The sequence below is a fragment of the Argopecten irradians genome, chromosome 16, assembly GCF_041381155.1.
Source record: "Argopecten irradians isolate NY chromosome 16, Ai_NY, whole genome shotgun sequence".
Taxonomy (NCBI): Eukaryota; Metazoa; Mollusca; class Bivalvia; order Pectinida; family Pectinidae; genus Argopecten; species Argopecten irradians.
The window spans coordinates 24,592,417-25,146,841 of NC_091149.1; the positions used below are offsets into that span (position 1 = coordinate 24,592,417).

The 554,425-nt window shown below is 35.0% G+C and overlaps 1 protein-coding gene and 1 long non-coding RNA gene across 3 annotated transcripts; one reads left to right on the plus strand and one right to left on the minus strand.

The window, feature by feature from the left end:
- Nucleotides 1-19,368: 19,368 nt before the first annotated feature.
- LOC138310114 (dipeptidyl peptidase 4-like) lies at nt 19,369-412,393 on the minus strand. The gene is made up of 25 exons (XM_069251248.1): nt 412,055-412,393; nt 60,002-60,116; nt 58,964-58,993; nt 58,455-58,490; nt 45,370-45,465; nt 43,161-43,255; nt 42,525-42,599; nt 41,863-41,915; nt 41,088-41,163; nt 39,094-39,223; nt 37,028-37,188; nt 36,473-36,567; nt 35,483-35,606; nt 33,699-33,737; nt 29,068-29,237; nt 27,956-28,134; nt 27,593-27,691; nt 27,265-27,340; nt 26,672-26,866; nt 26,319-26,373; nt 25,881-25,980; nt 25,146-25,204; nt 24,854-24,926; nt 24,469-24,542; nt 19,369-24,088 (listed from the first exon to the last, which is right to left on the minus strand). Exons 1-25 carry the CDS (start codon nt 412,208-412,210, stop codon nt 23,921-23,923), a joined length of 2,529 nt encoding a protein of 842 aa, XP_069107349.1. The 5' UTR covers nt 412,211-412,393; the 3' UTR covers nt 19,369-23,920.
- Nucleotides 120,480-121,992, plus strand: LOC138310954 (uncharacterized). 2 transcript variants are annotated; one of them, XR_011206500.1, is made up of 2 exons: nt 120,480-120,988; nt 121,751-121,992. It is a non-coding gene; the product is annotated as an uncharacterized lncRNA (long non-coding RNA). The 2 variants fall into 2 exon arrangements; XR_011206499.1 differs by having other exon boundaries at nt 120,480-120,984.
- Nucleotides 412,394-554,425: the final 142,032 nt, after the last annotated feature.

Sequence of the window (554,425 nt, forward strand, 5' to 3'; positions counted from 1 at the left end):
GGAAATGAGTCAAACTTTGTTATGTATTATTAGCCTGAGATAATATTTTAACATGTATATCCTTATTGGTCCTTGCCGACCCCCAGGGGCCAGAGAACGGGTCCAAAAAAGGGTCTAAATGGCCAAAATTTCAAAAGCCTTCTAAATTTACAGATTTGATGGAACCAAATACTCTTGATAGATTAAAAGGTCTTTTTAAGACCCTTTACAAAAATTGTGAATTTCATGACCCAGGTATCTCACGTTTTCCCCTGGGGAGTTGTTTGATTTCATAAATGGGATGTAACATGGGGCTAGTGGAGTACATCAGATCGAAAGGAACACAGGTATGTGTACGTTTTCCCGGCATTGCATGGAGAATATATTAGAAACATGCCGCTGAAGTAGCATAGGCCAAATCTGTCCAACGATTTCACGTTTTAAAAGGTATCGCGAGCTGACTTTACATGTACATGTACATTAGGCAAAAAATAAATCCTAATAATATAGGCAGGTAAAACGGACTGGAATAAAGGTAGCGAGTAAAACAAAAATGGCTGACCTCGGTAGGGGGATGTCTTAAAAACGATTCTTGGCATACAAGTGTACATATGTTTTAATCTAAATTAATTACTTTTTAACTTGCATTGAAATCAATGGCGATTTAACCGTACAGCTCGGGTTCCAGTTAGGTCTGGCTTTGTGATATGTGATCGAGCAGAGAGTTTGTGAAAGGCACAAGATAAGAAGAAATTGGCAGCCGGAATAGAAGGAAAACGAGGTGTCTAAAATGATGTCATACTAATAAAAGTATCATGACCGCCGATAACCCATCCATATTGTTCTCCGGATACTAATAGCTTTCTTGGCTAGAATGAATATTCAACTGCTCATCATTGGATAATGAAACTGTACATACGTTGCACACAATAGATGACGTCACAGGAAGTTAAAACAATATACTTACATTTGTATGGTGTAACCTGTATTATATACTTCAATGATAACAACTTCGAGGCCTTGTTTTTACTGGGGAATCTCCGTGTTTTACTCGCTTTACCGATGTTGTGGAAGTAAACAGATGGTTTCACACTTCTTTGATAGCTAACCTTGTCCATGATGTGTGTTAATAGACAGGATGCGGATTCATTTTGGATTTAGTTTTAAAGTTCTACTTTTGGGATTTCGCACTGTCAGTAATGGACAGTAACGCCCAACTATATAACCCAATGAGGGTGGTTTAAGAGTTTAGTTGAGATTTAGGAACGGGTTGGTGTGGTTTGTGCATTGTGTTAGATACGATCTGTATCACTCAGCTGCGCAGCATGCTTCTTTAGCTCAGTAAGTAAAGCTGTAGTGCTTCACACTGGACACCCGAGTAAACATCAGAATACTATGTCCGTTTTATGTTTAAACATCAGAATACTATGTCCGTTTTATGTTTCCGTTTTTATGATACTAATTAGAACGATGGGCAACAATTGATTTAAAATATAATTTCATAAGCGTCACTTTAGCATATCGATATTATATTGTATGTTATTGTTTGGACAATACCAGGAAGAAAATACGTTTTTATGTAGGGTTCAATCTATTTATTTTTCTTTTACGTGCTCACGTGATAAGTTTTACATAGGCTCAAACAAAAACAATATTTTTTTCTCGATGAATAACAATTAAAAGGAGGAAAATACCAATAAATAATATTTTTATAATATTAATATCATTATGAGTTATGTACAGTAGTGATTAATCCCAGGTCTATAGTCACTGACGTATAAGGTGACAGTTGATTCAGGAGAGTATAACGGAAGGTAAAGTCTTGGAAGTTATCAGACAGCCAGGAACTGTTTATAAATATCGACAGGTTTTGTGATCGCTCACATTGGTCTGGTAGATTTGTTCACTCTAAAATATCCGTGTATTGAACATAACAAGTGATCATATATAAATAGATCTGCTTTAAACAAGCTCGTTACCATGACTTCGTGCCTTGTTGTCGCGGGATTTGTGTTACTGCTCGCAATTAACATATCACTCACTGTACAACAGGATGTAAAAACGTGTAAACGCATGTTGTATTCATGTATAAATAACTCACATACACGTTATTTATTCTGCCAGTGTGATTCTAGCTGTAGGTATTACGACGACTGTTGTTTCGATGCCAATAGATCTGACACAGATACAAAACCCGCATTACTTCCAGATATCGCACGAACAGCATGTGAACCAATCTACTTCCCAAAAGACGGAAGTTACGTTATGGTGTGTTTATGATATCCACCTGTCAGAAAAAACTGGCGATACGACGATACAGAACGAAAATGTCTTTAGTCTAATAGCAGTAACCTAATGGATATGCTTCCTGTGACGGATGTCAAAACCCTTCTGACCTACAGAAACAGTTATTGCGCTAAATGTAATGAAGTTGACGAAATGAGTCCGTGGAAGTTAAACATCACTTGTTCGCACGATTACTTGGTTCAGTTTATACAGAACGATTCCCTCACCAAGACTGTGTTTGATAAAGTCAACTCCCCAGTATGCAGTTACCGCTTTGTCTCGTCTCAGGAACACGATGCACGCCACTGCCATCCAAGTTTTTATTACGGTATATCTAAACATCCAGAGACACCATACAACGACTCTTGTCCTAATCGTGATCTGGCACCAGTCGGTGCAAAGTTTGAAGGTTCCGCCGTTTTCCATTACTTTAAGACTGTCGATTGTATACCGCAGCCTGCTGAGCTGATCAGCGTGTTCTGTCTACGACCACAGATTATATCACCTTTGGCATCAAAATTCCACACCATTAGCAATCTAATCGACGTCTCTGAAGCGTTTCACGGAACTGAGGATTCCGAGCGTTGCAGTGAAACGGAGGTGTTTCTCTCTGATCAGGTAAGCATTCTTATATTAATTACAAATATTAACGTATTGTAGTGAAATGGGATTGCCCTGTTTAACGCAATAATTATGTCATGAAATGGGACCTCTGTAAGACAACTCGTCCCATAAATATGTAATACATTAGTCGATTCGGCAACGATATAAATGTGACGAGTTTTCCTTTGTTTGCCAGGATTCAGTGAATACACGGGTTTTCTATAGCTCTGTTCGCTGTCAAGTTTGTAAACCCTTTTATTACATGGCTGTGTGTTTTGCTCGCTTCTGATTGGCTGAAACTACACTTTCCCGCCACGATACAACACGATATCCATCAGAAAATTCCGAACTATGCATTGTGACGTCATTCCAGGTTGATATAAGATTCCAGAACCCCCAGGTCGTACCCAAATATAGAAATCTTGCATTGTGATGTTCTGTAACATGACGTCACAATCACTTCACAGGTTAATATCATACAAATATTGGCTATTGTAGGTTAATACGAAGAATTGTTAAACCTGAGAAAGGTGATATTCCCCGAGGCCGAAGCACAGGAAATGACAGTTCAAATAACAGCTTCATCTTTGAAGATAATTAATTGCTTATTCGTATTGGATGCAAACACGCGTGGAATATATAATAAAATTGTTCCCAAATGTTAATATAAGCATTAACTCGCATTTCGTTGGAAATGAATGCCAAATGCACGGCGGCAAATTTAACGTGAAGCGCTGGCGGGCTCAGTACATTTTTGTCCAGTTGGCATTTATACTCCTATAATTGCCAACTGAATGCAGTACAATACTTTTAATATACATGTATGTACTGTTAAAAAAACCAATAAGTAAAACATCATGCGACGTTTTAAATTGAAACAAAGTGTAACTATTATAAATAACATAAATTATTCTCTCTCCATTGTAGGTCGGATGTCACGAACTGCACTGCCCATTCAACTACAGGCGATTTAATGGCTTGTGTGTACAGACAGATGAATTGGCTCCATATATATTAGAATGCCTGTTTCAAGTGAACGTTACGTTTAATGTGGTAAATTTTCTATACATATCTGATATTTTGATGACGGACGTATTCATGAGGGCGGCTTCTGACGTGTTTCAAAACCTGGATACAAAGTTACTACAATACGATATTTTCCATGGAGAGGATGATCAACATATGCCTTGTTCTCTTATTAAAACCAGAATTCCACTGAACATAAAGACAGCAAGCAACAACGTAATACAAGAAATCAGGCTGAATCTGCGCCGAAGCGTCCTCCAGAATTATTCTTTAGATATACGATCACTGGGTTTCTTTCAACATGTTGCAGACGTGAACCGTTCGTCATGCCTTGCTAACGAATCGGTAACGAACCCCAGATATGTGTTTAGAAGGTTACCAACTCTGGTTAGCTTACCATGTGCTGCGGTTAGAGTATACCATTCTAAAGATAACCGTTCAAGTCGAACATTCCATACTAAAGACGGCGTACCAGTCGAAACCGGTTTCTACATAGGTGGCGTGAAAATCAACCCTGTGGACATTGTCAACGGAAACGGAGATTTTTACATCTGTGTAGAAACCTTTGTAGTCAAGTATTAGAAGATATTGGGCATCTCAGAAACAGATACGTTATCAATATTGTGTGTACGTGTGTGTCCATTGTGAGTCTCGTCTGTTGTTTGGTCCATTATTGTGTCGTTCCGTTGATGGCGAATCAGAAATCCGTGATGATGATAATACTGACCTGTTTCCTCTTACTGGCCCACACCTGTCTCCTTGTTACCAATCTGGTTTCCCTGGGAGACGAGGTTTGTATGTGGCTAGGAACCATTCAGCACTATGTTTGGCTCGGCTCCTTTGTTTTCATGTTTCTCTGCTCCTTCCGTTTAAATCACGACATCCGTAATTTAAATCCTAACATCGGGTAAACGTGATAAAACGACCACCATACAATTCTGTGTTGCCGGTTTTCTATCCACGTTTGTTTCTGTGTTTAGTACAAAATAGAAGATGTTATCACGGAACCAGTGGAACCCATATACGGAGGAGAAGCGTGCTTCATCGCTGATACTAATGTCTTACTCTTTGCCTTCGTCGTACCGGTATCGTTAATATTGTGTGGAAATCTCGTCCTTTTCATCGTCATGATATACTTTATATCATATACATCTAGCATAAACCCTAATAATTCTAAAGCATCAAACCTCGTCCTCTACGTAAAATTATCCGGCAGTATATATATGTGCTTTAGTTGGATATTAGGTATAACAGCTGTGGTAGGTAATGTTGATATACTTTTAGAAATCTTTGAAATCATGACAAGTTTACAAGGAACATTTCTGATGTTGAGTGTTCTCTGAAATGATCGAGTGAAAACGTTTTACGTCCTTAAACTGAACAGTACTCTAGGTTTACACTATAATCCCGGCGGCCACGGCAGCCCCGTTTCAGGCCACCGTGGACAAAACGGGGAGACCGCGAGACAACGCAGAAGGACGTGATAAACAAACGTGAGCAGTCGTGATTACCGTGGATGCCGTGCCAGATTTTTAAACTTTCAAAAAATTTGCCATGGCAGTCACGGTACAGATGGTGAACGCCACAGGACGTAATAAAACGGGATTGATGTAACAAAACGTAACAGTGCGTACGAGACCGTAACAAAACTTCCAGACGGTCCGTAGTGGAACGGGCAGCAAGCACGTTCCCTGGAATCTCACGGCGATTTCAAGTTTTGTGACGTTCTGTTGCGTTTCTTCCACGTTTTATCACGGTTGATGTACATTGGCTGCACGTTTTGTGCCGTTTTCTCCAGGTTTGTCAAGGTGTTGACGGCAAGCCAAGGTGGATGATACCGTTTTGATGCGTTGTGTCAAGGCACATCACGGCTTGTAGCGGTTGAAAGCCCGACGTGATACGGCGTGTTACGTCTTATTACGGTCTTACGTTGCAAGCAATATATCATGGGGTATCATTGCCTTGCCTGGTACATATTTGCTACTTCATGGAATTATTTGTACTAATAGATAGCAATTGTCATTATCAAACACATTTAAACCATCAAACTATACCAAAGATATTGTTACAAAAGGCAGATTATGTGAGAACCATTACAGAAAAAAAATATGCGAAGAAACACTTGGCTATAATAATTATATATTTATACCAAATATAGTTCAGATTTTCTTCTCTTTTAACACATTTTGTAATTAAAACGTGTTTGAAATGACATTTTTGACAATGAATATTGTTTCATTTGCTCTTTAAAAGTCCAGCATCAGACTTTAATCCCTAGTAAGCCTTGACGGACCGTGAAAAACGTATCTGAGTTTGATCAAAACTTGTAAAACGTAGCAGACCTCATCAGATCGTAACAGGCCTAGAGAGAACGTAATAGTATCCTTGATAGACCGTGCTAAAACCGTAGTGCACCTTTAACCTCCGGAAACAGCACTTTCCCCTTTATCCACGGTCCACCACGTAATCCGTAAAATACCGTGGTAAACTTAACAAGACGTAACTCAACTTGAATACAGAGACAAAAATAGCCAAAATTCCACGGCGCACCACGTTTCGGGCAAACGGGGCTACCGTGGTCGCCGGGAACATAGTGTAAACCTAGCATAAGGACGGGCAGACGCCATTTTGTTTGAACTCTGCTTGGATACAATACGCCTACCGGCCCCTAAGCGCGTGAATTGACACACGTGTGCTAAGAAGAGACATTGGCAAGATGAATAGTTTTCGTAAGAAGTCAGTCTTGGTTTGTGTTGTAGTGTAGGGACACCATAAAAAATTCACGAGCATGCGCACGACAACCACTAACTACTAACACTGGAAGACCATAAAGGCCTAATTTTGACAGAAATTGCCCTAGTTTTCAAAACAGGCCTAATATTGAGAGAAAATGACCTATTAATCAGAAAAAGTATTATTCTGAGCAAACTGGTCTAAAAATAACCACCATGGTACTAATTTCCATGACCCCGGTCTAATATTACAGCAGCGGTCTAATTTTCAGTGATGGGTCTAATTTTCAGTGACCGGGTCTAATTTTCAGTGATGGGTCTAATTTTCAGTGACCGGTCTAATGTTGGTGACCACAGTCTAATATTCCAGCGGTGGTCTAATTTTCAGTGACCTGGTCTAATTTTCAGTGATGGGTCTAATTTTCAGTGACCGGTCTAATTTTGGTGACCACAGTCTAATATTGCAGCGGTGGTCTAATTTTCAGTGGCGGGTGTAATTTTGATGACCCAAGTCTAATTTTATAGTGGTGGTCTAATTTTCAGTGACGAGTCTAATTTTCAGCGACTGGGTCAAATTGTGATGGCCTCAGTCTAATATTACAGCAATGATCTAATTTAAGCGACCGCGGGTCGAATTTTGATGACCTCAGTCTAATTTTATAGCGGTTGGTCAAATTTTCATCGACCGGGACTAATTTGGTGACATCAGTCAAATATTATAGAGACGGTCTATCTAGCCGAGCCAAATATTGAAGGACCACGTACTAGATCTGTCTAATCATTCAAAGGAGTTCACTGAAATGTCCCTATCTTGTGCCTTAAAGTTTCTCTACTAGTTTGAATTTTACACCATTTTCTAAAACAAAACATCACTGATTATCTATGTATGTGAGTGATTACCTCTACTTATTTAAATGATCTAGTTTAAATTGTTTTGATAGTACATTTTGGTGTTCAACAACAATATGTATGATACGGGTATTTTTAATCATCCATCATGTCATGCTTAACAATGTCTATAATATACGTGTAAGTTGCGTGGTGTGGATCATTTGAACGACTGTCAATCAAACACACGGTATTTCCCTGTGTTGTGATTAATAGAATCTTCCTCTACCTAGAGGGTGTGACAACGAAATCACAACACGAGGGGTAATTCATGAACGTCTAACCCGAGGCTTGCCTCACTAATATATATATATAAGGAGACACAACACCAATGAAATACCGTAGCCTCCCAAGGCATTCGGAGCACAAGCAACACATCGTATAGTAGAAGCCGTCCTCAAATGACTTTAGCTGTTAATAGAACGTTTTCAATTTTCTTATCAAGTTTGTCCAGTAAACGATTCAGCTTATTTCTCTATCATATGGTTATATCTTGGTAGACTTTTAGCTTGATTCTGAACTGTTTTCTTACATATTGAAGCATACAAAAACATCGTGTTATTACATGTTATACCTTCAATTATATTTAGGCAAACTACCCACTATGTTTATATTTAAATAAAAAGTTATTCTTGTTTTTTATAAATAAATTCAATTTCAAGAAGTGTGTATTTTCATTTTTATGATAAGGATTGTATATTGCATGAATAAAACTAGTTTGTTTGTTCGTTTTTTTATTATTATTAAACTAAGATCGTCATGTTAACAGGCATGGTCATGTTGAGACGGCCTCTAATGTATGCGCTGTGTTGCGTTTATAAAGGGCGGGTGTGTTTTGCGAGACTGGTATATTTGTGTTGTGTCTTCTTGTATAGCGGAACCTTTGGAACTCTTGCCCTTTGTTATATCACTGAAGCATGCCATCAAGACATGCAATACAACCCTCCCAGTCAAATTATACTGACAACGGACGAACCAGTCGTCCCACTCCCGGTATGCTGAACACTAAGCAGGAGCAGAAACTACCACTTTTATAGACTTTGGTGCGTCTCCGCCAAGGGACCAAACCCAGAACCTTTTTCATAGGGACGAGTGCTCAACCGAAAGCCCAAAGTGAGGCGTTGTCAAAGGAGACGTTAGGAGTCAGACGTCAGTTAGGAAGAAGATAAAAGATAAGATCATACATTTAGTCGCCTATCACGATCATGAAATAGGTGAATAGGTGCAGGTACAATACTAACACCCTACCTGCAGTACAAATTAACAAGGTACGTTTGAACATGTCATCTTACCAATAATTATAATAAGATTAATTATATATTGCTATGTAAATAAAATCACATAAAGATTATTACTATATCTTTCAAAATGACTGCTGAATGGGTAATTCCATTTTGGGTAGAAGAAAATCTGTAAATATTAAAAGTGTTGGTTGGTTGGTTACGTATAATGCCCATTTTTACAGAAAATGTGTTGCTTTGTGGGATGCCTTTGGTTAGGGTGGCTGTGATATGATCAAGAGTGTCTTTTTTAATGGTGGAAACAATTTTAATGCATCCTCACTGAAACATGTTGCCTAATACACTGGTCATATAATCTGACATCGGCTACATGTATTATAATAGTAGCAGGGGGCGTAGGAAGCGGGGGGGGGGGGGGGGGGGGGGGGGGGGGGGGGGGGGGGCGGCACTGTCCCCCCGTTTCCCAGGACGGGGGGGGGCAAACGTGTCTTTTTGTCCCCCCCCCCACCCCCTCCCCCCCACCCCCCCCCCCCATTTTCGCCGACTGAAATTTTGTAAAAATGCTTATTTGAAAGAAAAAAGTGTCCTCCTGCACATTTTTCGCACTTAATTCTGGAAAATTTTCCGCTGCGCGGCGCATTTCCTAAAACGTTCAAGCACATAATGTCAAACCTTAAATAGTAAAAAATTCAATACACACGAACTAGACTAAAAATATCCATCAAGGGATTCTATGTACTATTTAAAAAAATGTCTCTTAAAAGATCAATTTGTTTATATGTCTTAGCGAGACAATTAATTCATTTTTTTTTATGTTACACAACAATGTGCCGATGGTGTGAAGCCGGTATATTCAGATCGAGTAGGGTTGCATAATGTTATGACGACACAATTATCATTTCTAAATGCAGGTAGCTTTAAATTGAAAAATTACCATGTTAAGAACGCTTTATAATCATTAAAATACATCGTAAAACTCATCTCCGCCATTCTAAATCGTAGGAGACCCCCGGACCCCTCTAACACCAAATTCTCGCGCCTTTGGGCGCTCGCAAATTCATCAAAACACATCGTAAAAACTCATCTAAGCCATTCTAAATCGTAATTTTTTTTTTCGGGGGAGACCCCCGGACCCCCACGCAAACACCAAAAATCTAGCGCTTTCGGGCGCTCGCAAAATCATCAAAATACATCTCAGCCATTCTAAAATACAATGTTTTTCTCCGGAGGTCACCCCCAGGACCCCTAAAACATCAAAATTTCGCGCCTTTGACGCTCACACGACGCTAATTTGGCCAATTTGCGTATTCGTTAATTTCTTTTAGCGACACAACACTGTCTATAAATGTGTACAATGGATTATATTTAATGATATATGAAAAAATGTACATAAAGCATATATGGTTGGTAATCTCCTCCTGAAGGTGCGACGGGGGGGGGGGGGTGGGGGGGGGGGGGGGGGGGGGGGGGGGTGGGGGGGTGGGTGGAGGAGGGGAGGGGGGCAGGTTTACACAAATTATTGAGGTCCTTATGCCCCTCATTACGTTTCATATTCCTCACGGAACCAACTGTGAGTAGTCATCCACACCTCTCTTTCTTTTCGGACATGCTAAGAGCAAGAGCAGATACCAATGTCTAACATGGATATTTCTGTAAACTAAAACTTAATTGTTATCGCAAGGCGAAACATCTTTAAATTATTATGTAATTCCCCGCGTGGATATATAATAGTCGCAGTTTCGATGGGCGTTCACATACCGCTTCTATATGTTTCGTATTACAGCTAAAAGCGCGTTCGTGTCTAATGGAAGTAAAACAGTTCTCCTTCAAAGCGTTCACCACAGGCTGAGCCCAAAGTGAGGTCGTGTGAAGAGAGACGTTAGGAAGAAAAGAAATATTCTTAAAATCCTACAAGGTCGCCTTTATGATCATGCAATGGGCAAAAAAGATAGAATTAATATACACCCCCGCTATAGACACCGAAACGAGTGAAATTTAGCAATTATGTCTTAATGAAGACCACTCAAAATACCAATTATACATGTAATTACTTAAAAAACAAAACCAATTTTTATCATACCAATAACCGTGTTTGAAAATTATGTTAATTATAACTTATTTTTTTAAAATAAACATTAATCACAAGAGGTAACTTAATTATATTAAGAATTCTGTTCAATGATAAGGTATGACGAATATGTACACAAAATTTTATCGAAGTGCATAAAGAATTGATGTTTTTATAGAATGAATATCAAATTAGGATGAAAATATATCAATGTAGCAGTTTGTCAACCATCTTGTCCGCCATCTTGAACATTTCAATTTCCCCAAGATGCACACCGTGGCAACGCTGATGGAGGACATGTTTGTGTGCAAAAACATTTTATGCGAACTATTTTTTTAGGTTGGGTGGAAAATCACCATTTGGCACCTGGACTAAAGTACAAACGCAGGAGCTTGTGTGTTTGTGCACTGACCGTGACGTTGGGCGACGACTGATTTTCCTTTGATATCCGCCGGCGCAGCCTTTGATGTAGCTTGCGGGTGCGAGGGTTATCGTCTTACTTTCTGAAGCGGACCGTCATTTCATAAGCTGTCGTATTTTTTTTTAACATATCTTGTAAATCTTACGTCCTTAAAGCAAGTAATAAACTTTAAGAAATTTAATAAACTTTACATGTTTTGTTTGACTCGATAAGACAAGTATTTGTTGAGAAAAATGTTTTTTATTCCCAGTTCATAGACGTGTCGCGTGGTGTTTAGTAATAGGAGATTTCAGAAAAGATGGCGTGAGAGTCCTACTAAAGACCTGAATGGACCTGAACGGGACCTGAAGGAGGACCTGAACGGGGTTTTAGAGTATTAAATGCATATTTAAATGCAATATCTCTTTATTTTATGCTAGAAATATATATTAATACACATCTTGATGACTTTTTTGTGAAAAAATGTTTTTGAAGACTTAATTATAAAGCACGACAAAAAGGTCGCTTACCGTACCGATAATATGGCGGACCTGAACGGGACCTGAAGGAGGACCTGAACGGGGTTTTAGAGTATTGAATCAATATATATAAGTAACATCTCTTTGTTTTCCGTTTGAATATATATAAATACACATATGGTTGTATTTTTTTTGAAAGATTATATATATTTTGTTTTAATACATTCACAGGGTCTAAGAAAGTAGAGTTCTGTCCCCAGTATCTTCGACCTCATTTGGTTAGCTGTTTAGAAAAAAAATCATTTTCACCATTTCCAAAAACTCAAAGTAAGACTTGTGGTAGTTCCAAAATTAAATCTGTTAAAAGATGGCGTGACGTCACAGAAAGTTTACATCCGGGTCCTCAAAGGTACAAACACAGTATGCCGACTAATGAAAACAATAACAGATACGTACAGCCCTGCTACACAATCGATACTGTGGCAAAAGTATACACTTTCATACTTGCAAATTCTGATTTTAAAATGGTTTCTTATTGTTTAAGAGGTTACAGACATTTGTATTTTTATATTTACAATTATTCATTGCTAAATATATTTCTGTAGATTTAGTGTTGAAGCCAGCTTGCGAATCGGTGCCGGGTCGTCACATCACACGTACCCGTTTTTTGTTCACACGTAGAAATCCATTTTGTGAAAAAAAGTTATGAATAGATAATTGATTTCATTGTGTCATGTTTCTGTTGTAAATGAAAAAGCTGCTCACAATACTATTTAACATAACGAAAGGTGGACCATATCTGGCCAGACCACGGCCGCTCGTGCATGGCTTCGTCGCTGGTAGATCACCGCAGGCCACAGCATTGTTTGGGAAATATAAATCATATTTATAATTACCAACACTTCTATCTCATTAAGGACTTGTTTAAGATATTTATTTTGTTATTTAATATGTACATGTTGTTTTAATGGAATGCTCTTGTATCGTAACAAAATGACGAATAGTAATTAAACTACTGTGTTACACGTACACGTTTGGCTGCCGATCTCGAAAAATAAAATGGTGAAATCGTTCAGTTTAATGCTGCAGATTTCATTTTTAATATTTCATTTTCAGCCGCTTTTATCCCATATACTGCTATGTAAAGTCTCAAACTGAAGTGGTGTTACTTTTAGAAAATTTGAATACATATTAGGTAGACTTCATTTAATTTGATATAAATTACAGATCGTAGTACTGAGTATGCCGACCAGGATACATTGCGCACGGCTTCGAGAATCCTAAATACTAAAGTTTTGTTTAAAAATATGATAAAATGAACCTACAAACTGACTCATTTGTATGTTATAAACTAAATCCCAAAGTTGATGACAAAAAAAAATAACCAGAATACGTAATTTAATGACACTGAATATGGACGAAATTCGGGTTCTCGGCTGTACTGTAATGGCTGCCGTGGGCTTGGGGTAATCTACGAAAGCAAATGGTAAGGTGTTTTATCGAGCAACACTTTGATAACAGCAATTGTTTATAATAATATTTTGGGGGACTTTGAATTTAAAGAGACAATTCACTCAGGCTAATTATTTTACATAACCAAGAAGCCAAATATAGCATAAATGTATTATTCTACATTTCTTATGAAACATATAACGTAAAACATTGACAAATTCCTCAACATTGTTAAGTATTTTAATTAATATCGTTGAAATATCAAATCGTTGATCAATACGATTAAGCAGGTACAATATGGACGCTGTACCCATACCCGAGCCAAAGTCACTCACGTTAAACAAATGAACTACATAACCACTAAGATGGTGACCAAATGATTTTTTGGCAAGACAATTCACCTAATAAGGTAAACACACTACTGTCAGAGCGATTTGAGCAGTTCTAGACAAAAGTTGCATTACTCTACGAGCAAGGGACAGGATTCGGCATACAAGAAGTTTGACCACAGTGTGTAATGGCGGACAGCGAGAGAGTTTGAACATTTCACACACATGTCACCACCATGGGCTTTTCAGGCATATCACAGTAAAACCGACTGATCTAATTTCCATTAGAACTGGGTTTTTTTCCGATTTATGTACAAATTTTAATGTTCTCTTAGACTGAATTGCCTCTTTAATTTGTAATTTCAAGTTGATATTTGCAATATATCTGTCAATGTTTATACGTTATGGCCACCGTGTTTTCTCGTAGCGGTCGAAAATGGAGTATAAACAGAGTAAAATATATATGAATACCATGTGTTTAAATTTGTATATTATTGTCAAATATTTTTATTTACACTTTTTGAAATTGAAATGACGCATTAGTTCTCGGTTTGCCGTACTATTTATTACAATAAAATGTAAACAACCATCGCAAGCGGCTGTGTTCCCACAATTTTTATGTGTACAGATATAAGAGTTGTACCTTTGAGCGCCCGGATGTACCTTTGTGTGACGTCATCGCCATCTTTTCTGAAATCTCCTATACCTGTATACTGCAGTAACTAAAGCGCGTGGTCAACCGAGACTAATGATGAGGAGAACTAACCAGATTACGTAAGAAAGGTGTTTAGTGGCCTGTCACGCTTTGTTGATTAGCTCTCGTCAGGTGTCAAAAGTAAGCGATGGACTATCATGTAATTGTTGTATAATGTCATATTTCTTTACACTTATAAATCCTTGGTTTACAGTAAAATATACCGTCCGTACATAACATATAAGAAGTGTATCAATCATTAGATGTATATATTTCAGAAAGACCCATGCATACATTTTTCTTGTATATATCTTTCTGGTTACATGTATATGTATTTTAATAACAGAAACTACAAAATTATTTACAAATGGCATGTCTGATGATCACTTAGTATCCAATAGAAAGAAATTTATGTCTAGATACTATTATGAAAGACCAAATACTTTTAAATTTGATACTCTGTTTAAATATGTAGTTAACAATGAACTTATTTCACTTACAAAATTTATAATTATTATACAAGACCGACTTAATTCAGTTCATTAATATAACCAGTATATCCTATATGTATATTTTAGTAGATTTGTAATATGTACTGCACTATTTCATTGTTAATGCTGTTTACATGTATATGTCCTGTTTATATATTCTCTACACTACTGTTTGTATGTTTACGAGAATAAAATCTTTGTCATCATTGTCTATGACTACACACACACGACTGTGGCAAACGCGTACGGTAGTGGGTACATTGTACACATCGAAGCATTAATTAGTTTTTGTTTCTGTAAATGCCGACATAAAAGAGTGTAGTCTGCGGATGATGCTTGCACACATTAACTTAAAATAAAGGTCATCTTCATTACACAATGAGTATGAAACTCATATTGAGAAACCGATTAAGTTTTATTGAGTGACATGAATTCAGCGGTCGTAAGCTACATTACAGACGATACACTATACGTACACAAGGTCGGTCTTATGAATACGTAAGTCATGACAAATTTGTTATCGACCACAAACTATTTTATTTAGGCCTAGCTATAATTTAAGACATGTACACGATGTAATAGACTATACTAGTTAGTGACGGTTTTTAGACATAGATAATCAGTGATGTTTTGTTTTAGAAAATGGTGTAAAATTCAAACTAGTAGAGAAACTTTAAGGCACAAGATAGGGGAATTTCAGTGAACTCCTTTGAATGATTAGACAGATTTAGTACGTGGTCCTTCAATATTTGGCTCGGCTAGATAGACCGTCTCTATAATATTTGACTGATGTCACCAACATTAGTCCCGGTCGCTAAAAATTTGACCACCGCTATAAAATTAGACTGAGGTCATCAAAATTCGACCCGGTCGCTTAAATTAGATCATTGCTGTAATATTAGACTGAGGCCATCACAATTTGACCCAGTTGCTGAAAATTAGACTCGTCACTGAAAATTAGACCACCACTATAAAATTAGAGTTGGGTCATCAAAATTAGACCCGCCACTGAAAATTAGACCACCGCTGCAATATTAGACTGTGGTCACCAAAATTAGACCGGTCACTGAAAATTAGACCCATCAATGAAAATTAGACCAGGTCATTGAAAATAAGACCACCGCTGGAATATATATTAGACTGTGGTCACCAACATTAGACCGGTCACTCAAAATTAGACCCATCACTGAAAATTAGACCCGGTCACTGAAAATTTGACCCATCACTGAAAATTAGACCGCTGCTGTAATATTAGACCGGGGTCATGGAAATTAGTACCATGGTGGTTATTTTTAGACCAGTTTGCTCAGAATTAGACTTTTTCTGATTATTAGGTCATTTTCTCTCAATATTAGGCCTGTTTTGAAAATTAGGTCAATTTCTGTCAAAATTAGGCCTTTATGGTCTTCCAGTGACACTTAGTCCGTCGGATGGGACTTAAAGACGGTGTCCCGTGTGAGGATGCCCAGCCTTGCACGATAAAAAAAACCCTCTGCGGTCTTTCGATGAAGAGTAGGTGTGATAACGCCGGCCCAGAGGATAGGTATAGGTACAGGTTATAGTTTAAATATTTTAGATAAATTAGAAGGGCTTCAAAATTATAGAATCTATATACCAAATTGATAGGCTATGTTCCTTCCTTTCCCCGTGCTCTTGATGGGTAGGGCTAGTTACTGCTAGACGATGCCATGGTAGGATCTTTTAGGATCTAGGAGTCGTCTTCCAAATTAATAGATATAGGTATAGCAGACGACTCCTCACTCTATGCTTTCTCTATATACTTTGCTCTTCCTACTCTATTTCCTATCTTTTCTCGTGCCCCGAAACGTTTTATATAGCGTCACGGTACGTAAAACTCTTCACTTCACACCTGTGCTCAGTCATGTACATATACACCTAGCAGTTTGTGTAGATCACTTCTTTTCATTCAAACCCGCTTTCCACCTTCTAAAACAAAATAAACAAACATAAACAAACCCCTTACCTGTAAACAAACATGTCATTAATTAAATCAGAAAACGTCCATAATGATACGTGTTATGTGAAACATTTTTGTTAAACTTATTAGAAATCAAATGTACATGATGTCAAAATTTAGTGATAATTTGAGCAAATGTTTGTTCTTCAGTTATGAAAGACGTTAGAAAATAAGTTTTAATTATGTGAATTACTTTGTGATAACATTTGCACTACCCCTCCCACTAATTAGAGCATATGTTCGAAGAGAACACGGCTCGAGTTTTTGAGACCAACAGAATGTTGAGGCTGTCCCCGATACAATGTTCTTTATCCCGTACAGCTTCCATTACCATAAAACTATATAAATTACCGAAGGACCACTGGGCACATCAACTTGTGGTACATCATACAAGAAATATCCAGTGACGGATATGCCACACTCACTACATACTTTATATTCTTGATAGAAATTGAAGATATATTATTTTATTATTGCTCGTATGCATTGTAAATTGATGCATTAATAATTGAACCAACTTTGTTGGATCGGACAAAAAAAAATGGTTTTCTAATAGCTGACTTTTAAGGAAATAAAATCAACCCTCACTACTTCCAAAATGCATTGTATTTCTTCTCCATTATATATAATTTACACCTTACAGATAACCTTGTATGAGATGTCTCATATACGCAGTCGTATTTTTTTTATCATTATAATGTACAAGACAATATATTATAAATTCTTATAAATTTTCAAACGCTGAATATTGAAATATGTGTTATCCTTTTTTTTTGACGTTTTTGACTGGGGCCGTTTATGCATTGTTGCAGTGGGGCCGTTTTGACTGGGGCCGTTTTTTACAGTGGTGGGCCAGTTTTTATTCATGCTATTAGACGTGACCACCTTCCCGAGTGACGCTTCCATTTGTACATTTACGTTAGAATCATAAATGGATCTTGCACGCGGCTATTAAAAACGTTAGAATCAAAATTGATCTTGCACGCGGAAAAAAGGTATGGATTCATTCAGTACTTTTTACATATATCTATAGATGGGTCTTAGAAACTTTATTCGAGAAAACATTGACCGAACTAACTATTTTATTCTTTTGGCACGGCCTCAGGTTATACGTTAATACGTCTTGGGTATATAGTACAGCAGATCTAGAGCCGGTCAGGTGTTAGTTGTTACCCTTTGAACAGCTAGCGTTCGACTGATTGCACGCGTGTGTGGTTCACGCGCTTTATATAGGAGTCGGTACCCGGTGGTAAATCCAAGTAGAGTCAAAGCAAAATGGCGACAGCCCGTCCATAGAAACGCAAGGGGTTGTCTCAGAAACGAATTTTGAAAAAAAATGTTGATCCTTTTCTTTTAAATCTAAAAAATATACATTTAAACTTGCATTATCAGCTTTAAGATAGATTAGACTGCGGCCTATTTTCGTTTCAGACTTATTTTACAATTGTAGTATTTTTCAAGTTTGTTTGCTTATCTCTTTGTTCACGAACTGAAAATTTTCAGAAGAAAAGGAAACAAGATATGATTAAAAATACGGGGTCAAATAATGATTGTCATTGTGTAATGATTTATCATTGAAATATTAAAGTGTACACGGAACGGAAAATTGTATTTTAGTATGTTATTTTGTTTGATCTTCTGACAAGAATGTTGAACACCGCATCAAAGTCAGCTACTTCAATATCGAGATACAATGTGTTATGATGGCGACATGATAACATGGATATAGAAGGAAATCTTGCAATTGAAGTAGGCTAATTGAAATTCCAATTGAACAACGCTAAATTTCATATGTATAAGTAGTCATCTTGTATCAGTAGTTGTGTTTTTAACGCACGGCTCTGTATATTTTTACTATAGGTCTTATCTCTGTTGAAACAAATTACTAAATCGCCAAACTTCGGGAATATCTACCTTATACTACGACTTCTAAAAAGAGACGAATTCGGAAGATATATATCGGAAACAACCCAGTTCTACTGAAATGGAGATCATCTGGTAAGTGATTTGCAAGTAAAACCCACGTATGTACATGTGGTGCAATGTATGTAAATTGTTCAAACTCGCTTGCTGTCCGCCAGTCGACATTGTAGTAGGACGTCTTGTATGCCGAACCCTGACCCTTGCTAGTGGAGTACAGCATTTTTGTATAGAACTACTCAAATCGCTTCTACAGTAGTGTGTTTGCCGTATTATGTGCATATCCCTGCCTTCAAAAACTATTTCATCAACTACTCGGTGCTTATGTATTGCATTTGTTTAAGCTTCGTGACATTGGCTCGGAAATGAGTACAGCATACATACTGTACCTGCTGAATGGTATTGCTATACAATTTGGATTTTCAACGATTTCAATTGAAATACTTCTCAATGTTGTGGATTTGTTCAATATTTTATATTTAATAGTTTTCATATGAATACATTTATGCCATATTTTGCTTCGTGGTTAAAAAAAAAACAAGCCTCACTTAATTATCCCTTTAGTATGATTATAATAAATTGTTTAAGAACAAAGTGATTTGTTTTTAATACGTTGACCATCATGCATGGATACTGTGAAAATATGTGACATCCGGGTAAGACAAGTGATGCTTGACAGCTTCGGACGACAAGAGTATTACAGGAGTACCACAGTACTTCACTCACAAGTGCAACTTTTATTACCATTCCAATACAGAGAGGTACCTGATGACCTTTATCATAAATAAAACACAAAACACGCTTCTCAAGGGAACCTTGGAATTTAATATTTATTCAATTTTCAAAATGAGAGAAAGAGAAAAAAGAGGTGAATATGATGTGGTATGACATATTTCAAACACTAGAATCACCTTTCAATCACCGATAATAACAAATGTACATGTATCATAATTTCTCTCACCTGGCAAGGTAATTGAATCACACTTAGGCTGGTATATATTGATATTCAGAATAATGAAATCATGCTTGGATTTTAGTTGTTGTTTTTTTTGCAATATCCCAGATACGTTTAAATATTTATATTTAAATAAAATCTTGTTGTTTTGCTTTCTTTTTTTCATTTTCATTTGAACTGAGCTGATTATTAAGTATTAAAAAGAGTGACTTTGATAAAGCTTCATAATTTAAAAGAAAACAATTCTGCTAGAATTACAAATGTATCTGTGAGATGTCAGAATCCAAGTCTACAGTCATCATAGAAACGTTTAATAGAATTCTAAACGTTTCCACTTAATATACGATGACTGAGGAGATGGAGGAAAATAATCATTTATGGTTATCGAAAGCTAATTACGTATAAAAACAACCTCAACACAAAATCTCTCAGAACAACCACTTTTCAGGATAAACATATTCTTTTTTTTCTTTTATCAAATATCGTATTCCGTTTTTGCATATTACAAAGTTTGCGTCCTTGTGGGTAGGTATTCAATGTGAGGTCATTATTTCTTAGCGAAATCCGCGTCGTTTTCCCAGAAATGTATGACGTTACGTTTCCAAACTCATGACTTCACAATCAATACCTACCCACAAGAGCAGATAACTCTGTAACATGCAAATCCAGAATAAATGACGCCTCACGAGTGACCACAAACATACGAGTATCCCTTTGTGGGTTCCATTACCATTCAGACTTGTACATGTACAATATCATACAGTTGTAAGCAGCAGTTTTTCTGTGTTTCATATTTCAAACACATGTCAAACATCTAAGATTCCCCTAAATGAATATATTAATACCTCTGCTAAATTTCACCCATATTTCCTGTTGTTTAGCTTTTTATAAAGGATATTAATATCATTGATATTAGTTGTATGTTTTAACGATCGGCGTGAAACTTAAGTTAAGTATCCAGCAGAACTAATCAACAATATAGAGTAAATAAAAACAAAGTGTCATCCATATACACTGTAGTTTGTTAAATTAAGATATTGGATTCAACGCTCGTTCCTCTATAGTGAGGTAGATTAAGTAATCATTAACTAAAATATTTACATCCTTTCAAATATACAAATACCTCGCATATCAATGTGTGTCCTTGATTGAAACAAACATCGCTGTGCAATATATTTTTCGCTTCATTGATTTCCCTTTGTTATCCGAGCGGCTTAATTATTTTACTTTTGAGTGTCTAGCTAAATCCAGAACACAACAACAAGACATTTTATTTAATGACTAGTTTGATTTGGGGCAATATCTACACTTCTCATTGAAATTAATGTACTATTACCAGTGATAAAATTTTTCTAATTATCATTTACAAACATACACATTTAAGATTTTTGAAAGCTTAATACTTTTGTAATCCTTGAACCCCTTTGCTTAATTTTGATAATTTTAAATGATGAAAAAATCAAGAGAGAGAAAACAATCCCATTTCACCATGATCAATGTACAAAAACCACAAATTTGAGAAATTTAAAATTTAATTTGAATCAAATGATAATTAATATTAAAAAAATCTTTTTAAGCTCACTTAAAGAAGTTTACATTTTGAAAACTCAGATCTCACCAAATTAAGCTTATAACAGCACAACACATATTCAGCTTTAAAATACTGATATCTCCTTCACAAATGAATATTCATATCAAATACTAATATCTCATTCACTAATGAATATTCATATCAAATCATACTTACGAATATTCATATTAAACCAACATCTAGCATGATGATCGTGATCAAAGAATTATACATGTTAATCAACAAGGATATGTCAAACTTTCTAATAATAATCAACATTCATACTGCATTCATGAATAATCATTAACATCCAGATAATCTTCAAAACGTCAATTTAAAATAATAAAAATCACCACATTGTTCTCAATACTCACATGACTAAAATTGTAATATAAAAATTATCATCCATTCACACTCATATTGACACGCATACCTTAAACAATTATCTCAAATAAAAAAAGGTTTCTTTGTCATTGATCTAAGTAAATATCAGTGTCATCTACATATGCATTTTTTCATAAATGGTGAATTACATATGTAAATGCCAGCATCAATACCTACATGTATTTATTTACAAAATAATATATAAATATTTATCATATTGTACAGAGGTCAAAGAAGTCATATCAAGAATTTTCCAGATGACACGGGATCCCATCAACTTCAAATGTTCGTATCATATTATGTAATCGTGTTCGTTTTGTGTGTCTTGATAAAGGGGCAGATCGCTTCTATAATTTGACAATATTGTTTTCCCCATGCGATTGGAAGTACTTCTTTGTCCCATATCATATTGTACTTGTTTAAATGTTGGCCTATTTCCCATATGCAAATACACAATCACATATGGATTTATAAACATTTATATATGCAAATAAATACACTCAATATTTGAATATGCAAACAAACATTTACATATGCAAATATGAACATTTACATAGTTTATGCCAATTTTAACACACCATAAGGTTATCCAAATGAAAGAAAACTGGTACAATTCATAATTAAAACGCTGGGTAACTTGACGAATGTCACATATTCAAACAATACATGTGTAAATGTATATAAAAAAGATATTAGATAAAAAGACTATTAATTCATATTTGAAAAAATTCCACTTGGATCAATCAAGAAATTTTCACACCATGAAATTTCTATGTTGCTTTGAAGAATTATATGAACAGTAAAATGACACATTTCTGCCATAACAACTTTTGATTTGCAGTTTTTCTTGATGTATGTTAACGGTTGGGTGCGCCAACTCGTCTTTGTGTAAAACCATATGAGTTTCTACTGTGAAATACAATGTTATAAAAAAATAGTGATTTGTTAGTCTTTTGAATTCTAAACAAACTAGTTTTTATCTCATTGTCACCAAAAGAGAAAACTCAACAAAATAACCAATACGTCTGAAACCATATATTGTTTTGCGCTCAGATATAGGCTCTTTTTTACATTATTCATATATCTTATATATCTCAGTATTCGTTTGAAACAGTACAAAATACCAGTCTGTGAAAATTTGTTGATTAAACACTAGATTGAACTAGGAATATCACCGCGAGTGGTGATGTATATGTTACACGTCGACATCATAGCAGTCAATAGCACCCACACGTGCTTGTGTAGTCCTCCCAGATACAGGTCGGACAATTAAACATCACAATTACTGTGAAAATATCACGTTCATTGTCATAAACAATTCACTGTACGAGACCACTGAACGAGACCAGTGTCCACTGTTTAACATCTAGGTGCCTCTCACCCACATGATTTTGGTTTTAATTTTCCTTCTGCATTTGAAGGATACACAACACATACCGACACCGTAGTATCACTTGGCTTAATTTAGCCACTTCCTTGGTTAATGTACTTTCAACAGCAGGTGAATGTCCATGCAATTCAGCATCTGCCTGCATCAGAATTTCATCTCAATCGAATCAAATATCACAACTAATTCTGTCGTTAGATTCGATGCATCAAAATGATTACTGTGAAATTAGTCCTTGCTTTACTTTAATTGTTTGAAATATAACATCCCATAATACCTTCGTTTGCTGCCGTTGTAGACAGTACCCAATAACAACGCTGTAAACATTCATTCCATACATATCCTAGTCTTACTTCCCCCGGACCTTTTTCAACTGAAGATTTTATGGCAAGAATGCTAATATAGCTGTACTTGTTTCAAATAGTACCTTCCGTATTTTTTCAAAATTGTATCAAACGAATTCATTTAAAAAACATATAGTACAAGTATCTGGCACACTGTTATTGAGTTGAACATTCTTTTTGATATTGTCCTATTCATATGATTCCTATAATAGTTCGTAATACCAAATGTTCAAAAATGGAATTTCACGCAATTATAATATTAGTAGAATTAAAAAATCTAAAACCTAAGCAGAATGATATCTTATATTTGATACCTTATTTCCACAAAATCATACAAGATAGTATCACTTGTATGACACATTTACGACTGAATCAGTCAGTAGAATATTTATATCAGTTCTAACAGAATCATTGGTAATCCCAGTAAAAAAAATTCCTGAAGTTTGTAAAATTTGCTCTAATTTGCCACCTTTACGATTCATTTTTTATACCATCCTTAATCAATCCTCTTGAAACCGTAGTTCTTGTTGAAAGTGCAGAACACAATGAAATTATTCCTTATTTGTATTTATTTTTTTCAATATTTAATCCATTTTCCGTTACTATCATTTCTCGTTTGTGCTCCTTTTCCCGGTAAACACAAAATAGATAATTTGATATGTTGAAATAGTATGGACTTGTAAACATAAAGAAAGGCTAAGTAAAGATTTTCTGCTAGGATTCATCTAAAGGTTCTTGCTTGCTGTTTTCCAGAATTTTACTTTTCTGCTCAAACTTCTTAGACTTGCCAGTAAAGCATTCCTTGAGGAAATCTTCCATTGTCTCGTAGAGATGACGACGAGAGTTTCCACCGTTTAATCCATGTTGCTGGTCAGTATATATCTACAAACCAAAAAGATACCCAGCATTAAATATAAACGTGATTTTCAAATGTTGGACTTATGTATCACCTGTAGCATAGTGTAAATCTCATTAAAAACATAGTTTTGATTTACTTATTTCTGTATCCTGTAACAATTCAAATATGTCTATAGACATGCTAATTGAAGGAAAGCTAGAGTATCTGCTCTAAAAATTAGACTAAACTACGAGTGTGTCTCTATATATTAGACTAAACTACGAGTGTGTCTCTATATATTTTAATCTTATGTAACTATGCATCAAAATGGACATAACGGACAAAACTGAAAAGAGGACACATAACACAAACATCAAAATTATAAAGTAACATAACTTCAATGATACTAAGATTCGAAACATACCTGTGACCTGAAGTAGACATTCTCCTCTACCAATGCTCGCATTAGCTGGGCAGAGTTTTGGAAATGGACATTATCTGAAAGAATAAAATTTATATGATAAAATATATTTCATTGTGCCATTATCATCATAAGTGTTCAGATAACTGTTTTGTTGTTGGTGATATGATAAACAATTCTCAAAATACAAAGACACTGAACGCTTAAACCATTAGTAAACTGATGTTGAAAGAACCGAATCATGGGAGGATACAATGCGAACTAAGTGGTGCTTTGGCTAAAATTGGTAAATGATAAAGCTCTTTGAATATTCAAACTAAAGTGAATTACACCAATTTCATATACAAACCAAAATATTAGAAGACATGTTGTTCTTAATTTGACTTACCATCACCGGTGCCATGAATTAACATAAATTTAGCAGACTTGAAATTCTTCGCGTTTTTGGATACGTTTGATAACTGAAATACAAAACAATATCAATTTTGGTATAAAAATTTATTAGACCACATTATTCAAAACAATACTCACTTTTTTTGCTTTAATAATGAATTATTTGCACATGTTGCATAAAAATATTTCAAATAATACAGAAATCATAATTTTTGTTATTTTGTTTTTAGTAAAATTCACAGTATGGTAAAGACGCTTAAAATAGATGCCAAAAAAGAAAATCTTACATTATAACCATCAGGATTATCCTCTGGTGTACCCATGTATCGCTCGGTGTAAACAGAGTCTACAAATAGGAAAAAAAGTAAAAATCAGAAAACAACAGACATTAAACATTGTAAAGGTTTATCACATCTGCAGGCGATATTTTCTATGCTGATGTACATGGTAAAAGGCTTTTCAATGAAAACAAATCCTATTTTAATGATTAAATAACATTTTGTTTGATTTGGTATTGTAACATTTTATCACAAACAGTACTTTCAGTATTTTGATAACAATTTATTAGTATCTCCAATCGTGAATATGGAAATAAGAATAATGGGATAGCTTTCTTCATTAAAATGAAACATATGTTATAATCTAAGGGAAAATATATTGAATATGTTAATTATATCCATTTAGACATATTAATACATAACAGTGAACAAAATTATAAAAAATCATTATATAATTTCAAAACTTAATGAGATAGGTAAATAATTATTTCCATAAAGAGGATGCTCACTTTATAAAGCACAAAAGCTTGGATTATAAACCATCATTGTCAAAATGAAACATTTGATTCCTTATTGTGTTCAAAATTAGGATCAAAGTACTGAAAGTACTGAAAAAAAAGTATCAAAGTACTGAAATAGTATTATTTTTTATATGAATTTTCCTTCCCTTTTTTTGGAAACCTCTGACCCGTTGCTAAAATTTATCTTATGGAAAAACTGAATACAGAGACACTTTTTGTTTACCATAATAATGCCAATCAGTAACCGGAGCAACAGATATTCCACACCCAAATGTCTCTGTCCCCCGTCCGAGTACTGAAGCTGTCAGGAAACCACCATATGACTGAAATTTAAAACAAAATACCTTACCACACCTTGATATTTTTGGTAAATTGGATAGCCTATTAGACAATTTTATAAAAACAATTGTTCATTTAACCTATTGTGAGAACCAAAATAGTTTTATACCTTAAATTATCTTATAAGGATGCCAAAGCACTATGTCCAATATGAAATAAATTGTTGATTTGCACGAACCAAAAGGAAAAAAAAATCATGAATATTATTGTTCGTGTTAATTAGACATCTATACACGATTAAACACCAATTATTATTCAAATGATGAGTATCGTTTATGCTCTGTCGGCGACGAAGCATGTTCAACATGTATTTTTAACTTACCCATCCCCATATTGCTATCTTGCTGGATTCTACATATGGTAGCTGATCATAAAAGCTGCAAACAAATTTTGAAATAAGGTTTAATCTTTTCTCATATTTATATCAATTGGTATCATATAGACACTAATTTTTAATTATATGATATGTACTGAAATAATAACACAGAAACATTTGCTTTAATCACGAAAAAAACCACCATTTTCTGTGGCTTTACATTAACCATTGCAATTTCAATATTTATTTCCTATGGGAAATGAGTGAATGCTTTAAAATTGACATCAATTTAATTTCATTTTTATACCTTTTGATTTATACACTGTATAAAAATATCACAAAAATTGCGATTTTCTTACTTTCCAGCAGTTATAGCATCATCCACTTCAAATGTGCCTAATTTTCTATAGATAGAGTGTAGGAATGTGTTTCCCCTAGCAGCTGTCCCACGACCATCTACATAGGCGCAGATAAAATCGTGTGTGCTAGAGAGATATGTCTCCCATGAAAGAGAGAACTGTTCTGTAACTTCCTGACTTCCTGGTCCCCCATACCTGTAAAACCACATTCGTAAGTCTGAGGTGACAATTCACAAAAACAAATATATTATTTGTCTTTCATTAAGGACATTATGATATTATTTTGATCCGTCTATATCGATTTACATCCACTTAAGACACATTTTTTAACATTTTGTAACCGTAATTTTATTCCAAAATTAGTTGTTACATGTGTTGATAGTTAATCTTTGATTATAAATACACAAGCATATCATTATTGATATATTCTGTGTAAAAAAAATTCAATGTACATGTACATTTAAAAAAATGTAAGAAAATTTCAATGTACATGTACATTTAAAAAATGTAAGAAAATTTCAATGTACAAAATTTTCAAATCCACCAAATTATCATCTTTGCATATTAATTTTTTTCTATAGTCTAATACTTACACTTTAAGTAACAATGGATAGGTCAAAATCTCTTCCTTCTTTAGAATAGGTGGCAAAAGCAATTTACCATGGAGAGCTACAAAAGTGCATGTGTTTGTTGTTAACATCTTCGTTTAAATAATGATAATAAAACTGAGCAAGACTGTACGTCTAGACACTCTCACATATAAATATGATCTTTTTAGAATTAACTGGTGACGCATAAAAATTAGCATTATGCAGGGCAACTTGTAATGTAGATATATATCACTTAACTTTCAATTTGTTACACCAAAACCAGGTCTCGCCATGGTAACAAAGAACTACATGTTGGCATGGATATACTTACTTTCCCCATTGTCTGCCTTGAAAGTGAAATATTCTGTGGTGGGTAAAGCTTTGCCAGCTAATCGGACTTTTAGAGCATCATTTCCTTCCATCATAAATTCTGTAATTCAGAATCAATTAAATATCAATTCATCCATATTTCAAAACAATGATGACAAAACAATTTTGATGATTTTTTAAAACACTGCCCGAGTTTTCTTATACATTTGTACATTGCATAAACATTAATATGCAATCCATTTTGGCTAGTTGTTGGAAAACGAATTATTGCTTACTTGAATCGTTTGTTCCTTAACAATACAAATTCTGAGCTTTTTAGGGAAAAAACCCACTGATTTAAAGATAACTTAAATTGATTATTTACCACTGTCTGATTCTGTAGATCGGAGAGTGTAGTAGGGAACTCCTGGACCCATACATCCAAGGACATAGTACTTTCCAGACTCACTGAAGCTAGCAGTGTAGTATTTACAATTATCTGGGTCAAGGTCACAAGTCAAACACTCTGTTTGACGGAAGTTATTCTGCAGGGAGCTTGAAACACTGAAAATTAATTGATACAATGTCAGCAAAATGTATGATTTGGAAAGTTGGAAAGAGATCCATATTAATTTCAGAACAAATAAGAATTTTATGTGATCACAAAATGATTCCCTTTTGTATTACGTAGATCGATAGAGATATTGAGTTAAAATACATGATGGAGTTCTTATTTTTCCTGTAATCTAGTCTCAAATCAGTCTTAAGTTTAGACTTAGCCAATCACAAATGATGTTACAAAATGCTACGTCATTTTTGATTGGCTAAGCTAAAACTTAAGTCTTAGGCTGTTTCATGATCCTGAGACCTGGTCTTTAATCATGTTTTCAAAAGCGTATTAATACATCTGCTTATGTATTGCTTTAATCTCATGTTATAAACTGCAACTTTTGAGTAGATTTGAGAAAAGAAGGCTAACAGAATCTACAAAAGCTTGTTGAATACTTATGGATGTTTTGTAATTAAATCTTAGTTTGATTCACAGATTGGTAGAGTTGAATAAAATTAAAATTGAATTAAAATTAATTCAATAAAAATGCTTTAAAGATGATTCATCGCCAACAGAGCCTAAATCAAATTTATCATTTGGACAATCATTGATGATTTATGGTGTATACGGTATATGTCTAATCAACTTTAAATTACATAAAAAACAGTTGTTTTGCTTTTGCTTTCTGCACAAGCAGTACTGGTATAGGGCATAGTGTCATGAATTTATTTCGGGATTCAATTAATTAATTCAAATACTTTGATATTGAAGTCAGATAAGAACCTAAAACTTTTAAGTGATGATAATTGGGTATATTATGTAAAAAGGAAATACTTATTAATCTGTTCCTGTTTTAATTTGATAAATTTCATCATTCGCTGACGGTGTAGCATCTTTAATCTATTTGTTCCATGATGGAATTTTTAGTGTCATCATTTATAGTGTACCTGAAGAGATGTCTGTGGCGCGGATCTCCACGAGTTGATATGTAGTATACCAATTCAAGTTTCTGGTTATATCCAACAATGTTTGTGACATCATACTTGCCAAGGGTAAGATAGCGCCGGACGCCAGTATCCCTGCTTAGCTGCTGTAAGAAATGGAGGTAATAAGAGCACTATAAAACTTGGTGTTAGTAAGGAAACTACGGCACTATAGGACTACAAGGTTGCAGGAAAATGGGATCAAAGACAATTAGAGGGAAAGGCAGAAAAATGAATAAAAAATAAACAAATAATTACAATATTATAGATAAAGAATCAAACTCAATGACAAAAAATACAATGCAGGAAAAGAAATTAAAAAAAAATAAGCAAATGATTGATATAATAAATTCGAAAACATAATTTATCATACTGGTTTCAAATAATATCACTATTTCCAATCTTACAGATTATTTTTTACTATAATTCTAAAATTAATGATATTAATCAAACGAAAAAAATGAAACAATGAAATTCAATAAAAATATATTGAAATAACTTAAGCAGAAAACTAATAAAAAAGAAAATTTATGAAAAATTGTTGATGATGCTTTGCTTTTGCATAAGTTACAAAGAAGGAATTATCTCCCTTTAGTTACCCGAGTATTGTTCTACATATAACAAGTCATTTTTCACAGCAGCGTACTCTAGCGCTATAAGTATGATAATTCCAAACACATTACTATGAATAAATTTAAACCTAACACTTAAGACTTTCCCATTTGATATTATTTACAACATTTCTTATTTTTTTTATTAAACCTCAAAAATCTTCAATAATTAATATCTAGACAAGAGCAAGAAAAGTATCATGCCATCTTTTTAATGCTGAAGGAGATGAGCATAATTTATATACAAAACATTAACGAGATGATTTCACGAAAACATAAGGAAGTCAAGATTTTGAAAAAAGTTATATAATGAGAAAAATCAAAACGTTTCGACTTAAGTAGGCGTTTTTTAAAAGATTTATATCTTTAAACTAATCTGATCAAATCAGAACTATGCCTCTTTGATGACAATAAAATAATTCACACTGCAAATACACAGTTATAGACAAGTACATTATAATTTCTAGAAACAAAATCTACTAGTAAATATTATTGAACTTATAAATTTCAATTAAACATTCAATTAGAATGCATGCAACGACATTTAATGATATTCAAGGTTCGCTAATTACTCAGTCAAGCAATTATGTTATGTATGAAAATATGGTATTATTACAACTCTTTTATAGGCTAAAGTTCATGCCAAAAGATTTCTACAGAGGAAAGAAGGATGTTAGCAGGGAATTCATTTAGTAGATAAAATTGCTATGAGTACCCTATATCTGAACATAATTACTAACAAAGTACAAATGTACATGTAGATTCATTGAAAATAGGCTTATTTTTTTCTTTCATTTTAACCCCTATTTAAAATTTGTTTTTTTTTCTAAAGTAAATGGACACGGTGAATGTAGTGCATAATAATTGTTACAGTATCTAATATGAATTTCTGGTTCATTGTTACATTTTTTGTGTATTAATTATTACTGTTTATGAATCCACTAAAACTTTCATTTGATTGAGGACTAATTACAGAATATAAAGCTTAATATTATGGTACAAAACTACTGGTGCAAAATCTGACGCTATCAGAATAGAGTGAATTATAACTTAAGCTGACGAGAAATGGACGCATTACAGAATATAAAAGTTTAATATTATGGTACAAATAATAACATGACGTCATTGTACTATCAGAAATTTAAATACATTTAATACATGTATATTGCCAATTTATTTTCGCTAACAAACTATGTCCAAAATACAAATGTTACAATATTTTTCTTTCTTTTAACACTGAAATAAGTAATTTTAGTTTTGCACGTTTACACAAGTTTGTTAAAGAGCCACATCAGAAATTAAAAATCTCTGGTACAGTTTCTGTAGGTGGCTGAATTTTATCAATATCGGGTAATGGTTACTTTATTTTGAGACAATGTTGGGTAATTCGATATAGGTGGGGTGGATGTGACAACGGAATGAAAAAAATTAGGTGATTTGTTATTGACAATGTAAAGGGTATGAGGTCAAATTTAAATAATTTTCAGATTAGATTTATCAAGTCTTCAACACGATCAAATAACAAAACTTACATTTGGATTCGGCTAAAGAAGTGAAATAATGAACATTTAAAAACAGAAATTTGATCAAAATATTACTTTTCTTCTTTTTATATTAGATTGATTGTTTTGATTCATGATCTTGATTGCATTTGCAGTTGTAGTAACTTGGAAACATGTAACAAGATAGTAAATGATAAATGTAAAAAAAATGCATCCATGTGCCAATGACCTTGACCTCTTAATCTAATAAGACATTATTGCTACTAATACTAACAATGAAAAAATATTTTTGAAACTACCAAAAAATGAAAAAAAACTTTACAACATTTTAAACTGCTAGGAGAATGACTATGAGTTCAGATACATGGTAATTAGCAAACAAAATAGACGAAAATGAACAAAATGGTTGAGGGGATGTACTGGGAGGGAGAAGAACTCTACGGAACAAAATGGTGTGGTACTACACTGGAAGTGGTCACCATGGCAACGTGTTGGAAGTACCGCATGACCTCCTGGTTTGTAGTATCAGGAAGATTTATCATCCCTTTGGAGAAAACAATATCGGGAAGTATTTCTTTTTTTTTTTTGGAGAAAACAATGGGGGCTTTGTACTGAAAATATAACAATGAATAATATTAGTTAGCAGGGAAATATTTATCTCTTTTTGGAGGAAAACAATGAAGGTGTAGAAGTATATAACTCTCTTTGTTACTTTTGGTGTCCCAGAGGGATCTTGGCGCCGACCAAAGAATGATTATGTCTGACAATGGAAGGGTCACCATCATATAAAATTTGGCAACGTGTACTTTCTAAGTAAAGTGGGAAATCTAAGATGGCGGCGGTTGCCTCATCTTTTTTACCGATCAGTCCCAAAAAGCATTATGGAGCAGTCCTTAAAGGTACTATGCCAACTAGGGTACAAGGGGAAAACTATGCTTGGAATTTGGTACTTTCTGAGAAATAGCGATAACAAACTTTAACTATCAAAATCCAAGATGGCCGTCGGAAGTCATTTATCTCCCTTTGCACAACTAGGGGTCTAGGGGAAAACATATGAAATTTGAGAAAGATCCCTTCATAACTTTTTGAGAATAGCGGTAACAACTTAAACTATCAAAATCCAAGATGGCCGCCTGTACCGATCGGTCCCAAAATGCAAATATGCACAACTTGGGTCCTAGGGGAACCTACATATGAAATTTGAGAAAGATCCCTTCAGCACTTTTTGAGAAATAAGCGGTAACAAACTTAAACTATCAAAATCCAAGATGGCCGCCTGTCGGCCATCTTGTTGACTGAACGGTCCCAAAATGCAATATGCACAACTAGGGTCCTAGGTGAACCTACATATGAAATTTGAGAAAGATCCCTTCAGTTCTTTTTGAGAAATAGCGGTAACAAACTTTTAACTATCAAAATCCAAGATGGCCGCCTGTCGGCCATCTTGTTGACTGATCGGTCCCAAAATGCAATATGCACAACTAGGGTCCTAGGGGAACCTGTATATGAAATTTGAGAAATATCCCTTCAGCACTTTTTGAGAAATAGCGGTAACAACCTTTAACTATCAAAATCCAAGATGGCTGCCTGTCGGCCATCTTGTTGACCGATTGGTCCCGAAATGCAATATGCACAACTAGGGTCCTAGGGGAACCTACATATGAAATTTGAGAAAGATCCCTTCAGCACTTTTTGAGAAATAGCGGTAACAAACTTTAACTATCAAAATCCAAGATGGCCGCCTGTCGGCCATCTTGTTGACCGATCAGTCGCAAAATGCAATATGCACAACTAGGGTCCTAGGGGAACCTACATATAAAATTTGAGAAAGATCCCTTCAGTACTTTCTGAGAAATAGCGGTAACAAGAATTGTTAACGGACGGACGGACGGACGGACGGAAGGACGGACGGACGGAAGGACGGACGGACGGACGACGGACCACGGACAAAAGGCGATTTGAATAGCCCACCATCTGATGATGGTGGGCTAAAAAACAAAGTTTAATGCTAATGAGAACATAATTTGGTTGTTGTACAATTATTAGGGACTTTAATGCCATATTGTTGTGAAGGAACAATATCTTTATGCAAACAAATATTATGATTAATGATTTGTAAAGGATAACAAAAGAAAGTCCCTTGAATATTCAAGCATAAAGAATTACATTCTTTCTGGTTCATTGCATCATTGTAATGAACACAAAATAGCTTACCAGGAAAGTCTGGAAGACATTTATGTACTTATACCCTAATGATATGACAGAATTGGACAGAATTAACCCATTTACCCCTGAAGACACATTTAGACTCTTCTGATTAAAATACTTTAACAGTCCAATTTGGAACTTCAAGGATGAATGAGCTCACATATCGTGGCAGGGGTATCAAATATATTTTGGTTGACTCCAATTTAGCCATGACCTGACGATATTGTCGTTAGTCATTGTCATACTAATGTAGCACTTCTCTGATAAAACTTACCAACTCAACCCAGGCTCCATGTCCAGTCTCTCTTTGATTCTAAAAGAATTATAAAATATATATATAAGATATTTTACATGGGTCAATGAAGTAATATAAACAGTTATTTCCCATATAACACTGTATCCTTATAGACATGTATGTCTGTAGGATACGAATTACATTAAGTAGTAAATATAGGCCAAAGAGGATATTTTACATAATACACCAGTACACTATAAAACAAAAGGCCCAGAGGGCCTGTATCGCTCACCTGGTTTGTAATGCTAAGTAATTTTCTAAATACAGGTTCATTGTTTCTTTTCTGAAGAATTCAAATATTTACCTCTAATTCACCTAATGGGCACCACCCCCTCCTGCCCCCCGGATTTGATCACAATCCATGCAGAACTTTAGGACAAGTAGCGATTTATAGGATTAACCTCTATTTCCCATATTGGGCCCCACCCCTCCTGCCCCTGGGGGGTCAGAGCCAAAATTTATACAAGTTCTTTTCACTTCCCCCATGGATATTAGTGGCCAGATTTGGTCACAATCCATGCAGAACTTTAGGACAAGTAGCAATTTGTAGGATTAAACTCTATTTCCCACATTGGGCCCCACCCCTCCTGCCCCCTGAGGGGGTTAGAGCCAAAATTTACACAAGTTCTGTTCGCCTTCCCCCAAGGATGTTTGTGGCCAAATTTGGTTACAATCCATGAAGAACTCTATGACTAGTAGCGATTTAAAGAATTTACGTCAATTTCCCCTATTAGGCCCCGTCCCTTATGCCCCAGGGGGGGTCAGAGCCAAAATTTATACAAGTTCTGTTCCCCTTCTCTCAAGGATGTTTGTGGCCAAATTTGGTCATGATCCATGCAGAACTCTATGGCTAGTAGCGATTTATAGGATTTACATTTATTTCCCCTATTGGGCCCCGCCCCTCCTGCCCTTGGGGGCTCAGAGCCAAAATTTATACATGTTCTGTTCCCCTTCCCCCAAGGATATTTGTGGCCAAATTTGGTTACAATCCATGCAGAAATCTATGACTAGTAGCAGTTTAAAGGAAATGTTGACGGACAGACGGACGGACGACGCGCCATGACATAAGCTCAACGGCCCTTCGGGCCAGGTGAGCTAAAAACTTATTTCGACAGCCATATAAAACAGAAAAATAAATTAACACAGAAAAGATACAAGTTAAATAGAACTGTAATTAAATTGCTGTGAAATAAACATTTGGCAGGAAACACCAAATGAAGTCACACAACATTAAGTTGGTAACAGAATAATGCCTTCCCAGTCGACTGCATTGTTGTAATGAACACCAAAATAACTTACTACTGGCTTCCAATTTCACAGCTTGGATCATGTGTTTATTTTTATGGTGATGAAATCGCAAATTCCATGAAACCGGCTTTGGTTTGGAATGGTTTTTCAGCCTACCAACAACTCAGATAAGTTGAGAAACGTTTTTGATGCATGGTTTGGGTGAGTATCGATGTGTTGTATGATACTGTGGTATTTTTATATTATCTTTCCCTATAATATATAGCATGACCCAGCTTAACTAATATTCATTAGATTTAAGGAATCCCCTAACTTCAGTTTTTCCAAAGGAAAACACTACAGGTTATACAGAATGCTCCTTAACTGAAGATAATTTCTGTATAAATGCTTTACTATGGAAAATTAAGTTAAGGAATTCCTTAAAGTTAAGAAACGTTTTTGAAACTCATGGGGGCCAGGATTGACTGATTGTGCTGAGACAAAGATAGTTAAGAATGGAAATTTAATATACAAACCACACTGCAGACTCCAGTCTCCGCATTACACACTGTAATGACAGACTTATTCTGTGCACGATTCAGCCAGGCTATCAACACGTAGTTGTCATCTCTCCATTGTACAAATGTGAAGTAGTAGTCTCTGTGATAAAAACAGAAAGGACGACATTAAACATGAGGAAATAATGGACAACATCAGCTGTATAATTTAGATTCCAGGAATATTAGTATTTTAGTACCGAAATAAGTTTGGAACATTATAGTCATTGACACGGGCCTTAACGACCACCTCTTTGAAAAGACCTCCTTCTTATAAAGACCACTTCTTTGAGGTGGTGGTGAGATAAGCTTAAACACTATAACTAATGACCTTCCTTAGCGACCACCTCTGTTTAAAGACCACTGTTTATAAAGACCACTTTTATGTTCCCAAATGGCTATTTATAATTTGACCTGTGTATAAAGACACCTTAGCTATAGAAACCACTTTCCCTTGTCTCTTGCAGCGGGATTAGACTGGGTCGATCATCAATGACCAGTTAGCTCAATCGGTAGAGCATTCAGCTAGTGTTCGGAGGGTCCCGGGTTCCGATCCAAGTCTAGGAGCTACATTTTCTCCCCTCCTGTACGTTACACATGGTGTTGATAGCCAGGTGTTGCTGTATAATGAACTGTTTATCTTTCCTAACGATTTCCTCTTTTTATGGTATTAGAAATAGAAAACAAATCAATCTTTCATCAGAGATTCAGAATGTCTGTTTTTAAATTTTTAAACCCAAATTCCTGTGAGCTCAGATATTCAAATCACATTTTTTGTTTTCAAAAAGGTGTATATTTTTTTTTGGATAAATTCACCCCTAAAGACACCTTCATACCAGGACGAGAATACAATGTAATACAATGATAAGGGTGAAGGAATTGACTTGGTAAAATAATTAGTTTTCCATTGATGAGACATGTGAAAACCAAATGTACATCAGTATTAACTGTTGTGATGTAATTACTTACGGATTAGCTAATTCAGCTGGAGGATTGACAACTTTGGTGACATTGGTCTTGAAGTTAAAGATTTTAAGTTTGAATGTAGGATTTCTATATCCAGCCTACAAAAAGAGAAAAAGAACAAAATTGATATGTAGTTTTACTATTGGTTTTAGTGATTAGTGTTTTAAACAATTGTACTATGATCATACTTTGTATACAAAAGTCATTGCAAAACATGCAATGCTTAGGAAGCTTTCCTTAGAACTTAGGCAATGCATCATATTGAACACAACAGTTCCATACAAACCATTTCCAACTGGTATACCTATTCAATCATATCAATAAGCAAATGAATCTTAAATCTCAATGACCTCTTTTCTTTCCTGCATGGCTTTTTGAAATTTTACAAAATGTTTTTAAAAACGTTCATTTTTGTGGAATAAAAATTGCATCTGAATACCTTTCAATAAAAGTGATATTTTGATTTATTGAGAGAAACTTTTGCATTTTATTTGTCGTTGAAGTAAATGACATGCTAAAAATAGTTTTTGTAGTGTACTTATTATCCATAAAACCCACCTTTGGATATGCGATTCTCTTCTGCATGCCGTATGGATCTTCCATGCTTCCGTATAGAGGATAGTAGTATTTCCTGACCTCTGTATCGTTAAATGAGGCATACAGAAGGAAATTTCCAAGGGGAGACCACCACAGGGCATGGTCCGAGGCCAGGATCTCCTCTGTAAAATAAAGTCAGGACAGAGTTATTGACATTACAAGTGTATGAACTCAGAAATGAGATGTTTACCTATGGAAACCATACACAGACTAAGGACACTTAGAATCTGTTTAGAAAGAAATGATCTGTTCTTTATATGTACAGTGAGTTTAGTTATAGGAGAGAAAAGTCTTAAGCAGACTTAACACTTCTGTGGTAATTTTCAATGATGCTTTTCAATCGGGCCAAAAAAATGTCTGTTTTGGCAAAAGAAAGGGTTGATAGGTCAGGATTTTTTTTTCTTTGTGTCTTTCACTCTAAAATAATGGCTAGAACCAGATTTTTTTAAGATCCAAATCCTGACTTATATTTTTTTAGCAGAAAAGTGGAAAAAAAATTAGGTTCGGTCTGGTAGCCCTAAACAGACATATTTTTTGTGTCTTACTAAGAATGCTATTTTGCATTTTTTCGGATGTTCTTTACAGACAGGTTACTATATACATACTTTACACATATACACTATACACCTTAATTATCATGACGCTGTAAGATAGCTAACAATCATATTCCACAAGGAGAGAAAATCCTGAAGAAATTCCCTTGACCGTGAAAGATAATTTTTGATTTATCATTAAAATTTCAATTTCAGTTGTTGATTTTCATTACCATTAAGAAAGTAGAAATTAGGTAGACAGTTCTGAACAAATAATAATTTCCCAAAAGCAAAAATACAATAATGTAACTGCCATTGATTTTTTCCTAGGGCCTTCAAGAATTTGTCTACCAGACTGTGAATTCCCTGAAGTGGACAAAGCCAATATTGGGACGACCTACAAAGTGCACAGTAATGGCCGGCGGACACGATATAACTAAATTATCGGCTCCTACGTGTCGTATTTAGATCCTCAAATCCTACTGACTCAAGTGTTGTTTGTCTGAGGGGAGAAACAGGTAATAGGGTAAAAGGTTGAGACAGTTATGGGAGAAAGGAGTGGAGAGAGACGAAGAAAAATATAAAAGAAAGGAGGGAAGGAATTAGAAAGTGTTGGCAGACATAGGTAATAGAAAAACGAAAGGAGTGGAGAGAGACAAAGAAAAATGAAGCAAGGAAGGAAGGAATAGAAAGTGGGGGCTGAGAAAAGTAATCGGATAAAGAAGGGAAAAGAGAGGAAAAATCAATATCAGTAAGTACTGAAGGAAGCAATAGGAAAAGGAAAAGAGAGGGAAAGAGGAAAAAGAGAAGAAGATCAAAGTACTGTAAGTACTGAAGTAAGGGATAAGGCAGGGAAAAGAGAGGAAGATCAAAGTACTGTAAGCTGAAGGAAGTGATAAGGGAGGGAAAAGAGAGGAAGATCAAAGTACTGTAAGTACTGAAGGAAGTGATAAGGGATGGAAAAGAGATGAAGAATCAAAGTACTGTAAGTACTGAAGGAAGTGATAAGGGAGGGAAAAGAGAGGAAGATCAAAGTACTGTAAGTACTGAAGGAAGTGATAAGGGATGGGAAAGAGATGAAGAATCAAAGTACTGTAAGTACTGAAGGAAGTGATAAGGGAGGGAAAAGAGAGGAAGATCAAAGTACTGTAAGTACTGAAGGAAGTGATAAGGGATGGGAAAGAGATGAAGAATCAAAGTACTGTAAGTACTGAAGGAAGTGATAAGGGATGGGAAAGAGATGAAGAATCAAAGTATTGTAAGTACTGAAGGAAGTGATAAGGGAGGGGAAAGAGATGAAGAATCAAAGTACTGTAAGTAATGAAGGAAACCATAAGGGAGGGAAAAGAGAGGAATACAAAGTGGGGGCAGGGATGGGTAATAGGATAAAGGATTGAATAGAGAGGATGAAAAGCAATCGCACAGTTTAACCAAGATAAACTGATAACCAAGCGCAAGTTAAAGATTCTACAAAACGTACAAAAATTTAGTTACCTTCATATACCCAATCTGGAATTCCATTAAAGATCTCCTCATGGTAACCATCAGTGGTGATCTGCATGGGAACCGCATCATTTTGGGTAATGTCTGGTTTATAGAAGATGTTGTTATCCTGTACAAATACCTACAAATAAAAAATACTAAGGTTTAAGATACAAACACAAAGTTTGAACACAAATACAGCTACAGTAATAAATTAACACAAGTTTTGAAAACAAATAGCTGCATATAAAGCAATATAAATTATTGGTATTTTTTCCCCAAAACAAAAACCAAACTTTATTCCCCAGACAAAATAAGCATAAATGACTGCCAGGGTTGGGACCCTGGATTCAGCATCTGTACACAATTGTCCTCTTGCAAGAGAGCTTTCATTCAACATTCATTTCCCTATATTCTCTCTAACTTTCCAATCATTCACTTATACTTTCTCATTCCTGATATTATCTGATATTATTCATTGATACATTCATTCTGTGAATCTTTCATACTCGTTTTTTTACTTTCATACTTAATCCCCCCCCCCCGCATCCTGTAGCTCATTCCTTAATTCTAAAATTTATCTAAAATATTCTAAACATAATTTATTGATCCAATTTTCTTTTTCTTTTCATAAACATTTCTAAATTACTTAGAAAAAGGTATTAAACTTTCCTATATATATGATCAACAGAAATTTCTATTTTGTTATACTTAATATTAATTCTACACTTCCAAATGGACCATATGAAGGACAATAATGCTGTATTGAGAAAAACTGACAGATTATCGTTAGCTTGAAATCCCAAAATCACAACATCCGTTGTCAGCATATCTTCATTGAATCCCAGAATGGTTTTGAATAATGTACAGAACAAATGTTCAGAATATTTCTGATATTACCACATTCAAAAAATAAATGTACAATATCTTCAGTTTGCGTTTTGCAAAAATTACAATTTCCAAATAAAGTTTTAAACACATAGATACACTTATAAAAACAACAAGATAACCAAGGGCCTTAATGGTCATCTGACAATACTGACACTAGGAAAAGAAAGAAATATGTTTTTCAAGATGGCGACTTTGGAATCCACCTTATATGTTGGACAGATGGGACAATGTCTTAATATAGTAACACTTTTTGGCTGACTTTTCCTTGTATTTATACAAGATTTCAGCACCAGAAGAACTGAACAACTTTTTTTCAAATAAACCCGAAAAATAACATTTTGTGGTAATTTTGAGAATCACCTGTAACACATTGTCGATTTATTACATAGCTGTAATGGAATATTTAAAACAATTGAAAGTAAAATAAAATGAAGGAAAAGTGAAATGCAGATTAATTATGCCCTACAGCATCTGAATTCCACATTCTTAAATGAATCCTACAACAATTAGGTGTGTTGAGGTGATAATGATTGCCTTTAGCTATATTTTAAGATTGTTTAGGATTAAACGTATACATTTTGAGAAAAAACTCTAAATATAGTTTAACATCACTAAGTGTCACAGCCTCTGAATCCCACACCCTAAAATGAATCCTGCAACAACTATGCGTGTTGAGGTGATAATGACGTCCTTTATATAATTAGCTATGATTAAAGTTAAAGGGTTAGGATTGGATTTATAATTTTTGAGAAACCAGAGCTAAACGCCAAACTTGAAAGTAAAGTCTTATAAATATTTAAGCATCCCTAAGTTTCACAGCCTTTCCATCCCAGGGCCTGAAATAAATCCTGCAATAATTATGTGTGTGAAGATGATAATGATGTCCTTCAGCTATATTTAAAGTTTCATTAGGATTGGACTTTAGCTTTCTGAGAAACAGAGCTAAAACAGTTGGCAGTGGTATTAGGTAAGATGATAACTAGTACATGTACATACCACAGCGTGTCCTGTAGGGGTGTGATTGGGGTATGGGGATAAGGTAGTGTGGGGGTGGGGGTAGGATAGGCAGTGGTATTAGGTAAGATTATAACTATAGTACATGTAGTAATACATACGACAGCGTGTCCTGCGGGTGCCCAGCCTACATACTGGAACACATCCCCATACGGAGTATCAAACACTCTCTGTTTCCTGGAAACAAAACATCATTTCTGTTAACCTATATGTCATATTTAGATATATATTTAAATGCCACACAAATAGTTTTTTTTAACTTCACTCTAAGAAATCTAGGAAACATTCAAACTATGACTCACAGTTGTGACATAAACTTGAGATAATTTTTCTCCTCTTTTATTGGTATACTTGGTCTTACAGCCAAGGTCATTTACGGACAAATCGATCAGGCCCCTGAATAATGAAACAGCCTTAGACTTGAGTTTTTGCTTAGCTAATAAAAAATAATGTAACTTTTTGTAACGTCATTTGTGATAGGCTAAGTCTAAACGAAAGACTGTTTTAGATTTCAGTCTGTTTAATGATCTTGGGGCCAGGTCTTGGTGGAAGAAATATAACAGAATCTTAAATGTAAAGGAGATAAGGATATATCAACAAAAATAAAAGATGTTTAGCTTGACAGCACAAAGCTTGCCGAGTTCTTACTCGCCAAAAATATTCCACAATTAACAGTTATATAATTATGTAGAATATTTGCTCGTTATGAACCAATTAATGGTAACATTTCACTTTACCTCAGTATTTGGATTATAAATGTGAAAATATGGTGAAAATTTCAATTAAAACTGAATACAGGGTCTTAAAGTTAAATGAACTGCATGTTACTGGTTAATATAACAGTATGTACAATGCATGAATACCTGTAATACCTACTTTGTCTGAATGTCGTAGTAGCTGTATCTGGCTAACTTAGAATGTCGGTAGATCTGAAATTGGATTTGAAAATAAAATCATTAAGTTTAATATAGAAACCTATAACAAATAATATTGTTATTTCTCCCTACCCATACTTTATACTGGAATTGACATATCTAATAATAATGTGCATGATTATATTTTGCTAACAATAAACTAGGAAACAAGAACTGTTGTCAAGGCAAAAAGTTTAATAAAGATAATTTGTTGAAAAACTTTAACCTTAACTTATCAATAATTATTATACTATGTCTTTTACAAAATTTTGGTGTAAAACCACTCACTTTTATACTGTATAATAATCATTATACTTCAATCAAGTTAAATGTTACCGTATTGAACTCTATAACAGCCCCCATCCCTTAAAGTACACCTTTCCTTTTATGAAGGCCAAATATCACTTACACTGAAACTATGAAAACCGTGAAGAATTTCCTATTTGATTTTGTTTGTAAATTGATTAATGGCCTAGTGATTGCAATAATTACGTGAAGCCTATGCACAAATTTGGTCTTATCAAGTATCCCAATTTTCATTTTTTTACCATCCCTGGGGGCTTCTTGGGTAGAATACAGTAAATAAAAACAATAAAACAATATTGTTTTTATTTAAGAACTTACCGGTCGCTCATCAAAGGTCAAGAGGACATATTTTTGGTCAGGTGACACCTGGTAGGAATCTGTGTTAAGCTCCCTCTGTCAAAGGTCGAAGGTCAAAGGTTAAAACAATTTTACACGTGCAGTAAAGAATCTTTTACTGAATACAGTGTATCTTTACAGTGAATATTTATAGTTCTAAAGAACATGATTTACACCATAATTCCTGTGATCTATTATGAATTGCATGAAGAATTAATGTCGTATTTATCAAAAGATGCACTGCTAATAAAATTAAACTCATATGATTAATATCAAATCATATCGTCCTTTTTAACCAAAACTTCCCATTTTCAGAATTGTTTGATAGGACTTTGGATCTTTGCATCCAATCCATCAGGGATCCATCCAGAAATTTTTTAGTTCAATCAATTCCTATCCTTAATTATCATATGAAAAAATCTTTGGGTTTTTTTCCCCCACAAAAATCGACCAAATCAAATTTTAGTGGTTTTAAATTTGTATGATCTAGCTTTCAGAGTTGATATGATTGAACCATTTCTCATTATTTGTTAGATCAAATGTTTGCAATAATAGGAAGGTCATGTGAAATAGCCAAAAAACAAAAAACACATCCATACACAAATAAGAGGTACTCACAAACGTTGTATTATCCATAAGCACCGAGGAGGAGTTATCCTCACACTTGAATATAACCACAGCACCGTCATCATTTCGGTAGAGGAAATAGTCATCTGCCAAATGGAATTCAATTAGTTATTTCCTGGACCAAACCACATTCAAATTTGTAATGGATAGATGATATCGGAGAGAGTGTGATTGATGGTAAAATCAATACAAGATGAGTCCTATCATGATGATGATCAATTTAACTTGAACTATGATTTAAAACACTTTTGTTTATTTTATAAATACAGTCACACGAACACAAAAGGAACAAGAAAAAAGTCGCGTTTGTCACCAAGGTCACAGGTCAAATAGTGGACACTAGATAAGCAGGTGGGTTTTTTTACATAGATTTAGTCGCTAAGACTTAACTTTCCTGGTTTTACTGTATATTTATCCTTCGTTTATTTTTTTGGAGGGGGAGGGGGGAGGGTGAGAGGGCCTGAGGAGGCGTGTTTTTTTAATTTCATTTGGATAAACAATGGCGAGAAATCTCTGTGTAAGATCAATTTAGTTACAATATTAGGCAATTCTTAATCTAATCAATTGACTTATTACATAAAATATTGAACTTGATATTTAAAACTTAATTGCCTTGTGGATCATTTATGGCCAAAACACAGGAAAAACAACCACCTTTTGAAGCGACACTTCAACAGGGATATCTTCTACTCAGCTGGTGGTTGTGTTCGGGACCAATTAAGGAGTCTATATATAGACAACGGGTCGGAACAAAATTACACACAAAACCACAGGACTGTCTCCTCGAACCAATCAATATCACAACAAGCTCAAAACAGACAGGCTTTCTTGTGGATGTTAAAACGGTAGTCTGACCATGACTTTTTGTTGAAATGGATTTCTGACATGAATTTTATATTCTTGTGTAATATTGGCAAGCTTTCTCGATGTTGATGTCAAAATAGTCGTCTGACCATGATTTCCATATACATGATGTACTTGTGTATGGCAAGCTTTTTTATGTCGTTAACAGTCTTCTGATTATGGTTTTCATGTTTTTGTGTATGACAGGCTTTCTTGTTGTTAAAAATAATTTGTTGTTTATGAGGACTCAAAACAGAAAAGCTTTCTTGATATTCAAACGGTAGTCTGACCATGATGTTTTGTAGAAACGGTCACCTGACCATAATTTTGATATTTTTGTGTATGGCGGACTTTCTTGGTAATTTTAATATTTTCATTTAGGAGGAATGACTTCCAAATATTTGTATACAAGAGGTGAAAATACAGAAACAAATCATTAAGAGTTTCATAACAATATTTGTTAGAATATTTCTTTAGAATTGATGTTGCAAATAAAAAGTATTTGTGAATGTCCCACATAAAGTGTTTTATCTTTCTCAAATTTTTGTTTCACAATAAAATGCAGACCTTCTTGTGTCTTGGGTGAATTAGTTACCATGACAACACGTAGGCGACAACTTTCTGCCGAATGGGAGAAATACTCCAAACAGAAACCTACTATTAAGGTCTCCTGATTGAAGCCATGGTTACGAGATGTCGTCTCCAGAACTACTTGTTAATGTGTAATTCAGCATGTTGGATGTCCCAAGGTTTTGCTGATACTTTCTTTGTGAATCTAAGGAGATTCATCAACCCATCCAACCCCTGAAGACACATTAGGCTATTCTTGTTCATATGAGATAGCAGTCCATTATCAAAATTTCAGGGGTGAATTAGTAGCATAGATACTACAGTCACAAAAACAGCTAGATTCAGCATCATGAATTATTTAACATAATGCCAAAACCTAACTACAAAACTGCCATCAAATTTAAGTATTTTTTATGTTCTAGGGATTTTTTTTCTATTGATATATTGGTTCAGCAAATGAGCAAAAAACATTCAAAGACTCTTTGGTATTTTAGAAAATCAAAGACAACTAAGGACTGAAATTTTATTAAAATAAAATAAATTTCAGAATTGTTCATGACCTACAAACTGTGGTTACAATTTATCTGATTTTGGGTTAATAATATATTTAACATTTGTTCTTGAATAATAATTATAGTCACAGATTCCAACGGATCCCTTGAAATTGACAAAATTCAGTATTTCCATCCTATTTCTTATTGGCAATAGATGTTTATATCACATTCTTCCTGAACTTACTCAGCCATTTTTAATCAGTTAACTTCTGCAATAAAGAAAACTTTCTTACCTTTAATCCACACTGGATGAAATGACTTTGGTCTTAATTCCCCTGTCAGGAAATCTTCAAAGCTGAATTTTTCTCTAGTGTCTTCTTTTGGCTTGGCTGTTAACAGATAAGAAAACTTTCATAATGTATGTCTACAGATTAATTAATAATGTTTAATTAGATAAAGTGATACCTGTTTATAAAAACCACTCAAGGGACCAGGGAAAAATATCATAGCCAAATGGTCTTTATACACAGGTTAAAGTGTGTTGAAAATGGTAATTTGTGACCCTGTGGAAGTGGTCTAATTTAATCAGGTGGTCTTTATACAGAGGTGGTCAGTATCACAGGGTTTGCTGTATCAGAAGTGAATACAATGTATACATACATGTATATTCCTAATGTTTGATACATTGTATGAAGCGGCATATCAAGACAGCTTTCTTTTGAGACTTTGTCGACTTGGATGATTTTTTATAGCCTATGAAAATGAGTGGTTGTGGTTATTTGCATGAAGAATTTGCCAGAATTTGAGGTGGTGGTAACCCTAAGTACCAAGAGAAAAAACACTCACTAACAGATTACTGTCCTACAGCCAGTACCATCAAATGTACCACATGTGTTTGAAAGTATATTAATGGTAGAAATTGGCAGGACGCTTTATCCAGTTCCCAAACAGCTACATGATGTATTATTTAAAATGTATAGCAGTACAATATCTGTCGTGCTTGAATTCATATAAGAGAATTTAATCCTATACATCTACAGACAGAATTTAATCCTATACATCTACAGACAGAAATGATAGGAATTCTTACAGCTCTGTATGTCTAGAACAATGCTAACTAAAGCATTCCAAGGGTATTTTTTTAACAATCTGTCAGACCATGCACATGTAACCTGTATATCATGCAATCATCTATACTAATATATCTATTCTGTTAGTCCTTAGACTCCAAACAGAAAAAATGTTTACTTTTGAATAACAGAGAATGGAAGATGTAAATGAAACAGTATGTGATAAATTAATTATCTCCCTTTCTGAAAATTATCTGCCTTTCTGAAAGGATTTGCTTACTAAGCCCACACTTTCCCCTTTACATCCAATTATAACCAATATTTATATACAATATAACTGATACTAACACACTAAGACAAGACCATCAGTGTCTAATTCTAGATTCAAAGTTTCAAATTAGGGGGAGATAACCTAGTATTAGATCTGCTAAGTATATCTGCTGAGTGTTGTATCAATCATAAATCTCCCAAAATAAAATCTCAATACCAATATATCCAGCCCTCTAAAAATTATGCACTCTTTTCTATGCCAATTCTGAGGCTTATTTTAAAAAAAATCACGAAAGGGGAGACAACTTCATAAATATCAATATGCCATTATTTTACATTTCCTGCTGATTTCCATGTTTGCCTGGTGAAATTGATTGGTTCGGGAAGTAAAAGTGTGTTGAGTTCCCCTGTTTTATTGACTACCACTATTACAACAACAAGCTCCATTAAACAGAAAAGTTTACTTAGTCAATACCGCGTCAACAATAACACACCATCGACTAATCAGTCAAACCAAGATTCAATTTCTTGTAATACAGTAAATTGTCAATTTCTGAAATTAATATTATTATATATATATATTCTGAATACATTTCATTGTGTTCGGTTAATCTTATCTCTGAATATATCAGACTTTTATACCATATTCTTATACACACACAAATCAATTTGTGTGAAAACTTATCTCCCTGTATACATACAAAGTGCAGATCGATCAAAGAACAGGGACAATACACATTCCAGTCAAGTGCCCCGACCAGGAATCAAACACAGGTCTTAGGTGTGATAAACCAACAGCTCTACTGACAGTGTCATAGAAACCAAGCCCCATCAACTGATCAGAACCATTTAGCAACATGGTAAATCTCATGGTGAAATCCAATGGTAGCTGTAACAGGTCATTTTTAAAATTGCAAATGTATGAGATGACCTTCTTCAATCTATGAAAGAGTCTTCACTTGACAACTCCATTTGATCTTGACAGTGACATATGTTAAAATTGTCATCTATGGAAAATCATTCAGTTTTGTTGTTTCTGTAAAAGTTACACTGACAACCTGCTTTTACACAAGAGATTCCTATCAAAGAATATAACCACGACAAAAAAAAATGTACTTATCAAAATCAGACTGCAGAAGCTGTTGGTACGACATACCAGAGGGCATATCTCACATTATGACACGATATAGGTTTTGGTTTGGTTTTATTAGTTTAACATCCTATTAACAGCCAGGGTCATCTAGGACGTACAAGGTTTGTTGGTGGAGAAAAGCCAGAATACCCGGAGAAAAACCATAAACCAATAGTCTGTACCTGGCAACTGACCCAGAAAGGATTCAAAATCATGACCCAGAGGTGAAGAGCTTGTGGTAATGTGTCATCTTAACCGCACAGCCATCACCCATTGTGGCCCTTGACATGATCAAATTATTTCAGCAACTTTATAAAGCCTTTTGAAATACATGTGCAGTCAAACCAGTAATAACTGAAGATAATTTGAATTCCTGATGATGCCCCGATCTCTTGGGAAATTGATAATTAAACCAATAATTCATATTTTGTATGCACCTTTAAATCAATATTTTACTGTATCCCTCATAGTGAGCACATGTATTTCGGTGTAGTTTGTAGGCAAGGATATAGACTAATACAATTAATCATGAACACATTCTCAAACGATCGAGATATCCATTATCAGTAAAAGGATATGTGTTATTAGATTTATACTAAGTGCTATTACGTCCCCCACAAATCATTTTCTTGTGCCAATGAAACTGAATATCATTTATTTAACGACTCAAATTTACATTTCCTATGCATTTCTTAACACCTGATGGTATTTAGAATGCTTTAAAGAAAATTGGAAATTCTGCTGAAGTATTTCAGTGAGAAAAGCTGTTTCACATTACAGCAAATTAGTCGAGAGAGTCGTCAAAATCTCCAGGAAATGCTGAATATAGGATTCCCTTTCTTATGGATGAAACATTTCATAGTGTCATCTCAATGAATCTATATATAATTATTTTTCTATTATGATTAGCAACATTCATACAATTAAACCTAAACTAAGTTAGTTTTTTTGTATACATACAAATGGATGCTGAATGATGGAAGATTATGCATAAACTTAAGTTATTGTGATGTTCTACAGAAATGACATCAGTCATCACCATTCTCAAGTCAATTGAGACTTTTACGCCATGTCTAATAGAACCATTAATATAGAACACCAATGAAGACACAAGAGGAAATTGAGCTGGCAAGATGGCCAAAGATTCTGGGTTGTTCAGATTGACATCTTGCCAAAGATTCTGGGTTGTTCACAGTGACCACTCCATCTTGTGGCCTAACAACACCATTAATCTGTATCATAATCAATGTCCAGTCAGGACTTAATTGATGGTCTTCCTGGCCAGGTCATTTGACCATTCAATTCGTCACTCATCACTTTCCTTCGCCTGTCACTCATTGACCAATGGTCAGCAGGCATTCCCCGTCCCGAGATATCTAGGTCAAGTTGAGGAGGACTTGACAATGTTATGTTGAGGAATTAAGTCATGTTTTATGTCTTTAGTTGGTAAGGAGCTTTGAAACATTACAGAAAACTGTGGAAAGACAGTTCCTTCATGATCAATTTCTGGTTATATGTCTTTACCCCACCTCTGTCTGGAAATCACTTTTCCTTTGACATATCATCATCTCCCATCCCAATTGGACTTTTGTAATCAATCTGAATTTATTCCTTCATTTCCAATATGATTTGACCATGCTGACTTTGTTGACCTTATTCTTGACATAACCCCATAGTGACTTACCCTTTTGATTCCCTCTTTTCATTCATTCTCATTTTGCCTTCATTGGTACAGTTAACTCTGTATACATCATGGATGGTGGAGTTCTATAAGGCTCTTTTTCAACAGAAACCTTAATTCTATCTCAGCATGAATCCCTCGATCCCCCATCCTCCATATGTAGAGCACAACCTCAACACTAGTAGACACCTCTATACCAGTAAATTCTCCAGACACATTTCACCCATATATGCAGTGCTCCAGATATTTTTTTAAGGGATGGATAATTGTACTCCTTTGTTTTGAAAGAGAGGCCGGGGTACAACTTCGACTTCTGTATGAACCAAAACTTAACAGTAATATTTCGATAAAAGTTATGTGGGTTAGTGTAAATTAATCAATGATAAGCTAGCAAATGTGCAAATATCTATCTGATTCAAGTGCACAGATTATGTAGACTCTTAAAAATAATTAGAATTATAAACCTGATTTTACTAAATTTCTTCTGATTTTACTTCTGGATGCAAGCCTCTTACTAATTGGGTCGAGTAATAACAAGTATTGTTGGGGTAATTTGTACACATTCATACAAGGGGTAATTGACAGCGAGGTTAAGAATGGATATTACCCATGTACGCATCTTTACTGGAGCACTGCATTGCATTGGAACCCTTCCATTTTTCCCTTGAACCTCTCCCATAAGTTGATTCTCAATAAAACACATTCCACCTCTAGGACAACTTTCTATCACTCCATTCTCAAAATAGCCCCATTAACCCCCTCAAACACCTTATTCCCAATAGAACACCCTCACCCCATTCTCAAAAGGATCTTTACTAATTGTATTCCCTTTATCATTGACTAAAACCAATCCTGTGGTTCTTTATTAAACCCCTTACACATCAGACAAAAAGTATCCTGAATTCTAGATCAATAGACTGTACTGTTCTAGGAGCCATCTCCAAACAGGTAAAAATAAAAAACAAAATTGATTTTTAACAACACAGGCATACTAAATCTCCATTTGTATCACATTCAGCAAATAAAGTCTGACCAGAGTTAAAAGCACCAATGAAATGCATATATATATGCTTGCGGAATTGATTATTCCGATTCACCTACAATACACTTTCCAAGAGCTGACCTTGACTGAACATATAGCCTACAGGTAGTGGAGTTTGGGATTCCTTCCTGGTACATTCGGTGCTGTAGACCAATCCACGTAAAAGCTATAGAGATTGTGAGGCTTCCTTTGGGACGGAACCTGGGTTGGTCTGTGTTTGGGGGTGAACACATTTGAAAGGGGGGAGAAGTGTATCAGGTGTTAGGTTTGGGGGTGAACACATTTGAAAGGGGGGAGAAGTGTATCAGGTGTTAGGTGTAAATAGTTATATGGTCAACTTCTAGTTTTGAACTAGTTATAAGCTCCATAAATTAAAGGATGGATATCGTAAAATGCAGCATATACAGGTAAGAAGGTATTTTTAAAAAAATTAAAATCGCTAAAATGTAATTTCTGTTTTCAAAATTGACTCAAGTTAAAATTGCAGAAATGTTGTCATGCTATAATTGATTTATCCATAGATGCTATATGCCACTCTGCCCACATTGTAACTAATTCTGTGTTATGTTACAATGACAACATACAAACTGGACGTGACATTCCATGTGTACTTGACTATATACTGAGCACTTTAAGAATGACAAGAACCTACTTATGTCTAACATAACAAGACATAACTTAACTAAATTACTAACAGAATAGGAATCCTCACAGAGGCAAACATTCAACTGAGCAAGGCCAAAGATGGCATGGTAACAATGAAGGGAGAATATACGGGAGCCAAGACACTAGTGTCATTTAGAAAGAAGAGAAAAGATCATGTCTAATTGTGGAATGATGCTTTACTTGAGGCAAAAGATATTATCTTAACCATACTAAATGTATAGTGTGATGGAACTGGGTTAGGTTGATCATTGGTGACCAGGTAGCTGAGCAGTAGGTTAGAGCAATCGGCTAGTGTTTTGAGGTCCCAGGTTTGAATCCCATTCTGGTCGCTACATTTTCTCTTCTCCTACTACATTTGCTTTTTTCTCTTCTCCTATTACATTTGCATTTTTCTCTTCTCCTATTACATTTGCATATCAGTGTTAGAGGAGTAACTAAACCCTATTGGGCTGAAACACTAAGTATCCATATACTTGGTCATGGCTGCCACGTTTAATTCGTGGTTGAAGCCACCACCATTGTAATTGTAGCTTTGAGTCCTGTTAACCGTCAATATGTATTTCCTCAAATGTTTCTATAAATCCGTTTTCCTAACTAATCTATCAGATCCAATTCAAAGACTCTTGATTAACAGTCATCACTTTCCTAGATTAACATTTTGTGTGATGACCACAGCCTTCAAATAGCTGTCCAACGGTCAATATTGACCATTACATGGACAACATGGTCAATAATCTACACCCAAGTTACATAAATCCTCCGTTTCTTTATATTCCCCATTCCTTCTTTACTCTAATGACTATGGCCATTCTTGACCTCCCTATCAATAGACCTACAGCTTCATTATTGACCGATTCTGACCGACGATCCCTATTCAGACCAAATTCAATTGCGTCCAAATTTCCTCCGACTCAATATTGACCATTCATCAGCAAGATGGCTTGACCAGTTGCGGGACATGATTTTTGTATTAATTCCAGAATCTTAAGTAAGTCTCAGATCACACTGAGTTAGTGGCAGCTGATCTACTGTGTGGTGTATGTATGATCCATATACAGAGTCAATCAATACAAGGCTTTTACACTATCATATGCTACCACCAATAAGCCCCCTACACTAGCAATAAACATTTTAAGGGGAGAGGTATTATTACAGAATGTAGGGGTAGGCCCTAGTTTTTTATGCTTCAAAGTTAGAGTTTCAGCTAATGTAAATGAAAAAGTGGCACTACATACTGTCCATCATGTATTGTGACCTTTTTTCGTTGTTTTACTTAAGGACAGTTTAAAAAAAAAGTTTTGATTCTGTTCTTAAGATTGAAAATCAGTTTGAACTATTCTTTGGATTAATTTTACTAATTGCTTCACTTCAATTAGGACACTTGTATCATTTGATGAGGCTGAAGGCATGGCTAGTTTATTGGGTTTAACATCTAATCTACTGTATATATGTTATATAAAACTGCACTAGCTGTACTATTTAATCTTTGAACTGTATTCATTGGCAATTACAGGGGCATCAGTGCCAATTAGACAGTGGCAAATTTAATAAAGCAGCTAGTGAGATTAGTTGGTAATATAGTTTGCTTAATTAACATCCTACCAACTGGGTAATTTAAGGACATTTCTCCTTTTAGCAATGTGTTCCTGTATGAATGTATATGTTTTTGGAGGCTGTGGTATATAGGTGTTGCTTGTATGAATGTATATGTTTTGGGAGGCTGTGGTATAAAGGTGTTGCCTGTATGAATGTATGTTTTGGGAGGCTGTGGTATATAGGTGTTGCTTGTATGAATGTATATGTTTTGGGAGGCTGTGGTATAAAGGTGTTGCCTGTATGAATGTATATGTTTTTGGAGGCTGTGGTATATAGGTGTTGCTTGTATGAATGTATATGTTTTGGGAGGCTGTGGTATAAAGGTGTTGCCTGTATGAATGTATGTTTTGGGAGGCTGTGGTATATAGGTGTTGCCTGTATGAATGTATATGTTTTGGGAGGCTGTGGTATACAGGTGTTGCCTGTATGAATGTATGTGTTTTTAGAAGGCTGTGGTATATTTGTGTTGTGACACAACTTTTGTAATATTTGTGTTGTGTCTTGCAATAGTTGGATCCTTGCCCTTTCTATATTGTGAGTTCTTAACAAAAGGCCAAAAGTGAGCCAGTGTCAAGGGAAGTCACTTAGAATGAAGTGAAAGCTGTATTGCCTCATTGTGCCTTATAAATTAATTAAAAAAAGAAACAGATTATTCTACATTTCAAAAATTAACAATTTCATTTCCTGAAAATACCACAACATTTTTTTTTCATTTTAGCATACGTTGGTATATTCATTGAAAACATTTCTCAATTCCAAATTATACTCTTTTAAATCTCTCGATTAAAACCCCCAGCCATTCTGTTTATGTAACTTCATTTCAGGCCTTATCCAAAAATCAATAGAACAAGCTCATAAATCTCGTCCTGTCCATATGTACAGACAACTATCATTAGAGGTAACAAAACGTATCAAGTTTTATTGCAGATCTTTACCCAACAAATCACCTCTACAGATATTTATTCATTATAAAAGCTGTACGGAGAAAATGGAAATATTCCTACAGCATAATATGCAGATGACAATCCAGACCTGGGCCCTAACAAATCATTACAAAATTATATCGTTTATCAAAACACTATATACGAGAATGGTCACAGAGGGGTAAGCTTCACCGATATTCTCCACTTCTATCATAAAGCAAACACAGAATTTTTTCCCAGTCTACCAACACGAGAGTGGAATTGTGGGAGATTGTCGGACTTACATATCGCATCAGGACGGGATTTTAAAAGCATAGGTTCCATATAAATTTATCAGCATCAACAACCGCTTTAGGAAATGTCCATCACAAATATACAGTAACATCATCAATATCTCCGATTTATCATAATGGACTGAACCACTTGTGCTTTTGGGCCATTCCCATTTAAACTTATAGGGGAGATAATCTATACATTTATCTTGGTAAACCTTTGTATGTCCCCAAGGATGGCAATGGTCTTGGTGTTTTCCTGACAGATTCGAGACTTATCTTGCAGATATTGCAGGCTGTGTTGTATCATGGAATTCGTAACAGTTAAAACATGGCGTAAGATTGGTCGATATCTAAACATTTATAGACAACAGATTTATATTGCCATATTAAATTGTTCCATGTAATTCCCAAAAGGTTTCACAAGATATGTTGTCTTGTGCTCAGATTTTTAAGAAAAACAATAGTTAACTAGAAACATCCATTATGTTTCCATGGTAACCTTTAGTAAATTGTGTAATGTATGAGTCAAATTATAGGTATTGATATATGGAACACTAAACGAACAAGTTTAATTTAAAAAGTAAGTAATTGGGCATTTTACAAAACCTAGGTATATGGATCTAATTATATTATGGCAACAAAAACTTTCAAAAAATAAATAAAAGCTTTCTTGTGCATCTACACATGGTCCCTAATCTTTTATTTAAAATCAGTTTCATTAAAATGTATCCAGTAGTTTAAGAAAATTTGTCATTACAAGATTTGTGGACAACAGACAAACATGATTCCATTGTACGTTCCATCAAATTTGTCGCGAGAGGTATAATGATTTAGCCTAGGAGAGAATTTTTAAGGGAGCTATTAAGTTCAATCAAATTTGTTTATGTAACGTAAGCCAAACAGCTGGCAGCCATTTGACTTTTTTACACAGAGAAGACAGGGAGATTGGACTTGAAGAAATCAAATTGAAAATAACTTTTATAGAATGAAAACTAGCTTCTCCATCTCACATCTGTATTGATAAAAATAAAACAAAAGTTGATGTTGAATATCCTCATGTGTAACCAGAAGTGGTTCTATTGTGATTAAGAATATTAAACAGATGTGTTGAGACCCTCAGAGACGATCTTACTTTTCACAGCTGCTCAGAAAATCACAGATATATACTGTATATGTATATATTTTAGGAGACACAATGTACAGACATACAAAGATCTTGCCGCAAAACAAATCATGACTGTAATCATCCGACCAAGCCCGTTCCCAGACTAACACCTAATCGTTCAATACAATACTACGATATCGTCTACAACCAGACATTCTACAAATACTCTTTCATATTAAACTCTATCCAAAGCCAATTTTATCCCATGTATATTTTTATTTCCTCTCATAAGAGATCACAACAAATCAAACAAAAATAGAATTATTCACAATTTGTCAATGTAAACCACAGAGTCCATTTCATTAAAAAGAAGCTGACGTTCTTTAATTGTCACTGTCACCATAAGATTAATCCACTCCGACACATTTAGTTCTGCTCTGGTGCGATCCCCCATTCGAGATAAGCTACCTTAAATACATGTATTTTCAAGGATGCTTCGACAGGAATACATGCATAAATTATGCTTCTGAGGGCAATGGAGCATAGCCTGTGACATCAAAGCAAAAAAAAAAAAATTTTTTTAAATAAAAATGTTTGAAGACATGGATGCCTCCAACTTGATATGGGATCCAGCAGAGTACAGCCTGATACATGACAATGCAGATGATGGTTGCAGGTAGAAACTTGCCCTACACTTTATGTCCCTCCCTCTCACCATTCCATGGCAGAGACATGCATAGAAAATGGTAAAAGTCTATGTCTGTTAATTTGATTACCATTTAATGGAACCATTGTATTTGTTAGTTAGTAACGCTGCTAAAAACTTCTATGGCAGCTTGGAATCCGCCAGCACAGACTCTATAGGTTTTCTAATGGCTTCAATATACACAAATCCATAGAATAAAGCTTTCGTGTTCCACTTAATGTATTTAACATTCAGTAGCACAGACCGCGTTAGAATCGGCCAAATGAAAATGAATACTTCTACTGCTGTTAATGTCTTGAAGGCAGAAGGCAGCTATCTCGCTGACACAAGATTTAGGTTGCCAACTGTTTTTCTCCATCGTCATGCGTGCACATTTGTTACGAAGAGCATGTAAATAAGACACCAAACTGTTATAGGGAATCAACTGCAACTCTTAAAACTGCCATGGTATGTTAATTTAGATAGCACATTCATTCAGACATTTTCATTCTTTTTTGCTTTTATTGCATAATAAAGATGGTCAGATTTTGAGATGCTGATAAATCTAAGCTTCAATTGCTTGATGTATCTATCAATTAGGAAAATAAACTGATTTATCAAAAGATTTTAGTCTAATTTTATCACAATTATATTATATGTCTAATGATGTCATTTTCAGGTTGATTGTTTAGTCTAGATCTATAAGTTGTTAATCCACAAACTTTGACCTAAATGAACACTTTAAAGTGATAAGATTTTATTACTTAAACAAAGATAAATATTAAAAACCATTTAAGATGCTCCATCGCCGACAGACCATAAATGATAATCATCATTTGAACATCAATTGGTGTTTAATCATGTATATATATATATCTAATTAACACAAAAAATAATAAACAATTTATTTTGCTTTTGGTGCATGCACAGTCAAAACTTCATTCTATATAGAACATAGTGCCACGGAATTTTTCAGGATGCAATTAATTGTTTCTGATATTTTCATCTTGATGTAAAATAAGAAGCTTCAATTTTCTAATGGTGGTAATGTTGTAAAGTAAGTAACTTTTTTAACTTATGGAAAATACCAAATGGTCTGATCCTGTTTTTGATAGTGAAAAAATACCATTTGTCAGCGGTGGAGCATCTTTAACATTGGTATAATTATTAAAACAGAACACAGACTATTAGTACCAATCAGATTTAAGTATGTATCCTTATATAATATTATATTCTCACTTGAATTCATAGAGGATCTCATAACATCTCATAAAGGGTCAGGTCTGGTTCCTTTTACAGTCAGTGCCATTTAAGGATATCTGCCAGGTATAAAGCCTAAGTACTGAGAGAAAACTGTCTCAGATGATAGGATTTGAACTCCTGACCCAGAGGTGGAGGATTTATTGTAGTATATACCAGGGCATCTTAACTCTTCACCCACCATGGCTTCCAAATATGTAGGTACAGCTAGAAATTTAAGATAATGGCTAGATGTACTTTTCTCGACATGTAAAGAGTTCTTTGTCAGAGAATTGGCTGACAATCAACACTTTCACATTGAACACAACTAAGAACATCTATGTCAAATACCAGGATTGACACTTGGGTACCAGTATCCTTTATGTGCAATAGAAAATATCTTGCCTAGAGCATCCAAATCTTAAAAGATGCAGTGATTAAAAAAACATCTTCGAGAATCAGTCACAAAGTCTCTGTAATCTGTATTCTAAAAACGTCCCCAGAGCAATCGAGATCTGTATCCTTCCTGTGTTTGTATCAAACAGAACAACATCACTAGTACATGTGACACTCTCGTACAAGCTGGTAACCAGGTCACATAGTTCACTCTTTGTGGTTTCTGCTGGTAATTCTTTCTAAATTAAATCACACCTAAATGAATTACCATTTCAGCAGCGAAATCAACACTGAATCGTTGCTTTTGTGTCGCCAACATCAAACAGCAGGTAATCAGCATGCACTCAAGAGGCTATACATGCAAGAAACGATCCTTCCAATTTAAACCTTAAACTCAATTATCTTTTTAATGTGATTCTAATGAAATAGAATCTGGCAAATTTGTCAAGAATTTTAACAACACTTGAAAAACTGTAATGTGAATTGAACTCTTTCAGGTTTCTCCTTTTTATAACATGCATGAATATCTTCCTTTTTTCTTTGGTTGACCATGCAATCTTCCAAATGAAATAATTTTGTAATGTTTGCCTTATTTGGATTATATAAACCAAGATATATCCAGTACCTCATGGAATGTGAAAGACATGGAGCAAGACAAACATGGAAACCAAGTAAGTAGGATGTCAGAGGACAAATAAACAACTGAGTGGTCTGATACAAATCTTATATTGGTTTAGACCAATTCACAAAGATATAGCTAGGCAATACTGCAGTTCAAAGACAACATACTAAAACATTATTTCTAAGGGAAATAACTCTTAATATGAATTGAATTAGACTGTCTATGTTGCTTCTCGTAGACTGTCCACTTGCGATCTGAGCAGACGGTCAACCCGGGAGCAACATAGAAGCTGGGTCTAATTTGAATAACTTTAACACAAGAAAAGATGTGATGTGTATAGTTACTCATATTTGATACAGTAAGATGGTATGTACAGTTGCTATAAATAGCTGTTGTAGCAAATTTTTTTTTGTCGTGATACAGTAACATGGTATGTACAGTTGCTATAAATATATCTGTTGTGGCAACTTTTTGTGACTACAATGTGACTGTAATTTGCGTATTACAGAATGACCTGTCCTTGAGGGTAGATATTGATTATTGTGAGCAGAACATCATAATTTTAAGAGAAAATGACACGAGTTTGGCTCACAAAATACTATCGTCTCTTGAGTACCTAGCCCAAAGGGAAGTAACTCTGTATTATATGGAATAACAGAATATCTCGCATACTTACCTGTTGTACTGAAGTTTTGGGTAAGGGAAGCGTCAACTAAAAACAACAAAACAATCAAAGCTCATGCAAACAAAATTCAAAATAAAACAAATAAAAATGTGCATCACTACAACAAGAGGTAAAAAGGACCTGCGAATTATATGTACTTTAATGCTGTCATATGTGATGAGAAAATCTAAGGATTTAATTTTATATCAAAACCAAAATATGAAGTTTCCTTTGTTGATCTTATTGATTAGTAATTTGTTTATATGCAAAGTTATCTGCTCTTGCAAATAGGTTTTGGTTGTTATGATTTGTGTGTTGAAATTACATCATAAACCTTGACAAATATTATCTGATGCTTGCAAAATATTTTTCAAACTTTGCACCTATAAACTTTTTCAATAAACTTCACGTTTATTCTATTTTGCTTGGTCTTCAAAATTTTCTTTTCAATTCTATGTTTGATTTTCGTTCATCCTGTAAAGATTAAGGGGATCAATTAATAATTTTGGTAGCATGCTTACCTCCCGCGGCTTCAGCGCCAGAGCTCTTAGCTAGAATAAAACATGCACACAGGAAATAAAGGAAACAAAAATAGTGCAGGAAAAAATAACAAAATCAACAGAAATGGAATGACGTGCAAGACAAAAATTAGGGAAACTAAAAACATGCCAAACGCAACACTTATTTTCTACAACTTAGACATAATTTTTTCCTATGGAATTTTCCAAATGTTGCTCTATTAATTGTCCATGATCACCGTTATTGAAGTATGTGATTGATATTTACAACAAATGATTAAGATTTTACAGAAATTTATCAAAATGCTAACAAGTTATAGGCCATTTTACAAAACCTGTGTAGAGTGACCTCGTGTTACTCTCATGATGGAAACCAAAATGTTGACAAAACATGCATGCACAACATGGTCCACAAAACTACCAAAAAGTTTCACTGAAATTCCTCAAGAAGTTTAGAAAGAGTTGTCCACACGAATGTTTCTACAGACAGATGGACAGACAAATGGACAGACAGATGGACAGACAGATGAACAGACAGACAGATGGACAGACAGACGGACAGACAGACAGACAGACAGACAGACAGATGAACAGACAGACAGACAGATGAAAGACAGACAGACAGACAGATGAAAGACAGACAGACAGACGGACAGACAGACAGATGGACAGACAGACAACAAACCTCTGTGTGGAGGATAACATAGACAATATAATGTCTATAATTTTCCTGCTATTTGCAGGGTGTCCAAAACTGAACAATTGCTTATTATAATAGTTTTTAATATCACTTTTATATCACCTTATAATTATTCTCAATTTCAGTTAATTGGCAGCCAAACATATTCCTTAGAAATAAATTATTTTTCCTGAAAAAAAAATCATCAAGAGTAAATCAAAAACAGCAATGGTAAATCCACATGCAGTTTCTTTGTGTAAAGCTAAGACAGCATGGCTTACATTTCTATACAAAGGAAACATGTCACTAAAGGGTTGTTGTAAAACATTGTACAAATCTATAGTTTTAGTTAAAGTTCTGACCTTCGGTGAGGAGCACGATGGCAGTGATGATGAGAGAACAGACGATGACGATGACTAACAGAGCGATGGCTATCCCTCGCCAGTTCTTCTGCTGCTGTGTGTTACCAACCAACTCCTAAAAAATACAACAACAATTTTAAGTTATTCATCAATTCAACTGGAAATGGCCTACCTACTTCTACCACACTATCAGAATTCTGTCTTTGTATATTACAGAGTTAGCTCCCTTGTGGAAAGGTATCGATTGTTATGTCATTATTTTGTGAGCACAATTCATGCCGTTTTCTCCAAAAAGTATTATGTTACACTCGCAAATGGATGACGTCACAATCAATACCTACCAACAAGGGCAGATAACTCTGTTATTTGCAAATACAGACAGGGCAGGGTATGGTGCGAGAAAGACATGGGTAATATATACGTAATGTGATAATGCCAAGGCCTAAACCAACGGACTGGTCAGTTGGTCAACTATGACATGCTTGTTGTTGTTAACTACGGTGCACAGATACTATCACTCAACATGATACAAAAGCTAGCGTGTAAATTGAACTATGCGCCTAAATCATGAAACTATCATAGTGTCTATTATGCCCTGATAAGTGTAATGGCATATCAGTAATGACGGTCACTATCTGTCAAACTGCAAATGACTTAATTAATTCTATGATTATACTCCAACATTTGTCCCCACACTGAATGGGTACACATGTGTGTGCTAACACGAGGTGTGGCAGGTCACACTGAATGGGTACACATGTGAGTGCTAACACGAGGTGTGGCAGGTCACACTGAATGGGTACACATGTGAGTGCTAACACGAGGTGTGGCTAATGTCACACTGAATGGGTACATGTGTGTGCTAACATGAGGTGTGGCAGGTCACACTGAATGGGTACACATGTGAGTGCTAACACGAGGTGTGGCTAATGTCACACTGAATGGGTACACATGTGTGTGCTAACACGAGGTGTGGCAGGTCACACTGAATGGGTACACATGTTTGTGCTAGCGCGAGGTGAGGCTGGTTACAGTGAAAAGGTACACATGACTGTGCTAGCACGAAGTGTGCCTGGTCACATTGAATGGGTACACATAGGTGTGCTAATACGAAGTGTGGCTGGTCACACTACCTGGCTCAATTGCCCGCCTGTGATACAGATTAAACATGGACAGGTTAGAATTGCCAGAATTTCTAAGCCTCTGTGGAGCATTATCACAGACAATTCCTAATCTCATCCATTAATCGTTTTATAACAATGTACCGAGCTTTCTATTGGCCTGTTTCATAATCCTCTTGTGGCCATAAAAAGATTTTTTGAATTGGTATAAAAAAGTGATAAAAATGTTCGATATCTTCCATTGAGAATGTACAGTTTTATTCGTACTGAGATGGCTTTTATGCAGATGACACCAGCAGGTCACATGTATGTGAATTTTAACATAAAATCTATTATCTACAGTTTTCAGAGGACGCATACAAAAACATATTAAAATTTATTGCATCACAATGCTTTCAGTGTTATAAGAACATCAGCCACAGATAGTTTTCACAAATGCAAAACACTATACTAGGGGAAAGATCATGCTTCTTTATTTGATTCCATTAATTAATTCGCCTATAACGTTCATACATCTATCTTTTACTATTTACAATGCCAAGGATGATAACTTTAATTTCATGTCTCTGTTAAACAAAAAGAATCTTTTAGACATGCAGGCATAAAGATGAACAATTTATATGTGTCTGACTTGTAAATATATGTAGTGTAGGCTTATATATGTATACCAATTTGGCATGAAGATATACAAATGTATACATTTTATCATTTCTATTCCAGCTTAATTAAATAATTAAGTACTGCAGAGTCTGGAGTTCTGCCATTTTGGAATTCTAACTGGATCTTCGAATGCTGCAGATGAATTTGGAGCCAAGACTCTGAAAAGCTTTTAAATTTAGCTTCATCAATGAGTTAGCTTGGATTGCTTACTGGGTTTGAGGTGAAGAAAATTGGGGAGGTGGGTGGGTGGTTATAATGGAGGTTAGTTAAATACATGAGGAAACAAATGGTACGTCAGGAGGGCAGACAATTCCTTAATCGAAAATATTTGTTAGGAATTGAAAGTGTTCAATAGTAATTGAATTTGTTTACCACGAAACATGTTGAAAATTACACAGCAAACTGAAAATTTCCCTAGAAATAAACAATTTTTTTTTCTATCAGCAAATTTTTACATTGGTAGAAGAATTTATTGAATTGATGATGACATATTTTCAAAATTCCTTTCTGCGTAATTACACAGCGCGAATGTCGAGGCCCTTTAGCTAGATCAATATATCTCTGTATTGTTCTCGGCATGTAACTCACTCAAATGTACGATTTAGACACTGTTATGTGGAAATCCAACAGCCAGCCAAATCATTTTCATGATATATAAATATGAAATGTGACAGTAATTGTCATGCAGTATGATAAAATGTTCTGAATCAATAGTATATATGTCTCCTCATGCAGATTTACCAGTCTCTATATCTATGGAATGAACTGCAGGTGTACACGTTTACATCCGAATTCAAATCAAAAACAATTTAACAAATATATAACAATCACATTGGAAAATATACCAGATGCATGTAGCAACATAGGCACACATAACATACACACTGTTTATCAGTCAAGATTAATCAGCTCCCCTTGCTATCAGTTCTCAAACTATTTTCCCTGTCAGTTCTAACATTATCTCCCCAGTAAGTTCTTAAGTTATCTCACCTGCCCATTTACAAGTTATCTCCCCTTTCCATTCTTAATTTATATTCCCTGTCCATTCTTAAGTCATCTCCCCTGCATATTCTAAAGTTATCTCACCTGTCCATTCTAAAGTTCTAACCCCTGACCATTTTAAAGTTATCTCCCCTGTCCATTCTGAAGTTATCTCCCTTGTCAAGGATTATTGAAAATAAAAGGCCAAAGTCACATTACTTCTATTTTAGCTTTCTCCTTATACCTCCGTCAATACAATACATCTGGTGCATTATATGGAGCCTATATGAACAGGTCAGAAGCGGAAGAAATTTTCATTACAAAGTGTTGACCAATTTCAACAGCATACATGAGATCTCATTCCTCTTTTAAAAACATTTTGAGGGACAAACACAAGTGAAATAAGAATAGTTATTGTTTTGTCATATAACACGGCTTCCTTTAATGGTCTGGAAACCAGTTAATCATGTACCTGATAGAAGAAATAAAACATTTTCACAGACAAACATAAATATCTTAGTGATCTAAATATTTCTCTGCTAAACTTACAGAAAATGTTGTTTCTGTAGAATCACAATGGTCCGATAAATGAATTGTCTCCATTGTATCTCTACTCAACCATGGTATCAGAAAATACAGAGTTGTCTCCCATTATCAGAGAAAATCCTGAAGATGATAGTGTATCAATATCTATGCACTGTAATCAGGTGGGAATTTTCGATTAATTATGTGACACATATATTATTTGAAGCGTTTGAAATCCTCTAGCCATGTCATGTCCGGTCAGAGAAAACATCATAAACCTGTTTACAGAAGTCCTATACAGATTCAATGCTCAGTGTAACAGGAGAGGAGAAAATGTCAGACGTGAGCACTCAAAGCTGGGACATCAGAGTACTAGCCAAATGCTTTACCAATTGAGCTAGTGGTCACAGATGATCTGTCCAGTTCAGTCCTGCTAAACTCTGTAGTATTCACAAACTAGCTCCACCATGAAAAAAAAAAAAAAATATTGACACCGGCTCACCTGACAAGTTAGGTATGTCAGTGGAAACTAGAAATCAGATACAAAAATCCTAATCCTTTTGTCTGCCTCCACATTGTATAGAATGATACTATTATATCCAACATCAATTTAAAAGTTCACAAACACAGGAGAAAATCGTCCCATTGTTGTCACGTTAAGATGAAATCAATTGGACATAAATGTTAAAATCTAGGTCTTTTTGGCATAAACGTTGTCCGTCACAAATGTCATAAACTGTAGCATCAGCTACCTGTATCATAAAAACAAACCCAGGTACACCAGGCCAATTACAGCAAGATGGCCGATATAGTTAGCTCAGTAAGGAATTATTGAATTCCCGATATTCCTAATGTTTACATAAATAGACTCCACTTATAAACACTCAGAGCATACTTTTAGTTAGCGACATGGCCAGATCAAGCTACAAGCCCATAGGTACATTGGCTATATTCCTATTCAAATAAAACCACTCATCCGGAAATATGTCAATAAATCGCAGGTATGCATTCATTGAAAAACAAAAAAATCATATTTTGTCATGAATTTAAACTGAAGCATTTTTTATCATTCTGATAATGATTCCTTTAAGAACTATATTCAACATGTATATGATATCTGACCTGTTTTTTTTCTTCAATTTCATTTTGAAAGCTAACCACACTTTGTTACCTACAGTCTAACTGTATGCAATCTGAATAATTGATTATCGAATATTAAGTTTCACTGTTAGCTTTTATACACTGTTTATGGACACAAACACTCTGTGTAATAGTCAGCTCAGTGTAATGATAAAACAATGAAAATTAAGATGGACAATATTGTCTATCACAAATATTGTACAGCTAGGGAATACAGTTACAAACATCCGATCACATCTGTCAAAAGTATGGTCTTCTTAAAATAATCAATTGCATCACCTTCCCATCAATCACAGCGACTGAGGACAGAATATGATGGAATAGTTGAAATAAATATCCAATACAAACTTCAGACCCCTTTTTGTGACATTTTGATCTGGTATAGCTTGATAAACATTTCATCTATAATCCCTGTACATGACAATTCTGTTGTAGAAATTAACAACCATAATTACTAACTAGATTAGTATAGTTTGTTTAGTTTTACATCCTATTAACTGCCATGGTCATTTAAGGATGTGCCAGGTTTGATGGTTAATTAAGGAACCCGGAGTACTCAGACAAAAACCACCAAACAACGGTCAGTACCAGTGGATTCAAACTCTTGACCCAGAGGTGGAGGGCTGGTGTGGCCACTGCAGCCACTATTAATTAGCACAGTGTTTATAATGCTTACTATTTCTATTAGCAGTCTTCCATGGTATTAATCATCTTTAATTAATCTCTAATTATTTAATTTAATATTTGCCTGTAATTACCCTTTGTTTAAACCAACGATTTTACAAAATATTTCGGACTGACTTACTTGTACCAAAGAAGTTTTACACTGCAGAGAATTCAATATGGTGAGACATAATGCATGCATTATAAACACAATTCACTAGCAATATATCATGTACAGAATGCACATGTACTAATAAATTTCATTCCTAGAAAGATCAATTTCTCTTTCAGATACGGTATCTATACAGACTGAGGCCCATATGCAGTCTGATCAATCTCGGTATTTTTTATGATATTTCTGATGATGTGACTGTACTCATGAATAAATAGCTTATTCAGCAAATACTGAAAACGTTATCAATAGGTTTTGAAGTTGATAATTCTACAAAATCTTAAAGATGCTCCACCGCTGACAGAGCATAAATGGCATTCATCATTAGAACAATAATTGATGTTCAATCATGTATATATATGTCTTATTAACACAGAAATAAATTAATTATTATAAGATAATTTAATTTGCCTTTGATGCATGCGCAATCAGTACTTCATTCAATATAGGATATAGTGCCACAGATTTTTTTCAGGATGCAGTTAATTCTTTTTTTTTATATTTTCAACTTGAAGTAAAATTAAAAGCTCAAACTTTTTAATGGTGGTAATAAAATTACTAAATCGTCTGCTCCTGTTTTTGATAGTGAAAAAATTGTCAGTAGTGGAGCATCTTTAAGTCAAATGATGCATCATTTCATCATTTGACTAAAAATTTAGTAGAATACACCGTTTATCATATCTTATAAGTGTCGAGCTTGTCTATTATAATTATATATATCTTCTGCTAAAGCGGTGCAAATCATAAAAACAAATTATATGATGAGGAATTGTCCAAAACCTTAATTAATATTCACCCCTCAAAATTCATAGTGAACTATTCAAGTGTTTGAATTGGAAGAGTTTAAATGTGTCTTGGGGGGTGATTGAGTTAACTGAATCAGTCTGATCTACCTGTTTTTCCTACCTCCATCAAGTGAGCTACACAGCTTTGATAATTCAATATGTATTTATAATATTCACTCCTTTCTAACTTGATTAATTCTTGTTATTTTTACTTGAAGTACATTTGTGCGGATTCCGGTGTCACACCGGCTACAAGAAAATAATGAAGAATTCTGTAATTTGGAGGTAATTGAGGTTCAAATTGGTTGATGTTCACATGTTTATACTTGTTGATTCCCAATAACAAAACAGAAAATAAACAGAAGGATAAGATACTGACTGAGTTCACATGGTGCACACTCCATATATATATAAAGACAACTGAGATGTAATTTATAAATCACATAGTAGTTGTGGAAAACAGATAATAAGAAATACAGAAATCAAATTTAAAGTGAAATTCTAGACTTCAGACTGTATAGAACAAAACTGAAGACAAGAAGTCTTCAAATTCATCAACATTTAGTGCTGTTAATAGATTATCTAAACAAATTGTATGATATAAAAGCAGGCGTCATCAGCCCCTTTACAAGTTCAATTTTCTCTCAAATGAATTTCTAAATTGCGTAAATGATTCCTGATGTTTGTGAGAATAAGATGAATTGCATACTTCAGAAATCAATTTGAGAAGGCAGACTTGAAGCAATTGTTTCTCTGAAGGAGCTAGACTAAGTATTAAAATAATACATTGACCCTGGCAGACTTTGAACTTAAACACCTAAGTCAGGGAAATTCCAGCTACAATAGACTTGAGAGAAATCCCCACAAGTTGAGAACAGCAATCCTGAAATTACCAGTATATATATATGTCTGCTTTCTTATTTGTATTACAAATGGTATATTAATTCATCCGTAATGTTGGAATATATGCATCCAATTTACTGACCATCACAGTGCTGCATGAACATTTGATAGACATTAACTGCCTTATTGACCACCTGTATATTAAGACCACCTGTATATTAAGACCACCTGCTTAATTTGACCACTTTTATTAGAGTACAAAATAACTAATTTTAACGTATTTTAACCTGTGTATAAAGACCACCTGCTTAATAAGACTAGTTTACTAGGGTACCAAATGTTATGAATGCGATGCATTTGAGTTAATGCCATTTTTTGGATTTTCATTTTTGATATGCATTCATTTATTATGAATCCACCTTGAACCTTAAGAATGGATGGAAAATTCAAAGATTTGATTGGACATAAAGTGATGCCTGCTGGATAACCTTGAGTTTAAATGTGTATGATAGATAAACTATGACAGAAATGTTATTTACCAAAATATTGCAGTATATATTAAACTCTATCATATTATCCGCCTGATGTACGGTGATTTCGCCTGTGTAATATTTTTGCATATATCACTAGTGTAATATGACCTGGAGCGATTCTCATTGGCTGGAAATTCATTGTGACGTCAGACAGAAACTATAAAATGATGTGAGGAAAAATGATGTGACGTCATAATTACGATGACGGTGTGACAAAATGGCAGCTTCTGCCAGATTTTCGGAATATATTTTGACGTGAAATCCTTTGTTTTGTAGGTATTTGTAGTTATGTGACAAAAAGTGTTCAATTAAAAAATAAAAACTTCTTAAAATCTCATATGAAATAAACACTCATGTAAGATCCTACATGTATCCAACCGATCTAGAGAAACTACATGATTCTTTATAAAACTAGAAACTGTCCATGTAGGTACGATTTAAAAATTTGTTAGCACAAATTTAGGAATTTTTTCATTATACATGTCTTGAAGAGCAATTCAAGAAACAAATTGCTGAATCAAGAAACACAACTTAATTCTTATGATTGCAACATTGAACAACATCATTCAATAAGTTTTCAGGATGGGGATTGAGATAAAAAGTTCAGAAGTCGCAGTACCACTTGAGAAAACCGATCAAATATAAACCTGTTTGCTCAGCGTGTGTAGAGCCTTAGCTTGATCAATGCATACCGATTCAGTAACTTTTATTCCTGGTAAACTCGTAAAAGTTGATATCTATAGCAATGACAGCATAGATCATTATAAGTCTTCAGACAACAATACATCATACACAAAAAGATTCAAACTGTTGCAAGATCTCCACTGTAGCTTGTAACGATGATGAGTATGGGTGTAACATATGTGCTGGAGATAACAGGACCAAACAATGAGCGAGAAAAGCAGATGTTTACAAACATGAAAGGCTACAATAAATTGGAAATGAGGCGTTTTTCTGCTGGATGTTTGCACAAATCACCATTATGTTTCTGTGTTTGGTATGGAAATATAATGGATTGGAAGTCTGTTTACATAACAGTCACTAATCACTTTTCTAAAATAATTATAGTATTTCAGAGAGAGTCAGGTTGATACAATAAACAGCTGATTAATCTGTAAAATGATACTGAAGATGTATAGAGGTCTTCAGGTCATAAGACAAAACATAGCTTATGAAATTTGAGTTAGAATACAAACAACAAATGTTGTAGCAGAAGTTTGAAAAGGAAAATTCTATTGAAATGCAAATTAAAAAAAATAAAATAAATAAATAAAAAAGGTAGAAGAAACTTACACTGAACAAGCAACACACATTGAAATTTCTTTTGAAACACATCTTATTATATAGATCTATATATAAAAAAAAAATGAAAAAAAAAATATCATGTATGCAAAAATAACTTATGGTCCCTATATATACCATAAATGTTATTGTTTCTTATAAAATTTTCAAACCTACAGCTTTAACCATCAAAATGTATGATATTTTACCCATGTTTAAACTTACCATTTTGGCATTTTTATTTATTCCAAACAACTGAAAAACTGCCTCCATGTTGAACCCTAGGTGTCTTTCTGAGCAAATCTGTGTCTCTCATGGTCATATTCTACCACCAAGATTTATAGAATAATCTAATAAATCTTCATAAATATCCAATGTGTTTGTGTGTATATGAATTTTTGATAAAGCTTTATCAACATGTTCGGATTTTGATGAGTATATAGTATGAAGATATAACATTATAACACATTATCTCTTCTTTCTTGTCATGGCTCTATACAATAAAACATCCCTGTTAAAACAAATCTACCGCCACCGAGGAAATTACTTCATTAGAAGTTTAATACACACATGTTACAAACAACTTAAAGTAACCTTGACAGCTAAGGTATGAACAACATTGCAAGATAATCATGACATCATGTTCTAACAAAGTTTAGGACCCGAACCTTAGACCTTGAAAGTTGTTATATCATACACTTGCTCAATTGTCTTTGATATTGCAATGTCACTTGTCAGTTAATTAATTCAATCATTTGATTATTTTTTCATATTTTTTTTTGTCCAACAAGATTTCATCTTGTCCAAAGTCATGTATTTTTATTACAATCAAGTTTTATTTCATTTGTTCTTAAGAATAATGTTTTCAGATAAATATTCAGGTCTCTGTTAGTATTTATGGAAAGTGAAAGTCAATAATTTGATCTGGTGTCTTAATTATTTGTTTAATTTTGGTGACTTTATCTCTCTAGTTATTTTGATCAAATTTGACCTCTCAGACAAGTAATAATGAGAATCGTTATCCAAGAAGACGACCTGAGCAACGTAGACAACCTGAATCGAGAATACCTTCCCTCCATTGATGGGGGGTTTATATAACAATTACCAATCAGAGAATGATGTCATTGGTTATAGTGATATATATCTATGCACTAAACGGAAGATACAATAAAAGAGACAGAGATACTTAAGAGTAGATTTGTTTTCTAACTTAATTATCATGAAGGGTAGTTGCATCATTCGCAATGCCTTTATGTAATCAACAAAGGTCAAAGCCAAGACAAGAAAACAATAACTGGAAAAAACCCAACTATTTTTAGAATGTAAATTCTGCATCAGTGCTTAAGTCAGTGTCTAAACATGAGTTTCTATAATTACTCAAAACATTCAAACGGGGCAGATTCTCCGTAAGATTCGACATCACTAGAAAAGCTTGTTACCGTGCCAACCAGAGTAGATAATTAGATGATATGAGGCATCACAAGCCTAGAAACACCTGTGAAAATACTTATATACCTGAGACAAACCAGACGAGCCCGAGAAAGCCTGCCTCTCCACAGAGCTAAGGAGAACTATACATGTTGATCTCTCTGTATATACGCCCAGCATGCACTTAATAGTGCACAGGTCATTACTTTGATCACCCAAAACAGTCATTATAGGCATAAATAAAATCAATAGATATATATATATTTATTTTAGATTTTTTTAAATTAGGATTGCATTTGATTTTCCTTAGTTTTATGGACAAATTGAGTTTAAATGGAGCAATGAGGTCAACTTTAATTATGACCCAAAAAGTACAACTTATTAAATTGAAATCAGAAATTAAACTTTTGATCTTTAGTGAATCTTTGATCTTGTCTTTAATCTGCACCTTTAATCAAGGACAATTTGACCTGTAAACTTGCATGCATATTGTCTGCAGAAAGGAAAATCAAGTGGGCTGCTTTAATTTTGGCCAAAAAGTACACCTTTATTAACCTCTTGACCTTCCTTTAAAGTTTGAATCAGTCAATATTGACCTTTCAGGGCCTTGCTTCTTCTACAATTAACTTTTCTGAAATTTTGATCGTTGGTATAACAACTGGTATTTTCCTATCCTTGGCCAATCTCTTGTGTGTTAAATAAATGTCAAAATTTTGTTAGTTAGATTTTATAAAAGGAATTTATTTTCAGACATTTTCTTGCCAATGCCTTTTCCTGGAACATTTTGACCTTGCCTAAAATCAAACTTAATTTTGATGAAACAGATAATAAAACATTACAGTATTTGACATTGACCTTAATTAATAAGTAGGTCAAGGCTTTTTAGAATAAGTAGGTCAAGGTTTTGTAGAATAAGTAGGTCAAGATTTGTAGAATAAGTAGGTCAAGATTTGTAGAATAAGTAGGTCAAGGTTTTTATAAAGATGTAGGTCAAGGCTTTTTAGAATAAGTAGGTCAAGGCTTTGGTAGAACAAGAAGGTCAAGGTCACAGTGAGGCCTGAGCAGTAAGATAATACAATAAAAAGACAAGCTATGGCCTTCACTATACCATTAGGTGATAGGTAGATGATGATTCCAAGCTGGTGTATCCCTGACCATGATAATAGGAGAGTTTATTACCCTTTGCTAATCATACCTAGATAGATAATCACATGGCACTAGTTAGGGTATATATGGCTGTTCGTAATGTACACTGTAATTAGTACAGCCAGAGTGTAGACTTGTTGTCAATCAATGGATCATCTCTTCACCAATGCTCTTCACCTCTCGTACAGTTAATGCTAAGTTCTGCTAGTATTTTCAATGACATGTATATTTACACTCAATTCACTCATCAATTTGGCTTATCAAATAACTTACAATTCTACAAGATGTAGAGATGTTTTGTTCTGTGTAGGCATCATATGTATATGGTATTTGCATTCTAAATTAAAGTTATTATAGTAAAAAATTTATACAATGCATGAAATTCACATTTCTTATTCTTATTTAATTGCTTATCTAATTGCAAGATGTAATGTAGAGAGAAAGGATTTTGTTGTGTGTGTAGCATTTATTTGTAAACTGAGGTTATGTCAATGGTAAAATACATCTGACTGAAATAAAATTGTTCAATAAAATACATAATTTGTACTCAAGTTATAATGGCTTAAAATAGCTAAAACTCAACATTTTTTTTTGTATTTTACTGAAACTCATTACTTCATTACTTTTCAAACGAATTGATTAAAATTTTCACCAAAATTTCATTAAATTTCTTCACTGAAACTCTATATCTATATTCTTGCCTGGTATACATGTCTTTAGCATACATTTTTTAGGTAACTTGTAAAACTCCAATGAAACTGTTATCTATATTCAGAAGTCAGATATGAAATTAAGTAAAAAGTAATGGTGCAGTGATTATATAAACAGATAAGCCCGTGTTGATGATGAGATATTAGCGCCATCTGTCCTGATCATGTCTGCCCCAGTGTTGGTGTGTAGATATAGTACATCAGGTCAGGGTCTCTGTTCCTGTTTATAAGAAACTAATCATAACTAGTGCCACACAACAACTAATAAAAGCAAGCAGTCCTAACAAGACAGTATATAAACACAGCTATATCTACCATGTGTTGATCATCCATACAGAGGCCAATCTTCTGTGTCCCAACATATGACTATACCTACTGGTACATCTTCTATCTCTGGGTCACGAGTTTGAATCCCATTTGTTAACAAACCATACGGAAGCCAATCTTCTGTGTCAAAATATATAACTATTGTACACCTTCCACCTCTGGGTCACGAGTTTGAATCCCATGTGTTGATTAGCCATGGTATATACTGAGATCAATCTTTTGTGTCCCAACATATCACTATACCGACACCTTTCACCTCAGGGTCACAAGTTCGAAACCCATGTGAAGCAGTTGCCAGGTATTGACCGCAGGTCGGAGGTTTTTTCCAGGTATTCTGGCTTTCCTCTACCAACAAACCTGGCACGCCCTTACATGACCCTGATTGTAGGACATTACACCCAATCTGCTGTTGGACCCTTCATATGGGTTGACCTTGCGATATCAGCTCTTAACAACTGTGAACGCTTGTTCATCAACTCTTGAACAATTCATGAACATAGTGAATTGATCATGAATCTATATATGAAAAGTTCAAATATATGTCATTGTGGTCGTGGAACAGTTCATGATCTAATGTTAAATGAACTGATTATTTATTATAATAGTTAACACTTTCAGTTCATAAAAAATAAATTAATCACTTTTTGAAATATGAAGCATGATAGGACCAGGTACAGAAATCTTTTAAAAGATTAATTGCTCTATATTTGCTCCATATTTAGCTAAAAAGTGTTAAAATGCCCCAAGATATATACGTATATGCACTAGCTGAGACCAGTCTTCTGTTGGACCCTTGATAAGGTGGCCATGCAATTTCAGCTCCAATAGTTCACTAACGATGAAGCATTCCCTATAGAACCAAGTGCAGGACTTTATTGATAGATTATTGCTTTCACAGCATCTATTCAATTAAAGTTTGACTTTTTTTTTTAATTTTCAATGAAACAGAGTTAAAATGCAGAAAGGTTAAAAACATGATTAAATAATTAATTATCATCCTGGCTGGTGGCAAATGAGGTGTACATATCTTCAGGACCCAGTATCATGTCCCCCACACACACACTCTTTGATTGTAATGTTTCATTATAAAGGACACGCTGCTACATTACGTGTCTTTTATGTATGTCGGGAAAATGTGGTCGATACGAGATATCGCGAATATATTCATCAACAATGTGGTAACGGATATTGGCGGCCGGATATTCATATTGGAATCATGTTTAATGATCTTGTAGGGAAAATTGATTGATATTTGCATTTCTTTTTCATATGGTCGTGCATTTATATAGAAATGTGAACATGATTTTCATTGATAAAACATTTGAACGTATTGTTTCTCATATGATGGCTGTTAAAGTTGAATAATTAACTTGGTGGAAGTGTAGTGCAACAGTACTGAGAGCTATGAATTGTACAGCTAACTTTAATACTTGTTTGTGACTCATGATGTGCTTTTTCATTTACAATTCTTGTTACAATCTATAATTCATGAGATCTTTCTGTTTGATCTGAGTAAATTACACTCCGTCAGTCAAACTCAGGGTAGTAAGGGGAGATAATTCCCTTTCAACCATAAAATGACAGGTAGTTGATGACCATACTGAATACTAAAGTAAAATTAAAATGTTATCATCATTAACACAATTAATTTTACAATGCATGAATTTCTCTTCAATAATATTTTATTTCACTATGTAGCAAAACTTTCTCAAAAATAAATAAATAAATTCAATACTAGACTGTTCTTAAATTTAGCATTTATTTGGTTTGGTCCATTAAGTAATATAATATCAGCTAAGTTTTAAGGATGGTCTCCTATGTATGGGATGTGTTGCAGTGTGTGAATGTCTGTGTGTTTTGGGAGGCTGAGCATTCATTTTTTACATTGTGTTTCACAGAATTAAAAAATACTCTTTATCTCTTTCATTTGATTTTTTGTTTGTTTGTTGTTGTCTGTATTATAAGGAGACATGTTTATGTAACTGACATCAGTAACTCTGGATATTGACTTTCCCATGTAAACAGAGAAGTTTTATGTATATTCTAACCTCTTAGTTCTTACACTTCACAATATATCTTCATTACGCTTATCCCTGGTTTGGACGGATTCGATTATGATTAATTATTTAGTAGTAGAAAGGCCACGGCAGACCCCCTATTCCGACGGTGGAATTCTGGCCTTACACAAGTTAATGAAAAATTGTTGTCTGACACTAGTTGTATCCATCACCCGGATCGCGAGAGTAAGACACTGGATCTTTGACATTTTGCAAACGTCTTACGCACCGGTAGCCTCTATTTCATCTTAATGGAGCTTAGGCTTTGTCGCAGAGCCTCTGTCTGATTAAATTAAGTCAAATGTTGTGCAAAAGGAAATTGTTTTTCATGCAAAGTATGCATGCTTTGTATCCTTGTACCGGTTGATGGTCAAACCTGTAGTGGTCATAACTGCTGTCAGGAATGGACATATTCTATTGCTGCGGTTAGTGATTGTGATAAAATTATGATCAAATTGAACCCTTACAACCCTCATAAAATAACAATTACCATATATAGTATATTAGCCTTTTCAAAAAACCTGTTAACTTTATAATATCTTTGTTAATCATACAATCAATCACATCATAATTTGGAAAACATGTTTGCTTTAAAATATTTATACATTTTTTTTATTGTCATTAAAGAGACAATTCACTCGGGCTAATTCTTTTACATAACCAAGAAGCCAAATATAGCATAAATGTATTGTTCTACATTTCTTATGAAACATATAATGTAAAACATTGACAAATTCCTCGACATTGTTAAGTATTTTAATTAATATCGTTGAAATATCAAATCGTTGATCAATACAATTAAGCAGGTACAATATGGACGCTGTACCCATACCCGAGCCAAAGTAACGCATGCTAAACAAATGAACTACATAACCACTGAGAAGGTGATAAAATGATTTTTAGGCAAGACAATTCACCTAATAAGGTAAACACACTATTGTCAGAGCGATTTGAGCAGTTTTAGACAAAAGTTGCATTACTCTACGAGCAAGGGATAGGGTTCGGCATACAAGACGTTTGACCACAGTGTGTAATGGCGGACAGCGAGCGAGTTTGAACATTTCACACACATGTCACCACTATGGGCTTTTCATGCATATCACAGTAAAACCGACTGATCTAATTTCCATTAGAACTGGGTTTTTTTTCGATATATGTACAAATTTTAATGTTCTTTTAGAATGAATTGTCCCTTTAAAGAAATACAGAAAAGAAATAGCATGACAGCCAACAATTATAGACTTCCAAGCCATGACCCCTTTTTTGTTGCATTTCAACAGCAACTTAAGTTAAAAATCCTCATACAAGCTTCAAGGACATGAGGACAAAAATACATTTTTCCTATCTTCAATTATTTACTTGACTTCAGCAGAATCTCTCCTGAAGTCACCACGGTCCATGCTGGTCACTAAATGTCTTGATATATTGACGATGCCTAGGCCATTTTCACACATTTATTTCCCACATTTCGCCTCGAGAGACGGTACAGTGTTTACAATGGTGGCACCATTGTGCTGCATTATCACGTCCTTAGGTCAACGTAGAGAAGTTCTGAGACTCCACGTCTTCTAACAAAGTCAACGCCCTGTAGGCATCGATATGGTATTGTCACATCATCAATGACGACAATGCTTCCACGTTTTTCTACCTCCCAGACAAAAGAGTTCCTGCTGTGGTGATTAATTACTATTCAAAGCTGTATTCCTGTGTTGTATATTTGAATAGTTTCACAATATACCAGTTCCCTTATTTGTTCGTTTTATTGTTACAAAACAAACCAGATTCCTCCAAGAATATGGAGATTCCAATATCTAAAAACAATGACCTTGAAAATAAATCCAATCCTAGAACAATATTGTCATGAATCTATTTAGGTATAGGTTTTCATTAAGCAGATCTAGTTGTCACAAAGAACAAAACATTGACAGAACAGAACTTTCTAGTTTACAGATTCCATGAAACAATGTAATATAATAGCTCTTATATTAATTGGATAATAATAATTATCATGGCCAAAAACTCAACAAGTAAGACGAACGTTCTAAATATCAATACAGCTTTAAGGAGAAAAGTTCTGTGTACCAATATAGCCTTAAGGACCAAATCTCCAAGCATTAAAGCTCCTGCTAGGAACAAAATCTGTGGGCCAAACCTCGGAGTCAATAGTTCATTCAGATCATAAATCTGAGGACCAAAGCTATGAGGACCAAAGCTCGAGGACCAAACCTCCAAGGACCAATGCTCTAGGAACCAAACCCGAAGGATTATCTGTCTAAGGACCAATCCTCCCAGATGTATAGCTCATAAGGGTCATAGATCTAAGGACCTTTGTTCTGAGGTCCAAAGCTCCCTGGACCAAATTCTGAGGACCTGACTGTGCAAGAGGGCCAAGACTGACTGATCTAGTGGACCAAATTCTGAGGACCTGACTGTGCAAGAGGGCCAAGACTGACTGATCTAGTGGACCAAATCTCTGACTAAGTCTTCGCTGTCCAAATTGTCACTGCTTCTTTTATTTTACTATATCCAGACATGATCATTCTGTGACTGAAATCTGAGCCATTCTATGTACGGCACATTGATAGCTGATGAACATCATATACATATATATAGACATGTATCTTGTAAGTCAGGAAGTCGACATACTTTAGTACTAATCTGAACCTCTATATCAGAGTCATTATGTGTGAGTTATATTGAACAACAATTCCTGTGAGTCATAACTGTGAGTTATATTGAACAACAATTCCTGTGAGTCATAACTTTTCGTGTAAATAATCTCAAAGCAATAGTACTGAATGATTAAAATCCAATATTGAAATCAGTGCCAGATTATACCCTGATATTTCTATGACTTTCAACTGTTGAGTCAGAATTGAAATAAAATATTTATAACCCATCAATGACCTTGAACAAGGTCAAAAGGTCATATGGTTAAACCTTTTCTGAAAATCAATGATATTTGAAAAGGAAGATTGAATGATTATTCTAAAAAACATGTAGTTTTCCCCAAACTGTTGCACACTGTGAAAGAACTCTTGATCTTTCAAGTCATTTTTAACAGATTTACTCTTTAAAAAATGAATAAAATTATACCTTAATAAATCTTCTCCTCTGATACTCCTATAATTATCTCCCCTGGGGACACATCAATCTCGTAAAAAACGACGTAATCTCAGGGAACAAAAAACGACAGAGAGAAATCGTGCAGCACTCCAGCACAAGTGTTGCGATCCCAAACAAGGAGAGACATCATAGCGTTTAATCAATAGGGGAAGAAGCTGGGCCAATTTGATTTTAATAGCATTGCATTGTAGAACATGTCTACTAGGATAACATAGAAAGGCATGGTCAACTTATCTACAGTATGGTCAATTTATCAACTTATCAACAATACGGTCAACTTATCTACAGTATGGTCAATTTATCAATAGTATGGTCAACTTATCAACAGCATGGTCAACTTATCAACAGCATGGTCAATTTATCTATAGTATGGTCAACTTATCATGGCATGGTCAACTTATCAACAATACGGTCAACTTATCTACAGTATGGTCAACTTATCAATAGTATGGTCAACTTATCAACAGTATGGTCAATTTATCTATAGTATGGTCAACTTATCAACAGCATGGTCAATTTATCTATAGTATGGTCAACTTATCATGGCATGGTCAACTTATCAACAGTATGGTCAACTTATCAACAGTATGGTCAACTTATCAACAGTATGGTCAACTTATCTACAGTATGGTCAACTTATCTACAGTATGGTCAACTTATCAACAGTATGGTCAACTTATCTACAGTATGGTCAACTTATCAACAGTATGGTCAACTTATCAACAGTATGGTCAACTTATCAACAGTTTGGTCAACTTATCAACAGTTTGGTCAACTTATCAACAGTATGGTCAACTTATCAACAGTATGGTCAACTTATCAACAGTATGGTCAACTTATCAACAGTACGGTCAACTTATCAACAGTACGGTCAACTTATCAACAGTATGGTCAACTTATCAACAATATGGTCAACTTATCAACAGTTTGGTAACCTTATCAATCGTTTGGTCAACTTATCAACAGTATGGTCAACTTATCTACAGTTTGGTCAACTTATCAACAGTATGGTCAACTTATCAACAGTATGGTCAACTTATCAACAGTTTGGTCAACTTATCAACAGCATGGTCAACTTATCATGGCATGGTCAACTTATCAACAATACGGTCAACTTATCAACAGTATGGTCAACTTATCAACAGTATGGTCAACTTATCAACAGTATGGTCAACTTATCAACAGTATGGTCAACTTATCAACAGTATGGTCAACTTATCAACAGTATGGTCAACTTATCAACAGTATGGTCAACTTATCAACAGTATGGTCAACTTATCAACAGTACAGTCAACTTATCTACAGTATGGTCAACTTATCAACAGTATGGTCAACTTATCAACAGTATGGTCAACTTATCATGGCATGGTCAACTTATCAACAGTTTGGTCAACTTATCAACAGTATGGTCAACTTATCAACAGTATGGTCAACTTATCAACAGTATGGTCAACTTATCAACAGTATGGTCAACTTATCAACAGTATGGTCAACTTATCAACAGTATGGTCAACTTATCAACAGTACAGTCATCAACTTATCACAGTATGGTCAACTTATCAACAGTAGGTCAACTTATCAACAGTATGGTCAACTTATCAACAGTATGGTCAACTTATCAACAGTGTCAACTTATCAACAGTATGGTCAACTTATCAACAGTAATGGTCAACTTATCTACAGTATGGTCAACTTATCAACAGTACAGTCAACTTATCATCAACTTATCAACAGTATGGTCAACTTATCAACAGTATGGTCAACTTATCAACAGTACAGTCAACTTATCAACAGTATGGTCAACTTATCAACAGTACAGTCAACTTATCTACAGTATGGTCAACTTATCAACAGTATGGTCAACTTATCTACAGTATGGTCAACTTATCATCAGTTTGGTCAACTTATCATGCATTGGTCAACTTATCAACAGTTTGGTCAACTTATCAACAGTATGGTCAACTTATCAACAATACGATCAACTTATCAACAGTATGGTCAACTTATCAACAGTACGGTCAACTTATCAACAGTGTGGTCAACTTATCAACAGTACGGTCAACTTATCTACAGTATGGTCAACTTATCAACAGTATGGTCAACTTATCAACAGTACAGTCAACTTATCAACAGTATGGTCAACTTATCAACAGTATGGTCAACTTATCAACAGTATGGTCAACTTATCTACAGTAGGTCAACTTATCAACAGTTGGTCAACTTATCTACAGTATGGTCAACTTATCAACAGTACATGGTCAACTTATCTACAGTACAGTCAACTTATCTACAGTATGGTCAACTTATCAACAGTATGGTCAACTTATCTACAGTACAGTCACTTATCAACAGTACAGTCAACTTATCAACAGTATGGTCAACTTATCACAGTACAGTCAACTTATCAACAGTATGGTCAACTTATCTACAGTATGGTCAACTTATCAACAGTACAGTCAACTTATCTACAGTCAGTCAACTTATCTACAGTACAGTCAACTTATCAACAGTATGGTCAACTATCACAGTACAGTCAACTTATCAACAGTATGGTCAACTTATCACAGTACAGTCAACATAGGTCAACTTATCAACAGTAGTCAACTTATCACAGTATGGTCAACTTATCTACAGTACAGTCAACTTATCAACAGTATGGTCAACTTATCAACAGTATGGTCAACTTATCTACAGTACAGTCAACTTATCAACAGTATGGTCAACTTATCACAGTATGGTCAACTATAACAGTACAGTCAACTTATCAACAGTATGGTCAACTTTACTACATGGCAACTTATGGTCAACTTATCACAGTACAGTATGGTCAACTTATCAACAGTATGGTCTTACACAGTATGGTCAACTTATCTACAGTACAGTCAACTTATCAACAGTACAGTCAACTTATCAACAGTATGGTCAACTTATCAACAGTATGGTCAACTTAGCAACAGTATGGTCAACTTATCTACAGTACAGTCAACTTATCAACAGTATGGTCAACTTATCTACAGTACAGTCAACTTATCAACAGTCAACTATCAACAGTATGGTCAACTTATATCAACAGTATGGTCAACTTATCTACAGTACAGTCAACTTATCAACAGTATGGTCAACTTATCAACAGTATGGTCAACTTATCTACAGTATGGTCAACTTATCAACCACAGACACTGTTAAAGTTGTATAACAGAAATGGTGCATTTGTCACAGTATAATATTTGAAGACTTTCTTTAATTAGTTTGGTTGTTTTAACATTCTCTTTAGAGCCAGGGCCATTTAAGGAAGTGGTAGGTTTATCTGGTAGAGGAAAGTCAGAGTATCCTGAAAAAACCACTATGATCAGAAGTTGTACTTGTATGTCAATGTCTGTATCTATAGAGATGACTTACACCATTAGCATTGAACACTATGGTTGTGCTCTATTACATGTACTACTGTCTTAAATCCGTAACCCTTAGTGAATTTGGGCCAATTAGTAGCACCTGTTGACTAGCTTCAGGTAATTGAAATGAAAATTTGAGTGCACCCAAATAGATATTAATAGCAAACTTTCGAGATGCTAGATCTGCCTGAAATCCATAAAAGATCTATTCAGTTTGCATTTCTTTTTGTTTGTTTCATTTTTGTTGATTTTATGCTTTATTTTTTTTCATCAATTATATCTTTAAACTTGAAAACTACAGAACAATAGAAATTAAAAAGTAATCATAATTAAGAACTAGATTTCAAGTCATTGGAGTTTTATGTAAAAAGACTAAAATCTTTCCGAATGTTGCCAAAGAGTCAGAATTCTAAATCTACAAACCATTAAGCTTACATTCATAAAACTATATGTAGGGTATATGATTTTGACCTCAGTGACCCAAGTCTCTTTATCATCTCATTTCAAAAATAGAACATCTGATTGTGTGTGTGTGATGCCTTCAGAGAGTACCACTCAGAAAAGTATGACGGATGTGTCGGCCAAGTTATGTATACTTGTAATGACAGACCAAGGTATATACCATCAATACCTCTATACATACAGATACAGGTTGAGAAGCGTCCAAAAACTGTGAGTTCTATAGGCTCAAAAAACATATATATCTCAGAATCCTGGGAATTAAGTATAATCATGATGCAAAATGTTAAAAATGCATCTTTTTAAAATCCGTTTTTATTCCATTACTATTCAAAATTTGCTAAAAATATTTTGTTACCAAAGTTATTTATAGAAATGCACATGCAAAACATGTTTTTAATAAATTATCTTACCTGGTCCCCGTTTGCATCTGTCATATTGTTAGGTTGAGATTTTCAGCTTTTTGTAGTAAACAGACCTCCCAACGAATAAAACACTGAGTGAGCAATGATTGGTACAGAAAAATATAGATCATGTACATGAGACAAACATCAGAATGTGTACATCCAGTTTTTGTTCCGAGCAGACGGTCACATATAACAACAACAACCTAGAAAACACTGGTACCACCTGCATGAAGCTGCTACACCATCAAAAACTAACGGAGCACATACTACATCATCACACATAACTGAAGATTTTTGTCTGATACCAAACAACACTCCGACACTTGATAAATAGGCAATATACTGTCGCTAGCATCCTGACAGTTCCTCGCTAGACCTTCACCCAGAGCTGAGCAGCAACAGTGTAAGATTGTTCTCGTGGCTCCTGTCAAACCAATATAATGCTCACGGAATATTGGACCTTTTTCTGATAATCACTCAAATTCAATTCCAAAGGCAGCCGACCTTGATCATTTTTAAAGCCTAGCAGAGCCAGGCAGCATCTTGAAAATGTATGCTTCGTGGTAACGGAGATAAAAAAAACTGTTTGGTTTCTAAATAACACAAACTGTATTGCAGCTGTCAGAAACACTATTGCATATTTGTAAAACTCATCTGTTGTTGTTTTCAACAAAAACAATCTTCATGAGAAAGCTCTGAGTGTATCTGTGGAGATGAATTCTAAGACTTAACACGGATGTCTTTGCCTAACATCACACACCACATAGCTGCTCCATGGAGCTGGAATATCAAGGAGAGACTGTTCCAAGCCAGCGACTTACACACACAGGTAGCTCACGAGCATTGCAGGAAGCAGGAACTATATCCATACAATGTGTAAGGATGCTATGTTCACAACACAACTTGTGAAATAGCAGGAGCTACAAGCTCTCAAAAAATCCAGAATTCAAATTAGGAATTAATTCCAAAAAAACAGAGCATTCAAATTGTATCCTGTTACCTTTTGGTTTGAATACTACACCAATCGCAGAACTGAATGTTTTTAGATATATTAATGATATTATGCAATAGAATATAGGAAATATAAGTCCCAAAGCTGTTGTTGTATATTAGTTACTGTTATGTTATGGTAGAGCGTTGAGTGTGGTGATTGAGCATCATGTTATGTATATATAATTCTCTGATTATTGCAGTGGGATACTCCCCCACCCCCTATCCCCCTCCCTCAGAATGCTCTGATCACTGTATAGTAAGGTATATACATACTGGACCAGTTACAGTCTATCAATAACATCTGTATAGACATAATATTACTACATGTCATCACTGTATGGGACCTTTTAGGAGGGAAATGTTAAACCAAGATAATCAGGTACCTTCACTATGTGTGTGTCGGAATGTCAAATGAAGAAAATGACTGACATTAATTAATTGGCAGACTTTGGTAGTACTGAGTTAGCTAGCCTATCACTTAGTGGGACTTGTAGGTGAAGATGTGAAAACAGCTAGTTCTTGAAGATGGATAGAAAATCACCCCATTGGAGCTAGTGTAGGTGAAATGCTGGCATATCACTCTATTGGACCTTGTAGGTGAAAATGTGAAAACAGCTGGATAGAAAATCACCCCATCGGAATTAGTGTTGGTGAAATGCTGGCATATCACTCTATAGGAACTTGTAGGTGAAAATGTGAAAACAGCTCATAAAGTGGTTGCTAAAAATGCAGGTGAAAATCAATCTTGGTTGATGCTGGTATTTCACTGTAACTTAAATGTAAATTAAACGTGAAAGCAACACTTAATAATGGTTGACATATCACTCTTAAAGGAACTTGTAGGTGATTGGAAGTTTTTGGTAAGGGTAGACATTATCTATACAACCATTGACTCGAGAACAAGCTAAAGAATAATTGTGATGAAATAACCATAGTGCTCTAGGGTCATTCCACAGATTCGTGACATGCTGGAACTGAGTAATTAACCTCAATGTACATTCATATATTCATTATCAGGAAATCAATATGTGTTCAGAGAGAGGCCTAACTCTTGGCAAAAACAATCTAGAGGGGTCAAAGTTCATGCCTGGAGGATACAAAATTAACAGAATCTGGAGCCTTAATAATTGCATGAGTCGTTGTGGCTATATTGCTAATTAACTCATTCACCCCTAAAGACACATTTGAGCTCTTCCAATTCAATGCTGGAATGGTTCATTGTGAATTTTCAGGGGTGAATAAGGTAAACATGGCCTCTATCACTCATCTGATCCAACATGTTTCTTTGGCTCAGCCAAGAGATCTGTGTTTTTTATGCTGGAGATCGAGGTTTGATTCCTGGTCGGGGCACTTAACTGGAATGACCTGCTATGTTCTACTACTGTCATAATCAACTTAAACTTGACAGACTCCATCGACTTTCAACATTAAGTGCTCCTTCAATGATATCAATCACTTAAGCCTGTGGTCAACATTAAGTTTTTTATATAATTTGACCACTTATTTACCTGTTGACATTTAAGCTTGATTATGGGCAATTAACAGACTTTTTTTTTACATATATTTTTTCTACATATATGCTGGTCATTTTTTAAAAGAAATCATTCAACTATATGAATATATTGGAAGTGAATTAATAGATTTGTTTGAGAATATACAAATTGAATGCATACAATTGTGAGTTGATTCTTTATTGAAAATAGTGAAACCAATCAATCATTTTCTGTAAACAAAACACATCATTTTATGTTAACAGTGTGGTTAATAAATTAAACACTCTAAAACTATCCTTCAACATATATATACATACTGATGAAATGAAATTCAAAGCTATATATGTTCCACATATCAAACAATCTTTATCCTTTAAACATTTTTAGATAACACAGTACCAGGAGCATTATAGTAATGGCTCTGAGGTTTGCTTTCTGACGGTGATACCATGACCACGCCACATGACCCCACCACATGAGCCATCTATAGCGTAAATCTGAGGGAATCTGTTTATACCTATAGAGTGGCCTCACCCTGTGATAAACACATAACTTTAACTTTATTTATTATATATATACTTCACAATATACAGATGGAATGGTGATCCCTCCCAACCATAGATTAACACAGGGGCCTGATGGAGAATGCAAGGCCTATCAGAACACAGGGATATGAAAATCAGTTTATAATCTACAGGCCTGGAATCAAAGCTGTATCAGAACTCAGGGATCTGAGAATCAGTTTACAATCTACAGGCATAGAACCAAAGCTGTATCAGAACACAGTGATCTGAAAATCAGTTTATAATCTACAGGACTTGAACCAAAGGCTAAACACAGGGCCATGATAACTCCTCAGCACATAACTTTAATTTTATTTATTAGAAATGAGCTTTGCAAAATACAGATCAAAAGGTGATCCCTCCCGACCACAGCTAAGCACAGGGACCTGGGAAACTAGTTGTTGTCTACAGGACTGGTACTGGCTGGGCACAGATACCTGGGATATTAGTTTTGTCTAAAAGCCTAGAACCACAGCATGAGATTTATTTAAGTATACAGTACTAGAACCTTGCACAGCTGAACACAGGGACCTGATAATTAGTCTTAATCTAAGTATCCTATTGTGCCAAAATAACTGCAAAGTAACTTGCAAGTCCCTGTGAAGCTGCAAGAGGTCAACTGATGGACTGTTAGTGTATCTCCTCAATATAAGGACTTCTTCTGCAAAAACAAATATTTAATTGAGCTTTAATTAGAGACTCAAACCTAGGAATTATCATTTGCTTTTCATTGATATTCATGAATTAAAAAAAAGATAACTAAAAGTATTTTACACACAACATTGAAAAAAAAATGCATTAACTGATGGACAGATGGACAGACGGACAGACGGACAAGCTCATTCTAGTATTCATTCCTAACCTCGAGTCTGACGGACAGACGGACAAGCTCATTCTAGTATTCATTCCTAACCTCGAGTCTAACTGATCAGGGTTAATCAATGGAAAAGAAGCTAAGACTTATCAGGTGTTAACCATACTGTAAAGAAGTAGAAAGTAACTCAGAAGGATAATATATAATCCATTATTCCTGACTTCTTCATTGATAAAAGTTTGTGGAGCGTTCATTATACCAAAACGTGATGAAATCAAGCGTACTATGTTGACATGGAGCTGTTCCTTGTTTCCATAACAACACAACATTAATAACCACATTGCATGTCCGTACTTAGTAAATATTGTAACCACATCATACACAAAACAAGGCCAGGTCATTTTACCTCGGCATGTTTTTAGTGTCCACTACAGTGGTTATATTGAAGAAGGCTATACATATATGACCTTGACCTTTATAGAAGGTATACCATGATTCTATTCAAAAATCAATTTCCATATTCAACTCACTCAGCGTCAAAGAAGATTTTAATATTAAAGAAAACTGAGGGGGCGCTGAATAGAACAAATTTAGATCTGGAACAAAATAATTGCATCAAAGAAGCTAGAAACCAATTTGGAAAAGTAATGAAATGAAGGAACTACATGGTATTCATTTCATACAGTTTGCAGTTTTTCAAATCTTGAATAATTCCAAATAGTTAAGACCACAATGTGAGAACAAAAAGATTAAGCCAGTGTATGTTCCGTACAAGCCCTGGGAGTTTGTTATGGCATCAGATTTTGTTTCATGTACATCTCTAAATATCCTCAATATTTCTAAAGTACAGTCATGAGGTTTTAGGTGATAAAAACGTTGATAATGCTGCTTGTCGGAAATGAAATTACGTGTATATAACAAGCACAAACTTTGTATCAAATTCTCAGCATACATAAAAGCTGATGGAATCTAGGGAAAGATATCCTGAAAATATCAATATTTCATTGTGTATCAAACAGGACTAATTTATACATAAACCACCAAGTAGGGGAAGGGAGTCCCAGGGGAGGGGGTTCCAGGGGGGGGGGTCCCAGGGGAGGTGAAATTGATAAGATTTTCATAGAACATCAAAGCAAAACATACCAGGAATTTCAAAGACAGTAATACATGAGGCAGACAATACACACGTGGATAAATTCCAACTCAATTATCATTCATATCGAGCCGGAAATAAATCAAAATATGTTTTATTTACAGCAGATTTCACATGCAGGAAATTCAACAATTTCCTGTTTTTGTGTGTGAGCACATCATGTATTGATGTATTTTCTTAAATAAAACACTTTGGCTCAAAAAACAAGTTAAAATGTAATAACTTTAGGATAAATGGGGTCTAAAAATACTGCACAGTGGCGTAGCGCCCGTGCATGCTTGCATGCTTGAGCATGCAAAAAATAATCTGACTTACATTTTTGTACAGTCAGAAAAAACACAACATTTGAATACACATAACGCTGCAGAATATAAATTTTGTATACGTATAAATACATATGATATGTCCGACTGTATGCCTAACATAACTTTATGCACATTTGAAAGACTTGAAGATTGGTCATTCTGGAAATTTATTAGAATAGTCTATTTATTTCCGGTTACCAAGTTGTTAAATTTGATTACGTTTGAATCATTAGACTTCTTCACCAAAATCCCTCAAGCAAATGTGGATTTTGAATCTGGAAACACTTACGATTACCAAAATAAACAACATTGCATGAAAAGTTAGAAATATTCTAAAAACATATAATGATATTAAAATGATAGCAAAACATCTAAAATAGCAATTGCAACATGTTCTTGGCCTTAGTAATGAAAAAGTGAATTTTTCAATTTTGGTTCATTTCTACTCAAGAAATAGTTGACTTTTGTTTTTGTCGATTAGGAGCAGATTGTTAATCATTTGTTACAAATAGAACAGAATAAGTAGAAAACTTGTCATAAATACAGTGTTTAATTTTTTATTGCGGTGGTTGAGGACTGGTCCCTTCTTACACAATTTACGCCATTTTGACAGTGGTCTTCGTAAACAAACCAACACGTAAACTTAATTTTAAGTTTGTTTAAAATATTCGCCATAAGTTTGTCATCAGTTGAAATAACACAAAATTCTCCCATTGCTTACTATTTTTAATTTATATATATATCATTATATAGTGATGTGAGGATTTAGTAGGGTTATCTTGCTAATCCTTACAAAAGAAGAATTGAAAACTCATCTAAGTTAAGGAATGGATTTGTATGCCATATAAATATAAACGTAATAGGAAGGAAATGAACGGACTACAAAGGATAGACTTTTTTATCATTTTATTGTTTTTAACAACTCTCTCTTTGCATGCGCAAACCAGAAAGTGAATAATGAACATTTATTAAGGACAGTCATATTAGCTTGAAGCTATCATCAAGACTGGAAAAACAGTGCGAACAGTGCGAATCGTACAGCCAAAATCCGTGTTTTTTGTTCGAGCGCTTGTCAGGGGAGTCTAGTATAGTACGATTATATGTATATAAAAAAATCACCACTGTTCTAATTTTGTGTATAGTTTTGCATGGTTATCACCTAAATATTGTTACCTCCATTTAACCATTTGTATATATACACTGTACGTTAAAAGTTTACATAGAAGTAAAATAGTTACTACATTGTAACAATCTTATGTCAGCTTCTGGGGGGCTTCGCCCCCCCATACCCCCTACCGGGGCTTCGCCCCTGGACCCTGAGCAGGGGGCTATTGCCACCTGCACCCCCAGGCATGCAGGCCTATCCAGACCTTGCTACGACACTGCTGCATATACACACTTTATGCTGCAAAACATATATGTCAACTCCAAATGCTTCAAAACATGTTATTAACACCAAATGCTTTAAAACATATTTATCAATTTTAACCCCTAATAAATAGTCTTCAAAACATGTTTATAAACTCCAAATGCTACAAAGTATTTTGATTGTGCAATTCTGTCTTACATCATTATTGATAGAGTGGGTCAGTTCAGAGCACATCAAGAAGTCCCGAAGATTTGGATATATACTAAGTATTAATTTGGCCAAATCAGAGTTCTTTACCTATGAACAATTACATACAGTCAAATCTGCCTTAGTGACCTCATCTAGATAAAGAAAACCTAGTGCTTAATAACGGTATCAAATGGTCAATGTCAACACAATTTGATCTGTATAGAGGAAAACCACTTAATTGGCATTATATAATTAATTAGATCAAACAGAAATTCTGACTATTTTCAAGTGTTTTATTTCTTCCAGATGCAAATCATGCATATAGGGAAGCCAATTTTGTTATTAAGATTGGATTAAGATTGACATCAAGCATAAGATTGGATCAGGGAGGGGTAAAACTATCTCGGCCATAGTCATTAAAAGTAGGAAGATGAGGAATGAAGAATAATAATATACCAGGTATTTTAGTCATGACAGCAGATTGTACAAAGAATGGGAGTTTTACTTATTTGTTAAAAGGTCTTCAGAGTTCAAACTTGAGGTCAATCACAATCAAAGATCAAACAAAACACTCAGAAATCAAGGTTAGTGAATTTTACAAGTACACATATTCAAAGACTTAATTAGAATGTCTCAGGATATCATTCATACTGGATGGGCACTTTTTTTAATTGGGTGTTGAAAAATTTTTAGTTTTGATTTTAAGGTCAAATTTTATCTTTAAAATTAGGTTCCTTGATGGGAACAAGGACTTGTAGGGATGGAAAACTTCTCAGGTAAAACATGTTTCAATCTTGGATTAAACGGGTTCAAGCATATTGTACTCACCTTGATTTTATGCTTAAAAATTAGAAAAAAAAAATCAGTTTTATTTATATGCATTATTTGATACAAGCAAAAAAGGTTTTATTAGATTTCAAACGCTTATGATTTCAACAATGATTGCATCTGACTTCGAAACAGTGTCACAAATAAAATTCAAAAGATGATGGAAGAAAACAAAATCATTTAAAGTGAAAACAACATTCACATCCCCATAAACGCTAAATATCATAATTGATATTTCAAATTGCTTTTCATTTGAAGAAATTATGAAGGTGTTACCTGCATGCAATTGTAGAAATAAACCTTAATTGTTCCGTAATATGGCGTTCACCACTTCAGAATTATTAACTTTCTCCGAGTATAATTCACCAAAACTGAACGTGGAAATGAAAAGACAGAATTTATCCCACACTCAATTACCAGTAACCATAATTGGTAATGTTTGAAGGCATTTTATGGGATATTTCACAAGAGTTATTTTGTGAGCGATGGCATTCATTACCGAACACACCACTGAATGGTCTCACTACAGTTAAAAGCTAATAAGGACATTTACGGGCATGAGTAATCATCCTACTGGTGGTTAATAACACGTCATCATATAACGTTAAGTTGCTTCAATATTCCGACGGAGCAGTTGATTCGGTATCGACGGAGTCCACGGTGGTTATGATGTCCCGCGATATTACCATATTAGGCTTCCACCAGTGGATCACAAGTTCGAATCCCAATCGCCGTATTCGACCCAATAAGGGCTCAGGGCATTTAAAAAATTGAAAAAGTGAAAAGGTGTTTAATAAGATGAAATTATTGCAAACCTACAGTTTTGTGTAGTCTTGGTCTTTATTTATACCTGGGAAAATGATATTGAGGCCTCAAAAATGGGAGGGACGCTTATATGGGCAATTATTAGGTCGAATACGGTAAGTAGGGCAGTTGCAATGTACTGACCATAGGTCTGTGTTTTTTCACTGGGTACTCTAGCTTTCCTCCACCAACTAGAACTGTTGCCAGAGTGGCCAACTAATATACCTCCTGCTGCACAAATTTAGTAATAACACCATTAATACAGGACATTGCAAAACCCTAAACGCAACGCCCTTTTCTTTTATTTATTCTTATTTTTTTATTTATCAAAATCTGTCAAAGTAGTTTAGGAAGAGTTCTCCTCCAGACAAAGTTGTGTTTACAGACAGATGGACAACTAGTATACCCCCCCCCCTCCTTAACTTTGTTGCAAGGAGTATAATAACCCTGGCCATCCTAAATGAGTGACTGGCTGTTAATAGGATGTTAATCTAATCAGACTACACCTGGTATCTGATCAGTATATAGAAAGTGTCATAATTAAAAGTCAGCCAACTAATGCTGCTGTCCTTTTAAAGGTCTGATTGCATTAGTTTAACATCCTTTTGACATCCAGGGTCGTTGAAGGATATGCAAGGTTTGTTTGTGGAGGAAGGTCGGAGTACGTAGAGAAAACCCATCGACCAGCACTTAAGACCTGGTGACTGCCCCAACTTTTTCATGACAACATAAATTCACATCGAGACCTCTTAGATTCTTCACCTGCATTTCAAGCAATTTTGTTGCAAAATATTTTCACACTTTCCTTCCTAGGCAAAGTACACATATTTTAATTGCACATTGGTTTACATTATTCAACTATATATATATATAGACTTAATTACAAAAACTTTGGTGTTTAGATAACATACAGTCAATTATGATAGTCTTAGCTAGCTGTCTCTGAGCTGCAGCCACCTGCGTCCCAAATTATGCTTCCACAGAAAAGTAAATACTTGCACTGCATTAACTACAACTTTTATTTAGATTTCTTGTATAATAAACACTGCCTCAGTACAGTGGATTCAACTTACTCACATCCTTATCTTGGTAAAACAGATCTTGAGTTTATCTTTAGTAACAGCTTGATATATATATATGTGTGTTTATCTTTAGTAACAGCTTGATATAAATATATATGTGTAAGTTTTTTCTATTTGTAATGCTACATCAGCGTCAATACACACTAAATTCAAGTTGATCATGTACATAGAGTATTGCACCATATGGTAAATTTGCTATGACTTAATTCTGATAACTATACACAGTGACAAATATCCTCTGTATATGTATTTATTAAAAAGTCTTTTACTGTATCTCTCTATTATTAGAACTGCAATGGACTCAAGTATGAACAGCAAAGTCTGATGATACCATGATATTTTTCATGAAAACAGATTTACTGAGTGCTCAATTAGCTAGCACCCAGCTGCAGCATGAAGGCTATGATTCAAATTTAGGAAGATCATCAAAGAGAATTAAACATAGGGGGCAATTATTTTATGACCCAGCTCTGTCTCCCTCTTGTAATCATGGTATGCAGGGTCTGCAGTGGTTAAACATGTCTTGACATACTTTTTGACCATACGCCCTCCATCTCTGGGGTGCTATAGTTTGAATCTCATGTGGGGCAGTTGCCAAATACTGACTGCTGCTTGGTGGTTTTTTCTCCGGGAACTTCAGCTTTTTTCCACCATCTAAAACCTGGACATCCTTAAATGACTCTAGCTGTCTATAGGCTAGAACGTTAAACTTATTATCAAACCAAATCATAACATGGTTATAATAACTATAACGGGAGAAGAATTATGTATCGCCATGACTACCTGTGATCAGAGACCTGTAACCTGTAGATCCCAAACATCATAAACAGACTAGACCCAAAACAGAAATCAACACACATAAAAACAGGAGATACTAGATTGCAGATACAGTATCAAAGTCGCAGAAAAACATACGGTTTATAGTCAAAGTCAAAGTTTATCTTATCTAATGCTTAATTAATGATCAGTTTTTACATAGAAAACAAACGTTTTGTGGGATCTGAGCTATCAGAAGGGAGCACTAGGCAGTCTGTAGACCGTAGACGATATACATAATTCAAATCTGTCTTCCTTTGTAACAGAGAAATAAAATATTGCGTTCTGATGTAACAGTTTCAGCCGAGATCAGACATCTTTTTCCATCAGGTAGTTCTGACAACTTCGTCAGAGTCAGGCTCTCTTCTCATAAATAAATAACGATTCAGTGCACAGCGTTGATCAGGGAAGATGTGTGATGGGAATTAAAAATGATTAACATAAAGATATACAACAACCAGGTCATATCATTTTTCTTTTATAGATTAGTGAAGACATCTTTCTCTAACTAAATATCAATAAAATGGTTTCATTAATATATTGAAAGTTAAGAAATGACTACCTTAATCCCAGGTAATTGTAATTAACAGGGGTGAGAAAGTGGTTAAGATATCCCGACATTACTTAGCTACTTATTCTTAGATAAACAAAAGGAGGTCAAAGTTTACATGTTATATAGGCACAAATATGTCTAATCATTAAATATTCAATTAAAGTCTATATTCCTAAGAGAAGTGTGATTCTTTGATAATAATAAACAAAGATAGCAGCGGTTCTCTTGATATGACCAACAATCTGTTGGCATGAAAACATCGGCCATCCCTAAAGACTAGATCAGAAGCTTGGACGAGTCTGTGCATTACAGATTCCATCTCCATGCGGACTGAACGAACCTCACCAAATACAGTTACCAGCCAAATAAAAGCCGAGGCAATGAAGTTAGATACATTACTTTTTCATAGAACGGCGGTTGTTTATGACAAACCAATGTACATGGTTTTAACAGTACAGCAGAATCGAGGACAAGGTTTTTCTTCTTACAGATAAATTAAAATGTACGACTTACAAATTATAGCATGTAAGTTATTAAACTAGATTGACTGCCATGAACGTGACACTTATTCTTTGAAGTTTTACTCCTTTTTTGTAGATTTTCTTGTCTTAATTGCTTCCGATTGCTTCCTGGAGGAAATAAATAATGATGATGATAATGATCGTCCATTAAGGAAACATATGCGACGTCCTCCATATACCAAAGCATAAGTACAACAGAGACTGACTTGACATTACAAGATAAAGATGTTGTCATATGGACATGCATGTACTATAATCAATATGTCAGAGTTAATGTTTTAGCGTACACAATGCAAAATCAGTTAAGCAATTCTCAGGCTATTTGATTGACAACTGAACAACCGTCAATTGCTTGAATATATGCAACAAAATGTTTTACTATGTAATTGAAAAAGAATTTCACTTCTCTGTTCATTTATCAGCGAAACATATTATTTTTTTAACTGAACAAATGAATAAAATGTGGTTTGAATTTTAAATCAAAAGGAATTCTGCAATCACTAAAGAATGACAAAATAATACTTATCACAATGATACTAGATGTTATCAAGTTATTACGATGGTATAAACTATCGTCACGCATCATCGACCATGAGGAAATATTACGTTGTCTTATCCTGCACTTGCAACGATACAAAGAAAGCGAGAAAAATATGATAGGAAAAAATCAATAACGAGAAATTAGATTAATGTAGGAGTGGTGTGTTGTGAGAGATGGCGTTATCATGATCAGCAGCATCACGTGTAGACGAATGCTCGACCAGCATACAGGTACGGCTAGCATTCATGTAAAATTGGTCTAAAAACAAAATGGCAGACGGCCTGGTACATATGATAAGGAAGCTGTTTCTGACCCAGAATTGTATAAAATGACAAACATGGACCATGATGATCCACAGAGACCTTAATTGGTTTTAATGTCCAATTTACAAAGAGGGTCGTTAAGGATGTGCCAGGGTTTGGAGATAGAGTAGAATAGAACCCAAAGTTACTGACCACTGGTCAGTTTACCTAGCAACTGACCAACATGGGAATCAAACTTGCAGCCCAGTGGTAAAAGCAAGACTTGTGGTAATATATCAGGCCCTATCTTAACCAATTGGTCACTGTGACCCATCAGTCCTTTCTTGCTTAGCAAACTCATCTTATATGCCAATGAACCATCCCTTTCTCAATAATGTTAAGTGAGACAGGATGGGACATGACAGGATATGAACGGACATGGACAACACTACATAACATGCTCTCCATTTCATGGCAGTGGCATCTAAATTTGTTCATTTTCAACAAATTTTCTCAATCAAATAGTATTTGGCGAAAACATGGCCCTTAATTTGGTCGAACATGAATAACAAAGCTCCATCGCCGTAAATCTAATACTGTAATACATGTAATTCTCAGAGCTAATACAGTGGTCCCCACACAGTCCCATAATCTATCATCAATTTGTCTCTCCTCCTGTGGAGTCTGACAAAAATTGATTTCCTCGACACCATCAGGGGATGGAGATAGATCTGGAGGTCGGCGGTCGTCGTCTATGAAATATTACATCATCTTCAGCAGAGATTTGACGAGCTGCCATTTCTGTCGGCGGAAACCCTTCACCCTTATTAGGAGAGGTAAATGCAGAAAACCTTACCACCCCTTCCTGTCCAGATTATGTGTCCGATTGTGAGGAGAGCGTGACACCATATCGACCGTCACGATTTATATTCTTTATTTGTCTTTTACATACTGCACTTAGCGCTTTTAAACTAAGAGTTATTACCTATAAACAATTATCAAAACAGTGAAATCTGCCTAAGCGATCACCTTTGTATAAAGACCACCTGCTTATATTCAGATCACAGTCTTAGGGACCCAAATGGCCACTCATAACACAATTTGACCTGCATGTTTATAAAAACCACCTGGCTATAAAAACCTGTTTTGCCCTCATCCCTTTGGTGGTGTTTATAGACAGATTTGACTGTAAATAATAAGAACTTGATCGCAATAATCCTTATATATGTATAATCATAATATAGATAGCTGAATATTGACTCATTATTCATATTCATTTTTAGAGAATTTTTTAAGTCATTTTTGTCTTAATTAATCATATCAAATACAGTAAAACCCCTATAACTCGAATAGCAAGGGACCAGATGACAATAGTTCCAGGAATACAGGGGATTCGACTCACCCGAGGTTGGTCACGATCAAATATCTACTGCTCAAATATCTGATCTCAAACTATGATGTGTCAATGACATTTTAATTACCATGATTTTCAGCAGTTTGAACTTTTATGAAAGTGGTTTTTGATAGCAATATCAAGTTGAAAAAAAAAAGTTTTACATAAAAATAAACGTTTGAAAATTGTTTATGGATTCTTTTTCGACAAATTCATGGTTAAATACAATGTATTTGATGGAAAGGGGATACACATCTGTTCGAGTAATACAGCGAATAGCTGTTTCAGCTATCTGGTGTTTTGTTATAGGAAAAATATAGGGACATGGTCTTGACCATGCGATCATGTAGTTCAACGAATGTGGGGTATTCAAGAAATGCGGGTTAGACTTAGAGGGTAAAACTGTATATTGGAGCATTAATTTTAATTACATGTTAATTGAAGACTCTTGAAAATCCCTCATAAAGGACTTGTTCCATTTTTCTAACAAGAACTTATTTAATTAAGATTCACTTTAATAACATCTGATGTATTGATTCACTTTATGTCATAAAGATTTGACATCACCTTTGTGTCCTATATGTATCCTTGGCAACTAAATATTGAAGGATGACGTGTGGATGTAGGTATCAAACACAATATTTCTGTAAAGTTTAGCTACCTTAATATCCCCAGCAGTACAGTAAATATACTGGTGTTATACATTTGTATCATTTTCAGTCGAAGTGAGAAGGTGTAAGCTGAAATATCATTGCCAACAGATTGTGATGTGTGGGCAGCGACATTTACATGTGTGGGTGATGGATTTTGTAACTCAGTGAAAAATCAATGATATGATATCTAGCTCCATAAAAAAAATGTCAAAACTTCACCATCAATTTTATGAAAATATAACTTTGTTGTGTCTGGGTGGTTGAAGTGCCATCTTCCTTCTAAAAAACCCGTCACCTCTGGGTCATAGTGGCTGAGTGGTTAAGATGTCTAACATTCTACCACTAGCCCTCCACCTCGATCTGGATCATGGTAGCTAAGTGGTTAAGATGTCTGACATTCTACCACTAGCCTCCCACTTTTGAGTCACAGTGGCTGAGTGGTCAAGGTATATGACATTACCACTAGCTCTCCACCTCTGTGTCATATTGGCTGAGTGGTTAATGTGTCTGAAATTCTTCCAATAGCCCTCTACCTGTGGGTCACATTGGCTAAGTGGTTAAGGTGTCTGACATTCTACCACTAGCCTTCAACCTCTGGGTCACAGTGACTGAGTGGTTAAGGTGTCTGACATTCTACCTCTAGCCCTCCACCTCTGGGTCACAGTGGCTGAGTGGTTCATGCTCTGACATTCTACCACTAGCCCTCCACCTCTGTGTTGTGGTGACTCAGTGGTTAAGGTGTCTGACATTCTACCACTAGCCCTCCACCTCTGGGTCCCAGTGGCTAAGTGATTAAGGCGTCTGACATTCTACCCCTAGCATTTCATTTCTTGTTCATGTTGGCTGAATGCTAAAGTGTCTGACATTCTCCCCCGCTAGTCTATCACCTATTGAAGTATCATTACCATTACATAGTCTTCTACCTTTTGGCTGTATGTCTGAAACCTAAAGGCTGAGTTGAATTATCTGGTCATCTAAGATTAAAATCTGCCATGTTCATCCTCAAATGACCCTGGCTACTAAAATGATGCACAATACACAAAATAAACCAGAACCAAATTGTACAATGTTTGCTGGAGTAGAAATTTACCCAGCCACACCGAACCTTACAGTACTGGCCAATTGTTCTAAGTGTTTCCCCAGCCACACTGAACCTTACAGTGGCCATTGTTCTATGTGTTCCAGCCACACGAACCTTACAGTGGCCAATTGTTCTATGTGTTTCCCCAGCCACACTGAACCTTACAGTGGCCAATTGTTCTGAGTGTCCCAGCACAGAACCTTACAGTGGCCAATTGTTCTAGTGTTTCTCCAGCACACCGAACCTTACAGTGGTCAATTGTTCTAAGTGTTTCCCCAGCCACACCGAACCTTACAGTGGTCAATTGTTCTAAGTGTTTCCCCAGCCACACCGAACCTTACAGTGGTCAATTGTTCTAAGTGTTTCTCCAGCCACACCGAACCTTACAGTGGTCAATTGCTCTATGTGTTTCCCCAGCCACACCGAACCTTACAGTGGTCAATTGTTCTAAGTGTTTCCCCAGCCACACCGAACCTTACAGTGGCCAATTGTTCTAAGTGTTTCCCCAGCCACACTGAACCTTACAGTGGCCAATTGTTCTAAGTGTTTCCCCAGCCACCACCGAACCTTACAGTGGCCAATTGTTCTAAGTGTTTCCCCAGCCACACTGAACCTTACAGTACTGGCCAATTGTTCTATGTGTTTTTACCCAGTGTTCAGCACCAAACCTTACATTGGTCAATTGTTCTAAGTGTTTCTCCAGCCACACCGAACCTTACAGTGGCCAATTGTTCTAAGTGTTTCCCCAGCCACACCGAACCTTACAGTGGTCAATTGTTCTAAGTGTTTCCCCAGCCACACCGAACCTTACAGTGGTCAATTGTTCTAAGTGTTTCTCCAGCCACACCGAACCTTACAGTGGTCAATTGTTCTAAGTGTTTCCCCAGCCACACCGAACCTTACAGTGGCCAATTGTTCTAAGTGTTTCTCCAGCCACACCGAACCTTACAGTGGTCAATTGTTCTAAGTGTTTCCCCAGCCACACCGAACCTTACAGTGGTCAATTGTTCTAAGTGTTTCCCCAGCCACACCGAACCTTACAGTGGTCAATTGTTCTAAGTGTTTCTCCAGCCACACCGAACCTTACAGTGGTCAATTGTTCTAAGTGTTTCCCCAGCCACACCGAACCTTACAGTGGTCAATTGTTCTATGTGTTTCCCCAGCCACACCGAACCTTACAGTGGTCAATTGTTCTAAGTGTTTCCCCAGCCACACCGAACCTTACAGTGGCCAATTGTTCTAAGTGTTTCCCCAGCCACACTGAACCTTACAGTGGCCAATTGTTCTAAGTGTTTCCCCAGCCACACTGAACCTTACAGTGGCAATTGTTCTAAGTGTTCCCCAGCCACACCGAACCTTACAGTGGCCAATTGTTCTAAGTGTTTCCCCAGCCACACCGAACCTTACAGTGGTCAATTGTTCTAAGTGTTTCTCCAGCCACACCGAACCTTACAGTGGCCAATTGTTCTAAGTGTTTCCCCAGCCACACCGAACCTTACAGTGGCCAATTGTTCTAAGTGTTTCCCCAGCCACACCGAACCTTACAGTGGCCAATTGTTCTATGTGTTTCCCCAGCCACACCGAACCTTACAGTGGCCAATTGTTCTAAGTGTTTCCCCAGCCACACCGAACCTTACAGTACTGGCCAATTGTTTAAGTTTGACATGGTTGTATCAATATCTTGCTTCAATGTTGAGCGGTAAAAAAAGCCCTACCTTGCAATTTTGTGCTCCAACCTAAATGGAAGTTAACATTCTCCTTTAATAGCCGCAGATAAAAAATCAATACCACACGATCAGACTCTGTAATATCCAACTCTCCGAGGAGCGTGGAGAAATTGACCAGAAATGAAGCTTTCAAAAGCCAACAGAGAGTCAAGAAGATTTCAAACCAGAGAGAAAAGATGACTTCTTTATAATCTCAGCAGTTTTCTATTCCACTTGAATTACGACTCCTGTCATTATCGCAATCTGTGAATTCAAACACAGATTTCTTTTGCAGCGGGAAATGATTTCTTGTTGATTTTTGTAGCCAATTATTGATCTCAATCCACCGGCAAAAAGTTTAAAAGCTGCACTATGGAGTTCTATTACACTGCAAAACACTGAAATTGCAAATCTCAGACTTTCAAATTTTTCATTAAATACAATAATTGGAAAAATTAATTAAGTCATATCTCTCTGAACAGCATGTGAAAAATTTATAAAATAGTATTTGGTTTAAATTTTTTTATCCCTAAATGACCTCATTTCGTAAATGATTTTTCACAAATAAAATTAATACAAATGTAGTTTTAAATTATATTTCATGATCAGAAACATGATCTAGAATAATACACTTGTACTTTTCAAAACACAGATAAGACCTTATAGTTGTAGTTAAAACCAAATATACAGATTTGATAAATTCATGTATTACTTCAAAGGCTATATGGTACATTTCAGAAAACTTGAAACTCATTACTTGTGAAAATGAAATATGATTGATCGACTAAGCATTAAATACACATGATGCACAAATCACTAAAGAGAAGTTCTCATCGTTTATTTTGATATCCAACCTCAATAAAATCTATCAAAGCCCGAAGAAGGTTTTAGGGACACGTCTCATCCATAATTCAAGGGTTTATCTCGAAATTTTAATTTACGCAATTGACATTTATTTCCCCTTTATGGAACTCTCCACTTGAGGGAGATGTGATTTTAGCGTAAGTGTCAGTCATGGAGAGGATGACTGTCAGACAGTTACACAGCCACTGGAGCGAATGGATTAGAAATCTTTGATGCCGGTTTAGGTATCGATCGCTCTTATAACGACTGCAGAAATTTCTTATCAACAGTGATCAACTGGTTCAAAAATCTTATAGCCCATCATTTGATCATCCAATTTTTGATCATCCAATTTAATTCGGATAAAAAAAAATGTTTCAAATTTAGACCAACTACAGCAATGTAACCTACATACAGTTAAACCTTTCTCATCAACGACCACCTCTGTATAAAGACCACCTGGGTAATATGACCACTTTTTTAGGATCTCAAAAGACCACTTTATTACAATTCAACCTGTATATAAAGACCATCTGGCTATAAAGACATTTTCCTTTGTCCCTTGGGTGGTCTAGACAGGTTTCACTATATATTCATTATTACTCAATATAACTTACATTTTGCATAAAAATTCTGGTAATTTGGTTTTGGAAGTTTGCAATTTCTAATTTCTAATAAAAATTGTTTTACCTTTGCACCAACTACAGTCCTCTAACTTATATAACAGTTAAACATTCTCATCAACGACCACCTCTGTATAAAGACCCCCTGCATAATATGACCATTTCCTCTGCCCCTTGCCAGTTGGGTGGTCATTATAGACAGCCCCTGTATAGGCATTATTACTCAATATTAATCACATTTTGCATATTAAACATACTGGTAATTTGGTTTAAAAGTTTGCAACTTAATTATGAAAGCCTTCTTATTTGTTCTTCTTATTTGTCACAAAATCAAACCCAGCTCAATGATAATGCTGTCTATAATACTATTAGCCAGGGTCACTTATTCATTACATTGTTCTTCCCTACAATCACATTAGAACACATTTACGTAATTTTTAACTTAGTATCTTTCAAAAATTATAATTTTGTTGTCTTTTAATCATATAATTTGGCCCTAAATGACCCTGGCTGTCGATGGACCGTTAAATAAATAAATTGTTTATATTGCGTCTCCTTTTGATAGTGACACTTTATCCATTTTATAGTGCTAATTCACTGAAAGATTAAAACTTCCAAAGACCAAATAGGACTCCTCCATTGGGTTTGTCTGAATATTTCATTTCTATCTCACTTCACAATGAATAACTTTATCACAAGAAAGTTAATTGTGTGTTTAATCAATATAGGTAATTGACAATTAACTAAGAAGAGAAGTCCAAATAAATTATTAGCTTGAGAGCTTCTAAATAATTTAAAGTTCACAAAAATATTATATTTATACAAATTGTCTCGTAAAAACATGCTTAGTTTTTTTTTTCTTTTTCTTTTTTGTCTTCAGTTTTTTTTCACTTTGTTTTTAATGTTTTTTCATTGAATCTAAATTCTATTTATTCTTTTGAAATATTAAAATATTTTGAAAAACCAGGAAAACTCATGCTTCCTTTTACCTGATTTCTTGGCCTATCAGAGGTGGCGTTCAAGCTGTTATATCTCCAGGTAATTATCTTGAGAATCAGAGTGCAATCACTCCCCAAATCTTATCTCTCGGGGAATTATTCAGTCAAATAGGAAATGAAATTGATTTTTAAAGTCGTAAATGTCTAATGTGCAAGGGGACTTTTTATGACAATGGCTCCAGACAGCGACGTAATCAAATTTAGATATATAGATAAAAATTTAATTGAGTCGAGGGATTCAAATCAGGAAATATACTATGTCAATTACAAGAACTGGATTTCTTCCCAGGGGAGATAACTCTGTTCTCTGACTTTAACTCTCTCTGGGGATGGTATTAAAATCCAGTAAGTCTGTATGGTATGACTTTCAATAGAAAGAGACAAAGATTTATGTCTGCTCAATTTAATAAACTCAGAATGTTTTTAAATTGGGAAAAAAGAAAGAAAAAAATTTGTGCAAAAAAAGGCTTTAGAACATGCAATATACATTTTCTGAAAATTTTTCATCTGAACATCGTTTGCAAAATGAAAATATTGATTACAAATTACTTAGAAAACAGTGAGTAAGTTTGAACATTCATCTGTTTATAATTATGCATGATTTTGAAATTTTTTGAAATAAAAAATTGGAAAAATAATTGAATCAGAAAACTCCTATGCAGATAATAATATACCATTTTCTTAGCCATTGTTGCCCAAGAAAAACAAACAGGTTTTTGCTAAGTTCTCAAAGAAATTCCTGATTCACTGTATTAAGCTTACAATACTCTGACAACTAGAGTCATTATTTATTACCCTATTTGGCTTCCTACCAGAAACAGATACTGCCTACATAGTTACAATTGATGATGTACATTTTATGAATACCAGAGTCCAAAGATTTGTTAGCATACATACAAGAACAAAATTTTCTTTCCAACATCTTTACAATTTTAAAAAATGGGAAAATACCTTGTGTTTTTCATGCCCAAAATATAATTCCACAGTCACTGTTAAGTCTTTTTTACATAAAACAAAACAATCAAGTTCTGTTAGATTCATCATTGTAAATTATCAAATCAGTAAAACAACAATCCATAATGATTTTGATTTCTCTTTTTTTTTTTTTATTTGTAAATTTTTTTGTTAATACTCCTTTTTAAGAGATTATGGGTTTTGTGACAAATTTGGCTGGGATTTGCTAAACAATTAATATCAACATGTACAGAGCATATAAAATATTGATTGTGTTGGAAAGCTAACCATACTGTACATATTGGTCTCTAGTTGATCAATACTGGGATACACAGACATAAAACATTAGACTTAGTCTGATACCTCCACACAGGCAGGAACACCGATTCTGTTAGCTTGACTAAGTATAAATATACTCAGGTTAACATTCATAAGGCAGAGATAAAATGAAGTGAAATGACATGAAAGGAAAGGTTTTTGTTATATAGGTTAGGAGAGAAGTATGGTACATGGATTTAGCAGGTATTTTTAATCTTTGAAGGTCAGGGTTGCGCATCTGTAGGATAACAATATGCATCACCTATAGAAAATTCACTGGCAGCTAATTGTGTTAGTGTTGGATGGTGGGGGTTTATACCTGTTGTGTTGTTGTAACAATTTGTTTATTATTTCTTAAAATGTCGGACAAATATGACACTTAGAATAATACAATTCTCTCTTAATACATACGGCTGTACACGTAATTTGTAAACGTACGTGTACGTGTGAAGTGGAAACTTTGTATCGAGTACAGTCGTGTTTGACTTCATTGTGTTATTATCAGTAAAGAGATGTTGTAATAATTTGTTATTTCTTAAAATATCGGGTAAAATGACACTTTAGAATAATACCATTCTTTCTCCATACACACAGTTGCATATGTAATTCATTTTGTAAACGTACATTCTGAGTACTGTCGTCTTTGACTTCATCGTGTCCATATAGTTTTCATAGGCAAATGTTTATATGATATACAGAAACTTTAATCCCGAACATACTCCAGTTTTTCTTGTACTTTCGTTTGTATTTCAGAACGTCAAGATCCGTAATTTATTTACCGTCAAGCCGTGTCCGTGATTATAACAATGGTATTTCCGGTTTATCATAGCCGATCGTTTTGCGTTTTGCGTTAATCGTTAATCGTTAGCCGGTATTGCGTTAATCGTTTATCGTTAATCGTTAATCGTTAGCGTTAGCAATCGTTAGCGTTAGCTAACGGACGATTTTTTTGCGTTGCGTTTGCGTTAGGCTGGGAACGTTAAACGGTTCAGGTACTGTAAATTTTTGCTTTCTTAAGCCAGTGATTACAGGTTCCTCAATCGGTTGAAACATTAAAATGTAATTTCTAAAGCCAATTTTTAACGTCTATGGACGATTTCTCATTTTTCCAATGCTTTGCAACGCGCCAGGTTCCATGTAGCAAATGTATACGTATTACACATTTGACAGGATTAAAACTATTTCGCGCACTTTGCCGTTTAGAAAACTATATTCCATACATACACAGTTAAACATTTTATGAAGAATTTAATTTATTTATGTTTATATGTCCTTGCTTTTATTATGCCCATCAATATATTCTTTTTAATCAAAATATTTCGCCGATCAAAATATCTCTTTGGCGACGATTTGCTTACATTGAAAATCTTACTCCACGCAAGGTTCATCACTTTATGCGTTCGAAAAAGAATTTTATCTTTAAACTATATTTCACTAGCTAAGAAAAATAGTTTTTACTGGGAAAATGCGGACTTGAACTATCCATTGATGAGACATAACCAGAACGTGGTTTACCGTACGCAGTTAATTCACAATGCAGTTAATTTGCTTTTATAATTTCTGATAAAAGTCCTTATTTATAAATTAAATTGTATGATAATATATATGGATACATTTTACTTTATAAGTATCTATTCAAATAAACATTACAGGACGAATGATTTCCACTAATTAAAGGCAATTTTTATGTTGCAATAAATATTATGTTTCTGATCGCAATACATATTTCTATCTGTCAAAGTCCATATAGACTGCAGGATAAATACATATTTTCTCATCTCTGTGGCACATTATCTAGTCATTTCTGTTGTCTGGATGTAATGGACATTTTACCTGGACACGATGTCCACCTGTAGTGGACACCGTGTTCACACGTAGTGCACTCCGTGTCTACCTGTAGTCTAAATCTTGTGCACTCCGTGTCTACCTGTAGTCTAAACCTCGTGCACTCCGTGTCTACCTGTAGTCTAAACGTAGTGCACTCCGTGTCCACTCGTAGTTCACACCGTGTGCACACAATGTGTAACCTTTAGTCTACTACCAACTGTACGGTTCATAAGCGTCTCGCGTGTGTTTATAGTGTAACGAAGAGACTAAAGCTTCCGACACGAAATTTAATTTAGATTCCTTCTGACTCACTTATGAGAAAAAATCCGCGTTCATGGTGCACGGCTATTTATTGCAACGTCTACATTGTCGGAGGGTTTGGGAATCGACAAAACTATTCCGATGCGACGGTGAAATTAACAGATTCGGGCGATAGAATTAAGAGTTTTCTGCGTTTATATTCAGTGTTTCTGCGTTTATATTCAATGTTTCCTGCGCGCTAATATTAACACAATTCGTCGTCTTAATCGAGCGGAGCGGCGCGGCGGTGGACTGCGCGCCGAGCCGTGACGGCCGAGCACAACGGCTTAACACAGGTAACTTTACCTGTGAAAACAGGACTTACATGTACGTACATGTGGCCGATTGTACCTGTAAAATAATTATGTTTTAACAATTCTCTTTTTCCCCTTTAAAAATACTTATATCCTCATTATCCTATTCTACTTATCTTTTGTTGTTTTCTTCTTTCCCGCGTTCTCGTCATTTGAGCTATGCATTTTGCAAACCTTTTTTCGGAAGAGTTTCGGAGTAAAGGGGGGGGGGGGGGGGGGGGGGGGGGGGGCGGAGTGGCGGGGGGGGGGGGTGGATCAATATGAAGTAACTTGTCTAGGTTTATGTGTAAAATATGTGTATTAGTTACACGGGGGAATTATACTATGACATACATATTATTGTGTAATATGATTAATGTGCAAACGTACATGTATGTTTATTCTTCACACATATTTTTGTGAATTGTTGAGGTTATTGAAAATAAGGATTTTTTCATTAAGATCATCATTTTTTTCCATAATCTTTCTTTAAAAATATTTTTGATAATCTGGTCCAGTCTAAAATATCTTCCTCAATGAAAACAAATGATTAATAGTTTTTTTATAAAAGTTTTATGAACAGGCGCCTTCAAGATCAGTTCACACAAAAATGGTTCTCAATGTGGAAAATTCCTCAGGGGAGAGGGCAAACTTATCTAATATAAAAAAAAAAATTTGGATTTGAAAAGTTATTATAAAATTTATCGGAAATGTATATATAACTAAATCCGTACATCCAATTTAAAAATTTCCAATTGAGACTGGAAGATGGTGTAATGTTGATAAACGTGAAAGAATATGCGCATTTATGCCATGAAAATATCGGGGATGAATTATCACTACTTTTGTATGTAAACACGAAGAAATAAAAAAATATACGTGTTAAATATATCCCCACATCATTATTATAGAAAAATCCCAGTCTACATAAAATGGGTGGAGGGCCTTATAGTATTTGTAATATCCCATTATTGAAGAAGGTGTCTCTATTCAATTAGAAAAATGATGGTATTTTGTAGTGTGAATAAAAGCTATGATAGTATACGTATAAGTAATAATTTCCAATTAATTGTCCATATTTTAGTAATTGGTAATATATATATTGTCCATCCAGCCACGAGCCGTAAACATGTAACATGTATTTTAAGTAAATCCATGTAACACATTTAAAAATGTTTCTATAATGGAGATTTGTTATTTACAGCCGGCTTTTGAAAAGGATATTTGCTGTTGCCTTTAATAGTAAAAATGCTGATTAACTTGTTATTCGTAATGATTCTGTCTTTTCAGGTTTGCGGAATATGATTTGAGATAATATTCATTAAAACGGTGCTGAAAATCATATTCTGGTAGTCTTTTGAATGTACTTTGGTTGCATGGTTATATCCAGTAGTAGTTTATTTCTGCTTTATATGCAATGTTTTCATCCGTTTAAAAAATTTTTATTTTCCAATGTTTCTTCTTGCTGCGTTTATATTAACACATTTCGTCGCTTACATCGAGCGTGGTGGGCGCGCCGAGCCGTGACGCAAGTAAGCCTAGTACTATACATGTATACAGCATATATATACGTAGACGTTAGATCTACAATTGAGTTTTTCGTAGTAAATGGTTATTCTAGGCTTTATATGATGATAGATATTTTCAGTAGTTCAAAACATTCCATTTACACCACTTCAAAAATTCAAACAAGCAAATATTTTAACTTTAGATTAGATAATCAGGTCCAATTTGATAGCGATATCAATTAAAATGATGTTTCGGATCAGTCTGGACTGAGATTTAGAATAGCATATGATGTAAATTTCAGTGTGAATAAAAAAAGTATAATGTAACCCACTATCTTTTTACGAGTAAAATCCCAAAATTTAGCATGGATATATCTAGAATTCTTCCGTTGTTTTTTATTTCATTCAAACTTCTGCTATAATGATATGATGCAAACACTGCACCGTTTTTTGAGTAAAAATTAAATAGTTGGTCAGGGTGTTAACAGTTTATGTGATATTGAGTTACTAGTACCGAACGTAATACCCGAAAATTAATATAGTATATCTATATTGTTGCCTATGAAACTTTATCCATAACGTTTACTAAAAAGCAGAAATACATCAATGGTATTTCTGATATATGTTCCTATATTACAGTTTTAAGTGTAGATTTAAATTCATTATTTCAAAATTATACTAAATCCTTAATAGTATATTCATTGTCGACCGTTTTTGTATAACATACCGAGATTTAATAGTATGATATATGAACATTTTATCGTATAATCCAAAAAGTAACCCACATACAGTGTTTCAAATGAAAATTGAAATTATTCGTATACAGGCATTAAAAATAGATATATATATCTTGTACCCTTTTTAAAAATATACTAAGTGATATTGTAAATAAGTATAGTTAGTGTGATAATGTTGTAACCCTTCTTGTATGACTATACATGTACATTAAGATTCGAAACGTGTGAAAAATACATGCTTAGAATTTTTACTAATAACTTAGAAATTTCTGGAGATTGCTATATGCCACGATTCCGTAATTACAGTCTAGACTGGAATTAATTTTTAAGGGTTAAACCTTTTAGTTGAAACTAGTTCTAAGAACCATTTTTGTTTCTGAATAAGTCACCTTCCATTTTTGTTTTACCTGCGTACGACATATATATATATGTGTATGTAATATGTATTCCTTAGGTATGATCAGGTATATTTTAATTTTCCATTTGCTTTTACATCTTTCATTCTAAAAATGGACTTGGTGAACAATAAAAAAAAACCTAGAGAGCATAGATGTACGGGGTTTCCATAATTCAAATCACAATCCAATTAACGGATGTCCTAAACCTGATTTACAGTAACGAACAATAGCAAATACCCGATAAGTCCAACCGAATAGCAAATTGCCCGCGGCCATGTAATTACAGGTGAGTTCGATGAATGGCGTTGTGTATTCAGGTTAAATAACATCCTGGTCAAGGTATTAACATAAACCATCAAACCAAAGGCATGGCTAATTATATATCTTATAATGTCGGTGTAATCTACTAGTATAGATCGATTAAAAATTAGATTAAAGCGACCGCACGGTCCTGATAAAAAATTAGTTTGTTTTGCTTAATATCTCAATATTTAGATCTTTTATAAATATCGAAAAGTAAATTCTTTCTACCACATGTTTGAAACGTTTTACGGTAATTGTAATAAATTGTATCTCGATTTATTCGGTTAGCAACACACAACACAATGGTTTGTAATGATAAATCATCGGTGTGTAGACGTATGTCAAGCATCATATCCTTGATGCTTTAATCAAGAATTTCTTCAATTGTTACGTAAAATTTCATTCTACAAGTCAACAAACTTTGCAATTCACAATGTATCAAAGATTACAGACTACAGGAAAATATTATTTAATTAAAGCGTATTCGTTGCTGAACTCCTCGACAAAAAATCGGAAACTTTTATTTCTGTGTGGATTTTCTTTCATAATATACACGAAGATACCTGCTATTAGAGCACAAATTAGAGTATTTGAAACATCGAATTTCACTCTTTTAGTTATTTATATTCGAGACAAAGTTATTGTAACGATTAAACATCACTCAAAAGTAATCATAAAAAAAATCTTTGAATCGGCTTTTCCTGTGACCGTCGATGTAAGTTGATAGCACATCAGTTTAAAGTACAGCAATAAGCCCACGGACCTATTGTGACGTCACACGGGTTTTAGGGCTAGAAAATATGCATAATCGGGCGGTCAGAAAATATTGACCTCCGATATCGGCGGTTTACAGGTTATTCCGGTCGCGCGCGGCACGGAGAGGTTCTACTACACGGTCTAATAAAGCCATTTCCAGCATAAACTGAAATTATCATTTTTGACTGCACAAATCCTTTAAATATATCATGGAATTATAAATGCTTATAAATCCTTGTATATATGTAATCGTGTTCCGTATTTTATTAACACTTTTTGAACTTGATTTAGGCCTAATAGTTATCGGACTAAACGCACACAATTTTATCATAATAAAAATGTAAATGTGTACAGATTACCGAGTACCCCGGATGTACTGTTACGTGAATCTCCTAAAAATTGCTGAGACTTGCAATATGGCGTGTGTGTCAATGATTACTTATATATAAAGTCAAGTGAATGTAATGATATATATGCCAATTCATAAATACTTGGTGTACTGAAACCACCCCCATTTTGTATCCCAACATCGTCAAAAAGTATCATCAAGGATTTATAAGTGAGAACTGTCCTCTTTACCCTACTAAACACCACGCGTTTAACGCTAGAACCAAGGACGTATATTAGATCTCACTTATAAATCCTTGGCTAGACGAACCGGGAAATCGAGTCCAACGAAACACCAATGTAAAGTTAATAAAATTTCACAACGTTTAGTACTTGCTTTAAGGACGGAAAGATTTAGAATGATATGTCTTAAATTTTTGTTAAAAAAATAAAACAACTCATGAAATGACGCTTCAGAAAGTAAGACGGTAACCCTCGCACCCACAAGCTACATCAAAGGCTGCGCCGGCGGATATTAAACAGGGAAAATCAGTCGTCGCCCAACGTCACGGTCAGTACACAAACGCAAAAGCTCCTACGTCGTACTTGCCCAAAACCCAGCGTGACTTATTCACCTCACATACGTCCTTGGTATCATCAAGGATGTATTTTAGACAAAAATCCTTAGTATCATATTATCATCTTATTATAAGCGACCGCGGTGTGAAAAAAAGTGCTCACAGAAATTAGACATACACTACATATGAAACTATATATACTATGGTCTCATTAAATTATTAGGTAGCTGTATGACTGTGTTTCTGGTGTTAAAAAATCATACACATATGATCGCATTGAAAAAGTGTATACAACTATCGTCGGCCATTTTTTCTCACTTCGAGCTCCCCAAAATGCATACGCATCCCCTTCGTAACCCCGCAGGGTACCGCTAGCTAGCTCCTACCCGTGGTGTCAGGATGGCCCAATAGGGCAAGCAATATAGCTAAATTTGTCCACGGCGTCCGTTATCTGTGGAGTTAATTAGTCGGATGACACGTGTGCGGTACACAGTACACCTGAGAGGTGTATCTATGGCGACAACATATAAGTAAATGTACAGGTAATATAATTCACCTGACAGAGAGAGAAGAACATATACTGGCAATAAGTTTTTTTTTTTTGTAAAGTTCATTCTTTGTAAACCCCCATTAAAGTGTACTGGTTTAAAAAGGGTTCTTCCCGAACTTCACTGACAATCTAGTCTCTGTCTTTCGTTGATTAGCATTTTGAGTATATAATTTTTAACAAATGTATAGCACAGTGATCGTTCATATGATATTTTATGTTTATCATAGTGACGTTGTGTATCGATTACGTCACGCACTAAATATTAGCCTTGAAAAAAATTGCTAGCCGTTGGTCGGTTTGTGTTGACACAATATATATTCCATGTTAATGTGTATTTTATGGTGTAATAAATAACATGCCAGCTATGATAACTCCCAGTAACTGGGTTTCGAAAGGTGTGCTCTTAAACTGAAAATTGTATGAAAATTCTGTTATTATGTGACCTTCTTATTAGTGCTTTATTCGATTCGTGCCATGACGGTTCATCAGGATATTTATTCAAACCAATATTATTTTCACTTTTGTGTCTCATTTTTAGAAATAAGATATGATGATTAATACAGACACCGGTATATCCCGATGTCATTTCCTATAACGAGTTGTACATAGATCTAACAAATATCCCCAGCTAACCAGTTGCTTTTTAAAGACGTTTTTAATATTGTCCAGTGATAGTAATATTAGGAAAAAAAACCCTTTTAAAGATATTTTTAGGTGTAACGACGTCACGAGTATAAAAATGCATACTGAATCAGAAAACGTATAAAAAATTAATGTATGTCGTTAAGTTTCAGATTCAATAAGTTAATCGACAAAGAAATAATAATTTTAAAAAATTCGTTTTTGAAACCTCACTACCATTATGTGTAAACTGGAATATGAAGAAATATACACGTTTTATCATTTAACCAATCGATGAATACAGCTCCCTATACTACTCTCCTTATGGTCGTATCCAGAGTACCTCTCTTTGACGACACAAAAGAAATCATACATGACCAAGCTAAGTTCGCTTCGTTGTAATAACATAGGCCTGGGCATGGCCTCGTAATTAGGGTAGTAGTAAAAACCTTTACCATAACACTGACTAATTAGCAAAGACAGTATATCACCATTGTTTATTTAAGTCAAACATGTAATTATGTAATATCAAATAAAAAAAAAAAACAATTGTGAGAAAGAGTGATCTTTTTAATGACCAATTAAACTTCTTAATTGCCGGAATCTTGTTTTGATTTTATAGTCTTTGTCATTCCGACAAAAAATATCAGTGGCCAAGGCTATAAATACTCCCTCACACAATCCTTATAGTATCATACAACATGAATACCTTTCAAGAAGCAACCTACCGATACCTGTCCAGCGACACCAAGAAGACCTGCATCCTCGGTCACAGCTTTATCAGACGCCTCATCGCCCGATGGAGAAAAGAAGAAATACCACTACCCAATTGGTCATTCCATGCCTTCGGACGAGGTGGTTTGAAGCTTCGACAGCTGAGAGACATCGTACTAGCCGAAGATTTTTCCATCTATCACTCCGTCTTTGTACAGATAGGCGAAAATGACATCGCTGACCAGTCAACGGCCCGTACAATTGGACTTCTTCAAGAAATCCATCAACTGTTTATCGCCCAGGGTGTAGAAGTGGTGATGTTCGGCGAGCTTTTTCCGAGACACGATCGCAAATTCAACAAGACCGCATCACTTATCAACAGAATGATGAAGAAACAACACCCTGACATCATTTGGCCAACACGACAGAGACTTGTTGAAGACAACCTCAATCCGAGCTAAAGATGGTACACACCTGAAACCGTCGGCGGAAGTTGCTTTCTCCAACAGCATTGACCGGGCCATCAGACACATGAGGGCTTGATCTTATAATCAGCCAATCCTTTATAAAAAAAAGCCATTTTCATGGCTACCCAAATATCACAAAAAGACCCACGAACACTCGAAAATACGCATTTATATATTACGAATTATATATCTTTAGCATGAATAAAAACAACTGAAAATTGACACGTGTATACTATTTATAATTTTATTATAAATAATTGACGAATACTTCTTAAAACTAAACATGTATTTAATCAGAAACATATATGTATAATTGTTTCTGACAATATGAATTAAATTTTATCGTATTAGTTCACCAGTTAAGTTTGGCCTCTATACTGGCATTACGTGCAACAAAGTACATCAAATAATTACCAGAATATGATATCGGTCGTTTAATGTATATCAAATCAATTCAGCAAACCTGAAAAGCAGATCATTATGTATAACACTTAATCAGCATTTTAGCAATTAAAGGCAACAGCAAAACGTCTGTAAATAACAAATATTTATTCATTTTATGGAAAACGATCTTATTTTAATATCGTCAACAATTCAAATTTGTGAGAAGAATATACATACATGTAATTGCACATAATCAAACACATAATTTGTTTGTCATAGTTAATCTCCGTGTACATTTGTTACCGCTCATATCGGAACTCTTCCGAAAAAAAAGATGCAAAATGCATAGCTCAAATGACGAGACGCGGGAAAGAAAACAACAAAATATACATGTAGGAGAATAGGATAATTAGGGTATATGCATTTTTAAAGGGGAAAAGAGAATTGTAAACATAATTATTTTTCAGGTACAATCGGCTGGCGGCTGTACGTACTGTAAGTCTCGTTTCACAAGGTAAAGTTTACCCGTGTAAGCCGTGTGCTCGGCCGTCACGGCTCGGGCGCGCCCGCTCGATGTAAGCGACGAAATGTGTTAATATTAGCGCAGAAACATTGAATATAAACGCAGAAACATTGAATATAAACGCAGAGAAACATTGAATATAAACGCAGAAATAAATAAATACTGGAATTACGTGCCACAAAGTACATCAAATATTACCAGAATATGATATCGGTCGTTTAATGTATATCAAATCAATTCAGCAAACCTGAAAAGCAGATCATTATGTATAACACTTAATCAGCATTTTACAATTAAAGGCAACAGCAAAATATCTTTCAAAACGTCTGTAAATAACAAATATTTATTTATTTTATGGAAAACGATCTTATTTTAATATCGTCAACAATTCAAATTTGTGAGAAGAATATACATACATGTAATTGCACATAATCAAACACATAATTTGTTTGTCATAGTTAATCCCCGTGTATATACACATATTTTACACATAACCTAGACAGTTATTCATTTGTTACCGCTCGTATCGGAACTCTTCCGAAAAAAGGTGCAAAATGCATAGCTCAAATGACGAGACGCGGGAAAGAAAACAACAAAAGATAGGAGAATAGGATAATGAGGATATATGTATTTTTAAAGGGGAAAAGAGAATTGTAAACATAATTATTTTACAGGTACAATCGGCTGGCGGCTGTACGTACTGTAAGTCTCGTTTCACAAGGTAAAGTTTACCTGTGTAAGCCGTGTGCTCGGCCGTCACGGCTCGGCGCGCCCGCTCGATGTAAGCGACGAAATGTGTTAATATTAGCGCAGAAACATTGAATATAAACGCAGAAACACTGAATATAAACGCAGAAACTCTTAATTCTATCGCCGAATCTGTTAATTTCACCGTCGCATCGGAAAAGTTTGGCGATTCCCAACCCTCCGACAATGTAGCAATAAATAGCCGTGCACGTAACGAAGTTGGGTAATTGTGACTGATACCCTCTGTTATTCGGCCGTCAGCCGTCACGACCCACGGCGGACAGAAAAATACTTAATTTTACGGCAGAAATACTTAATTTTATTAATCGAATTGGAATTCTGAGGAAAAGTCTTAATATAAAGGGTTAATACTGAATAAAAAAGCACATATGCTAATCCTGCCGAAACTTGTTAAAAAATTAAGTATTCTGCCGTTATTCTAACAAGTTTCGGCAAGATTAACACATTTTGGGTTACCAGCATCACATTCACTGGCAGCTAATTGTGTTAGTGTTGGATGGTGGGGGTTTATACCTGCACATGTAGTCATATCATTGCTTTTTTTTATAACCTTGACCATGTCTTGCTATTCTAAACCTTAATTTGATTACCTGGTAAATAATTAGACATTATTAAGGCATATTGTTTATCAAGTCTATAAAATGTGGGATATTTTAATGAATTATTGTCTAATACCTGACTAATAATTAGTTTGTTTATTAAGAATATATAATAATAATCTTAAGTGAACATAAATCATTATTTATTTTCATGATGTAAAAAAAAATTATACTCCCTTTGTCAGTGAGAATGATACAATTATAATTATTATTTATTTATTGCATTAAATAAATTGTCATCTCTCTTCTTTTGTTGTTCTGTATAATAATATTACACATTTTATTTTTTGTACATTTCTCTGGGTTTTTTGTTTTGTTTTTGTTTGTTTGTAAAAATCAGCTACTGTGTAAAAAAGCCAGTGCCAAGGATACAGAACAACTACATGCTCCTAATAACAACTTCTAAATTAACATTTAGAACAGCTAAGTGGCCTTGACATTTTAATAGCAACAGCATCCTGGAGTTGAGATGGAGAACGGGGAATGTAATTCAAGGGAGGGAACTCTGCTACTTCTACATAATAATTTTCATCATTTGTATTCAATCTCTATCCAGAGTTGGAGTTGTCTTTCTTCACATTCAATCAAATCTCTGAATGCACCTAGGTAGAAATGTTACAAATAATTTAGGAGATGTATAATAAAATGATAAGACAATAAAATTATTTTATCTTATACTTTGAAAAATATTCCTTAATTACACTTTGGATATCATATCATTCAGGAGTCTCTAGCGATATTATATGGTTAAAGATTATCATACATAATCTGTAATTGCCACATACCCATACAAAGGCATTTAAAACCACAATCATGTTGGTTTCTTATAAACCCTTCATAGAAGTATACATTATACATTTATCTATATCAGCTTATAATAATTGATCATCATTGTATTTGTATTCTATGTAAAAAATTAATCAAATGTTTCTATTTAAGTCTTTAAAAAAATATTTTCCAATATTGCAATGTCACTATGAGAAACGGTTAATTATTTGCCTCGGAAGACACATTTAGACTCTTCTAAATCAAAGACATAATGAAATTTCAGGTGTGAATGAGTTAAGAAAAGAGTAAAAATATAGTTTTCATGCAATATAAACTCGACTGGTGTATTAAGCGATCGACTAGACTAACCAGCAGTCTCTAGAATATCAAAATAACTACTTAAATTTTACTTTGTACATTTAATATGTGTCTTGACAATATATCTGCTCTCGAGTTTTGAATTATGGGGAGATAATCTAGTATAAGAACTCTTCTCATCAAACTTGTGAAGTGTTGGAATTAACTAACACACAAATTTGGGGAGTTGCTTCCCCTGAGTCATAGACAAGTATGCAGAAGAATGGAGCATCATCACCGAAGATTCCATTTATATGTTTCGGACGGTTTCGGTAAATTTTCAAACTGTGAGCGGCTATATGCTAAATTTCAAACTGTGAGCGGCTATATGCTAAATATACCAAAATAAGTCAATACATGTATCATCTTCGTAATCCTTATGAATTCAAAAGTAATTTAATTTATATGCCTTGGTCACTCAACAATAAAATATCGTATAAAATACCGAAATCGTTCACATCAATTTTAATACATGTATTATGAAAAAGAATCATTTAATTGGAATTTATGAATTTAGAATTGGCAAAACCTACAAAGCAAATAAATTTCAATTTTCAGGTTTTTCTAGGTTTATGACATTGATAGATGCTTTTTAGTAGAAAAGCCAAAATGAATTAGACATAATTCAAATATATATCATAAATTTAAAACCCTCTAGGAATTTTATTTCTGAAACATGGTTCTGATTTAGAGAGAAAGCAGGCTAGCTGTAAATCTAGCTGATTTGAAGATACATAATAATGTATTGATTTAAGTTGTCATATTTTGCTGACGTTGATCACTGATCACCCGTTGGGATCTAACATGGCAACATAAACATCAATGAAAATTTTGACTATAATTCAAATAAATGCAGCAATTGGACTGAGTCGTTCACTGATGACCCGGTAACTCAGTCGGTGAGAGCATTCTGCTACATAGCTAGCGTTAAGAGTTCCTGGGTTTGAATCCCCGTCTTTTTTTCTCCTCTCCAAGCTATTAAATAATTATCTACTTAAGATATCCGAATTCTGACAGCTTCTAAATTTTGAGATAGAAATCATATTAAATTGATGATGAAAATTCTGAATAAACCAGTAGAACTTTAACTTGTTGAATCAAATGAAATAACCCTCGGAAAGTGTTTTATTTAGTGCTTTCATCATTAGATTTACATCAACAGGTTTCATTTAGCTCATATTAGATACATTTCTAAGTTTGATTGGTTAACAGTCAAGGTCATTTTAAGGACATGCCAGGTTAAGGAGAACAGAGACAACTGTTCCAAACCCAGAGTACCCAGATAAAAAAAACCAATCAGTGGTCAGTACTTGGCAATTGCAAAACATGGGATTTAAATTTGCAACCCAGAGTTAGAGAGCTGATGTGGTATCATTGATGTAGGGACATCTAAAACACTCAACTAGCGCAGCACCTTGGCTAATTAGAAGAAACTGTTTCAATGAAAAGGTCGAAGTTCTTCAATTTCAACACTGAGATGGATAAAAGAAATCATAAGAGAGACTCTATTCAAATACCATGTTAAGGTAGTGTACTAGAATGTACTTAACCCATAATGCTCTGCTGAGGGGTCACTATTGACTCATTAATTTTGTAAAAGCAATCAACAACGTCATCACAGATTTTCTTCATCAAATTTCAAATTTCAGCTAGGCCATCAAAGCAGATGATTACGTAAATATGTGATGTTTTTGTGATATCTAGATTAGACTATACCTGGTAATGATACAAAATGCTTAACGAAAATGATATGATTTTGTTGGTCTATATCTGGTAATGCAACATTTTAATGCTCAGCGATCAACTGTTGCATTGTCAAGTGGCTTGAACTGTTGTAATGGTACACACCTAACATTGCCCCAGGCTAGATTAGATCACGAGTCTAACTGGAGACTTTAACACACTGTGAGGTTCCTCGACTTGTAAAAATCAATATAGATACAAATGATAGCTGTACATCACGTAATCAGACGATTATTACAGGTACAAACTACAGGTAAATAGTACCTGGAGATGACGAGTTTTGTAGCTCAGGTAAGATGAGACACAACGGAGGAGACTGAAATCAATAGAATAGGACAGAGCAAATGAATCAAAATGTTGAATGATGTCTACAAGCACCATAGTGACCCGGACAGAAATCATCGGCAGACGATGTTTAAAAGGAATTGATTTGTTTGAGCTGAATTGTTGACATTTTTATGTCCTGATGGTACTCTGTCACCTGTAATAAATCTATATTGACACTGCATGTTTTATTGTGATTCTATAATCTTAAACCAATGAAATCCGGCAGATCTCTCATGAAATATTTCCCTGATCTTTTTTAATATTCTGGCTTTGCATATATTAGAGTCACCTCCCTTGCATGTATTGATTGAGTGTGATCGATTCTGTGAGCGAAATTCATATTGTTGTCTGAAAAGTATGACATTATGCTCACAAACACATGACATCGTAACCGTAACCATCCTTCAAGGGCAGATAACTCTGTAATATTCAAACACAAAATAATCGTCTACCAATTCTTGTGCAGGCCGTTTATCCGTAATTATTAAACATACTGTTAAACACCGAGTTGTCTCCCCCTTGACGTACCCGACAAATAACTACATGTATAAGATATGGTGACAGCATCATCGGTAAACCATGGTTTCTGCACTATATTACGCTTCACTTATGATAAGTGTAAAATAGCAAAGTGCAATCAACCATGTACGTGTCTTCACATTCCCTCCCAAAGTGCAACGTGGTCCCCACATTTAACCTCTGTAAATGGCCCATGGAAATTTCTAGATTCATGAAAAACATATTTCAGTCGCATACTAAATTCTTTAATACATATTGTAAGATTTCTTTTGCATTATTTTCCTGTAAATCACTGTCAGTTCTGACACATTATAATTTGATCATTCAATATTAAACCAAACAGTAATGGATTAATTTCCAGATGTAACAGGAGAGGAGAAAATGTAGTGGCCAGACCGGGATTTGAACCTGGGACCCTCAGAACACTAGCCGTTTGCTCCATCGACTGAGCTACCTGGTCACCGATGATCGACCCAGTACAATCCCGCTACACTCCTCCCTCCATTCTCGAAGTCTTCACTCTCAAAGACGTACATTGTATGAGATCCTTGCAAACACCACTACCATGGGTTATTTAGTTGGGCGCCTATTCTGTAACAGGAGAGGAGAAAATGTAGCGACCAGACCGGGATTTGAACCCGGGACCCTCAAAACACTAGCCGTGTGCTCCATCGACTGAGCTACCTGGTCACCGATGATCAACCTAGTCCAATCCAACTACACTGATAAAGGAGGTGCAGTGTATTAAACAACCATCATGGTGTAATATTTTGTGACCCTAGGTAAACAGACGGCCAGTTCATGGTGAGCTGTTGACAAAGGTGAATGTGGGGACTGCAATGAACTCTGGAGGGATTGATGTCTTCAAAGATGATTTTACAAATGACATCACTTTTACTAGAAAAGTCACTTAAATATGACATAGTGTGGTGTAGATGTGGTTTAACACTCCTTCGCTCTGTAAAGGTGCATTTTACCATAACACATATTCACCTTGGCCATTTAACTGGCTTCTGATCACTTTACACTGTCTAGACAAGAATTTGGACAAAAAACCTTTTGTAAAACATAAACATGTTTATATCTACATGGGATGTGACAAGTGAGGACAACGGGGTGATGACAAGACATGATATCAATACTATAGGATACAATGGTTGTTGTTCACATAACGGTATTAAAATTTGCTACTATGATAAATTAAATTTACTTCCGTCGTCTGTTGATTGTTATAAACAAAAATAAACTAATGTTCACAAGCTCATTTGGTTCTCTTTGATAATGTTTATTTCTATAATGGTTTGATTTTTCCTACAGTCAGGGCCATTTAAGGAGGTGTCAGGTTTATATGGTAGAGGAAAGTCAGAATACACAGAGAATACCACCGACCAGTGGCTGAGGTTCCTGGCAACTGTCCCACATAGGATTAACACTTGTTACCTAGTGGTATATGACTGGTGGTAATATGTCGGGACAAGGGAGATAACTAATTGTTTGGTCACCAGGGAAACATTGAATCTGTGGGTTGCTAAGGATCGAGACATTGAATTAATTATCTAAAGAACTTTAACTAAATCATTCTATCTAAATCGTCCAGTATTCAAGGGAGACAATTCATCTTTCTATCATTGTCCTCTATTATCTATTACTTATTAAGACTATCTGAAATTTATAAGGTCTTATGTTGAAGAGGAGCAACTAATACGTGGTTTCAAAAAGAGATTACAAGGGAGATAATTCATCTTTCTATCATTGTCCTCAATTAAAATCAGTTTATGTAAATTGTTTGGTATTCAAGGGAGACAATTCATCTTTCTATCATTGTCCTAAATAAAAATTAGTCTATGTAAATTGTTTGGTATTCAAGGGAGACTACTCATCTTTCTATCACTATCCTCAATAAAATCCAGTCTATCTTAATTGTCTGGTATTCAAGGGAGATAATTCATCTTTCTATCATTGTCCTAAATTAAAATCAGTCTACGTAAATTGTCTGGTATCCAAGGGAGACAATAAATCTTTCCATCATATATATATATTTATATATATATAAGACTGTATGAAATCTAAAAGGTCTTATGTTGAAAACGAGCAACTAATAACTGGTTTCCAAAAGAGATTACAAGGGAGACAATTACATTCTTTAAGAAATCACAATTTTTTTGTCTGGTCTGAGGTTTTTTAAGATTTATCTGGTTTTACAGACAATTACTGATTTTCTGTCTGATCTGTTGAGGAAGGAAACAATAGAGTGTGTTGCTTTCAAAACATACATCTAATTTTCTGTCTGGACTTCTAGGGGAGATAATTGATTGTCTGACCTACAATGAAGAAATCAGACTCTCTGTCTCATTGCCCAGAGGATCAATTCATCAGGTGACATATAGACTTCAAGGGAGACTACTGATAGTATTTCTCTTTCAGGGAGAAAGAAAATGTCTGGTTATATTTCTATTGCTTCATTTTTCATGTCTGGTTTTCAAGAGAGAAATCACTAAATTATTAATTAAAGGGAGATAACTTTCAGAACTCTCAGGTATAGTTAAAGCGAATAGTCGGGCAAGTGACTGTAAAATCGGTAAAAATGGTATTAATATATCCGGTATAATTTCTTATGAATTAGAAAAATAAAACTTTCCGTCAAAATCGCTGTACATGCGAAGAAAATAATAATATCTATGGGAATCCTAAAAGTCCTCCCGGACGGCTAAGAGTGCAGTTCAATCTTAACGCATGCGCAACACCCACCACTCTCCGTAGTAAACAAAACATGGCTACCGTAGTTTTGAACCAAAATGTTTCCGCCAAAACAACCAACTGACTCACCTAAAATGCGAAAGGAAAGGCAATGGAGCAGCGACAATCCCAACAACTGACTCGGTAAACATTACGACGCATGGAGAGTGTTAATACAACTTGTTATAGTGAAGAGAACAGTTCAAACGAGCACGCGGCTCCGGACCGCTACTGTACGTACCTAACAGTTAGGCCTACTACGTACCCGGTACTCCCTGCTCAGCTGATTGTGAGTGAGTCTTCGTATTTTGATCATTATGTAAATAGTCCCTAGCAGTATTTTTTCATAAATGAGTGGTCACATATGGTCACATGTTTCATACCTGTTCCCCAATCGCGTAAAACGTAACCTTGGGGTAAATAGCGGTTCTTTAGTGGGGCCTCTTTAGGGGTAATGAATGCCCTGTATGCTACCGGTCAATTCATACAGTTCTGATGTATATATTTATAGATTTTTAATTTGTAAATTTTTGTTCTGTACATGTTCTGGTAGTGTTATACACATACATTGTATATAGGATTTACATTGTAGGTTAATGGGTAAAATTGTATTGTATATGTTCTGATATACACATATACATATGTACATGTAGGTTTTAGCTTGTTCTTTAGATATATATATTTGGAGGACACATACAATATTATTTCTGGTCATAATAATAAATAGTGTTTGTATATTTATTACAACTGTACCTGGTTCATGTGTATATGACAAACTTTACAGAGTTGAAATGTACTGCAGCCATGTATCATTTATAATTATTCTGAATTTTTGTTGGAACTATAGATAATGAATTTTGTATCTTTTTTGAAACAATATTTGATTCTATCAAATGCAGCAGTGACACATTCACAACTTATAAAATGTTTTTCTCTAAAATAAAAAAAACCTGTAGAATGAACCTACATTTATTCATTTATATATATTTAAAATTGATCATTTCAATTTTTGTCATATTCAACAGATATAAAAAATTGCTGGTTCTTTTTTTCAGGCACAATGCATGCATAGTGACATGAATACAGAAAGTTCATCCCTTGGACCTGTATACAAGTGTATGTATACATATACATACAATTAGCATCAAATGAAGACTGAAGAATGTTGATTTGAGTGCTCTTGAAAGTAAACTTTTCCAATATGGACCTAGAAGATCATGAACAGAACATTTAAACAGTATTAATTTATTAAATGTTCCTTTCAACTGTAATCATTAAATAAAATTATGATGCAATACTTTTTCATTGTTTAACTTTGTAGAAATATTTGTTTATATTAGTCCTCTAGATCCAGTGATTATAATTCTTGCATCCATATGCCTGCCCATTTGTTTGTCAGGGCTTGTGAGATAGCTTTTCAATTACTTTTAAAATATAAGGATTTTTTTTTACATATAGCAATATAGATAACATTGTCTTAGGATTTCTAAATTCTACTTTACAAGAGAGTAGACTCAACATATAAATTAAACCATAAAACTAGCAAGTTATCTGAAATATTAAAAATCTTTTTGTCTGAACCAAATTTCACATTTATTGTCTATGTGTAACTTGTACATAGACCATTTATGTATTAATACTGTAGTAACAGTGATTACAAACACATAGACTAAAATGTAGTATGTAGTACTATGTACATCTGTCTTTGATTTGAGTTCTAAACAAAAAAGTGGTACCTATTGGGAAGTTGTGACTTGGGCGGAGGGTGAAATACAGAAGAAATAGATACACATTTGGAAAAAAAGAAAGATATACAGTACCATATGGATTCAAAGTTGCTCCCAAAATCAATGAGAGACTAAATAACCAAAAAAATGCCATGTAAACCCCGACAAATATGCAATGACCAGATCAATGATAAAGCACCCTTCCACTTCCAGTTATCTGTATTTCTTCTATTTCTTCTATATTTCAACCCCCCCACTCATGTTACAACTTCCCAACCTCATGATTCTTCATGTCTTTAGTAGCCCCCCACCCCCACCCCCCAACACAACACATACCTGATTGATTGTACATGTTATTCGTTTAAAATTTTATTAGATTTATGTTTTTCTTCAACTAAATGAGGCATGCTTTCGGATCAAGTCCAGGCACAAAACAGAAATTTCAGTCATCGAACAGAAAAGGATTTAAATTTAATACATTTATTTCTTAACTTAATTTGGAAATATTAATTTATTTCACTAGCTATTTATCATTATATTTATTAAAATACCATTTCAGAGTAACCAGTAGCCTTTTCACGTTAATATTTCAAAAAGTTAAAACATATACATATAAAAACCAATTGTTTAATATTTTTTGGTTTTCTTTTAATTTGTAGACTTCCTTGTACTCCATAAATGACAAACCATGCTGAGATTTAGTACTTTATGTCCAGCTCTAATCAAAACCATCACAACCATATATTTTATTGTGTGTCAGTGATTTGTATCCAAATTTCCTAGGTTTATTCCAAATACACATACTTTTATCAAAGAAACTAATTATGAAGTCAATTACAATTGTTGTTAACTACTTAATTTTGGACATGCAACTTTGTTACAATTTGTAGATATTTAATTTAATTTTATTATTGTAAAACAAATATCTCGCCCCCATGGATGCTGCAAGTCCCTTATGTTTTTTGACTAACTTGTAATATCTTAAGAAATTTACTGTGCATGGTGCTTTTAGGGCCTGGAGGAATACATTTTTCAAATTAATTAATGTAAGTTGTTTAAATAAATAAATTTCAAAAACAATTGAAAGAAAGAATTTTGTTTTATCTACATAAATCCATTCATGGTAGAACTATCCAAAGAAACAAAATGGTAAACACATGACCAAATAAGACAAATGTGGTGCCTCCCATTCAAAGAGTTTTTTCTAAACATGTACTATATTAACACTAAAATGCAAGATTTCCACGAGGGGGGAACTTTGTAAAGTTTTTGTAACATTGAACAAAAACAAATTCAACAGACAAAATGATATGACCATCATTATGGTAATCTTAATGACTTAAGGAATTCATAGAAATTACAGAACCTGAAACAAAGCAGATTTATGGTTGGCATCCTGTTGAATAACCAAATTAGAAAAGTTACATTATACAAAACAGTCATTTTGTTTCTATGTCTGTAGTTTTCACAAAACACTCCCAAAGTCTCATCTGTATTGATTAACAATCATTGAGATTATGATGCACACATATTATGCCACAGTTGTTTCTGATTACTGTATGTCTGTATATAAAATAAAAGTTATATGTCGGGAAAAATTGCCTTACTTATTCAACCCTTTGCCCCTTTTCAAATTTACATAGTGCCCCTGGAAAATTTAGCAAGTTATCTGAAATATTAAAAATCTTTTTGTTGAACCAAATTTCACATTTATTGTCTATGTGTAACTTGTACATAGACCATTTATGTATTAATACTGTAGTAACAGTGATTACAAACACATAGACTAAAATGTAGTATGTAGTACTATGTACATCTGTCTTTGATTTGAGTTCTAAACAAAAAAGTGGTACCTATTGGGAAGTTGTGACTTGGGCGGAGGGTGAAATACAGAAGAAATAGATACACATGGAAAAAAGAAAGATATACAGTACCATATGGATTCAAAGTTGCTCCAAAATCAATGAGACTAAATAACCAAAAAAAAGCCATGTAAACCCCAAATATGCCAATTACCAGATCAATGATAAAGCACGCCTACCACTTCCCGTTTAACTGTATCTAATTTCTTTCTATATTTCCAACCCCCCCACTCAAGTTACAATCTTTCCCAACCTTCTGAATTCATCTGTCTTTAGGCCCCCCCACCCCACCCCCCCAACACACCCATACCTGAATGGATTGGTCATTGTTATGTTCAGGTTCCTCTGCAGAGTATTAGTTCCAAAAAGCCAAAAAGTGTATTACACACTGGTTCCTCTCAAAGGAGGGAAACCACTTCAATTCAAAATTGGAATTTATACAAAATTCATCTTTAGTTTGAAATTTTCAATTTAATTATTATTTAACTTGGACAATTAAAACCAGTATAAACCCCTCGGCTACAGACAAAGTACTAGTGGTAACACATTTCTCCTTTATTATATTACTTTATCTTCAACTCAATCATCTTTTTCTCCAGAGCACAAAAAAGAACAGGAAACAACAGAAAAGGAAAGTAACATACATGTAGGCCTATATGTTTTCTGGAAATATATATGATGTGTTAATTCTCACAGCATAGGCCTACATGAATTTGAAGAATTAAATATTATCAATGTTTGAGAGAATTTCCTAGTTGTAATTCTATAGCAGCTACATGGAATGTACGTTTACATATATACATTGTACGATACATATACATCATAAAAGTTTCTTTCCTTCCAGCTGGACATTCATGTCTTCTCTCTCCAGAACTCAAATATTGTTTACAAAAAAAACACCAACCAGAGACATAGATAATTTAATTAAATCTCTGCAAAAAACTACACGAATAATTGAACACATATATTGTACTTGTAAAATATCTATGTATGAGCTAATTTATTTTCACATCTTTGACAGCTACATGCACGAACGTTCTATGGAACGTTTTCGTGTGGTTTTAAATGGGAAATTATGTTACGATTATTTGTATTTAACCTTCATGATTCGGTTGATGTAAAATACGACGAATGCTATGCTGCAATAATTGCCCCTTGCCGGGGCCCCATCTCTGCATCGGCCGAATATTTGTGTCGATTTCCATGTACAAGATGCTTTTATCGAAAAATGCTTACAAAGCATTGTCATTAATGTAAGAATACTTCATTTGCATCAAATGTATCATCTCAAAACAACAATTTGCATACCGCATTAGTGGTTTATCACACGAAACGAAACCGACACGACTGAGAAACACATGTCCATGTTGACATTTCCACGCAGCCTCGTTTTCAAAGAGTTTGGAGAATTTATATTTAGAACTGTGCTAAATTTACACGGGGCTTCCCCAAAATTTCAATGGTCAAAACTGGACACCGTAAGCAGAACTTGACCATCATTATGGTATACAATGACTTTTGGAAGGCCAAAGAACGCATTTAGACTGGTTTCCTTTGCCCGACTATTCACTTTAAACCCTGATACTACAGCCACAATATACTCTTTAGCTTGATCAGTTTAGTGTAAGACACAGGTAAGCCAAAAGTCCCGAGTTTGGTTCCTAAAGCAGAGACAGTGATTACCATATATAATCCAATAAATGCCCCTATCCCTGTAAGTACCTCTCCCTCTTTCTGAGGCCTAATTTTCACTAACCAAAAAATATCAAAACCAATTGCTTCTTCATTTGTAGGACTTTCTCAGTGTATAGTAACTTGATGAAAGGCTAATCCAAATTTTATTCTACAAAGTGCCCCCTTAATTATTCAAATCTTTTAAGCACCTTGGGCGCTTATTGGATCGAATATGGTATAAGTTAATAAAAAATCTTGGGCTCTGTTACATATATATGGTCAACAGGCTGTGCTGTTGTTCCATGTTAATTAAATAGTACAGACTACAACTGGTGTATATATAGGTGATGTGTTGGTATAGACACTAATTAGATGCGGAATGTTTTTACAGTTCTCAGTCTATTACATTACCATGTTAATAAACCAGTTTGGAATATGCCATATTTGCAATAAAATCCTGACAGCACAGAAGTGTACACTATAAAATAGAATTACAAACACAAAATAAAGTACCATTAGTAGTTACATCTTACACACGTCCGCGGCTCATATAAATATTGTATAAATGATAACTTAATTTTTAGAGTATGTGGTCCATTTGGGTCCTGACATACAACATGTTTTATAGAGAGACGGAGGCTGATGATGTCAGAAACACAGGTTTTATCGGTATGTTATTTCACTATGATACAACATATGTCACAAAAACAGACAGACTAACATAAAACTCTATATAGCTAACATTTCATGTTCTTCAAAAGCACAGCTACTCGCCCATAGATGGCTTATCGATCCGAGTCATCGCCGCGTTTAAGTGAATGACAAAAGCATGTTAACACTTAAGCTTCCAATAACACGGATCAATAATGCTTTACAACAAATTATCGTAATGGACATGTGTACTATGGTTGAGATAAGACTTTTCTTTGCGGAATGGTGTCTCGGTCAACATGTTCTTGTTCACTGTAATACACGATTTTATATTGATCAGTTTGTCTGACAGAACTGATTCTACATTTCAATAATAGATTTCTCTGGAGATTCCCAATTTTCCCATCAATAACATTTCTCCATCCAACCCTTTAATTTCTGGTTCCTGGTCCCTGTCACAAGCCACACAGCATGTTGTGGTCTCAGAACTTTGAACCTGGGAAGACACAGGCTTGCAAATGCCTTACAATATTTATTCAGTCCCAAATAAATCATAAGAAACTATCTTTTTTCACATGAATTAAGTCATTTCCCCTTGAATATTTTAAAATGACAATTGCTGAAAGTAAGCAGTTCACTTTCAGCAATTGTCATTTTCAAATATGCTAGAGAGGTAATTATATCTTAGCTAATTGTCAGTCAATCCTCATATCCCTTTGTGAAAATGTTGATCTCTTCTCAAATGATTGTGATTGTTTTTAGACAAACTACATGTTACTAACATACAAAAGTTTCTATTTCTAGAGATATACAAGATATATATATGATAAAAAGAAGAATTGACTTGTTGAAAGAAAGGGCCATAACTCTAGTAAAATATTATATTCTATAAATTATACTTTAAGCAAAGTTTTTATATGCTGCAGTTTACTTAAAAGTATAAACAATTTACAATAAATATCCTGGTAAATGTAATTGACATGTCTCTTCTCCGTTTGATAAGCGAATGATTTGATTTTATGATACTTTAGTACTATGGTACAAATGATATTCGGATAGTTTTAATCTTAAATAAGTTCCTAATGAAATACATGATGGAATTTATTAAAATGCTGTTATGAATAATATACAATACAAACATGCACCTAGCAGGGCAGTTTTCTTTTTTCGACATAGTTTGTAAAAGAAGTAAATTCATCTTTGTACAAGACTTCTAATATGTGACCTAATTAATGTACAGTGACCTATTTATCGAATCTGTGACCTACTTTATACCAGGTTCACACAATGCTTCTCTTGATCCTCATAAAACCAGAAAATGTATGGACTTACCTGAAAATACAGAAAAAAAAACAGAATCATTAAATGGAAATATATAAAATATTGCTGAACATTTCTAAACATATGCATCAATACAAGAGGTGATACAATTTTTCAATAATGTTTATTTATTTTAAGTCTCCTTATCGTAACTAATGGTAATACTTAGAGTAATACTGATTAGCATGCTCAAAAGTTTTGGTGTTTGAAAAAAAACATGCCCAAAGAGGAAAATCTAGATATTCTGCACAAGTGATAACATATATCGATCAGACATCTTAACACCACTCAACCATTACGACCAATAAAAGTGGGTGTGGGGAAGAAGCTAGTGATAATATTTCAGACACCTTAACCACTAAGCCACTTTGTCCAAGAGATGGGGTGGGGTGGTGGTGGTGGGGTGGGGGGACAAACTTGCCATGGATAGTAGTAGTATTTCAGACACCTTAAATTAACATTTCACTCACTGTCTAAGACAGAGGGGAGGCTAGTAGTAGTATTTCGGCCACCTTGTCCAAAAGAGACGTAGGTACACATGGTATTTAGCTTGTTTTTTAATGTCCTGAAAGGCACAATAAGGTCAGGGTTATGTATTCAAATAAAAAGATGAATGATGTATGTCTGGTACTTCATTTGGAAAAAAAATTCTATTTATGTTCAAGTATCACCAAACAGAGGAAGGTTTAACATACACATAGTTGATCTCATTTACATCATATATTTGCATATTTAAGCTTTCGGGCCTTGTCAGGTGATGACAATATTTTACACATCTGAAGTCTGAGCCTTCTCCTTCTGAGGTTATTTACAGTAAAATCAATTTGTATGTGGGAGTTTCTCTGTCATATCAATTACCATATACCCCAGAATCAGCCTTAATATCTGTCATATAGACTGACGGAACTAGCCTGAAAGTCTGTCAAACCTTCCTACCTAGTCTAGGATATATAGACTAATATATCTTATAACTCCATGTTTGTAAAAGACAAAGTTAACAGTCCTTCCCAGGAATAAAAGTCCAGTCTATCCTGGGAGTACATCACATGAGAAGACTTTTATGATGCACATTTTCTTTAACTTTAATTAACTCATTCACCCCTGAAGACACAATCAAGATTTGGGAAAAATTATGAAACATGAAATAAAAGATAAGAAATAAAAAAAGTTATTTCCAGTGTAGTTTATGTACCTTTATGAAGCCAATTCACAGATATTTAAAGCCTTAACCAACAAGTTTTTGCAACATTTTTGGAAAGTTTTCAAGAAACTTCGATTTTGGGAAATTTTAAGGCTTGAATTAGGAAAAAAATTAGAGGTTTTGCCATTCGGCCCAAAATCATGCTGAAAAAAGCCCTGTAAGGGGTACGGAATAACATGTATGATACCATAACATGTCTTAAAACTGAACATCACCAATTAGTCCAGCATATTTGGCTGATATAGTGAGGTTCCAGTTTGTACAGGTTTCATTTACTATAAATTAAGAAGGAAAGTGCCTTACAATTATGCTAGAATCCTAAGGAATCCGTATTAGGCAAGGGTCGGTATTTATAAGTATAATATATACACATGAACTTGATATTGTCAACGTTGTGTAACGATGTCATGAATCAATTATAGATACAATATACACTGTATAACCTGTTGACATCATGTGGTAACTTACACATATGTTTTCGCAGTTTGATAGTGTATACAAACCTACAGCTACAGTAATATACTACGCCCTCGCCCCCTATAAATCTTACTGACCCTCTATGCCTTTATAGGGGGTCAGTAACTGACTAAATAACTAATAATATAGAGCCTTTCCTTATTTAGATATGAAGTGAAGACAAACTAAATTGTTGAAATTTCAAAGCAGTCTGCCACTTTCTCAAGACACTCATAAATAGAGGATATTACATGAGTGAATTTGTAATATGATTAAATGAGTTGAATTGTGTGATATGCCACAAGCCTTTAGACAAATTTAATGAATTTCATATACCGTATTTTCCCTAATGAGGGCGCCGGGCGAGGGTAAATGGCCTAGGGGGGCGCCGTTATTTGAGACCATTTTTAGATGTTTTTTTCTGAAACAGACTCTAGTCATCTTGCTTTTAGTTTCGTATTTTTCTGAAACTTACTATAGCCAAATTACGTTTTGAAGTCAAGTAAGTATTGAAATTACATAATTATGAAGAAATGTTTGCACCAGAAGTATTAAACATTGGTTAAATATGTATGTTTCACGGAATTTTGGCATTTTATGCTAGCCTGTTTGTTTACCATGCGTACACAAAATGGCGGACGGTGCTTTCGATCGCTACTTTCGTTTTGTGGCAGATGGGAAATACCGACAAGAGCACACAATAAAATGCTTAGAAATGATAACATGCCTGTTATTTAGTAACCTTTATCATAGACATACAGTAAGTATTCATAAAACCTGTATAGACATCGCTAAAATGTTGTTGCCAGTTAGTCTTCATCCATACACGTCACATGTGTGGGGCATTCAAGTGACACGTTTTGTTTTGAACATGGAATTCTCGCTGTTTCTATGTGTAAACACTTGGCAAAGATGTCCTAAGTTGCCCAGTGCAATACATTTATAGCTGATCGGATATCTGTTAAGCATCAGATTGATGTGAAACAGTATTTTATTAGCGTCTGCAAAGACAAATCGTCACAATCTGGCACAAAAGTTGTATGAAATTAGCTGATTTTTTTCAGCAAAAAATGTGGGGGCGCCCTTATTAGAGGAGGCGCTCTTAATAGGGAAAATACGGTAATATGTTGCCATGAGTGTAAAATTCTATTTATCACATAACTTGTATTTATGGTTTTGATTTCAACATATAAGAGTGGCGAAATCAGGCGTGGATTTGACGTTTCCGTCTACCTAGACAATCGTACGACGTCATATATCATATGACATCATTATTACCTGTGACATCACAATAATGTTATCACATGTGTGTCTTAGGATATATTTACGACATGGCCATATATGACATGGCTGAACTGATCAGTTATGTGATAAAAAAAAAATGTGAACACATGACTTAAGAAATAAATTATGTCAAGAAAACAGAGGAAATATTAACCTTAAATAAACCTTAAATAAATGTTTCAGTGAATGAGGCCAGATATACAAAATACTATGAGCATTACAATCATGAATATTTATATTTATACTGGATACAGTATATGTCAATAAATGATAAAAACAACAGCTGGTTTCAGTAAATATTTTAAAGTCTGTTTCAAAACAGTCCCATATCACATACATTTCTAATTACTATATGTTACTGATTGTAATTACTATATGTTTCTGAGTGTAATTACTAAATGTTACTGAGTATAATTACTATAAGTTACTGAGTGTAGTAGGTCTCATGTAATCACTTTTCAATACTTTCTCAAATGGGACTCAAACTCATGACCCAGAGGTGGAGCTAGCTAGGGCTTGTGTTAATATGATCGAACATCTATTTAAAACCACTTAGCCACCAGGGAAAGGATATTTCTTTTTAAATTGACCCATTGATTTGTTGGATTGAATATGAGAGATGCCAATTTGATGTCAGCTTACAACATTACATGTCCTACTTTAAAACACTTATACACATGGCACTTCCATATAAAGGACACCTGTCTATAAAGGACACCTTTACTGTGTCCCTTTGATGGCCTTTATACACAGGTTTTACTGTCTCTCCACTAACTATGTATCTTTGGTTAGAGATGTTGGTCAATGTAACCATGCCAGAGACCTCGAGGGTTTGATTCTTGGTCATGGCACAAGCAACTGTTACCTCCCCTTCCGTTATTCTACAACAATATCCAACCCCCGTCATTCCTGAACATAATCTTAAATACCAATATGTTATGTTTGCTCTAAACATCTATCTCCACTTTGGGATTTACTCACTCACCCCTGAAAACACATTTGAACTGTTCTAATTCAAAGGCAGGGAGAGTTCATTATGAATTTTGAGGGGTGTTATAAGTTAATTAGATAAAACATTTTCTCTTCATCCCTGTGATTCACTAGATAATTCGGACACGAGAGTCGGTAATTTATAACTTTCCCATTACAGGCGATGCTAAATATAGCGGAGATTCTATCAGCGACATATATGTGGAGTCTACATAGTCTGACGTGAGACGAATCCTTTTGATCCGACGGAGTCTGATATTTACTGGTCATGTCAGCAAATTTTCTAGGATTCGTTACGCAATAAAATTGCTTCTATATACAGGAACATCTACTTGTGCTTATGCTTTTACGTAGTGTAATTGGTTCTCGAGGAAAACACGGCTGTAACTTTATACATGGACTATTCCTAGATATAGATTTATAATCGAAAAACATGCTCGTTTATTCCTGACATAATGACTGTTTAACGTAATTGTGAGTAAAAGTTGTATATAAAGGAACAATAAAAACAGTTCTTGGGAGTAAATAATGAAATATTCAATATTATACCGAAAACATTAAATAGGAATACCGGCTTATGTTGTTTGCTCCGAGTTTAATATCAATCTATTGATACTGTTTTTTCTTGAAAAAGTAACCACACATTAACAGTAACAGTGTAACATGTTGTGTGTATGTTCTACTTTAGCGTGGAGCAACAAATGTTCATCCACAAATGATATATAACACATCATAATCTGCTTTCTATAGATTCCAGCCAGTTACTATCTTTCAAAAAGATACTAGAAATATTTTTAAGACATAAATATGCCATTATTTCCACAGAAATTGGAAGAAGATCATTTGGGACTCTATACAGTGGACTTCAGTGTATCGTATCTAAAATTACTGGTAAAAACATTAACAGTATCATCCATTCAACCACACATTTTCTCGCACAATGGACATCAAAAATATCAATCAAACTTGTCTTAGCCACCAACTCTGTATAAAGATCGCCTACTTTATAAACCACTTTCTCAGGGTCCTAATAACACAATTTGACCTCTGTATAAAGACCCCCTACTTTATAAACCACTTTCTCAGGGTCCTAATAACACAATTTGACCTCTGTATGAAGACCCCTTACTTTATAAAACCACTTTCTCAGGGTCCTAAACGGTGGGTTTTGACACAATTTGACCTCTGTATGAAGACCCCTTACTTTATAAAACCACTTTCTCAGGGTCCTAAACGGTGGGTTTTGACACAATTTGACCTCTGTATGAAGACCCCTTACTTTATAAAACCACTTTCTCAGGGTCCTAAGGTGGTTGACACAATTTGACCTCTGTTAAGACCCCTTACTAAACACTTTCTCAGGGCCAAACGGTGGGTTTGACACAATTTGACCTCTGTATGAAGACCCCTTACTTTATAAAACCACTTTCTCAGGGTCCTAAACGGTGGGTTTTGACACAATTTGACCTCTGTATGAAGACCCCTTACTTTATAAAACCACTTTCTCAGGGTCCTAAATGGTGGGTTTTGACACAATTTGACCTCTGTATAAAGTCCCCTTACTTTATAAAACCACTTTCTCAGGGTCCTAAATGGTGGGTTTTGACACAATTTGACCTCTGTATAAAGTCCCCCTACTTTATAAAACCACTTTCTCAGGGTCCTAAACGGTGGGTTTCGACACAATTTGACCTCTGTATAAAGTCCCCCTACTTTATAAAACCACTTTCTCAGGGTCCTAAGCGCTGGGTTTTGACACAATTTGACCTCTGTATAAAGTCCCCCTACTTTATAAAACCACTTTCTCAGGGTCCTTAACGGTGGGTTTCGACACAATTTGACCTCTGTATGAAGACCCCTTACTTTATAAAACCACTTTCTCAGGGTCCTAAATGGTGGGTTTTGACACAATTTGACCTCTGTATAAAGTCCCCCTACTTTATAAAACCACTTTCTCAGGGTCCTAAATGGTGGGTTTTGACACAATTTGACCTCTGTATGAAGACCCCTTACTTTATAAAACCACTTTCTCAGGGTCCTAAACGGTGGGTTTTGACACAATTTGACCTCTGTATGAAGACCCCTTACTTTATAAAACCACTTTCTCAGGGTCCTAAACGGTGGGTTGTGACACAATTTGACCTCTGTATGAAGACCCCCTACTTTATAAAACCACTTTCTCAGGGTCCTAAACGGTGGGTTTCGACACAATTTGACCTCTGTATGAAGACCCCTTACTTTATAAAACCACTTTCTCAGGGTCCGGTGGGTTTTGACACAATTTGACCTCTGTATAAAGATCACTTGACAATAGAGACCGGGGCCGCGATGGTCGAGGGGTTAAGATGTACCGACATATTACCACATGCCCTCCACCTCTGGGTCGAGAGTTCGAATCACATGTGGGGCAGTTGCCAGGTACTGACTGCTGGTCGGTGGTTTTTCTCCAGGTACTCCGGCTTTCCTCCACCAACAAACCTGTCACATCCTTAAATGACCCTGGCTGTTAATAGGACGTTAAACAATCAAACCAAACAATTGAGACCGTTTTCTTTGGTTCCCTGTATGGTCTTCAGTTGGATAGATCGGATTCTATCAGTAGGATATTTTTGGCAAAGGGCCATGTTGATTATGAAGCAAAACATTTTATTCAAATGCCAATGAACGATAACAAATTTGAACAACATATCTTCAAATGCGATTCCATTGGTAAACATATTCTGTGGTGTTGATATAACCCAAGGTGGCAATGATTACAACATGAATGTCTTAAATACAACCTGATAAACTGTGACTGAGCTAATTCTACATGCTGATATAATTATAATCAATTCATAATGGATTAGATTTCAGGCCAAATGTTGATCAGGATTGAAACCTATCGATTGTCCTACTATGGTATTTCTTTAATTTTGTTAATGTGCTGTGCCATATATTGAAGATGTCTCTTCCCCGCCAGTTGGAATACATATCCATTACATGTATTACCATATAAGGAGTTTTAAGGTCATACACAGTTCAATTACAAACACTGAATATCAATACTTTTTATAGTTATTTAAAGTGTTATTTTGGTCTTTTCTTAAATACCTGAATCAGCAATAATTATATGGAATTCAGGTTTGCATTTTTTTTATTTTCAATTATTCTTTCAGTTCAAAATATGTGCAGTTCTCTCCTCTGCTTCCCCTCCTACCATCTTTTTTTTTCTTTTTTTTTTTTGAGAATAAGAACATTTAAATTATCTTGATGCATGCATCAGTGTAGTTTTATATTAAAATTGTAGAGGCTGTGGTAGCCAATTGGTTAACATGTTCCAACATATTACAATAAGCCTTCCACCTCTGGGTTGGGAGTATGAACCCCATGTGGAGCAGTTGCCTAGCTGGTTCAGTGGGGTTTTTTATCGGGTACTCCGGCACCTCCACCCACAAACCCTATGGCATGTCCTTACATGACTCTGGCTGTTAATAAGATGCTAAACTAATACATCCCAAAACCCTTACTAGTAAAAAAAATGTACTTTGCAATGTTCAGGAAAACTACTTCTTTCCCTTAGTTTCAGGTTTATGACAATGTTGTCAGGAAGAAAACTTAAAATATTCATAGCCTAGAAAGTAAACTTGTAACACCTTTGCCATGACTTGAGCCTAGAAAGTAAACTTGTAACACCTTTGCCATGACTTGCCTATCTTAATTGGCCTCATAATTAGAAAAAAAGTCTACTAGTACAGCTTATATCTAATAGACACTTTGTTTCTGTAATTAACTTCCGCTAATTTTCTGAACAATGTACGTACATGGTAAGGTCTTAATTGATAATGCTTACTGAGTAACACTCTTGTAGTTAGCTATATAGGGTGTGACGTCAGATTGGTAAGGTGTTACAACATATAACCTTCCTCGTTACACCAAGGGCTACTATAATCCCTGTTGTTATATCCACACCTGGGCCTAATTTCATGAACATTCCTTAAATTTAAGGAATCTCTTAACTTATATTCTACATTGGAAAGCATTACAGATTTAATGGAAGATTCCCTATCTCATAGTAAAACTAAAGGCACATCAGAAGAAAACAAGAATTTGAAACGGAAGTTATTTAAAGTTGAAAATATTGCTAATAATTAGATGAAGTTATCAAGTCCTGTAACTCTTGTAAATATTGATGGATTTTGACCAGTATCAAACCACTCTGCGATATCATTAATATACCAATTTTGGTTGAAATTGGACAATAAATACTTAAGTTATCGAGTGGAAATCATGGATTTATCTGTTTTGATGACTTTAAATTTCTGTAACTCTTGCAAATATTGACAGATTTTGACCAGTATCAAAATCTAATGATCTTATTGAGATACAACAATATACTGTATAAAATTTGGCTGAAATCAGACAATAAATAATTAAGTTATCGAGCAAAAACCATGGATTTATCTGTTATGATTATTTTAAAGCCACAAACTCTTGCAAATATTGACGGATTTTGACCATTATCAAACTCATCCAAGATCACATTGATTTAAAACAATACACCAAATTTGGTTGAAATCGGACAATAAATACTAAAGTTATCACACACAGAAACCATTTCCCAGATGCCAATGCCGGCGACACCTGACGCCGCTGCTAACATAGTACAGTACCTGAACCGTTTAACGTTCCCAAATTTGCGTTTCGTTTGCGTTTGCGTTATTTCCGTTAGCAATCGTTAGCGTTAGCAATCGTTTATCGTTAATCGTTATCGTTTGCGTTAGCAATCGTTAATCGTTAGTTGCGTTTACATAGCGTTTGCGTTAGAAATCGTTTGCGTTAATCGTTAGCAGGACCGACTTCCGCTAACGTTAACCACTAAAAATAGAACCAAATGCCGGTGATATTCTTCGACGATCCGGATATAATGTTCATTTTTATCTACTAAGATATTACGTTTACCGCTTCGTGTATCCACGACGACTGATAGATTACACAAGAAAATAACTAAACCTTATAATAACAAGAGATCCCAGAGGGATCTTGGCGCCCACCAAAGAATGATCTATGTCTGACAACAGAAAGAGGGATCTTTTCCCTGCTTTTCAAACTTTTACTACATACTATATATGAACCTTGAGAAAGATCCTTTCAGTACTTTCTGAGATATGTAGCAGTAACAAACTTCAATTATCAAAATTCAAGATGGCAACCTGTCGATCATCTTGCTGACCGATCTGTCCCAAAATGCAATATGCACAACTAGGGTCGTAGGGGAACCTACATATGAAATTTGAGAAAGATTCCTTCAGTACTTTCTGGGAAATAGTGTTAACAAACTTTAACTATCAAAATCCAAGATGGCCGCCGGTCGGCTATCTTGTTGACCGATCACTCCCAAAATGCAATATGCACAACTAGGGTTCAAGGGGAACATGAATATGAAATTTGAGAGAGATCCCTTCAGTACTTTCTGAGAAATAGCGGTAACAAACTTTAACTATCAAAATCCAAGATGGCCGTCAGTCGGTCGGCCATCTTGTTGACTGATTGGTCCCAAAATGCAATATGCACAACTAGGGCCCTAGGGGAACCTATATATGAAATTTGAGAAAGATCCCTTCAGTACTTTCTGGGAAATAGCGGTAACAAACTTTAACTATCAAAATCCAAGATGGCCGCCGGTCGGCCATCATTGTTGACCGATTGGTCCCAAAATGCAATATGCACAACTAGGGCCCTAGGGAAACCTACATATGAAATTTGAGAAAGATCCCTTAAGTACTTTCTGAGAAATAGCGGTAACAAACTTTAACTATCAAAATCCAAGATGGCCGCCAGTCGGCCATCTTGTTGACCGATTGGTCCCAAAATGCAATATGCACAACTAGGGCCCAAGGAGAACCAACATATGAAATTTGAGAAAGATCCCTTCAAAACTTTCTGAGAAATAGCGGTAACAAACTTTAACTATCAAAATCCAAGATGGCCGCCAGTCGGCCATCTTGTTGATCGATTGGTCCCAAAATGCAATATGCACAACTAGGGCCCTAGGGGAACCTACATGTAAAATTTGAGAAAGATCCCTTTAGTACTTTCTGAGAAATAGCGGTAACAAACTTTAACTATCAAAATCCAAGATGGCCGTCAGTCGGTCGGCCATCTTGTTGACTGATTGGTCCCAAAATGCAATATGCACAACTAGGGCCCTAGGGGAACCTATATATGAAATTTGAGAAAGATCCCTTCAGTACTTTCTGGGAAATAGCGGTAACAAACTTTAACTATCAAAATCCAAGATGGCCGCCAGTCGGCCATCATTGTTGACCGATTGGTCCCAAAATGCAATATGCACAACTAGGGCCCTAGGGAAACCTACATATGAAATTTGAGAAAGATCCCTTAAGTACTTTCTGAGAAATAGCGGTAACAAACTTTAACTATCAAAATCCAAGATGGCCGCCAGTCGGCCATCTTGTTGACCGATTGGTCCCAAAATGCAATATGCACAACTAGGCCCCTAGGGAAACCTACATATGAAATTTGAGAAAGATCCCTTAAGTACTTTCTGAGAAATAGCGGTAACAAACTTTAACTATCAAAATCCAAGATGGCCGCCAGTCGGCCATCTTGTTGACCGATTGGTCCCAAAATGCAATATGCACAACTAGGGCCCTAGGGGAACCTACATGTAAAATTTGAGAAAGATCCCTTTAGTACTTTCTGAGAAATAGCGGTAACAAACTTTAACTATCAAAATCCAAGATGGCCGCCAGTCGGCCATCTTGTTGACCGATTGATCCCAAAATGCAATATGCACAACTAGGGCCCTAGGGGAACCTGCATGTGAAATTTGAGAAAGATCCCTTCTCTACTTTCTGAGAAATAGCGGTAACAAACTTTAACTATCAAAATCCAAGATGGCCGCCAGTCGGCCATCATTGTTGACCGATTGGTCCCAAAATGCAATATGCACAACTAGGGCCCTAGGGAAACCTACATATGAAATTTGAGAAAGATCCCTTAAGTACTTTCTGAGAAATAGCGGTAACAAACTTTAACTATCAAAATCCAAGATGGCCGCCAGTCGGCCATCTTGTTGACCGATTGGTCCCAAAATGCAATATGCACAACTAGGCCCCTAGGGAAACCTACATATGAAATTTGAGAAAGATCCCTTCAGTACTTTCTGGGAAATAGCGGTAACAAACTTTAACTATCAAAATCCAAGATGGCCGCCAGTCGGCCATCTTGTTGACCGATTGGTCCCAAAATGCAATATGCACAACTAGGCCCCTAGGGAAACCTACATATGAAATTTGAGAAAGATCCCTTAAGTACTTTCTGAGAAATAGCGGTAACAAACTTTAACTATCAAAATCCAAGATGGCCGCCAGTCGGCCATCTTGTTGACCGATTGGTCCCAAAATGCAATATGCACAACTAGGGCCCTAGGGGAACCTACATGTAAAATTTGAGAAAGATCCCTTTAGTTATTTCTGAGAAATAGCGGTAACAAACTTTAACTATCAAAATCCAAGATGGCCGCCAGTCGGCCATCTTGTTGACCGATTGATCCCAAAATGCAATATGCACAACTAGGGCCCTAGGGGAACCTGCATGTGAAATTTGAGAAAGATCCCTTCTCTACTTTCTGAGAAATAGCGGTAACAAGAATTGTTAACGGACGGACGGACGGACGGACGGAAGGACGGACGGACGGAAGGACGGACGGACGGACGACGGACCACGGACGAAAGGCGATTTGAATAGCCCACCATCTGATGATGGTGGGCTAAAAAAATATAAAAATGTTATTACAGACACGCTGCATAATATTGTTCTTGTTATGTTAAATATTATCAATGTACGAAGAACGCATAAATTCGTGAAATTTAAAAATCATTAATATGACGAGTTTGAACACGAGGAATAGGTGAGATTTGTCATTTACATGTACATATTTTTAAACGCAATTTATTAGTACTTTTATTTATATGAAAATGGAATAAAATGATGTAAATGTTTGCAATCCTACAACTACATGTAGAACACGTGTAGATAATTCGAACTGTGCAGGGGTACGTTACATTGTAAGCCTTCACACATACTGTACGCGTGTCAAATCAGCTCATATCAATAAAAACTGGACAGTCACGGGCACCTTCTCACACATGTTCGTTGTTATTTGTAACTGGAATCTCTTCAATTCCCAGCGTGACGCGCACGGGTATTTTACCTGTACAGGTATATAGGTCACGACTGGTGTTACCTTGTGTCGACCCCCTGTAGCTGGCCACGGGCGGAGTTCACCTGTAATTAACACCTTCTTGGGAGGGAGATTAATTTTATACCCAACTTACCTGTGCCCCGTACACTGTGACAGTACATTTCACGTCCATATATGTACTGTCGTATTTCAAAGTTTTGATGTGTGCAATATGCTTTCCAATAGTATAGATTACGTTGGAAAGAATTAACTTACACTTATACATTGTATGAATAATTAATTTGTTTAAACTGTAAATTGAAGAGTTGCTTGATGTGAAATGTGATCAAATAACTATATTTCTTACACCAGTTACAAATATACGTAGAAAATTGTCGCAATGCAATTTTACAGTATATAATCTTCAGTGTACATACCTGTGTGCATGTGCATCACTATCTTCATCGTCGTTGTTATCAATGATTATGCATAAATTGACTTAATTTGAATATAAATAACTGGAAGTGAAATATTTTCATTATTTGTATCTTTATTATATGCATGAACTATAAAATGAGAGAACTGCAAATGGTGAAACACGAATTCAAATGTTCAATCTTTATTACAGTAGCTGTGGCGTATGTACGTGCATTTGTAAATATACATGTACGACCCTAAAAATCGATGCCTAGTCAATTGTAAGCAATGAGCTTTTATGAATGCACACCCTAGTAATATACAGTGTGTAATCCGTTATGAAACAAATATTCCGAGAATACAATTTTCCATGGTAAGCGGAAGAGCCCTTTCGACAATCTACAAAAAAAACCCTGAAACTTGTGATTAAAATGATGCGGGAAACACTATAAGATGTTAATTATTACAATTAGAACACGTTAATAATTCGAACTGTGCAGGGGTACGTTACATTGTAATACGTACATACACGTGTCAAATCAGCTCATATAATAAAAAACTGGAGTCACGGGCACCTCTCACAATGTTTTCGTTGTTATTTGTACTGGAATCTCTTCAATTCCCAGCGTGACGCGCACGGGTATTTTACCTGTACAGGTATATAGGTCACGACTGGTGTTACTTGTGTCGACCCCCTGTAGCTGGCCACGGACTGAGTTCACCTGTAATTAACACTTCTTGGGAGGGAGATTAATTTTTTATACCCAACTTATCGTACACTGTGACAGTACATTTCACGTCCATTATGTACTGTCGTATTTTCAAAGTTTTGATTGTGTGCAATATGCTTTCAATAGTATAACGTTGGAAATAATTAACTTACACAATTATACATTGTATGAATAATTAATTTGTTTTAAACTGTAAATTGAAGAGTTGCTTATGTGAAAATGTGATCAAATAATGATTTCTTACACCAGTTACAAATATACGTAGAAAACCAATCAATTTTTTATCTCAGTGTACATACCTGTATGCATGTGCATCACTATCTTCATCGTTGCATCATGATTATGCATAATTGACTTAATTTGAATATAAATAACTGGAAGTGAAATATTTTCATTCTTTGTACTTTATTATATGCATGAACTATAAAATGAGATACTGCAAATGAACGAAACACGAATTTTCAATCTTTATTACAGTAGCTGTACGTATGTACGTGCATTTGTAAATGTACATGTACGACCCTAAAATCGATGTAGTCAATTGTAAGCAATGAGCTTTTATCATGCAAATGTAATATACAGTGTGTAATCCGATGAAACAAATATTCCGAGAATACAATTTTCCATGGTAAGCGGAAGAGCCTTTCGACAATCTTGAAACTTGACTTGATCGGGTTATAAGATGTTAATTTTACAATTGTTGAGTTATGAAACATCGATAATAGAAATCAAATATAGATGGAAATTTACAGAAATGTGTTTGTGTCAATCTTTTATTCGTCCAATACCATGATATATAATATATTTACTATTTAAAGTACCAGTTGTGACGGCAATATTATCAATAAAGTCGTTGTAATTATTTGTTTATTATTTCTTATGTCGGACAAATATGGTACAATTGGGTCCAAACTACGGCTGTACACGGTTTGTTTACGTGTACGGTGTGAATAACTTCGTATCGAGTTTGCGTGTTGTAATATCTAAGTGTCGCTCTTGCATTGCAGGCGACACAAAACTGACCAATCCCTACCAAAGCCTACCTGAACAGCATAGTAAAACTTAGTATTATATCGGCGAGGCGGATCCTTCATGGCTTCTGTACTGTCCTATCATATATTTATTGTCTGTCGAAAAATATCTCAATTTTCATCTCGTGTTGATTATCATCTCCATTTTGCTTGCATCCATCATGGCATACACAATTTACATCCAACACCGCAGAAATCCTCACTTTTTCCATCACATAATAAAATTCTGATAATATATTCCCAACGGATCATTCTGTTTAGATATCCCTAAATGACACAGGAGTGAAAGCGTTTACAGACTATGAATATCACATTTGTTTGAAACTGAATATATATCTAACACAACAGTTTTACATTTGTGTTTTCACCAATACCTGTACCGACTTAACGAGTTCACCTGACAATTGTACAGGTGTGAAATAGACCTGTGTAATACGTACAGAATGTAACAGATGTGTTAATACCAATGATAAAAGCGGAACAAACAAGCCGTAATTTCAAAATATTAATATTCATATCATTATACCGATCATCAAGCGAGACCACAGCTGGTATCATCAATTGTACTCAGAATATTCTATATATTCTATATTCTGTATTCTTGTAAAGGTCCTCAAGTTAGTTACTGATTAAATAGGGTGTTTGGTATCAAAGAAACATATTAAAAAAATGTCTATATCTGATTGTTCAGAATGTTGTGATTATTTTACTTTAGCATGGTTAACAGCCTAAGTCTAAGGTTTAGAGGGTACAGGATGTATTAGAACCTAAAGATCACTGACCAGTGGCGCCTGAACACTGCACCACTAATAATGACGACATGAGTTCATTTGAACGTAACGGTGGAGGGCATAGATTTGGTTATATGACGGAACTTCATAACCTCTTTGGTTTTATAAGTTTAACTTTATATCTAACAACAAGGGTCTCTAAAGGATGTATGTGTCAGGATTAGGATGGGAAGTAAAGTTGAAGTATCCAGGAAAAAGCCACTGACCAGCAGCCAGTACCTGGCAACAGACCTACATGGAATTCAAACTTGCAACCCAGAGGTCGAGGGCATATGCTTTGTAATGTTAGGACATGTTAAAGAGACAATTCACTCAGGCTAATTCTTTTACACAGCCAAGCAGCAAAATATGGCATAAATGTATTGTTCTACATTTCTTATGAAACATATAACATAAAATATTGACAAATTCAACGTCATTGTTTAGTATTTTAATTGATACTATTGTATATACATAATTACAAATCATTGATCAATACGATTAAGCAGGTACAATATGTATGTTGTACCCATATCCGAGCCAAAGTTACGCATGTTAAACAAATGAACTACATAACCATTGTAGAGGTGATAAAATGATTTTTTAGGCTATACAATTCACCTAACAAGGTAAACATACTACTGTCAGAGCGATTTGAGCAGTTCTAGACAAAAGTAGCATTACTCTACGAGCAAGGGACAGGGTTTGGCATTCAAGATGTTCGACCACAATGTGTAATGGCGGACAGCGAGCGACTTTAAGCATTTCACACGCATTTCACAACCATGGGCTTTTCTGGCATATCACAGAAAAACTGAGTTATCTAATTTCAATAAGAACTGGGCTTTTCCAATATATGTACAAATTTTAATATTATCTTAGACTGTCCCTTTAACCACTTGACCTACATGTTAACCACTTGACCTACATGTTAACCACTTGACCTACATGTTAACCACTTGACCTACATGTTAACCACTTGACCTACATGATAACCACTTGACCTACATGTTAACCACTTGACCTACATTTTAACCACTTGACCTACATTTTAACCACTTGACCTACATGTTAACCACTTGACCTACATTTTAACCACTTGACCTACATGATAACCACTTGACCTACATGTTAACCACTTGACCTACATTTTAACAACTTGACCTACATGTTAACCACTTGACCTACATGTTAACCACTTGACCTACATGTTAACCACGTGACCTACATGTTAACCACTTGACCTACATTTTAACCACTTGACCTACATGTTAACCACTTGACCTACATGTTAACCACTTGACCTACATGTTAACCACTTGACCTACATGTTAACCACTTGACCTACATGTTCACCACTCAACCACCATATTGATCTCTTTATAAACTGGTACAATAGGAACCATAAACTGACTGATTCTGTATTTAATTAATATAATTTTGAATTATCTGGGTGTTTGAGTGATGAGTGTTTGTAGGTTATTGTGCATTTTGGCTGAAAACAAAGAGTTAATAACTTGTAGTTTTGTTTCAGTTTTAATTAAACATTTAAACAATCAAAATATTAACATTTACCTAATACATTTATCCTCTTTATAGCATCTGAACTATGACTTTAACACAGAAATACTAAATATGACCTTGACCTCAATAGAATGACCTTAATTGACCTGGACACAATACCCTGTTGATAAAGACTCTAACAATTAGTTCTATAACCCAATATAAACGTAGCAACAGTGTCGTTTGGCTAGGTATATATGTCGTTAGCTTTACTGACAATTCCCGTACCAACAATAGCTAGACAATCCTAATCAATTATCCCCGGCCTGACGAGTTCTGAGCAGCCCTGATGTAAGACAAACATTATACCTATATCTTGTGACAAATTCTATTAAATCATCGTCCTCTCACATATTTACTGATGACCGTGAGGGAATGTCTTGTGTTTGACGATGATGTGGTAATGATGACCACTAGGGAATGATGATGATCTAGAACTCCAGCCAGATAGTCATATATTGACTCCCATGGTCAAGGTAGGCTGGACATAATGGAGGTTAATTTGTCACGTATTGGACCTCATTGTATTGAGCAGTGATCTACTTCAGCGATCATTCTCTATAGATACCATTATAATATATTGTGTCGTCCTTTATACAGATGTCTTGTAGTAAATGGACATTATCATTAGACATAAAATATATCATAATCCTTAGACTGGCATTGATAAGACTTTTTCAGCAGAGTTCTATACTAGATTATCTCCCCCCAGTTTGAAACTATAATCACACAAAATAATCTCCCCCTAGTTTGAAACTATAGAATCAGACAAGACTTTCTCACCAGAGTTCTATACTAGATTATCTCCCCCTAGTTTGAAACTATAGAATCAGACAAAACTTTCTCAGAAGAGTTCTATACTAGATTATCTCCCCCTAGTTTGAAACTAGAATCAGACAAAACTTTCTCAGCAGAGTTTAATACTAGATTATCTCCCCCTAGTTTGAAACTAGAATCACACAAAACTTTCTCAGCAGAGTTCTATACTAGATTATCTCCCCCTAGTTTGAAACTAGAATCAGACAAAACTTTCTCAGCAGAGTTCTATACTAGATTATCAAGACTTTCTCAGCAGAGTTCTATACTAGATTATCTCCCCCTAGTTTGAAACTATAGAATCAGACAAAACTTTCTCAGAAGAGTTCTATACTAGATTATCTCCCCCTAGTTTGAAACTAGAATCAGACAAAACTTTCTCAGCAGAGTTTAATACTAGATTATCTCCCCCTAGTTTGAAACTAGAATCAGACAAAACTTTCTCAGCAGAGTTCTATACTAGATTATCTCCCCCTAGTTTGAAACTAGAATCAGACAAAACTTTCTCAGCAGAGTTCTATACTAGATTATCTCCCCCTAGTTTGAAACTAGAATCAGACAAAACTTTCTCAGCAGAGTTCTATTCTCAAATATCTCCCCTAGTTTGAAACTAGAATCAGCAAGACTTTTTCAGCAGAGTTCTATACTAGATTATCTCCCCTTAGTTTGAAACTAGAATCCAACACAACTTTTAAGTATAATTTTATACCAGATTATCTTCCCCTAGTTTGAAATTAGAATTAGACAAACCTTTCTCAGCAGAGTTCTATACTAGATTATCTCCCCCTAGTTTTAAACTCTAGAATCAGATGTAGATACAAAAATAATCAAGCTAAATTTAAATGATGATTTCAATATGCTACAGACTGGTGGCCAGTCTACATAATCATCTACAAAATAGAGTGTAACGGCCCATTGGAAAGAGAGTAGCATGCCAACTTGTATAGCCAAACCCAAGACACCCGACTTCCTGATCCACTGCTCTTAGCAGACTGAACTGAAGTGAAATTCCCTCTAGTCTGAATCCAGAAGGCGACTTGATCACTATATATTGACAATGGGGAATACTGTATCCAAACATGCTGTAAGGGTTTGGGTTTTATTAGTTTAACATCCTATAAAGAGCCTATAAGAGGCATCATTAGTCCCAACATATTACCACAAGTCCTCCACCTCTGGGTATCAAGTTCAAATTCCATCTGGGGCAGTTATCAGGTACTGGACCAGTACAGACTGGTTTTTCTCTGGGTACTCTGGCTTTCCTCTATCCATAAACCTGGCATGTACTTAAATGACCCTGCATGGTTTTTAATAAAACTGCCCAGTATAATCCTTGACCATGTATATTGTATGGTTGGGAGTCTGACACACCACCAAGTTAGTTGAGAGTCTAGGTAAGAGTTCTGAGCCTTTAATGTTATATATGATGCAGTGATAAGCTGGTATCAGTGGCGTCAAGTGGTGGGTTAATTAGTGAGAGTTTCTATCATAGCAGTCACACAAAGTGTTATAATATCCCCTCATCTGAGTATCTCTAATAGTCACATCAAGTGATATAATGATGTATAATCTGCATTACCTGTACGTGTTGCTATATATGACTAAAACCTTTTAGTGAAAGAGTCATTGATTATCAGACACATCAAGTGATATACATACTATGTATTATATGTGTTGCTGTGACAGGTATCAGTACATGTGTTGCTGTCAACTATCTTTCATCAAACAAAAAACTTGTAGTCATAACTATAAATGTATGTCATGAAAAAGTACTGCAATGTTACTATGTAACAGTTTGGCCATGTAATAGATTGACCGTATTATAGCCTGTTCATGTGACAGCTAGGATCATAATGATTGTTGATACACATATAACAGGGAGAGAGTAGTGTGCTGCCAGCCGGGCTCAAACCCAAGACCCCAGTTTACTAGACCACTGCTCTACCAACATTCCCAACATAGTGCAAACTTTGTACAATAAAACCCTATTATAGACATAAAGTACAGTTCCTATAAGTAGAATTTGGATTTGTAATTCTGGAAATTATTTTTTTTTCAATCTATATAGTGGTGGTTTATACTGAACACAACTGTACTACATGTTCTAGATTGTATTCCCAAGCTTATTCATGAAACATCATATGAATAGACCAATAAAAACATTTCTATCAACAATTGGATTTGGAAAATCATGAAAACAAATACTCTATATTAATTCAATATCTTAGAGTAAATCGTCGCTCACCTGCATGGCGACCATACTCAAAGCTCTTCACACTATGAAGGTAGAAATGACATTTTTAAATTCCAACATCCTCCTTAAATCCAGAGTTTACCGTTGATCCAGCTGCTCTGTAAATTCTGATTACCACACAGGTTACAGGTCTCAATGGTCACTCGATTATCACACAGGCTACAGGTCTAAATGGTCACTCGTAATTATCTAGTGATGGAGCGGTCAATTTAAAGTCACATCACTTCTGGACAGTTGACCATTAGGTGACCAGTGAAATCCTGTCACTGCCAATCACTACGATGTACGTTCACTTGAATATCGATCAATATGTTTCTCCTGTTTTCTTTTAAACTGCAAACTCCACAAAATATGCAAATGTCATTGGCTAAAGAAACCGTTTAATCTAGACGAAAGTAAACAAGCTAAAAATCTGCTGCTTGTGCTTCTAGTGTATATTGTACCAGTGCGGATGTTAATCACGGATATAATTTAGCCTCTGTCAAAGATGTCTAAATGATGTAAGCTATCTTCTAAATGCAGAGCATTTATAATTCCAGAAATTGTTGAATTTTTAAAAACAGATCACAAGACATAAACTTATTTTTGTACTACTTTTGGTATCATGTGCACCACTGTAGAATAGAGCCAAATAATATCACTGCTTTACCATCTACTGTCAACTTACAAATGACAAATCTACGCTGCAAAAATCAGCGTGATTTTGATGGGAGCGAAGCTGATCGACAGGCTTGGACAATACTGTAGCTTCAGATCAATAAGAAGCATATCAAATAATTGTAATGGTTGTGTTCTCATCGAGGGCCGAGCTTTAGCTAGATCAGATGCTCTCGTCTGCAAGCTGTTATATGGTGTAGCTATAGCGCTACAGGGGGCAACTGTTGCATGCTGGGTAATGGGATAACGGACAATGGTCAGATTTATGATTGCTGACCAATTACTGAAATGGGATTGGACGGAACTGTGAGAGGAAGGGTCATAAAGCTGAAAAATCACTAACCAAGAAAATGAGGCAAGGAGACTCTTTCTGAGATGATCTATGTTATAGCATATTGACTTGAGAAAGAAAGTCAGCAAACCAGAACAGAGAGGCATATAGGACTGTCACAGATCAATCAAATCAAAAGTTTATTTATCAACAAAATTGCTTCCAAATAACTTAAATATAATCCTTATAGCTCCTGACCAAAGAAATTCATTTATAGGTCGTTGTTCATATTTGTTTTCTTTGGTTGATATAACGGTGTATCAATCTCATCAAAATACTTATCTATAGAACATCTTCTGACCAATGAAATTCATTACAGGTGTCTGATCATGAAGGCAATCAAGTATTTAGTGTTTTACTAGGATCAACAGGACTTTGAGTGAAACCATAATATCACCAGCACTTTTTTCTTCCTTTGGAGTGTCAGAACTCTAAGGATACAATGCAATTGATACTTAATGATCTTGTCACTTAAAATATTTAGGCCACATTATAGCTCTAACAGCCACAAGATTGAGTGGGTGTAGACTTGAATTGAGATATTCTAATTCAGCAAAGAAAACATTCCCTCCGTTGTAAATAAGTCCATCATGATGTAACTTCTCAGCCTTGATTTAAAGCACCTTAACCGATGCCAAATCAGCTTTTATACAAGATAACAATGGATCTTTAAATACCATCTAATACTATAGTTGTAGTAACAGCTGTGATTTATCTTAAAAACAAAAACATCAATTTGTCTATAAATAGTATACCCTGGCACTCATGCTTAATGAAGATTAAATGAGGCTACAGTAGATACAATGTAGGTGTTGTCAGTTATGGATTGTAATTATAGATTACAATGTTTTCTTAATTTTTCTCCATTTGAACATACCGTAACAAAGGGGACAATACTCTATATCAGTGAGCACAAAATGTAAGTAAATGTGGACTTTTTAACACATGGTTTTCAGTGATATAAGTACATAGTAGCCACAAAGCTAGCAATGTTTACTTGATTTCTACCAGATGATGATATACAGATCTTATATAACATGGAGGAAAATGTCTTCAAAATGTATCTTTACTATTAGTTGTTTCATCTTTGACCTTGAAGTTTTCATCAACTGATTCAATAAATAAAACTAATACAATTCATCACTGTGTAATAAAAGAACAACATCAAAACATTTAACAATCTTTTTATGTGGGCTTTGTGATGGTTCTTCTAAAAGTCCTTCTGCCTCCTACACCTTAAAGACAATTGGTGTCACATCTTATTAATGGCCAGAGTCATTTAAGGATATAAAAGGGTTATAGATGGATGAAAGTCAGAGTATATGGAGAAAAACACCTACTGGCAGTCAGTACATGGCAACTGCCTTGCATGGGATTCAAACTTGAGACCCAGAGGTGGAGAGCTTAATTGTGTTGATATGTTGGGTTGACATCTTAACCATTTGTCCACCGCAGACAGAGCCGTAACAAACCGACTCTCTAAAACCACACATTCCTGAATAACTACTTTTCTTATCAAATACTGTTTTGTTCTGTTTATACCTTCTACTTTGAAGACAATATTGTGTACCAGTTAAAAGACTGTCATTGATACTGTTATTTCCCTGGAGCATATCATTCTAGGACCAGCTGGTCTATATTAAGGCCAGTTATAGTGTGAAACAGATGTGTGACTGGAAGGTGACAAGGTGAGAGACCCAAAGTGGAGATCCACATCCTTAACACAGTGGCGACCATCTTGGTAATGAACTTCATCATCTTGTTGCCTTGGTGTCAAAGTATTCGACCAAACTATCAAGTCGCCATGGCAACAGTAAATAGAATTTGTACAATGGTGTTTGAAATGGATTCTTTGTCATAGAAATCATGACGACTGTGGCTTTGAATATGTTAGGATCATCTGTGCCATTTTTATCTGGTGCCATTATGCTCGTGCAAGGCAAAGACAAAATGTAGTTAGGGTGTATAGTAACCGTGGTAACCATAAATGATTGATGGAGAATTGCCAATATATAATTTAGATAAAAACTCATGAAATAGTTAACATTAATATATGTTAGATTGAGATACAGAACACATTTCAGGAATTTGTGGAAAATATTTAGATTTGTCAAGATCTATGATCATGAATAATTCGTAGAATAATCAAAAATTTGTAAAGAGTAGGAAAGCTCATGAAAATGAATGGACAACAATTAGTCTATAGTCGGTTTGAGAAAAGAGTCAAGATTCACATTGTAAGAAAATGAAATATCCAGTAGAAAAATAGTTTATAGTTAGAAATAAACAACTTCAAGAAAAACATGTGGATGATCATGCATTGTTGTCAAGAACAGCACAGTTTTCCCTTAAGCTTGTAGGAGCAAAGACGAAAAGACTTGTTTACCATTCTGACATTAAAAGCGCTGAAAATATAGTTTTGTGAAAGACCTAAATTTGGTATCATGGACTTATTCACCTATAAATTTCATAATGACCTGCTATAGTCTTTGATTTAGAAAAGTCTAAATGCGTGTTTTGGGATGTCCTGGGCACATTGTATGGGTTGATTACAGTATATAACTGTGCTGATAGAGTTAAGCCTAGTAAGTATTACTAATAGCAAGGGTTCATTGGGAGAAATAAGTGTCTTGATCTACGGTCAGATTCCACTAATGGTCATCTGTTGGTCAGTAAATGCTGTTGTCCAGTGGTTTGTGCACTGAAATGACCGAAACTAGTGAAGTGAACGGTCAGGTAAATATGGACTGTAACATCTCAAATGGCCTTAATTTGGAATGAAGTCTTGGTCAACCAGAAGTGACCAGTGGCCAGTGTAATGTGATTTACTCTTGATAGGAAAATCGGACATGGCACACAAAATAAAGCTAATTCTTTCTGCCAAGTAATGGATATTGGAGACCCCAAGAGAAATGATACAAATCGCAATTTACCAACCAGATTTCTGGAATGTTTCTCCCTTTTGTACTTTTCATTTCATTTCATATTTAGGAATTATACATTCAGTCTTAGAATAAATTTCTGCTTGTCAATTTCCTTAAACATGAGAAAGTCTAATTAAAAGTTCATTTAATCATGTTATTTATAGCAAGTTTATCATACTCGGAATGGAAGTGACCATACTCTAGCTCTTTTGCATTGACCATGTGGGTTCATGAAGTGACCTGACACTTTGACCATTAGATTGCTGCAGGACTTCAAAAATGGACATTTACTAATCATTCATTCAATTTTAGAATAAATTTCTGCATCTGTCAACTGAATTGTATCATGTGTAACAGTAGAGGAGAAAATGTAGCGGCCAGACCGGGATTCAAACCCAGGACTGAGTGCTCTACCGACTGAGTTACCTGGTCACAGATGATCGACCCAGCCCAATCCCGCTACACATGTTATTGATAACAAGTATGTCATATTGAGAGTGCACTTTGACCTTACAGAGTGTCTGAAATGACCAATCTTGACTAATGGGTTCCTGAAATTACATAACTCGACCAATGTGTTCGTGAAATGATAACTATATTTAGCATTGACCAACAGGTTCCTGTAGGATTTCAAAAATAGACATGCCAAAATTCATCATTTTTCCTTTGAAACAGCACTTTAAGATTTTCTATAGAGATACATTGGATAAGTATTTGATTCCTAGTGTCCTAGTGTATATTGGTTTTCTGTTATCATCATAGTACCGTAAGTTATTGGCTATTAGTCGAATTATCTCCCCTGGCCTGATAAGAAATGTGTATTGCTGTTCCATATATAAATGATGAGATATCTCCACTATCTCCACTAATGAACAACTTGACTGATTTATGGGGGGTATCAATGTTTACATTCCCCTATATATCAGACTTATAATGCCAATGTTGTTTATCTCGACACTCAGATACAGTCTAGGACCAATCTGATCATAACAGTTACATAACAGTTCTTTACTGTTGAAAATAAACCACAAGCAGAATCAATTTAATAGTAACTGGTTATTTATTAAATGGATATGTCATCTGCTTTTGTGGTTTATTTTGGAACATTATTCAGACTACTATCAAATAACTGAGCATAATTTTGATTATGCAGAATTGCAGATCAATTTCCCAGAATAACTATCTCCCAGGTCAAGAAACTTATTTTGAAAACCACTTGCCCGAATTTAAAATTTAAGTCTAATTTTACCCAAAACAGGGTAATTAGTTTTAAAACCAGGCAAGTTTACACCAATTTTACTTGCCCGGGAGCATATTTTACTGGTCTTGGGCCATCGGACCTGGGATATTTCTTGCCCTGTCTCCCCATTCATTTCATTTCATTTCGGAATATTTTGTTATCAGATGTTAAGATAGACATTTGGGCAACAGGCAATGCACATGCCTGTACATTCTCTCTTCCTCAATTATCTCCCCTTGATTGAACATAAAAAGGATGTAGATGTGGAACAGTGACTTCTGTATGGTAACTATATGTGCCATAAATATATTAAAGTTTCTTCCTTTTTTACTTGTCTTTTGGAGAACAAGAGATCCCAGAGGGATCTTGGCGCCCACCAAAGATTATGATCTATATCTGACAATGGAAAGAGGGACCTTTAACCTGCTTTTCAAACTTTTTCAAACACACGACATATAAAATTTGAGACAGATCGCTATAGTACTTTCTAAGAGATAGTGGTAACAAACTTCAACAATGAAATCAAAGATGGCGGCCGGTTGGCCATCTTGTTTACCGATCAGTCCCGAAAGGCATTACGCATCAGTCCTAAAAGGTACTACCGATCGGTCCCAAATAACAATATGCACAACTAGGGTCCTTGAGGAACCTTCATATGAAATTTGTGAACGATACCTTCAGTACTTTTTGAGAAATAGAGGTAAAAAACTTAAACTATCAAAATCCAAGATGGCCACCTGTCGGTCATCTTGTTGATCGATCGGTCCCAAAATGCAATATGCACAACTGTAGGGGCCCTAGGGAACATATATATGAAATTTGAGAAAGATCCCTTCAGTACTTTTTGAGTAAAAGCGGAAACAAACTTAACTATCAAAATCCAAGATGGCCATCTGTCGGCCATCTTGTTCACCGATCGGTCCCAAAATGCAATATGCACAACAAAGGTCCTAGGGGAACCTACATATGAAATTTGGAAAAGATCCCTCCAGTGCTTTCTGAGAAATAGCAGTAACAAACTTTAAAACTTTAATTATCAAAATTCAAGATGGCCGACAGGCGGCCATCTTGTTGACTGATCGGTCCCAAAATGCAATATGCACAACTAAGGCCCAAGGGGAACCTATATATGAAATTTGAGAAAGATCCCTCCAGTACTTTCTGAGAAATAGCGGTAACAAGAATTGTTAACGGACGGATGGACGGACGGACGGCCAGACGGGCGGACGGAAGGACGGAAGGACGGACGGAGGACGGACCACGGACGAAAGGCGGTTTGAATAGCCCACCATCTGATGATGGTGGGCTAATGATGGTGGGCTAAAAATAAATATATTCATATAAAGATAGTCATTGCTCATATTTTAGCGTTCTGCCGGACAGCATGGATACTTTTTTGTAGATCCGGCCTTCGGCTGCCACTTGCTGAAGGGTAAATTGCACTCCATTGTGCTATGTAGTTAAATATCTGTGTACTTTGTCCCGCATTACTGTTCGTATCCTATTATGTAATCGTGTTTGTTTTGTATGTCTTGATAAAGGGGCAGATCTCCTCGAAAATTTGACAATTTTGTTTTGTCCACACCGTTGGAATTACTTCCTTGTCCCATATTTACCATATGAAGTAATTCGTATCCAACAGACTTACGTTTGATTGGATCCCGTGTCACTAGGCGGATTCACACAGTTTGCAAACAAAATTTCTTTCATACATCCATGAAGTTAAAAAATAGCAACAACAATGCTTAAATATCAATGTTTTTATTTGATGATCATGATAATTATGTACAAGAATGATTGCCTATTATGGACACCACCCTGATGAACTCAACAGTAAACGGACAATGTGAGGGTGCAATGCTAAAATTGGATGTTTGTAAAAATTGGAAACATTGAGTTTGTCATATGCACGAATCTTAACCTCCCTTTGACCATGCATAATTACAGCTAACCAATGAGAATGATGGTAATTCAAAGCATTTCTAATATAGATATATAAATAATACTTGAAACAGATATACACACAGTAAATCCTCTATAGATATACTACACCCCTCATCCTCACGACTCTCTGACAAACATTGTCTTAATCTCTGATATTTTACGTCCCCTCAGCATCAGATAAACTGTACAGCCTTTGTATAACCCTACATATATCGCCGTTAGAACATCAAAGTTTCATTTTCAATGATGAGTTTTTTTTAGATCTTCATTAGTGTGTATACGTCTTTGAGCTTTAAAGCTTGATAATACATATATAGACATTTTAAGGACAAAATGTGTGCCGTTGGGAATGAGATGGAAATCTTAACGGATCACACAGAAAATTTGTGATAAAACAAAATCACTTGATGATTGTATATCTTTATCGCCAGCAGCAACAAGACTTTGATCACACCTGATAAAAGAGTGTCATCGATTGTATACTTTCCTGACTATGGGCTATCAAATAGCACACTGGATTTGGGCTAAAATCCTTTACTGCTATATTAATACTGATAATGTAATAATACCATGTTCATCCGATGGATTCCAGCGGATATTTACACCAAAACAATAACAATCTGTAGAATTAACAATAGCTTTAAGGTCCTAACAATAACAATCTGTACACTTAACAAATAGCTTCAAGGTCCTAACAATAACAATCTGTACAATTAACAAATAGCTTTAAGGTCCTAACAATAACAATCTGTACACTTAACAAATAGCTTTAAGGTCCTAACAATAACAATCTGTACACTTAACAAATAGCTTTAAGGTCCTAACAATAACAATCTGTACAACTAACAAATAGCTTTAAGGTCCTAACAATAACAATCTGTACACTAACAAATAGCTTTAAGGTCCTAACAATAACAATCTGTACACTTAACAAATAGCTTTAAGGTCCTAACAATAACAATCTGTACAACTAACAAATAGCTTTAAGGTCCTAACAATAACAATCTGTACAATTAACAAATAGCTTCAAGGTCCTAAAATAACAATCTGTACAATTAACAAATAGCGTAAGGTCCTAACAATAACAATCTGTACAACTAACAAATAGCTTCAAGGTCCTAAAAATAACAATCTGTACAATTAACAAATAGCTCTAAGGTCCTAACAATAACAATCTGTACAATTAACAAATAGCTTAAGGTCCTAACAATAACAATCTGTACAACTAACAATATAGGCTAACAATAACAAGGTACAATTAACAATACAATCTGTACAATCTGTACAACTAACAAATAGCTTTAAGGTCCTAACAATAACAATCTGTACAACTAACAAATAGCTTTAAGGTCCTAACAATAACAATCTGTACAATTAACAAATAGCTTCAAGGTCCTAACAATAACAATCAATAACAATCTGTACAACTAACAAATAGCTTTAAGGTCCTAACAATAACAATCTGTACAACTAACAAATAGCTTTAAGGTCCTAACAATAACAATCTGTACAACTAACAAATAGCTTTAAGGTCCTAACAATAACAATCTGTACAACTAACAAATAGCTTTAAGGTCCTAACAATAACAATCTGTACAACATAACAAATAGCTTAAGGTCCTAACAATAACAATCTGTACAACTAACAAATAGCTTTAAGGTCCTAACAATAACAATCTGTACAACTAACAAATAGCTTTAAGGTCCTAACAATAACAATCTGTAACAATTAACTAACAAATAGCTTTAAGGTCCTAACAATAACAATCTGTACAACTAACAAATAGCTTTAAGGGTCCTAACAATAACAATCTGTACAACTAACAAATAGCTTTAAGGTCCTAACAATAACAATCTGTACAACTAACAAATAGCTTTAAGGTCCTAACAATAACAATCTGTACAACTAACAAATAGCTTTTAAGGTCCTAACAATAACAATACAACTAACAAATCTAAGGTCCTAACAATAACAATCTGTATCAATTAACAAATAGCTTTAAGGTCCTAACAATAACAATCTGTACAACTAACAAATAGCTTTAAGGTCCTAACAATAACAATCTGTACAATTAACAAATAGCTTAATAAGGTCCTAACAATAACAATCTGTACAAACTAACAAATAGCTCTAAGGTCCTAACAATAACAATCTGTACAAACTAACAAATAGCTTTAAGGTCCTAACAATAACAATCTGTACAACTAAGGTCCTAACAATAACAATCTGTACAATAACAAATAGCTTTAAGGTCCTAACAATACAAACAATCTGTCCTAACAATCTAACAAATTCTAAAACTAAGCTTAAGGTCCTAACAATAACATCTGTACAACTAACAAATAGCTTTAAGGTCCTAACAATAACAATCTGTACAATTAACAAATAGCTTTAAGGTCCTAACAATAACAATCTGTACAACTAACAAATAGCTTTAAGGTCCTAACAATAACAATCTGTACAATTAACAAATAGCTTAAGGTCCTAACAATAACAATCTGTACAACTAACAAATAGCTTTAAGGTCCTAACAATAACAATCTGTACAACTAACAAATAGCTTTAAGGTCCTAACAATAACAATCTGTACAATAACAAATAGCTTTAAGGTCCTAACAATAACAATCTGTACAACTAACAAATAGCTTTAAGGTCCTAACAATAACAATCTGTACAACTAACAAATAGCTTTAAGGTCCTAACAATAACAATCTGTACAATTAACAAATAGCTTTAAGGTCCTAACAATAACAATCTGTACAACTAACAAATAGCTTTAAGGTCCTAACAATAACAATCTGTACAACTAACAAATAGCTTTAAGGTCCTAACAATAACAATCTGTACAATTAACAAATAGCTTTAAGGTCCTAACAATAACAATCTGTACAACTAACAAATAGCTTTAAGGTCCTAACAATAACAATCTGTACAACTAACAAATAGCTTTAAGGTCCTAACAATAAATCTGCAAATTCTAAGGTCCTAACAATAACAATCTGTACAATTAACAAATAGCTCATAAGGTCCTAACAATAACAATCTGTACAATTAACAAATAGCTTAAGGTCCTAACAAAAAAATCGTAATAACAAATAGCTTAAGGTCCTAACAATAACAATCTGTACAACTAACAAATAGCTTTAAGGTCCTAACAATAACAATCTGTACAATTAACAAATAGCTCTAAGGTCCTAACAATAACAATCTGTACAACTAACAAATAGCTTTAAGGTCCTAACAATAACAATCTGTACAATTAACAAATAGCTTTAAGGTCCTAACAATAACAATCTGTACAACTAACAAATAGCTTTAAGGTCCTAACAATAACAATCTGTACAATTAACAAATAGCTTTAAGGTCCTAACAATAACAATCTGTACAATTAACAAATAGCTTTAAGGTCCTAACAATAACAATCTGTACAATTAACAAATAGCTTTAAGGTCCTAACAATAACAATCTGTACAACTAACAAATAGCTTTAAGGTCCTAACAATAACAATCTGTAGAATTAACAAATAGCTTTAAGGTCCTGATGTTTTTGATCATCAAAATTGTGAAAACATTTAATGCATCAATTAACTTTTGCATTTTACAGTTGATAAAACTAAAGCATTCCCCTCCTGTTATATTGAGTAGTTTGTATCATCAGGTTCCAGTCGACCAAAATGTTTTAGGTCCCCCTACGGAAAAATTATAGTGCAACGGTTTCCAATTTCCAAAATGATCAGGAGCTTGCAAATAAACAAACAGTTATTGATTATTTCAGGATTGCAAAACCTTGACAACCAGACTCGACTGTATGTATATATATTTTGCGGCTTAAAAACAGGTCACATGGTATGATGACATCATCTGAATCCCCAGACTGAGCGTAGATCTCGCGTGTTACCATGGAGACCGATCGACTGCACAATTTGTAGGTAATTGTATGTCACCATATTCCCATATACATCATCGATTGTGGATGGTGTGATCGACAAAAGATTTTAATGATAGCCCCAAAAATTATCGGCATTTCAGATGTGTTGATGTAAAAAACATTTTTTAATGTAACCCCAAAAAGCAACAGTATTGCAAATGTAAAGATTTTTTTTTTCAAACACAATATATCATTGCCTAACACTATTCTGTCATTGGATGCACCCTATTTCCTGTTCCTGCAGTAGTACATAAATAAATAATTATTACATGTTTTTGTCATGGAATTCAATATCCGAGTAAAAACATTAAGTAAATTAAAAGGAATTGACAAAAAATTGTGTAATATTGATTGATTTATCTATAGTCTAAGTGATTTCCAATTACTTCAAATTTTCGTATTAAAATGAAACCAGATATCTCCTACATATATAGCTTTGGTCTAACAATTCAAATTGTAGCAATTAAAAAATGGCTAAATGTCATGTACATAATGAAAAAAGGAAATCTTTTTGTCATTTTATTAACATTTAAAAAAAAAAGGGAAATGATAAGAAAATAATGTAGTTACTCAATTAAGGCTTTTAGCGATATGTGAAGTGACTGCTAAATATAGATATAGGAAATAGACATTCACCTAACAGCGTGATCTGACTGGTGTATTACATAAAACGATTTGCAAATGCTTTGCCTAAAGGGAAAACTGAATTATACCATAGCATGATTAAAGTTTAATCTCGCCAAGCTTTCAAAATGCACTTAGTCTACCGGTATATGTATACATATTGTACTCTTGAATTCTGGAAGTTATGCGCACTAATACATTTTTGATTTACCAGTAAGTGCATCAGTTTTAAGTTTGTGTAGTGATTGTAACATACAGTCACCTTCCAGCTTCACACTAGAGGGATTTCCCCTAATCTCAGTTGGTTTGAACCCAGACCAGTAAGTCCAAGGTCACGAGTTAGAGTCTGCCTGTTACATCTGATGCAATGACCAGGATCATATACATGTAGAAACTACAAAACTGCTTGAATCTTATTAAATTTTGGTGTACAGATTTAAGATATCAGCATCTGAAAAATCTAAGTTTCTACTTTTCTTTTTCAAAATGAACTTACTGTATGTACCATTGCATTAATTTGTAATTTACCTAAAGTGATTTTGTAATTTCAGTCAACTGTAACATTTTAAACATGAGATGTGCAACTGCACACAGATCTGCAATCTGTTTTACACATGATACATGTAGCAAATTATAAACATCAGCATACATGATGTTTTTGCAACGCCTGCACAATTTTAGCTGGCTTCTTTCGACACTCTGAATAACTCAGGTTCCAGTTAGGACAGGTTGCCTGTTTAAGGACAGTAATGCCTACCCATCAAGGTAATAGTAAACTTAAACCTGTAATTAGTCTATTTCCTGTTTGAGTCATCGTCATCATCTTAAACCTGATCCAGGCAGCTGACTTTGGATTAGAGGGGAAGAAATAATGGGCAGCCTGCTTTAACGAGGTCAATGCAGTTTAGGAATACACCTTCTTTTAGAGGGCTGATACAGTTATACCCATCCTCTACAGAAGTGGTTAGAAATAGCCTTCCATTAGAGGGCTGATACAGTTATACTGCACTCTCTACAGAAGTGTTGATGAATAGCCTTCCATTAGAAGGCTGATACAGTGGAACCAATTTTCTACAGTTGCATGTCAATACAATGGCTGATCAATCTCTTTTTTGCCACTTTGGGTTGTTTTTTCCTTCCTTGATTTTGATATTTTGATTACTTTTATTTTTTGACATCCTCCACTGTTGTCCTTCCATCTCACTATTTTCACATTCCTACTATTCTGATACCTTCCCCACTTTTTGTCACCCTGTTTCTTCTTATCATCTCTCTATCTTCTTATCACACTCTTTTCTCTTCATTTTCTTTTGATATGTTGACTACCTTAATGTATTGACTCCCTCCCTATTCTGACAACCTTTCTTTTCCAACACTATTGCTATTATTGTACTCTGTGAAATCATGCTATAAATATCAGCTCCTTTGAGGAGTAACTAATTATTATTTCATTTTTTATCAAAGTTTTTTTTTACACATGAATATATCTATTAATTAATAAATGATGGTTTGCCAGCTGTCAATCAAACAAGCCAGGCCACAACATGTATGTAACTTAATTGCATTTTACATTATGTATGCTATAACATTAGCTCTGACATTAGGTAAACGTACATGTGTGAGCCTGAAGCACTATGCTGCACCTCACACTCCACACACGCTACACACTGCATACATGGGAGGCCGTCCTTACATGACCCTGGCTGTTAATAGGACGTTAAACTAATCAAACAAACAAAACAATTAACAATGCCTGGCGCTTGGTCAATATAGTGAAAATGTTGTCTATTAGATTCACATACATGTACTTGCATAAGGAGATTCCTTAAAGATGCTCCATCCACGACAGAGCATAAACAATACTCATTATTTGAACAATAATTGTTTTTGAATCGTGTATACATATACATTTTATATCATAAAATAATTTATTTTGCTTTTTGTGCGTGTGCATGCAATTAGTAATTTATTCCATACAGGAAAAATTGCCACAAATTTTTTTCATGATACAATTAATATTTTTTTTTACATTTTTATCTTGAAAAAGCTCAAACTTTTCCATGGTGGTAATGGTGTAAAAATACTTAATTGTCTGCTCCTTGTTTTGATAGAGAAAAATACCATTCGTCACTGGTGGAGCATCATAAATGATTTGTAAAGTATGAATACCTGATATATAAATATTGATGAACATTACCATGAGCTGCCACAAAAGATTTTACATTAAAGATATTGTGGTTTCCACTTGATATATACACAGCAATATCAAATCTACCACAATTCACACTTTGCTTACATAATAATCCGCTGTAACAGTCAGGGTCCCTTATTAAATGAAATGTCAGCTTTAGATGTTGAAGGAAAGTTGGAGGTAACCTGGAGAAAAAACATTGACCAGCGTGCAGCACCAACTGCCCAACATAGGATTTGAACTTGTGAAGAGATAGAGGGCTTGCAGTAATATATTAAGACATCCTAATCACTCTATGTTACGTATACATTCGACGATCATCCCTATTAGTCCTCACATTAATCAACTCATTCATTCCAGTGGCCATTTTACATTTTAGATTCATGTCTGTGTAAACAAAGCATGGAAAGACTTATAATCAAGTAACAGCATTTCTAGCTAGAAAAACAAAATAAAATGCCAAACAAACTCTCAGACATATTACACTAGATGGGCTTTTTTCATTGATTTCTGAAACCTAACGACATGCTTGAGGATGATCTTATATGGCAGAGGACAGGTCGCTATGGTAACTGATCCGGGTGTTTGTCAATAAACATGGCTGCCCTCCTTTAACAGTTAGCGATCAATATTCTCTAATTACAGTGAAGATATCACCGTGCTCCATCTGTATCTATTTACGTACTAACAGTCTTGGCGGTTGACAGCTAGTAGGAGGATTCGAACTAGTTGCAATTCAACAGAGTGATCGAGATGTGATGGAATTTCCAACAACGCAAAAAAAATCATGTTATTCTTTTAAAATTAGTTATAAAAAATATTAGACATTACAATAAGATAAAATATAATTTCTCCATAGGTTTAAAACATTTAAATGTATACATGCTCTAAAAATGCAGAACTATAAGCACCACTGACTCAATACTTATCATATTTAATCTTTTGTAAGTGATTTTTCCTTAGGCTAATAAATCCAGGTATCAACCTCTTACAAAGTCTATAATTGTATGTAAGTTTGCACTAATTATCTATCAACATACCTCAGACTTGAATTGTGGTATATGTATTTGACTTTCATTTTCCCCGACCTTTTCTTCGTCCATCGCCATAGTTGACCAACTTAGAGGATTGTATTTTATCTACTTAACAACCATGCACAGGGTCCAACACCGTCGTAATAATCTTGAGATACTTTTATGAGTACTTTAAGGTCGAACCTTGTAGGTTAATGTAGTTCACTCAATCCGTCCAAACACAATTTTATTCTAGAACAGGACTTATATATACCTACGTCAGAAGATAAGATATTTGTCTTACCTAGGATAACGTACATTTTGTTTGCGTAGTAACATGTTTTTTCCTTCAACAGGATCTTATGAAATCATTACATAAACCAAGAAGTAGAGGTTTTACCTGTGAACAAACACCTAGTTTTGTATTTACAGACTGTACAATGATGTAAAGATGTAACTGCCTAAATTATAAACACTTATTTCATTACAATGTATATTAATTATCCTTGGGTTTGCTTTCTTACATTCATCTCAAATGTCATAATAAATACCAGACATAAATATGTATAAGCAAAGGTGACTGGAGAATCAGATTTAGTTTTCAAATCAGCATTTATATACATGTACTGCTTGAAAACCATCTTTCACAATAACCTATGTACATACACATGTTAGATAAATTGAAATTTGTTTTCAGCTGCTAATTAAGAATATAACGTATACATGTAACATGACAAATGCCCAGTGACAGAACACCACAACATTTTCGGATTCTCTTAATAAAACTACATTTTCATTTGGTAAAAACATTTTCCCCTCCCCTTTAAAATTCTTTATTTCTATTTAGACACATCAAAAATATCTTTCATTCATGGCACTTTGAGAGATACATCTCCAAAATAAATTGACCGATCGCCAAGTGGACTATAGCCACACCTCGTGCTCTCAAACACATGTACCTACATTCAATGTCGGAGCAAACATCGTAGCATCCACAAAACAAAATGCAAAGTCACGTGCAGTTTGATTGACAGCTGGCGATCATCAATTTCCATCATATTATAAAAAAATCTTTCAGGATGTCTAAGCTTTTGCAGTGAGATGTGTGTGTTTTGTGAGGCTGCCATATGTTCGTGCTATGATTTTTGTAATAGTGGAAATCTTGGCTATTTTAAGTGCTATCCAATTGAAGCATATCGCCAAAGACACTGAACAGCACACCCCACCAAGTCACATTACATACTGCCATATAGTGAAACACTGGGTATAGATGAAATATCACCTTCTTCATTTGATACACATATAAGTACAGATTGACCAGACAATAATGTATACAACTAAAGATCTACATAATTTAATTTACATAGCTTCTCAACAGAACCAAAACATCCGCCATGTCGACAGTAAACAGATCTATCAAATTTATTTTGACACAAAAGTGGAAGTGATGATGACAGGTCAAAGATGTTTTGATCTGTCATTGGTCAATTTCCTTACAAACGTAATTTTACGTTTGTTACTAGAAAACCAACAACCTGTTAAGGGAATTGAGTGTATAAGTGTCGGCACCTTCTCCTAATTATCATTGATAACCTAATAAACATGTGTCGATGTCAGTAGAGGTGATCAATTTCATCCCCAGGAGCTTCTGTCTTTAGATAGAACTATCTATAGTCAACAATGAGAAGTCGGGTCAAATCGTGTTTCATGGTAAAATGTGAATAGAGCTGTTATCGTGGAGAAAAATGCATCGTGAACCATCAAATTTTGTCTATATCATCATTATATTATCGTGAGTACATACAATGTGATATTTTTACACACATATATTTCCTTTTATGACACTAAAAACTCTAATACTGGATACCCATGACAACTTTATATATTCCATCTATAGTAAAACAATATTTATAACAGACATGCTTACAATTTCATGGTCATAACATTTCACTTTTCATTCCCATCAAGGTTCCTAAGAGATGTGGGGGAGACAAAATAGGAATATAATTTAGCTGGGTAAGCGATAACTAGGGGGAGACAATCTAGTATTATATAATACAACTGGGTAAGTGATAACTAGGGGGAGACAATCTAGTATAATATAATACAACTGGGTAAGTGATAACTAGGGGGAGACAATCTAGTATTATATAATACAACTGGGTAAGTGATAACTAGGGGGAGACAATCTAGTATAATATAATACAACTGGGTAAGTGATAACTAGGGGGAGACAATCTAGTATAATATAACACAGCTAGGTAAGCCTTAAACTAGGGGAGACAATCTTAAATATTATATAACACAGCTAGGTAAGCCTTAAACTAGGGGAGACAATCTTAAATATTATATAATACAGCACAGTAAGCTTTAAAGTAGGGAAGACAGTCTTAAATATTATATAACACAGCTAGGTTAGCCTTTAACTAGGGGAGACAATCTTACATGTTATAAACAAGAGGCCCAAAGGGCCTTAACGGTCATCTGACTACCTTGGCAATAGTAAAATTAATTTCATATGGTGTCACTTTGTCAGGACCATGTCAGGATCATTTTCCATTTCCTTCAACAAATCTTATTTCAAACAAGAGGCCCAAGGGCCTTAACATGTAGGAAATTAATCAGATATAGTGTCATGGTAACCTTCTTCGATATGGGATCAACCAGAGATGTAACAATACTTTGTCAAACCATGTCAGGATCATCTCATGCAGATGAAGTTGCAGCCAAATCACAAAGGTAGAACTTGAGAAGAAGTTCAAAATGTGTTTTCAAGATGGCGGCTGTGACGCCATCTTGGATTTTGGATCGACCCGAAAAATAACAACACTTTGTCGGGACCATGTCAGGATCATTTCATGCAAGTTTCAGCGAAATCGCACCGGTAGAACTTGAGAAGAAGTTCAAAATGTGTTTTCAAGATGGCGGCTGTGGCGGCCATCTCGGATTTCGGATCGACCCGAAAAATAACAACACTTTGTCGGGACCATGTCAGGATCATTTCATGCAAGTTTCAGCCAAATCGCACTGGTCAAACTTGAGATGAAGTTCAAAATGTCTTTTCAAGATGGCGGCTGTGGTGGCCATTTTGGATTTCAGATCGACCCGAAAAATAACAACACTTTGTCGGGACCATGTCAGGATCATTTCATGCAAGTTTCAGCGAAATCGCACCGGTAGAACTTGAGAAGAAGTTCAAAATGTGTTTTCAAGATGGCGGCTGTGGCGGCCATCTCGGATTTCGGATCGACCCGAAAAATAACAACACTTTGTCGGGACCATGTCAGGATCATTTCATGCAAGTTTCAGCCAAATCGCACTGGTCAAACTTGAGAAGAAGTTCAAAATGTCTTTTCAAGATGGCGGCTGTGGTGGCCATTTTGGATTTCAGATCGACCCGAAAAATAACAACACTTTGTCGGGACCATGTCAGGATCATTTCATGCAAGTTTCAGCGAAATCGCACCGGTAGAACTTGAGAAGAAGTTCAAAATGTGTTTTCAAGATGGCGGCTGTGGCGGCCATCTCGGATTTGGGATCGACCCGAAAAATAACAACACTTTGTCGGGACCATGTCAGGATCATTTCATGCAAGTTTCAGCCAAATCGCACTGGTCAAACTTGAGAAGAAGTTCAAAATGTCTTTTCAAGATGGCGGCTGTGGTGGCCATTTTGGATTTCAGATCGACCCGAAAAATAACAACACTTTGTCGGGACCATGTCAGGATCATTTCATGCAAGTTTCAGCCAAATCGCACCGGTAGAACTTGAGAAGAAGTTCAAAATGTGTTTTCAAGATGGCGGCTGTGGCAGCCATCTTGGATTTCGGATCGACCCGGAAAATAACAACACTTTGTCGGGACCATGTCAGGATCATTTCATGCAAGTTTCAGCGAAATCGCACCGGTAGAACTTGAGAAGAAGTTCAAAATGTGTTTTCAAGATGGCGGCTTTGGCGGCCATCTCGGATTTCGGATCGACCCGAAAAATAACAACACTTTGTTGGGACCATTTCAGGATCATTTCATGCAAGTTTCAGCCTAATCGCACCGGTAGAACTTGAGAAGAAAGTCAAAATGTGTTTTCAAGATGGTGGCTGTGACGGCCATCTTGGATTTCGGATCGACTCGAAAAATAACAACACTTTGTCGGGACCATGTCAGGATCATTTCATGCAAGTTTCAGCCAAATTGCACTGGTAGAACTTGAGAAGAAGTTCAAAATGTGAAAAGTTAAAGCACGGCGCACAGCGCACGGCGGACGACAACGGACGATACATGACGACTATAGGTCATCCTGACCCTTCAGGTCAGACGACCTTAAAACAGCTAGGTAAGCCTTAAACTAGGGGGAGACAATCTAGGATTATATATATATATACAGCTAGGTAAGCCGTAAGCCTTAAACTAGGGGGAGACAATCTAGGATTATATATATACAGCTAGGTAAGCCTTAAACTAGGGTGAGACAATCTAGGATTATATAATGCAGCTGGGTAAGCCTAAACTAGGGGAAGACAATCTAGTATTATATAATAAAACTGGGTAAGTGATAACTAGGGGGAGACAATCAAGTATAATATAACACAGCTAGGTAAGCCTTAAACTAGGGGAGACAATCTTAAATAGTATATAATACAGCACGGTAAGCTTTAAAGTAGGTTAGACAATCTTACATAATATAAAATACAGCTAGGTAAGCCTTAAACTAGGGGGAGACAATCTAGAATTATATATACAGCTAGGTAAGCCTTAAACTAGGGGGAGACAATCTAGGAATATATATACAGCTAGGTAAGCCTTAAACTAGGGGGAGACAATCTAGGGAATATATATATACAGCTAGGTAAGCCTTTAAACTAGGGTGAGACTATCTAGGATTATATAATGAAGCTGAGTAAGCTTAAACTAGGGGAAGACAATCTAGTATTCTATATATAATACAGCTAGGTAAGCCTTAAGCTAGAGGGGCACAATCTAGTAAGACTAGTATTATAATTGAGCTGGGTAAACCTTAATCTAGTATTATGATTTAGCTTAGTAAAATTTACACTAGGGGAGACAACCTGATAATAGAATATGTCATTAACTTAATATGTTTTGTGGCCATAAGTCTACAATCATTTCAATATCAGATTTTTTATGTCCTGGTAACAACTAAAACATTACAAAGGTGAATCTGAAGATTGGGATCAATTGCCATGGATTTCTGATTACTTAATTATAATTAACATCTTCATATATGATTAAAACATGGTTATAAATTATAACTTTATATATGGCAGCAACATGTTATTTTGCCTTTCGTAATAAAAAGCCTGCCTGGAACACTGCAGGTGTCATGCACTAAATATGAGTCCATAATTAGCACTAAATAGTGTTGAAAGCTGGATCAGTTGTCAACCTATGTATCTGCCATTAGCTACCTATAGCAGGTCTAGATTTTAATGGCCAGATTGACTACGCAGCTTCAGAAACAGACATGGTCATAGGAGTTGCCTCCCTTTAAAAGATACTAGTTGCCCATTTCCAATTCGGTTTTCATTATGAACTTAATATCCTTCAAAAAGAAAGAACAAAACTTTACAATAGAAGTAAAAACTATACCGCAGATTTATTAAATCTGCTTTGTCGTGATGTGTATTCAATCCATTAATTATCTTTACTAATCAGGAAATATTTTTCCTATGATAAATTATTTTATCTCTCCCTTTGTTTGCATGGAGAACATTTAGGCAATTGAAACTTGTAAAAGATTACCAAGTTTGACCTAATAAGCACTTCCATCCCTATAAGCACCTCTCTGTCGTTCTGAGGCCTCATTTTTTCTCTCAGAAATCAAATGCACACTGAAGATATGAAAACTGTACCATAATAATTTTCCAGAATGCAAGCAATACCATTGTATAATTAAACAATATGAAGAATGTGCAACTTATAAAGTAGCAGCTTATATTTTATATGAAACAGTTCCAATGTCTGACTTCTTCTGGAAAATTTATTTCTTCCCCCCCCCCCTTTTATTGTGAAAGAAAATATATAAGTAGTTCAAAGGCTCTATTGAGTATCAATCCCTCATTGTTTTAATTTTAATTTTTCTTTTAAATGCCCTGGGCCCTTAGGCCTAAAAACAACATGTATGTTTCAGGTACCCCTACCTACCCTAGTTTTTACTTCCGACCCTAGCTATTTTATCACACTTTTTCAAAACAAAAATGTTGTGTATGAAGTTTTCAACTTAAAGTTTTATGCATGCTTTAAGTTTATCCAGATAAAGTTCAATTATGAATACGGTAATGAGAAATAAAAGACTTCTAGCCAGCCTAAAGTCTGAAACACAAATTACATGTACGCCTATTTAAAGCCACTCGGACCCCTCCCCCATGCCTCCTAAAAAATAAAATAAAAAAATAAAATTTTAAAAAATCCCAACCGACCTACCCTAATTTTTTTAGTCATGTAACCTGAAACATGCATATATTTTTTTTTTTGCCTAGGCCTTATTTGGTTGAATATGGTAATTTTTTAAATGAAGCAGGACAAAACAATGAGCAATCAAGGAATGTTAATTACATACATCATAATGACAATAAAAACTCCATGGTCCCATTAACAATGGGCTTGAGGTTGTAGACAACATATACATCGCTATAGGTACATCACTTTACAGGTAAGCTTGGAGATTCACCTCAAAGGTCAATAGGCCAAGGTCAAATACAGCAACTTAGGTGTTTTGTTTCTGTACGGAAGATTTAATGTGAGAAATTAACAATAACTATAAGAAGATAGAAGCGTTACTTAAGTATTTTAATTATGATAACAAAGCATATTATCTAAACAGCGAAAAATGCATTTGTATTATTCTAATCCTTTAACTTTGTCTGAACTTAATTTTAATTTAAATATGCTATTGTATTTTTCATAGATATCCATTGATTCTCATAAATTTCATGACAATAGATATTCATGAAAAATAATATTCTTTTTATGATTATTGATATTTTTAGCAAATATAGAAACTAGTCCCCCTATAAGTAAAGAAACACTGTACTGTATACAGAAAGTGCTTGACCTTTAAATGAATACATTAAATAGCCATATAAAAACAAACGTGAGGGTCTAGAGGTGTACCCATATCTTTAACATGAGGCTATGACGCATTACAGGTACACTAAACTGTACCTGTAAGTTTTATACAGGTGTATCGTTTGTCATTAATGATATGTCTACCGTCGTAAATGCCACCTGTCAATTTTACAGTTAGTTAAGATACAATATGTTAACTTCCAGAAATCTATATAAACTAATCTTTTACACTAATTCACCACTCATCATCTACAATGATATTTTAGATTATACATGTACACAATGTTAGCGCAATCTGGTTGACTTTTTTCTTTTTAAAGTCATGAGAAGAAAGCCAATTAAGTAAATATATTCAATAGAATCTGCAATAGACAAAACAGGCATTTATGATATAGATTAAATCTTTCAAGAGTAATAATCAGAATGCTAGACATTATATATAACAATTATCTGGCTTGTTTTTTTACCTGAAAAGTCAAGTTTTTTAAGGATATGTTTAAAATTATGCACCTTTTCAGGTAAAAGTACAGACCTCCCTACTTGATTGATCTAGTTGTGATTTTTGCTTTACTTGATTAATGCTGATGCTGAATATAAAATTTGAGTTTCCAGTGATTTTGTTAGTTACATTTGGGGCCAAATAAAGACCCTTTCACCTAGAGAAATTTTGCTATACAATTTTATGTAAATATTTTCCCAAATAAAGAAAAAACTCTCTAAAATATACATATTTCAAGAAATGTTTGCTATATACTAGTGTTTTCCTAAATAAGAAGGTCCAGGCTCCTGAAATTAGTGAGTAAGAAAATCACTGGTTTCCCATTTGAAAATCACTTCTTTATCATAATAGCTAGTACATAGATAACATAATTATTTTCAGACCTATGGTTGATTGTACTACACTTTTCTACACTTCCTCTGGTGAGTTAAAGATGCTCCACCGCCGACAGAGCATAAATGATATTCATTATTTGAACAGTAATTGGTGTTTAATCGTGTATATATATATGTCTAATTAACACAAAAAATAATATAAAATAATTTAGTTTGCCTTTGGTGGATGCACAATCAATACTTCATTCCATATAGGATATAGTGCCACAGAATTTTTTCGGGATGCAATTAATTGTTTTTCATATTTTTCACTTGAAGTAAAATAAGAAGCTCAAACTTTTCAATGGTGGTAATGGTGTAAAGTAAGTAACTTTTGTAACTGAAGAAAAATACTAAATCGCTGCTCCTGTTTTTAATAGTGAAAAAATACCATTTGTCAGCGGTGGAGCATCTTTAATTAAGTGTAACATTTATAATCAATGATCCGTCTCGGACATTGGACTACATGATGTCAATAACTTACATAAAAAGCTAATTTTTGTTGTCTTTTTTATTAGGCATGTTTTAACCCTTTAATTTATTGTAGTAAATAAATGACAATGGCTAAGATTTTGTAACAAGGAAAGAGTTTCATGAGGAAACAAAATCAGCAATTGTTATGTGGATAATTATAATGTTACATTATACAAATTATACATATACATAATATCAACTACTTCAAGTACATATGTATACATGTGTAATGAGGGTCGAAGAAGTAATATCAACATGATTTTCCAGATGACCTGGGATCCCATCAAACCATATACACGTGTATGTATTCATGTAGACCGAATTATTCTGTCTCTAAAATAATTTTTGTTTATTGATATGTTCATTTTAGAATGAACAAATCAGAGATACAAAATGATAAAAAGGTTCATTTTAAGAGACAGAATCATTCGGTCTAGTATATATTCATGTGGGACAAAGAAGTAAATTCCAACCACGTGGACAAAAAATTGTCAAAATTTTCAGATCTGCCCCTTTATCAAGACACACAAAACTAATACGATTACATAGAGTGCTCTAGTATGATACGAACAGTAATACGGGACAATGAAATTAGACACATATGAGGCAGCAAATACATGTATACAGTATATATATTTAGACCTTAGATAAGGCGCTAGAACCATACTTTGTCACAGTAAGGATTTTCCTGAAACTAACCTATCTTATATATATCATCAATAGTAACGAGGCCCTGTGCTTGGACATACAACAAAACGCATTTCGGCACTATTTTTGTTTGTATAAGACCCTGTGGTTTTACACATTTTGACAAGTCCCTGTGGCATGGCCTACAGTTTTAGTATAAGTGACATTCCGATCTGCACCAAAATACTTCCTTTATTCCAGGTCTAGAAAAAATATTGTGAAAAAGTCCTACCTTAATCTTAAATGTCTGTCGCCATCTTGTGTATCGACGCATGTTGAGCACGTGCGCTTACGTCAGACACATTAAGATGGAAATGAGGCTGATTTACATACGAGGTGCGTTTAGCATCCTTCAACGACAGACATCTTCGAGGAAGCTAGATAGTCTTGGGATTTGTTTTTGCATAGAAAACAATTGTTTTCCTAAGTTTGTTTTCTATTTGCAGGAAATATAGCTGCAGTATTCATGAATGCGTTTACACGAATACACTGCATTCGACATTTCTACTTATGTTTTCCGTCTGAAGGACACCAATCGAGTCCTGTGATTTTCTCAGTGCTTTTGTGAGTTTTTAAACGCTATTGCGGACGTTAAAATGAAAGCAAACAAGTTCAGCTCAGATTTTATAAAAATGATATTGAAAAATTACATTTCTTAATTTCAAATTAAAATGTTCCATAGAGAATTTTCAAGAAAAGACTTTAAAATTAAAATTGGATCATACTAATTTTAAAAATCAAACTTAAACAGCAATAGATATGTTTTGTGATACGGATACAGATATTGTAATCTGGCTTAAGTACTTTCTCTATATTCATATCACAAATAAAAAAAAATTGGTGTAATTTTATATATTCCATTTTTTGTTCACTTTGGAAATATTGGCACAATTCTGTTGTTTAAAACACCAATCTATTACACCAGCATATTCTGTTATACATGTAAGTGACACCGGCATGCTATTTGTGGTCATGGAATGTAAAAAATAAACAAGAGACCAAAATGGCCGTATGCTCTTTGTTACAACACCCAAACCTCTTACCTGTTACAGAGGTCTATACTCTATACATAACTTCATTATATCTCATCTGGATTTGTTCACTTACCTAAAACGATAAAAACAGAGAATATTGGATTAGTGTAAGGTAAAGCTATTTGAGTACCGAAAAATGAAATACAAAGCAAAATTTTGTAATAAAATGTGTTGAAGCTTTCAACAACGTTCAGTTTGAGGGAAATCACTGAAATATTAAGTAATGGGAAAATTCTTTAATCAGGTTTAAAAATGGCAAATGTTTGCTAATTGTGCAACAACTTATCAAAACAACTTTCCACCTTACAAAATAAAAATAAAACTAACTTAGGTGACATATAAAAATGCAACTGTTTGTCATATTTGAAACATCTTTATCATATAGAAGCCCATTTGTGCCGAATTATGCATATGTATATGGAAAGGTAACGCAATTGTTTTGCAAATATATATACGCAATACTCTTTCCAATGCTAGTTATATAAACGCAACAGTTTTGCGAATAAGCGCAAAACTAATTAATGCGTTTATTCAAAATACCTCTTTTTAGTGTTCATGTCTAATTTGGCGCCAATGGACTTCCGTATTATCATTTCCCTTTACATAAACTAAATTGGATAGGATTTTTTTTTTCAAACAGCAGATGGCAATATACCGGAAAGACATCAAGATACATCAGTAAAAACGTCCTGCCTGCTTATATTACAAACATTAGAATTGTCAATATCATTATGGTTATCTATCGCCAATGCCTTACAAATATGTCGAAAAAGTGTTCTGGTTGTCAAGTTACAAGGGAAGTGACTCTGTAAGATAAAACATATAATGACTCGGTAATGGATCTCCCGCAGAGCCATCATCGCCGATTTTACGCTCAAGATTAAGTTATTCGCCTGATTAACCAGCTGAAATACATGATTTGACTAAGAGTGTACAATACATTGGGGATTGTGTCGTTTTCGCCCGATTTTGTTTTAATTTCTCCAAAGCTATATGCATACATAACAATGTAAAGCAGCGGAAATGAACAAGTCCCTGTGCTTGGAGGATTAAGTGAACGCCAGGTGTAGTTGTGACACGGGAATGGATATTGATTACTGTTGTAGAGAAGTCATGTATGTTTCAATATTTGTTTTAACTCTTTTTCATCGCGATGTCATGTCGATGTCTGAAATGAGACTCAGGTTTAGCAGCCAGGATTCATTTTCATAAATATTCCATATCTTTAAGAATCTCATTAATTTAGCATTCCCATTAAGAAAACATATAAGAAAAACTATTACACAACTTAAAGTAACATTCCTTAACTTTAAAATTTATGATAAAGGGGTTTCTTTAGGCTAAAGGCCCACTGCCTTTCCGAAACTGCTTTTTGATTTTTAAAATAGGAATGTGAAACGAGACTGATCATTTTTTAAAGTAGCAAACTTTATTTGCTTACCGTTAATACTACACTTATCATTACCATCTGAACAATTTAATAAATCAGATGTTAATTTTCATAACGCGGGTCGTCTTTTGTTTCCCTCCGTCGTCCTAACTACCGAGCGGTAGTTGACTATCACTGCACCAAACGGCAAAACAGCGAAATGAATATTCAAAAAGTTAACAAAATTGTTTCCAGTTTATTTTGACAACAATATAACTTATATCATTAATAGAGTATCTGGTTGTTATTTTAATATCTGTCTAAAGATTTTATTTCATTTTTATATCATTGTCAAAATAAACTGCAGTCAGCAATCAATAGAATATACCGGTACATGTATATCAAAACAAAATGTATGCCATGCAAGTATCAGATTTAGTCCCATATTCAAAGACACGGTGCCGACCATAAACCATATTTAAATGTGACCAGAGGGACTCGTAAAGTCATTACCAACACGTGGATCCGACGTAAGCAGGAATTTGACAAACTCCCACAGGATGAAAACAGACAACATGATTGAATAAGGTATGTTGTCACCCACTGGAACCTACACACCTAGCCAAGGACCATTCTGCAATGTTATTTATAAAGACTAATGTCTGAAACATGTCAATTTCGTGTCTGGTCGGAAGCTCGAGTCGTTTTGAAGCTACAACGTGTTGAGAACTAACATTTACGGTATGATATGTATGTACATATACACGGAGTGTACAGGCAATATATCCCCAGTACAATCCTTTTTTTATTGTGAGAGTATTATATCTATTGATCCATTATAGATTTATGTATCTTTATTAGTTTTACAACAAATTGTTAAAAATAATAGCGCAATGTCATTTCTTACATGTATCTCAATTTATAACCGAAGTGGTCCAAAAGTAATATTACCCGTAAATAATTTATCTCCTCAACTCTTTAAGAGAAATAGGCGGAGCTGCCACTACGGTAACGTATCAATTTAGAGAGAAAATTAATAAATTTGAGGAGTCGTTCTTTAGATTATTATTAATGACAAATATGTCAGTTCAAGATATGTTCGAAATGTTTTTTTCAAAGATTTCCATTCAGGACGAACAATTTCTTACATGTTTAAAACAAATTATCTCCCTTGACTGTAATTAAAATTTAGTTAGGCCACATAGCAGGTGCTAAAGATCCAATAACTTTGAACTTTTAAACCAATGAGAAACACTAGTTAGTTCCGTAAACGACATTGAACCAATCAGACACCACCAGTAAGTTCCGTAAATGAGATTGAACCAATCAGACACCACCAGTAAGTTCCGTAAATGAGATTGAACCAATCAGACACCACCAGTAAGTTCCGTAAATGAGATTGAACCAATCAGACACCACCAGTAAGTTCCGTAAATGATATTGAACCAACCAGACACCACCAGTAAGTTCCGTAAATGAGATCATCTCCTCAAAATGTCAACGCTTATTCGCTTTACAGCATTTTTATGTATTTTTTTTCCACATAATGTTCAAACACTGCACATGGGTGCAACTAGACAATCGGTCTCATGAAATGTTCTGAATAAATATCTTCTCTAAATAATCATATCAAAGTATCAAATAACTCTTAATGCTTTTAGCACACACAAAAAAGTATTCACATGCCTGTTCTATCAATCTTAAAATACATAAGACAGCGTTTTGCACTTATATAAAAGCCGACGAGTTTCAATCACAAATGAAAAAAAGATATTTCGAAAGAGACAAAATCAGAAATTAAGAAATTGGAAATCACAGTAAAGCTGGATGTGTGGCATTCAATGAATACGTTTTAGCAACGACAATAAAAAGTTTCTGTCCCCAGAGAGATATAACAACGTCAATAAAAAGTTTCTGTCCCCAAAGAGATATAACAACAACAATAAAAAGTTTCTGTCTCCAGAGAGATATAAAAAGTTTCTGTCCCCACAGAGATATAACAACGACAATAAAAAGTTTCTGTCCCCACAGAGATATAACAACGACAATAAAAAGTTTCTGTCCCCACAGAGATATAACAACGACAATAAAAAGTTTCTGTCCCCAGAGAGATATAACAACGACAATAAAAAGTTTCTGTTCCCCAGAGAGATATAACAACAACAATAAAAAGTTTCTGTGCCCACAGAGATATAACAACGACAATAAAAAGTTTCTGTCCCCAGAGATATAACAACGACAATAAAAAGTTTCTGTGTCCCACAGAGATATAACAACGACAATAAAAAGTTTCTGTCCCACAGAGATATAACAACGACAATAAAAAGTTTCTGTCCCCAGAGAGATATAACAACGACAATAAAAAGTTTCTGTCCCCACAGAGATATAAAACAACGACAATAAAAAGTTTCTGTCCCCAAGAGATATAACAACGACAATAAAAAGTTTCTGTCTCCAGAGAGATATAACAACGACAATAAAAAGTTTCTGTCCCACAGAGATATAACAACGACAATAAAAAGTTTCTGTCCCCACAGAGATAAAACAACGACAATAAAAAGTTTCCGTCTCCACAGAGATAAAACAACGACAATAAAAAGTTTCTGTCTCCAGAGAGATATAACAACGACAATAAAAAGTTTCTGTCCCCAGAGAGATATAACAACGACAATAAAAAGTTTCTGTCTCCAGAGAGATATAACAACGACAATAAAAAGTTTCTGTCCCCAGAGAGATATAACAACGACAATAAAAAGTTTCTGTCTCCACAGAGATATAACAACGACAATAAAAAGTTTCTGTCTCCACAGAGATATAACAACGACAATAAAAAGTTTCTGTCTCCACAGAGATATAACAACGACAATAAAAAGTTTCTGTCCCCAGAGAGATATAACAACGACAATAAAAAGTTTCTGTCCCCACAGAGATATAACAACGACAATAAAAAGTTTCTGTCCCCACAGAGATATAACAACGACAATAAAAAGTTTCTGTCCCCAGAGAGATATAACAACGACAATAAAAAGTTTCTGTCCCCACAGAGATATAACAACGAAAAGTTTCTGTCCCCACAGAGATATAACAACGACAATAAAAAGTTTCTGTCCCCACAGAGATATAACAACGACAATAAAAAGTTTCTGTCCCCAGAGAGATATAACAACGACAATAAAAAGTTTCTGTCCCCAGAGAGATATAACAACGACAATAAAAAGTTTCTGTCCCCAGAGAGATATAACAACGACAATAAAAAGTTTCTGTCCCCACAGAGATATAACAACGACAATAAAAAGTTTCTGTCCCCACAGAGATATAACAACGACAATAAAAAGTTTCTGTCCCCACAGAGATATAACAACGACAATAAAAAGTTTCTGTCCCCAGAAGATATAACAACAACAAATAAAAAGTTTCTGTCCCCACAGAGATATAACAACGACAATAAAAAGTTTCTGTCCCCACAGAGATATAACAACGACAATAAAAAGTTTCTGTCCCCACAGAGATATAACAACGATATAAAAAGTTCTTTCTGTCCCACAGAGATATAACAAACAATAAAAAGTTTCTGTCCCCACAGAGATATAACAACGACAATAAAAAGTTTCTGTCCCCACAGAGATATAACAACGACAATAAAAAGTTTCTGTCCCCAGAGAGATATAACAACGACAATAAAAGTTTCTGTCCCAAGAGATATAACAACGACAATAAAAAGTTTCTGTCCCCAGAGAGATATAACAACGACAATAAAAAAGTTTCTGTCCCCACAGAGATATATAACAACGACAATAAAAAGTTTCTGTCCCCACAGAGATATAACAACGACAATAAAAAGTTTCTGTCCCCACAGAGATATATAACAACGACAATATAAAAAGTTTCTGTCCCAGAGAGATATAACAACGACAATAAAAAGTTTCTGTCCCCACAGAGATATAACAACGACAATAAAAAGTTTCTGTCCCCACAGAGATATAACAACGACAATAAAAAGTTTCTGTCCCCAGAGAGATATAACAACGACAATAAAAAGTTTCTGTCCCCAGAGAGATATAACAACGACAATAAAAAGTTTCTGTCCCCACAGAGATATAACAACGACAATAAAAAGTTTCTGTCCCCAGAGAGATATAACAACGACAATAAAAAGTTTCTGTCCCCACAGAGATATAACAACGACAATAAAAAGTTTCTGTCCCCACAGAGATATAACAACGACAATAAAAAGTTTCTGTCCCCACAGAGATATAACAACGACAATAAAAAGTTTCTGTCCCCACAGAGATATAACAACGACAATAAAAAGTTTCTGTCCCCACAGAGATATAACAACGACAATAAAAAGTTTCTGTCCCCAGAGAGATATAACAACGACAATAAAAAGTTTCTGTCCCCACAGAGATATAACAACGACAATGTAAAAGTTTCTGTCCCCAGAGAGATATAACAACGACAATAAAAAGTTTCTGTCCCCACAGAGATATAACAACGACAATAAAAAGTTTCTGTCCCCACAGAGATATAACAACGACAATAAAAAGTTTCTGTCCCCAGAGAGATATAACAACGACAATAAAAAGTTTCTGTCCCCAAGAGATATAACAACGACAATAAAAAGTTTCTGTCCCCACAGAGATATAACAACGACAATAAAAAGTTTCTGTCCCCAGAGAGATATAACAACGACAATAAAAAGTTTCTGTCCCCACAGAGATATAACAACGACAATAAAAAGTTTCTGTCCCCACAGAGATATAACAACGACAATAAAAAGTTTCTGTCCCCAGAGAGATATAACAACAATGAATAAAAAATAAAAAAGTTTCTGTCCCCACAGAGATATAACAACGACAATAAAAAGTTTCTGTCCCCACAGAGATATAACAACGACAATAAAAAGTTTCTGTCCCCACAGAGATATAACAACGACAATAAAAAGTTTCTGTCCCCAGAGAGATATAACAACGACAATAAAAAGTTTCTGTCCCCAGAGAGATATAACAACGACAATAAAAAGTTTCTGTCCCCACAGAGATATAACAACGACAATAAAAAGTTTCTGTCCCCACAGAGATATAACAACGACAATAAAAAAGTTTCTGTCCCCCACAGAGAGAGATATAACAACGACAATAAAAAGTTTCTGTCCCCACAGAGATATAACAACGACAATAAAAAGTTTCTGTCCCCCACAGAGATATAACAACGACAATAAAAAGTTTCTGTCCCCAGAGAGATATAACAACGACAATAAAAAGTTTCTGTCCCCAGAGAGATATAACAACGACAATAAAAAGTTTCTGTCCCCACAGAGATATAACAACGACAATAAAAAGTTTCTGTCCCACAGAGATATTAAATAAAAATTCTGTCCCACAGATATACAACGACAATAAAAAGTTTCTGTCCCCACAGAGATATAACAACGACAATAAAAAGTTTCTGTCCCCACAGAGATATAACAACGACAATAAAAAGTTTCTGTCCCCACAGAGATATAACAACGACAATAAAAAGTTTCTGTCCCCACAGAGATATAACAACGACAATAAAAAGTTTCTGTCCCCAGAGAGATATAACAACGACAATAAAAAGTTTTCTGTCCACAGAGAGATATAACAACGACAATAAAAAGTTTCTGTCCCCACAGAGATATAACAACGACAATAAAAAGTTTCTGTCCCACAGAGATATAAAACGACAATAAAAAACTGTCCCACAATAACAACGACAATAAAAAGTTTCTGTCCCCACAGAGATATAACAACGACAATAAAAAGTTTCTGTCCCCACAGAGATATAACAACGACAATAAAAAGTTTCTGTCCCCAGAGAGATATAACAACGACAATAAAAAGTTTCTGTCCCCAAGAGATATAACAACGACAATAAAAAGTTTCTGTCCCCAGAGAGATATAACAACGACAAAAATTTCTCCACAAGATATAAAACACAATAAAAGTTTCTGTCCCCAGAGAGATATAACAACGACAATAAAAAGTTTCTGTCCCCAGAGAGATATAACAACGACAATAAAAAGTTTCTGTCCCCACAGAGATATAACAACAACAATAAAAAGTTTCTGTCCCCACAGAGATATAACAACGACAATAAAAAAGTTTCTGTCCCCAGAGAGATATAACAACGACAATAAAAAGTTTCTGTCCCCACAGAGATATAACAACGACAATAAAAAGTTTCTGTCCCACAGAGAGATAAACAACGACAATAAAAAGTTTCTGTCCCCACAGAGATATAACAACCACAATAAAAAGTTTCTGTCCCCACAGAGATATAACAACGACAATAAAAAGTTTCTGTCCCCACAGAGATATAACAACGACAATAAAAAAGTTTCTGTCCCCCAGAGAGATATAACAACGACAATAAAAAGTTTCTGTCCCCACAGAGATATAACAACGACAATAAAAAGTTTCTGTCCCCACAGAGATATAACAACGACAATAAAAAGTTTCTGTCCCCACAGAGATATAACAACGACAATAAAAAGTTTCTGTCCCCACAGAGATATAACAACGACAATAAAAAGTTTCTGTCCCCACAGAGATATAACAACGACAATAAAAAGTTTCTGTCCCCACAGAGATATAACAACGACAATAAAAAGTTTCTGTCCCCACAGAGATATAACAACGACAATAAAAAGTTTCTGTCCCCACAGAGATATAACAACGACAATAAAAAGTTTCTGTCCCCACAGAGATATAACAACGACAATAAAAAGTTTCTGTCCCCACAGAGATATAAACAACGACATAAAAAGTTTCTGTCCCCACAGAGATATAACAAGACACAATAAAAAAGTTTCTGTCCCCACAGAGATATAACAACGTCAATAAAAAGTTTCTGTCCCCACAGAGATATAACAACACAATAAAAAGTTTCTGTCCCCACAGAGATATAACAACGACAATAAAAAGTTTCTGTCCCCACAGAGATATAACAACGACAATAAAAAGTTTCTGTCCCCACAGAGATATAACAACGACAATAAAAAGTTTCTGTCCCCAGAGAGATATAACAACGACAATAAAAAGTTTCTGTCCCCACAGAGATATAACAACGACAATAAAAAGTTTCTGTCCCCACAGAGATATAACAACGACAATAAAAAGTTTCTGTCCCCACAGAGATATAACAACGACAATAAAAAGTTTCTGTCCCCAGAGAGATATAACAACGACAATAAAAAGTTTCTGTCCCCACAGAGATATAACAACGACAATAAAAAGTTTCTGTCCCCACAGAGATATAACAACGACAATAAAAAGTTTCTGTCCCCAGAGAGATATAACAACGACAATAAAAAGTTTCTGTCCCCAGAGAGATATAACAACGACAATAAAAAGTTTCTGTCCCCACAGAGATATAACAACGACAATAAAAAGTTTCTGTCCCCACAGAGATATAACAACGACAATAAAAAGTTTCTGTCCCCACAGAGATATAACAACGACAATAAAAAGTTTCTGTCCCCAGAGATATAACAAGACAATAAAAATTTCTGTCCCACAGAGATATAACAACGACAATAAAAAGTTTCTGTCCCACAGAGATATAACAACGACAATAAAAAGTTTCTGTCTCCACAGAGATATAACAACGACAATAAAAAGTTTCTGTCCCCAGAGATTTAACAACGACAATAAAAAGTTTCTGTCTCCACAGAGATATAACTACGACAATAAAAAGTTTCTGTCCCCAAAGAGATATAACAAGGACATAAAAAAGCCCATTGTAACAAAAACCGTTTGCTATAGATTGCGTTTCTTTTGAAAAGCTCTCACTTGTTTTCTATTCATTTTTTCATGTTGTAGCGTTACCCCATCAGAATGCAAAATTAATTTTTTATACCGTCAAGTTCTTTTTTTTTTATAAATAATTACACAGTGTCTATATCATTATATATATACCGGTCTGTTACATTACATATCAATAACGAGATCTGGGCTCAGTATATACGTAGTAAAAAATCTGTCTGATACAGTGTAAAACTGTCATGTGATGTCACATTAAAAAATCGTTATGACATCATCAGTCCGGCTGCCGTCTGTTTTAAAAGGGACAGATTACGTCATAGGCAATCGATTATCTACAAATACTTGGATTACATGTAGATACTAATTGGTTTTGTTTTGGTTTACTGTTTTTTTATTTTCATTTTTTAAAGGCTAGACATCAGCATATACCGTAGTCTGTTTAATAGTGACAAATTACGTCATTGGCTACCGATTATCTGCAAATACTGAATTACTTGTAGTATAGTAGGCCCGTTAAGGTTATTTCCCTTAGTCTTTATGTTGAAGACAAGACTACGCTTCAACAAATGACACACAGAAACACGAGACACCACATATCTACATACGCCTTTGACCATTACGGTCTCATTGAAATATACATGAAATATTCCCAAATCAACCAATTGAAATTGTGCTACACTATTATCTGCTTATGACAGGTTCAGTACATATTTAACAAAAAAGTGTTGGCAATTGGTGTGGGGTTTACAAAAAACTAAACAAAAATTTGTACTGGTAATGCACCTTATATCTTACTTGTAAACCTCTTTCAAAGTTTGAGAAAAGGCTTTATGAAATATAGAATAGATGAAATTATCAAGCTATATATAGATCATAATGTAAAATAACTTTCTAATTGATATGCTGATTAGATATGTAACGACCCAATTATGTGTTTGTAATTTTATCATTTCAGTGCTTTTTACTTTTCATCATATCATGCCATAAAAATGGCATAAACGCAAAATTATAAATCAGGATGTAAAACACACCTGTAATTCATGTCACAGATTACAGGTAAATGAAGCGTCAATGAAGTCACTGCCTTACGGTGTCACATTAGTATAGTGTACATTTTACGGTCATTTCCATATAATATATTTTGTAAAGTTAAAACATACACAATACATGTAATTATACTAAACATGAGTGATACATGTACATATACTTGACAATGTACTTTATCTATGGGTAAAACGGAAGTAGTATACATCCGCGAAAGAATTTTTTCAGATGCGTATTATATAATCATTATTAAATATTCATAATGATGTATATATCGTAACCTGACAATATACTTTACATAATCTATAAGTAAAATGGAAGTAGATTATCCGCAAAATAAATTCTACTGGTGTGTATTATATAATCATTATTATATACAAATGTACCTGTAATGATCTGTATATCGTAACCTGACAATATACTTTACATAAACTTTAAGTAAAATGAAAGTAGATTATCCGTAAATTCTACAGGTGCGTATTATATAATCATATTTTTATATCTATACTAATCTATATATCGTTACCTGTCAACATATATAAAAGGGAAAGTACAATATCCGTAAAAGAAATTCTTCATAGGTATTCATAATCATAATTATATATCTATAATGATCTATATATATCGTTACCTGTCAACATATATAAAAGGGAAAGTACAATATCCGTAAAAGAAATTCTATACAGGTATTCGTAATCATTACTCTATATCTATAATGATCTATATATCGTTACCTGCCCCTCAGCCATCAAGTGCTTTCCTGAGTCCTCCATCGCGAGTGGTTGGTACGCGTATTTTTCCGATACCATTATATATGAATTGAACTCTGTTATTGACGGCACATGTCGATTTCTTTTACTCTACCCAGTTAAAAAAATCACCGTGGAACAGGTTAAAATCGATACACCAACATCAATATTTCACCCATTCCAGTACATGTCGAGTCAGTCCAACAATTGTAGCTTTTGAAACTCCCGTACTGTTATGGTTTGAAATCGTTACACTGGATCCATATAGAGTGAAATAGGTAGTATCTGGATGAATAGCGACGTAACGGTTTTCTCAATGACACGAGTTTACGTAGGGGAGGCTCCAGACGAGGGGGATATCGTTTTAGAGAACTCACTTCACAGAAAAACAAAAAAATCAATGGGAGAGACCGCTGTATACATTCCACAAAGAAAGTATTCCAGTAAAATGTAAAATTCCTGTCTCTTTGAACTTATCCTCAACCATCTCGTTTGGATTATTTTCAGTTTAAACATTCTGGTTTTGAAGTGAAAAGAAAATTTCGTAAGTGTATCGATTTGTACCGTCTTATTGACGAAAACCTATTACAGGACACCGACAGGACAAAGGACGATGTCTTTACTTACAAAGCTGTGACATAAACAATTTTAGAATCGATAACAAAATCACCTCGAGTCCTTATTTCGTATTTTGAATTTTAATGAACATGTGAATGACCTCAAGACTGAATAATGTATATTCTAATATACGTGTCTTTTTCATAGAAAAAGAATGTCAAATTTAATCGGTTTTTTTTTGCGTGGACGTCAAAACATCTTAGTAGACTCTTATTGAAAAATTTGTTCAAATGTATTAATAATTTACATGTACGTTGATATTTTGGTGATCTTCTTTCCCGACGAGTGTTTGAGTAATAATTTCGTTATAATCAAAGAGAAAGAATACAATTGAATGAAACAACGGCAGTTGAGCACATAAGCGTGACAAAATCCAGTATTTATCATCTTAAATCGAAATCACAAAATTGATATTTAAAATATTAGACTATATATGCTACCAGCTGTGTCCATGACTACAGTTGTGTATCACTTCTTTCCCCCACGCGCACCTTGATTTTGCAGTAAATAAATAATTTTTGTTTACCCTACCTCATACGGTGACATTTCAGAATAGCGATTTTTCGGCGTAAGAATAGTAACATCCATGTTTAGTTTGTAAATCTCTGATATTTGTCACTAAATCACAGTAAATCCTGTCTAGTTTGTAAATCTCGGATATTTGTTACTAATTCACAGTAAATCCTGTCTAGTTTGTAAATCTCTGATATTTGTCACTAAATCACAGTAAATCCAGCCCCTCGACTCTTAGTTCACACACATTTCACAGAAAACACATGTGTATACATATCAGCCTGCTAATTAATTAAACACGCTAGTCTGGTGCCTGTCAAATTATTAATTAGATTTATTATCACCCAGTCTCTCGTCAAATGTTCGCGAATATTAATACAGACAAAACAGGGACTTGACACATATACATACTTTAAAACACGAACAATGCACAACATTGTGTATAGTTCGCGTCTTGAATTTAAAAACCGACATAACGGCAATTCTTAATATCTACCGTACCGCTCATAAGGCGACAAGTTCATAATTTGTAGACTTGCCGTATAATTTTCCTTCGAAAAGACCTTCAAATTTGTATTTGAAAAAAAAAATTCTCCTTGTGAATTTTATATTTTCTTACAGTTTAGTTTTATTTCCTAGTAGGTAAGTGATATAATACAAGTAAGATAACATGCATACAAACGTTTTAATAATGGTTTGCATAAGCATGTCTTTGCTCCATTAGCATACCTTTCAGAGAAGAGTGTTCCTATGTGAGTCCAATAGGCTTTCGTAATACAGTTGGTGATATGTACCTTTCAGGGAAGAGTGAACATGTTTCTGTTTTTTCAACTTCAATTAAAAGGCAAGACATTTGTTCTATGATATTGTGACAGACACATTTTGTTAAGAAATTGAAGTAAATTAAACACTTTTTCGAAATATTTCTGTTTTTCATTTCACTTACGTACGTTTAACAGTACGAAGGGAGCCTACTCTCAGCAATTTAGCACGAACCATTTTTTGTCGAAATACGACTGATACAATGCTGATGTTTCTCATAAATATATGCATTATATAATATAATTCTGGAAAATAAGTGAGTGTGTGCTAATATATGTTGATAAATATCGTTACGATTGGAACAGGAGAACTCTTCTCTGTAAAAGAACTCACCATAGCCAGCCAACACATACTTTTTTTGCTATAGCCTGAGTTTCTCCCTGTGTAAGTCATACTTCCCTGATGTAGCCCGAGTTTCCCAGAAAATAAATGTATTTAGAGACATGTATACAGGTATGTGCCTATTGCAATCTCAGCTTTCCTCTTGCCCTGAAACTACATTTTCACTCGAGAAGCATAATATACATGTAGTATCAGATAAAAGGTGGACGTTACAACAGACTAGGACCCTCTAAAGAAACAAATGTCTGATATAAGTTTAGTCCGAGTTTCCTTTCGCCCTGACACCAGGCTAAGACATTTTTACAAATCTTTTGAAGGTTCAGCCTAAGTCCTAGCTCTAGCCCGACATTAGACTTCGGACAGACAGTATCTGACTTGATACATTCTTTGGCCCTGACCCAAGACAGACATGTTGACCAACATATACTGTACAGAAATTACAATACGTCCATACAATGTATTAAATATGTTTATCAGTTGAAATGGGTTATCATAGAAAACTACCGAAACGTTATCAAAAGCAAAATATTTTTTAAATAAAATCATTACATAACATTTCGAACATCATAAAATGATCTGCAATTAGTAATAGCTATGAGTAAATCAATGAGCACACAAATATTTACGGCTTTTTTCTGATTAATTAAACTTTTCTGCTTCTGCTGTTTGACTCCTTGTTACCATGGTAACAAGTTTAATATTACACCGTAACGCGAGGTTAATTCTTGCAATCGTCAAGCTACAATAAGTCAATGCTGCCAGCTCACCAACACAGCGGTGTGAGGATGTGAGAGTTATCGTTCTTACATTGCAATTTTGTTGTTTGGTAATTCATTCAAGGTAGATATTTTTTATCTGATGTCATTTTCACAATTTCTTTTTAAAAAAAAAATCGATGCGTTTCACAAAACTATTCATTGTGGTAAAATAATGTATATGCCTTACTTTGATAATTTTGCGCCATTTTTCACTTACATAGGCATAAACTGTAAGTATATTATCGACATCAAGTTTATTGATATATTGCTAGTGTTAATAAACTGTTTTGAAAAAAAAATAGAAGGTTTCATCTGTTATTTCATTTCATAGCTATAAGTATGTGACAAAAGACCAAAAGGAAATTGGATTACAAGTCGACTGGTACACGACTGTTAGTTGCTTGATTAATTGATCCTCTTGTTAAAGTACCTGCGTGTTTTGGGAGTTGTGTTATGACTTTAAGCAACAGTGACGCTTGTCTTTTTATAGTGCTATCTCGCTGAAGCATGCCGCTAAATACACTAAAAAACCGCAATCCACCCGGTCACGTTGTACTGATGAGAGGCAAACCAGTATCGACCAACTCCCTTAATGCGCAGCAGGAGTCACTTTTATAGGTAATGGTGTGTCTCGGCCGGGGGACAGGACCCAAAACCTTTCTCATGGGAGTAAACGCTCAACTCAAGGCCAAGAAATGAGACAATGACAAGGAGACGTTAGAAAGAATGAGGTCAGTTGGGAAGAATACAAAAAGATAAGATCCCAAATTTAGTCGCCTTTCACGATATGCAATAGGGACAGCAGGTACAATTCTAATGCCCTACCCAGAGACAGAACACAGAGAGTTCCTAAGAGACACACGCTCAATGCAAGGCTAAAAAGACGATATGAAGGGAAATGTTAGTTCAAAAAATAATATCCCACTTTTGGTCGCCTTTTACGATCATACAATAGAGTCAGCAGGTACAATTCTAACGGCCTACCTGTATTACGAGGATGGTAATTGGTGCTGACAGTAAGATGTTAACAGTAACACAGTAAGTATCGTTATATCTCTCTAACCGGGGGTGTCTGTTGATTAATCCTTCCTACCGACTGATCAGTCCCGACAGGATGACGATACGTTAAAACGTTTGTACCATATATCTGCCAAGAGGTTTTATTTCCATTGGCATCCGTTTCACGACCCTTTCCGCACACAAAGGGATAGAAAAAAACATTTTTTTCAAAACGCTTGGAGAAAGTAGAAATATAGTAACTCGCGTTTACGAACAGATGTGCATTTTTTGAAGATACTTACACTGTTATTTTAAACGCCTGATTTACTGTATAAAATAACATTTTTTGCATGTGATCGTAAAAGGCGACTAAATATGAGATCTTCACTTTCATCTCCCAAATGGTGTCCCATGACGCTACCTCGCTTTAGACCACGATCTGAACGCCCTTTAAAATTCAATTAAGTTTTTCATGTAACGAGCATTTTCATTGGCTAAAAATAAATGTTATCATCTCATAACGACACAAATTTGTCGTCAGTGATTGGCGTATAACACTGCGAAAAGGGTGCACTCTGTTCATCAATTGATTAAATATATCAAAGTTAAATTTATATGTGCCGTAATTTTCATCCTCACGAACCGAAAAGGACTTAAATCATGTTATTCATTACCAAAAAATACCAACATTTTTGAAAATTACAATAAATCAATTTTTGCCTAGTTAAATAGCATGCACATATAACTTAAATCCTTAAAAAATGCGCCTAATTTAGAATTCCGTATGACTTTTCAAAAGCAGTTATAATGGCTTTGAACATTCGTAATAACGCGACAAAAATTGTACTGGTGGAGGTCTTGCTCTCTCACTAAACATGCCGTCAAAGAACCAGCCAGCACATCACACCCGGCCACATTATACTGATAACGAGTGAACCAGTCGTCCCACTCCATTATGTGAAAAAGAAATACGAGAATAGTTGTATAAAAATGTTAGATGTTTAAATCTGTTTCCGATGACAGAATTGGTACTGATGAAGAAAATAAATTGTTATTGAACATCAACATGCATTCTACATCCCTTTACCTATCTGTACTATACATCCAGCCTGGTACGACTGATCACGACTGACAGCAAATCACACACAATACGAATCACCTAGCAACGGAAACTAATCAGGAATATGGATGACATTTTACGTCAATCGGATTAAATATGAATTAGGAGGATCATCGAGGATACCAATACTCTAATTATAGCCATGCCCGTCTTTTTGACCCCTAATTACTACATGATGAAATTCATTGTCAAATCGAGAAAACGGTCATCGGAACGAGAAAATTTATAAGTCTATTTATAGCAATGCCCTCGTGTTTGACCCCAGATAATTCTGCTATATAGCGTTCCACACGAATGTTTGTGAATGGCAGTAGAGTGAGAGTTTCGTTACGTAAAACTAGATTTAATCTCTTGACAAGCAAACAATACTTAAAATAATCCATCAGCTTCATTCTTCAGTCTTTATTAATGGCCAATATCGGACTTTTAAAGTCTAACGTTTTATGATATCATTTTGGCCAGAACGTAGAAACAATCGTTTTATGCAATTCAATCAATAGCTGTATTCTATGAAAAAAATGGTTTTATTTTTAAACTCTGTTTCAGCAGGCAGGTATGAGCAGCTTAAGTGAACGCGCTATCTGCGGTACATTTTTGTTTCTCTAAAATAGATCACCTCCAACATATGAAATTGTCACCAAACGAAAATTCTCGTACAAAATATATCAACATTGTCTGCATGTTATTTTCTTTCTAGTTCCTTGCACACTTGTACATGTTTGCGATAATTATCGTTCGAATGTTCATTAATTGTTTATCTCAGGGAATTGTACAAACAGTTAATGATAAAATGCAAATGAAATCAATGAGTAACGAGATCATGATAATTGATGTTCCTCTCCCAAGGTTTGTTATAAGAAACAGTTACTGTGAAAATGAGGGCTTCATGTCTAATTATCCTATCTAGGTACACTATTTCACGTAACACTAATCTATTGGGACTCTGCTTCATTAACGTGTCTCAAAATAATCATTAAGGATGAGCATGTACCTTAGGCTTTTGGAGTTTTAGATAAAGTTCTGCTTCTGTGTAATTAATGCCATGTCACGTCATTTGTATGCCAGGAGAGAAGCTATAGGCATGTCGCTAATAATGCTAATCTTATATGTCAGGGTTCTCGCACGCTCAGAAAACGGTGTATGATGGCGATATGAGAGAGAATATCAGGGACAGTATAATTGACTACTGTCTATACATATAAGGACATGGCTTAGTGCTTATAGAGCACAGTGACGTTCTAGGAATCTAGATTAAACTTCAGTGACAAAACACGATGCCTTCATAAGCTATATAGCCTATTTAGACTCTAGATTTGGTCAATCTATATAAAGATTGTGAACATTTCCAACGTCCTAGTGGCTATAAGGAATATGTTGTTCACGATATACCCTTACTGCATAGAAAAGTTTTAAGCATATCTAAAACTTCAAAAGCTAAAGGTACATGTTCATCCTTAATGATTATTTTCAGACATGTTAATGAAGCAGAGTCCCAATAGATTAGTGTTACAGGAAACACAGATAAACTTGGATAATTGAAGGAAAGTAGCTTTGAGAATTTGCTCATGAGTTATTTAAGGATTAACCTCTTACTTTGTTTAGTTTATGAGATGATACACACACAATGTAAACCCAATGGAGCACGAGGTAGATTGCGTAAACGCTTCACAATTTACCGACTGCTCCATTCGGTTTATCATCTCATAAACTTAAACAAAGTAAGAGGTTAACCCTTATAAAATCAACCAGAACATCAGATACAAACATTTAACGCGTGCTATTCGCCGTCAAAATTATACTGTCGTGATGTTTAAACGTGCAACAGCCATTCAGAAAAAGCGCGCTGTTGACTGACAGCCTCGTTCGCCCTTTTTCCTATTACGTCACAAAAATAGTACTTATATTTCAGTTAATATTTTCAAGTCAAATAGCGATAACACATTCAAAAAAATAGATATGTTTTATTGTATGTCTCCGATTGTCACGTACATGTGCTATTTGTAAACATTGACACATGATTTTATGGAATGTCATAAAGTCCGCCAATGTTTACATGTATCCATACGCGACGAATTGTGTCACGTTCTGCACTCAAGTTATTAGGAAATAAACATATCTGCTCAAACTTAGTTTATCGATACAGAAACAGAGGCAATTGTAAATATTATGAATTAATATCGATGTCTCATAGCTTTGTACTAGAACATTACCAGCTGGTCCCGAGGGTTACTGCAGCGCTACATACTACCGCACGTGTAAACCAGTCGTTACACAACGTTAGTTATGACTCGTAAGGTCGTAAGAAATAAAGAGTTGATAAAACTCAACAATCTCAAAAAATATTGTAGGCATTCGTCAAGAGCAATTACAACAAAAAAGAGTGGTTTTGCTAAGTAATGATAGGGGCAATACCTGAAATATTTTGGGATTGGTCTGCTGCACTGCGAAAACACTTAAAACATATCTTAACCAAGGGCCAAGCAATGACCATTTCCTCATGGCACAGATGATGTAGTGTCGAAGAGGATAATAGACAGAAGATACTGGCATTTATTGAAATGAATGTTCTCCTATTTTTTGAATGCTTCATTTGCGCGAGTTGACCTAGATTTAGAGATAAGATACAAAATTTTTAACGGTTACTAAGTCAGGTTGTATCAATAGATAAGCTAAAGTGATGTCATACAGTATTATACGCTTTGACAATCAACCTAACCCGACGACTTTAATTTTGAATATGAACAAACTATACTTTCAGTGGTGAATGATACAAAATGTACATGTATTGGAACTCCTCATATTGTCATATCGTTCAACTGTAACCATCAAGCCAAATGCCTGTAAGACCAATAGTTGTGTGTTTCGTTTGATGTCATTCTTAGATGAGGATATGTTATTTAAGTCTTGTGCAATTCATGAACAAATACGATCGCGGTTGAACACATTAATACAGTTCCATGAACGCCCAGTAAAGATTTTAATTAAAAGTTTTTCGGAAATTCCCATACATACCACAAAACTTAATTTAAACCATTTCATTTTCGTTGTAATTTAAGTTTGGGTTTTCAAGCCTAGGGACTTTTTCTTAACGATTTAATTTCACTATCAGAATTTTTGAAATATTTTTGCCGGGGACATATTTTTTTATCGTTAGTGAAGTAATAAAACAATTAATGCGGAAATAATTGATATCACAATGCTATTAGTTTTAAATGTTCCCTGTCCGCTTATTGCAGAGTTAACTCCCTTGCAGGTAGGTATCGATTGTGACATCATTATTTTTATCGACATTCACGTCAATTTCTTTGAAAAGTTTGACGTTACATTCACAAACACGTGACGTTATAAGCAATGGCTACTAACAAAGACAGATAACTCTGTAATATGCAAATACGGAAAATGCATTATAAAAGCTATATATAATTGTACGGCAGTACTAAATGAGAGTGTCCTGGGGAAAGCAAATAAAACAGTACACAAAGAAACGGATAAAAGTTAGACATAAACAAAATCCACAAAAGAGCTACAAGAATGAAAATACGTGCAAGAAACAAATAAAATTACATAACGACGGTGGTTGGAGATTTCCGAACCAGACGGCTTTATTGAACAAGTGTGTTCTGGGACTAAACATATCCTAAAATCAGTTTCAGCAGGCATTATATATGAATATTGAAACATACATTGTAGCTGACGTGTTCTGTGAGTTTCCTGTATCACACGAGGAGCTAAAGGGTAGCCCCGGAAACATGAAATAAACACACTAATGAACGGATTTGAAAGGGTGCACGATATACACCGATGAATGGCGCTGGATGAATGCACGAAATACACTTAAAGATTGACGTACGATGTGCCGCATTGCGAAAGTAAAACTGCCGCTCTAGTACAATCCGTTCAGCAAGACTTTGAAAGTGGGAAGTGAATCTTGAAAAAACTTTCAAAGAGTTATCAAGAGTATCAAGAGACAAAATCTGGAGAAAAACCAACTATAACTTTTCATATCAAAATACGTGCTTATCAAGCTTTAGTAATGATTTCATTAAATCTAACGTATTTATTTATCCTACAGCAATCAGACCCTAGGCAACGCCAACCCACGGAATGAACGTTTTTTGGCCTTGAGTTAACCGTTCGCCTGTGGCAGGTAGCTCACGTTTCTGTCCCCTGGCCAAGACATATCAAGGTATGAAACAGTATTTTCTATGTCTATTTTCTGTGTCGCTCTAAGTATAAAGGGAGGGGGACGACTGGTTCCCCATTGTCCGTATAATGTGACTGAGTGGGATGTGTCATTGGCCATTGGTGAGACACTATAAACAGGCACGTGTTCATATATTAAAGAGAGACACAACACGAAAATACTGCGGCCTCCCACAACATAGAGACATCCACACACAACACACTGCATACAGAGGAGGCCGTCCTTAAATCAGCCAAGCAACAAATCCAAGTAAGATGTTAGGATACCGTTTGTACCAATGACGACCTTACTTCTACCCACAGACGTTCTAAAATCTCTAAAGTTGGCGACGATGTGACTTAGTGAGAAACTTTAATTTCCGCTTCACGTTTGAATCACTGGTAATCCGCTAACAAACTGGCAAAAACGGATGTCTACATGTCTACATGATGACCAATCACCTACTATTATTTTGTCAGGCTTATTATTTGCACTAGAAGAATTTCAAGAATAGGAAAATAAACTTGACGTGTTTCTACTGACCCACAGCTTCTTCGAGTTATTATACTGTAAAATCATTTATTAAAATATTATAATTTCCGTGCAATTAAAATTTTTATGAAGACCTCCCATAGTATGAATATTTCGCTGGTAGCACAATAATAAACTGAAACCCACAAGCGAGCTACAACAACACTGAATAATAAATAGTTAATGGAACGTCAATACTCATTATCGATGTGTCATGAGTAGTTCTGAAAAGTATATATTTAGCAAGATTAAGAGAGTGGGTTAGTTCGATGAGAAGGTTGTAATTATTGTCTGTAATTACTTTTAGGAACTCATTATTGTCGAGTGTTGTCAGCGTTAGGGGTGATAAATCTATTGTTAAAAATATTTGATGATAACAATTCAATCTTGTTTGTAACATGTGTTTTTATTGGCTAAGAAAAATATACTGTCATCACAAAACGTGCAAATTGACTTCGCCATATGTAACGCAGTCTCTGACTGGCTGAAACAATGACGCAAAGATTTCAGAGAAAAAAGAATCCCTTATAAAATTTGGAATTTCACAGGTTTAGATTAGATTATAAAGAATGACTTGAATGGACATTTTTATGTAATACATCAATAATCATCCTAAATGCTTCCTGGTTTATTTAGAGTACACACATATATTGTGTTATACAGAAGGTAGCTTCATAATATGAAAATCTATTCAAGTTATTCCTTGAATAATATTTTTTTCTGGAATATGTGGTTTTATGAACAATGCATACATATAAATTAATCCATTTAAAAGTCAAAATACGTGAAGACGTTTTTCGTTAATTTCGTAAAAAAAAGTAGTAATGCTTTAGATGAATAGCCTGAATCTGAATTTCAACATTAAATATATTAACTTAAACTAAGCTGTATAATAAAGTTTTTAGTGTCTTCAAATAATTATATATTATGCATTTTTATATATTATAAAAACTTTACCTCGTTTACTTGCAGTGTCACAGTTTATTTAATGCTTTTTATACTGTAAATCGAATTTCTTTCGCGTGTGATTAAACATTTTTATGTTATACATCAATCACCATCCTTACTGCTTCCTGGTTTGTTTAAAGTACACACAGAGTTTGTGTTATACAGAAGGTAGCTGCATAATTTGAAAATCCAGGTAAATTCGCGAAAGTCTATCTCTCCGACTTGCCATTAATATCATAATTACAAATGTATTAACAGGAATTTCCAATTTTGCAATCTTCGAATTCTAATATTCGCGAACTTGTTTTGAAATGAAAATCGCGAATTTTTACAGTCGCGAAAGAACGTTGGTTTACAGTATTGTCCAGTATCCATTGACATCAGAACTTAGCACTTGGAAATTTTAACATTTGTATATTCACATTTCTAATTATCTTGATGCACTCCACAAAGCAATATCACGAATGTACTCAGAGAGGCCCCTTCGATTTCTCCCGACAAATGTTGGGTGTACTTTTGCTTAATCGTATGTTTATGTTTAGAGATTGTTGATATCTTATCATTACATTTCAAAATTCGACAAAATCTATCATGAGGCATACCTACTAATGTACTTATGTGTGTATTTGATTGTATTTTACAGAAGAGCATTTCGGTGTAAATTTCTATTGACTGCTTATGACGTCATCGGTCCTAAGAGACAGCTGATATCATACTTCGTGAGTAGTTCCGTCATTTATCACAACCAAATATGATTTTATGTACAACATTAAACTTAACTAATCTTACATCTCCAAACCGAATACGAAAATCGAATTACAAAGTATAAATTTGCACCATGACTCGTGATCAAGTACATGAAAAACATTTGTAACGCCGTCTATGATAGGCTGAAATAATGGCGTAATGGTTTTACCGAAAAAAGAATCCCTCAAGAGATTTATAATTTTAAAGATGATAGATTAGATAAGATTTATAAGTATAAACTTAAAAAGACAATTTTATGTTAGCAAGTTCTAATCCAAAAATCACAGAGTATTATTTGTACTACAACTATCGAACGGTGAACGAGTACATGAAATCACCAAGACCAGGTACACAAGTACAGTGAGCGTCTTTTACACTGTCGCAGACACTCTTGATAAGATCGAGATCCAACTTAAATTGGGTGGGGAAATCACATAGTGAGTGGACGGTAATGGAACTATGACACAACACAAACATACCACAGTCTCCCAAAACACGCACCACGCACTTCATACACACAACACACTGCATACAGTGGAGGCCGTCCTTACATGACTATGGCTGTTAATAGGGCGTAAATTGAATCCAACAAACAAAACAAAACTATTTATAATATCAATTGAATCCAATGGCGACTGTTCTAGTATCAGATAAATAAATATATACGAACACTACTGTGTAAATAGACCTAATTTTTGTATATGCTGCCTAAAATTAATGGTTACAACTGGGCGGGGGGTTAACCAGTAACACAGAGGACGTTGATGTAAAATGTTTTAGTTTGAAATTGATTAACCCTCAAGTTGTCGTCTTGTACAGATATTCATCTTTCGAAAGTTGTCAATGTTCTGTAAAGTGATTAACGAAGCATGTATTTGAACACGATTTGTCAGCTTGGCTAACATAGGTTCATTTTCTTATCCTATCTAATTCTTCAACATTGATTATATATATTATTATGTATTAACAGAAAAATCATATGTAGACGCATGTTTAGCTTGGCAATTGGTAGCTTTATATCGTGAGTTCGAGGCTCGGATAGGGCATGAAATTGTCTTCCTTTGGATATTATTTCATTGCATATACTATTCCAATTTTTTTCAGATGCCTATAATTGAATTAAAATATTTACAATTTGCACGGGATGATAGTGCATAACTGGATATATCTGCCCTGTCAGGCCCAGCAGTGGCGCGGAATCCTTGGTCTGATCTGCAGCAGACCGGGTTCAGAATCAGCCATTAAATTCAGACGTGAAACGGAAAACTAGGCATTAACAGAAAGTCTCGCTTCATTTAACCTTATAAAAGTTAAAAGCTTAACAGTTGGAACAAGTCATAAATATAACTAAATGAAATCACTATTAGACATTCGTCATCACAAAGCAAAAAGCTTTCTTCGAAAAATCTTTATCGGTTGAAATGTTCTTCCGCAGTGATGGTTCCATATACGGACACTCTCACACCACTCGCCAACGTGTTGCCATTAAAGATGGATTGTGCAAGATAAATTAACACGTTTCAAGATTAGGCTTGAGTTGATGGAAGGGATGCGCAAGTCTGAATCCCGGCCAGTTCGAATGTAACGGCAAACGATCTGATCGAAAAAAAATGACCAAAATTAAACATTTGTTCGAATGCTTAGTTTTAACTGTTTTGGACTGAAGAAGGCCCTAGAGTGGCTGAATATATATTCCATAGAAATTATTTTGATTTTACTTTAGAAATTATTTTGATTTTACTTTAGCTTTATACCGTTTTACCTCATTATCAACTATAGCCCATCACAGCTAGTTCGAACGTAATAGCAAACGATCTGATTGAAAAATGACCAAAATTAAACATTTGTTCGAATGCTTAGTTTCAACAACAGCCAATCACAGCCAGTTTGAACATAAAGGCAAACGATCTGATCGGTAAAAATGGCCAATATTCAACATGTTTTTGGATGCTTAATTTCAACATTGCATCAAGTACATTTTAACGCTAAGATAAAGCCAATTTGAATCTCAGCCAGTTCGAAGGTTAATGCAAACGCTCTGATAGAAAAAAAGAGCCAACATTAAACATTTGTTCGAACGCTTATTTTCAACATTGAATCAAGAACATTTTAATGACAAGAATTATTTTTCTTTTTATCGAATAACCAGATCAATTAAAAGTGTTTATACCTAAAATAACTCCAGTACTTGAATGGGCTACATTTATATTATAAAAAGGCAAGAATGATATGAAATATATTGTCATAGCAACACATTAAGAATTTATGATGGTGTACGGCGTCATTTTACCGAATAGCACGAATATACAACCTGCATCGTTTTTCATTGGCTATAAATTCATAGAGCAATTTTGACGTTAAAATTCTTCGGAATAATGGTTGTTGTCAATATAAATACAATTTTTGCTGACCATGGTTCGCAAAAATAAAATGTCTGAGACTCATTTCATAAAATTTCATGAACACTCACTTAAAATTCAATACACATACATAGAATTGTGTTTTATTTACAAACGATTGGCAGTGTCATTAATTCGGTTTAATTAGCAATAAAACTGCAATGCCAATGCAAACTCCTTACTGATAAAGTATTGAGAAATAAAACCACACAATGATGCCCATTGTCCAAACACTTAGAAAGAAACAACGTCCGTTATCTATCTTTTGTCAATTTAGACAACTTCATAAGTACCATAGGCCACAGTGAAATACAAGTACATAGTCAAGCAAACACACAGAGATGTGACCATGATGAGATCCTGTGGTTATCCTTGAAACACTAATATTTGGACACTGATGATATAATAACTGTTGTCTACATTAAACAATGTCTGATGTTACCATAGTTACCATTCATATTAAATTAACAGGTCGGTAGGCTAAGTTCGACCATAATATTAAAAGCAGAGGTTAACACAAACACACTTGCAATAAGCACAAAATCAACAATAGGACAAGTTAGTATCAGCAGGTGTTTTAGGAGTGCTAACTATGATGCTTACACCAGGGTAATGTCTGACTACTGCCTATTTAGGTGCTTGGGGGGTGTCTATGATAACATATATATCTGTAACAGGGTACACGTAGTGTAGTCAACACGTAGTACAGTGTAGTCAATATGTAGTAAAGTGTACCCAACACGTAGCACAGTGTAGTCAACATGTAGTAAAGTGTACCCAACACGTAGTCCAGTGTAGTCAACATGTAATAAAGTGTACCCAACACATTACACAGTGTACCAAGTAGTCTGTACCCAGTACCTATTTTCTGTCTAGGCGCAGCCACCCCCAGACTGTTCGAATTGTTGAAACAGCAGACAGACTATCACGCTAGCTCTCTAAACATAGCCTGTCTGAACTCATGTTTGGTAATATCCCGGATATGGTCAGAGACAGAGTGTCAGGCTAAATTTAACAAGGGTTTTCTAAATGAGTATTGTGGTTTTGTATAATGAGCTGTGGATATCGGTGAATGGCATATAGGGATAGACGTACGCATTGCAGCAAGTCCTACTAGAATATTTGAGCACGATGTACTTTTGCAGGTACGTTGTGCAGGCTTTAGAAAGAGTGGAAAGAGAAAAGGGATACACAAAACGTCAATTGTTTTTTTATGTAATTAGGGAAAGGGATAATTCAGTCTGTTGTATCCATTGATACAAATATGATATGTTTAAATGAATTTGGTAGTTTTAGATTATTAACAACTAATTAAACTAACCATACCAGAATACCATTTCAAATAGAGTAACGTGTACTAAGCTTCACGTAAGAGAAAATACAAACTATTTATACCAGTCATGATGCAGTTTATACTTTTAATATTGTATAACCTTGTTTTTCATAACAATATAAAGTGGCTTAAATATCTGGTGTAAATGGCAAAAGCATGTGGCGGAAAACCCCGTTGTCAGTCACATAAATATAGGTCAACAATATTAGTGGTATATTGTGTATTACTGATCCAAAACATGCAAGCTAAACAAGGTATAAACAGGCAATGTTTAAGGTAAAATTTACTTGAAATTCATTCAAATTGCACGTGAAAAAATCACGTGAAGCAATGTTTGCTCCTCCGGAGCACCTGGTGTTATGTGACTTTTCATAGTTGTTATAAACCTATTGTATCATTATCATTTGGTATTTTGTACCTACAGACTAAAACAAATCCATAAACAAAAGTCAAAATAGCACCAGAGGATAAAGATATAGCCGCATCTATTCAAGTTGGGAAAGTACGGGTAATGTACTTTTTATATGTGACAACTTACATGCTGCCTGGACATTTGCCTGATGAAGATAATAGTGTACACATCTTTATCGAGACATCATACATAAACATATATTGGTTGTGTATCGATATCACAACAGTGCGTTCTTTATAATCATGCTTTTGGAACATGAAGGTTAAGATAAATAGAACATTTAGATCGTGATTGATGTGTGTATATCAACTAATTTTTGCTGCGATTGAATTTCGCGAAAGTTAATAGCACCAGAAAATGACTTGTTGTAAAGTACTAGGCCCAGTTGTTATGAATGTGTTTAGGGTAATCACTATTTAACAGAAATTTTGAAATCAAGATAAATCCTGGTTAGATAAATCTACTGCTTGCTAATGATAGTCCAAATATAATCACAAATTTGCAGAAAATAATAAATGAAAATTTCACTAATTATAAAATTAAGCTAATGGACCCTGGACATCTTAAATATCGAGTTCTATAGACTTTATAAATATCCATTTTATGTATCTTTTCTAATGGAAATATGTGATGAAACTGACTTAAACGTATATACTGTTATTCCAAGATGTCCCATTAAGAAAAAAAACATGTCATCTTCACCTTTGCTCGTATATTTTCATAAAACTGTTGTTGTTAGTTAAAAATGTGTAAATTGTTGTCATTGTGTAATGGATTATATATTGATATTATATTAGGATTTCAACAAACCATGTAAAATGACAAAATTACCTCGAATGCTTGAAATGCCTCGTCCACATTTCCACTGACAGGGCAATTGCGTTCCTTGGTCAAGGCCGCTCGGCGTAATTTCCTAAGGTCATATGCCGCCATTTTAGGAGGTTAAAGGTCAAGTGACGACACACAAAGCAAACAGGTGTTGTCACATGCGCAGCTATGCATGGTGACGTCACATGTCGTGGTTACTCCAATCACAAAAAGATTAAAAGATATCCCATGGGTACGACTCAGAGAACACACAGAAATATCCTAGATCGCGTATGTGTAGCCTTCCTAGATGTTGTTTCCACACATTGAAATGAATGAATCCCCATTTAAATTCCAATGGCCATTACGAATCAGCCACAACCACACAAAATATTTCCTTTTCGATACACAAAAATGATCAGTTGTCATTAAAGCTTCCTTACATTTCCAGAATTATATAAAAAAAGTCATTTATAATCCATACAAGGAAATGATTCTTTTTCTCCTTGATAATCTACCGCTGTCAAATATAATAAATATATCTAATCCATTATATGGCACTGCACTTCCGATTTATACCGTTTTTATTTCCGTTCCTGGCATTTGTACCTAACACGATCTTTAAATAGACCACCAGTGTGTAATCGGATGTAGCCATACACACGTAACTCCGACAAACACTGGCCAACGTCTTTACGATTTAGGAGTTTATGGGTTTGGTTTATACTAAATAGGAGGTGACAGCCATGCAGCTAAACAATGTCTGACTGCTGTTTTTTTCTTCAAATTTTTTATTGTATTCTTAATCGATGAAATATATCCATCTGCAATTTATCTCCACACGACTTATTTGTACTTAATATATCCACTGGTTCTTTTACGGTTTTGTAATTTTAAAATTTTGTTTTTAGTTAGTGTCACCGTGAAAGGGAGGCAATACTCTCTTTAGCATGAAAGAACGTTTACTATGGGCGTACATTCAAAAATCGATGAGTGATTTATTCTAACTCGGTCAAACCATAAAAAGGCACGGTAGAATCGTAAACACTCCGACTGATATTATCACAGAAATCATCACAAACAGGTCCTCTCGCGAGCGCGTGCGTGTAGTTTATTTCCCTTAAGCGCCTGCATAAATGACATAACACACACAGTGAATCTCATGGTGAATTTATATACCATTTGATAATTTCCTTTTTTTTTAAATTTCCGTCTCATAAATTCCATCAATGAAAACTCCTTTAAAATCGCTCGAAGGCATTATGACTTTGAGCTGGTTCCGTGCAACGCAGATCGCCTTTTAATGTTTGTACAACAGGCTTCCGCGTTAGGTCTGTTTCATTAAATCTATTTAGATACACGAAGTAACTTAATCTCACTGAAATGGTATAAAGTTTGATTTTCACAGCCGACTAATGATCACTGTGATTTCAGACGCGTTATTAGTCACACGAAATTGGCCTTCGCGCACACAGGATCCGGAAGTGACCTCCAGCAGTATCTCTATTACCCAGTCCAACGTTAATGAAACGTGACGTCACGGAAGCAGATTGGAAGTGGCTTCCTGCGCTCGGATGATGCTAATAGCCTATAGGAGCGAGCAATGCAGATATCCGTTACTAAATTTCTAAATGAGTATAAATCAAAGAATTGAAAACATAATCCGTGTTCAATTATTGAATGGGTGTTATTGGACTCTTCAAGTCACGATCGGTGTCATGTGTATCTGCTGTTGCTATGGCAACCAATTTGATGACTAGGTAACGCTATACTATTAGTTCCACATGTCACTAGAAGGGGCTTTATGAGTTTTACAAATCAATGCTTTCTCGGTGTCACCGGCAAAACCCTGCTCCCATATAACATAGGTATACTTGCAGTTCAAAGGATGCACTTTTGGTGCAGGAATCCGACTTCATTACAGTTGGTTTGCCAAGGTATAGAACATCGCAGTCACCCTATTTGTTGGAATGATTCTAGGAACAAATTCGAGGTGGCATTTTTACAATCCCGATAGGATTTCGTTGGATGTGCTGTAGATTACCAGAGAACTGCCCGCCAAACTGACAAGTCTTGTGATTCAGTGTTGTCATGGACACAGTTTATTTGAGACATAAAATCCTGAACTGTGTTTGTTTTTCCTTAAGAGTTGAATCGCGTATCTGGTACACAGAATCTAAACACATGCTCGCTACATATCTAATACGGCTTGGTCACAAACTGTACAGGTCTCTATTGAAAAATAGAGAGATCAAAAAGATTCAATTATCACAATCTTCAGCAACATTAGATAAAACAGTGTCGCTGTAAATTACAGCAATGCTCACAGCAGTACAGAAATAATCAGATAGCCTTCACATTAATATGTACCACGACATATTACAATAAAAATAACAGACTTTGTGAATATAGAACCTATATTCCCAGTGCTGGACATCACAATGCGCGTCTTTTTATGTAGTTCATCTATAACCGTCTAATAATTCCAACTCTTTTTTCCTCGGTTTTGTTTGACATTCTCACGGAAGACTTACGTATTTCGTCATTTAAACAAATTTTATTTGTTAACCATGCTGTCTTTTCAGTGACCGAAGTAATATAAGTTAAAATATTACCATCCGAGAAAAATGCCTTTGAGATCTATAAATGCACTTTCGATAGTAGGCTAGTATCGTAGATTTACGGTAGCTTACCTATTATAAATGAGCAAGTCTTTGAGATCTATAAATACACTTCATGTAGCCGAATATCGTAGATGTACTTTGATTTCCCGAAATCCTCTCTAATCCCACGGGACGACGCACCTCGTCTGGAAAATAATCCCTGATCTGAGATAACTGTAAATGCTCCGTTTAGGATATTATGAAACTATCGGATGGATTGTCAACACTTGGGCAATACAGTGTAATATAGTTTTCCAATAGATTTTTGCCATCTGTATGACCTAGCCAGACGAGCTAAAGAACGTTAGTCCTCCTGTTTTAAACTCTGAACAGTTTCGCGTGATGGGAATACTGAACGGAACCGCTCACACGCATGTTATTTGACCAGAAATATCATTCATGATAAAATTCTGTCATCTTCAGGCTACGGCGTCGATGTATTCAATTTCATGCGACACATTAGTTTTTATTAAAACTCGTTTTCCTCACAAATTTTTTATCCCTATCGATAACGGTTTGAGCCTAAACTGCATTCAGTGTCGTATCTAAATAGAGATTGACAATGCCATTTGTATAACCTGCTTATCTATGGTTTTACAAGATTTCCTTCCACACAAACTCCTCTTCTCTGAAGTACAGCCGTTGATTCAAGCTAAGCAATACAGAATTGTGTGATATTAGCGATGTCAGAACGGTGATTAAGTGTCTTTTTCAATTTCTTAGCACCATGAAGTATAGATATGACATTATATAACGTACTTGCAGCAAAATATATTTCACCATCACATCTACTCCTGTATTTTGTTTCTCCAAATAACAGAGCCTTGAGATCGAATTTTAGTCGATTTCAATCCTTCAAAGCGCTATAAACATTAAAAAACAGTTGGATGATATACATGTATCATTGAAATATCCAACCACAGTTGTCACGGTATCAAAGGTTTACTTTCGTTTTGAAAGAAAATCTTATTCCAATAGGCACAGGAAAAGGCATGCGTTTTCTGTGATTTTTATCAAAAATCCTTTTGTTAAGCAGACCAGATTCAGTCTAAATTCCTATAAAAATATCGCTTTAATGTCAAAATATATATTCCATTTAGAATGGATCACAATCCGTCGACAATGTTATAACAAAATAGAGTTGAAATGAATATAAATGTCTCACTTAAACATGCTCCACTTCTCTCAGAAATGTTCCGATAACCTGTCAGCACCGTAAATAAAGTTTAATCACGAAATAATTGCCCATTTTAGGGTGCAATCTCGGGATATGAAAATAAAATGTCTACATTGGTAATAACGCTGCAGTCTCAGACTGCGCAGACGTTGCAGTAAACAGTGAGGAGAGCGTTAGGCTGTGTCACCTGTAGAGCGACTGTGAGCCAGGCCCTGCTGTGTGCAAGGCAGAGGAAGCTTAGCCACTCTGCTGTAGCATTGATACATGTATAATGATTAGATATATAGCGGACCCTCACTCATCACGCATAGGACAGACTGTATGATTTGTTCTTTCATTTCGTAAGACAATTTAGAGTCGATGCCAGTGAAAATAAAGGATCCTTCACAAATTTACCGTTTTAAACCATTTCAGATAATGAAAACTTAATCATGATTTCGTGTCACAACCCGCCCGGGTTATCTTCCTTCACACGCAGTCATTTATATAAGTAATCCAGTTAAAATCGTCAAGGTGTGTGTATATCTATACGTAATCCGTATAATTGCTGTTGTAATTTCAAGTCAATGTGTAAGCGTTGTTTCATAAATAGCTGGGACGGGTGACTTCGTTATTCACGCCCGCACGTAATGGATATGAACGCCAGCCTCGCAGTAATGTCCTTAAGACTTATTTAGCCGCCACAATATACTGATTCAAGGTTTTTATTCCCAGAAGATATAATACATCATTTTATCCAAGACAGTTAAGTCGTTGTCGTCTGCTGAGGAGGAGGATGTGTTTGATATACTGTCAATACCACGCAATGTGTCCCATGTGGACTTCAGTGTCAACGATAAGACTATTGAAGCACGCCTAAACTATCGAAACGACCAGAAATCACTACGTCACATATATTGTGGACTTCGTAATATAAAGTGTGGACTGCATCACATAAACTGTTTGCTGCTTCACATAAAGTGCCGTCTACGTCACTTAAAGTGTTGAAAGAAATAACAATACTTGGACCTCTATCAAACAATATAATAGACAAGATTGGGCACTTTAAAGTTTGCTTTGGTTATCTAGGAAAGATTCGCTTTGATGTAATCACAGCGAATAGCTGACGTGACAAATAACAGGTAGGATGCTAATGAAAGACAGACACTTCAGTCGCAATGGTGTTCCTCAAATCAAACTGCACGTGGCTACATTAAAGACGTGATAATAAGTACTGGTCTTGATGAATTTATTCTTTAATTAGTCTGATTGCTTGTAAACGTATCCCAGCATGTGCTCATTTAGATATATGTTTTACGTGTATGTTTAATACTACTTCGATACGCAACAGTTGATGTTTCGAGGTTGGCTACTGATTACGAGGGAAAATGTTATCTGTTATAGCAACAAAAAGAACCGAGCTCTGTTGCTTTAAGAAAACTTCCACTTCCGACTTTATTTTGCAGATACAATTGAGATTATGCTATGTATTAATATACTGTAGTAAACAAATTTAAAATACGATGATATCAAATTGGCAACGCATATCATTTACATTTAGTTATGTTCAACTCTCGTTTTAACACTAAAAGATTACAAAAATTTACCGTATTTTAAATCTTAACGAGGCAAATCTTAATAGTACGTTATTACTTGTGACAGTTCGTGAGAGTCGATTTCCTACCTTTTTTCCTTATCGTAAAGGATTTGTTTTACATTCAGCAAATAATAAATGCATTTCCGAAAGTAACTAAATCCTTCCTACACTATTTGTAGGATCGCATAGATAAACTATTTACTGTTTATATTGGGATTAAAACTAAATGAATGTTACACAAATAAAAGATGTCATCTGAAAAAACACACTCTATTTTCTGTTCCTTAAAAGGTATGTGAATTGATTATCAGGTCTTATTAAGTGGGCACGTGTTTTATTATAAAAGCGTATCGATAGATTGGTCCAGGTGAGGTGAATAGATCAATCCTATACAGAGTTGTATCCGTACGTATCTCTACTCGCCTTGGTTCGATTGATCAATGTTAAGCTTTGATTCTACTTAACCATATCTCTGCTATCTATTGTAACGCCGATAGAAACGATTCCAGCCTTGTTTAAGGTTCTTTTAACCGGCTGTTTTATTTTGTAATCAATTGTAAGACGCGTTAGCGTCACGCACGTGAACTGATAAAGTTATGACTGTTGCTATGTCAGCCTCCCTATCTATGTCAAACTAACTAATGACTCACGGGAAAAAATATAGGATTTTCCCCCGAATAAAGAAGAATCTACAAGTAAGAATATCAGTTTAGCGATGAAGAAATGATGAATTGCTTATGTATAGTGCACTTTTAAAGCAATGCTTGTAAATCCCAAATCCTATGGTATTCATCGAATCGTAGAATGGCCCTTAAATCCGAATCCTTTGGAAAATCCTTTCCTGACGTTTTTAAATGCGCAGTTATTAAGTATTCCATTTTCTTACGTAATTTCTGATATTATGGAAGGATGCCATCCTGGAACGGTCAGGTATCAGTATATCAACACGCTCTGCCGACAAGATGTCATGATGCTTCCAGATGTTAATAATGTATGTTTTATCATTTTGGTTATGCAAAACATTTGTTTTGTTTGCAACTTTCACTTCCTTGCTGACGTTCACGTTCAACTTAATATTTTTGGATTTTATGAAGAATCTGCAGAATGCACGCGAAACAAAAATAAACGTTCGTTTTATGAACGACTTCACAAAGAATTGTTTTCCTGTTATTAGAAGCAGACAACATGGAGATTATTGAAAATACACAAGTGTTCTTTGAAGCCAGACATCGTTTTTCATGGATGACTGCGGTAACGCGCGGTATGGTGTTCTAGTTTACTCCATCAGCAAGGTGATATTTCCAAAAATGGTACCGGACATTACACAGTCCACCAATGAATCACGGACGTCACGTGACCAGTGAACACCTGGAACAGGTGTCTGGAGGTCAATCAACAGTCTAAGTGGATGGAGAATCGATTCGATAACTGTTTGTGCGGCTCGTTAGTCGTTCTGCTGTAATTACAGTGGCCTGCCTCGCAATAACTGGCTATTCCTGATGGGTTAGGCGTATCCTGATTTCTGTAACTTCATTCTTACGATTTGTTACGAGCGAGCGTTCACTTCAAGGCCTTGTTGGGAATGGCCAACTGCATAATAGGTTTAAATGTCAACACCAATCGAATGTTACTTTTAGATCTCTCGGACATTATTAGTCGTCTTCACTTGCTTCCTCCTTGATCCGAAGGTTAATCGACCATCCGGAGGAGACATCGACGTGCCAAAAATGTTTACAAAACGAGGTTTGTTTCTACGACAGCAACACGTTGCTTGAAGGCTTAAAGTAACTGTCACTGCCATCAAATCCGATTCTAACACAAACACAATACAGTTAAGTGCACATCATAATTACATATCCTGAAGCATTATCCACATACCGCGAGCACGATCACTATTATACAAAGTGTAATGATACACCTCCTGATGCCCAACGCCAGCCTAAGCATGGGATGTACAATGTAAATTTCCACACTACCTAATAGCTATGTTGTTAATGATCAGATTGTGTCGTGAATCCAATTAATACCCTATAGTTACAGTGTTTGTTTTGTACTTCCGGTCTACAATGACGATCGAACTGACCTGTTCAGCGTCTCACCTAGCTTAATCTATTGTTAACGCGGTAGCCTTTTAAAGTAGAAAACAAAACCAATTACGCTTTGTTTCTCGATTCAGTGATAGTCATACAAATGTTTTGGGTTTTTTTGAAAAGGCTACTACACTTACACGTCAAGAATTCGTCTCCATGTTCTTATAACATCTAGATTCATACCTTGAAAATCAAATCATTTTTTTCTAGTCTATTTCAATGGTTCAGGCTACTTCCCAAATACCACAGTGAGAATTATCATGAAATGCTGATAGGATATATCCACGTGAGCGTGCAACTATGAAACGCTCTGCTGATCCATGATAAGCGCCACCAAGAATGGGTTACCAATTGATTAATCTAGTGTGTATTGAATGGCGTGATGAGTCTGATAATTCAAGTTAAAACCTGTAGCTTTGAAGGTGTAAAACAAATTTAATCATCCTTTCTTTGTCATCTTGATGCTTGGCGTATTTTGAAATCTGTAACGTGACGCTATCCAAATAGGAATGCTTCCCAAAATGGAACACTTTTAAAATGTGTCAAACATAATTTTCCCTTTACAATCAAAACTAACTATTACTGCCCTGAGCAATATTAAGGTGCTGAAGAGTACCTGTGACAATTATTAAATGTCATTTTCTTTCCAGTTGCTTGTTATATGTATTTAAAAACGAAAAATTGTGAAATTGTGAAAAAGAATCCGGGAAACGAAGTCGTGCGACAACCCTTAAAACACCATGTATTTTAAAATAAGAAAAAACAATGCAAAATGAGATAATTTTGACAAATATGTGACTTAAATAAACTATTTGTTTTTAACTTTCCTTAAATGAATTCAAACATGTTTATGACATCTATACATTTTTTATTCAAACTATATTTGGGAGGTGTTCAATTTTGGGTACTCGAACATGCTGAAACACGGGGCTAAAACGGGCATGCTTCAAGCTCTCTATTTCAAAATATATGCACTGCTGACAAGTAAATAAAACATAAAATTACAGCTAAAGGCATCTATTTATGGACTGTTAAGAGAAAGATCTGGATTCATGCACACGTTAGAATTATTTCACAGTTATCTTCATTAAGTTTTCCAATTTGGGTAGCGTCACGTTATGTACACTGTGACTTTTAATTAAAACACACACATTTGTATTTCAACCAAGCATCATTCATTTTGGTGTAAATTAAGCATCATTCCATTTTGGTGTAAATTAAGTTGATAGAAAACATACGATGATATAAACTAGAAACAATGTATTTCCGTATATTCACCATTCGTCTAAGTGTAACGATTGACAATTGTATATTGTTTTAAGTTAATTCATATCAGGAATCGCGAATCCTAGCATCAAAATCGATTGCCTTACTTTGATTTTGCCTATGTTATGACTTGCTTGATTCTTTGAATCTTTAAAGCTACATGTAAATGGTTCTATGGCCTGTTTACCGAGTACGTCCAGCGTAAACGGTGCATCGTAAATTTGATTTAGGAAATCTGGATATAAGAGACTCTCTGCCACTTTCTTAATTATCAATTGCTAATCGTGTAATAGACATTTCCACCGCAGACCGATGGAATGCCAATATATAAATACATATATTTATATATAGAGCATGGCAGCGGACTTCGCAAATCAAATTATCGCTCATTCCTGATGTGTCAACCGCTTTGACGCTCTCGTCTACGTATTTAGAGGCCAGCTAGAGATGTTGACGGTCAACAGAAATATGTAATGATATAGACGATGGAAAAGAGGTCCACTATCAAATAAACATCGACAGCAGACGACGTTATCACATTCCTCATAGATTCATAAATGATCGATAAATATTTTAGGATAAACGGAAATCATATAAATAAACGAACCACACATATTTGCATCATGGATGGATTTGTCAAGTTTGCAAATGTTTTGTTTTCTCGAAAATACAAGCGATGTATTCATGATGGATTTATACGACAATGACCGTGATATGGTTCAGTTTTCACACTTCTGATAAGCTACTGGATACATAAAAAGGCATATCATGGTTAAGAAATAAGGATTGGCAATTTACAGAGCAACCTTTCTTAGAAGTAAAAAGTAACCAATTAAACAATAGCAAATGACCTTGATAAAAATAGTTTACAGACTTTTATTTGGACGGAATATAGAAAATTACTCGACCTTTTGATTAGAACCTGAATAAATGATCAGAATTTAGACAGGAACATGAAAAAATGACCCAAAGTTTGAACTACAACATGAACAAATGACCCAAAGTTTGAACTACAACATGAACAAATGACCCAAAGTTTGAACTACAACATGAACAAATGACCCGAAGTTTCGACTAGAACATGAACAAATGACCTAAAGTTTCGACTAGAACATAAACAAATGACTTTTATGATAGCAGCATGAACATAATTATAATTAGGTTGTTTTTTTCAAAGGAATCAAGCACATTTGCATGCCTTGATTAATTTTATGCACAAAATTACGCGCGTTTCTTTTTAAACTAACGTCAATTGTCTTAGCGTACTGAATTTTGTACAGTAATGTTTTAGCGCAATATCGATTTGGAACAATTTTGTGCAAGGATGAATAATTTGTCATTAGCTGAATCAACATTTTATATGGAATGCATTTAGCTTACACTTAATTTTAATGCAAAATCACTTACGCCAATAGCGCCAAAATCATATTTCTCCTACGAAATAACATTTACAGTATATACCCTATGGTGTTGTGATGTTATCGCTACTGGCAAACATAATGTAACAATGGTAATTAGTAGAACATCGAGTAAATCGAAATTCATTGATAATGTGAAGAGTTGAACAGAGATGGTTGTGTCCTCTTCAGAATTAGAACACTAATACATTTCTTCGTGTCTCGTGACTGTTAAGAGGATTTCCGTATCTGACGACTGAAATTAACACCCGGAATATAGCGAAATAAATTGAGTGTCTGAAGTACTCGTGGAAAATCCAAATCATACAAACTACCAGGGAGGTTTTAATTACATGATATCAGAAGTGGGGGGTAACAAGGTCTGATGAAACAGCGCCGGAGTCAATAACATACCCATTAGATACAGGGATCTGATGATGGCATTCGAGAACGAGGTTTCAGGCACGTGCATGTTCCAATCAACCAGATTAGTTCCCAACGTCACAAAAACGTGAGATGTGTAATATCGCAGTGTTATGGATTCCATTGTGAATTTGTCGATTCATAAATTAAATGTCATTAACGTTTCCTCTGAGAACGATGATTGATGTAACTAGCCATATCACGTGATGTTAACTGATTTGGAACACCAGTATTGATGCTAAACGTATATTGTACTTTACATACATCGTACAGTTACATATCTATATGTATATCAAAACTATCTTTGGTTAAATTAAGGTAAATGTTAATTCAAGCAATCATTCTATGGTTTTCACACATTGATACCGACCATAATTTTCCCGAGTTTAAATTTCATTTGAAAAAGAAGACGTAGTAAAATGATTCCTACAATTAACTACACTAAAATTAATTAATTTCCATAAAATTGATTCATTTTACAGATTTTTTACAAATCTAATATTCTTCATTTAGCTTTCATACTCCACATAGTCTGATCACCATGACGACACACAGAGGACAAGTGTGAAGTGCTTGCAAAGGTCGATACCGTTATCAAATCATATTGGTAATTCTTACAATCCTCTTATCATTCAATTGATATCATCTATTTCTATGCCATTTTGTAACCCGAGAGAAATTGCCGAAATTTCGGTTGCCATGGTAACCAGTTCACTATGCCCATCTTTAAATAATAACTCTCTTTTGAATTAAATTTCATCCAAACTTTGTGAATTGTTTAATGTACCATAGTTATATTGTTTCCATACTTTGTGAATTGTTTGTACAATAGTTATATTGTTTCCAAATTTTGTGAATCGTTTACTGTACAATAGTTACATTTTTCCAAGCTTTGTGAATTGTTTAATATACAAAAGGTATATAGTCTCCAAACTTTGTGAATTGTTTATTGTACAATAGTAAAATGTTTCAAATTTTGTGTATTGTTTAATGTACAATATTTATAGTGTTTCCAAACTTTGTGAACTGTTTAATGTACAATAAATATATTGTTCCAAAACTTACTGAATTAAATACTGTACAATAGTTATATTGCTTCTAAACTTTGTCTATTGTTTAATGTACAATAGTTATATTGTTTCCTTGTGATAGCGAGTGGCGGTATAGTGCAATCTCCCTGAAATATCCCACTAAATGTATCTACAGATGACATGCGTATTACTGATCGGTTTGGATTGTTATATTTACGTCCTATAACAGCCAGGGTCATTTAAGGACGGTCACCTGTGTATGCGGTGTCTTGTGTGTGTGAAATGCGAGATGCATGTTTTGGGAGAATGTGATATATTCGTGTTGTGTCTTCTTGTATATTGGCACTATTGTCATTTTTATAGTGATATATTACTGAAGCATGCCGCAGATGACGCCAAGCAACAAAACTCACCGGTCACATGCTGATAACAGGTGAACCAGTCGTCCTACTCCCGTTTATTACTGAAAATGCGGTAGTTAATATCACCAACGAATAACAAGTCTATCAACACTTTCTAAGCTTAGGTGTTAATAGAGTAAACTAAATCCTCGTCAGCACTGTCAGTCAGCTGATTGATTTCATATCTCTTGGGTTACGTGTTCATTTCATCCTGAATCCGACATCACACAGCTCTGCAATTGACACACGAGAATGGAGACGCATAACACCGGCCCGACGGTATAATTACTTGCCGTATTAACAGGGGGATGAATGCTTTATATTAATCTACTGTCGGGAAAATGTTTTAAAATGCATCACTGCTTTTATGAATGTGTAGTGATATGATGCATCACCACGCCAAATTAATTGATCAAAACGAGGCTCTAAATAAACATGAATCCTAATCAAAATAAATACCATATAAACGTTATCGATTTAGAAAATAAAGCTAGACAGCAGATTTATGCACATCCGGGTATTACATCATCGATTAAACTGACCAATCAGCATCAGCGTTATTTTTATTTGAATCGTCATTTATTTTTCAAAAACTCATGTTTATAAATCATAACAAGAGTGTCACCTGTTAGAAGAGAAGGGACGTTGCTTCCATTTTAATATGCTATCTTATGGTGTTTTCGCATAGGTATGTGTGTATACGTAACGTCAAACCGACTAGTTATGAGTCTGTAGAAATCATTATAAAGTTATCATCACCACCATCATCATCCCGACTTGCTTTGTTCGGCTGACGGTACGGGAGTTATTTGATTTCTACCAGTGTGCAAACAAAAAGGTAAAAAGTGTCTTCATGACAAAGGGAAGCAGGTTGTGGTCGATATAGTAAATATTGGCTTATAAATAATTCCAATTAAACGTTCTATATATAACAGAAAATCATACTGATGATGGCTTCAGAAAGCATGGTTATCTTTTCACGACATACGTTTTTCCTTCAAAATCCTTATCGAGCTATGTAAACGATCTTTAAAGACTACGCAATTTTCCCAATATATCATAATTTCAGATAAGTGGGTTATTCAGTTTAGTTTCTTTAACACAGCGTCAAACACACTTTTCTAAAAGTTAAAACTGAATACGTCTAGCTAACAAATCTTTAACCAATGTACGTAATTTTCTAGAAACTGTTTCTTTGCTTCCGATGGACTATGTAATTGAGCAATTCATAAACTGAGACCGAGTAATGAAATCTTGAAATAACCTGGACTATATCGATTTTTGCATTTAAATCCAAATAAAGCGATTCTGTATAGTTTATTTATCAACGGTAACTTCAAAATTGGAGTTTGCTCATGTTATAGTTGACTATAGACATCATTATGTAGAACCCAGTGACCTTTATTACTACACATGTACAGGGCAGTCATTGAGGGGCCCTCTGGATATGTTTATATAATTATGAAACATATTCCGCACACGATATCAAAAATGTCATAATTGTATTATGTGTACACAAGTGTTTACATGACCATACATACCATTATCATTACATGATTGGATGATAAGGTCAACCTGGAGCTAGTTCCATCATCCATTTAATATTTCCTTTTATGAGCTGTTAAACGCTTGGCATTAATGAAGTGGGACGACTGTTTAGGCCTCTGACAGAATAAAGTGGAGAAATAAGTGTGCTGTACGTTGTCTTTGGTAGAATGCTTCAATGAGATAGCACCCCGTAAATAGACAGACGTCCCAGTAACACTAAGTTCCAAGGCGACATACTACAAACATGCTGAAGTCTTCCAAAACACACACCAAATTGCCACAAGAAATACATCAAATACATACGAGATTGTCCTAAAGTTACTATAGCTACCGATATGACGCTTAGCAATACGAAACCAGAGAAAAGTTAAAATTCAAACGTGATGACTTTTAAAATTTAAAGGGTAATCTAGTTCACTAGTCCTTTTATTATACACTTATTGCTCTTATCTCGATATCCTCTAATGCTATATATACACAGAGAAACTTCTCCACATCGTAAGGGAGAGCAACAACGATGTATCAACGAGTTGAGACTTTCCCGTTTAAAATTTCTTTAGCCATTGACGCACCTAAGAATACTTATGTAATTAGAGTGCTCAGACGAGTATTTTTTTAAAGACGCTGTCATGTGCTTTTTATATGCACACAAAAACCCCTTTTCTGGCGTTGTTGACCGGCACAATCTTTGTGGCATTTGCCAGTGTATATATGTTTTTTGTATCTTAGTATGGTTGTGACTGTACCTAATAGGGAAGACGCTCGTACTTGTTCAGAGTACAAGAACAGTAAAATAAATGAAGCTATTGTAACAAATGTGTACAATAAAATAAAGATTATTATAGAGTCTGTAATGTTAGGATTTGTGGTTCACAACTTTTTTACTACACATTTTCGGTCTCTTGGCCATCTTCAGGTACGTAGAAACACAAGAAAAGTTAGGTGAAATCCATCTTGATATGATCATAATAAAACATTCAAGATGGATTTCACCTAGCTATTCTTGTGTTTCTATGTACCTGAAGGTGGTCAAGAGACCGAACATTTGTGGAAGGGATATTTATACTATTTGATGTTTATATATATTCTCCCTCTGAACTTGTATTTGAAAGTTTGTTTTTTACTAAACTAATCTAGAATTCATAATAAACAGTACTTTTTCACACAGTTATAGGGCCGTAATGCTATTGGAGGTCAGCTGCACTTCCATATCACGGAATGTAAATACATGTTAATAAAGTATACCTTGTATATACCATCTGCTGTTTTCCAGATTACTACACCATCGATGAATACACAATATTGGTATTGAAAATATGTTCAAAAGTCAAATAATAAACTGTAACGACAAACACAACCATATCAAAAAATAATGTCATGATCTAAAAATTAGAAACACGGATGGAGACAACTTAAAAGGCACAAAAAACACAATATAGACACACTATGACAAAAAAATACATTTATGTACATAATAGAAAGTTTAGATAGAAATTCGGAGGTAACAACAACGGAAATTCGGGAAAAACAACTACCATTTACTTATCAATTATTACCTTATGAATACATTTGTATCACGGAACCTGAGGGTTGTGTTAGTAATGACCCTCTTGTTTGAAAATATCAATAATGAAAATAAAGAAATGATAAAATAGATGATCACTTACCTAAACCCGAACAGGAAACGTCATAACATGAAAAGAAACAAAAAGAAATCTTGTGTTAGATAATATTCATGAGAACACGGCAAACTGGATTTTACAAAAATGAACTCATTGCTATTCATTAATGGCTTCGTGATTATTTCTGCTCATGCTCATTATATCAGTAATATTTTATTATTATCTGGGCTGATATCAGCTTAGTTGATACCGCATGTAACATGCTAAATTGTTAGATATGGCATTAACGGAATGATAATAATCGATACAATAAAAATGGTATATGTGAATATTAAGAAATGTGCTCGTATAAGATTTTTATTGATATACGAAAGCTGTGTTAATGTTTCTGTTCATTCTTTAACTTTTGTTATGTATAGATGGACTCGTCTATTTTCTGATTTTCAGCGATTAAGAGGCCCTCAAGTGATATTTGTTAGAGGTGTCCCCTATGTCACATACCTGTAGCTTTATATTACATGTTACAAGGCAGCACTTTTTACCACATATTATAACATGATAGTATGGAAAATTCGACCATTCTCTGGAGGAAAAGCAATGACAATTTGTACTTTGACGCCCTAGAGATATTCCTCTAGAGCACGGAAGATGGAAAATGATGACGTCAGACATTGCTGACCTAATTTAATCACTGACGTCAGACATTGCTGACCTAATTTAATCACTGACGTCAGACATTGCTGACCTTATTTAATCAGTGACGTCAGACATTGCTGACCTTCTTAATCACTGACTGAACAAATAAACACTCTGCTTTAATAATGTAAATGAACTTTTCGATTTGATTTATGAAATATGAGCCGAATAAAGCTTTGTTTTAATATTGTAATTGTGACTAAGATGTTGTTATCTCTGAAAGGCGAAAATAAAGAAAATCAATATACCTGTGATACTCTGTGTGAAAAATATGATGACCATGGACATGTACGCTAATAACGCAGAACCTTTTAACCACAGAATATTTCCCCGCGCGAACTATTTTGTGTATGTAGGGAACTATGCTGCTAGAAGTCTGTAGGCTTTTATATCGCGATAATATTTGGTTTTATTATTTTAACGTCCTATTAATAACCAGGGTCATATAAAGACGTGACAGGTTTGTTGGTGGAGGAGGAAAGACGGAATACCCGGAGAAAAAACATCGACCAGTGGTCAGTATTTGGCAACTGCCACTAATGGGATTCGAACACGCTTCCCAGAGGTCGAAGTCTTGTGGTAATATGTCGGGACATCTTAACCACTACATGTAGGCCACCGCGGCCCAGTCGCAAAATATTTAAACGCGCAAATCACGAAATTAAAAAAAACGCGCGAATATACCCATGTTTACAGTCGAACAAAGAGTGAGATCTAATCATCGATAGACTACAATCAGGCAGTAATGACTTCTATTAAATGTTTATGTGGTGATAGCGTCAGATGAATAGCCGTATTAAGTATGGGCTTTAATACCTAACAAAACTAAATAATAACAGCGATGATTTCCCCTGAGTACGTCGTAATCGCCCTGTAGGTGGCTTTATTTCTCTCATTACTCGTTAGAGATTCCGGAGAAATAAACCGTCAGTTCAATCTAGTGATTTACGATCCGATTACCTTTATAGTTTACGTTGATTTTTTTTTAACTTAAGAGTGGGTTGTTTTTTAGCTCACGATGTTTTGATGTTTTGATACTTATCGTTGCACCAATGATTAAGGATATACTCCTCTGAAAAGACTTCTTTTTTTTCTCATATAGATTTTTGGAAATAGGAGTTTATACCATGAACGTTTTTGAGCTATTGTCACTCAAAGATACCTAGTTGACAAAGTATTGGATTTTATTGGAATTTTGCGGTTTTGACCATATACAAAAGAAGTTAAAGCCATAATTTCCTAATGAGATGTTTGATATGTTTGGATGTTTGTAGAATTTGTTTTCTAGTAGTCTTCTTTGAAAATTTACCAGTTTTGATAATAAGACTAATATTTTTTTCTCAGAATTACAACATATGCTACCCCTACCCCTAAATTTTGAACTACAAAAGTCACCATTTTCAGCCATTTTTGCCAACTTTAACCCGTTATAGAAAAAATTCAGGTATCAAACTTTTGTTAATATTTTGCATATCAATAAAGAAAGGGTTGTTCTTACTAAATCAGGCAGAAAAATAGGGGGTCCGTGTGCTTACTTTTTTGCCTCATTAGAAAATATTTGTTATTTTTCAGTATTTTAAATTAAAATATTAAAGCCGCCGGGGTTACATAATTTACACGTGATCCATTATCATTATACCCTCATAACCTCAACAAAATAAACATCTATTCCTTATATTTACAGCTTTTTAAGTTAATGAATATTATTTATTCCCGCGGCAGTTGCATATTTTTTATTAAAATATCCATATTTTTTTCTCGTCCGTCATCGTCAACGAATTCGATTCAACAGCTGATTGGAATTGAGTCATTCATATGTTCCCGCCAAAAGTGGAGTCATGACCCCACGTTGCTACGCCAGCGACTATTCCCGTAACAATAGAATAGGCGCACGTGTTGTACTATCATTATACACTGATAATGATAACACTAGAAAACATGGTTATTGAGTCCATGTCAGTGGTGCAAACTGTAAATATTGCTCAATATTTTAATTACGACGAACCTAGTAAAGATTTACAGCAAAAATTAGCTCGATACAGCTAAAAATGCTGGCTCAGTGATTATTTAAGTAAAAACATTTCAGTAAAAAATGGTAAAACTATGGCTCTACTTAAAGCGAAAAAAGACATAATTTCAAAATGGCCGCCAAATGGGCAATTTCTTAAAATCCCCCTATAAAAAATCTACTAAAAATAGAAATGTAATTTTTTGACAAAATTTGCAACTGGCAACATGCTACAGATATTGATCAATTGTGTTTGAAAATCTCATAACTTCTTTGATCTATGTCGAAACGAGACTTCAACGGGACTGAAACCACAGAAGAATACGTCCTTAAGAGAGAGAATAAAATTATTATTTTAACACTTTTACGATATTTAATTTTATGAAATGAGAATACTTCTGTGCATTGAATTACACTTACTAGCCGTAAAAGATCGTTTCACGACTGGAATACTTCCATACTCATATTTGGTATATCATCGATGGATCAGAGTTACAAAAAGCTATAACATACTAGCTATATATATTTGAATTTCTGTTAAAGCCATTATATAGTACGTATTACAAATGATAATGCGGTTTAAAAAGCCATACCCACTGACAAAACAACATTGTTAAAATATTTATTTCTAAACTTAATTACGTCTCTTAACATTAAACAGTGACAAAATTCAGTATGAAGTAAGATTTTATTACGTAGATACCACGAATATTTCAATTTTTTAACCGGACTGATGCGCGCTCGTTCCGTGCGTGTTTCTTTACATAATCACAGAAATATCAAATGTCTGTTAACGTAAAACCATGACAAAATGTTTTCAGTATGAATTAATTGTAGTATATAGATTTTGTTAATATTTCAAAGTTTAACAAAAATCATTCAGGCTTTGATTTCTACCTTTTTATTTATCGTAACACAATCACTCTCCCCTTCCATTTCGTCTTTGAGTTATTATATAAGATAGAGTCTGTGTCTTCACATTGTCAAGGTCCTTTTTTAGATATTATTAATATTTCATTGTTTTATTTGACTGATACATATTTTAATTTCTACGATCTTATTTATCTCCACCCCTACTCCTACCCATCTTTGATTTGTCTCTGATTAATTATTCAACACTATCTGACAAACCCTTAATACGCATGTTAGCAAAACGTGGATGAGTGTATATCCTCACAAGAACTTCTTAGTCTATTCAATTAGTAAAACCGTATCTTCGAGATCAAACACGTGTTTCGAGATTATCCTATTACAATTAGCGTCTCTTTAGAAGTTGTTAGACACAGCTTGAAAAGGAAGTTCAATAACTCAGCTGTTACGTTGACTTCTCCCTAGTGAATTGAATACATTGTATCAACTTATCTATAGTGAGGACAACAAGTTCATACGTTATGTTAGGTTTTCTATATATCCTCATATAATATCTTCCTGTTTGGATGGAATGGACATTATCTTAATAATACATTATTGACTATTGTGCAAAAGTATATGTACGATACCAGACGTTTAATTGTGAACACTTGTCTGACAATAGTTTCATAATTCATATTTAACTTGTGAGACTCTTTTAAACTGTTTTGCCCACATTCCCTTTGCATTGCCATCTTACAGTAAAATATTTTGGAATGAAAACGTCTTCAAAAACTTCTCTCCTTGCATGCCGGATTGTATATATCACGCATTAAAGTGACCTGGGACCCTTTGTTAATGTATTTTGAACCATTAAGAATTTTTTATCTACTATATTCATAATTCTAGCTCCATTGCACCTAGATAAAGGTTTAACAAGACTTTTATGTCTAGAAAAAAACCGCTAGATGTATTATTAAAACATATTCATATATGAAAGTTATAGAACTTAAGGAAGATTCTTAAGAGTACTATTTTAAAATATTGACCTGTGTACTTATTGAAACTTCTACACAAGTTCTATTGTAACTGATGAATTAGCATTAGCACTTAGAGTAATGGTTATTAGTGGAGATATCACGATCATATAAAACTGTCAGTAAATGTGAGCCCTTCTAATGAGCTATATTTGATGACTATGAAGCTTATAGACTACATATGATAAGAGCGTTGACCATTTAATGATCTATTTTGGTTGATTAAGAAGTTTATTGACAACATATGATGAGAGTGTTGACATCTCGTTTTATTCTTATTATGATATTTTATCTTCTATGTGTTAACGTATATTGGTTTATTAATTGGGATTAACGTCCTATAAAAAGCCTCTGTCCTCATGTGTGAAACATGTTGCGTATGTGAAGTGCATGTGTATTTTGGGAGACTGCTACTTTGTTTGTGCTTCGTTAGTCAAACAATATTTTATTCATTGAAGTTAATACTGTAAAACAATTAGATAGGTCATTGAATGAAAAAAATATTTGGTAGCATAGCTTATGTAAATTCATCATCTTGTGTCGCTTTATAATAATGGGTGCTCATGGCCCTTTAAAAGCGGTGTTGTTATATCAAAGTACCGTTTAATCACTACCGTTTTAGCGCAAGATCTGTTAAAACGGTTGTGTAAACATCAAATGTTCAGATATATCAGTAAAGACACAAATAGTATATAGTAACCATTGATACATGAAAACATTCATTTGTCAGTAGAAAGAACTCCGCCGGGCATGGTGTGTTAATCAATATCGCAGGTGTGTGTTAATCAATATCATTGGCGGCATCTTTCAATGAGATAACACTATAAAAATGGTAAGAGCTCGTCAATTAGAAGAAGATACAACATGAATATACCACAGCCTCCTAAACATACAGACATTCGCACACGCAACGCACAACATACATGTATATGGGAGGTCATCCTTAAATGAGCGTAGCCGTTGATATGACGTAAAACATACCAAATCAAAACCTTGCTTTCAGATGTATGGAAACATACCGGATACCACTAGTACAAGATATGATCTATCTATAATGACAAATTGTATATACAGTGTACCTTGGTTTTATCTAAGACCAAAACATCACATCAGATAGATTTTGACGGATTTTAATCAAGGAAGTTGTGACATCAGATAGATTTTGACGGATTTTAATCAAGGAAGTTGGACTGCACTGCAATGTACTTTTACTTGTAAGCCGTTGATGTACAAATAACTTTACTAAGTACACACGACTTCCTGGACGGTTTAATCCTCCAGAAGCCGAGCAGAACTGCTGATTTTACACGATTTTAACTCAATTTCCAATAAAATGTCGATTTCACATCATGACACTAACATCGGATTAAGGATTTATTTCAATAGAGATCTGCCTATTTATTTTTGTTTCGTGTTTATATTTAGCTTTACCGTGTGTATTTTTACGTAGAACCAACACATTAGGGTTGTTTGGTTTGTATTTCAGCTTGTATATATAACTATATCATGTGGTAAATATGTAGTATGTATTATCATATATGTGAAAATTCAATGATTTTTATGACGCAAAATACGATTAACAGGAATTGAAGTTAAATCTCTAAATCGAATTCAAACGCAGGGGGATTTCTTCCAGGAAAAGTCTAAATAAAGTTTGATAAATTCCTTGGTTTGTATTTTACGTGCACTGATCAGTTTAAAATGATTCTGTAATTCTCCATAACAAATATCACACTAAAGGGACAAAATCGCGTATTAACCTGATAAAGTTCATTTTTTAATCTCATGTTCAGAGTAGCTGAGACTCCGAATACATGGAGAGGTGTAACGAGTTTCTCTATAATTCTTTAGACACGCCACAAGTCTCTATGACACTAAAATTGTCATTAAAAGTTTGCTTTATTTTTATGGCTGGTTCTAGAAGTTTCAAAGTAGGAGCAAATAATCTACTAATCACTTAAGAATATTTTAAAGTCACGTGACTACTATTAATTAATAAGCTTTCTCCTTATCAGTAGAGGCGGTAAACTGGGTTTGCTGTCGTAATTTGTTCTACTCTCTTCTAGACTTCGCTCGGAAAATGCAGTATACATGGATATATGAGCGCAACCTAGCGGAGATAATAAATGCTAAAGTAAGTAACTAAGCATATATAAAAGAAAAATACTTCTGGTTTGCAAGTAAACGTTTCTCATATGTAGTGATTTGATTAAGAACATTTGATTTACACACGTTCATAATTAGCTTAACGAAAAGTTATTCTTGCAAAGCTATTGTGAAATCCAGTCACAGAACATAATCAGACAAGAAATAGCAATGCACAAATCAAAGTAGTATCAAGGTTATAAATTGACGAATCTGTTTAATGCCGGAGACACCTCGCCGCCAAGAAGACCTTAAAATAACCCCACATATATAAACTTGTCCCGTTGGGATTGACTTCCGGTTTCCCTGATTGACCACTATATTGAAGTACTTTATGGCCAGAGGCCGGAAACGGGTCCATTCTGTTGTCGTCAGGGCAAACCTTTAAAGAAGGATGATCATGTGCAATTTATTTACTGTATTGTTTTATGGCGGATTCTTTTATCCGGTTGTCATAGCAACGATGACGAAGTGAGACCAATATGCATAGTTTTTGGCTTCCGAGATTAACTGCACACCATTGATCCGCCATTTATACAGAACTATTCATCAGATTGATTGCTGAATTGCATCATTTGTCAACGACTTCATTATTCGTATTATTGCCTGATAAACATAACTGTTTTGAAATAAAAAACAGTGCAATAAATAAAAGGTCCATCTGCAGCAATTAAGAAAACTTCCGGTGTTATTCGTTTGCCGTTGCCTAGCGACCGCACGAGCTTGACGCTGAGAAACAGAATACTTGTTGACACGGTGTAAATAGGTGACGTTATCTTATCTTTAGTCTAAGCGTAGGCCTGGCACTTTGGTGCATCACCTAAACATCTACATCAACATTCAATCCTAGCACTTAAAGATTATGTTGTTCTGTTAACAATGGCAAAATGCTAAGATTTCCTGATTTGAACTTCAGCACTACTTGCCATGTAAATATGAATAACGTGTGACAGCTGAGATAAACTGATTCGCTTCATGACTCAAGGGAGCTATAGATGTGTATTCAATTTTGGTTACCATGCCGACGGAATATTCATCTTGGGTTTGTTGACCAATAAATGTAAGACGAAATATGAAATCAAACAATGACAGACGGAATAAATTCCATTATTAAATGACAAGTGGATGTCTGCCTTGTCTAGATAAATATTTCATGAAACGGCAAAATATCAAACATGGCGGCTTCTGACGATATCAAGGAGAAACATGAATTGCAAATATATGTACACAAAAATATGACACTGTTTAAAACTAATCAGTAAAATATTACAAAGTGTAATAGGATGTAAGTATTGGTGATCATTCTGAGATGTATCCTGATTAGCTTATTTAACTGTTCAGTTAGTAGTATATCAGTTTGTTAATCTGGTGCTAAACAACATTGCGGACAAACGCTCTAACGACGTCTGGGTTTGTAAAGCTTTGGTCCTCTGGGTGTCTGTCGTATTAACGTTATCACGCTATGGTCAATACAAATGACGGCCGAAGAGTAAGCCATGGTCAACATTGATGGATGTTAATACTCTTTGATAGGTTTTTAAGAGACAGACATGACGGGTATCTATCTAACCTCGGACAGTTGTGATGATGTGGTCACAGAGTAAAACACTATCAATAGCTCCCACATGCTTCAACATGTGAGACTAGGGCTCAAGGTCCACGCGTGACTGTTATTAAATAATAAGATATGTTTATCTATGGCAAGATTTGTATCCAATCAGTGTTGCCTCTTAGTTATAATGCTGAATAGAAATTTAAAGCATTTACAATACTTGTATGATAATCACGTCATTAATGAATGACCATTTCAACAACATCACTTTGATTATGTTCTCTTCAATTTTCGTAAATTAAAATCAGCAAACTATCTGCCGATTCTGGTCAGGTTCAGGATGCATAATAATATGTTTTCTAGCCTGGTACTTAAGCTAACCTCTTCTAGACCTGCAATTCTCTAATGACAATTATCAATTTCAAATAACTTTATGACGGCAATGTCAAAGTGATAAGACATCGGACATTGCATGCCTAATAAAAGTCTTAATGGAGAATTTACTAAGATTTAATTGCAATATTTATTAAAAGATAATTAAATGAGTGGCACAACAAATTTAAACTGAGACTCCATTCCTGACTGATAATTATACAACGAGGTAACAAGTGATGGTCTGAGGAAGACGGCATACACTCCGAAACGTAGCCACTTTTAATGGCTTATCAAGATGAAGGTAACATATCTCGTGATAAATTACAATGTAGAAATCTAGTTTCAATTTCCATGTCAGTACATAATTTGAAAAAAAAAATTGTCACGTTAAAAATAGCAAGCCTACTATCATAATGCAAAATGGTTGGTTGGTGTGGTAGACATAACACAGGAACAGACAGTTTTGTAAGATATGTTATGTCTGAAACAAGTTATATGATCCAGATGCTTTAAGCAAGTGTCGGGTACGTCGTGGATAAGACATATGACCCAGGCTCTGAGTCGTTTGTACAAATACGGTCTGGTCATTGAACAAGGCACAGAACCAAAATGGCAAACTGGTTACATGTTGTATGGTAAATAGTACAAAACAGAGTCATTTTCACAAAGGTGAACATGATCTCTATGACTTTGCCTGGCCCAAACTCTGGAAGTCTTTTTTTAATGTTGTTGAAATGCATAGAGTAGGCTAATTAGAAATACAATGCTGAATGGACGTATTGGTATATTTGATAATATGAAAAAGTAATTGTGCTTTGTGACGAAGAACATCAAATATAGTCGTTTCTTACAGAAGTATAACATTGGGGTCATATCAACAAATCGCATTTAAGAAATTAATTTGAAACCTCCAATTTTTATCCGATTTCCCCCTTTTAACTTGTTAATATGTAATCAAATTAGTTCATTGGTAAGTTCTTATTATTTTTATTCCACTGAATCAAATATAAGATTGACACCACTACGACCTCCTATTGCGATAAAGAAACGGACTAATGGAGAGTAACACAAAGGGAAATAACTCTCATCCACAATTTGTTAATGGCATTTCATATCAGCTGATAATTAAGTGAAAGATTACACCATGTCGGCCAATGCTTTAGAACTAGTTTTTATGTTTTCTACGGCTTTGATCATCCATATAATCGTCATAAAAAATTGAACCAATGCATTAAATGGGGCCCACTGCGAAGCTATTAAGATGTCCTTATAGGATTAATCCAACCCAAATCTGTATCTGGCAGAAAAGAAAAATCGATTTTCAGCTTTTTAAATAAATATTAAATCGGTTTTAGTTGTATGTGATACTAAGGCTTATTTCAAAAATTTTAAGAAACGTTTTCAATTTTTAACTTTGTGTTGAGATAAAATTTCAGTACAGTTTCCTAATGTATAATTTCATTTCACTGGCCTGGTGAACCATTGCAATTCCAGGAAGAAAAGTTACATCGCTAAGGGTACCTCGGGATTATTGGAACCGAAATAGTCTCGAGGGAATGAAATATTCCTCAATTAACCTGCATGCACAGACTTTTAGAAAGGTCTAGACCGATCTCAGCGAAGAAATCACATTTTTGTTCTTTTTTTCTTCTTTAATTATTATGGTGCATACAATCCTGGCTTCAGAAACTGTACCAATCTAATATTAATTTGCATTTTTCGACTGAATTCCAATAAGATGTATAATTCCGAGTTACAATAAGGAAGAACAAAGTTTTGATGTGCGAAGAAAAATTATCCGACTCTAATTTACGGCTTCATCGAACGATCCATTTTCGGTGCGTTAGGATCTATTTTTATTTCGGTGTCCATTTGCATTCTGTTTTCTGTGATGATAGGTAGATTCGCGTTTTATCGTCTTAATCCTCTCTCTCCATACCCCTTTGCTCAAATTGAATAGCATGTATCATCGCCCATCTGCCTTCGATGTCAGTCTTAATTTGGAAAGAATTTGGTTGGAAGCGATCCCTTCCTAGAAAGCGAACTTGTTATTTATATCTTTGTCACACAGGACATCACTAGTCAAGCTTTCAACACCATAATTGATGGTATTAGTTTAATAATGGAAGTTAATTGCAGTCAAAAATAAATTTATTGGAAGAAGTATTGGATTATATAAAAAGAGCATCATGTGACTTACAGAAAAAATAATCAATTCCAAGGACGGGCCTTTGATTTCTATCTCTAGACCAAATCCATCACTTCAGACAATCGATGCCAATACCGTTACTGTCGTGACCGACACTCATTTTTTTCTTTTCTATCAATTTACTGTTTTCTTTCTGGAAGAAATTGTTTAATCAGAACTCCAACTCCGTATTAGCACTGGAAAAAAAATAGTTTTGTTTTATTGGAAAAAAAATAGTTTTGTTTTATTTAAGATTTTGAACCCATTGGAACAGGAATATTTTTGTTTATTTTGTATCTAAATTACTGAAGTGATAATAGCATAAGTGTAATTTTTCGGTCATCTTTGAAATTATATGTATTAATACACCGGAAATTAATTACGGGACAAGATTAATGAAATAGATATACATCGTTTTTAATGTATACAGAGTAAGACAAATCCAATCAGTTCATTTTAAGTGTTAAGTATCATAAGAATTTATTGTAAGAGCAATATTCCTTCGTCGGTCAGTATCCTGTATTTGTATATCACAGAGTTATCTTTCCTTGCGGGTTGATCATGATTGTGACGTCGTGTGTTTTGGAGCGTAACGTCATATTATTCAGAAAATAATGACGACACAATCCCACAAGGGAGGTAACTCTCTGATGTACAGAGAGACGGAATAAAGCTGTATGAATTAGTTGGTGATGTGTTTTGTTTGATTTATTACTAAACAGTTGATTTCCAATTTTTTTAAATGTGCACGTGGTTTTCAATATCGATCAGTGCCTTTATTACTCACACTGCAGTCTTATATATCGTTCTGTGATTAATTACGCTCAAAACCCTTTTTAGTATTTAATATCTGAAATATTTTTTTCATTCTGAATTATGAGCCCTGAAGCTCATACCTTTGACTAAAAATATCTCCAACGATTTATTGTTAATCTTCTATTTGATAACGCTGAAACACAAACCAATAATGACGTGGATCGTTGTCATTGAACGACCTGGGATTAATCTACAGAAACTCGAGACCGGTGATGAGGACATGCGAGCATATTGGATGTGAATCTCCGATTTATGGAGCCGCATTAAAAACAACAGAAAGATATAAATCAGGGCCATTAAAAAACAAGACAAATCGCGCTGATCATCACCAGCTAGTAGTCTCATTTATTTCAGGGCAGCCATATGACCCATTTCATAACGGGCATGTGATTAATCTCATTTTTATCACACAACAATGGTATTTGTTTTGATATGATGAACAGATAAAAGACCTTGAGTGAATATGGTTAATTTCTTCAATTGAAAGCGATGCAGAATTTTCACGAAGTTCAAAGCTCTTTTGTTTTTCATTGCTTGATTTTATTAATTTGTTAGGTGTCTTTTTCTTTTTTTTCCTCTGTTATATTCTTCTGAAGGGGTGCACATGTACACTTTTTTCAAGAAGTATTAATCTAAATCTTTATTTTTTCCGTTTGTGTTGACACATCAATTTCACCTAGTTAATTTGTTTAAGATAATCCGAATTCGCCAAATTCAATGGGTAAGTCTATCTATAAATATTACAATATTATGCGGGTGCCATTTAAGTAATGACTTTTATATCTTGTTTTGGTGAATTTTACGTCATAATTTTTAAGGAAAACGACGTCCGTTTCGCTGACGTCACAATCAAATGTTTGTGGTTAAAATACTGGGTTTAATGTAACTGGTGTGATAACCTTTAAATCATGATAAATTGAGAAAACTTTCTAGTTTCTAATGAATTCAACATCAACCAATGAGGGAACAGTAAATAGGTACATACAGAAACATCCATGGAAACACAGCTACTGACTATATGATAGAACGCATGAAATGTGACGTCAAAAGTATACTCTTTCTTCATTTCAATCTCATTTTCTCAAATTCTATTAATGAATACACATTCTCATCATGTGTTCGCGACTTCAGATCGTTACCACGAACCTATAGAAAGCAGTTATTGCTTATTCATTGCCATGCGCAATTTCCAGTTTCCGGTTTGTCGTTGTTGTTGCCGGTCGACCGGATGTGGCAGATCAAATGACAGAATTAATGTAAGACAATCTACTTCCGGTATGATGAAATATAGCCACAGCCAATCAATAACGATTTAACAAAAGCGGACTGAAGCGCGTGAACAAATGCCAATATTTAATGTAGATTTTTATTCCTATTTATATCCTATACAGTTAGAGAGAAAGACACGTGATTAAATGAAGCCTTTTAATTAAACTAATATGATTTCACTGTCCGCCTGTTTTATATAAAAAAAAAGAAAAAAAAGAAGAAAAAAAGTTATTATTTTCATCAATATTTCGGCATTTTTCGGTCTTTATTTCACTAAAATCATTATGTTTAAATTCAAAATAAAAATGCTTGTTTATATTTTGATTTCAAAGGCGTTGAAAATCGACATGACTTATCTTAAGTCATCTGTAAATGTTATCTTGTCTATGTAATTTGAATTTTTTATTATTTTTTTGGAACGGGCTTTATAGAAGTTGTATAATTTGTGCCCAATCCCATTGCACATTTTGCAATAAAATATGTTCAAATCAAATCAATTAAGATACGTCAGTAACAATAGTGGTTGTTTTGTTGTAATTTTAAGTTTTTTAACCACACGCCATTTATTTTTTCATCGCTTATTGGTACAGTTGACGATACCTACGGGACCAGTTCACGTGATGGAAATGCGCTTTTAAAACAAACTTATTGCCCCAAAACTTAGTTTGTGTTTCATTAAAGCGACCAACATCTATTTGATATCTTTTAGTGGAATAACATAATCGTAATGCATGGTTATTTTGGATTCTAGTGACTGATCGAAAGCATCACGGAAAAAAACTGTCTAAAAGTGCGTTCGACAGGTGAAAGGGAATCACTAAAAACAGGATTCAGCTCTAGGAAGGAGTAAATTTAAACAAACAAAGTGTAAACGACCTAAAACGTACATAAATTCAATAAATACATATCAATTTATTTTGTTTGAAAAAAAGTAAACACAAGACGTATGCACCAGTAAAAACTACCTTGTGTTTTACGATTCTGTCTATCCATGTCCGATCGATAACTTGACATATACCCATTATTTTGCATACTTTGACCTACTTTGATGCAGACGATTTTTGAAAACGACTTACAACAAAATAAAGGATGATTTCATGAAATTTCAGGATTAATATGCAAGTAAGTCATGATTTCAAGCTAACCCTCGCTGTGATTGAGTATTGGAAACTTTGAATTTAAAAGGAAAACGTAGATTTGTTGGCAATATCGGTTGCAAATGAACTTTTTTGTTTGTTGAATAAGCTGTTAAAAAAATCCAAAAAATTGTGCGGGAGATAAAGCGTGCGCAGAAATCACGGTAGTTGGTACATCATAGTAACTGGTCGCGACCCAATACAGAAGATACAAATGTAAGAAAAAATCTTAACTTGAATACAAATGTAAGAAAAAAATCTTAACTTGAATACAAATGTAAGAAAAAATCTTAACTTCCATAATGGTTCCACGTGGTGGCTTAAAATTAGGGAATTTTCGTGAAACTTGGTCCAGACTTTCTGACACATCCCAGACAACGTGGAGATCGGTCTTAGTTTTGTAGTAATCAAACGAAAAGCGATAACTCATTTACGATAAAAGATTGCCCAACGAATGCAGACGTTATTACTCTTTAAATCCAATGTAATCTCGCGTCTTCTCGTCTGGGAGAAGTGTGAGATTTAATGACCGTCTATAGTAATCGGTAATAGGTCTAGAAAAGCAGGTGTTTGGGAGTATGGCCTAATGAAATGGACATCACAAGAGTTTATGTATACATAATTACATACGTATATAAAGCTGACGTAATCTGGACGAATCGGCGGATTTATGGCGTCAGGGCACAACGTACTGTTATCAGAATTATATATTATCACATGTAAGTATATTAAAGTACAAGCTCATCGTATTCGTAAAATTATTACATAGATTTATATTAATGTACATGCGCCTTCTGCAAAATGATGAGATTCAGCAATTGGCATGAAAAATAAATAATGAATATCACGATAAACACTGTCTTCATGTTTTAAGTCTTTTTACGTGAGAGGAAACTTTTTATTTCAGATGCAATAAGTTATATCCTCGAGTATTTACATTATATTATTAGTTATATAGTCAGTTACTGACCCTCTATAAAGGCATAGAGGGTCAATAAGATTTATAGGGGGCGAGGGTGTAGCCCGAGCCTCCTATACTTCTTACTGACCCTCTATGCCTTTTTAGGGGGTCAGTAACTGACTATATAACGAATTTATCGCATCGAGGACCATTTCCTATCTGTTTGGTCAAGAATCTGAAATCAAACTGAAATCATACTGGCGCGAATGATAACAAACAATCGCCACTTTTAAAATAATTGGCCTAAGGCTACATATTTATCCGTGTATTTCTTTCATGAATTTTCAAATACACTCTATAAGGAACCTGCAGAAGAATAATGAATAATTCATAAATCAACAATAATTTCGACATTCCTACAGTAGGCCTACCTCAATACGACACCAGACCGTCTGTATTGTAGTGATTCGGGCCTAATTTGACAGGGGTGTTTTCACCAGAGACACCTCGCCTGTCGCGTGAGCCCGTGTCGGGTAGATCTCAACCCCGCATTCTGTCCAAACGCGCTCTCCATGTAGGCTAGCATGCATGTGTAGACGTTGTCTCCAGGCTTTCAGTCGGAGACAGTTTCCTCTACTTAGTAAAGTAGTGACAATTTCTCAGTATCCCTGAAATTTTGGAAGGGTACTGTGCCAGACACTTATTTGGATTCTGTATTAGCAAGACTCTCACTATATCACTGCCCATTTGCTGGTCCAGCGACAACATGCCGGTGGTATGGTGATAAACTTCCATCAACTTGAACCACGTGTAGACAACAGCACAAGGTAACTGGTAACTTAATATTGATGTTACAGACCAAGCTTTACTATAATGGTGTCAGAAGTATTGGATAGAAATTGATAATTATTTACAAAATTTATCAGTTTGCGCGCAGTTTCCTGATATTTTTTGAGGTGTCATTTGCAAATTTATCGATTTGTCATCTCTGCTCGAGTCACTTGGTTTCACGGATTCATGATACTGACCCTGTGTGTTATTTCATAATACCAGGGACAATTTTGTATCATTTAGACAGAATTTACTGTAGTCATATATTCCTGTGTTATTTCATGATAAGGAGTATATTTTTGCTTTTAATATTTGTATGCTGATAATATTAACAACTCTGTTTATAAAGAAACATAATGGCGTCATATCCAGCTAAGAATGTAAACACTGCAGCACAAGGACTTGGGAATTCTTCTCCAGAATGGCTGTTCATGTTATATCCATTACTTGATTTACCAAATGATGTGACAGGGACACCTGAACACACTCAAAATGATTTGTTTAACACAGATTGTGAGGAAATGGATAGATTTGGGACACATATCAAGACAAAACCACCAGCCAAGGAATCTTCGGAAATATCTTTGGGATATCCAGATGTACCTGTATTTGATCCCAAACAAGCCGGTGCTATTCCCAAGGTACGCAGGTCTACACCTAGGTGTGACGAGTCGCCAAACAGACCTTCAGCTTCATCATATGAAGATATAGACAGGCAAAGCTTGATGTGTGTAGATCCACCTTCTAGTCACCAGTCATCGCCTTCAAGTAATGACCCTATGTCAGATTGTACCTCTCAACGAAAAGGTAGATGTACCCCAAGATGTACCAAGACATCTAGTGGTCAACACCACCATAGGTCAGGGTCATCTAGTCATAGGCTATCAAGATCAAGAAGGAAGTATACAACTAGATCACAGCGACCCACATCGTCAAGGTCAACATCTTCATCAAGGTCAAGGTCAACATCATCATCTAGGTCAGGGTCACATCGCAGCCAACATTGTCATTCAAGGCCATCAACGGGATATAACCGATCTCGCCATGAACAAAGAAGCCACCATTCAACGTCAAGGAAAAATAGACACACTGTTTCACATGGTCACGTCCATTATCATCAAGATCACTCTCCTCGGGGCAAGTCAAGATTTTATTTTGACTCTTCGAATAGTGAAAGTGAGTCTAGTGAGGACAATTACCATAACTTGGGACGACGAGGTAATCCAAGCAAATTGCCTAAAAACCTTAAGTATGATGGAACATCAAACTGCCTGTCACTGAAGCAGAAATTTGACAGTTATAGAACAGTCCTTCGCTGGTCAGAGGGAGAGTGTCGTGACTATCTATCATGGTCATTAGATGGGAAAGCCCTGGACTTCTTTACCATGAGTATATCCATGGGGAGAGATTGTTCCTTTCGAAAAATGATGAAGAAATATGAGAGACGTTTTGGAGCTGTGAAATTCGTCGAGACGTCAAAAGTTCAATTCCAGTAAGCTACACAGGATAGTGAGGAATCATTAGACAATTGGGTCGACAGAGTTTTAACTCTAGGCACTCCAGCATTTCGTCATTTTCCGGAGAAATATGCCTGTTCAGAAGCTTTTGCTAGATTTTGTCTTGGCTCTCTGGACAAGGAAGCCGGGAAATATGTTTTTCTGAAAGGACCAAAAACCATAGAGGAAGCACTGAATAACATCAAGCACTTCCAACATGTAAGCAGAGCTATGGACCAGAAGAAACAGAAGGGAAGAGGGGCAGAGGAATCGTCAGTAAACCTGGTCAAGTCACAAGAGGCCAACATTAAAGGTTTAATTGAGGACATAAAGAACCTTGTTGCCAAGAAAGAAAACACAATCATCTAGCTGATTGTAGGAAACCCTATAGAAAATAAAGTTTAATCACGCTTTTTTTGGTTCTGAGTTATTTTAATTCGAAAGTTGATTTCATTAACTTCAAAATAAGCAATGATTCCAATACAGAGGCATACAAAAGATATTCTGTCTAATCAAGTATTAATGGCTCTTGCCATGTCTTCTAGAAATCCGAGAAGAATGTTGGAGATTTTAAGGAAGTCCATAAAGAAGCAACTTCTCCAACAGGAAGTCTAGTCTCAGGAATAATACACAGGAAGGGCCAGTTTACTTTGTTGAAATGGACAGCAGTATTGACTGATAACTGGACTTCACCAAACTACAGTGTCCTTTATTAAGGACAGGGAGAGGTGTCTCGGATTGGCTGAGTCAGCTCATTTCTTGCAAGATCTTGTAGTAAGGAACACGTTCCATAAGGTCCCAGAGCATTTGTCATTTTAGGTACTGCATAATCTGGAAGGAACATGGCAAGATTTACATGACAGTTTTTACCGTCGAGATGGATCACTGTAGTCCAACATGGTTGTTGTGCTTTAAGGAGCCACTGGGAGAGCTTGCACGACTGATCACCGTGACGGCAATCCAGCTATAGCGAACAACTGACAGCAGTAAGACTACCCTTTACTAGCAGTAGACAAAGTGACCTATCGGTTTGACGGGAAGGAATACTTGCGGGATAAGGAAAATAAGGAGGGTACTGGATGGTATCAACAGTTCAATTTTGCCATTTAAAGCGACCGCAAGGCCGGTACAGGGACTCATAACTCTCTAAGGGAGTCTCTATAAGGAAAGCGTGCTCGACACTCATGCCATGGATCAATTCATTCTTGAGTGGTTCGAGTTTTCTTGCTCATTCCAGTGAGCATGACAGTTTTCTTGTGTGTTTCAGGGCATTCAATTGTCTTGTTAGGCCTTCACACCTGTAACGGTTTAGGTGGTAAACATGCCAGTTCCCTTGAGCACGCCTGAACACACATGCCGGTAAGACCCAATCCTCTTCTGGAAGTCATAATCGGAGTAGTCATCAGGTTAATAGGGCTGCCCCGGTTATCCTTGGCTATCTACACCCTGATTGTGGTAGTCATGACAGTGGAATGAAAGATGACAGTTATACCTAAGGATTAAGGACAGATTGATCAATTTTCGACATTGAGTTCAAGGATTACAAGTATGAGGATATGAGGTAAAGTCCAGCAAGCAAAAGAAGCTACTGCATCATCAACATCCTTGGATTTTACAGGAAAGGAATCCAAAGATCTCTCTCCTACATTTGTATTACTGTTCTAGTTGTATTAAGAGATTTCATCTCTTGTTCTGCCATTCTGGTAGAATTTAACACTAGCAGTACAACAGAACCCATTTAACAGTGCTTTTAGCATGCAGGGTTTGGAACTTGAAATTTGATCTAGATTCGGGAGATATCTATACCGGATTATAACTCATCACATTCCCCATCAGGAATCCTTTCATTATAAAGTTAGGAGGAATGTAGTGATTCGGGCCTAATTTGACAGGGGTGTTTTCACCAGAGACACCTCGCCTGTCGCGTGAGTCCCGTGGGTAGATCTCAACCCCGCATTCTGTCGGAACGCGCTCTCCATGTAGGCTCTGCATGTGTAGACGTTATGCAGGCTTTCAGTTGGAGACAGTTTCCTCTACTTAGTAAAGTAGTGACAGTTTCTCGGTATCCCTGACATTTTGGAAGGGTACTGTGCCAGATACGTATTTGGATCCTGTATTAGCTAGACTCTCACTAAATCATTGCCCATTTGCTGGTCCAGCGACAACATGCCGGTGGTATGGTGATAGACTTCCAGCAAGTTGAACCACGTGTAGACAACAACAGCACAAGGTAACTGGTAACTTAACATTGATGGTACAGACCAAGCTTTAGCGCAGTTTTCCTGATATTTTTGAGGTGTCATTTTGCGATTTTATCGACTTGTCATCTCCACTCGTGTTCATGATACTGTACCTGTGTGTTATTTCATAATACCAGGGTCAATTTTTTATCATTAGACAGAATTTACTGTAGTCATAATATTCCTGTGTTATTTTCATGATAAGGAGTATATTTTTGGTTTTAATATTTGTATGCTGATTATATTACCAACTCTATTTATAAAGAAAACATAATGGCGTCATATTTGGCTAAGAATGTAAAAACTGCAGCACAGGGACTTGGGAATTCTTCTCCAGAATGGCTGTTCATGTTAAATCCATTACTTGATTTACCAAATGATGTGACAGGGACACCTGAACACACTCAAAATGATTTGTTTAACACAGATTGTGAGGAAATGGATAGATTTTGGACACCTATCAAGACAGAACCACCAGCCAAGGAATTTTCGGAAATATCTTTGGGATATCCAGATGTACCTGTATTTGATCCCAAACAAGCCGGTGCTATTCCCAAGGTACGCAGGTCTACACCTAGGTGTGACGAGTCGCCAAACAGACCTTCAGCTTCATCATATGAAGATATAGACAGGCAAAGCTTGCTGTGTGTAGGTCCACCTTCTAGTCACCAGTCATCGCCTTCAAGTAATGACCCTATGTCAGATTGTGCCCTCTCAACAAAAAGGGTAGATGTACTCCAAGATGTACCAAGACATCTAGTAGTCAACACCACCATAGGTCAGGGTCATCTAGTCATAGGCTATCAAGATCAAGAAGGAAGTATACAACTAGATCACAGCGACCCACATCGTCAAGGTCAACATCTTCATCAAGGTCAAGGTCAACATCCTCATCTAGGTCAGGGGTCACATCGCAGCCAACATTGCAATTCAAGGCCATCAACGAGATATAACCGATCTCGCCATGAACAAAGAAGCCATCATTCAAGGTCAAGGAAACATAGACACACTGTTTCACATGGTCACGTCCATTATCATCAAGATCACTTTCCTCGGGGCAAGTCAAGATTTTATTTTGACTCTTCGAATAGTGGAAGTGAGTCTGGTGAGGACAATTACCATAACTTGGGACGACGAGGTAATCCAAGCAAATTGCCTAAAAACCTTAAGTATGATGGAACATCAAACTGCCTGTCACTGAAGCAGAAATTTGACAGTTATAGAACAGTCCTTCGCTGGTCAGAGGGAGAGTGTCGTGACTATCTATCATGGTCATTAGATGGGAAAGCCCTGGACTTCTTTACCATGAGTATATCCATGGGGAGAGATTGTTCCTTTCGAAAAATGATGAAGAAATATGAGAGACGTTTTGGAGCTGTGGAACTAGTCGAGACGTCAAAAGTTAAATTCCAGCAAGCTACACAGGAAAGTGAGGAATCATTAGACGATTGGGCCGACAGAGTTTTTAACTCTAGCCACTCCAGCATTTCGATATGCCTGTTCAGAAGCTATTGCAAGATTTTGTCTTGGCTCTCTGGACAAGGAAGCAGGGAAATATATTTTTCTGAAAGGACCAAAAACCATAGAGGAAGCACTGAATAACATCAAGCACCTCCAATATGTAAGCAGAACTATGGACCAGAAGAAACAGAAGGGAAGAGGGGCAGAGGAATCGTCAGTAAACCTGGACAAGTCACAATAGGCCAACTGTAAAGGTTTAATTGAGGACATAAAAAATCTTGCTGCCCAGAAAGAAAACACAATCATTTAGCTGATTGTAGGAAACCCTGTAGAAAATAAAGTTTAATCACGCTTTTTTGGTTGGGGTTATTTTAATTCGAAAGTTGATTTCATTAACTTCAAAATAGGCGATAATTCCATTACAGAGGCATACAAAAGATATAATTAAATATTAATGGCTCTTGTCATGTCTTCTAGAAATCCGAGAAGTAGGTTGGAGATTTTAAGGAAGTCCATAAAGAAGCAACTTCTCCAACAGGAAGTCTAGTCTCAGGAATAATACACAGGAAGGACCAGTTTACTTTGTTGGAAATGGACACTAGCATTGACTGACAACTGGACTTCACTAAACTCAAATGTCCTTTATTACGGACAGGAAGGGGTGTCTCGGATTGGCCGAGTCAGCTCATTTCTTGCAAGATCTTGTTGAAAGGAACACGTTCCATAAGGTCCCAGAGCAGCGGTAGTTATACATTTGTCATTTTTAGGTACTGCATAATCTGGAAGGAACATGACAAGATTTACATGACAGTTTTTACCGTCAAGATGGATCACTGTAGTCCAACATAGTTGTTGTGCTTTAAGGAGCCACTGGGAGAGCTTGCACGACTGATCACCGTGACGGCAATCCAGCTATAGCGAACAACTGACAGCAGTAATACTACCCTTTACTAGCAGTAGACAAAGTGACCTATCGGTTTGACGGGAAGGAATACTTGCGGGATAAGGAAAATAAGGAGGGTACCGGATGGTATCAACAGTTCAATGTGGCCATTTAAAGCGACCGCAAGGCCGGTACAGGGACTCACAACTCTCTAAGGGAGTCTCTATAAGGAAAGCGTGCTCGACACTCATGCCAGGGGTCAATTCATTCTTGAGTGGTTCGAGTTTTTTCTTGCTCATTCCAGTGAGCATGACAGTTTTCTTGTGTGTTTCAGGGCATTCAATTTTCTTGTTAGGCCTCCACACCTGTAACGGTTTAGGTGGTAAACATGCCAGTTCCCTTGAGCACGCCTGAACACACATGCCGGTAAGACCCAATCCTCTTCTGGAAGTCATAATCGGAGTAGTCATCAGGTTAATAGGGCTGCCCCGGTTATCCTTGGCTATCTACACCCTGATTGTGGTAGTCATGACAGTGGAATGAAAGATGACAGTTATATCAGTTATATAAGGATTAAGGACGGATTGATCTATTTTCGACATTGAGTTCTGGGTTACAAGTATGAGGATAGGATGTAAAGTCCAGCAAGCAAAAGAAGCTACTGCATTATCAACATCCTTGGATTCTACAAGAAAGGAATCCAAAGATCTCTCCTAGAGATACATTTGTATTACTGTTCTAGTTGTATTAAAGAGATTTCATCTCTTGTTCTGCCATTCTGGTAGAATTAAACACTAGCAGTACAACAGAACCCATTTAACAGTGCTTTTAGCATGCAGAGTTTGGAACTTGAAATTTGATCTTGATTCGGGAGATATCCATACCGGATTATACTCATCACATTCCCCATCAGGAATCCTTTCATTATAAAGTTGGGAGGAATGTAGTGATTCGGGCCTAATTTGACAGGGGTGTTTTCATCAGAGACACCTCGTCTGTCGCGTGAGCCCGTGTTGGGTAGATCTCAACCCCGCATTCTGTCGGAACGCGCTCTCCATGTAGGCTAGCATGCATGTGTAGACGTTATCTCCAGGCTTTCAGTCAGAGACTTTACTTAGTAAAGGAGTGACAGTTTTCTCGGTATCCTCTGACATTTTGGAAGTAAAGATACGTATTTGGATCCTGTATTAGCAAGACTCTCACTATATCAACTGCCCCTTTACTGGTCCAGCGACAACATGCCGGTTGTATGGTGATAGACTTCCATCAAGTTGAACCACGTGTATACAACAGCACAAGGTAATAACTTAATCATTGATTGTTCAAGCTTTACTTTAAATACTCTATAGTTCTTTTTTAATGTGTTATAAAGTATCTACATGTATTTGAATTTTAAAGAAGTCCAACTTTCCATTTGTCATGAAGTCAAACGGCGTGGAATTAGGGACCAAGTAAGAAAAAGTGTAATCAGAACATCATAATAGAATAATACATATAGGAATGTGCACTACTTTAACTTACCAAGCAGAAAAAGTGTAATCAGAACTTCATAATGAGAAAACACACTGTATGTATACAAGCGAATATGCACTATTTTTACCCAAGCAGAAAAAGTGTAATCTTGAACTTCATGGGAGAAGAAACACTGAGGGAACGTCTCTATTATACCTAGCAGCAGATAAAAAGTTTAATCAGAACTTCATAATTGAGAAGAAACACACAGGAATGGTAACTATTAACTTACCTAGCAGAAAAGTGTAATCAGAACTTCAAAATGAAAAGAACACACTGAGGGAATTCACTTATAACTCCCCTTAGCAGATAAATGTGTAATCAGAACTTCATAATGAAAGAACACATGAAGGAATAGTCACTATTAACTGCCCCCCAGCAGAAAAATGTGTAATCAGAAATTTACACTGGATGATAAAATGAGAACTTTTAATCTGGAAAGAACAATGAAAAATTAGAACACACTGAGAAATATTTAAGATTAGCAGAAAAGTAAATCAGAACTTCATAATGAGAAGATTACATTTCAGGAATGGCTGTGCCAAGCAGAAAAATGTAATCACAACATCATGAAGAAAATGTAGCACACTGAGATAATATGCACTATTTAAATTACTAGCAGAAAAAGTGTAATCAGTAAACTTCATAATGAGAAGAACACCACTGTAAGGAAGGCACTATTAACTTACCAAGCAGAAAAAGTGTAATCAGAAACTTCAACATGAGAAGAACACCTTAAGGAATAGTGCACAAACTTACCTAGCAGAAAACCACAATAATCATTTATAATGAGAAGAACTTCACTGAATACACTATTAACATGCATGTAAGGAATGAGAAGAACATATTAACTTACATAATAATTAGCAAAAACAGTGTAATCAGAACTTCATAATGAGAAGAACACACTGAGAAATGGTCACTATTAACTTACAGCAGAAAAATGTACATCAGAACTTATATGAGTAGCAAGAGAGGGAAAGAACACACTGAAGGAATAGGCACTATTAACTTACCTAGCAGAAAAAGTGTAATCAGAACTTCATAATGAGAAGAACACACTGAAGGAATAGTCACTATTAACTTACCTAGCAGAAAAAGTGTAATACCATAGAAAAAAGTGAGAATCAAAAACTTTAAAAATGTAATATTGAGGAACAATTAACTTACCTAGCAGATAAAGTGTAATCAGAACTTCATAATGAGAAGTGAGGAATGGCACTATTAACTTACCTAGCAGAAAAAGTGTAATCAGAACTTCATAAAGAAGAGAAGAAAAGTCATTTAACTTACAAGCAGAAAAAAGTGCAATCATTAACTTAATGAGAAGAACACAGGAAAGTCACTATGTAAATCAGAGTGTAATCAGAACTTCAAAATGAGAAAACACACTGAAGGAATGGTCACTATTAACTTACCTAGCAGAAAAAGTGTAATCAGAACTTCATAATGAGAAGAACACACAATAAGGAATAGACACTATTTTACTTACCCTTACCAAGCAGAAAAGTGTAATCAGAACTTCATAATGAGAAGAACACACTAAGGAATGAGGCACTATTACTTACCTCATCGTCGTCATAAAAAAATTGAACCAATGCATTAAATGGGGCCCACTGCGAAGCTATTAAGATGTCCTTATAGGATTAATCCAACCCAAATCTGTATCTGGCAGAAAAGAAAAATCGATTTTCAGCTTTTTAAATAAATATTAAATCGGTTTTAGTTGTATGTGATACTAAGGCTTATTTCAAAAATTTTAAGAAACGTTTTCAATTTTTAACTTTGTGTTGAGATAAAATTTCAGTACAGTTTCCTAATGTATAATTTCATTTCACTGGCCTGGTGAACCATTGCAATTCCAGGAAGAAAAGTTACATCGCTAAGGGTACCTCGGGATTATTGGAACCGAAATAGTCTCGAGGGATTGAAATATTCCTCAATTAACCTGCATGCACAGACTTTTAGAAAGGTCTAGACCGATCTCAGCGAAGAAATCACATTTTTGTTCTTTTTTTCTTCTTTAATTATTATGGTGCATACAATCCTGGCTTCAGAAACTGTACCAATCTAATATTAATTTGCATTTTTCGACTGAATTCCAATAAGCTGTATAATTCCGAGTTACAATAAGGAAGAACAAAGTTTTGATGTGCGAAGAAAAATTATCCGACTCTAATTTACGGCTTCATCGAACGATCCATTTTCGGTGCGTTAGGATCTATTTTTATTTCGGTGTCCATTTGCATTCTGTTTTCTGTGATGATAGGTAGATTCGCGTTTTATCGTCTTAATCCTCTCTCTCCATACCCCTTTGCTCAAATTGAATAGCATGTATCATCGCCCATCTGCCTTCGATGTCAGTCTTAATTTGGAAAGAATTTGGTTGGAAGCGATCCCTTCCTAGAAAGCGAACTTGTTATTTATATCTTTGTCACACAGGACATCACTAGTCAAGCTTTCAACATCATAATTGATGGTATTAGTTTAATAATGGAAGTTAATTGCAGTCAAAAATAAATTTATTGGAAGAAGTATTGGATTATATAAAAAGAGCATCGTGTGACTTACAGAAAAAATAATCAATTCCAAGGACGGGCCTTTGATTTCTATCTCTAGACCAAATCCATCACTTCAGACAATCGATGCCAATACCGTTACTGTCGTGACCGACACTCATTTTTTCTTTTCTATCAATTTACTGTTTTCTTTCTGGAAGAAATTGTTTAATCAGAACTCCAACTCCGTATTAGCACTGAAATAAAAAAAAAAAAAAAAAAAAAAAAAAAAAAAAAAAAAAAAAAAAAAAAAAAAAAACACAAATAGTTTTGTTTTATTTCAGATTTTGAACCCATTGGAACAGGAATATTTTTGTTTATTTTGTATCTAAATTACTGAAGTGATAATAGCATAAGTGTAATTTTTCGGTCATATTTGAAATTATATGTATTAATACACCGGAAATTAATTACGGGACAAGATTAATGGAATAGATATACATCGTTTTTAATGTATACAGAGTAAGACAAATCCAATCAGTTCATTTTAAGTGTTAAGTATATATCATAAGAATTTATTGTAAGAGCAATATTCCTTCGTCGGTCAGTATCCTGTATTTGTATATCACAGAGTTATCTTTCCTTGCTGGTTGATCATGATTGTGACGTCGTGTGTTTTGGAGCGTAACGTCATATTATTCAGAAAATAATGACGACACAATCCCACAAGGGAGGTAACTCTCTAATGTACAGAGAGACGGAATAAAGCTGTATGAATTAGTTGGTGATGTGTTTTGTTTGATTTATTACTAAACAGTTGATTTCCAATTTTTTTAAATGTGCACGTGGTTTTCAATATCGATCAGTGCCTTTATTACTCACACTGCAGTCTTATATATCGTTCTGTGATTAATTACGCTCAAAACCCTTTTTAGTATTTAATATCTGAAATGTTTTTTCATTCTGAATTATGAGCCCTGAAGCTCATTACCTTTGACTAAAAATATCTCCAACGATTTATTGTTAATCTTCTATTTGATAACGCTGAAACACAAAACCAATAATGACGTGGATCGTTGTCATTGAACGACCCTGGGATTAATCTACAGAAACTCGAGACCGGTGATGAGGACATGCGAGCATATTGGATGTGAATCTCCCGATTTATGGAGCCGCCATTAAAAACAACAGAAAGATATAAATCAGGGCCATTAAAAAACAAGACAAATCGCGCTGATCATCACCAGCTAGTAGTCTCATTTATTTCAGGGCAGCCATATGACCCATTTCATAACGGGCATGTGATTAATCTCATTTTTTTATCACACAACAATGGTATTTGTTTTGATATGATGAACAGATAAAAGACCTTGAGTGAAAATATGGTTAATTTCTTCAATTGAAAGCGATGCAGAATTTTCACGAAGTTCAAAGCTCTTTTGTTTTTCATTGCTTGATTTTATTAATTTGTTAGGTGTCTTTTTTCTTTTTTTTCTCTGTTATATTCTTCTGAAGGGGTGCACATGTACACTTTTTTCCGTTTGTGTTGACACATCAATTTCACCTAGTTAATTTGTTTAAGATAATCCGAATTCGCCAAATTCAATGGGTAAGTCTATCTATAAATATTACAATATTATGCGAGTGCCATTTAAGTAATGACTTTTTATATCTTGTTTTGGTGAAATTTTACGTCATAATTTTTTAAGAAAAACGACGTCCGTTTCGCTGACGTCACAATCAAATGTTTGTTGTTAAAATACTGGGTTTGATGTAACTGGTGTGATAACCTTTAAATCATGATAAATTGAGAAAAAAACTTTCTAGTTTCTAATGAATTCAACATCAACCAATGAGGGAACAGTAAATAGGTACATACAGAAACATCCATGGGAAACACAGCTACTGACTATATGATAGAACGCATGAAATGTGACGTCAAAAGTATACTCTTTCTTCATTTCAATCTCATTTTCTCAAATTCTATTAATGAATACATATTCTCATCATGTGTTCGCGACTTCAGATCGTTACCACGAACCTACAGAAAGCAGTTATTGCTTATTCATTGCCATGCGCAATTTCCAGTTTCCGGTTTGTCGTTGTTGTTGCCGGTCGACCGGATGTGGCAGATCAAATGACAGAATTAATGTAAGACAATCTACTTCCGGTATGATGAAATATAGCCACAGCCAATCAATAACGATTTAACAAAAGCGGACTGAAGCGCGTGAACAAATGCCAATATTTAATGTAGATTTTTATTCCTATTTATATCCTATACAGTTAGAGAGAAAGACACGTGATTAAATGAAGCCTTTTAATTAAACTAATATGATTTCACTGTCCGCCTGTTTTATATAAAAAAAAAGAAAAAAAAAAAGAAAAAAAAGTTATTATTTTCATCAATATTTCGGCATTTTTCGGTCTTTATTTCACTAAAATCATTATGTTTAAATTCAAAATAAAAATGCTTGTTTATATTTTGATTTCAAAGGCGTTGAAAATCGACATGACTTATCTTAAGTCATCTGTAAATGTTATCTTGTCTATGTAATTTGAATTTTTTATTTTTTTTTTGGAACGGGCTTTATAGAAGTTGTATAATTTGTGCCCAATCCCATTGCACATTTTGCAATAAAATATGTTCAAATCAAATCAATTAAGATACGTCAGTAACAATAGTGGTTGTTTTGTTGTAATTTTAAGTTTTTTTAACCACACGCCATTTATTTTTTCATCGCTTATTGGTACAGTTGACGATACCTACGGGACCAGTTCACGTGATGGAAATGCGCTTTTAAAACAAACTTATTGCCCCAAAACTTAGTTTGTGTTTCATTAAAGCGACCAACATCTATTTGATATCTTTTAGTGGAATAACATAATCGTAATGCATGGTTATTTTGGATTCTAGTGACTGATCGAAAGCATCACGGAAAAAAACTGTCTAAAAGTGCGTTCGACAGGTGAAAGGGAATCACTAAAAACAGGATTCAGCTCTAGGAAGGAGTAAATTTAAACAAACAAAGGTGTAAACGACCTAAAACGTACATAAATTCAATAAATACATATCAATTTATTTTGTTTGAAAAAAAGTAAACACAAGACGTATGCACCAGTAAAAACTACCTTGTGTTTTACGATTCTGTCTATCCATGTCCGATCGATAACTTGACATATACCCATTATTTTGCATACTTTGACCTACTTTGATGCAGACGATTTTTGAAAACGACTTACAACAAAATAAAGGATGATTTCATGAAATTTCAGGATTAATATGCAAGTAAGTCATGATTTCAAGCTAACCCTCGCTGTGATTGAGTATTGGAAACTTTGAATTTAAAAGGAAAACGTAGATTTGTTGGCAATATCGGTTGCAAATGAACTTTTTTGTTTGTTGAATAAGCTGTTAAAAAAATCCAAAAAATTGTGCGGGAGATAAAGCGTGCGCAGAAATCACGGTAGTTGGTACATCATAGTAACTGGTCGCGACCCAATACAGAAGATACAAATGTAAGAAAAAATCTTAACTTGAATACAAATGTAAGAAAAAAATCTTAACTTGAATACAAATGTAAGAAAAAATCTTAACTTCCATAATGGTTCCACGTGGTGGCTTAAAATTAGGGAATTTTCGTGAAACTTGGTCCAGACTTTCTGACACATCCCAGACAACGTGGAGATCGGTCTTAGTTTTGTAGTAATCAAACGAAAAGCGATAACTCATTTACGATAAAAGATTGCCCAACGAATGCAGACGTTATTACTCTTTAAATCCAATGTAATCTCGCGTCTTCTCGTCTCGGAGAAGTGTGAGATTTAATGACCGTCTGTAGTAATCGGAAATAGGTCTAGAAAAGCAGGTGTTTGGGAGTTTGGCCTAATGAATATGGACATCACAAGAGTTTATGTATAAATACATACGTATATAAAGCTGGCGTAATCTCGACGAATCGGCGGATTTATGGCGTCAGGGCACAACGTACTGTTATCAGAATTATATATTATCACATGTAAGTATATTAAAGTACAAGCTCATCGTATTCGTAAAATTATTACATAGATTTATATTAATGTACATGCGCCTTCTGCAAAATGATGAGATTCAGCAATTGGCATGAAAAATAAATAATGAATATCACGATAAACACTGTCTTCATGTTTTAAGTCTTTTTACGTGAGAGGAAACTTTTTTATTTCAGATGCAATAAGTTATATCCTCGAGTATTTACATTATATTATTAGTTATATAGTCAGTTACTGACCCTCTATAAAGGCATAGAGGGTCAATAAGATTTATAGGGGGCGAGGGGTGTAGCCCGAGCCTCCTATACTTCTTACTGACCCTCTATGCCTTTTTAGGGGGTCAGTAACTGACTATATAACGAATTTATCGCATCGAGGACCATTTCCTATCTGTTTGGTCAAGAATCTGAAATCAAACTGAAATCATACTGGCGCGAATGATAACAAACAATCGCCACTTTTAAAATAATTGGCCTAAGGCTACATATTTATCCGTGTATTTCTTTCATGAATTTTCAAATACACTCTATAAGGAACCTGCAGAAGAATAATGAATAATTCATAAATCAACAATAATTTCGACATTCCTACAGTAGGCCTACCTCAATACGACACCAGACCGTCTGTATTGTAGTGATTCGGGCCTAATTTGACAGGGGTGTTTTCACCAGAGACACCTCGCCTGTCGCGTGAGCCCGTGTCGGGTAGATCTCAACCCCGCATTCTGTCCAAACGCGCTCTCCATGTAGGCTAGCATGCATGTGTAGACGTTGTCTCCAGGCTTTCAGTCGGAGACAGTTTCCTCTACTTAGTTAAGTAGTGACCAATTTCTCAGTATCCCTGAAATTTTGGAAGGGTTACTGTGCCAGACACTTATTTGGATTCTGTATTAGCAAGACTCTCACTATATCACTGCCCATTGCTGGTCCAGCGACAACATGCCGGTGGTATATGGTGATAGACTTCCATTAAGTTGAACCACGTGTAGACAACAGCACAAGGTAACTGGTAACTTAACATTGATGTTACAGACCAAGCTTTACTATAATGGTGTCAGAAGTATTTGATAGAAATTGATAATTATTTACAAAATTTATCAGTTTGCGCGCAGTTTCCTGATATTTTTTGAGGTGTCATTTGCGAATTTATCGATTTGTCATCTCTGCTCGAGTCACTTGGTTTCACGGATTCATGATACTGATCCTGTGTGTTATTTCATAATACCAGGGACAATTTTGTATCATTTTAGACAATATATACTGTAGTCATACATTACTGTGTTATTTCATGATAAGGAGTATATTTTTGGTTTTAATATTTGTATGCTGATTATATTACCAACTCTGTTTATAAAGAAACATAATGGCGTCATATCCGGCTAAGAATGTAAACACTGCAGCACAGGGACTTGGGAATTCTTCTCCAGAATGGCTGTTCATGTTAAATCCATTACTTGATTTACCAAATGATGTGACAGGGACACCTGAACACACTCAAAATGATTTGTTTAACACAAATTTTGAGGAAATGGATAGATTTTGGACACATATCAAGACAGAACCACCAGCCAAGGAATCTTCGGAAATATCTTTGGGATATCCAGATGTACATATATTTGATCCCAAACAAGCCGGTGCTATTCCCAAGGTACGCAGGTCTACACCAAGTTGTGACGAGTCGCCAAACAGACCTTCAGCTTCATCATATGAAGACATAGACAGGCGAAGCTTGATGTGTGTAGATCCACCTTCTAGTCACCGGTCATCGCCTTCAAGTAATGACCCTATGTCAGATTGTACCTCTCAACAAAAAGGTAGATGTACTCCAAGATGTACCAAGACATCTAGTAGTCAATACCACCATAGGTCAGGGTCATCTAGTCAAAGGCTATCAAGATCAAGAAGGAAGTATACAACTCGATCACAGCGACCCACATCGTCAAGGTCAACATCCTCATCTAGGTCAAGGTCAACATCCTCATCTAGGTCAGGGTCACATCGCAGCCAACATTGCCATTCAAGGCCATCAACGGGATATAACCGATCTCGCCATGAACAAAGAAGCCATCATTCAACGTCAAGGAAAAATAGACACACTGTTTCACATGGTCACGTCCATTATCATCAAGATCACTCTCCTCGGGGCAAGTCAAGATTTTATTTTGACTCTTCGAATAGTGGAAGTGAGTCTGGTGAGGACAATTACCATAACTTGGGACGACGAGGTAATCCAAGCAAACTGCCTAAAAACCTCAAGTATGATGGAACATCAAACTGCCTAGCTGTCACTTAAGCAGAAAATTTGACAGTTATAGAACAGTCCTTCACTGGTCAGAGGGAGAGTGTTTTGACAATCTAGCTTGGTCATTAGATGGGAAAGCCCTGGACTTCTTTACCATGAATATATCCATGGGGAGAGATTGTTCCTTTCGGAAAATGGTGAAGAAACTTGAGAGACGTTTTGGAGCTGTGGAACTCGTCGAGACGTCAAAAGTTAAATTCCAGCAAGCTATACAGGATAGTGAGGAATCATTAGACAATTGGGCCGACAGAGTTTTAACTCTAGGCACTCCAGCATTTCGTCATTTTCCGGAGAAATATGCCTGTTCAGAAGCTTTTGCTAGATTTTGTCTTGGTTCTCTGGACAAGGAAGCAGGGAAATATATTTTTCTGAAAGGACCAAAAACCATAGAGGAAGCACTGAATAACATCAAGCACTTCCAATATGTAAGCAGAGCTATGGACCAGAAGAAGAGAAGAGGGGCAGAGGAATCGTCAGTAAACCTGGTCAAGTCACAAGAGGCCAACATTAAAGGTTTAATTGAGGACATAAAGAACCTTGTTGCCAAGATAGAAAACACAATCATCTAGCTGATTGTAGGAAACCCTATAGAAAATAAAGTTTAATCACGCTTTTTTTGGTTCGAGTTATTTTAATTCGAAAGTTGATTTCATTAACTTCAAAATAAGCAATGATTCCAAAACAGAAGCATACAAAAGATATTCTGTCTAATCAAGTATTAATGGCTCTTGCCATGTCTTTTCTAGAAATCCGAGAAGAATGTTGGAGATTTTAAGGAAGTCCATAAAGAAGCAACTTCTCCAAGAGGAAGTCTAGTCTCAGGAATAATACACAGGAAGGACCAGTTTACTTTGTTGAAATGGACAGCAGCATTGACTGATAACTGGACTTCACCAAACTAAAGTGTCCTTTATTAAGGACAGGGAGAGGTGTCTCGGATTGGCTGAGTCAGCTCATTTCTTGCAAGATCTTGTAGTAAGGAACACGTTCCATAAGGTCCCAGAGCATTTGTCATTTTAGGTACTGCATAATCTGGAAGGAAGATGGCAAGATTTACATGACAGTTTTTACCGTCGAGATGGATCACTGTAGTCCAACATGGTTGTTGTGCTTTAAGGAGCCACTGGGAGAGTTTGCACGACTGATCACCGTGACGGCAATCCAGCTATAGCGAACAACTGACAGCAATAAGACTACCACTTTACTAGCAGTAGACAAAATGACCTATCGGTTTGACGGGAAGGAATATTTGCGGGATAAGGAAAATAAGGAGGGTACTGGATGGTATCAACAGTTCAATTTTGCCATTTAAAGCGACCGCAAGGCCGGTACAGGGACTCATAACTCTCTAAGGGAGTCTCTATAAGGAAAGCGTGCTCGACACTCATGCCATGGATCAATTCATTCTTGAGTGGTTCGAGTTTTCTTGCTCATTCCAGTGAGCATGACAGTTTTCTTGTGTGTTTCAGGGCATTCAATTGTCTTGTTAGGCCTTCACACCTGTAACGGTTTAGGTGGTAAACATGCCAGTTCCCTTGAGCACGCCTGAACACACATGCCGGTAAGACCCAATCCTCTTCTGGAAGTCATAATCGGAGTAGTCATCAGGTTAATAGGGCTGCCCCGGTTATCCTTGGCTATCTACACCCTGATTGTGGTAGTCATGACAGTGGAATGAAAGATGACAGTTATATCAGTTATATAAGGATTAAGGACAGATTGATCAATTTTCGACATTGAGTTCAAGGATTACAAGTATGAGGATATGATGTAAAGTCCAGCAAGCAAAAGAAGCTACTGCATCATCAACATCCTTGGATTTTACAGGAAAGGAATCCAAAGGTCTCTCCTACATTGTATTACTGTTCTAGTTGTATTTCATCTCTTGTTCTGCCATTCTGGTAGAATTTAACACTAGCAGTACAACAGAACCCATTTAACAGTGCTTTTAGCATGCAGGGTTTGGAACTTGAAATTTGATCTAGATTCGGGAGATATACATACCGGATTATAATCATCACATTCCCCATCAGGAATCCTTTCATTATAAAGTTAGGAGGAATGTAGTGATTCGGGCCTAATTTGACAGGGGTGTTTTCACCAGAGACACCTCGCCTGTCGCGTGAGCCCGTGTCGGGTAGATCTCAACCATGCAGGCTTTCAGTTGGAGAGTTTCTCTACTTAGTAAAGTAGTGACAGTTTCTCGGTATCCCTGACATTTTGGAAGGGTACTGTGCCAGATACGTATTTGGATGCTGTATTAGCTAGACTCTCACTAAATCATTGCCCATTTGCTGGTCCAGCGACAACATGCCGGTGGTATGGTGATAGACTTCCATCAAGTTGAACCACGTGTAGACAACAGCACAAGGTAACTGGTAACTTAACATTGATGGTACAGACCAAGCTTTACTCTAGTATATTGAAAGCATCACAAAACAAAAAAGAGTGACACACACATCCATCTAACATTTTAAGCACGATCTCCTTGATCATCTGTGCATTTTCGCTGAGATAATCACTTAAAAGTTATGCCGATAAATTGATCCTTAAGTGAAGATTGATCTGTAGGTAAGAACACCTTCATTTGTTTATAATCACAGTCTAGAAAACGCTTGAATTGTTACGTTTGACTTTCGCCGCGTCATCAACTTTCAAATTGGCGTAGGGGAAGCAACTCGTATTTAAAAAATGTGTTTCATGTAATTTGAAGTATTAAAACGATTAAAGTTATTTTTACACAAAATTAACCATTAATATATAGTTTTACGGTAATAAAGTGGTATATTTAGTTGAAGATATTGTGTTTAAATTTTGAAGCGAGGGCGAGAGCCGCCATATATGCACCATAATAAGATTTACTGACCTTCTATAAAGTGATAGGGGGTCACCACGTGACGGCTCTCCGCCAATCATTTGGGGACATTTCTGTCCGAGGTGCGATAAAATATCATTATCTGGCTTCTGTCTTGGTGATAATATATGACCGAGAATTGCATATGTATCAAGACGTCGACCATGGCATCTTTCTTCAAACACATTAAGAAATCGGAAGATTGTTTTTAGAAAAAGCGCAAGATTTGGATGTTAAAGCGGTAGACGGAAAATCGGCCAATAAAGCGGTAGCCTCCCGCGTAAATCGGTAGGTGTAACATGTCTGAGCTTCAATGCATGTGCTTGCGGCTCTGATTATAACTTGTACAATATATTCCGTGTAATCCCGCTCGGTGAAGTCAGTAGAAACATGCATTTAACATAAGTTACCTAGACGAGGCACAAACAAGTCTATAAAAATGACAGTTCTTTCCCTGCTAAACGCTCGCCCTTATAAGAGCAGAAGGAATACAAAGCCCTGTCTCAAGATATTGGTCGATAATCTTCGGTAATATATTTCAGTAAGATATCACTTCAAAGTACAAAGCAAAGGGCATAGTCAATGTTCCTAATTTATCAAAATTATTCTTTCTTTTTTTCTCTCAATAATTTATATTTGTAAATAATTGGTTTTGATTAGATACACATACATTAAAATATGATACACATTTACATCATATTTCTATTATTCATACATATAAAATTTTACAAAATTTCAATTTTGTAACAAGAACACTGCTGTTTAGGAATTCAAATATTTTATATACATTTAGTACCGGTCAGCTAGCTAGGATACAACCTCTGAATTAAGACCACCTCGCTATTGAAACCACTTTTACTCAGACCGCTTGGTGGTCTGATAGAGGGTAGGTTTACACTATGTTCCCGGCGACCACGTTAGCCCCGTTTGACTGAAACGTGGTGCGCCCTGGAATTTTGGCTATTTTTGTCTCTGTGTTCAAGTTGAGCTAGGTCGAAGCGAAGTTTTGCCACATTCTTTTACGGATTACTTGGAGGACCGTGGATATAGGGGAAAATGTTATTCTGGGAGGTTAAAGATACACTATGGCTTTAGCACGGTCTATCAAGGATACCACTACGTTCTTTCTAGGCCTGTTACGATCTGATGAGGTCTGCTACGTTTTACACGTTTTGATCAAGCTCCGATACGTTTTTCACCGTCCATCAAGGCTTACTAGGGATGAAAGTCTTATGCCGGGCTTTTTTGGTGCAAATGAAACATTATTTATTGCCTTAGTGTCACTTCAAACACGTTTTAATTACAAAATGTGTTAAAAAAGAAAATAAAATCCTAACTATATTTGGTATAAATATAAAATTGTTATAACCAAATGTTTCTACACATTTTTTTCTTTCTTATGGTTCTCACTTAATCTGCCTTTTGCAATAATAGCTTTGGTATAATTTGATGGGTTAAATGTGTTTGATAATGACTGTTTCTATTTATGAATACAAATAATTCCATGAAGTAGCAAATATGTACCAGGCTAGGCAATGATACTCCATCATATATTGCTTGGAAGATAAGACCGTAATAAGACGTAACACGCCGTATAACGTCGGGCTTTCAACCGCTACAAGCCGTGATGTGCCTTAACAGAACGCATAAAAACGGTTATCATCCACCTTGGCTTGCCGTCAAAACCTTGGCAAACCTGGACAAAACGGCACAAAACGTGCAGCCAATCTGTATCAACCGTGATAAAACGTCGAAAAAACGCAACAGAACGTCACACAACTTGAAATCACCATGATATTCCGGGGAACGTGCTTGTTGCCCGTTCCACCACGGACCGTCTGGAAGTTTTGTTACGGCCTCGTACGCGCTGTTACGTTTTGTTACGTCAATCCCGTTTTATTACGTCCTGTGGCGTTCACCGTCTGTACCGTGACTGCCGTGGCAAATTTTTTGACAGTTTAAAAATCTGGCACGGCATCAACGGTAACCACGACCGCTCACGTTTGTCTATCACATCCTTCTGCGTTGTCTCACGTTGTCTCGCGGTCACCACGTTTTGTCTACAGTGGCCTGAAACGGGGCTGCCGTGGCCGCCGGGAACATAGTGTAAACCTAGCATATATGTATCTCACAATTGCACTCGCCACACCAGGCCCAGCTTCATCAACATTCCTTAACTTTAAGGAAGTCTTTAACGTTAATTTATTCATAGAAAAGTAATCAAGAAGTTAAGGAAAGTTCGTGAACTTAAGATTTTTTCCTTAACTTCTGGAAAGCTATCTAATGAAAAAAGTAAAGGAATGCCGTAAAGGTAAAGAATGTTGATCAAACGTGTACGGTACGGAAGCCCTGCAAAACGCGTACACGTATATGGACGTTACATACAGACTCACTTCATTTCATTACACGTTGTTCATTGGATGTTAAGCAGAATAAAACTTATAGAAACGTCTCAAATGCATGGCCATTTTTGCTGCATAGAGCAGTGTCAACATTAATACAAATGCTTTTGAAATAACATGATCAACAACAAATGCGCCGTCTTAAGACGACAGACATGTTAAAGGCAGACGACAGTGTGATCATTTTCTTTAGAAAAACATTTTAAAACAAGAGCCAGTGTCATCCGAAGATAAACATGTCAGAAACACGAAGCAGAAATCAATTACAACTGTAACAAAGACACTAATCAATATCACAGTCTGACATCCACCCGCTTGGATGGCTGTAATCGAACGCATTGTAAATACATTTGTCATCTGTACTCGAACACGCCGGTTTGAAGCTGGTTCCCTGGGGGAGGAGGTTCGACCAGCTGCCCCGATCACACTTGTCTAGCTTGTATTAATATCTTATCGACTATTTGTTCACCCGATCATTTATCAATTTATCGATCGATGTCATTACTAGAACCACTTCATCACCAGCATGGGCGACGTCATGGCAGGAGTCATGTTTACAGTTTTATCCGCAGTTTCGTATTGTCGGTATAAAAAGTCATGATCAATGGAAGTAATGACAGAGGTGTGTGTTTGCTGTTATCACAAGTCCTTATCGTGTATTCTAAACCATTAAACAAGAGATTAATAATGTCATAAAATAATTGACAGAACACAAAATACCTGTGTGTCTCCAAGACACCAACTGTTCTACTGTCTACAAATGTTTCCCACCTTTTCTTCCAGTCTACAACTGTTTCTCACCGTTTTCTCTTTTTCTACAGCTGTTTTCGGCTGTTTCCCCTGTTTACACTCATTTCCAGCTGCTGTTCCCTATCTACAACTGTTTCCCCCTTTTCTACGATAGTTTCCCACTGTTTCACCAATGTCTGCAGCTGTTTCCCTCGTGTCTACAACTGTTTTCCCTGTCTGCAACTGTTTTCCCCCTGTCTACATCTGTTTCCCACTGTTTCTTTCCATGTCTATAACTATTTCCCCGATCTACAACTGTTATCCCTATTTATAACTGCTTTCCCTATCTTTAATTATAAAAACTGTGTTCCCTATCTACAACTAATTTCCATATCTACAACTATTTTCGATATCTGCAACTGTTTCCCCTAATCTACAACTATTTTCCCTACAACAACTGCCCCCCCATTCTATATCTGTTTTTCCTTGACTCTTACTTCCATGTACAACTGCCCACTATTTCCTCAGGTAAATACATTTCTTAAACGTAATGTATTTTCATTGAAAGTCAGAAACGTAAAGAAAAGTGAGATGTTCATCACTTTCATTTTGACATTTTAAATCCTCCTACATCTAAAGTCATCCTTTTCCTGACAACAAGACCAGCTGCCTGGCATTTCTCGAGACACGTGACCTTTTAAGTTTCATGTTTGATTGAAACGTTTGTTTATAAATGTATTTTTATTCAAGGGATGATACTAAATCATGTTTGATAAAAAAAAACTGGCAGGAAATGAACTCTACATATCACAGAATTAACGATTATTTCTCCGGAAGCTATCTTGAAGGCGCAAAAAATTCTTTTTAGCATTAGAGACTTAGATGAAATATTCGCAGAACGCCATGTTATGACATATAACGCCACAGGGATATATGTTTTCACATGCCGTAAATTAGCATATGGGTTGACCTTTCATTAATCTCAACATTTGGAAATGCAGGTTCAAAAATGATAAAAAAACCCACTCTGTTTTCATTGGTTGTTAGGGGAGATATCTAATCTAATCATTGGTTTGTATAATCTTATTTACTGATTACATCCATGAACTTGTTTGTTGTCACACCAGGACATACGAACCTGAAATAACAAGATAACTGTCTATTTCGGAGCATTTGTATACTTACCAGTATATCCACAGGAACTTTATAGGTTACGGAGCGCATGACGGAAGTGATGTCAACAGGTATATATCCCAAAAATATCGGAGAAATCACAGATAGTCCACAGTAAAGATAATCAACAGGTGTACATCCTTTTAAATCACAGGTAAATATCATGTGATTATATAACTCGTTTCTAAAAGCACTCGTGGATGGAATTTGTGAAATACATGAAGATATGTGAGAAACATTGGGGAAAGTTTAACTTGTTGACTAAATGACAAAAAGAATAATAAGATTTGAATTCAAATTAAATCTTGATAAAAATAATCACAAGTAGAAAATTACAGGTGCTCCGAATATTTCTACTGAATCCTCCAGCAAGAGACGAACTTTCAGTTAATCCAGAAAGATAACGCTTACCGCCAAATGTTAGATTCATATGGACATGTACATGTAGGAGATAAATTATAATTACACCATATAAAATCCGAATATACTCATCCAAACTAAACGTACAGAAAGTTGATTCCAATCCATATGTACAATCACATATAATTCAGATATACCATCATTTAAACGTAGATGGTCCAAAGTTACCAATTTCTGTTGCACACGAAATAATACCTGTTACAGACGAGTCAAAACACAAAGTGGTTAATTAGACCCCGTGTCGTGTATGGATTCAGTATACATGAATCTCTACAATCAATCTCTGTAGTTAGTATTGTGTTGCAATTAACTTGTATACCGAGATATATCAAAGTATAAATATATCATCATATCGCGATCATTAACATCAATAATTAAAAACGTCCAAACATTTCACTGTATTAACACCGCGCAGATAATTGAATAAAATCCGAAAGATATGCGCAGGTATCACAACGCATTCGTCGATATATCGTGGATGTAAAGGCTGCCCCCGGAGGTACACTAAGTGTAAAGGTCAAGCGCACCTGTCTTTGTCAATAAACATATACGTACCACCTATACGGAGTTCCTTACGAGGAATTAACAACGCAAATATTGACATCCCGTAGTAAACAGAACAATTCCATATATGGATTTTACGACATAAATATTGACACCTAAACGAAGACACACGTGTTTAGTTTACTGGAGTTTTCATTCATACAAATGAAGCGCGTGCTATCAAAACATACATGTACAATATACGACGCCTCACTACCGACGGACGGGATTTATTGGACACTAACAGGTTCGGACAATACGATGATGATTAACACCTGGTATTCATATTAACTGACCAATCAGTTCAGACTTTCCCTAACAGCCTGATAGGGGATCAAAGTTTGCTATGAATTTGTAATACCTCGTCAAAGCTTACCTACTTTTTTCAATTTAAATCGCATGAAAGCGTTTCTCTGGGCGATGTATTTAGTCATCAGCATCCGTATTGCCAAACATCACATGACCAGGTGTAAATAAGTGCACGTGCTCTACCAGAGATATTTCGTTATTGTTTACGTTCAGATTATTGCATTCATCACGATATGACATTGATTCGAGATGTAAATATCATGCGATTACGACAGCATAACAACAGAATCATAATTTCTGATAGCATTATCAAATTTATAATAGGTATGTTGTATACTGTTTAACCTTATCACTAAAATTTCGAATAAGCTTACCTGGCCACATGAATTTCAAATAAATAATAAAATCGAATATAGCCTATCGTAATAATAGCTTGTTTACCGTAACGAACAAAGGGACAAAATGCGGGCAAAATAGCAGTTAAGCGTCTGTGTGATAGAACAAGAGTTGTATTGACCGAGATTCTCTGCGTCGATAACAACAGTAATAGTTTCGCCGGACTCGGTGAATTAGCGGACCAATTGGCACCATCGATTAGTTAGCCTATTAAAACGAGAGTCCATGGGGTGGCAGTGACCATTAGGGTCGATAGTATTGATAAAACTTATACATCATACAACAGGTGGTGGTATATATTGATGGACTGGAAAGCCGAACTTTATCATGTCCGGTCATCAGATACAGTGTCGCTCCGTGTAGGGGATCGATGGCGGGTCGTCCTGTACATATGGGGCATGGGTGGGGAACTTAGTTAATGCCTTCAAAGAACAGCATCCATTTATTCTTTTATACAGGTTTGTTTATATAGGTTGTGTCTTGTAATAGTTGGAATTCTTTTCTATACAACGTACTTCATAAACAACTTTTATCTGATGCTAAATTCATTTGCTTTTTGCAAATAATAGTAGTTAAAATTGAGATTGAAAATATATAGAAATGTATTATAGTGCTATTTTGCTGAAACACATTGCTACAGAATACGGACGACATGGATACCTCGATCCGCACTGACAGGAATCATTCAAGGGTGAGCTGTAGACCGAGCGCTTAACTTTAAGTTCGAGCCCGTCTGAGTGTGATTACGATTAGGTTTGTACGCTCAACGATGGGTTTCCTTCACCAAGAACAAGAAAAGGTGTCAGTACGTTCTCTGGCTAAGGACTGTAATTAGTCTCTGCCTCAAAAGGATAAACTCAGCTCAAAAGGCTAAACGCCATAGAGTGTTTAGACATAATTGTATTTTTATTGGATTGTTATTGTAGTATATTTTTAATGTTTGTATTTATGAAACTACTTTTTGTGCAATATATTAACTGAAATGTCTTTAATACACCAAACTGTGTTTCCAATTTGATTATTTACGGACATTTTACCCATAAGATTAGAATTGTTAGAACCTGAAGCATCCACCGGTCACTGAAGATTTACATACTTGTTCTAAAAGTGGGAATGCTTCCGCCATTGGCAAATGACCAACTCAGTCTAAATGTTAAAGTTTCTTCTCCTGTGCAGCATACAGGGAGTGGAATGTTTGCCAGTTGTCAGTATATTGTAACCGGGTGGTTTGTGTTTATTCTGTGTCTCTAGCAACATGCTTCAGTAAGATAGCGCTATAAAAATGACAACAGTTCCACTATCACAAGGAGACACGAAACGAATATACCACAGTCTCCCAAAACACACTATCACAAGAAGATACAACACGAGAATATCACAGTCTCCCAAAACACACTATCACAAGAAGATACAACACGAGAATACCACAGTCTCCCAAAACACACTATCACAAGGAGACACAACACGAGTATACCGCAGTCTCCCAAAAGACACTATCACAAGAAAACACAACACTAAAATAACGCAGTCTCTCAAAAGACACTATTACGAGGAAACACAACACAAATATACCGCAGCCTCACAAAACACACTATTACAAGGAAACACAACACGAATATACCGCAGCCTCACAAAAGACACTATTACAAGGAAACACAACACGAATATACCGCAGCAACACAAAACACACTATTACAAGGAGACACAACACAAATATACTGCAGCCTCACAAAACACACTATTACAAGGAAACACAACACAAATATACCGCAGCCTCACAAAACACACTATTACAAGGAAACACAACACGAATATACCGCAGCCTCACAAAACACACTATTACAAGGAAACACAACACGAATAACCGCAGCCTCAAAAACACACTATTACAAGGAAACAACACGCAGCCTCACAAAACACACTATTACACGAATATACGCAGCCAAAACACACTATTACAAGGAAACACAACACGAATATACCGCAGCCTCACAAAACACACTATTACAAGGAAACACAACACGAATATACCGCAGCCTCACAAAACACACTATTACAAGGAAACACAACACGAATATACCGCAGCCTCACAAAACACACTATTACAAGGAAACACAACACGAATATACTGCAGCTCCAAAACACACTATTACAAGGACACAAACAAATATACGCAGCCCACAAAACACACTATTACAAGAACACAAACAAATACACATCTCCCAAAACACACTATACAAGAGAACAACACGAAATACACAGTCTCCAAAACACACTATACAAGAAACAACACAGTCCCAGCTCCAAAACACTATCACAAGAACACAACACAATACCGCAGCTCCAAAAACACTATACAGAAACACAACACAAATAACCGCAGCTCCAAAAACACTATTACAAGGAAACACAACACAAATATACCGCAGCCTCACAAAACACACTATTACAAGGAAACACAACACGAATATACCGCAGCCACAAAACACACTATTACAAGAACACAACAAATATACGCAGCTCACAAAACACACATTACAAGGAAACACACACAAATATACCGCAGCCTCACAAAACACACTATTACAAGGAAACACAGCACAAATATACCGCAGCCTCACAAAACACACTATTACAAGGAAACACACACACAATATACGCGCTCACAAAACACACTATTACGCAGACACACACAATATACGCAGCCTCACAAAACACACTATTACAAGGAAACACAACACAAATATACCGCAGCCTCACACAAAACACACTATATACAAGGAGACACAACACAAATATACTGCAGCCTCACAAAACACACTATTACAAGGAGACTCACAACACAAATATACTGCAGCCTCACAAAACACACTATTACAAGGAAACACAGCACAAATATACCGCAGCCTCACAAAACACAATATTACAAGGAAAACACAACACGAATATACCGCAGCCTCACAAAACACACTATTACAAGGAGACACAACACAAATATACTGCAGCCTCACAAAACACACTATTACAAGGAGACACAACACTAGTATACCGCAGCCTCACAAAACACACTATCACAAGGAGACACAACACGAGTAAACCGCAGTCTCCCAAAACACACTATCACAAGGGACACAACACTAAAATACCACAGTCTCTCAAAACACACTATCACAAGGAGACACAACACGAGTATACCACAGTCTCCCCAAACACGCTATTACAAGGAGACACAACACTAGTATACCCAAAATGGACATACAGCCATATTCACACACAACATTGGATATGTAGTTGGATACAGCTGATGCCGTCCTTAAATGATCCTGGCTGTTGATACTCTTTATATGGCCTTGGTCTTTATAAAACACATCAAGTTGTTACGTCGAACAATTCACCGTTGAATAAAGATTTACATATTTTTTCCATGAAGTGTTTACAAAATAGATGCTTTAGAATGAGGAATGTTTCCAGGATTAATTGGTCGATGTTGGACCACCAGAGCCCTACGTCCATCCCCTGGGAAGGTGTGTGACAAGATCCCAAATCTAGTCAATGACAATACCGATACATGTTACGTTGACAGATGTTCCTATCGGCTGCCTGTGACAAGCAATTCGTTTAAAAGTCCATATCATAAACTCTCGCGAGATGTTGTTTGTCTTTGGGAAGTCCATCGGGACTTGTTCTAGTTCTGGACAATCCTTGCCGTTCCACTCACGTTTCAAAAATAGTCATTCAATGACAGTAATGAATCTCTTAATTAGGATATCTGTAAAAGGAGTGATGTTTGAATAATTTAGATTGGAGAGAAAAACGCCCTCGGGATGTGTTCATATCATTAGTTAACGCGACAAAATGTTCCAAGGAAGTTTTTCAAACAGCTCGGATTTTCGTGATATAGTATCTCACGTAAGGATAATTTTTCAGTTGTTCCGAAAGTACAGAACAAACGAGCGGAAATACATGTACTTGTATATGGTGACAATGACAGATTATGTCTGCATATGGTAACAAGCTGTCGGCGAAATGAGCGACTTTATTGGGTTAAACAGTAATTAGTTTTCAGGAATTATTTTTGGACCTGATATTGTAACATTTGCCTATACCAATAACTGTTCCTCTGGGTCGTATTCATTAACACTTTCTACATCCCCATCAACTGTTTGTACACATAATTATGTTTCATCACAAAGCTGTTCTGCTATGTTTCCGACTGTCTATAGTACACCAAAGGTTACAGTACATGAAAAGACTTGCATCACATATTCAGTAGCTGCTATGTCTAAATAAAAGCAGATATTTTAAAATTCCAAACCCTAATCAAATACACCACCATTTTGCCAAATTATGTCTCAATAATTTTTTTTTCTATTCAAGACTGAACTGAACGAAATCTGCACGGTTAGCCAATTTGAAAGCAAACTGAATGTACTTAAAATGCAAGACATTTATGGAATGTAATTTTGGAAATACGAAAAAGGTATTTTCGAAATATTGGTTATACTTGCCTTCTTTACCCCAAAACTAAGAAGATTACATTTTGTAGATTTCGCAAAAAAGATTTGTATTACATTCATCTACATCTTGTATATTAACGATTAAATCTGTCGAGAATATTGAGAAAAAAAGATAAGAAAACATTTTTTGTTTTGCTTTTTAAATATATTTTAAAATATGAATTAAATGAATGAGTGGCCAATCGAAATATGCATAAAAAGCAGAATTGGCAGATCATGAGGATTGTTCCAGTTTTGGTCATGATTGGTCGGTTGTGCTTTACTTCCTAGGGTCATTTAAGGATGGCCTTCCTTAAAGTGCGTTACGGGTGTTAGTACCAGTATGCATTTGGGGAATTTTCCCTGAAATCTATAGTATGGTATAACGCATTTCATTCAGAGGCAATCACGACTATTTGCGTATTTCCTCCCCATAAGCTTTGTCGTGATCAGAACGGGACTAACTTTCATTACCGAGAGATGTCGAAAGAAGAACTTGTCTGGAGTTTAATACAGAAGTATGATATCGTAACAGTTAAGATAAGAGACTGCAGGCTGTCCTTTATCGGACATTAATCCCGACCGAGATGTTACAAGCGTCTCTATAACGTGGATTTCGTCTTGTCAGCCTCGATGTTGGACATCTCGATCGTTCCCATGACGACCGAGTCACCATAACCCGCCCTAATCCACGGGACAGATGTACAGGGATTATTGGATTTATGGCTTAATACTCTTTTTCGTGACCTGATTCGTCTGTCTGTATTTCTGTATTAGCCCACTGAGAAAGTGTCTCAATAGCAAATTTGTTTGCCATTTTCAGTGCAAAAATGCAAACGCAAGAATCTTGAGAGTTGCAATACACAAACAAAAGGCGCTGTTCGAATTATCTAAAAGTGTTTTTTGTGTGATATAAAGATCCGACTACTATGAATTATTCCAAAAACGCAAAGAAAGAGAATATTGTGATGGCGGTTAGCATAAAAAACTAAAGCAACAATAACCAGAATCAAATAAGGACATTTATCTTCATTTTCTGCAAATATTATTTCACGAATCAAAGTCAGAGGATAGTGTAATGGCGATGAACATACACAACTGAAGCATTAACAATGTAAAAATACAAACATGTATATCCATTATCCATAAGGAAAAAGACCAGATCTTAAGGTTATCGTTATGTAGGTCAAATGCTATCGTCTGCTTCGAATCATAAAAGAGGTCTTAACTTCCTGTAAACGATACCGAGACCGCATTTTCAGTAAGAACACCATCAGATATACATTTAAAGAGATATTTAGAGTCAAAATGTTCATTAATGATAGAAGGCCCATGTCCTTACGGCGTTTTCATGATTTCTCCTTATCGTGTGTTTCCCTATCTAAGAGACCCCTTGGGCAAGGTTTTTGTGAATTATTTGTAACTTTTACCAGAGATTACCAAATTCTCGCACCATTGCTAATATGTGTGAACGACACATCGCTATCAGTACAAATATTACCGTGTATGTGTTTTTTATGTTGTATATTCCTTTATTCGTCACACTTAGAAACCGTTATTTCCACCTACGTGTGGGGCATTCTCGCTACATATAAAAATACGTAATGGCAAATCTGACACCGAATCCAATGCATCGCCTACAAAAATGCTTATCGAATTCTATTTTTTATTATCGAGAAAACTAGGTACCTATATCTTTGTTTCAAAAGGTGTTAATATTGTAGTTACGTGCGTATGTTGTCCAATCTGTGATTGTAGGTTCTCAGACATATGACAGACAAATTTTTAATTTTTTTTCTGGTGGATACGGTGATTTATTTTTAGCCAATCAAGAGTGACAAAAAACCCTGATCATATAATAAGGCATGAGGTAGTATCGCAGAAAAAATTCTCCCCATCGACTTTTTGATAATTAATAGTGCTGATGGAGTTAAGATTATTTTGTGGCTGTATTATTAGACCTCTTATGGCATAAAGTCATTCGACAGAGTTATAAAATAGGAATGAGCTTACTTATCATTCTGACGAATAATGAAGAAGCCACAAAGCATACAACTGCTTACCACGGGGTAAAATATCTGTTATATGGGCATTAGGCAATAAATATACCGGAAAATCAGAACATATCTAACATTAACACTGTATCACTGTATAGTTCATCGTCAACAGTAAAATCCAATTAGAGGTACAATACTGAATCAAGTGTTTTCATGAATCCTTTTTTTGTATATAAAAACCTTAATAAGTAGCGGATGTCAACCGTCGTGTTGGTTTACCAGAGCTGAGACGGAAAATGAACTTCTCTAATGCTTAAACATTGATATATGTTAGTGCATGTGTACTTAATTTGATAGATGGCACAGGAACCTGATGACTATACACAATATTTATTGGGACCTGTCCCTATATGTTATTGTCACGCAGTTTGATGGTCTAGACTATAAATACCAGGTCCCTGGTCAAATGCGCAATCGAAATTAAAACTACACCCGAGAACGGATTTATAGCCCAATGTTTAGCCAGTATCGTAATCGATAGGTCCTGAAGGAAATTCTGCTGATGTGATTGACAATATTCCGCTTATGTGCAATATATCTGTCAGTAAGAATCTTTTTTGTAAAGACAGAACATTTTGCATCCGGATGAAATTTGCGTCGAATATATTGAATAATCTAAAGACACAGTCAGTGATTGAATATATTGAATAATCTAAAGATACAGTCAGTGATTGAATATATTGAATAATCTAAAGATACAGTCAGTGATTGAATATATTGAATAATCTAAAGACACAGTCAGTGATTGAATATATTGAATAATCTAAAGATACAGTCAGTGATTGAATATATTGAATAATCTAGAGACACAGGCAGTGATTGAACTTTCTGTTGGCCTACTCTTCTGTTTATCGACGGTGAATTTCTATATTTGTCTTCAAATCATGATTGAATACTCTTTCTCTTATCGATATCAAGTTATAATCATTATTACAACAACTTGAAATATTTTCGTTCAGTTAAATGAAGTACCCATGTTCCCAGTGAGTACTCATAGCTTTTATTATGTTTCCAAACCCTAAATTAAGTAACTTATACTACTTATGCCTGTAATTAAGCTAAGTCTTTAAATTCTGACAAATAAGCTGACACAATTTCTAAACCATACGGAAAGAGCTGTATGGAAAATGTAACCATGTTGATCGGTTAAAGTGAATAGTCGGGCAAAGAAAACCAGTCTAAATGCGTTCATTGGCCTTCCAAAAGTTCTCACATATTAATACGACGGTCAAGTTCTGCTAATTTTTCCAGTTCTGACAATTAAAGTAAAGAAAAGTTGAAAGCATTGAAAGCGAGGCTGTGTGGAAATGTAACCACGGACATAGTGAGCCGCGAGGACGTTTTAGAATTTCCATACTTTGAATTAATTTCTTCGTACGCAGACAGATTTTGACGAGAGATTTTATTTTTCCATGTCATAAGAAATTATACTGGACACATTCACACCATTTTTACAGACTTTATCCATCCTTGCCCGACTGTTCACTTTAAACTCATTTCTCAAATTACTAAATATCTTGTTAAAAATTGAGAAATGGGATGTATTACTGTCGAAAAAACAGAAAATGTTACCAGTATTACAAAACACCTTACTCACAATTTATCATTAGTATCAACCAATATAGAATGGTTGATGTCAGGTGACTATGGGGGTGTCGTAAGATATTCAGAAAAAATATTGAACTTACCTTTTAGCGAAACAGCAAACACCAATGGACATGAAAAAAAAAGAAAAATATGTATTAATATAATTATACATGTATTATATCATCGTCGTCTACTAAAATGTAGTGCAAGGAAACACCACTAAGCGTCGACTTTATCCGATAATAATAGGATAATATTGTATGGGTTTTGGCTCGTGGTATTTTGGCCGCAAGTTATGAAAAAAATCAATCAATCAACTTGAAATACTTAACTCTAAACGACAATCAAGGTCATGAAACTTCATATTTTCTGATTTAATGTTCATATTATGTATTCATAAAAATGAGATAAAGCAAGCAATCAAAACGCAGACTGGTATGAACTGGTAATTACAGAAGACATGTTTCCTCTAAGGTCTAAACATTGTAAAGAGATTCCAAAAATGGCCGCCAGCGACTATCAACTGACTAATGGAATTCTTTTCTTACGAGCCATCTGTTTTGTCTGTAAACCATTTTAGAATTATCTAACGCTAATGAGATGAAAACAAACTAAAAACAGAGTTAGAAGGATCTGACCTGAGGGGACTAATTTAATGACTAAACGTTGTAACGAGTTTACGCGGATATACTTCCGTGGAATATGTTCAACAGTTTGGCGTTGAAACTTTCAGTATATTACTACGCGCAGTAATTCGGTCTAATGTCTTCGGTTACATTTGTCTAGAATCAGACGAGATATTCTCGGTGCGGAAGGAAACTTAACTTAAGTGGCCATGCTGGTATAAGGTGAAATGATCCCTCCATTTAGGGACTAACAGGTGAGATCAAGGAAGATTCATGTAATTGTTAATTTGATTTTGTGATCTAAAAACGGCGTCCTTTCGCATTAAGGATTTCAAAGGCGGGGTATGGCGTCTATATCTTAGCCTATCCGTTTAGAGTCCAGAACATATTTCCTGTAGAATTAGCGATTTGGGAAACCGGTAAGTCATAATGGCCTCCATGGAATACAGATATGTCTATTCTGATGATAAATAATGTCATTAGTAATTATCCGAGGACGTGGTCTACTCTACAGAAATGTTAACCCATTGTAAGTATGGAGTAGAGAAGTTTGATTTATAATGAGACATTAAAGAGAATACATTTAATGATGATTACTTTATGTTAGCCTGACCCTGATCAGAACCTGCAGTTCGTTTGCTGCTTTTAATTTACTGCTATCAAAGACAACATAAATAAATTGATGTTGTTGAAATGGTCATTTATTAATGCCGTAATTATCATACCGAAAATAATGGTTGTCATCCGAGTCTATTTAGCATTATTTACTAAATTTAAAATGTCATCATTATGCATTAATATCATCTATTGCATTAAGTACTAAGGGAAAAATATTGACCAAGTTAAAAATGTTTTGCTTCTTTCTCATTAATCAAGTACAGAAAACTCTTCAATTTAAAAACTTCCTCGGACTTTTAATATTGAAGTTTTATTTTCGTCTTCCAATGAATACAATTGACATTTAGCTTGACTCTATCTCGTTAGGTTTGGTCTAGACCCGTCTATTCATCAATACTACCATCCGCCTGTCTTACGTGTCACTGCCCGCTAAAGAGATCAATTGTAATGGCGGAAAATATATCTTATCTATCTTAAGCACAATCCTCGGCTTCAAGTGGTCGATCCAACTTCAATTTCAATTAAAATAATTACTTACATAATATATAATAATAATAATAAAAATACTGTTAGAGGTATCTTCATGATTCCAACTGTTCCGAAATCAGAATGATTTTTTTAATGTTCCAACAAAATTAATGTATTTTATTTTACTTACTTTTTGAGAAAATCAACTTTTTATGTCGATGCAAAAATTCACGTGGAAGGTCTTTATCACTACGGTGTTGATTCCGGTTGAAAACAAGCGTTCTGACGCCCTTCGAATTTGCGAATTCAAACTCAACAAAAGTAGCGGAATAATATCAATAAACCAGATATTTTCAGCACTAAATATCGAGATTAATCAGGCATAGAACTCGATACCAGGTAAAAAGAATTTCCTGTAACAGTTGCGATATGAAAATATTGCGATGTGAGTAAATAAATGATTAATTTCTTTATTCTGATTACCATTTCCAAATTTGACGATTTGATACCGAACATTCCAATGACGTCACTTTTTAGTCCTCTATGAGCCCGGGTGATTCGACCTTGCAAGCTGACGTTTTGAAGGATTGAATAAGCACTCATTTGCGGTATTATGGTGGCAATTTGCACTCATATACTGCTTAACATAGTTTAAAATAATAGTGTTACTTTATCTTGGAACATTTCATTATTTAAACGTCACTTTGACAAAAAGGAATAGTAGGCCTACGTAGGCTACAATGTAAATCTTACAGCGTTTGTGGATACAAGGCTTCGTTTAGTAGATGAATTTCATGAAATATTGCACATAAAACATCATTAACATGCTTCTGATACATATAATTAATAAGTTGAATTGAATATGTTTGACATTGTTTGTAAAAAATCTATCTTGGTCTTTCGCCGTCGCAAACCGATGAAACCGCGGTACCACTGGGTTGCGAGCAGCTATCGTGATTTTTTCGTGTTTATTTTTTCTTATTCATTAAAAAAGCGATCTTTGAAGACTTAAGACTATCTCTGAGTCCAAAAGGTTTCGGCTATAGCATTCATTTTTTTATATTTGAGTTGAATGCATCAAATCGGATCTGTTCCCGACATCGACTGTGCATTGTATAACATTAGGCCTACCTGTACCTGCAGTTATCGTGATTTTTCATGCAACTTAGTAGAATTTTACGATGCATACGCAGTAGAAAGATATAATCTAAAAAAGATTGTATTGTACAATTTCTCAATGCATAATATAACTTTGATATTCCATGGTATAAAATAAAAACTGTCGTTTTCTCCGTATCAACGTAACACGAGCGTGTGCTTCGTCTCGGCGAAATTAATCTAACTCATTCCTCTCAGGGGGTGTCTTCAACGAAGTTCGAGCATATAAGAAAAAAACATCAATAAAATAACAAAGATTAGGCAGAGATTTAAAAATCGTATACCAGGTATATTAAAGAACGACAAAAAACTTTGTGATTTGTGATCAATGTGTTATTATCCTTTTTTCACTTTTCTTCATGCTGAAACAACAGCTACATGCACATTACATTTACAAATTTTTATTTTTCCTATAAGGAAATACTCTATCATACAACAATGTTATCTGCTTCTTATAAAAAAAAATCACTGTATATAAAAAAGCAGAAATCTAGTTTAGTGTTAACGTGCAGATCTTCTGATCTTTTGATTCTCTCCACCGGCGGCAATTTTTTTCGTTTTTTTTTTAATATATCATGCAAACATGCCAATTTAAACCATTCACAATATACTACAGAATAAATAATTATATATCTGAGGATTTACATCGGATATATACATGGTCAGTATCTTAAAGTAGCTAGGCCAAGGACGTGTCCACGAATAGGCCTGTTTGTTTTATTTTGGTGTTGACTCGGAAAGACGAGATGACTCCTGTCTCCTGGACATTAAAACAAATCATTTATTTCATCTAGGCAAATAATAATTTGAAAATTCCATATACCGCCTGCAAGGAGACGTCCTAGGCCTATCACTACCCACAATACACTTGATCGTGGTCTTATGCATATGTATTATGCAACTTCTCATCGATAATTTGATCCAGATATATCTGTCTTCGACAGTTATATTTAGAATTATGAATATGTGGAAGGAACGTATGTACAAGATAAAAACAATCCATCTCAACTGCTATTCTGGGACCGTGAAATGTAATATTGGTCACCTCAGCCCAAGCACAGGGGCACGCAAATTATTCATTATGTAAAATAATTCCTATGTACGTCATGTCCACATGACTGAAAATGATATATTATGTAAATATCGGTTAGCTTGTTAATTTACATTATATATAATAATAATAATAAAAATACTGTAAGAGGTTTCTTCATAATTCCAATTGTTCTGAAATCAGAACGATTTTTTAAGTGTTCCAGCAAAATTAATGTAGTGTAACTTACTTACTTTTGGAGAAAATCGTCTTTTTGTGTCCCTATTTCCCTGATGCAAATTTTCACTTGGAAGGTCTTTATCACTACGGTGTTTATTCACGTTGAAAACAAGCGTTCTGACGCCCTTCGCGGGTTAAGTTCATTTTACGAATTAAAAGTCAACAAAAGAAGCGGAATAATATCAAGAAACAATGCATTTTCAGCTCTTATATCGACATTAGTCGGGCACAAAACCCAATATCGGATAATAAGAATTTCCTGTAATAGTTGCAATAGGAAAATATTACGATGTCAGTAAATAAATCTTTAATTTCTTTCGTTTGATTCAATTTCTAAAGTTGTTGACTTGTTCCCGAACATTCCAGTGACGTCACTTTTAGTAGGAATGAATGAAACGGCAGTCAATCCCGCCAAACAGTGACGTCACAATCACCGGAATGAACATTCTGTGTAAATAACAGGCAATTTGCATTCGTTTTTATTACCATCTTCTGTATGTATAATGAAAAAGTTGCAGGATAAACAGAATACCCGGTCGCTATCTTACAATACAAGTTTTATTTTGGTGTCGACAGGGAAAACCGAGATGACTCTGCAAAACCTCCTCATCTCATCTCATCTCATCTCATCGCACAAACGATAGCAGCAGCGATGTTAATTATAGCAAAATAAAAATGTCCAACGTTGGAAATATTGCAAGTACATTCATTATTTACATAAACCAATAATTAGAATAATCATTTATTTCATCTAGACTAAATAATTTGCAAGTCCCGTACACCGCCTGCAAGGAGACGACCTTGGGATATCGCTACCCACGATGCTCTCGATCGTGGTCTTATATTATGTAACTTTTCCTGGGATATTAATTCTAGATATATCTTTTTTCGACAAATAAATTTCTTTGAACATGTGTAAAACAAGCAGTCTCAACTGCTATTCCGAGACCGTAAAATTAAATCTTGATCACCTCAGCCAAGACACAGGGGCACGCAAATTATGACAGAAACGTTTACTAGTAAATTGATACCTACATTGTATGTCATTTGAAAGTATTGGAGACCTTTTGATATGCACGTGTATATCATGATGTTTCAAGTGGATGCCCGTATGAAAAATGAATTATATATATTATACACATGTTAAAAAATTCGGTTAGCTTTTTTATTGTCATTATTGTTATATACACTGTATATGATATTTAAACGAAAACACATATTTTACCTAAGAAGCCAATCACATATATAATGTAAGTATCGGTTAGCTTGTTACTTACATAATATATACTAATAATAATAAAAATACTGTTAGAGGTATCTTCATGATTCCAACTGTTCCGAAATCAGAATGATTTTTTTAGTGTTCCAGCAAAATTAATGTATGTTATTTTTCTTACTTTTTGAGAAAATCAACTTTTTATGTCCCTGTTCCCCCCGATGTAAAAATTCACTTGGAAGGTCTTTATCACTACGGTGTTGATTCCGGTTGAAAACAAGCGTTCTGATGCCCTTCGAATTTGCGAATTCAAAATCAACAAAAGTAGCGGAACAATATCAATAAACCAGATATTTTCAGCACTAATATCGAGATTAATCAGGTATAGAACTCGATACCAGGTAATAAGAATTTCCTGTAACAGTTGCGATATGAAAATATTGCGATGTGAGTAAATAAATGATTAATTTCTTTATTCTGATTACCATTTCTAAATTTGACGATTTGATCCCGAACATTCCAATGACGTCACGTTTTAGTCCTCTATGAGCCCGGGTGATTCGACCTTGCAAGCTGACGTTTTGAAGGATTGAATAAGCATTCATTTGTGGTATTATGGTGGCAATTTGCACTCATATACAGCTTAACATAGTTTAAAATAATAGTGTTACTTTATCTTGAAACATTTCATTATTTAAACGTCACTTTGACAAAAAGAAACAGTAGGCCTACGTAGGCTACAATGTAAATCTTACAGCGTTTGTGGATACAATGCTTCGTTAGTAGATGACATTCATGAAATGTTGCACAAAAACATCATTAACATGCTTCTGAAACATATAAATAATGTTTTGAATTGAATATGTTTGACATTGTGTGTAAAAGAAATCTATTTTGGTCTTTCGCCGTCGAAAACCGATGAAACCGCGGTAGGCCTATCACTGGGTTGCGAGCAGCTATCGTGATTTTTTTTGTGTTTTTTTTTCTTTATTCATTAAAAAGCGATCTTTGAAGACTTAAGACTATCTCTAGTCCAAAAGGTTTCGGCAATAGCATTCATTTTTTTTTATATTTGAGTTGAATGCATCAAATCACGTTAGGCCTACAGTATCTGTACCTGCAGTTATCGTGATTTTTCATGCAACTTAGTAGAATTTTACGATGCATACGCAGTAGAAAGATATAATCTAAAAAAGATTGTATTGTACAATTTCTCATTGCATATAACTTTGATATTCCATGGTATAAAAACTGTTTTTCCGTATCAACGTAACACGAGCCTGTGCTTCGTCTCGGCGAAATCTAACTCATTCCTCTCAGGGGGTGTCTTCACCGACGTTCGAGCATATCAGAAAAAAAAATCAATAAAATAACAAACAAAGATTATCGTATACCAGGTATATTAAAGAACAACAAAAAACTTTGTGATTTGTGATCAATGTGTTATTATCATTTTTTCACTTTTCTTCATGCTGAAACAACAGCTACATGCACATTACATTTACAAATTTTTATTTTTCCTATTAGGAAATACTCAATCATACATCATCAAAAAAATAACAATGTTATCTGCTTCTTATAAAAAAAAAATCACTGTATATAAAAAAGCAGAAATCTGGCTGAGTGTTAACGTGCAGATCTTCTGATCTTTCGATTCTCACCACCGGCGGCAATTTTTTTTCGTTTTTTTTTTAATATATCATGCAAACATGCCTATTCAAACCATGTACATGTAGCTCTATTACTACATAATTAATAATTATATATCTGAGGATTTACATCGGATATATACACGGTCAGTATCTTATACTAGCTAGGCCAAGGACGTGTCCCTGAATAGGCCCGTTAGTTTTAGTTTGGTGTTGACACGGAAAGACGAGATGACTCCTGTCTCCTGGACATTAAAACAAATCATTTATTTCATCTAGGCAAATAATAATTTGAAAATTCCATATACCGCCTGCATGGAGACGTCCTAGGCCTATCGCTACCCACAATACACTCGATCGTGGTCTTATACATATGTATTATGCAACTTTTCATCGATAATTTGATCCAGATATATCTGTCTTCGACAGTTATGTTCAGAATTATGAATATGTGGAAGGAACGTATGTACAAGATAAAAACAACCCATCTCAACTGCTATTCCGGAACCGTGAAATGTAATATTGGTCACCTCAGCCCAAGCACAGGGGCACGCAAATTATCCATGTAAAATAATTCCTAGGTACGTCATGTCCACATGACTGAAAATTGCGAAAATTAATTATATATTATGTAAATATCGGTTAGCTTGTAATAATAATAATAATAATAAACGAAATAAAAACCAGATAATTTTTTTTGATTTAGAAAGAGAAATGCACCGGAGAACCAGTTTCAAATAAAAACAAAGTGGTACAGCTAAAACTAAAACGGCAAAATAATGGATTGTCAACCATATTCTTTCAGACATTTTGTAAATATATTCCCTCATCATCCCCACGAGTCATACCGTTCTATCGTTTGTGACAGACAAAGACTAGAACCGTGATTTTTGGGTTTCTGACATTGACATTCTCCATAAATCTTCACGTTGGTTCTCCGAATCAAACATTCTTTAAAAAATGGAGTTTATTTGAGGAAAACAACCTCATGGAACTTGACTTAAATACATCAGGTTATAAGTGGACATTTTCAATATAAAACGGCCTTGACAACCATGTTTTATCAAAGCTGCTGTCGTTTGCTTACAACCTCCTTCCTAAAACATTCATACAACAGCTCATTCCAAGTCTGTTTTCTATGCGGACCACCTTCTAAATAAAATATTAACCTTCTAAGTGAATCGTTCTGTCAAAGGCTGTTGTCAATTGTGGATAATCTGTATATGTATAATGCCCTTTCAATAGCTAAAGTCTTATAATAATGGTCTCCCCTATATATAAACTATTCTCCACATACGTTTTGATGGTATCTCCGTAAATGTCCTATTAACAGATGATGTAAGAGAATATAAAGTGTGATAAATTTTACGATTTTTAAATACATCGATTTCCTTTCTCACTCAATGTATGTTTACATCTTTGCATCACACTCGTCGTGTACACGAGGCAGTGCGCATGCTCGTCGGACGTGCAATTACATGTGTCCTGTTTCTCCGATGACGTCCTGTGCTAAACATCCTAGTATGACACACTGTGTAATTAAGTTACAAAGTGTCCATTATCCATGTCAACGGTACAGGCTCTCAGCTGGTTTCCATGGTAACAAAACAATGGAGCCTAAATCGGAGATAGTTTATCAAATAAGGGAATAAGCAATCCATATTTGGGTACACGTTTTAGGTAAACAAACCGATCGCGTTACCGTAACTCTAACTGTCGTTTGCGTCAATAATTTACTGTGTCAATTTGAATGATTTGGAAAAAAACCAAATGAATACAGATGTATCGTAATTAATGCGAACGTCATTAGCTAAGTGCCTTTCTAGTATTGCATAGTGTTCCTACAAATGAATCGCCAGTAATTCAATCATGTGAGTCATTCGAACCTAATTAATTCATTTTGTTTCGTTCTCGTTAATTCTGTGATTGAAGGGATGCAACTCTTAAAGTTATATGTGCCATAATTTTCATGCTCACGAATCAAAAAGAGCTTTCGAAATATTACTTACCACCGAATATTACCAATATTTTGAGAATTACAATACTTAAAAATGCATAGGTTTTAATTTTAAAAATACTAAAATTGTAAAGTTATTTCGCAGGCATATTATCATCTAAGCATACATAAGGCATAAAAAACAAGAATTTTACAGTGCATACATTCTGTGTTGAACCAATGACGTCACAATGTTTGTCTGTCCATTCTAATGGTTTTCACAACTGAATATATCAAACCTCATGGTTATCAAAAGAGTAATCAAGGGAAAAAAAACATGTCAAAATGTTCGCCTAGTTATAGCACATATCATTTTAAAGTATAAGCGTTGTTACAGATTTCGAACGAATGATTGTTAATACAAAAATCAAAGAACGCGTTTTTTCAACACGCACATTAAAAACGACACATCACTGCCATTTTAACAAACATTATACATTTCATACTTTCAGCGGGATCTTATTTTCGCGTTTTACGGTTTGTGTGCTATATCATCCTCGATACTTCAGGGGTTACTATCACTGACGTTTATACATATATATACTAACGGAATGTGTGGAGATCTCAGTTACAAAACAGAAATGTTTGAAATAATAATTACCTCTCTTCAATAAAAAAACTGATTTCGATTGATTTTAGTTTAAACCTAACTGTATTAAGCATAGATTAATAAAACATTTAAACCTTCTTTGACTTTCTTAGTCATTTTATATGATGTACACACAGGCAATATGTCTTCAGGTAAATCCAGGTCAATGTCCGGTGAAAGTTTTTAGGTAAAATGTAGCTGAAAAGAGCAAAAAAAAAAGTCATTTCAGGTAAATATCATATGAAATTGACTTGAATTTCACATAGAGAATTTTTTCAGGTGAAATTGACCTGAAGCTTTTATTCATGTCAATTTAACCTAAAATTGACCTTAATTTTACATTAAAATATTTCAAGTGAAATTGACCCGAAAACAAATCTTCATGAAAATTGACTTCAATTTCACGGCAAATTGACTTGAAGACATACTGCCTGCGTAGAGGTTATATATATAAAACTTAGAAATCTATGTCATGCATAAAATGTGCTCCATGCATAAATAGTACTGTATATTGTATATGTCAAGTGATTTTCTCTAATTAAACTTGTTATAATAGACAAAACAAGTATAAACTATTCTCGGAGGTGAGGATTTCTCTGTTTGGGTCACAGACACTATTAACTTCAACCCTCAGTTCTGCTCTAGTCTAACTAAATTCAACCATTTTGTGACAAAATATATTGAACACGAGCATTTACAGCAGGGAGGTATTTTTTATGCAGAAATAAAATATATCCGGATACCTTTTGGTAGGGGGGTACTTTAATAACCGTGCCTAAGGCACGTGAACTTTAGGGCGACAGTGTTCCTGTACTGCTGTAAGGAAGACAACCGTGTATACTGGAGAATCATACAGATCAATACTATATTCTTTAACAGTATCACACACTGGTGTGGCATGAATATGTACTTACCCCGCCTACTATACCTTTCGGCCGGGTACAAAACGGTGCCTACGTGTCCTAGTGGAGCACTGCCTCAGACAATCACTCGGGCAAACTTTTGTATACTTTTTGGTAGATTTCCAATTATTTTATACTTATACATGTATTTATATAATATTTTTGTCCAAAACGAACATGCGCACGTACAGTGACCATTCTTATTATCTACCATACCGATCACAAGAGGTAAAGTTCACAATTTGTAGACTTATGTATATATAAAGAAAATAATGTCTGGAGGTGAATTTGATATTTTCTGCGGTTCAGTTTTGTTGCCTAGTAGATAAGTGATATAAACCAAGTAGGATAAAATGCATACAAAGGTTTCAATAATGTTGTCCATGACCTTTACTTTGTTCCATTAGCAGTAAAAGGTACCAATTGTAGCTCTAAAAAGGACACCATTTCTGTCTTTCAAACTTCAATATTTGGCAATTAAATAAATATGTGTTATATGCTGAACTAATGTATATCTTGACTTGATATGAAAACGTTAGTGACAGGATATTATCTTGTTGATTATGTTTTTTTTATCTTTACTTACTGTCTTATATTGCACGGCGTCTTTCTTATTTATTTATTCTTATTCTTATTTATCATTTACTATCATTAATATACTACAAACCAACTTTTTGCGGTTACTAAAATTTCGCGATTTTCATTTCAAAACAAGTTTGTGAAGATTAAAATTCGCGAAATGGCAATTCCTAATATCAATAAATATGATGTTGATCCGCAGTGGAAACGTTTCGGGGATGTACTTGCATCGCGAAACTAAATCGCACGCGGAAGAGAGTTAACAGTACAATAAGTTCATGAAATAAAAACATCACTGTATGAATAAAATATTTATAATTTGGCAGTGAGGATTTGTTTATTTTTTGTCTTTTTTTTACTTGGGAATTTATTCATATTATCAGGAAGGATATTTTTAAATCCGTCTTTATGTTTTGGGATTTTGTTTGAGTTCATTATCTTCGTAAGACATTACTTATTCGACATGAACTTTCTGTCAAATTCTCCTGTTTAACCGAAGTTATTGTTATATGAAGGCCTTCAATTTAGATGTCATTAGAAGAAAACATTCTTTTTCCGATTATGATTTGCGATTAAAGCGTCCTTATATCTTCTCCGTGATAGGAATTCATTCCAAACTCTCATGTGACCACAAGGTTGCGATTCATATGGTAATAATATTCTGCTCGGGGACGTTTTATAATTCCGGAACAATGCTTTTATCTTCACCCATGTATAATGTCGAATTAATTGGTTTATGTCGACAAGGGAGGATACAGAAAATGTTTGAACTTCTGGTAATTCATGAGCGATAACGCTCTGGTACAATGATGTACATACATGTATAAGTCGTTTTCTGTATGAACACACTATTGACAGTAATGACTAAAATCAATATCATTGGGTTGATCATCCTGAACGTCTTGTAGTGTGTGGTTTTGGGAGACTGCGGTATGTTTTTGATGTGATTCCTTATGATCAAGGTGTTATTTCACTGTATTAAATTGTCTAATCAATAATCCATTCAGATGCGTAAGCCTTACGTAAGGTGACACACATTCGCGATACGCTTGGGGGTTAATATCAATGCCGTGATGTCTAGCCCTGAGGTATATTATAGGGAAACTGAATGCAGTTCAGCAGAAAAAAAATGATCAAGCAGAGACCTGTACGGAGATTTCATTGTAAAATTACAGAGAACGATGACATTAAAGCAATATAGTGTATCTACCGTAACTATTTGTCTTCTCTGTTGTCGCACACAGTTTTCAGTTAAGTCAGCTGTTACATATTTAAGAGTGAGTTATCCGTGCATAAAAATGGGTAACGATCGCAGTAACTTCAGACGCGTCCAACTGCTCCCTGATTCAAAAAGTGAGAGAGAAGGATGGATACGATATATAAGAACCATTGTTGCCATGGAGATCTAGAACACTATAACCTCGAGAGTAAAGTAACCGAATAATGGGAAGAATCACACTGCCTATTGTTTTCTCAAATAGTGTTAAAGGGAATTTCAAAAAGCTACTCACTTCTCATTAAAATATTAATGCTATTTCGGCAAATCAAAAGTAAGATGGGAGAGTCCTAACAAAATACGCGCCCCAAACTTCGCCCAAGGTTACAGACGTGCTGTGGAAAGCAGTTAACGACTGCTAAAAAGTACATCTAAATTAACTTTCAATAATTATTTTATCCAATTGGCGGTAGCCAGTTGTTTGGAGATGTTTTAATCGATATGAAGATATTGGATTAACACATCTGTACTGTAGTATTCTCGCACGGCTGTAGTATTTGTGCAGTGACTGAGTTGGACCCCTAGGGAGTTTCTCCAATCTATCGACTCCATCTTGTGGTGCAACGCTTGACCTATTTATTGACTGAAAACTGCTTCAATGAAGAATAACAAGACAGTTCGGTAATTCACATTGAATCTGGTTAACCAGAAAACAAAATAAATTGAATATAAAAATAAACAATTTTTTTTTTTTTTTTTACACTTTTGAAAAATCGATTTTTCGTCATTATATGGGTAAACAAAATAAGCGTACTATTGGCCTATAATGGCACTAATATATAATAAAATCATGTATAGAAATGGTTTACTACATTGGACATTTTTGACAGTACTGCCAAAAACAACTTTCAGCTCGTCTTTGTACATGTAAAATTAACACCTATGCATAGACAGTATTGTAATTATCTAATTTTTTGGTGGTGAATAGCATATTAAAAGCTCTTCTAGAATCTTGAGTATGAAAAATACGGCACATATAACTTAAAAGAAACTTTTAAATTATTACATTTTTGTCGTATCAAATATGGCACTCATCTGACAAAAAACTGTTAGCTGACCCAATGGCATTTTACAAAAGTTTGCGTTGTAATAAACAGCTACAGTTATAATCATTGGTTTGGTTTTTAGACTTAATATCCTATCAACAACTAGGTTTTATAAGAACGGCCCAAATGTATTCAATGTACTGAAACAAATAATTGAAATGTCAAACTACGACCAATTACTGTTCTCAACATATTTGTTATCTGTGTAGAGTTGAAAATAAAACATCATTAGTTTCGTTTTCTCAATCCCTGCACACATTCTCTCCGTCTGCAAAGTATTTTATCTGATTGTAGTTCTGTCGAATCGGTTATATCATATAGATGATTTGGTGACGGGTTAATATAAAAACGTTTTATTTAGCTCTGTGTCTATCTATTGGTTGTACTGTATCTTTATAAAAGTTATACATGTATGTGCCGTAATTTCCATACAGACGATTCAAGAAGAGCTTTGCATTAATAAATAACTACCATAACTACTAATTTTACAAACAAATAAGTGCTCAAAATGACTTTGGCTGTACTGCCAAAATCATAAAATTTACGTTAAAACATAACTATGGTAAAACTATGAAGTTGTTTACAATTTCATTTCACATTTGTGCAATGTTATTAGTGATTGTAAAGTGACTTTAGGAGATATGTTTCTATCTATACATACATGAAAGCATAAGAACCAGAACCGTTACCGTGTAGATCGTATGAATTATAACTTTTGCAGATTTTTGTCTGTTCATTTGGATGATTTCAACAGCCTAATTCATCGAAACCTATGGTTTCAATAGATGTCAAATTTTTCGCACAGCAGTTACAGCACATATGATTTTGATAACTTCTGTTTAGACTAATGTGTTGCTGAACGTGAATGTATGTTTGGGTCGTTTGGCCATTATCGTTTTGTGTATTCCTGTAATAGTGGAAACTGTGATCTTTTTTATAGCATCAATGAAGCATGCAAACAAAGATACAAATAAATACACCCCTCCCAATCACATTTTAGTACCAAACAATGCCACATGACCGCAATGACTTGCCACTTGGTGTACTGATGTGAATAACTACATGTATATTAGTTATCCTTAAGTAATCAAAAATTCAAGATATTTACATGGTAATGTTGTAAACTGTTACCTGACTCTCTATTTAAATGTAAATAAAGTAATTTCGCCTATCCGCCCGGTCAATAGTTTGACTGTGTTGACCGGGACGGAACGTTTGCATGTGTTTATTGCTGACGTCATAATTAATTGTTGACGTCATAAACGTCGACTCAAATGCCGGTATTCTTTCGGCGAAAGTCTTTATCGCCAGAAGCTAAAGAGGTCAGTTTAAGATTGCACTTCAAGTAACAAAACGGTTGCTTCATGCCTTTTCAGTCAACAGTCAAATCTCTTTCCCTCGGTGTTGGGACCAACCCTACAAACTGTTTCCCTTGGCCTCCGGCCTCGGGAAACAGTTCATCGGGTTGGTCCCCACATCGCGAGAAAGAGTTTCGACTGTTGACTGAAAAGGCATGAAACAACTGTATATTAACATTCATACATGTGTATATGATGTGACGTTTGAATATTAAAATATGTAAAACCAAGCGGTGAAGGTAGCAAGCGATCCGCGTTAATGTATAGAAATATAAAATTATCATTTCTCAAACACACAACGTGTTTAGTGTAAATTATGCTCGTAGTAACGACAAAACATTATGTGGAATGACGTATTAAGATTGCTTGATGGATTGGGCTTAGTGAAGGTATCTAGATGATGCCCAGAACAGAGAGAACATGTGTCTCTTGTTTCTATCAATAATGACACCAACTGCAGTGTGCATATTCTATCGGTAGTTTTTGACGTATATCGTGTCGTATTCCGAGGTGATATCCGGTGTTGTTGAAACAAAATATAAATATTCATCTTTGAAAATATGTAGTATTGTCCTATCTATTGGCATGGCAATAGGTCTAGTTGGACCATGAACAATAATGACCAGAACACGTGATCATAATATGGGATACGAAGGAATCTCAATGCAATACAATGAAAACCGATTATTAGCAAAGTGTTGTAAGTGCACATAGTTCACAGTTACATAGGTATGAAACATTAACACAATATGAAATTGTACTTAATGTAAAAACTATCATTTCTTTGATGTTTTATATCACAATATAAATGATAGAACGTACATGTACACCGGTCAGTTATTTTTTTGTGTCCGCCCACGACATGGTATCCGTCCAGTGTGCGGCCTTGACCTACACGTGTATATACGACGTTAGTGTCAGAACCACTGTGGTCGTAACCCTGGCAACACCTTACACGTGAGACATTGATATGTTGTTTTTGTAGTATTGGGAACACCATGTTCCACAAATAACGCCTCAGTAACATTTCAGCCCTATTGTAAGTCCTAGTATGTGTATACACCAGCTGTTGCTACGTCACTGCAACCAGTTGATACATCGCACGTGCTGGTAGGTAATACTGTCCACAGCACGTGCTTTACGTGTAAACAAATACTTCTCACGCTTTAATTTGTCATTCTTCTGTCAAGTCAGTTTTCATCCGTCTTAATCATAAAGCTAATGTGTTAAGCTTTAAATATAAGCTGCCTCCATGGCTTGATCGTAAAAGGCGACCAAAGTGAACTGATCACTTTTTTTGTCTTGTATCTCACTTCACCTGTCAGACTATGTAAATGTACATATAAACAAAAAGGTGGATTTTATAATAGGATGAAACGTATGTATAACACATGTTTTGAAACGTCCATTTCACATACGTTTACGTTTTACGTCTGTTTACCATATTGCGCATGTTTAACACATGTATTGCATAAGTTTCGTGCATACGTTTTACATGCGTGGTCCTCAACATGCGTTGTACATGCGTTTTTATAACGTACGTAAAACTTGTATGCACTTTTTCCAGTGTAACATCGGATCTTTGGCAGAGATACAATAAAGAGACACTAAATATCTTCATATCAATTCTATTAAAACATCTCGATTGAAAAAGAGCAAGAAATGAGATTACTTTTTCATATCAGTTGCAGGTTAAACTATCTAAATAAAATACCTCCTGAAAATTGTGATGTCATATGACGTTGATGATTTAGTAAACCACCCACAGTATTTCGTAGTGAAGCTAAGCGTTTATACGGAAGCATGTTTACATTTTGAAATCATGATTTCTTTCACCATCCCGTTATAGAGTATCAATATAGCTCAATGGTCCATACATGTGCCTAATCTTAAGTTCAGTTTCTGATTCAAGGAGATGGATACATATCGTCATTATTTAACGTAGACAGTAAAGCAATGTTGTCACCAATGGCATATTACTGACGTTAGAAATCAACGTCATTGGAGCTTAAGTAATGTCATTGGGTAAAATAATACATCGGGTTCGGTATAGTCAACTATAGTCTGTGTGCAATGGAGACGTCAAAGCATTAAAATTGTACTGTAAAACAGGTACTCTTTAGAACACGTTTATAATGAATTCATGGCTACATGTAGTTAATATAGGAAGTGTCATCCCCAAGCAAGGTCCCTCATTTACAGTATCTATATATACGAACTATGCTTATAACAAAAGAATTTCGTTGGTCCCCAGAGATTCATCCAAACTGTGTTTTACTGTAAACATATAAAAATGATACATTTGTCATTTTACAATATTAGAAAATGAAAGTGAATATGGATTCAAACACGCTTGAATGACCAATCCGAAATTATAATATTAATTCAGACGAGGTTCAGAAAGACATCTAAAAAAAATTATTTTGACAAATTCAAGTTAAGTAGCAAATGTGCCGTACTGATGCATTCCCGTTCGCCTAGATGATTTCGTAAACAAAGTATAACAAAGAATGATTATGTCAAAATGTAGGTCACAGTGTCACTTGGGCTGAACCACATAACAAATTATGGAGTTATAGTGTAGTAAATCGAGCCCGGACAAGAATGAATGGACAGACATGATGTAAATATATATTCCGAGTCCCGATGAGAGAATTATGAAACCATATTACTGACCCTCGCCAAATAATCGCAAATACATTAATATTAAACATACGTTGTAGATGAATGGAGTTTCCTGTCCCACATGTGGTGCCCCATATCACAACTGTCACATTTTTTATACATATCATCGTTAACGACATGGACATAACATACATATGGATAATACATTATATAGTTACATGTATTGGTAAGATTCAGTAGCGATCACTTACATCTATACCTTCTACATATGAGATCCCTGGTGACAAATTAATGTAATTCGATGTCGGGTAATTCCGGCTCCGTCTATTGAGTTACAGAGGATATGATAATTGATATACACTGATATACAGGCCGAATGGGGTAGACATGTACATTTCCCGTCCCCAGACAGCTGTACAGCCGGGTTAGGAGGTGACTTACAATATTTTATTACATTAACCCTAGTTTGGTATCAGATATGCGGACACATTAATTTGTAAATGGTACGAAGAAAGCTTCGATGGTACTGGCATAATGCTGGGTTTGTGTAAGATATTATCTTGCATGTATATAGTATAAGCACGCAGTTGTGTTTGAATTTTAAAGTAGGACAACAGAAGAACAAGCGTTTATTTGTGAAACAATTGGATTAAAACCTTGGCGTAGCTTGGGCTGTTTTAAAATATTTCAGTTTGCAGAAATATATCTATGATATTGATTAAGGAAGACATTTCTTCTTGATTTCTCAAATATTTAATGGAAAACAACGGAATAACTCCGATCATCACAGAACTATCCCACAACGCATGCGCCATGTCTGTGTGATCCTCTGGCTGATTTATACAGTTGCCGTTGCCGAGAGTCCGTGAACCCTATCGATCATATCTTTGTTTATTATTGCCGATATTGGTTTGTTTACTATGAGGAGGTGATGGCGAACACGACTGTATCTAGTGATGATCGATCAACAACGATTTAGAGGATAAAAATGCCATGTTGTGTTTCCTATATCTAATCGGTAAAATACAGAGATCCGTGAATTGTGAATTCAAATCAGAGTATATTAATGTTTTATGGGCAAATGTGATTGATCGGTGTTTCTTAATCAGTGGATGGTTTATTTCAGTAACATACATTATGTAGAATAGAGTCTATGTGAAAAATTATACACATCGACACATTCACATTTCAAATGGCAAATTGACAAATAGTTGAAATTGGTTGCTTTATTTATTTAAGGATGACCTCTCCTGTATGCAATATGTTTGTGTGAATGTCTGTATATTTTAAATTAAAAATTGAAGCAAGATTAGAAAACGGACAACAGGAACCGTAAATACTTGTATATAACATCAACGGGAATAACGTTGTTTTTTTTTTGTTTTTTTTTTTTATTTTATTTTTGTGAATCCGACAACAAACTTCCAACAACTGTTGAAAGAAACAACGATAACTTTAATCATCAGATCGAGGTAGTGAAATATTGAGTATGTTTCCGTTTATAAAAATGAACTACAGTGGATGGCTTTTTTCTATATAGTATTGCAGAATACCAATCACGAATACATAGTTATTAACACATTAGGGAGCATTTATAGTAATTATCATGTCGATCTTTGAGCTTTTTTAAGAATCATTTTCCCTAGAAGAATGTTTCAATGTTGTTCTAGTATAAACAGCCCGAATGAAAATTGAAATTTCTATTTCCATGCATTAAGAAACATATGGCTTTTTGTTTTTAATAACTGACCATTTTTGGTTGCTAAAAATAGCGCAAAAGAGATTTAGAACAGTGGAAAAAGTCCATTTTCAGGATCATTGATGCTATGACTCGGTCGCTACTGAAAAGCAAATAAAACAGGGAAAGTAACTGTACCAAATAGCTGCTCTATGACGCCAATGAATAAAGTATCCAATATTCTACAGAATACTCGGATGTTGATATCGTTAACCCTGATCTCACACTACATGACCTTACCGACCTCCTATCATGACCTTACAGACCTCCTATAATGACACTGTGTGGCCATCACTTAGCGACCTTGAACTAATGGAGTTATGCAGTTAACGACTAGATCCCTGTTTGACACAGTGACAAGCGATGTGGGGTGCGTTTTGGTATGCCTTTGAGTGACGTAAGAGAAACATGTGTATGAACGTCCTCTATATTGGTGGTACGCCTTCGTCTAGATGACGTTACTGGTCCACATCTGGACATACCAAGAAATAATAACATGGTGATTTAGGAGACAACAACACAGAATAGATAGTTTTTTATGTTCAGGGTCAAGATTGGTTGATTGGTTCGTGTTGTGCCTTCTTCTATAGTGGAACTGTTGGTTTTTTATACTACTATATTAATGAAGCATGCCGCCGAAGACAACAATCAACACATACCACCCTGTCACATTATAAAGACAACGGGCAAACCAGTTGTCCCACTCCCGGTATGCTGAATGCTAAGCAGGAGCAAAGACTATCTCTTTTACAGACGTTACAGTGTAACTTTCCTTACAGGGGGGAATACTCAATGAAAGGCCAAAAGTGAGGTACACGTTATGTCAAGGAAGATGTTAGGAAAATGAAAGTAAGGTAGTAAGAAGAGAAAAGATAATATCCTGAATTTAGTCGCCTTTATGATCATGCATTAGGGGCAGCAGGTACAATTTTAACGTCCTACCTGCAGGGTCAACCAAATCAACCAAGAATTGCTACCTGGAGGTGGGGAAATTGTCGGTAATATTATTAACAATACGACCCCTGAGCTAGAAAAGTAGAGGTTGATTGTAAGACATATTAACCATGCAGAGGTTCTCGTAAACCACACGGCCACCGCCGTCACACACTATAGTACTACCGTTACAACATCATAAACCATATTACTTAGTACTTTGCTCCTCTCCACTGACCCATTAACATATACCTACTATTATACATTAAATTGATACCAGATCCTTAAAACATTAACGCGATATTATCTTAGACTTAAAAGAACAGAGGTGAATAGACCTCATAGGCCGAGAATGTAAACCAAAATCATCTAGTGTGAATGACCTGTAAGTCATATATCAACAAAGCAAAACGCGAGTTTCATCTTATATTGTGGGTTATTAATTGGGAAAAGTTAAAACGGTTAATTGATACCATTCCAGAAACTCATTAGGTTGTCTTCATTATAGCTGTTTTATATAGGGTCTTCTGGGAACTTTGATCGTAATGCGATAGGAGATATTCACCTTTTCATTATTTCTTGATTTATATCCAAATTCCAAAGTCGTGCTCGTTTTTTTACATGAAGGGAGCACGGGAAGCCTACGGTATATAAGAATTACATTTATTTCCTACGATGGTAATATAATATAATAATATAACACATTTTTTAGAAAGTCAAAACCTTGTGCCATGACAAGAAAAAAGACGATCACTTCAGAAACGCTGGGTGCATGTGCCGATATGCCTGATTTTACTGTTGTGGAGTATAGAAATCCCAATTACTTACATAAGCGAATGCTCAACCACACAATGTGAAATTGGGACAAAGGGAACTGTTGGGAAGAATAAGACAAGTCCTAAACTTTGGTAAAATATCTCAAATCAAGTCGCCTTTTACAATAATAATGCCCTACGAGCCTACCTGGGGGATTTAGTCCCATGTTCTTGACTTTTTAATAATAATACAAACCATGGATGATTCTGTTCATTTAGAAAACTGAATAGAATTATGTTTTATAGTAAGTATTTTTGATGTTCATAAGCAGTGATATTTTAGGTACATTTGGGGCCGAATAAATCGGTAATCGAAGTAGTCACATTTTATACTGTCATTTGCACCGGAGGTGATGTCGTGAAAGGTGGCAGCAGTAATCGAAGTAGTCACATTTTATACTGTCATTTGCACCGGAGGTGATGTCGTGAAAAGTGGCAGCGGTAATCGAAGTAGTCACATTTTATACTGTCATTTGCACCGGAGGTGATGTCGTGAAAGGTAGCGGTAATCGAAGTAGTCACATTTATACTGTCATTTGCACCGGAGGTGATGTCGTGAAAGGTGGCAGCAGTAATCGAAGTAGTCACATTTTATACTGTCATTTGCACCGGAGGTGATGTCGTGAAAAGTGGCAGCAGTAATCGAAGTAGTCACATTTTATACTATCATTTGCACCGGAGGTGATGTCGTGAAAGGTGGCAGTGGTAATCGAAGTAGTCACATTTTATACTGTCATTTGCACCGGAGGTGATGTCGTGAAAGGTGGCAGTGGTAATCGAAGTAGTCACATTTTATACTATCATTTGCACCGGAGGTGATGTCGTGAAAGGTAGCGGTAATCGAAGTAGTCACATTTTATACTGTCATTTGCACCGGAGGTGATGTCGTGAAAAGTGGCAGCGGTAATCGAAGTAGTCACATTTCATACTGTCATTTGCACCGGAGGTGATGTCGTGAAAGGTGGCAGTGGTAATCGAAGTAGTCACTTTTTATACTGTCATTTGCACCGGAGGTGATGTTGTGACCTTTCAAGACATCACCTCTAGTGCAAATGACAGTATAGGAATATTCTCACTTCAACAGCAGTTTCATTAAGGTAGCACTAAACAGCGATTTTCTTACTCAATTATTTCAGGGGTCTGTCCCTTTTGCAATTGGGAAAAATTTACATTGTATTTTTCTTGAAATATGTATATTTTACCGAATTTTTTTTATATTTGAGATTTATTTTATATAAAATTAATACAAGTATTTGTACAAACTCGACCTTGCATTCCATCCCACATTTTTACATACATGTATAAACGAACAAAAATGTATTTAAATTTATTTTCTTATTCATAAGCACGATTCAGAACAGCACCCTACCTGACAAAATGTTTCTATGACATTTTAAAACCACTTAAATGTTTAATAGTTGGTAGAGCAGCTAGGGTTCTGTTTTTGTTCATTAATTATCCAACAAAAGTACTATATAATATCCATTGTCATACAGACTGGTTTTGGACACTATAATTGATTGTCATTATCATAATTACAATTTCACACATTTTAACCATAAACATAAATATGAAAAAATGAGGGCACATTGTAATTGAGATGTTCATGCGGCCAAACAATTTCATGTTCGCACTGTCAATAAAATCGCTGTAAACATTAATAACTTTATCCAGACACTGAACCACATTGTCTATAGAAAAATTGTCTATGCCCCCTCGACCATTGTGTACATAGCGTACATGCCTTACCAAGGGAGAGTGTCGTGTAATGATTTACACGTGCAGGACGCGCGCGCTTGTCCAACAACAAAGTAGCAAAAGTGTAAACATGGCGAAATACAACATGTTTGGCAGATTGAGAATAGAACAATACCTGACTCGGACAAGTACATGTTGATTGTGTGGCTAAGGATATCTATCTAATGAGGGTTTGTAGTACCCCACATTGGGCCAGCTGGCCTCGCGCTGGCTCCAAACGTCCCAGTTTAGTTCAAATGTCCAAATCGCGTGACGTCCAGTCATTTAGAAAATTGTTTAAATATACATGTTGTTGATGTTATCTCTCAATTGAATAATTTTGAAGTCCATTATCATTTTATCATTTTGTGTATCATTATTATTTATAGAAATCACGATGCATACACAATGTAGCTTTTCTCAACTTTTTTTTTATATTTAAATAAAGATATCGATGATTTTCACAAATCTATATCGGCCTTACTAATCCATGTCATACTGCAATATTTGCCGAGTAATATATTTAAATTTCACAACAGCAGCACCTGGTTGTGGTATACCTCGCATGCCACAAAGCTATGTTAACAGTCATAAAATGACCGAACTTAACTGTTCAAAATTGACTTTCTTACCTCCAAATCAGGGAGAGTGGTATTACGTCGAGGGCGCGCTTTTTCGGTAGTCTGTACCACAGCGCTGGCTGCGGACAGAGTCATGGTTCCAAAGTTCTTCCAGGAAAAAAATAATCCAGGCCGCTCCAAAGGACACAAATCGCTTATCCGGAATTATAATCCAGCGATGGAGATTTCCAAGTAGGACAGTCCAGATGTAATCCCGTGAGAGGTGTAAACAGTCTCGGGTTGGTACTAGTCCGATAGTGAAACCTATACATATGCTACTGTCTAATGCACGTGTCGATACGAGTTATATTGTATATCTACTCTCAACAACATGTACTCTAGTAATGTACTATGGTTAGTACATGTACATAGTCGTTGTCTATTAATACACGTGTGGATGTCTCTCATCTTTCACGCGTTACAATTTGTCAATTTCAATAAAAAAAGCTTGAACAGGTATCAATTGACATTTTCAAATTGTTAATTTCCAGGGAAAAATCGATTGGTTTTGTACCGTATCCAAGGGGAATTTGCTTGTTTACAATTTGGTGTAATATTCATGAACATCAACCACTGACTAGTATATATATATATATATATATATATATATATATATATATATATATACGAATGATTGCACGTGATGGCACGTACTATGAACCTACCTACGTTTAACCTGTCAGATCAAACATCATCAACTCTCCGTAAGAAATTCCATTGTCCCTAAGAGTGACTGTTTCCAAAGCATAATACGAAATGTTACGCACGTGCGCGCGCCACAACCAGGAGCTTCCCTCGAACTCATTTGGCTAATTTCGGGGGTATCGTTTGATGTATCAAGGTAAATCCATGTTCACTACCACAGACAGTACCTCGGTCTGATGCGGGAGGTGCTTCCCTATGTCAATACCACCACGGTCAATAGATTTCATTAAACACCCGGATAGTTCACCCGGACCAATAAACTATCCCAGCTGTGGACGTCCTTTCTATCTACTGACCCTGGCCGGAGCAGGTTAACAATAATGTGCAGTATTTATGACTACCTCGGAGTTCCCAAAGTGATATTTCAGGCGAAGAGTTCACAGGAACACAATAAATGCAATTCCTCCGGAGTTTCCGATGGCTATAAATTCCCGAAGGTGGTATATAGTGTGCTAGAACAACCATTCAAGGTCGAAGGAATGCCAATACCTGGATAAACCTGAATATCATGTTCATAATTAACACAAATGAAAAACAAAATAGTGTTCGACCGTTCGAACAGATTGTGCGCCTCCATTGATATTATTTTTAAAGAAAACTACGTTCAATAAAAACAATAAAACTCTGCCTTAAGTCGAGTATTGGTGATCTCACATCACGATTGTAAGAAAATCTATTCCAATTTAGATATTTGTTAAAGTCTATTGATATTCTTTAATTAAAAACTTACAAATTGCGCCATGCTGGTGACATATTTTAAGACAGCAAAAAGCACTTCACTTAACAGTGGGGATATTTCCTGATTGGCAAAAAAGTAAATAATTTATACAGCTGTGCTACAAACACAGTTGTAATATAAACACTCCCCATATTGGATCGAATCATCTTCAAAGATTCATTTAGGTCACTTTAGTTGCAATGTTACGAAATCAAAATACCGATGCGGCTGTTCAAAGTTACACTGGAATCAAATATCACTGCTTTACAATTATTGCTCACCTGATTATACATCATTTTAATGTTTCTTGAATTTCGTAAACTTCTCCTGGGAGTTTTCTTATTCATGTTACATTATCATTATCTATTGTTTAGATGAATTAGAACGAGAAGATTTGCGAAACAAGTACTTAAAATGCTTATTTTAGTGATGGAACTTGTATAGAACGTTAATAAGGGGCCCATGGGCCTTAACGGTCATCTGAAAATCATCTCCACAAATTATAACAAGGGGGCTAGTAGCGTTTTGAAGGAATTTTCGTCTATTTCCCCTCTTGGGCCCCGCCCCTCCTGCCCTTGGGGGATTAGGGCCAATCATTCAAAATCTCTTTACATTCCGCCAAAGATGGTTCTGACAAAATTTGGTCAAAATCCAATAAAAACTTTATGACTAGTAGCGTTTTAAAGAATTACCAAAATTTCCCCTATTGGGCCCCGCCCATCCTGCCCCAGGGGGTCAGAGTCACAATTTATACAAAATCTGGTCTACTTCCCTAAAGAATGTGTCTGGCCAAATTTGGTCAAAATCCAATAGGAACTTTATGACAAGTAGCATTTTGAAGGAATTTCCTTTTATTTCCCCTATTGGGCCCCGCACCTCAGACCCCAGTGAGGTCAGATCACCATTTATACAAAATCAGTTCCCCTTCTCCTAAGGATGTTTTTGGCCAAATTCAAGAACCTTATGACAAGTAGCGTTTTGAAGGAATTTTCCTCTATTTCCATATTGGGCCCCGCCCCTCAGGCCACAGGGGGTCAGAGTGACCATTTACACAAAATCTGTTCCCTTTCCCGTAAGGATGTTTCTGGCCAAATTTGATTAAAATCCATTCAAAACTTTTTGACAAGTAGCGATTTAAAAGAAAAGTTTAAACACAACGCACGGCGGACGGCGCATGAAGACGGACGCGTACGGTGCACGATGACAAGAGGTCATCTAGACCCTTCGGGTCAGATGACCTAAATATATATGTCTATGTTTCATTTAGTATACACTTCCATGACGGCATTTCGTGATAACTTGTTATTCTATTGAGATAATGTTAATGTACATGTAAGTATGTATACCTGTACATAACATCAGCCTCCATGTGACGCTTGAAACTCGTTTACAATAAAATAATTGGGTTATCTGAATCAATCGTTCTTCTGACTATGATACAGTTGTTTTGGTAGTCGCGGGATACGAGTAATGACCCAAATATATGGACATTACACATCGAAACTATCGACTTATTGGAACCAATATTAATCTGTAGAAAAAAAGTCTACACTTCAATTATCCATGAAATTCCAGGAAAACCTTCCCAAGAAGAAAGAGTTAACAAATATCAGGGGTACCGTTCGTTTTAGGTCTTCAACCCATGCGAAGTGTTTTATGCTCGATTTAGAGATTGAATTACAAAAATTACTTATATAGTAAATGAATGTGTAGTAGACCTACAATTGTATATGACAGCTTTATATGCGTACCTCAAGTGTTGATATTTATTGTAAGCAACTTACTGTACATCAGAGAAAAAAGACTGAATCTAGTATGTATCAATTATAAACACAATTTACACGTGTTAACACAGCTCAATAAATACCCAAAAAATGTCAAGGAAACACATTCTTAAAGAAAGCAGACGGCAACCACAATATTATCATATGTTTTCTTCCCTGTAGACTCTTCTAATCAAGTACCTCAATGCATTTATTTCCCACATGATATGTATGTAATGAAATTACACGTGCTGCCTGTCATTCACGCGCGCACGCGCTATATTAAGAACACTAGCAGCTATTCTGTGCTGAAGGATAATCTAAAATTCTTGGTGTCGCCTGCAGAGTTAATAACGTTTGAATTACGGTACTTAAAAAATGATAGAACAACGGTGCCAATCCTCTAGAAAATGTGACTTTTCTAAAGCCGTTACCATAACAACATCTACGTATGTAAGTACTCGTTAATTACAAGTAGATTTCGTGCATATCATTGATAATGTACTTTATGCATTGAATGCAAATGAAAATTGTACTTTCATGTTCGCGGATAACGAGAACTGAAAATAAGGGGTCCACGAAGGGGACTCAAATACTTGATACACAGAATAAGGCCAACTGAAGGGTGTTCCTATTCATAAAAGTTTTTAATTATTTAGTTAATTAATAGCATTATTGTTAACAGCCAGTGTCATTTGAGGACGGCCTCCCATGTACCTGAATGTCTCTATGATTTGTTAGGCAGCGGTATAATCGTGTGTCACAACGAGCGAAAAAATTGCAGTACAATCAAACAATAGGATCTGCGTGATGCTAATATAACGATATCAACCTAGCAGTTTTATCCCTTTTTTGATGTTTTATGGTGTATATATACAGTCGGACATTCAAGGTCTGTCTATACACATTATCGCCTATGCTTCAATCGATGGCCTCAGTATGGCACAGGCTTCGGAATTTATGGCCTTGGAGCGTATGTGTTTGGTTGATTACTTGAAAAGAACAAAAATATGAACTTCTTTTCTTCAGTAGTTGAATCCACCAGTATGATAGTTTCTTGTAAAAAGTATATCTGTTTCAAGAAGTTTATTGTCAGTGTATGTTTTCTTTCAAATTTAGTAGGGCATGATCAAATACACAGAATTTCTTTGCGTGCAATGTATAATACTGGAGCAGAAGTGAACTCTCGGGGATCGCGTGATCTCACGAGAGCGTCAAATAGACTGATCTGAAGACGTGGATATGATATTGTTTAGTTTTTATTGAATATAAAAAGTACATCGACGCTTCTTCAAAGTGCCACTTTAGAGTGATATCCACGGCCGGGATCCATTGTAGTCATGGACGCTATGAATAATTGTATCGTTGCCGACGTTGGATTTATATTTTAGACCAACATCCATCTTAATCCCTGTAATAGCTATTGTCATTTGAGGACGGCAGTCCTCAATGGTGCTGTTATTGCTGGTTTGTTTGTCTCATGCTATAGAGAATTCGTGGTATTTTTTATAGTGGCATCTTACTGGATCGTACTGCTGAAGACAAAAATCAACATGCCCATCCACCAGGATCCAGCTTTTTCAAATATCACAGGAATTGAGTGGACATTATAGGTTTCAAGTAATGCTTACTTTTGTTTTGGCTGATTTTATTAAAAAAAGAAAAAAAAAACAGGGTCATTTCAGGACCGTCTCCCATGTAAACAATTTCTTGCGATGTATGAAATTTGTTTTTGGGAGATGCGGTAAGTCCGTGTTGGGTCTTTGTAATAGTACAAATGATACCCTTTTTATAGTGTTATATCACAGAGTGTGCTGCTGAAGAAACCAAAAACAAACTCACCACATCCGGTCATATTATACTGATAACTGTGCTATACGTAGTCATTGCTACTGATAACGCTAACACAAAGATACGACAGTGATACGATTATCTGGTAGTCTGCCAGGGTATATCATCGTTCGTCACAAACATATATACACACCGCATACAAGACGAAATCTTCATTAAATGTCATATGCTTTTTAGTGTATGTTTAAAAAGCATTAACAAATCAATGCTGTACTCGTATTGATAATCGTTCTATTATAATACCATTCAAAATATTTTTGGTAAACTGTAAATTATTGGAACTTGTCCTTGGAAAGATTGGCCGTCATGATGCGATTTTCCACCGTCACCATTGACATTTCTGGCTACTTGTACGTGGAGGTGTTTTTGTAGCATTTTGACACCTGTTTTGAGTTAAGAATGACCCATTCCTCTGATAAGTTGCACGTGCGGTGTGTAAACAAAGTAGTGGTCGGCAATTAGTGCTAATGGACCAATAACAGTGAACGCCGACGTGTACAAAAAATACATAGGTACTAAAACACAAATAAAGTACACCCAATAGGACGAGTGCTATTTATAGCAGTGTATATATAGTAACTACGGGAACTGATATAGTTTATTTTACATTAAAATAAGTACGATATAATGCAATGAAGAGGATGAATTTATATTGCTTAAATGAAATATTGAAATTAACAGATTGGTTTTACCATACATAAATCATCAAGATAAGATTTGAATCCGTAAGACATTATTAGTTAAGCCTTGCCTGATACGTGTTTATTTTAGACCCAATATTTTTCCGTATTAGGTCACTAACAAACTTTGTAACGAATGTATCCCGTCGAAGACCCTTTCAATGAAGTAACTGCAAAATACGTTATGTACTAAGTATTGAAACCAAAACGAATCATAACTTAAAACAATTTTCACCTCATTGAAGACTCGAATGTGTTGTCATGGTCCATTTCTGTTAAATAATCCTAAATAAGTGTTGCCGATTTCGGTTTGCTTTAAAAGTGGTCATCAGCGCTATCATTCAAACATTTTGTCACCATCTCGTTGAGTGCCGTCGACGCGAAGCGTTACTTGACCGCCATCTTGTTGCTAATGACGTTAGGGGCAAAGAACGATAGCTCTGTTCGCAAAAATAAATTGCATGTGAATATACATTATCAGTGAGATTTAATTATCTAACTACTAATCATTACTGTCTGTATATCGAGGTATGGTTTTAATATAGAGGTTGCAAAGCGAGTGATTGTTGGATATGGAATTTATTTCACACGAGTACATATATGTAAGTTGTTTTATAGCATTAACACACGAGGTTTAGGGAATAAAATAAACCAACCTCATTCTACTACAATTATATCATTTTGATTTGGTTTATTAGAATAACGTCCTAAGATCATTTCAAATTGTCCTCCTATCATTACAATGTGATGCGATGTGTGAATGTCTATACATGTCTGTATATTCCCGCTGTGTCTAAAGATGACTAGTTGCTAATTTCCTTCATTTACGCTGTCGCACGTTTGAGTTTAGTGTAGACTTTGAGACCAAAGCTTTGAATTCCATACCACGATCTTTTAAACTGTTTTAAGAAGATTTTTAATTAAGGCGTTGATCAACTATATGTTGTATTTTTATGTGATGACAACTGATTTTCATATCAAGGAATTTGATGACTGGTATTGAGCATGGATCTTTGGATGTTTGGAAAGATACAGTACAATCATTTTGTCTCATATCATAATAAAACGTTTTCATAAAGCCATTTCTCTGAAGCATGCTTTCAAAACCTTACACCCTAATAGGGTCACATTATACTTACGCTCGACGCTTTATTGGTCATCTTGACAATAAAGCAGTAATTGTAATTATAGAGTATGACAACAGAAGCAGCACTGTGCCATCCAGCAAACTACCTGCGTTATACCCTTGCCATGTCATCGTTCCAACCAACAGATAAACGTCAGTATCACGTAAAATATATATGTATTGGTAAACCTTTGTCGTTTTGGAAACTGACGACCTATATACAAAAGGAAATTAGGGATTTACAGAGTACAATTACTGTACACACATAAATGTGCTGTACTATAGCAATTGCAATGATAAACACAAATTTAAATACATTATTATGTTTATATTATATTTTTGCATTAATTATACATACATTTACATGAGTCAACACCAATTATAGTTCAAATCATGAGTACTGTTGATGCCCTGTCGGCGATGGAGTATCTTTATGGGCTAGATGGTAATAGGCTAGGGGTACTAAAACAACACCTGACTCAATAGCTCCCTACCTAGACTTAACACACGTGCGAGTCCTGCCCCTGGGACCCTGACGATCGACCCCTAGCAATCAGGCAAATTAACCCAGATATTATGGACAAGTTGACCCAGTCATTATAATACCAAACCAACCACCTTGGCATTGTCTTGCCTTATTTATTATTTATTGGCCCTAAATGACCTTAGTTGTCGATGGGCCGTAAAACTCAAACAAACAAAGCCTTATTTATCATTCACCTTCGTTTGAACCATGTACAAACAACAACGACGTGAAACAAAAATGTTGTGGCTTTGCCAGGGGACAGAACCGCCATGCTTTCTCACATGAACAGAACAGTTAAACACAAGGTCAAGTTTTGTTTGTTTGTTTGATTAACGTCCTATCATTAGCTAAGTCATGTAAGTACGGTCTCCCACGTATGTCTTGAGTAGTAAGTCTGACGTGTGCAATGTGTGTTTTGGGAGCCTACAGCATATCCATGTTGTGTTTTCTTGTATAGTGAAACTCTTGACTTTTTTATAGTGCTTTTTTGCTGAAACATGCTGCCGTAGACACTAAGCAACACATCCAACTCAGGTCAAAGGTACTGTAAGAAGGTTATGTGTCAAGGGAAATGATATGAATACAGATGATCCCATCATGCATTTGGGGATTATCTCCTTATAATGGTGGAACCCCAATCATTGTACATATGTGTAATGTTATTCCAATGTCTGAAGCTTACTGCATTATACATCGGACAAGACGATCAGCCCTTTCACATTTATTTGAGAACACTGAAAAAGAATACAGCGTGCTCTATTCCTACTATGCTTAACGTTGAGCTAGAACATAAATTATCTATCTGACAGAAAAATGGTACGCCATACACCTCCGTGTTCTTCGCAGATATTGATGGAGAAGTAAGGGAAATTAGATAATGTCTCTTCTATTTCCAGATGGTCATGCCTCAATGGTACAAAGTCAACACCCTATCTAAAGGACAACTATACACCCCAGAGAGACAATTTTGATATGTTCCAATGCATTCTTTCTTTTATATGTATCCATTCATTCTTTATCTCCTCTTAAAAAGATACAATCTTATTTCCTCTTAAAGAGATACAACTGAATCTCCTCTTAAAGAGATACTGTCTTATTTCCACTTCAAGAGATACAATCTTATTTCACTTAAATAGATACAATCTTATTTCCTCTTAACGAGCTACGATCTAACCTCCTCTGAAAGAGATACAATCTTATCTCCTCTTAAAGAGATACGATTTTATCTCCTCTTAAAGAGGGCAAATCAATTCAAAGAGAGAAAAAAAAACGTTCAACACATTACGTTATCGCGAAAGAAAACTTGGTCGCGAGCAATGTGTAAAACGCTACTCTGATGAAGCCCTATCGACTCATAGTCTTGATCTTAGTTAATATCCAACATTACAAAGGTATGTTTACATCGCTAGCTCCAGAATTGTCAGTCGTTTCTAAGCAAACTACTACTTATTTTACATCAGACGCAAGATGAATTTCATTGGATTTTTTCTAATATGGTGATGACATTAATGTTGATGGATTAATATATATTACCTCTTTGTGCTTCTTTTCTCATAAGTAAACTGCATACTGCAATATGTTATATGCATAGTAATAGTACGAGGACAATGTAGACTCAGATATACACGCGTAGTTATCTTTATGGATACTTATAGCTTTCACGGTTTGTCGCGAGGGTTTTGGTTTGGTTTGTTTAGTTTTACGTCCTATTAACAGCCAGGGTCATGTAAGGACGTGCCAGGTTTGTTGGTGGAGGAAAGCCGGAGTACCCGGAGAAAAACCAACGGCCAGCGGTCAGTACCTGGCAACTGCCCCACATGGGATTCGAACCCGCATCCCAGAGGTGGAAGGCTTGTGGTAATATGTCGGGACATCTTAACCACTCGGCCACCGCGGCCCCAGTGTCGCGAGGGTACAATGAAAAACAAATTAGCACATACTTGCTGTAATGTAGTTACATTTGCTGACCCAAGAACGTTAGAACGGCCAGTCTAACCTGCAATGCCTCTGGGACCTTTACCAACGCACTATAATGTCTGGAAAATTAACCGACAAATTTCGGACAAGTTCAACTTTCTATACTCTCCGTTTTTCTGTCTCTGATGCCAAATTTGCCTTTATGGGGCTTAAGATCGTGAAAGGCGACTAAATCGGGAATTTATTCGGAACCGATCTGCTTAAAATACATATCCTTATTATCATCATGTTTTAAAAGTTGATCCGACAACATCCCATTACGGATTAAATCTAGTGAGCTCTGGAAATGGCCAATAAAATTGCTGCTGTTAGAATCTTGACTTGGGACGAAAAAGTTTGAAAAAGCTGTCAGACTTATTTTCGTGTACGTAGTCATCTCGTCCAAAGAGCACAGCACAGCTAAATGTCTGTATAAACTGCGACGAAATGGTATTTTCAACTAATATACATAGCAAGGTATAAAATAAAAGTCATTCGTACGTGACACCATAAGGGATGTTGTCAGATCCTTTATTGAACGGAGTGGTTATAAGGATATGTATTTTAATCAGACTGTATCTGTTCCGGTACCTCAATCAACATATGGTTAGTGCTGGATCTCCGGGGTTCGAACCCCGGGCTGGCCGCTTCATTGTCTCCTTGTGTTGATTGGTGTCTTCGGCGACATGCTTCAGTGATATAGCACTATAAAAAGGGCAATAGTTCCACTATACAAGAAGACACAACATGAACATACCGCAGTCTCCCGAAACACGCACCTCGTACAACATACACGCAACACACCGCATACATGGGAGGCCGTCCTTACATGACCATAGCTGTTAATAGGACGTTAATTAATCAAACAAACAAACAAAATTCTCTTACACTACATTCTCCTTGGAACATTTCTTTCTTTCAAAGTTGAAAGTTGGTCCCTATGGAAATGCTGTATTTTGTAATCGGTTTAAAACCCAATTTATTCATCAAAAAATCTGCTCCTGCTCAGAAGTCGACATAAACAGAGTGGGAGGACTGGTTTGCCCGTTGTCAGTAAAAAGTGACCAAATGGGGTGTGTTGTTGTGACCGAGTGGGGTGTGTTGTTACATTGTATGGCCGGGTGGGGTGTGTTGTTGTGACCGGGTGGGGTGTGTTGTTGTGACCGAGTGGGGTGTGTTGTTGTGACAGGGTGGGGTGTGTTGTTGTGACCGGGTGGGGTGTGTTGGTGTTGTGACCGGGTGGGGTGTGTTGTTGTTGTGACCGGGTGGGGTGTGTTGTTGTTGTGACCGGGTGGGGTGTGTTGTTGTGACCGGGTGGGGTGTGTTGTTGTGACCGGGTGGGGTGTGTTGTTGTGACCGGGTGGGGTGTGTTGTTTTGACCGGGTGGGATGTGTTGTTGTGATCGGGTCTGGTGTGTTGTTTTGACTGGGTGGGTTGTGTTGTTGCGACCGGGTGGGGTTTGCTTTTGTGACCGGGTGGGGTGTGTCGTTGTGAACGGGCGGGGTGTGTGTAGTTGATCGATATGTTTTGTGGTATTCTTCAGAAAGACAGTATCATAAAAGCGGCAAAACCATAACAGGAAGGCAAGTCACGAATAAACCGCATTTATACACATATTGCATACATGGTTGTCCGTCCTTAAATTAACCTTCTCGATAAAGTTTAAGCATGATATCGATTTGTGCAGTTCCAGACCAATGAACTGAAAATTCAGCCATTAAATTAGTGAGTGTACTAAAATTCTAAATCGATTCTGGTTAAAACCCTGGCATAGACTTTAATCTGGGGGTATTGTAATATCGTTCTATCTTCAGCCGTGCAAGCATCACATATGTGTTTACATGTATATGTAAGACTAACAGAGTTATCTTCCTTTGTGCACATCTTGACTTAACGTGCCTCGTTTTAAGTCTGTTAATAGTGTTCATCTGTTCATTAAATATAACATGTCCATTAGTACGAACATTTGTTCCTTAGTACATAGAGGATACACTCGTGGAAATTATCAGTGTACACCTCGCTCGATAAAAATATTACTGTTATTCATCAATTATCTTTTTACAGTATTGTCTTTATTCTATGTCTTAACTAGGCAAACTGATACCTGTACAACAATTTCAATCAGTCGCGATATCCCCGCTTTCTAATTCAATTCCACACAAAGGGCACATAATTCGAGGAAAAATACTAAGATAATAAAATGCAATACATTTAAACTCCAACAATTAAAACTGATAGGCAAGATTCACTAATATCATTGGTCAATATTGAGTGAACATATCAAATGAAATGATATTTTCACTCGCGTGAAAAAAAACTACATTATATTAAATATCTTTACCATAAAACCTAAAATTTTCACTCTGAAATAAAAAATTTCCCATCCGCTTATATTTAGCAATTAATAAATCATCATACTTTTCAATGCATTGTAAAATATGAGATAAGATACCTGGTATATCAAATTGCTTTATGATTTCTTGTTTCATTGGGAATAATAGATTTGAGATTTTACGATTGTTACTCTGTATACCAAGGTTATTTCCGCCGGATACTATACAGAAAGTGTGTAGGAACCTGTCAAAGTAGTCTGATGTTAATGTTACATTATCAACGAGTTAAAAAAAAACATTTGAAGGGAGACAGAGTTATTTCCCATGTATCAATGTTCGAATAAATACTTATTAAATCAATACTTATATATTATATTAGCAAATATATTTTATTTTTATTTTTTTATTACTACGAAGTTATCCTGTCGTTTAATCTGTTGTATCTGTATGTCTGTTTTATCTGAACGATTAACACTTCTATTCATGTAAAGGACGTCCACGTACAAAGAGGAACAACTCTTGAATGCTACAAATCAAGCTGAACAGATTAACTTTAAAAAGATAGATACTTACAGCAATATTGGAGTATAACTGGAATTCTTAGTCATGCGCTTTATTTTCACAACTTCTATTAACTTCTATGGTGAGCCACCCAATAGGAACATCAAAAGGCTTATATTTAAGTAAGTTGGTCTTGAACTGTTGTATCAAGGTTCTATCCTCTATTTAAATCATCCTCTTTATAATCCAAAGTCCTTAAATCGCTACGGCTACTGACATAACATGATAATTATATTTAAAAAAAATGTTAATAACTGCCTAAACAAGACGACTCTCGCGATCTCTTGGCTACCTTGCGAAGTCGTTGAAAATATTAGACTGTAAGAAATTCCAGATATTGGATACCGGTACTTAAATTTGTACAGTGACTTCATAACAGACAAATTGGGAGTTGAAATTTTCTATCTGACATCCCACCCTCCCAACTGTTGATTGATTGATGGGCTTAATTACAAAAAGAGCAGACCTTTAAGATATTTTTTTCAATAACTGGCGAGACCTACTTTTAAGGTCAGAGTAGTTATATATACTTATGGGTCATTCAGTCGTACTGTACACATAGCTACCCGATATATTTTCACGGAAAATACAGACAGCAGAAGAAACTTGTATTTATTTAGTACATATGTAGGTCGATCATTTGTGTCCTACTAGCTTAATCGATAAAGCATCTGTGTAGTTGTGTTCATAGCGTTCAATAATTACTTACACAAGACGGTCTAAATGTAACTGTGTAGAAAGTTTAAGTAATATTATAACGAGAAATTTGAATTATTTGCCAACAATTCCCTCTTTTAAAAACCAAGTACGAACTCCTGGTGATATAGGTATTCCTTGGATTTACAAAGTAGTTCTATATATTAGACTATAGGTAACTCCAGACATTCCAACAACAGTGCAATGACAACCAGAGTAGTTTTCACAGAGATACCGGTACTTTAATTTGTACAGTGACTTTATCAGAGACAAATTGGAGCTGCCTGATATGTGTTTCTACCTGATATCCTACCCACCCTCCCAAACTGCTGTATCATTTCCCTTATATAAAAAATGTGTTGCATGACAGTGGTTCCACTTCATTTACATACGATGACCAGTATCATCAAACGTGTTTCTTACGTTTTCGACGTATGTCTTACGTTTTCGGAAGGGAGGTAACTCGTACACTACGTTTTCGTACACGTGTTTGATAGAATTTGTTAGAGTTCGAATCGATAATGTAATTTTTTGTGGTTATTTTCTTCTTTCTAATTTCAATGTAAAATGAAGGGGGTCACTTTTTCTAAATATTTACACAAATTCGTTTCTGAAATAAGACATTATTTAATAATGGATGATTATTGAGTTTTTTTCAGAAAATGTTTTTAAATCGACATACAAAAACAACGCCTGCAGTTGGCAATATCGAGTGTAAAATATGGAAATTTGAAGGTTTGTTTTCTTAACAAAAAGATCATTTTGGTTGTTCGATAATTTTACAAAATACATAAAATGCAACATATCATCAATTGTTTACCTTAGGTTTTGGAAGGGAGGTAACTCATACAAACTCTTAGTACTCATGTAAGATAGAGTTTATCATTTTTATAAAACTCTTTATTTTCTCAAGGTAAATTATCATGTCAAAGTGAAACTGTTGAGTGACTTTGCGGCCTCTTTTGTTGCTGAAAAGTTTGCTGAATGTATTCATTGAAACAGGCATATACTAATGAACATATTTAATATATATGTACATACCTACATGAAGGACAGTACCGAATTGTACCTGTTACTGTATTGACAGTTTAATTTCTACAAAGTATATCTTAGAACAGCAGTTAAATCTCAAATGTGGATTTCATAAAGCCGTAATCCCCATGGTAGATCTATGTGCAGTGGTGAATTATACAATCTAACGGATAGAACGTTTTTCTGACAGTCTAATCAAACTCACACGTTGCCTAAAGGAACAATTTCTTGGTTCGTTCGTTTGATACGAAATCGTACAGTCACTTTAATGTTATTTTACGTTATATGTTATTCCTTTGTGAATGTGCTTTTTGGAGTAAAAGTCAGAAAAATAAGAATTTCTTTAGGTTTTTTTAACCCGTGAAATGAAGATCAAATGTTTTCTTCTAATGTCTGAATGCATCTGCTCCAGAAGACATGCCCAGTGTTCAGCCAAAGAAAGGGAAGAGAAGGTCTGGTTTTGTCCGATGTTGGTATAATGTGGTTACCATGACTGTTAATAGGACGTAGATATAATAAACCAGACCAAGTGACCAGTTGGGTGGCTTGCTCGATGTCTTTGACAGCATCATTCAGTGTGATAACAATGGTTCACATTTTACCCTGAGACAAAACAACATATTAGAGCCTCCCAAAAACATACAGCTGTGACAAAGAACGGTATACATATCAACAACCAACAAGCCACATATCAACAACTAAAATGTCATTCGGCCGCATTCTTACTTTCCAGTCGTGTTTCACTCTTTATATGGAGGCTGGATATTTATGGTTGTTATTACTGACATTCCTTTTATAATGTGTAAAAATAATAGTTAGTCTATTTTTGATATTGGAAAATAAAATGTGTCTACATTTCACGTGCGATCTAGTGTGGTATTATCACTATAAATGTAGAAGGGAATTAAACTTACCATCAAGGGACATTATCCCTCTCAATAAACAATAGATATTAGATTTGTCTGATGTTCGTAAAGTCATAGAAAAAAATAGCAAAGGTGATATCTCCGCATTGTAAAATGCCACAAACGTAAATATAAATGAATGGTTACAGCGATAAAAACAACGCTAAATGTATCAGGGGGCTACAGCTACGGTCTGAAATGATAAGGTTAGCTCCACGACGGACTTAAATCATCAAGCTATTGTCTCTGGCCATTACCCCGCCGCCGAGGTAAAAGGAAACATACGTAAGTTTCACTGCTCCTTAGAGAGTTAAGTCTCCACTATTGGGCGAAACGGGGGAAATTGACGAGAGACAATTTGTGATATTGAAGATACGCAGGTGTTTTATATTGACCTGGTCAGGACGAGGGCTGAATTATTATTTTGTAATAGAATTGGGTCAAGTTTTCATATTTTGCTTTCCACAACGACAGGGCAAATGTGTGTCAGACGTCGGGAAGCGTAGTATTATTAGTTTACTGGTTAATCATATGTAAAAACTATGAGTACATTTATCTCTAACATCCATAATTGTTTTCTATCTTTTTGACTTGCTGTTAATGTCTGCCACACGACACAACATGAACATACCACAGTCTCCCAAAACACGAACCACGTACTTCATACACGCTACACACCACATACATGAGAGGCCGTCCTTAAATGACCCTGGCTGTTTATGAGACACAATATAATTAACCAAACAACACCAAATCAGCCACCAAAATAATATATATTGATGTATTTGTCGGTGCCTGGTGGTATGCCTCTGTGATATAACAATATAAAATGGACAGGCAATTCCGCTATTGTTTAGAGACACAATACGAACATACCGCAGCCTCCCGAAATGTATATCATTCACACAAACACATTGTACACATTAGAGGTCTTCCTTATGTGGCCCTGTTTGTTAATAGGATGTAAATAGAATAACTAACCAACCAATCTTAAATAAACCAACCAGCAAACAAAAAGGTCTAGAATACAACTTTGACCTCTTGAAGCTGATTATGCAACTTCAGTAGGTAGTACACAATTTATAAATGACCCCACTGTTTATAGACACGCTTGATGAAATTAACCGTTACATCAGTTAGCTAGACAGTGACAATATCACCAATATACTTCTTTACAATACAAAAGGCCTATTAACTTCAACTTAATTATCTATTTCGTCTGAAGTATCCAGACAAAAAACGATTTCCGTTTCGGAAACCACATACAGTTCATGACTAAACGAGCAATGTGAGAAAATCCAGCTGACCCAATGCCAAGCACGTGGTAACCAATAGCGACGAAATAATTGAATGAATTGTCCATTTCCGAAGAGAAAAAACGCCGTGATATTATTGATATTGTTCAAGAAGTCAAGGTTAGCCCGAGGTTTTATTTTAGGGTTTTATGTGGCAGAGGTTAAGTTTGATATGGACTTTATATGGCTTCCCCAATCATGAATAAAGGTTCATAAAGCGATACCTAACGGCGGATGAATTCACCTTATTTGTTTCACAGGTTACGCATGTAAAACAATCCGACGGTGTCAGAACATCACAAAGTTACAAACGGAAGACATTTGTTGTCGTTGTATGCATAAAAACTAAAATCAGTCATTGGATTGCATAAAACTGATAAATGCCATTGAGCACATGAGAGTCATCAAAGTTGAGTAAATACTTAACAAACATTCTTGTAGTGGTACTTCCCGACTTTTTTTGCCTACATGACTGATAATGGAAGGTCAAAAAATTAAGTATAAAAAAGTATTTATCCCTTCAAAGGTCATCACGTGGTAACCAATAGCAACGAAATAATTAAATAAATTGTCCTTTTTCGAAGAGAATTGTGTTTGTCTACAAAAGAATAACCATTTTATGTTCATATTATGAAACTATAGATACAGTTTTAAACCGTTAAAAATATGTTGGCATTCATATTTCATCATAATTTTACACATTATGCTTTCATTGTCCTTGCACAGTATCCACAACGGGATACATCTCAAATGGTTATCATGGGGTTTCCTTTAAATGTGTTTTACATGTATGCACATTACAACGGGTTTGCCCCAGGGTCCTATCCAGCTATACAGTCGCTATTATTCGTTCTATTGTTTCCGACAACACCCGGAGAGGAGTCATGACCAATCACCTGGAATCTCTCGAGACCCATAACATATCGACTGAAGGGTCATCTCAAGGACATGGCTATATAACTTATACATTATCGCTTGAGGAGTTTAATGACACTTCCAATAGGCATAATTGTATCGATATAGTCAATTAAGTCACGATACTTTTAGTAATAATCGAATGAGATGAACTTTCCCGGAAAAAATGAAATGGAATGCATATCTTTATTATGCAAGTTAATATCGTTATTCCATGTTGATGATGATTTCAAAGTTTAGAAATCGGATCGTTGTTTTAACTTATATACTATATCTAGAAAAGAAGAACTGATCGTGCAAAAAGAAAAAAAATCAGAAAAATGTCAAAAAGACTCGGTATGAAAACAAATAATGGATATTCTTTTTGTAAAAAAATGTCTCCGATATAGTGTTCCCACTTGTATGGCCTAAGGCATGATCTATAACTGTAGATGGAGAAATATCGCGTAATCATTATAAATACAGGTTACATAAAAGAGTGGATTGTTTTGATCACACAGCCATGCCCCGCTAATAAAGAGGAGCCTTGGTATTAAACTGATACGGTAGGTATATCGTTAATGACAAATTGTTTCCTCGACACAAAGGCATCAACTTCTCATTAGGATAGAAAACCTCTGTGAGAGTCTATAGATCGCCTTAAGTAAGTCACCGCAATAAAACTGTCGTTATACTCCCGGGCCACAGTATCGGTCGGGAGCTCTCCCAACACACAAACAGTTACTTACTGGGATTAAAGACACCTCAAGGTCTTCATGTCTATTGTGAAGATTTATATCATTAAAACATTGTGTATACTGATTGAGTCTTTGTTTTAGTTAGATTGGTGTCACGTCCTATAGCCATTAAAGGACATGTCAGGCATACAGGTGGTGCACAGCCGGAGTACTCCGAGAAAAATCCCATCGGCCTACGTTAAGTATTTGCCCCGCATGGGATTCGAACTCACGACCAAAATGTGGATGGACTTGTGATAATATGTCGGGACAACTTAACTCACTTGGAAGCCGTGACATTCACACACTAATCCATGGGAACTTTACTAATTTAAGACATTATGAAGGAACAATACTTACCCTTTTCCAATTATTATAGAGGATATACGCATTGGATGAATTAATTTTGGATTTGATTCCACAAAAATAATGTTTTATCAAATTATGAATTCAGTAAAGTTTGTGTTCCATTTATTAAAAATGAATAATATCACACTCTTTCAAAGCACACAGCGGTAAGAGTTTCTTTTGAACCCCCCTCTAGATGTTTATGACAAAACAAATTTTTGGTGAGGAAACAAATGAATTCCACTCTTCATTCATTCTCAAATGTACTCAATAAACAAAAACACTCCATATTTATCATTATATTGATTAAGCAGGACAAATTTTAAAGCCCTAGTTTTGTACAGATTTTTTTGCCATTGGTTCTCCAATTGACCCAGTGGTGTAGTGGCTAAGACGATAGACTTCAGAGCCGATGGTAAGTTAGCCCGAGATACTCTGGCCCTGACACCAGACTTAGATATTATGACAGATAGATGTCTGGTTTAGGGCCAGAGCGCAGTAGTACTCGAAAACATGGAATAAGCCGACACCGTTTGGTATCGGGCCAGGTACTCTCCGATTCAAACTACTTACAAAATATTACCACCGAGAATCGCAACTTACCTTGGTCTTTTCAACAAATGAATAATTTATCTACTCATAGCCATCCATTTCATCACGCATGCACGTTCTATTGTGTCAACACAGTAGTTTCTTTTCCGCAGCTTTAAATTTCCCTCGTCGTCGTCGCCATTTTCTCGTAGTATGCAAATCACCTTTAATCTCGACGGATTGCTATATTTGGGTAGATATGATATTCATTTGTTGAATAGACTAAGTTTGGTGGTGCTTCTCGGTGGTCAGTCTGAATCGGAAAGTACCTGGCCCGATACCAAACGGTGTCGGCTTATTCCATGTTTTCGAGTACTACTGCGCTCTGGCCCTAAACCAGACATCTATCTGCCATAATGTCTAAGTCTGGTGTCAGGGCCAGAGTATCTCGGGCTAATGGTAAGTGAGTTCAAATCTCGACAAGAGTAAGGTTATTAAAAAGATTATATCCGCTTGTTATAACTTTCATATCACTTAACTAAGCAAACGTTTGAGTGTTGTATGGATGCGACAAAGGAAAGAAGGTACATGTATACAAATAGTTTTTAAATATTTTTTCTGGATTTTTAAAATTGGTTTGTTCTCATATTTACCCCCATAAGACCATGCCCCAATTTTTATTGGTATCCCTTTAAAACAGCCCTTTTCTGCCACTTGACTAAAGCCAGAATAAATTATTTTTGGAAGGGGTTTCAAGAGGAACTCTTTCCGCTAGTTTGCCAAACTGATCTTTTACGACCAATATGTATCTCATGGGATAGATTCTATTTTGGTAAAATTTGATAAATGGTGATTTCTGTTAGATTGTAGGTACGATCGACTTTTCAATTCATAACCTTTGTAAATGTGTCTCCACCGACGGGGAGAGACATATTTGATGGAGTTGATTTCCGCAATATCAACGTCTTCTGTAGCAATTTGAAAACCCAGACGATGTAAAAAAAATGTGTCCGTAACACCTGCTGATGTTTAGGAGTCGCGTGGACGTATATTCCTTGACGATATTGCTCTAGACTGCGATTCGTGGTATAACATCACCATGGAGATTTAGGCATTGGGTGCACAAAAGGCAAACAAAATATCCATAGAATCGCGCAGTTTGTATTTATTTAGTAAAATCAGATAAGCCAGTATCAGTTTTATGTCAGTTTTTTGTTACATATTAATAAAAAGAGGCTACTATACATGTACACTACTTACAATGTAATAAAAAATCATTCAATTATTTGATATGCCACAAGTCATTATAGGTCGAAGTGTTCAACGAATTCGATGAGTTTTATATTACGTAGCTTCGAGTTCGATTTTTTATTAATCATATGAGTAGGAATTGTGGAAAGATAGACAAAAAATGTTTCTATTTAAGAGAGGATAAACAGTATCGTCTACTGAGATCATCTTGTGACGTCATGGTTTGATTATGACGTCATTATCATGATTTATAAAGATAAGGCTATTCACTGATGATCGACAATTTACATAACAAGCTATAACACTTATTGTAACACAATCTTGACAAAATTTTGAAGAACATTGTATTACATTGTTTGCCTGCTCTCACATTTCAGTAGAGATATAATCACAGGTTTTGAAACGAATGAGAAATGAAATTACACCAAGATGACATATAATTAGGAAAATCATCTTTAGAACAACTGAGCCCAGGTTTGTGTTGCATTGCTTATACGACAATTCCTAAAATATTCGTTTATGTTTTAAAAGCAACAGAATTGGTAGAAACTGTTACCACATTTTGAGGAAACCCCTATCAATTCCTCCTTGGTGGTAATGTTTTAAAGGGATTATAGAATACGACAAACCTGTCTATAAAGACCATCAAAATGACAAAGGAAAAAATGGTCTTTATATTCAAGTGGTCTTTATACACAGGTTAAAATGTGTTGAAATTGTTCATTTGACACCCTTGTAAAGTAGTCTAATTAAACAGATGGTTTTTACCCATAGGTAATCTCTATAGCATGATTGATAATGAAAAGTGATCAAAAGAATGTTCACTTACCTAATAAACGCGGCGAAGATCCAATATGAAAAAGACAGAAAGAGATTATTAAAATAAATTAAGGACAATATGTACACATGCAGAATAAAAGTCAAAATATCAACTGCTTTAAATAATGTGATTATAAAAATAGTACGTTCTTTGGTGTAGACTATCGTCGTTTTGAATTAAAATAAAATAAAATGGTACAGTAACGTATAGTTGATTCCGTCTCATGTATACTTTATTTAGAAAGAAGAGAATATGGTCTTAAATTTAGTTCGTCCGTTGTCAATATTATCATGCTTCAGTGATACAACACTAGAAACAGGACAACAGCTCCACTATATAAGATGACACATTACAAATATACCACAGTCTCCCAAAATACGCACCTCGCACTGTACACAAGCTACACACCAGAAACAAAGAGTAGTATATGTATGATTTTCAGTTCAAAGTGAAACAGAAATTGTATCTTATATCAGCAGTGCGATATTGTTTGAGATAAGGACGTATTTGTGTCGATATTCACCGTTATTTGAAGAATCAAAAGTAGCCTACATCTCAGAAATAAAAATAATTACCGTTCCTTTTACGTTTTAAAATTATGAATCAAAAAAAAAAAGTGCTATGAAACTACGATAGTATTGATAGATACTACAGCAAATCGCACGAGTACTTTCTATCCAGTTTAAGAGGTAAAACGACAGATATATAAATCACGTGTTTCGGAGTCACCGCTTCCGTTACAGATCCAGAGTTTTCCTTTCCAGTAATTAGATTTTAAGATCTGTTCCGTCTCGGAGTGCGCAAAACACTTTATTTTGCCATTGAGAATAATTCAATTGAATTAAATGACATTTTTCAGGTTACATATTTATTTTATTTTCGTAAAGACTGTCACATAATGTGGCTCACGTGGATGATATATTTATATTTCCACTTAAAGTGTGAAAAAATAATCGATTCAGAGCGACAGTTTCAGTAAAACATATTAAGTGTATTTCTTCTACCCATCAATCCCAGCACAGAATAACACAGAGTGTGGAATGGTAACAGCTACTTATATTATACGACAATTAAGGTGACTGTTTTCTAATATAAAATATAAATAATATTTTCCTTACGAACATATCCACGTGCATCCTCTCTGAAGATGTGTAATTTGATATAAAAGGGAATGACGAATCGATTGAGATGATATTTGGAAAACAAATAAAACATCTCGAGGGAAAATTGTAGGATAATGTATAGTCGCTTGGCTGAAATGATCACGTGATACCGGTTACCAGAATAACACGTATTAACGGTATGGTCTTTCCTACTTTGTCAATGCCTTTGGAACCCGTTACAGTTAATGATATTAAAGTTTTCTTAAAAAAAAAACAACAACAACATATTCTGATAGTTAGTCTAATGAGGATTAAAACAGTATTATGCTGTGCCATATCATAACTTAATCAGTTACCTAGTTAAAATATGGTTTTTAGCCATACCAAAATATACTAATATAGAATTGCTACACAATATTGTAAATTGTATCGCTGTGGCTTTGTTGGTTAGGTACTGATCAAAACACAAGAACCTATTTTCCAAGACCTTGTGACCCCTTTAAAAACAAAAGTACAACTGTTCTGTATGGTGAGATGATGCCATATACTACTTTTACTGTTGGTCAGACCCGTGTAATTTGTCAGAAATTGGGCTTGGTGCAAAACCTTTACGTCGTTGACACCACACCCGTCCTAAAAAGAGTCGTTATGTGTCAACCAAACGATAGAAAGTTAACAAGTATGGAAAATTTGACATCTCCGATAGTTTTGTCTGTATGGATGGAGTCGGTAGTAAAATGACTTTGGAAACAAATTAATCATAACATAGAATTGTATCGAAATGATAACTTGCGAAGATGACCTGTGTATTACAAGTAATCGGGTATTATAATTGCATTCATGCTATTTAATACCCTATCAATTGTACATGCATGTAAACTGATGCATAGTTGTTAAATTTTGCGGATGTACACATTCGCGATTTACTGTTTAGAAGTTGTCAGCGAATTTTATTTCCACGAAGCGTCTTTGTAGCTTTTGAAATAGTCATTCTTATTAGGGCGACAATACGCAAACCACGATTTTAAAAAACTTCGCGATTGCATTATATTTCGTGAATTTGGATGGATTCGCGAATTTGGCGAAATTAACAATAATATTAACAACTGTACAGTAGATATAAAGTTTAAACAATTGTCAGTCTTATGTGTCTATGGGTAGTGTTAGTTTCATATTATATCATACATCAGTGAGGATAAAGATACCAATCAAAAAGCAGACATATTATCCCTGTCAATGTTTTCCCCAAGATCTGCATAGCCTTTATGTACGTACCATATATCGGTAACTTAAACCGTTATCTATATTCCAGTTACTTCTATTTAAGGCTATTAAATGTTCTCCTCGAAAGGGTAATAAATAAACATGTTGACTTGTATATACGTCAACGGTTGTATAAAAGTCAACATAAATTAAACCGGCTATCGAGTTAGTCTGGACCTGATGCCGACGCAGACATAGCGCCTGAACGATTTGTCCAAATAAGGTAACCTACATCTGGTAGAATACAGACTTCCTTATCTTTATTTAGAATTGGTGTACATTCCTTGAAATGTGTCGTTTGTATAACCCTTCGATTACTTCATATTAGGAAGACTTTTCAACTTGAGTTTGAAATAGATGCAATGTGATAGACAATAACCATATAGGGTACGTCCTGTAACCATTTCTAAAGCATATACACCATCGTTTATAGAGAATGGTCATCTTTGACGTTCCTCACAGGGGCGAGCGCAAAACGGAAGGCCAGGCTAAACATTTCTTCGGTGGCAGGCTATATATATACAGATACAGACGCTATTTGTGACGTCATTGATTTGTTCTTTGAAAAATAAACATATTCACGAAGAGCCATCATGAAATGGTGAATGTACAAGAGGAAAGTCGTTGACTTTTATATTTTTACAGATATATATATATATATATATATATACATCTTGTAACACTATAAAAAGGGCAACAGTTCCACTATACAAGGAGATACAACACGAATATACCGCAGTCTCCCAAAACACGTATCAGGTGCTTCACGCAACACACCGCATACATAGGAGTCCGTCCTTAAGTGATCCTGGCTTTTAATAAAAACAAACAAACAAACAAAACCTTTGACGTTACATGTTAAAGTCACGTCGTACAAAATTATAGACAGTTGCTGGATGCATGTGACACTAGATCTCTGTAGACAAAAGACTTCATTCTGCTACGTCAGGCTTTCGTACATAGCGAATATAGGCTTAAAAGGCATTTTAGCAACATAGATCGCGTGTATAATCCTTTATCGAAATAAAAAATAAAAAAGCGCCAAACATTGTTTTTGATCAAAACAACAACTGAGCTACAAGTGATTTTAATGGTACTGCAAGGGTCCATCAACACATCCAACAAATGTCAAAAGCTTACATAACAATGCAACTATAGTAACCATATTATGCATGGAAAAAACGTCAACCCGTAGTTAAACACTGATTATTGTAGTCAGTTTGACTATACTCGATACACAAGTAATTCACCGTAGATTTTGTGCGTGCTCGAATCTCTCTATAGCTTTGTAATGGGGTTTTGATGACAGAGATGAAACGCTCCTCCTCCCCGTATAATCATCTGAAGCACGTGCTGAAAGTGCTTCTGCTGCGATCGAATTAATTTCTACAAAATGGCGGTAGGTTACACGGCGATCGCGGCATGTGTTAATGAGCCGATGTAACAACTTATGTTAAGCCACACACACGTTATGTATTAAATGTGCTACAGCATATCGCCACATCCTTCAGACGGATACGACACACTGCAATGATAATTTCGATGCCAGAAATATCTCATCTCGGTTGTCCTATGTAGTGCAATGTCTCCATGGTTCTATATAGGACATATACTATACAGGTGGTAGTCTGTTTCTGCTTACTGTTCAGCATGACGGGAATGGGACGACTGGTTTGTCAGTATAATGTGACCGGGTAGGCGTACGTGTTCTGCGGCATTATTTTTCTGTGAGATAGCATTATAAAAAGAACGAGAATTGTTTTATTTCAAAGAATAATACAGCCTTTCACAACACGCACGTACATTGTACCAATTTGATCATCGTCACTCTGTTTAACAGAGGATCTGACAACATCCAACTTAGGTTACATAATGGTTGAAAGATTTTATAGGATATGTGGGGTGAAAATGAGGTCTAGAAGATGTCTCGCGAATGTCTATAACAGTCTGATTCTAGGAAACGAAAATCTAAAATTATACTTCTCAGCAGAGTGATTCACGAAAATCTAAAATTATAGTTCTCAGCAGAGTGATTCGTATAAATACGCAGGTTTATTATTGAGTATAAACCTAGTGCCACTGTCATGTAATAAAATATTGTGTCTCTCTTTAAAGGTTGGTGTTTGTTGTTAAAGGTTAAAACAAAATCAGATAAACAATACACCATTTTTTTACTTATTCTATGAGGCCATCGATCTCTAGGCTTAAGATCACTATGGCTGGTTTCAAACGAAGCTCTTGCTAACAAGGACGGTGGTGTAGGGCTTGTTTGTAGCCGTCCAGACAGGGCGATATAACATCTATTATATGGATGCTGATGATGACATCTTGGGATTTCAGCGTCTGTAGTCCTGTGGATGACCTTGGAAGACCTTACAAATCAAACGTAAGATAATGTCGCCCATGCATCAAGATCAAGTTTGGTCGTCTGGGTAACAGGGATTTTGAAAAATTATGAGAAAATAAATTTCACGTCTTCAAATCACAATACTGAGGTAAACGTGTCAATTCAACTCTTCAAGATAGAGCCAACTGGAACACACAGTATTGTGGAACGTTTTATTATGAAGATATAGTTGCATCCTAAAATCAAGTGGTTAGAGAATAAATCTTAAAGGAACATAAAGCATTCATCTTTACAATTATCATTTAAAACAAACCCAGGATATACTGAATTTTCAAAAAAAAACAACCTTCAAATTTCCGTGTATCTAAGCCATCCAGACATTAACATATTTAATTATCAAATTATGTTTTATTTCAATAGCGAAATTGTGATAATGCTTGAAAAAAAGTTGACAAGTTGTCCCCCCTTAAATATACATTAGAAAATAACAAAAAAATGCAAAAGACAAAAACAACTGAAAAAACCCCATTAAAAATGCATTTTCGATTCGACTCTATCATACACGATTATGAAAATTTTGTACGAGTTACCCCCCTTCCGAAAACGTACGGTATACGTTTGATGATACCTTTCGAATGTATGCAAATGAGCTCTAACCACTGACACACAACCCATTTTTTATATAAGGGAAATTATTAGGCAGGTCGGGAGGGAGGGATTTCAGATAGAATCACAAGTCGGCTAGCTCCAACGTACTGGTACTTAAATGTATTATGTAAAAACTACTCTGGTTATCATTGCACTGTTACTGGAATATCCAGAGTTTCCTATCATCTAATATTTTGAATTACAAAGTAACCCCTATTGCTTCTGGGGTTCATTAAAAAGAGAATTTCTCACGTTTTCTCGTTGTATTAATACTTAGTAATATATAGTAGTGATATTTCTGGGGAAAAAGTCTTTTTGTCATTGATATATTTCTGTCCAACAGATTTTTTCCCCACCTTTTTGTGGCACTAGAAATCAAAACGTCTGCTAATATGTTAATCAAAATCGTATTTTGATTTGATTTGATTTGTTTAACATCATATTAACAGCCAGTGTCATTTAAGCACGTGTAACTTTTCGATGGTGGGGAAAACCGGGGTACCCGGAGAAAAAAACCCCGACCTACGGTCAATACATGGCAACTGCTAGAACGAATATACTTACCCGGCCTACTTTACCTTTCGGCCGGGTACGAATTGGTCCCTATTTGTCGTAGTGGAGCACTGCCTCCGAAAATCACCCGGACACAGTTTTCTATACTTTTTTGTAGGAATCCAATTATTTTATGCGTATACATGCATTTACATATTATTTTTGTCAAAAACCAACATAACTACCATTCTTAATATCTACCGTACCGCTCACAAGACGTCAAATTCACAATTGGTGGACTTGCCGTATGAATTCCCTTCAGAAAGACCTCCATATGTATTATGTAAAAAAAATAATGCCTCGATGAGAATTTAATATTTTATGTGGTTCAGTTTTATTGCCTAGTAGGTAAGCGATATCAAGTACGATAACATGCAAACAAACATTTTATAATGGTTTGCATAATCATTAATTTGCTCCATTAGCAGTAATAGGCACCAATCGTAGCTCGAAAGACGACACAATTTTCTGTCAAAAAGTCTTTTGAGCTACAATATTGCAGCTAGGCAACTGCCCCAAATTCGAATTGGCGAAGTGATGGCTTATGTCGAAACACTCCAACAACTAGGCCACCGCGGCCCCTCAAAATTATACAAGAACTTGATAACAGATATATTGACTTAATAGGCGTAGTAACAGCCATTTATATTTTATGTCCACAGAAATTTTTAAGAGCAAATAACTTAAATTAATTGATGAGTTATTTAAATAACGCTTACTATATAATTAATTGGCTTCAACGGTGCATCTAATCGTGTACTTGTTTAAAAAACATTCATCATTAATGGCTGATCGACTTTCGACAGTTTTAGATTTAATTTAACTCTGTATCATTTCAAAGGACATGCACTATTATAGTACAGTATCGTCGATAGCAAGTAATAATAGGATGTGGACCAAGTTCTTAACAAATATTTAACTTTAATTACGAAACCAACATGGAGAGTAAATCACGTAGCTATCCGTCAGTAAATAGTAAGATTGGCTTCTGCATCACAAGACAAAGAAAGAACAAATGGCTGCAAATAAAATGTTTTGTACGTCTTACAACCATCAAATGAAATTACTACGAGGTTATAATTCTTAACAAATATTTACTTTTAATTATCAAACCATCATCACGAATAAACCATGTTGCGATTCTTCAGTAAATATTTCATCTCAAGCAAAGGAAACTCGGAACAAATGGCAGCAAATAAAATGTTCAGCATGACTTCCAACCATCAAACGTCATTATTAGGAGGGTATGAAAACAGATTCATCAGTAGACAACAAGATACAAGTTAATGATAATAGTGAGTAAGTTATTGGGTTTTAAATAATTTCGTATCTAGTTTGTTTCTATGATAAACTTTAGTGCGACCTATTACTTTATGGTTTATTCCATTATTAACACAGCCCTGTTCCAACTAGAGTGTCCTATATTATTGTCTAATATTGTTTGTGTTGTCTAAACTAACCTTGAATTATTACGTATCAAATGCTATTGAACATGGATACATTGGGATATCATAATTGAATGATATTAGTTTTAACAAATAAATGCTTTAAAAATTGTGCATGGGCAACTGACTTCCCGACTACCTAAAATTGTCGTCTGAAGAAAATAAAAAATGCAACGAGATATATATCACGTAACATCGTTTGTTACACAAATTGGTTTTTTCTATGCAGTGACTAGTATGTTGTCCACCGTTGCATTCATCAGACTTGACGACAGTGAATACGTGCACTCATCATACAACTGGTTGATTGGCTAAATTGATTACACTTAATAATAAATCAATAGACAGATCATGGAAACGTCAAATACGCATAAACAATAATTTCTAACCTTAATAAAATGTTAGGAATTATATTTATGTAACGAGTCAGTAATTATGTGATATGGAGCCATGTGAAAAGTATCCATTCGTTTACTAATTATTAGAACTCCACACATAATACGCTTAATTGCAATATCACAGAATTAAAACAAAAAATGTGTTAACTCCGTTCAAAAACATGTATTAACTCTGCTACAAACAATGTGTTACCTCTCTACAAAACATGTGTTAACTCCGCTACAAACCATGTGTAACTCCGCTACAAAACATGTGTTAACTCCGCTACAAAAGATGTGTTAACTCCGCTACAAAACACGTGCTAACTCCGCAACAAAACATGTGTTAACTCCGCAACAAAACATGGATTAACTCTGCTACAAAACATGTGTTAACTCCGCTACAAAACATGTGTTAACTCCGCTACAAAACATGTGTTAACTCCGCTACAAAACATGTGTTAACTCCGCTACAAAACATGTGTTAACTCCACAACAAAACATGGATTAACTCTGCTACAAAACATGTGTTAACTGCGCTACAAAACATGGATTAACTCTGCTACAAAACTGGTAACCGCTCAACAGTACAAACTGCGCTACTACAAAACATGTGTTAACTGCGCTACAAAACATGGATTAACTCTGCTACAAAACATGTGTTAACTGCGCTACAAAACATGGATTAACTCTGCTACAAAACATGTGTTAACTGCGCTACAAAACATGGATTAACTCCGCTACAAAACATGGATTAACTCTGCTACAAAACATGTGTTAACTGCGCTACAAAACATGGCTACAAAACATTGTGTTAACTGCGCTACAAAACATGGATTAACTCCGCTACAAAACATGTGTTAACACCTCTACAAATGATGTGTTAACTCCGCTACAAAACATGTGTTAATTACGATACAAACAATACGTTAACTCCGCTACAAAACACGTGTTACATGTAACTCCGCAACAAAACATGGATTAACTCTGCTACAAAACATGTGTTAACTGCGCTACAAAACATGGATTAACTCTGCTACAAAACATGTGTTAACTGCGCTACAAAACATGGATTAACTCCGCTACAAAACATGTGTTAACTGCGCTACAAAACATGGATTAACTCTGCTACAAAACATGTGTTAACTGCGCTACAAATCATGGATTAACTCCGCTACAAAACATGTGTTAACTCCACAACAAAACATGGATTAACTGCGCTACAAAACATGGATTAACTCCGCTACAAAACATGTGTTAACTGCGCTACAAAACATGGATTAACTCCGCTACAAAACATGTGTTAACTCCGCTACAAAACATGTGTTAACTCCGCTACAAAACATGGATTAACTGCGCTACAAATCATGGATTAACTCCGCTACAAAACCAGCGAATGGAGTATTTTTTTTATTAATATTATTATTGTTTCCCTGTTATTTAACATTAGGGTAACTGGGCGAACATTTAGACGTGTTAATGTTTCCTCATCAATCTATTGAAAACTATTAGGTTTGATAAGTTAAGATATGACAATCATTGAAAGACGTGAACAAGCCTGAAAACCATAAGTAAAATAACATATATTTCTATTGTAAAAGATCTTGTTTTTTATGCTAAACCGTAGACCACAAATTATATTCACGATCATACGATATGTACTGCACTTTAGACGTAAATATAAAAAAAATGGAAGCACGTACAAAATTAATTTTTACTCTTATTTATCTATGCAGACTTTCTGAAAATGTAATTAACGTATTAACCGTGGGTGGTGAATAACATATGAACTGCTATTTTTGATTTGTCAGTATGAAAGTTACGGCACTATAACTTAGCAATACATCTACGTGGCTAATATATCACCACGTTCATTCTCATCTGCCATTGGCTTAGATTACAAAACTAAACCGACTACATACGACATGTGTGCTAATGTAGCGCGTGTTGACCTAGATATGGATTTATTGTTTAAGACCTGAGCGCGGGAACGTAAAAATCGTGTTCAATTTGTCAAGGGATTTCTAAATCGAGTGATGGAAACCCTGTTTTATAAAGCCTGTCATGACACCGCGGGAAATGAGGAGATATAATCTAGATTACAGAATGACCTGGATAAGTTTTTACTAAATGTATGTTTTATTGTCAAACTGTAAATGGATTAAAAAGAATCGTGAGTATTTTTAGCAATTAACTTTTACAATGGTAGCCGAAGAACAAAAGATAATCATTATTATTGGGGCACTGCATAGGGAAATCTAACGAATAAACCAATCAAATTTTAATAAATGCCTGTAGTATATTAAATATCGTTATAGGGAAATCCCAATTTTCCTCCGTCTGAAACTAACTTTATTTGATATAGAAACTAATAAATAAGTTGGTTGATTAGATTACGTTTTATTCATTTTTTTAGTAAATATCTGTCTTTATTTTATTTTATAATGAAATAAAATTTTATACAGCGCATTGCGACCTAGATAATTCGTGCACATTCACTATCCACTATGTAAGTATGTTTGTAAGTATTTTGAGGCAGATTTTTAATTTGTAATGAAATGTGACTTCTGTTGTTATGGTGATTAAATATTTAGCCCTAAAACGTCATTTGTCATTATTATCAAGGTCAGCGTATAAGTACCAGTGACAGATCGAAAACACATGTGAGTAAACACATAAGATGACACAATTTAAAGGAAGCCTAATAACATTGATGAAGATACGCATTCAATACCCCGCTCGGAAAAAATGAGTAAAATGACGAACAAAATATTTGTTATAAGATACCCCTCCAAGGGCCCAGAAACATGAATGGTGTTAACTTCCGGTATTGGCATGATATTATAGAGCCATGCCGGATTTTACTCTTGAGGCTCATTATTGACACTAGATGGCGTGCAATAAGTCCTTCCGCCGATCATAAACCGGAAATTCTAGGAAGCTTAACCACCTCATAAAAGTAATGATGCCAAAATGGAGAAGAGAGCAGCGTTTTTACTTGATGAGAGTCACACGTTATCGAAATTATCTATCAACCCACAATGGCGAGATCAGATAATCTAATACGCGGTTCACCCAGGATAGATCTGGTAATTTTATAAGATTTTTACACTTGTACATCTGAAAAGGTCAAAACGTATGTATGAAACCACAAAAGCAAATCGTAGTCGATACCTAAGGCCTACAAAACGTTACTAGCCTTTCAAACCTTTAACGTTTTAATCTTAGACCAATTACTCTTATTATCATGTAAAAAGATTTAGTTGCACAAACGTCACAAAGATATTAAGGAATTCAAATACTCTTACTGCAACAAATTTTTATTTTGGTCTTTAATACATATTCGGTAGCTAAATGACAAAGCTACAATGTACCGTAGCCTGAAGCCGCCTTACTTTAAACGCGGAAATATATAGTGGAAGAGACTCGAACTACTACAATTAAGAAAATGATTTTGATTTATGTAATGATTGTTATAATCTAAAAGGGTTTGTGAAAAGAAATCGAGGACGTGTGCATATTCTCATCATGCAATGTTTCTTCACTTGGAAATTCACGTAAAGAAATATATTTCTGTACCACACATGGCTATTTAGGTAGGTAAAGTTGAGACATTAACACTAACCACTTGGGCACCGTATATTGGACCTTGTTAACATTTCAATAACTATTTCATTACCAATAGTGTCTGTGTAAAGGTACAGAAATCTCTACAGCTTTGGTATCAGGGCAGCGAGAAGGCGAGAAATACAGAAAGGTCCAATTCCGTGCAGACGATGAGGTGTCTTGGTTAGTGTACATCCCTTAATGAAATTTCCGGACCACATTCTTCTTCTTATTCACATATATAAGTGGTGAAAAGGTCTATCTAACGAAATACCAGAACACATAACTGGACGCTAGAACTGACCTTGAGCAAAAGGTACAAATACATTGCTTGCTTGTAGCAAATACACAGTACCGAACGTCCCGGGCTTTAACGGACAGACGTATGTAGTTAAACTGATAGCTATCTTCAGTAATTATTTCGTCCCCTCGGGCTTTTCAATGTTTCGTAACCACAGAAAAAAGTGATTCTCTGCCTTGCCTCCTATAATATTAATCACCATTCGCAGGCTGTTCGTCTCGTGGGGAAACAAAATATCCAGTTAGTAAGAAGGGAGCGACCGATTCTGGGATATTGATTACCGACGTTTGTTTTTCATCTACCTTTAATCTATAACAATCTGATGAACTATTCCGTGTTTTGCATCGCAGATTCCTCCGATTGTTTGCTCTTTTAATGATCCACTAATAGATGCTCAGCAGATAGGTCAATATTTCCAAACCTTTTGTATTTTTAATTTGTATATTGACGATATCAGTTTTTGCATATGTCATTGTTACGGATCATTCATTGCTTCTACATGTATTCATAGTGTCCGTATTGTTGGAATATATTCTAGTTAAAATGGGAAATGGTACTAAAAGTATATGATATTTATTTAAAAAAAAATCTGAACTATGAATTATACTTTAATTTAAATTTGGTAAAATTCGAATTTATGTTAAAATATCTATCGACATACGGTATAACTTAATTAATTTGAAATCGGATATATTGAAATATGCTTAATTTGAAATCGGATATACTGCTTAATTTGAAACGGATATATTGGATACTGTGAAAACTGCTATTTTGATATATTGAATTTATGCTTATTTGAAATCGGATATATTGAAATACTGCTTAATTTGAAATCGGATATATTGAAATACTGCTTAATTTTAAAATCGGATATATTGAAATACTGCTTAATTTGAAATCGGATATATTGAAATACTGCTTAATTTGAAATCGGATATATTGAAATACTGCTTAATTTGAAATCGGATATATTGAAATACTGCTTAATTTTAAAATCGGATATATTGAAATACTGCTTAATTTTAAAATCGGATATATTGAAATACTGCTTAATTTTAAAATCGGATATATTGAAATACTTCTTAATTTGAAATGAATTGTAACCCCTGCTCAAACATATCAATACTTTTCTCCTTTATTATACTGACATCTTAATATTTTGAAGGGATTTCCCATTCCCTTAGGATTTCGATATCAACGGGTTCGAATGTACATACAATCAGAAATATCTCAAACATGGCATCCCATAGAGGATGGACCCAGATACCCAACTAATGATACATATCCGCTATCGTACTAAAGGTCGTATGGCTACTTTGGTAGTTTCTTCTGTCGTTTTAAAGGTTAAGCTTGGCAATACTTGTTATTAAAGGGCAGTTGAATAGAAGACGTAGGGAATCATTAAGTTTAAAAAGAAAAACTATTTATGTACTTTAGAAAATCAATTAAGCAGCATTTTCGATTTGTTTTAACGTCTTATTACCAGCATGCAGGGTCATTTAACGAGGTTTGTGATACAAAACAAAGGTACCGGGTGTTCTGGAGAGGGTGCATACATGTATATGCTTAGTGTGAAAAGGTTGACTATGCTAAGGCTGAACTGCAGAGTTATTATGAATATTCTCGTAATATACTTTAATTGTTCACGTTATTCAATATTAAATGATGACGAGTACTTACCTACCTTTACTTTTATATGTTTTAAAACTAATATCACTGTTGTTATTTGTTATTAACTTTTGCCCTAAATGACCGTAGCTGTCGATAGGTGTTAATCTTAAACAACCAAATGCCGTTAAATAGAACTAAAATAGTTAGAGAAAATTATTTCTTTTAAACGAACTGAAGATTTATGAATGTTTATTGAATATAGAAGATATAATGCGTATTCGACCCAAAATATAATTAAAAAAATGATAGGGCGCATAATAGGATCAAATTTGACTAAACTTTCATAAACGTATTGCCAAAATTTGCGCAGTTTTAATTTAATATTAATTCGAGTAAAGTAATATTGGGGCCTCAAAAAAGTGCGGCGCTTATTGGTTTGAGTACGGTAATTTTGGTGAAGAACCTTTAGACAATGGTAATTTAGAACAAAACAAAAAACAACCCAAAAACTTCCAGTATGACAACGTCGTTCATCATGGGTCGTGGCGCAAATTTGTCGAGGGAAATATTGAAATAACAAAGTGATCGCGAGGAAATATTTAGTATCTATACATATAACGCCAAAAATACCATCACCATCACTCACGTTGATGGATGGTTGTGAAATAAACACTTATACCGGGTACTCCTCACCACCAGTACGTCCTAACTAACGTCTCTATTGAGGCAACTAGTACGATACGGGCGTCGGCAAATAGCCATGTACTTAGGTATCAAACCTTATTTCTAAATACAAATGTACTGATATAGGGGATAAATGGTAAAGGTACATATATGTATTATTTCACTTCCTTAGATAATTACGTATTGTGATGATAGACTGGATTCAGTTAAGAATTGACTAAAATTATATATATTTATTAAAAGTCTTGCGAAAAAATTACTAACTGAACTAGCTGGTTGTCATTTCCCTTCCTTAGAATTACGTATTGTGATGGTAGACTGGATTCAACTAAACATCGACTAAAATTATTTATTATGATTACAGGTCTTGATAAAGAAAAACAAATTACTAACTGAACTAGCTGGTTGTCAGTTTTCTTTTATGCAAATAATCATATTTATCAGCATGTATAGGTTTATGTATAGCGATATGGGAAGGTGATATGCAATGTAAAAGTTATAACGGTTCAAATGTATATGAAATCGGAATACGTTTTAAGTCAGCATTTTCCTAATACAGAACTAAAGCAGCTTATGCGCTAATTGATTAATTAGAAATTGTTTTTTTTTAATATCGTTACAATGTATTCATGTGGGTATAAATATTCGGTCGAACATGCTTGGGTTATTATTTTAATTGCTTCGTTGAAACAAAACTTTGACTAAATACGCTCATTATGCTTGGGTCTCCTATTGATTTTATCTTGGTTTAATTAACTTTCAAATTAAAAGATTTACACAAGCTTGTATTTGCCATGATGCTAAAGGGCTACACTTTAATTCTGTAAAAATCTAATTGATCAATTTTGCTTTTAATTTTCATTTAATTAAAATACTAGGTATTCTGTAAGTTATCTCTAAGATGTTTCTGCTGACCTACTTACGACTGCAGTCAGATTTTAGCGCCAAAACGAAAAACTGTAAATAAGGATTTATTAGCGCAGATGTCATTGAAACTCTTATATAATCTATAAGGGTAATGTAATTAGGAATGTAAAATATAAAATAAGAATATATTAAGCAATTTAAAAAATAAAGTCTTTTTGACATTGGCTTGGAGTGGGAAAATTAACATTCTTTAAAGAGGCTTTAACATGTTGATTTAACTCTGTATCAATCTGTTGATAGCGATAGAATATTTCTAATGAAAAAAATTAATGGAAACGTTTCTGAATGATAATATCGATTTTCGTTCTGTGTTGACAAACGTTTATATATATCAATGCTACAATTCTGACAGCAAGATATACGTGGCTAAAAGAACAATTCATTTTGTCTGGACTCGTGTGAAACGTTTACTATGATTTATGTGCCAATTTAATCTCGCTCAAGTGTGGTAGTTTTATTTCTGTCTGTCGCGATAACCATTACATTATTCAGGTTAGCGTGAAAACAATACGAAAGGTGTACAGACATTCACGCACTTGTTGCATGATGACACGAAAAACACGCGTATACATGGCGGACCTTCCTAACCTCGTTATTCTATGCCTACATCATTGTCCACGTATTACAACCTATATTAACAATTGAAGGGGATATATTTATAGTGCCAGACGTTCGTGTTTTTCTCAATGAAGCATGGTTAAACATTGTTGGTCATAGGGGAGGTTAGTAAAATTGCTATGTCTAGCACGGTAGCTTGCCCGCGGACATCTCTACATATCGGTACAATATGCTATAAAAGATAGCTTCATGCTTAAATGATCGCATAGCTAATTTAAATCATGTCGTGGCATACGATTGGTACGTGCCTCAGTTCTAAGAAATTCTAAAAAAAAGTTGGGATTAATTGGTAGCACGTCTTTAGAACATCATCAACCTACTGCGCATTAAATCTGTATCTGTTCTATTACATTTAATTGAAACACATTAGTACCAGAATCACTATAGCTTTTCAGACGTTTTATTTTTTTTCAGAGTCAGATATAAATACATGTATTTATTATAAGTATGAATTCAAGGTAATTCTTCCACTACTTAACGTTTCAATTGGGGAACATCCCTTGTACCTTTATTTTGTTGGTTAGAAAGGATGCCCTTTTCCTGAAAGTTACATTGATGCTTGAATATGAAGTATTTCACTTTATTTCTTTTTGAGAGTTTAGATCCATATATCCAAGAATTAATGACCATTATCGGAATATTTAATGGTTTCTAACCAGAGAAATCATCTTCAGAAATTAATCTGTTTTTTTCCTGGCAAAGTTCCAAGGCTGGCAGTTAGGACATACAAAAGCACTTGAACTATAAAAGACGGGACACTTTAAACTACTATAACTACTATCGATTTCAGGAAATGACATATTTACCGAACATTAATTGTTAAGTCAGAGGGAGAGGAAGCCGCATGGTACTCAAAGTTCCAGAGACAAAGTAGATAATGTCTGTGTTAACCTGACAGTAATAATACATTTAAAGACATAATGAGTACGAAATTCAACATCAGTGTGAAGAGAAAAATCAATAAGCCAGGACTTATTTAACCATATATCACAAAGAACGCCAGCGACGTAAGGGACACATATGAAGCTTGAGTGATTCTGAAGTCAATCGTTTTATCTTTTTATGATGTGATGCTGGTGGTTAAAACACGACCTTATCATTTGGCCGAAAGCAAAGTGAACTCTTGATCATGTGGGATAAGACCGTCTGTGGTCTGTCATTGACAAATTTCCTTTCATTACCGAAATTGCATTTGAAAAATATGACTAACTGAAAGTGTTTTTAAATGCCAAGTGTAATGGTATGATTTACGTACTCGTTTATGTTTTCCTTTGGGTGTAGTTTAGACATAAGTCGGCCGGATTGTGTGTTCAATGTAATATAACTGCGTTGGGTAAGTTGCACGGTATCTTTGGCGGTCTCTTTAAGTAAGGTTACACTATCGAATGGTTTAGCTTCTCAAGCTTAAGATAGAATAAATATGCATCGGGAAAGATGATCGCATGTCATAATGATCGACAACTTTGACTGAAAATCATCACTTATGCCATTTTAGCTATCAACGGGAAATGAAATTAAGAACTAAAATATTTTCGCATCGCATGAATGGTTCTCACAAAATATAATTTAAATATAATTGAACATCAACATGCTCAGTCAACCATACTTATGCTCAGTCAACCATACTTATGTTTGCTCTGTTAACCTTAATTAGTACTTTTTACTTTGAACATATTTTCCAAATGACGGTTTTCGTCAGGACGAGATCAATGTACAAAAACTACACTTGTGGTTCTTTTCGAAAGTACGCGTGTACGTACGAACGCCAAAATAACATAACTCATGTACTGTTACGACAAGCTCATTTCATGAGAGATGTTATGCTGGCTGAATTGGAAAATACCAATAAATTAGAACGGGAAGGGGAAATGGCAAGTGGCATGACTGAGTGAAATTGCCTGTTTCCGTAAATATAGCTTTACCACCGCTGACTGGCACAGATTCTTAGATATGGAATCCGTGTTTTTACTGTAGAATTAACTACATCTAATGACGAGATAATGATAACCCCCATAAAGCAGAGAGGGGATACACTGGATTCCAGCAAGTTGTCCAACTGTATCTAGACAGTATGATCGACCGAATACAACTCGTACTACAAGATGGTCTCAACGAAACTTTATGTCACTGATCTTACAATGTAAATGAGCGTAATCTATATTGGAGTAAAATCCATCCACCTGTTTCAAAGTCCTCCTTCGCTACCAAACACTTATGACTACTCCTCTTACAATACTGGAGGAATAAAAACAATACTGTGTGGTAGTGATCTTTATACAGTGTAAATTGGCGTTATCAATATCGGAGCAAACTACCTCCACCTGTTTCAAAGTAATGCTAATTCGATAGTCAACAATTAAACGGTTACTCTTCCTAATATACTGGAGAAAATTTGATAAAACATTTTAAGATGTATGGCCCCAAAATACATGCAAATGAAATTGAATGAACCGATAGTAAATGATGTTTGGAGATGTAAATCACAGTTTATTTGTTTATAAAGGAAACCATGGTAAAATCACAAAACATAAAAAATAAGCATACTGAGATGAACCACTGGTATGTTGCTTGATTCGTGTCTTCAACTTTTAGTTTTCGAAATATTTGTCGATTATTGATGCAATCAATTATATATTATCATGTGGTTGTTATTATGTCAAAATTAAGTGTAGCACGGATCAATTGCCAACAGTGATATAAAGCGTAACGATAGTTATCAATTATGGATCCTTGTTGAAGTCCATATGGTGTTTTGTTGCCTTGGTAGAATTAATTAATGACCTAAGGCGTACTCCGAGGTCGTGATTGTTGATTCTACCAAGGTGGTATAACACTATATAGACCGAATTGAAGATCCTTATTTCATTTTAGATATGTAGTTCCTTTGACAAATAACAAAACATAGATAGGTTTTAATTACAAAAAGACTTATGACCTTAAAACGCCACCCTGAAGAACTAAACGTTTGAGAAATGACGTTACAAAAGATATACAGTGTATTAACTCGGCGTTTCTTAAAACGGAAATATGCTATATTTGTAGAACCCTACGTGACTATGTACATATTAGGCAATGGAAAAATCAGATCATATCTAATATTGATAAATAGAGACGATGAGAATAGAATATATCTAACTATGAACACAAAATCTGACAAAAGGCACTGGTACTGATACATTGTATAGCCACAGGTGTTCGTTTCTAATATAAGTATAAGTATAATACTGGGTCAAAGTCTATAACTCCGCCGGCCATATAACAATACCCAATTTTAGAAAAAGTATGATTATTAACCAATCGTATAGGATATGACAATAGGAATACTCTCAATCGACAGCCAGATAATTTATCTTTAATTTGGTATATGATACAATATATATCATGCCGTATAAATGTCACTAGGTATCCAGAAACATCAGAAAACAGCCAGATTTCAACTGGTCAGACACTGTGGTGTCCTCAGATAAACACGCCAGAGCTCTAATGGGTAGCTCAAAAACCACTGCATGTAAACACTTCAGCTTCGAATTCATAGGTTTGGTAAAAAACAAACTTACCGGTATGTTAGTGTTTATCTATATACCATACATTTGCTCAATGCAGCCTTTTGAAATTTCCAATTGAAAAAATGTGTGTCTCTAGCCGCCATGTTGATATGTGTGTAGTACATTTTTTCTCGGCGTTGATTGGTCAATTAATTTTCGAGAGCCAATCAACGCCGACAAAACAAATCTACTGCACACATACTTACATGGCGGCTAGAGACATAAATTTTATAATCGGAAATTTCAAAGGGCTACGTTAGGCAAATGGATGGTATTTATACATGGATTTACTAACCGGTAAGTTTGTTTTCTACCAAACTTTCATTCTTATGACGCTGAAGTGTTTACATGCAGTGGTTTTTGAGCTACCCATTAGAGCCCTGGCGTGTTTATCTGAGGACACCACAGTGTCCGACCAGTTGAAATCTGGCTGTTTTCCGATGTTTCTGGATACCTATTGACATTTATACGGCATGATATATATTGTATCATATACCAAATTAAAGATAAATTATCTGGCTGTCGACTGAGAGAATTCCTATTGTCATATCCTATACGATTGGTTAAAAATCATACTTTTTTTTAAATTGGGTAGTGTTGTATGGCCGGCCGAGTTATAGACCTTGACCCAGTATTATACTTATATTTATATTAGAAACGAACACCTGTGGTATAGCTATACCATTTACGTGCAGTAAGAACATACTGCAGTCTCCAAAACACTCACTCACTCCATAGAAACAACACACTGTATACACGGAATACCTCCTAACAACATACTGCAGTCTCCAAAACACACACTCACTCCATAGACCCAACACACTGTATACACGTAATACCGTCCTAACAACATACTGCAGTCTCCAAAACACGCACTCACTCCATAGACCCAACAAACTGTATACACTTATACCGTCCTAACAACATACTGCAATCTCCAAAACACGCACTCACTCCATAGACCCAACACACTGTATACACGGAATACCGTCCTAACAACAAACTGCAGTCTCCAAACACGCACTGACTCACTCCATAGACCCAACACACTGTATACACGGAATACCGTCCTAACAACAAACTGCAGTCTCCAAACACGCACTGACTCACTCCATAGACCCAACACACTGTATACACGGAATACCGTCCTAACAACAAACTGCAGTCTCCAAACACGCACTGACTCACTCCATAGACCCAACACACACTGTATACACGGAATACCGTCCTAACAACATACTGCAATCTCCAAAACACGCACTCACTCCATAGACCCAACACACTGTATACACGGAATACCGTCCTAACAACAAACTGCAGTCTCCAAACACGCACTGACTCACTCCATAGACCCAACACACTGTATACACGGAATACCGTCCTAACAACAAACTGCAGTCTCCAAACACGCACTGACTCACTCCATAGACCCAACACACTGTATACACGGAATACCGTCCTAACAACATACTGCAGTCTCCAAAACACGCACTCACTCCATAGACCCAACACACTGTATACACGTAATACCGTCCTAACAACAAACTGCAGTCTCCAAAACACGCACTCACTCCATAGACCCAACACACTGTATACACGGAATACCGTCCTAAATGACGCTGATGTTAATCTAATCAATCAACCAACCAATTAAAAAAATTGATGGAAAACAATTTACTAATTGGTATCTTTAAAGCAAATTGTTTCTTTAGCGAGGATGTGACGTCTGTAAAAGTAATAACATATACAGATACATATCATCTTGGTGCTCTAATTGAATGATTTTGCCCCAAATGTTTGTAGTTTATACCTGTCGGAACAATTTGTTATAACAAAACAAATAAATTGTATTGATCACAAATGGAAAAGATGCATCGTATGGAAAACGTAACATAGCCGATTTATTCGTTTTGAAAATTAAATTATTATAAATAATTTAGCTTTGCAATATCATTATGACCATTTTCAGTCGTCATTATCTGAAAAGAACAATTTTGAAAGGATGAATATTCAATAATACCGGCATGGCTGGCTATTGTTTTTGTAAATATCAAATTATATTTTTATTAATATTGACATTAAGTAAATTAACCGATATGTTTTCTATTAAATTTACTAAACACGATGGAATTGTCACAGATGAGTAACATTCCACCGGGCAATAAAAGTATGACGTCATATGTGATTATGGCATTAATTTATGTACCACGTGATACCCCATAACGTCTGTGCGGGACTAGTATCTCCAGTGGTGATGGAACGTAACTCTTCGTAATCTTTCCGCTAATATGACGTCAACGCGGAATATCATCTTTTGACGTCATTCCATCACCAATAGAAGCACTTGTCCAGTACAAGCAGTATCCGTTATCACGTGGTACGTTAATTAGACCTATTGAATAAGTTTTTTTTACTTAACTGTAACTGACGCTGTTGAAGCCAATTTATAACACTAAGACGGGGAAAAATAAAATGCTCGGTGAAATCAATAAATCAGCCGCGAGTTATAATTACATGTGACCGTAAGCATAATCAGTGATACATAGGCTATCGGAGTTAACGTAATCATGTATAACAATTACGTAGATTGTGTTGTAGTCATTTAATTTTGTTATGTAATTTCAGTTCTTAGCTAAACCTGTTTTATATTGTTGAGCATGCTATATACAATTACGTCACTTCAGGACATATTACATAGTATGTGACGTACACGTGTGCAGTGTTTACTTGTGTTTTTATATATTAAACAAGTAGTTCCGTGTCCTATTGTGATAGCGGAAACGTGCATACAGTACAGTAATGCCTCATAAAAATATACCGGTAAGTATATTACAGAAAATCTTATAAAGCACTATAAAAATGGCAAGCGTTTTACTATACAAGAAGACTTATCAAGAATATACCACAGTTTCCCAAAGAACAAAATTCACACCCGCAAGACACCGTATACACGAGAGGCCGTCCTTTGATGACCATGACTGTTGATAGGACGTGAATATAAACCAAATCAAACATGTAGTTTAGGCGAATGCTGTGTGACTTCGGTTAATCGTCATGTTAAATACTAAACACACAAATTTATAGAATCAGGTTAAAGAAAAACTAAGTGCCCCCAAAAAATAACATAAGAAGACAACAGGCGTAAGACAGCACACTACACTATGTGCATTTTAGTTGATGGATTCCGTAAAACAACAGTAACGCTTAAGAACATATGGCAGGAATAGTCACTCAACAACTTATCATAAAAAGCAGGGATTTGGGCGAGATGGGAAAGACATTCGAGCACTCTACCACAACAAAGAATCCTACAAGAAACACAAAAGTACTCATGGACACATACTTCATCTATTTACATAATCTTACATGAGAGTCTGAATGGGAATAAGGCACGCGAGCGAGTCAATCTATTCTAGTTAATTGCAGCAGGGTTAATGGGAAATACAAATAATTTCTGTAATACCATGTCAACAGAGTCGACGAGGCTCCTATAGAGATGCTTTCATGTCGGTATGCGGTGTTCCGGATTTATGGGACTGGTTCATTATGTTATTATAACCATCTGATTCCTTCATACGTTTGTATGGCATTTGTTTTAGTATTCGGTGATTTGTTTTTATAGATGGAAGTCAAACTCGATACTAGCACTTAAATCCTCCTCCCACGAGACGAACTATTGATATGTAAAACTCGATCAATGAATTAATTATCGGAATGTATGCATGGCTGGGCGCGTCTGATATGTCCCCTGTGTAAAGGCATGTCTGTACGGTTGACTGTGCGTAAGCGTAAACGAATGAGAATGCTACAAAGTAATCGTCGTTATTTAGAATTTGTGATTATGGATTTAAAATGATTTATGACACAATAATATAATTTCGAAATAGCGATACTGGCACTTAAATGATTTTTTATATAAGCTTGTAATCAATAAATGTATGGATAAAAATTGGTGAAATCGTTAATGCCATTTATGGACGGTATCTGTTTATGTGTCATGTATAATATGATGTGTACTTGTTTGTATGTTAAAGAAGCATGTAATATGATCGTGATTCGTCTTTTTGTGTTTTTATTTGCATGTTGAGGGAGCCTGCGGTATGTTTGCGGTGTGTCTTCATGTGATAGCGGGAAACCTCCTACGTCACTGATGAATAATGAGAGATCTAGATCTACAGGCGGGCTATCTATCTCACTTTCAAAATAAATGTTCTGAGAAATGAATCTCGGGGCGGAAACACGACTTTTAAACAAGATTACAGACGAGTTATTTGTCTTTGATACTTGATATAAGAACTCTAATATCCCTTTTTCGAATATTGGTTTCATTTTAGTCAGGAACCATTCTTTCATTCATGGAGATGAAGATGATCGCTAGATTACAGACCATAAGAGGCAGACGATAAAAATTTATTTCAAAAGGAAAGAAACAATTTGAGATTTTAGTTGAATATACACATGGTTACCAAAGTAACGTATACATTGAAATGAATAACACACTAATGGATTAGGAAACACAACCCTCAATAAAACAATTCTCATACAACTCTAAGGTTCTTTATACCCATATAACACTAGAGGTTGGTGCTAGGAACGACAATGACAATTGAAAATGAATAATATATAAGTAGCTGATTACATCAAGCATGTTTGGCGACTTAGACGACAAAACAATACTTCATTATTTATCAAAACATCTTGAAATGTCATCAAACCCCCTGTGATCTAGACATGCATATGTTATGTTATGTAAGTTATTGTAGTATGTTGGAATCTATTGTATTGATGTGAAATACACAATTACTCCTAAGGCTATGTGATGCATCGATCACTGGACCATCTGCCAGAAAGGTCAGTGTACTTGAAGTAATATGTTTATTCATTCTGTATGATAACGTATATTTGGCATTTCACGTGATCAGTTTCCTCATTTGGTCGCATGTCTCCTTTCCATAGCATATGGATCTAACCAGTCAAATCGAAAGAGATCCGGAATGCTTTATATCTTAAATGCAAACAAGAATTGGTAATGAAATGAAAAAAAAGATTATCTTTTTTATCCATACAGGACGAACATGCGTTATAGTAAAATCAGCATAAATACAAAATAAGCTTGGTATTACAATAAAAAACAACATCCAAATTATCCATACGGGACAAAAATTCATTATAATAAAATCAGCTTAAACAAAAACACGAGTTATTGAAATAAAGAAAATCTCCAAATAACCGAAATAGGAAAAATATGCATTATTCAATATTAAAATCAGCAGAGCGTAGAAGGTCTGTTTCAACAAAACATTATGTACTAGAATCATGTCATCATATTCAGAATTTAATTTGATTCTTTGACGAATAGAGTTTCCTTTTATAACATACTTTTTATAAGGTGACGTGCCTTCGTTGATCAAGAGTTGATATATGTATAAAAATAAATGAATACATTATTAAGGAGAGCTTATTTTAAGATTTTACGAAACGAGTCTTCGAAGTTGTATTTTTTTGGATCAGCTTTTGGCAAACATGATTAATAACAATTAATTATGTGATTAACATATAATGTATAATAACATTTTACGGCTTAGTAATAACCTATTTATGAAAACTCTATTTAAAAATATCAAGACATCGAGATTCTATAAAATCTCATATGAAATGAGCACTCATTTAAGATTTTGTATATACACTAGACTATCAGGTCCATCACAGGCCTACAAAAAACATTGATAATCTAATTCTGACAACACTGGTCTAATCTCCCTGTTACCACTATACTGAGGAGATGAGCTAGAGTGCACTTATAATTAAAGCCAGACTTGTTGTCATACCTGGACTTCCAAACGACAGTGACGCCTAGCAGAATTATAAATCAAGGCTTGTATATAAGTGATTTGTCTCTGTGGTATTTACAGAAACACAGACAAAATTCCCCTCGGCATCCATGGAATGACATTCTTGATGATTACATATCAGTCACAGTCTGTCCACGGAATACCGACGTAAGATAACAAGGTAACAACAGGTGCATACGCTTGAGTGATGTCAGCTCTGAAAAAGCTATCGTCTGTCTAAAAATCCAAGACAAAGAACATATACTGTTTTGTCTAATTATTTATTGGATATTTTCTTTTGATTGGAGTGTGTTGCTTGGTGTATTTGGTGACATGTTTCAGAGATATAGCACTATTAAAAGGGCAAGAAGATACCGCAGTCTCCTAAAACACGCTAATCACCGCATGCATAGAGGGCCGTCCTTACATGACACTGGCTGTTAATTGGACGTTAATTTAATCAAACAAACGAATAACTAGTAGATTTATTCTCTTTGGAGTCCTGTCACAATTTAACTTTATAGAAGGTCATACATACATACATGCAACCATACATACATACATACATACATACATACATACATACATACATACATCCATGAAACACACCGCATTCATAAAAGATCCGACATGTTAGTAATGCGTTAAGCCTAGTAGAGACTATGGTTTGTGGAATGATGCAGAGCAGCTTTTTTGATCGGTATTCTTCAGTAAAACGAGGGGTATCACTGCCATTATCTTACCCAGATCATTACAGAACCTAAATACCACTCTGAAGCTATGAAAATGTAAACTATTACCATGAAATTAAGATTCCAAATTTAGTCGCCTTTCACAATCATGCAGTGGGGCAGCAGGCATAATACTAACATGCTACCTCAGTGAAGGCGTTGCTTGAAATCAAGATCATAAAACAAGTCTAATTAATTTAAAATCATACTTTAAACATGGGAAAACAGCATATGCTTAGTGGACAGAAGATACCATTCATTGAATATGACCTAATTTATGCACGTGACCTAGCCAATGTGACCCTAGTATGTAATCATCTAAAGCATCTAAAGCAGGTTATGTCAAGATCCATATGCAGTTTTATACCAATAGAATAAATACTTAACAAGGTCACTGTGACCTACTTTTCGAATTTTTCATGATTTTTCTGAACTGAACTTCACAAACCCAATATTTACAGGCAAAACCTGCAAAAAAAGTTATCTCTATTCTAATATTTAGTTAATTAGGACTTAAACAATGAAAACGTGAATTTTCACCCTTTGACCCCTACAATTACCATGAGAGCAGAAAAAATCGAATATTCTGATTAGCATACAATATGCAGTTGACCCTATTGTATCTTCATGCAAAATATTTTTGCTTATCAATGAGTTGGCGTAAAACGGCCCAAAGTGATACCCCTCCTTCGTTAGGTACACTAAATATCAGAAATCAAATTAATTTATTTTGATAGCATTACTGTAGTAGCTATGGTTTCAAGGAAGACACCAATGCTGTTGTCGGGTTCACTTCATTTATTCGTTAAAATAATACCCTGTAACATGAATTACATCATATTACCATTTAATATACAGTTATCTATATACATACAATTATACGGCTATACTCATATGTTCAATATTACTTTACATGTTCTAACGGATAGTTAACCAGTTCGTTATCAGAACATATATAATAGCAATTAACAACATCTATATGTATAGATGGCAACTATTACATAACTATAGCATATATAAAAATACCCACCTCTTCAGTGTGAAGAGGGTTTCACCGGACCGTCGTCCGACGAGCTCAAACCACTCGTTTTATACTGTTGAAATAATAAAACAATACAATTAATTAAAACAATACGAATACCATCGAAATCACTCTCCGTCTGAATAATTATGCCCGATATTAAAATTTATCGAAATTCCAAAAATGATAAGTTACTTTTAAATAAACGATTACCATAATCAAATATATTAAATAGATATTATATTATATTATGATAATAATATTTAAACTACATACAGGTACTTACAATTATGTATTGGGCTAATTTCCTATGAGTCTGCAATCAGTTCATCTACTAGAGATCGATGTTGCCTCTTGGTCATCCAAACCCCAAGTGACCAATACCCCAGATAAACTACCCAACATTCACTCGACGTAGACAATAGACTAATACCATATAAGGACACAAATATGATTGACATACACATTACGTCACATTCACATAACTCATCGCTCTCACTTACACGTGCCTTTTCCGCGCGCGCGCCAACGATCTTGTCGCATTGCGTATCCGCGACCCGCGACTATCGCTACACGGACCATACGCGAACGCGCACTAAAATATAACGTATACAAAATAAAAGTAGTAAAATAACACTACTACATTACACTACTTCTATCCCTTGTCACAGATGTAAATTTCACAAGCAGAAATGTCTGTACAATAAAAGCGATACAATCGTCCCTTAAATCAATCAACAGATATATATCGTTGATTATATTAATGATCACTTCCTAGCAATCCAGTCTTGACAATAAAATTTCTAACTTTATGAATATTTTAAAAGCCCTTGGTCAATAACGAGTTCTTCTTGATAGGATAGCATGTCATGTTGATCAGTTGACTGTTATATACAAGATAAAGCTGTCCGAAAAATTAATTGGCGACCTAAACGTATGAATACAAATATGAACATTACACTAGTTATTAACAATACATACAAATTTACAACATTGCTATTATTATTACATTTAATTTTATATATGTATAAATATGTCATTGATGTGGGATAACATGTACATCTATGTAATGCCAGTAGTTTAAACTGGAATATAAACGAACACAGTGCGTGAACGACTAGCAAGTTATTGAACACGTGTACACTTAGCGTGTGCTAGGCAAGACAATGCGCTCAAAGCAAACAAGAAATCTTTTAAACGGAATTAAATCCTTAATTTTTATGTTTGAAAGTAATTAACTGTTGTTTGCTTCGTAATAAATACCTATTACCACCGACACGCTAAAATATTTTAAAATGCTTTACTGTTCAGTTACATCGATCACTTCTAGTTTCAGTACATGTATTTAAATGCCATAACACAAAAGATATGGGTATATAGAATAGATAAGTTATTACAGTAAATGATGCTTGTATTACCCAAATTTCAAATACAGCGGTATTAAATATAATGGATTGACACGAAATTGATGTTTAAATTTCTTCGTCAGAAAATCGAAATCTTCAGCCGTGATCTACAATGAGTGCTGGCTTTAGACAATATAGTTTTAATAAAATCTGTACTACTAATGATAGTGTACACAGACCGCTGGGTAAGTACACGTGTACCAGGATCTTTAATATGTTATCGTCCGATGTCAAAGTTTGTAAGACATGTCCTTACTCCTAAAGCATAGCGTGGTTTATTTAGTTTATTAGGCTACGCGTTCTAATAACAGCCATTTTCATTTGTTTGTTTTGGTTTAAAAACCAACACATTTTCAGCGAAGATCTAGATAAGTTATCAATTGATACATTATCAATCTTATAAAATCTTCACTAATGTTTTCAGTATTTAGATGATATCTCTGATTTCGAGGCGATGTTCCTTGGTGTTTTAACTATGTTTTGGCCTGCTAATCGGCGGTTGGACGGATGAAGAACTCTAAAGAACAAAAAACATCTCCACAGTAAAGTAACATACCACAGACTACCGAAAACACAATTTAAATATCACTTCAAACGATAAAATGCTGTTGTTCTCCTGCGTTTTAGTCTTTTTAGCGTGAGTAGGGTCCCGCAATCAGATTATTCTTTCCCCTGTCCTTTGCTTTCTATTGTACAGGGGAATAGCTTTGAATAGAAGCTAGAAGACTATTGCTATGTCATATTGAATTTTCTATGTACATTTTGGTCTAATCCGATTAAAAATAGCTGCCCCATAACCATTTTCGTTTTAACAATAAAACAATGAAGACTTTGTTATTTACAACAAAACAAGAAGTTGACGGAAAGGGGTAAATGTTATAAGTTCAAATATTAAGTTTGAATTTTACTTCTCTTATCACATTATGAATCAAGGTGATGAGGACTATAGCTAATTAATAACAGGTTAGTGACAGTGGGTCACATGTCAAGGTCATTGTGTCAAAAATTCTCTTATCTAAACATGTTGCTCTTAAGTGAGGAGTTTTTATATTATCATTATAAAGCTGTTTAGAGTTAGGTATTATGACCTTATAATGTTAATTTGTTTTAGTCTGATTCAAATACATATCCTTATAACGACTCCATTCAATTGACATAAGCAATGACTTTTCATAACTTCTCCGACCGTAAGTGCAGTTAAAGAACAATATGTTTTAATCAAACATCCATTTAAAGTTTCATGATTTTTTCATTTATTACAAGTTGATTCATTTCTAAACTGTTATTTGGAATCTAGCAGATTATTCGAACATTTAAGGTTGTTTCCTTGCGGTAGACCCTCCTTCTGACCTGTCGCTAGTCAATGTGCGTTTGACATTAAAATTAAATTTTCGAAACATTTGCTGCAATATCAGATCTAAACCTTAGAACAAAAATGTCCTTACACTTTCCAAAAGTCATTATACGGCTATATACATATCATAATCCGTCACTTAGTTAAACACTGTATAGTAGCACAGCGCTTCCAATGTGTTCGTTATAAACAAACCCTTATTGGTAACAGTGAAAATCGTCGCCGTTCACGGCCACATGTTTAAAAACACGGAATGAATTATGGCTGAGGGAAGCTCTTTATTGAGAGCATGGGAGCTGAAATTTATAGTTTCTGTCAGGAAATGGGGAAGACTGTCTTTTAAGTCTCATTCGTAATTTCCAAGCTTTGACTATAAACAGCAACAAAATGTGACGAAAAGATGTAACGCATGACATAAATACTACCACCTGCAAGTCTGGTTAGAAATAACAGCATCATGTTCAAAATTACGTAACTGTAATGTGTGGCTCAGTCTGAAATGTATTCTTTTCGTTTCACAGCGCTCTGTCCCCAAGATGGTGTCGCAGACTCTGTGATAAACGGAACAGTAAACCCCATCATTCAGTCAATGTTTCATTTGTCCGTTGAAACCATTCCGCCATTATTGCAAAATGTTTATTCACAATGATCAAAAGAGTGCTTTAAAAGTTGATGTTCAGTTATGATTCCATGACGAATAAGGCAAAGAAAAAGTATGGAACAAACAATTTTGCATCCTAAATATTTTGACTACGCCTTGTCTATACATGTATCATTTTACACGGATTGTAATGATAATTGATTATGGATTAATCTTACAAAAACATTAAGATATGGTTATAAAGGCATAGGTTTGCCTGCGTCCATCATGTTACTTATTTCTTTAAATCCATGGAAAGCCGTTCTGAAATGACTGTTAATAGGACGTCAATATGATAAACCAAACCGAATCTCATAATTCTAATCGTGCATATTGTTTCGACTTAACGTTAGAATTTCAAATAGCTTGATGAATACAAGGCTCCACGTACTGGATATGCTTTTTATCATCACTGTCAGGTATTATAACATTTCTCAGTATCAGTTTTATGTAACGACTGACAACTATCATGATAACACTTCAGAATCACATTTTGGCGTTTATAATTGCATGAATCGACATCTTTATAAGTACAAAAAATGGATTTATGGTACAGGTCATGCGCATTTTGGCATGAGCAAAAGATATTTGTTCAGATTCAGATTATCTAGGGACTACTTTTTCTTTAAAAATGTCAGGTCTTTTTACATCGGTTGTCAGATGAAGTAAATAGTGCATGCGAGCTGATATTGATAAATTCATTGATACACTTGGAAATGGAATATGCCAGCGTAAACGGGAACAGTGCGGCATGTAACGATTTCCTTCACATGATTTAAACTACAATGACATGCACTTTAAGGAAAATATGATGAGAGAAAATAACGAACCCAAAGTTAATAGCATTTACAGAATAAAACAATATTAAATGAAAATGCATTGCTAATTTTTCAAAGAAAATTATTGCTCGATGCTATTCGCTAGTCATTCTCGGTATTTTAAGGGTTGCAACCGCTGTCTTAATATCCACCATTAAATATGGCATAGCAAAACTGAAGGCAACAGAAGACACAGGTAGTTCATTTTACATCAAAAGAATCGAATACCGGGTAATGGTATATGGTATGGCTTTGGAGCTGAGCGTCGCTCTCTGCTACCTTCAAATGAAGTCCCAGGTACAGGTCTGTGATTGTTCAGTGTTTCATTATGACAAAGTCTATGGGTGTGTTAAACGACAGTGATAGTAACCACTGGAGTATCTAGGATGATCTCTAGTAATAAATCGAGCACATTGCTGGACGTACAGAACACTAGCATCATATACCTATACAGATATTTTCAGATCAAAAGAAACTCTTAAAGGACCTAATGTTTTCATAGGACGCTAGGTGATATTAAACAAAACATCAACATTAATGCTGCTACAAGTAACAAGTTATTCACAAAATACACAAATAAACAAAGATGAAAACCGACACAACAAACTATAATTTAGATATTTACTAATCCACAGCTGATGTAACTCTTCAGTATGATGTTATATTGTGTCTCGAACAAATTTTGTTAAAGCCCTATGACCGTGATAGTTTCGTATGTCCTTGGTCCAGTGTCATGAACATTCCTGAACTTTTAAGTAATTCTTTAACTTTAAATTTTCCAAAGAAAAACATTACAGATTTTAAGGCAAACTTCTTAACTTAAGTTGTTTTCCTAAACTTCCGTAGTGCTTCCCTATGGAAAATTTTAAGTTCAGGAATGGTCATCAAACTGGACCTTTCAGTGCTAAATATACGTTTGCTACCTTATGTATAACCGCACGACAGGATTTGCTTTGTTTATTTTTATCTCCGCACACATACTATGGCTGAAAAAGCGTACAGTTGTAACACGTTACCAACCAAAGGTGTTGCTATAACAAACAATTAACCTTGAGGGTAGATTAACAAATACTAACAAATTAATTATGTATTGCTTCAATTAGAAACAGGTGTTTTCATTTGTTTTAAAAAGCTAATTTAGCCCAATGATGACGTTGCTGTTTGTAAAAGGTCAATTGTAATTAGCTAATACGTGCGTTATAATTAGATTCGGAGACGGAACAGAATGCACCTGCAATAGGAGTTTTCTACTGGGAATGACAGTATACGGTTTAATTACAAGGATGACATTGGATTATACGTTATATAAACAGTTTATGTTTTTCAAGGATTGAACGTCTTTCAGTTGGCATTCATAGCCAATATAAATGCCAAATGAACAGATGCAAATTCAACATGAAGCGAAATATTAGAAATGTTATTATATTTACTTGGTATGAGTTATTTGATATGCTCCACGGGTCATGTCTAGATTGTTGGAAATAAAAGAGAAAAAGAAAATTAATCATGAACCTCTAAACTTACAGCAAAACATATATTTGCTTATACAATGTATGTCATATACCAATGTCGCAATGCAAAACTAGTATTAGCAGTGACTAATTAAAATAATCATGCTAGATTTTGTTATTCAATACCTGATAGATACAGATGGAACAGAGCCATATGATTTCTACTGTTTCCACACGATATAATATCAATGACCCCGACAACCGACGTTTTTTGCGTGTATGTGTTGCGTTGATCTATATTTCATGGCTCATGATTAACCTATCTTCATTAGATGTGTGTAGGTCACGTGATCCTAGAAAGGTTGACCTATTTCTGAAGATCATCTCACTAACCCATATATAGCTCACATTTACACCAGGGAAGTATAATAAAACCGTAGGCCACTAATACCTGATTAAATACTTCTCATTTAGCTTTCAAATAAGACGTTATCATTTAATCGCCTTCAGATGTTAATATTTTTTTTCTTAAAGAATAATATATTATACATTTAATATAATAGCATTTACGCATTGTATAAGTCATCGAGACACCATATATACTCATATTTTAATAGTTAAAATAGTATCTCAAATATTCTTAGCTCTCGATAGGCCGTAAACAAACTCATATAAACAAACAATCACTCTAGACAGATATGAAAGTAGGTCAGTGTATGCCAAAATGTGGGTTAATAAATGGTGGGATCAACTTGTCCGGAGTTCCTCTATTGCACAGAGTCACACTCCAATTTACCACAGTCTTCCAAAATATTCACAACACTGCAACACCTTGCACACATAAAAGGCCGTCAATACATGACCCTGGGTGTTACTATAGAACGTTTAACATAAACCAAACGAAGTCAGTGTTCAAACAAATGTAAGTCAAAGAATTATATATTTTAAGACATTGTCGATTATTAAGTTAAGAAATAAATCATACAACGACAACTTGTAACATTTTTATAAGTGGATATGAAGGATAAGGATATTCTACCCGAGGGTCACAAAATGTAGTAATACCCGAGGCTTGCCGAGTATTTTTCTATAAAAATATTTTTCTATAAAATATTTTCCATACATGAAAAATTACGTGATATTTTCTAAACAAATTCCTTTGTTTACATCTTTTATAGTAAAACGAGTCATATTTGTGAAAAAGGGTTAAAATTTTACCGATGAAATAGAGATTATGTTGACGCCGTGACGTCACGAGGCTTTATTGCATGAGTAGCCATGGAATACAGCCCCAGGCGACATAAGTGTATTGCCCTGGACCAGCCAGTATTACACCCGTAGGTATGAAAGAATAATGTATATCTATTTTATTCACGTAAGACTTATATGCCCGAGTGCTGGGTCTTCTGTATTACATTATATCAGAACCATCGATTGATATCACAACAATACAAAAAAATTGACATACATTCTATTTATCCCATGAAAGTAAGCATCGATCACTACTATCGCCAGAACAACCAATTACCGTTTGTCATTTGTCATTTATAACGACAATAACATTTCATTAATAGTAATTAAAGGCACAGTGGTCCAACGTATATGTTGGACTGTATAATAGAAAAAAAAATATAGGTTTATCTCGCAGGTACGTGCTATTAGACGTATTTATAAGTATTCATGAATGATTAGTCATTTTGTTATAACGTGGTTGAGAACGAATAAAATACACATTCTTTCTTATTCCATTTTTACTCTCCCTCTCCATCCTACAGGCTACCACTTATTCTACTTCCTAGCAACCTCTTCCTCAACGTTTAGCCCAGCCACCATAAAATGTATTGCATGTGATAAAACAGCAGCAGATATGCAGTTATGACAAGAAATGTTTATATATTAGTCTGAATACAGAACAGACTTTATACTTCCATGATACAGATGTCGACATGTCATAACCCACGCATGTAAATGTCGTAAAGATGTGCTTGCTAATATCCTCCATATCTAAAACGGCACACGTGGAGGAGGTGAGAGAATGAAGGCACGTGAGGGGCGCACGCGGGAAGCCATAACATAGCTATATTCTCATTTGCACGCGTCGCGTCTCAATATTGTCTTTTGATGAAGCAACATGTGTTTAGAATTAGACTGACAGCTATCAAACAGATGGTCTTGGGTGGTGGAAGAATCCTGTGGACGGACGGATCTCCCGAGGTTATCAACTCTGGTCTGCATTTAGATTGGTGTATTTACTCAACCTAGATTCAGTAGATATCGAACAGACTGCAATTTGTATAGTGACTGCTGATTTGTCTTTTTAGAAATTTCTTTTTTCTATTACATAAAACATTTTACATATAAACAACTTGTACATGGTCATTATTCTCTTACTTATCTTTCATTCAATACCGTTGTCATACATATCTAAATTGTATCTTTTTACATAACATATTTTTATAACCATTTCGTCACAAATAAATCTTTCATTCAATATATCTTCGCACTAATATTTCAATGACGATAATATGTCATATTTTGTTTTATATAATTATCAGCCTCTCACTGTACACACATATTTCATTAAATTACAATCATACTTCATTTTCTGTATTTCCAGAAATTTCAATATGCGCATGTATTGCAACCACAGGACTTAAAACAATGATTTGGCAAAATGAAACATACTATAAACACAAATAGTATTATATCTTTTAACCGCCTGAATCCAATATTTAAGCCCTATTGTATCGCCTGACTTTATATAGTATTTCTAAGGATCCGATTCGGATTTTAAGGATACATACACCTTTTTGTCACCATTACTGTAAAATAGCCTCCTTGGTTGTTTAACTAATGTGTCTAAACTTCCTAATGACAGAGAATGAACAGGTATTAAACTTGGTAATTGGTGAGCATGGAAAAACGTTTGTATTATTTACCGTTTGCTTGTGGTCCCAACACAGACATATTACATAATGTCGACCTTACTTCTACGAGTACGTATGTTTTACTGATTTAATCATAGCGTGGGAGGCGCAGCACAAATCGAAACATTTTTTCTGTCACTGTAGGAGCTGAGGCTTTTAAGGCTGGTTGGCTGATTAAATTAACGTTCTATTAATATAATTCCAAGGATCCCTGGTACTATCGTATTAAAATGATACAATACTGTAATACTAACATCTGACCCTTTCTTTTGTGGGACTCGATATTTCGAATATCTATTGTATTTTGATTACATTATTGCAGAATGTATTGTTCTTTCATTAAATACACACGTCTGTCAGTATAAATCTACATTCCGTACAAATTTTAATATTAATATCCATAGAGTCGTGAAACAACTCCGTTCGTTTGATGCACTCTACAGAGTCGAGTTGAGTAATACGCTACCATTACTATTGTGTCGCAAGGAGAGATTAGCAAGAAATCTCAATATTTTATGTCAACACTCATTCGCCCAGACCGTCTCCTACGGTAATTGGTTTTGCGGAACCACATTTCTCACGACATTTTTTTCGGTGTCAACCCTCTGTCGATTTCGCAGAACGGCGTTTCAAGAATGTCAAATACGAATTTGTTTTTATACCCCTGCTCGACATAACGTATTTTATAGGTTCACCACAAATCTATCAACCTCACTAATCGTACAGATCGATTCATCATAGAATGCTGAATGGTAAAAATTCCAAGTGAATGTCGTAAATTGTTTGGATTAAACCATAACCTAACAAAACCATACGTAATCAATGTTTCACGGCGCTCACTATGGTGCACATGCATTCTTTTCAAATTCCTCTTTTGATTCACCAAAATAATATCATAAGCCATCTGTAAACTAGTCCTGCAACAAAATATGCGGAAAGATATTCTGTTAGATGAGAAGAGAAACCATTATTTGACGTCAATTTCAGGAGAAGTTTATTATCCTCAAATTTAATCTTCATTATGAGGGTGTGTGTGTGTGCATGTGCACGCGATTTTATTTTTGTTTTTTTTTCCCGCTGACTTCTTTAATTTTACTGATCGATTTCTCCTTTCTATTTTAAAGCAATAAAAAAGACTGTCAATAACATAAAATTGGTCCTCTTTGTAAATGATCACCTTGAAGTTGATGTGTAGCTGGTTCTTTCATCGGTGTATTTGATGCAGCAGCAGATTTACTTCTGATATTAAAGGATATTATCTAAAATCATTTAAGCATAATAAACGTATATGAACAGGACTGTGATATCTGCAATCAGCTTTGTTTCCTTTGTTATAAGCATAATTTAAAAAAGTGATATTCTATTTTCTATAACAATGAAGTAAATGCAGAGAGCTCAACAACCAAAGCACACAAAAGGAAGCTACCTTTTAAATTGCCATCACGATTATACATAACTTAATTTACCCAAAAAGGTTAATAACCGTACGCAATTGTTTTTAATTTATTTTTTGTTAGAAAAAAGTAAATTATTTCACAGGAAAGTAACACACTAACCTAGTTTCTGATGAAAAACAATTTATGACAATGACATTTTCGAGTAGTAAATCCTCAACTTAATTTAGATTGCTCCCTTAGGTATACAACACGATAGATAGAAATTGATTATGTAATCAATACATCTGAGTTTGTTTCTCAGTTGGGCCTCATTGAAGACATACATAGCCTTGAATGGTATTTTCATATCTATATAACTCCTTGTGTCACAATGGTCGCCTATATATGACTTTTCTACCTTTTTATATCCACTGGGGTTCAGGTCTGAAACACGGACGGATTTTATTTATTTGTGAGCGTAAGGACACAGACGATATCATGAAGATAAAGGTCTAGATTATTTTGACTGGGGATGTACTGTTTTCTGAACATTTGTCTTTGACCATTAAAAGCTAACGTATAGTCTCTTAAAATACGTCATTATGGAACTGATATTGGTGATTAATAATTCTCCTTTTCGATAGAACAACGCGTAGCTATAACCTTGGTGTATAGCATTACCATATATATAAGCTACAGATGAACAAACGAAACCCAGCTACATCCTTATAATCACATTACCTACACACGATCCCGTGAAATTTATGTCATTAAAAAAACATGAAAAAGATCATTGTATCAACAACATTTGTAATGTATTGTAAACGGCGTTAGTAATGGCAAAAACCGTATTAATTAAACGAACAAAGTTTGGAGCTCGAATGCGCAGGCGGACAAGCCGTGTGTATTTATACGCGAACATATAGTACAATTGTTATCATACAATCCTACTTTTCTTTCGCGTGCGATTTACATCGTGACATTAGCAATGCAAGTATATGCGAAAGTCTATCTCAGCGAATTAATATTTATACAATTTATATTGAGGGAATTTGTCATTCATATTTTTATTCTGCTAACCTCAATCGTCGCAAATTGTTTTGAAAGGAAATCGCGAAATTAAGTAGCCACGACAGAAAAGTGATGGACAGTCCCCGCAGTGGACAGAAACAACTAAAAAAACTCTTCGTAAGGAATGATAATGCCTAGTTTTTGTGCACAAAAATGTTAATAGGACTTTGACGTGACTTGTTTCTTTCAAACTGCGTATTGTTTTCTTCTTTATACTGTTAACTCAGCTCGTAAATAAATTGATAACAATATTTCTTGGAAACAGCCGTTCAATTCCAATTGTTAATTTTGAAAAGTTTGTCATATTTTAAGTTAACAACTACATGTTTATTGTTTTGCCACAAAGAAGATATATAATTTTAATACATCTCAACATTTAATTAAGTGCATAAAACAGCTGTTACTAGCAATCATCCTCGTACATAGGTTTACAGGTTACGTAATACCATTGAAGGATATTAATCGATATGACAATATTTTAAAACATGTTTGACGTGGACTGGGATGAGTAAGTAAGGTTTCATGCTGTATAGAGATGGCAGGGTTTATGTTTTACTCAACGTTTCATCTTTCCGTCGTTAATACGACAATCAAAGGATGACGTCCCTAATGTAAGGTACATTGACGTGTCAAGTTCGATATTGTGTGAGGAGACTATGGCATATTCGTGTTTTAGATTTTTTTTTTATAAAAAGTTAACTTCAAAAGCCTATCCTATCCCAAATTAACTAGCGATAAAGGAATACACAAATAGACTATAATTTATTCTTTAATTATTTCCCAAAACAAGTTCATTGACATTGTTGCTGTTTGAAAACAATTACAGTTTTTTTTATTGATAAGTACAGGGTTCACTTTCTAAAGTGAAATATATACATGTACAGTAGTTTATATGTAATATTTTATGTCGACATGAACGATATTTTAGATATTTTAGAACCAAAGGGAAACAGATCAAGAAGCTCATTCAAGGAAAGCATGTTTTATATTTTGGTCATGTTTATCGTCACTGCAAGGTGAAAAAAATGTCGCAAAACATAAACGAGCTACCTCAATATGAAACGGAATGGCGCTCATCGAAACGGGATACACATTGCTAGTCCATTGTATGCCTCTGTATTTAATGGAGGTGTCAGTTTAGGTTAATGCTATTAATAATGGTGAGCTGACTTTTGAGTACATCATTCTGCACTAACTAACAGCTGTTTAGGAAGTAACATTGATGCAGAAATTGATAGCGAAATCAATATCTAAAGAGATCGATTTCAGGACCGAATGTATGCTGCTCAAAAGCACAAAATGCTTAGTCAACTTAACGCTAAATGTACTCGAAGGTACAACATAAAGCGTTTCTGAATATTAAGCTTTTATTACAGAACATTGTTATATTAAGCCAATAAGTATTCTGTAAAGAACGTTCTATCTATATATTTATGAATTATTGTTTCCCCAATTGTTCATTTTAAGTTGATGATCTCGGCCATTTTATCATGTCGACTTCTGTGTATTAAAGCTAAACAATGTCATTATGAAATAGACATTTCATGTTGGAATAATTTGTTGGTGTGTAACGAATAGGTATGAAATCCCTGGACGGACCGTAAAGTCACCACCCACGAGTGGCAGGGTGTTTCTGGTACTACAAGTCGTTAGTGAACTACAGAGGAGTATTAATTGATTAGTCTTAACGTCGTGGATAATATTACTATAAATGTATATATATCATATCAATTAACTATCATTATGCCGCCGAGTTAAATATAACTATAGATCGATCAGTTTTATTATCTTCATGCTGGTGGAGTGTCCATACATAGGGCGCGAGTATCCAGAAGCGATATTTATCGTACAGGTACGTTAAAATCCTTAAACTACAAGCGATAGTGTGCCGCCACCCGGACTCGAACCCTCATCCCCGGACTTACTGGTCCAACGTACTCCCGACTAAAGAAAAGGGAAAATCCGGCGGAGGTGACCGTATCACTATTTACAATAACTACCTGCTACATTGTAAACGTTATTTTCACGTATAATATCAGCGAAAACATCGATTTCCGATCACAAACTCTTACTGACAATCATATAGTTATATATATAAACGATTTTCCTTTTTAGATATTTATTTGTGGGTCATTTAAATTCGCTTTCGAGATTTATCGTGACATTTCGAGGGAATTTTAATATGGCGAAGATGCAATATCTTACAGTATCAGAATGATAACGATGGCCCTGTGATACCCATCCATTTCCTAATAGCAGGCTTTTATCACGACAGTATAAGATTCAGGCATAAAATGTGGCATTAAAGTCTGCACAGGAATAACTTCACAAAAATGTCTAAAATATTACAATCCATGTGGTGATGTAAAAATAAAATGATCTGCTTTACACTATGTCGTTTTTATGCCAACAAATGTTTAGTTAAATGTGATAAAAGCTTTGTTTTACGCATTCAAAGCAGAAAAGCAATTCTATCGCCATCACTAACTATTGCTGTGTAAACAGAATCGATTACTCTCTGCTCGCATGACCTGTCTGTAGGATTTAAAACGATACACTTAAGTCTCAATGGCGACAGATATATTTAAAGTTAATGGATCGAAGTTCAAAAAAGCCACTTCATCTATTAAGCTCTGCAGGGATATCCTTTTACGGATTTTTTTTCTGTAAAAACGTCCTACGAATAGAATTCGCTTATTGATTTAGATATAGTCTTACTGTATCTGTGTTCTAATTCAGTCAGTGTTGTGTGCTGAAAATACATATAAGTTGAAAAAATGGGTAGTATTACGCGATGTTAGGTGTATGTATGTAACGAGTAGTTAATAGTGTGTATTTTTCCAAACATCTTGGCCATTTCAACGGTTTCTATTGTAGCCACGTCCCTTTGATCATCATGAACAAGCCTCGCTAGATTCTGTCTGCGGCCTCTGCTCTCCGAAAGGTTCATCGCGTTCAATGTTATTATTACATTGTATATCTGCCTCCATTGTCTTCTTTTATTTTCTTATATACCTATTGTATTCTATATCATGTTTGTTATGTGTCTTGATAAAGACGCAGACTTGAAAACTTCGTTTGACCTTAGCAGTGGCAAATTTAACATTATCGTGTATGGCAATGCATGCATGTGGTTCTGCGGTCTCTGTTCAGTTGAATACCCATTTGGAAGGTTTAAAATGATATTCGATAACATTTTCTATTTAATAATTCTAAACAGCAATGCACGACTTAACATTAACTTGTTGCTTGTTGGTGTAATATTTTTTAATTTATCAAACTTCCTGTCTCCCTTGAGGACATAGGGATGTTATGTTATTGCAATATATACCAAGGAATTATCACATTTATGATAAAAGTAATTACATATATCAAAGACAGAAACACAAATACACATTCATTTCTAGAGCGCACTTATCAATTATATTATTATAAATCAATCTCATTTGTAACGAGAATTTCCATTGCCTTAAAGGGACATAAACCATGTAAATTTGAGTAAAATACATATTTAAGACGTGTCAGATACCTTACTAAGTAATATATATCAGTTATTGTGCAAATGTGTCAAGTAAAACAGTTATAATGGAAATTCCATCTTTCTGTATTTTGAACCGGCCCGGTCGGATTTTGTAGACTGAGTGTGATAAAAATAGTAGTGTTGAACTTTAGTGACCTCCCACAATGTACTGCAAAAACTTAAATCAATGTAAATAAAACGGTGGGTCAAAAACGTTTGTGAAGCGAACAAAAACGAATTCCGATAGAAAACAGTGTACGGCAAGAGTCAGTAACGTGCGCGATTGGGAAAGATGGTAAATATAAATGGATCGCTGAAATGCAAGAGACAGGAGCAACTTCCCACTCTATACTTGCGTGATGTACATATGTGTAATGAGTCAAGTACCTCCCTTAGCGGTGCCCCGTCGAATGAAAGTCTCGTGTGACTTTTGAATTATCATTCCTACGCTAAATACAATTGTTTTATAACAAATATGGCTTAAACTTCATTTGTCAACGTCGTAAACTAGGAAATAATCTTAAAATGTGGAAAACTAATATTCCTTGTCATGTCAGCAAGTTTCTTGTTTATTATAATTTCGCTTACGGCAAGCTTTCGTTTTGTGTTTCAAACATAGAATATGACGGTCTATTTTTATCATTTTTCGGGTAAGTTTTCCCCACGTTTCCCTGTCGTTTTAGATAACAAATCATTGTAATAAAAATATTCAACAAACATCTGAAAACCATATCTAAGCATACAAAACAACTTATTTAACATTCATGTCCCTTTAAATATTTACTTTATTAGCCCATAAAGTAGAAAATGACGTTGCTATTTGTAAAGTCGCTTCTGATTGGCTGAAACGAGGTCGTTATGATATCTTAGAAAACAAAAAGCCCCTCTAGATAAATTTGGATTCCTGAAGAGATTAGAAAGCAGATTCCATTAAATGTATTAATTTAAATATATTTCATAATATTATGGAGATATATGACACATGTCCTGGTGTACTCATATCACATCGCTTCGTAGTTTATCTAGAGCACATTCGGATTTATCATTATGCCAATGACAGTCTGTAGGTCGTTACAGTACGTAATGTAAAACAAACTAACGATAATACGTATATAATATGATCCAATGTAACATTTATTTTCTGGCCATGTACCAATGACACACTAGCTCTTGTCCTCTAATATACAATGTATCTGCATTCCTTTCAGAATACTTTGTATTGCATTAAGTGTTGTTCATAAAGCATGTTTTATGCCAACAAAATGCATTTACATTGAACACGTGCATCGTGTTAATGCCAGGTACCTTTTATTACTGAAGGTCACTGAAGGTCATTCCTGATATAACCTACTCATAACCTTGTAAATGTGTAGATATTACAGCAATAAGCGTTTTTTACACGAATCATCAAAGCGTTTAGTGTGACTCCAGTGCGACATTTAATATAATGGTACGTTATGAGCATCATATGAATTGCGCTAATTTCCCAAACTTAAACGATAGTTGGTGACTTTGGCGGCATGCTCCAGTGGAAAACACCTTACAAACAGGGTTAGAGTTCCTCTATACCATGTAGACACACACCACGGATATACTGCAGCATTCTTGAACATACAGACATTCATACACATACTACATTGCACACATACATCTCAATTTGTATTTATTTAATTATATAGATCTTCATATAACGTTTATTGCAAAAAACAAGACATGTCGATTTATTTGAATAATAAATCCAAATATAGACTTATAATATACTTATATAGACTTTGTAGATCTTAACAACAAAAGACCAAACTCTACAAAAATAACTCATGCTTACTATGTTCAGCTTTCTGTTTTCTTGATATTTGAAATGCCAAATTATCAACATTTCCTTCTCAATAGACGTATTTTGATGACTACCTGTGGCATTTAAGTCAATAAGAGGATTCTCGTATTCTGTAGCAGATGGAATCATAACTATATATAGCCGATTCCGAGGAGAAAACAATGCCAGAGGTCATTACATCTAGAAGGCCAGCATTACCGGTAACATCATCACTACCAATATTTGACCTACAGAAACACAAAGGACAGTGCTTCGAATTGATGGATGTTATCATATAACTCATTTTGAGATGATAAGTAGTGGCTGTGTAGGTCATGTTTGTATGACCCGACTATATAGATCGTGGGTGTGAACAAATGTTTATCATATAAATGTCTTGTAATGATTAAACATCAAATGAAAAAAAACTTATGAACAATGGTTGTCTTATTTTTCATTTTTTCTTCAATTATCTCTCTCTAACTATCTCTCTCTCTCTCTCTCTCTCTCTCTCTCTCTCTCTCTCTCTCTCTCTCTCTCTCTCTCTCTCTCTCTCTCTCTGTTTGTTTCTGTTTTCTTCGTTAGTTTGTTTCATTATTTCTTTTCTTTTATACTATTTCTTTCTTACATTTCCTTTCTTTCTTGTTTTTCACTTTCTCTCCTTTTGAAAATGTTACACATACCTAACCATATATATACAAATCGTTCACTTTCAACGAAAATAAAACTTTAAAAGTTTAAGATTTTAAAATCATATTAGGTAAATCTAATCGTTGACAGCGTCCTCAATACATATAGGAGAAACTAAATACATGTATCACTGATACTAAATTCCATATCACTCATCCGATAATTGCATTAAATAAAGTCAAGTCCAAATTGAGTTTTTAAAACTCACAGTAGAAATTGTACCGATGCGAGAATTAGAATCCATTGACACCAATACCAACAGCTGATAGAGACTCGGAATGCTGTATTGTATGTGTTGCTGACATTGATTGACATCCCTGAGGCATAAAACATGCTGAGAACATAACAGCATGGCACAGATCGTTTTATCACAACTCCTCTAACAAGTGTGCGTGCTGATGGTGTTGACAGCACAGTGACAGAACATTTCCGAGGATCTAAAATTAATTAATTGTCATAAATTTTTCGGACTATTGAATAATCCTTCTTAGATTCCATCAGTTAGATGTATATTCATATTATGTAATGGATGATTATCATTGTAATTGTGAGTTCGTGATCGTTTTCCCATCAATCCTCATAGTCTTTGTGTTACGTGTATTTGTATACTTTCATGATCCTGGCTGTTGATAGGACATTAATTAACTAAAAACAAATACTTGTATACTGATAAAATTATCTCTACATTAAAGTGATTTTTACTACTTTCAAGAACAAAACATATTCTGTCTTTGTTATTGTCGACATATTCGTGAATACAACCATTTGCGTTTAAGGGTATCTTACTGAAAATCCGACATTAAATTTCTAAAATTCGCCAAATATTTGAATTCGAGCTCTTTCGCAAAGTAATGCAAAGAACTGTATGGCGCGAAAAAGGCAATTTTTAATACATCAGAGAACATGGCGAATTGATAGTTATTCATAATTAAAAAGACAGAAAACATAGCACTATGCTTGACATTCAAGTCTTTGTATATGTAAGAAAGTATCCGGACAATTCGTTACCCACTAGCGGTTAATGAGGGCAACATATTGTATCATTATGTTCTGCATTGATCAGAAGTCATGTGAAATATTGTGGGGGTGGGGAGTTGGTCATTACCTACATCTATGTATTATTAATACACATGCGTAAGTTATTAATACACATGCGTAAGTGTAATTATTAACAAATCCTTAGGTAATTTAGGGTGATATAGGCTAATAACACCTCCGGCGTCTGTTGACTAAACATCTAAGCGGGAGTTCTCGAGCTAGGATCAAGAGAACATGTATTCAATTTACGATTTGTTATTTTAATAAACAAAGGGGCCAATGGTAAACCAAAGTCAAGCACCGCCATGCGAGCGAGGACCAACTACATGGTTCCGCCATACTCAGAGGCAAGCACCACAATGCCAACGAAGACTAAACCATGACACCGCCATATGGTTCCAATAGGGCTCATTTCCTGGCTGTATTGTTTGATTAAGGTTTGGTGGAGCATCAGTACAATATTGTAATATAAGACAACACAACAGATGTTTTGTAAACAATCCATAAGCCTGGAAATATATTGGAAATACCTCGTATATAGGGAAGCACGGGTAGTATGGAATGCACAACAGACTTAAGCTATATATGTGCCGTATGTTTCAGACTCAAGAATCAAGAAGAGCTTTTGATATGCTATTCAAAACCAAAATTTACCAAACGTTTGATTATTACCATACTTTCAATGCATATGCGTTTGTTATAAAAGTACAAATGCGAGTTGAAATGATTTTTGGCAGAATCATGTCTCTATCTCCAGTGCATTGAACTTAATACATATTGACCATGAAGCCAAGTTGTGGTCTACAATTTCATTTCACATTTTCACAGTGTTATTAATATTTGTAAAATGATTTCTGCAGGTATGTTCCATCTAAACAGACATAAAGCATACAAAACAAGAATTTTACTCTGCATACATTCTGTGTTGTATTTAACGTTTATAGGCATTATATAACAACTGCCTATTTTAAATATTTTTACAGCTTAATTCATTAGACCTTATGGTTTTCAACAGATTTCTGAAGAAAACAACAATATTTTAATTGTTTCGCCAAGTTACGGCACATATATCTTTAACGTTGTTTCTGTATAACCTGTACTATCATACGGCGAAATCCGAACTCTCTGTTTCCTCCTTGTTTCTTAGCTAGTAAACTTCCCTATTCTGTATTTGCATATTACAGAGTTGTCTGCCCTTGCAGGTTGGTATTGATTTTGACGTCATGTGTTTGCGAGCGTAACGTAATAGTTTTCGGAGAAAACGACGTGAATGGCGCGCGCAAAATAATGACGTAACAATCGATACCTACCCGCAGGGGAGCTAACTCTGTAATATGTAAAGACTGAATACTTCCCTATTTGTGATTAATGATTATTTGCATTGGCCCAGATCATAAATGATGTGAGGGATGCAAAGATTATATGAAGGCCTCGCCAACACCCCTTAACTGGATAGGGGACAAAGACACGGTATCGAGAACACTAAATGTATGTTAACACGAAAAGAGGATGAACTATATACATGTAATGAAAACAAAATTAAAAAAGAAGATAAACTATCATATAGATCAGATATCAGCAAAAACATTATCCTTAATCTATACATTATAACTTGTCAGTGATTACTTATAGCATTGAAACAATGTCATATTTCATTATAACAACACTATAATTTAGTCGTTATATCAAATAACCCTTACTTCCTCATTTGAACAGAAAACTGAAACTTATTGTCTTTACCATACAAAAATATATATCAATTTAAACAGAATATTTGAATTATTTATTTTCTATAAGATTCGCGTGCTTCCAATATTAATCCGGGTTAGGTTTTGTTTCATTATAAATCATCAACTGCACTATTTCTGAAATTATTGGCTTGCTCGAATGCATTCAATTATTATAACACAAACTATTTCACTATTTATTGTGTGTACAATTCATAAAACTATCATATATAAATAATGGAATAGAATGGAATATGTCTATAGTTTTATAGAAAATCCGTTCCCACTCAATTGGTCTGTATATAGTGTTTCATTTATGTATATGTATACAGAATAACTTGAACCAGCCTATTTCACGTGTGAAAACACTCGTCTATATTAAATCGCCATGAAGAAAAAATTACAAGAGATCGAGTGATTGAAATGTAAATCGCAAATTGCAATCACACTGGCAAAAGATTAGAAATTTACGTCGCAGAATAAGCTTACAGTGAACAATTGCTGTTTCTAGTAGCGCAAAGACTATTTTTGCGATTAATTTGATAGATTTCATTACATGAAGAAAATGAATAATTAAACGGGGCCTTGTTGTGCACTATTCAAAGACAATTCTGAGCCATCTGTTGATCCCATTTACCGCTATCTAATTTACCTGAGGACATGATATCGATTTCTGTTGTTTGTTTCACCCATATTCCTAATACAAAGTGGTAGTAGAATGATACGCTCTATTAATACAGAATTTCTCTCTTTAAACTTTAATGAGTTTGTTTCACTACTGGAATTCTGTTGTAAGATCCTGCAGGAAATGGGATTTTACCTGTCCGTGGTTATATCTTTAAACTTTAATGAGTTTGTTTAATCACTGGAATTTTGTTGTAAGATACAGACTGTTTTAACTTTAATGAGTTTGTTTTACCACTGATTTGTTGTAAGATACAGAAATAGGATTTTACCATGGTGTGGTTTTATTTTAAAATTAGAATGAGTTTGTTTTACCTTCAGAATTGTAAAGTACATAAATGGGATATTACCTCGCGTGGCCGTTGATTTATTTTTGAATTAGAATTCGGTTGCAAAGTACATAAATGGGATTTTACCTGACCGTGGTTGTATCGTAAAACCTTTGAATTTGTTTTAGGACTGGAATTCTGCTGTATGATGCATAGGCCATATGCTACCTAGATTCTTTTAGCACGTGTAATTCTATGGAAAGGTACAGAAATGGGATTTACTTTGGTGTGCATTGGTAGAATGTTTGGAAAATAATATAGTTTACAAATTATATCTAGTCTGATAATGAATTAAGCTGACATAATATTGCTTAAGTTGAGTTAAGAGTTCAATATTTCCCGGCGTTGAATTGGAAAAACAACTCAAAATTCTTATAGAAATTCCGTCACTCTTTAACGTATGGAATGACAAAGAAACATTTCTGTGCATTGTCCGGGTGGACATTAAAAGTCATGGGTTAAGTTGTTATGATATTGAATTATGTAGTCACTACCCAATACAATATGCAGTTTGTCCATTTTAATAAATCTCATTGAAATAGACACAAAATGTCTAGTACTCTCACTGTAATGAGTGCTAGAAATAAAAAAGCAAAAAGAGCTGGTGGATTCAGTTGCATACATTGATATTTAGTTATCAATTGAGTGATGTACTTTTTACAGTAACTGTTTTCATATTGTTAATTAACACAGCTGATGATTCGGCCAGAAGTAAATGTTAAAAACAAATAAATTGGTTGGATTAGTTTAACATCCTTTTGATATTCCTGGTAATAGTAGGACGTGTTAGAGTTACACACTACCTTTCCGGAGCAAAACATTATCTTTTCTTCAAAACATTAATAACATCAGAAAATATGTACCGATGGCCTAAGATGAGGTTACAACACCAAAAATATGCTAATTTTTTTGCGTAATATATGATAGCAGTGGAGAGTCATTTCGCTGTTTTGCCATCAGAAGGTGATAATACATGTAGTTTTAACGGTAAGTAAATACCTTTTGCGATCTCGTTTTACGTTTCCATTTTAAAAATTAAAAGCCGTTTCGGAAAGGTAATGGACCTTTAAGAGAATGAGGAGAGCCGGAATACACGGATAAAAACCACCAACTAGCGTTGTATGACAACTACCCAAAATAAGATTAGGACTTGGGGAAAAAGAGGTGAAGGACTTGTGGTGATATGTCAGAACATATCCTAACCACTTGGCCATCACGACATCACCTGTATGACAAATATCAAAAATAACAAGTCACAAAAATGATACCAAAATCACTTAAATAAATATTCCATAATTTAATAATGGATATTTCACCGATTTCGTTATGCATGTAATAAATGATATAACACTTTAATGGATGCAGGAAACCCATCTAGGGATGGGTATAGCGTGACTAGCCTCATTTTCATGTTTAAAGCACATAGGAATGTTCTGTTTGAAACCTTAACATTTACAAAGTTTTCTGTGCTGTGTCTCAATGAAACTATAAATTCAAATTTTATTACATTTTCATTTCACTGATAACAAAACAAACATTACAGCACGGTATGGGACATAATAACATTGTGTTTAAACAATAACATTAGATAGGATCTATCAAGTGTGGAGAATGGTGGTGCACAGACATTGATCTCAGCCCGTATGGCTTCTTTTCAAAGAATCACTTTAAAACAATTTAAAAAACAATCTATATAATGTTAACTGAAAAACAAATATTTCATTTAATTGAATATTATATTTTGGCTTGTTTTCATTTCTCTTTTCCTTTCTCCGTATTGTATTAGTAAAACTATTAGGTCGGACATGTACACGGACACGCCGAAAATTTGTACTTCCAAGTTAAGCTAATGACAGGAATAATGTTCGGGGAGTTGACCGTAGGAAGCGTTAACCCTGGTAACTAGTAATAAATAACGATTGTTTTGTCTCAAATATCTAAACATATTAATCTTTAGCACACATTTTCAAACTGGATGAATCAAATATTTGTATGTCGAGAAAAGAAAACTAAAGTTTTCACAAAAATAATTTGCCTATTATTTTACAAAAGCTTGTTTGTTCATGTTTAATGTTGAATGATTTCTGCTGAATTCCAAGAAATCATAGTAAAGCTGTAGTTACGTTATTGTTGCATCAAGATGGTATATTTTACTTTATATTTTGCTTATTGGACTTGATTTGCAACTTTAGTTAAAAATCGGATAGGCAGTAAATTTTTGTATCCCAACATTGCTTAAATATGTAAAAGAAAATATATAATATATACAAATAAATGCTAAAACATAACCCTCGCTATTTTTCATTTACCGTTAATATTATTGTCCAATCATTTTAGCATCAATCACTAACGCTTTTGTATTGACATTCACTATCTGAACTTTCCGAATGCAGCACTTATTAACTCTTCTTATATACAAATGCACAATAGATCATGAATGTGTGTGCGATTCTCTGAAGAAGTCTTGAACATTGACTCAAATCGGTCCTGAAGAACTCTTGAACATTGACGTGTATCTATTCTTAAGAACTCTTGAACATTTACTCGTATTAATTCTTCAGAACCCTTGAACATTGACTCGTATTGATTCTTCAGAACCCTTGAACATTGACTCGTATGGATTCTTCAGAACTCTTGAACATTGACTCATATCGATAAATAACCAAAAAACCCATTGACCCACATTTATCTTAATAGCATTGAATCAGCGTCAAAACCATTCAATATTCATCACATGCACTACTTTATTCATTGTTTTCTTGAATACGCATTCACGTGAAAATCAGATATCAGGTTTAATTTGTTGGTGTCATGGATATTGTAGTGGTACACACAGCGTCGATACGTTAACCACAAACGTGCAGATAGATAGATAACAGGCAGCATGTCCGCCATCATCCCTAGACGTCGATGAGACAATCGACTCGTCTGTTAATTATTGATACATAGATGATTTTGATTAATAAAGCGTGACAGTTATTTCGTTAAATACACAGTTTACTTCATTACCTATTGGTAGGAATCGATATCACTTAAGGCGAGCTCGAAGCATCAACAGATGGACAGGATATTTCATTATCTAGCGTGAAGGGAAACGTCAGCAATTTAATACGATGAAACGTATTCAAACAGGTGTATACATCAAAGATCTTTTTGCAAAAAATATCTAACTTATACTTGTATATTTACTTTGTATTCACCGGTCCGAACATGCCCCCAAGCAGTTGTCCTCCATAGGGAGATACACACTGTTAATAACCGTTCATTGATTGTTCTATTTAGTTACGTGAGTAGGTATCTCTATGACTGATTTGGATATGTTTGTTTCGACCATATCTAAATATGCTTTTATGTCTCGATAGCTATGATATAAACTGATATATTAAGTTTTGTCTTGCTATCATCAGTACGATATCTCATCACCTCAAAATTATTAAACTTACTAGTTTCATGAAGAAAAAAGTCCAAAACAATAGGTATCAAGCAATAACGCTTTATATTACTCTAAAAACATTAAGAAAATCCAGATTTCCTTGATAAAAAGCATACCCTCAAATGTATTAACATGGATCTGAGGACGCCAGTGAACCAAACATCCATGTAAAGTATGGTATGACCGGGTTGATTGTTCTAACAGACTTCATCAGCAATGATAGATCGATCACAATATATACCCTGGTCACCAAACAATGATCAAATCCAAATAACGCCAAATTAGGATTAAATTTTGGTTACTAGACAAATGATTGATCGATCAATAAATACTTTGAAGGCGCCAGATGCATCATTTAGCCGAATCTAATGGAATTCGAAAAACTTGCAAAAATGTCCTCGACGACCCTAGCGTGACACGTTTTATATGTGGATATTGTTGTGTACTGAATTGATATGTCAATTACTGTAAAACAGTAGCAGACAACAGCTGGTGTGTACAGGTACTTTAATGTCAAACAGGTTATATGAAATAAGGACATTCAATAGTGACGAACTCATCAATCGATTATTCTACATATACTTTGACTCATTCTTTGGTTTTGAAACAAAACAAACCTACTTTATTCAGTCAAGAACCTTCAAATATGAATGAGGAAAATATTATTAAGATATCAAAATTAGTCATGTTTCTAGCTACAACTGTTACCGGCAGTGGCATTATATGTTATAATTACAATGTATTTGTAATATAATTGATAAAAATGGGATGTGGATGTGGCGCAGTGGTAGAAGGCGCGAATATGTTTGGCTAGGCGATTGGGTGCCGTAGATCGTGGGTTCGAGGCCCGAATGGGACACGAGTCAATAAATTGTCATGCTTTGTTAAATTGTGTTTCTTTGATATTTAATATAATTGATATGCATATGACAATGGCCTGTGGCCACTATACATCATAGTGTGTCTATTGTGAAACAATTCAATATATTTAATCTATTCATTAATGGATATTGTGCAAATAATCGAAGTGATTTACATAAACCAACAAACATTGAGTACAGTTAAGAATGCCCCGGGTAGCCCAATACAAATTATCTGTGTCAGCCTTACGAAATAACGTTTCCTATTGTTTAGCGTTAGAACAAAGCAAAGACATTAGGAGATGAGGTAAAGCATGCAAATATAATACAAGGAGAGACCATTGTCATGTTCCTTCCGCACACGTGTGTGCAATCGTGAGGTGACATCTCTATCACATCAAGTCATTGATATCAATTTACGAACATCAATACCAGCGCTAATATGTTTTCATTTCATGAGAGGAACAATCAGGTCTAGCACAATGTACAGCTACAGCAGTCCACGTGTGTGTGATCTGTCGTTAGGCTTTTAGTGAAGTCTTAGAAACAGGGATATTTTTGTTTTTTTTGCGTTTGTAAAAAATTAAATTGTGTGTTGTTTACATCTAAAGATAATCTTAATGAATTCATTAAAACAAGGTACGCCGATGGCTGTTTAAGTAACGAGACTTATTTCACAGATACATACAATAATCTTTATCCAAGTATTTAACTCGCCTTAAAATGTCACCTTCTAATGTTAGTTAGACATTGTATGTTTGAATTCGCTTTTAAGAAAGCTGCACCTTATTGAAATATATTGACCATCGATCTTAAGAAGAATGCAAAAATAAACAATATCTGACTATGAACAAAAATGTCATTCTAACATCGTTGATGGGATTGATTCCATACATAAACTAGCCTATTTTGTATATATACGGCTATGCATCCTGTGCAGTCTTGCATGTCTGATGTTATTAGTAGTTCTACCTTAATTAGCATTTCTACCTGTTTACCTACATTGGTTAATAATCTTCATTTGTATCTCTAACTGTGTCCCTTCCACAAAGGTCAACCTAAATTAGCATTTTTACTTCTATTATTTACTTAAATTAGTATTTCTACCTGTTCACCTACCTCTAGATCCACCTGGCCAGCTTGCCCTCCTTTCTTATTATTGCGGTCACAGTTAGATTTCACGTTTACGGTTGTGGAAGCAGAATTCATCCTGGCTACCTCTGAATATCCACAACTGTCTTATCCAAAACGTGTATGCTCTCAGATTGACTCAAGAATATAATATTATTTTCCACAGAAGTAATTCCGTCAATCAATCATCACGAATGCATTTTGAAAAAAAATATACCATTAAAATAAAGCACTTTTCACACTGTGGTTTTACAGGCACCAACTGGTGCTTCGAGAAAGTTTTCCAATTTTAACACTTTTGAATTTGAGATCGGTAACTTTAACATTAATTTCAGCAATTTCGGTTACCGAACCCCGAGGGTGTTTTACAGCGAGAAAACATATAGTTGTACAAGTGTATTTCATCGATACATATCACGCATCGTATTAAGTTATAAAACTTTAGGACAATGTGAATAGATTAAAAAAGATATTTGAAAGCCTTGAATACCTTAAGGAATTAAAAACGGTAACACAATATATAGATCCTCTGGAATGAGCGAACACTGTTAACACAGACAGGTGCAATGATCCCTGGGACTAAGAATATCTGGGTATCTATTAAAAAAGTCACCTCTCTGATTGCTCTATACCGCGGGACACTCGTACTGAGAATGACTGACTTCCCATTAGGAAGGACGAGCTGTATTTCCAATAATACAAACACTACATTAGTATAATGTAATACATCCACTCGAGCAAAAATTCCTCTATTCCGTGTTACATTATATCATTAGGTACACCATCATAAAAATAGCGTACATCCAACGGAAAAAACGATAAACATGAATAACTGTTGCACACACAGGTGATAAACAGAGATCCAATGATACACAATAAAGACAGGACCAAATCGAATGCTCCTGAGCAGATACACAATAAAAACCCAATCGAATGCTCCTGAGAACACACCGTTAATACGACTATTTAGTGACACGGTTTCCACACGCCTACACCCCGTGGTATAGCCTGTTATCACCGACCCGCCCGCTACAGCAGTGAACACTGGGTACAGGGAGATGCTAGTGTCGCGCTAGGAAGCGGACAGTACTACTATAGTATAATAGTCCTCTAGTCCTGGCTCTCACAGTCACTGTTGGTGCTAGGTAATACTACTAGTAAATAGTAACCGGCCGAGGTATGAGACAGTACTACGATAATACTAGTAAAGTCCGTTGGCACTAGGTAATACTACTAGTAAATAGTAAACAGGCGAGGTATCTAAGATAATACTAGTAAAGTCCGTTGGCGCTAGGTAATACTACTAGTAAATAGTAAACAGGCGAGGTATCTAAGATAATACTAGTAAAGTCCGTTAGCGCTAGGTAATACTACTAGTAAATAGTAAACAGGCGAGGTATCGTACAGTACTACATAAACTATAAAGCCGTGCGCTAGTAATACTACTAGTAAATAGTAACAGGCGAGCGCTATCTAATACTCCTACAGTAAAGTCCGTTAGCGCTAGGTAATACTACTAGTAAATAGTAAACAGGCGAGGTATCGTACAGTACTACGATACTATGAGTAGAGTACTTGATCACACAGTCATTATTAGTGTTAGACATCAGACAGTACTACGATACTATGAGTAAAGTACTTGATCACACAGTCATTATTAGTGTTAGACATCAGACAGTACTACGATACTATGAGTAAAGTACTTGATCACACAGTCATTATTAGTGTTAGACATCAGACAGTACTACGATACTATGAGTAAAGTACTTGATCACAGTCATTATTAGTGTTAGACATCAGACAGTACTACGATACTATGAGTAAAGTACTTGATCACACAGTCATTATTAGTGCTAGACTCATAACATTACGATACTATGAGTAAAGTACTTGATCACACAGTCATTATTAGTGGTAGACATCAGACAGTACTACGATACTATGAGTAAAGTACTTGATCACACAGTCATTATTAGTGGTAGACATCAGACAGTACTACGATACTATGAGTAAAGTACTTGATCACACAGTCATTATTAGTGTTAGACATCAGACAGTACTACGATACTATGAGTAAAGTACTTGATCACACAGTCATTATTAGTGGTAGACATCAGACAGTACTACGATACTATGAGTAAAGTACTTGATCACACAGTCATTATTAGTGTTAGACATCAGACAGTACTACGATACTATGAGTAAAGTACTTGATCACACAGTCATTATTAGTGGTAGACATCAGACAGTACTACGATACTATGAGTAAAGTACTTGATCACACAGTCATTATTAGTGTTAGACATCAGACAGTACTACGATACTATGAGTAAAGTACTTGATCACACAGTCATTATTAGTGTTAGACATCAGACAGTACTACGATACTATGAGTAAAGTACTTGATCACACAGTCATTATTAGTACTAGACATCAGACAGTACTACGATACTATGAGTAAAGTACTTGATCACACAGTCATTATTAGTGCTAGACATCAGACAGTACTACGATACTATGAGTAAAGTACTTGATCACACAGTCATTATTAGTGTTAGACATCAGACAGTACTACGATACTATGAGTAAAGTACTTGATCACACAGTCATTATTAGTGTTAGACATCAGACAGTACTACGATACTATGAGTAAAGTACTTGATCACACAGTCATTATTAGTGTTAGACATCAGACAGTACTACGATACTATGAGTAAAGTACTTGATCACACAGTCATTATTAGTGTTAGACATCAGACAGTACTACGATACTATGAGTAAGTACTTGATACACAGTCATTATTAGTTAGACATCAGACAGTACTACGATACTATGAGTAAGTACTTGATCACACAGTCATTATTAGTGTTAGACATCAGACAGTACTACGATACTATGAGTAAAGTACTTGATCACACAGTCATTATTAGTGTAGACATCAGACAGTACTACATACTATGAGTAAACTTGATCCAGTCATTATTAGTCTAGACATCAGACAGTACTACGATACTATGAGTAAAGTACTTGATCACACAGTCATTATTAGTGTTAGACATCAGACAGTACTACGATACTATGAGTAAAGTACTTGATCACACAGTCATTATTAGTGGTAGACATCAGACAGTACTACGATACTATGAGTAAAGTACTTGATCACACAGTCATTATTAGTGGTAGACATCAGACAGTACTACGATACTATGAGTAAAGTACTTGATCACACAGTCATTATTAGTGTTAGACATCAGACAGTACTACGATACTATGAGTAAAGTACTTGATCACACAGTCATTATTAGTGTTAGACATCAGACAGTACTACGATACTATGAGTAAAGTACTTGATCACACAGTCATTATTAGTGTTAGACATCAGACAGTACTACGATACTATGAGTAAAGTACTTGATCACACAGTCATTATTAGTGTTAGACATCAGACAGTACTACGATACTATGAGTAAAGTACTTGATCACACAGTCATTATTAGTGTTAGACATCAGACAGTACTACGATACTATGAGTAAAGTACTTGATCACACAGTCATTATTAGTGGTAGACATCAGACAGTACTACGATACTATGAGTAAAGTACTTGATCACACAGTCATTATTAGTGTTAGACATCAGACAGTACTACGATACTATGAGTAAAGTACTTGATCACACAGTCATTATTAGTGTTAGACATCAGACAGTACTACGATACTATGAGTAAAGTACTTGATCACACAGTCATTATTAGTGTTAGACATCAGACAGTACTACGATACTATGAGTAAAGTACTTGATCACACAGTCATTGTTAGTGTTAGACATCAGACAGTACTACGATACTATGAGTAAAGTACTTGATCACACAGTCATTATTAGTGTTAGACATCAGACAGTACTACGATACTATGAGTAAAGTACTTGATCACACAGTCATTATTAGTGTTAGACATCAGACAGTACTACGATACTATGAGTAAAGTACTTGATCACACAGTCATTATTAGTGTTAGACATCAGACAGTACTACGATACTATGAGTAAAGTACTTGATCACACAGTCATTATTAGTGTTAGACATCAGACAGTACTACGATACTATGAGTAAAGTACTTGATCACACAGTCATTATTAGTGTTAGACATCAGACAGTACTACGATACTATGAGTAAAGTACTTGATCACACAGTCATTATTAGTGTTAGACATCAGACAGTACTACGATACTATGAGTAAAGTACTTGATCACACAGTCGATATATATACTTGTAGTATATTAGACATCAGACAGTACAGTAGACGATACTATGAGTAAAGTACTTGATCACACAGTCATTATTAGTGTTAGACATCAGACAGTACTACGATACTATGAGTAAAGTACTTGATCACACAGTCATTATTAGTGTTAGACATCAGACAGTACTACGATACTATGAGTAAAGTACTTGATCACACAGTCATTATTAGTGTTAGACATCAGACAGTACTACGATACTATGAGTAAAGTACTTGATCACACAGTCATTATTAGTGTTAGACATCAGACAGTACTACGATACTATGAGTAAAGTACTTGATCACACAGTCATTATTAGTGTTAGACATCAGACAGTACTACGATACTATGAGTAAAGTACTTGATCACACAGTCATTATTAGTGTTAGACATCAGACAGTACTACGATACTATGAGTAAAGTACTTGATCACACAGTCATTATTAGTGTTAGACATCAGACAGTACTACGATACTATGAGTAAAGTACTTGATCACACAGTCATTATTAGTGTTAGACATCAGACAGTACTACGATACTATGAGTAAAGTACTTGATCACACAGTCATTATTAGTGTTAGACATCAGACAGTACTACGATACTATGAGTAAAGTACTTGATCACACAGTCATTATTAGTGTTAGACATCAGACAGTACTACGATACTATGAGTAAAGTACTTGATCACACAGTCATTATTAGTGTTAGACATCAGACAGTACTACGATACTATGAGTAAAGTACTTGATCACACAGTCATTATTAGTGTTAGACATCAGACAGTACTACGATACTATGAGTAAAGTACTTGATCACACAGTCATTATTAGTGTTAGACATCAGACAGTACTACGATACTATGAGTAAAGTACTTGATCACACAGTCATTATTAGTGTTAGACATCAGACAGTACTACGATACTATGAGTAAAGTACTTGATCACACAGTCATTATTAGTGTTAGACATCAGACAGTACTACGATACTATGAGTAAAGTACTTGATCACACAGTCATTATTAGTGTTAGACATCAGACAGTACTACGATACTATGAGTAAAGTACTTGATCACACAGTCATTATTAGTGTTAGACATCAGACAGTACTACGATACTATGAGTAAAGTACTTGATCACACAGTCATTATTAGTGTTAGACATCAGACAGTACTACGATACTATGAGTAAAGTACTTGATCACACAGTCATTATTAGTGGTAGACATCAGACAGTACTACGATACTATGAGTAAAGTACTTGATCACACAGTCATTATTAGTGTTAGACATCAGACAGTACTACGATACTATGAGTAAAGTACTTGATCACACAGTCATTATTAGTGTTAGACATCAGACAGTACTACGATACTATGAGTAAAGTACTTGATCACACAGTCATTATTAGTGGTAGACATCAGACAGTACTACGATACTATGAGTAAAGTACTTGATCACACAGTCATTATTAGTGTTAGACATCAGACAGTACTACGATACTATGAGTAAAGTACTTGATCACACAGTCATTATTAGTTGTTAGACATCAGACAGTACTACGATACTATGAGTAAAGTACTTGATCACACAGTCATTATTAGTGTAGACATCAGACAGTACTACGATACTATGAGTAAAGTACTTGATCACACAGTCATTATTAGTGTAGACATCAGACAGTACTACGATACTATGAGTAAAGTACTTGATCACACAGTCATTATTAGTGTTAGACATCAGACAGTACTACGATACTATGAGTAAAGTACTTGATCACACAGTCATTATTAGTGTTAGACATCAGACAGTACTACGATACTATGAGTAAAGTACTTGATCACACAGTCATTATTAGTGTTAGACATCAGACAGTACTACGATACTATGAGTAAAGTACTTGATCACACAGTCATTATTAGTGTTAGACATCAGACAGTACTACGATACTATGAGTAAAGTACTTGATCACACACAGTCATTATTAGTGCTAGACATCAGACAGTACTACGATACTATGAGTAAAGTACTTGATCACACAGTCATTGTTAGTGTTAGACATCAGACAGTACTACGATACTATGAGTAAAGTACTTGATCACACAGTCATTATTAGTGTTAGACATCAGACAGTACTACGATACTATGAGTAAAGTACTTGATCACACAGTCATTATTAGTGTTAGACATCAGACAGTACTACGATACTATGAGTAAAGTACTTGATCACACAGTCATTATTAGTGTTAGACATCAGACAGTACTACGATACTATGAGTAAAGTACTTGATCACACAGTCATTATTAGTGTTAGACATCAGACAGTACTACGATACTATGAGTAAAGTACTTGATCACACAGTCATTATTAGTGTAGACATCAGACAGTACTACGATACTATGAGTAAAGTACTTGATCACACAGTCATTATTAGTGTAGACATCAGACAGTACTACGATACTATGAGTAAAGTACTTGATCACACAGTCATTATTAGTGTTAGACATCAGACAGTACTACGATACTATGAGTAAAGTACTTGATCACACAGTCATTATTAGTGTTAGACATCAGACAGTACTACGATACTATGAGTAAAGTACTTGATCACACAGTCATTATTAGTGTTAGACATCAGACAGTACTACGATACTATGAGTAAAGTACTTGATCACACAGTCATTATTAGTGTTAGACATCAGACAGTACTACGATACTATGAGTAAAGTACTTGATCACACAGTCATTATTAGTGTTAGACATCAGACAGTACTACGATACTATGAGTAAAGTACTTGATCACACAGTCATTATTAGTGTTAGACATCAGACAGTACTACGATACTATGAGTAAAGTACTTGATCACACAGTCATTATTAGTGTTAGACATCAGACAGTACTACGATACTATGAGTAAAGTACTTGATCACACAGTCATTATTAGTGTTAGACATCAGACAGTACTACGATACTATGAGTAAAGTACTTGATCACACAGTGTTAGACATCAGACAGTACTACGATACTATGAGTAAAGTACTTGATCACACAGTCATTATTAGTGTTAGACATCAGACAGTACTACGATACTATGAGTAAAGTACTTGATCACACAGTCATTATTAGTGTTAGACATCAGACAGTACTACGATACTATGAGTAAAGTACTTGATCACACAGTCATTATTAGTGGTAGACATCAGACAGTACTACGATACTATGAGTAAAGTACTTGATCACAGTCATTATTAGTGTTAGACATCAGACAGTACTACGATACTATGAGTAAAGTACTTGATCACACAGTCATTATTAGTGTTAGACATCAGACAGTACTACGATACTATGAGTAAAGTACTTGATCACACAGTCATTATTAGTGTAGACATCAGACAGTACTACGATACTATGAGTAAAGTACTGATCACACAGTCATTATTAGTGTAGACATCAGACAGTACTACGATACTATGAGTAAAGTACTTGATCACACAGTCATTATTAGTGTTAGACATCAGACAGTACTACGATACTATGAGTAAAGTACTTGATCACACAGTCATTATTAGTGGTAGACAACAGTACTACGATACTATGAGTAAAGTACTTGATCACACAGTCATTATTAGTGGTAGACATCAGACAGTACTACGATACTATGAGTAAAGTACTTGATCACACAGTCATTATTAGTGGTATAGACATCAGACAGTACTACGATACTATGAGTAAAGTACTTGATCACACAGTCATTATTAGTGTTAGACATCAGACAGTACTACGATACTATGAGTAAAGTACTTGATCACACAGTCATTATTAGTGTTAGACATCAGACAGTACTACGATACTATGAGTAAAGTACTTGATCACACAGTCATTATTAGTGTTAGACATCAGACAGTACTACGATACTATGAGTAAAGTACTTGATCACAGTCATTATTAGTGTTAGACATCAGACAGTACTACGATACTATGAGTAAAGTACTTGATCACACAGTCATTATTAGTACTAGACATCAAACAGTACTACGATACTATGAGTAAAGTACTTGATCACACAGTCATTATTAGTGCTAGACATCAGACAGTACTCTGATACTATGAGTAGAGTCCTGGACCGTAGCTGAGAGTAGTATCACTAGAGTACATTACTGTAGCGACATGTATCAATATAGATCGTTTACTACAGTGATACGTAATGTGCTGACATCATGCGTCAGTAATCAGCACCCAATGATGTCAATACTAGCGTTAAAGGGCGGCATTCCGCATTTGCATATTAGATAGTTATCTGCACTTGCGGGTAGGAATCGATTGTGACGTCATTTGTTTGGGAGCGTTGCGTCATACGTTTCGGAGAAAACGACGTGAATTGCGCTCACAAAATTATGGAGTAACAATCGATATCTACCCGCAAGGGAGCTAACTCTGTAATATGCAAAGACGGAATAAGAAATTGTTATTTTTCATTTAAGCATTGAACGTCTTTCAGTTGGCATTCATAGCCCATATGAATGCCAACTGGACAGAGGCAAATTCCATGAAGCGCGATTATATTTGTATTTGGTTACAGTTTTATGATGAAATCCCAATGAATTGTGCATCTATAAAGAATAACTCTTTTGTTACCTTCAAGGATGGAACAGCCATTTGAACAACCATTTTCCGTGATCGCTGGCACGACAATTATGACTTCACAATGATTAAGACGTCATAATAAGTGTTTGTAGTTCATAAACTATATGAATGCAAACTGCGCTTGGCAAGGTTGCACAGTGGGACTGCAGTGAAAATGTAAATATGTAACGATGATGGCATATTATGTATTTTTTTAATATTTATTTTTGGAATACTAATCAACACACACAGAATCCTGCACACTTTATATGGATGTGAAAGTTATTAATACCTGGAACAATCTAAAAACAAATATATTAAAAAATCAAAGGCACATGAGGGAGAAAAATATCATCTAAATGTTTGTTCTGTGTCATGTTGACACGGGTGTTATAATCAATTTTACAGCAATGCTTCTACTTTTTTCCCCGGTTCGATCATGAAAGAGGATATCTTGTTATTTGTAACTAGGTAGTGTTACACAGTTAGAAATATCATTGTCATCATTGTGTCTTCCAGCAATCTTTATCAGATAATATGAATACGAGGAGTCAGCTTCAATAGCACGAGTGGCCGTACGAATTGACATTGCAGGTTTTGGGTTTTCATTTTGTGTTTTGAGCAACTATGATATTACTAATGGCTCATTCTGATCAACTAGAGGCACTTTACAATACGCTGGTACCAGCGTGCTACTTCTATAGAAAAGACTAAAACGTTTTGAACGCTTTGAATGAAACTCTATTGTCTTCTTGGTGGAAATTGTCTTGATTTAATAATCAATGTTAAATAAAATAATATAATGATATCTATCAATATGAATATCAAATTATTGACCGTACGCACGCGTTTAATTAAGGATCGGGGGTTTCAGAAATGCGATAGATTCATTCAAAGTAAAATGAGATTACAATTTCTGTTCGGAAAGAGATACCTTAGGCAATATCGCATTCCAATGCAACATTAAAAGTTTCGAGAAACAGAAACAAGCATTGAATTGTGGAATTGTAGACATGACAGATATGAAATATCTATAAAAGTGTCGATACAAAACCATTTAAAATACACACCACAGTGAGCATTGTCCCACCTCAGGACGGCCAGGAATGGCTTGTATAGTGACAAATGACATATATGTCTGTATATTGTGTTGTTTAATCAGTAACTGTACAATGCAGCCCTCGTCTCCCTGGTGTAAACCCACTCTCATACCGTATTCGCTGCCAGCGGTTTGATGTCGCGACTGATACAACTGCAGTTGGTTTAATTATGTCCCAGTTAAGTATATGCCAGGACCTTTTGTCCTTCAAATGAACTGAATAAACACTGTTTTATTACAACTCCACGGCAAATGGTCCTTTTCAAAGCTAAAACCTCTTTCTGAAGCAAATTATGCAAAGCATGGAGATAGATTGTCATCTCTCGCTCAATACATCCAGCACGGATGGATCATTACATAAATGCCGGAATTGATGAACTCGAAAACAAATTGTCACTGGCAATGTGCGATACTCCAAAACAACTTCAATAAATATGGTTAAGTGGAACAACCTCTGCGGAAATATCCCTTGTCGTCTGGTTTGTTTGCATTCTATTTACTTTTTCTGCTGGTAATATTTTGGTTGGTTGAAATTGCTTCACGTCCAAGTTCGTTTAAGGCCAAACATGTTGCATGTTTAAGGGCGTTTTAATGAACTGTGGATTGTTCGCTCTGTTTTGGTTTCTGGAATTTATCAGTATTATATTGATGTTTTCTCCAAACATATTGTAAGAGACACCTAACCTCCCACACACGAACTGTAAAAGGCGTGCATAATTTAGCCATTCTGCTTTAAATAGTAACTTATGTTTATTTGTTGGCCTGAAGACCAAACATGAAATTAATAAAATAAAACATGACATGAACATATAGACTAATACTAACAAACCAAAATGAAGAGCGAAAAATAGTAAAGAGAGCTCCCTGTAGTAACAATTTATCCTCCTGTAGAATCAATGGTAGTACATATCTACACAGGATTCGGGTAAGTCTTCGTAATGTCATTAGCCCAATGATGCGTCATTCCCCCAAAAACATCCAAACGTTGTCCAACATTTATATACAATTTATAACGTTATACTGTCTCTATTGCGAGTCGCCCTTTACAAATGACAGAGTCTCTACGTACGAGTGGCGTCTCGATTAGGCTGACGATATCGGTCTATGATGCAGATACGCTGAATGTTAATCAATTATAAGGATGCTTTGTACCGATAATTGCCTGGCTTTTATGTAAATGACAATAGGATATTAGGACTTCGCTAATAAAACCACGTGATATTGGTCTTGACATGTATTAACCTAATGCATGATGTTAATGACAACCTGCTCTATGTAGATAATGAAGAGTTATTACAATGTTTTTACATTAATTAAAGCAAAATACAAAACGATCAATATAGGTAATCGAGTACGAGTAATTCTGTAACGCGAAACCTAGTTAGTTGAGTAAAATTGATACTTTAAACATACCAATAGTAGCAAAACACATTGTTGTATTTTTCCGGTCAATATCTCCCCCTATTTCCCAACAACAACAAAAAAAAAGAGAAAAAGTTTCCTTCAATTAAATTTATTATGAACTTGTTATATCAAAATAGCAAACCTTCTGTTTAGTGAGATTTTATTTGATGTTTCTTGATACCTCAGTCATCAACGTCATTACGGTCGTCTAAACAAGGAGTGTAAATGTTCCACGCGACATACGATGACTTGCTGTGAAATGACATGATGTTACATACTGCGATTTAAGATAAGGAACGTATACTTTCCGATAGACCTAAAAACAAATACATGTATAATACAAAACTTCGATTCATACATTGGTTTGATAGTAATGTTTCATAGTGAAGAAATTCGGGACCAAGCAAAAAGTTCGATACAGCGAGAAATTCGATTCTTCCGAGTTCGAATCATCGAGGTTTGACTGTATAAATAGCTATTTTTTTATAAAATTTCTTCATTGTATTTTGACATGTTTGTAATCTCCTCTCTGTGTAACGTTATAACGAATGTTGAATTACCTGTACATTTATTTAACACCTAGCTATTTAATCATTGATGAATGATTATTTATTTATTTTTTGAAGTGTACTTTTATGACGTCACATATGTGGTGACGTCGCAAATACATTAATTATTTTTTGTAATGTTCCTCCTTTATTAAGATGTTTGTTACGAACTTACATGTCAAGGGATTCTTTATATATTTATGTGTATGGGATTGTCCTCCGCCATCTTGTATATTATATGTGAATTTTGATTTAATATAATTATGTATATTGTTGCCTATATGCTGTATCGCATTTGGTTATAATAAAACTTGCAAACTTGAAACTTGATTTTACGCAATGTTTGATAAAATGTTGTTGAATCACACCTTGAATACCGCAATTTAAGATAAGGCACAAATAGATGATGTGATATGACGAAACAAAATATGAAAAACAGAATACTATCAAATTGATTCATTTTATATTATACTAATTGCGTACGTTTGATAAACTGCTGTGGAGTCACACGTTGTATACTGCAATGTTAGAGATAAGGCACAAATAGTTACTGAGATATGTTAAAAAAATATTTTAAAAAAACGCCTGAATTTTATCACATTGCTTCATTTCATACTTTTAGTGCTATTTTTATATTCAATAAATGAAGTCATTGATGGGACTCTTAAAGAAAGGAAACTAAAACTCCCTTTAAATTCGCGGGGACAGAAATCAATTCCGTTCAGCAGCTCATTGCTTAACATGCAGACGCCGTTACCATTGAGAAATCACGTTTGAAGTGTTTTCCCCCAGCAAAGTTATTGTCATTAAAATAAACAACGATATTACGTGAACCCGATATATAAGATCATCTCTCACTAACCTATAATAAACGTTAAAACTAGAAGCTAGCTATCATTACAGTAAACATCCCTCAGACATCAGATGCACATTATAACCGGTTTCTTACACCCATCTCTGTAGACAAATGACAGGTTTTGTATTCGGCTTTCGAACAATATGAATTCAGTCGGTCTAGAGACGTACTAGTGAGTGGGTATTTAACCCAAAGACATTTCTTTCGAATTCCGTCTTTGCTTTCATCGACTCTTGGCGAATATTCCATCATTCCCAGTGATCGATCGTTTCTTGTGTTTGTTTTTTTATCTCTATTTATTCGCGTGATTTTTAATTGGAAAGATCTAACAGAGTACAGATTAATATACTATTGCTTTGATTAACGATTTTATCCACAGTATTTAAATTAACCAAAACGCTTTATTATAAAAGGTTATTTAGCGCAATAGGAATTTTTGTCAAAGTCGAAACGAGACCCAAACAAATTCTGATAATACTGTTGGTTATAAATACTTCAAACTTAAGAATAGAGATTCCCCAATGCGTGGCTGCTGCGTCATGTTTATCAAATTTGACCATTTGGAAAATCACTAACGAAAGTTTAGAGAAACACTGTAAACAACAGTCACTCGTTAGAGAACTTGTTTATCACAAAGATTAAACACTATATTTATACCGTGGTGATCAGTTGTTTGTCCACACATTGGGGGAAACTAACCTTCACATATCGTATCATAGCAGATTTTCGTCATAAAATATAACACTCAAATACAGAGTCAAGACTTTGTTGTTTATACTTTAAATTCGTAACTACCTGATATAAATGAAATGCACTTTAAATGACAAATTCGCTGTACTCAAAAATTGAAAGCCAAATAGAATCCAGAGGGATTGAAAATTACCAATGCCAGTTGCTGTAGGTGTTTACATATAAGGTATTAACATATTATCTGTTATTGCTTGCGATTCGTCATCTTATTTCGTCATTATGAACAAGGTTTACATTTCTCGTAAACAGCTTAATTTTTCATTCATCATTGTTCATTTGACAATGTGAATGTAATGAAAAGACAAATCTATTATATTTTTCTGATGCGGCACCCCAGAAGCAAACATCAATTGATAGTGATACATTGATAAACGTTTTTTTTATTTTTTTTTTTAAATTATTTAATTAATAAATACAATGTATCGACATATATCAAATTCAATTTAAACAGCATAAAAAAACAATGTCTTTTGACTAAGTAGAATTGTGTATCCTTCTTGGAACCCATCAACGTATTTATATTCGGTGCATTCAGTGCGAATGTGTTCGGGAAAAATACACAATACATTTTAATGTGTACACCTATACCGTTTGAAAAATATTAAAATCAAATCAGTATTTTTCTTCAGTTACAAAAGTTATTTGCTTTACACCATTACCATCATTGAAACTTTTGATCTTCTTATTTTACTTCACTATAAAAATATAACCTAATAATCAACTGCTCACGGAAAAAGTCCACGGCACTATGCCCTGTATGGAATGAAGTACTTATTGCGCATGCGCCAAAAGAAAAAAAAAGTAAATCATTTTACATTTTTTTTATTGATTAGATATGCATATATATACATATATGATTAAAAACAAATTATTGTTCAAATGACGACGATCGTTCATGTTTTGTCGACGGTGGAGCATTGAACTATGAAATTATTTTCATAAATCAGGAAAGCGTCCTTGGAGAAGTTGAAAATTATCTCTTTTGTTTAACAACTGAAACTCCAAGAACAGTAATAACAATTTTCGTTTTACGTATTGATTATTTTGATATTATGTTTTGAAAAAAGAACACTTCTTACTTAGGTTCATAAAGAATATCATTTATTTAAAACCAGCTCTCCTTTACGCTTATATTACTTTCAACAACATAGAGATGAAATACATGTAACTACATCACTCATGTTGCAAAATATTGAATTGATTTTTTTTCGAATTAACATCCAGATTTACATACGTCATTTAGATCGAAATTATGAATGTTTGAAAGCGCATAATTTCAACCAGAAATAATTTGTTACATGTGACCATTCTAGAAGCCACTAAACGTTCCCACCCTAAACCCACCCGTGCTATTATATTCGATATATCAATTAAGTTGATTTCGTATTGTCGTCTAAATCACATTCATTCGTCTTTGTAGGATGACGTAACCAATTATTTTCATATCAGTACACTGTAGAATATACTCAATAAGTCCCTTTTACTAAAAAAATCCTGTATCGACATTGTACAGTTGTCCCCATGGTATCTGAGAATGATTCGACGGTCGTGATATCAAACTCGGTGGCCATTTCCCTTGGCTGGAGACCCGACTACAGAATGATTTATTTATGGTCCATGTGGCGGTTTAACGGCTTCCTACACATGTTCCTGTCAACTATTTCATCAGACACATCAAACGATAACGTTCTGTATGCATATACCAACATGTCACCTATTACATTGATGCAATGGACGCATGAATAATTCAAAAATGCTAAACATGATAGAGGAAACCTGACGGATATGACGTATACCGAATGTTTTACTTTTAGTTCTGGTTGGTAAGATTAACACCATATTAAAGCCATTTAAGGACTGTTATGTTTAGATAGTTGAGGTAATACGGAGTACCCAGAGAAAAAACCAATGACCATCGGTCTGTCCCTGGCAATTGCCCCACATTGGGGTTAATTGTAAAAAAAACACTCGGCCCCTATATTTTATTATTAATTTTCCATTTAAAATAAATGCGCCCAAAAAAGCCTCGTGTTAGACAGTTTTAAATCTGCTCCTTCGGTGTCTCTTCCCTCAAGACAGGAGAAGCTCCTATTACTCTACACATAAACAACTCTAGCGTTATTTACTTAATTTTCATTCTTTTCCTCATCCTGAGTACTAACTGAACATGGCGTTTGTTGTGTCATGTCGTAACAATGATTACATGGCGCGTGCTAGTTTTAAGCTTGTCTTATCTTAATTTGAACATAAATATTTTTGGATTTTTTAGCTTGTTAACCGTATTTGGATTAACAAGCTTAAGTACTGTACGTACTCGGGTTATCGTTCGAGATCCGGACTCTTACATGCACGTTACTTTATTATAAGAATTCTGGTTTGTTGTTATCTCAACCCTAATGAACAATAGGTTTCCATGCACTTTGAGATCTACCAACAGCATCAATCATTACCTATATTTCACGAATATCCTCAAATCATGTCAAAATCCATACAAGTTTTACAAATGTATATGCATAAATCATTACCTTATTTCATACATGTCTGAAGATTCTGACGTCAAACAAATATTCATACAAATGTTATAGCATTATCATACATCACATTACCGCGTATCAGACGGGATCTGTCGGTTAGGCATGGATACGGGGCCATATAAACTGCCGGTGATTTATTCCAACTACATCCTAACATCAGACAGACAATTCTACAAGCCCACATTAGCGTGTGCAAATGACCGTCATTATATTATCTGAGACGCGAAGCTGTCTTCTCAAGACCGTCGATCTGACTTTTTTGTATCACAAGTAGTCTAAACAATTGATTATAAACATGCAAATTCAAAGATACTCGGATCCACCTTTCTGGTTTTTATTAGTTTAAATGGAGTATGTGCTTCGATCTAAGGATTCGTGTCCGCTTAAATTTTCTTAACGTAAATCCGAAAGATTATTTATCGATCGTATTCCTCTAGACGTTTTACTAATGTTGTCTTAACATGGATAAGCACAAAGCGTTTACGATCCCCCTCCCCCTCTAGAATGACTGTGATATACTTTGATAACAGACAAATTTTTCAGCTGAAACAGACACCGATCAAGACGTGTAGTGATTTTACTAAAACAACAGGTCTCAAGCCCAAAAACCCAAAAGTAAAACAGACGTTTAAACTCTTAATATGTATTGAACATCACGATACATATTTACTGTAGCTTGTAATAACACACACTGGAAAACACATGCCTGGCACAACAAGTATTGACAATATATTACATAGGGCCCAGTTGAATCAAGAGATTCCTTAACTAAAGATTCTTCATAGGAATGCATTACAAAAGTTATCTGTTTAATGAGGAAAACATCTTTTCTCAATGAGCTTTTCGTAACCTTTTTACTTAAAATTCTCCATAGGAAAGCATTACAGATTTTAAGAAAGGCTCCTTAACTTAATATTGTTTCCTTAACTGTTGTAATGCTTTCAAAGGAAAAATTCAAGTTAAGGAATGTTCATGAAACTGCAGACTTTCCCAGAAAAAAAGATCTAACAGAAACAATATTGTCGCGATTTAGAAACACATCTGCAGTGTCTATGGTTTGTGTTTCTATATGTGGTGCATATGATAAAGCAATCCTAACAAAAGTGACACTATTGACAATATGACGCAGATGTTCACTAGCCATACAGATCTTCATTCATGTTAAGGTGCTGGTTATAATTGTGCCCTAGACGGACGATCTCATATGTTAGGCATAGCTCCAAACTCGGTTTACAATGTAGCTGATGGAATAGGAAACTGTTTTGAATCCACTACCATATGAAACCCTGACTTTATTTGCCTCCAGGTATCTGCAGGTAATTTTTGCTATTGATAGTAATGACTGTTAGTGGTTATGCGATCATTTGGTAGCCACAGGGAAATTGTAAAACATCACAATATCAGATGTTTCTATTCTTGTGTGGTGACTTGTTTTGGAAGCGAGTTGTCCTTTGTAACGCTTCTCTCAATTAGGTTTTCTTCAGTAAACGTACTATATTTACATCACAGTATTGCATTATTGAACCCTGCAAGACGAAATACATTGGCTCATTTTTAGATCTATAAATCACTTACAACTTGTAATAGGGATCTTTAACATTTTGCCTGGAGGCTATATTAGATATCAAAATGGCGAGTATGAGGTTCTTCTTTTGTTTCTGAGTAACCCACAGTTGAACTAAGCGTACCTTTTCGATACGGACGTTTTTCTTTTTTAATCAGTAAGTCAAAATACTTACATTTTACGTATGCAAAAAATGACACGTTCTGTCGGAAGTGAGCATCTTGATATTTTTTCTTACATACCTATTCACCTATAAGCGACGTTGTAATTGAATAGACAATACAACGACATTGCGTCGTATACGATATAATTAAAATACTTTAGCAGTATCAACATAAACAAACTAGAACATAATGTGACCCTCCGTGAATGAATAAGAAATAATGTACTTCAAACCGACATTCAAACTACATCGTTGTTTGGAAATGGCAACGGAGAGAAAAGAAATCATGCATCAATTTATATACAGCATTCATTTGTACGTTTATCAATATATTTGTCGTTGCGATATCCGATTGTGCTGTTCTAGTTCAATAAAGTCAAATGCTAGTTTTCGAAAACGATTAATCGTTTATTTGAAAAGAGACACCATTATTTCTTAAAAGACGTCTAGACAGACGATTTGTGTCGTCTTGAGAGAAAACACCAAAGCAGACCGGTTACGTACATTTATATATTTGATCTAGCTGATAGACAATCAAAGGTACAAAAATAACATACATTGCTCCATTCGAAATACTGTTGGTCATCTTATCATTTAGATTGATGTTGTTTTGTATTAAGATATTCCACGAAACCGAAAAAATAAAAAATATCGAATAATTAAATAAATGAAGAAATAATATTAAAAAAATTACAAATATAATTATTATGATAATACGAAAACAGTCAACATCCGTAATGCGTTTTTGGATTTGATCATCGCACTGACTGCGGTTTTTCTGACATCATACTGCGGTATACACGACTTCCCATAGAGACAAAATGAAATCGAATACAACCACTGAAACACAAACCAGTGTCGCCACCAATTATTATCTCCCCTTCCCTACGGGATGCCCTATCACTACAAATATAAATTAAGCACTACCTCACGTGCGCGATATCTGGCCAAGGTAATCTATCTAATCCGAGAACTTTCCGTTCTACTGTTGGCAATTGCTTTTATCCAACAGAGTATTATTGAATTGATGACTCCCGAGAGGATACGGAGGAAGTTTAGAATCATATATAAAAACACTATAAACCTCAAGGCCTTTCAAAGAGCATGAGTTGTGATGTAAAATATATATACGATCGATATCTCTCCAGAAACTGGACTATTTGTGTTATTTCTTCTCTAAACTTTCATAAACACGAAATGTTACATCAGATATGTTTCCACATCTAAATATATAATTAGTGTATGGACAATTTAAAATACAATGCAACATCCCCGAATCTCACTTCATTGCAAAAACGTATTTTTCGCCTTTGTTCTTTTGTTGTAATGTATTTAGTATACATTCATCAAATGACGTCGCCCACATAATATTTTGTGCATATCACTAGGGTAATATAATCTGGAGCGTTTACATGCTCAGGATTTTATTCGAGGAAGTCGTGACAATATTATGGTTTCCTCTTGAATTTTTTTATTTTTATAAAAAAAATAATATATAAAATACAAATTTACAACTAGAGTCTTAGTACAACTGAAGAAAAAAAAAAAAAATAAAACATTGCGGAATGAATTATTTTGGAAATCACTCAAATACCGAAGAATGTATACAAGCTAAACATATTATTAATACATTTTAAAATTAAACAAATATATGAGTTGTTCCATGCAGGTCCTGGTGCCAGGAAAAATGGACTGCTGCCATGTTCTATGTTACCATGGATTTATGAGATAGGATTAGTAGGGAGCAGACAGACGATCGCTTCATCATTGATGGCATCAGACATTTAACAGGATAGATGACATCAGACATTTAACAGGATAGATGGCATCAGACATTTAACAGGATAGATGACATCAGACATTTAACAGGATAGATGACATCAGACATTTAACAGGATAGATGACATCAGACATTTAACAGGATAGATGACATCAGACATTTAACAGGATAGGACATCAGACATTTAACAGGATAGATGACATACATAGATCAGACATTTAACAGGATAGATGATTACATATCAGCAAGATGCATCAACATTTAACAGAGATGCTAGATACGTAGACGCGAGACATTTAACAGGATAGATGACATCAGACATTTAACAGGATAGATGACATCAGCCATTTAACAGGATAGATGACATCAGACATTTAACAGGATAGATGACATCAGCCATTTAACAGGATAGATGACGTCAGACATTTAACAGGATAGATGACGTCAGACATTTAACAGGATAGATGACATCAGACACTTAACAGGATTTACCATTAGGTACGCTCACCACAATAATGTCATGTGGAAGGTTGTCCATGTGTGGTATTTCATGATAATAGTTTGCCAAACAAAACTAACAGAATTCTCTCGACGGAAGCCTGGGTGTTTGGATCATTTAAGGATGCCCTCCTATGTACGCAATGTGTTTCAGTGCGTGGTACTTGTGTGTATGTTTTGGGGAGGCTGCAGAATATTCTTGATCTATTCTTGTATTGTTTTGTGTTCTTTTTTCAAGTGGAAATTTTGTCCTTTTATAGAGATATGTCATGCTGCATACACCATACCACCATACACGATACATCATAACCCAACCGGTCACATTACACTGACAATCAGGTAACCAGTCGTTGCACTCCCCTTAATGCTGAGCGCTAAACACGAACAAAAACTACCACGTTTAAAGTAGGTATGCGTTTGCGTGTAATATGTTATCTCCCTGTAGTTATGTACGTTGCTACTTTGTTAACAGCGTGGTTAACCTAAGGAATACATTAAAAGCGTGGCATGTATCGGAGTATGTGATGGATAGCGGAGACAAATGGACCTTATAGTCACCTCATCGTGTCCTCAGGCAAAAGGGTCTTTAGTAGGTCTATGTGTGTCGACTAGGGTATGTGATTAAAATATACGATACAAAAATATATAAATATGTTCACGAGAAAACATAGAATATATTTCTTTCATGTCTCGTTCTCATTCAGAAAGACGCAGTTCTGCAATTGTGACGATGCTTTTTGGGGATGTGCAATCAATTGAAGATAAAAGATCCATCAATAATTTATAATTTAATTTCGTTAATCAGGATAATTATATAAGTTTAATCTGAGAAGTGGAGGAAACAATGGTAGAAATCACTACAATAGATGAGGATTTCATCACCCATTCGCTATATATTTACTTTCCTATACTAGTGACATGGATTGTTACACAAAAAATATAGAATATGTCACACACACACGAAACGCTTTTTAGTTTGCTAGATTTGGATATTATTGCAAAGTGTGATTTAAAAAAAAAATTTGTACAACTTATAATTATTTTATACCTATGTACAAAAGAAATAAGACCTGCCGACTTCCTTGACATTGAGCAGCACTGTCGTACAACGTTCAACGCTACAATAAATACTTTAGTTTGAAGATATAACAATAGCAATGACAAATTAACACTCGGCATACTGACATCAATTTCTATTCCTCCAACTGACAACTATTTTTTAACTTACCGAAGCTTTCATTCAGCCCATTAATATACCAGTTACAGTAACAAGCCAGAATATATGTCAATTAATATCAATCGCTTATGATTGAAACCTAATATAGAAACAGAAACGATCATTAAATCAATATTTTATCGGGATGTTGCTTTTTGATGATTCGTATAGTGAATCCATTGCATGTCACTCTCAATCACTGACCCCATTCTTATTCCTTATTTAGTAGAACAGTACATACAGTTTCAGAGATCCAGAGAGTCCCCTGCCGAGGAAATCGCTATCTCATCATCATTAAAATGCATCATTAATGAACAACATTTTCGTATACACACTGTTTTATTTTGTACAGATAAAGTGTTCACTGGTTGATAGCTAGGTGTGTTATAAATCCACACCGAAGAGACACCCAAGTACATAAATTAGAGTTATTGTCCTTTTTATACATCACTATAACAAATTTATAAGAATATCTTCTAACGTTAGCTAATTATAATATTTGTGTTTCACAACACTTAGACATGCCAAAGTACTACAATTGAAATGATTGCTATTTTAAACATAACTATAGCAAACGTATGATGATATAATCTAACGTTAACCTAATGATTGTATTTGTGTTTGAAAACACTCAGACAAGCCTACCAGTACGACAAACACACGGGCGGATACTTTTGACGTCTGAAGCACTTATGAGTCTGTGAAGTATATACACCAAAATCTTTCAAACACATAATGTAAATTCCGTCTTTCCATATTACAGAGTTAGCTCCCTTGCGATAAGGTATCGATTGTCACGTCATTATTTTGTGAGCTCAATTCAAGTCGTTTTCTTCGAAAAGTATGACGTTACCCTCGCAAACACATGACGTCACAATCAATACCTACCAACAAGGGCAGATAACTCTGTAATATGCAAATACAGAATATTATACAGTTGTTAAATCACGACAGTGTAACTTTTCGCAATTTAGAGTTTTAAACTTATTCGCGGGGGCGTATTTTCGCAAATTATATTTGAGGCCCATTAATTTCGATATATTCGCGAATTTAGCAATTTAAATTCCCACATATATCAGCAGATATACAGTATACAAAGTAAACAAGAAGTAGGATAGTGTGCATATCTATAAAACAATTGGTAATTAAATGACAAACAAATCGTTGGTCACCTAATGACACACTCCTGTATATTCTTTAGTTGTGATTCTTGTCTGCACAACACAATACATGCTTTAACATTGCACAAAGCTCGATTTCCAAAACCATGTCCGGCGATTCCTATTCCGTAAGTCCAATATACGCCCCCGAATTATCTAAATTGGACGACACGATTTCTACCTCAGCATATAAGCCGCTGTTCAGAATGTTATAATTACAGAATGTGTTTCTGAACATAGAGTTGCTCCGCTGGGAAATCTACCGTTTCTCTCCAGGCCATGTATACAGAACATAACCGCCACTGAATCAATTAAATACGGAATGTTAGACAAACGTACTATACTGGACAGCTGCTACCTTCATTGAAGGTTTCTTTGTCTACACGGGTGTTAAGGCTGGTTTTTATTTTTAGTTAACATCCAATAAACATCCAATTTCTTTTATTAAAACGATATAAGTGTAACTGTCTGCCTATGATTTCAGGCTACTTGTTTATTAATTCGTTTGATGTTGTTTGCGACTATAAGGTTCGATGCCTGTTTGGTTGTAAAAGGAAATATGCTTGATATTAATCATTCACTTAAAACAGGAGCGGATGTGTTTTCATACTTTATACTTTACGCTTTTACTGGTTTGAGCTTATTGAATGTCTACATAATATAACAATAAAATACTTCTCAACATCTTTTGCCTTGACAAAATCAAAAGCTAAGAACAAAAGTACATTTTTATAGACACGAATGCTGAGCGCTAAGCGGGAGCAGAAACTACCACTTTTATAGACTATGGTGTGTCACAGCTAAGTAACAGATCCTAGAGCTTACCTCACAAGACCTCATGTTCAAAACTGGTATAGTGAAAACTGCGTTAATGTCTGTGTTATATTTACATCCGCTGTATTTCAACATATTTTAACGGCCAGTGTGTGTTGATTTAAACATATTTTATTGCCAAATGTGCAATGGAATTGGGCACAAGTTGTACAACTTATATAAAGCCCGTTCCCAAAAATTTAAACATTAAAATTACATAGACAAGATGGCATTTACAATACAAGAAATACATAATGTATAAAGTTGTATTTGAGACACAGAGAGAGGGAGAGAGTGATGGAAGAGAGAGAAAGAGAGAGAGGGGGAGGGAGAGAGCTATTTTATAAACAGTATGCTCCTCAAGGTGATATTTTCACCTCCTAATATACTTTTATTTTAAAATATATCCCTTCGATAAAGACGACAGAAGTTCTAAACCACTTTTCATAACTTTCAACTTATCAACGTTCATATTATCCTTTCCTTCGTTTGGCTTTCTCCTGGTCACTCCAGGCTTCCTTTGAATATACGTTTCTCTTTTGTCGTCAGTATCGGAGGAGTGTGTGTTGTTCCTTTATTTTACTTTAGTGAGCTTTCGTGGTGTTATATAGTGATATAGTGTACACAGCCTGAAATGGTTAGGGCATAAAAACCGCACATGAGCTGCACTTGTTTGCTCTTAACCCATAGTAGACATGGAAATAAAGTCAGTTACTGACAAACGTGATAGGGTAATACGTATATCGCGTTAACTAATGATTGTCTACGAATGAGTGTATTGTTCCTTTGATGATGTCACGTACTGATGTGTTGTTATTATTGTAAATGCTACCGAATACACGGATACAATAAAATGTACAAAATGATGTGCTCAAGAGCCTATAGGAAATACAATAGACGTAATAAAAGGCTTGTAGATGACGTCATCAGTGGAATTACGGTCACATGAAGTCGATTTGTCACGTGTATCATGATGGGGAGAAACACGTGCTTGCTTTGGCTACCTTGAGAAAATTATAACATATCAAGATTGTTCACAATATGTCTTGTTGTAGTTTATAAGCCACAATAGAACACAAAAGCCACAAAAGGTCTTGATCACAAATAAAAAAAAAATGTAAACGTAATCCCTAAATAAAAATTTGTGAAATTGAACAATAGAAATTTCATGTAATGTTCAGAACACGAACAAAGCAAAAACATTAAAGTTAGAAGAATAAAACATCTATCAATTCGCCCGGAAGTACAGGCTCACGGTAAGCGATTGCCTTAAGTGGGAGACTGAACATTGAGTACCCTTTTGATAAATCTGCAGTCATCTTAAGCTTCCTGCTGGATTAGTTCCGTCTACTCCTGACCGGGAAGAAGGTGATGTCGTTAAACCGCATGTCACATGGCTTACTGCCTTCAGTGTAATGGATGATACAAGCCATACATATACAAGATAAATCTCAAATTTAGTGTGCCCAAAGGAGTCTTAAAACTAGAAAATCAATAATTCAAAACTTACTTGACCATCAGGGAAACAAACGAAAAGCTACACTCATCAAAACATTCACTATGGATCAAACAAAAATAGTTTTTTTGGATACGACTTGTATAGGCGAAGTTATTCAAAATTCAATGGGGGTCCTAATGACTTAATTATCATTTGATAACTTTGAAGTACATATTCCAGTCTTCACTTATAACCATTTTTACAATGTTGACGATCCTTTGTCATATCATCCTTTGAGAGAAAAATTGCTTCACTGTATATCCTAACACATTAGCTTGAATAAAGACACTGAAACCCAAAATGTATTTTTTTTTCAATCAAACCCAGTTCTTTTGTTGTAAAACCTCGTTTTTAATCCTTGAGGTTTTGTAATCTTATTACAATCATTGAAAGTTGGTTCCTTAAAAGCGATGATTTTAAAACATCTAAAATTTAATTGTGAAATTCAATGGGTTTATTTTTTTTCCGATTAAAGTAATAAAAATGTAATAACTAGCACGTTATCCGTATTTAATTGCGAGACGTGAGTGCGCGGCCTTGAGCAAACATCGTAATAAACAAACCATTCAATTAGAATTAACAATAACTATGCTATTGGTGCTGAAAAGAACCACAAATTTAAAAAGAAGAAAGGGACGTGTTTCGGTTGATAATTTTGACAATACCATCCCTCAATCGACTGTTAATGGAATTTAAACATTTTCTAGTGCCAAATAAAACTGATTTATTACACTGAAAGAAGAACAATCTCGATGGATTTCGGGTTCAGTGTAATAATAAAATTTGTAAATATTAAATTTTGGAAAACACTCGTTAAAAATATTGATTATATTCAATGAAGATTAATTTCAAGCATTTGATGAAAACATTAGATCATTAAAATTTTATTTCTAAAAACTTTATCTTGTGGACCTATACTCACTGTTTTCAAATTCGATTTTTTAAATACAGCACAATATACACGTAGAGGGACGTATCCGGATATGTCCGGATAAAACAATCACTTGTTTCCGGGAATATCATGTGTTAAAACTACATTTTCTCTTTCCAAAATATCTTGCTGACTAGATATACAGAGGCTGATAATAAAACTGCGCTATCCTAGTTTCTATGTTAAAAGAAACCAAGACCTCGCAACCAACCACAGCCCTCCATGGAGATACAGATATATTGAGATAGTCCTTAAGAGGTCAACTGGTGTTGTATCATTTGGATTACCAGAACATCTACAATACGAAAGTCCAGGAACGTAATGTTGATATTATAATAAACGTGTGAAGACGAAGTTCGATCAAATACACATTTTTCAGTGGAGTGACCTGACCAGGATTCGAACACAGGTCTCCAGCGTGAAAAATGTACCGTTCTATTTTCTATCGATTGAGCCAAAGAAACGTGCTCAGTGAGTTCATGAACAGATGTTATTTTAGACTATGTAGTAACCATACCAACTCCATCTTTTACATTATTATGTGCAAAGAAAGACAAAATTATTTGTTTGTACTTAATTCAAAATTGATTTTCGCATAAACAACACTAAAACAAACATTATTATCTTCAAAAATGAATTTAGCTTGATTCATTAATTTCACACATCGATGGAAATTGTATTGTTGTGTGTATACGTTTACAATTCTGCATTTAATACTCCTCACTACATACAAATAGGTGTACTTTGGCATTTGCTTTGGTTGCAGCAATGATAATGTAGAGAGATTTCCAAGAGTTGCATCCCTTCAATTATATAATTTAGACCATTTAACAGACAATTCATATTACGATAGAGTAACATACAGTGTACCAGTGTCCACAAACACCTTTCCTCGTGAAAACAAATGTAAATAAATAAGCACGACCGGTGTACCATACAGCCAGTTATTTTCGTGGTCCAATGTTTTCACAATCAAAAGTAAAACAGAGCAAATTAAATTTGTGACTTTTCAATGTTCGCGATCTTATAATTCAACCATTTCTTAATATTTCGCGGGTCAAGTTTTCGCGATCACAACAGTGTCAAGAGAAATCACGAAAATATCATCCTACAAAAAATACCGGCTATACATTATTGTAACAGCAGATAGTTAGCCGGTTTCACTTAATACTGTATATAAAATTTTTTAGTTAATGTAGAAACACTTACCTAAACCAGCCAGGGGATCAGCAAATATGAAAAAAAATAAAAAAATAATTAGCTTTAAGTAAAATTTACATGTCGTTTGAGTTGTATTGTTTACTGAGTGTTGAGATTGATTTTACTCCGCTTACCAAATACGTCTATGAAAATAAGTACTATAATCTTCTCAAATGATTATGAATTACCCGATATCACTCTCGAGCGCCAGCGTAAAAAGGAAGGCGACAAACATATTTTCAAAATAGGTTTAAAAGGTTGTTTTAAATAAAGGATAACGAGACTGGGGTATCAATAGTAGCATTTGAGATGAGAATATTTTATTCCTAATGTATTTACATTTATTATACATTCGACAGCTAAATGGGTGTATTTGCCTGCCGTTTTGGAATTAAAAACATTAGATACATGACTGCACATTTTCCTTGTCACATCGCTATCTATGCTGCTGTAAAACCATTCAACAGATAAGAACATAATACATGTAAACGCTAAATCTATTGGAGATGCTGTTCGCCTCAGCAATATGAAAATTGAGTAGAAAGCGGTGAATAAAAACATATATTTTTATTAACCATGCATTTTGTTGGCGATAATTAGAAGATAAAACTTGGAGCAATATGGTGTGGGTTTGCTTGTGTATTAGGATTGATATCCTATGAACAGTACAATGTACAGTCATTTAAGGACAGTCTCCACTGTTAGCATTGCGATCGTAAATGATTCGATGCGTTATCTTGTTCAGTTCCGTGTTTGCACACAAGAAAACCTCCCTCACCCTCTCCCACTCCCTCACCTCACTCGCCCTACTGTATAAAAGAGGCCTGTCCAAAAAAAACCCAGCTACATGTACTACTGATTAGCTTTAATTATCGTCATCGACAGCGGCAGTTGACTTTATGGGTACAGGTACGTGTACAATATCTTCACTGATAAACTAGCCTTAACATGTTACAAAGTAATAACATGAGTTTATTGTTTATATTATCTACTGATTACAGAAGCTTTAAATCGTTCGTTCGCTCAATTATTCAATCAATCGATACATGGAACCATTCACCAGGCAGTGTTTCAAAATATGTATTAATACTACATGTATAATGTCACACAATAAACTATATATATTAAAGTATACTTCATTTATTTAATATATAGCACAGAAAAGATGAAAATTGGATATATTCTGTCCAGTCAAAATGAGATAGTAATCATAGCTATGTAATCGTCCATTTTATAGTGTTATCTCACTGAATCACGCTTCCAAAGACATCGAACAGCACACCCACACGGTCATACACCTACATCAGGCAAACCAGTCATCACACCCACCCGGTCATACACCTACATCAGGCAAACCAGTCATCACACCCACCTGGTCATACACGTACATCAGACAAACCAGTCATCACACCCACCCGGTCATACACGTACATCAGACAAACCAGTCATCACACCCACCCGGTCATACACCTACATCAGACAAACCAGTCATCACACCCACCCGGTCATACACCTACATCAGACAAACCAGTCAACACACCCACCCGGTCATACACCTACATCAGACAAACCAGTCATCACACCCAACCGGTCATACACCTACATCAGACAAACCAGTCAGCCTACCCCTATGTCGAGCGCTGAGCAGAGTAATTGGTAACATGTAGTTTTACCAACTTTTAGTAGTTTCACGCCGTCACTTATGCAAATTAGTCTAGGACATTATACATTTGTGACGACGGAAAGTCTAGATTTGTTCGTAAACATTCTTTACCACCACTTAATTACCAACAATTATCAAACTAATACATTTCATCACACAATGGAACTGATAATGTCGCAGACAATAATTCTGTATGTCGAATTTCTATGTTTTCTATATCATTAACGAAAACATGTGTATACCGAACCCGCGTGCATTTAATCCATGGTTATAACGTAGTAATGTTTTGTACAGTCAATGTTCATACAATAATATATATGTAATATGTGTATAATGAACTTTGCTTAATGTAACAAAGTGATATTTTTCGGTCCCCAGAGGTTTGTTATAACAGTGTTTTACTGTATACATGTACTTTCAATTTGTATTATTGTTTTAATACAACAGAAGTCACTGTTGAAAGTTAACTTGACTGGAACCTACTTGATTTGACATAGGCTATATTAAAATAATGATTTATTTGAAATAGGCTATATTAAAATAATGCTTAATTTGAAATAGGTTATATTTAAATACTACTTAATTTGAAATTGGTTATATTGAAATACTGCATAATTTGAAATGGGTTATATTGAAATACTGCTTAATTAAAAAAAGTTATATTGAAATACTACTTAATTTGAAAAAAGTTATATTGAAATACCGCTTAATTTAAAATAGGTTATATTGAAATACTGCTTAATTTGAAATTGGTTATATTGAAATACTGCTAATTTCAAAGAAGTTATATTGAAAAACGGCTTAATTTAAAATGAATTATGTTCCCAGTTCAGATGTAGTAATGCCTTTTACGTTGATTTCTATTGAAATCTGGATAATTTGAAGAGATTCTACATTCCCCAAGGACTTCAATATAACCAGATTTCACTGTATTCAAACAGGTGTTGAGTTTATGAGCAGTGAACAGTGATACTAACTTTTATCTATCAAGAAAGAAACACAAAACACCTGTATCTGTTCTTTCCAAACATTGTGGGATTCTGTATATATGGTTATATTGACGCATACATTCGACATTAGATAACGTTTACCTAGAACCTGGATCTTGTTCTGTTCCAATCTTACATTGAAATGCCTCCCTACGAGAAATAATGGTTGACTTTAATGTGCACTCAGTCGGCGAACTCTTGATTAATTCAATCCTAGGTGTTCATTAAAACTTGAGACAGGAGTGTCCCCAAACACCCTAGCAATCTGGCGCCAGGAAAATTAAATGTAATTTTAAGATAGAAAATGGAATTAATTGTGAACCACCAAGAGAGCTGTGCAGACCTCTTTATCTACTTATCAATCAAATCGCGTGTCTTTTAAATCCACCCATAGAGACATATAATGATGAGCGCAGTTGTTGTAGGAAAGGTTAATGTTCCGACACCCATTGATGTGATCAAAATATATCACATTGTTACATTATCACCCCTCCCAGAAATACAATGTATTTAATGCTGGCATACCATCCCTGACAAGACAATTCGCTTTAGTCCCTTGTTATGTATCTTTTTTTGGTTATATATCACTTTTTGTATAGAGATAAATATGTTTGACCATAACAATCAACAAGAATCTATATACTTCAATATAATATTTGTTAATTCGCTTTAGTCTTTTGTTTATTTCAGCGGGTCAAAATTCTGGCGATTTAAACTAAAAACGATAAATCAAAACTTAAGCGGTTTTAAATGTCCGCGATCTGGCTTCAATGGTGCATATGATGTAAAAATATCCCGATATTTCGAATGTCAAAACATTGTCTGCGATCTGGCTTCAATGGTACATATGATGTAACAATATCCAAAATTTCGAAGATCAAACCAATGTCCGCGAAAAAATAAACGCACGAAAATAATCGTCTAAATGGTAATAATACGAAAATAGTGGAACTGATATGAAGATAGCTATGATCTCAGTAAAGTAATGTATTAAAGTCAGACAGGAAGAAGGGAGACAACTATTAGCTATAACGATGTAAAGATATAGGATTCATAACGGAACTAAAATCCTTAACTAGGAATGTTTCAAATGTTTAACATATTTTTTGAAGTATCGGGTTTAATGAAATAACTTTGGGATTAAATGTCGGTATTGAAGTTGATGCCTTTGCCTTCAAACAACGCATCAGCAAAGCAAACTTTAAAAATAGATCGATTTGTTCTTGTCAAAATAGATATAAGAAAGATTCCTTGGTATGACTTTTGGAGCTGACTTAAAGTATTGAGTTAGAACATATTTTAACGATCTATACATTTTAATACGTCCTTAACCTCGAAACACATTCGGAGGGAATCGATCACGCGGTATGGCAGACATTTCGAAGGAGGTGATGTGTTAATGGAACAAGGCAATTATAAGGCATTTTCGTGCTGAGGATTACTGGGACATTGAATTTATAAATTTAAAAGAAATGTTATTATAATGTGGAACAGGTATATTTAGTCTTAATAAAGGATATGGCATAAGTAACATACGAAAAATATGGCATAAGCTTAAGTTACATACGAACACTTTGGCATAAGTCACATAAGAAAACAATTTTACTGTAATTATTATTTACCATAATTTACATACTCTATAGTTGTTAAATTTCGCGGGTGTAAAATTTTCATGATTTACTGTTTGGAACGTATTTGCGGGGTGTATTTTCGTGAATTATCTTTGTAGCCGTTAAAACGTCATTCTCTCATACATTGTAGGACTTGCATAGACCGGTCTTATACGTAAAACCATGATTTTGATCAATTTTACGAGGTATTAAATTTCGTAATTTGGATGAATCCGCGAAGTGAGCAAAATTAAAACCCTGCTAATATTAGCAGCTATAAAGTATAAGATTGTATTTATATCATAACTAATATTTTTGGAAAAAAATATGGCGAAATTTGTAATGGTATTTCTCTTTAAGAGAGGTTAAATCTGCTTTGCACATGCCGTTTTCGTCTACCGAGACAATTCTGTGACGTCACATATGAATAATGATGCTATAACTAATTTTGACGTTACATATACGTCTTGGGTGAGATTTTTATTAAGCAGAAAGCCCCTGTTTATTATATGCATAAAAAATAAAAAATGTATATGTCCTAAAATTGGTGAATTCAATCTAGAGAATTATATGCAGGCTTCACATTTGCATAAAGAAATCCCCAAAATGAGTTCGAGATTAATGGTTTAGAGGGTATCCGAATGTGCGTCTAAGATGGAAAAACTCAATACTGTAGCAGCAGAAATTGATAGCCGGGTACGAGGTAAGATTGCTCAAAAGTTTAATGATATACCTATGTCGAAATAGGCTCAGTTTCGCTATCACGGCAGTGATGCTTGGTTTTAAACTGTGTTCAAGAAAAAAAAATCTCCTAGAGGGGGTGTAATTTTGGGTTGAAAATCCCAATTTTTTGCATTTTTTCAAAAAAACAAATTTGGTTACCATGGTTTTTACAGGCTCACAAAACCACAAAAAGTAGACCTGTCCAAAAATGAACACTGCATAACAAATGCAAATGTTGTGTAGATTAAAAATATATATACTTTTATATAGATGTTATTTAAGGTTAAAAAGCTGTGTGTACATAATTAAAGCCTGCACTTTATGTTGCTGAATTTTTCAAATCTACTGTACACTGCCACCTTATAAGTGACTGAAATTTTCATTTCTTGAAAATGACCTTGGTTATAATTGATTTTGCTAAAGTTTCATTCATTTATCTTAGAAATCACAATCGAACAGTTTGAAACTGTGTAAATACATATATTTTTTTCATTTGTTACAACTAAAGGGAGGTAATTGGCTCATTTTGCCATTCTGTAATTTGCTACCTAGGTATGGTATGATATGCTTGACTGTTAATTGATTAATCATTTTACACTTGAACAGCAAGCTGAAAACAGCTAACCGGGTGTCTCTCAGTCCATTTAATATGAATTCCAATTAATTTGGTCTGCTAATTACCCGGTATCCATGGAGATTTACAGCAAAAGTGCTAATTTTGGGATTTTTTTCATTGATTTCTCAGTTTTCATATAATTAAGGCTATAATTTGTATTTTTTGTACTAGAGTGAGTGTTCGGTTAAGCCGATATTGTCAGTTATTGGCATTTTCTTAAGAAAAGAGGGAAAAGGTGTTTTTTTCCAATAAAATGGGAATAGCGTACAGTTTTATATGAATACATGTAATATTCTGTATTTCAAGGTTGAAAACTCAATACTGTGATTAAATATGCTGGAAATTATGACATTTTGAATGTCATGTTAAGATTCATCTATCAGAATAAGTATATGTAATGCTATGGTAAAGTAAAATAGGATTTGTATTGTCAGAAAAAATAACACTAAGTATTTATGACGTCATTTGCGCAGGTTATGATGATGTCACCATTATTATGACGTCATGGTTGCTATGACGTCACAGAACGGGGTCAGATTTCATAGCAACCTAGTATTTTTCACTTTTCTGCATAGAGAGAAACTCCAAATACCATATTCAATTTTCAGAATAATTTTATTTCAGAAAACAGCATAGTTATTTAACTTTTATTTTTTGAAATTACCTCCCCTTGTTACTTGTATTGGAGGAATATTGGTGAAAAGATACCTTATGGGGAAATTGGCATTACTTGGTGACTATTAGAGATACACAGTATTCGGATAGGTCATTTTGTTCGTCACAACTTTGTTTAGAAATTATTTGGGTTTTCGGAAAACTTAAAAAGACAAAACATGTTGTATAAGGTAGCAGTGTACAGTAAGACCGAATGGCCTTGGGTGAGATTTTTATTAAGCAGAAAGCCCCTGTTTTATTATATGCATTAAAAATTAAAAAATATATATGTCCTAAAATTGGTGAATTCAATCTAGAGAATTATATGTAGGCTTCACATTTGCATAAAGATTTTCCCCAAAATGGGTTCGAGATTAATGGTTTAAAGGGTATCCGAATGTGCGTCTAAGATGGAAAAACTCAATACTGTAGCAGCAGAAATTGATAGCCGGGGTACGAGGTAAGATTGCTCAAAAGTTTAATGATATACCTATGTCGAAATAGGCTCAGTTTCGCTATCACGACAGTGATGCTTGGTTTTAAACTGTGTTCAAGAAAAAAAATTCTCCTAGAGGGGGTGTAATTTTGGGTTGAAAATTCCATTTTTTGCATTTTTTCAAAAGAACAAATTTGGTTACCATGGTTTTTACAGGCTCACAAAACCACAAAAAGCAGACCTGTCCAAAAATGAACACTGCATAACAATTGCAAATGTTGTGTAGATTAAAAATATATATACTTTTATATAGATGTTATTTAAGGTTAAAAAGCTGTGTGTACATAATTAAAGCCTGCACTTTATGTTGCTGAATTTTTCAAATCTACTGTACACTGCCACCTAAGGGAGACAGATCATGATTTTTTCATACAGACGCTTGAGTTCTGAAAGTGCCCCAAACTCTTCAAGCATTTGAATGACCGCGATTTGATTAATACCCCTTTTCTGAAGTTTGAATTTATGAATAAATTATTTTATTAGTTTAAAAAAACCACAAATAATCCTATCAATCTTAAATTGCTATTTTATGGTAAATATATATTGATTAAACATTGTTAATCATTTTAAAACTAAAACTATTGACATCTAGACTATATTGTAACAGAAAATTCTGCAGTGAATGTATAAAAAGTATACATAATAGGGGAGATAACTCTATTGAGAATCCCGTCTTTTTCAATGAAAAATGAAGGTTTTTTTGGTGCTAAAAATGCTCTATCTTGACAAATTGTGGTTCAATTTTCTTGAAAATTGACTGATTAAAGGCAACTTTGTCACTTTTTAGTCTGTTATTTTCTATAAAAATTGAACTTCACAATTTTGATTTGTTTTCATTTTGGTGAGAATGTTTTAGGTAATTTACTTGCGTCTCTTTTACCTAATTTCCTCCAAAAATGACCACTAGAAATTAATTATGACGAGAAGTAAAGCATTTTTTTAAAAGGATTGATATATATCACGTTAATTAAACAGTATATATATCGTAGAACATTTTGTTAATTATTTTCATTCACAGGGCGGATTTAGTACAGACTAATGCTGTTTTTTCATGTGCAGAATCTACTCAAAAATGGCAAATTTGAATATTTATTTAGAAAAAATAGATGGTTCGATTTCTTCGAAACTTTGACAGAATATGCATAACAACATATTTACTTCATAAATCAAATATGAAAAATATTGAACAACAGAAATTTTTTTGGGAATGTAAGACTACCACCTTAAGGGGTTTAAATCCTGAATTTAACTCGTATATCATACTGATGAACGTGTCGATAAATCAAGCTATTTAATTTATCGATCTTGATTATGAAGTATTTTTTTAAAAATATGTCTGTGATATTTGGATTTATTTGGCAAAAAAAAAATCTTTTTCGTATATTACTTCAAACAATCAATTGTCTAGACTTTCTGAATGAATACCAGTAAGATATTCCCAGTTTTAGTGTATGTAGACCCACAACAAAATAAAATATATCAAAATATCTCGTTTTATGTTTTAGTTATTTCATGTCCACGGGAAATAAAGATGGATATTTAACAAAAGAATTCGTGTCAACTGTCTATCGGCGTAAACACGTTAGTTTTACTATTACTTGATCTTTGCCAAGTAACGCAACGCAAGTCTATAAAACACCAGAATCAAGACGAGGTTCGTCAAACGTGCGTGTTAGTGCGCAAGTGGCTAATACGAACACGGCAAGTGCCCGTTAAGGTGTGTTATTAAAAGTCGATATTTCTGAATGGAAATCTGAATAAAGTTACGTAATGTATCAAAATTGGTTAATATATTTGAACGTTAAGTGAACGCGTATGAATGTATTGTAAATAAAGACTATGATTACTAGCATATCCGCAAATAGGGTAAGATGTTTCAAAGTGCTTTTAGATAGTTCCTTAGTCTCAGGGAGGCTGAAGTTGGTTCCGAGTTCCGAGTTCCGTTTAAGGATTTTGTTTTTTTAAATAAAAAATAAAAAATTCAGTTTATGTAATTTGAACATATTACAAATGTTCTCTGTTGTGTTTTGTCATGGATAATTTGTGATAGAGCTAGTTTAAATACGTTTTCAAATAACATCTATTTCCGTTTATGTAAAACGGAACTCGGAACCAGTTTAAGGAAACTCTCTATCATTTTAGATGAAAACAGTCAATGTGCTTTGGACATATAAGAAATGTTTCCTGTTGGCTTTTTAATGGATTAATATTGGTAAATCCATGTCTGCCACACTTTAATTTAGTTTTCGATCAACTCCCATTTCCGAGTTTCATTTAAGTAAAACGGAACTCGGAACCAGTTTCGGGTCCCGTCACACAATAAACTATACATATATTAAAGTATACGTCATTTATTTAATATATAGCACAGAAAAGATGAAAATTGGATATATTCTGTCCAGTCAAAATGAGATAGTAATCATAGCTATGTAATCGTCCATTTTATAGTGTTATCTCACTGAATCACGCTTCCAAAGACATCGAACAGCACACACCCACCCGGTCATACACCTACATCAGGCAAACCAGTCATCACACCCACCCGGTCATACACGTACATCAGACAAACCAGTCATCACACCCACCCGGTCATACACCTACATCAGACAAACCAGTCATCACACCCACCCGGTCATACACGTACATCAGACAAACCAGTCATCACACACCCACCCGGTCATACACGTACATCAGACAAACCAGTCATCACACCCACCCGGTCATACACCTACATCAGACAAACCAGTCATCACACCCAACCGGTCATACACCTACATCAGACAAACCAGTCAGCCTACTCCTATGTCGAGCGCTGAGCAGAGTAATTGGTAACATGTATTTTTACCAACTTTTAGTAGTTTCACGCCGTCACTTATGCAAATTAGTCTAGGACATTATGCATTTGTGACGACGGAAAGTCTAGATTTGTTTGTAAACATTCTTTACCACCACTTAATTACCAACAATTATCAAACTAATACATTTCATCACACAATTCTGTGTATCGGATGCTAATGAATCTACCGCAGACAGCATGTGTTATTGGAACTGATAATGTCGAATAATTCTGTATGTTTTCTATAACATCAACGAAAACATGTTTATAACGAACCCGCGTGCATTTAATCCATGGTTATAACGTAGTAATGGTTTGTCCAATGTTCATACAATATTATATTTGTAATATGTGTATAACTAACTTGCTTAATATAACAAAGTGATTTTTGTGGTCCCCAGAGGTTTGTTATAACAGTGTTTTACTGTATACATGTACTTTCAATTTGCATTGTTGTTTTAATACAACAGAAGTCACTGTTGAAGTTACTAGACTGGAACTATACTTGATTTGAAAAAGGCTATATTAGAATAATGCTTAATTTGAAATAGGTTATATTGAAATTCTACTTAATTTGAAATAGGTTATACTGAAATACTGCTTAATTTGAAATAAGTTATATTGAAATAGCGCTTAATTTGGAATGAATTATGTTCCCAGTTCAGATTTAGTAATGCCTTTTACGTTGGCTATATTGAAATCTGGATAATTTGAAGAGATTTTCCATTCCCCAAGGACTTCCATATAACCAGATTTCACTGTATTCAAACAGGTGTTGATTTATGAGCAGTGAACAGTGATACTAACTTCTATCTATCAAGAAAGAACCACAAAACACCTGTGTCTGTTCTTTCCAAACAATGTGGGATTCTATATATTTATATGGTTATATCGACGCAGACATTCGACACTAGAAAACGTTTACCTAGAACCTGGATCTTGTTCTGTTCCAATCTTCCATTGAAATGCCTCCCTACGAGAAATAATGGTTGACTTTAATGTGCACTCAGTCGGCGAACTCTTGATTAATTCAATCCTAGGTGTTCATTAAAACTTGAGACAGGAGTGTCCCCAAACACCCTAGCAATCTGGCTCCAGGAAAATTAAATGTAATTTTAAGATAGAAAATGGAATTAATTGTGAACCACCAAGAGAGCTGTGCAGACCTCTTTATCTACTTATCAATCATATCGCGTGTCTTTTAAATCCACCCATAGAGACATATAATGATGAGCGCAGTTGTTGTAGGAAAGGGTTAATGTTCCGACACCCATTGATGTAATCAAAATATATCACATTGTTACATTATCACCCCTCCCAGAAATCCCTTGTTATATATCTTTTTTTGTATAGAGATAAATATGTTTGACCATAACAATCAACAAGAATCTATATACTTCAATATAATATTTGTTAATTCGCTTTAGTCTTTTGTTTATTTCAGCGGGTCAAAATTCTGGCGATTTAAACTAAAAACGATAAATCAAAACGGTTTTAAATGTCCGCGATCTGGCTTCAATGGTGCATATGATGTAAAAATATCCCGACATTTCGAATGTCAAAACATTGTCTGGATCTGGCTTCAATGGTACATATGATGTAACAATATCCTAAATTTCGAAGATCAAACCAATGTCCGCGAAAAAATAAGCGGACGAAAATAATCGTCTAAATGGTAATAATACGAAAATAGTGGAATTGATATGAAGATAGCTATGATCTCAGTAAAGTAATGTACTTAAGTCAGACAGGAAGAAGGGAGACAACTATTAGCTATAACGATGTAAAGATATAGGATTCATAACGGAACTAAAATCCTTAACTAGGAATGTTTCAAATGTTTAACATATTTTTTGAAGTATCGAGTTTTATGAAATAACTTTGGGATTAAATGTCGGGTATTGAAGTTAGATGCCTTTTGCCTTCAAACAACGGCAATCAGCAAAAAGCAAACTTTAAAAAATAGATCGATTTGTTTCTTGTCAAAATAGATATAAGAAAGATTCCTTGGTATGACTTTTGGAGCTGACTTAAAGTATTGAGTTAGAACATATTTTAACGATCTATACATTTTAATACGTCCTTAACCTCGAAACACATTCGGAGGGAATCGATCACGCGGTATGGCAGACATTTCGAAGGAGGTGATGTGTTAATGGAACAAGGCAATTATAAGGCATTTTCGTGCTGAGGATTACTGGGACATTGAATTTATAAATTTAAAAGAAATGTTATTATAATGTGGAACAGGTATATTTAGTCTTAATAAAGGATATGGCATAAGTAACATACGAAAAATATGGCATAAGCTTAAGTTACATACGAACACTTTGGCATAAGTCACATAAGAAAACAATTTTACTGTAATTATTATTTACCATAATTTACATACTCTATAGTTGTTAAATTTCGCGGGTGTAAAATTTTCACGATTTACCGTTTGGAACGTATTTGCGGCGTGTATTTTCGTGAAATATCTTTGTAGCCGTCATTCTCTCATACATTGTAGGACTTGCATAGACCTGTCTTATACGTAAAACCATGATTTTGATCAATTTTACGAGGTATTAAATTTCGTAATTTGGATGAATCCGCGAAGTGAGCGAAATTAAAACCCTGCTAATATTAGCAGCTATACAGTATAAGATTGTATTTATATCATAACTAATTTTTTTGGAAAAAATATGGCGAAATTTGTAATGGTATTTCTCTTTAAGAGAGGTTTAAATCTGCTTTGCACATGCCGTTTTCGTCTACCGAGACAATTCTGTGATGTCACATATGAATAATGATGCTATAACTAATTTTGACGTTACATATACGTCTTGGGTGAGATTTTTATTAAGCAGAAAGCCCCTGTTTATTATATGCATAAAAAAAATAAAAAATGTATATGTCCTAAAATTGGTGAATTCAATCTAGAGAATTATATGCAGGCTTCACATTTGCATAAAGAAATCCCCAAAATGGGTTCGAGATAAATGGTTTAGAGGGCATCCGAATGTGCGTCTAAGATGGAAAAACTCAATACTGTAGCAGCAGAAATTGATAGCCGGGGTACGAGGTAAGATTGCTCAAAAGTTTAATGATATACCTATGTCGAAATAGGCTCAGTTTCGCTATCACGGCAGTGATGCTTGGTTTTAAACTGTGTTCAAGAAAAAAAATCTCCTAGAGGGGGTGTAATTTTGGGTTGAAAATCCCAATTTTTTGCATTTTTTCAAAAAAACAAATTTGGTTTACCATGGTTTTTACAGGCTCACAAAACCACAAAAAGCAGACCTGTCCAAAAATGAACACTGCATAACAATTGCAAATGTTGTGTAGATTAAAAATATATATACTTTTATATAGATGTTATTTAAGGTTAAAAAGCTGTGTGTACATAATTAAAGCCTGCACTTTATGTTGCTGAATTTTTCAAATCTACTGTACACTGCCACCTTATAAGTGACTGAAATTCTCATTTCTTGAAAATGACCTTGATTATAATTGATTTTGCTAAATTTTCATTCATTTATCTTAGAAATCACAATCGAACAGTTTGAAACTGTGTAAATACATATATTTTTCATTTGTTACAACTAAAGGGAGGTAATTGGCTCATTTTGCCATTCTGTAATTTGCTACCTAGGTGTGGTATGATATGCTTGACTGTTAATTGATTAATCATTTTACACTTGAACAGCAAGCTGAAAACAGCTAACCGGGTGTCTCTCAGTCCATTTAATATGAATTCCAATTAATTTTGCTCTGCTAATTACCCGGTATCCATGGAGATTTACAGCAAAAGTGCTAATTTTGGGATTTTTTTCATTGATTTCTCAGTTTTCATATAATTAAGGCTATAATTTGTATTTTTTGTACTAGAGTGAGTGTTCGGTTAAGCCGATATTGTCAGTTATTGGCATTTTCTTAAGAAAAGAGGGAAAAGGTGTTTTTTTCCAATAAAATGGGAATAGCGTACAGTTTTATATGAATACATGTAATATTCTGTATTTCAAGGTTGAAAACTCAATATTGTGATTAAATATGCTGGAAATTATGACATTTTGAATGTCATGTTAAGATTCATCTATCAGAATAAGTATATGTAATGCTATGGTAAAGTAAAATAGGATTTGTATTGTCAGAAATAATAACACTAAGTATTTATGACGTCATTTGCGCAGGTTATGATGATGTCACCATTATTATGACGTCATGGTTGCTATGACGTCACAGAACGGGGTCAGATTTCATAGCAACCTAGTATTTTTCACTTTTCTGCATAGAGAGAAACTCCAAATACCATATTTAATTTTCAGAATAATTTTATTTCAGAAAACAGCATAGTTATTTAACTTTTATTTTTTGAAATTACCTCCCCTTGTTACTTGTATTGGAGGAATATTGGTGAAAAGATACCTTATGGGGAAATTGGCATTACTTGGTGACTATTAGAGATACACAGTATTCGGATAGGTCATTTTGTTCGTCACAACTTTGTTTAGAAATTATTTGGGTTTTCGGAAAACTTAAAAAGACAAAACATGTTGTATAAGGTAGCAGTGTACAGTAAGACCGAATGGCCTTGGGTGAGATTTTTATTAAGCAGAAAGCCCCTGTTTTATTATATGCATTAAAAATTAAAAAATATATATGTCCTAAAATTGGTGAATTCAATCTAGAGAATTATATGTAGGCTTCACATTTGCATAAAGAAATTCCTCAAAATGGGTTCGAGATTAATGGTTTAAAGGGTATCCGAATGTGCGTCTAAGATGGAAAAACTCAATACTGTAGCAGCAGAAATTGATAGCCGGGGTACGAGGTAAGATTGCTCAAAAGTTTAAATATATACCTATGTCGAAATAGGCTCAGTTTCGCTATCACGGCAGTGATGCTTGGTTTTAAAACTGTGTTCAAGAAAAAAAAATTCTCCTTGAGGGGGTGTAATTTTGGGTTGAAAATTCCATTTTTTTTGCATTTTTTCAAAAGAACAAATTTGGTTACCATGGTTTTTACAGGCTCACAAAACCACAAAAAGCAGACCTGTCCAAAAATGAAAACTGCATAACAATTGCAAATGTTGTGTAGATTAAATATATATATACTTTTATATAGATGTTATTTAAGGTTAAAAAGCTGTGTGTACATAATTAAAGCCTGCACTTTATGTTGGCTGAATTTTTCAAATCTACTGTACACTGCCACCTAAGGGAGACAGATCATGATTTTTTCATACAGACGCTTGAGTTATGAAAGTGCCCCAAACTCTTCAAGCATTTGAATGACCGCGATTTAATTAATACCCCTTTTCTGAAGTTTGAATTTATGAATAAATTATTTTATTAGTTTAAAAAAAAAAACACAAATAATCCTATCAATCTTAAATTGCTATTTTATGGTAAATATATATTGATTAAACATTGTTAATCATTTTAAAACTAAAACTATTGACATCTAGACTATATTGTAACAGAAAATTCTGCAGTGAATGTATAAAAAGTATACATAATAGGGGAGATAACTCTATTGAGAATCCCGTCTTTTTCAATGAAAAATGAAGGTTTTTTTGGTGCTAAAAATGCTCTATCTTGACAAATTGTGGTTCAATTTTCTTGAAAATTGACTGATTAAAAGCAACTTTGTCACTTTTTAGTCTGTTATTTTTCTTTAAAAATTGAACTTCACAATTTTGATTTGTTTTCATTTTGGTGAGAATGTTTTAGGTAATTTACTTGCGTCTCTTTTACCGAATTTCCTCCAAAAATGACCACTAGAAATTAATTATGACGAGAAGTAAAGCATTTTTTTAAAAGGATTGGTATATATCACGTTAACTAAACAGTATATATATCGTAGAACATTTTGTTAATTATTTTCATTCACAGGGCGGATTTAGTACAGACTAATGCTGTTTTGTCATGTGCAGAATCTACTCAAAAATGGCAAATTTGAATATTTATTTAGAAAAAATAGATGGTTCGATTTCTTCGAAACTTTGACAGAATATGCATAACAACATATTTACTTCATAAATCAAATATGAAAAATATTGAACAACAGAAATTTTTTTGGGAATGTAAGACTACCACCTTAAGGGGTTTAAATCCTGAATTTAACTCGTATATCATACTGATGAACGTGTCGATAAATCAAGCTATTTAATTTATCGATCTTGATTATGAAGTATTTTTTTAAAAATATGTCTGTGATATTTGGATTTATTTGGCAAAAAAAAAATCTTTTTCGTATATTACTTCAAACAATCAATTGTCTAGACTTTCTGAATGAATACCAGTAAGATATTCCCAGTTTTAGTGTATGTAGACCCACAACAAAATAAAATATATCAAAATATCTCGTTTTATGTTTTAGTTATTTCATGTCCACGGGAAATAAAGATGGATATTTAACAAAAGAATTCGTGTCAACTGTCTATCGGCGTAAACACGTTAGTTTTACTATTACTTGATCTTTGCCAAGTAACGCAACGCAAGTCTATAAAACACCAGAATCAAGACGAGGTTCGTCAAACGTGCGTGTTAGTGCGCAAGTGGCTAATACGAACACGGCAAGTGCCCGTTAAGGTGTGTTATTAAAAGTCGATATTTCTGAATGGAAATCTGAATAAAGTTACGTAATGTATCAAAATTGGTTAATATATTTGAACGTTAAGTGAACGCGTATGAATGTATTGTAAATAAAGACTATGATTACTAGCATATCCGCAAATAGGGTAAGATGTTTCAAAGTGCTTTTAGATAGTTCCTTAGTCTCAGGGAGGCTGAAGTTGGTTCCGAGTTCCGAGTTCCGTTTAAGGATTTTGTTTTTTTAAATAAAAAAATAAAAAAATCAGTTTATGTAATTTGAACATATTACAAATGTTCTCTGTTGTGTTTTGTCATGGATAATTTGGGATAGAGTTAGTTCAAATACGTTTTCAAATAACATCTATTTCCGTTTATGTAAAACGGAACTAGGAACCAGTTCCGAGTTCCGTTTAAGGAAACTCTCTATCATTTTAGATGAAAACAGTCAATGTGCTTTAAACATATTTGAAATGTTGCCTGTTGGCTTTTTAATGGATTAATATTGGTAAATCCACTTTTAAGTTTTCGATCAACTCCCATTTCCGAGTTTCGTTTAAGTAAAACGGAACTCGGAACCAGTTTCGAGTCCCGTTTAAGGAAATTCTCTATCATTTTAGATAAAATCATTCTATATGCCTAAGACATATGAGAAATGTTGCCTGTTGTAATTTTCATGGGTTACTAGTGATGAATCCATTTTAATTTAGTTTTCGATCAACTCCTATTTCCGAGTTCCGTTTAGCTTAACCATATAAACGGAACTCGGAACTCGGAGCCAACTTCAGCCTCCCTAGTCTCAATGCATATTTCAATATGCCTATTCATATCACACAATGCCTAAACGACGTTCATAATCTTTACATCTATTGATGTTTTTGATATCATAAAAGGATAAATTCCATCAAACCCAATCGTTAACAGCAAAAAGGATGTAAAACCTGTATATTTAGTATCTTGGACACCTTCAGTCATAATCGATTTCGAATTCATAAACAAACATAGAATGTCATTCAAGACATAAAATGACAAATGAATACGAGGACAACTAAGTTAACACTATTTTTAACGCATCACTAGTTCGGCAAAACACAAAAATAACGGTATTTTGAAACGCTCGATCGGCAAAACACAAAAATAACGGTATTTTGAAACGCTCGATCACAAAAGAGCTAAGGGAATCGAGCATTGGTTCATACAATTCTGTCAAATAATTCAATGACGTATTTCAAACGCGCTCCTTGAATAGAAATGAGTTAATTGAATTAAAAATAATAAAAAAAATATTTTCGATCAAACTAAAGATTTGGAAAAGAATAGTAGCAATACCACATTGGTTGTGCTTATGCAGATATTTCCATCAGATTTTGAAGGCATTCCGATACTGTTCTCATTGAGACAGATATATTACCACGCACGTAATCAAATACTGTTTGCTTTGGTTAGATTATTTGGTTATATACAAATTGTCAAGACAAATGAAAATCCGATGAATAAAGCTCAAATTAATCTTAAATGTTTCATGCATCACTAGTTAGCTAAAGGACACAAAACTGTCAGGATGCTTTGGAAATCTCGATGACTATTAGAACATTTACATAAAAGTGTTTTCATACAAGTATTGCCATGCATATTGTCATCCTCGAAGACTTACTCTATGGTCATGTATTAAAGAATTTCATTTTTATTACGAATTGTATTCGTTTGGTTTGTACATTTAGGTAGTAATTTTAGAAGATCGCTGATTAATTTTACTTTGTCCTCTTGCGATAGCGGTTTGTTTTGTACATTTCAGAATACTGGTAAAACACGGAGATGCTTATGACACCGCATTCTTTAACCTTGTGGATTAACCAAGGGGTAATTGTTATACTATAGTGTCACGTCTTTCAGACCTTTTAGACTAAGAACTAGTCCCAAAGTACAATGCAATGTATGTAGAATGCGGTATATTCAATTTATGTTTCCTTGTAACACAACAACATTACCCTTTTATAGTACTATCACACTGAAACTCGCCGAAGATACAGAACAACACACCCCACCCGGTCATATAACACTGACAAGGGTCAACAAGTCGTCCTAAATGCTCAGTGTTAAGCAGTAATACAAACTAGCACTTTTATAGGCTAAGGCGCAGCCAGTGGACATAACCAAGAGCCTAACTCACAGGGGCGAGCATTCAACTAAAGGCCAAAAACCTAAGGCGGTGTCAAAGGAGACTTTAGCAAGAACAAAGTAAGGTAAAAATATTTTACGGCCATACAATGCCAGCGGAAGTTACAATTTTAGAACGTTACATACAGGAAAGTGTGATAGTAGAAACCAAAATAATTATCGACAAACTCAAATCACGTTATGGTGAGGATGCCCTGTAAATTAATAGTTCCAGCTTAAGAAGTTATACCTAACGCTAAATTAAGCGTTTTTAAACATAACTTGAAAAACTTTTAGTGTATACATGTACTTTAAGTATTAAGATGAATAGTAGAAAAGAAGCAATGTCTTTTTTTGCCGTTTGGAACTATAAAGTCCAAAACTGAAATTCCAGGTTGATCATAAAAAATGTCCCAGACACAAATAATACAAAATCGATCGTCCCCAGACTGTGAAAAAATGCAATACAAAACAACATGGTTAGTTTTGGAAAATATGACAGAAATAGATAAATATTGAGTGGATGATTTTCATTTTTGATGAATAATGTTTATCATGAGGTCAACTACGGTTTTGATGACTGAAAAAAACCAATTAGATGAAGCAATCCTATACACATGTAACAGTCGAAGAAACGCGCTAAATATGCTGCTCTCAAAATAGGAACGATACTAAGAACAGCAAAATCAGAAAAACAACAAATATCCATATAATAGTATATTAAGTCAAACCATTGAAAATTACAATTTATTGATTCGAATACATACAATGTTTCGGTGCCTCTCTTAAGCCAGATGCTGAGTGCATTTAGTACGTGTTTTGAATAGTAATAAAAGTTTTAGAACAAAAGAACAGTACGTAATGACGCAACGGTATTAACTAGAACAAAGAGTTCTAACTCTTAAACCGTTATCGCGAAACAACGAGACAAAAGTAGTCGATAAACGCTCCCTCCCCCACCTCGTCAGACCGCCGCAGGGCTAGACAATGTCGTTAAGGAGACAGATTAAACTCGGCTTACTATTGATTATCGGAGGAGTTAATTATACCATGAACACGCAAATAGATCAGGTTACGTGTAAAACACACATTCCAATGTGAAGATAGGTTACTAAACACATAATGATAAAATTAGACCCAGCATGTCAATACGGATCATATCTCTTCATTTGTACAAATAACACACATGCTTTTAGACATTATTTTATAGATTAAGCCGTACAGGCATTTCGTCCTTCATGAAGTCATCATTAATTACACCGAACATTTACCTGATTAAGTCACAATTAAAACAAAAGGCGCAATATTAAAGCTAACATTAAAAAAATGTTCTTTAAAAACCTTTATAAAAATTACAATATCCCTAACTATTTAGATGTTTGACTTTCGAAAGAAGTTAACTTATTTAAGAATTAAACCGAATATTTCTATGAACAAAATCTAAGACACTAAGGGTATAACAGAAACACAAAATTAAAAAAAAATCAAAATTAAGATCATTAAAACTTATCAAACACATTTCATCATTTCCAAACTTAAACTTAAGAAAACAAAAGAAAACTGTATGCGAGAAGTCTAAATTAATGTGATTGTTCGAATGAATGAAGGCTGTAATGAAGGTTATGGCAGACCTGGGGAATATCATATTCTACAGACTGATTTAACCACGTGTTATTCCCAATACGATAATGTCTCTATTACGTGTGTCCTGTGTGTTATTTACCACAGCGCTTTTTATTTGTCAACACTACAAAGAAGCAATGACTTCACGGAGAGACAATTACATACATGCAACTGTTTCCAAAAGCACAACACATTTCCTTTACAGTAGTAACCGTCCTAGACGGAGCCTTGGCATTAAAAACAGCATCCACCACACAATAACTTCACTGATAACCAAATCCATTAGGATACAAGAAGAAAACCAGATCAAACAGAATTTTAGACAATAATGTTTTTGTGAATGTTTGTGACCTTCAGATGTACATGAAGTTTTATTTGTTCGTTTGGCGTCTTGACAAAATGACATATCGGCTCGAAAAAGTTTGAACATTATGCTGAAATTACTTCCTTGCTCCATATTTATTACTTAAAATAATTGGTATCCTACAAACATACGTTTGTAAGGATCCAGTGTGATCGGGAATACAACTGTTGATATGACACATTATGAACCTAATTATATATATATATATATTTAGATCAAAATACGAAGATACACTATCTTTATGTTTATATATAATTTGGATAAATTAGTTTTAAGGGCCGGTGCATTATATAATTAAAATGTTTTAGTAGTTGCATCAACATCAGAAACTGAGATGGAGAACACAATCAGATAGAAGCTCTCGGGATGTCTTTTCTCGATACCTCTGTAGCAAGATCAACGTTCTCCTCACGTCAACCCCTAACCCTATCGTTTAATGTTTAATGCGATCATTAAAGATAATGATAAAAAGGTAAAATACAGATGATTTCACTCATAACAGTTTTTCATATAGAGTCTTGGATTGTGATATACCAGTTACTTCGCTTCATTTAAGTCAGTACAGAAAAACAATCATAAAATAATCTCCCAATACATTAATAAGTTAAATAATTGATGCCGTCGTTACATCCTTGCCTTGGCGATGCAGCTTCATACCATTACCACAATAGATAGCTTGTCATATCATCAGAATCATCGTTTTTATATATTAACGTCCAATTAAAAGCCAATGTCATTTAAGGATGTATTTTCTTTGAGTTTTCAGTCCCGTTGAAGTCTCGTTTCAACATAGACCGAAAGAAGTTATGAGATTTTCAAATATTCAGTAGCAAGTTGCCAGAATGGCAAATTTTGTCAAAAAATTGAAATGGCCCATTTGGCAGCCATTTTGAAATTGTGTCTTATTTTGCTTTCAACATAGAGCCAAATCGTTTACTAGGTTCGTGATTAATTAAATATTGAGCATTAATATGTGAAACGAGTTCAAATGGGGCAAAAAAGTAAGCACACCAAAACCGGACCCCCAATTTTAGAAAGAACAACCTAATGATATGCAAAATAATAACAAAATGTAAATAGTTCTGACAGTTTTTTTCAAACTATTTCGTCCCTAAAATTCACTCACAATTTAGTAGTTAAGTCAAGTAGTTATTTGATTGGCCAAAGGTTACCTGGACATGACCCCTTATGGAATTTTCTCAGATCCTCTTATCAAACATAGTGATAATAAGGATCTGTATTTTAATCAGATGGAATGGTACTTTAACGATTTATCAATGTATAGATGTATAGAAACACTTCAGAGTGGCCTGACTCTAGCAAGTCTACCAAAACATTACGTTAGTGGTATGCGCATGCGTAAATCACTTTGTAAACGTAAGACATGTCGCCCTGACATTTAGTACCACCGGCTAAGTCGTTTGTTTGGGAAACGTTATTTAGATCGACCCGTTTCTCTCACAAACCTGTTGTGGTGGCAGGTCTACAAGCAAGCAATTCTCCGAAATTATAATGAATATGTCTTTGGAATTGCCAATGAATAATTCATTGTGTTTATTTGACTTTTCCAATCATTTCTCAGTTTACCTTGTGCATTGGTATACAGGAATTTACATGTATATACTTGTAACACTGTGGGATGTTTGGTTTTGTCTGCTAGATTGTCTCCCCAACAGAAAAGATTTTCTATAACGGCATCTTTTACAATAAGAAAGAAATTGCATTCATACATTTGTGAAAAAAAAATATTTGCGAAAATCTGATAGACTCTAAGTGAAGTATTCTTTTTATGTCTATCCTATTAAATATATATATTAAACCAATATAACAATTGTTGTAATAGAATAAGATTTAAGAACGCGAGGCCAATTTGAAACAAAGCGAACATTTAGAAAACAAGGACCCAAATTCAACACACGAAAAAAGCGTAGTTTGTATTTCCGATCGTAAGATAATAACCTAGTGTAGAGTTTAATCACAGTAATAAGCATGAGTGGAATGTTCAATGACAATTTGAATAATTATACTTCTAGTTGTATTCTAAATACTATGTCATAATAACATATATTGTTCTATGATATGAGATTAAGCTTATTCAGCTCCAAAATAAAACAATTATCATTGTTAATCTTTATTTCTTTTAATTGGTGATTCCTTAACGTGCATTATAATACGGGGGTTTCGAGATCCCAAAACGACGTAGCTAAAGTCAATTTATCGTCAATTTGTCCCACCATCCGGCGTTTATGACGTCATCATTTGACGTGATTTTTGTGACGTCATAATCACCGGAAGGTGGGACTAATCGACGGTAAATCATACTTAATTCACGTTGTTTTGGGATTTTGATATACGTACCAAAATTTCCTTAAAAGTTCTCATTTTGCGTATGCGTCTTGCTGTGTATTTAAGGAGACTATGTTATGATCATGTAAAGTCTGCTTGTGATATTTGGAAAGTTTGCTGGTCCTATAGTGTTATCTTCCTGAAGCATGGTGAACAAGACTTCGAACAGAAAACCATAACCAGTCGTATTATACTTACAATGAAAAATCAGTTACACCACTGTTTTTATGCAAAACCCTTCGCAGAAGTAGTGATTACCATTTTTAACAGATTGCTATGCCCGTGAAAAAAAAACCATGTTATATTTTAAAGCATAGTCTGACCGAAATGTTATGGCAGTATCATTAGATATGAACAAAACAATCATATCCGATACTAACTCCTGGATATTTTTAATATTTTGATATCAAGTTGCTTGCATTTAGGGTAAGACAGAAGCTGACGTAACTAAAAAAAATTGTCTTTAATAACCGTAATCTCTACAAACATTTAAAGTAAGCGTTTTAAAAAAACACATAAAAGACAAGATGTACCGTAGCGAAAGAAATATGATACAAAATGATCATCTCGTGGTGATCATGCTTCGAGAACTACAGATAAATTTCACATACAGGCATTCCTTGTTGCAGGAATAATTCGCAATAGTATTGAACATTTTACCTAGCAGCTCTACTTCGCAAGGCAGGTGAGGAAGGAATGTAGAAACAGATACCGGTCGAGAACCTTATATTCGATTTTTAGGTTAAGGTCGTTGTAAAGCCATTGAAAGTATTCAGAAAGTTTTAATCTTTAAAAAAATATTTTTGTGGATATGTACTTCACCACATACATAACTAAGTGATGTGGCGTTATATCCTATTAGATGTTGAAAATCACTTATTGGTATGTTCCGGCTTTAAACATGGTTGTTTAATTTATATGATCTAGTATATATCTATGTACACGTCAATTGACTTTAGATATATTTGTTAAGACACTATTTTTCTGTATTACACTAAAATGTCTAACATCGAAGCTCCGACTTCCAATTTCGGATCATATTCATTCAAACAAAACTTTTGATGAATATAACAAATGGTTGTCATGTCAACGTGACCTTATTATCATATTGCATGACGTCAACACGTGACACGTGACTAGCAGACGACAGCTTGACTTACCTCGATCTTTATTTTTCCCGCCGGATCATCCGGTTCCCGCCATTTCGAGAGTTGTAAACGAACATACGCCATATTAAATCTCATGCAAACCATTCTAACACACGTGGTCCTATGGTTCAAGACCACGTGACTGTCCGTCGCGCGATCCGGACACATCAACCCAAAGAGAAGACGTTACAAAACGTGGGAAATACAGCACCAACACAAATGTGTACGCTAAGATAGTGAAACTTGACATTACATATATACGTATTACGCAATTATACTAAAGTCCACGATTATAAATCAGACACATTTAATGACGAGAGTTTTGACGCTGGATGAACATATTCAAATTATCCAATACATCCATAAGTAGACGGTTAAGTAGGATCCGACCAACAGTCTGTGTGCTATAACTGTGATGTGATGCCAAGTAAATAAACTTGAACAAAAGTCGAAAATTCTTATGACGGGATGGAAATTCTTTGTCGGATATTTTCCCAATGATTGAGACGTGCCGATATGGTGATCCAATGGCTCTAGGCAGAAGGTGCAGTATTGCGCTCCATACTGCCGCCAAACATCGAGGCGGTGTTGAGGTGCGGACTAACAGGTCCTTATTAGGTATATAGTCTACGGGACGATTTTCTATCACGACGGACAATGTCTACTTTACTCACGCTTTTAAATGAATAATTTATAAACACGTTTGCAAGGTAACTTTTAAAACAAACGTTGGTGTAATCAGTACTATTTTCAAGGTTAAATTCGATATTGAGTTAAGTTCTAGGCAGAATGGTTTTTACGGTAATGTTGATGATATAACGAAATTGTTGTGTAAAGTGATGATGTTGATAATGATGATGATGAATGATGATGATGATGATGATGATGATGATGATGATGGTGATGATGATGATGATGGTGATGGTGATGGTGATGGTGATGATGATGGAATTAATGATGATGATGAAGAGATGGAGGATGAAGACAACGAAAATGAAAAAGTTGAGCATGATGATGATAATATGATGATGTGATATTTTTCTATGATGATGATGATTATACTGATGATGGCATTGGATATGATGAGGATGAGGATGATGATAATGATGATAACGATGATGATGATGATGTTATGATTATGGGTTTTTTTTCGATGCTACTGAGGATTATACTGATGATGGCAGTAGAGATGATGATGATGATGATGATGATGATGATGATAATGATGATGATGATGTTGATGATTCATCAATAATGAGAGATTATCAGTATTTTCAACTTCGCATTTTTAAAGTTTATGCTCATTCAGGATTTACTCCATTAAGTGCTTTCAACTTATTATTGTGGCGTATCTTGGATGACAATATGTTCTTTTTTTCTTCTTATTTTTAAGATTAAAGGATGGCCCTGCAAGTAGGGCGTTAGAATTGTACCTATTACTCCTATCTTTTCTCGTCTTCCTAGCCGGCTTTATTCTTCCTTACGTCTCCCTTGGCACCGCCTCACTTTTGGCCTCGAGTTGAGCGTTCGCCCCTGTGAGGAAGGCTCTGGGTTCTGTACCCTTGCCGAGACACACCAAAATCTATAAAGGTGGTAGTTTATATAAGTGGTAATTTTTGCTCCTGCTTGGCGCTCAGCATACAGGTAATGGGATGACTGGTTCGCCCGTTGTCAGTATAATGTGACCGGGTGGTGTGTGTTGTTTGGTGTCTGCAGCGGCATGCTTCAGTGATAAAGCACTATAAAAAGGGTAACAGTTCCACTATACAAGAAGACACAACACGAACATACTGCAGTCTCCCACAACACGCACATTGCACTTCACACACGCTACACACTGCATACATGGGAGGCCGTCCTGACATGACCCTGACTGTTAATAGGACGTTAATGTAATCAAACAAGCAAACAAACAAAGATTGTAGGAGGACAACAGTGATATGGCTTTTAAAACATTAAAAACGGTGTTTCTACCGAACTTAAAACGTAGATTTTCGATGAAAACAGTCAAATGCGAAATAGAAAAAGCAGACTATAAAATCAAATAATTCGAAGGTTGTGATACAAGCCGATTTATTTTAGGTAGTTAAAAATTCGGGTTCTATGACATAAAGTTACGATGTCTGTAAGTTTGAAATACTTGTCCGTTATAATTACCCAATGTCATGGTGAATAAAATTTCCTGTTAACCACCACTATAGGAATGCTAGGATAACAAGGAGTTTAACTTTTATATATTGTACTAAATAATTTCTATAGCCGGTTACTTCTGTACAAGGTGGATTTGGTCCTGTTGATTTATTTTACAGAAATCATTTGTTATCGATAGACGTTTTATTTTGTATTTCTAAATCATAGATGAGGCAAGTTATCCAATATCAGTCCTTATGCTAAATCAACAATATCAAGTGATTCAACAGTTATGTATTGTCAAACAACGTGTAGATCGAAAGAACTGTTCTAAATCCAAGAGTCAAAATCAAATGCCGCTTAAGAAAGCAAAAACATAAGGTTTCAAGCGAATTACAAAATCTGTCCAAATGATACTACTGCACGGAGTGTTTAACTTATTCTTAGTGTAAGGTGTCGATTAAAACACTGATTATGGGATGAATCAAATAAAACATACGTTTCGGGAACTAAGCTTTCATGGATTAGGTTCTTTTCGATTTGGTTCCTTCAATGACTTACTTCACATACGTGATGTGTATGTTTCGGGATCTAGACATCTTTATTTGACTTTGTTTAGTTAAATGTTTTTAACGTCCAATTAACTGGGTCATTTAAGGACGGCATTGTGTGTGTGTGTGTGTGTGTGAATGTGTGTATATTTTGGGAGACTGTGGTATGTCCGTGTTGTGTTTCTTAGCAATAATGGAACTTCTTTTCTCGCACCGCGCACAGGGAATCTCACATGATACCCAGTTCTATTTTTTTTATGTCGCCCGATCTTTCTGGTACCTTTACAAGATTTTGGCGGAAGTTTACCCCGTTCATGTAACAGTCCGGGCATGTGACGTCATACTCTCGAATCGGTGTCATCATACGCTTCACATAATTGATATAAGTAAATGTATGTGCATTCAGCCATTCAATCTGGGTCTGTAAAGGGGAGTGCAGGAAGGGTTCAAATGTCATAGATATGCAATTAAATTATGGCGAAATCTATTAGTAACATACAAATCTTTTCACTGTACATGATATTGCTAGGGACAACCCGCCTTTTCATAATATATGAATTATAGGAAGACAATTCTTTTGTAGAATTATGTCAATCACAAATGGTCAAAGTCAATAACAACATCAACGTGACCTTGAAAAATGGTATTGCTCTTTTAAAGTTCTGATTTATTTGTAAGTATCAAAACAAAATGAGACTTTTACTTCAGAAAACAAACCTTCAAATTTCCTTATTTTACACCAGCATTGCTATCTCAATGCGTTGTTTTCAAGTCGATTTGGTAAAAAGTCACCCTGATATATCATAGTTCATTATTAAACTGTTATTACAGCAGCGAAATTATGTAAATACTTGAAAAAACCAAGTGAATCCTTCTTCTTTAAAAGATGCTCCACCGCTGACAGATTTTTTCTCTATCAAAAACAGGAGCAAACGGATTGGTATTTTTCTTCAGTTACAAAAGTTATATACTTACAACATTACCACCATTGAAAATTTTGAGCTTCTAATTTTATTTGATGATAAAAATATTGAAAATAATTAATTATATCTCGAAAAAATTCCTTGGCATTATGTACTATATGGAATGAAGTATAAATTGTGCATGCACCAAAAGCAAAATAAATTATAAATTATATTATTTGTGTGTGTGTGTTAATAACACACACATATATACAGATGTATATATATACCCGATAATAAACACCAATTATTGTAATTATTGAGGATTAGTATTGAAGCTCTGTCGGTGGTGGTGCATCTTTAACATTAAAAAAAAAGAGAAAAAGAACTACGAGTTACCCCCCTTCCAAAAACGTAAGGTATACGTTCGATGATTTTATTTTATGTAAATGAGCTGTAACCATTGTCATGAAACACATTTTTTACATAAGAAAAATTATTCGGCAGGTTGGGAGGGTGGGATATCAGGTAGAAACCAATATAGGCCAAAGCTAGTCAGCAAACTCTTCTTGTCTTTTGAGAAGTTAGTGTACAAAATAAAGTACCGGTATATCTGTGAAAAGTTAGTAAAGTACCGGTATATTGTACTATTATTGTAATATATCAGGAGTATCTGATACTCCCAATATGCGATTGATGAGTCGTAAATGGTAAATATTTTTAACTACTGTACAAGTTGCCCAAGGAATTTTTATCATTTCTCGTAACCCCCCCCCCCCCTAAAAAAAAAAAAAAAAAAAAAAAAAAAATTAGACATATAAAAGGCCCCTTTCTTTGTGTTCTGGTACATTTTTACGGCTGAATTGTGAGCGATTACTTGAAAAAATATCGTCATATCTATATTTATAACTTTCTACAGGGTGTCTATTTTAGTTGATGCAATTATAACAATCAATGTTAATAACTTAATAACCGTAGCGATTAAACGACTTTGGATTATAATAATCAAACTAGAGGATAAAACCTAGCAATTTCAACATTTCAAAACCAACTTCCTCAACTTGCCTTTTAAAATTCCACTCGGGTGGCTGAGCACAGTAGATTTGTATGGTTTATGAAAATAAGGCCCATGGTTTAAAATTCTGATTTAAGCCAAATATAACTGTAAAATACACACGTACAAAACTGATTTAACTCTATGTATCATTAATCTGCACAACATTTGTAGTTTCAATATGAAACTTATTTAGAGAAAGATTTGTCCATTTTTGCGCTTGTTCATGCATGTGAAAAACATCGTAACTAAACCAAAATACCTGAAAATTTGCAACATTTCACGTTATTTTTACCAAACTGCAGAGAATTGTACTCAATTAACTTCTTAAACCAAACCTTCAATTGCGCATTTCTATCACAATGGTATATTTAGCTTATTTGATGTATTGGTCAATGCTACATATTGAGTTTTCAATAATTTTTCATCGTTAAAGCTGACAATGCTAGTTAAAAAAAATATACATTCGAGAATAAAACAAATATTACAGAGTTAGCTCCCTTGCTTGTAGGTATTGATAGTTCCGTCATTATTTTGTGAGCACAATTCACGTCGTTTTCTCCTAAAAGTATGACGTTACGCTCGCAAACACATGACGTCACAATAAATAGCTGCCCGCAAGGGCAGATCAATGTAACTCTGTAATATGCAAATACAGAATACTCACAACGGGAAATCAGTCGTCCTACTGCCTTTATAATGAGCGCTAAGCAGGAGCAGAAAGCACAATTTTTGTGGACTATGGTCTGTCCCGGCCAGGGGACATAACCCAAATCCTTCCTCACAGGGCGTGCGCTCAACCGAAAGCCAGAAGTGAGGCGATGTCGAGTACAGGTACATGTACGCTAGGATAGGACGTGAGGAGTCAGTTAGGAAGAGACAAACTTCGATTTTAAATCTAATCGTTTAAATAGTGACAACAGGTACGATTATAACGTTATAGGACATTTACAGTAACTCAAATATATGTTCTTTTGTGAGTTCATTTTGATTAAAAGTAGGAATCGTATCGATTTTTTTCTAGATCCAATGGAGATAATTTACAATGTGGATGTTAATTTTTAGGTTTTGATTTAAAATATTGGATATACCCCGTACGATTTTACAGTTGAAGTTTCCAATATAGCAAACAACCATTGCTCTATGTACACACGGTACAGCAATCAAAACGAACAAATACGTCATAGACATTCAATGTCACTTACATTTTATGCATATTATATTCTACTATATAGACATAGCTCTTTGGCTGACATACAGACTATCTTTGTCTATAAACCTTTACATACTAATTGGCCATGTGTTTTGTTTTTAATGGTTTTAAAAGTCAGGCTAAACACTCATAACAGTCAATATTTGATATCATAATTATCTAGGTCTGACAGATTTGGCAAAATTATTTTTCATAAAAATAGCCACTTGACATGCATCACGTGACCAAAGAAACTAAATCGTTATGACAACGACTATGATACACGACCATGATATCTATATTGGTATTTTGTTGTCTTTCTCTTGCTACTCTACACTAACATATTTTCACGGCGAATTAATCTCGCGTTTCCATATCAACCATTTAACTGGCCAACAATCTCTAGAATATTGAAAAAAAAATCACTAGTAATAGAAAATTAGTCTCGCCTTAGGGACATAAGATCTTGGCATTAACACCGGTTAACCATAGTAATTTTATATTACAGTTCAGTCAATTTAGTGAATTTTAGCCTAACTTCGAAATAATTGCACTTAAAAAGTTATTTTGTTTTGGCTTAGCAGATTAGAAGTTCGCAATATCATAGCAGGAAAATAATATTGGAAAATCGAAATTTGTGGACATATTTTTTTCGCCTTTCACAAGACAATTAAGTTTTAAAAAGTGTTGTCCGCCTCATTTGTAATACTGGGGTTACAAAAATAACTATGTGGAGTCGAACTTTAGTATAGTACATACGCTGAAACGAACATAATTAATTGAAATAAATGTCATTGAACAATCACAACGATGAAATATGTTTTGGAATATGAAAATTTTAACATTCAAGCCATCTTCAGATACAGAAAACACTATTTGACTCAAAAAATTAGTTTGTGCTCAGATTCTTTAAACGCTACCTTTTGTCTAGTATCATTGCATTTAAGACCCGGCATGATACTAAAACATGAACCTTCAAAGGTGGCCGATCATGCCTATTGCATGCTATATCGTATCCCTAATTTATATAATTCTTGAGCAAATATTTTAAGAAATGGAAAAAACAGATATTTCAAAATAGCAGATTTCATTTTGTATACGTTGCGTAAATATTGAAAATGCCAATTTCTGTTGAACACATTTTAAAATAATCCCCTATATACTGAACAATCTATTGTATTTTATGGAATTCGGCATAAGTGCTGAAAAAAGCTAAGTCCGTGAATCTGAACAACAACAAAAATAGCACTGGATGTGCTTTGTCCAATTGTCCATGTTAAACCATATTGCGATAAATGATAGAAATAAATTTGTACTTTAACTTCATAGATTTCTTGAAAATCATGTTTTGTCCCATAACTTTCTATTGACGGAAAGGTAACAATCCTCTATTTAAATACAAGACCACAGCGATGGGAATTACTGCCAAAAGATATAAAAATCCAATCACAAAAAAAGATATAATAATTTTATAGACTTAGTCAATATTCGAAGTTTATACAACTTGACACAAAATGAGCTTTTCATGGGCATGAATTAAATCATTACTAGTAGATATCTTAAACTGAAAAAGTTCATAAGGATGCATTTGAAATTAAAAAAAAAAGTAGAAATATGTCTGTTAGACATTAAGTGCTCGCTAACTTCTTCCTAAAAGCTTAATTTCCAGAACGATATGCATCTTCATGTATAAGGCTCCTGCGGTGAGATAGTTTGCACGTACAAAAGTGTAACTATACATATATACATGTACTCACAAACCTATATTATATCATCCTCGGCAACAGGTGTACGTACGTGCGTAGCGTTCCGGAGGTTTCAAAAGTCGATCAGATGCTTAGAAACCGTGACCGATGCAAGAGTTTGTATGATACGCCGCTTGAAGTTTACACAAAACGAATGTGTTTAGCACTGTTTAATGTCACTGTTGTTAATTAACAGAAGAACATCGGTGACAGGTATCTCTCACTTTTGAAAGGTTGGTGTCACTAAATCACGGCGAAATCTATTAAACGGTATAAGAAAGTGATTTTCGGTATCACGTGCGCAGTTGGAACCTGCGCATAGCGGATGTACACAGACTCCACACCCGACATGGAAAACAAGTACTCTCGCCCTAAAAATTATCTAAGGATTTTCTTTTCAAAAATTGTTTCTGAGACATTCCCCAGATATCATAGTGTTGTATCTAAGGAAGTGGCAGTCATTTGTCTTTTTGCTCTGCATAGGTACATGTACCTTTACTGGTCACCCCCAAAACCCCTGTATAAAACACGGGACTTGACAAACGCGCGTCATTTTAATCATGGATGTCTCGGATACACATGCCCCGATAGTAGAGATACAATAAGCAGTATATATAGAGAGAGAATACATGGTTAGTATCTTACAATACAAGGTTTATTTTGGTGCGAGACTTAGAAAAGCCGAGATGACGAGGCTTTGCCGATTCATCTCGGCTTTCCGTGTCGAGCACCAAAATAGAACTTGTATTGTAAGATACTAACCGTGTATTCTGTTTATCCTGCAACTATTATGGCATTCAAACCGAAAGCAAATTGACAGTTATTTACTTGGTTTTGCCCGAAGCGAGAAGCTTGAAGTAGATCTTTGATGCGGAGGTAAAGATTCATTCATTATACCGAATGAGAGTGTACTCCTGTTTACTGCCGTGGGAAATAAATAAGCGCATTCACAAACAGTATCCGTAATTCTATTCAGTATGATACATCGCTCAAACAAAATGAAATACTCAAAAAACAATAAATACCTATTAAAGAATTATTTTGCAATACATACCTTTGCCATGAGCCAAGAAAAAGACGGCACCGCCATACGAGATTTTCGATAGCGTAAAAATGACGTCATTTCGGTGAATGTAACGTCACGTTTTAGCGGGACTGAATGACGTTCCATTCACCGGAAGGTTCAAGTTCTGGGTCAAGTTAGAAAAAGTTCCGTCAGATATGGAACAAATTCACGTGATCGTATTGACGGATAAAGCACAAGTTTATCCGGCAGTAGTTATTGGTCAGTATGTGGGACAGTTGCAGGATAAATATACGTATACGGATACGTATTGAAAGGGGAGCGACAATTACTCATATAACACTCCATATTTTCTATTTTGCGTATTTTTTATTCATGTTATATAACACATTGTAATTATCTCGTGTTCTCATATCATAACATAAATCAATCGTTGTACAATGGATCCTACCCGTTACCAAGGTATCACACAGAACACACTGTGGCAAGGTACAATATACATGTACACGCGTACGACAGTCACGCAACGATCGTGCGTATTCGATTGAGCGGGTAGCCTTCCAGAGATCATGATATATTTATTGACACGCTAAAGAGTATAGTACTTCTAACATGCAAATTACGATAGTATGAGTTTTAATATTCAAATAACGAAAATAGAAAATATGAAATATTTTATAAATAATGGTCGTTTCCCTTCCAAAACGTACATATTTGGGTCCTTATACGTATACCCTTCTTATAAGTATCCCTCTTGTAAGTATAACAATGTCAAACTGAAAATAAACACTGAAAATAAACACTGCACTCACCTGATAAGGTTTCATTGAAGTAATACATGAATGTGTTGTCAGCTAAATCCCAAAATATGTCCAAAACGAGCTAATAAAACACTTCAATATACACTAGGTTTTACACGTACAATGACACGTGTGTGTCCTTGGTAGTTGTCACTTGTTCGGGACAGATAGTCACGTGCACATGCCCAGTCGGGTACATCGGGTACGGAAACATTTACAACCTTATATTGTACCCTGAAACTTCTCCCATAATCAAAGTCTGTATTTGTTACTAAACCTTTATATGTCGTGTTTTATTTCAAATTGTATTTTAATTATGTTTCAATGGTAGTCTGACTAAAATTACCTTGATCTGCAAGTTGTGCACAGTGTTTCCTATTTTCATAAAAAAATATTATCATAATAAACCTACCTGTAGCATGGCCAAATTTACTCAACGTCTGGACACAAAAAAGTATAAAGTAGTCTCATTTAGAAAAAAAATGATAGTTTTGGCCATGAAAAAAAGAGAATAAATACTGTTTGAAACGACCTAGAAACACCCTCTACACGAGCGTAGCGGTCGTGCACGTGTAGGGTGTATATGTACTATATGTATGTGTGTCTGCGTGACACACACTAGCGTAACGTAGCGGTCGTGCACGAGTTGGGAGTATCTGTTCTATGTATGTGTGTCTGCGTGTATGTGTGTTAAATATCTATGTTAAGGTAAATTAAGTTTTGTTGCACTTTATATATTTTTATGAAACTTTTCTGATGAACCGTAAGGTTCAAAGAAATAAAAGAATTAAGAATTGGATATCTCTGACACCACATAATAACGATAGTCACTAATCTGTTGTACGCTTATTTATGAGCTAGTTGTCATGACATTACGAACAGTGGATCGGTGAGATAATATCATTTGTCTATCTGGTATCCTCTCGTGAAACAAGTCACACGACTCCCCGATCCGCGATCTGCCTCCACAGCCTTACTAGCTGAACATTGATTTCATTTGATATAGAATTGGATATGCATCCTCCTTTGTGACATTTTAGCACACATATCTTCGATTTGAGCAGAGTACGACCGTAAACATTTCTCTGCATGCACTTCTGCATCGTCTTACATGCCAATCAATAAAGATGTAAATGCATATCTGTCTTTCTAATTTGAAGTTTGCATATTTCATAAATTCTCCATCGTATCTCTCCATCTCAATTAAATCGGGTTAAACGTACATTTTATAATCCAATAACTAATTAAGTACCAATTAAGACTTTTTTTAGATATGTAATCACATTTAATACGTTATAGCGTTAGAATATTCCGTCAATATATAAAAGATAATCGTCAGAGATGGTGTTCGTTCTAAATGAATGTGGTAATATACAAGTTAGTAACATAACATATCAGTGAAATAGACAGGGTAGCAGGAGTTGTCGAACTTACTCTGCGATCAGATGACCTGTTGTATAATATTATCAGATATATACCGTGTATTGTTGAAGATGCTCACCGCTGACATAGCATAAACTATATCTATCATATGGGCAACAATTGGAGTTAAAACGAGTATGTATGTCTAATTAGCAAAAAAAAAAAAATGTAAATTAAGTTTTGCTTTTGTTGTCATCCTCATTCAGTATAGGAGTTGGCGCAATGATGTTTTTTCATGATGCAATTAATAATATCAAATATTTTTAATTGGAAGTAAGAAAAAAAAACAGTTCAATAATGGTAATAGTGTGAAGTAAAGTAAATATCGCTGCTGATGTAAGCAAATAGTTTGCTCCTATTCTAAATAGATAAAAGGAAACCAAAGGCTAATATTCAAATGTTATTTTAAAAACATCAGGCTACCCATAAATCAATTTCCAATCAAATAATTGTTTCTAACAACTTAATCTTTTTGTAATGGTGTTTGGCGAAAACGAGAGGAGTACCCTGTGATTATCAAAATAGATCAAAATTGTTGAGACCAACTAGAATAGGAGCATAAGAGAATAAAATATGACAAGCCAGCTTTCATTCATTCAAATGTCATGAAAACTGAATCGAGAATAACTTTTAAAGCGATTTTAAGATAATTTCCTATTATTTTCCAATTAATAAATCTTACTTATTGGATTGCCATTCCATCTGATTAATTCATTTCACGTTTTCCATACAAATATTCCATACGTGTACCATATTTCAAATATTTTAAGATCTTGAGACATTGATGATTGCGACATCGAGCATAAATCCAGTACTGTATAATTTAAGACTAAATTAGTCAATAATACCCAGTTTTGGTTTACAATCTTTATGTGTCAACACAAGGAATGATGATAGTCCTCCTCTTGACTTACTACAAATAACTACCAGAACAGAACAGCTGGATCTCAATCGGAAAGCAATTAAACTTGGTACTTATTGACTCACCATCGTACTAGGCTATACCCGTTTTACAAATCTCCCCTTGTTTATACTACTGGTGTCGTTTACATGCAATCTAAGACAATTTCTAGCGAAATATGATATAGTCTTACTCTATGTTTCATTCTCAGTTGGTATTTAACGGTGCTTTAGTATTTTGTTGTCTTGAATTTTGTTGAGGTGCCAAATGATGTTGATAATAAGAACACAGCGAATTATTCAAGATGTCTCATGACTAAACGATGTGTGAAATCAAATATATTATTATAAATTTGATGTAATATTACAAGTTATAAAACGACACAATGCATCAGTTTCTGGTCTTTAACACTATTTTAGTTTATTGATATTTTAACACAGTAGTAGCTTTACCTTAATCAATTTAGAGACATTACATTTTAATCAAGCTCTAGATCAAACAACTTGTCTTCTGTAAACTGTTTTCATCTAAGCTATAGTATTGTTAACAAATTACCATAAAGCCAGAATATATTTCCTCTCGGCATTTGTAATAACATCGTTTGCGTTAACGTTCATTGCAACTGTCAGCTTGTCAGCTCCTGGAATCAACACCCGGACCGTTCGTCACGCACGACAGCATGAGAATTCTTCTCGATAGGAGGCGCGAACAGCGCTTCCTATTGTTATAAAATCGAATACCTTCCATTCACAGTCGGCAGAAACCTTGACGGAAGTCAGCTATAGCTGATAAGGACGAATTAACGGAATTGTAACGTTGTAAAAGCCTGACAAATGATTTAATTACACGGGATTGTCTTTAGCGGCATGCACTATTTTATGTCAGTAAACGCGGAAAGAACATGTAATGACACGTTTTAAATATTTAATTTTTATTGGTTTTCATACTAAATCCGACATTCTGATTGGCAGATTTTTTTTCTTCATAGTACTATATTGACATTTCCGTTTTCACTTTCCTATATAACCTTACTAACCGGACAATCGTTTACACTTGCGTAAACGCAGAGAGGCTGCTGCCCAAGAACACAAACCGAAACACTGACTTCCGTCATTGTGTGAATGCGCATCCGGTTAGGCCAAGATACATTGTATATGCCATGACAAAGGTTCCATATCAACATCAGTTTGAATGCAATGGAAAGCATTGTGTTATTATTAAAAAATATATGGAATGAATGGATTAAAAATCATAAAGTTATTGTGGAACTATATTTTATTTACTCCTGGAACGTGACACATTTTCCCGCCAAATTGGAGCCAGCTGTTTCGCGATTCCATCAATTACTCAGCTGTTCCACCAATCGTATAACGTTGAAAAAACGAAGGTTTATTTCACTAGAACACTAAATTTAAATGAAAAATGACGCGCGTCATTAAAAATATCTTTACAAAATATGCAATTTACACACCAGTAAACAACAAAAAATAAAAATAACTCCTTAAATAATTAACTATTATTTGTTTTCAAACCAAATCCGACTTTCTGATTGGCTGATACGTTTTCTTCTTACGTGTATACTATGAAGAAAAAATCCGAGAATGGCAAAAAAACCCGACGTTATCATGACGTCACAACAGAGACGTCGACGTTGTGTATTAATTTAGAAAAAAATAATTCATTGAAAAATCAATGGAGCCGTACGTTTAAACATATTTAATATCATCAAGTAGTCTGTAAAATTAATTATTTCATTGGGTTATGAAATAAATTTTGTTTGCAAACTTTTGTGAGAAACCGCTACGTGTTAAAAATAGTGACATCAATGCTTAAATGAAGAACAATTCCGAGAAGGCGCAAATACCCGACGTAATCATAACGTCACAATTGAGACGTTGACGTTCCATATTGATATAGAAGAAATGATTAAATGGAAAATCAATGTTTACACATTTTGTATGCAATCAAGTAGTCTGAAAACTTAATGGAACGACACTTTCATGACATTATTTACCACATGTTATGTGTAATTATGTAAGATAATGTAAATGAACGACACTTTCATGACAGTATGTCCCTCATGTTACGTGTAATTATGTAAGATAATGTAAATGAACGACACTTTCATAACAGTATGTCCTACGTGTTACGTGTAAGATAATGTATAAGTATGACACATTAATGATAGTTTTATCAGCATTAATCAAACCAACACAGTTTTATAATCCAAATCGTAATCTTAAAATTAGTCTGAAAATAGAAATTTAGCGACATAAACCAGGTAAGATCGTGTCGAATGTGAGGAACATAAAAACAGGTCATAAAAAGTTATTGTCAAGGTCATGTAAGGGCGGCCTCCCATGTATGTTGTGTGTTGCTTGTATAAATTGCTTTTTAGCAAGTTAAGTTAAACGTATGAAAATAATATCTGCATATTAGGCACTATAACACCTTAGAAATATAAAAATAAGCATTGGGCTTAAAAATATGAGAATTTCTACTGTAATGTTCTGGAGTTCTATTAAGCTGCTATAGCATGTGTTATAACCATCAGCTTTTGCCATTAAAGTATATAATGTACAATGGATAGCATTGTCAGTTAACGAACGGAAGAGCCCTGAACAATTGTTACCGTGCTAACCACAAAAGCATTGTCCCTTGGGCGTCGTTGGGTTACGTTCCGAACCATTCTACCTGTATCGACTTGTGCTTCTAGCCGACCCAGAATTCTCAGATTAACAATTTACCGCAGTAAAACGTATCAAACATTGTTAATTAACGAATATTTGGAGTAAAAATACCACCACATGGTGTCGCTACACGCATACAGTTGATTTAGGTCGTCACTTGAGGATCTTCACGTGACTATTGGACTATTGAAAGGATGTTAAACCGTATAATTTACAACGTGGTTCTATAGCCATATCCTCAGTCTCACTGCAGATTATATCTTGAATCGGACTTAAATTGAGTTGTTTATGACAGCTTTATGTATGCATTGTTAAAATGTTCTTACAAACTGACTTCCTTCTTCTTGACCTTTCGTCCATGTAAGTAAGGCTTTGGATTATATCACCTTTTCGAGACATAATCTAGTCTATGAAAACACAAGAAAAGCTAGGTGAAATCCATCTTGAACGTTCCACCTAGCTTTTCTTGTGTTTCTATGTACCTGAAGATGGCCAAGAGGCCGAAAATTTGTGGAAGGGATATTTATACTATTGAATTTTTATCTATATTCTCCCTCTGGAGAACTAATATTTGAAAGTTAGTCTATAAAAGTTGTAGTTTATGCTTCTGTTCAATATAACGGGAGTGGGACGACTGGTTCGCCTGTTGTCAGTGTTATGTGACCAGGTGGTGTATGTTGTTTGGTGTCTTTGATGGTATGCTTCAGTGAAATAGCACTATGGAGATAAAATATTGATATACCGCTGTCTCCCGAAACATACACATACCGCAACACACTACGTATATATAATACCTTAGTTGGTACATGTATATGACTAAATTATAATGTTTGTATTTTATTACTGGATATATCAATATTGACTTTTTGTTTTGATGACAGTTTTGCAATAGTTCAGTATATCTGAATACACAGCAACTGGAATGTAAACTTTCTGTCCGTATATAGTATGGTACGGAAATCGCTTGTGTTTCCTCGGATTAGCAGGATATTCGCCGTAGTGTTAACGTACACATCCTGTCCAGTAACAGTACCTTTGTAAAGTTCTGTGTGTACTGATCAAAAGTAACATGTACAGTTGCTCTATGGAAAGTTTTGTGGTACGGTACACTCAATATATATTGGAAAAATTCTCGATATGTCCTAATATCATCTTATTCTGTGGTTTATAAAGCAGTAACTGTCTTTTATAGACATATCTGATAAAAAAATTGAATAAATATGCAAATTTTGTTCAAGTATTGGTGCAATTAGACGCATGTAAAACCATGAAATGAGGGAGAAAAACACAGGTAATGCCAGAAAACAGGTAAAATCAACTAGTACACAGGCAAAGACAAAACCAAACACTGCACACTCTGCTACTGTAAACTAAATGTCTTTCGCGGCTACTAAATTTCGCGATTTCCGTTTAAAACATATCCACGAAGATTAAGTTTCCTGAAATTAAAATTGAATATAAATACATTTGAATTTTATTGTACAAGAATTGTGGGAAATGACTATTGGTGGAGGTAAACCTTCGCGGAATCCTCCTGTAGTTGTGAGGTACTATATATCTATAGATGTTTACAGGGGTTATAAGGTAAGGTTAAAATAGTATACAAAGTATATAAGCTTGGATGGAAAAAAATGTATATGGTTGAGTGTTGAATGAATCTTCTCCTGTGTCAGGACACTTCATGTTATGTAATATTATGATTTTTAGAATAAAACTTAATTTTAACCTAAAAACAAATTCCGATATCGCAAACGAAAGGTGGAAGAAATGAAATGAATCATTACTTTTTACAACATAAACAAAAAAGGTAAACATCAAGAGATGGTGTTGAAAAGGTTAAACTACAAAAGGTGAAATGTTGCAATCTAATAACATGACACACTTAATTCGAACCAAATGTTATATCGTTATTCGATAGTGTTGCTGTTCAACAGAAAATGTGATTTTTGTTTAACCGGTTACCTTTTCATTTCAAACAGATTAACATCATAATACCAATTTCATGCCTGTTTTTGTTATAAAATGTTTGAATACATGATCACCATCGACGCACCTCCAAATAAATATTTGATAAGTCATTAAATGTTGCACAGTATTATATAATCTCCATGTAGAGTAACGAAATACGTTTATCATTATCGCATACCAGAAAGCCAATCGATCAAATGATATTAGATAGAAAACCACTAGCTTAATTTGCATTTGATATATTTTCTCTTCCTGCTGTTTTTTTTTTTTATCTTGGACAGCTTTGGAAATAAATTCAAATCCCCGCAAAGAATGGCAATAGTCCTCATACCTCAATAGCAGCAAAACACAAGAATGAAACTAGCCTGATTTATACAGAAAGTGTTATAGTCCCAAGTTGAATAGTTTTGTAGTCTAAATACACTTATTTTGGTACAATTAAATCGATCGATCTTCAAAAGGTTAGCGAAAACATGAATCCACGCAATCATTATTAAGGTTATATATAACCGAAATACAGAAAATAAATAGCGTAACCATATTCCAGCACAGTTTTTCTCGCACATAACGTACAAATATGTAGTCCGGAAAAGATTCTCGGACGGACGGTTAGACAAAGCCAAATTCCACTTTCCCCACAAACGCGGTTGGCTTGAGTGGTGGTGATGAGAGGGAGCGGGGTAAAGTACATTTTGGCGAGGTATTACGATACAGTCATCGAATACCGACATTAGATATGGCCGTAATGAAAGCGTATCGTTCCTTTTGAAACGACAAGCAGATATAGGTTACAGAACTATATGGAGACAAAATGCACTCCGAACCATACAGTTAACGGTATCAAAATGTACTTTTACAATAAAATGGACAAAATACGCCCTTCATATAAAAGCGAAAAAATATACACTAAAAATAAAGAGGACAAAATGTACCGGTCCAACGAATCAGAAAAACATGTACCCGTTCAATAAAAGAGACAAAATGTACTCATACATTGAAAGAGACAACTTGTACCCGTTCAATAAAAGAGACAAAATGTACTCATACATTGAAAGAGACAACTTGTACCCGTTCAATAAAAGAGACAAAATGCACTCATACATTGAAAGAGACAACTTGTACCCGTTCAATAAAAGAGAAAAAATGTACTCATACATTGAAAGAGACAACTTGTACCCGTTCAATAAAAGAGAAAAAATGTACTCATACATTGAAAGAGACAACTTGTACCCGTTCAATAAAAGAGACAAAATGGACTCATACATTGAAAGAGACAACTTGTAACCGTTCAATAAAAGAGAAAAAATGTACTCATACATTGAAAGAGACAACTTGTACCCGTTCAATAAAAGAGACAAAATGTACTCATACATTGAAAGAGACAACTTGTACCCGTACATTAAAAGAGACAAAATGTACTCATACATTGAAAGAGACAAATTGTACCCGTACATTAAAAGAGACGAAATGCACTCATACATTGAAAGAGATAACTTGTACCCGTACATTAAAAGAAACGAAATGCACTCATACATTGAAAGAGACAACTTGTACCCGTACATTAAAAGAGACGAATTGTACTCATACATTGAAGAGACAACTTGTACCCGTACATTAAAAGAGACGAAATGTACTCATACATTGAAAGAGACAACTTGTAACCGTACATTAAAAGAGACGAATTGTACTCATACATTGAAAGAGACAACTTGTACCCGTACATTAAAAGAGACGAAATGTACTCATACATTGAAAGAGACAACTTGTACCCGTACATTAAAAGAAACGAAATGCACTCATACATTGAAAGAGACAACTTGTACCCATGCGTTAAAAGAGACATATTCTACCCGTGCATTAAAAGAAACAAAATGTACCAATACAATAGTTGTTGGAGATTTACAAAAGAAAGCGTGGTTTACTTTGACACACGACACACAGTTTTAGGAATGAAACTACTATAATGTTATACTGTGACACTGATGAGGATGAACGAGTGTCAGTGAAATAACTTTCATATTACACAAACTAAAAGTTCCATGTTGCATGTTTGATTTAATGTTTAATTTGTCCTTCAGAAAACAAAAGCAGATAAAAATTTAAAAAAAAATTCTGAGGACATTTTATGCTAATATGAAAAAAGTGTAATAAATAGTATATTAATGCATGTTGTTTATAGTTAAAATGTTAGTATCAGCTTCAATATTTTGTGTAAAGGGGTTATCCGATACCCTGAATATTAACATTGAATTCCATACCCAAATTCAATATCGATTTTACGAAAACATTTCAGTTATATATATGTATATAGTATATATGGAACAGTTTGGAGTTAGGTTCAGAGGAATGATATCGAAAGTTACATTTCCACTCGGTTATATAAGATACATGTCCTGTGGAATTTAGTAGAGATCATACCAATACAAAAATGTGGCGTTAGGTAAAGATAATATACCAACTATCTACTGCATACTGAGGCAATTGAATAAATACTGCAACCAATTATAAATAATATAACCAACTATCTATGATATACTGTGGCAATAAGTATAAATAATATACCAACTATCTACTAAAAATGAGGCAATAAGTATAAATAATGTAACCGACTATCTTTTACATACTGAGGAAATAAGAATAATTATATAACCAACTATTTACTACATATTGAGGAATGAATAATATACCAACTATCTATTTGGTTCTAAGGCAATAAGTATAAATAATATACCCAACATTTCACGCGGTTACTGTTCGGACTTCTAATGACTCATTAATATAAATTATCCCTAATAGAATTATCAATGCCATTTTGTCTACGTTGTAGACGACATTGATCCAATCCACAGAAACATTTGCATAATGAATAAAGAAGCATGAATGTTAATTCCGACGTTGAGCTAAAACATGTCGGACATGGTATGGCAGTACATACATGGTATATATAGTATGTCTGCCAAACCTGGAAAAAATGCATTCGCATTAAAGCGAAAGTGGATGCGTTACGTATTAATAATAATTAGGTCAATTCTTCTAATTTTATCGAAATGTTAGTTATAATGAACACTTTATCGACGACATATCTCAAATACGTTTTAACTGTACTTTTCACCATCTATGGTGCTACCTGTGTTAAAGTTGACCCACTGCCCACAGAGCCTAAATGATTTTCATCATTGAACAGCAATTGGTGCGTATTCATGAATATGTAATCTAATTAACATACAAATAATGTAAAATAATTTGATTCACTTTTGGGGGATGAGAAATCAGTACTTCATTCCTTATTGGGCCCTGTGCCCAGATTTTTTTCGGGACGCAATTAATTATTTTTAATATTTTTATCTTGAAGTAAAATAAGAAGCTCGACCTTTTAAGTTTTCTGATATTGGCCTAAAATAAGTAACTTTTGTAAATGAAGAAAATACTAATTCGTCTGCTCTTGTTTTTATAGAGAAAAAATACCATTCGTCCGCGGTGTAGCATCTTTAATGTTCTATTAATAGCATGAATCACCATAGGAAGTGCTGGAGTAAGGTGATAAAGGAACACTAAAATTCCTTTAGTTCAATGTCCTCACAAACCCATCGATAACATGAGAGAGTATTTCGTACCTAAATGAAGTGTGCCTTAAATAGGTCAAACCTTTTTATTAGCAATATATTTTACATTTCCCCTAATACGAATTCATAATACAACACAACACCTCCTTTCATCTAATGTTGTCCAGGGTCCGGTTGTTCAAAGGATGATTAGCTTAATCTTGTATGATAAGTGAGATTTTCATTCCCCATTTTCTTCAAATTTGTGAATATGTCTTCACCACAATCACCAAGCAGGTAAAGAATAAAGTTCTTAAGAATCTTATAAAATATTTTTATCTTGATTTGTAAATTGCCGTTAAAGGGACAATTCATTCTACGAGAACATTAAAATTTGTATATATATCGGAAAACCCCCAGTTCTAATGCAAATTAGATCAGTCGGTTTTACTGTGATATGTCAGAAAATCCCATGGTGGTGAAATGCGTGTGAAATATTCAAACTCACTCGCTGTCCGCCATTACACATTGTGGTCGAATATTTTGTATGCCGAACCCAGTCCCTTGCTCGTAGAGTAATGCTACTTTTGTCTAGAACAGCTCAAATCGCTCTGACAGAAGTGTGTTTACCTTATTAGGTGAATTGTCTTGCCTAAAAAATCATTTTATCACCTCCACAGTGGTTATGTAGTTCATTTGTTTAACGTGCGTGACTTTGGCTCGGATATTGGTACAGCGTACATATTGTACCTGCTTAATCGTATTGATCAACGATTTGTAATTACAACGGTATCAATTAAAATACTAAACAATGACGTGGAATTTGTCAATATCTTATGTTATTTGTTTCATAAGAAAGGTAGAACAATACATTTATGCCATATTTTGCTTCTTGGTTATGTAAAAGAATTAGCGTGAGTGAATTGTCCCTTTAAACAGTGCATAGCCTAATTAACTGTTGAACACCTGTGTCCAGCTAGCAAAGGGAAATGTTTTCGTCTAAAGATCAAGGTAACCCTAGACATTCCACGTTAATAATACGTCTACTATCAACAGCGTTGTGTACAGGTTTACATGTATGGTGGTCAGTATAAATACACACAGAGCGGACGTAGGTGGAACTTAGGACGGCTCAAGTGAGTAGTAAAGTTATATCAGATGTGGGGTCATGGGTCTGCAAATAGTCCCAGTGCAACTGTACAACTTCACAGCAGTTGGACGGTTTATCAGAAATATTCCTTATTATTTTCTTATGATTGTAAGAAATTAGGTGTATATGATTCAATTGATAATACTGTTAATACATACATATTTTGTTATGTTTACTTTTGGGTTGTAAGAAGTACCATTAAGTTGTATCTGAGGATAATACTGTTAATTAACAATGGTCCATTGTACTAAATATACATACGCAGTTTGCTATCTTTGACATGCTAGTATACTTATGGTGCTCCATTTCGTTGAATTCATTGTTTACAAATGATCAATATAAGCATTCTTTCGCTGCATCACTTGTCTATCAATTCGCTAATCGCAGTACCACAAGAATCGCAAGCCGAGCTAAGTGTTTCTGATCAAACGTCAGCAAAAGTGCCATATTATGTAGTGCATTTAGACGAATGGTCCGATTGGGATCACGACTGACTTGAGGTGAATACCCAAATTATCGTATCCGACATATCCATTATTGGTAATTAGATTGGCTACTGTATATTTTAAGACAAGAAGAATGTTAGTGGAAAAAAGATTTTCAAAAATGTGCCACACAACTAAATCTACTTTGTGCCTTTTACCTCAGACAAGGTGTCATCCGCCCCCTCTTCCATGACCACGTCCGGTTCCGGTTACGATTGGTTCCGTTCTTTACTTTGATAATAAGGTTGTCAGTGTGTTTTGAAGCTATACGATTGAAGTTAGTCGGTTTCGAAGTCCTGATAGTTTTAATTTCGTTTAAAGCTTGACGCCTACAAAATCATTTTAGATGATGCTTGCCTAACATAACATCGAGAGATGTTTTGATTTTGATTCAAGCAATGAAAATGAATAAAAGATGAATAATTTACACGTAATTTCGCAACTTAGCGGCAAAATTTTGATAATGATCATTGAAGGCACAGCTATCGTAATTTACCTTATTATAAATTCACTATCACTGTGCACGTGATTCCCTATATAATGGAATGTCTGACCTAGTCTTTTTGTACAATATAGCTAGAACTTAAGCAGTGCAGTAGTATTTCACAACTGAATTAGAATTTTTCTTCTAAATCTTTAAGGCTTTCCTTTGATAGTCCAAGCTCAGTCGAAATAACTCGTGAAACCTCGAAATTCCGTATCACTGAGACGCTTCCATTTTACTGCTATTCTTGTTTATATTTCCATGGAAAGCACATGTAAACACGTAACTAATGAAGGTGTTTGAACTTTCGTTGTTACGCGTCTCTTGACTGTATGATCCCTGTCACTAAGACACTTGACTTAACGGTCAAACTTTAACACAAGCACGTGGATGGCCTTCTGGGCCAGACAACATTTAATTCCTGGTAACGTTTGTAGGTAGTGCTAAGGTATAGGCCTTGGCGTAGTGCCGCCTGGTGATCTGGATTATTGCTTCATCCTCAGCCGGGATGTTCGTCAGCCCGAAACTAGCTCTAAAATATTAATATATAAACAAACGACAGCGAAACTCGAGCGAAACGTATTTTACAACGTGACACTCTCCTTATTGTAAAATCGTATAAATTATTTGGTAGGTATCGATTTCGGAAATTACGAACCAGTTTCGCTTCGACGGTTATGTATATAATACATCCTGTGCATATTTATTGTACTACGTACAAAACCACTTATTACAAAATTAGCCGGTGACTGAACTTATCGTTTTCTGTTTTCCTTGCCCGGGTCAGAGATCTACATATTTATAGGTATAGGTGATTTATAAACTCGTCGTGTTACGTGCACTGTAAGAACACCAGAAGTCCTTTGTTAATTTATCATAGCAACCAACGCATTATCGAACATAACAGATCAGTTATTATTTATTATATGTTCATAACGTAGGTCAGCCGTACTTCGAAAGCTCTGGAATTTATACAATATAAAAACTGAAAGTATTGTACATCAACTTATTAAGTTATTATTTGTGGCATGGTCATAACATATTGCATAAATATTTCGGAAATTCCAATATATATATATATACAATACGTTAGTACTAAAAGTACACTACATGGATTCGTTAAGTTGAGTTACATGTATAATTGTATACCTCGAAAGCTCCAATTTTTATATAACATAAACGGTGAAACACTGTTCGTGAATTCATTAAGTAGGAAGTTACGATTGTTTGACCATTTTGCCTGGGCACTATAGAGTGTGCAAGTTTGGCTTTGGTCCAGTATTAATGATGGTAAGATGTTTGTCTTCAGCTAAACGAATCTCCGTGAACACTATACAGACTTCCTGTGCAGCGTTCGCCGGTAGATAGGCTACAACGCAATCAGGAGAATGGATCAGACCTGGAATTTTAAGTACATGTGTGCCATCACTCACAAGGTCACCATGGAACATTCCACTTCCTATCTTACTCCACGGTCTATACACGTGAGGAAAACAATCATTATGCATAATCATAACAAAGGCAATGCTTGCGGTCTTGTACAATACAGGTTATGTTAGCATCCCTTCGTAAGTTCATCACAAAATTATTTTGTAGGGAAATTGTAACGTAAAATATCATTATCGTCCACTATATACACGCTGCTCAAAACAATGCTTTCCATGTGTTATCATAACAAAGGGAATATTTGCGTTCTTGTGGATTACAGTCGATTCACTGTATAAATATCAATTCGTATAGATATTGCAAAATTAGTTTGATGGAAAATTGTTACGTAAAAGATAATTACTGTAATGCTATGTACACGATGCTCTCAACAATAGGTTCTATACCGGTTCATTGTGTTCTTGTGCAATACAGGAGACATATTGTATTATATGTATCACAAAATTATTTTCATACATTGTTATCCTGTAATAGATAATTACTACGCGCTATATGTGCTCGTTGCTAAAAACGAATAGTTTGTATATAGCATCATAATAAAGCGAATATTTGCAGGGTTCTTGTGGAATAAATGACGTGTATCATTCTCACGTTGTATATAAATGATAACGTTAAAATGATAACTACGCGCTGCTCAAAACAATATATTTTTTGTACAATATCATAATAAGAGCATGTTTGCGTTCTTGTGGAATATTTAACACAGAATTATTTTGATGTAAAAACAATTGTCACTATACAATATCATGATAAAGCTAACGTTTGCGGTCTTTTGAAATAAAACAAAAATATTGATATCGTTTTGTAACACAACGGAAAGGCAAAAGTTTTTTTATGGAAAATTGTAAACTAATCACTATCAATTTAAATGTAGTTCAGAAATATCTAGAGTAGTCCAAACCATTGCAAAACACTATTTATTATCTTTTATCCAATTGAAAGACATCTTCGCCATCAAAGCAACATGCGAAAACGTCAAAAATTAAATCATGTGTTTTTAATGAAAATCGGTCTAATTTACAATTAGAAATGTTTATTTCAATGAAACCATGCGAAAATTTTCGATCCAAATTTCTAGTAATTTCTACTACTATTAATTTCCTATACGGATGAGTGAAGCCAGAACAGCACTCTCGGGAAATACGCTTAATTAAGTGATGTGAATGAGTACTTCTCCCTTCGTGACCGATGATAATTCTACCGCAAATCCGAAACATTGAATGAAATGAGGTCATTTGTAGATGTTCCAAGTAATAAAATGTGCATTGCTAGCATGCAATGCACATATCGCATCTCATCACGTGAAAGCCATACGTTGTAAAATATTTATATATATACCCCATCAAAAAGATATAAAAGACAGTGATCCCAAATAGATACTTTCAATTTTGGATGTAGTACTTAATTTGTTCGGAGTCAATGCTAGACTTTTTTTCTGATGACCCCCTTTCACATGATTAAAACTTCTAGCCATAATCATAAATGATATTAATTTTGAAAAAATATAGTGTGTTTTTGAAGAAATATCAATATACAAAACTAAAAATTTATCAAAAGATACATTTTATCTAATATATATCCCCCGTGCTTTTAACGTTTAAATGGTATACCATCAATGCACTGGTTTCGAGATACCCAGAATGACGTACGCGTTGGTTAAGTACTTTTATTGGCGATAAATAGCTATATCCCGGTGGTGACGTACATTGTCTGTCTGACGTCACAATCGCCGGAAGATATAGGACTAATCGTATTCAAATCACGTCAGATTAGTATCTCAAAACCCCTTCTTGACAGAGGTGAGAATTGTCAATAAAAGCTGAACCTCCTCCAAGTGACTAGAATTTCTAAATCTATTCCAACATCGATCGTGTCATCTTTTGCCTTCGGTTATTTTTTATTTCAACAAATTTTATTGCAAAAAATATGCAAATGGATTTGGCAACAGGCAAAGCCTATATTAGCCAAACAAATCCGGTATAGTACAATTATCAACAAAATATTTTAACATTTAACATTACATTATAAATGAATAGATAATGTTCGGCTGTTTCATTACCAAGGCCACAAGAACAAATTGGAGAATCTCTCAAATGATCGCGAAATACGTCAGAATTTAGATCACACTCATTTGTGAAAGTGGCACATTTCAGTATGTATTTTACTCATGTGTACCAAATTCAATATCGAAACAGGATGAAACCGACGTAACATGTCCACTTTCTGATAAATTTCACACATTTACACCGATACATCGCAGCATGACGCTAAATCTGACAGACGGAGTTTGCATCATTAACGAATTCTTTCTCTCAAACAAGCTCCCGAGCTACCGACAGCGACAATATCGATCGGCCGATATAGAGTTACGCCACGGTGGTTGTATTATCGGCGTTGAAAAGACGTCTTTATTGGGCAATGAAATAATTAAAGGTGATACAACGCACTAGACTAATAGATAATCCATAGCTGTAGGGATGTCAGAGCAGTTAAGGTTTGTTCTACTACGATGAGTAGCGGCTAGGCTAACGAGAACGGAATTACATTGTGTGGATGGAATCTATTCTCTATAAAGAGGGGATCAATGAAGTAGTTATCTATTGCGTTTTGTTATGGAATCCTATTCAGTTATTTCGGTACTACTCCCAAAAAGCAGGACGCCAAAGAGCGTTACACAGCTATTTCGGTACTACCTCTAAAAGGCGGGACGCCCATTAGGGTTATACATTTATTTAGGTACTACCTCTAAAACGGGTCCACTAAAAAACACAATATGAATATACCACAGTTTCCCAAGACACGTATCGCGCACTTCAACCTTGCTAGACACCACATCCAGGGAGGCCGTCCTTAATTTTTTTCTGTTTTTCCTATTTTTCTAAACTTATCATTATAATAAGTATTATTTTGTTAGCTACAGCGATAGTATAAATGAAGTTATTATTGCAAATATTATTAAAATAAATTGAAGTTATTTTACAATATTGATTGAAATACAGGTAAACCTCAGGTGACTATACAGGTGAAGACCAAGACAACTTATATAAAACAGTATAAAACTGACTTTCTACTGTTTCCTAAAACAACACCTATCTACTATTGAAAAATAGGTTGGCGTTCAGAGAACATGCCTTTCAATCTATGATGAGCGGTGTATTGAGATAGGACAGAACAAGAACATAAGCCAGTGGCTTCAGAACACATCCTGATTGCCAGACAAAGACAAAACAAGTTAACATTGCTAGGGACACCCCATCCTTGAACAGTATATGTATTATAGGAAGACAATGCTCTTTAATATTATCATGTCAACCAAAAATGGTCAAAGTCAAAGAGAAAATCAACGTGACCTTAAAAGCAGGTATCGCCCAGTTATTTAGAAGCATTTTTTGTATCTTTTTTTCTTTTTAGAAGCAACACATTGTATCATAATAATTTTTGAAATACATACATATTATATATAATCCATCTCATTCGTTAAACGCCTATTTCAATCTCCCTGGTTTGTGCTACTAATAGTCATTCATATCACCCATTCATCTTAAATTTCAGTTTCGTCTCTTGCTCAAGCATTACTCTTGATAGACATCATATTTATATTTATAAAAACCTAAGTATGTCATCATAATTACTCGTTCAAATTTTCATAACCTTGCGATCGACTCATACATACTAGTAAATTCTTTCATACTCAGTCTAAGTTACTATATAAACCTGACATGCATTATATATATGTTGTTTTGAGATTAAGTGACTAGGCATCATACTTATTCAGTTATATGTTTTCTGTGAAGTATGCATCCTTTATAAGTTTGGTTAAGGCACATACTAGTAAATTATCTTGATAATATCATGTGCGATGTACAATGTATTTATTGTTTTGATAATAGAATAATCATATTGTCAAACCTATTATATAGTTTTGGTTGATTTCGTAATCCAAAAATAAATGTTTCTTTGTTGAAGGCAATTGGGATGAGTAATCTAACTAGTAGGGATTCAAAGCTAATAAAAAAATTCTGCACCTCTATACATTCCCATAACATTTGTACTATTGTCTCTACTTCAGTTTTACAACGATAACAATTCGCACTTTCAGCAAGCCCAATTTTGGACAAAAAAGTTAGATGATTGATTCTATATTGTAACCAATGTAGTTTGAAGTTTTTAGTTGCACGAAAAGGATTGTTATATATTTGTGTCTAAATATCATCATCATCAAAGTTAGATGAATTATTCCATTTGGATGTTCCGGTACAGATTATAGCCTTTCTATTCAAGAGGTTGTAAAAATCTTTAGTACTTTTTTATGCTTCAGGAAAATTTCGAAATTTTTAGGTATATTTGGATAGCTTATCACTGTATTGGATGTATCTGGAGTGAGGTAATTTCTTTTAATGATATTTTTTATCAAAAACCAAAATGAACCTTTTTGTTCAGAAAATAACCTTTCAAATTTTCTTATATTACACGATATATTGCTACCACAAGGCGGTATATTTTATCTCGATTTAAAACCATTTTTTGGAAATTATTATCATTCATTATAATAATTTATGTTATTTCAGCAGCGAAATTGTGTAAATACTTCAAAAATCAAGTGAATCCCCTCTTCAAAAATAAAAAAAAAAGAAAACTAAAAAAAAACTTTTTGAACTCGAACATAAACTCTACTTTAGTATCTTACATGAAACGAAACTTTTCTGTACGAGTTACCTCCCTTCCAAAAACGTAAGTTATACGTCTAATGATACATTTCGTTATATTTAAATGAGTTTATACCACTCACATGCAACACATTTTCTATATAAGATAAATTATACAGCTGGTGGGAGGGTGGGATATCAGGGCCTAACACAAGTCAACCAATTACAACTTGTCTCTGATAAAGTCACTAAGCAAAGTAAAGTACTGTGGTATCATTGCACTGTTACGGGAGTTTCCTATAAGCTGATAGATGCGATTGGTGAGTTGTTTATATGTTCAATAACTTTGTAAATCCAAGGGGTTCCTATGATTTCTGGATTTCGTAACAAAAATTTCACGATGGTGGACATAAAGATATTAAGGTAGAGTTGTGAGCGAATATATCACCTTTTGTCGTTATATTAATATTTATACTTGGTACAGTGTATAGAATTTGAGAGTTTAGTTTATGTAATTATTAACGATCAGTGTTAATCGCTCCTGCGACAAAACGAATTTGGATTAGGAAAGATGACTTGACCTTTCACATCCATGTGGGTGCGTAAAAGAGAGTACAGAAGGGTTCAAATATCACTGTTAATCAATACAATTCTGATGGCGTGTCGAACTTTGCAAAATTCAATAAGTATAAACATTTTTGCAAAAAAATATGATTGTAATATATCGTTATACAATGTTTGTGTTCAATATTTTCAATTTTGTGTGTGTGAAAAGTATATTTGTTTGTATTTTTTATATCTGTGGGTGAAAAAAATGGTTTGTTTGTAAAAATATATATTTGTGTGTGATTTTGTTTTATAATATTTGTTTATGAAAAAAATTTCTTTGTGTGTATGTAAAAAATATTTGTATGTATTTTTTATATTTGTGTGTGAAAAAATGGTTTGTGTGTAAAAATACATATTTGTGTGTGATTTTGCTTGATATTTGTGTGAAAATCACACATAAATATATATTTTTACACACAAAAAAATTTTTTCACACACACAAAGAAAATATTGAACATAAATTTTATTTTTACGTATAAAAATAAAAAATACACAAACATTTATTGTTTTCACACACAAATTAAACATATTGAACACATATAACGATATATATTGCAAAATATATTATTTTTGCACATTTTATTTTACTTATTGAATTTTGCAACGTTCGGCACGCCATAAATTGTGACAGCATTTATTTGTAACTTAAATATCTTTTCAATTTTAAATTTGCACAGTCATATCAATACAGTAAATTATTAGAAATACATGTTTAAACGTATTGAGTGTCAGCATAAATAATACATTCCTGAAGAGCACACATGATCGATAACATAACAGAGGTTTACAGCTGTGGTGATAATGTATATTAGTAAAATGATATAGAACATTCTGTTAACCCGATGATGACGATATGTCCATGTACGGCATGACGGTTCGTAAGACAACTGTTTCAGCATATTAGCCCAGATTACTCGAAACAAATCAAAGTGAAAAACAGACAAACGTCAAATTTTGTTTGTTTGTTTGTTTGATTTATTAACGTCCTATTAACAGCTATGGTCATGTAAGGACGGCCTCCCATGCATGCGGTGTGTTGCGTGTATGTTTTGCGAGGTGCGTGTTTTGGGAGACTGCGGTATATTCATGTTGTGTCTTCTTGTATAGTGGAACTGTTGCCCTTTTTATAGTGCTATATCACTGAAGCATGCCGCCGAAGACACCAAGCAACACACCCCACCCGGTCACATTATACTGACAACGGGCGAACCAGTCGTCCCACTCCCTGTATGCTGAACGCTAAGCAGGAGCAGAAACTACCACTTTTATAGACTTTGGTGTGTCTCGGCCAGGGGACAGAACCCAGAGCCTTCCTCACAGGGGCGAACGCTCAACTCAAGGCCAAAAGTGAGGCGGTGCCAAGGGAGGCATTAGGAAAGATAAAGTCATTTGGGAAGAAGAGAAAAGATAAGATCCTAAATTTAGTCGCCTTTTACGATCATGCAATAGGGGCAGCAGGTACAATTCTAACGCCCTACCTGCAGGGCCAACAAACAACAAATATTTAACTAAAGTTGCATAATGAATTGACCTTATTTTTCACTACGGACTGCAGCTTTTGTTTTGAAATATCGGGTCCAGATTGAATACATATCCTTGTTCTCATTCCGTTTTATAGAGGTTAACGAAATGTGTGTAAGGATCTGAATTTTAATCAGATTGCTGTTTCGTTGTCATGACCGGGGATCTCTACCAAATTTCAATGAATCCACAGTAGACTTCCCGCCATCAAGTGAACATGATGTAGACGTGCAACGCAGCACTAAAAACCGACTGTCTTTATCATAAATATGTGTATTCAAAGGTTATACTGAAATAATGACATGACGAACATTTGTATTGGCATAAATAAATATATGTTTGCTATCTTATATCTTAAAACAATAATCTCGCCGTTTGTAACGGCCTTAACGTGACCTCTGATTGGCTGATTCAATAGCATAATGATCGTATAGAAAAAGAAAATATGGCATTTTGAGGAATTATATTGAATTACAAGGATTAATTTGAATTAACACAGAGAGTCTCCCAACACCTGATATCGCTATGACAACAATATCTAATATAAAAAAAATTAAAACGCAGTCTCCCTACAATTGATATTGCTACGACAAAACGCAATCTTATCATTCATTTATTTATTAAAAGGTAAAATACATTTTGATGCGGTTTTAATAATTCTTTCGTTGATCGATAAATCTGCTTTAGGGAGAAACACATTTCATCCAGCAGACTCAGACATATTATTTTATTATGTTCAAATGACATTGTTAGCGTTTACACAAGACACTTAACATGAAAAAATGTACAAGCTCCAGAGAAAAACCAGACAATACATTCTAAAATGTATGTTAAATTTCTAGAGCAACATAACACTCGTTTGATAAATAAATGCCATTTATAGGTCCTCTGTTTATTGGGTGATACGTCGTTAAAGGGAATATGAGATGCGAGCTAATTATTGTTATGCAGATGAACGTTATGGTTAAAAATGTTGTATGCTATTTTCAAAGGTTCGACGTAAAATTTCAGCATTATTTCTTTTAGCGGTGTCGTATCAAATCATTTCAATTTCTCTATATTTCATATACATGTAATTAAGAATGTATAGAGAAGTACAATGTGCGGTGAGTAATGGTTGTTTATGTATTCAAAGACATTACTTCAATGAATCCGATTTCTCTCGTTTTCTCTATTTTAACCCCATTTAAATGTTGACATTTAAATGTTAGTATTAGGCTATATGACGTTATCATTGCTCACCTTTTGCTGTTATTGATGTAATAAACATGACCAGTTGTTCTTAACTGAAAACAGTCTTACAACTTGTTTAATGTAACATGGACACCATCAATGTTTTTATCTATAGGGTCCTGACTATTTTCCTCTCGAATTCGTTAAGAAAATGGTTCAACCCTAAATAAATTAACACCAACAAACACAGTAATCTATGTAATTTATAGAAACAACGGGATACCCATTTGAAGTTTGATTGATAACATTTAAATGATTTAAAATATCTTGTTCAATTTTCCCAAAAAAATTATTTCATGCAAACCACAAATACTCAAGACTGATTTGACAATACAACGAGGTAGAAATAAGTACACGTTATTTTTGTCAATTTGGAATACATGCAGTATCGAATTTTACCAATGACGGGGTTACCACGAGAAAGGGAGTTGTAAAAAGAAGGATTTGGGGAGGAGGACGAGAGGGTTAAAAATTATTACACTACCTTTTCGGCCGAAAACTGAAAAATTCTCCGGAAAAGGTAGCATTTCAGTAGAACATAGGAAACAGTTCCGCCCGCCCATCCGTCTTTTATCTGTTAAAGTTAAAAATAGCAAGTTACAGGGGAAAACGTTTTACCATTCTGTATTTGCATATTACATATTTATCTGCCCTTGCGGGTAAATATTGATTGTGACGTCATATGTTGTCGAGCGTAACGTCATACAGAGAAAAAGGCGTGGATTGTGCACACAACGTGTAATGACGTCATATCGATACCTACCAGCAAGGGAGGTAACTCTGTAAAATACAAAGACGGAATAAGGCAATTATGGTGTTATATGGGTTAATTGACATTTCACAGAGGAGGATACATCTACTGGGCATTAGATAAATTTTAATTCTTAAAGAAGAGAGTATTAACCAAATCATGAGGTAAAGCTGTAATTACCTGTTATAGTTGTTACTGCGTGGCAAATTACAAGACACACGTGTTTATTCATCAGCGCATGCTCACTACTACTACTGGTATACAAACATTGTAGGCCAATCAGCCTGGGCCATAAACACAGTTACACTTAAAGATGCTCCAACGCCGACAATGGCATTTTTTCATTATCAAAAACAGGAGAAGACGATTTAGTATTTTTCTTCAGTTACAAAAGTTACTTACTTTACACTATTACCAACATTGAAAAGTTTGAGCTTCTAATTTTACTTCAAGTTAAAAATATGAAAAACAATTAATTGCATCCCGAAAAAATTCCGTTGCACTATATTCTATATGGAATGTAGTACTGATTGTGCATGCACCAACGGCAAAATCAATTATTTTATATTATTTTTTTTGTGTTAATTAGACATATATATACACACGATAATACACCAATTATTGTTCAAATAATGAATATCATTTATGCTATGTCGGCGATGGAGCATCTTTAAATGACGTGTAATTGGGTAGGCTTTACTATGTACATGTATAATATAATATTCTGTATGTACATATCATAAGCTAGTTAAAATCGTCAAATTGAAATCAACAAAATATATTCCAGTTCGGTAGAATAAGCAGGGCATGTCAAATTGGTAGGATTGATAGGACGAGGCACACGTACTTGCATTTTTATACAAAGGTAGTACTAATAAAATGCATATATAGGCCATTGTAGGGAACGTCAAATATTGCTTTTCCACCTTTCTTTTCCAAATCTTATCTCGGACACGGATAGTGATTGTCACACGTAAACAGAAACAGGGGATCTTACATGAGTGGCTATGTGATATAAAATTTATCAAACGAGCTCAATAATTTGATATGCCTAGAGCCTTTAGGCGAGTTGCATATCGGATTATTTAACAAATTTGATAAATTTGATAACACATAGCCGCTCAGGTAAGATTCTATTTATCACATAACTTTTATTTATAGAAATATAAGTTCATCTTTCTATTTCGTCTGAACATAAAACAGTAGAAATCTGGCTCGGATAGGGTCTTTCCGTCTAATGAGACTATCATACGACGTCATATATTGATTATGACGCCAAAACTACATGTGACGTCACAATAGTGTTATTACACATGTGTCTCACGATATTTCTGACATGACCGTATGACATGGCTGGAAGTACCAGTTATGTGATAAATGGATATTTTGCTGTCACAAGTAAAGTTAGAGTCATTGAAACACAACTTAGAACTAACATGATATATTTCAGACAAAATATTCGAAATATACAATGAAACGAATAAATAGAAAATGAAGGATACATTTTAGGCCATCTTGATCAATTAATAAGACAGTGGTCAACAAAAAGGAGCAATAGATTAGTATTGATTCGATGACTTGGTATTAAGATATCAAAAGAATATTGAAAGCAACATAAGAAGATGAAGCATCCACTACTCTATTTTAATATTAAATTCAACATTTGATGTAAACGCCTTACTATTGAAGAAATTGTTAGCTAGAAATAAAATATATAAAAAGTTGATTTATAACAAAGTGATAAGTCTATACGAATTTCAATTTGAAATTAAAAATGTACCTCATTGTACAATTTCTGGAGATTTTTTGTCCATAACTGAGCTTATTTCTTTTGTTCAAAATTGGAAAAAAAACCTTTCAGAAATCCCCATCGGAAGGCTTGTTAATTATTAGCTTTATGATCTATTGAAATAAGGGAATATAAATACTTTTTCATTGACACGCCAGATATATTATTATAAAAAACTAACAGCAAAGGCACTAGAACTGAAATAGTATTTGTATATATAATTGGTTGTCTTGCTGTCAACTCAAACAATTTTGTTGTAATGTAACAATAAGAATCGTACTGATTTGACATCGTCATTGTGAGCACGTAATGAGCACGTGTAGTGAAGACAGTACCAAGGTAATCAAAAACACTGCTGAGTAGGAATAGACGTTCGTTTTACTCGAATAATTTCGATTTAGGTAAGTCTGCTAGGTTTATCTCCCCTTAAACTGATACAGTTGATCCAAACAGCATCACCAGATAAACGAACCTACAGAAAAAAAACCAATAGAAATCAGTGGCGTTTTATAGTGTTCTGATGCTCATTATGTCAATGGGAAAATATGTCAATGTATGCAATGTTAAGCCACATTTGTATTTTTTATTTCAATTTTGATTTTTAAGTTTCTAGACTGCATGGTTCTCTAAACATACAATAACCCTCTGTGATAAGATTATGACTGATGTCATTCAGTGTAATTCTCTATATCACTAGGACAAGACAATAAGTGTATTAGTATAGTCAGTTTAATACACAAACTTCAACACAATTATATAGTAAAAACGCACGGGGAGTCTAAAAACCGGTCGTTATAGACACGCGGTCGTTATATACAGGCGGTCGTTAGAGCAGGTTTGAGTGTAAACACACAAAAAAACTCATATTATCTCACCCGAAAACTATCTGAAGTGAGAGGTGTGTGTTTAGGGAGGCTGCGGTACATATATCCAACAATAACTTCCAGTCCTTGATCGTCTCTAACGCAGCACTATTGTCTAAAACTTTAATTAATTAAAGTACATGTGATTGTCTTGGATACTTGTGATAGACCTGCTTTTCTATGTTGTTAGATATTTAAAAATAATGCGAAATGCAAATATCATGATTGAAACCAATTATAATAATATGTTAATTGGGTATACAGTGACCGTTACAGGTCTTGAAATTTTTTTTATGAAATATTAATATGATTTTGTCTCAAAAAAACTGTTCGTTTACATTCTGTATAATATCCCTCTGCACGGTAAGTTTGGAACATAAGAACTTGTCGACCGAGGCCATTGCCGAAGTGTACGGAGAGGTAATGTAGTATTCCCGATCATAAAGACATTCACACAAGCAACACATTGTATACAGGGGAGGCAATCCTCCATGACCCTCACTGTTAATATGAAGTTCAACCAAACAAACCAACCAACCAACTCAGGCACGAACGTATAAATGTAAACTATAAATCTTAATTGAATTATTTCATAAAAATAACATAATAATGAATGCTGGTTTTTTAAAGAGCTCTTAACACGTAGAGCTCATTAGAAATTATATACTTTAACTTTGATAGGTTCCCTGGGTGTAAAGAGGACTTTAAACTTTATAAATCAAACTGATCATTGAGTCTGAGTTTAGTGTAAATAATATAATGTATAATCATTTCGGGTCTTGCTCATTTTGATTGAAGGTAATCGGGAATTGTTATGACGGTTTAATGTCTGAAGGAATTCAAGCTTGTCATACATAGTTATATATGATGTCTGGTCTGAGACAAGGACATGGACATTGGAGATACATTACTCGTGTTAGGTTGTGCATTGCCTTCCTCCCCGTCACCGAACGTTTAAGTTTACACAAATCATTGATGTGCTGTTCTATACAGGACGCGCCACTTAACAACCATGTTTCTACAAAACAACTGCATCAAAATGGTGCAAATATGATATCGTGAGACAGAAATAGAAACAAAGTCCTCATTTGTTTATTGCATTTGTAGGTTATTTTAAAAATTTGTAAATTAAAAATTGGATGAAGACCAGCTTCCTGTCCGCGGGCTGTCATGTTTCACATCAATCCTTAATTAGTTCGAGACAACATAATCTGCTTTAAAATATTTTTATCGCAAACAAAGAGATAATGACAATATTTTCTGTATTAGATTCCAACGTAATTTGTCTGTCTATTGTTGCATTTCTTACAGACTAGGATGTGTAGACACACACACGCATAAGGCTCTGTATTGTTACTGATCGACTCATACGTACGTAGTGTGTTTTAGCTTACTGATCGACTCATACGTAGTGTGTTTTAGCTTACTGATCGACTCATACGTAGTGTGTTTTAGCTTACTGATCGACTCATACGTAGTGTGTTTTAGCTTACTGATCGACTCATACTAGTGTGTTTTAGCTTACTGATCGACTCATACTAGTGTGTTTTAGCTTACTGATCGACTCATACGTAGTGTGTTTTAGCTTACTGATCGACTCATACGTAGTGTGTTTTAGCTTACTGATCGACTCATACGTAGTGTGTTTTAGCTTACTGATCGACTCATACGTAGTGTGTTTTAGCTTACTGATCGACTCATACGTAGTGTGTTTTAGCTTACTGATCGACTCATGTACGTAGTGTGTTTTAGCTTACTGATCGACTCATACGTAGTGTGTTTTAGCTTACTGATCGACTCATACGTAGTGTGTTTTAGCTTACTGATCGACTCATACGTAGTGTGTTTTAGCTTACTGATCGACTCATACGTAGTGTGTTTTAGCTTACTGATCGACTCATACGTAGTGTGTTTTAGCTTACTGATCGACTCATACGTAGTGTGTTTTAGCTTACTGATCGACTCATACGTAGTGTGTTTTAGCTTACTGATCGACTCATACGTAGTGTGTTTTAGCTTACTGATCGACTCATACGTAGTGTGTTTTAGCTTACTGATCGACTCATACGTAGTGTGTTTTAGCTTACTGATCGACTCATACGTAGTGTGTTTTTTAGCTTACTGATCGACTCATACGTAGTGTGTTTTAGCTTACTGATCGACTCGTACGTAGTGTGTTTTAGCTTACTGATCGACTCGTACGTAGTGTGTTTTAGCTTACTGATCGACTCATACGTAGTGTGTTTTAGCTTACTGATCGACTCGTACGTAGTGTGTTTTAGCTTACTGATCGACTCTCGTACGTAGTGTGTTTTAGCTTACTGATCGACTCATACGTAGTGTGTTTTAGCTTACTGATCGACTCATACGTAGTGTGTTTTAGCTTACTGATCGACTCGTACGTAGTGTGTTTTAGCTTACTGATCGACTCATACGTAGTGTGTTTTAGCTTACTGATCGACTCATACGTAGTGTGTTTTAGCTTACTGATCGACTCATACGTAGTGTGTTTTAGCTTACTGATCGACTCATACGTAGTGTGTGTTTTAGCTTACTGATCGACTCATACGTAGTGTGTTTTAGCTTACTGATCGACTCATACGTAGTGTGTTTTAGCTTACTGATCGACTCATACGTAGTGTGTTTTAGCTTACTGATCGACTCATACGTAGTGTGTTTTAGCTTACTGATCGACTCATACGTAGTGTGTTTTAGCTTACTGATCGACTCATACGTAGTGTGTTTTAGCTTACTGATCGACTCATACGTAGTGTGTTTTAGCTTACTGATCGACTCATACGTAGTGTGTTTTAGCTTACTGATCGACTCATACGTAGTGTGTTTTAGCTTACTGATCGACTCATACGTAGTGTGTTTTAGCTTACTGATCGACTCATACGTAGTGTGTTTTAGCTTACTGATCGACTCATACTAGTGTGTTTTAGCTTACTGATCGACTCATACGTAGTGTGTTTTAGCTTACTGATCGACTCGTACGTAGTGTGTTTTAGCTTACTGATCGACTCATACGTAGTGTGTTTTAGCTTACTGATCGACTCATACGTAGTGTGTTTTAGCTTACTGATCGACTCATACGTAGTGTGTTTTAGCTTACTGATCGACTCATACGTAGTGTGTTTTAGCTTACTGATCGACTCATACGTAGTGTGTTTTAGCTTACTGATCGACTCATACGTAGTGTGTTTTAGCTTACTGATCGACTCATACGTAGTGTGTTTTAGCTTACTGATCGACTCATACGTAGTGTGTTTTAGCTTACTGATCGACTCATACGTAGTGTGTTTTAGCTTACTGATCGACTCATACGTAGTGTGTTTTAGCTTACTGATCGACTCATACGTAGTGTGTTTTAGCTTACTGATCGACTCATACGTAGTGTGTTTTAGCTTACTGATCGACTCATACGTAGTGTGTTTTAGCTTACTGATCGACTCATACGTAGTGTGTTTTAGCTTACTGATCGACTCATACTAGTGTGTTTTAGCTTACTGATCGACTCATACGTAGTGTGTTTTAGCTTACTGATCGACTCATACTAGTGTGTTTTAGCTTACTGATCGACTCATACGTAGTGTGTTTTAGCTTACTGATCGACTCATACGTAGTGTGTTTTAGCTTACTGATCGACTCGTACGTAGTGTGTTTTAGCTTACTGATCGACTCATACGTAGTGTGTTTTAGCTTACTGATCGACTCATACGTAGTGTGTTTTTAGCTTACTGATCGACTCATACTAGTGTGTTTTAGCTTACTGATCGACTCATACGTAGTGTGTTTTAGCTTACTGATCGACTCATACGTAGTGTGTTTTAGCTTACTGATCGACTCATACGTAGTGTGTTTTAGCTTACTGATCGACTCATACGTAGTGTGTTTTAGCTTACTGATCGACTCAATACGTAGTGTGTTTTAGCTTACTGATCGACTCATACTAGTGTGTTTTAGCTTACTGATCGACTCATACGTAGTGTGTTTTAGCTTACTGATCGACTCATACGTAGTGTGTTTTAGCTTACTGATCGACTCATACGTAGTGTGTGTTTTAGCTTACTGATCGACTCATACGTACGTAGTGTGTTTTAGCTTACTGATCGACTCATACGTAGTGTGTTTTAGCTTACTGATCGACTCATAAGTAGTGTGTTTTTAGCTTACTGATCGACTCGTATAGTAGTGTGTTTTAGCTTACTGATCGACTCATACGTACGTTAGTAGTGTGTTTTAGCTTACTGATCGACTCATACGTAGTGTGTTTTAGCTTACTGATCGACTCATACGTAGTGTGTTTTAGCTTACTGATCGACTCATACGTAGTGTGTTTTAGCTTACTGATCGACTCATACGTAGTGTGTTTTAGCTTACTGATCGACTCATACGTAGTGTGTTTTAGCTTACTGATCGACTCATAGTAGTGTGTTTTAGCTTACTGATCGACTCATACGTAGTGTGTTTTAGCTTACTGATCGACTCATACGTAGTGTGTTTTAGCTTACTGATCGACTCATACGTAGTGTGTTTTAGCTTACTGATCGACTCATACGTAGTGTGTTTTAGCTTACTGATCGACTCATACGTAGTGTGTTTTAGCTTACTGATCGACTCATACATACGTAGTGTGTTTTAGCTTACTGATCGACTCATACGTAGTGTGTTTTAGCTTACTGATCGACTCATACGTAGTGTGTTTTAGCTTACTGATCGACTCATACGTAGTGTGTTTTAGCTTACTGATCGACTCATACGTAGTGTGTTTTAGCTTACTGATCGACTCATACGTAGTGTGTTTTAGCTTACTGATCGACTCATACGTAGTGTGTTTTAGCTTACTGATCGACTCATACGTAGTGTGTTTTAGCTTACTGATCGACTCATACGTAGTGTGTTTTAGCTTACTGATCGACTCATACGTAGTGTGTTTTAGCTTACTGATCGACTCATACGTAGTGTGTTTTAGCTTACTGATCGACTCATACGTAGTGTGTTTTAGCTTACTGATCGACTCATACGTAGTGTGTTTTAGCTTACTGATCGACTCGTACGTAGTGTGTTTTAGCTTACTGATCGACTCGTACGTAGTGTGTTTTAGCTTACTGATCGACTCATACGTAGTGTGTTTTAGCTTACTGATCGACTCGTACGTAGTGTGTTTTAGCTTACTGATCGACTCATACGTAGTGTGTTTTAGCTTACTGATCGACTCATACGTAGTGTGTTTTAGCTTACTGATCGACTCATACGTAGTGTGTTTTAGCTTACTGATCGACTCATACGTAGTGTGTTTTAGCTTACTGACTCGACTCATACGTAGTGTGTTTTAGCTTACTGATCGACTCATACGTAGTGTGTTTTTAGCTTACTGATCGACTCATACGTAGTGTGTTTTAGCTTACTGATCGACTCATACGTAGTGTGTTTTAGCTTACTGATCGACTCATACGTAGTGTGTTTTAGCTTACTGATCGACTCATACGTAGTGTGTTTTAGCTTACTGATCGACTCATACGTAGTGTGTTTTAGCTTACTGATCGACTCATACGTAGTGTGTTTTAGCTTACTGATCGACTCATACGTAGTGTGTTTTAGCTTACTGATCGACTCATACGTTAGTGTGTTTTAGCTTACTGATCGACTCATACGTAGTGTGTTTTAGCTTACTGATCGACTCATACGTAGTGTGTGTTTTAGCTTACTGATCGACTCATACGTAGTGTGTTTTAGCTTACTGATCGACTCATACGTAGTGTGTTTTAGCTTACTGATCGACTCATACGTAGTGTGTTTTAGCTTACTGATCGACTCATACGTAGTGTGTTTTAGCTTACTGATCGACTCGTACGTAGTGTGTTTTAGCTTACTGATCGACTCATACGTAGTGTGTTTTAGCTTACTGATCGACTCATACGTAGTGTGTTTTAGCTTACTGATCGACTCATACGTAGTGTGTTTTAGCTTACTGATCGACTCATACGTAGTGTGTTTTAGCTTACTGATCGACTCATACGTAGTGTGTTTTAGCTTACTGATCGACTCATACGTACGTAGTGTTTTAGCTTACTGATCGACTCATACGTAGTGTGTTTTAGCTTACTGATCGACTCATACGTAGTGTGTTTTAGCTTACTGATCGACTCATACGTAGTGTGTTTTAGCTTACTGATCGACTCATACGTAGTGTGTTTTAGCTTACTGATCGACTCATACGTAGTGTGTTTTAGCTTACTGATCGACTCATACGTAGTGTGTTTTAGCTTACTGATCGACTCATACGTAGTGTGTTTTAGCTTACTGATCGACTCATACGTAGTGTGTTTTAGCTTACTGATCGACTCATACGTAGTGTGTTTTAGCTTACTGATCGACTCGTACGTTAGTGTGTTTTAGCTTACTGATCGACTCATACGTAGTGTGTTTTAGCTTACTGATCGACTCGTACGTAGTGTGTTTTAGCTTACTGATCGACTCATACGTAGTGTGTTTTAGCTTACTGATCGACTCATACGTAGTGTGTTTTAGCTTACTGATCGACTCATACGTAGTGTGTTTTAGCTTACTGATCGACTCATACGTAGTGTGTTTTAGCTTACTGATCGACTCATACGTAGTGTGTTTTAGCTTACTGATCGACTCATACGTAGTGTGGTTTTAGCTTACTGATCGACTCATACGTAGTGTGTTTTAGCTTACTGATCGACTCATACTACGTAGTGTGTTTTAGCTTACTGATCGACTCATACGTAGTGTGTTTTAGCTTACTGATCGACTCGTACGTAGTGTGTTTTAGCTTACTGATCGACTCATACGTAGTGTGTTTTAGCTTACTGATCGACTCATAGTGTGTTTTAGCTTACTGTGTTTTATGTGCTTACTGATCGACTCATACGTAGTGTGTTTTAGCTTACTGATCGACTCATACGTAGTGTGTTTTAGCTTACTGATCGACTCATACGTAGTGTGTTTTAGCTTACTGATCGACTCATACGTAGTGTGTTTTAGCTTACTGATCGACTCATCGTACGTGTGTGTTTTAGCTTACTGATCGACTCATACGTAGTGTGTTTTAGCTTACTGATCGATCGTAGGTTTTTAGCTCATCGACTCGTACGTAGTGTGTTTTAGCTTACTGATCGACTCATTACGTAGTGTGTTTTAGCTTACTGATCGACTCGTACGTAGTGTGTTTTAGCTTACTGATCGACTCATACGTAGTGTGTTTTAGCTTACTGATCGACTCATACGTAGTGTGTTTTAGCTTACTGATCGACTCATACGTAGTGTGTTTTAGCTTACTGATCGACTCATACGTATAGTGTGTTTTAGCTTACTGATCGACTCATACGTAGTGTGTTTTAGCTTACTGATCGACTCATACGTAGTGTGTTTTAGCTTACTGATCGACTCATACGTAGTGTGTTTTAGCTTACTGATCGACTCATACGTAGTGTGTGTTTTAGCTTACTGATCGACTCGTACGTAGTGTGTTTTAGCTTACTGATCGACTCATACGTAGTGTGTTTTAGCTTACTGATCGACTTACGTAGTGTGTTTTTAGCTTACTGATCGACTCATACGTAGTGTGTTTTAGCTTACTGATCGACTCATACGTAGTGTGTTTTAGCTTACTGATCGACTTACGTAGTGTGTTTTAGCTTACTGACTCGACTCATACGTAGTGTGTTTTAGCTTACTGATCGACTCATACGTACTCTTATCGATCGACTCTACGTAGTGTGTTTTAGCTTACTGATCGACTCGTACGTAGTGTGTTTTAGCTTACTGATCGACTCAGTACGTAGTGTGTTTTAGCTTACTGATGATCTGACTCGTACGTAGTAGTGTGTTTAGCTTACTGATCGAATCATACGTAGTTGTGTTTTAGCTTACTGATCGATCATACGTAGTGTGTTTTTAGCTTACTGATCGACTCGTACACGTAGTGTGTTTTAGCTTACTGATCGACTCGTTACGTAGTGTGCTTTTTTTAGCTTACTGATCGACTCATACGTAGATGTGTTTTACAGCTTACTGATCGACTCATACGTAGTGTGTTTTAGCTTACTGATCGACTCATTACGTAGTGTGTTTTTTTTTTAGCTTATCCTGATCGACTCATCACGTACGTAGTGTGTTTTAGCTTACTGATCGACTCTCGTACGTCTGTGTGTTTTAGCTTACTGATCGACTCATACGTAGTGTGTTTTTAGCTTACTGATCGACTCTATACGTAGGTACGTGTAGTGTGTTTTAGCTTGAATGATCGACTCATACGTAGTGTGTTTTAGCTTACTGATCGACTCGTTACGTATTGTGTTTCAGCTTCCCTACGTAGTGAGTGTGTTTTAGCTTACTGATCGACTCATACGTAGTGTCGTTTTAGCTTACTGATCGACTCGTACGTAGTGTGTTTTAGCTTACTGATCGACTCATACCGTAGTGTGTTTTAGCTTACTGATCGACTCTGTTACTGATCGACTAGTACGTAGTGTGTTTTAGCTTACTGATCGATCTCGACTCTGAATCGGGAATCATACGTAGTTTTTTCTGTTAGTGATTACTCCATATGCTCGGAGAACTGCTATGTGTTTTAGCTTACTGATCTCGTATCGTAGTGTTGACTCTGATACATTATCGTAGTGTGTTTTAGCTTTAGCTTACATAGTGTACGTAGTGTGTTTTTAGCTTACTGCTATCGACTCATACGTATGTAGTGTTAGTTTTACGTAGTTACTGATCGACTCATAATTAGTGTGTTTTAGCTTACTGATCGACTGCATACGTAGTGTGTTGTTTTAGATCTTAGACTGATCGACTCGTAGTACGTTGGTCTGTGTTGTAGCGTACTGTTGTTTTAGCTCTTACGGATCGACTCGTACGTAGTGTGTTTTTTTAGCTTACGTGATCGACTGATACTTAGATTGTGTTTTGCTTACTGATCGAGTACGTGTGTGTTTTTAGCTTACCTGATTCGACTCTTACGTATCGTTGTGTGTCAAATCTAATTGCGTTACTGGATCGAACTCGTATGTGGTGTTCGTTTTAGCTTGTACTGATCGATCATACGTTAGTCTGTGTTTTAGCTTATCTTGATCGGGACTCATACGTAGTGTGCTCTAGTCTTGCTCGTTTTGTCTCTACTAGTTGTGTTTTTGACTTACTGATCTGAGACTCAGAACGTTGTGTGTTTGCTTACTGATCGTACCTCGTACGTAGACAGTTGTAGCTTTACTGATAGGACTCATACGTTACGTGTGTGTGTTTTAGCTTTACTGATCGATCTATTTATGGTCTAGTAGTGTAGTTTTTATGACTTTACTGTTGTGGCAGATACGTAGTGTTTCGATCCGCATCCTATATAAATAGGTGTCTTTAAGGCCCTTATTTACTGATCCGAATCTTTATACGTATGTGTGTTTTGTAAGCTGGGTTATGATGTTTGATACCTCATATTTATCGTAGTGGTGGGTTTGACGCTCTTTAGATCCTTTGCTAATTCTTAAGGTATTGTCTAGATAGACAAATTTTACGGCTCGAATACGTAGTGTGTTTTAGCTTACTGATCGACTCTCGCTTACAATGATCGACTCATACGTAGTGTGTTTTAGCTTACTGATCGACTCATAGTAGTGTGTTTTAGCTTACTGATCGACTCATAGTGTGTTTTAGCTTACTGATATATACATGGATTAATATGAAAGTGTATGTAAGTGTAGCTTACTGATCGACTCATACGTAGTGTGTTTTAGCTTACTGATCGACTCATACGTAGTGTGTTTTAGCTTACTGATCGACTCATACGTAGTGTGTTTTAGCTTACTGATCGACTCATACATACTGATCGACTCATACGTAGTGTGTTTTAGCTTGATGTAGTGTTTTAGCTTACTGATCGACTCATACTTAAGTTTTACGACTTTAGTTTTAGCTTCATATTCGTAATTGAATTCTGATCGACTTGATCGAATCGTAGTGTGTTTTATACGTCGACATGCGAGTGTGTTTTTAGCTTACTGAACTCGACATTCCATCGTCTCGTACGTAGTGTGTTTTAGCTTTTATTCACGTAGTGCATTTTAGCTTACTGAGCTCCTTTGTCCCGACTCATACGTAGTGTGTTTTACTTAAGACTCGTACGTAGTGTGTTTTAGCTTACTGTACGAGGCCTATGTGTTTTAGCGTACTGGTCTGACCACGTAGTTTTTTGCTTACTGATCGAATCATAGATGTGTGTTTTACAAATCGACTCATACGTGGGTTTTAGCTTACTGATCGACTCATACGTAGTGTGTTTTAGCTTACTGATCGACTCATACAAAGTGTGTGTTTGCTTATGATCGACTCATACAAATTGTGTGTTTTTAGCTTACTGATCGTTGGAGACTCATACAAGTAGGATATTAGCTTACCATACGTATTTGTTTTAGCTTACTGATCGACTCATACGTAGTGTGTTTTAGCTTACTCTGATAAGTAAAATATTTTTCACTGGTCATACGTAGTGTGTTAACTGGGAAAAAGTTTGTTTTAACTTATCTGATCGACTGGTCAGCAGGTTTAAAAAATAACCATTAGGAAATTAGCTTACTGATCGAATAGTAGTTGTTTTAGCTACTAGCATATTACTTGACGAAAGTGTCGACTGTGTAGTGTGTTTTAGCTTACTGATCGACTATACGTATAACGACTCTAGTGACATATGCAAACATATTTAGTGCTTGGACAGTACTGATTCGACATATGATGTGTACGATGAATTGTGTGTGTTTTAGCTTACTGATCGTTTTGCTTGATCGTCGTAGTGTGTTTTAGCTTACTGATCGACTCAATAGGATATCATTTATAAAACGTCAAAAGATCCTCTTTACTAAGATCGACTAACACAAATATAGCTTACTGATCGCTACGTAGTGTGTTTTTTACTGATCGACTCGACGTATGTGTTTTTACTGATCGAATATAGGGTGTTTCAGTGTGCTTGCTTTGATCGTAAAAAAATAAATCAAAGTAGTTTTTTACTACTGATCGACATAAAGCTTACTGATCGTACTAAATGAGATGATACGCTAGCTGTTTTTCTAATTATAGACTTACTGATCGAGACTTACTGATCGACTCATATGAGTGGAACCAATTTGAAAGATTAAAAACAAACCTTAATGGCACACAAGATAATAAAAGTATCTGTTTTGATTGATTTTATTGTATTCAAAGTCCCGTATTCAAAGTAAGCAGGACTCTACTGTACGTGATGCGTTGTGTGTGGTTAAAGATAATTTCCCTTGTTAGACCTAAACGAGTCGTTCAATGTTTTTAATCTAGAAAACAATCTATTTTATGAAGTTGTTGAGTATTTTTAGAAAGCCTATATAAGAACGAAACTGGTCTATCGATATCTGAAATCAATAATTTGTCTACATTCTAAGTGAGACATTTATATGCAGTATTTACGCAACTGCGAAAAGGAAAGGAAGTGAACCTCAGTAACCTTGATTTGATTTTAACATATTTTTGTTTGTATAAACAACCGGAGACGGGATATCAAGTATGGGTTTGACTGGGGTTGTGTTTGTATAAACAACCGGAGACGGGATATCAAGTATGGGTTTGACTGGGGTGCTGTTTGTATAAACAACCGAAGACGGGATATCAAGTATGGGTTTGACTGGGGTTGTGTTTGTATAAACAACCGGAGACGGGATATCAAGTATGGGTTTGACCGGGATTGTGTTTGTATAAACAACCGGAGACGGGATATCAAGTATGGGTTTGACTGAGTTTGTGTTTGTATAAACAACCGGAGACATGATATCAAGTATAGTTTGACTGGGTTTGTGTTTGTATAAACAACCGGAGACGGGATATCAAGTATGGGTTTGACTGGGGTTGTGTTTGTATAAACAACCGGAGACGGGATATCAAGTATGGGTTTGACTGGGGTTGGGTTTGACTGGGTTTGTGTTTGTATAAACAACCGGAGACGGGATATCAAGTATGGGTTTGACTGGGGTTGTGTTTGTATAAACAACCGGAGACGGGATATCAAGTATGGGTTTGACTGGGGTTGTGTTTGTATAAACAACCGGAGACGGGATATCAAGTATGGGTTTGACTGGGATTGTGTTTGTATAAACAACCGGAGACGGGATATCAAGTATGGGTTTGACTGAGTTTGTGTTTGTATAAACAACCGGAGACATGATATCAAGTATAGTTTGACTGGGTTTGTGTTTGTATAGCGTCTTTGATAACTGTTTATGTTTCTGATATTTAAGCATTAAACTGTCTTCCTATGGAATCTAAGCATTATTTCTGATATTTAAGCTGATATTTAAGCATTAAACTGTCTTCCTATGGAATCTAAGCATTAAACTGTCTTCCTATGGAATCTAAGCATTGAAATGTCATCCTATGGAATCTAAGCATTAAAATGTCATCCTATGGAATCTAAGCATTAAAATGTCATCCTATGGAATCAAAGCATTAAAATGTCATCCTATGGTCTATATAGATGCCGACAATCTTTGCAGACAATCTTCATAATATAGATAATAGATTTCATAGGAAAATAGTTTAATACTTATATCTACACCATTAACTCATTTTGATGGTATATGCATTACCATTGTATTAGTTAGACCAGGAACACCGTTTATCAACGACGAATTAATCCACATCCTTTGGCCTTAGCACCGCCTTACTTGTTGACTAGAGCTCCTATGATGAAGGATATTGGTTCTATTCCCTGGCCAAGACACACCAAAGTCTCTAATAGTGGTAGTTTCTGCTCCTGCTTAGCGCTCAGCAAACATGAAGTGGGACAAATGGTTCGCCCGTTTTCAGTATAATGTGACCAGGTAGAGTGTGTTGCTTGGTGTCTTCGGCCGCATGCTTCAGTCATATAGCACTATAAGTTGGGCAACAGTTCCACTATACAAGAAGTCACAACACGATCACCTCGCACTTCACACATGCTACACACTGCATACATGGGAGGCCGTCCTTACATGACCCTGGCTGTTAATAGGACGTTATAATAATCAAACAAACAAACAAAATCCACAAGATGGAACATCCATTTTGACAGTTGACGTCAGTTGACGTTACCATCTCAATATCAGTGACGTCATAATGGTCATGTTTTGGATGTTTATTATACCTGTGTTTCGTCACTATATTAATCAACCAACTGACGAAAACAAACATTTGCCTATGAATACACTTGAATACAACGATTCTCGTGCATCGATCAGCTGATTTCAATCATCACTTCAGTTTCATATCAATAAAAAATAGCCCCCACAATATTTAAAGTATAATCTTTAATGTACTGTTTCTTGCTTATCGTTTGTCATTTACAAAGAAAGGTCGACCGGAAGGCGGAAGCTTGAAAACGCGAACTCGTTTCTTGTCGTGTATGGGTTTCATAATTTTAAACAAAATATAATAACCTTTCAATAATTTACATTTTCATAAATTATTCTTATGTAAATATATGGATTAAATGTATTTTACTTATTTTCATAGCGGCTATGAATAGCAAAAGCTATCTACATATATTCCGAGGCGCTCCACGGGATATGTAGATAGCTTCTGCTATTCATAGCCGCTATCAACATTAGAAAAATACATTCAACCCTTATATACATTTCACTTTGCCTTGGTTAGTTTATATAGAAGTGACAAGCGAGTGTAAATGTTCCTTCATGTAATGAGATTGGTACCCCATCTCACTGGAACAACTATGGACCAAACAAGAACCACGTTAAGTATTTAGTCTTCAAGCAACGAGAAAAAAAATGAATAGAATACCTGCACTAGGACCCCACAAATTGTTATATATACTTATACAATTAACGTTCTATGTCTCTGACATAGTCGCAATACGAAAATACCACAGCCTCAACAAACAGACATTCACACACTCATAACATTGGATAGAGGCCATTAAATGTATCATTTCTGGTGCGTTCAGTAAAAATATTTTACAAAGTATCCTTTTTTGTCTTTGATTAGTTAAGTCCTATTACAACCAGGGTCATGTAAGGACGACCTCCCATGTATGCGGTGTGTAGTGTGTTTTTTGAGACTGTGGTATGTTCATGTTGTGTCTTCTTGTATAGTGGAACGTTTGCTCTTTTTATAGGGATATATCACTGAAACATGCCGCCGAAGACGTTAGGAAGACAACAGTCAGTTAGGAAGAAGACAAACATGCAATAGGGAGAGCAGGTACAATTCTAATGCCCTAACTGCAGGACAGTTTACCTCAACTCTACGCTAAATATCACTTTAGGTACGTGTCTAACAGACAGTGAGACGATGTTTGTATCTTAATTAACGTCCTATTAACAGCCAGAATATTGTTAAGACGGCCTTCCATGCATGCGGCGTGTAGCGTGTAAAAATATATTCCGATTCGTTTATGCTGAATATCATTTCTCCCTGTGCGTTACATGCTGGATATTTGCTGTCTTGCTTTAATTCCGCCTTCTGTATTAGAATTCCAAAAATGTCTCGTCACCCACACCTGTTACTTACTATATATAGGCAATGGGTTACCGGAAGTAATCAATATGATGACAAATTAAACGATGACTATCAGGACGTTCGGAAATCCCTTGTACCCAAACGGGATATACCGCCCATGTATTTAGCCAACCGTATAACGCAATAATACGCGGTTTTGTAAACGGAGCATATTCGCGGAGATTAAATTTCGCAATTCACTGATTCTACGGACTATAATTGTTTCAATTACTGTTCTTGGGTACGTCAACGAATTTCTTAATATTCCGCTGGTATTTAGAATTCGTTGATTTCAGAAGATATGCGATAATAAACAACGAACGATATGTTACCGCTATATATTATTTCCGTTTAGCGTCTATAAAAATCAAAACAGGGTTTCAACACATATAACATTGTACGTGTGTAAATACAAATGTAGAAAAGTTTACATTGTTTATGTTTACTACCGTACCTCTTTTAGCAATGCATCGTGGGTATGATAAATAAACAATGTTGTACAATGTACAGTTTTTGCACATTCCGATGACGTCCGCAATGTTTTACATGTTGTGTGTCGGTGAGGTGTGTGTCGGTGAGTCTGTGTTGTTCGCTACAACATGTAGTAATCTACATCCTATTGTATTTTTAACATCTTGGTTACGCAAATGGATAAGATATATCAGAGGGCAACATCATCTTTAGTTGGATAAGTTTTAACCAAAACGATCTAGCACCACAATGCATATTTGTTCACCTCGCGGGTCCTGTACGTTAGCCTATCTACTGTGAATCGGCGATAGTAGGCCCTCCTTACTTATACCTACACAATGTTACGTTTGGGTGTTTCGAAAATATCAATGAAACGAATCCTACAATTGTAGCTTTACAATACTTGTAATAGATATCTCTAATATTTCATTGAAGTGCTTGAAACATCAACAATAATAAAATTAAGCTAAACATTTAGCAAGAGCGAAAACGTTTATAGTAGTGGGCCTACCTGTGTTTGTGCATGTTCCTCGAAACGACGTTATCCGATACATTTGAAAATCTCCAAAATCCGGAAATAATGTCATGAAACTATGTAAACATCCATGTTGTTCAAGTAATTTCAAACGTGAACTGATTAAAGTAGAAAAAACTCAAGTGATCACAAAATCGAAGAAAAACTCTCTGTTTGTCACACTCCTTGACACTACAGGCGGTTTGAAAAATCGAGAACGACCGCGGTACACAACTAACGTTAAATATATATCCTCGCCACGTTAATGAATTGTTTAATGCGTGAGTAATAATACGAAGCAAAGGATTTATAACCTAAACTGCTTTGCACCATGGTGTTTTTTTACAACAGATAAATATAAACGATTTAATAGTTTCATACCGGGAAAACACCGACCATATATATGCCTTCATCAGACGGAACACATTTTTTTTTGTATAGTTCATTGATAAATTGGCGGGAATTTCCGCCACCTTCGAGTGGCTGTTTCCAAATGCCCGTACGGAACCAAAACGCTATTAATAAGCCAATTTTAGTCCTTATAAATGCCATAGACCAACTATTAAGTGTAAATTTTGAGCTATGAAAATGATAGTTAAGACTGTAAATATAAGGAGTTAAAGTTTCTTTCAGTCGGTTCTAATCGAAGGATACAAGTTGAGTAGAATCAAAAATTTGTTTCATGGACCGCTTTCGCGGTCCATTCCAAATATGCGATACCCTACTCATACTTTATTTTTCGATAGAACATAGCCACCAGAAAGAGACTTTTAATTCCTTAATTAGCGTCTATAAAAATCAAAACGTTTTTATTCCGTCTTTGCATATTACAGCGTTAGCTCCCTTTCGAGTAGGTTTCGATTGTTACGTCATTATTTTGTGAGCGCAATTCACGTCGTTTTCTCCAAAAAGAATGATGTTACGCTCGCAAACACTTGACGTCACAATCAATACCTACCCGCAAGGGTAGATAACTCTTGAATATGCAAATACAGAATAACGTGATAAAGGAATATCATGTCAATTACGGTCCATTATTATCACAGCAAAACTATTCAATATATCAACATACATCAATAAGGCGATATGCAAAGACGACGTGACTAAGAGCTTTTAACAACAAGAATCGATTTACATATACCAATTGTCTTCTAAAACATCACAACGGGATTTCGGAAAAATTCGCGTGAAATGAACTTTAAAATAGACAAAAATCAATCATAGTTTACTTTAAGCCAAGACATCTAAATAAAACTTCGCAAGAGGTTGGGAAAAGTCTATTACTATTATTTAGAAATGCTGTTTTTATATTATATGAAAGAGTTTGATATTCCAGTATTTGAATTATTCATCAGGCATCGCGCCCAAACTGTTATTCTTTTTTTTTTTAATTTCAAAGCGAAATCCGTCTTTCATTTGGCAATTTAAAAACTTTCACAAATAATCAATGCAATATACATGTATTTATCTACAGTATAACCCTAGTGTATATCCTTTTGAACCTCCAACTGCACGTTAGTATTTTAACGACAGACTCATATAGAAACAACTTGTTTCTCGAGTTTTAACAATTAAAATATCTTCTCTCATAAAATTGACACATTCTTTTTGATGGACAGATCAAATCGTTATAGAGGAAAAACAACCATTACGTTTTGATATTGCCAATATGACAAAGTGGTAATGCCTTTTTATGATAGATCCGCAGCGAAATGTGGAATAAAACTGAATAACAACATATTCCTTCCTAATTCATTATTGTCTAAATTGCAACGGACAAAATCAAAATGTTCTTCGTACAATAAAGACAATTGTTCAAAACACCTTGTTTCGCTGATAAATTCGATTGGGTAATAAATTTAATGAACTGGCGTTATTATCTGTTTAATAGAAATGATAGACCAGAATGATGTTTTGTTTGGTTTACTTTCTTATGTTAAATTTCCATTTGCTCGGGACTGACACTATATAACCTTACCTACCAACAACGGAATTGATGAGATCATAATTCTCTTATAACTCCCGTTGGTGTTGTGATATGTTTTACATGTTATTCTGACGTCGTTTTGAACGACGTAATGACGTAATAACGCAATGTGCATTTTTTGTGCGAACTAGCATGCTACCTTAATGAAAAATCCCAATTGTTTTATGTTATATGCAACAATATTTATTGTTATGATTTTATTTAAGAAATAAATTTTGTTTGCAAACTGTGTGAATCCGCGTAGCGGACTCCCACAAAAGTTTGCAAACAAAAATTATTTCATAATCCTATAAAGTTAAAAAATAGTTACATCAATACTTATAACTAGTTTTTCAGACTACTTGATAGCAAAAAAATATGTTTAAACGTACGATTCCATTGATTTTCCAATGGATTATTTTTTTCTTAATCAATACGCAACGTCGACGTCTCTATTGTGACGTTATGATTACGTCGGATTTTCGCACTATTCTCGGTTTTTTTCTTAATAGTATATGAAGAAAAAGAATCTGACAATCAGAGAGTTTGATTTAGTATGAAAAAAAATTAATTATGTTAAATATCCTAAAGATTGAACATCCTAATAATAATGTTTGAAGTGTACTGATGATTTTATGTTTATTTCCATGGACTTATTTTTTACTGTGAAAGATATTGGGAGTTTTTATGACGTCACAAGAAGTGGCTCCACTGACGGGGGCAGCGGATAATTTGATTTGGTAATAGCGAGAACATCAATTGCCAAAGACAAATAGGGATAGAGATTCAAAAAAGATTTAGACGATCGAACTACCACAAGTTACGGATTCGTAAATTAAAAATCAATCTAATTGCTTTTATCATGGAAACATAATTCAAAAACTTTTTAATGAATTGTTCAATAATGTAACGCAGTCATATTAAATGAATTGTTCGATAATGTAGCGCAGTTCTGATTAAGTCATATTGGAGGAATACTAATACACTTCTTGTTTAATCTGTCGATTATTCGCCATCTAGTTCAATGTTGTTCTTAAATGTATTATTTGACACCTAAATATCACCAATCAAAAGTATCTCTTTAATTTACTTGATGCAATTTCAGGTTTGCTAGACTATAATTGCATTCGTTATAATAACAAAACATTTCCCGTTGGGCACGTACATGGCAAACATCTGCAGCGTGGTTCCAACCTTTAACAAGTCAAGCTTTTATCCTCTCATTAATTTCTGAATCAATGTTATATATAAAACGGAATAGCGCTTACACTAGGTTCAATACCTGTAGAACTCATATCCTCTCTGTCAATCTTCAGGGATCTCGTTCAAATCTCGTTTCATCGGCATCGTGTGAGAGCGTATTGACAAACCTTTAATACAGTGTTAATACTAGAAGTTCAGTTGATACATAGAGAACATATTTGCACTACAGAAATACCAATAAAATATTTTAGATCCTCAGCTAAGACTTCCGAGGTAATTACGTCATTGAAATCCAAGAAAGCCACAGGGTTTCCGTCAGTGCGAGATTACACTGGATTGATGTGATGCACTCGGGTTTCAATTTCCTATGCCAAAATCAAACAAATTATTTTCAAACCAAACAGTTCATTGTGTTATTGAATAACAAGATGCTTAACGTATCTATTTCCAAAATGGATTGATGATCGAAGAAATGTCTTTAAGCAAAGTAAAATTAAAACCCTTGTATGTTGTTTAATCAATATAATCTCATTCATTACGTTAGTGTGCGAGTACTTTGCTGATTGCATTCCTTCAATATCAATAATAATCGTCAACCCAGTTGTGTAACACTGATGATAATTTGTTACATTAATAATATTCAGGAATTATTGAAATGTTTTTGCAGCAAATATAACATTAAGCCCGACCTTGTCATACACTTTAACGGGTTAACCAATCTTCTGTCTGTATTTGTACTGAAATTCATACAAATGTATCCCAAAAGGGTATAAATAATAGCAAACAAAATTGTACCCATACAATATGCATATTCGGACTGAATAATAATTTGACATTGTCAATGACAGTGATGGTATTGTAAAAATTATCGATTGAATTAATTTAATGTCAACAATATTTACCATATGAGTCGTATACCACACAATGTGAATTCTTAATATTTATACCAGAATTTAAAAATTTACATTATGGGGATGTTTTGTGTTGTTTAACACTAATACCAGATCATATCTCGTCACATATGAACGAGCAAACGAGGGTTGAAATTTTGTCAGGTGAAAGAACTTTCGATTGGGGGGTTTTAAGATCCCAAAAAGACGTGGATAAAGTACAATTTACCGTCAATTAATCCCACCTTCCAGTGATTATGACGTCACGAAACTCACGTCAAATGATGAAATGGTAAATTGCACTTTACCCACGTCGTTTTGGGATATCGAAACCCCCTAAATGTCCTAAACAAATAAACCCGGGGAGGTATTCATAACAACAAACAAAATTGTAATCATGCGATTGAAAAGTGGGGTTGCAAAATCCGCCCACGTGCCGATTTTTTTCAAATTTTGCAGTGTTAAAGGTCTAGGTACATAACTACTTTTTTATGTGTTGTTTATTTATTGTGTATGTTTTAAAAAGGCATAAAGGGCCTGAAATAATATTTTCTAAAATTGCTTTGGGTATGTGGCAAGGGGACCCCTTGTGTCCATCTTCTGAACATAATTTTTTTTTTTTAATTATTTTTACTGATAAAAGATATAGAGAATACATGGTTAGTATCTTACAATACAAGGTTTATTTTGGTGCGAGACTTAGGAAAGCCGAGATGACGAGGCTTTGCCGAGTCATCTCGGCTTTCCGTGTCGAGCACCAAAATAAAACTTGTATTGTAAGATACTAACCGTGTATTCTGTTTATCCTGCAACCATTATGGCATTCAAAACGAAAGCAAATTGACAGTTCCTTACTTTGTTTCGCTCGAAGCGAGACGCTTCTTTGATGCGGAGGTAAAGATTCATTCACTTAAGCGAATGAGAGTGTACTCCTTTTTACTGCCGTGGGAAATAAAGAAGCGCATTCACAATCAGTAACCGTAATTCTATTCAGTGTGATATATCACTGAAAGGAAATGAAAATACTCAAATAACAATAAATACCCATTAAAGAATTACTTAACAATACATACCTTTGTCATGAGCCAAGAAAAAGACGACACCGCCATACGAGATTTTCGATATCGTAAAAATGACGTCATTTCGGTGAATGTGACGTCACGTTTTAGCGGGACTGACTGACGTTTCATTCACCGGAAGGTTCAAGTTCTGGGTCAAGTTAGAAAAAGTTCCGTCAGATATGGAACAAATTCACGTGATCGTATTGACGGATAAAGCATATCGTATTGACGGATAAAGCACAAGTTTATCTGGCAGTAGTTATCGGTCAATATGTGGGACAGTTGCAGGATAAACCTCATTCTTTATTTCATATCCATTTATAATGGTATTTACGAATTATTTTTACGACAAATTGATTTTGAAGTAAAAAAAAACTCAAATTTTTGTCAGGTTAAAAATTGAGGATATTGGGTTTGCTCGAAATATTTGGCATGTTATCGATTTTGTCCACACTTTTAAACCATTTTAAAAACATGCTATAGGTATAATCTTATAACAGATACTTTTTCAAAAAAATTGAAGTCCGGGAAAACAGCATTTCATAGGCTGAAATGTAGCGAGGGGAATTTTCTAAAAAATCAATATTTGCCCTAGTTGACCATAAATTTTAAATTATCATAGACACCATAATAAAACAACAGTTAGTGATAGAATTTTTTGTTAGTTAACATATGTACTCTAAAATTATTACATTTCTATCCATGCATCTTCCAACCAGTACAAAAAAACCTAACAACTAGATACACACATATATATATAAACAACTAGTTTCTCTTTTCATATCAGAAATCAAATAATTATTGGAAAGAAATATATTTTCGTCAGCAACTTAAACTCAAAAGATACAAATTAAGATTATCCATCTCTCTTATGTAGATAGAAACTATTTTAAATTGAATTAAAAATGATTAAAGAGGGAAACAGAGTTACATTTGAATTTCAAATAAAGTATGTATAATTTAAAAATAATACCAGCACCACAAAGGCTACAATCTTAATTTTGAGCAATCAGACGGCTTTTATTTCGAAACAATGGCAACAATGTATTTAAAACTGTTACTATCTCATTCGGCCTACCCAATAACCCATATGTACCAATTTTCACTAATATCTCATAATATCTAAAATTCAACCAATCAGAGACCTCCATTTTGTTTCCATTGTAACCAATCGTTTAAAAAGAGATTCCATGTTATTCAGCATATTTTATTACCCATATATACCAATTTTCACTTAAATCTGACAATATCTAAATTATAACCAATCATTTTGTTTCCATGGCAACTGATCTTTTTGAAAGTGTTACGATGTTATTAATCATACCCTGTAACACATATATACCAATTTTCACTTAATTCTGACATCATTGAAATTTCGGCTAATCAGAGGCCTCTATTTTGTTACCATGGCAACCAATATTTTAAAAGGTGTTACCATGATATTTAGCATCAAAAATTATTACTGTACACCGATTTTCACTTATATCGGACTCTGGAATCATAAACTGGAAATGTATAACTAGGTATACTAACAAAGAAGTGTTCCGTTGCTACATGCACTCTCTATTTTGAAGTCACTCAAAAACAGTTTTCCGGATTTTAATTTTGAACCTGATTTACACATAGACAGGAAATGTCATGGGAGTATTTTTAAACGGCGGTAAAATTGTGGACAAAACCAGTAACAGGGTGAAATAAGATGACAAAGAGCAATGTTTCGTTTTCGTTTTTTCCAAAAAGTGTTAAATTTTCGTAAAAAATATTATTTCAAACAAAATTTTCCGTTAAAAATCTAAAAGAAATGACTTAAATACAAAGTATACGATCTACTCAAATGATTTATGAATAAAAAATGTAGAATATTTAACAAAGGCTAACCTTTTTTGGCATGTTTGTGCAGGTAGTTTTAATGAAAATGACTACAAAGAATTCAGGCCCTTTGGGCCTTTTTAAAATCACAAAAGGAAAAAGAAGTGTCATTTTAAAGGGACAACTAGTAGTACTTACAATATGCAAAGTTTCAAGAAAATTGGACTGTGGGCAGTTTCTATGGGATTTTTAATCATGCGATTGAAATTTAAATATATTTTACACCGACGACAATGATACAGTACAAAAGCTTACGATAAAACATCGTAATAAACGAAAATAACGGATAGTGACTTGATATGGTTTTCCAACATTTCAATCAAAATCTTAGATGCCAAGTTTTTCATAACAACATCAGAATGATGCAGTGATTGCGAACATGTCAATTTTAAGGATATAAGACACTGAAGCATACTGCCGGTGCCTTTGGTGGTAAGTGTGGGTGAGATAACACTATACAAATGTAAAGAACCCCACTATCACAAAGAGACCCAAACACGAATATTCTGTCACAACATACCGACATTCACACAAGCAACATATTACATTAAGTTGTTAATACGACATACACCTAGGCATATAACCAACCCATAATGTTTACTGAACATATGTAAGAGATAACCAAACTGGACAAATTTTATCATTCTACATTTTGACAAGAAATCTAAACACATGGGAAAACTATGCATTAAAAAAATCTTTTACAGCATATTTTATCTATAAGGAGAGTCATGCAATAGAAGTTGTACGAAGTAACTTGAACATGCAATCAAATTCAGTTCTGCGCAAACATGTTTTTACTCCCTTATCCTAGGTTGTATAAGTTATTAACATTCTGTTCATACCAAGCGTTGCTTCCAGTAATAACCACAGAAGTTTTTTTATCTTATAATTTTGGTTGTTGTACAAATGTGCATAAAAGTCAATGTTGAGTTTTCGTTAGTCGATGTCGAAAATTAAGTCACATGTGTCACTTAAATGTGATGGCGAATTTTCTAACTACTATGTGATATTATTTTTCCTTCAGGGGATGTCTGATCATACTAAATGCTTACAGAGCATTTACTGACCAACTTATCTTCAGGGGACACCACTCTGCTGGAAAAATTAGGTAGAACTGATTAGTTCTTAAAGACAATAACTGTTTTAGACAAGGCCCCGACCTGGTCGAGGCAGAAACGATGATTAGAGTAAGTTATTTGACCGGCGGGAAAAATAACTGGATTAGATGAATGTAACCAACGAGTTACGTATATGGATAGGCAATATAGATGTAAAGCGTAATTCCAGACAGGCATTTATCTAAAAATAGACCAGATCGATTCTGGCGATCACATCCTAGGACTTACAAACAGAGACTGATCTCTAGAAATGTTATGTATTTGAAGGGACATTATCATATAAAAACATCTGTCTTACAAGCCTAACATTTTTATACAGATGGAAATTTGTTACACATTTCGACATTTGTTACGACATTTCGTTTCCTATTTTTACATGCGATCGTTTATTTTGGTTTATTAGAGTAAACGTCCTATTAACAGTACTATTCAATGCGTTGTGGTGTATGTATATATTTATGTTGTTATAGTACATGTACATTGTACTATCCCACAAAGCATCTGCTGCCGAAGACATTGAACACTGCACACGGTCACATTAACTGACAACGGGCAAATCAGTCTTTCCATTTCCCTTATGTTTAGTGTTCATCATGAAAAAGAACTACTACTTTTACTGCCTACTATCACATGATATGTATTATATTTAAGTTTCTATCTTGATGAGTCTTAAATGGAATAGGATGTTTATGTTTAACGTTGTGTTGAGTGTTCTAGGAGACTGTTATATGTTAGTTGGGTAAGTTCGGTAATAGTTAATGTAATTTTCACATTATGTCTAAATTGAGATATACTGACTACGGTAATGTTATTTTCATGTTATGTCTCCATCAAACAAAGGAATAACTAAAGGATACTGCCGAGGACACAGACCACCAGACTAAACAGGTGACATTATACTGTCAACAGCCAACTTTGGTGTCCTACTCCTTTTATACTATACATAAAGTGAAATAAGGAACAACCAATTTTATAGCCAGGAAGAGGACAGAACCCAGAGTCTCACAAGGTGGGCATTAACATCCAGAGTCTCACAAGGTGGGCATTAACATCCAGAGTCTCACAAGGTGGGCATTAACATCCAGAGTCTCACAAGGTGGGCATTAACATCCAGAGTCTCACAAGGTGGGCATTAACATCCAGAGTCTCACAAGGTGGGCATTAACATCCAGAGTCTCACAAGGTGGGCATTTACATCCAGAGTCTCACAAGGTGGGCATTAACATCCAGAGTCTCACAAGGTGGGCATTAACATCCAGAGTCTCACAAGGTGGGCATTAACATCCAGAGTCTCACAAGGTGGGCATTAACATCCAGAGTCTCACAAGGTGGGCATTAACATCCAGAGTCTCACAAGGTGGGCATTAACAGCCAGAGTCTCACAAGGTGGGCATTAATATCCAGAGTCTCACAAGGTGGGCATTAACATCCAGAGTCTCACAAGGTGGGCATTAACATCCAGAGTCTCACAAGGTGGGTATTAACATCCAGAGTCTCACAAGGTGGGCATTAACATCCAGAGTCTCACAAGGTGGGCATTAACATCCAGAGTCTCACAAGGTGGGCATTAACATCCAGAGTCTCACAAGGTGGGCATTTACATCCAGAGTCTCACAAGGTGGGCATTAACATCCAGAGTCTCACAAGGTGGGCATTAACATCCAGAGTCTCACAAGGTGGGCATTAACATCCAGAGTCTCACAAGGTGGGCATTAACATCCAGAGTCTCACAAGGTGGGCATTAACATCCAGAGTCTCACAAGGTGGGCATTAACATCCAGAGTCTCACAAGGTGGGCATTAACATCCAGAGTCTCACAAGGTGGGCATTAACATCCAGAGTCTCACAAGGTGGGCATTAACATCCAGAGTCTCACAAGGTGGGCATTAACATCCAGAGTCTCACAAGGTGGGCATTAACATCCAGAGTCTCACAAGGTGGGCATTAACATCCAGAGTCTCACAAGGTGGGTATTAACATCCAGAGTCTCACAAGGTGGGCATTAACATCCAGAGTCTCACAAGGTGGACGTTTAACTAAACACCAAAACATATGGAGGTGTCAAGGGATACGTTAGGAAATGAAAGTTAGTTATTAGACTGGTGTCTCGGCAAGAGGACAAAGCCCTTCCATACGTTTATTGTCCTATCCTAATCACATATCGTCCTATACTAATAATATATCGTCCTATACTAATCATTTATCGTCCTATCCTAATCAAATATCGCCATATCCTAATCAAATATCGCTATATCCTAATCAAATATCGTCCTATCCTAATCAAACAGTATGCCGAAGACATCTAAATTGATCATGTCCATTTACTTTACACAGTCAACAGGGCTATTATATGTCAAATCCCAACTATCTGGTGTGAGTCGAAGTTTAGTGATTGCGCATATGTTTTTGGAAGTTACTGTACTCTGGTATTAAGTTGTGTCGAAGCATATCTGTATCACATCGGTATAACTACTTATATGCGAGCATGAATTGGAAGCAGTGTCAATGGTTTAGTTTCATTGTTTAACGTTTTATTAACATCCAGGTTCGATTATGGCGTGCTAGGTTTAGTAAATCATCGACCAGCGAATATCTGAAAACTGTCCCACCCGTGATTCGAACTTCGTGATATGTCGGTATGTATCAATGACCACTCGACCATCACAATCTATGTTGCCAAGGGAGATACATCCTTGAAACTCCAGGGGATCCATTCACTTGCGATCTCTACACCCCTGGACTATTTCATAATATAACAGGTAACTTAGACCTTTAATGCACATCAAAAGAGCCGTATAACCGTACACTATGGTGTACTGTGTGACTTTGACGTTGTGCGTCGCTCTTTCTGTAGTCTTGAAATTATTATTTTGCTGGCCTGTGATTGGTTCAGATTTTTTTTGTCTGAGCTGCCTTCAGTTTTACTATGAGATATCCACGGGTTAAAAAATCCTAAATGGTGTATCGAGGTTGAGGGAGATATGGAGATGACATTATGATTATCTACTTCAGGTTCACATTAAACACTAAAACAAAGCGCGGTATCTAATGGGGATCGAAATAGTATCTTATCTCTATCTTCAGTATATTGTCTCTTCAACCACACCAAGAAAGGGGCCGCATGAGAACCTTTTCGCCAATTTGAGCCTTACACAAAGGTTAAATGGTATTGAAATTGGTAATATAAGACACGGCGAAAGTAATCTTATTTTTAACATGTAATTTAGTCTTCATAATGCAGTGGCCACAAAGGCATACTTTATTGTAACCGAAACCTTATAAGCAATCCCATTTTATAAAAAATTGAACGGGAAGCCTGCAAGGGACAGACAGACTCCATCAACCTTAACTAAAGAGGCTCACATGATTTGCCTGTCAAAGACAATAATTGAGTACGTCCATGTTTGACTACCACACAGACCGCTGGAGGACGGGAGCTAATTACCTGATCGACGGCAGCACTAATTGGATTAAATAAACGCAGCTAACAAATTACGGAGGTAGATAAACAGGAAAGTTCATGTCGTTATAGCAGACGAGCATGTCTGTTTATAAATAGCCACGGTCGATCGTCACGACCACAGCCTAGGACCGCCGTCCACATCGTAATATTGTCTTAGAACAAGTGTTCAAACGACAGGTAGCTGTCTTTAACATACTGTGTAGAAGGTAAAATTTCACGTGTGGTTTATTTTCGCAATATTTGCTTTTCCACTAAAATCAGCGAATTATAAACATAACCGAAATATTTATAATTTATTTACGGGCCTATAATAGTTCATATAACTAAAGAAACTAGTCAACCGCGAACCTTGGCACAATAGATTCCGTATAGGAAATCGCAAAAAATTGACTCCAATCAATACAGTTTTAGAGCATTGTGAATCTATCGTTATTGTTCGGCTCAATTTTAGAGTAAAACAACATTTTACAATTTTGTTGGGATTAACATTCTTAGTAACATTTAAGCATTGATGTCACTATTTTTTTAATTTTATCGGGTTATGAAAAAAAAATTGTTTGCAAACTGTGTGAATCCGCGTAGCGGATTCTCACAAAAGTTTGCAAACAATTTTTTTTCATAACCCGATAAAATTTAAAAATAGTGACATCAATACTTATAATTAATTTTATGCTCTATTTGATAAAATTAAGTATGTTTAAATGTAACATTATAGTGGTTTTTCAAGGGATTCTTTTTTCCGAATCAATACGCAACGTCAATGTCTCTATTGTGACGTCACGATAACGTCGGCGTTTCGCGCCATTCTCAGATTTTTTTTTCACAGTGGTATGCAAAAAAAAAATATTGGCCAATCAAAAAGCCAGATTTAGTATGGAAAAAAAAGAAAAATTAATTATAATTCTTTATGTACACATTGTTTATTTGTTCGCGTTAAAGCTTTGGGTACTGTAAACCACCTTCCTTGGCAATTTATTTTTGCGACAAGTAAGTTCACAGACGTTTATCTCTGCGATTCAATAACTTTCACAATTCTTGCACAATTATATTGAAATGCATTCCCATTCAATTTTAAATCTGCGAAATTTGATATCCGCGAAAATGCTTTGAAACGGAAATCGAGAAAAAGTTGCTAAACATTATTCCCTTGGGAAAACAATAATTATATCAGTTTCGATTGAAAATAAACGGAAATAATTCAATATCCCAATTTTTCAGTAATATGCAAATACGGGATACACTTGGAAATATTTTGACGTTTATTCTCATATAAACCTTATGGCATATTGTGTGTAAATTATATCACAAAATGTCAATATAGAAATTGAACATGTAAATACTTCATCATGGACACATAATGGAAAGAATTGTCACAATTATGTCCAGGTTCTGAAGTTAGCACAGTTTCTCGCAAAAAACAGGGTCGACTATAATACGTTTTAAACTGTCCCCGGGCTGTCCCAACAGTACGCCCATTAGAATCTTAGACTTCATCTTGTTTCTTCCTAAGTCTGCTATTTGACTCTTCAAATTTCCCTAAACACTCCCTAACGTTTGCCTTAAAGAAAAGTTCTGCAAAGTATCTTTTCCCTTGACAAATCATACAACAAGTGGGGAACATGCTAGTTTGACATTCTGGTTTTTATGACGGAGTTTGGCAACTCCCACACAGGCTTTTGACTTTACTTTGTGTGATGGTCTTTTTCAGTTACATGTTACATTTATGTTGTAAAAGGGGTTTGTTATGCTATTGCAATGCGTATGTTGAAGGCAGATAGATATGTTGTATATTTCAATGTATAAGATTCAAAATGTCACCATGCACCGGAAAGAAGAGATGCATAAGATAAAAGATACCTTATATGTTTTGAGTCGCTTTTAACGATCATGCAACGAGAGTAGTATATGGAATTCTTATACCATTCCTAAAGAGTGCACTACGTAGGATTTATTTTTTAAATTTAATTTATAATGATAGTACTCATGGGACGTGGTTTATTTGGCATTTAATAAAGACTGTGATACGGATATTATACATACACCTCTGCTGTGTATAGTGAATATGGCAGACTAAGCTTGCATCAATCAAATCCTGGCTTTCGTTCCAAAGCATACTTCCAACCAAGCCGGATTCCGTGAGTTTTCATGAACACCAAAAGCAGTCTACCAACCTTAATCATCGGCCAAACCGTAATGGATCTGGCATAGAGCCGTGCCTCGCGTATTAATCTAGTTTATTGATAACATAGAACTCTCTCATTTGCTGCTTACAGTACTACAAACACAGACATTAAAGCCATCTAAAACCCCTTAGGGTATATTAAAGGATCAGCACAAGCCCTTTTTCTTTACCCAAATCACAAATGAAAAACGCCAAAAGCGAGCAATGCTACACACGCAATATCCATTACTCTCCTGTGACGTCACTATAACTACATGGGAAGCGCACTGTCTAGATTTCGCCAATCCCTGTCGCCTTAAGAATAAAACACAGAACAAATACTCAATTAATTACCGTGACGAATTCGTATGAAACCAATATAGATGATAATCAAAGCGATGATGTTTTTGTTGAAAATATATTTTATAACCACTTTTTACGTTTTCTTTTTTAAATTTAAAGTGATGGAAAATTTTGTTATCTATCACATTAAGCTGACAATGCTTATATGTAACAGTTCAGGTTATTATAACGTCGTAATTACCTCATGTAGATTCATCCCAGAGGGGAAATATGAGTGAATTGCGTACGATCATGCCTGATGTAAATCCAACATTTTACGCAATTATCTGCAAGTTTAGGCATGCAACACATTCTATTTAATCAAAAGTAAATACAGAACATTTCATTCAGAGAATTTATCTTCGGTAGCACTTATTAAGTCCATGTCAGTGTTCTTGAATTTTATACGACGTTCATTGACTATTAAAGACGGTATTTGATTGGTGCTCTCTTCATAATGGCGTGTTCAACACTCATCAACATTAGTTCAGATATTCGGATATCATTTGGTTGTTGTCTCGCGGAAGTCTTTGGAGCGAAAAGACGGATAATTCAATTTAAACACAGGATATGTTTCACGAACATTCATCTTACTTGTTCGATCGATTTTTGATGTTCTGATTATCTTATATAATTTTCCTCTGAAGACGTTCACTTTAGATATAACCACGTCAAGTCGTTTTATAGTCCAAAATTGGAAGATCAGGAAAATGTATAGAAGCAGATTTAGTTCGTGATGGAGATATATGTATATGACAGAACTTGTCTGGGACGTTGATGCAGTTTTCTTGAAGATCAATGCTCCTGTAAATAGCAAACAGGAACGTCAAACTCAGCGTTCTATCTTTTTATTTCGATAAGCTTTATTTCGGATATCAATCAACATATACGTCATCTTTCACGAACACCCATCTACACACTCCTTTTGTTTGCTTGTTTATATAAATGTCATATCAACAGCCAGGGTCATGCAAGGACGGCCTCTCATGTATGCACTGGGCTGTGTGTAAGAAATGTTTAGTGTGTGTGGTTGGGAGACTGCGGTATATTCGTGTTGTGTCTTCCTGTGTAATGGAATTCTTGCCATTCTAAAGGGCTATATCACTGAAATATAATAAGACACAAAGCAACACCTAACTAGGAAAAATAAACCGAACATATATATTTCACATGTAAATAGGCATGGACTTATTTGATTTACATTTAGTATTACTTAATTTAACTTCAATAGAATAAAAATGATCCATAATTTGCTTTTTATGAAACGCGAAATAGATTTAAACAACTCCTAGATACGAATTTTATTAGAAAATGTTACCAAATTATCCACAAACTGTCCATAAAATGATTGGCGGTAATATCGTGGTTACATTAAACTTTAGGACAAAATACAAACGCTGAATGCAATTTTCGTGATTAACCTATAGAATTATGAGATGTCTAGATATGGCCATGATCTTTTGATCTTTTCTTCAGGTACTTGGATTACATCATCCGCCGAACTCAACTTTTTTTTTTTTTTTTTTTTTTTGGGGGGGGGGGGGGGGGGGTGGTGGTGGTGGGGGTCGTTAATCAACATAAGATGATAGAATCCAAACCCATAGAAAATTTAGATTCGTTAGTTGAGGAATTATCATTTCAGAACTAGATTATGTCAGTTTTTACATGTATAGGTGATATTATTTCATCTATATTTATTATATTTATTCATATAACCATGAAATTAAACAACCAATTAGAGAATTTAGGTCAATGAAGAATAGCAACATAAATATTCGGTAATTACTCCATCAAGACTATATACATTCGACATGATGTATCATTGATCTGTGGTATAGGCAATCGATTACTTGAATCAAAGTTTTAAATGAAAATCGCAAGATGTAATAGCCACGAAAGGCAGTTTACATTTTGGTTTATATTTTTCACGTAGGATTTGCCTGTTGTTAATGCTTTCTGATTATAAGACTTTACAATAAACCAGAGTTCCAACTGAACATCAACGCGACTGTAACATGCCGCAGTCTCCAAAAACACATAAGTTTACACTACTTGAAACTACCAGATGTGTAGATCACATTACTTCATTCCTTATCACTTTTAAAATCATATCATTTATAAAGTGAAAAACTTACATTCAGCACAGACTTAATTTCTGTAATGAATGCGAAATTGAAATTTTCAAGAAATATCACAAAATATCGAAGAAAAAAAACATCCCTTGATGCGCCTCATAATTTGAAACATTTTGTGACGCAGGTTATTGACACAGCATCCATCAGGGACCAGCTACAGTTAGATTGTGTTTGTACGCCGTTATAACAATCTCAGTAAATCATCCATCTCCTGTATAATTTGATAGCTGGATGAGATGTAAACATAGCATTGTGTAACGGTTTTTTGTGTTCACAACTCCGACGTCAAGTTCACATCATGTACTTCAGGACTGCAGCTCACGTCGCTATGTACTATTACATTAATCTGGAATGAAAACAGAGCCTAATTGGTACAAATGTCACAAGAAAGTAATGCCGCGCAAGCTGAAAACAATAAATGGCACTTCAATTGTGGAAGTAATGAAGCCTTTGTTTTAATTCCACGTGTCATACATGCGATTTTATACTAGTAACGAACAGTTAAATCTGTAATTCTGTTCGAATCATATTTATTTTTCATGAGCATGTTTGTGTCTTTTCATTTCCGCTGAACTATCTCTGTGACAAATGAAACCTAAGAAGTTACAAAATGTAAAACAAAAAGGTTTGGGAAATCGGGCAAATATTATTCATGATTTTTGATAGAATTCAGTGCAATCACAATGCATGTGTAGTCTCTACGTTAAATTATAAGTAAAATAAAAAATGGTAAAAACATCACATACTATATGCTGTATAACATTGCTTTCATGGTTAGTATGGACCACAATTATTTTATTATTTGTCCCACATATATTTCTTTTACTAAAAGTTATGTGATAAACAGAAGCTCACACTCGTGACTATATAAAGGCTCGTTGCATATCAAATTATTGAATTCGTTTGATAAATTCCATATTACAAAGCCACTCATGTAAGATCCTTTATATATGTTTTCTTAGTTTAATCTTTTGAGATAGTTATCAAGAAAAATAATTTGGCTAGCTCACGAACGCGTTATTATGTTTTTGGAAAACGTATTATATACGATTATTGTAAGGACAGAAAAATCCTCTCCCACAAAATAGTTCCTAAATGTTCTATTCTTTCATCATATGCGGACAAAATCAGTGTTTTTCCAATACGCATTGGACACGTTTTGGTGTAACACCTTCCGTGTAGGTAGAAAGGTTTCAGATGGGTCTGCATTTATCTTTTATTCAAAGAGGACTTGGCTACATTGAATTTACAACATACAGACCGTTTGATTAACAAAGCCCTTGAAAGTATGTTCGTGTATCGTAAAGTGAAATAACGCTTTTTTTCAAACCATATAAACACAATTGTCGCTTATCACCAAGAGAACATTCATAACCTAAAACAGAGACCTGATATCACTAGTGATGAAAATCCATCAATCATATTTATAGGTTTTTTGTTGGTAATGTTGAAGTCGCATGTTTTTGATGTCAAAAACGATACTAGCAAAGGGTATTCGATACGTCAAAATAACATGTTTTTGATGTCATCACCATTAGTGGAATTCTACCATGATAAATGTTTGTAGGATATATTCTCTACAAAGTACGAAATAGCTCTGCGCATGTGGTTATCAAAATTGTGTATATTATACTCTTTGCTGTAGGGCGGCTTTGATTTACTTTTTACCGTCTGGGTAATCTTTGAAGTGGAACTTCAATTAATCCTATTTCACTGACAACGATATACTGATTATGTTTCATGTAAATGTTTACAGGAGCATTCATTGAAGTATTGTTCCGTTATGACCTCAGCATAATAGGTTTAGTAAAACAATTTCCTCTTCCACGTTTTCATTCCCCACTAACATCCGAGTACTACACAAATCAACGCCTGCTGTCTGATGTCTAGCTGCAGTTGTCGTGACCAGTAAAAGTGCTGAGTTTACATAAATTTAATGTCAGTACGCGAGCTATCAGATAGGATAAACGGTGTGAGGAAAGACAACGACAAATTATCAGATATATCACCACTTATACTGATCAGATTTCACACGATAAACAATGTGTGGAAAGACAACAACGAATTATCAGATATATTAACACTTACACTGATCAGATCTCACACGATAAACGGTGTGAGGAAAGACAACAACAAATTATCAGATATATTAACACTTACATTGATCAGATCTCACACGATAAACAATGTGTGGAAAGACAACAAAAAATTATCAGATATATTAACACTTATACTGATCAGATCTCACACGATAAACGGTGTGAGAAAAGAAAACAACAACAAACTATCAGATATATTACCACTTACACTGTTCAGATCTCACACGATAAACGGTGTGAGGAAAGACAACAACAAATTATCAGATATATTAACACTTATACTGATCAGATCTCACACGATAAACAGTGTGAGAAAAGAAACAACGAATTATCAGATATATTAACACTTACACTGATCAGATCTCACACGATAAACGGTGTGAGGAAAGACAACAACAAATTATCAGATATATTAACACTTACACTGATCAGATCTCACACGATAAACGGTGTGAGGAAAGACAACAACGAATTATCAGATATATTAACACTTACACTGATCAGATCTCACACGATAAACGGTGTGAGGAAAGACAACAACGAATTATCAGATATATTAACACTTACACTGATCAGATCTCACACGATAAACGGTGTGAGGAAAGACAACAACAAATTATCAGATATATTAACACTTACACTGATCAGATCTCACACGATAAACGGTGTGAGGAAAGACAACAAAAAATTATCAGATATATTAACACTTATACTGATCAGATTCACACGATAAACAGCTGTGAGGAAAGACAACAACGAATTATCAGATATATTAACACTTACATTGATCAGATCTCACACGATAAACAAGTGTGAGGAAAGACAACAACGAATTATCAGATATATTAACACTTATACCTGATCAGATCTCACACGATAAACAATGTGAGGAAAGACAACAACAAATTATCAGATATATATAACACTTACACTGATCAGATCTCACACGATAAACGGTGTGAGGAAAGACAACAACAAATTATCAGATATATTAACACTTATACTGATCAGATCTCACACGATAAACAAGTGTGAGGAAAGACAACAACAAATTATCAGATATATTAACACTTATACTGATCAGATCTCACACGATAAACGTGTGAGGAAAAACAACAACGAATTATCAGATATATTAACACTTACATGATCAGATCTCACACGATAAACGGTGTGAGGAAAGACAACAACGAATTATCAGATATATTAACACTTACACTGATCAGATCTCACACGATAAACGGTGTGAGGAAAGACAACAACGAATTATCAGATATATTAACACTTACACTGATCAGATCTCACACGATAAACGGTGTGAGGAAAGACAACAACAAATTATCAGATATATTAACACTTACATTGATCAGATCTCACACGATAAACGGTGTGAGGAAAGACAACAACGAATTATCAGATATATTAACACTTACACTGCTCAGATCTCACACGATAAACGGTGTGAGGAAAGACAACAACGAATTATCAGATATATTAACACTTACACTGATCAGATCTCACACGATAAACGGTGTGAGGAAAGACAACAACGAATTATCAGATATATTAACACTTATACTGCTCAGATCTCACAACGATAAACGGTGTGAGGAAAGACAACAACGAATTATCAGATATATATTAACACTTACACTGATCAGATCTCACACGATAAACGGTGTGAGGAAAGACAACAACGAATTATCAGATATATTAACATTTACACTGATCAGATCTCACGCGATAAACAATGTGAGGAAAGACAACAACGAATTATCAGATATATATATACACTTACACTGCTCTGATCTCACACGATAAACGGTGTGAGGAAAGACAACAACAAATTATCTAGATATATTACATGTCGATCTCACAGATAACTGTGAAAGAAAAATATCAGATATTCACATTACACTGTCAGATCTCCACGATAAACGGTGTGAGGAAAGACAACAACAAATTATCAGATATATTAACACTTACACTGCTCTGATCTCACACGATAAACGGTGTGAGGAAAGACAACAACAAATTATCAGATATATTAACACTTATACTGCTCAGATCTCACACGATAAACGGTGTGAGGAAAGACAACAACGAATTATCAGATATATTAACACTTACATTGATCAGATCTCACACGATAAACGGTGTGAGGAAAGAAAACAACAAATTATCAGATATATTAACACTTACATTGATCAGATCTCACACGATAAACGGTGTGAGGAAAGAAAACAACAAATTATCAGATATATTAACAGATACACTGTTCAGATCTCACACGATAAACGGTGTGAGAAAAGACAACAACAAATTATCAGATATATTAACACTTACACTGTTCAGATCTCACACGATAAACGTGTGTGAGAAAAGACAACAACAAATTATCAGATATATTAACACTTACACTGTTCAGATCTCACACGATAAATGTGTGGAGAAAAACAACAAATTATCAGATTTATTAACACTTACATGATCAGATCTCACACGATAAACGTGTGAAAGACAACAACAATTATCAGATATATTAACACTTATACTGATCAGATCTCACACGATAAACGGTGTGAGAAAGACAACAACGAATTATCAGATATATTAACACTTACACTGATCAGATCTCACACGATAAACGGTGTGAATTATCAGATATATTAACACTTACACTGATCAGATCTCACACGATAAACGGTGTGAGGAAAGACAACAACGAATTATCAGATATATTAACACTGATATATTCAACGATAAACTTGAGGAAGACAACACAATATCAATTATAACACTTATCAGATCTCACACGATAAACGGTGTGAGGAAAGACAACAACGAATTATCAGATATATTAACACTTACACTGATCAGATCTCACACGATAAACGGTGTGAGGAAAGACAACGAATTATCAGATATATTAACACTTACACTGATCAGATCTCACACGATAAACGGTGTGAGGAAAGACAACAACGAATTATCAGATATATTAACACTTACACTGATCAGATCTCACACGATAAACGGTGTGAGGAAAGACAACCACAAATTATCAGATATATTAACACTTACACTGATCAGATCTCACACGATAAACGGTGTGAGGAAAGACAACCACAAATTATCAGATATATTAACACTTACATTGATCAGATCTCACACGATAAACGGTATGAGGAAAGACAACAACAAATTATCAGATATATTAACACTTACACTGATCAGATCTCACACGATAAACGGTATGAGGAAAGACACAAACGAAATATCAGATATATTAACACTTACACTGATCAGATCTCACACGATAAACGGTATGAAGAAAGACAACAACAAATTATCAGATATATTAACACTTACATTGATCAGATCTCACACGATAAACGGTGTGAGGAAAGACAACAACGAATTATCAGATATATTAACACTTACACTGCTCAGATCTCACACGATAAACGGTGTGAGGAAAGACAACAACGAATTATCAGATATATTAACACTTATACTGCTCAGATCTCACACGATAAACGGTGTGAGGAAAGACAACAACAAATTATCAGATATATTAACACTTACACTGCTCAGATCTCACACGATAAACGGTGTGAGGAAAGACAACACGAATTATCAGATATATTAACACTTACACTGCTCAGATCTCACACGATAAACGGTGTGAGGAAAGACAACGAATTATCAGATATATTAACACTTAAACTTCTCAGATCTCACGCGATAAACGGTGTGAGGAAAGACAACAACGAATTATCAGATATATTAACATTTACACTGATCAGATCTCACACGATAAACGGTGTGAGGAAAGACAACGAATTATCAGATATATTAACATTTACACTGATCAGATCTCACACGATAAACGGTGTGAGGAAAGAAAACAACAAATTATCTGATATATTAACAGATACATTGATCAGATCTCACACGATAAACGGTGTGAGGAAAGACAACGAATTATCAGATATATCACCACTTACACTGTTCAGATCTCACACGATAAACGGTGTGAGGAAAGACAACGAATTATCAGATATATTAACACTTATACAGATCAGATCTCACACGATAAACAGTGTGAGAAAAGAAAACAACAACAAACTATCAGATATATTACCACTTACACTGTTCAGATCTCACACGATAAACAATGTGTGGAAAGACAACAACGAATTATCAGATATATTAACACTTATACTGTTCAGATCTCGCACGATAAACAGTGTGAGAAAAGAAAACGAATTATCAGATATATTAACACTTACACTGATCAGATCTCACACGATAAACAATGTGTGGAAAGACAACAACAAATTATCAGATATATTAACACTTATACTGAGCAGATCTCACACGATAAACAGTGTGAGGAAAGACAACAACGAAATATCAGATATATTAACACTTACACTGTTCAGATCTCACACGATAAACGGTGTGAGGAAAGACAACGAATTATCAGATATATTAACACTTACACTGATCAGATCTCACACGATAAACGGTGTGAGGAAAGACAACAAAAAATTATCAGATATATTAACACTTACACTGATAAGATCTCACACGATAAACAATGTGTGGAAAGACAACAACAAATTATCAGATATATTAACACTTATACTGATCAGATCTCACACGATAAACAATGTGAGGAAAGACAACAACGAATTATCAGATATATTAACACTTATACTGCTCTGATCTCGCACGATAAACGGTGTGAGGAAAGACAACAACGAATTATCAGATATATTAACACTTATACTGCTCTGATCTCGCACGATAAACGGTGTGAGGAAAGACAACAACGAATTATCAGATATATTAACACTTACACTGATAAGATCTCACACGATAAACAATGTGTGGAAAGACAACAACAAATTATCAGATATATTAACACTTACATTGATCAGATCTCACACGATAAACAATGTGTGGAAAGACAACAACGAATTATCAGATATATTAACACTTATACTGCTCTGATCTCGCACGATAAACGGTGTGAGGAAAGACAACAACGAATTATCAGATATATTAACACTTACACTGATAAGATCTCACACGATAAACGGTATGAGGAAAGACAACAACGAATCATCGGGTAATTTAACACTTACACTGCTCAGATCGCCATTAATACCAGACGATAGTTTGTAATTTTCTGAGTATCTGATAACATGTACGGTATATCAATGATTGATTCCATTACGTGGAATAAATATATAAATATACAACAGACACTTATATTACTCTTATATTACATTAAAGGCTATAAGTCAGAATAAGCGAGACGTAAATGAGCATATATTACTATCTCAATCCACGAGGTGGATGATTCTATGGATTAAAATCTTTACAATTAGCCAAAATATCAACGATCTTTTGGTGCATTTTCTTGTATCGTTTAATTGTTTATGTAGGTTTTTACTTTTCAGGATTTCAACACACGTGGGGATCTTTATGTTTGTTTTAACTTTAATGTCTTTTTCTTGTAATGTTTGGAGATCAAGAACGATTGAACAGTGTGATAAATACACAAAACAGATACCCGTACAGTGAGGTAAGAACGATTGAACAGTATGATAAATATGCAAAAATACCCGACGTATGAGGTACATCTGGGTGTAAGCGTGTAGTATTCTTTTGAGTATACCTATAATAGCAATAGGCCTTAAACAGATCAACAGTAATTTAGTCACTCAAGTGTCATGATAATACAAACATCATATGTATCATCATATAATTATACAGTAATATTTTTCTTGCTTAAAAGATAATTCTTGTTGACTTAAAACCATTACAACATAGACGTTCCGCTTGTCAATAAATTGTATACTTTATCAATCATTTTAAAGTGAATAGTCGGGCAAAGAAAACCAGTCTTAATGCGTTCATTGGCCTTCAAAAGTTCTCACATATTAATACGACGGTCAAGTTCTGCTTACGTTTCCCAGTTCTGACCATTGAAATAAAGAAAAGTTGAAAGCATTGAAAGCGAGGCTGCATGTAAATGTAACCACGGACATAGTCAGCCGGGAGGACGTTTGAGGATTCATATACTTTAAATTAATTTCTTCGTACGCAGACAGATTTTGACGAGAGCTTTTATTTTTCTTTTTCATAAGAAATCATACTGGATACATTCACACCATTTTTACCGACTTTAGCCAGCCTTACCCGACTGTTCACTTTAATTGTAATAATATTAAAATTTTAACAAAATTTTATTTCAATCAAATTAAATTGAAAAGGGATTAAACAAGTTATCCCCCTGGAATTATAAGAAATACAGAACCAATACAGGCTTTTGATTCATTTCTCTGAAGCAAAGTCCATTGGTTTTGGTTATACACTTCAAGGAAGCCATCGGAGACATCTTCAAATTATATATTCCAAACCTGTAGTGTCTTTAAAGGAATTTTATCGACTTTGTTATTCAGGTCTGAGTGTCTTTTATAAACCTTGTAGTTAATGTTGATCCTTACGGCTCCACGATGCGTCGTACAAAGTTAAATATACATGGAACATTATTCAATCTCAAAGAATACCACAATATGGAGTTGATAAAGAAACGGCAAATTAGTTGCGTTATTCTGTTGCAACACAGTCGGATTATGTAACACGTTCCGCATGCATGTTATTGTTGCGTAAAGTCCGTAAGATAAGCTAGTTAAAACATTTGGTCGTTGTTTACATTCCACTGCACGCCGTACATACAGATTCTAATCTGTGTTATCAGCCTGCTTAAGAAAGCATGTTTTGAAGTTATCTTTATTTGTTCCTTGCTCGAAATGCCAGTGGAGTAGGTACATCAGGCGAATTTGTTCCTTTATCAAGAAGTCCATATAGATTATACCGTGGTATAGATTTCTAAAGCGAATTGAAATGGTTTAATTCATCAGATACACACAATTTTGAAAACAAAATATAAACCTTTTGTGCCGATACAACTCTGATCGATAGGTGAATACCTACCATCTATCTAACCTCTGGACTACGTTTTTTTATTTACCATTTTAGTTATTTTTACCATTTTACTTATCTCTGTTTTCTTTAATATTTAAAAAAAAAATTCTTACATATAAAGACTTATTTTCTCCTTTACTAACTGTGTCCGTGTTATATATATATGTAAATCCTTATTGTTGAAAGACACGCTCCTTTATATGTATATTGTCGCTTGTCATGATTTTGTGTTTGATTTTACAACTGTTTGTCGTAGAAATAACACTTAAACACTAATGTTTCCCTTTGAAAATATTCGATTACAGGACATGCTTGCTTTGTTGTTTGCCATTTGATGTGTTAAATTTTACATCCGTTAGTGCAGAAAAAGTGCTAATGTGTTCATTTGTACATATTCGACTCGAAATAAACTTTCTCGTATCTTTATTATAGTTTACATTCTACAAACTCAATAGCCAGGGTGACGCGTCATTTTGTTTATATGAATTAACCAACCATCCTTCAGTACCTGGGAACAGCCTCAAATGGGATTCGAACTCTCAAGCCAGAGGTAAAATACTTATGATAGTATGTCGTGACATCTTAACCACTCAGTCATCGCGGCCATTTGTGTTTTCAGATACAGTGGTATGTTTTTGGTGTATTTCCTTACCATTTCTGTCCGTTTGTACTATTTTCCTCTTGGTGTCAAAGATGACGAACAGCACACCCATCGCAATAACATAACAATGTACCGCCTGGCCCTTTGTTCAGTAGATTACAGTATCGTATCGCCCATTTATATTTATTACAGTCAAATCAATATCTAGTATTGTTATGTCGCAAACATTTTTGGATGCTGTACATACTACAGAATACCCTATTGGTATCGTTCGCCCGATATAGACAATCTTCTTCAACACTGTACCAGGATATAGCCCCCTTGGGTAACATATGTCAGAGGTTTTGTATATATTTGAAATGTCACAACATTCCTGCGTGGTGATATTGGTGAAAACCTTAACGGATTACCCTCTAAAATAAACTCTGAGATCGACCTTGAACGTTTAAGCGCGGGTGTTGTAGAGGTTATATCTATATAAGCATACGGTATTGCCATAAAATGTCAGAAACCTTTGTCACATTGAAGTAAAGAAGTAAAAAAAATGCAGTAGTATTCAAATATTACTGATAATGGGTTTTTTCAAAAGGAAAAGAAGCCAATTTGTAAATACTGTGAGAGGCTATGTGGTGTAAGAGGGATTAATCAATACTGGCATCCCTCTAACTTGTTGGGTAAAAAATTCAAGTTTGAACCGAAGAAAAATGTAAACGCTTACAAAATATAGATCGTAGTCAGAACATACCGTTATACTAAACATAACGGTAAATACGTTTGAATATATCGCTATGTAGGATATTACCTGGATAATTTCATATATCTCCGGCAATTTACATTTTTAAGAATAATTTAAAAAAATTCTCCAGAAAACGAATGATAGATAACCACATCATGCCAAATGTATAACTATAAATTATTCCTTTATATTAAAAATATACCTGACGGCCGTCGTCCCACAACATTGATCGGGGACAAAATCGGCTTATATGGGAGATTATAGAACCGGTTGGGTTGAATGAAGCATTGCTTCAGAAATATGGTCTGACATTTAGGAGATGCCAAAGAGGTAATATGAAACCATTTGTCATTTCCTCCGGCTGATCTTCCGAAGCCTGGTTAGTTTTAGTCTGTTATATGCATGCTATCTACATGATGTTGCCAAAGCTATTTGACGCCCGTTTTTCAATGGGCGTTAGTTAAACGCGTAGGAATATTCATAATATTATCTGACACTCAACGAAATATAACGTCATTTGTAAGATCATTTGTATTGAACTAAGGAAATCAACACCGATTCCTACAAAATCTTGATTGCCTGTTGCAAGGCTCTTCCAATAGTACATATACATAGGGTACGACGTGGACGGCGTGCAATATCTGCACAAAATGTTTTGTTCTGTAAATCGCTTCCGCCGAAAATCGAACTCTATGGATATATAGCCACTTTGTCTGAAGGTGCATTAGATCAGATCACAAATAAACCACAGCCTCTCGAAATATACAGACATATATGTACATATGCCCCTATATAGTCAACGGGAGTTGCGTTCAAATTAGCGTAAACGCAACGACGTATGAATACAAAACCAGAGTAAGATCGAACTACTTCTAGTTCACGCTTCGGTAAGATTTTGCGTCATATGATAATCTAAATAACCTTTAATTACTTAATTTACATTTTACTTTTTCACAGATGACAGATTTGCTTTGAATTAATAATAACCTAAAACACGATTTTCGATCTTCTATTTGGCTCAAGACTGATACTTAGGCGGCACAGACAATATCATGCTCGTCATTAGCCTACTCGGTTGGCCTACTGTATGAAGTGCAAACAAAGTTTCCTCGTTGTCGGATTGAAAATAATAATAAAAAGTTGTTATTAGATCCAATTAAAATGTATTTGATATCAAAACAGAATATGTGTTCAAGCATTGTAACGGTAATAAACAAAAAAAAGAATCGCTGGTCGAGGCTACAACCGAGGGCTTTCCTCAGGAATGTTCGAGGAATTCCATAGTTACGTTACTCATACACCATGCAAACACTTGTCTATCATCCGTACAATAAAATAAAAGTCGTGACTATGAAGAATTTAGTCTATATCGCGTACGTAGACCGATACATACATTACGAACATTCAGCAGCTCAACAGTCATTACATTTGATCAACAGGCTATTTCAAAGTTACTTTCCTCGGTTGAAAATCAAATATGGCGGCTCGCTCCACTTCGGACCGCATCACTACCCCGACAACGATAATATGCCGGTAGTCGTTCCGCCTCGGTTATCTACATGTATATTTGTATTCGAAATGGACATTATTGATACATTATCAAATTGAAAAAAATGATTAAAAATAATTAAAAGGTGTCATTGTTATATTTCAAATCAAACTGCAGCTATAACATTCAACAATCGGAACTATATCTTCGATCATCCTGACAACCGTAGTTACCCAACTTAGCAACCATCACCGTTTTAAATTTGACGTAAAAGTAGACTTATTTATGTAAATATAAAGATTGAACAGTATTTTGATTACGTTAAAGGTGGTATGAACGCAATGGGATACAGACATATTTTACATGTAGCGCGCTACATTGAATATGTCTGTATCCCGTTGCGTTCATACCACCTTTAACGCAATAAAAACACTGTTTAATCTCTATATACACACCACAACACGAACAAACCACAGCCTTCCGAAATATCCAGACATACACACACCAAAACACGAATAAACCACAGCCTCCCGAAATATACAAACATTGACAAATCGCAATACTTTGTTTATTTATTTGTTTGATTAATTAACGTCCTAACACAGCTATGGTAATGTAAGGACGGCCTCCCATTATGCGATGCGTTGCGTGTATGTTGTGCGAGGTGCGTGTTTTGGGAGAATACGGTATATTAATGTTGTGTGTTCTTATATAGTGGAACCCTTGCTCTTTTCATAGTGCTATATCACTGAAGCATACCGCCGAAGACACCAAGCAACACACTCCAACCGGTCACATTATACTGACAACGGGCGATCCAGCAGAAACTAACACTTCTATAGACTTTGGTGTGTCTCGGTCAGCGGACAGAACCCAGCGCCTTCTCAAGGCCAAAAGTGAGGCGGTACCAAGGAAGGCATTAGGAAAGATAAAGTCCGTTAGAAAGAAAAGATAAAATCCTAAATTTAGTCGCCTTTTACGATCATTCAAAAGGGGCAGCAGGTACAATTCTAATGCCCTACCTGCAGGGCCAAACACGGCGCACTTGGGAAACCGTCCTTTAAAATGTGCATGGCTGTTATTAGGACGTTAACTATAGTAAACCATTTATCCGTATAAGGCACGTTCTTGCAAACGAAATGTGAACTCACTACAAGCAATATAAAATTTAACCAAATCAATGAATTTAGGCTGCGGTTTTCTGCACGTCGCTCAATTGCTCATTTTATGACACTTTAATATAGGAGAAGGATATGTTAGTTTATTTTTTATTAAATAGCTTTGACAACGTCATGTAGATTATTTTCTTGATATTTCACTTTGAGTCGAAGACTCTTCTTACAAGTGGTCGTCTAAGATATAAAGTATTTTATTTTTCTATTTACAACCAGTACCACAAAATGGCTCCTCATATTTAGAAAGTGAAAAACAACAATAAAGTTCTCTTTCTTAAGAAGATATATCTGATCTGATGTGTCAAAATTCCATTTCCCCGTGTTTTAATACCTAACATATTCTTGTCATCGTATACGACCACCATCACGTGTGACTTTTCTCTTGACGTCTTGTACTAGAAGTACGCTACTGGATTTTACGGATTGTTAAAGCCTTGTAACATCGCTCTTGACAATGTCATCACGTTTATACACTATATAGCCGGATATATACGAGAGTCAAAATTATCGCGACTTCGAATGAAGACAAAAAAATAGCAGTTTTAAAGGCCCACTACCTTTCCGAAACGGCTTTTTGTTTTGAAATGGGAATTCAAAACAAGATTGATAATTTTGAAAAGTCGCAAAATATGCTTACCATTTTATTACACTGATCAACAATTTCTGAACAAATGTATTAAAACAGATTAAATGTTAATTTTCATATCGTATGTTTCCCGCCGTCATCCTAATCACCACGTGTTAGTTGACTTTCACTCCGCCAGACAGACAGCAAAATTAATCTTGAAAAAATTGCCATTTTTGTCTTTTATTTCGCATATTATTTTGGGTACGAAACAATAGAGCACAATCTTTCACAAACTGAATATTTCCCAATGGGTATGTATGCAATTCAGGAACATATTTTGGAGAAATATATAAAGTGTTTCGATGGATACTCTATGGTTTTCAGATGACAAACTTGACAAAAGGTGGGGTTGCAAAATCCGCCTACGCTCCGATTTGTTTCTCTTCAAATTTTGCAGTGTTAAAGGTCTAGGAACATAGCTCCGTTCTGGTTTTTATGTATTTAACATTAAAAAAACCATAATGGACCTTAAAATGATTTCTTCTAACAATAATTTGGGTATGTGGCAAGGGGACCCCTTGTGTCTTGTGTCCACCTTTTGAACATACCGGTATTTTTTTTGAAAACTATTTTTTGTTAATAAGATATACTTTATTCTTTATTTTATACCCATTAATAATGATATATAGTATTAAGTTTTACTACAAATTGATATTTTTAAGCAAAAACCATTTACTGATATTTGCGCCTTTGTGTTACAGAAATGTACAAAATATCACAAAATATGTAACTTTATTACCATTATTGGCATGGACATTTAGGTACTCTACAAATAATGTCGGATGCATATCTCGAATGAGTGATGTCTGTGCAACCAATTGACTTTTTATGCAATTATATAGATATCTATATTTTTTTCTGAAAAGACATAAAGACAAATCCATGATTACCTTGTTATCGTATCGACAACTCTAATGTCAGAAACCCCCGGCACATGATCATTTCTTACATAATATCAAAGTTTTCTTGAGTTGGTAACGTAACCGAATCCCATCCTGTTCTGTGAGGTAGAACTTGTAATTGCAAAATCAATGCCGAATTGGAATAGACTAATTATATCAAGTAAATTATACTACGATACCATGCATGTATTCATGGATATCAGTTATTTGTTATTTGTGGTGTATCGACTACGTGCTCATAACGTAATCGGATTAACCGATTGATTGACATCAATGAAGTCTCCTCGATGAAAAGCTTGGAAACGTCGGATTTATATAGAGAGCCAAAACTTGATATGCAGGTCATGTGACCCGACAGAAATACTCCTGGGAGAGAGGAAAAGTAAGGATTTGTTACATAGGAATAGAACCTTAAACTAAACACAAGCCATAAAATATACACAAATCATTGTTTATGTATAGAAAGTTGTAATGAAGTGCCTACAAAATACTGAGACATAACTGGATCAAATCTTTACATATAAAAAACTTATATAGCCATAGACCAACGACGACACTTATATGTATCTTTATAATCATTATGATGTCCTTAAAAGTTTTCCGAAAGTTGTTACTGGATAACCGACCAACAACGCCCAGAACAGAAGACAGAAGACAATTGCATCCATCTAAATACTCATGATGACATCCTTTAAATTTTCCGAAAGCTTCCCTTAATCACTGTGTCGATAATCAATCATACCAATTATGTTACAATTGAAACCATTGTGAGTTGAAGTACATTTATCCTTTCTATATATTGGCAATGTAATAAACTTGATAGTATTATCTATTGACAGCATACATATTGCGGAGCAGTAAATTGAATTGAGTTGTTGCAGAGTGTACCTGGGTAATGATGACGAATGAGCACCTATTACATAAGTGGGATTGGTGAAGGCGCCTATTAGATGAAGTGACACTTATTTTACTCGCTTTGATAAATGATAATAAGAGGTTAATTCTAGTGAAAATTATTGTATTAATATACCCTACCAATGCAACAAGCGTCAAAACCATTAGTTTCCATTTATCTTTAATATTCTTTTTTTAATGTCTGATTCATTATAACACACAGAAATTCTACCGCCATATTATTCACATTGCGGAGTGAGTCTATTAACGACTTCCGATTCGGACCTGGTCCGGAATTACAGTAATAAAAGGTATCAAACCAATCGCAATATTATGGAGATATGTCCGGCACTCTTCGGGAATATGACACGATTTCCGAAGATTGCCGGAAATCTCTCAGATATATTGCGATTGGGTATCAAACAATTACCGAACGTGATGATCTACCGTCATCAGGACTTCCTGGTTCGTCTTTGCTGAATGTAAGTTTTTAAGTGTCTAGGGAATAATTCAATGTGCTGGCCATCGGTTGGAGGTTTTTTACTCATTGTACTCCGGCTTAAATAAGACGTTCAATTACCTGGAGTGGCCTTAAAAGAGCTTTCAACAGCCTAATTAATCAGCCTAGATATTAAGCACTGCCAGAAGCCTACAATACGGTATAATGATACTAGATCACTTAAACGCCCCAGGCAGTCAATCCTGACCTGTTCCTTAGTTCACAAATATATTCATCACTCCCAGACTATCAGTGTTATTGCAGTGTTACACAATCGATCAGAAATGAGAGATTATGTATGTGAAATAACGGTTATCGTTCGCAATGACGTAACTATTATTTCAAGATAAAATCATATGGATAATGACTTAATTTGAGGCCGTCAATGATAAGTGCCTTCAGCTAATTGGGTAGATAGATGATGAATATAAATACGTTTTTCCCGACTTTTTACTTTTAAATTATGAACATTCAAAGGTCTTCAAAACAATTCATATTCAAGTTTCGACAAAGCGTGTTGCAGATTAAACGTTTTTATTGGATTTTGAGAAAAAATGAAAGTTGCATTTGTCGTGGTATAAATCCATACGTTATGTGTTGAATTAACATCACTTCATCTTTCACATTTTACACCTAAGTAAACATGCTAGATTGTGAATGAAAAAGACAACAATTATTCTACGAAAAAATATTACAAAAATTGTCAGGCAAACGTCTACTGGAGATATTGCTCAATGATGATTGGGTATACCTTCAAGACGTGGAAATACATATCTAATGTCCTGTCTTTCAAACGCATAGTCTCAATGAAAAAGAGACCTTATTCATTTATAATATCACCTGTTAGTTATACCTTGTTTTGATAGTAATAAGCGTGAACTTTTATTGTCATCTGCGCAAAGCATTTCTTGACCATCATTTTAGGAACAACTGATTGCAACTCTATTGTGGATATCGCGCAGTCATTTAACCAATAGAAATACATTTTTGACTGCGGCGGATTAACAGGCTGTGAGAAGTATTTCATTCATAGGTAGATCCAACTGAAATATATCATAGTCCCAAGATATCAAAAGATTCTTAATATATAATTGCTAACAAGTCTTTTATATCTGGTGATATAGCTACATTATATATAAAACCGATTATACAGTAATTTGTGCCAGTACCACTTAAAGAAGACCTGTACTTCATACATTGTGAAAAACTTATAACAAACTGTCCTACTGTAGTCCATTCTATTTGCACGCTGAATAATTTGCGCTTTATAGTTTAAAACTATAGTTTCTTGTAGTTGAACGTCTTCGCGACTATTTATTTTCGCGAATTCGAAAACCTCCAAAATTTAGTCGCAATCAAAAATGCGTTTGCTTACAGTATTACCGTGAAGGCTTATTTAAGGTAAGCCTCCTGCCATGTTGAAGGTCTGTATATTTTCGGGAGACTGCGGTATATTTGTGTTTGCTTTAGGGACTACGGTCTTATATGTATATAGCTTTGACATACTTTAGGGTTAAATATCTAATACACACATTTTCACAATGTGTAAACTATTTTGCACATTATATATCCACCATCAATTGGTACATGCTTTAAATCGAACATTATCCTGTTAGTTCGTGTTGCTATGTAACAGAATCAGTACTCCAGTCTGGACAATATTTGATAATCTTGCTAAAGCTGAACCCTCCATTAGGAAGTCAATTTTAAAGATCGCCAACTCTATCGATTATACAGTTACTTACAATATCAGTAAACGTTAGAAGATCATGACTAGCACCGTGTAATGGAGCCATGGTTTGTGATAACGATGGTCTAAAACGTTATTACGTAACATTTCATTTAACAGATTAAAGGCTCGCAGATGCCGTGAGGATATATTTTGTCCTGAAAAAAAACAGAGAAATACCAACTATGTCTACATACTCGTTATAGCGCCTTAAATAATTACGAAACTAAAGCAGTAAAATGTATTCGTGACATGCATTATCGTAAAACGTGTTAAGTGTTGAGTCCAGAAAATATTCAATCCATAACCATAGATAATTTGTAATTAGCTCTTTTTTTTGTGTATAAAATATTAATTCGCTCTTAGATGGTGCAGTACATGCTTAGGTATATGATGCATCTTGGATATTCCAATTGCAGGTCATATTTCTTGTTTATAAGTCCCAACAGAACATACGTAAATAGCTGGAAAACGATCAGTTAATTTTGACTAAGTAGTTATTATTAAGCAATAATAAAGATTTCAAAGAACGTTTATAATAATTTCTCATTAAATTCCATTCCTGTAAACATGCCATCATTATAAACTGGTAGTGATATACCGTTGCCGATTGGACGGGTCACGTAGTGTTCTTGGCAACGACGTTACAATGTCGGCAACTGTCTGTTCATTTAAAAAGCCGAATGGTTACTAATCTACTTAGTATAATACACGTATTTCTGTGTGATTAGGAACATGATTTTTTTTTGAGAAGTCTTCATTACTCATGAAAAGATCCGACATAAATATATATATATATATATATATATTTTTATTGCAAAACATTTGGTTCTGTAAATAACATGCTGAAAAATCCTAACGTCGTTGTACCCAAATTGATACCAATATACATATATGTATCCTCATACCATGTATGTTGATTATTGATTTTCATTAATGATTTTGAAAACATCCATTCTAATATTATTTTTTTCTGCTTTACTTTTGTGATGCCAGTTCGTGTATTCACTTGAAGAGCGCTTGATATCCCATGTCGAAACGTCCATTGTTATTATATAGAAACTTCGTATTTATTAATATCTTGAGATTCAATTTTATCATATCCAGAGTATGAAGTTGTGCTTTTATGCTGACCTATACTGAATATGCTTACTATTAATATCGCAAAAGTGTTTCAATAAAATTATCAGTATCAACGTTGGTACATTGACGTATAGTGAAGCACTATACAGGACATCTGTATTGTTGTAGCAGAAATAAGCAAATCCTAACACGAAATATACCACAGCCTCAAAGTATTGACACACCGCATCACAATTCACACATGGGAGGCCAAACTAAACCAAACAGACTAATCAGTCGTCCTACTTCCTCAAACCAAACCACAGACGGGCCAATAAACATCGATTGCTTAGTGAGTGGGTGGTACTAATTCCTTTTAGGATAACTTTAGGGCGTAAACTTCTTGTTTTATCAGCGACTTAAATGATAGAATCACGCACGTCCGCTCCTACATATCGTCTGCACCATCGATCATAGACCGAATTAAGAGCTGTAATCCCGCGGAGCCCTATCAAACAATCGCCCGACAAGCGTTTTCGCTTTTACCCGTAATGGGCAAATTGGCCTATTGGTATTGATTTTTGAGCAACTTGTGAAGTAATGCATTGCAGCATTTTACAAAAAATTTGGAACTATGTAAAAAAAAAACCATTACTTTTAATGGTGTACACATGGATAAATGTTTCCAAGGGTAAAAAACGCACTATGCATTTCTTTAAACATTATTGGGTCGTAAATGATAAATTGTTGCAATCATCTGAATGGGTAATATCATTCTATAGAAAAATGCTGTTAGGGTGGATTTACATCTGCTGCCCCTGATCGCAATAGGTAGTAGTTTAAGATACGTTTTTTTTGACAACGTGTTATAACGCCTTTCCCAAGGTTAGTTGCTCTATACATAGACAGTGTGTTATACTGTACAGTACTGTTAAATGTTTTAGATAACATCAACTTCCATGGTTTCATAAAAATATAATTTATAGTCAACAATTGTTGTGAATTATCTGAGATCTAGAAATCATTAATTCCAACGTGTTATATAACTTATCAAACTGCACTTCAGTCGCATTATAAAAAAACGAAAGTATACTACATAAAAACAGATTGTACCGAATGAAAGAAAAAGATAAATATTGAATACGTTTTTAACAAAACGGTATAAGTCGAACTGATACACTTCTGTACTTGGTATCATACCACTTCATGTGGGGGACACAAATAACCAAATAAGATTCTAGGTCGAGGGTTATCTCCTTCGTAAATATGAGTTACACTAACTTATATATCTTTGTGTGAGTTATAATTATTATTACCTTCACGTTCGCAGTGAAATGAAGATAGGAAACCATTATTACGTAATCCGCACGTGAAAAAAACAAATCTCAATGAAATGTAAAAAAAAACACCTTCCAAAATATTACATAATTAAATTGAAATACGCGGTTGTTTTATACCAAAGATATTTCAACATTAAAACGAAATCATTGTGCTGATCTATTGATGCAGTTACTTAAAGTGATTTTCTCCACATGTAATCTAATATCATATTTAGGCTTTATCGGGGGGTGGAAGGGCTACCGAAGACCCACCACGAGTAATTACAATATTCGATAGAAATGTCGGTGTTGTGTCTGCATTGGATAGTTGATAGCCATTCTGTTTGTGGTGTCACGCGCTTAAGGAAATTGCAGGTTATCAGGTTCAAATCCAGACTTTCCTTATCGGCTACTGTTGGCAGTCAGGCCACGTATGGCTCGGTCAGTCCGGCTTCACCATAAGGCCAGTTTGTTTATTGTATGGATATTAATATTTTGGCGTCACACAATAACAGACGTTTAATTTGTAGACACAATGAGACGTCTATACTGCGTCGTTATATTAATTTACTCCTGAATACAGTTATCCATTAGGCCAAGCTAAGTATGAGCTGAAATAATACAAAGCAATACAATGATATAATGAATGATTTTTTAATGTAAACAACTATATATGAAACAATGTAACGGAGGATATGGTCAACCAATGGAAGTAGCTCAAATAATATTGAGCAGTCCAGCGAATTGATGAATGTTTTTTTATATCAACTAGTCACCAAATAATATGGAGCAGACCACCGAATTAATGAATGTTTTCTTAATATCAACATGTAGCCCAAATAATATAGTAGCGAAATAAATATTATCCTAATGTAAACAACTATTTACGAAACAAATGAATCTAGTATGATTAATGTAATTTGGGATATGGTCAACCAATGGATATAGCTAAAATACTATAAAGCAGTCTCGCGAAATAACAAATGTTTTGTAAATGCAAACAATTGTTTACGAAACAAATGAATCTAGTATTATGTATATAGGGTGTATTCCTTCAATCCGTCAATGATAGTATATAATTATCCATGGGTTGCCATCATTCAGGAAGATAAGGTCGATAATTCATATGCATGTATCTATATAAAAATACCCTCAACTGGACTGTATACTTTCTAAAAAAAATTAAAGTATTCCAAAGCATTACAAATAACCTCAACCCCTAGGTTGTGAGTTAGAAACCAACTTCTGATATTGTCTAGGCAATTGTCTAGATAATCGGGAGTATCGGTCCTTTCTCGGATTATCTCCATTTTGTCCATTATATGTCATTCCACTTTCCCCTTCCTAGGCATAACCTTAGACAACCACTGACAGAGGTTTACTGGCCCCAAGATAAGAACCCAACAAACAACACCATAAAACGTATAATCACTTTGATTGTAAGCTCAACGGCCATAGCGACATGATGATAAAATGTTGAAAGAAAAATAGAATTACAGCATCAAGTGACAGTATACAGATCTCAACACAAACTCTGCTCAGTTGTTACCAATAACGATAGATGTGTAAAACTCTAGTGTGTTATGCAAGTACGTGTAGTGTAAGTTTACAAAATTCTACCAATGGATCTGTTAAACGATACTAATTTCTAACTACAACACGAATGTATAACCTTGCAAAATCAATACATACTCGTTATTCCAAGATTTGTAGCAGTCGTGATGGAAACTAAGATGATGTATGACAACGTCTAACTGTGGTTTACATTGTCGTTTTTCACATAAAACCTCTCCTCTGTAAAATAACCTTTTTAGGGTGAATATTAAGGAAAACAAGAAAATCAATGTTAACTGCTTTTGAAACCATTTTGGAAATTAAACATATTATTGTAGCAATTGGGAGAAGCCATAAAGGCAACATCTTATGTCCAATCCCTTTATGCCATTTTCTTTGTCAATATAATTTTTAAAATTAACGTTCTTACAATTATCATTTTTCAGAAATATCACGATTATAGTAGAGTAATCACTCTCAAACAATTTTTATTTTCTCCGTGACCATTTCAGAAATTAGTTTTCGGGTAGACAGGCATTTCACTAGAATTCTGGCCCACAAAACACTTTGCCAGATCTAACTCGAACATAGTACCTTTACGGGCCAGTCCTCCAAATATCACGAAAGTTCTAGCATCAACAAATATTTACACCAAGAAATAAGTTGAAAGGCAATAATTTACAGAGACAATAATGTTTGATATATTTTGATATACTGGAAAGTTGGCTTACAAAGACCGTGTGATACCATAGAAATGTAACAGGCAGTCACATAGTTATTTAGGCGATGGATCAACAAGCTATTTTCACCCCCGAATGCGAGATCCGTCATGCATATATACGCAGTAGTATGTTTCGTGTAAATAAAGAGGTGATAATTTGGTCAAATCAACTTATAGTGTAATGATTGATTTTAATTTCATGAATACCTCTACGGTGTAATAGCCTTTGCAAGAGCAATAATTACTTTATTAAGGACATCCATTTCTTTTGTTTGTTTGTTTGATTAATTAACGCCCTATTAACAGCTATCGTCATGTAAGGACGGCCTCCCATGTATGCAGTGTCTTGCGTATTGCAACAGTCCCACCATTTCCAAAATTGACCTCGCGCAATCAAGTATCTTATGTATGCAGTATCCCCACATGAGACTGCAGTTCTTTAGTTGTCATTTTCCAACAAGTTGCCTGACATTAGCACACGAAAATAACCCAGGTTTCCTCGCCATAGGTACAGTCCTTCATTATTCTATTGCTACATTAGCTTTGAACTTCAACATTTGAAATAACGACATAATCCTTACCAACTTATTTTCGCCTTACGACATTTTTATTTTCTAAATTTGTCATCACCCGCGAAACATGAAAGCACGCAAAAATGTAGAATGATGTACGTTTACCTTATTTTCATACTTTAAAAACTGCAGTGTTTGCAAAGTGAATAGTTGACTCATTATACATTATATGATACCCTATCGATCATATATAATAGTGTGTCAAATTACGGCACAGAAAACGTAAAGATGCAAGTTTTGAATGTTGTGTTTGATGTTGTCATTCGACCCTAATAATTTATGTAACCATAGATATTGATCGTCTGTTAAATTAAGCATGAAGCAATAATTATTGAAAACTACTCGGAAGTTATTTCTAATATTGACATCAATCATAGTTTGCTCCCCCGCAAATTACAGACGTTTTACAAACACGGAACAACCTCAAACCCCGCGTATTGATGTTTGCTTTGTGTAATCTTAAACTTATGTTATCAGTTAATATTGATTCATGGAACATGATAATGCCAGTAATAAACTTCAGAATGACGAGTTTCATAGCTGGATCGCTCTTTGATGTTATATTGATGTAAATGATAACGCAGCTATCTCCTCTTGGTCTTGGGTTCTGTTGAAGAAAATGTGTATTTATATTACTGGCTTACTGATTAAATGGGTTCTGTTCGATATCTGGCATGGTTAAAAATTTAGGCAACTCTATAATTTTCAAAATGCGTCGACGACATCTATTCAAACTCAGAAGATATATATGACTTCATCCCGGAATGTCATTGTTGATGGTCCATGTTAACCATTTTGGCGTATGCGCATTTATCTGGCGCAGTTTTAAATGTTACCAAGGCTCTGAAGATAAAGTGTTTGCTTTTTTACTGAAACAAAATGATAGGTACATAAAACGAAAGCAAATAGATATAACTATATAGAAGTTATATAGAGTGTGATTATAAGCGTTTTTGTTTGAGGAGTTAAACTTAAGTCCCCAGCTAATAATCCCTGTCGATAACTTCTATGGGGCTGCGGTTGCCGAGTGGTTAAAATGTCCGACATATAACCATAAGCCCTCCACCTCTGGGATGCGAGTCAGAATCCCATGTAGGGCAGTTGCCAGGTACTGATCAATGGTCCATGGTTTTTCTCCGGGTACTTCGGCTTTCCTCCCTAGCTGTTTATAGCTGTTCAGCTGATAAAACTTAAAACTTAGCCTGTGAATATTCCTTGAGCTCCAAGCTAATCAATGTATAGAGCATAGTCTAAATATTACCGTGTTTAGAATAACTTAATTATATCTATAATAATTTTGTTTAAATTCGTTACTTGTTACCCTATTACTATTGATACTATTATTTTTATGTGTTGACTGTAATTGATTATCTCCGATATTATCCGAAAAAATCTTAAAACGCCATAATCGCAAATTATATTATTTGGTTAAAATTTGATTAAATACAGATATCTTCATTCTTCCATCGTGCCATACAGGATGTGGAATTTGACAACAAATATTTTTAATATATGTACGAATATATATGTATTTGATAATTGATATAAAATGAAGCACGACAGCTGCGAAAATGCAGGTGGTATCAAATGCACCATACCAACAACAAGTCACGGTGTGCTCGTACAACCTATCAGAGTAAGTCGTCTCACAAAGTCATGGTATCTTACATGCAGTGATGGCAAAGTAGATTATGTTAGATTTAAATGGTGTATGTTCATTTGTTTGTTTAGGTCAAGCTGATGCCTGGTGTCTGTAACAGCATGAATGAGATGAGACGCTATATGAATGGGCAAGATCTACGCCCGACATCATAGAGGGGTCGTGGTTGATTGAATGGATTAGCATCCTACATGTATTAACGGCTGATGTTATTTTGGGACGGACTTGCAATGCAATGTCTTAAATATGATTGTCTTTGTATATATGAGGAGGCTTCGATATGTTCATGCTTTGTCTTTTTTAATGATGCGAAACGTCCAATCAGACAACGCATACAAAGATTCGTAATTCTATAACAAAAATTTGTTTGAGTTTTACGGCCCATCGACAACTTAGGTCATTTAGGGCCAAACTACAAGGCAGGCATTATTATCAGGATAAGACGTGACTATAGCGACATTGCTATTCTTACGTTCTTTTACACGTAATATTAAATCTTTATCAGCAAGGTTTATATTTATGATTTCCTCCAGTCTGCTAATTGCACTAACATTTGTTTGTTCTACCATGTGTGCATTATGCTGAAATACTGCAAATGCACGCATTTTAGCGGTTATCATATTTTCGTTCGCTCCATACCTTTTGCGTTGGAATATCATTGCCCTAATCAAGTGTTTTGTATATCGTTAGTGACGTAAATATTGTAAATCCGCTTATCTGTTCAAACTCAAAATACTTTTGCGCTAAATTTTGATCATGGCAAAATAAGAACATTTTTTTACTGTAGTCTGTTGATACTTTGTTAAACAATCGTGTGTTTGACAGCCGCTGGCGTCTTAACATCCTCTACGTCTAAAGACAATTATACACCTAATGAGTGCTAATGATTGTATTCTAGGAACGGCATTGTTTTGTTCTTTTATGGTTCTTGTTATCGCTACAAAAACGTTGTCGTGTCGATTCACGGGCGATTTACCTCATGTACAAGGTGTTGTCCGGCCGTCCATCGAACAAGTCGCGCCTGGACATTTCCCGTTATTAACACGTCTGGCGCTATTACTGTACTACTGACCATTGTCCGAGCAATTTTTAGCCATTCAACATTTAACTGATTGTCAGAGAATGTCTAGACTTAGTAATAACTTGAAATTTCACCCTCCTGTGTTGCGTTGATGGCTCATAACGTATACACGCAACGCAAATGCGCCGTGGTAAGTATAACTTTGATGTTGAGTGCTCTGCTCTCATACACACCGAGTTAAAGATAGATTTGATTCCGCATTTTATGAACCACTTGCTATTTGGCAATTATGTATCCGTAGAAGTCGGTATCGATCGTTCAGTATATGTATGTTGTAACATTTTATTAACATTCTCTTTGGTCATCTAAAGCATTACATCTAGGTATAAAATAATGATAAACAAACTGCTCGAGTATCGTCTAGAGCACTCACAGAAAAAAAAGTTTCAATAATGAAATAAGGAAAACAAGTTTCACATACTAAGTAGAGAGTCAATTTTGTATTAAACATATACGAAAATCAATGCAAGTGACGCACACGTTCCGGTATTCGAAACAATTAATCCGCGCAATTATTTCTTATTTGGTTCTTGTTTTGGTTGATAAGAGATAAGGTCCTAATCACAGCCATTGAAAGACCGCTTAGCTTGTATATAATGTGCTGTGTGTGTGAATGGCGTATGCTGTTGGAGGCTGCGGTATATTTGTTTTGTGTCTCCTTGTTATGATGGAACTATTGCCATTTTGATAGTTCTATATCACTGAAGCATATCGCTATGGATATCGAACAACACAACCATCAGTCTCATTTTGCATATGCGATACAAAGGTTCTTTACATTACCGCCAAACGAGACATCTCATCAACATATAAGTTACCGAATACCGATGTCATCAATGTAGGTCATCTTGTTTGAAAAAAAACCCATATATGTTATTATGATTTGTAAAGTATCCGACATTTGATAATGACACCACATTCTGCTACTAGATCATTTTACTGAATTAAAAACAAATTATCATTTTAATACATTTAACACAAATGATTGGATATTTCATATGAGATCACATAAAACATAGTACATGTAGCCAGCTTAAAACAACATCTTCAACTAGGTTTTAATACAATTAATATATAAGGTGATAATCGGTCCAACCTTCCGCTTATTTACCAGCTAATTATTCGAAATTCTATGTCACCTTGACGTTTACATTAGAATGCAAGAAACTCGTTATTGCAATACAAAGGAATAAAACAACAACTTTGGAGATGCAGACTGTTGAGAGTTAATGTTTCAGAGGACGCTCATTATTCTGAACCGTATGGTTCAGTTTAACGCCTGATTTCATCTTCATTCTCTGAATTATCACCATTACAATGTGTAACACAGGGATTGTGTACAGGAAGCAGTTATTTCTTACGTTCTTATGTTACAATGTGAACCAACGTATTGTCGCGGCGATAATTATTTGTGAGTTTGTTTGTTTGTCCTATTAACAACCAGGGTCATGTAATGACGTCCTCCCATGTATGCGATGTGGTTGTTTCTTTGTTTTTATAACGTCCTATTAACAGCCAAGGTCATGTAATGACGTCCTCCCATGTATGCGATGTGGTTGTTTCTTTGTTTTTATAACGTCCTATTAACAGCCAAGGTCATGTAAGGACGGCCTTCCATGTATGCGGTGTGTTTGTTTGTTTAATTAATCAACGTCCTATTAACAGCCAATGTCATGCAAGGACGGCTTCTCGTGTATGTGGTTTATTGCGTGTGTGGAGTGCGACATGCGTGTTTTGGGAGACTTCCGTCATTTGTATCTTTCTTAAGTATAAAACTGTGAACCAAATTAATGTAGCGTTTTACTTGTCACCATATCCAAAGACTCACGTCGATTTGATCTTGCGACTTACAGGTTAAACTCTCCATTTTACTTTTAGTTGAATATTTCTTTTTATTTATTTATTCCTTGAGGTAAAGTTGTTTGTTTTTTTCATCGGCAGCACATTACGGGCAACTAAATTGCACGCGAAGATACGTTGGTTTATAGTATACCGGTTCTAGGTACTATGACTTTCATATGACCTTGATGTTAATGTGACCTTGGTATTCATGTGACCTTAACATTAACCACTTGTCGCTTTCACAAACCTTTATGCTACATTAAGGTTCGTGTCATAAATGCTTTCAGAAACAAAAGGCCTACAAAGCAACATTATTACATTCTTCACTACGCTCTAGTACACCCTGTCCTTTAGTGTCACAAAGTGCATTAAGACTTTGTCATTAGGCGATCATGTAACACGGGTTATGTGGCTTTGCTATGCGTGCTTGCAACTGCTGGTACGATAGATGCTGATTAGAAAATGTCACCAAGATAATTATCCTCCATTGATTCATTCCATACGCACACAAACGCGTTTCCCGCATTATATCGTAATTTAACGCATTATGTGAAATTGTATAAACATATGTTTTCATTACCGATTTGACCATTTTACTGTTAGTCAAACGAGAAATTGCTTCAATCGAAAATCGTGGTTGATTTTATATCAAATCAAAACTGCGAAGGGTTAAGCGGTATTTTTCATGTCCGCTGTACAGCTACATGTAGTTTTCAGGACTAGATTCAAGGGAGATTTCCGTGCCCACCCCCTCCCCCCTCTAAGATGGCGCGATTTCACGAATAATCCTTAGTTTAAAGGACTTTTTAACTAAAAATTCATTATAGATTTTTATGAAAATTCTATTCTTTAAATTTAGAAATTTTTTTAGCTTATATCCTAAACTGTTTTTAACGAGGAATGTTAAGCGATGTAAAGTAACCGAATGTTGGCTCAGCAAGTCTGAAAATGTCAAAGCCCATCTTACAGAGTATTTAAAAGATGTCGGGATTATAACTTTGACCTCTATTTTTAGCGAAGTATGAAGGGGCTTGGACTCGAGGGGAAATGCTTTTCTAGCATGTATAACCTGAGTTATATGAGGTAGCACTGTACAGTGGTTAAGATTATCGCAACAATACATTTAAGGTATTGCTCGAAGCAAGACTGTTGTAACATGACAACAGTTCCTGTCTCACATCAGACCAAGAGAACACGCTACGTCAACGAAAAATTTGATTCTATATTTTGAACATTCATCACATTCTTGTACATTTTCTGTACGGGAATATTGTATACACATTTACACAGTAACGATATCACACTTCGATCATGCAAGTTGAAATACTTTTAAGCTGATATCAGCAAATTTGCAGCTTTTTAAGAATTGATTATGGAATACGGAGAGTGTAATGCAGACGATTTTATTAGTTTTCTTAGAATATTGACGTTTGGGCTTGCCGGAATTAATGTGTTGCTAGTTCGATCGAGTGCTCCTGATTTAGGCTCACGGAGTTGTTTTAGGATTGGTAGTTGACAATGCCTCGGAAAACGTGAGGGACCCAGCTGAATCTGCCGCGATTTACATTGTCAAATGAGTTTCGAAATTTTCAAAATGACACCATTTGAATGAAATAGCATACCCGGAGGGTACATTTTTGTTCAACTGCAACGTTTCTCTTATCACTACCCAATAAACTACATACTTTCTATAAAAAAAAAACACATAACATACATCATACTTCACTTTCGTATAAACTTAGAACGGCACGATGGTTTGTTTTATTTGTATGTTCATTTCGAACGTCTTATAAACAAGTACGGTTATTAAAAGACAGCTTGGCAATAAATTACAGTAATTATTGTTAAGTATGTTTTGTTAGATTTTAAAAGCAACGTCTGTATTCCCAGAGCCGAACTAAAACGTGTCCCCAAATGGAAGACCATTGAAAATTTTATCTCGCGAAAATAAAGAGATTTACAGCAAGAGACAATCTAAATTCGTTAAATATATTTATGTTTGTTTATATTCAGATGAAATAATGTTTTCAACGAGTGTGTTAATGAGTTCTCACACATTGTAAACAGCATAGAAATCCTTAGAAACTAAAGCGACACATCCAGTACACTGTTATAAACAGCTGGGGAACCTAAGTGTGTCTATTTTTCTAATGATTTTATTCTTCCTCACCTGCGTTCCAACACGCCAATTATAACTCCGGACTAAAACATATGTCTGGGGTATAAATAAACATAAAACAAACACATATGGTGTAATTCACGTGCATTTCACAGACAAACATGCATGCTTCTCTGCAGAGCGTGCAAGGCGCGTCCTATTTTCAGAAACATCCATTGATTGATGGATGTTAATGAATGTAACACAACGATAAACAATGACTTCATTGTATCTAAACAATGTTCACATGTATCTGTAACGACATTTGTTTGATTAATTGATTAACTAAACGTCACATTAACAAATAGGGTCAAGTAAGTACGGCCTCTTAAGCGTGCGGTATGTTGTGTGTATGAAGATGTGGTGCGTGTTTTGTGACGCTGAGGTATATTCGTGTGGTGTCTTGTTTTATAGTGGAAATCTTGCCCTAAATGGATTTGTTTGTTTGTTTGTTTTATTAAGTTGACGTCCTATTAACTTTCAAGGTCATTTAATTACGGACTACCTCCAATTTGTGCGATGACATGCATGTATGAAGAGCATGGTGCGTCTTATGGGAGACTACGGTATATTCGTAGTATGTCCTCTAGTCGAAAGTGCAAATCTTTGCACACAGATGATGAAATCAACGTAGGTTTTCTTTTTAAGTGGTACCGGTTTATAATGGAAGAGTTATATTATAGTGATCATACAAAACCCTAACGCACGTTAGATCTTTCACAACGGAGATGACGTCGTTGTGATATATTTCGATTAAAAGGACGAACTCCAAAGATGCGGAATAATTTTCCAAATATGAATTTATTAAATGTAACTTCCTAGAAGTCGGTAGGCGATTCCCGGAGTATCCGAAAATCGACCTGTGTCCTCCGAGCTCTAGACCCTAACTAACTCATCACAAAGCATAACACATATGATTATATAACAATATCAAAAACACGGAAGATAAACAGATCTAGATGGCATTTAGAATTCAAGTGTCAGTGGTCTTACAGGTGAATTAATTGTCCAATGTCCTTGGGGATACGTGTCACACCTGGTTGGACCGGTCTCCTTAATACTTCTCGGTTAACACCACACAATAAATAGATATAATTACTACTCAGAATTAAGTCAACAACAATAAATCAAAGAGTTAAGAATAGCAATATAGAAAGTAAATGAATTGATCATAGAATTTCAGTACAATATTATTACACAATATTAAAATGATTTAGCAAAATTTGGTAATCAAAAGTCTCGAATGATATAATAAACCGAATGTACACAAATGTTCTATAAGCACTTTTTCCTTATGAAATTTCCCTCCGGCTTCGAAAAATGTCGCGTCCCGCGACTCTTTTAACGATAATATCTGCCAGGTCTGTTATTTCTACTGTGTCCTCTTACTCGGCCGGAATTCCAATTATTACAACAAACACTCGTGGGTGGTTGCGTTGATTGTAGCGTTTCCAGTTGTCTCTTTAGATCATATATTTGCGTTTTTAACGTATTGTTTGATGCTATGTAAATTTTGTTTTGAAGGTTGATGTCGTCCAGTTGGTGCGATTTATGCTTTAAATCCATAATTTCATACTTTTGTTTTTGAATTAGGTCCGAAAAGGTTTTCTTATCTTCCTCGCTGTTTCGAACGATGTCCAGCGCTGAGTCCAGCTGTTTGTTTGACTCGGATATTTCTTCCCGTAGTCTCGAATTCTCCATTCGTAATATGGCGAGTTCTTCACTAAATGTGATGCACTCACACTGTTGGGAACATTTCTGCTGTAATTCATCCTTAGAAAGTTTTTCGCACTCTTCTGATAGTTTAGAAACTTGCTGCCGAAGTTTTGCTATTATTTTCTGATCTGCTATTTCATTCCAGTTACATATGTTAGATATTTCATTGTCCGAAATAGTTGAAAATGGTAGCATACCTTGAAGACTTTTCCTCTCTTTGAAAGCTGATATTCTTTCCTTGTCTCTCCTCTTTTTGGCGCGGGATTTACACTTGTTCCTTCTCTGTTTCTCGTGTCGATGCAACATCCCAGACAGTTGCGGATACGTAGCGTCTCTGTTATTTTGAATTCCGGCGTCCCTGCCGTTCTGAATTCCCGTTTGATTCCTCGAATCGATTGTCCTTAGACCATTATGACGCCTACTTGTTTTGAAACGAAACTCACTTGAGAAACAGTTCCTAGAAAAGTGTCCAATTTTTCCACACTTGAAGCACTGGGATAATAAAGCAGGACATACACTAAGATGACCATAACTAAAGGTGAGGCCACAACGGGTACAATTTCTGTTACTCGGTAAGGTCCAGCTGCTTCGTCCAGTTCCGGTAGGATTCCAGAATTGCTGAGGAGTGCATCTTTGATAGAAAGTCGTCATCATGGGAATCTCTCGCTTGGCTCTTCATGTACTTGGAAAGCGTACCCAGCTAAAAAGTGGGTACAACCCGGATAGCTCCACCAATCTTTCACAACGGAGATGACGTCGTTGTGATATATTTCGGTTAAAAGGACGAACTCCAAAGATGCGGAATAATTTTCCAAATATGAATTTATTAAATGTAACTTCCTAGAAGTCGGTAGGCGATTCCCGGAGTATCCGAAAATCGACCTGTGTCCTCCGAGCTCTAGACCCTAACTAACTCATCACAAAGCATAACACATATGATTATATAACAATATCAAAAACACGGAAGATAAACAGATCTAGATGGCATTTAGAATTCAAGTGTCAGTGGTCTTACAGGTGAATTAATTGTCCAATGTCCTTGGGGATACGTGTCACACCTGGTTGGACCGGTCTCCTTAATACTTCTCGGTTAACACCACACAATAAATAGATATAATTACTACTCAGAATTAAGTCAACAACAATAAATCAAAGAGTTAAGAATAGCAATATAGAAAGTAAATGAATTGATCATAGAATTTCAGTACAATATTATTACACAATATTAAAATGATTTAGCAAAATTTGGTAATCAAAAGTCTCGAATGATATAATAAACCGAATGTACACAAATGTTCTATAAGCACTTTTTCCTTATGAAAGATCAATTAGAACACCTTCCCGTCAAAAGCATTCTCATTGGGAATAGTCGCACATTATTGCATAGAAATGAGAAAGTATCACTTCCATGGGACAAAGAAGGATGAGTATAAGAGAGTTACTAGCGTCAACTGTAAAACAAAATTAAAATATCTCCAACACGCGGTCTAAGGTTAATAAAAATAGTAATAGTCTGGGAGAAACCATCAGTTCATCAAATTGTGCGACAACATATACAAAACACGAATGTATCACAGCCTCTTAAAAAGGCATTCACTTATTGCATACACTGTCATTAAATGACCCTGACTGTCAATGGAACATTCAATCCTATTGGCCGCCATTTTGTCTCGCTGTCCTTGTATTCTTGACGTCACGTCACTTGTCCTGACGTCATGTTATGTTTATGTCATGACTTCACAATGGATTTCCAGCCAATGAAAATCGCTCCAGATCATATTGCATAAGTGACATATGCAAAAATATTACACGGGCAAAAGCACCGGATAGCAGGCGGATTATGTGATAAACATTGAAACGATATTCTGATAGTCTCCACCGCCTTCTTAAAGTTCAAAATAAGACTCATGAAATGAAAAATTTGTACTTGAAGAAAAAATGAATTCATTGCTATGTTTAGGATATATATAATTCAACGAAACATTTTGTTTGTCAATATGAGCTTAATCGGGTCAAAACATTAATCGAGGGAGTTGATGTATCGTAAGTCTGCTGTTCTTCCTTCAGAACTAATACACAGATCACATATCATTGAGTTGGGAAGCATTTCAATCACTTCTTCGTCATAGCATATCCCAGCCTCCCTCAATATACATTAACATATCGCAATACGTCGCATATGTGGGAGGTCAATATCAAATCTCATCAGTTTCTCATATCCAACATCATTGGAAAGCCAAAACGGAACATGCTATTAATATCACGAGGTTATTATATAAACAAAACAAAAAACCTGACGGCATGGTATTTTATGTGGGAATGATACAACCCAATCGGTTTCAACATACAAAGAGTGATATAATAATTCTAGTGAAGTATTTTGGCTTATAAGAACGAATATCGCCGAGTGGTTAAAATAAAACGAAAGAAAAAATAAAAATCAAATATGTTTTATCATTATCACATGCACATCGATGCAAATATCGCATTTCATGACGTTCCCATTATTACTCCGCTTATATTGATGACGACAATGATTTGGAAATGGGTACAATAAATTTGCATGCCAACAACAGGTGACGCCAGCCATCTATAAAATAAGAACTGTCAGGTAGTGTACAACCATCTAAATACTGTATAATTGTTTAATTTAGCGTGAATCAAATATCTCGACCTCCCAATTGATACTGGGAGAATAATTCACACATTTGTCGAAACCTAGTATTAATACGCTATAAGTTAACTTGCTTACAATTGTTTCTATTTTATTCAATTAACGAAAATGAACTTTACCACTTATATTAAAGCGTAAGTTAACCCCCCCCATCCCCCCTCACATATAGTATCAACTATACAGCAAGATGAGTGCTGCCCCCACGAAATGATGGGACAATCGCAGTAAAAGTGGGAAATGCAACAATGATAAAACTGCAAAAAGGTTTGTGTTTTCTCTATGATAACAACTTCAATATACAACGAAATATTTCATCTGTTGATATACAGAATGTTTATATTCCTAGGTTCCTCTCGCTTGTATATCATGCACGTCTTTCTCACTAACATACAACCTTGAAATAAATTCCTTTATGCATTCCACATTCCAAAATACTCACTTCATTGGTTGAACCGTAGGAGAGTTCATTCATTTATTGTCTTATAAGTATGCGACCTTGAAATGCCTACCTTTGTACATTCCAAGTGCCAAAATGCTCATTGCATTGGATAAGCCGGAGAGGAATTCATGGGCTGTTGATTTAATAAAACATATTCTGATTGTTAACGTATCGTCTAATGTGACCTTGTAGAGTGTACTAGAATGAATTAGAGCTTTCTCAAGTCTCACACACCACGAATTCATGTATGAAAATTGCAACTTTTTAAGTTTTAAATTGTAGTGGAGTGCAAATTGTGTTGTTATTGAACTTAGTGATCTTGGCAACATGTATACTCCGTAGGATAATATCAACGGCTTACAATTTATACAGGGAATTTCAATCTTATCATTCAAAACATCAACACATATAAATGTAATATTTGATACATTTTAATGTAATTAGATATTATTTCAGAAACAAAGGTGAAGTAAGAAGACAATTTTGTTTAATTTTGCCCTAAGCGGCACTCGAACTCACGACATACGACACACAATCGCGCGCCTAGGCAAATATATCTGTGTAATTTGCATGTTTCTAACATACGGGTGGATGTGATTGATGTAGGAAGCTGTTTTTCACACTCCTATGTCGGAGTCTTACGAATAATTGATAGAATAGTACCTTTAAAAAGAGATCCCGTGTACACGGTTTGTCGACGGGTAAAACAAACACACAAACATTGTTAAGTTTCAATCTGCACTGGCAATAAGTATCGTGAATGTTTGCCGGCACTGATCAAAAATGCTTATACTTTTTTTCGGTACCTCATCTGATTCCTTCGAGGTTAAATAATTTATCGTATAAGAGGACAAATGCATGTGTGAGGTGATTATTTTTGGTGTTTTATAAACGTGCACGTGAAATGTATACGCCATTACTTTGAGTGTTTTATAAATGTGCACGTGAGGTGTATATGTCATCAAAGTTAAACTTACCTGGTCTGTACCGACTACTTGTAAAGCATCATCCGATGGGGCCCTCCATCGTCCCCCTCCTCCTCCTCCCCCGGCACCTCCGGTACTCGAGTTCATAGCGTCTAGGATGATCCAGGAAACGGAATCCTCGTAAATTATATTCCGGATAAGTTGTTTCAGATTTCTTAATTTCAACTTTCTGATGTTAAACTTCCCTCTCCGGAAGTGTACTTTAGACATGGACACGATATGAATTGTGGGTAATTTCACACTGAAAAAATTCACACTCACCTCAACAATCCATAGTAAGATAATTTCGCAGATGCGCACAGATCACTGTCAATCACAACTGCTTACACATTTCTTATTTACCTGATCAACACATGAATATTCCTCACAATTAAAAATTAAATTCCTGGTTTATCTTCCAAAGGAATAGCTCACATAGACTTCCTGTCTCCACTTTCATCAAACGACCGATATGGATCGGCGGCTAAAAAGATTTTAATAGGAAAAACTTTACAAGCCTGAAATAATAAGGGACAATGATGATATTTCCCTAAATTCTATTTTTGAAATTTTGAATATTACGAATTAAAACTAGAGCACTCCTGAACTTTGATCACTCGCTTGGCGAGTGAAATATTCAGCACTCGTGGTACAATTTGTTAACTAGCTCAAACAGGTATCAAACGTAATTGTAACAACACTTCTATATATCAATATTACATTCGTAACAATAAGACACCCACGTGCTCTTAAAAGCACGTGCTCAAATACACAGTTGTAGCGTAACAATAACTGCCGACGGTTAAAATGCTCACATGCATAAAAAAGAGTTGGTACACATCCAAAACTGACAGAGAAGGGTGCAGTATTGTTAAAGTATTAAAGTTCCGTAGATAAATCGAAATTGTGATCAGGCTTGAGGCCATGTACCCGCCAACACAAAAGATGTCGACTCTAACACTGCTGGTTATCGATAGTGGTAGATATCAGTCATTACCAGATTTATAGAGAAGTCAGCGAGGCCAAACCTGTAGTCAACTCGCCGTCAGTCAACACTGCCAGGATTTATATACGTAACGGTGACAACTGGTATGAAGACACTCGCCAAAGACAACCCAAATTCTCGTCATGGATGGGTACCTGATGTCAAGTTGTAACTAGTACATGTAACGTTCACTTTCAGAATGGAACCGATTTAAGGTCCATAATGTAATCATCAAGTTGTATTGAGGTGATTTAAGCTTCACTTTGTGATTCTATCATTCCCATTATTAATATAATTTGCCGTAAGTTATGTTTTATCCTTTTCGTAATTATGTGCTATGGTTTATGCTTTGTGACGAACTAATTAGCGAAAAATCCCAATATAAAGACGCCGGAGAGATGTGCTAAAATCAATACAGATACAATTAATCAATAAATCCTATACATCGGCACACAGGTTCCCTATAGCCATTTATACTTGTTCATCGGCATTTAGACCTGTACAAAACAGAATAATACATGTATAAAAGCTTTATGTAGAAAAATAAACATACATTCATTTACATACATGATTGGTCTTGGTTATATAACAGTGGACCTGAAATACGAGTAGAAGTTAGGGATTTATGGATGTGTTGGGACGACCTGTAGAGCGTGCAATTTTAAACTGGTAGTGAACGCTGTGGAGTTTCGAGGAGAGCTGCCACTTCGGTGTGTGTCCCATGCTTTGCTTTTCCTTTTATCTTGTTACCAAAATCAATGGGCACCGTTCTGGGCCTGCCGTGAGCTCTTTAATTCGTTGACAATAATTTGCTGCAACATGCTTGGATTTTGGCTGTCTGTTCAATGCAACACGTGTCTTGGAAAACCAAGTCTAGCCGGTATCTCGCACGAAATGGACAAATTTTGCCAATAACTCCGACTAAAGGCTCTAACCTGGCGGACCGTTACAGTTTCCATTGTTGCTTATACGTGTTGTATATCGACGTGGCCATTACGTGTCTGTCTGATGCAGTGGTATCTATATCTACAGTTAAATACCTCCGTCCCTAACGGGTGAATCTGCAGATGACATATGTAACAAGATATCTACATCCCGTCTGGATTTGCCTTTCAAACGCCAGTAAAAACTGTCCCTGTTAAAAAGTCGTAATAATGTCGGAATCCTATTGGGAAGCCCCGAAAGTACATAGACGTGAGTGTGGAAGCGGTATTACATGATGAAACCAATGCTTTCAAAGCGCTGCGTCATATTAATCTATAACGTGACATCTACAAGCCCGAACTAAAATGTCTAAAACACAGATCTGGGGAAATGTACTTGAGGATAAATTTCTTACATTTTATATTACAAGTTTATAGTTATGATTAATGTCAATGCTTTCAAGCGATGAAATAAAAAAAAAGTTATCAAATGTCTTCCGAATGAACAAAAGTTACTATTATTTACATGCAATTTGTTTGAATAAAGAGAACAAGATAAATGATAAGTATTGCCCGAACCTGCACTGGAGTTGTAGGCGTTTTCGTATAAATTGACCACAACCGTTATGCAAATATACCAAGTTCAATAAGCCCAGGGGTATAAATGTTTGTTTGGAATGGTTCGGTTTTATAAGTTTAACGTGCTATTAATAGTCATGATCATTTGAATTCTAAGGACGTGCTATGTTTATATGGTGGATGAAAACCGGAGTATCCGGACAAAAACCACCGACCAGCGGTCAGTATCTGGCAATTGCCTCACATGATATTCGAACTCGCGAACGATCTTAAAGTTATTTTGTTAGTATGTCGGAATATTTCAATCATTCGTCCACTACGGCCGATAAATGTTTGCCTGACAAACTTGACTTGATTACAATAAATATATTACTGCGACAAGTTCAAACTCACAATTATACTGAATTATACATTGTAATGGCTTTATGAATGAAGATTGAAACGTTGGACAGAACTCCGGGATAGTAAACCTTTCTGTCTCGTTGCGGTATCATTAACTATTCACACTAAAAAATGACGTTTCAAACACAGAAAGCCAATTGCAAGGGTACGACAAACTGTTTCCAAACGACGTCATTTATTTTCTCTTTAGAAACACATTGTGCGTATAATTTTGGAATATGATGATGAGTTGTTGTTTAAAAGAGCGTCCTAGTAACAGTTTAATTGCTGAAATGAACGTCCTATTAACGTAAAGACGGCCTCCCGTGTATGCGGCGTGTAACGTGTATGATGTATTTTTTGGGTGGTTTGGGAGACTGCGGTGTATCCGTGTTAACAATAGGGTCATTTAAAATCGGCCTTCCCTGTATATATTGCGTGTGTGTATGTCTGTATGTGTTAGGAGGCTGCTGTGTATTCTGTGTTGTGTCTCCTTGTAATAGTGGAACTCCTGTCTTTTTATTGTTAAAGTCCACTTTGAAAGCTTTTTGGAAACACTCGTATTATCATTCTTGATGTAGTATCACTTTCTGCTTCAAAGAATACAAGCAAACAATGCGAAAAGAGGGCACGCCACAATGGATGAAGCGCCTAAAAATTATATACTTTATACTTTTCGACAAACGACCTAAAACGCGGACGTAGCTGTAGATTCCAGTAAACAAAATCCCATTAAATCAATTATTATAATATCAATTTTAGAACATCAAACATACCGTATACGTTTTTACCTGTAGTTATTAGCATGTCTCTGAGGTTGGCCCTGCAGGTAGCGCGTTATAATTGTACATGCTATTGCCCCTATTGCATTATCGTATGAGGCAACTAAATTTAGGATCTTTTCTTTTCTCTTCTTCCTAACTGACTTTATCTTCCCTAATGCGTTCCTTGGCACCGCCTCACTTTTGGCCTTGAGTTGGGTGTTCGCCCCTGTGAGGAAGGCTCTAGGTTCTGTCCCCTGGCCGAGACAAACCAAAGTCTATAAAACGGTAGTTTCTACTTCTGCTTAGCGCTCAGCATACAGGGAGTGGGACGACTGATTTGCCCGTTTTCAGTATAATGTGACCGGGTGGGGTGTGTTGCTTGGTGTCTTCTGCGGCATACTTCAGTGATATAGCACTATAAAAAGGGCAACAGTTTCACTATACAAGAAGACACAATACGAACATACGGCAGTGTCCCAAAATACGCACTTCGCACAACATACACGTAACACACCGCATACATGGGAGGCCGTTCTTACATGACCCTGGCTGTTAATAGGACGTTAAAATAATCAAATAAATAAACAAAAAATCTCTGAGGTATGGTAATTTCAAATTCTTAAAATATCACGTTTGTGCCTCTTTTGTACCCCTTCATTGCTGTTTAGTTCAAATATTTGTTCTCCAATTTTATTTTATTGATGCCTATCAACAACACATGATGTTATATTTCAAACTTGAATATTGGAGAAGTCAATAATGAATTACATTAACAACAGACATTGTCTCCATTATTATTCCTTTGAGTATGGCAAACATAGCTTCGGTCACTTTGCTCCATGTAACGAAACTGAGATGACATAAATGGTTGGAGCGAAAAATGCTGACCAAATTAGGATTCGAACCAGTGACCCTTCAAATACTAGCCGGAATGCTCTACCTATCCAGGTGCATGTACCTAGTTGATGGCAATTAGACCAATCCAGAACCTCAAGATTTTGGTATGCTCCTGCTTTTCTCACAATGCTTGATACAGAATCATTATAAATATATACCATACACTATAAACATTACTTCAAATTACATGTCATATTCTTACATACAGGATAGCATAACAGAATCAATATCCGGATTATTATCTTACACTGCTGTCTACGTTTCGACCTTGAATGTCTCTTTTACCATTTGATAATTATTTGTTTTCATTAATAATTTTTTATAATCATATACATTAGACAACAAATAGCCGACCGCGACACTTTATTAAACTCTTCCTACCATCTTACTCATTCTATATAATTGGATTTTCTTGCTGATACCGGATTTCAAAGTTGTGTTTTTTGGAAGTTTACGTATTCGTAGAGAAGGTGTGAAGCTGGAATTGATAGATATAGCTATAATTAATTTCAAATATCACGATTGCACCGACAATATTGCGTGAAAAGTCTTATCAGCTCTCCTGGACAGCATCGTATAACAAATTCATTCCTCTCATCTTTTTTATTGTATTTAGATCGGCGTTATCATGACGTATGTAAAACACCGTTATCACGTCTTCCTATCTCTCTTCTTTTATTCGATCAACCTTATACAGTATGTTTGTAGACGTTTTGATTTACGTAGAGAGTGTAATACATTGCGCATCTCAGCAGTGTGGATCTTGTTATACTTACGCGTATGATTGCGTTGGTAATTTGACCAACAATGTCATCAAGATGCTCCACCGCTGACAAATGGTATTTTTTTCATTATCAAAAACAGCAGCAGACAATTTAGTATTTTTATTCAGTTACAAAAGTTACTTACTTTACACCATTACCGCCAATGAAAAGCTTGAGCTTCTAATTTTATTTCAAGTTAAAAATATAAAAAAAAATTATTAATTGCATCCCGAAAAAATTCCGTGACACTATATCCTATAAGGAATGAAGTACTGATTCCGCATGACCCAAAGGCAAAATAAATTATTTTATATGTTAATTAGACTTATGTTTACACGATTAAACACTAATTATTGTTCAAATGATGAATATCATTTATGCTCTGTCGGCGGTGGAGCATCTTTAATTATAAACATAGGTTTTAGTTTTGTTTTGTTTATTATATTTACGTCATATTAACTCCAGGGATCATTAAAGGACGGCCTTCCGTGAATGTGGTCTTTTACGTGCGTGAAATTCGAAGTGTGTGTTTTGGGAGACTGCGGTCTATTTGTGGTGTAAATTATTCTGTAATCACTATTTATACAATGATGATTAATTTCATAAAGGGGAAAGCTTCAGAGCATGCATTTGAAATTAAAAAACATCCCGAAATATTTGAAATGAATTTTTTTTTTTTCGAAAACTGTCGGTGAGTCATCGGAATGTAAAACAAAAATGAATGTCCTCGACAGGGGAATGTCTAATAAACTATTCTTGAAGTACAACTAAACTTATTTTTAAAAAAGCATTTTAATAAATTTTAGCTTGCATTTTCAGCTTTAAGGCCGGCTTCTTCTGTGTGAAATGCAGAGTGTGTGGATATTTGAATGTTTTATGTGGCTACTATATTTGAGTTGTGTCTCCTTGCAATAGTGGAATTCTTTTTTTATTTTATAGTGCAATCTCACTGAAGCATGCCGTCAGAAACATCCAACAACACAAGCTAAAGAATCCGATTATACGGACAACGGGCAATCCATTCGATCCACACCTTTTATGCTACGTGCTAAACAGCAGCATGTTTTTTTTTCTAAGGGCTTCATTAAAACATACACACACACGATGATTGTTTTAAATCAATTGCAAAATAAATGACAAATCACTAACAATGATCAGAATTCCGGAGTATATGAAGAAAACCAAGTGTTATCAGGGTTCTCCGTTGTTGTTTCCTTTTTGTGAATTTTGTATCCGACCGGTTGGATAACATACGGATGGGTTAAAATTACGACCACAGAAAAGGTGACTATATTATGACGTCATAAGATTTATAAATATCAGTTATAGATCTTTACACTAATTCTAAAATGGTCTTTGCTTGGAATTTTCTTCATATGTGCTTGGTATATAGCGAGAGTGCTTTGATTCCCGTATATTACTTTACCGTATATAGCATGCGAGCGGTACATTACAGTACCCACCATATTGACTATATTACTATAGAAACCCTCTATAAACCCACCAGATACATAGCTAATCAGCTTGGAGAGATACAGACAATGTTCTACAGCCAGGCACCAAATCAGACAAGGCACAATTCACCAGTGAGATTATGTCCCTAGTACCTCAAACCAGGTCAATTTATAGAATACACGACATCGCCGCATGGGTACAAACGTACCGTGGTACAGTGGTATATCGTCTTTGGTAACATTATGGTGGTACGTCACAAACTCTGGCAGATTGGTTGTCTATTTCACAATTTTCTTACATTGATCAGAACATATAGAAGAACCTAAATGTCCAACAGTCGTCATAACAATAAGCATATTTATCATAGTATGTTTAGTTATTATATATAGCTATTGATTTACATTGATTGCGAAACAAGTTATATAACTTCATGCAAAACACTTTCGATGGCCTGGATGAAAGCGCGCGATGGGTCTAGAAGTGGGAAGAAACTGTGAGTGCCCGGAAAAGCCCTACTTGACCACTGACATTTTCATTTGTATTTGGTTTTGTTTGGTATAGCCTAATAAACAATACCAAATCAAACATATTATGGTAAGTATATATATTGTTTTGACGACTTTTGAACATTTTAGTTTTTTTAAAGCCAAGAAAAACCATTCAAGATCATCATCACAAAATGCAAAGTGGAAATGTTTACTTTTGTTGTGAAAGTTACTTACATACATTGCTAACAAAATTCGCATCACCTGTACAGAAGTCGAAACTTAGGTAAAACAGTAATCCCACGCCAATTCCGGTACGACATAAATAATCATACAATTGTTGGAGACCAGCAAATTGCGGTCAGAGTACGCATGCGTTTAAGCCTTCGAACACTGAAATGTCTTCTCAACAGAAAACAGCATACGCGGAACCATTAGACAAAAGACTTAAGGAGGACGACACAAAACAACCAAAACACGGAATTGGAAGTTCGTGTTCAGATGCCATTAGTGGAAGAACTGAAAAGATTGTCGGCAACTTAAACACTATTATCTAATTTTTCTAATTGCAGTTAGGATACTCAGAATGGAATATTGAATTGAAGTATTTAAATTGAAGTTTAGGGCTCGAATGAATGAAACACGGCATGCATCGGTTCGTGACTGAATTACATTAACCTGGAAACTTTCGAAGCTTGAACATGGTAAAGTATTGTTCTGAAAATATCACCATTATCATTTACTTCCGGTATCGGTACAAAACTGAGCTTTATTTTCGATCTCTGCAGACATGTTTTGATATATTTCCCAAGGTTGTATACGTTACGGGTTTAAATCAATCCTATGTAAAATAACTCGTGTTAACAGGTCAATCCTGTATACAGTATGTAGTTAATTAAAATATTTGGCTGTTAATTATTTACAAATTTCAAGTAATTTCTCCATAACTATGCTATTTAAAGTAACGGAGATTTGTCTTGATTTAATCTTTATTTTTCTAATTTTGGTTACTTTCTTTTAAGTAAGATTAAGTTGCATAAATGTAATTCTGATTGTACAATGTACATGCTGACTACAGGACGATTAATGAGAAGCAGTTGTCGAAATTCAATAAAATTGAAAAGTGATTGCGATTATATCTTTATTTGAATGTAAAACAAAAACGACCACCCCCTTTAATACTTTTACAAACATATGGTTCCTTATCCGGAGCGTATTTCAGCAAATCATAGAACAATTGCATGCAATTCTACCATGATGATCCTATATGCTATAAACAACTATTGCGGTATGAATAGAAATATTATTATTTACATTAGGTTATTAACATAGACATCAGACGCCGTATGATTATCCTATTGATTTCACATACACTTGGCGAGTAGGTGTGTTATAGCGAAATGATCACAACCCAGCACGCGATATTGTCATACATATGATCAGAATTTGGGTTTCGAGCATTTCTAGGAGATATAAAAAATTCTACAACTATTGTTATATACACTAAACATATCATTACACGCAATTCGCATGTAAATATGCTAGATTTGTTTTTATTTGACCCCCACCCCACTTTTACTGTAACATATATTCCTATATGATAGTGCTAGAGCAAATGAATTTTTTATATCTTGGTAAACAATATCACACACGCATTCACTACCAATATCATTCAATAACTGTTGTTAGGATGAAGAGCAATCAGAATAAAAAATATCGATGCTAAATTGACATTCAAAGAAAATGATGGAAATCTAAATGAGAGACAATGTGCAGTTCAAGAAACAAGAAGGTCAGCGAATCATTAGCTGTCCATTTCACAGTTATACGTAACGTTGCTCTCATTTACATGGATTCTCATGGGACAATTGAGTTTAATTATTGATAGATATTTTGCGATATATATTAAATATTCTTGATTCATAATACTCGATCTTTACTACGTTGTAACAACTGTCGCATATATAAGAAAGCCACCTCTACAACAATGGGGCTCTAAAGAACGTCTAATTATCACATAATCCGCCTGATATCCAGTGATTTCGCTCATTTAATTTTTTTTGCGTATATCACTCTTGTAATATGACCTGGAGCGATTCTCATTAGCTAGGAACTCATTGTAACGTCATACAGGAACAATAAAAAAGTCAGGATTACGAGGCCGGCGGGACAAAGTGGCGGCCTCTGCTAGATTTTTGGAATACATTTGACGTGAAATTCTTTGTTTTGTAGGTATTTGTAGTCATGTGATAAAAAGTATCTAAAATTAGTGTTCATTTCATTTGTGATTTTGTGCAACTCGTCTCGAAAGTTAAATTTTTGCTCGCCAAGGCGCCAAGGCTCGCAAACATAAAAATTTCTTAGGCTTGTTTCCTAAAATCTCTTGTATCTCATATAAGATAATATATAAAACGATTATGAGCGATTTCTTTGTTTCAATCCGGAAGAAACACATCATCGATTAATAAAAGCCAATTAGGTTCGTTTTGTACCTTTAAAGCTCAATCAGAAAATTATATATTTTCCATATTATATCATTTATTAGAACTGAATTGATGAAATGTGTTTTCTCCTGCGTTCGATCGATAATAAATATGAGTTCTATATACGTTTATTATGATGGGCAGGCGTATTCGACACAAGAAGATACGAGATACATGCTGTTTTATGTATGGGGACTCATCTTCAACAGCGAGCTGTTAAAACAACAAACCATCACACAACGTGACATCAGTCGAGATACAACTTGTCACACAATATCAAATTATACTGAGTTATTTATTCCTTAAGGGATACACATTCATTCTCAAATCATAAACAGATCGAACACAAGCTTCAAAACTGCACGCTCAAATAGTATGTGTTCAAATTTTAATCAAATTTAATCTTTTAATATCAAAAAATACAAAATTGGAAATGACATTCCTGTTATGTTAAAAATACATACATCTGACTTCGATACGAAAAAAATAAGACCGCACGCACAGATAGTTTATGATCAAATTGTAATCAAATTTAATCTTAAATCTTTTGATAACAAAAAGTGTAAATGGAAGTGACTTTCTTGTAATGTTCCAAATACTAACGTCAATGTTAATTGTTTATTTTTGATTATATCGTTCTTTTATATCGGTTTCTAAGCCTTATCGCGTCCACATCCTGCCGGGTATTCTGTGTGTACATCGAACAAACATTCAATGTATTAATCAAGTGGCGTGAATTATTTATATTTGTCTGATTAGAGCCTGATTTATATCGTTATATTTGCCTCGTTGTGATTAGATTCTCGTGACAGGTGCCTTTCGAAGGTAAAAATATAGGTGTGGAAATAAACATCACTCCATTATAGTCATGAAACAGGCAAATTAATTATAGTTTTTATTCGTTTTGATTTCAGATTTCATACAAAAAACAAAGTAAAAGATGTATTTTCGATTCAAAAGATTGAACTTATTTTTTTTTTCAATTTTTCAATTAATGGAGGAGGTAGCTTTGCCAATTACTAATAAATCGTTTCCTAGTCATTATGAATCTAACCAGAGTCAATAGAGGAAACCCCAATTCTGATGACTGCATCCCCCGAACCACGCACCTCACACTTCTCACTTCCATATCAATGTTCCACGGAAATATATTCCCCGCGAAAATAACAGACAATACATTTACATACCAAAACATTCCACATAAGTTCCTTGAAAATTTTAAGTTATACGACTAAGCACACACTGTATCACATATCTGTATACAAATGATTTTACAATGTTCAATGAGGATGTTTCAGGTAAATGAATGTAGACGTCACCGAATCGAGTTATGCTTTCAATACTCTTTGGTATGTAAAGGTTAGCAGTATCCACTGTTTTACTGTAAATCTGAAAATAGAAAGTTAAATATCACGCTTTCTTTCTTATTCCTATACCTACGACTAAGTTGGCCCCAAACCAAATGGTAGCATTTATTTCACAAGGTATTGCTTATAGCATTAAACATCTACGCACAAAAAATGAAAATAACTAACAATGTATAAAATAACATGCCTAATCAATTGTAATTTAAATAATGTAATTAATACCTTTTCCCTGTACCATTTTTTTTTATTACCATCACATGTCTCATGGAGAAAATATAAAATATCTAGATCGAATGAAGATATCAAAAAGCATCCTATTCCTGTACCACTCCTTTGGTTATATTTCAAACATTTTTTTGAAAAATTATGCAAAAAGCAAAGAGTAACCTACTATATTTATAGATATAAAAATAGTGTAAGTGGGTATTTATACTTGAAATAACTGAAGGAGTAAATTTGGTTTCGAAATACAAACAAGTGTTCAATATTTAAATAGACACGGTCATACACTACGAATCTGTCAGAAGTTGAAGACACTGTGATCGAACTTGTATAAGATAGTTTGATTAAGGATTCCCATCGCCCACGGTAGCATGTACTTTTAGGTACACTATGTACTTGTATGTCCGAATCTTTAAAACCCATTCCGATGCGTTCAGCAACGGTAATATAGATTGAACGATTGTGAATCTTCACTTTACAGCAGGATGCATTATACAGTTCTGCATTTATCCATAGATTGATGAGTCGCCCATGTACCTGTAGACCCCAGATTTAGGTTGGGTCTGTGTAAAATCTTCTGTGGTTTAGTTATAATCAGATATGTAAGGATTATCGGGAGCCGTGTTATAGACCAAACTCTGAACTAAATTCTAAAACAATCTCTAAATACGCTCCTTAAGTCAATTTCAAGGTTTTGTTTTGATTTTTAAATTTAGTTGTCACTGTTTCAATGAACTGAAATTAAGGTTTTAAGACACCATTTACTATCAAAGATGTAGTTTCTGATCCTGCCTATCGCCAAGAAACTATCACGCTGAAATTATGATTATGCAATACATATAAAATATAAAAATAACAAGAGGCCCATAGGCCATAACGGTCATCTGCCTATTGGCACAATACAACACCTCAAACAACATAGAAGGGCCAAACAATTAAAGCAATACAAAAAAACTCTTCCTTGATCCCTACCATGCTACAAAGCCAATATCCTGTCTCTGAGCCTCTTAGTTATTTACAGAAAGTCGTTTTAAGATTTTTGCCTATTTGACCCATGTCACATTGAATGAAGGTCAAGATCATTCACTTGAACAAACCTGGCAGCCAATCGTCCCAGCATGTCACAGGCTCAATATCAGGTGGTACCTAGGCCTCTTAATCATTCATAAGAAGTTATTTAAAGATTTTAGTGTACTTGACCCCTGTGACCTTGAATGAATGTCTAACAAACTTGGAAGCCCTTAATCCCAGCATGCCACAGGCCCAATATCATGTCTCTAGGCCTCTTAATTATTCACAAAAATTCGTTTAAAGATTTTAGTTTATTTGACCCCAGTGACCTTGAATAAAGGTCAAGGTAATTCATTTGAACAAACTGGGTAGCCCTTCATCCCAGTATGTTACAGGCCCAATATCAGTACCCTGGGCCTTCTAGTTCTTAAGGAGAAGTCGTTTAAATATTTTATACTTTTTAATCCCTGTGACTTTGAATGAAGGTCTAGGTCGTTCATTTGAACAAACTTGGTAGCCCTTCATCCCATCATGCTACAGACCAATTATCAGTACCTTAGGACTTTCGGTAATTGAGAAGTCGTTTGAATTAAAAGTTTATGCACGGCAGAGGGCGCACGACGACGGAGGGTGCATGATGACAATCAGATGACCTAAAAATTTACAAGAGCCAGTAAAAGTTAATTGATATTCAGTCACTATCGGCTTATGAGGCACTTAAGTATTTAATTAATTAAATATAAAAAAATACTGTTATCAGTACCATGGGGCTGTGTTTTCAGTGAGATATCACTATCACAAAGAGACACATAATATAACGAGTGTACCATACGTGCAACACCTTGCATACAATGGAGATCGTCGTGAAATGACTTTAACTTCTAAAAGGATGTTAACCCTAATCGACTAATTAACATTTCTTAACAACCTTGCATGTTTAAAAGTGACCGGTTTATTTTCGTCCAAGTTTCAGTTTTCGTAGAAACGTTACCTTTCTGAAAGGAAGTCAATGGTTGTTTAAGAGCAAGTTTAATTCTATCATTATCAATAGTGACACATGTCAAATGCAAATATACAAAAACCAGTAATAATCAATTGACATCCATTCACCTTTAGTTTATGAGACACTTAAGTCTTAACTGGTTATGGTGACATGATGGTGACACTATGCCATACGTATACAGTTACATTTAGTTTATTGTAACGTTTCAAAATAAATATTATATATAAAGTCATTCTAGAATTAAAAACAGCAAAAAAAAAACCACCAAAATCCCAAACTCGTCGTTATCGAAAAACAGCCTAAATTATGTACTTAAATCATGCTATTTTTATAACGTTTCTACATGAGGTCCAGGATAAAACTGGCCTGATCAGGGGCTAAGATCTAAATCTAGCACGGTCCTATCCAGAATTACAAGTGAAGGGCGGTCTTTATAACATCACACACTCACAACGTGATGCAAGTAGTTGTGTCTTTGTGATTTGTCTACTTGAAATACACTAAAATATCGATATTAAGCCTAAATCGAAAAAAGGTGGGTTTTCAAAGTAGACTTGGATTTCTTGCACTTAAAAGCATCTTGAATACATACCGGTTTTGATAGTAGGCCGCTTTCGAAACAACACTCAAATGCTATTTTGGTGGCGGATTTCGTCATCCGTCAGTTTATTATATTTCCATATATATATACATGTTAAGACATCACTTATTAAAACTCTGTGTATTAAATATTTCTGTTTCATTTAATAAATTGTGTATTTCATGATGTTATATCATGTAAGTATAATCTTTGACTTGGCCGTACTTTCTCTCCCAGCAGAGAGAGTTAGGAGAATTCATTATGAGCCGTAGGAGCATATGGAAGTTCACAACCGAATCCTTCATATTTTTATATTTCATAACAATGAAAGAAAACGTATCACTGAGCTAAATCCACATTAAAAACCAGATCGATATGAAATACTGTTCCCAGACACATTTATCAAAATGATTAATTTAAATGTTCACGAAGGAGATATAAATTCGTCAATGTTAAAAGGAAAACACCTCGCCATCATGACCTCAAAAACTCATAAATCATACATAGTTTTCATGTGTGGTATTGGACTGATCAGCAGAACGTTTTATAACTTAGCCAGATCGCTGGCAGTAAAGCTGACATTTCGCGGATGGAAGTCATTTTCGGAAATGAATAGTCGATATTTTATTACATTACTGCGGCAAAATGTTCCAGACTGCGCATTTTGACATTTGACCACTTTCGGTAATACCAAGCGATTAGTAAGAATAAAACGGTAAATTATTGCTATTCGTCTACGCCAATTTATAGGTTATTAGCAATTCTGAAAAAAAAATCAATTTATTGTGAATGAGGTATTTTAGAATCAGAGGAAAAAACGGAAACATGGCAACTAACATATTGGACATGTGTCAGTATTTTGTTCATTTTTGTAAACAATCAGCAAGGGACAAGTGTAAGATCCGTTTTGGCAGATGAAGGTGGTGTGCACTTGACAACAAGCCCGGAAACCATATGACGTAATTGGACAGCCTCGCGATAGCAGGACACCGTTATCTCCATATTACAGCCAAGATAATGCTGTCCAGAAAATTGAGTCCTGCTTGTCGATTTCAAATTTTCGAAGGAGGCTGCGCTTCTGGCAAAAACGATAAGATGGTAATGTGTAAGCACCACCGTTGAAATTTTATCTTGTAACTGAAATTAAAAAAAAATTGTACATGCATTTTATTTAAATTTTCTAAGTGTTGATTGATATTTCGAATTCATAACTCGACTCGTTGCTTATCCTTGTTATCTCGATTATTGTTATAATAAACACTCTTCCGGCAGGGAAATCAACAACGTATATGTTGGTTAATGAAGACTAGTGATTTGATCCTCTAAACAACCTTTTTCGAAATAAAAAATATAATAATTTGTGTTGTTCTCTAGTGAGTAAATGGCAATTGTGACAGATATCTTAAATGAATTATTTGTGGAATATCTGTCACAAATGTCGTTCAAACATCAGAAAATAATAATAAAAAACCACCTATTCTTTTATAACTATTAATAGGTTTTTCATCACAATCATGCACCGGGATAATATAGTTGTATATTTGACGCTTTACGTAAGGTTGAAATAGCCTGGTAAATGTATGCATAGATATAACAGCCGATCTAGATACCTTTTTTTTCTGAAAACTATGTAAATTTCCGGAGCACAACACAAAGTAGCTGCATAATAACATCATCATTTTAGTCGGTATCCATGAGGTTTTCATATACATTTTTTTTACCACAAGTATACATCTACTTTTTTCAAGTTGGGGATACAATATCTAAACAGTGTGAACAAGTTTCTGTTTCAAACTATGTATTCATAAAATTGTACATGTTTTATATAGTATGAACTTATTTACCAAACCTTAAATTACGGCATAAAAGGAGGGTATTTACCGACTCATTTCGTTGATGTCATTTCCTCAATCTTGCAATGTATTCCTACTGGTCAAAATAACATTTAAAATATAAAAAATAACATCAATATAATTGATATCTCTCATAACGTTTTATTTAGATGTTAGGGTCAAGTTTTGTCCAGCGTTCTTGGCCGACACAAAACAGGTTATCAATTGGTTAAAATTTTCTTGTCTATTATTAAGTAATGTTCTGTGTAAATTGGTATTAGAACATACTTCCTAGGTGATAATTTAGGTTGGGTTGTTTTACTTCCGATTAACAATCAGTTAAGGACGGCTCCCTATTATGTGCAATGCGTTGTGGTGTGTAAATGTCTACGTTTTGGAAGGCTGCGGTATATTGGATACTCCTAGTGTACTCATAGTAAACTTACTATGAGACTAACAAAGTAAGGAATTCTATATTCAGTATCCTCTTAAGATACATCGATATCAGTGATACTTTAAAAAAAGTGCACCATTTTCACAATGTTTCATGAATGTAACAAAACATGTCATAACAAAACCGTATACCTATTAAAGGTATGCATATATATAGGAAACCAATTAATGAACAACAATTCAATTGCTGTTGAGTCGATATCAAATAAAGTGTTTTTTGTCTTATGTACAGTATGACGGGAAATGAGAAAAAAACCACATCTTTATAACTGCCATGTAAATGCAGCATCAAAGGGAATAAAATTATAGCAAAACATCTGTTGTTTGATCAAAATGTAGTTATATGCAATCGCTTTAAATCTTTTTAAACAGGAACAAGAGAAATGTATTCATACAGTTAATTTATGTTGCCGGTCCTACCGTTAGTTGTCAAAATCAGAGAAAACCGCTAGTAGGCTATTTTGCTTTGCAATCAGTCCTAAGTGAAATCCGAACAAATAAAAAATACCAAAAACCATGTCTTCAGATCGATCTAAGAGATACCTTTTTCAAGGAAACGATTATAAATACAGGAAATTAAAGCAATTGAAACCGTATATTTTCAATTGAATAACAGATATAAATATAGGATATCCAGACTGCATTCAGCAAAATTTTGTATTTATTGTCGCGTGGCCATTTATTCTCGCTTTACTAAGTTGTATATTCATGATTGTACCCAAACTAAACAAGGCTCGATATTGGCGACAAAACATCAAACGATAATTTACATAACTCAGAAATGATTTCCAAGCCGAATCTTTGAGGAGCTACATGCTTTGTAAACAACGCCAACATGCGGAAATATTTATGAAGACTTCATATACCACAGTGTAAATTGCACCATGTGAACCTTGTTCCAATACAACTGATGTTAGATTTGCTCTCTGTTCACGTTGTTTCCGATTGGAAATTATATTATCTGATTAAAATACAGATCCTAATTCTCACTACGCTTGATAAGAGGATTTAACAACATCCCATTAGGGGTCACGTCCAGATGACCTTTGGAAATGGCCAATCAAATTGGCACTGCTAGAATCTTGACTTGGGATGAAAAAGTTTGAAAAAGCTGTCCGAATTATTTTTGAGTACGTAGTCATCTCGCCCAAAGAGCACAGCAAAGCTAAATGCATATGTATACTGGGACGACACGTGGTAAAAAGGTGATCCGAACATGACCCTTTTGGGATTTGTAAGATCCTCTATTGAACGGAGTTGTTCAAAGGATCTGGTTTTTTAAATCAGATCGAATATTTAGTAGCTACTATTGATGATTTAAACCATATAAATAATGACTTCGTCGACGTTAGCAATGCTAGAACAGCAAAGATCGCGGATGTTCTTTTAGAAAATAATTAATCAAAACGTTGTCTTAACGGGAACAACCAAATAAATGAAAAAAGACTTCGAGATGGCCGCTGATTGGCTGACTAATTAATTATGAATTTCAGAAGTAAAAATGCTTTCTAGCAGGTAATTATTCCTAGATAACTATGATATGAATTTGGAAATTCAAATTGAGATTTAGGTTCAAAAGATCGATATTTTGATAATGAATAGGTAAAAACATTAGAATTTCAGGATGTTGTAGTGAAAAATGGGCCTGATTTCAACATGGCTACCCTGGTTGGAGTTTGAGCTGAAAAACCCAAACTTTTTTATCTAGTGTTTTATGAGAACCTAGACTTCAATTATAGAACACAATAGCTAACCAATATTCTTTTGTTTTAATAATACATCACAAAACTTTAACACCGTAGTCTATGTAAAATTACTCAGTTGATTGTTCTGTTATGTGACAATTTTAACCTCCGACGTCTTATCCTCTTTATTGTTGTTTTAACGACGTCATACGTATTAAATTATAAAATGTTGTTTTGATCTTTAACTTTATTTCAAAACGCTATATTAGCATTGTTTTATAGTCCATCGACATTAATTTCTTTAACATCCACATTTGCCGAGGCTTTATGGAAAACTCTAGCCCCCAAAACATAATCAACACATTGTACACATAGGAGGCCGTCCATAAACGATTACAAGTCTTAGTACGACATTAACCGTTATCAATTAACCAACCAACTTTGTAGAATGATCATTAGAAATGGATAAATCTTGATTTAACTAATATCAGTATTGAAAACTTAAGCAGCTTTTCTATTTTTTTCTATTTGAGAATATCCTGCTGCAATATTTAACGGTTTTTTTAACGGTAATAAATGTATCATATTTATTTTATGTATTTGTTGCAGACCTTGTTCGGATACGTTTATTTATTTTAAAATCATCGATATTTGCCCCTCGAATAAAATGGCAGAATCTCAATGCCATATTAATGATATAACGCTATACTTAAGTTGGTCACTTATATCAACTCATAATATAGTGTCCTTCTACCCACTGACAAAGCTGTATTTGTGATGCAATCATGCATTCACTTAAAATCCCTAAGTCATAACGAAAATGTCAATTCTATTAAACATGTAACTTGTTTCAGACAAGCACTGACACGCAAACTCAAAGATAAATTTACATATTCATTTGTTTTACGAAATAGTAATTACCACGCATAGAGGTATTTGACGTTGTCGTGAGTTTTCTTAATTTGAGAGCTGAATGTTTAAAATGTCTTCTGGGAGGAAATAAAGAGCAATGAAGCAGGTGCATATGATGCCTCATCAAGTAGAATTATGGAAAAGGAACTGTTCTACAGAATGTTATGCAATATCAGCATTGACGGACTTGTCGACTGTTTAAGTCTAACTACAACCTTTAAAGACAGACTCTATTTACATAATATGCACTGCGTTTGTTGGGTACGTATGTGTTTTGGGAGACTGCGGTACATGTATGTTTGTACATTAAAGGACGGCCCTACAAGTATACGATGAACTGTGTCTTGGGTACGTATGTGTTTAGGGAGACTGTCGTATACTTGTACTCGTTATTTATTGATTTTATTTCAGTAAACAGATATGTGAATAAAAAACTTATCATAGGAATTTTAATTATCTGCTTCACAGAGGTGCAAATCTTCATTATCATGAGGTTGTAGTATCCAATAATATGTTCCACCACCTCGCCGCCATTTTTTTATAAATCACTTTTAACACCTATCAGTATTTAAGAGACAGCGCTCAAGGAATCCGGATAAATATGAATATTGTCCAATATATCCGTATATTGTTTGCTTTCATAGAATATCCCATATATATAGCAAAGTCGTTGCCAGGTTGTAGTATAATTGCATGGCGGTATCATGAGAAAGATGCGTTTCCTTTGTTATGAAAGTTTTTTAACGTTCATAAATCATAATCAGAACCAAGATAAATACGAGGCATATATTGTTCGTGAATAATTGTGTTTTTAACTAATAAACACGAAATATACATTGTAGCAGCAAAGAAAGTTATCATAGCTTCATTCACAAAGATTTTTTGCTTGTTTGTTTGAGTACATTTGAGTCCTACTAACTGCCAGTGTCATATTAGGATGGCATCCTATCCATGTGGTGAGTAGCGTGTACATGTATGTAGTGTGTGGTATCTATTTTCGGAGACTGCGGTATATTCGTGCTTCGTTTACCGAAATGCATATAGAAGTTTACTTCAAATAGTATTAGCAACTCATACGAGTTTGCCAAATTGAGAGTAAATGTCAAAGTGTTGTTGAACAATTTCCTCTCGATTCTTTAAAAACGTTGCAATAACAGGTCTTTTCTTCGCGTTAATTATCATTCAAATGATGAGTACCGTTTATGCTCTATCGGCGGTGGAGCATATTCAAAGCAAACATCAACGTGTTTGTTTTTTTATCTGTCAGCAAACTAATGATTATTGGAATATTAGATATCTTTTAAACAAATCAAAACCAAAGGCAAAATTAATATAGTATCGTTGTAGGAATCGGATATTCGCCCACCATTGACATATTAAGGATGACTTTCAAGAAAATGTGATTTTATGCTAGGCGCAACGCTAGCCTTTCAAAAAGTCAACCAAATTGAATTGGGTTTGAATTCGATACATCACGCTGTAAATTGCAGCATTTGCGGCACAATCTCCCCCACTTTGTCAGGATGCAATCTGATTGAGAAATTGCATCACAGCTCTGTCCCAAAAACAATCACTCATATCAGACAATATCAAATAAAATGGTCGCAGATATTCCATCAACTTTGACATTGCTAGATAATTTGACATTAAACTCATGTAAGTCATTTTGCCGATAACAATTAGAACGTAATGGGATGCGATTTATCACACGAGGATCAGAGCGTCGATCTTAACGAGTTGTTGGTGATCTAGGATCTTAACGAGTTGTTAAGGATCTAGGATCTTAACGGGTTCTTGAAGTTCTAGGATATTAACGGGTTGTTGAAATTCTAGGATATTAACGAGTTGTTGAAGTTCTAGGATATTAACGGGTTGTTGAAGTTCTAGGATATTAACGGGTTGTTGAAGATCTAGGATATTAACGGGTTGTTGAAGTTCTAGGATGTTAACGGGTAGTTGAAGTTCTAGGATCTTAACGGTTTGTTGAAATCTCGGATATTAACGGGTTGTTGAAATTCTAGGATATTAACGGGTTGTTGAAGATCTAGGATTTTAACGGGTTGTTGAAGATCTAGGATATTAACGGGTTGTTGAAGATCTAGGATATTAACGGGCTGTTGAAGTTCTAGGATATTAACGGGCTGTTGAAGTTCTAGGATATTAACGGGTTGTTGAATATCTAGGATATTAACGGGTTGTTTGAAGTTCTAGGATATTAACGGGCTGTTGAAGTTCTAGGATATTAACGGGTTGTTGAAGTTCTAGGATCTTAACGGGTTGTTGAAGTTCTAGGATATTAACGGGCTGATGAAGTTCTAGGATATTAACGGGTTGTTGAAGTTCTAGGATATTAACGGGTTGTTGAAGTTCTAGGATCTTAACGAGTTATTGAAGTTCTAGGATATTAACGGGTTGTTGAAGTTCTAGGATATTAACGGGTTGTTGAAGTTCTAGGATATTAACGGGTTGTTGAAGTTCTAGGATATTAACGGGCTGTTGAAGTTCTAGGATATTAACGGGTTGTTGAAGTTCTAGGATCTTAACGGGTTGTTGAAGTTCTAGGATATTAACGGGTTATTGAAGTTCTAGGATATTAACGGGTTGTTGAAGTTCTAGGATATTAACGGGTTGTTGAAGTTCTAGGATCTTAACGAGTTATTGAAGTTCTAGGATATTAACGGGTTGTTGAAGTTCTAGGATATTAACGGGTTGTTTGAAGTTCTAGGATATTAACGGGTTGTTGAAGTTCTAGGATATTAACGGGTTGTTGAAGTTCTAGGATCTTAACGGGTTGTTGAAGTTCTAGGATCTTAACGGGTTGTTGAAGTTCTAGGATATTAAAGGGCTGTTGAAGTTCTAGGATGTTAACGGGTTGTTGAAGTTCTAGGATATTAACGGGTTGTTGAAGTTCTAGGATATTAACGGGTTGTTGAAGTTCTAGGATATTAACGGGTTGTTGAAGTTCTAGGATCTAAACAAGTTGTTGAAGTTCTAGGATATTAACGGGTTGTTGAAGTTCTAGGATGTTAACGGGTTGTTGAAGTTCTAGGATATTAACGGGTTCTTGAAGTTCTAGGATATTAACGGGTTCTTGAAGTTCTAGGATATTAACGGGTTGTTGAAGTTCTAGGATCTTAACGGTTTGTTGAAATCTAGGATATTAACGAGTTATTGAAGTTCTAGGATCTTAACGGGTTGTTGAAGTTCTAGGATATTAACGGGTTGTTGAAGTTCTAGGATGTTAAGGGTAGTTGAAGATCTAGGATTTTAACGGGTTGTTGAAGATCTAGGATATTAACGGGTTGTTGAAGATCTAGGATATTAACGGGCTGTTGAAGTTCTAGGATATTAACGGGCTGTTGAAGTTCTAGGATATTAACGGGTTGTTGAATATCTAGGATATTAACGGGTTGTTGAAGTTCTAGGATATTAACGGGCTGTTGAAGTTCTAGGATATTAACGGGTTGTTGAAGTTCTAGGATCTTAACGGGTTGTTGAAGTTCTAGGATATTAACGGGTGATGAAGTTCTAGGATATTAACGGGTTGTTGAAGATCTAGGATATTAACGGGCTGTTGAAGTTCTAGGATATTAACGGGCTGTTGAAGTTCTAGGATTATTAACGGGTTGTTGAAGTTCTAGGATATTAACGGTTGTTGAAGTTCTAGGATTTAACGGGTTGTTGAAGTTCTAGATATTAACGGTTTTGAAGTTCTAGGATATTAACGGGTTGTTGAAGTTCTAGGATATTAACGGGTTGTTGAAGTTCTAGGATATTAACGGGTTGTTGAAGTTCTAGGATATTAACGGGTTGTTGAAGTTCTAGGATATTAACGGGTTGTTGAAGTTCTAGGATCTTAACAGGTTATTGAAGTTCTAGGATATTAACGGGTTATTGAAGTTCTAGGATATTAACGGGTTGTTGAAGTTCTAGGATATTAACGGGTTGTTGAAGTTCTAGGATATTTAACGGGTTGTTGAAGTTCTAGGATATTAACGGGTTGTTGAAGTTCTAGGATATTAACGGGTTGTTGAAGTTCTAGGATATTAACGGGTTGTTGAAGTTCTAGGATATTAACGGGTTGTTGAAGTTCTAGGATATTAACGGGTTGTTGAAGTTCTAGGATATTAACGGGTTGTTGAAGTTCTAGGATATTAACGGGTTGTTGAAGTTCTAGGATATTAACGGGTTGTTGAAGTTCTAGGATATTAACGGGTTGTTGAAGTTCTAGGATCTTAACGGGTTGTTGAAGTTCTAGGATATTAACGGGTTGTTGAAGTTCTAGGATATTAACGGGTTGTTGAAGTTCTAGGATATTAACGGGTTCTTGAAGTTCTAGGATATTAACGGGTTCTTGAAGTTCTAGGATCTTAACGGTTTGTTGAAGTTCTAGGATATTAACGGGTTATTGAAGTTCTAGGATCTTAACGGGTTGTTGAAGTTCTAGGATATTAACGGGTTGTTGAAGTTCTAGGATTTAACGGGTTGTTGAAGTTCTAGGATATTAACGGGTTGTTGAAGTTCTAGGATATTAACGGGTTATTGAAGTTCTAGGATATTAACGGGTTGTTGAAGTTCTAGGATATTAACGGGTTGTTGAAGTTCTAGGATATTAACGGGTTGTTGAAGTTCTAGGATATTAACGGGTTGTTGAAGTTCTAGGATATTAACGGGTTGTTGAAGTTCTAGGATATTAACGGGTTATTGAAGTTCTAGGATATTAACGGGTTGTTGAAGTTCTAGGATATTAACGGGTTCTTGAAGTTCTAGGATATTAACGGGTTCTTGAAGTTCTAGGATCTTAACGGTTTGTTGAAGTTCTAGGATGTTAACGGGTTGTTGAAGTTCTAGGATATTAACGGGTTGTTGAAGTTCTAGGATATTAACGGATTGTTGAAGTTCTAGGATATTAACGGATTGTTGAAGTTCTAGGATATTAACGGGTTGTTGAAGTTCTAGGATATTAACGGGTTGTTGAAGTTCTAGGATATTAACGGGTTGTTGAAGTTCTAGGATATTAACGGGTTGTTGAAGTTCTAGGATCTTAACGGGTTGTTGAAGTTCTAGGATATTAACGGGTTGTTTGAAGTTCTAGGATATTAACGGGTTGTTGAAGTTCTAGGATTAACGGGTTTTGAAGTTCTAGGATATTAACGGGTTGTTGAAGTTCTAGGATATTAACGGGTTGTTGAAGTTCTAGGATATTAACGGGTTGTTGAAGTTCTAGGATATTAACGGGTTGTTGAAGTTCTAGGATCTTAACGGGTTGTTGAAGTTCTAGGATATTAACGGGTTGTTGAAGTTCTAGGATATTAACGGGTTGTTGAAGTTCTAGGATATTAACGGGTTGTTGAAGTTCTAGGATATTAACGGGTTGTTGAAGTTCTAGGATATTAACGGGTTGTTGAAGTTCTAGGATATTAACGGGTTGTTGAAGTTCTAGGATATTAACGGGTTGTTGAAGTTCTAGGATATTAACGGTTGTTGAATCTAGGATTAACGGTTGTTGAAGTTCTAGGATATTAACGGGTTGTTGAAGTTCTAGGATATTAACGGGTTGTTGAAGTTCTAGGATATTAACGGGTTGTTGAAGTTCTAGGATATTAACGGTGTGAAGTTCTGGTTGTAAGTTGTTGAAGTTCTAGGATCTTAACGGTTGTTGAAGTTCTAGGATTTAACGGGTTGTTGAAGTTCTAGGATATTAACGGGTTGTTGAAGTTCTAGGATATTAACGGGTTGTTGAAGTTCTAGGATATTAACGGGTTGTTGAAGTTCTAGGATATTAACGGGTTGTTGAAGTTCTAGGATATTAACGGGTTGTTGAAGTTCTAGGATATTAACGGGTTGTTGAAGTTCTAGGATCTTAACGAGTTGTTGAAGTTCTAGGATATTAACGGGTTGTTGAAGTTCTAGGATCTTAACGGGTTGTTGAAGATCTAGGATATTAACGAGTTGTTGAAGTTCTAGGATATTAACGGGTTGTTGAAGTTCTAGGATGTTAGGATATTAACGGGTTGTTGAAGTTCTAGGATGTTAGGATATTAACGGGTTGTTGAAGTTCTAGGATATTAACGGGTTGTTGAAGTTCTAGGATATTAACGGGTTGTTGAAGTTCTAGGATATTAACGGGTTGTTGAAGTTCTAGGATATTAACGGGTTGTTGAAGTTCTAGGATATTAACGGGTTGTTGAAGTTCTAGGATATTAACGGGTTGTTGAAGTTCTAGGATATTAACGGGTTGTTGAAGTTCTAGGATATTAACGGGTTGTTGAAGTTCTAGGATATTAACGGGTTGTTGAAGTTCTAGGATATTAACGGGTTGTTGAAGTTCTAGGATATTAACGGGTTGTTGAAGTTCTAGGATCTTAACGGGTTGTTGAAGTTCTAGGATATTAACGGGTTGTTGAAGTTCTAGGATATTAACGGGTTGTTGAAGTTCTAGGATATTAACGGGTTCTTGAAGTTCTAGGATATTAACGGGTTGTTGAAGTTCTAGGATATTAACGGGTTGTTGAAGTTCTAGGATGTTAGGATATTAACGGGTTGTTGAAATTCTAGGATGTTAGGATATTAACGGGTTGTTGAAGTTCTAGGATATTAACGGGTTGTTGAAGTTCTAGGATATTAACGGGTTGTTGAAGTTCTAGGATATTAACGGGTTGTTGAAGTTCTAGGATCTTAACGGGTTGTTGAAGTTCTAGGATATTAACGGGTTGTTGAAGTTCTAGGATCTTAACGGGTTGTTGAAGTTCTAGGATATTAACGGGTTGTTGAAGTTCTAGGATATTAACGGGTTGTTGAAGTTCTAGGATATTAACGGGTTGTTGAAGTTCTAGGATATTAACGGGTTGTTGAAGTTCTAGGATCTTAACGGGTTGTTGAAGTTCTAGGATATTAACGGGTTGTTGAAGTTCTAGGATATTAACGGGTTGTTGAAGTTCTAGGATATTAACGGGTTGTTGAAGTTCTAGGATATTAACGGGTTGTTGAAGTTCTAGGATATTAACGGGTTGTTGAAGTTCTAGGATATTAACGGGTTGTTGAAGTTCTAGGATATTAACGGGTTGTTGAAGTTCTAGGATATTAACGGGTTGTTGAAGTTCTAGGATCTTAACGGGTTGTTGAAGTTCTAGGATATTAACGGGTTGTTGAAGTTCTAGGATATTAACGGGTTGTTGAAGTTCTAGGATATTAACGGGTTGTTGAAGTTCTAGGATATTAACGGGTTGTTGAAGTTCTAGGATATTAACGGGTTGTTGAAGTTCTAGGATCTTAACGGGTTGTTGAAGTTCTAGGATATTAACGGGTTGTTGAAGTTCTAGGATATTAACGGGTTGTTGAAGTTCTAGGATATTAACGGGTTGTTGAAGTTCTAGGATATTAACGGGTTGTTGAAGTTCTAGGATATTAACGGGTTGTTGAAGTTCTAGGATATTAACGGGTTGTTGAAGTTCTAGGATCTTAACGGGTTGTTGAAGTTCTAGGATATTAACGGGTTGTTGAAGTTCTAGGATATTAACGGGTTGTTGAAGTTCTAGGATATTAACGGGTTGTTGAAGTTCTAGGATATTAACGGGTTGTTGAAGTTCTAGGATATTAACGGGTTGTTGAAGTTCTAGGATATTAACGGGTTGTTGAAGTTCTAGGATATTAACGGGTTGTTGAAGTTCTAGGATATTAACGGGTTGTTGAAGTTCTAGGATATTAACGGGTTGTTGAAGTTCTAGGATATTAACGGGTTGTTGAAGTTCTAGGATATTAACGGGTTGTTGAAGTTCTAGGATATTAACGGGTTGTTGAAGTTCTAGGATATTAACGGGTTGTTGAAGTTCTAGGATATTAACGGGTTGTTGAAGTTCTAGGATATTAACGGGTTGTTGAAGTTCTAGGATATTAACGTTGTTGATATTAAGGGTTGTTGAAGTTCTAGGATATTAACGGGTTGTTGAAGTTCTAGGATATTAACGGGTTGTTGAAGTTCTAGGATCTTAACGGGTTGTTGAAGTTCTAGGATATTAACGGGTTGTTGAAGTTCTAGGATATTAACGGGTTGTTGAAGTTCTAGGATATTAACGGGTTGTTTGAAGTTCTAGTATATTAACGGGTTCTTGAAGATCTAGGATATTAACGGGTTGCTGAAGTTCTAGGATATTAACGGGTTGTTGAAGTTCTAGGATATTAACGAGTTGTTGAAGTTCTAGGATATTAACGGGTTGTTGAAGTTCTAGGATCTTAACGGGTTGTTGAAGTTCTAGGATATTAACGGGTTGTTGAAGTTCTAGGATATTAACGGGTTGTTGAAGTTCTAGGATATTAACGGGTTGTTGAAGTTCTAGGATATTAACGGGTTGTTGAAGTTCTAGGATATTAACGGGTTGTTGAAGTTCTAGGATATTAACGGGTTGTTGAAGTTCTAGGATATTAACGGGTTGTTGAAGTTCTAGGATATTAACGGGTTGTTGAAGTTCTAGGATATTAACGGGTTGTTGAAGTTCTAGGATCTTAACGGGTTGTTGAAGTTCTAGGATCTTAACGGGTTGTTGAAGTTCTAGGATATTAACGGGTTGTTGAAGTTCTAGGATATTAACGGGTTGTTGAAGTTCTAGGATCTTAACGGGTTGTTGAAGTTCTAGGATCTTAACGGGTTGTTGAAGTTCTAGGATATTAACGGGTTGTTGAAGTTCTAGGATATTAACGGGTTGTTGAAGTTCTAGGATATTAACGGGTTGTTGAAGTTCTAGGATATTAACGGGTTATTGAAGTTCTAGGATCTTAACGGGTTGTTGAAGATCTAGGATATTAACGGGTTGTTGAAGTTCTAGGATATTAACGGGTTGTTGAAGTTCTAGGATATTAACGGGTTGTTGAAGTTCTAGGATATTAACGGGTTGTTGAAGTTCTAGGATATTAACGGGTTGTTGAAGTTCTAGGATTTAACGGGTTGTTGAAGTTCTAGGATATTAACGGGTTGTTGAAGTTCTAGGATATTAACGGGTTGTTGAAGTTCTAGGATCTTAACGGGTTGTTGAAGTTCTAGGATATTAACGGGTTGTTGAAGTTCTAGGATATTAACGGGTTGTTGAAGTTCTAGGATATTAACGGGTTGTTGAAGTTCTAGGATATTAACGGGTTGTTGAAGTTCTAGGATATTAACGGGTTGTTGAAGTTCTAGGATATTAACGGGTTGTTGAAGTTCTAGGATATTAACGGGTTGTTGAAGTTTAGGATTTAACGGGTTGTTGAAGTTCTAGGATATTAACGGGTTGTTGAAGTTCTAGATTAACGGGTTGTTGAAGGATATTAACGGGTTGTTGAAGTTCTAGGATATTAACGGGTTGTTGAAGTTCTAGGATATTAACGGGTTGTTGAAGTTCTAGGATATTAACGGGTTGTTGAAGTTCTAGGATATTAACGGGTTGTTGAAGTTCTAGGATATTAACGGGTTGTTGAAGTTCTAGGATATTAACGGGTTGTTGAAGTTCTAGGATATTAACGGGTTGTTGAAGTTCTAGGATATTAACGGGTTGTTGAAGTTCTAGGATATTAACGGGTTGTTGAAGTCTAGGATATTAACGGGTTGTTGAAGTTCTAGGATATTAACGGGTTGTTGAAGTTCTAGGATATTAACGGGTTGTTGAAGTTCTAGGATATTAACGGGTTGTTGAAGTTCTAGGATATTAACGGGTTGTTGAAGTTCTAAGATCTTAACGGGTTGTTGAAGTTCTAGGATCTTAACGGGTTGTTGAAGTTCTAGGATATTAACGGGCTGTTGAAGTTCTAGGATGTTAACGGGTTGTTGAAGTTCTAGGATATTAACGGGTTGTTGAAGTTCTAGGATATTAACGGGGTGTTGAAGTTCTAGGATGTTAGGATATTAACGGGTTGTTGAAGTTCTAGGATCTTAACGGGTTGTTGAAGTTCTAGGATATCAACGGGTTGTTGAAGTTCTAGGATATTAACGGGTTGTTGAAGATCTAGGATCTTAACGGGTTGTTGAAGTTCTAGGATATTAACGGGTTGTTGAAGTTCTAGGATATTAACGGGTTGTTGAAGTTCTAGGATATTAACGGGTTGTTGAAGTTCTAGGATATTAACGGGTTGTTGAAGTTCTAGGATATTAACGGTTGTTGAAGTTCTAGGATATTAACGGGTTGTTGAAGTTCTAGGAATTAACGGGTTGTTGAAGTTCTAGGATATTAACGGGTTGTTGAAGTTCTAGGATATTAACGGGTTGTTGAAGTTCTAGGATATTAACGGGTTGTTGAAGTTCTAGGATCTTAACGGGTTGTTGAAGTTCTAGGATATTAACGGGTTGTTGAAGTTCTAGGATCTTAACGGGTTGTTGAAGTTCTAGGATATTAACGGGTTGTTGAAGTTCTAGGATATTAACGGGTTGTTGAAGTTCTAGGATATTAACGGGTTGTTGAAGTTCTAGGATATTAACGGGTTGTTGAAGTTCTAGGATATTAACGGGTTGTTGAAGTTCTAGGATATTAACGGGTTGTTGAAGTTCTAGGATCTTAACGGGTTGTTGAAGTTCTAGGATATTAACGGGTTGTTGAAGTTCTAGGATATTAACGGGTTGTTGAAGTTCTAGGATATTAACGGGTTGTTGAAGTTCTAGGATATTAACGGGTTGTTGAAGTTCTAGGATATTAACGGGTTGTTGAAGTTCTAGGATATTAACGGGTTGTTTGAAGTTCTAGGATATTAACGGGTTGTTGAAGTTCTAGGATATTAACGGGTTATTGAAGTTCTAGGATATTAACGGGCTGTTGAAGTTCTAGGATGTTAACGGGTTGTTGAAGTTCTAAGATCTTAACGGGTTGTTGAAGTTCTAGGATTTTAACGGGTTGTTGAAGTTCTAGGATATTAACGGGTTGTTGAAGTTCTAGGATATTAACGGGTTGTTGAAGTTCTAGGATATTAACGGGTTGTTGAAGTTCTAGGATCTTAACGAGTTGTTGAAGTTCTAGGATATTAAGGGGTTGTTGAAGTTCTAGGAAATTAACGGGTTGTTGAAGTTCTAGGATATTAACGGGTTGTTGAAGTTCTAGGATATTAACGGGTTGTTGAAGTTCTAGGATCTTAACGGGTTGTTGAAGTTCTAGGATCTTAACGGGTTGTTGAAGTTCTAGGATATTAACGGGTTGTTGAAGTTCTAGGATATTAACGGGTTGTTGAAGTTCTAGGATCTTAACGGGTTGTTGAAGTTCTAGGATATTAACGGGTTGTTGAAGTTCTAGGATATTAACGGGTTGTTGAAGATCTAGGATCTTAACGGGTTGTTGAAGTTCTAGGATATTAACGGGTTGTTGAAGTTCTAGGATATTAACGGGTTGTTTGAAGTTCTAGGATGTTAACGGGTTATTGAAGTTCTAGGATATTAACGGGTTATTGAAGTTCTAGGATATTAACGGGTTGTTGAAGTTCTAGGATATTAACGGGTTGTTGAAGTTCTAGGATATTAACGGGTTGTTGAAGTTCTAGGATATTAACGGGTTGTTGAAGTTCTAGGATATTAACGGGTTGTTGAAGTTCTAGGATATTAACGGGTTGTTGAAGTTCTAGGATATTAACGGGTTGTTGAAGTTCTAGGATATTAACGGGTTGTTGAAGTTCTAGGATCTTAACGGGTTGTTGAAGTTCTAGGATATTAACGGGTTGTTGAAGTTCTAGGATATTAACGGGTTGTTGAAGTTCTAGGATTATTAACGGGTTGTTGAAGTTCTAGGATCTTAACGGGTTGTTGAAGTTCTAGGATATTAACGGGTTGTTGAAGTTCTAGGATATTAACGGGTTGTTGAAGTTCTAGGATATTAACGGGTTGTTGAAGTTCTAGGATATTAACGGGTTGTTGAAGTTCTAGGATATTAACGGGTTGTTGAAGTTCTAGGATCTTAACGGTTGTTGAAGTTCTAGGATATTAACGGGTTGTTGAAGTTCTAGGATATTAACGGGTTGTTGAAGTTCTAGGATATTAACGGGTTGTTGAAGTTCTAGGATATTAACGGGTTGTTGAAGTTCTAGGATATTAACGGGTTGTTGAAGTTCTAGGATATTAACGGGTTGTTGAAGTTCTAGGATATTAACGGGTTGTTGAAGTTCTAGGATATTAACGGGTTGTTGAAGTTCTAGGATCTTAACGGGTTGTTGAAGTTCTAGGATATTAACGGGTTGTTGAAGTTCTAGGATCTTAACGGGTTGTTGAAGTTCTAGGATATTAACGGGTTGTTGAAGTTCTAGGATATTAACGGGTTGTTGAAGTTCTAGGATATTAACGGGTTGTTGAAGTTCTAGGATATTAACGGGTTGTTGAAGTTCTAGGATCTTAACGGGTTGTTGAAGTTCTAGGATATTAACGGGTTGTTGAAGTTCTAGGATCTTAGGGTTATTAACGGGTTGTTGAAGTTCTAGGATCTTAACGAGTTGTTGAAGTTCTAGGATATTAACGGGTTGTTGAAGTTCTAGGATATTAACGGGTTGTTGAAGTTCTAGGATATTAACGGGTTGTTGAAGTTCTAGGATATTAACGGGTTGTTGAAGTTCTAGGATATTAACGGGTTGTTGAAGTTCTAGGATATTAACGGGTTGTTGAAGTTCTAGGATATTAACGGGTTGTTGAAGTTCTAGGATATTAACGGGTTGTTGAAGTTCTAGGATATTAACGGGTTGTTGAAGTTCTAGGATCTTAACGGGTTGTTGAAGTTCTAGGATATTAACGGGTTGTTGAAGTTCTAGGATCTTAACGGGTTGTTGAAGTTCTAGGATATTAACGGGTTGTTGAAGTTCTAGGATATTAACGGGTTGTTTGAAGTTCTAGGATGTTAACGGGTTGTTGAAGTTCTAGGATATTAACGGGTTATTGAAGATCTAGGATATTTACGGGTTGTTGAAGTTCTAGGATATTAACGGGTTGTTGAAGTTCTAGGATATTAACGGGTTGTTGAAGTTCTAGGATATTAACGGGTTGTTGAAGTTCTAGGATATTAACGGGTTGTTGAAGTTCTAGGATATTAACGGGTTGTTGAAGTTCTAGGATATTAACGGGTTGTTGAAGTTCTAGGATATTAACGGGTTGTTGAAGTTCTAGGATATTAACGGGTTGTTGAAGTTCTAGGATCTTAACGGGTTATTGAAGTTCTAGGATATTAACGGGTTGTTGAAGTTCTAGGATATTAACGGGTTGTTGAAGTTCTAGGATATTAACGGGTTGTTGAAGTTCTAGGATATTAACGGGTTGTTGAAGTTCTAGGATCTTAACGGGTTGTTGAAGTTCTAGGATATTAACGGGTTGTTGAAGTTTCTAGGATATTAACGGGTTGTTGAAGTTCTAGGATATTAACGGGTTGTTGAAGTTCTAGGATATTAACGGGTTGTTGAAGTTCTAGAGATCTTAACGGGTTGTTGAAGTTCTAGGATATTAACGGGTTGTTTGAAGTTCTAGGATATTAACGGGTTGTTGAAGTTCTAGGATATTAACGGGTTGTTGAAGTTCTAGGATATTAACGGGTTGTTGAAGTTCTAGGATCTTAACGGGTTGTTGAAGTTCTAGGATATTAACGGGTTGTTGAAGTTCTAGGATATTAACGGGTTGTTGAAGTTCTAGGATATTAACGGGTTGTTGAAGTTCTAGGATATTAACGGGTTGTTGAAGTTCTAGGATCTTAACGGGTTGTTGAAGTTCTAGGATATTAACGGGTTGTTGAAGTTCTAGGATATTAACGGGTTGTTGAAGTTCTAGGATATTAACGGGTTGTTGAAGTTCTAGGATCTTAACGGGTTGTTGAAGTTCTAGGATATTAACGGGTTATTGAAGTTCTAGGATATTAACGGGTTGTTGAAGTTCTAGGATATTAACGGGTTGTTGAAGTTCTAGGATATTAACGGGTTGTTTGAAGTTCTAGGATGTTAACGGGTTATTGAAGTTCTAGGATATTAACGGGTTATTGAAGTTCTAGGATATTAACGGGTTGTTGAAGTTCTAGGATATTAACGGGTTGTTGAAGTTCTAGGATATTAACGGGTTGTTGAAGTTCTAAGATCTTAACGGGTTGTTGAAGTTCTAGGATATTAACGGGTTGTTGAAGTTCTAGGATATTAACGGGTTGTTGAAGTTCTAGGATATTAACGGGTTGTTGAAGTTCTAGGATATTAACGGGTTGTTGAAGTTCTAGGATATTAACGGGTTGTTGAAGTTCTAGGATATTAACGGGTTGTTGAAGTTCTAGGATATTAACGGGTTGTTGAAGTTCTAGGATATTAACGGGTTGTTGAAGTTCTAGGATCTTAACGGGTTGTTGAAGTTCTAGGATATTAACGGGTTGTTGAAGTTCTAGGATATTAACGGTGTTGTTGAAGTTCTAGGATATTAACGGGTTGTTGAAGTTCTAGGATATTAACGGGTTGTTGAAGTTCTAGGATCTTAACGAGTTGTTGAAGTTCTAGGATATTAACGGGTTGTTGAAGTTCTAGGATATTAACGGGTTGTTGAAGTTCTAGGATATTAACGGGTTGTTGAAGTTCTAGGATATTAACGGGTTGTTGAAGTTCTAGGATATTAACGGGTTGTTGAAGTTCTAGGATCTTAACGGGTTGTTGAAGTTCTAGGATATTAACGGGTTGTTGAAGTTCTAGGATATTAACGGGTTGTTGAAGTTCTAGGATCTTAACGGGTTGTTTGAAGTTCTAGGATATTAACGGGTTGTTGAAGTTCTAGGATATTAACGGGTTGTTTGAAGTTCTAGGATGTTAACGGGTTATTGAAGATCTAGGATATTAACGGGTTATTGACGTTCTAGGATATTAACGGGTTGTTGAAGATCTAGGATCTTAACGGGTTGTTGAAGTTCTAGGATATTAACGGGTTATTGACGTTCTAGGATATTAACGGGTTGTTTGAAGTTCTAGGATGTTAACGGGCTGTTGAAGTTCTAGGATATTAACGGGTTATTGAAGATCTAGGATATTTACGGGTTGTTGAAGTTCTAGGAAATTAACGGGATGTTGAAGTTCTAGGATAGTAACGGGTTGTTGAAGTTCTAGGATATTAACGGGTTGTTGAAGTTCTAGGATATTAACGGGTTGTTGAAGTTCTAGGATCTTAACGGGTTGTTGAAGTTCTAGGATCTTAACGGGTTGTTGAAGTTCTAGGATCTTAACGGGTTGTTGAAGTTCTAGGATATTAACGGGTTGTTGAAGTTCTAGGATATTAAGGGGTTGTTGAAGTTCTAGGATATTAACGGGTTGTTGAAGTTCTAGGATATTAACGGGTTGTTGAAGTTCTAGGATATTAACGGGTTGTTGAAGTTCTAGGATATTAACGGGTTGTTGAAGTTCTAGGATATTAACGGGTTGTTGAAGTTCTAGGATATTAACGGGTTGTTGAAGTTCTAGGATATTAACGGGTTGTTGAAGTTCTAGGATATTAACGGGTTGTTGAAGTTCTAGGATATTAACGGGTTGTTGAAGTTCTAGGATATTAACGGGTTGTTGAAGTTCTAGGATATTAACGGGTTGTTGAAGTTCTAGGATCTTAACGGGTTGTTGAAGTTCTAGGATATCAACGGGTTGTTGAAGTTCTAGGATATTAACGGGTTGTTGAAGATCTAGGATCTTAACGGGTTGTTGAAGTTCTAGGATATTAACGGGTTGTTGAAGTTCTAGGATATTAACGGGTTGTTTGAAGTTCTAGGATGTTAACGGGTTATTGAAGATCTAGGATATTAACGGGTTATTGACGTTCTAGGATATTAACGGGTTGTTGAAGTTATAGATATTAACGGGTTGTTGAAGTTCTAGGATATTAACGGGTTGTTTGAAGTTCTAGGATATTAACGGGTTATTGAAGTTCTAGGATCTTAACGGGTTGTTGAAGTTCTAGGATATTAACGGGTTGTTGAAGTTCTAGGATCTTAACGGGTTGTTGAAGTTCTAGGATATTAACGGGTTGTTGAAGTTCTAGGATATTAACGGGTTGTTTGAAGTTCTAGGATATTAACGGGTTGTTGAAGTTCTAGGATAGTAACGGGTTGTTTGAAGTTCTAGTATATTAACGGGTTCTTGAAGTTATAGGATCTTAACGGGTTGCTGAAGTTCTAGGATATTAACGGGTTGTTGAAGTTCTAGGATATTAACGGGTTGTTGAAGTTCTAGGATATTAACGGGTTGTTGAAGTTCTAGGATATTAACGGGTTGTTGAAGTTCTAGGATCTTAACGGGTTGTTGAAGTTCTAGGATCTTAACGGGTTGTTGAAGTTCTAGGATATTAACGGGTTGTTGAAGTTCTAGGATCTTAACGGGTTGTTGAAGTTCTAGGATATTAACGGGTTGTTGAAGTTCTAGGATCTTAACGGGTTGTTGAAGTTCTAGGATATTAACGGGTTGTTGAAGTTCTAGGATATTAACGGGTTGTTGAAGTTCTAGGATATTAACGGGTTGTTGAAGTTCTAGGATATTAACGGGTTGTTGAAGTTCTAGGATATTAACGGGTTGTTGAAGTTCTAGGATATTAACGGGTTGTTGAAGTTCTAGGATATTAACGGGTTGTTGAAGTTCTAGGATATTAACGGGTTGTTGAAGTTCTAGGATATTAACGGGTTGTTGAAGTTCTAGGATATTAACGGGTTGTTGAAGTTCTAGGATATTAACGGGTTGTTGAAGTTCTAGGATCTTAACGGGTTGTTGAAGTTCTAGGATATTAACGGGTTGTTGAAGTTCTAGGATCTTAACGGGTTGTTGAAGTTCTAGGATATTAACGGGTTGTTGAAGTTCTAGGATATTAACGGGTTGTTGAAGTTCTAGGATCTTAACGGGTTGTTGAAGTTCTAGGATATAAACGAGTTGTTGAAGTTCTAGGATATTAACGGGTTGTTGAAGTTCTAGGATATTAACGGGTTGTTGAAGTTCTAGGATATTAACGGGTTGTTGAAGTTCTAGGATATTAACGGGTTGTTGAAGTTCTAGGATCTTAACGAGTTGTTGAAGTTCTAGGATATTAACGGGTTGTTGAAGTTCTAGGATATTTAACGGGTTGTTGAAGTTCTAGGATATTAACGGGTTGTTGAAGATCTAGGATGTTAACGGGTTGTTGAAGTTCTAGGATCTTAACGGGTTGTTGAAGTTCTAGGATATTAACGGGTTGTTGAAGTTCTAGGATATTAACGGGTTGTTGAAGATCTAGGATCTTAACGGGTTGTTGAAGTTCTAGGATATTAACGGGTTTTGAAGTTGAAGCTTTGTTTTTCAAAATATAGGACATCGACTCGAGGTAAACTATTAATGACGAAAAGAGAGATTTTGCTTACACTAATTGGAAATTCACAAGGCTGAATACACTTCCTTTCTGGGGAAGAATCAATGAGGTATATATTTAGTAAAACTTTCTTCAATTAATGTTTTACTCGTGCGATAAAAAGGTATTTTTCCCAAATTAAAAGTACTGAACACAGTATTTTCTATATAGGAATCAACAAAGATAGCAACACACAGTATATATATTGCTCGATCACAGTTAACTTAATCAACTGGCAGTGTATCTAATGTATGTTTAATACGAATCGCTAGACACTGGTGTTAGGCCAGTCATAAACACGGCATCTTCTGTGATAAATCTAAAAGCCAAACAACAGCTTATCGATACAAGTAAACATTCGTCTTTCGTGTTATTCCTTTAATACTTATTTGGTCGTTGTACGTATTTCTATTTTGGCGCGTCTCTCCATTGTTACGAGTTCATTATCTATTACTTAACTTAAAGACCTGTTCATCTTATATGTTTAAATATTTAGTTATGTGTATATACGAATGAAATAATGAACAATGTTAGCAATATCAAAATAGCTATATTACAGACCGATTAAAATATTTATCACAATTGTACCCAAGCACAAAATTGTAGCCCGTCTCTGAATGTCTCTATATGTTAATTAGACGTTATCAGTTAAATTTGCCTTAGTTTAGCAATATCAAAATAGCTATATATACAGACCGAATAAAATTATTTATCACAATTGTACCCAAGCACAAATTGTAGCCCGTCTCTGAATGACACTATATGTTAATAAGACGTTATCAGTTAAATTTGCCTTAGTTTGAATGTATAAAATGTTCACACCCAACCAGGCACTATGCATTAAATGTTGATCAAATTGACAATGTCTCTCCTATTACATTTCCCTGTCTTATTCAACAGAGATATCAATAATACATTAGCACATGATGACGTTCAGTCTTTATGTGTTTCATGTGTCAAAACTAAATATGTCTATTTGTTCCAACGGCTGATCCAAGGTGTCTTAACCATTGTAATAACGACCACACTTAGACATCACGCTGACACTAATCAAGGTATGGCTATAAAGTACGATAAGATACATTCATGGCCTACCCTCTTCTCAAGTGTATCAAACAGACGTATATTTTGCAGTTCACATATAAATAGAGGTCACACAATGAGTGGTTGATGAATATTGAATTTATTTCACACGAGTGAGTTATTTTAAAAAGTTACAAAAGACACGAGCTTAGCGAGTGTGGAATAAATTCAATATTCAACTACCACGAGTAATGTGACATGTTTCTACCACAATCATATTCGTTTTTATCCGATAGAAATACGGCAGGGATACGGTAACGTGTATTTACCGAAATATACATAGCGTCACGTATTTTGACACAACGACCACGACGCATTCGCTTTCCAACTACAGTTTTGGACGTCAAGCGGTGATCACAACATAGAATGACGTTATTTGATTATTGATGACGTTGACAATGATGACGTTACACAGGAATAAGCAGTTCGGTCAAGGTTCACTGTGTCAGCCAATCTGAATGCGTACAGAGTTTATACCACGTGTGGTATTATCAGACGGATAATAATTTGTTTGATTAAATTTACGTCCAATTAACAGCCAGGGTCATGTAAGATATGATAATAAGCACATTCAAATCTTTTGAGAAGCAAATACAAAATGAAAATATCTAATAGCATGCCTTTGTATTTTTCTTTCTAAACTATCATGTGAATGTTAAATTCATCAGATTTAAGGTTGATATACGACGCTCTGAGATAGTCGATACGTTGTATTTCCCTCTGACTGAAATTCAGATCTTTGTTTTCATTCCGAGATCTGTATATGATTGGTTTATTCAAATTCTGCACATTGCTTATTTTACCATAGTCTGTTAAGGTTTAGATCAATCTGATTCAAGTACCTATCCTTATTATCAATACCTTTGATTATACTGAGTGGTTATACGGATCTGTAATTTAATCAGATTAAGGTCTAGGTATTTTTACGAGAGGACTTTCTATACCTGTTACTCATTAGTTATATATTCTAATAGAGCAGAGTGATTGAGTCAATTCTTGCTTTAAATGCTGTTATTGAGTAGTTATAGATTCTAATAGAGCAGAGTGATTGAGTCAATTATTACTTAAAATGCTGTTATTGAGTAGTTATATATTCTAATAGAGCAGAGTGATTGAGTCAATTCTTGCTTTAAATGCTGTTATTGAGTAGTTATAGATTCTAATAGAGCAGAGTGATTGAGTCAATTATTACTTTAAATGCTGTTATTGAGTAGTTATAGATTCTAATAGAGCAAAGTGATTGAGTCAATTCTTGCTTTAAATGCTGTTATTGAGTAGTTATAGATTCTAATAGAGCAGAGTGATTGAGTCAATTCTTGCTTTAAATGCTGTTATTGAGTAGTTATAGATTCTAATAGAGCAGAGTGATTGAGTCAATTCTTGCTTTAAATGCTGTTATTGAGTAGTTATATATTCTAATAGAGCAAAGTGATTGAGTCAATTCTTGCTTTAAATGCTGTTATTGAGTAGTTATATATTCTAATAGAGCAAAGTGATTGAGTCAATTCTTGCTTTAAATGCTGTTATTGAGTAGTTATAGATTCTAATAGAGCAAAGTGATTGAGTCAATTCTTGCTTTAAATGCTGTTATTGAGTAGTTATATATTCTAATAGAGCAAAGTCATTGAGTCAATTATTACTTTAAATGCTGTTATTGAGTAGTTATAGATTCTAATAGAGCAAAGTGATTGAGTCAATTCTTGCTTTAAATGCTGTTATTGAGTAGTTATATATTCTAATAGAGCAGAGTGATTGAGTCAATTATTACTTAAAATGCTGTTATTGAGTAGTTATAGATTCTAATAGAGCAAAGTGATTGAGTCAATTCTTGCTTTAAATGCTGTTATTGAGTAGTTATATATTCTAATAGAGCAGAGTGATTGAGTCAATTCTTGCTTTAAATGCTGTTATTGAGTAGTTATAGATTCTAATAGAGCAGAGTGATTGAGTCAATTCTTGCTTTAAATGCTGTTATTGAGTAGTTATATATTCTAATAGAGCAGAGTGATTGAGTCAATTCTTGCTTTAAATGCTGTTATTGAGTAGTTATAGATTCTAATAGAGCAAAGTGATTGAGTCAATTATTACTTTAAATGCTGTTATTGAGTAGTTATATATTCTAATAGAGCAAAGTGATTGAGTCAATTCTTGCTTTAAATGCTGTTATTGAGTAGTTATAGATTCTAATAGAGCAAAGTGATTGAGTCAATTATTACTTTAAATGCTGTTATTGAGTAGTTATAGATTCTAATAGAGCAAAGTGATTGAGTCAATTATTACTTTAAATGCTGTTATTGAGTAGTTATATATTCTAATAGAGCAGAGTGATTGAGTCAATTCTTGCTTTAAATGCTGTTATTGAGTAGTTATATATTCTAATAGAGCAAAGTGATTGAGTCAATTATTACTTTAAATGCTGTTATTGAGTAGTTATATATTCTAATAGAGCAAAGTGATTGAGTCAATTCTTGCTTTAAATGCTGTTATTGAGTAGTTATAGATTCTAATAGAGCAAAGTGATTGAGTCAATTATTACTTTAAATGCTGTTATTGAGTAGTTATAGATTCTAATAGAGCAAAGTGATTGAGTCAATTATTACTTTAAATGCTGTTATTGAGTAGTTATATATTCTAATAGAGCAGAGTGATTGAGTCAATTCTTGCTTTAAATGCTGTTATTGAGTAGTTATAGATTCTAATAGAGCAAAGTGATTGAGTCAATTATTACTTTAAATGCTGTTATTGAGTAGTTATATATTCTAATAGAGCAAAGTGATTGAGTCAATTCTTGCTTTAAATGCTGTTATTGAGTAGTTATAGATTCTAATAGAGCAGAGTGATTGAGTCAATTATTACTTAAAATGCTGTTATTGAGTAGTTATAGATTCTAATAGAGCAGAGTGATTGAGTCAATTATTGCTTTAAATGCTGTTATTGAGTAGTTATATATTCTAATAGAGCAAAGTGATTGAGTCAATTCTTGCTTTAAATGCTGTTATTGAGTAGTTATATATTCTAATAGAGCAGAGTGATTGAGTCAATTCTTGCTTTAAATGCTGTTATTGAGTAGT

What these genes read in the sequence shown, in the direction of transcription:
- LOC138310114 (XM_069251248.1), bottom strand. Translation starts at nt 412,210, where the DNA reads ATGTGTCCGGATCGCGCGACGGACAGTCACGTGGTCTTGAACCATAGG. An exon ending in TTATGGATAATACAACGTTT is followed by an intron (nt 42,600 to 43,160) that starts GTGAGTACCTCT and finishes GACCTTTGACAG; the next exon opens with AGGGAGCTTAACACAGATTC. An exon ending in ATAATCCTGATGGTTATAAT is followed by an intron (nt 24,927 to 25,145) that starts GTAAGATTTTCT and finishes TTTGTATTTCAG; the next exon opens with TTATCAAACGTATCCAAAAA.